Source organism: Hirundo rustica, chromosome 18 (genome assembly GCF_015227805.2).
Source record: "Hirundo rustica isolate bHirRus1 chromosome 18, bHirRus1.pri.v3, whole genome shotgun sequence".
Lineage (NCBI taxonomy): Eukaryota > Metazoa > Chordata > Aves > Passeriformes > Hirundinidae > Hirundo > Hirundo rustica.
In genome coordinates, this window is record NC_053467.1 from 11,359,124 (window position 1) to 11,780,028 (window position 420,905).

General features: G+C 61.3%; 29 protein-coding genes and 1 long non-coding RNA gene across 43 annotated transcripts; 19 read left to right on the plus strand and 11 right to left on the minus strand.

Moving 5' to 3' along the window:
• Positions 1-2,380: 2,380 nt before the first annotated feature.
• On the minus strand, positions 2,381-9,848 carry SLC26A11 (solute carrier family 26 member 11). Its single transcript, XM_040081467.1, is given in 17 exon segments — positions 2,381-3,114; positions 3,831-3,903; positions 4,153-4,286; positions 4,507-4,606; positions 4,999-5,126; positions 5,770-5,910; positions 6,044-6,099; positions 6,459-6,519; positions 6,798-6,848; positions 7,155-7,227; positions 7,316-7,491; positions 7,754-7,896; positions 8,105-8,184; positions 8,687-8,772; positions 8,961-9,153; positions 9,455-9,799; positions 9,801-9,848. Coding segments are annotated over 17 exon segments (1,971 nt in total). The 3' UTR covers positions 2,381-3,031.
• Positions 9,849-9,883: 35 nt separating this feature from the next.
• SGSH (N-sulfoglucosamine sulfohydrolase) lies at positions 9,884-13,239 on the plus strand. The gene is made up of 8 exons (XM_040081477.1): positions 9,884-9,998; positions 10,219-10,379; positions 10,493-10,598; positions 10,751-10,901; positions 11,140-11,296; positions 11,455-11,536; positions 11,611-11,814; positions 12,056-13,239. The coding sequence occupies exons 1-8, from the start codon at positions 9,911-9,913 to the stop codon at positions 12,613-12,615; spliced, it is 1,509 nt and encodes a 502-aa protein (XP_039937411.1). The 5' UTR covers positions 9,884-9,910; the 3' UTR covers positions 12,616-13,239.
• Positions 13,240-13,763: 524 nt separating this feature from the next.
• GAA (alpha glucosidase) lies at positions 13,764-19,493 on the minus strand. Its single transcript, XM_040082044.1, has 19 exons — positions 19,116-19,493; positions 18,892-19,037; positions 18,405-18,570; positions 17,942-18,038; positions 17,740-17,859; positions 17,481-17,599; positions 17,218-17,349; positions 17,015-17,125; positions 16,749-16,862; positions 16,561-16,645; positions 16,356-16,473; positions 16,070-16,203; positions 15,799-15,950; positions 15,480-15,628; positions 15,265-15,406; positions 15,031-15,129; positions 14,726-14,890; positions 14,404-14,556; positions 13,764-14,190 (listed from the first exon to the last, which is right to left on the minus strand). Exons 1-19 carry the CDS (start codon positions 19,491-19,493, stop codon positions 14,131-14,133), a joined length of 2,640 nt encoding a protein of 879 aa, XP_039937978.1. The 3' UTR covers positions 13,764-14,130.
• Positions 19,494-19,860: 367 nt separating this feature from the next.
• CCDC40 (coiled-coil domain containing 40) lies at positions 19,861-30,506 on the minus strand. The gene is made up of 18 exons (XM_040081807.2): positions 30,488-30,506; positions 29,354-29,444; positions 29,041-29,204; positions 28,496-28,579; positions 28,196-28,415; positions 27,651-27,808; positions 26,708-26,830; positions 26,212-26,333; positions 25,237-25,480; positions 24,953-25,135; positions 23,816-24,061; positions 23,087-23,300; positions 22,422-22,591; positions 22,208-22,299; positions 21,766-21,886; positions 20,943-21,131; positions 20,565-20,723; positions 19,861-20,166 (listed from the first exon to the last, which is right to left on the minus strand). Exons 1-18 carry the CDS (start codon positions 30,503-30,505, stop codon positions 19,921-19,923), a joined length of 2,844 nt encoding a protein of 947 aa, XP_039937741.1. The 5' UTR covers position 30,506; the 3' UTR covers positions 19,861-19,920.
• Positions 30,507-30,794: 288 nt separating this feature from the next.
• TBC1D16 (TBC1 domain family member 16) lies at positions 30,795-62,060 on the plus strand. 3 transcript variants are annotated; one of them, XM_040081928.1, is made up of 13 exons: positions 30,795-30,893; positions 36,744-36,979; positions 38,150-38,537; positions 38,679-38,729; positions 53,110-53,307; positions 54,178-54,325; positions 55,354-55,521; positions 56,315-56,463; positions 57,167-57,301; positions 57,954-58,140; positions 58,525-58,704; positions 59,174-59,320; positions 59,765-62,060. In XM_040081928.1, exons 2-13 carry the CDS (start codon positions 36,802-36,804, stop codon positions 60,008-60,010), a joined length of 2,175 nt encoding a protein of 724 aa, XP_039937862.1. In that variant the 5' UTR covers positions 30,795-30,893; positions 36,744-36,801; the 3' UTR covers positions 60,011-62,060. The 3 variants fall into 3 exon arrangements, with proteins under 3 accessions (XP_039937862.1, XP_039937860.1, XP_039937861.1); XM_040081926.1 differs by having other exon boundaries at positions 38,150-38,729; XM_040081927.1 differs by having other exon boundaries at positions 38,150-38,729; positions 55,357-55,521.
• A 13,838-nt stretch (positions 62,061-75,898) lies between these two features.
• CBX4 (chromobox 4) lies at positions 75,899-80,824 on the plus strand. The gene is given in 7 exon segments (XM_040081942.1): positions 75,899-76,037; positions 76,136-76,179; positions 76,865-76,930; positions 78,069-78,135; positions 78,616-79,065; positions 79,067-79,629; positions 79,631-80,824. Coding segments are annotated over 7 exon segments (1,572 nt in total). The 5' UTR covers positions 75,899-75,968; the 3' UTR covers positions 79,944-80,824.
• Positions 80,825-98,303: 17,479 nt separating this feature from the next.
• On the plus strand, positions 98,304-102,356 carry CBX8 (chromobox 8). 2 transcript variants are annotated; one of them, XM_040081943.2, is made up of 5 exons: positions 98,304-98,423; positions 98,786-98,829; positions 99,001-99,066; positions 99,141-99,231; positions 99,383-102,356. In XM_040081943.2, exons 1-5 carry the CDS (start codon positions 98,355-98,357, stop codon positions 100,205-100,207), a joined length of 1,095 nt encoding a protein of 364 aa, XP_039937877.1. In that variant the 5' UTR covers positions 98,304-98,354; the 3' UTR covers positions 100,208-102,356. The 2 variants fall into 2 exon arrangements, with proteins under 2 accessions (XP_039937877.1, XP_039937878.1); XM_040081944.2 differs by having other exon boundaries at positions 99,165-99,231.
• Positions 102,357-106,876: 4,520 nt separating this feature from the next.
• CBX2 (chromobox 2) lies at positions 106,877-110,849 on the minus strand. Its single transcript, XM_040081607.2, has 5 exons — positions 110,720-110,849; positions 110,591-110,634; positions 110,001-110,066; positions 108,421-108,490; positions 106,877-108,198 (listed from the first exon to the last, which is right to left on the minus strand). Exons 1-5 carry the CDS (start codon positions 110,789-110,791, stop codon positions 106,879-106,881), a joined length of 1,572 nt encoding a protein of 523 aa, XP_039937541.1. The 5' UTR covers positions 110,792-110,849; the 3' UTR covers positions 106,877-106,878.
• Positions 110,850-117,650: 6,801 nt separating this feature from the next.
• On the minus strand, positions 117,651-122,548 carry ENPP7 (ectonucleotide pyrophosphatase/phosphodiesterase 7). Its single transcript, XM_040082045.2, has 5 exons — positions 122,302-122,548; positions 120,951-121,096; positions 119,101-119,721; positions 118,287-118,545; positions 117,651-117,739 (listed from the first exon to the last, which is right to left on the minus strand). Exons 1-5 carry the CDS (start codon positions 122,546-122,548, stop codon positions 117,651-117,653), a joined length of 1,362 nt encoding a protein of 453 aa, XP_039937979.2.
• A 9,869-nt stretch (positions 122,549-132,417) lies between these two features.
• On the plus strand, positions 132,418-134,645 carry LOC131378677 (uncharacterized). Its single transcript, XR_009208424.1, has 2 exons — positions 132,418-132,592; positions 134,140-134,645. It is a non-coding gene; the product is annotated as an uncharacterized LOC131378677 (long non-coding RNA).
• A 7,231-nt stretch (positions 134,646-141,876) lies between these two features.
• Positions 141,877-243,253, plus strand: RBFOX3 (RNA binding fox-1 homolog 3). Its single transcript, XM_058422951.1, is given in 16 exon segments — positions 141,877-141,958; positions 174,578-174,693; positions 214,800-214,844; positions 224,777-225,113; positions 237,036-237,104; positions 237,106-237,288; positions 237,766-237,903; positions 238,295-238,348; positions 238,853-238,945; positions 239,885-239,945; positions 240,192-240,245; positions 240,500-240,632; positions 241,164-241,203; positions 241,779-241,840; positions 242,130-242,208; positions 243,054-243,253. Coding segments are annotated over 13 exon segments (1,113 nt in total). The 5' UTR covers positions 141,877-141,958; positions 174,578-174,693; positions 214,800-214,844; positions 224,777-225,011; the 3' UTR covers positions 243,099-243,253.
• A 2,420-nt stretch (positions 243,254-245,673) lies between these two features.
• On the minus strand, positions 245,674-250,396 carry ENGASE (endo-beta-N-acetylglucosaminidase). The gene is made up of 14 exons (XM_040081761.2): positions 250,284-250,396; positions 250,029-250,105; positions 249,699-249,900; positions 249,120-249,268; positions 248,874-249,031; positions 248,605-248,753; positions 248,292-248,457; positions 247,854-247,957; positions 247,507-247,615; positions 247,251-247,423; positions 246,881-247,035; positions 246,679-246,781; positions 246,473-246,587; positions 245,674-246,363 (listed from the first exon to the last, which is right to left on the minus strand). The coding sequence occupies exons 1-14, from the start codon at positions 250,394-250,396 to the stop codon at positions 245,959-245,961; spliced, it is 2,178 nt and encodes a 725-aa protein (XP_039937695.1). The 3' UTR covers positions 245,674-245,958.
• A 911-nt stretch (positions 250,397-251,307) lies between these two features.
• C1QTNF1 (C1q and TNF related 1) lies at positions 251,308-256,311 on the minus strand. 2 transcript variants are annotated; one of them, XM_040081765.2, is made up of 5 exons: positions 256,048-256,311; positions 253,587-253,700; positions 253,183-253,353; positions 252,934-253,076; positions 251,308-252,606 (listed from the first exon to the last, which is right to left on the minus strand). In XM_040081765.2, exons 3-5 carry the CDS (start codon positions 253,317-253,319, stop codon positions 252,056-252,058), a joined length of 831 nt encoding a protein of 276 aa, XP_039937699.1. In that variant the 5' UTR covers positions 253,320-253,353; positions 253,587-253,700; positions 256,048-256,311; the 3' UTR covers positions 251,308-252,055. The 2 variants fall into 2 exon arrangements, with proteins under 2 accessions (XP_039937699.1, XP_039937698.1); XM_040081764.2 differs by having other exon boundaries at positions 253,183-253,333; positions 256,048-256,309.
• A 584-nt stretch (positions 256,312-256,895) lies between these two features.
• Positions 256,896-262,730, plus strand: CANT1 (calcium activated nucleotidase 1). 2 transcript variants are annotated; one of them, XM_040081763.2, is made up of 4 exons: positions 256,896-256,932; positions 258,394-259,033; positions 259,267-259,470; positions 259,893-262,730. In XM_040081763.2, exons 2-4 carry the CDS (start codon positions 258,415-258,417, stop codon positions 260,261-260,263), a joined length of 1,194 nt encoding a protein of 397 aa, XP_039937697.1. In that variant the 5' UTR covers positions 256,896-256,932; positions 258,394-258,414; the 3' UTR covers positions 260,264-262,730. The 2 variants fall into 2 exon arrangements, with proteins under 2 accessions (XP_039937697.1, XP_039937696.1); XM_040081762.2 differs by lacking the exon at positions 256,896-256,932 and adding an exon at positions 257,489-257,722.
• A 1,003-nt stretch (positions 262,731-263,733) lies between these two features.
• TIMP2 (TIMP metallopeptidase inhibitor 2) lies at positions 263,734-272,108 on the plus strand. The gene is made up of 5 exons (XM_040081906.1): positions 263,734-263,972; positions 269,449-269,549; positions 269,632-269,740; positions 270,081-270,205; positions 270,603-272,108. The coding sequence occupies exons 1-5, from the start codon at positions 263,846-263,848 to the stop codon at positions 270,801-270,803; spliced, it is 663 nt and encodes a 220-aa protein (XP_039937840.1). The 5' UTR covers positions 263,734-263,845; the 3' UTR covers positions 270,804-272,108.
• A 1,151-nt stretch (positions 272,109-273,259) lies between these two features.
• Positions 273,260-282,582, plus strand: USP36 (ubiquitin specific peptidase 36). The gene is made up of 19 exons (XM_040081949.2): positions 273,260-273,403; positions 273,473-273,697; positions 274,406-274,516; positions 274,782-274,884; positions 275,497-275,564; positions 275,938-276,008; positions 276,340-276,422; positions 276,735-276,855; positions 277,099-277,239; positions 277,576-277,676; positions 277,890-278,028; positions 278,257-278,922; positions 279,497-279,600; positions 280,172-280,621; positions 280,867-281,000; positions 281,368-281,532; positions 281,738-281,853; positions 281,933-282,065; positions 282,149-282,582. The coding sequence occupies exons 2-19, from the start codon at positions 273,556-273,558 to the stop codon at positions 282,151-282,153; spliced, it is 2,853 nt and encodes a 950-aa protein (XP_039937883.1). The 5' UTR covers positions 273,260-273,403; positions 273,473-273,555; the 3' UTR covers positions 282,154-282,582.
• Positions 282,583-283,164: 582 nt separating this feature from the next.
• On the plus strand, positions 283,165-298,876 carry CYTH1 (cytohesin 1). 6 transcript variants are annotated; one of them, XM_040081594.2, is made up of 13 exons: positions 283,165-283,215; positions 291,629-291,711; positions 292,441-292,505; positions 293,139-293,205; positions 293,370-293,488; positions 293,792-293,872; positions 293,960-294,072; positions 294,143-294,291; positions 294,403-294,515; positions 296,835-296,913; positions 297,012-297,083; positions 297,415-297,569; positions 297,767-298,849. In XM_040081594.2, the coding sequence occupies exons 1-13, from the start codon at positions 283,188-283,190 to the stop codon at positions 297,843-297,845; spliced, it is 1,203 nt and encodes a 400-aa protein (XP_039937528.1). In that variant the 5' UTR covers positions 283,165-283,187; the 3' UTR covers positions 297,846-298,849. The 6 variants fall into 6 exon arrangements, with proteins under 6 accessions (XP_039937528.1, XP_039937527.1, XP_039937529.1 ...); XM_040081593.2 differs by lacking the exon at positions 283,165-283,215 and adding an exon at positions 283,702-287,088 and having other exon boundaries at positions 294,403-294,514; positions 296,837-296,913; XM_040081595.2 differs by lacking the exon at positions 283,165-283,215 and adding an exon at positions 289,050-289,226 and having other exon boundaries at positions 294,403-294,514; positions 296,837-296,913; positions 297,767-298,876.
• Positions 298,877-300,018: 1,142 nt separating this feature from the next.
• On the plus strand, positions 300,019-331,976 carry DNAH17 (dynein axonemal heavy chain 17). 2 transcript variants are annotated; one of them, XM_058422912.1, is made up of 80 exons: positions 300,019-300,363; positions 301,036-301,229; positions 301,510-301,702; positions 301,794-301,893; positions 301,971-302,056; positions 302,203-302,328; positions 302,580-302,735; positions 302,813-302,896; positions 303,211-303,393; positions 303,649-303,765; positions 303,875-304,143; positions 304,260-304,455; positions 304,551-304,697; positions 304,945-305,053; positions 305,195-305,298; positions 305,393-305,533; positions 305,641-305,784; positions 305,957-306,139; positions 306,237-306,491; positions 306,582-306,751; positions 306,977-307,199; positions 307,279-307,395; positions 307,504-307,590; positions 307,796-307,948; positions 308,251-308,499; positions 308,731-308,853; positions 309,080-309,427; positions 309,507-309,598; positions 309,721-309,847; positions 310,066-310,218; positions 310,618-310,743; positions 310,856-310,963; positions 311,083-311,214; positions 311,499-311,659; positions 311,747-311,903; positions 312,157-312,261; positions 312,706-312,863; positions 313,347-313,485; positions 313,961-314,188; positions 314,330-314,467; positions 314,967-315,099; positions 315,282-315,409; positions 315,501-315,649; positions 315,834-316,116; positions 316,204-316,377; positions 316,957-317,164; positions 317,251-317,416; positions 317,499-317,601; positions 317,746-317,893; positions 317,994-318,085; positions 318,260-318,421; positions 318,514-318,678; positions 318,824-319,015; positions 319,353-319,619; positions 320,085-320,246; positions 320,677-320,910; positions 321,098-321,262; positions 321,357-321,452; positions 321,545-321,762; positions 321,948-322,155; positions 322,333-322,448; positions 322,727-322,919; positions 323,023-323,258; positions 323,559-323,675; positions 324,184-324,388; positions 324,719-324,883; positions 325,011-325,151; positions 325,292-325,462; positions 325,620-325,742; positions 325,882-326,075; positions 326,183-326,331; positions 326,435-326,562; positions 326,967-327,194; positions 327,704-327,895; positions 328,454-328,633; positions 328,952-329,134; positions 329,773-329,955; positions 330,136-330,279; positions 330,732-330,957; positions 331,655-331,976. In XM_058422912.1, the coding sequence occupies exons 1-80, from the start codon at positions 300,019-300,021 to the stop codon at positions 331,900-331,902; spliced, it is 13,401 nt and encodes a 4,466-aa protein (XP_058278895.1). In that variant the 3' UTR covers positions 331,903-331,976. The 2 variants fall into 2 exon arrangements, with proteins under 2 accessions (XP_058278895.1, XP_039937602.1); XM_040081668.2 differs by having other exon boundaries at positions 303,226-303,393.
• PGS1 (phosphatidylglycerophosphate synthase 1) lies at positions 331,450-346,988 on the minus strand. The gene is made up of 10 exons (XM_040082046.2): positions 346,857-346,988; positions 342,983-343,172; positions 342,522-342,599; positions 341,698-341,797; positions 340,883-341,072; positions 340,393-340,571; positions 338,986-339,519; positions 335,683-335,831; positions 333,536-333,673; positions 331,450-331,836 (listed from the first exon to the last, which is right to left on the minus strand). Exons 1-9 carry the CDS (start codon positions 346,985-346,987, stop codon positions 333,554-333,556), a joined length of 1,671 nt encoding a protein of 556 aa, XP_039937980.2. The 5' UTR covers position 346,988; the 3' UTR covers positions 331,450-331,836; positions 333,536-333,553.
• Positions 346,989-348,517: 1,529 nt separating this feature from the next.
• On the plus strand, positions 348,518-350,927 carry SOCS3 (suppressor of cytokine signaling 3). Its single transcript, XM_040081780.2, has 2 exons — positions 348,518-348,613; positions 349,159-350,927. Exon 2 carries the CDS (start codon positions 349,226-349,228, stop codon positions 349,853-349,855), a length of 630 nt encoding a protein of 209 aa, XP_039937714.1. The 5' UTR covers positions 348,518-348,613; positions 349,159-349,225; the 3' UTR covers positions 349,856-350,927.
• Positions 350,928-362,913: 11,986 nt separating this feature from the next.
• LOC120761001 (uncharacterized) lies at positions 362,914-365,312 on the plus strand. The gene is made up of 7 exons (XM_040081818.1): positions 362,914-363,016; positions 363,186-363,269; positions 363,360-363,448; positions 363,703-363,888; positions 364,048-364,185; positions 364,342-364,534; positions 364,777-365,312. Exons 1-7 carry the CDS (start codon positions 362,950-362,952, stop codon positions 365,112-365,114), a joined length of 1,095 nt encoding a protein of 364 aa, XP_039937752.1. The 5' UTR covers positions 362,914-362,949; the 3' UTR covers positions 365,115-365,312.
• A 408-nt stretch (positions 365,313-365,720) lies between these two features.
• Positions 365,721-368,514, minus strand: AFMID (arylformamidase). The gene is made up of 11 exons (XM_040081723.2): positions 368,373-368,514; positions 368,176-368,266; positions 367,994-368,098; positions 367,873-367,921; positions 367,617-367,702; positions 367,466-367,538; positions 367,084-367,181; positions 366,840-366,918; positions 366,539-366,668; positions 366,153-366,257; positions 365,721-366,049 (listed from the first exon to the last, which is right to left on the minus strand). Exons 1-11 carry the CDS (start codon positions 368,400-368,402, stop codon positions 366,020-366,022), a joined length of 876 nt encoding a protein of 291 aa, XP_039937657.1. The 5' UTR covers positions 368,403-368,514; the 3' UTR covers positions 365,721-366,019.
• A 288-nt stretch (positions 368,515-368,802) lies between these two features.
• TK1 (thymidine kinase 1) lies at positions 368,803-371,763 on the plus strand. Its single transcript, XM_040081448.1, has 7 exons — positions 368,803-368,932; positions 369,195-369,226; positions 369,320-369,433; positions 369,513-369,606; positions 369,938-370,027; positions 370,112-370,231; positions 370,341-371,763. The coding sequence occupies exons 1-7, from the start codon at positions 368,867-368,869 to the stop codon at positions 370,494-370,496; spliced, it is 672 nt and encodes a 223-aa protein (XP_039937382.1). The 5' UTR covers positions 368,803-368,866; the 3' UTR covers positions 370,497-371,763.
• Positions 371,764-372,040: 277 nt separating this feature from the next.
• Positions 372,041-374,209, minus strand: SYNGR2 (synaptogyrin 2). The gene is made up of 4 exons (XM_040081447.1): positions 374,076-374,209; positions 373,707-373,944; positions 373,281-373,420; positions 372,041-373,180 (listed from the first exon to the last, which is right to left on the minus strand). The coding sequence occupies exons 1-4, from the start codon at positions 374,178-374,180 to the stop codon at positions 372,983-372,985; spliced, it is 681 nt and encodes a 226-aa protein (XP_039937381.1). The 5' UTR covers positions 374,181-374,209; the 3' UTR covers positions 372,041-372,982.
• A 170-nt stretch (positions 374,210-374,379) lies between these two features.
• TMC6 (transmembrane channel like 6) lies at positions 374,380-382,491 on the plus strand. The gene is given in 21 exon segments (XM_040081446.2): positions 374,380-374,407; positions 375,089-375,179; positions 375,310-375,428; positions 375,735-375,866; positions 375,981-376,139; positions 376,253-376,358; positions 376,457-376,553; positions 376,643-376,897; positions 377,155-377,345; positions 377,426-377,564; positions 377,718-377,873; positions 378,062-378,237; positions 378,364-378,445; positions 378,762-378,859; positions 379,015-379,110; positions 379,257-379,332; positions 379,573-379,706; positions 380,012-380,188; positions 380,377-380,455; positions 380,584-380,662; positions 380,886-382,491. Coding segments are annotated over 19 exon segments (2,400 nt in total). The 5' UTR covers positions 374,380-374,407; positions 375,089-375,123; the 3' UTR covers positions 380,656-380,662; positions 380,886-382,491.
• A 536-nt stretch (positions 382,492-383,027) lies between these two features.
• Positions 383,028-384,363, minus strand: ARL16 (ADP ribosylation factor like GTPase 16). 2 transcript variants are annotated; one of them, XM_058422900.1, is made up of 5 exons: positions 384,278-384,363; positions 384,032-384,086; positions 383,829-383,942; positions 383,512-383,627; positions 383,028-383,371 (listed from the first exon to the last, which is right to left on the minus strand). In XM_058422900.1, exons 1-5 carry the CDS (start codon positions 384,361-384,363, stop codon positions 383,200-383,202), a joined length of 543 nt encoding a protein of 180 aa, XP_058278883.1. In that variant the 3' UTR covers positions 383,028-383,199. The 2 variants fall into 2 exon arrangements, with proteins under 2 accessions (XP_058278883.1, XP_039937384.2); XM_040081450.2 differs by lacking the exon at positions 384,032-384,086 and having other exon boundaries at positions 384,295-384,363.
• A 71-nt stretch (positions 384,364-384,434) lies between these two features.
• Positions 384,435-394,099, plus strand: HGS (hepatocyte growth factor-regulated tyrosine kinase substrate). Of its 2 annotated transcripts, none has more exons than XM_040081731.2 (21): positions 384,435-384,521; positions 384,891-384,975; positions 385,373-385,448; positions 385,856-385,948; positions 387,737-387,860; positions 388,737-388,789; positions 389,247-389,315; positions 389,525-389,649; positions 389,868-389,946; positions 390,034-390,132; positions 390,340-390,435; positions 390,757-390,795; positions 390,879-391,022; positions 391,152-391,365; positions 391,547-391,719; positions 391,859-391,999; positions 392,090-392,267; positions 392,345-392,478; positions 392,719-392,835; positions 392,999-393,094; positions 393,185-394,099. In XM_040081731.2, exons 1-21 carry the CDS (start codon positions 384,485-384,487, stop codon positions 393,287-393,289), a joined length of 2,277 nt encoding a protein of 758 aa, XP_039937665.1. In that variant the 5' UTR covers positions 384,435-384,484; the 3' UTR covers positions 393,290-394,099. The 2 variants fall into 2 exon arrangements, with proteins under 2 accessions (XP_039937665.1, XP_039937666.1); XM_040081732.2 differs by having other exon boundaries at positions 391,155-391,365.
• A 129-nt stretch (positions 394,100-394,228) lies between these two features.
• MRPL12 (mitochondrial ribosomal protein L12) lies at positions 394,229-397,845 on the plus strand. Its single transcript, XM_040081733.2, has 4 exons — positions 394,229-394,696; positions 394,801-394,881; positions 394,994-395,128; positions 397,545-397,845. Exons 1-4 carry the CDS (start codon positions 394,244-394,246, stop codon positions 397,659-397,661), a joined length of 786 nt encoding a protein of 261 aa, XP_039937667.1. The 5' UTR covers positions 394,229-394,243; the 3' UTR covers positions 397,662-397,845.
• An 820-nt stretch (positions 397,846-398,665) lies between these two features.
• Positions 398,666-405,543, plus strand: SLC25A10 (solute carrier family 25 member 10). Its single transcript, XM_040081744.2, has 11 exons — positions 398,666-398,772; positions 401,801-401,920; positions 402,009-402,123; positions 402,200-402,248; positions 402,566-402,607; positions 402,845-402,888; positions 403,351-403,421; positions 403,527-403,619; positions 403,857-403,934; positions 404,045-404,101; positions 404,554-405,543. Exons 1-11 carry the CDS (start codon positions 398,683-398,685, stop codon positions 404,653-404,655), a joined length of 861 nt encoding a protein of 286 aa, XP_039937678.1. The 5' UTR covers positions 398,666-398,682; the 3' UTR covers positions 404,656-405,543.
• Positions 405,544-407,393: 1,850 nt separating this feature from the next.
• On the plus strand, positions 407,394-416,794 carry GCGR (glucagon receptor). The gene is made up of 14 exons (XM_040081945.2): positions 407,394-407,515; positions 413,351-413,509; positions 413,808-413,904; positions 414,091-414,198; positions 414,397-414,518; positions 414,604-414,710; positions 414,801-414,954; positions 415,084-415,243; positions 415,324-415,384; positions 415,613-415,682; positions 415,830-415,918; positions 415,998-416,136; positions 416,240-416,281; positions 416,348-416,794. The coding sequence occupies exons 2-14, from the start codon at positions 413,441-413,443 to the stop codon at positions 416,639-416,641; spliced, it is 1,512 nt and encodes a 503-aa protein (XP_039937879.1). The 5' UTR covers positions 407,394-407,515; positions 413,351-413,440; the 3' UTR covers positions 416,642-416,794.
• The last annotated feature ends 4,111 nt before the right edge of the window (positions 416,795-420,905 follow it).

Consider the following 420,905-nt stretch of genomic DNA (forward strand, 5'->3'; position numbering starts at 1 on the left):
CCACAGCCACACGGGCACCAGAGGTGACAGAGGCAGCCCCTGGTCAGTGTGCAGCCCCGGGGCAGCCCAGCCCAGCCCAGTCCTCCCACCCGAGCCCTGGTGCCCAGCACGGCCCCAGAGGGCTGCAGGAGCCAGGGGGGCACAGACAGGGACGGGGCAGAGCCACCGACAGACACAGCGTGAGGCACCAGAGCCGTGTCACAGCCTCCTCCGCCCGGCTGTTCCATCGTCAGGAAGCGACCGAGACACCCGAGAGCCGGGCTGGGAGTGTGGGGGAACCACAGCGCGCACAGACAAACAAACACGAACAGCCGCGGGGCCTGGCTCCCCTTCCCCGAGCCCTGCCGGGGCCGGGCCGCGGCCGGGAGCAGGACCAGGGCCAGGCAGGGACCGGGAGCGAGCCGGAACCGGGGCTGGGCCAGGGCCGGAGCCGGGCCGGGAGCGGGTCCTCGAGCCGGGGTCGGTAGCGGTCCCAGGACTGGGCCAGGGCCAGGCCGTGGCCGGGAGCGGTCTCGAGCCGGGGCCGTGGCCCAGAACGGATCCCGGGGCTGGGTCGAGGCCGGGCCGGGAGTGGATCCTGGGGCGGGGCTGGGCTGGGGGCGGAGCCGTAACCCGAAGCGGGTCCCGAGGCTGAGCCGGGGCCGGGCCGTGGCCGGGAGCGGGTCCCGAGGCTGAGCCGGGGCCGGGCCGTGGCCGGGAGCGGGTCCCGAGGCTGAGCCGGGGCCGGGCCGTGGCCGGGAGCGGACCCGAACCCGCGCCCTGCCCGAGGGTCGCTGCCCGGCCCGGCCCGGCCCCGCCCGGGGCGGCGCTGACCCGTGTTGTGGGCGTGGCCCGTATGCAAATGAGGCCGCTCTCCCTCCCCGCGGATTGGCGGCTCTCCGCCCCCTCGGGAGCGATGCAGACGAGCAGCGGGCACGGACCAATGGCGTGGCGAAGCGGCGGCCGTATGCAAATGAGCCAGTTATGTGTGAGAGGGGCGGGGCCAGCGCGGCTCCCGGGGGGCGCCGGAAGAACCGGGGGGGGCACGGGAGGGGACACCGGGAGAAGGGGGGGGACACCGGGAGAAGGGGGGGGGACACCGGGAGAAGGGGGCGGGGGGGGGGGTGACACCGGGAGAAGGGGGCGGGGGGGGGGGGTGACACCGGGAGAAGGGGGCGGGGGGGGTGACACCGGGAGAAGGGGGGGGACACCGGGAGAAGGGGGGGGGGGGGGGTGACACCGGGAGAAGGGGGCGGGGGGGGGGTGACACCGGGAGAAGGGGGGCGGGGGGGGGTGACACCGGGAGAAGGGGGGGCACCGCGGGCTAGGGGCATCCCGGGTGAGCAGGGAGGACATGGGAGTGCCCGGGAACACACCGGAGGGCTCCGGGCGGACCGGGGATCAGGGTGCACCGGGGAAATCGGGGCTCCCGGAGGGGCTTCGGAGGCACCGGGAGGGGGCAGCGGGGCCCGGAGCCCGCAGCGCCGCCTGCCCCGGACCCGCGGCTGCCGCCGCCCCGGAGCATCCCAGGCCCGTTACCCCGTTCCGCCGGCCCCGGCAGCGCGACTGACTCACCGAGTGAGCGGGCACGGGCACCGGCACCGGCACCTGCAGCGTCCGCTCGTCCTCCGGCTCCGCCGACTCCCGCCCAAAGAAGTTTCGTTTCTCCGCCGAGCCGCCAACTTTCGTTTTTGCAGTCACGGTCCCCGCCCAGCTCCGGACCTCCCGCCAATCCCGGCCCCGGCCACCGCCCCCGGGCGGCTCTCGGCGGGTCCCGCCCGCCCGGACCCCCGTCCCGCCTGGCATCCCTCGCGGTTCTGCCCGGCGCGCCCCGAGCATCCCCCAGCCTCCAGCCCGGTGCAGGTGTCCCACCGGGGAGGACAAGGCTGCTGGAGGAGAGCACACTGCGCTGCACACGACCATCAAAAGCGGATTCCGCAGTCAGCAGGAGGGGCACGGCTGGTGCCCCGGCCCGGACCCAACCAGGACCGAGCCGAGGACGGGCTCCCAGCAGCCCTGACCCCCACCAGTGCTCACACAGGTCTGAGCACACACGTATTCCTAAACAACCGGCCCATTTTGCCCCCATGCCCGTTCTCCCCCTCCCGGCATCCCCACGGTGCAGAGGGAACTCACAGCTCAGTGCTGCTCCGGACGGAATGAGCACTCCAGGCAGGCCCTGGCAGGTGCGTGGCTCCCGGGCACCTCTGCTGCCCTTCCAGCACCTCGGGCAGCAGGAGCGGTGCCAGAACGTGCCCTTGGGCTGGGCTCACCCGCACAGCCCCAGCCTGGTTTCAGTTTCTTTTCCCTGGCATGCTCAGCAGCACCCAGAAGATAATTTCCCCTTCCCACGCAAAAGGAAAAAGCTTTCCCTCGGGAAGGCAGAGATCACACCGACTCATTAGCGATTCCTGATTTATTACACCTCGCTGTCGGCCGAGGTTTGTTCAGGGAAACTGAACTCCCGACGCTGCCCAGCCCCACCAGGTGCCGTCCCCATCACACAGCTGGGCACAGCCTGGTGTCACCGTGCCTGTCCCCTCGGCAGGGCCCCGGCCCGGGGCTGCACCCCAGGGTGACAGCCCAGCCCTGACCCAGGGTAGTGCGTGAAACAGCACCCCACAGACAAGGATAAAAATGATAAGTAAGGATAAAAATCAGTAAGGAGCACAATCCCAGAGGTTTTCCCTCTCCCAGCAGCCAGAGGCTGAGCCCCCCTGTCCGCTGGGAGGGCAGCACCAGCAGCCCTGAAACAGCTTAGACAAGAGCACGCCCTGCGTCACCACTGGAGAGGGCCAGAACATGAAAAGGGTCCAGAATTAAAACAGTTGTTTAAAAAATGCCAGCAGCTCCCTGCAGGAAGGATGGCTTTGCACTGGTCACTGTGAGCAGCTTTGTCCCACAGCCTGTGTGGGGCTGGGCTGGTGCTGCTCTGTCCATCTCGGTGTGGGACATGTCCAGTCCATCCCCGCAGGCCTGGCTGGGGCAGGCGGCTCCCACGGAGCGTGTTGGTGTCACGGGGGTGCCACAGGACCTTCAGCCCAACCTCGTCTCACTGGATGAGCCCCGTGCTCTCGGCAGTGCCGGTGGAGGGCTCTGCCCTGCTGCCCCCCGGCCCTGCTCCCCTGCACCGTGCTGGGACAGGAAGGGGGGAAGCAGAGTCAAGCCAAGGCTCGTGTCTGGCTGGGACACAGAAAATTTTGTTCCCAGGGTTTAGAGCTGTGTTTGGATTCGGGATGAGGCTCCTGTTGATAACAGCCCGATGGCTCAGCTCTGCTGAGCAGTGCTTACACTAAGCCAAGGACTTCTCAGGCTCCTGGGCAGCGAGGAGCTGGGAGGGGGCAGAGCCAGGAGAGCTGCCCCCGTGCCCAGAGGGACATTCCAGACCACGGGGCACCGTGCTGAAGGAAGCACTGGGGGATTTGGCCTGGGGGTGATGGCCCCTGCTCGGGGGCTGGCTGGGATCGCTCAGTGGGTGGTGAGCAAGCACCCTGTGCATCGCTTGCTCTGCATATTCCTTTATCGTTATTATCATTTTCCTTTTCTTTTCTGTCCTGTTAAACTGCCTTCATCTCAGCCCAAGAGTTTTACCTTTTCTCTCATTCTGCCCCATCCCATCCCTCTGTAGGGGGAGTGAAGGGCTCTGTGGTGCTGAGCTGGGTTGAACCACCAGAGCTCACCATGAATCCCCAAGGCTGGGGAGACCCAATTTTGCAGAGGGGCTCCAGCTCACCCTCCCAGGAGCCCCTGCAGCCCCCACACTGCTGCTCTGCAGCTGGACAGGTCAGACCCCCACGGTGTCCTCCAGAGCCACCCTCACCCTGTCCTGACAGAGCAGCCCAGAGCCTCACCTGCCTCCTCCCAGCTGGGAAAATGCTGGAATCCTTCCAAGTCTGCGGACAGGAGGACTTGGAGAACAGGGTCCTGAGGGCAGAGAAACCTGGGCTGGGGGAGTGCTGGCACTTCCCATCCCTCCAGGGCAGAGCCCCCGGCCACCCCAGCTGTGAGATGAAGGCGCTTGGGATGACGATGGTGCCGCCAGAGCAGAGAGCACAGAGCCCGGGGAGGGCTGAGCCCATCAGCCACACCCTCCCCGGGCCTGGGGTGGGGTGGCCGAGGTCCCACACACCTTCAGGCCACAGAAGGCCCGCGAGAGGCCGAGGTCACACACACCTTCAGGCCACAGAAGGCCAGCGAGAGGCCGTGCCTGCGCAGCTCCTGCAGCAGCTCCGCCAGCCCCACCACCACCGTGTAATCAACGCTGCTGACGTGGCAGCAGTCCAGGATGACGGAGCGCGGTGGAGATGCTGCTGGAAGAGCGCAGGGTCACGTCCCTGACGAGTCCAGAAATGACCAGCCCAGGGGTCGCGGCCCTGAGAGCCGGGGCAGGGGCTGGCAGGGGTGGGACAGCGGTGCCGTCACCGGCGCCAGCCGCGGTCCTCGGCTCCGGGCAGCACTCGCCACACACGCCAGAAGCGATGCAGGCGGTGCCAGCCGTGTCCCCAGGACGGGCCGGGAGCACAGTACCTGCCAGAGCACGGCTGCACACGGAGCCCCGCAGGTGCTCCATGGCTGGGAAGTGCAGGCTGCTCCCCGGCTGCACCAGCAGCACCGCCCCCTCCGACACCTGCGGAGGAGAGGGGAGCACAGGGGGCTCAGGGCTGCCACCGTCCCCAGGCAGGGACATCCGCCCGCGTCACTCACTGCCCCCCTGGGTGGAGTGGGAGAAGCAGGAGCCCCCATCCCTCAGGGAAAACCCTCCTGCATGCATCCGTGTCAGCGGGACAGGGACAGGGACAGGGACAGGGACAGGGACAGGGACAGGGACAGGGACAGGGACAGGGACGCCTCCCTCTCCTGCTCTCCAGTCTGAGGATGTTCCCTTCCTCCTGCTCTTTGAAAGGGGTCCCTGTGCTGTGCCCCTGGCAGCAAGAACAGGTCAGGAGCATCCTGCACCCAACACCCCACTGCCCTCAGGAGCTCCCTCCCCACACACCCAAGGGCAGGGGTGAAGCCCACCTCTATCGGGGGCCTGGCAATGGAGTAGAGCAGGAGAATCCCAGAAAGCAGCACCCCAGCCACGATTCCGTACTGAACCTCCCAGAAGCAGAGCAGGAACGTCACACAGAGGGGCACAAGGTCCAGCCCTACGGGAGAGAGAAGCCAGGCTCGGCTGTGGCTGGCCCTGGTGCCGCAGGGCGCCCAGCGACAGCGTCAGCTCCGCAGGGGGAATCCATTCCCTGCAGGTGGCTGCGGGCGGCTCCAGTGGAGCTGCAGGATGAGCTCTGGGTGGGAGCCCTTGGAATGGGCTGTGAACGGTTTCCTTTCCATAACAAAGGACTCGGGAGCCGGTGGGCAGCCACACAGTGAGAGACAGCGAAGGGACACTCAAGAAACAGTGATGGGACACTGAGGCAGCGATGGGACACTGAGAGACAGTGATGGGACACTCAGAGACTTCGGCAGGAGCAAACCACCCCCAGACTTTCGCATGTCTGTGAGGGGATAAAGGGATAAAAGCTCACAGGTTCCTTTGTTCTGGATCCCTCCTCAGAAACACCCAGCTCGAGCTGCTATTCTGTTATTTAGTTATGGCACCACGATTAAAGTATTTTAAGGATCTGGACGTCTGAGACTCTGCTAAGGGAAATCTGCTGGTCTGTGTGAGTGGGGCAGGGGGGAGCCACGAAGGGGCCTCTGTCCCAGCTCAGGGGGCTGCCAGAGCGGCTCCTGGATGGCTGGGAAGTTTCCTTAGCAGGGCGATTGCCCGTTCCCGATCGATGCCCTCACTCTTAACGCGCCAGAGCGTCCGGAAGATGCCAGCGTCGAACATGGGCACCACGGCCGAGATGATGACGGCGGCCAGCGCCGCTTTGGGGATGTAATAGAAGAGAGAGGTGAGGTACGCCAGGGACAGCAGGACCAGGGCACCTGCGGGAGCGGGGAGCCCTGAGCCACGGGCACCTGACACCCAGGGGTCCCTGACACCCAGGGGTACCCAGCACCCAGGGGTCCCGGCACAGGGAGCAGCCCAGGGGCAGGGCAGGGCAGGACAGGGCTGTACCTGTGACGAGCCCTCCCGCGGGGGTGCAGACCCCTGACTGAGCGTTCACCGCCGTCCTGAAATGCAAACCCACACGTGCCAGGCCGTGCCAGGCCGTGCGGGGCCGGGGGCTGCTCCTGCCCACTGCCCAAAGACCCCACCCGGGAGAACCACCCGCCCCACCAGGGAGGAACACCAGCGAGCCCCTGGCCCCCAGCCCGCAGCGGGGCCGCACAGCAGGAAGGGAGGCGGCCCTCAGCAGAAGGGAAGGTGGCCACAGGGACACATGCATAGCCTGGCCACCAGCGTGGGCTGCTGGGGACATGGACACGAGCTCAGGGGCCCGCGGGGGTCAGCAGAGTCTTCCACTCCAGGTCTGGCAGAGCTCCCTCAGCACGCAGCCCCAGTGTGCCCTGCTCCCCCTCCTGCTACCCACCGGCCAAAGCTGCCCGTGATGGGGTACGAGGAGACGAAGGAGCCCAGGACATTGGCGACGCCTGAGGAGACAAGGAGAGGGGCTGGGGGGCACTGCTGTGTCGGTGTCCCCGTCATGTCATGACCCGGGGCTGGCAGGACCCACCCAGCCGTGCAAGAGGGAATTCCTGAGCTGTCAGAACGCCTGGGGTGGGGGCAGCACGAAAGGTAAGGAAGGGAAAACTTCAGGTGGAGGCAGGACCGCCCGGATGGGGATCTCAGGCAGCTCAGGGGCTGTGGGACACCCGGCAGTGCTGGGGCCAGAGCTCCAGCCCTGCCCTCCTGACCGAGCAGCTCTTACCCAGAGCCAGCAGCTCCTGGTTGGGGTCAATCCTGTAACCATTCTGCGAGGCTGAAAGGAGACGTTGGCATTGGCCTGAGGTTCCCACAGGCACGACCTGCCACGCACACGGAGCAGTGACTGGGACAGTGTGAGCCCTGCCCTGGCACCCCTCGGGCACAGGAGCACCCCGAGACAACACTCACCTCCTGGACAAATTTCAGCTGTGCACCCCACAGGACTCCTCCTGCCAACCCATGCTGTGAACCAGAGCCCAGTCCCTCCCAGTGCCCCCAAAAGGAACAGCACATTCCCCAGCACCCCGAGCCCCCGCAGAGACCCCTGTGAGCACGGCCCAGGACCCTGGCACAGCCCTACCAAAAGCCTTGGCGATGGCGACGGTCTCCAGCAGCCCCATGAGCGGCACCACGGCCAGCCCGACCCCCATGTCCTGGCAGGGAGGGATCCAGTCAGGGCAGGCTGGGAGCCAGCACTCGCAGGAGGGGGCAGAGCAGCCCCCGGGAGGAGCCAGCGCCCACCTGCACCATGCTCTGGAAGGGGACGGTGCCGTTGGGCGCTGCCAGGGAGAAGCGCGGTGGCCGCAGGGCTGGGAGGCCCTGGGGGATGCTGCCCGTGAGCCTGAAGGGCTGGGAGCCCATCACCTGGAAGGAGTAAGCCACCAGGCCAGCAAACAGGACCACGAGAGCGTTGCGTGCTGTGAAAATGGAGAGAGCGCCCTGAAACGTGCCCGGAGCCCAGGGCAGCGGGAGCAGGAGCAGGACACGGCTATCCGAGCTGCCGAGGGCTCCCGAGCCTTAGGAAGGGGCACAGGGGCAGCGCCTTGGGGCTTTGTCCTCCCTGCCCACCTCCAGGTCTTGGCTCCCGCCAGCCTGGGCTCCACCAGTTTCAGGCTCTGTCCTCCCTAACCCAAAGAGATGAGCCCCAGGAGGGGACGGGGCAGGGGACGGCTGACACACCTGTGGCAGAGATCCAGACAATCAGGTAGCTGATCCTGAGAGCCAGAGGTTCTGCAGGGGCGGCTCGGGGCAGGCGGCTCTTCATGGCCCGGAGCCCCGCCAGCGCGGCCAGGCAGGTCAGCCCCAGCATAGCGTCCCCAGCCCTGCGAGAGGCACATCAGGGCCGCCCCAAACACGCTGTGGGCACACGGAGAGCTCCCACAAAGGCCCAGGGGCAGGGGGGTTGTGTCACAGCACCGGGCAGAGACCCAGAAATCAGCGCGAGGTGCGAGCAAAGAGAAGGGGAGCGAAGCAGCGGAGCCCAAGACGCCGCAGCTGCGGGGGAGGCAGCAGGGCAGGGGTGGTGCAGACCTGGTCTCCCCGATCCTCCGCAGCGTCTCATAGACCTGCAGGAAGAACTGCCTCGGGATGCCCTGCAGCCCCAGGATGTTCTGTGCGGGAAGACAAAGCGTGGTGACAGCCCGGCCGTCCCCGTGACCGCAGCCATTAGCCAACGCCGGCCTGCCAGCTGCCGGCTGAGGCTCTGATTTGGGTTAACCGCAAAGGAAGTGTGGCAGCCCAGCAGAGCCTCAGGTCCCTGAGAGGCCAGCGAGGGGCTGCCGGGGCTGCCAACCCCACCCCCAGCTTCCAAATTTGCGAACCCACCGTGCCAGAGAATCGCCCAGTGCCTCCTGCAAGTGACCAAATCCAATGTCCTGGTTTCACTGGTGTCGTGGATGCCACCAGCTGGTCACCAGCAGAGGGTGTGTTCAGCTTGGTCTGCTCAGAGCAGAGCGCTCAGGGACCCAGCAGAACCGCTGGCAGCGGGTCCCATGACCCCTTTGGGGCTCCTTCCTCCAGCACCAAGCACAGGGCCCAGCCTGGTGCCAAATATCCCAGTTCCACAGCACTGGGAGAGAGCTGGCGAGACATCCAGGACAGAGCAGATCCTACCTTGATCTGGTTGAAGCTAATGGTGATGGAAGCAGCTGATGTAAAGCCTTTAATGACAGGGCAGGAAATGAAATCCAGAAGGAATCCTGCACGGGATGGGAGGCAATGAGCACGCTCCTGACCCCAGCGGGGCCTCGTGTGTGTGCACAGGGAGCTGGCACAAGCGCCAGCAGGACAATTCCAGTGTCCGGGAGAGCAGACAGGAGGAAGGAACAGCTGCAGGCTGTACAGCAATATCCTAAACAAACATCTGTGCACGGCAAGAGCATCTCACCGAGGTGCAGGAGCCCCATGGCCAGCTGAATGCAGCCAGAGAGGAAGGCGAGGAGAACGGCATAGACGGGCTCGTGGAAGGCGTACGAGGAGACCAGCAGGGACATGATGGCCGTGGGACCCAGCGTCACGTCCTTGGCCGTGCCCAGGAAGCAGTAGACAAAGCAGCCCATGAAGGAGGAGTAGAGGCCGTACTGCAGGGGCACAGAAGGGCAGTGGCACAGCCCTGGGAGCAGGGAGAGGACAGGCACCTCCCGAACCGCGAGGGCTGAGCTGATCTCCGGTCACTCCAGGGCCCCTGGCACACGCATGGCATCCTGCCCGGGAAATGGGCATCCTGCCCGGGAAATGGGCGACTGCACAGCGTCAGCCCTTGGTCACCCAGCCCAGCTCAGCCCTGCCCTGCCTGCCACACTGGCAGGCTGCTCCGGGAGCGGGGGTCCCGCATCACCCCGGGCAGCGCGGCAGGTCCCAGCCCCGGGCCCTGGCACCCACCTGCAGCGGCAGCCCGGCCAGCTCGGCGTAGGCCAGCGCCTGGGGCACGGCGGTCAGTCCCACGGCCAGCCCCGCCAGCAGATCCAGCGGCAGCCACGCCCGGGAATACCGCGGCAGCCAGCGCAGGATCGGCAGCGCCGGGCGCGGGCAGCGGCACCCCGGCATGGCCGGGACCGGGGAGGAGCGGGACCCCCGAGGGGCAGGGACCGGGACCGGGGAGGAGCGGGACCCCCGAGGGGCAGGGACCGGGACCGGGGAGGAGCGGGACCCCCGAGGGGCAGGGACCGGGGAGGAGCGGGATCCCCGAGGGGCAGGGACCGGGGAGCCGCCGGGGCCAGCCCGGCACAGAGCGCGGCTCCGCCCGCGCCGGATCTGAGCGGTCGGCGCGCCTCATGTGACCGGGGTGAGGAGGAGCCGGGGCGGCCGGAGGAGCCGCCGAACCCCGCTGCCGCTGCCATGCGGCCCTGGGCGCTGGTGCTGCTGCTGGGCGCTCTGCGGAGCGGCGGAGCCCCGGCGCCGGCCCGCAATGTGCTGCTGCTGCTGGGTGAGTGGGGCCCGGCCGAGCCCCGGAGCCGCCCGGAACCCCCTGCCCGGGGCTCGGCGCTGGGAGCATCCCGCGGCTGGGAGGGACGGACGGACGGACGGTCCCGGGCTCCGCTGCATCCCCTCCGCAGCACCGCAGGCCGGGGACGCTCCCGGTGTCGGCAGTGTCCCCCGGGCCCTGCCCGGGACAGCCCCGGGCTGACCCCGCACCCGTCCCGCAGCCGATGACGGCGGCTTTGAGAGCGGCGCCTACAACAACTCGGCCATCCGGACGCCGAACCTGGACGAGCTGGCCCGGCGCAGTTTGATCTTCCAGAACGCCTTCACCTCCGTGAGCAGCTGCTCCCCGAGCCGGGCCAGCATCCTGACCGGCCTACCGCAGGTACGGGCACCTGCCTGCGCCGGGCCGGGGTTGGTGTCACGGGCACGGCTGGACGCGTTTGGGAGCCGGGCTGGCAGCCCTGGTCCGACCGTGCTGCGTCCCCTCGCCCGCAGCACCAGAACGGGATGTACGGGCTGCACCAGGACGTGCATCACTTCAACTCCTTCGACGGCGTGCGGAGCCTGCCCCAGCTGCTCAGCCACGCCGGCGTCCGCACAGGTGGGGAGCAGGGACAGGCAGGGAGCACCAACCCCACTGAGAGAGCTTGGCTAAACTGCCCCATGGCCGGGAGCACTGCCTGGACCTGTGGCTGTCCCCACGGACACAGCAGCAGCCACATCCCCCCCCGGCACTGCTCCTGCTTCTCGCAGGGATAATTGGGAAGAAGCACGTGGGGCCGGGGGCTGTGTACCCCTTCGACTTCGCCTACACAGAGGAGAACAGCTCGGTGCTGCAGGTTGGGAGAAACATCACCCGCATCAAGGAGCTCGTCCGGCGGTTCCTGCAGAGCCAGGACCAGAGGTGAGGCGGCTCCCTGGTCCCGGGAAGGGCTGTGCGGAGAACGGAACCTGGCTTCGCTGAAGGTGCGTCCCCATGGCCCGGGGACAAACAGGAAGGGGTCCCTTGTCTCTGGGTCACCCCATATCCAGAGGAGGTGGAGGAGGAGTCCTGCTGACCCCGGCTCGCCGTGGCACAGCCCAGGAATGTCTCTGGGCAGTCCTTTGCTTCACCACCTCCACATCCCCCCTTCCATCCCTAGGCCTTTCTTCCTCTATGTTGCCTTCCACGACCCCCACCGCTGCGGGCACTCCCAACCCCAATACGGGGCCTTTTGTGAGAAGTTTGGCAATGGAGAGAGCGGGATGGGCTGGATCCCTGACTGGAAGCCGCAGATCTACGACCCGGAGGAAGTGCAGGTAAGAACCCGTGGGAATGTGTGGGACCGTATGTGATGGCAGCCTCTGAGGGAGCCAGGGCTGGCCCCCACCATTTGTCACACCTGCAGTGTCACAGAGGAGCTGCTGAAGGCACAGCGGCCTGTGACAGCCACGTGCCCCTTTCCCTGTCTGTTCAGGTCCCTGCCTTTGTCCCGGACACGCCGGCTGCCCGGGCAGACCTGGCTGCCCAGTACACGACCATCGGCCGCATGGACCAAGGTGGGAGCCCAGGGCCGGGCTGGGGAGCCCCGCAGCCCCTCCCTCGCCCCTGAGCTCTGCCCCTCTGTCCGCAGGGATCGGGCTGGTCCTGCAGGAGCTGCGCCGCGCCGGCTTCCTCAACAGCACCCTGGTGATCTACACCTCCGACAACGGCATTCCCTTCCCCGGGGGCAGGACCAACCTGTACCGCTCGGGCACCGCCGAGCCCCTGCTCCTGTCCTCCCCGGAGCACCCGCAGCGCTGGGGGCAGGTCAGCCCCGCCTTCGCCACCCTCCTGGGTACGTGCTCAGGGAGGCAGCACAGCCGTGCCCGGGGGCGTGGGCTGCTCCCCACCCTCCCTCACCAAAACTTGGGGTCCTGTCCTGGAGGCAGCCGAGCCCTCAGCAGTGGCAGGGCCAGCGCAGGGCAGGGAGGGGAGGGAGGACAGAGCAGGGTCCCCTGAAGGGACCCCATCGCCGGGCACCTTTCTGTACCTCTCTGGGGCCGGGTTTCCTCCCTCACCCTTTTCCTCCCCTGCAGACCTGACGCCGACCATTCTGGACTGGTTCTCCATCCCCTACCCCGCCTACAGCATCTTTGGCACCAGGCAGGTGCGGCTCACTGGAAAGTCTCTCCTGCCAGCCCTGGAGTCGGAGCAGCCCTGGGACACGGCCTTCAGCAGCCAGAGCCACCACGAGGTGACCATGTACTACCCCATGCGGGCCATCCAGCACCGGCAGTTCCGCCTCATCCACAACCTCAACTACAAGATGCCCTTCCCCATCGACCAGGACTTCTACGTCTCGCCCACTTTCCAAGACCTGCTGAACCGCACCAGGGCGGGGCAGCCGACCCGCTGGAACAAGACCGTGCACCAGTACTACTACCGGGAGCGCTGGGAGCTCTTCGACTGCCGCCGTGACCCCACCGAGAGCCAGAACCTGGCCCCTGACCCCCGCTACGCCGACATCTTCCAGGTGCTCCGCGCGCAGCTGCTGAGGTGGCAGTGGGACACGGGGGACCCCTGGGTGTGCGCCCCCGACGCTGTCCTGGAGGAGAAGCTGAGCCCCCAGTGCTGGCCGCTGCACAACGAGCTGTGAGCGCCGGTGTCGCGGCGGGCGGAGTGCTGCGGCCTTCCTGGAGGAGCGTCCTTACAAGGACACCCCAGAGGCACGGGTGTGCCTGCTGAGGGATTTCAAGCTCTTTTGTGCAATCAGCTCTTTGGGGTGATGCTGAAGGAAGAGAAGGAGCTGGGACATGGAACTCCACAGGAGCCTTTACTCAACTGCTTCTTCCAAGTCCAGCACCGAAATGCCGGGGCGCCTGATGGAACAGGGGTTTATATATGCGAGGCAGGGAGTGGGGTAAACACCTCAGCCAATCAGGTGGAGGATTGAGAAATGAACCAATCAGGGGAAGGATCCAAAACAGACCAATCAGCTGGGGTGAGGAGGCAGTCCAGAAAGAACCAATGGGGCATAAGTGATTAACATATCAACCGCAGAGCATCATGGGGGAGCAGTTTCCTCTCAGGAGTGCCCTCTGCACCTGCCCGGGTCTGGGTTGCGTTTGTGAACGGTTCAGGTCAACTGCGCTGTGTGCAGGGGACTGTGATTATATCGATGCTGGTGTGACTGCTCCCTCTCCTGAGGAGCACCTTATAGTGCGGTATCACTGCTCTCTCTGCAGGAGACCAAGTTTATATTGTATCTGGCTTTTCTCCAGAGGATTGTGTTTATATTCCTGGCTGGCTCAACACCTCGCCCGTGCCACCTCTGCCCCAGGGCACTCCTGTGCTCTGTGGGGTACGAGGGCTCGGAGCACGGATGGGCTGGTCCCAAATGCCGGGTGACACCACGAGGGTCTGCCCTCTGTGCTGCCAACAGCGGAGCGCTGAGGGATTCCTGGTGCCTGGACTCTCAGCCAGAGGAACCAAAGGGCGAAGCTGCCCCTCAGTAACACCTCTGGGGGATAAGGCTCCATTTTCACCGGGAGCCAAGCACACGCCTGCAGCAGCCCCCAGCTCGGAGCCAGCAGCACAGGCCAAGGCCTCTGTGGCACAGCCAGGGCTGCAGGAACAGCTGGGGACCCCCAGCGCTCTGGGAAATGGGGCGAAGCCTTCACAGGGCACAGGGGGTCCCCTCCAGGCAGGGACAGAGCCAGGGTGGCCCAGCCGGGGGCAGGGGGCTGAGCACCCTCAGGAGAGGGGACAAGGACACGGCCTGGGGCTGCTCCCAGCAAACACCAGCTTTATTCACAGTACTGCTCCCTCAGCCCCTGCACATCCGCCTCCCCAAAACCACAGCCAGGAAACTCCCTGCGGTCTCTGCCCCGGTTACCAGTCCCCCAGAGGAACTGGTTTGCTGTCTCACAAGGCACTTGGGTCATTTTTCCCCTGATTTGATGATGATGAGGTTTTCCCTGTCCCTGGGGACTGTGCAAGGCCCCCTTCCCTCTGCCAGTCCAGTGCACACCCCTCCATTCTCCAGCAGCCAGAGGGAACACGGCCCAGGAGCGTGGGCAGGGCAGGGGCAGCTCTGGGTACAAGGGATGGGATGGATTTGGCCTTGGATTCCAGGGGAGCAGCGTGGCCTCTCCCTCTGACCGACGGTGGCTCAGCACCAGGAGATCACAAACTGCTCCCACATGGGCAGTGACACAGGGACTCTCAGCACCTGGGGGGAGAAGGGAGGCGAGAGCAGCCAGGACAGAACCAGGAGTGTCAGAGCCCAGGGGGCCCTGCCTCTTGCAGAGCCACAGCCTGGCACAGTCCTGGGAATCCCCCGGGAAGGGCTCCCATGGCCCGTGCTGGGGCCAGACCCCACCACTGCTGCACTCTGCGTCCCTTCCTGGCCACCACCCCCCTCAGGGTGGCAACGAGCACTCACCTGGGTGTCACTGCGGTAGGAGAAGTCACTCACGATGGCACCGTTGGCCAGGACCCGGCGGGGAGGGCTGGGGACACCCAGCACGGTGACGGCCTCCAGCAGGACCCCGTCCAGGTGGGCGCTCGCCCGCAGCAGCTGGCTGAGCACGGCGTCCTGGGGACGGCGGGGATGGCACCGTGTGCTCCCGGGCCTCAGCCACCCCACGAGCACCCAGGGCTCCTCCAGCTGCCCTGCCCCACGTGCTGCCCCTCTGCGGGGCACCGAGCAGGGACAGCGGTGCCACGGCCACCAGGAGCCCCTGCCCTGCTGCCCCCGTGCTCACGTTCGAGGCCAGGAAGAGGATCTCGGTGTAGTCGCCCCTCTCAAAGGTCTCCCAGCTCTCCCCATCGTCCCAGAACAGCTCTCCCCTGGCGAAGCCGTCCAGGCTCAGCGCCACCACCAAGGCCATGCCCTTGCCGCGGGACTGGGCGGTGCTGAAGGCGGGTTCCTGGGGCACAGGCAGGGCTCGGGGCAGTGCCACAGCGTGTCCCAGCGCTGCCAGCACCGCAGCCACGGCTCCTCTGGCACTGCGCTGTCAGCCGTGAGGGCAGGTCACCGTGGTGTCACCACCGAGCAGAGGGGACTCACCTGCAGGGGCAGGATGTGCCCTGCTCGGACGTGGACGTTGATGGTGTCCAGGGGCGCTGGCAGGAGGATCCACTGCCCTTTGCTGTGGATGGTGGAGTCCTACACGGGGACAAAGAGAGGGAGGAGCTGGCACAGGGTGCAGCAGAGCCAGCCCAGCGCCAGAGCCCTCAAATGGCCTCCAGCAAGGGCAGGCGAGGCACGAGACCCACGCCTGTGCGACAGAGCAGCACCCACCCCTGCCAGGCTGTACCACGTCCCCGCCGGGAAGTAGCCGCTGACTTTGGTCTGTCCTGCCTCCAGCACGGGGGTGACGAGCAGCCCCCCGCCCCACAGGAGCTGGCGGTCCACGGCCCAGGTGTTGGGGTCAGTGGGGAACCTGGGGAAGGAGGGGAGGGCAGCGCCAGACCCTGCAGCCGCCTCCGGCTGAGCCCCCCGGGGCTGGCACTCACTCGAGGAACAGGGGCCGTGCCACGGTCTCGCCGGCGCTGTGAGCCCGGTGGAACAGGGTGTAGAGGAAGGGCAGCAGGGAGTAGCGGAGGCGCAGGGCGTCCCTCATGGCAGCCTGGGCGGGCGGGCTGAAGGCGTAGGGCTCCTGCGGCTGCGGGGAGAGGAGAGGCCCAAGGGGACGCTGAGAGCGCGTGGGGAGGGTGCAGCGCAGGGCTGCAGCGTGGACTCTCCCAGCACTGGGGGCACGCAGCCCTGCGGCCCAACCAGCCACCACCTTCCCAGGCCCCTCGCTGGGCCCAGAGCCCCGCTGCCAGGGCTCACCCGGGTGCCGTGGTCGTTGTGGTTGCGCATGAAGGGGTAGAAGGCGCCCAGCTGGGTCCAGCGCACGCACAGCTCCTCGCTCGTGTTGCCCCTGAAGCCGCAGATGTCGGCGCCCACCAGCGGCACCCCGAAGAGGTTGAAGAGCAGCACCTCTGCAGAGGGCACGGAGCGCATCGGGGCTCTGCAGCACCGGGGGATGGAGCCTGTGGAGAAGCCCCTGGCAAGGGGGAAAGCAGGGGTGTGGACGCAGGCCCAGTGCCCCACAGCTCACCTGGTATGGAGTAGTAGAGCTGCTCCCAGTCGCTGCCAACATCTCCCGTCCAGTGCCCGGCGTAGCGCCCGTGGCCAGCGAAGGTGGAGCGTGAGATGATGAAGGGACGCTTGCCCCGGACCCTCAGCAGAGCACTGCGAGCGGGATGGGAAAGGGAAGGGGCTCAGGGCTCCCGCAGTGCCCTGTGTTACACACCAAGCCCTCACCCACCACCCAATGCCTGCCCACGCTGGGTCTCTCCCAGCTCTGCATCCCCCAGGAGCTGTGGCAGGAGCCCCAGGCTCACTCGTGGGAGGCGATGGCCTGGGTCAGCCCGTACAGGCTGTGCAGGTTGTAGTGAGAGGACAGGTGCTGCTGGCTGGAGGCACAGATGGTCCCGGCTTGCAGGCGTCCCCCAAACACACCTGCACAGAGAGGTGGAGCTCAGAGCATCCCCCGGGCTCCTCCCGGCTCCCCACAGCCCTGGGCAGGGCTGGAACCTGCTCCAGTACCTGGCACGTAGGGAGGATGCTCCAGGTTGTTGTTGGGGCAGCCATCCTGGGAGCCCTCCACGAAGTTGGAGGGCTCATTCATGTCCTGGGGAGGGAAGGGAAGGATGGGATGAGCTCGCTGCTGCAGCAGCACCCAGCAGAGGTGCAGGGCAGGAGCCAGGCCCAGCAGCTACAAGGGAGCCACTCACAAGCCACATGCCATCGAAGGGCACTTGTTCGTGGAAGTCCTTCACCATGTCGTGCCACCACTCGTGAGTCTTTGGGTTGGTGAAGTCTGGGAAGGCCGTGGGGCCTGGCCAGACCTGCAGGAGGGAGAGCACTGGGCAGAGGCCCCTGCCCCACACCGCCCCACCTTCCACCATGGCCCCCCAAATGTTTCTGTCCCACTCCTGGGGTCCTGCTCCCACAGCCCCACTCGAGTCCCGTGGGCACTGGGGCCGCTCCCCACACGCACCTTCCCGATCAGGGGCTGCCCCGTGGCGTTTCGGATGAACACTCCTCGCTTCAGGCCCTCGTCGTAGGGCTTGTAGGTGCCAGGGGGCCCCGAGCTGCTGATCCCAGCGTCCTGGAAGGGCACAAAGCCAGGGCTTTACCAGCAACGGCAGGGAACAGCCAGCCCTGCCTTCATCACCACCCCAGCGCCAGCCTGTAACTCACCACGATCATGATGTACCTCAGCCCGCGGCTGTGGAACTCCCGCACCATCTCCGGGTAGTCCTTAAAGCTTTTCTTGTTGAAGGTGAAATCCCTCTTGGCATCTGCGTAATCCAGGTCGTTCCACTGCACGTCCTGTGGGTGGAGGCAGCGGTGCTCGGGGAGCAGCAGGGACCCCACGTGCTGCTGCGGGACCCCCACCCCAGGGGGCTCCCAGCAGCCCCCCGGGGCTGAGGGCAGGGGCTCCGGGAGCAGCCCCCACCTACCAGGGGGAAGCGGGCTGCTGTCATGTTGGCCACGACCTGCCGGGTGATGTCGGTGGAGGAGTAGCCCCAGCGGCAGAGGTGGAAGCCCAGGCCCCAGTACGGGGGCATGAAGGGGAACCCTGGAGGGCGGAGGGTGGGTGCTGGCAGGGATGGACCGGCCCCGTGCCACCCCACGGCCCTGCTCTGCCACGCTGCCCACAGCACCCCGGCAAAGCCACCCCGGCAAAGGCAGCCCCGAGCACCCCTGGCTCGGCCATACCAACGACATCCAGGTACTGCCGCACCACGCTCTTGGGGTCGGGGCCCAGGAAGATGTAGAAGTCCAGGATCCCGCCCGTGGTGCGCCAGGTCAGGGCCGGGCTGGGCTGCAGGAGCACGTCTGGGGAAGCAGAAGTGCCAGGGCAGGGAGCTGAGCACGGGGACGGCGCCAGGCCCACGCCCGGCGCCTCCACGGGACTCACCCATGGCGTTGCTGTTCAGCAGAAAGACGCCGTGGGCCGAGCCATCGTCCTCCATCACCAGGTAGAAAGGGTGGGAGCCGTAGAGGTTGACGTGGGGCTGGAGCAGAGCAGGGTGTGGTGCCAGTGAGGCTCTGCTGGAGACCCCCACACCCACCCGAACACCCCTCACCCCGGTCAGGAGCACTGGCTTCAGGTGCAAACCCAGGGCTTGCAGTCCCAAACTCTGCCAAGAGAGCTCTGCCCTCAGCCCTGGAATCGGCTCCCAAGCAGCTCAGAGCTCCGCAGGGACAAACCTGGGCCTGGGGACAAGGGTCCCGTGGGCTTTGTCCACTGGTATGGCCAAGGGCCAGAGCTGAAGCAGGACGCACGCATCTCCCCAGCCCCAGACAAGACGTGAGAGGCCGCAGGGCCAGCCCCAGGAGCACAGACGAATCTGTCCCCTTCCCTCGGCCCCGCTCCGTACCGCGGGTGCCATGTCCCGATTCCAGAGGGTGACTCTGGTCCACGCTGTGTCAAGGAACAGCGGGGTCTGGTGCTCCCCCAGCCCCGAAATGAAATGGGAGGGCAGCGAGGTGGAGATCTGCAGGAACTGGTCTGTGAAGAAGAGGGGCGCGACCGTGGTGTTCAGCCTGCGGGGAGAGAGGGAGACTCCGGCAGACAGCCGGGAGGGAGGCACCGAGCTGGGGCACCAGTGCCGGGCAGGGACACGGATGCTCATCACCACGCGAAATAAAAACAAGCTTCGGCTGAGCTCCGGGATTCCCGGCTCCCTGCCCAGCCACTGGACTGCAGAGGGAGTCAAAGCAAAGCCCCCGCCGCCACCCCACCGCTGTCACCAGCGTCCACCCAGACGCACGCCGGCGTCCCTGCACCCACCGCGGGCGCCGTGGGGCTGTCCCCACGGGGTGCCGCTCGCAGACCGAGTCCCTGGGGAAGCGAGGGGCACTCACAGGACCGTCCCGCCGCGCTGCCGGCACACCACGAGGCCGAAGGGGTCCTGGCTCACCCGCAGCCCGTAGAGCGTGGAGCGGGCTCGGCCGCGCACCCGCGGCGTGGGCAGCGGCACCTCGTAGCGCTGCCGGGCCGCGTCCCGGAGCTGCGGGGAGAGCGGTCAGCGGGGAACGGGGCACCCGGCGGGGAACGGGGCACCCGGCGGGGCCGGGCCGGGCCGCACCGTGAGGCGCAGGCGGGCCGGGGTCTCCAGCGCCAGCTCCAGCCGCACGTCGTCCACCGCCGCCGGCAGGAAGGCGGCGGCCACGCGGCGCAGCCGGGCGGAGAAGCCGCTCTCGGTGGCCGTCAGGTTCTCGGCGCGGTAGCTGCGGTAGCCGCGGGGGAAGAAGCACCAGGGCGGGCCGGGGCCGGTGCGAGGCCCGGGCCCGGGGCTGTAGCAGCAGCCCCGCGCCTCGCAGCCCGCCCGCGACAGGAGCCGCTCGGGGCCGCAGTCGAAGCGGCCGCCCGGGGACACCTCGCAGGCGGCAGCGCCGGGGCCCCGAGCCGCGGCCGGGACCAGCAGCGCCAGCAGCGCCGCCGCGACCCCCGGGCCCGGCCCCATGGCCCGGCCTGCGCCCGCCGGCACCAGAACCAGAACCGGCACCGGCCCCGCTGCCGCCGGGGCTCGGGCAAGAGCCGGAGCCAAAGCGCGGCTGGGCCGCCCCCGTCCCCGGGAATTCGGGGCTACACCGGCCCCGGGGCGGAGCAGGGAGGCGGAGCACGGGAGCGGCTCGGGGCGGCGAAAGTGAAACGTAAACAGAAACACGCCCAGAGAATTACAGCAATGGGACGGATAAATAAACATTTTACCCGACAAAGCAAACATTATACCCGATAAAGAAAACATTATACCCGATAAAGAAAACATTATACCCTGCACCTGCTATTTATTTATTTATTTATTTATTTATTTATTTATTTATTTATTTACAGAATCTGGAGCCTGTGGAAGAATATAAAAGATACTACATGTGTTCTCTGTGTTCCTGTCAGGCGGTCTCCGACCTGAGCCTGAATCTCAAGCAGCGGCTGAGCCACTGCAGAGCCCGTTGGTGCTGGGGCTGCTCCTCCCGGATCTGCTGCACGATGGTGTTAATGGCATGCAGCCGACCCTGCAGTTTCTCCTGCTGGCTCCTGCAGGCCTCTTTAGTGTGGCACAGGGCCTTGTACTTCCCTTCCCTCAGTGCCTGCAGCTGCTTCTGGTGCGCCTGGTGGGCCACAAGCTCCAACAGGTTCTGAGTAAAGCAGAAAGAGAAAGGGCTGTGGCAGCAGGAAAAGCAAGGACGGGACTTGTGTCAGGGTCTGTGACCACGTCGGACAAGGGAAGGACAGTGCTGCGAATTCCCCACCGTAACAGCCAAATAGCACCCCCAGCCCGGGCATTGGAGGGGTACAGACGTCACAGAATTCCATAAATCAGAAATTCCCACATATGTAAGGCAGCCCTTGCCAGGACAGGGTTTCAATACATCAAGCTGGCTCTTGGTGAGCCCCCAGAACGTGCTCAGTTAATGTGCTGCTTTAACCCACACTGAGCACACCCAGTTCAGGACGGTGCTGAGACAGATCTGGCAGCAGAGGAAGCAGCAGGCTCTGTCTGGCTCACATGCTGTAAGGGAGTGGAGGTGCTCACCCATCGTTTCACGTTCTGAAGATGTTCCATGTCCAAGCTGAGGCTGTCAGTGTCAGCCTGGAGCTGGCAGAATTCCTTTTCCTTTTCTGAAAAGCTGTCACTGAGGGACTCCTGGGTGGTCTCCAGCTCCTGCATGGTTTGGTTGCATTCATAAATGTTCTAGTAAATAGAAGAGAAGGAAATGGCAGATCTCAGTTCTTTAGTTCAGCTGCACTCCTGACCATCCTCCCAGAACCTGGTTTGGGGGGATTTTCAGTGAATGATTTTCAGAGCCTGCCCCTGTGCTGGGTCTGTGCACGGACACTCCTGTGCTCACCGCTGCCCTCCACAGGGCCAACCCCAGCCGTGAGCTCCTGCAGCCCCACTTTCCTTGCTCACCTCCTGGGTTTCCTTGATCTTCTTCTTCAGCTCCTCTTTCCTGCTTTGCAAGTCGTTCTTGGTGCTGTGTTTCTTATCCACTTTGCTCTGAGCCTCTGCCCAATTTGTTATCTTCTCTCTGTGAGAAACACACGTCTCCATGGCCCGAATCAACATCTCCTGCTGCTTCAGCAGCTGCCCATAGCGGACCTGCCAAGACAAAACCAGCCTCAAAACCCCAAATGTTTACCAAGAGCACCAAGGGAAGCTGTCCTGGTGGCACATCCCACCAACATAAACCAGATACGCGTGACAGGAGTGCCTGCAAGCCAGATTTGGTCCAAGTCCAAACCTGGTTTGCTGTGTGTGGATCTGGAAGGCAGAGGCCTGGATTATCAACTTGTCTACACCAATACTCAAAATGTTAGTCTGAACCTTATTAGCAAGAGCAGAAGCAGAAAAGCAGAAGCACCCTGAGAATGAAGGGGACGAGCTGCTCTGCCAGGAGAGGGAACACTTCCCTAAACCAGTGATTAAAGTGATGCAATATTTACTAATCAACATTGCACATAAATCAGGGCCACAGAATCAGGCGGCATACATACTGCAATTTAAATAGATTTCTTGGGAGTATCCAGATTCTGCTGAGGCTGGCATGGGGAATGCGGGATGTGTGGGCTGGATGCGCTCAGTTCAGAGCTGCGGGGGTTTAGAGTCCCTCCCTGGGCCCTGGAGATGCCACTTCTCCAGCCTGTTTCTCATCTCCTGCCTCATGTTTCAGCCACTCCAAGGCTGAGTACATTGGGGGGCTTCCCCTCCTCAGCCCTCCTTCCCAGTGCCTTACTTGCATCCTCCGAATCTCTGTTTTCATGTCATGGATTTCGCCTTGTTCGAACAGAGCATCTGTTGCTTCCCGCATCTCTTTTGCCAGCTGGATCTTCTTCTCCCACAGCAGGATCTGATGCCTTCAGAGAAGAAAGGGGAAGGACAGAGAAAGCTAGACCCCAAATTACCTGCCCAGTGCAGCAAACTCACTGCCAGTTGCTGGCAGAGTCTTCCCATATGGATCTTGGCAACGTCCAGCTCACACATGCTGGAACTGTTAAAGCCAACATCCTCCCAGCTCCTGCTGCTTCCAGAGACTGCTGAAAAACCTTTCACTTTCTGTGTTTCAAACATTCATCCCCTTCTCCAGGAAGGCTAGAGGCACATTTGCTGGTGCCAGGTGTGGTGACTGGAGGAGAACTGGACACAGTCACACAGGACTGCGGCACTCTGGTACCTACTCTGCTTCTACCAGGCTGTTCAGGAGCCTCTGCTTCTCCTCAGTCAGTTGACTGTGCCTCTCCTGCATCTCCACGGATTCTTTTTCTGCTGCCTAGATTTGGGAAGAGCAGAACAATACAGTGTTGTCAGGCTGAGTTTTTCCAGGATCACTGTTTGCTTCTGATCTGCACGGGTGGCTGAGACCTGGGAAGGAGGTGCCAGGTGCCCCAGTACCTTGAGAGACTGCAGAAACTCATTCTCTGTGACCATTTTGCCATTTTGCAGCTCCTCAATGCTGCTGTTGTTCTTGTTGATCAACATGTTCAACTTTATCAAGTCATTTGACATGTTCTTCATGTGCCGTTCCACGTCCTTCTGTTCTTTTATTTCCTGCTGGATTTCATCTATGGGTGAACAGAAAAAAATTCCCCTGAGCACTGGGTTGGACACAGACAAGGTGTGACAAATGGCTATCAGAGCTGGCAACACCTCAGGCAGAGCCACCCGTGTCCCACGAGTCCAGCCAAAACCATTTTCCACAAGCTCAAAAACAAAAAAAAAGGGTTTGAAGGAGACTCCTGTGGAAAAAAAAGTTGGATTTGGCCAAGGAAAGTGCAGTCATTGCTGGGGACATTTACCTACCCACTACCTGCAAACTTTATTTAACAAGTGTAACAGGTGACATTGTCACTTAGGGTCCAACTGTCAGGACAGGATCAATCCTTACAGGAATAGCAATGTACAATCAGCAGGAGTGCCTGGGCTCTTGGTATTGCTGCTCACACACAGCCAGGAGCACTCTTTGGGGCAGGCCCAGCTTTTCCCATCTGTAACCCTCCACTCTCCTTTCCCTCCCTTCACAGATGAACATTTTAAGGAAGGGTCAGGGAATGACGAACTTTCAAGGCGCAGTTTCCTCTGCTGCATGATGATGATCTGCTTCTGTAATGTCTCCAGGGAGGTTATTTGTTCCTCCCGCTCCCCTGTCAGCTTCACCAGCTCCTTCTGCTCATTGAGCCAGTACTTCTGCAATGTCATCGCCTCGGCATTGCATTCTTCTATCTGCTTGTTCAGCTGGTTGATCTCGATTTCCAGTGGTCCCAGTTCTTGCCCCTGTACAAAAGCAAAGTTGGGGATAAATCAGAAGAAGCTGCCTGAGTTGTTCACAGCATCTGGACATTCCAAAGTTTGCAGAGGATGTGCCATAGGACTCATTTCCCCATGGATATCCATAAGATCTTACACTGCCAGGCACAGATCTGGGAGTCATCCCAATAGGGCCGACCCTCAAATGACTGAAACCTCACTGCCTGCCCCATTCTCCCCTCCTCAGTGTCTGCAGAGTTTCCCAACAAGATCCTCCTTGTGCTGTGCCATGTGACATTTTCATCAGGTGCGGGCAAGTCCCTGCAGGGATCTGTGCCAGACACACCTTCATTTCACAATTCCCTTCACTGCATTAGGAACTGATAAACATAAACACCTGCACTTACCAGTGCGGCTTCTAAATCACAGTGCTGATGCCTGAAAGTTTAAACTACCCAACACTCAACGCAGATACATCCATCGGGGGCATCTGTGGCCACCACAAAGAATAAAATCAAAACTGGGACTGAAACAGTACCTACCCCCTGCTGAGCAAGAAGCATCTCCAGCTTCTTGTTGTACAGGCAGATGATCCCTCCCTTCTTGTCAGCCAGGAGCCTCGACTTTGCAATCTCATTCTCCTGGCAGGTGATCATGTCATTCATATTTTTTATTTCGTTGTCCACCTCACAGAGTGTTTTTTGGTGAACTGTCAGCCTGCAGCTGGTGTTAGTTGTATTCAGAATAATGTGGGCCACGTCATTCTCAACCTTGTAAAAATGCAGCTCCTGGGAATATCAAGAGAGAGAACACATGACTGTCCCCAGCAGCCCCTTGTTGAGTTGTAAAGCACTTGCCCCAGCACAGGAGTCGGGGGACTGAGGTTCTACTCCCAGGTCTGTACTACAAGCCATAAGCTACTTACCCTCCGTGTATTTTTGCTTCTCCATCAACTGACAGGTAATACATTATCTACCTCTCCCATACAGCTGTTGAAAAGCATTAAGAAGCCTAAACATTCCAAAAACCTTTAGGAGACCTCACTCATTGCTTCTGCAAGGAGCCCTTGCCCAGCTGTCTCCAGTTACCTGCCACCAGTACCAGGACATCGTTGTATTTATCGTCCCTTCTCCAGCACGCCTGGCACACGCTCCCCTCACCCAACACTCGGTGTGAGAAGTGCTGGGCTGAGTTTTCTACTCTTTCTAAGTGATCCAGTTACACACTCCCAGAGAGAGCAACTTCTCATGGATTAAAGAGCTGTGGGTCAGGTTGGACTGTTCCTTGGACGTTCCTCAGAACTGAGAGCTGCCTGCAGCCCATTCCATGATGAATTACAGAAATAAAAATTAGTTAGATTACAGAAGTACACATGTCCCTTGTTTTTCTTTAATACATAAGAAATGCTAGTAGTTTATAGTAAATACTCCCAGGATTCATCATGTTGCCCCATTTTTTAAGTAAAGGACAGTGTGTTTTGTGTCAAGCCTTTTTGGCCAAGCTCTCTCACATACACCAGAATCCTGCAATAAGATCACAGGGAGAACCAGATTGGAGAGGCAAACTCAGCAGAGCTTCAGTGCAGACCTGCAACCAGAACAAAGCCACTGACAAACCCTGCTGGGGACCCATTGCTGCAGTGGCTGCTTCCCTGCCCTCCCAAGGTGAGGATGCCATACCAGGTTGCTTTTTCTGTTCCGAAGTTTTTCAGCCAGCTGGGAGAAGTGCTTTGCAGCTTTGCTGGACATCTTCTGGTCCTGAAGCTTTGCCATGATTTCACCCTCTAGCTGCTCTTTGGCATAAGTTCCCTTCTCAATACTCTTCCTGATGGACAGCAACTCATTCTGGTGAGCAGCCTGGTCCTAAAAGGTTGGAAGACAGAGACAGGATCACTACAACTGTTTGAGGAAGGGTATTCAGCTCAAGTATTCAAAAGGATTCATCTTCCGTGGACTCTCCTCACCATCTTGGTCCTGCTGAGGGCCTGCTCTGTCTCGTGGAGAACACGAGTGTAGGTGCCAGTCTGAACCTCCAGGGCCTCCTGCTCCTGCAGGCACTGGGCAATCAGTTTCCTTGTCACACGGGCATCATTCTGGGACCGGTTCAGGAGGCTGACAAGGTTCTCATTCTTCTCCTCCTCTTTCCTGATGGACTTCCCACAGCCATGGATGTCCCCTTCTAGGGATTTGAGGTCACGTCTGTAGTTGCTGGAGGGGCAAAGAGGGTGGAAAGTCATCACAGGGATTGGTGCTGAACAGCCACCCACAAATCCCTCTCTTCAAACACTTTATTGCAGCAATAACTGCCCAAGAGGGAAGATGTTTGTAAGGGCTCAGCTGCTGTGACAGTGCAGAGTCAGCAGGAGATGGATGGAGACATCAAGATTTAAAAGTAAATGTGTGTAGGAAAATTGATTCCTTCTTTCAGTACTGTCCCAGCCCCCACTCTGACCAGGATGTCACCATATAAAAGCAGATTGTTTGTTCTCAGAGAATCAGTCAAGCTTTAAAGCTCATGAGCAAATAAACACTTCCTCTGGCAGTAACAGGGAGGTTTTCCTGAACATTTCCAAAGGCCTCACAAAACCCTGATAATGAGAGGTAAACCCTTCCTGACATCCAGCTGTTTGGAGTAAGAGTTGTTGCAAAGGTGAGGGAGCGCTTTTAAAGGAATAAAATACAATCTTAAAAACTCTAAACAACTTCAAGAAGCCCCCACATTCAGGGGAAGAGATGTGGTTAGGATAAAGAAAACAGCAACAAAGAAAATTGCTTCTTATTCTTTGAATTTATTATGTACTTCAGAGCAGGAAACTTGTTGTGCCTGACACGCCCTGCCCACACCGTGCTAAACCCCACAGGAGGCACACTGGAATCCCCTTCTAGAATCCCTGCTGCCCAAATCTGAGGTGTCCTCAGGGTCTGGTTTCAGACCTTACCTCAGCAGCTCCTGAGTGACAACATAGGCCTCGTCCCTCTGCTTCATTCCAGCCAAGCTGCTGTTCCAGTGCTCCATCAGCTTCTTTTTCTCCATGTTAATAGCCTGGACCTCCAGACCAGCCTGGGGAACAGACACATGGCAGACAGCATGAACCTATACTGTGCTGAAAAAACAAATTTCTGTTACAACACCACTTTTTTCTTTTCTTGTTCATAATGCACTGAGCAGGATCAGCTTCAACTCCGTGGCCGGTTCATTTCTCAGCAGCCCACAGAGCGCAGGTCTGCAAGGAAAAACTGCTGAGAAGGGCAGGAGGAGGTGATTTACAGGCACTTCTGAAGGACAAAGGAAAAGAAAAAAAAAGTCCTCACTCTTCCAAACAGGAACAAACTGTGAAACTCTGTCCCACATTGTGCACACCACGTGAGCACGGGCCAAAGGGGTCAGCCCTGCCAGAGGGAAATATTAACCACAAGGGACAAGTCCCCTCCTACCTCACTGACTGCCTGCCGGGTCACTTTTGTGTCCTCAGCCTGGGCCACAAGCTGAGCTTCAAACAGAGCAATTTGTTCCTGGAGCTGGTAGACTCTCCTTGTTAACTGGTCCAGGAAAAGGTCCTACAGAGCCAGAGCCAAACAGTCCAGGGTGAGCCATGGAATCTCAGTCTAAACCAACTGTATCCTACAAGAATAATATCAGCTTAAAAAAAGGAGTTAAAACTGGCAATTGGATTAGATCTGGTCCTACTGAGACTTTCCCATTCACGCACAAATGGCTCACGACTGCAGCAGGGACGACTTGCAGGAGCATGAAACCTTTGCTGACTCTTTATTATTCCAGTTACAGCAGTAAATTGAGAGGTCAGCTCTGAAGCCACATTCCCTCCTGTCAGCACTGAGGCCACCTGTCCAGCTGCTGGGAGTCTCAATAATGTATATCTGAAAATCCTTTGTTAAAACCCTCCTAAACCCAGTTTATTTCAACAGTTTGCACGGAATACTGCATGAGCAGCACCCCGTGGATTGTGTCCTGAAAGGCAGCAGAGGGAGCTCCAGCACCGACCTGCTCTGCTCATTCCCAAAGTCCACTTTCTGTTGTGAAATTCATATTGTGGTTCAGAATTATTCCCAAGACCTGTACACAGGATATTTCTTCATTAAATATCCTCCTTCCCCCACACCCCCTCTCCTTGAGTGAAGAGTGATTTACTGTCCTAAGGCTTGCAAACCCTCTGGGCAGTGCATGTTGCTGTCTGGGGGCTTCTCCTTTTCTGAAAAGCCTCTGGATTTTTTTTTTTTTTTCCGAATTATTTGTGAAAAATATCCCCACTCATCTTCCATGATTCAATTGCTCTAGCCTTCCTCCTGACAAGGTGGCACATCCTCCAAGACTGACTACTGGCCCCTGCATTTATTTATTGCAAGTTTTTCTTGGTACCTGTTTTTGCTTTTCCACCTCGGCCTGGATCCTCTCTGCCTCTGCCCTCTTTGCTGACTGTTTCATCAGTAAAAGCCTGTGCTGCATGTCCTGATCCATGTTCTGCACGTAGAAGAGCTCCAAGGCCAGGTTTTCAATCTGGGTCTGCATTGCAGAAACTGGGGAGACAAGAGGCAAAATAGTTATAGAGAAGTTTGTTTGTAAGGTACACCTTAATGAGAGATAAAAGAGAAAGAAATACAGAAGCTCCCAAAGCAAAACCTCTCACGCATCAGCTAAACCAGCCCTCCCCAGTATAGATATTTACATCCGATATTTTACATATTTACAGCTCCACAAGCAAAGCTAAAGATCCTGGCAAGCACTCCCTGGATTCCCAGCTCACAGAATTCCAGGAGTATCTGTAAAACTTTTCAATGAGCACATTATTCCCAATTAATTATTTCGCCGTATTTTTCAATCCAGTGCTTGACTTAAATTCCAATTAATTACTCACCCCACACCACCCCAGAACAGGGGACCACTGCCAGCACTGCCTTAGTCACCTTTCTTGCGTTCATCATCTGTGTTGTGACATATTTCCTTGTGAGCACCCCTGAGGCCCTCCAGTTCCTCCTCCAGCTGCCGCCGCGCTGCGGCCGCCTGGGAACAGCGCTCGTGGCTCTTCTCCAGCTCCCCATCCAGCTGCCCCAGCTGCTGCTGGGCCCCGTAAAGGATCACCCCGAGCTCCTCTCTCTGCTCCTTGCTGGTCTTCAATGCTGTCCTCTGCAGACACAAGAGGGAAGGAGCTGTCTCAGCAGACAGGAGGGGAGGGGCTGTGGGAAGGCGAAGGACAGGCTGTGTACCAGTTCATGGAGGTCCAGGTTCACTTGTTCTATCTGCTTGGTGAGGTAACTCTTCAGGGCAGCCTGGAATCTTGTCATCAAGGGCTGTAAAGGAGGAGAGTATTAAAAAGCTTTAATGCACTTGTGTAAATAGATTTATGGAGAAGCCTCACTGCTACGTCCCCCACCCAATAAAACATCTTATTTCTGCTGCAGACACTGGTCTGCTCATTTTAGCTACACTCACTGTAGCAAGTGAGAGATGTTACAGAGTGGGTATTTGCTGATGCCAAAAAGTGAGAATATTTGAAAATCAGAACCTGCTGCAAGGACTTCTCTTTCAGGGGCACTGAGGGGATCAGATTTACCCACTGCATCGCTCACTTCTGAACCTGCAGCTCTGGGCTCAGGACTGAGTGACACAGTCAGCAGTTAATATTTTGGCAAAACTGATTTTCACACGTGCAGCTGAACAGCTGAGCCACTGTTTACAGCTCACCTCACACGTTTCAGAGAAACACGAACACCAACTCTGCAAAGAACAGCAAGATTTGAAGATTTCTCACATGTTCTGGATCCAAGATGACCAGTTCTGTTTCTTCTGCTGCTTTCCTCCTACTTTTTCTTCTCTCCTGTTCCTCAGCTGCCTTTTCCAATCTTTGGCTGCCATGATCACCGGGGAGCTCAAAGCTCGGCTCTGCATGGCAAGAACTGAGTCGTCCTTTGCTCCCTGGACCCCACCCCACCACAAAAAAGGAAAAGATAAAGCAGTAGGATTAGATTTCATAGCATCGTGCCTCTGGTTGGATTAACAATGACCAGAAGGGGAGAAATCCAGAGGCTGTGCTTGAGAGAAGTTGCAAAGGCACTGGGGGATACCTGGCTTGGTGCCTGTGCCCGGCTCTGCTGCAGGGGCTCCTGAGGGAAGGGAAGGGGCTGCTCCACCTGGAAGTGGCTGCTCCATGTCACCCTGTTCAGGAGGACAAACGCCTGTCACATTCTGCATTATCTGGGAAAGCATCAGGTGATTTTTCTTGAAACATAAAACCCATCACCTTTTCCATCTAACCCGATTTACCCCTAAACATCTGCTCATTTTTGTCACGAGATGTGAACAATGCAAACAAAGGATCCACACAAGGGCCAGGCTCTAAAGCCAGCACAGAGATGCTCCCAAAATATAATTATAGTCTCCCACTTCTGCAGGCCCCACGAACTGCAGCCAGACTTCTCTTTCTGCAGGGGCAGTGCCTGTGTTCGCTCCTCCAGAGGAACAGACTCTCCACTGTCATTCCCATTCTCTGCTTCCATGGCCTGGCACACAGCACGGGTGAAAAGCAGAGCAGCACACTGCCGTTTGCATTTCATTTCAATGCTACGGTATTTTTTTGCCACAGGGTGCAGAAGTTTAATTTAGAAGTTTAATCTCATTTGCAAAAATAGCCACCCAGCAAGCACTGAGATGGTAAAGATCACAACAAAACTTCTCCCCACTTACAGTTTCACGTGCTTCTAGTTTGCGTCTATTTTTAAAAAGTCCTTATAGATTTATTAAAGAAATTCTTCCGGCTAGCACAACATATAGCCAAATTATTCTCTTTTTTCTTTCCCTCTTTCTTTTTAAAGAAACGGCGAGCAGCGGGACTGGGCACCGGGGAGCCAGGAGGTACCGGGAGGTTCCGGACGGTACCGGGCACGGGCAGTGCCGGGCTGCATGGGAAACCGGACCGGGCAGTACCGGGCCGTGCTGGAGGGGACGGAACCGGGACGGGACGGAACCGGGACGGGACGAGACGGGACCGGCGATCCCGGGCGCGGTGGGGCAGACGGGCGGTACCGGGACGGGCGGTACTGGGGCGGGATGGGATGGGACGGGATGGGATAGGATGGACTAGCACGGTGCGGGTCGGCGGAGGAGCCCCGGGCGGGCAGTCCGATCCGGTCCCGTCCGGTCCGGTCGGGTCCGGTCCAGTCCGGTCCGGTCCGGTCCAGTCCAGTCCGATCCCGACTCACCCGCGGCGGCTCCGCCATGTTTCCGTTGCCAGGCAACGCATCAACACCTGCTCACGTGACCTCCCGGGCCGCACCACCGCGGCCGCGGGGGGGGGGCGGGGGGCTCGGCCCGCACCATCCCCGGCGCGCGGGGGGGGTCGGGCCACGCTCCGTCCGCCGCCAGCCCCGGTTCCGCCCGCGGGTCCGGTACCGGCACCGGGCGGGTCCCGCTGTGCTCTCCCCGGGCCGCGCAGCCTCGGGCCGGGCGGACGGGCGGGGCCGCCGGGCGGGCACAGCCCCGCGGGCCGGGCGGAGCGGGCGGGCGGCGGCAGCGGCCCCGCGCAGGGCCGGGAGCGGCGGCGGCGGCGGTTCCGAGCCCGCCCCGGGCTGGACAGCGCCGGGAGCTTCCCCGGGCCCGTCTGTGCCGGTAAAGCGGGGCCGGGCCGGGGGCGGCGGGAGGTGAGGGGCCGGGTGATCCCGTAGCGCTGACCCGGCACCCCCGGATCCGGCACCGGGATCCTGCCGGTACCTGGGCAGGTCCGTGTTTGATCCCGCTCTTTGTCCGCCCTTCCCACGCCGGAGTCCCGCGGAGGGCGGCGGGGGCGGGCGGCTGCTCCGGGAGAGCGAGATGCTACCGGGGGTCAGGATCCTGCCCAGGAATCGGGATACTGTCCGCCGATCGGGATGCTATCCAGGGCTCGGGATGCTTCCCGGGGATCGGGATGCTGTCCGGCGATCGGGATGCTATCCAGGGCTCGGGATGCTTCCCGGGGATCGGGATGCTGTCCAGGGGTCGGAATGCCGCCGGGGGTGCTGATGGAAATCTTAAGTTCTTAAACTTTCTCTTCTGGTATTTCGGTGTGGCTCCGTGCAGCTTGGGGGATTTCAATGTTTTCCTTCATTTGGGGACCTGGTCTTCTCCCAGGTGACCCCAACATCTACCTGAGCCCTGTTACCAGTGGAGAAGGAGGATCGTTGGCTGTGTTTTGATGAGCGGCCTCGGGATGCTGCAGGCAGGGGTTGTGGGGTGCTGCATTGCTCTCTGTGCTGCTGACACTCCGTAAAATAACTCGGCTGCTTCCTCTGGGACATCTCAGGCTGGGAGCTTGTCTTGCAGGGCTGTTTTGTTCTAAGTTGCTGCTCGGAATAGGAAGAAAAATGAAAGCCCAGGGTGTCTGAGTGGCAGAGATGATGCATGGTCTGGTGTCTGTTGTACTGAGAACAGAGTTTGCAGTCAGCTCATCTGCTGAGCTGTGATCCACTCCTGGGGTTTGAGCTGCTGGTTTTTGAGGATCGAGTCCTGAGAGAGTTATCAGGACACAGCAACAGGATGTTGGAAATAAAAAGTCATAAAAGCGTTTCCTGTGGCCCAAGCAGTGCAGATTAGTGACATGAAAAGCTGGTAAATCGAGGCCGGAGGGTCGTGTGGCACACACAGTGTCTCAGTGACACCCTGTGCTGTCGCTGAGTTTGATGCTGGGGATGGGTGAGTTTTGTTTGCCTTTTGTTTGCTTTCTGTTTGCTCTCTGATGCCGGAGCAGGTGTGGCTGGGAGCAGCCAGCCCTGACATGGCATTCCCTTTCTCTTTTCATCTCTTGAGTCACAGCCTGGCAGGATTCAGGCTGCTGCCCCTTTTGTATCTGTTCAGCTGAGACGCATCTGAGCGAAATCTGTCCCGCTGTAGCGACTGCATTTGGAATTGTGGAGATTTTGGCTGTTCCCTTCCTTTGCTCTTGCTCCCTGAGCCATTGCTGCTCCAGCAGGGCAGCAATGAAAGACTTTTTGGTGACCTACATAATTCTCCCCATGAGATGGGATGACTTCAGAGTGGCTCCCCATGGTAAATGCTTTTCCTTGATTTGGCTGGATCCTCTTAACTGTCTCCAGCGTGGTGAGGAGTTTGGAAAGCTTTTCTCTTTTTATTCCCAATGTGGAGGTATTGCAATACAAAGGGAAGGTCGTACAAGGGCTCTCATGTGCTTGTAGAGGAGTAGAGATGAGTGAGCGACCGGCTGAGAGTGGCACAGCAGATCCCCTCGGAGCACTGGGAGGCAGCTGAGACTGACTCCAGGCTGCTGTACTCGGGTCCCTCTGTGCTTGAGAGTTCCAAACCCGGCATTTGCTGTTCCCAGGAGGGCAAAGGTGCAGGAATTTGTGCAGTGTCTGAGCCCCACCGCCATGCACTCCTTAAATATGTAAAATTAAATTCACGTTATTAAGTGCAAGAAAGAAAACGAGCCTGTTGCGTTTTCCTTCCCAAAGACATTTCGTGCTTAAATGCGGCGCTGCTGTTTGACAGCTCGTGTTTCTCTGCCGTGCCCAGACACGCTGCCGGTCTCACATTTCACTTCCAGAGCCCTGCAGCTCGGCTCGTGTGGCTTGTAAAGCTCTGCAAGTGTCGCACAGCGGCTGTGCCCTGGGAGGCAGGGCGCAGGGGGCTCAGCGCTGGGAGCTGTGGGCTCCGTAGGGACAGGGGCCGGAGATGTGCCGGGTGTGTCCGAGCCGGCGCTGCCCTCCCGGCCGGGAACCGGGAACCGGGAACCGGGAACCGGGAACCGGGAACCGGGAGCAGCGGGGGGCTGCAGCCTTTGGCCCGGCAGCAGGTGCCGAGTGTGCGCGATCTGCCAAGGCAAACAGGATCCTGTGGACGGGTTCCTGAGGAGGGAAGGGCATCGCTGCGGGAGAGAGCAGCCGGGCCGGTCTGGATGCTGCTGGCTGGAACTGGACGGGCTCTGGGGAAGAGGCGATTGTAGGAATTGGCTCCCCAGCGCTTTGTCACTTGTGAAGCTGAGAAGTGCTGGCACCGGCTGGGAGAGCAGCCAGGGCTGTGTGAACAGACACAGGAGCTGGAGTGGAGATTTTTAGTGGCAACAGTTGATGTGTGGGAGAAGAAAATGTGCGAGTGCTTAATAAATATTGGCACTCAGCAAGAGCTTATCAGCTAAGGCAGTGCTTCAGCTTCTGGAGAGCTGAGCTGGCTCTGCCACGCTGAGAAGAATCCCTTCAGATCAGCAGATAAATAGGAAATTAATATGAAAAAATGGGGGTTTTTTGAATGGTGCTGATTTACTGCTGTCTGAGCTGTGGGTTCCTGCTGCTTTCCCAAGCACACACAAGAGGCAGCAGCAGTTCCTGCCTCTCCCCATGACCCAGGCCCCACGGACTGTGTGTGCAGATGTTGTCCCACGTGGAAAAGGGCTGAGAACAGAGCAAACCCTGCAGATTTGGTCTCTGTTGTTTGCTGTCTTGTGTTGTATGAGCTCCTGTCTCTTAGGAAGGAGTCACACAGTCCCGAGCTGACTTTCAGGGACATTTGGAGTTGTACCAGTAGACTGGATGACCTTTGGAGGTCCAGTCCACCATCTGATCCCCTCTGGGACTGACTGGGTATTTATTTCTGTGGCCTGTGAAACCCCAGCGATGTAAATGCCCCCCTGAGGTTCCCTGTCCTGGTGCACCATTGTCCCAGCTGCTAGAATGACAAAACTAGGTATTCCTTGCCACAGTTCAACTACCTTACAGCTTCTCCGTCCTTCATCGACAGCTCTTCTTTTGGCAGTGACAGTTCCCATGTGTGAAGACTTTGAATACACTTCCCTCACTTTTATCTTCCCTTGGCAATCACTTTCCCTGGCCCAGATAACTCTTGTCACCCTCCCTGAAACTGTCCTGTGACTTGCATCTGTTTTTCATTAATCCTGCAACCAAGACTACAAAGAATTCCCTGGCCTGTGAAAGCAGTGAAAGGATTGAATTTCCCGGTGATATTTATATATCCCAGTGTGTCTGGCTACTGTCTGCAGCACTGCAGTGGTCTCTGATTTCTGATGTGCAGCTCTTCTGCAAGACAAGTCCAACAGACTGAATTTCTGAGCTGGCAGGACACCGTATTCCAAACCTTTTGTCCTTTTTCTGGTTTCCTCTTCCCAGCCCTGTGTGTACCTGCGGCGCCGTCCACCTGCACAAGCGGGCAGTGCTGAACAACAGGTGTTCTGCAGGATCAAAGCAAGATTTCCCTTTAAATTCCTCTGGCTTTCCAGGGAACAGCTTTTGATCTTTACCTGTCTCTTTGTTCTTTCTGTGCCTGGTGAAAGCTCATTAAGTGGTGCCTCTGTTGGCAGAGACATCCTGGCCCTCCCCTGCCTTCCTGGGAGCACCCAGAGAACTGCAGCAGGACGTCACAATGACCTCTTGTTTCTCGTGTGCCTCTCCAGCTCCCGTCCCTGTGTTTCCTGAGGAAGCACTCCCTGGCCAGCAGCACCAGCCGGCTGGTGCCTCCCTCCTCCTGTGCATCTGCTGATTTTTGGGGTTCTGAGGAAGTTGCTGGCATGGATAAAGGAAGGTCTGTGCTGCTGTAGGCAGTGTTGTGCTGACAGGTGACCCTGTCCAGGTGTGCTGGGAGCCCAGGTCTCCAACCAGGTGGCTCCACATCACTGCCCCTGACTCCCCTGGCCCTGGTTGGAAACAGCATGTTGTAACTTAGTGTGGGGATGGAGAGGTTGCACCAGAATTTACTGTCTGTTCTTGCAGGGTGCAATGGGAGGAAAGGTGATTTGCTCCTTAAATGTGGTTGAGCCAAATGACTTTCTGCCAGGTGTAACCCAGAGCCTGAAGCTGTTGATTTTGGCAATGTGGACAAGAATGAGCTTGGGGCTTGACTGGTGTTTGGTCTTTGGGGCTGAGGCGTGAGGATACATGTGTCTGGTGCTAGAAGGAGACAGGAGTGTGCAAAAGGACTTGCAAAGTGATTCTCTTATCTGAACACTTGCTGGTACAGAGCAGGGTTGGGGCTTCTCCCAGCAAAGGCTGAAACACAGAAACTGCCTCTGCTGTGATTCGAGCTGACAAATGTGGTGATTGCCAGTTAAACCAACAGTTTGTCCTTTAATGAAGGTTCTGTCAACAGCTTGGCAGTCTCATTTGCAGTCTTCTGCATGTACCAATCTGTCAGAGGCAGGACAGCTATTTTCCATTCCCTGCAGCCCTCACTCTGCCCTTTGGGAAATGCCCCTTTGCCATTTCTGCCTTCTGCCCTCCTGGGCTGGCTGGATTTGCCATCAAAACCCGGTTAAGGAAATCAGAGCTGTTCAACATCAGACAGTGCTTGCTTAGGCCCTTAAGTATTTCCTCAGAAGATGCCCCAGGCCAAGGCCTGTCTGCTTTATTTTCCTCTCTGGCTCTCGTGGCCATGCCCTGCAGCCCAGCTGGGACTGGTGCCCTGGAGCACCCCGGGCTGAGCTCTCCCCAGGCCTGGGAGCATGGCTGTGTGTGCTGGGTCACACCGGCCTGCTCACAGCAAGCTGGGCCATGTAAACACAAAGGAACAAAAGTAGCAGTTTCCTCTTCTCCTGTGCTTTTGGCAGAACAGAAACTGCCGTGGTTCTGGTGCTTCCCAGTTGGGGATGGCTGCAGGGAGCCTGCTCTGCACTGGGCTTGCCTTGTGTGAGACCCTCCTGCTCTTCCACCACGTCCTGGTCCATCTGCTGAATGCTTTGTAGCTTGGGTGATCCCTCTGGGTCCACTGCAGAGCTCCTGATCATCAGCCCCAGCAAGTAGCACGTCTCATTTGAGCACAGAGCTGGTTTGGGGGTGAGCTGGGGATTGTGCTCCACAGTTCTGTGAAACTCTGGATGAGTGAAATGTTGAGCTGGTGTGCCACGCTCTGTGTCCAGGCTCTGCCCTCCCTGGTGAACATGGGGCTTTCGAGCCTTACCTCTGGCAAGGCTCTGTTTAACCATCACTGCTCAAAAGAACCCAAACCAAACCAAAAAACAACCTCACAGAAAAAAAATCCCAACCCTGAAAACCTCAAGCATGCAGAAATGGCAAGCACGAGATGAAGTGGGTTTGGTTGATGTTATTTTTGGAGATGCAGCAGCCCCATGTTCAGTGCTGTGGTCTCAGCCATTTCTGTGCTGAAGGAAGCTCTGGGATCAGCTCTGGCCCTGTGACATCCCGGGGTCTGTGACACGTGGGGCACGTCCACATGCTGAGCTGTTCTCTCAGCGCGGGATTTCTGTGACCAGCGTTGCTGTTCTGCCTCCTCCCCACAGTAACTGTTAACACGTGGGGTTTTGCTGCCTTCGTGTTTCTTCACTGCAGAGGAAAACGTCCAGGGATTCTGTGCTTGAGCACCTTTGAAGCATGAAGGTGATGTTACAGATCCGCAGCATTTGTGGGCTTTTGCTTGAGGGAGACTTGTCCTCAGACAGTGGGTGGCACGTGCCGTGCTGTCGTTATTTTGGTTCTCACACTATTTTTTCCTCCTTCTTGGCAGATCTTCTGAATTTGGCTCCTGACTAGAGCTGACAGATGATGGAAACATTTCCCTGGCGATGTCTCTGGGGCGACTCCTCCGTCGAGCCTCTTCGAAAGCGTCCGACCTCCTGACCCTGACTCCCGGCGGCGGCGGCGGTTCCTCCTCCGTGCTCGATGGCGAGATCATCTACTCCAAGAACAATGTCTGTGTCCACCCCCCCGAGCTGCTGCAGGGCGTCGGGGAGCACCATCCAGGTGATGGGGCGTTGCAGACACCATTCTCTCTTTTTCTCCCTCCTGGGTGCTGCTTCTATCAAGTTTTGCACCTTGGGCTCTAAGAATTGAAGAGGTGCCAGTGGGGGACAGGGCAAGGCAGTTTTGTGGAAGACTAAGGAAAGCCATCCACCAGCTTCCATCAGCTCTTCTTTTAGCAGGAAGATTAGTGGTATTGCTCCTCTGGTCCAGCATGGATTTGCCTGGTTTAGTAAGTTCTTTTGGGCAGTCAGAAGTTGTCATGTGAGCACAGTAACTTCTACTGCTCGTTCACATCCATGAATTGTTCAGGAAATCCAAGTATCCTCTTGGATAGAGTCTTTGCTAGAGTGGCTTCAGCTGGTAAAGGGAAAATCCAAAAAGCCTGATTGTGGCGGCACGCACTGGAGTAAATGAGGATAAATCCTGCTCTTTCCTTTTATTCTCATCTGCTCCTGTGCTCTTTCATGTTCTCATCAAAGACTTGTGGCTCTTGGCTTAGCTTCACAAAACGAATTATTCCCTGAACACTGACCCTTGCTTTCCTTTTGGTGTGGGTGACTTCTTTTTCCATGGCTTCCCAAAAAACTGTAGCCCTTTACCTACACTAAGGTAAATATTCTTGAGAAATCAATGTTCAGCTGGCACTTGAAATTGTTTAACTAAGAAACAGTACAACTTTTTCATGTGGGAACATATTTTATACTTTACTCTTGATTAGTAAATCTGTCCAGGAAGTCCAAGTATTTGCATGTCATTTCTCTGTTCAGTTAGGCCAGAGGGAATTCAGACTGTTCAAAAGCCACATGCAGACTTGAAATGATTTGCAAATACTGAATAATGCTGAGCACCCTTTGACAGAATTCTGTCCTGGTAAATAAAAGGGTTTGTTTTGCCCACATGTAGCGGTGGTGAAGCGGCAGGAATCATGGAATGATTTGGGTTAGGAAAGACCTTAAAGATCATCTCCTGAAAAGGTAAAGGGAGGCCCCTAAAGATCCTCCCTGCCATGGGCAGGGGCACCTTTCACCAAACCAGGTTGCTCACAGCCCCATCCAGCTCGGCCTTGAACATTTCTAGGGATGGAGAGATGGGGAAAGGGAAATTTGAGGGTAACGCAGTTCCCTTGGAACGACTCCGTGTCTCAACCGGTGCTCCTGTGCTCTGTCTCAGGCTATTTGTGCTTGTACATGGAGAAGGACGAGCTGCTGGGAGCCACGCTGATCCTGGCCTGGGTGCCCAACTCCCGCATCCAGCGGCAGGATGAGGAAGCCCTGCGCTACGTCACCCCCGAGAGCTCCCCCGTGCGCAAAGCGCCCCGAAAGCGCGGCCGCCACGCCCAGGGCTTCGGCATCGGCCGGCCTGCGTCCCCCCCGGAGCAGAGAGGGCCGCAGCCCCTCCGCGGGGACGAGATCCTCACGGTGTCACAGCCCGTGAGGGACGGGATCCCCTCCTCGGAAGGGGAGAAGCTGTCGCAGAGCGGCGCCCGCCGGTCCCCGCAGCCCCCCCGCAGCGACTCAGGGACCCTCTCCACAGTCAGCTCCCAGGAGGAGCACAACAGGTCGGAGGGCACGGAGGAGGGCCCGGACTGCAGGGAGGACGAGGGCTCCTTGGAGCTGTCTGCTGACGATGTGAGCAGGGACAGCACCTTTGACTCTGATTCTGATGCCTTCTCTTCCCCCTTCTGCCTCTCTCCCATCAGCGAAGCCCTGGGGAAAAGCAGCAGCTCCGTGTTCCTGGACAGTGAAAGCAGGTGGGTGCATCCTTTCTCTGGTTGCTGGGTGCTGGGTGCTGGGTGCTGGGCTTGGAGATGCTGAAGGAAGTTGAGAAACTTCACAGTGGCATTGAGCTCAATGTCCTGTCTTGCTTCAGACTCCTATGGAATTTACAGGAAACTGTCAGCCAGTTCTGCTTCTGCTCAGTGAACCCTGGCCCCAAACATCCAGGGCTGTGTATGTTCTTTCAGGGGAACTGTCTTGAGCCCTGGAAGCAGTATTGCTAAATTAAACAGGTCCTTTGTTGGCCTAATTGGCTCTGCTGAGGATCTGAGCTTGTTGCTTCTCGTGCAGAGCCACATCAAAGGGCCCAGCTGACTTCCTGAGCCGTGGGCAGCTCTCCGGGCCCTGTGTTGACACGAAACCTGCGTGTGGGAGCTTGTTTTGCTGCTGTTCAGAACATGGTCCCACTTCAGACAGATAAATATTACTTCTTGCATGTCTAACCTGGGTAGTTCAGTCAATGCTTCTCAGTGTCACCTGCAGTAAACTCCACACGGGGAAAGAGGGCACCTTGGCAAGGGAATAACGAGCAGGAGGACACCTGTACAATTCCCTGTTTCCATGCCCAGTGGTTCAGTTTCTGGGCCCTGCCTTCCTGGTGTGTAACCTGTTTCCATCTCAGAGAGGATGGATGTGCTGTGTTCCTGAAGCACTATGGGGCTGATTTTTAAGCTACAACTCGGCCTTGAAACTACTCCTGAAATGAGGAGAAACAAGTTCTCCTTTGTGCGTGTCAGCAATGCACAGACTGCACTGACAGTTGATGAGATTTTGCCTCTATTTTACGGGCGAATCTCAAGCCCAGAGAATGCCCGTAAGACGAGGTTTATGAGGAAGCCTTCTAATGGATTCAATTCTCTCTGGACATTTTAAAACCTTTTTGTGAGGTGATGCCAGACTTTGTATCGGCTTTGCATTCAGGATGTGCCCAGGGTTTGCTGGGCTTGAGCTCTGCAGCACCCGTGCGGTGGGGTGAGTGGTGGCTGTCCCACCCCATCCCATCCCATCCCATCCCATCCCATCCCATCCCATCCCATCCCATCCCATCCCATCCCATCCCATCCCAAGCAATAAAGTCCAGCCTTTGCCAGATCAGTGGGTGAGAGCAATGCCAATGACCATGAGTGAAGTGTGCACATCCTGGCATCTGCTGTCCTCCTAGAGGGATTGTGGAGCTCAGGGCTCAAGAATGAGCTGTTATTACCCCACTGTAGTGGTTGGAAGTGGGAAGAGCGAGGGACATGTTCGGAATAACATCCTGGCTGCTGAAAACCTGGAGGCTGAGCTCATCCTGGGGAAACCCCAGTCCTGGCATGGGCCACAGCCCACGTGCTGTCCCAGGAATGCTGTGGCTTGGATTGCTCCCACAAGGAGCTGGTGCAGGAGGGTCCCAGGCAGCGTCCAGTGAGTCAGGAGTGTTGTGGTTTAACTGTGCTGCAATACTTATGCTCTGAGCTGCAAATAGGGTCAGGAAAGGAAGGAAATACGGTCTATTGCATCTTCTCTGCCTTGTCTGTGGATTCTTGCGGCATTTCCCTGCCCTCTGCCGGCTTTTCCTCAATGCTGCTGGAGCTCAGACAGCTCCAGCCAGGCAGAGCTGGCTTTGCACACACAGCTCAGGGGCCTGCTTGGTTTTGCTTTTTTTCTTCTTTTTTAACTCCTGTGGTGCCAGTCTGAAGCCTCTCACAGCACACGTGACACTCACAATTGGCAGCAGATTAATAAAACAGAGCTTTTGTTGTTTGGGATTTTGACTTGAAAGGGTTTTGTCCGGTGTGTGCGTTTTCTGTGCCAAATTGTTCTTCCCCATTGAGCCACCTTCCATGGGATCTGCAGGATCTTACAAGCTGTTGAGTGGGAGACTTTGCATAGAATCCTTTGCAAAGGTCTGGTCAAAAAGCATCTCGTATTTCCTGCTTTCATCTCAGCATTTTGGGGGATGGAAGATGCTGTTTCAGAAGTTACTACAAACACGGGAACAGCTTCCTTGTTTCTTAAGGGTTTGTTTTGGTTTGGTTTTTTTTCTGCTGGCTGCTTCCCCTCTGAGCCAGAATTGGAGTGGGAACAAAGTTTGTGCTGCTGGCAGATTGTTTGAGCTCTCTTCCCTCCCCACCTCCCAGTCACCACCTCCTCTCTGCCAGGAGGAACGACTGTTTCTAGTTGTTTCCCTCTGCACTGGGGAGTTGCTGCAAAGACAGCTCTGCTCTTCCCTGTGCTTGTTGCAGAAGCTGAAGGAATATGTTGTGTTTCAGTCCAGTCAGCTTCCTGCATGATTAGATATCCTCAGAAATAGAAAGACAGGTCACTGTGGAAGAATTGGGATGTACAGGTACACTTGGATCAGATGAAATCTGGGGCTTAGCAAGCTGCTTGACAGAATTTGTGTGTGACCAGGAGTCACGAGTCCCACGAGCCTCTTGGAGTGTCCCTGAGGAGGTGGCCTGGCCACCTGGGCGTGAGGGAGCCACAAGCAGTGCAGTGTGTGCAGGACAAGGACAGGGAGGAGGGAGGGAGGGAGGTGGGCTGGGGAGCCCTGGAGTTGCACAATGAGTAAGTCAGTTGTAAGTCACCAGCTCGCCTGGTAGAACATAAGGAAATAAAAACGTATCCATTGTTCTTATCCTCTTTGCTTCCTCAGTTTGACAGGCTGCCAGGGGTCCCATGCAGTGATCGATGCATCCTCCTCCCATTTACACAATTCCTTGGGCTGGGAGCAGTGGGAGTGTCCCAGCACCGGCATGCACACTCTTGCTTCTCTCTTTAGACCAGCCTGGCACACTGCTGCAGGGTGCCCTCATCCCTCAAGGAAAGGTGGCATTGCTGTCCTGGGGTTTGTGTCCTTCTTAACTTTGGGGACCCCTTAGTGCTCCCAGCACGTGGCTCCTGCAGGAGGCAGCTGGAGTGGGGAATGCCTGCATTGATGGCAGCTTTGTCAGGGTCTGTGTTTCTGTGGAGAAGGAGGAACTCTGGAAATAAAATCATTCCATTCTGTCCCTTCCCTCCCCTGTCCCCGCTGTTTGTTGGCTGTCAGGAAACATTTGCCTTGTGGCCTGAAGGACACGAGTTCAGGGCAGCCACTCTCTGTGCCCAACTCTGGCTCGCTGCCGCCCTGGAAAATTCCTCTGCTTCCATTTTCCCCATCACTAAATTGAAACTAAAAGGCTTTTGTTACATCCAGGCAACCAGACTACATCTGACACCTCTGTAATGTCCATCCACTGATGCTGCTGGAGTTATTGAACTGACCATGACATCAGATCTATACAGTCGGTTGTGGAAGCACTTAGCGCTCTGTGTGTGGGGTTTGGTTTGTGGGGGGGTTTATGCTGTGCCAGAGTGACCCCTGCATAACAGGAGCTTTCATGGGTGCTCGGGCTGCTGGAGGCTTTTCACTCCTCAGCTGCGATTGCTGATAACCTGACAAGCACCACAACAATGCTGAAGAGGAGATACAAACACTGGCATTAGTCCCTTCACTCACTTCACCTTGGGGTGTTGGTCAATACAGTCAAAATTTGGACTGAAGAGCCTCGGTGTTGGAATTGTATGAGTGGAGCTTGGGGTAACTTACGTCTGGCCCGAGGCTGGAGCTCCATGAGCAGCCCCACAGGTGCTGGGACAGAAGCCAGCAGAGCTCCCACAGCTCAGGCTGGAAAGGACGAGCAGAAGCGGCGTGATCAAGGTGGAATCAATGCAGGAAGGAAGCATCTTTCATGAGCCATCGATCGTTTTAGCAGCCAGTAATAAAAATAACGAAACACTGTCATAATGGAGCTGGATGATGGTGAGTTCTCATGTTCTTCAGCAGACATGAATTCATACGGCAGATCGATCACAGACAGCCTAGGCAAAGCTCACAGCACAGGATAAAACTCCTTTGGTGTCGCAGTTGATGCAATTTTTACGGATGTGTTGCACATCCTGTTGTTAAGCTGCCTCCCAGGAGCTCATCAGTAAATGAGCTGCTCCGGGAGCGGGTGGGAGCCGTGCAGGCATTGCATCATCTTGTTTTGGCAGCTCACCTGAAGGGCTGAGAGCCCTTCCGACCTCTGCAGCAAAAACAGGCGACAAAATTATAAGGGAAATGAGCTGAAATTAGTGTGAACTGGCAGGAGCTCTGGAGTCATCAAGAGATTGGAAATTCATCACTGTTGTAACAGAAGTGATTATATTGGAACCAGGGGAATTGGTCACAGACTTTAAAATCTCCTCTAACTTCTTGCAGCATCTCAGTTTTGAATGATTTCAGCCCTGGGGAGGAGCAAGGGGGGCACCTAGTCCGGGCTTCAATTCCCCAGGGCTTGCTTGAACTGGTGCCACTTATGATGTAAGACAGCGAAGCTCCTTATTCCATTTGTACTCAAACCCATCCCTGGGAAAAAACATCCACAAATCCTTTTTCCATCAGAAGGAGAGTCCTTTATCCCTTCTGTTTGCAATGCGGGGTCAGTGTAAGCTTCCCTAAGGAAAGGGTGATCTGTGTGGAGCCGGGCACTGGGAAGAGGAGCTGGCCTGAGCTGTCAGCAGCGCTGTGTAATCAATTAGTTGTTCCTGGCTGCAAAGCTGAGAATGTTGGACAGATCCAAAAGATTGCAGAGGCATACGGCTCTATCTTGCTTTATATAAATATTTGAACAGCAAGAACATTAATTATAGCAGGTTTGTTTCTTCCCTCTGTTGGGTTGCTGCCAGATTTCATTGCAAGAAAATAGTGACAGCTAACTTGGGATCGGGAATTGTGGCTGAGGGGGTCCGTGAAGCTCCTTATTTGGGAGAGAGAGCGGGTGGTCCCCAGGAGGGAGATGCCAGGGCCAGGCAGCAGGAGCCAGGAGGGCGCAGGGAGGGTCCCCTCTGTCCCCCAGGCCTCTGGGGCACCGGGCACTGCTCAGGTCTGCTCGGGACAGTGGGACGGCCTGAACTCCTGCTTCGGACACCGCTCCGTGGGCAGGGCCTTCGTGGCTTTCTGTGGAGCCATGGATTGTGGCTGTCGTGGTGTTTCCGTGGCCCATGACTGTGGGCCACCACCATGGCCAGTGCCTGTGACCGTGACCGTAACTGTGGCCTGTAACCGTGACCATAATCATGGCCGTGGCCGTGACCGTGACTGATGTCTGTGGCCATGGCCGTGGCCGTGACCGTGACCGTGACTGCTGGCCGTGGCCATGCCCATGACTGATGTCCATGGCCGTGCCCGTGACTGCTGGCCGTGGCCGTGCCCGTGACTGATGTCTGTGGCCGTGGCCGTGCCCGTGACTGATGTCTGTGGCCATGGCCGTGCCCGTGGCCGTGCCCGTGACTGATGTCTGTGCCCGTGGCCGTGCCCGTGACTGATGTCTGTGGCCGTGGCCGTGGCCGTGCCCGTGACTGATGTCTGTGGCCATGGCCGTGCCCGTGGCCGTGCCCGTGACTGATGTCTGTGCCCGTGCCCGTGCCCGTGACTGATGTCTGTGGCCGTGCCCGTGGCCGTGGCCGTGGCCGGAGCCGGGCCAGGGCCCGTCGGGGGCGCGGCGGGGCCGCCAGGGGGCGCGCTGTGCCCAGCGGTGCCCCCCCTCTCCCCTCAGCGCGGCCAAGGCGGGAGATCCCGGAGCCGAGCAGTGCTTCGGGTGCGAAGGGACACTAAACCTCATCCAGTGCCACCCCTGCCATGGCAGGGACACCTCCCACTGTCCCAGGCTGCTCCAAGCCCTGTCCAGCCTGGCCTTGGGCACTGCCAGGGATCCAGGGGCAGCCACAGCTGCTCTGGGCACCCTGTGCCAGGGCCTGCCCACCCTCACGGGGAAGGATTTCTTCCTAATATCTAATCTAAATCTACTCGCAGTTGGAAACCAATCCCCTCTGTCCTGGCACTCCATGCCTTGTCAATAGCCTCTCTCTGTGTTTCTTGGCAGCTCCTTCAGGCCCTGCAAGGCCACACTAAGGTCAGCCCAAAGCTTCTCCTGTCCAGGTGAACAATCCCAGCTCTGCCAGCCTTTCCTCCCAGCAGAGCTGCTCCATCCCTCTGCTCATCCTGCTGCCTCCTCTGGGCTTCTGCAGCAGCTCCAGGTCCTGCCTGTGTTGGGCTCAGGGCTGGGGCAGCTCTGCAGGTGGGGTCTGACCTGGGGGGCAGAGGGGCACAATCCCCTCCCTCACCTGAGGGGCAGAGGGGCACAATCCCCTCCCTCACCTGGGGCAGAGGGGCACAATCCCCTCCCTCACCTGGGGGGCAGAGGGGCACAATCCCCTCCCTCACCTGGGGGGCAGAGGGGCACAATCCCCTCCCTGACCTGGGGCAGAGGGGCACAATCCCCTCCCTCACCTGGGGCAGAGGGGCACAATCCCCTCCCTCACCTGGGGGCCAGAGGGGCACAATCCCCTCCCTCACCTGGGGGCCAGAGGGGCACAATCCCCTCCCTCACCTGGGGCAGAGGGGCACAATCCCCTCCCTCACCTGGGGGGCAGAGGGGCACAATCCCCTCCCTGACCTGGGGCAGAGGGGCACAATCCCCTCCCTCACCTGGGGGGCAGAGGGGCACAATCCCCTCCCTCACCTGGGGGGCAGAGGGGCACAATCCCCTCCCTCACCTGGGGCAGAGGGGCACAATCCCCTCCCTCACCTGGGGCAGAGGGGCACAATCCCCTCCCTCACCTGGGGCAGAGGGGCACAATCCCCTCCCTCACCTGGGGGGCAGAGGGGCACAATCCCCTCCCTGACCTGGGGGGCAGAGGGGCACAATCCCCTCCCTGACCTGGGGGGCAGAGGGGCACAATCCCCTCCCTCACCTGGGGCAGAGGGGCACAATCCCCTCCCTCACCTGGGGGGCAGAGGGGCACAATCCCCTCCCTCACCTGGGGCAGAGGGGCACAATCCCCACCCCTGCTGCCCACATTGGGGCTCAGCCCAGGCTCAGAGCTTGGGTTCTGCTCCCAGCGCACACAGCTAGGGCATGACCAGCTCTTGCCCACCAGCACCCCCCAGGCCTTCTCCCCAGGGCTGCTTTCACCTTTTCCCTGGATATTCTTGCATTTCTTCTGTTACTTATTTATACAATCACAACGCCCAGAAATCTGAATGGAGAGCAGAGATAAATGGCACTGGCAGGTATCCACAGCTTTGTGAGGGAAGAATTGCGTTAAGTGAATCAAAATAAAGAGCATGTCCCCTCCAAAGCACCGCAGTATATGCAAATAAATCTGCACGGCCTCTGTCTCCTTGGCTCGGGCCTCGCAATTATCCCAGCATTAGGCATTTACAATAACTCTGAAACATGCTTGTAGGCAGCGCTCCTCTTTCCTCTCCCTTTTCTGCTACTTGAAGCAAGCTCTTCCCTTGGGAAATCTGCATTGTCTTGTGGAAACAGTGAAATCCTCCCTGGGTGGTGCTGGCTCAGCTCACGCTGGGGCAGCAGCAGAGTCCGGGGAGTTGGTTAACTTGGCCACTAAAATGTCCCCCTGAAATTCCCAGTTCACTGCTTAGGGCCAGGAATGTAAGAACAAAGGTAATCGGCAGGTCTTTCAAGGGAGCCGTGGTTTGAAAGCTTGATTATAATTAGCATAATTAGGGGAGAATTATATTTTTGCATGGATTGAACTGAAAGGAAAAAAAGCAAAATAATCCATTGATTTTAAAAATAAAATAAACATGGGGAAGAAAGGTCTCCTTCTCCAGGCTGGAATGGGCTGAAAAGCAAACATTCTTTTTCGGGCTTTGCTGAGAAATCACTTTTTCCATCTAAGGAATTTTTTTTTTTTTTTAAAGTGTTGCATTTCGATTGATTTATTAATGAGTGTAAGCCCAGGCATGAGGTGCCCCTTCTCTGTATGGATTGTAAAAATCTGCCACTGAGCTTTTGGAACATTTTCCTCCCTTAAACCGAAGGTAACATTTGCATCCTTGAGCAGTGTCCGCTCGGCTCTAAGTGATTTGTTGTGTTTGGCTGCTCGGAGCTGTGTGTATTTTATTCCTAAGCATCAAACTGCTTATTCTGCCCCCTCTCTCTCCCTGCAACAAGAAGTCACAGAGCAAAACAGAAAAACTTCACTTGGGTTTACCTGAGCAGCTACACCTGTGTGGAAGTGTCACACTTTTTTTGTCTCCCAGCTGGAGGTAGATGTGTATCACATTCCAGATTTTGGGGGAAAGAGATTAAAACCCATTAGTTCACTACAAACTTCTGCTTTTTTTTTTTTTTTTTTTTTTTGCCTTTTCCCATTTACATTCAAAATAATTAACTCAAGAGCTCTGGGTTTGTTTTGTTTTCCTTGTGCTTTAACTCGCAGCACTGGGGGGACCCTTCGGAGGCCGCGGGGCTGTTTTTCTAATGCCCCCTTGCTGGCGGGAATCACTCAGCTTCCCCTCCGGCCTCGAGGCCTTGGAGGAGTGAATTAGGAGCAACAAAGCCCCAGTGTGGTGAGGCTCTCACCCCTCTCGGGCGTGGGGCAGGATGGTGGCTTCCCCCTGGCCGCCGCTGTCACCAACGTCTGGGACGGAGATCCGTGTTCTACCTGTGCCAGGTAGCTGGGAAGCTCCGGGCCGGCGGGCAGGGTGCTGGGAACACGGATTGCAATAGCCCCGTAAAGCAGAACAAATCGGTTTGATCTTTATTTCTTCAAGGACAAACCAATTACACCCGTCAGAAGGCAAAGCTGCATAATCGGGTTTCCGCGAGTCCCTCGCCGTGTTACAGTGGTTTATTTGTCAGGCTGGCGTTGGCAGAGCTGATGTTAATTCCCAGCCCAGTCCCTGACGGTGAACTTGCCCAAGGTCAGAGGGTGCCTGTGGACTCCCTGAACACGGCTCGTGGCCGCGGACCCTCTGCTCGGTCCGAGGTGAGGGAGGGACCCCGGCACTTTTCAGATGTAAACAGCCTGTTCCTTGGATGTTGTTAATAACAGGAATGCGAGGAGTGACTAACAACAATGCGCTGACTTAGACAAGCGCTTGGATCTGCTTCCCGGTGCCCTGCTTGAAAGGATACAATTATTTTTCGTAACTGTTTATTTTCCCTTTACAACAAGCTAAGCGAAGCAAGTTTGTCAGAGGCAGAGTGCTCCTAATTTGGTCTCCAGTGACCTCTGCCGCTGTGATTGGCAGCCCGGTGTCAGGGAGGAACTTGTGCCTGTGCGATAGAAACGAGCAGAACAAATGCCGTAGGACAGCTTGGGTTCCCCGGGGGACACGGGCTCAAAAAGGTGAAAGAAGTGCAATTACAGGAGGTTTTCAGCACAGAAAGTTAATTAGCTACTAAATAGCATTTAGTGCAGTTCAACGTGGGGAAATTTATGTTTTGAAAGCAAACAGATCAATGGAAAGCCTGTGGAACAAGCTCTTGGAAAGTCCATGTTGACATCCGTGTACTTTGTACTGTAACAGCCTGAGTAGTTTTTCCCAGATTTCCCCAACAAATAGGAGGAATTGTTAGATTTGTTTCCTACGTGTTTGCCGAGGTATAGCAATGCTTCCACATGAGAATATTTTGACAATTAAATATCAAAAACCTGGCTAGGCTTTTTAAATCCAGGCTATCTAACACCTTGTTCCCTGGTCACTGTTGTCAGTGGAAATCAATTCTGTTTGGGTACTCTGAGGCACAGAAACTTCAGTGTCCACACTCTGTGGGAAGCTGGTGCTGTCCTGTGAGAGTCCTTCCAGTCCTGCTCTGCAGAGCAAGCAGAGACATTTGGACATCTCTTTTTTAATCCTAGGTTACCAATCTGGTTTCCTTTGCATGTCTTTTGTGTCACTGAATTCAGCACGTTTCAGTCTATAATATATGTATATTGTCAAGGACATTTTTTTTATCAGAACAATGGATTTGGGTTCCAGATGCTTAATATTACTTTACTCTGTATAGCCAGCACTCTAAATTTTTAGGCATTTCAGGATAGCTTTGAACTTTTATTGGCAGATTGTTTGTTTGAAGCTGTCTGTCTTCGCAGCTGATGCTGCCAGGAGCTGTTTCACCTTGCTGGGAAGCAGAGGAACCCAGAAGGTCAGTGCCTGTGGGGAATAGTGGAGAAACAGAGAAATGCTAACCCCTGGGGAGGAAAAGGGGCATGTAATTCCCATTACATGGATGCTCATACATTATGATGATACTCATTGTCTGTAAATGATGGTCCCAAGCCGGCGTGCAGGAATGCTGGGGCTGTGGGAGCTGTTATTAGTGACAGCGTGCGTTAGTGCCGGGGTGATGGAGAGCCAGCTCCAGCAGCAGGGTTTGGCTCTGGCAGGAGGCTCTCTGGGAATCAGGTGGTGCACGCTGACAGCTTGGGTAACTGCCACATCATAGCTGCAACCTTCAGCCCCTTTCTCTCTCATAATTATATTTGTCACATCACATCGTAAAATGAGTTATTAGGTCTTTGTTGCTGAAATTGGCTTCCCAGGTAATCAGGGCAGGTCTCTGGGAAAGAAATAATAATTGGGTTTAGCTCTCTCTGTGCCATAGGTGTGTTGCAGGGCTTTGGAACAGTGAGTCTGGTCCCACTGCAGCAGGTTGAGTCTCACCTGCAGTGTCTGAGCTCCTCAGCCGAGCGTTCGAGAGGTCCCATGGGGTGGGAGGGGGAAGGGGGCTCCTTGGGGCTACAAAGGCTCGAGGACGCTCGATATGGTTGCCTGCTGTAGTTGATGGTTGAGTGGAGAAAATACAACAGCCCCTGGTCTTGTTCCCTGACAGGAATGGGATGTGTTTTGGGACAAGAGTGGTGGGACTTGGCTGAGGGCAAAAGGCTGAAATGGAATCACTGAATCGTTTGGGTTGGAAAAGCCCTCAGAGATCATCGAGTCCAATCATTCCCCCAGCAGGGCCACCACTGACCCATGTCCCCAAGTGCCACATCCACATGGCTGTTAAATCCCTCCAGGGCTGGGGACTCCACTACTGCCCTGGGCAGCTGTGCCAATGTCTGACAGCCCCAATATCCAACCTGGCCCTCCCCTGGCACAACTTGAGGCTGGTTCCTTCTGTCCTGTCCATTTTTCCCTGGCTGCAGAGCCCGACCCCCAGCTGGCTCCACTCCTCTGTCTGGGAATGAGAAGGGCCCCCCTGAGCCTTCTTTTCTCCAGGCTAAGCCCCTTTTCCAGCTCCCTCAGCCACTTCTGGTGCTCCAGCCTCTTCCTCAGCTCCGTTCCCTTCCCTGGACACGCTCCAGCCGCTTCGTGACCTTCTTGAACTGAACACATGAACGTGGCCCGGAGTTTCCTGACCCAGGTTTTCTAATCCTTCTTGATTTTTTTCCCTGTCCCTTTTATTCCTGTGGCCCACTGCACTTGTTGTTTTGCTGACCAGTGCTGTGTACTAGCTGGTGCTCTGTTTTTCCTGGATCCCACAACCCAAAGTCTCTCTGGAATGTTCCTCCAGCTATTTGTGTTGCAATGCTTCAGCTCCTGCTTTTACGGGGTGCTCTGGGATAAATTCCTCATCCAACAGATAGAATAATCTGACAAACAATAAACTCTTCTCCTGCATTTGTCTATCTTGAGTGCCTGGTTAGAGAACTCCCCAAACCCCACAAAATTAGCAGAGATCATACTGCTTGTTGTTACTAACCTACAGAATGATCTCAATATTAAAATTTTATTTAAAAGTAATCCAGAGATTAGGGTATTTTCAACTTTTTTTTCAATCAATACAGGAAAATGTCATTTTAGCCACAGTGCGGGTTTTTTTCCGAATTTCCCCGGTGACTCAGTGAGCACCAGCACGGGGTGGTTCTGTCTCTGTTCTGTCCTGAGCATGAATGTTTGTGTCCATTGACCCCTGTGTAGGACAGGGAGGGCACAGGTGTCTCTTTCAGATTTCACCCTCTACATCAATGAGAGCATCGGAATTTCCCCGGGGCTGCACAGGCTGAGGCACTCTGCTCACCCTTGGTGCTTCTTGCTGCCTGCAAAGGGTGAACCCACTGACACAGGACGCTTCCGTGCCTGTGGGATGCGTGCGCGAGCTTGTCCCCGGTGCCTGGATGGGAACTGTAAACATTTGTCTTGGAGAAGCATTTCCGGAGGTTCTCCCAGTGCCAGGGCTGTGCCCGGGCTCTCCTGCCCACGGGTCTCAGATGGCTGCTGCTGCTTCTCGGGCAGGTTTGGGCTTTGGAGCACAGGGAACTGCAGCTGGAAATGCCGCGCTGCGCCGAGGAGCTACGGAATGCCCAGCATCAAAGCCAACCTGCCCAGTTCTACTGGTAACTCATTTCTTGGCAGTTCTCTGGGCATTTCTGCTTGTCATTTCAGAGGATGTTCCTGAAGAACTGGAATATGGACCTCTGTGACCAGGACCTGCATGTTTCTCACACCAACCCATCCTCTAGCCCTTTGCCATACTGACCAGCTCCTGTGTGCAAGAGTTTTAGAAAATGGGTTGCCTCTGCTTAGTCTTTGAGTTGGTTTGAGTCATCTCTTCCAGGAAAATCCTGTGTAACCAGCTGTGGCTGTTATGAAGTGTTGCTCCATAAATACCAGCTGCTCCTAGCAGGCAGTCCAGCCCAAGTGTCTTGTACCAGGACTCTTGTTACATTTCTGTTAATGTTAAATACTCCGTGTTTTAGAAAGTATTACATTTTGCCACTTTATCAGAAAGTAATGCTTGATTTTTCATAAAGGCCAGTACAATTTTCATGGAAAAATTCCCAAGGCAGGGGATGGTGTACAGCTGTGCCTGTGGTCGGAGGTATCCAGGCGTCTAACCTGGAGTGAGTTTGGATGTGTGGTGTGATCCCTACTGCACATCCCTTCCGAGTCCTCATCCTCCGAATGGCCTGAACGGGAGTTCTGCTTTGCTGCTTTCTTTCCAAAAACTGAAGCAGCAGAACTTCCCAGAGAGCCACGGAGCCGCTGCTTTAGCTGGAGTCAGCCTTGCTGTCATCCAGCGCCACAGGAGCAGGAAGGGGCTGGGGGATCTGAGCCACACCATGGAACAGGGCTTGGTTGACAATGTCACCACGTCACGGGGCTGCCGGGAGCCCTGTCCCTCGGAATGCCCGGCCCTGGCCCGTGGGGAGGTGCTGCCTGTGAGGCTGGTCCTGTGGAAGAGGCCCTGGAGCCAGGCGGGGAGCCCTGTCCCTCGGAATGCCCGGCCCTGGCCCATGGCGTGGTGCTGCCCGTGAGGCTGGTCCTGTGGAAGAGGCCCTGGAGCCAGGCGGGGAGCCCTGTCCCTCGGAATGCCCGGCCCTGGCCCATGGCGTGGTGCTGCCCGTGAGGCTGGTCCTGTGGAAGAGGCCCTGGAGCCAGGCGGGGAGCCCTGTCCCTCGGAATGCCCGGCCCTGGCCCGTGGGGAGGTGCTGCCCATGAGGCTGAGCCCTGTGGAAGAGGCCCTGGAGCCAGGCTGGGAGCCCTGGCCCTCGGAATGCCCAGCCCTGGCCCATGGCGTGGTGCTGCCCGTGAGGCTGGTCCTGTGGAAGAGGCCCTGGAGCCAGGCGCGGGAGGCACACGGATGTGAAGTGCATGCTGAGTGTGTGATTTCCAGCGTTCAGTGCCCACATTGTTGGATAAGAGGATTAGAAAACACCACATAAAGTGGCCTTGCAGGGGGCTGCTTTGTACCTGCTCCGGGCCTTGTCTGGCAAACCCCGATTTCACAGCAGAGCCCATTCAGAGCCAGCGCCGAGATTGTTCACGTGCATTGGCCTTTTTACGAGCCAAGGGGTCACAGTTTCACATGCACTTAATTCCCGAAGCGCTGATATTTTTTCTTTTGGGATGGGGGCTGGTGGGGATGTGGGGGCTTTTTGAGTCTGCACTCAGTTTGCATTTAAAGCTAGTGATCTGGGGTGGATTGGGAAAGGGTTGGGTTCACTTTCTCTACTTTGCAGTGGGTTGAAGAGCTCAGGTGTGATTTCCCAGTCCTTAACTCTCCCAAGTTTCAAGATTGTAGGTGGAAACCATTTGTCTGGGGTTTATAAACATGAATCCAGGCTTGGCAGGTCTATTGGCAGAGGTGTAATAAGAAACTCAAGTTTAGGGGAAACGTCTTTGGATCTTACTGGTCAAAGAGGGAATTTCCCAGACGAGATCCCAGATCCATGCTGCTGCTAGAATGTGCTCATTCCTCCTGTCCCCATCCTGGTGTGGAATGGGTGAGCTGGACACTGAGGGCACTGCTTGAACTTCTTCGTTTTGTCTTCTCAAAAGTTGGTGTTTTGAGGAATGGGTTTGTCTCTCCCCGGTTCTGCATGCAAAAACTTTAGGAAAAGGCCAAAACCAGGATGCTTTTTGGGATGGTAGGCACGTAATTTAAATAAAAAATAATTTAGTTGGTGAATGAATGCCAGTTTCAGAACTCTGACTAAAGGTTTTTAACATAGAGCATCTGTGATTGCTGCATGTGCCCACAGTCTCCCGTGGCTGACGGGGTTTCTGTCCCCACGCTCTGTCCACAGGGACACGTGTGACAATCGCATGACCTGCTCCACCAGCTCTGCCTCCAGCCTGGACACCAGTGCCCAGTTCCAGGAGAACAATGGGCAAACGCAGAGCACCAGATGGGATGAACAGCAGAAGGTATTTGCCCTCGAGCAGGTGTGTGGTGTCTTCAGAGTAGACCTGGGACAAATGAGATCCCTTCGCCTTTTCTTCAGGTACTGGATCCTTGTGTGACCTGTGTGAATTGTGTGTGAATGGTGTGTGAATTGTGTGTGAATTGTGTGTGAATTGTGTGTGAGCTGTGTGTGCATGCTCCATGTAGGGGCTCTGGGCGGAGGTGATTTCTTCAATTCTACCTGGAAGCCTTTCCAGAACAATTGTTTCCAGGAAAGTGAGTGCCAGCCTTCCCAAGGAGAGCCTGTGAATTACAGTTACAGAGCCGAAAGGATTTTATTTTTAGTAAAGGTTGCTCTTAGCTGTCATACCATAAATGCTTCAAATAACCTGGGGATATGAAAAACATCTTTATCTATGGTACCTTTTCTTTCGCCTGCCCCTCACCAGGCTCCTCTAGAGCCTTGCTGCACTCAGCCCCTTTGGTTACCTTTCAAATTATTACAAATTTTATTTCAAATTATTGCAAAAACATTTTTACTCCCTCTTTTTGCTCTCATTCCCTGTTTCTTTAGACAAAGCTGTGTGTGAGCAAATCTGCGCATCCCTAGGAGCTGACTTTGTGTACTGCCTTAATGTTTCTGGGGCAGACTTCCTGTGGTTTTTTCTCCAGGGAAGACAAATTTTAATTCCTTCATGTGAAGGAAGGGTAAAAATAGTGCTGTTACCAGGCACAAGTGGAGAAAATTGTCACTATGACCATGTCGTACAATCATAAAATGTCTCAATTGAAGTGACCCGTGAGGATCAGCGAGTCCCAGAGGTGTAAAGCTGCCTGTGTGCCCTGTTTTAAGGGGCAGCTTGGTGTTGCACTTTGTGACTTGCTTTGCACTGTCTGTCCCCGAGGTGTCCCTGCTGGGCCCTGGTTGTGCTGGGTGGCCCCCGCAGGTTGCTCTCCGTTGTTCCCACAGCGATGAGGCGTGTACCTGTGGGCAGCTGGTGGTGGCCAGCAGGGAGAGCCAGTACAAGATCTTCCATTTTCACCACGGTGGCCTGGATAAACTGTCCGAGGTGTTCCAGCAGTGGAAGTACTGCACAGAGACCCATCTCAAGGACCAGGTACCTGGGCGAGGCTCTTGGGGCCAGGTGTTTCACACTTGGGTTGGTGTGTTGGAGAAATGAGGCTTTGAGTTCACGTCCCCAGGTCAGGCAGGAAGCTGCCAGATGCGGGGTGCTCAGGTTGGAAATGCAAGCTGGACTCAAGGTCTCTCTTGGATTTGTCTGTCTCCATCTGTTCCTGTTCTACCTGTGGAATATGGGGGAAGATCATCCAGAAGACTTACTTAGGTAGTGATTTTGCTAGACCTGATGGGTCAGCACTGTCCTTTCGGCACAGGAGGTGTCTGGAAGTCTGCAGAGATAGGTTGGAAATTGTGTCAGAGCCTTTCATCCATCTTGTGACGCATAACATTCCGTTTGGAGAATGTTTTGACAAGGCATCTTGCCATATTTTGTTCAGTCTACATACAAATGTGATAAGAGCTCTTTAATTATCTGTTTAAGATATTGTATGTGCTTATTAGAAACAGTGATTTTTAAATTTCCATCCTTCCCACAGAGCCCCCCGCTGCTTTTCTTATTACGGTCGCATGGGCTCACTTTTTGCATTGAGCAACCTTTGATTTTTAAATTAAATGTCAGCTGCAGCCTTGCACTGGGATCCTGAGTGCCCTCAGAGAGCCTGGCAGCGCAGTTCCCTGCTCTCCTAACAGCAATCCCTTTGTATATGGCCAATCATATGTAATTTATTGCAGGCATTCCTGGCAGGGGCAAGTTTTGCTGTAAGCAGCATTAATTCAGTTTCAGGTCAGGGATAAGATTGGAGGAGGAATGGAAACGAATTTTTTTTTAAAGATGAAGCTGTTTCATAGTGGATTTTAATTATTCTAATCACTCTTGTTATTGTAATGGTTGGGGGGGAAAAAAAAGAAAAACAACCACAAAAGAAACCAACAAACCCATCCAAAGTGCAGCTCCTCAGTGCTTAATCCTACATGAACCATGCAGAGGTTTCCCTGCTCTGGGTTTCACGCCGTGCTGCTCTCCCTGGCTCCTGCTGCAGCTGTGGTTTGTTCTGCCCCGTTCAGCAGCTTGCAGATGAGAAAACCTGCATGCAGTTCTCCATCCGCCGCCCCAAGCTGCCCTCCTCGGAGACCCACCCCGAGGAGAACTCCTACCGGCGCCTGGACGTGTCTGCCTGGCTGCAGCACCTCAACGAGGCCGGCCAGGTGGAGGAGGAGTACAAGCTGAGGAAGGTGAGGGGCTCTCCCCTGTTCCCTCCTGTGCCGCCTGTGAGTCCCCAGGGGAGCTGCGGGAGTTTGCGCTCCTGCCGGGGGCAGAGCTGGGCTTTTGGGACACCCGTGAGAGAAGCCTTGGCTGGAGAGCTCGCTGTGGGACTGATCCCACCTGGACATGTTCCTGTATCACCTGCTCCAGGTGCCCCTGCCTTGGCGAGGGGCTTGCACTGGGTATCCCCAGAGGTGCCTTCCAGCCCTAACAATGCCGTGATTCCGTGGTGGTGGAGCATTTCTCTGTCCCACTTCTGCTGCTGCCTTTTGGAATCAATAAACCAAAGTGCACGGTGCCTGCTGTGTTTGCAGTGTGTGACCAAGTCACAGACAGCACTGGAGACTGCTGAAAGAACTGAGATGGTTGAAATAGCTGAGACTGTATGAGCTGGGATTGTATGAACTGGGATTGCTGTACGAAATAACGGGGAGCACTGGGCCCGGGCGCTGAGAGAAGTTTGGAGTGCAGTGCAGTCTCCAGGATTTGGGATTAAGCCGTGACATGAGAACGACACGTTAATCATGGAGCCTCTCCGGGGGTGGTTATTGACATTGAAATGAGCCTGATTTGTGTCTGGTCTGGGAATAGAGGGCCAGCACTTTCCCTCTAAACATGTGCAAATTGCAGGAGCTTGAATCAAGGCGTCACTTGTCAGGAAAGAACTGCAGAGGCACCAGAGCACAGCAGCGGGCAGTTGCTTGTTGCTGTTTTTGGGAGTGCTAAAACTGTACCAGCCATAACTTTTGCTCCATCTTCCAGGCCATTTTCTTTGGTGGGATTGATATTTCCATCCGCGGGGAGGTGTGGCCCTTCCTGCTGCACTACTACAGCTACGAGTCCACCTCGGAAGAGAGGGAGGCACTGAGGCTGCAGAGGAGGAAAGAATACTTTGAGATCCAGGAGAAAAGGTAACAGACCATCATTATCCTTCCCTCTGCATCCTTTGCATCAGGAGAGGCTGGAGCAGAGGAGTGGGAGGGGTGGTGGAGGAGGCGTGTTGGGCACTGCTGATCTCCTGAGGCTCCGGAGCCAATGCCACAGAGCTCAGACATTTCCTTACCTGGGCTCTGGAAGCAGCCTTGTCAGTACCACGCAGGGAAATCTCACAGGCAAGGCTCGGGTTAGAACACTGAAGGTGAAATTGGGATCTTATCGTTCTTTATAAATAAAATGTACATAAAAATAAGGGATGAGAAGGGTTATGTAATTCCAGAAGGTTGTTAATGCAAGCACTGTGAGCTGTTAAATGTACATTAAAACTGGAGGGGCACAGTACTCTTAATAATCAGGAGACAATCAAACCAGAGTGGTGAGTTCTGGTGTGCTGAGTTCCAAGGAGCAGTGGAGAACAGAGTCTGATGCTTCTAAGTGTTTATTGCAGCAAACACATCGTGTCATCCCATTTATTACCCAGGAGGCTCCTTCCAGTAATCCCTTGGGACAGACAATCCTCTGTACTGGACAGACCTGCTGGTCTGTTTCTCAGGTGCTCAGGAAACTCAGTACAGGAATAGTTTCTCTGCAAACTAAGACCAAAATGAAGCTTTTTGTTCATTGTGGCAATCACATTCCTCTCTTGGCGACCCTCTGCTGTTGCTGTGTGGTTTCCAGGCTGTCCATGACTCCAGATGAGCAGAAGGATTTCTGGCGCCAGGTGCAGTTCACGGTGGACAAGGATGTTGTGAGGACCGACCGCAGCAACCAGTTCTTCAGAGGGGAGGACAACCCAAATGTGGAGACCATGAGGTGAAGTGTCTGATTCCAGCGTCCTTAAAACCGTGTCCTGCTCAATATAGAGACAAGTTGGTCAGCCCCCAGCCCAGGCTGCCTGGCAATGCTGCACAGCACCCACCGTGCATCTGGAACCATGAGATACAGCAGCAAGATTCTCCAGTGCTCCCACTGCTGCTGTGGTTCCCTTCTCGACCCTTTAACCCTCCTCCCATCGCTGAGCCTCCCCACATGCACAGGCACAGCAAAGGTGCTGTGGTGGGGCTGTGGGCAGGTGCTTGGGGCTGTGGTTCTCCTGATGGGGTAGAGGACACCAGAGTCTGTTCCATGAGAGTGTGACTTGTAGAGGTGTGACCTCAAAAGAGTTGGGTTTCATCCACCAGCATCACTTGGAATTTTATGGATGTGTTGGGATTCGTCTCTCCTTTCCCATGGGCCTTTCATTTCCGTCCTCTTAATCTTTTTAAAGTCTCCTTTTCTGTTTATATCTTGCTGTCTGTGAATGCCAAACCTTTTCCGGAAGTTTATGCCACAGGGCTGGTGTTTGCAGCAGGGTTTCGCTGTCTGTGTTACAGCACCTCACACGAGGCCCTGTGTCTCTGTCCCTGAGATGATGCCGTCACCTGCCCTCACCTGTCCCACCTCTGTGTTTCTGTCTCTGCTCCAGGAGGATCTTGCTGAACTATGCTGTATTTAACCCAACCATTGGATACTCCCAGGGCATGTCCGACCTGGTTGCCCCACTCCTGGCTGAGGTCCTGGATGAGTCAGATACTTTCTGGTGCTTTGTTGGATTGATGCAGAACACCATCTTCATCAGCTCCCCCCGGGACGAGGACATGGAGAAGCAGCTGGTGAGGCTGAGTGCTGGGCTCCCTTCAGCCCTGTCACGGCTCCTCCTCTCCCCAATTCCTGGGCCGGGGGGGTCCAGCATGCCAAATCACACTCCAAAGCCACTACATCTTGGGGGTGATCCTTGGGGTTGTCATGTGCAGTGCCAGGAGCTGGACTTTGATGATCCTTGTGGGTCAGTTCCAGCTCAGGATATTCTAGCATTCTATGGAAATACCTGGGGGGTAGAATTGATCCTGGGTGACTGAGGCACTCCAGAGGCAGTCATACCCATCCTCCTTGTGAAATGGCAGCTGAGAGAGAGGAGCTCTCCAGCCCTCCAGCTCTGGCTGCCGGGGCGCTGAGGGGTGCCCGAGGCAGGGCTCAGCCCAGGGCGTGTTTTGCAGCTGTACCTGCGCGAGCTGCTGCGGCTGATGCACCCGCGCTTCCACCAGCACCTGTGTGCCCTGGGAGAGGATGGGCTGCAGATGCTCTTCTGCCACCGCTGGATCCTGCTCTGCTTCAAGCGCGAGTTCCCGGAGGCCGAGGCGCTGCGCATGTGGGAAGCGTGCTGGGCTCACTACCAGGTGAGTAGCACGGCGCATCCTGCCTGGGTCCTCGCCGCTCTGAGGGCTCTGAGGGTTTCCAGAAAGGCTCTTAGCAGAAAGTAGCCAAAATGAGTCAGGTCTGTGATTATGGCAGAGGTTTATCTACATAGCAGGAGGATGGAGCCCTGCTTGCCTCTCCTCCTTGGGGATGGCTGGACTTCATGAGGAGGTGTTTCAGAAAATTCTGAACACTCACTTCTGAAGTTCAGGCTTCTCTTACTCAGCTGGGGAAGTGTTTTCCCAAAAATCTGCTCTGTGGTGCAAACACTGGTGCACACCTTGCTGCTGTGCTGTGAAGGAAAGAGGCTTTGGCTCGGTGTGGTTCACAAGTCACCAGTAACTGAAGGGAGCAAAATCTCTCACCAAGGACCCAGTTGTGGAGGGTGGGAGGTGAAGCCAGAGCTCTGCCTCCACCTGCTGTGCAGCAGCCCCTGTGTTCCCGTTGCAGACGGATTATTTCCACCTCTTCATCTGCGTGGCCATCGTGGCGATTTATGGGGACGACGTCATCGAGCAGCAGCTGGCCACTGACCAGATGCTGCTGCATTTCAGCAACCTGGCCATGCACATGAACGGGGAGCTCGTACTCAGGAAGGTAAATGCCCAGGTGCCATGTGGGACAAGGTCCAGACACGAGTCAGAGTATTCAGAAAACCGGGGATTGCTGCTTCAGCTTTGCACCTCCTGTGCCCCTGTGGCTGCCTGGGTGGGGTGCTGCTGTTTGCCTGGAAACAAGGTTTGCAGCAGGAGGAGGTAGGTGTTGAGTGCTTGGGAGGTGACAGTGTGGTTGGGATGACCCTTGTTTGGATAACGTGCTCAGGGAGATGGGGGCAGAGCTGTTGGTGCCATGGTGCCCGTTCCCTTTCAGCTGGCAGTGACTGGGGCCATGGGACGAGCTGTGGCGTGTGGCAGCCCCTGTGCCCTGCCACCGTCCCCGCTGCCTCGGGTAACCCTCGGGTGTTTGCAGGACACGTCTTTGCTGAAGCCGTCGGTGTTGGTCCCCTGGTGAGGGGTGACTGTTTTCCCTCTCTCCCTCTAGGCCAGGAGTCTGCTCTATCAGTTCCACCTGCTGCCCCGCATCCCCTGCAGCCTGCACGACCTCTGCAAGCTGTGTGGGACAGGCATGTGGGACAGTGGCTTCATCCCTGCTGTGGAGTGCTCTGGCCACCACCCGGAGTCCGAGAGCTGCCCGTACGGGGGGCTGGTGGAAGTGTCTTCTCCTAAACCAGGAAGTGAAGGCAAGAAAGGCCCGAAAACACGGGATGTCTTTGCCTTCCGAAAATAGCTGAGAGGAACAGGGTGCGACGGCGGAAGGGAAGGGCAGGAAGGATGTGCATAGGAAAAAATGTTGAAGAAAAAAATGGAGGAATAGCTTGTCAAGACTCCTGAGAAGACTGAAAGGTGTGGAATGGAAGGGGAATTAAATTGCTCTATAGGAGAAGTTCCATTGCATGGGTGGTGGAACCTGAGAGAAAGGCATCGACCCGGGAACTGTGTTTGGATTTGATTTTGTTCGAAACAAGCTTTTCTAGGTTTTAACAAGGACTTTTTATTCTGCCTCTGGGACTGGACTGGTTAGCAACCAGAACTTTCTTACTTGCTGGTGGGAAACGAGAACGCTGCGGGGAGCCAGGGCTGCCCAGAAGCGTTGGTGGCAGGTGGCAGGAGCAGAGCCAAGGCCACTGTCCCCTCACCCAGAGCACACCGCACGCTCTCTGCTTCAACCAAAACGTGCAGCTTCGTGGCTTCTTTTTAAAGCCATAAAAGCCATTTTAATTATAATCTGCCAAAAATAAAACTGCAGACGGTTGGGATTGCAGGGAAGGTGTCTGCTTTGTCAGCAAGGAAGGACCGGTGACCTCGAAGTCTTGTCTCTAGCCTTTTCTGCTTTTATAGGATACGCTGGCTGGCAGGATTTTTTCCATTTTTATAGAAAATGGACTGCCCCTGGAAATACCAGGTCAGGGTATTTCACAAACACTGCCCAAGGTTTCCTTCTTCATGAGATATTGGGAAGGAATTGTTCCCTGGGAGGTAGGTGAGGTCCCGGCACAGGGTGCCCAGAGCAGCTGTGGCTGCCCCTGGATCCCTGGAAGTGTCCAAGACCAGGCTGGATGGGGCTTTGAGCAACCTGGGACAGGGAAAGTTGTCCCTGCCCATGGTAGGGGGTGGAATGGGATGAGCTTTAAGGTCCCTTCCAACCCAAACCATTCTGTGATTCTCTGACATTACAGCAAAGCTGTTTCTTTATGCTGACAACTGCAGACTTTAATGCTTTAGTCTGTTGTTTCCAGTATGTTTCCCACTGTGTTTCCTTTGGCTCTCCTCAGTCACTGAATATTTACTGTCCTTGCCTGTCACTGCCACAGCCTGTGGCACATACATTCCCTGCGGGTTTTAGGCTCTTCAGTCAGTGCCAGGGGGGCTCCCTGTTCCACATCTCAAAGTGAAAATGAAACTTGCCTTGGTGCAGTCGTTTTTGCTGAGCTCTGTCTGACAAAGGTTTCCCTCAGGGTCTTTTTGAAAGGACAGTGTTTCTCCCCATGCCTGCTATAAATTTTGCCAGCCAGATGTGGAGCGGGGGCCTTGAGCCCTGTTGCCAAAGGTTCTTACCAAATTCCATGGCCTCCAAAGGCGTGTCCCAAGCCAGCATTTGTGCCAAACAGAGCCAGGGGAGCAGTTTCCTTGTGGGGGTGGAAAAGGAGCCGAGGTGGCAGCGTGCTGGGCCTCCCTGTGTCCCTCTGCAGCCTTCCCTGGCTGTCCTGCTCCCTCTCAGCCCCTCCACACTGCTTCCCACACAGCTGCCGTGGGCAAGCTCACTTCCCAGCCCTGCCTCTCAGGAATGTTTGTGCCCTCAGCAGCACGTGTGGAGCCACCACTGTGTCCTCGGGCAGAGCTGGGTGGGTTCCTGCACCTGACAAGCACATTTCTCTCAAAATCCTTCTGCAAAGCCTTACCCAGAGCCTGTCCTGGAGCCCCTTCCTGCTGGGAAGTGAGGCTGGAGCTCGGATGCTTCGTGTGAACCAGCACAAGCCAGGGGCACACGGCGTTCCTGGATGGAAGAAGCCTTGACCCACTGAAGGCAACATGCCCAGGGCTGGCTGTTGAGTGACAGGACAGTTGAGCTCCTGATTTGTGTGCCTTTAATCCCGGGGATGGAAACCTTCCCCTGGATGAGAGCAGTGGGGAAACCCACTCGGAATGGCACAGCTTGAGGCTGCAGGTGTGAGCTGGGCATTGGCAAGGAACCTCTCGTGTGAGGGCTGGGGCTGCATTGCTCCAGGGCAGGGAGTTTGTGGAGATGTTTCAGTGATAATAAAAGTTTGTGTGAGGCTTTTGTGTGTCCGTTGCTGTGCAGGAACCGTGCCCCAGCTCAAGCCGGCCCTTGTGCAGCCGCTCAGAGACTGGGGCTGCAGCACCATCCCCAGGCTCTGCGCCCGGGGACCTGTGGCAGCGCTCCGTGGCTCCATCCGCATGGAAGCTCAAGGTGGCAGTGGCTGAATTCGGGTCAGAAAAAGCACACAGCAGAAAATACCAGAAACATCTTCCTGCGGAGCGACTTGGTGGCAGGGGGACAAGTGCCAGCTCCCCAGGGGGACAGCAGGAGGCAGACACTGCCTTCTGCCACCTGCCAGCCCCGTGTGGGACGGGCATGGCCGTGAGGCCTTGGCAGCGCTGAGGCTGCTCCCGGTGCTGGGGCAGCCGGAGCCTCCCGGGAGCGCTGCGAGGTGTGGGCAGCCCTGCCAGGCCTGGGCACGGGGACAGCCCCTCCTGGGCTCACGGGGTGCTGGGCACAGGGGAACAGCCCCTGCTCGCCTCCCCAATGCCTGCCGTGGGCTGGGAGGCACCAGCAAACCCCTCCCAGAAGAGCCAGAGCTGGTTCTGCTGCAGCCCTCGTTCCCAGCCAGTAAAAGACAATAGGAAGAGATGAAGTAGATAATTTGGAGCGTTATTTTTCCACTATTAAAATGTCATTCAGCAATGTGGAAATCACTCAGGATTCGTTTCGTTAAAGACTCTGCACTGCAGCTTTCCAGCATGTGGAAGAAGCTGGGTTCTGTTCCAAGCAGGGCTCAGCTCCGGGTGTGCATCCCAAGGTGCCACCCTTGGCCACTCTGCCATGCCCGCCGGGCCCTGAGCATCCCTCTGCCAGCAGGAGACTTCAGGTGTCTGTCCCTGTGCTCCCACTGGAGCTCCCCATGCCCCTGGCACGCACTGAGCCCGCTTTGCCATAATCAGGGACACAAAGGGATGGAGCTGGTCCCCAGATGCTCCCAGGGACCAGCAGCGCTCACATCCCAGTGACCCAGTTCCAGTCTCAGCCTGTCCATTGACTTGTGATGCCATTATTTACCTCACACTGGAGATCCACAACCATCTGAGCTTGTCTGGGGGAGACAGGGTCAGTGAAGCCAACCCAGAGGCCTCTGGCAGTGCCTGGGACAGCACTGGAAGCAACCTTGGGATTTCCCTGCAGTACAAGGATGGCACCGAGTCACCCATTGGACAGGGCAGTGCACTTCAAAGGACACAAAGGTCCTTCTGACCCGTCCCCAAGATTTTCCTTTGTGGCACTCTTTGCCATCTGCAAAAAACCCAAAACTCAAGGAACAAAAAAGCAGCCAAGCCTCGGTCCCCGCAGAGGAGGAACAGTGACCCTCACGTGGCGTGGTCTCCTCAGCCCTGCCCTGAGCCTTGCATTAGCGGCAGCTGAGCAGCCGAAAATAGCCCCTCGAAAAGGTAAATAGTCAGGGTAAGCCTCTTTAGCCTCAGCCTTGAGCTGACACATCCTCCTGCCTCCCGCTGGGGGAAGGGGAGCAGGGAGGAAGGAAAACGGACTCCTCTATCCTGCGGTAACGCTACACTCTGAAACCCACACTGGAACCCTGAGCAGAAGGGAACAGAGCACCACAGACACCTCGAGATGGAGACTGGGCTGGTCCTGGGCGGCTGCTGGGCACGGGGGGAGAGGGCAGAGGTGCCACTCGGTGTCCCGTGTGCCACAGGCCGTCCCGCCCTGGGTGAGCAGGAGAGGGTCAATGGGTCAGCTCCGTTTGTCCTTGGCATTGAGCGCTGACCACACTGTTCTGGCCAAACTGCCCCTGGAGTTTGCTGCACTGGGGAAATTGTCACCTGGGAGTGGGGCAGGGCCAGGTGGAGGGGCTTGGTGCCACGTCCCAGGGCTGGGTGTGTTTGGATGTGGCTGTTGGGCTGTTTTGTCAAGGGACGCTGCCTGTCAAATGAGAAATTACAGCTCACAAGAACAAAGAGACTCACCTGAGTTATTACAAGTGCTGAAGAATTTCAAACCCAACGTAGCCTGTCCTCCTGGGCTGGCTGACTAATCCCAGGGCCACTCAGCTTGGGCCATAAAAACAGACCAGTCGGGCTGGCTGGGGCTCACGGGCACCTCCTGCCCCGGGCACCGGCCTGGCCCTGCCTGAGCGCGGTGCTCCGGGCTCTGCACGCCCTTTCCTCGGCTCCTTCAAACACAAACACAGCTCGAGATGAGGTTTCACGGCTCCTGGAAGAAAAGCAGAGGCTGGGGCAGCCCTGGCAGAGCCCGGCGGGAGCTGTGCCGGCGGTGCCAGCTCGCTCTCGCCGTGGGGCTGCAGCGAGGAGCTGCCAGGCTGGAGCTGCCACCCAGAGCCAGCAGCACGGCTGGGGAAAGCCCTGCTGCAGCTGCACGTGGCTCAGCCCCACACCCAGTCCTTCCCAAAACCACGGGAGTGACCATGGGCACAGCCCAGGCACCCCAGCAAGGGGCCCTGGCATCAGCTGGGCTTTGGTGCTTCTTGCCAACGTGAGGGATTCTTTGGCAGCCCCCAGCCCTCCGGTGCCCCCCTACACCAGGTCCCTCTGAACTCAGCGAGTTCAGACCCTGCCAAAACTCCCACTCCATGTGGCAGAGCAGCAGCGGGAGAAGGAGCAGCCTAAAAATCCTTCCTGGGATTTTTGATTTTGTTTGGCTTGGGTTTGTCTTTCAGAAACCACAAACAAGTTCAGCTTCTTCTGTCTGCAGCCGGGGCTTGGCTAACCTTGGCAGTGGCAGAGGCGGCCGGGGAGGTGCTGAGCGATGGGGATTGCCAAAGTCCTCTCTGCTCTCCAGAGGCTTCTGCAGGGGAGACACGGGGCTGTCCCAGAGCCCAGGGACACGGCAGACACCCGGCAGAGTGATCCCAACCCCCTGCCGGAGCCCGAGCCCTCAGCGCCGGGCACAGCCTGTGCTGTGCTGTGGATGGAGGCAGAGAGCCCCTGGGTGCTGCTCAAGGCCAGGAGGGCTGCCTGGCCCGAATCGGCTCCAGCAGCCGGGCCCCGGTCCCAGGAACCCAATTTCCACATACTGCAGGTGAGGGTGGGCAGTGAAAAACTCCCAGCCGTGACTGGGAGCCCTGGAAACAGCCCAAACACCGGCTGGCCTTTAGGCCCTCTGCCAAGGTGACAAAAGTGCCCCACGCCGACGGCGACAGCAGCGGGAGCAGCGGGAAAGCGCTGCCGCCCTTCCGCAGGCACCGGGAACGGCGGAGACAGCGCGTCCCAGCTCCGGAGCAGCCAGCAGCCACCAGCCCGGCCGGGTGCAGCCTGCCCGGGACGGGCCGGGGAAGGGGAGCCCCGGGAAGGGCGCGGCAGAGCCTGGGGATGCTGCGTGCCCTCCCGCCGCAGCCTCACAGCCCCCCCGGCTGCGCCTCCAAGGAGCCCGTGCTCAGGGAGGCAGGAAAGGGTTAAGGCGCTGCCGGAGAGGAATGGGAGCAGGGAATTCAGCTGCTGACGCAGGTAGGATCTGCCGGCGCATCCCCGAGCAGACACGGCAGCGTCACCCTCATCTCCTGAGCTCCTCCGAGAGCTGGGCGCCGGAGCCAGCCCCGTGCGGGGAGCAGAGCGGGGCCCTTCCCGGGCTGCCACCCCGCCGTGGCACCGCCAGGGATGCCCGCCGCTCCCCTCGCTGCCACGAACGCGGCCTCACCCAGCCCTTCTCCAGCCAGCTGCGGCGGGGAGGACGCTCCGGGCTCCAGGATGCTCACAGGAGTCACGGAGCTCTGGGGCAGAGCCCAGGCGGGGCCCTGGCAGGAGGGTGGCACGGTGGGGCAGTGAGGGGCACCCCTGCACGGTGGGGCAGTGAGGAGCCACACGTGTCAGCCCCTCTGGTCCTGAATAAGGGCCCTGTCAGCTCCCGGAGCGTAAAAAAGGCTCCGAACAAGCAGGGCTGAAATGGGTGACACAGGAAGAAAGGGACAATCAGGGAGGGGATAGAGCCCTGCAGAAAGCGAGGGACAGGGAGGACACAGCCCCCGGGTCTGTGCAAAAGGCTGGAGCAAGCTCCCAGAGCCCCTGGGACGGGGAGGTTCCCCTGACAAAGGAACATTTCCTACGCAGGTGCATCAGTGCTGCGTTCTGCCACGCCATCCTGCCGTGGATCCTCGGTGCGTGGGACACCAGGGGCAGGAGCAGAACCTGGCAAGGGCTCTTTGCACCCAGCCCCTGCCAGGGCCACGTGTGCCACCCTGCAGGAGCCGCCGGGAAGTCAGGCCCGATGGAAATACAATGGGATAATCGATGGCCCATTGTTGCTCGGCTTAATTTAGCTGCTCAGGCGGGGAATGAACAGAGTGAACACACGTAAGCAGGAGCCAAGGCAGGAGAGGAATCAGCCCTGCACCCTCTGTGCCACAGGGGACAGAACGGGCACGGGCACCTGCCGGGCCCGGGCTGAGCCCCCAGACCCCTTGGCAGCGGCCCAGGGCGTGGGAGGGAGCATTAATGGAGATTTCCTGTGCTTTGTGTAACACCGGGTCTGAAATGGCCGCACTGGGCTCGGTGTTACACACCTGCGTGGCCAAAACTCCCCTGGAAGTTGCAGCAGGAGCAAAGAAGCTGCTGGGACGGGGAGCTGAGCGCTGGGGCCACAGCTTGGGAAGGACACAGCTGATGCCAGGGCTCAGGAAGGACGCAGTAACTGCCAGGGTTCCTCTCAGCCACAGCCCAGGGGCCCTGGCAGCCCTCCTGCCCCAGCTCCCTGTCCCGGGAGAGCCTGCCAGGCTGTGCCCAGCCCAGCTCGGGATGCCCCAGGGGATGTCATTTGGGGACAGCCCTCCCACCCCAGCTCTCCGGCCTTCACACTTTGCCCTGCAGCTCGGTGGTGCCCGCCCTGGTACCTGGGGAATCGCCCTTCCTCCTCACTGTTTGTCTTCCTCGCATTCCTCCTGGCTGGCTCACACCCACCCTGCCCGGAGCTCGGGCTTTGCTCGTGAATCAGCCGCGGCAGGGTGACAGGGCTGGTCCCTGCCCCTCTCTGCGCGGATGTGGATGAGCTTTGCTGCTCCTTCCCCCCTGCCTGGGCTCCTGCTGCCCCACCCCACCGCTCGAGACCCCTCCGAGCCCGAGCATCCCCAAGGAGGGATTTGCAGCGTGGCTCCAGCCTGGATTTCATTTCCACGCTGTCAGCCCACGCCAGTCCCTCCTGGCCCCAGCATTCCTGGTCCTGGCACGGGCAGCACCTCCCGCTGCCACTGCCGCTCCACTGAGGGTGGCCGTGGATAAGAGCAGCTCTGGATGCCCCACGAGAGCCCTGCGGATGGAGCTGGCAGTGCCTGGGCAGCAGGAGCTTGGCCACAGCTCCGGCCGTGCCCACGCAGGAGCAGCCTGGGGATGCCCCGGGCACCCACGGGTGCTGGGGTGGGGGTCTGCTCAGGGGGCCAGGGGCTGCCTGGCCCTTTCTGAGGGCCAGTGGGACACGGACTGGGCAGCAATGGGCCGGGACAGACCCAGAGCACGCCCTCCATGGGGTCACCCCGGCCCCCGGCCCTGATTCCCGGTAGCAGCTCCCCGGGATGCCCCGGCACACAGAGATGCCTCGGGCCCAGCGCCAGCGCCCTCCCCACGCTGCCTTTTATGGCCCTGCTGCAGCCAAAGCCCAAACATGGGCTGCGGGAACGGAGCTGGAGCCTCCCCGGGGCTGGCCCTGACGCCCTGGAGGTGCCCCAGACACCCCCGGCTCGGGCAGCCGTGCTCAGAGCTGGCACAGAGCAGCACAGAGCTCCGTGTCACAGCAGCCCAGATCCTGCGGGCCCCCAGAACTCTACAGCTCTTCCCACTCCTCCTGCCCCTTGCAACCCCCATCCCCGCCCCTCACTGCTCCCGTCCTGCCTCGGACAGCTCTGCATCCCTGCCTTGTGCTCCAACCTGTGCAGGTGTCCCCCCCAAACCGCGGGGTCCCTGCAGACCCCGGAGCAGCACAGCACAGCACAGCTGGCACCCAGCCGGGGCACACACAGCCCCGTGTTTGCTCACAGAGGTGCCACGGGGCAGTGCCAGCCCCAGGAACTCCCCTGTCCATGCCCGGGCAGGGCTGGGGGGATGGATGCACCCACCCACGGGGTGTGTCAGAAACCAAGTGACTCAACTGAACCCTCGGTGTCACCCCCACGAGTGGCTCCTGTCACTGCAGCAGCTCCTCGCCTCCCTGCCAGGCTCGAGCTGGCCCCACAGGCTGTGACACAGGTGAGATGTGTCCTCACGGTCAGGGCTGACTGCGCTGGGACCCGGGAAAGCGGATATAGGGGCAGGAAAGGGGGCAGGAGCAGGAATGGGATGGCTGGGCAAGGCAGCTGCAGTGGGGAGCCTGAGGCAGCCCTGGGTTACACCAGGGCTCCCGCTGTCCCCTCCAGCATGAGGAACACAAACCACCTGTGCCGTGTTTGCTGGCTGCAGGCACTAAATCCTCGGGGCTCGGGACAGCCGTGGTGGCTGTAATGACAGAGCCCCAGGAATCAGCGCTGCCCCGCAATCCCAGCTGCCTGGGCAGAGCATCAGCATCACCCCGGCACAGGAGACCCTCCCAGAGCAGTGCCAGCGCTCCTGGGATGGGCACCTCTGCCTCCTGCCTGGTGCCAGGGCGGCTGCAGGGAGGGACAGGGCCAGGGGAGTGAAGGAGTGAGCTCAGGAAGCACAGCACCTCTCATGCTGCCCAAGAGACAGCTGGAGTTCCCAGAACCTGCTCAGCATCCCCGGGGGAAAGCAGACAGAGAGCAGCAACCTAAAAATAGCTGCCCAGGGCACACGCAGTCGCCTGAGAGAAGGGGAAGTGAAAAGGAAGATGGGCTGCAGCTTTCCAAGGAGCAGTCCCCAGCCCTGCTCGCCATCCATCTCCCATGGGTGAATTGCAGTCTTTGCTGCAATGCCTTCACCTGAACATGCAGCCTGAGAACGCATCCGAGGGCCAGGCACTGACACAGAGCCCAGGACAGTGTCACTGTGGGGTGTGACCACCGTGCCAGGCGGGAGCAGGGCAGGATCCCGCCAGTCCCTTACAAAGAGTTGGCTCTACATAACCAAATCAAGCAGTCCAAGGGAGGGCAGAGGTTGGAGGAGCCAGTCTAACCAGTCAGTGCCCAGCTGTGTCTCCCAGTTGTGCTCACTCAGCGCTGTGTGGCTGCTCCCAGGCTCACAAACCCGGTGTGAGCACAGCAGCGCTTGGCCGGAGCCCAGTGTCTGCTCTGCCCCATCCAGCACACGTGCAAGGGGCTCACACATCATTAGCCGTGGGGTTTAAGGAATTCATAGGCCATGGAAATGTCTTCCAGGCCCAAGGCTGAGCTTTCTGCAGCAGCAGAGTGGCCTGTGCTGGCTGTGGGCGCTGAATCCCGGAATCAATGCCCGAGCCCCCCAGAGCAGCAGGAGCAGGGCCATGGAGCAGCCCCACAGTGCCCTGGGTTGAGGTTCTGCCCTGCTGAGACCAACGGCTTCCTTCCCCAGGCCAAGCATCCATCTCCTGACGGGTTTAGTGCACTTCGGCCCGGGTCGGACTAAGCGGCTTTGGAGCACGGAGATCCAGCGACAGCGCAACGCGTGGCGGGAGGGCAGCGCGGCCAGGAAATCTTCCTGAAACCTTTGAAAACATAAATGCTCGGTTTAATCCTCTGAGGGGATGAAGCGCCAGGACAGCCTGTGGGTTGGTGAAGTTGCCTCGCAGGCAGGGCTCAGCAGAACCTGCCGGGCGTGGGCAGGAAGCCGGAGGGAAGGGCTGCGAGGAGCTGTGCCGCCGCCTCGGCTCAGGTGCAGGGGTGGAAACTGCCTGACCGCAGAGCCGAGCTTGCTTCCTCCCTCCCTCCCTCCTCCCAGCAGCGCCCTGCGCACCAGCGGGGCTCGGGGGAGCCCTGCAGAAACCGGGGCGCCTCTGCCAGACGATGCCTTGGGTGGCTGCGCTGTGCCGGAGGGGAGGAGCGCGGGGGCCGCAGCCTCTCGCTCCCGAGCAGCAGCACTCGGCTGCCCTGGTCCTGCACACTCTGTCCGTCCATAGCAAAGCTCCCAGCTCGCTCCCGAGCAAGGATCCCGCAGCCATTCCCATAAGGACAGACCCCAGCTCACAGAACGGCACCAACCCCGGCTGCTCTGCAGGAGCCACAGCTCGTGCTGCCGCCAGCCAGGACATCCCTGGGGACGGGTCCTGGGGGTGTCACAGCCCCCAGAGCCCGAGGGTCCCTGTCCCCCACCTCCAGCGCCCGCAGCAGCTCAGCCCCGGGCTCGGCTCGGCTCTGCTGTGAACTGTCCTGGTGCCAGCTCTGCCGTGCGCCGTGCCCGGGCCACGAGGCAGGACATGTGCTGACAAGGCTCTCACTGCTGCTCTTGCCACCGCTCCCGAGCTGTCCCAGGCCCAAGCAGTAATTATCAGCTCTGTCTGTGGGCCATCAGCGCTCTCATTGTCACTCTGCCCCGGGAGGGGAGGCCAGGGTGGCACTTCAGACCGGCACAACACGGCCTCAAAGTGCTCTGCCAGAGGAGCTGGAACCAGCCTTGGCAGTGCCAGGTGCTGCACAATCAGCTGGGGGAGCAGAGCACTGACAGGAAAGCTCCCGGTACCCACAGATCCCAGCATGAGAGGGCTGCAACTGTCCTCAGCCGTAATCCTAGCAAATCAAGCAATCAATCAATCAATCAATCAATCAATCTCTGTGCTTGAATAGCTTGGTGTGACCAGCCCAGTTTCCCCTGCAGTCAGGGAAGGCCTTATGGATGCTTCTCCACTGCAGGAAGCTTTGCTTGCCTGGCTGAGAGACAGAAGAATTTGTGGGTGAGAAGAGGCAGCTGGGCTGCACTGCCAGGGGCCAGGGATGTGGTGCCCAGCTGAAGCTCCTTGTCCTGGGTCAGCCCAGCTCCTGCCCAGGGGGGAAGTGGCACCGAGTGCCCGCAGGCTCAGCAGGAGGAGCGGCCCTGGGGCCATCCCTGCTCCAGGAGTTTCCTCGCTGCCAGCGCTGCTGTGCCGGGGACACACGCACAGACCCAGCTCTGATGGAGAAAATCTCATAATTACCCTCGGCTGCCAAGGAACAGCATCAGCTTAAGCGATAAGAGGGGGAAGAGCTCCAAGGACAGAGCTCTCCAGGGCTGCTTGGATCTGAGGGGGATGGCGAGGACGGTGCAGGACGGGGCTGAGGATGGGTGTCCGGCTCCCTGCAGTGCCTGGGGAAGGGGTTCCCGTCTCCCTCTGCTCCAGGGGCTGGGAGCGTTTCCCCGTGCTCTCTGCCTGGTGTCTCGGGCAGCTCACATTGCTCTGAGGACGTGGGGCAGGCAGGACCTGCTCCCGCCAGCTGTGTGCTGAGAGCCTTGTGCTGTCACAGCCAGGGACAGAGCGACTTCAGTGCCTCTTTCCTCTGAATTTCTCCCGACTTGCCTGGCTCTAAGAAGATTAAAGACAGATGGTCTCTGAGGCTCCCTCACTGGCACCCATGCTCGAGGTTGTGGGGGGAAGGCACAGCAGAAAGGAGCCCTGGGGAAGGGGGTTCTTCCAGCCCAGTGCCCAAGGGATGGAGCACCCCAGGAACCTGCTCTGGAGCGCTGCCCTCCCTGCCTGTGCTGCTGCAGCTCTGCAGAGCTGTCTCTCCTTCCTCTGGGGCTGAGCTCCAGTGGTGAGGGGAGCCCAGCCACGCTCCCAAATCAGCTGCTCTGGTAACGCTGCCCTGCGTCCCTGTGCCTCAGCCCCTGCGTCAGCTACGCAGAAACGGCTCCGTTGTGCTGTGTTGAACTGCTGTGGAAGCTCTGTGCTCCTGCAAGAGTCTCTGTCCTGAGGATTCTGCTCACAATCTCCTCGGGCTCGTGCTGGAAGCAGCGCCAAAGGAAAAGCATTCACCTAACGCGGCCCCATGTGCACCAGCAGCAGCAGCAGCAGCAGCGATGCACTTGTGAAGCCATTTAAATTTCCACGTGATGACCCAGTTCAGGGTGGTTTCGCCTCTGGATTTTCCCACTGCTGCTGCCTCTGGGTGGGTGGTGGCAGCTCCAGACCTTGCTGCTGTGCTGGATTTTGAGGCCACCACACTGACAGCCCCAGCCTCGAGTGCTCGGGCTCTTCACGGTGCTTTCCTGAGCATTACAAAATGCCGGGCACTCGGTGTCTGAGGACACCCGTGTGTGCTTCGTGGCACTGGATGTTTTCCTGAAAGCTTTAAAGGGTGAACAGTTTTCCAAAGGGTTTTTTGCTGCTGCCTGTTACACTGGGGGCAGGGCACGTGGCACTTCAGCTGCTGCAGTGAAAGTGGTGGGGATGCTCCGGGGGTTTTAGCGCATGTGTTGGAGTAAATTCCAGCCCAGCTGCCGGATTTGACTCTTCCCTCACCATTTTGAACCAGCAATCACTGAGCTTCCCCACACCAGCACTGGGGCTGAGCTGCAAGGCAGAGGGGCAGCCTGTATTTAGAAGGAGACAATAATTGCAAGTCAGATTTGCTTGTTCAATACTCTATTGACAGATTTGCCTTGGCAACCTGGAACAGGGTTTCATTGTTCACATCGTACTTCATGGCATCCTATTGATTGGGTGGGTGGGTTTAGGTTTTTGTGGGTTTGCTTTTTTTTGTCGTCTCTTTTTCCAAGCCTACCTACTCATCCTTTTCTTGTCTTTCTCCGGCACGGTGTTGACCTCAGCAAGGGCTGTGTCATAATCCGTTTTTCAGACTGGCCACAACTTCCAATGCAAGCCAGAGCTGACAAAAGCAGAAGGGCAAATCCTGGAGCCCAGCTGGCCGAGGCTGCGGGCGGCCAGGTAGGGATGAATGGGGCCAGTGCCCTCCCCCCTGCTCCAAGGACATGGCAAAGTCGGTGCCTGGCCCCTTGTGAGAGTGGCCTTGAAGGAAACGCTGTAACTATTCATGAATTAACTTTCTGTTATTATTTGGTGCTCAGCCTGGCGTGCTCCCGGCTTTCCAGGCTGAGTAGGAACCACCGGCCTTGCTGGTGCAGAGCGGAGGAAAAGGTGAGCACCCAAAGTGCAGCCTTGGAGGAGCTGGAGGATTACAGCTGGAAAAGAATTGCTGGTTTGAATTGCTAATAATGATACAGACTAATGAGCAACATCAGAAATGATGGCATGTGTAATCAGCGCTGCTTGATGGCAAACACAGAGCGGGGCTGCAGGAGCTGCTGGCTACAGGGCCAGGGGAAGAGGAGCATCTTCTCTTGGAGGGGCAGCACCCACCCCAAGCAAGGCGCTGCCACGGAGCTGTCTCTGGCTCCGGGGTAAGAACTTTATAAATAATGATGAAAAGAATAAACAGGGACAGGCATCAGCTCTGGGTACATGGAGGGAACACGGCCAGCAAGTATTTGAGGGGAAATTACCTTGGTATGGTTCCTAGCACCTGCAGGAAGCCCATCTGTCTCTGGCTGTTCGAGGTTTTGTCTTACAGCTGCACCCCAGCAGCCCCACCTCAGGATCGGGCACAGGGGGCTGCAGCCCCCACCCCTCCACCTGGGACAGAGTCCTCCTGCTGAGAGCAGCAGCACCCATTGCTGCTGCTCTGCAGAGAAAGAGGAACCCGGAGTTTTGGCCAGGTGTGTGGTGAAGGGGAGGAACGTGCCTCGTACCTGCCCGATCCCCGAGCAAACCAGCAACGAACTGCCCGCGGCCAACCCACTCCTCTCCTGGCTTTAAAGGCAGCACTTGGCTCCCGTTCCTTTGGTTGGAAACCCTTTTCCTTGTCTCATCCCTGTGATATGCCCCAGCCAGTCAGGAAGAGGCAACAGTTGGAAATGCTTCCCACTTTCCTTATTTAGGCTGCTTTATGTGGTTCAAATAAGGTGTCCTCTTTGGGCCTGACAAAGAGAAAGATGTATCAGTTCATGAACTGCTGCTGCCTGAGCAAGGTAAGAGACAGAAAATCACCACCATTACCGTCATTATTGTGAATCATGTGCAATCAGCCCCGTAACAGAAAGCAGATGAAGATCCTACAGGAACCCGAAGGACGGGAGCTGCTGCTGAGCCATGGGAGCCAGGGGCCAGGCAGTGATTAAAACGCTTTTAATACTGGTTTTCAGTGTTGTTTCACTTTTATATATATATATGTGTGTGTGTGTGTGTGTGTGTGTGTGTATTATATTTCATCAACCTGCTCCTGAGGAAGGTTCTAAAAGATGCCAAGGATGCCTGGACACTTTTTTTTTTTAATTTTATATATATATGCGTATATATGTAGCCAGCCAAACTCTGCCCTCCTCATCGCCTATTCCCGACCGTGTCCTGGGAAGAGCAGATCTTTCCCAGGCGGGCGGGATCCGGAGCTGGACGTGCTCTGCAGCTCTCCCCTCCCAGGCTGGGGAGGAATCGCACCAAACCGTGCTCGTCCCTGGGCATTTAGTTTTATTGCGAGCATTAGCGGTTTGTCTCCTCTGGCAACAGGAGAAGCTGGAAATGTCAAAGGGGAGGGTTAACAAACTCCGCCGGCATAAATTTCAATGAATGTATGTTTCTTAGGAAAACCGCTAAGTTAAAAAAAAAAAAAAAAATTAAATCTTCCTGTGTGTGTTTTCCTTGGGCTGCTGTTCACAATGGATAATAATTCTTACATTAAGCCCCTTCGGCCCTCCAGGGAAATCAAAATTGTAATATCAGTTTGCTTTTTATTGGCTCGGCTCTGCGATCGCGGCGGCTGCGTCTTTGTTAGGGGCTGCGGCGCGGTGACATTCAGCGGTGCCTCCCGGTGTGTCCCCCCTCCGGTGGCCCCGGGCCCGGGCAGGGCCCCCGAGGGCGCGGGCTGCTGCTGCCCGGGACCGACCCGGGGGGACCAGGAACGTCCTGGGGGTCGCGGGCGCTGCCCGACCCCGGCAAAGCAGCCCCGGTGCCGTTCGAGCCCAGCCCCGCCGCTCCCGGAAAAAGTTGCTGGGAACGCCGCGGGGATCGAGCGCCCCATCCCAGGGGGGAAAGGGGGCCGGTGGCACCGCCACGCCAGCCGCAGGGACGGCCCCGATGTCAGCGGGCGCGAAGGCTCCGGTTCCCCCGGGGCGCCGGCCCGGGGACACAGCCGCGTACCTGAGAGCGCCGAGCCCAGGAGCGGAGCCCCCGGGAGGGACGGAGGGCTCCCCGCCGCCCCGGGGATCACCCCACGCGTGGAGCGGCCCCGCAGCGGCGGCGGGAGGCCCGGAGCTGCCGGCCCGCACACCGGGGCTGTGTCCGGCCCGCTCCACCTGTCCGGGAAAGGGAAGGTGCCTCCGCCACGTTTCCCGGAGCAGCGCGGGGAGCGGCCGGGAGGTCCCGCTGGCGGCCGCGGACACGCGTGTGCCGCAGCTCGCTCCCCCCCCCCGACCCGCTCCACGAGCGGGGGGTGCGGGAGCCGCCCGCACCGGGCTCCCCGAGCGGCCCCGCCGCCGTGCGCGGCTTCCGGCAGCGGCGGGGAAAGCTCCGCCACCTGCCCGGGGCCCGCCGCCGCCGGCTGTCCCCGGGCCGGGCGCCCCACGGCCGGGCAAGCGGGGCCTGCGCTTCCCCCGCAGCGCCGGGCTCCGCGGCCGGCGGCGGCGGCTCGGGCCGTGCCGGGGCGGGCACCGCCGGGCCCGGGGCACCGCGCGACGTGGCGCGGCGCGGAGCCGTCCCCGGCGCTCTCCTCCAGCTTATCCTCCGGCCGGAGCCCCCGCCCGACCCTTCTCCCCTCGGGGCGCGCACCTGCCCCGCGGGGCCGTGCTGAGTCACGCGTGGGGCGGGAGCCGGGCCGCCCGCGCCCCCTCCCCGCGCCGCCGTGCCCGGCCCCCGCCCGCCCCCTCCCCGCCTCGCTCTCCCCGGCAGGGCTGCGCCAATCCCCCGGCCCCGCCGCTGACGGGCAGCCGGGCCCGGGAGGCGCCGCCTCCCTGACGTCTCGCTCCGGGATTTGCACGGTTGCGGTGCCGCCGCTCAGTGTCTGTCGGGCCGGCGGCGGGAGCTGCCGGAGCCCGAGCCCAGCTCGGCTGCAGCGCGGCCCGGCCCGGCCCCTCCCGGCTGCGGGATGGAGCTGCCGGCGGTGGGCGAGCACGTCTTCGCGGTGGAGAGCATCGAGAAGAAGCGGATCCGAAAGGTGCGGGGGGCGGCGGCGGCGGGGGGCGGCGGGGGCCGGGGGGCGCCGGGGGTGGCGGTTCCCGCTGACGCCGTGTCTTTGCCTCCCGCGCCGCTCAGGGCAGAGTCGAGTACCTGGTGAAATGGAGGGGATGGTCGCCCAAGTGAGTACCGGCGCCGGGCGGGGATGGGGCCGGGGATGGGGCTCCGGGAAGGGCCCCGGCCGGGGCGGCGAGCGGGCGGCGAGAGGCGGCGGCGGGGCCCGGCGGTGACGGCGGCGGGAGCCGAGCAGGCGGCGGCTGATGTGCACCAGAAAATGGCTCCTTCCCCCTTTCCCTCCTCGGGAGTCGGGCTCCATATTGCAGAACCGAGCGGGGAGGGGGGGGGCAGGAAGGGGGGGAAAAGGGGGAATAGCCGCAAAAATCGCCCGCGTCGCCCCGCAGCCCCGAGAGCCGCCGCCGAGGCGGGGGCAGCACCGGCACCGGAGCGAGCGCGGCTGCTGCGGAGCGTTCGGGGTTTGCATGACAGTGCGGGCGGGGGGGCGCGGGGGGGGTCCGGGACGCGGCGGCCGGGTCCCTCCTCCGCCCCGCGGCCGCTTTCCTGGGTCCGGGAAAGGGGATTTGGAAAATTTCATCATGACATGCCTGGAATTCCTCCGGAATAATAACTGCGCTAAATAAACAGCACCGTCCCCGCGGCCCGCCCCCCCCCCCGGCCCATCCCCCTCGCCGGGACCCCGGCCCCGCACCCCGCTCCCGTCGGGCCCGGTGCTGCGGGGCGGCTCTGCCCGGGACCCCGGCCCCGCCGGCAGGGCCCCGCCGTGACGGCCGCTGTCCTCCCCTCTGCCAGATATAACACGTGGGAGCCGGAGGAGAACATCCTGGACCCCCGGCTGCTCATCGCCTTCCAGAACAGGTGAGCGGCGGAGGTTGGGGGATGCGGGAGGGGCTGCGGGACCCCCGCAATTGCAGATGCGTCACGGGGCCGGGGGCCGCGGCGGGGCCGGGCCGGGCCGGGCCGGGCTGGGGGGCGCGGCCCCGGCGGGGCGGGCGGTGCGGGGCCACGGGCGGCACCTCCGGGTCAAGGTCCCCCCACGCCGCGCTCCCCCCGCCCGTGCTCCCCCCACGCCGCGCCTCGCGCTCCTTCTTCCCGGGATTCGATGCCGCGAGCCGAGGAGGCGGCGCTGCTGCTGCTGCTGCTGCGCTTGGACGGGCTTCGGCTTTTTTTTTTTTTTTTTTTTTTTTTTTTTAAGCCTTTTTAATTTTTTTTTTTTTTTTTTTTTTTTTCCGCGCATTTATTTCCTGGAGCGTTTTGGCGCAAACCGTGAACTTCAGCCCCTCTCCGCAGCGGGGAGGCAACCGCGGGGACGGCGCCTGCTGCTTCCACAGGATGCCCGTGCCCCCGGCCCGCTGCCACCTGCGGGCCCCGGTCCCCTCCCCGCGTCCGCGCAGGGTCACTGTCACCATGGGGGCTGCCGTGGGTCACCGTCACCATGGGGGCTGCCGTGGGTCACCGTCACCCCCGGGGGCTGCCGTGGGTCACTGTCACCGCGGGGGCTGCCGTGGGTCACCGTCACCCCCGGGGGCTGCCGTGGGTCACCGTCACCCCCGGGGACTGCCGTGGGTCACCGTCACCCCCGGGGGCTGCCGTGGGTCACTGTCACCGCGGGGGCTGCCGTGGGTCACCGTCACCGCGGGGGCTGCCGTGGGTCACTGTCACCGTGGGAGCTGCCGTGGGTCACCGTCACCGCGGGGGCTGCCGTGGGTCACCGTCACCGCGGGGGCTGCCGTGGGTCACTGTCACCGCGGGGGCTGCCGTGGGTCACTGTCACCGCGGGGGCTGCCGTGGGTCACTGTCACCGCGGGGGCTGCCGTGGGTCACCGTCACCGCGGGGGCTGCCGTGGGTCACTGTCACCGTGGGAGCTGCCGTGGGTCACTGTCACCCCCGGGGGCTGCCGTGGGTCACCGTCACCGCGGGGGCTGCCGTGCGGGGGGGCGGCGCCGGGGGTCCGTGTGCCGCCCTCGGGCTCACCGTGACGCTGTGTTCCCGCAGGGAGCGGCAGGAGCAGCTGATGGGATACCGCAAGCGGGGGCCCAAGCCAAAGCCGCTGGTCGTGCAGGTAACGCGGGCGCCCTGCCCCACACCCCCGCGGGCCGTCCCCGGGGAGCCGCTTGCAGCGGGTTTCATCATGCTGAGGAGCCTGGCGCGGCCCGGGCGCCTCGCAACGCCCCGGGGACCCCCGGCGCTGAGCTCAGCGGGTGCCCCAGCCCCCTCCTCTCCCCTCCCCTCCCCTCCCCTCGGGGCCGCCCAGCAGAGCCGCTGTGCCCGTGCCCGGCTGGCATTAGCAGGCTGCTCGCGGGCTCGGCAGCAGCGGTCCCGCTCGGCCCCCGTTCCCAGACAGCTGATTGAAGGGGGCTTTTCTTCTTTTCATTGCTTCATTAATCTGGAGCAATGCACAGCCTCTAAGTTGGAGTGGGCTGGGGCCGCCCTGCTAGAGGATGCGGCATCCTGTGAGGAGAGCTGCCGGAGGGGCGGGGGTTCTGCCTGGCACCTGCCTCTCCAGCCCTGTCTGACCGCAGCTTTTGGCTTTGCCTTGCAGCTTCCCTCCTTCGCCCGCCGCTCAAACATCCTCACGGGGCTGCAGGACCCGGCCGTGGACACCCGGCCCAAGCTGGACCTCGGCTCCTCCGGCAAGAGCCAGCAGCACCAGTACGAGCTCAACAGCAAGAAGCACCACCAGTACCAGCCCAACGGCAAGGAGAGCAGCATGAAGCACCAGTCCCACAGCAAAGGGAAGTATTACTACCAGCTGAACAGCAAGAAGCACCACCACTACCAGCCGGACCCCAAGATGTACGAGCCCCATTACCAGCCCAGCAGCAAAGAGCCGCAGGGCCAGGCCTGCTTGGACAGTAACAAGGCCCCCCTGGTCGCCCACCCAGACAAGTGGGCTCACGGCCCGGCCAAAAACTTGCTGGGCCCAGTCAAGAACCTCACGGCAGAGAGCAAAAACGGAGCTGAGAAGAACCTGTCCAGCGGTACCGGGCCGCCCCCCCCGGGACAGGGTGACCGGCAATGGCCTTGGGGGAAAGATGAAGATCGTCAAGAACAAAAACAAGAACGGGCGCATCGTGATCGTGATGAGCAAGTACATGGAGAACGGCATGCAGGCGGTGAAGATCAAGTCCGGGGAGCCTCCCCGGAAGCGGGCTGCGGAGGAGAGGACTCCTAAGAAGGGTGGGGAGGAGAAGGTAGAGGCTTGGAGGAAGCCGGGGGAGGAGAGGGTGGTGGGCAGCAATGCCCTGAGTAAAGCAGGGGACGAGAGCCGGCAGCCCCCTGCGGAGCCGGAGGAAGGCCCCCAAAAGACTCCCTTGGCCAAGGAGCTGCCCCTTCCTCCGGCCGAGCAGCCCTTGCAGCTCACAACCAAGCCGGACCTCGTGCCCTGGTCGCTGAGCCCCGTGCGCGAGCACAGCCCATCCTCCGTGGGACTGAACCTGTCCGGCGCCAGCTCGCGCAAGCGCTGCCTGTCGGAGCCGCACGCGGAGCGGGAGCCGGGCAAGAAGCGCCTGACCTCCCGCAGCATCAGTGCCCCCACCTGCCTCAGCCCCCCCGGCCCCCGAGCCGCCGGCCCAGCCGGAGGTCATCCTGCTGGATTCGGACCTGGACGAGCCCATAGACTTGCGCTGCGTGAAGCCGCGGGCGGAGGGTGAGCCGGCCCTGGCGCAGGTGAAGCCGGAGCTGCCGCCACCGCCGCCAGCCGAGGAACCAGCCCCGGAGCCTCCGCGGCCCCAGGAGGCCGCAGGGGAGGAGGAAGAGGAGGAGGCCGAGTCCCTGCAGGAATTCAAGCCCTTCTTTGGGAATATAATTATCACAGATGTGACCGCAAACTGCCTGACCGTGACCTTCAAGGAGTACGTGACGGTGTGAGGTGCGGCGGCAGCCGCTCCCCGTGGGAGCTGCTCGCCCGTCCCGGGGCCGCCGGCCCCACGCCTCCCTCCAAGGGACCGGTGCCCCTTCCCCGGAGCCCCCGTGCCCGTGCCCGCGCCGAGGGGATGCCGGGACAGGGCCAGGCGCGGCGGCCGTCCCTGCCACGTGGGGTGACCTCGCCGCCGCGCCGGGGGCCGCTCCGGGACCTGCCGGCAGTGGGACGCGCGAGGATGGGACCCGCCAGTTACTCAGAGTTATAGTATTATATTTTAACAGTGCTAACTTGTCAAGTGATTCTTGCTCCCGTTCGTACGTGGTGTTCTTGAAATGTATTGTTCGAGCTGAAAGCTGGTCGCCCCCTGGCCACGCTAATATATTTATTTGTAGGTATTTATATAATGAAATATAAAGCCTAGATTTATGGAGTCCCTAGATCACCTTATAAACTATATCAAACGACTATTTTCTGTTCTCCTTTTTAACCATTGAGCATTTGTTAGTCTTGGTCCCTTGCCCTCCCCACGACCCGCAGGACCATCCCGTATATATTTTTTGATACTGTACACATGTGGTGTTTCTATGTGCAAAAAAAAAAAAAAAAAATCGTTATCTAAAGCTAAACGAGCTATTATAGAAATTGCTGCTATTAGAAATGTCTAAACTATAAGCTTCCAATTATTAATTGCTTGAATGTAAATATTAAATGGAGATGTTGAAAGTGCATTTGATGTTCTGCAGCTAGTGTAGATCGGAGTGCAAAGCCCAGCTGCTGCGAGCTGCTGCGAGCTGCCAGCGGCGCATCCTGGTCTGAGGGCTGTGTCACAGGGGAAGAAATGTATCATGCAATCATGGCAAAGGACTATAAACCTTTACAAAAACTACCGGGATTTGGAGTGCGTTTGTTACAGCATTACGGATGGCAGGACCCTGTGTGGGCAGGCTGCAGCCGGGCTGCCCCAGAGCCGGTACCTGCAGGGGAAAAAATCTGCTCTGAGGTGCAGCGTTTCGAATATAGTTCAGTTTTCACCCCGAGAGTGCTGTGCCCACCCTGGCCTGGCAAGGCCACAGGGGCCTGTGGTGTGGTGCTTCCCTCCTGCAGTGCCCAGGCAGGGCTGGGAGGTCGGTGATGGGAACCTGAGAAAGCTGGAGAAGGTGGCACAACTGATGGGTGATGTTTGCCATCCCAGCAGTGTCATCCCAGTGCTGGGGAAGGTCACAGTTAGATAAGAAGTTGAGTGTCTCCAGAAAGGAAGATGGTCCAAATTCCATCAAGAAAGCTGCAGCTATCTCTGAACAAGATTAATAATTGCTGGAGTCTACTGGAAATACAGTGCAGGGCTAATTCTTTGCAAGAGGGCTCACAGCGTGGTGGCTGAGGTACAGCACTCAGTGACCCCTGTCACCTCCCCAAAGAGAGCTCCGTGCCCGGGCAGTGCCACCCTCCAGACCCGCTGCTGGCAAGATTGGCTCTGCTGCCAGCAAAACTGCCTCTGGTGCCAGCCTGTCTCCTCTTGGGCTTTTGGCCAAAGCCGATTCTCCTCCAGCAAAGATCTTGCTTGAAACAGTGTTGATGGCATGTTGGTGTGGGTGGCCCAGAGCCATGAACTTGTGAGAAGCAGACTGGCTTGGTTTGGGGCGGGCGGACCCTGCAGCGGTACCTGAGCTGTGGGGTGAGGGTGTGTCCTGCTGTCACAGTGTCTCTGTCCGGGCATGTGGCACTGCTGTTCCCACAGCACAAACAACCCCCCACTTCGGGGCCACCCGCCCTTCCCAGGTGTCATTCCACTCACACAAACTCCAGACTCCTCTTGGTAATCGTGCTTTTGTAAATCTGTGGTGTCTGTGGGAAGGTGGGACAGATCCAGCCGGCGGCGGGTCGCAGCGGGAACCCCTGCACGTGCCACTCGACCCAGATCATGCCTGCAGCAGTTAAGCCAGAGCTGGAGCACTTTTCCAACGCAGTTTGGATTAAACTGGCAGGAGAGTAAGCGCTGGGGGTGTGGGTGCCATTTTCCCAGCTGGAACAGCCGAGGGGACTCGTACCCGAGTGGGACAACAGCCTGAGAACACCGCTGTTGCCCATGCTGGTTTTGCTGTGGTGTGGCTCAGGTTGTGGTGGGAGCTGACACTGGGGAGGTGGCTCCATGGGCAGGGGCCGTGCTGACAGCTCGGTCCTGCCCTGGTTTTGGTGCTCCAAAGCCAAAGGGCAGCTGGGCGATGCTCAGTGCTGGGGTGTTCACCCCGGAGCTGGTGGTTTGTGCACCCAAGGTATTTCCACCCAAGTGGAAATGGTGAACTCTGATTAAAATCAACGTTTGCCTGATAGCTGTGCGGAATGTTAAGAGGTTTTTAATCAACGCTGCGTGTCACCAGAGCTCTGTGGGTGACGTGCTGAGGGTGCTGGAGAAGCGGTGTCGGGGCAGGTGCTGGTGAGCCCCATTCTGCAGCGGGGGTGCCCAGGGATGGGTTGGTGGGAAGTGCTTCCCTGCCATCCCAGGCTTCGCTATCGGAAGGTATAATCAGAAATGGTGCATTTCCCTTGATTAATTAAGCTAATGGTTATCTGAAAACAAAAATGGCATGGAAGAGGAGACGCATGCTCAGAATGCGAAATGGGATTTATGAAAGGGGAAGTGCGGCTCAACAGACAGCTACGGGAGCCAGTGCAGGAGCGCGGCCCCGGGGCAGGGCGGCTGCCGGGGCACAACTTGCTCTTTAGCCAGACAAAGGTGGGTGAAACCAGCGGCCTTTCTCACAAACAGCAGGTTGTGTCTGTGAACGTGGGCTTGCGGGCTCTGGGCCAGGGCCTGGGCATCGCTGCCGCCGTGAGCTGGCTCTGCAGCTGCCTTCCCTGGGCTCTAGGTGTGCCAGGCTCTGGGCAATTAATAACTGCTGCAGGTTTGCAGTTAGCTCAGCTCATTAGCATTTCTGAAAATGGAGGGTGTTGTGTTGCCGGTTTTTAAGGAAACTCTGTCCCTGTGAGCGTGCGTTTCTGAGTTCCCTCCCTGCGCCCGCCACCCCCAGGGCTGCAGAAGCCCCTGAAGCGCCGGCAGCAGCCGTGGTTGGTTTGAGGCACCATTTCCCGGAAACCACACGGCCAGATATTTCTTACTTTAATAGTTTGATCGTGTTTATCACAACTCCAGCAGCTTCCTGTGCCGTGAAAGGTGTGATAAGTAGCTACTGGTTTAAAAGCTGCGCCCTTCCCTTGCTGGGCGGGTCGGCTGGGAGAGATGAAGTGTTTGGATATCAATTACTTATTCCTGCCACTCTCCTTCCCTAGTAAATGCATCAAACCTAAATGCCTGTTACTGAGCAAATGAATGTGGAGTCCACAGTGACTTCCAGTGGCTGTCGGAGCGATCCGGGGCGAGATGGAGCGTCACCACGCTCCATTAGGAAGACTGGGGCGCGCTACATTTAATGTATTTCCCAGGAATGCGTTAACCTCTGCTTGGTTTGGATTTATTCCAGACAAACATTTGCTGATGTAAAAGGAGAATTTGTGTTCGTCTTTGAGCCCTTCTGGAAGGGCCTGATGGATCCACAGAGGAGGGGCTGCAGCTCTGTGTGATCCTTTCAGGTTCTCCCCTCCCCGTGGCGGTACCAGTGCCAGCACCAGCACCAGGCTGGGATCCAGCTCCGTTGCCAGGAGCTGCCGTGGCCCTGCGTGGCCTCAGGAGGTGTCAGTGCGATCCCTGCTCCACGGAAAGTGATGGAAACACCATCCCCAGGCAGTGGCCGTGGCACAGCGGCAGTGTGGGCCCCAGGGCTGGGTGGAAGGGCTCCTCCCTCCGTGGTGTGAGGATGCTGTCATGAACAAGGATGTTCAATAAACACAAAACATAGAGCTGATGTGTTTTAATCAGAGTGAGAAACAGTCTTATGGGAACTGGGGGGTCCGGTCTGAGAATGGGTCCAGACTTCAGGTCCAGACTGGGAATGGGAGAGGAGCTTCTCCTCGAGAAGGGCAGAAGGTGGAGGTGGGTGGGAAGTGGAAGATTTCCCTGGCAGCTGGGGCAGTCGGTGCTTTTGCTCATATGTGAGTGGGGGCAGCTCCTCCAGGCACCCACTTGTGTGCATTTTGTGAGATTTTTCCTTTATTTGCCCATTCTTCTCTCATTTTGTTGTGCAGTGTCAGGAGGTGACGTGTGACTTTGCTGAATGTGATGATCTCAGCAGCCACTGGAGAAGTCAGCAACAAGGTGAAGCATTCACAGCCACATTTTGGGAGGGAAGGCCACTGCTTGGGTTATGTTCTTCTAGGCCTGTCCCCTTGAGCACAGCCATACACGTGTCAGCTGCTGAAAACAATTTTACCTACAACTGGATCTGTGGGGTGATCCAGCAGCCACTGAGGGGTGGTGCAGCCCTCTCACCAAACTGGGACACTGGAGATGGCATGGAGAGGGGATGGAGATGGGGCTTCCCCACTTCAGTCCCAGCCCTGAACTCCCTCGTCTCCCCCATCCCACAGGGCTGCCCCTGGTTTGAGCAGTCAGAAAAGCCTGGTAGTAGGAAATCCTCAGTCTCTGCACAGATAAGATCATTTGGACTCAGCCCAGATTCATGTGAGATCTGTCAGGGATGGCCACAAGGACAGCTCTGTTTACATTTGCACCAGAAGAGGAAGGCCACTGCACGGGGCCAGCACAGCCCAGACCACCTCCAGGTGCTTCCAGAGCCTTGTGGAGCAGCTCTTGACGATCCCCCGTGCCTGGGAACGCTCCTGCCTGCACCCCGAGCTGGGGAGGATCCCGTTACCGGTGATTGAAGCACCTCACACGTTCAGGAGGTGCTGGGGCAGCAGTGCCTGGCCTTGCCATGGCCCAGCCTCAGCTGGGCAAGGGACAGCTGCTGTGTGAGCAAGAGGATGGATGGAGATGGGGGCTGAGCCCCCGGGACCCCTCACTGCGCCCCCGAGTAGGGACACCCTTGGGTGCTGCAGGGAGTGACAGGATGGGGGACCTGAGAGAGGGGCTGGGGTGGCTGCGGTCAGGGAAGGAAAAGAGGTTGGGAAGGGTTGGAATAGAGGTCGGGAAGGGAAGAGGGGCCGGAGGTGCCGCTGCTCACGGGAGCCATCCCTGGATCTGCGCTGGCCTGTGGAGTCTCGAGGAGACCGAAGGAGTGTCAGACCTCTGGGGGCAAATGGGAGAGAAATGAGGGTCTCTGTAGTGATGGAAGTTTGGGCCAGGCCCTGGCGGGGCTGAGGGTGGCCGGGGTCCCCTCCCCACGGGCTGGAAGCCGCTGGTGCAGGGAGAGATCCCAGGCTCACCCCGGAGCCATTTGCCAGCACCTCCCGAGGTCATTTCTCAGAGGAGCCGTCAGTTCAGCTGACACCTTGATGTAGTTTAAAGCAAACTGCAAACATGAAGATTTATTTTTATCGAAGGAGCAGGCGTATAAAACATGCTGTGAGACACAGCAGGAAGCAGCCTGGATCCCGGAGCTGGGGCTGGGGCACGCCGGGCTGTGCCATTCCCTGCTGGCAGTGGGCCCTGGGCTTCCAGGCTGCGGAGAGAAGGAAATCTGATCACCCACTGCCAAACCCTCCAGGATTTCCAAGGCCTCCGGGGTCCCCAAACGCTCCAAGAGCCCTGTCGAACACCAGCACCCTTTCACAACAAACAGCACCAGGTGAGGAGTCAGGAGCTGACCCAGCCAAGTCACCGAGGCTGAGCTTTGCCAGTTCTGCAGGCTCTGGCCCAGGGAGCTCCTGAGAAGTGGGGCATGGCCACAGTCCTGTTTTCCAGGGAGTTTATGCATTGCCGTGGCCTGAATGTGGACACAGCTTGCATAGCACAGAGGGGTTTCAGTCAGGAGGTCTTAGCTGGAGGTGGCAAAGGGAATAACCTAAATCTTTCAGAGGTGTTGCTGCTATAGCAGCCCAAGCAAAGACCCGGATATTATTAGAAAATGCATTAACAGAAGCCTGGACGGAGGCTCTGAGCTGATGGAGGCTTTAACAAACATGTCTTTAATTTCGATATGAAGACTATGCTGAGCAAAGAATTCTGGTTGAGAATTTTTCACGTTCTGGTTTGAGCACTGGGACGCCCCTGGGGGCTCCGTCTTTGTCCTGAGCAGGGATGAGCCTGGGATGTACGGGACAGTAATAGCTGTGAAATGAGCCACAGAGGGAACAACCTGCCCCGGGAAGGGGCTCGGGCATCCCGGGTTTGCTCCTTCCCTGATGCCCAGCGGGGGAGGCGTCGCTTCGTTTATGAAACACAAGAACAGGAAAATCGGGACGACTCGAATGTCACTCGTTATCCCTCGGCTTCGGCAGCGCAGGGGCAGCCCCCGGAGCTGGGAAAGAGCAGCTTAGGGTTCGGCGCTCCCCGGCCGGTGCCGCCGGCGGCGGGGGGAGAGCGCTCAGCCCGGGGCGGCGGTGGGGCCGGGCCGCTCCCGGGGATGTTCCGCGGGTCCGTGTCACGCCGCGTGGGCATCGCCACGCCAGCCCCGGGCCGGACCCGCCCGCAGCCGCCCGGGAGCGGCCAGCGGGGCTGCGGCAGCGGCGAGGGCGAGTGCGGGCTAAAATGGCCACGGCGGCCGCGGGCGGGGGCTGCGCCGTGCGGGAAGCGCTCATCCCCGGGCGGCACGCCGGGAGCGAGGGGAAACCGCACCGGGGAGCGGGCGGCCCTCGGCTCCGGTACTGGGGAGAGCGGTCCCGACCCCCTGAAAACGCCCTTTGTGATCGACTGGGCATGGGGGTTCGGAAGATGGGGCTGAGGGGGGTTCCCCCTCTGAATTTCTGGTGCCGCCCCATCTCCCGCAGCCCGGAGGCGGATGCCCCTTCCCACTGCCGGCGCCCCTGAGGGGAACGGGCTCCTCGAGCTCGGGGAGCTGCTCGGGAAGAAATACTTTATATTTTATCTGAAAGAAAAAAAAACAAACCAAAGCAATGGAGCGTCAGGTTCTTATTAATACCAAATACAAGGTTTGGGGGCGGGGGGGGGGGGGGAAGTTTGTTCGGTATCAAGGAGCCACCGAAGCATCTCGAACCAGAAGATAAAATAAAATATTCACATGTGCTTGGCAACGTTAATTTTCACGCGCTAGTATTTCCACACGGCTGAAAAATAAAGGCTGAAGCGTTGTCCCCGCCGCACCCACCCATCGGCCGTGCGGGGCACGCCAGGCTGTCATTCCAGCATCAGGAATGTGCGCTGGGTCCAGCCGTGACACCGTCCTTCTCCTTTTGGCACATGAAGTCACCGGCAGCAGACAAACCGGGGGAGCCGTGGTGGGCTGTGCGGAGGAGAGCCCGCGGTGGTCGGGCATCAGCGGCTGGCTGGTGGAACGATGCCTTATCTCGAGTTTAAGGGCTCAACCTGACCCTGAGCCATTTTTAACCAGCGGTGGGAAGAGCCCTCCCTGGGTCTCTTTCTCTCTGCTTTGAAAAATCTTTCACTGGCTCCACGGTAGCCGATTTCCTGATGGGTTTTTTTTTTTTCCTTTTTGTAGCTCCGCCACCTGGAGCAGACCCACTTTCTCAGGGTTTGATGCTCTGCTGCTCGAAGATGCTTTAACTCTCCGGACTTAGAAAGAACTCCTAGGGCAGAGCCCCAACAAGAAGGCGTCTAATCGAATATATTCCATTTCCATATTTTGCGCTGCAAGCAGCAATTTGTGGTTCAGCGGCAGCGGCTGAGCAGGCACGAGCATTATCACAGGAATTCCTTCCATCTCATGCCTGAGTATGTGACAAATAAGTCTCGGTAGTGGCATTGTCTCTCTGCTCTCGGGCTGTCAAATTTAACTTCGCTTTCTCTCCTGCTGCCTTTGCCCCGTGCCTCCCCCCGCTCGCCGCCCACGGTCCCGTGACTGACAGCGGCCGCCGGTGCCACGTCCCGGGAGCGGGGAGATCCGGAGGCAGAGCTGGGCGCGGCACGGGGGCCGTGACCAGCAGCACCCCCGTGGCCGTGGGCTGCCAGCGGCCAGCCGGGGGCTCAGCGCGGCCCGCCGAGAGCCGGAGTTCCACGGGGCGGGGAACCTGCGGGGGGGGGCCTGGGACCGCGTCCTGCGAGGGGCTCAGTCACAGCAGGGGCTGCCACGAGCGGGGGGTGTTGCAGAGATCCAGCCCGGCAGGCGCTTGGAGCGGGGCTGAGGGGCTCGGCCGTCCCCGGGGGTCCCGGGACCTTCCCCCGCCGGGGCAGGGGGAGCTCTCCAAGGGCTCCCGAAGCGTCCCCATTTCCCCGCTCCCGGAGAGGAACCACGGCAGGAGGAGCCGAGGAGCCAAGGCTGAACCTGCCCGGGCACGGGGCCCCCCCCGCCAGCACCCGGTGTGCGGTCGGGGATGGCTCTGCCCCCGAACACATCCAACACTGCCCGAGCGGGTAAACGGCAAACCGCGGCGGCCGCGGGGCGCCCGGTGCCAGCGGGAGCTGTGTCACTGGGCGGGCGGGGGACAGGGACGGGGACAGGGACAGGGACAGGGACGGCACCGCCGCCGCTGAGGGCTCCCCGCGTGTGCGGGGACGGAAGGCAGAGCGGGGCGGCGGTACTGCTCGGTGTGTGGCACTGGCGAGCCCGCTTTCGCGTGGAACAGCCTCCGGTAGCTGAGAAGAGACAGTGAAATATTGGAGAGGAGTCGGGAAGAGACGGAGGGATGGCGGGGGGCGCGGGGAGCCCCCGAGCGAGCCGCGGGGTGCCCCGGCCTCCCGAAGGGAAGGCTGAGGACGTCCTCGATCGGCTCGGAAAGTTCTCCCAGGGAAGAAATTCAGGGGCTCGGCTGAGCTTTCATCCAGTAAATGCAGACATGGCAGGATCCAGCGGCTGAGTCCGCACCAGCAGGAGCTGGAGCTGGAATGCGGTGCCATTTTCACCGCGTCAGAAAGAAGAAAAAAAAAAAAAACATCCAGGTGGGAGGGCAGAACCTCCTGGCATGGCTGAGAGAGAATTCCTGGATGCAGCCCCAGGTTCCTGCGGCAAAAGTGGAACAGGGAGGGGGGTGATCAAGAGCCTGTGGGACGGGGGCGGGCAGTGGGGGGCTAGAGTGACCCCCCCAGTCTTAAGCCCCGATATTTTATGCACCTCGTGGTCCGCCGTGCCCGGCTGAGTTTGAGCCTTTATCAGTGGCTTTGACAAGCTGAATAATCCCTTCTCCAGGGCGCTGCCCGCACATCACCGCACACGGGCACCTCGGGGCGGGGGAGAGGCGGCTGCGGGGTTCCCCCTCACCGGGCGCTGCGATTCCGGGGCTCTGAGGGCAGCCGCGGGGAAGCGCAGCCCGGGTGGGACCCCCAGCCCGCCCGGGGCCCCGCAGCGCCGTTTGTCGCTGGACTGCGCAGAGCGGTCAGCGGGGACAGGGAGGAGGAGACGGGGAAACGGGGACGGTGCGAGGATAGCTAGGGAGGAGGAGGGAGATTCTCCCGGGAGAAACTGGAACGGAGCAGGGCAGAGACCGGGGATCCGCCCCGAGCCGGTGCAGCACCGGGGGCTTCGCAAGTCCCGGCGTCGAGGGGAGCCGCAGAGAGAAGCCGGGGCGCTGGAGGGGGCCCCCGGGGTGGCTGGTGGCGGCGTCCGCCGGCGTTCAGCCCCGGAGGCAGGCTGGGGGCCCCTCCCAGCCCCCAAACACAAGCCCAGCGATCCCGGGGACACAAGCGGGCTGCGTCCCGCCGCGGGAGGAAACGTCCCGCGGTCCCGGCAGGGGCAGGACGAAAACGAAACGAGGCCGAGGAAGCGGGAGAGAGCGGCAGCCCGGCGCGCCCGGGGCAGGGGGCGGCCCGACCGGGCAGGGGATGCCCGGACCGGTTCGGCCCAGCCCGGGCGGGGCTTCCATACGCATTGCCGCAGTGACGGGCGGCGGAGCGCGGCCGGGCCGGCGGGCTCGGCGCGGCGCTGCATTGCAGCACTGCAGGAACCCCCTCCTTCCCCGTTCCCTTCTCCGCCCTCCGCCGCCGCTCGCCTCCGGAGGCCCAGCCCGGGGCACGCACCGGCCCCGCCGCGCTCCGCTCCCGCTCGCACGGGGCATCCATCGCCGCCGCGCCGGGGTGTCCCGCGGGGTGCCACATCCGACCGCGTCCCCGACCCGGGAAGGCAGCCGTGGGACAGGGACGCGCACCCACCGCCGGGGCTCTGTGGTCGGTGTCAACCCGGCGCTCATCAGCCCGGCGCGGGTGGAGGGACCGGCCGGGCCCGTCGGGGCACCGGCTGTCCCGCCCGCCCGTCCCCGCGCCGCCAGCGCTGTCCCGCGGTTCGTCCCGATCACCTCCCTCCGTTCCCCTGGAACGTCTGGCCACGCCGTCAGCCCCGACGGGCTGCCCGGCCTCGCGTGGGCCAACGGGCTGTCCCGGCGGGGCGCTTGGGTCGGTCCCGCGGGGGCCCGGGACCGCCGCCGACACCGGGCGAGGCTGAAGGGCGCCGTGCCCGGCGGCACGGCCCCGCCACGGACCCTCCCCGACGGGACCGTCCGCACGGCCCTCAGGGCACGGGCACTGCCCTCGGGGGGGAGCGGAAGGCGGTGACCGGCCCCGCGTCCCCGGTCCTGCGGGAAGGGAAAGCGGGCACCGCGCTCCTTCATCGGCCTCTTGGGGACGGCGGCCCGGGACTCGGGGCCGGTCCCGCAAGACGGGGTCCTGCAGGGACTCGGGCAGTCGCGACCCTCAGGTGCTGCGCGCCCGGGGCGCGAAGGGGAGCGGGGCCATCCCGGCGGGAAGGGGCCGGCGGCGGCCGCGTCCCGGGACAAGCCCCGCCGCCAGGTGCGGCGCGGCGGGGGTGGGAGGGAACGGGGACACGGGTCGCGGGGGGGCGTCCGCCCCGGCACAAACGGGGGCCCGTTCCCAAGGCTCCCGCTCCGTCTCCGCTTTGGGAAAACGCCAGCACGGTAACAAAATGGCGGGGAAAGGGTGGGATTGTCACGGCGAGCCCTGCGGCGTAGCCGGGCCACCCCCGGCCCCGCCCGCCCGGGCTCGGGGCGCCCGTCCCGGTCGAGGGCAGCGGGGCGGGGGCTCCCCTGGGCTGTGCCGCCGCCCGCTCCCGCCGCCCGGCTGAGCTCTGCTGGAGAAGCAGCTGCAGAAAATGGCTGCTCGGCGGAGCCCGCTGAATCCTGCCATGGGGGGGGGCACGGCGAGGAAGCGGCGCAGCCCTGCCCGTCGCCCCCCCGGCCGGGGAGCCCCGGGGCAGGCGGCGCGGGGCACGGGCGGAGGTTCCGCAGGGCGGCGGGACCGGAGCGGAGCCCGCGGTGCCGGGTGTGTGGCCTCAGCCGAGGCGCGGGCAGCGTGCCCCGAACGCGCCCGGCCCGCAGCGCCGGGCACGGGCCCGCAGCCCCCGCCCGGTGGAGTGCGAGCCCAGGGGGGCGAGGCGGAGGGGCGGCCGCTCGTCCCCCGCAGCCCGACACGCCGGACGAGCGCGGCCGCTCCCGCAGCGCCCGGTTTTGCTTTCGGTTTAAAATAAAATAAAATAAAAATAAAATATAGGAAAAATAACCGGGCCGTGGGTACGCGGCACGCTGCGGACACGACTTGGCCACGCATCGACTCCGCGGCGAATCCGCAACGAAAACTCGACCTCGCGTCGCCGCACCGCGTCACCGCCCCCCGCCCGTCAAGGCGGCGGCCCCCGGAGCCTGCCCGCGGGGCCGGAGGGGACACGCGTGGGTGCGCGGCTGTGGCCTGCGCTGCCGCAGCTGCCCTCCCCGCCGGTAGTGTTCACGGGTGTCTGTGGGGCGAGGGCATGTCCCGAAAGCGGGACTGTGGGAGCCGAGATGGGGCGGTCCTTTCCCCACCGGAGAGCGGGTGAACCTTTCCCCGCGGCCGGTGCGCGCCGTGGCGGCTGGCCGCTGGAACGCGCTTTGCCTCGCCGTGGGTGCGCGCATCGCGGGTGGCGCCCGCGTGCGCGGAAGCCGCCGCCCGCGCCGGGCACGGTGCAAAGGGCGCCGCTGCCTTCCGTGAATTCCAGCCTCGGCCCCCCCAGCCGCTCTCCTCCGCGGAGCCCTCCGAGCTTCGTGCCTCGGCTCGGGGTCACCCCTGTCCGCTGCTGCCGTTCCCCCGCTCCCCCCTCGCCCACGCGAGGTCCCGCTCCGCGGAGCGAAGGGATCGCCCCGTCCCGCCGGGTGCCTGAGCCCGCGGCTGCTCTGCCGCAAGCGGGGCAGGCGCTCTCGGCTTCCTCCGTGACCCGCGTCGCGGAGACAGAGGACCGGCGGTCCCGCCGCACTTCGGGAGCGCCGTGGGCTCCCGAGCGCCGTCGGTGTCCACGCAGGACCCGGGGGGGGACGGCGAGTCCCGGGTCGGGAAGGGACAGCGAGGAGGCAGCGGGCGGGGTCCCGTGGAGAGCGTCCCGTGGGAGCGGGGCGGCCCCGCTCGGTGCCCGCGGGGGTCGGGGCGGGGGCCGGGGCGGAGGGGGGCTCGGGGCCGCCGCCCCCCCCGAGCCGTTGCTGCGATACGGGCGGGCCAATCGGCGCTCAGCAGCGCGCCCGGGCCCCGGCACCGCTGCCTTATATGGTGCGCGCCGTCCGCGGGGCGCCGCGCTCATCGCCATATAAGGGCACGATCCTAAATACAGCGCCCACCTTGGGCCGCCGGGCGGGGCCGCCGGGCGGGGCCGGGCCGCGCCCCCCGCCACACCGGGCCCGGACCCGCCGCCGGCGGAACCCGCCCGCCCCGGGGAAGCCGCCGCCGGTCTTTAAGCGGAATGCAAATGAGCGGCGCTTCACCCCTAATTGCTTTTGTTAAAAGCGGGGTCGCGGGGCTGAGCGCCAGTGGGCAGGAACGGCGGGGACGGGGCCGGGCCGGGGCCGGACTGGGTGGAAGGCGCGGGTAGCGGCAGCTCCGCGCGGCTCGATTCGCACTTGGTCTCATTTGTCACATCCCAGCTCGGTTCCCCCCGCGGCGGGGCCGTGGCCACCGGGGCCGCTGGGCCGCGCACCGCGCTCCGTCCCGCCCTGGCGGGGCCCTCCCGTGGCCGCTGCCCACTCGTGACGCTCCCTTGGCCGCTGCAGGGACGGATCCGTCCTTCTGCCGTCCTTGCGCGATCGGCAGCCGGCGGGATGGAGACCCGCCGGCTCGAGGGTGTGCAGGAACGCCCCGGAACATTCCCGTTTCCTCGCCCCACGCCGTATTCGAGCCGGTTCTTCCCTCTCCCCATCCGCAAACAGTTCGTGTTTATGTTCCTACAAATAATGAGCAAATTCAGAACTCGCGGGAACAAAAGATCTTTTGTGCGGAGCGCTCGGAGCCTGAAGCGGGCGATAAACGACGGCCCCCCGGCCCCGGGAGCGGCGCTTTCCCCGCCCGGGCGGGTCGAGGCGACCCGCGGAACTGCCGCGCCGGGGGCGGCGAGCGGCTCCGGGACCACGGCGCTCCCGGAGAACGGAGAGCGGGCGCTTTGCCGTCGGGGCGCTCCGTGGGCGCTCCCCGCGGGGGGCGGCGCGGGGGCTCCGCCGTTCGGTCTCGCCGGAGCGGGGGCTCAGGGCGCGCCGCCCCCACGAACCGATGGCTGCAGGACACGCGTGTGCCTCTCCCACGGGCTATGCGGGCCGATGCGGGAGACTCCGTCTGTGTTCCTGGAAAGAACCGCGGCTTCTCTCCACCGTGGGCAACCGCAGAGGGGAAAAACCCCCGCGCTTCGCCCCGGGGCTTGGCACAGCTCCCGGGGGCTCCTGCGGGCGCCCCGCCCCGCTGGACCGGCCGTGCGGGGGGGCTGCCCGGGGCCGAGGGGCGGCAGTGCCCCCCCCGGGGTGGCGGAACGCCGCCGGTTGCGCGGAGGCCGCAGCCGCCATTTCCAGGAGGACGGTGCCACCTATGGAAAGCACCTGGAATTCACCGGGCCGGCGGGGACGCGCCGGGAAGTGCAGAGTTCCCGTGCGGCGCCGTCGGGACGATGCCGGGCTGCGCCCGCCGCTTCCCGGGCGGGGCCGTGGAGATCAGAGCGGCTTGGCCGCCGCGGTCCTCGGTACCGACTGCCCCGGGGAGGATGCGCGGCTCGGTCCCGGGACGGCGGCGAGACCCGGCCGGGACGGGCGCCGAGCTGCATCTCATCGGGGCGGTCCTTTCGTTGACCGGCCAAAGCCTCCGTAACTGGGCAATAACGACCGAAGGGGCGGAGAGAACCTCCTCCGCCGAAGTGCTCGGTAGAGTTCCCGGAGCCGGGCTCCCGTCTCTTCCTCTGTGTCCGTCCACGCCGCGATCCCTCCGCGGCTCCGCCAGCCCCCTTCGGCCCCCGGAGAAAGGGCAGCAACCGTGCCCGGTGTCCTCCCAGGCGTCGGGCGGACCGGAGCCGTGCCCGCGGGGACACGCTGCCTCCCGTCGCCACGTCGCCTCCGGAGCCGCCGGGGAAGCCCTGCCCCGCCATGAATTCGATGTCAAACACCTCGACACGAAAACTTACTCTCACGGGAACTTCTGGGGTCTTGTGCACCGTCGGCGTCGCCGCTGCATGGGCACACCCGAGATCTCCCCTCCTCGGACCGGACAGCCCCGCGCCACCCGGCAGCGGCCCCGGCGGCACTGTGGGGTACCCGCGGCGCAGGTCGGAGCCCGTCGCTCTCTCCCCAGTTGTCCCCGAGCTGCTCGGAAACGAAAAGGCAGCGTCTCGGGGGCCGGGCTGAGCCCCAGCCTCGGACAGGACCGTGAGCCGGCGGTGCCGGCGGTGCCGAGGGGTCCCGGGTCCTCGCCCCCCGGTCGGCACAGCCCGCTGCTGCTCCGTGGGGCGGTGAGGTGCCCGTGCTGCTCCCGGCTCCGTTCAGCTACCGGGGGAGAGAAGAGTTTTCCTGCACGGCTCGGGAACGGAACCGAACCGGGAGGAACCCGCAGCCGAACCGGGCGGCGGGGCTGACCGGGAATCCGGGGCTGGCCCTCCCGAGTGTGCAGGGGAGTGTCCACGAAGCACGGAGCTCGCGTGGAAAGTGGCTCCAGGGCGCGCTCTGCCCTGCGCGGCGGTGCCCGGGCTGCGGGATGCCTCTCCCGGGACCCCAGGGCCAGCCCGCTCCGGGGATCGGTTCGGGGGCGGGCGAGCTTTAGGGTTCTGCCGGGGGCCTCCTGCTCTCCCCCTCTGCCCTCCGCGGTCCCACAGTGGGGCTACGCTCGGATGGCCCAGGAGATGGGGGCACGCTGGGGCGCGACCGTGGCATAAAGGGGTCTCTGAGGGGCACCGGCATCCTCGGCCACCGGCGGAACAGGGCCGGGCCGGGCCGGGAGCCGTGGTGGATCCTGTCGTCCCCGACGCGGGTGGGACGGAGCAGGTTGTGAAGCACGGCCAGCAGAGCACGCGGGAGTCGCGGAGAGCTGCCCCGCTGCGATGCGGGATCGACGGTGCCGGCGGCTGGGTTGGAGCCAGGTCCGCCCCGCCGCCGCGTTATCCCGGCTCGGCCGCACTCGGACACTCGTGCCGGCCCCGCCGCCGCCACGCGCGGCCCCGAGAGGGGCTCCAGCCCCTCGGTTTCGTTGCAAAATTCGCTGCCATGGAAGCCCTCGCACAGCGAGAACCGACGGGGGAACCGGGCACTCTGCTCGCCAGCAGCGCTCTGAGCCCCGAGGAGTTCATCGCACGAGTGCCGGCTGGAGGAGCATAGACCCCGCAGCCGAGAGGATGGTTTGGGGTCAAATGGGCGGAAACGGGGTTTGCCGCGGCAGCACACGCTCTCGCCGGTCCAGAGCTGTCCCCTTGTCGGCTCCGAGTCCTGGGATCCCGGAACCGGGCCCCGGGCCGGCGTGGGTGACGGGAGCCGCAGGGATGAGCGGTCCCACCCTGCCGACAGCCCGTGGGGAGCCCAGGCAGGTCCCGCCGTTGACCCTGGGAGCGTGGAAGGCTGCCCGTGCCCCCGGCTCACGCCCGCTCCCGGTGCTTGGTTGTGCGGGAGGGCCCCCGCAGTGCCGCCGGCTCCGGACACCCTCCGGCAGCGGGAGGAGCTGCCCGGGTACGGTCCCGCCCGCCGCCGCCTCTTCCCGCACGGCTGGAGCGGCTCTGTCCCGCTTCTCCTTCCGGGAAAAGCCCCCCACGGGCGGCCGCAGCCCCGGCCCCGGCTCACCCACGCGCGGGGGTTTCGGGCGGTTCCCCCGCGGCGGCGATCGCTCCGCGCTGCTTTCCCCGCTCCGTTCTCGTTTGCGTCTCGCCTTCCCCCTGCCCCCCCCACACCTCAGCCGGGGCGCGGCTCCGGCCCCGCGCGGGTTCCGCGTGGGTTCGGGCGGGAGGATGAAGCTGTTTCTCCGCTGATGCCCTCGCGGGGGGCAGCGGAACCTCGGCTTCTCCCCTCCGCACCCGCACGCGTGGCCGCGGGGCTCTCCGTGGCGCCGCGGGGCTCCGCGCAGGCGGCGGGGCAAAGGCAGCAGCTCAGCCGGGAGTTACGCGGCCCCTCAGGGGTCCCGCGTGGTGTCGGTACCGGGCGGCACGGCCTCGGATCCGCGGTTCCAAGCGAGGACACCGACAGCCAGGGTGCCGGGCAGACACCACCGTGCTCGGGGCTGCGGCAGCCCCACGGCCACGGGGATGGGCAGCGCCGCGACAGCACTCATCGCACCGGGGGGACACGAGTGGCTTCCGACCCAGGGCCTCGTGGCCCCCGCCGGGCCGTGTGCCCGGTGCCTCTACGAAACAGCTTCCCAGGAGCGGGAGCCACGTCCACGCCAATTCACGAGTCGCCCCGCGACCCAGCTTTAATTAACAACGATTAAATCGACATTAACGAAAAACTTCCCGGGAAGCATCTCGTCGGGGGCCGGGAGACCGCGGAGGTTGCCATTCCCCCCCGCCCCGGCCACGCCACGCAGAACTCGCGTTTCGCGACGGCTCCCGTGGCCGCGGGGTTTCGAGCGTGGTGTGCGAGTACACGGGAGCCGCGGAGTGGGAATCTTCCGCCTCCTCCCGGGAACGCGGTTTCGCCTCGGCCCGGGCCGGGGGAGGAGGGATCTGCCCACGGAGACCCGACACTCGACCCCCGCGTCCCGCGTGGAGCCGTGGGGGTCCGGTTGTCGGCGCTCCCCGCGGGGTCCCGAAGCTCCACTCGTGCCCGCCCGGGTGACGCGGCGGCAGGCGGGATCCCCGGGAATCAACGCTCCTCGGGGTGGGAACATCGCGGGTGCTCCCCGGTCCCGGCCCCCCCGGGCAGCTTCCCCGGCCGGGAAAGGGGAAGGGTCTCGTAGCCCCGGCCCCGGGCCGACGCGGCTGCGGTCTCGTTCCCGGCAGGGCAGGCGCAGCCGGATCGTGTTCCCGGGGCCACTCCCGCCATGGGTTTCCCACGCGTGAAGGTGGCTGCCGCCGAGGCCCGCTGCTCGTCGGCTTCGAGCTCCTCAGCGGAGAGGAGACCGAGGTGGGGGCGGGAGGGAAAATCCACGAGAGGCTTCCTCTGATCTCGCCCGTTGTGAAGGGGGCCGCAGGAGCCCACTGAGCCCCGAGCGGCGGCGCTGCCCCTGGACACGGAAACAGCTTCGCTCCTCGGGACCGGGCTGAAGGGCTGCTCGGTCCTCCCGGAGCCTCCCGCGGGCGGCGCGGGGGGAGGATTGGGTCACTGCCCACTTGCGAGAACCGATCGCGTGGGACCTCCGGTCTCCCAGAGGCTGCGCCGGTTTCCCGCGACTCGCGCGTGTCTCGTTCTTCCGTGGCCGCCTCGGGGAGACATCGCCGCGGGGCGAGAGGCAGAGCCGGAGTGGGGAGCCGGTGGGGGTACCGGCTGGCAGCCTCCCGGTACCGGCTGCCAGCCTCGGAGTGCAACCACGGTCCTGTGCCAGTTTGCTGACAGATAACGTGGGAGATGGATCAAATCCCGCGTGGGCCCGCCCCGCTGGCCCCGGGTCACCTCTCCTCCCTCCCGGCACCGCGGCCAGGGGCAGCCGGCACGGCGAAACCGGCGGGCGCGGTGCCCCATTCTGCCGGTCGCGTCCGCGTCGCCGGGAAGGATTCGCGTTCCCGCGGCGGCGGCGCCGGCGCCTAGCGGCACGCGCGACCGCTTCCATCCGTGGACGGGCCCCGCGGCTCCGCCGGTACCGGGACGGGCGGTTCGTGCGGGAGCGCACCCACCCCTGACACCGCTCTCTTTGTCCGACCACCGGTAGGCGGGCCGGGCCGCCGCACACCCCCCCCCGATTCAGCCCCGTCAGGGTGCCGCGGACCCCGCGGGCCCGTCCCCGGGGGTCGCCGAACCCCCTGCCGCCCCCTCCCCGCCCCGCGGGCCCCCTTTGTGCCCCGCGCCCCCTCCCGCGCTCCCGGGGCCGTCCCCCCGAGCGGGGCGTGGCCGCGGCGCGGGGGCGTGGCGCGGGGGCGTGGCGGCGGGCGTGGCGCGAGGCCCCGCCCCGGCCCATCGGGACGCGGCGCACGTCGGTGGGCGGGGCGCGGCGGGGCCAATGCGGCGCGGGCGGAATATTCCACCCGGCTCCGGCGCGGCGCGCGCGGGGGGGGGGCGCGGGGACGTCAGCGGGCGGAGTATTATGGTCTGGGCTGCGCCGGGGCCGCCCCTGCGCTGCGAGCGGCCGCGTAAACATGGAGCTCTCGGCCGTCGGGGAGCGCGTCTTCGCGGCCGAGGCCCTGCTCAAGCGCCGCATCCGCAAAGTAGGTGCCCCCCGCCGCCGCGCCCCGGGCCCCCCCGCGCCCCGGCCCCGGCCCGCCGGGGGCGGCCCTGCCTCCCCCCGCCGCGGGGCGGGCTCCGCTCCGCCGCTCCCGCCCTCCGCGCCCGGGGGGGGGGCGGTGTTAAATCCGCTGCCCGGGGTGGGTGGGGGTGTGCGTGTGTGTGCGTTAAATCCGCGTTATTTTTCATTGTTGCATCCCTCCCGCTGCCCCCCCGCCCCGTGCTCCGCTCGCTGCTCGGGGCGTTGCGGGGGGACCTTTGTTGCGGGGCGGTCTGTCGCGGTCTGTCGCGGCTTGTCGCGGTTTTCGCTCCGCGCGTATTTATTTTCCTGGCTTCCCATCCGCAGGGCCGCATGGAATATCTGGTCAAATGGAAGGGCTGGTCGCAGAAGTAAGTCGCCCGGGGGTGCTGCAGCAGGGGCCGGGGGGGATGCTGGCTGCACCCCCAGCTCCCCCTTTGTGCCGGAACGGGAACCTTTATGCCCCTGTATTTTATTTTATTTACCTTGTTCCCTCCTGGCTCCTTATTCTGTCCCCTCTCTCCGTCCCGCCTTCCCCTCAGGTACAGCACTTGGGAACCTGAGGAGAACATCCTGGATGCCCGGCTGCTCGCAGCCTTCGAGGAGAGGTACAAGGCCTTTACTAGCTGTAGCAGTCGCGCTTGTAAATATGTTGCTGTCTTGTAGCTATGCTGAATTGAAGCTTTGGTTCTTTTAACACCTCTAGGGAGCGAGAAATGGAGCTTTACGGGCCCAAAAAGCGAGGCCCCAAGCCCAAAACCTTCCTGCTAAAGGTAAGGAGGCACGAGGGCTGCGCGCCAGAGCAGGGGTCCCTGTCCGGCCCCCTCGGAGGATGCTCCCCTCAAAGGTGGCCTCTCGTGAGTTGCAATTACACAGCCGGATGGCAGGATAATAAAGTCACCGGGTGATTTATCTTCTTTGCAGGCCCAGGCGAAAGCCAAAGCCAAAACCTATGAATTCCGCAGTGACTCTTCCAGGGGGATCCGGGTGCCGTATCCCGGCAGGTCCCCCCAGGAGCTGGGCTCCACGTCCCGGGCTAGGGAAGGACTGAGAAACATAGCCCTGGCCCCCCAGGGCAGCTCCAGCACCAGCACACCCAAGGCAGACGGCATCCGGGACCGGGTGATCCGCGTGGAAGAGAAGCCCGGAGAGACCCCCAAAAAGAGAGGCCCGAAGCCCAGGAAGGAGCTCTACAAGGACCTTGCGGAGACTCTGGATGCCTCCAAGAGGAAACTGGGGGACCCGGGGGACAAGGTGGGGGACTACCTGAAGGCCAGGAAGATGGAGGAGGCGGCGGCGGGGGCGGCCAAGTTCGGCTCGGGACACAGCGTGATCCAGCTGGCCCGGCGGCAGGAGCCCGACCTGCCCGGCGCCCTGCCCGGCCCCAACCGCGCCGAGGCGGGGGCCGAGAGCTTCCCCCCGCGCCTGGCCAAGCACCGCGCGGACTTCCTGGACCCCAAGGGGCAGGGGGGGCTGGACCCCGGCGGGCCCAAGCTCCTGCACGGCGCCGTGGGCCCGGGGGCCGTGGGCGGCCTGTACCGCGACGGCGTGGGGGGCCCGGCGGGGCGGCCCTCCCTCATCGCCAGGATCCCCGTCTCCAGGATCCTGGGGGACCCCGAGGAGGAGTCCTGGAGCCCCTCTCTCAACAACCTGGAGAAGGTGGTGGTAACTGACGTGACCTCTAACTTTTTGACCGTCACCATCAAGGAGAGCAGCACGGACCAAGGATTCTTTAAGGAGAAGCGATGAGTTTGGTGGAGGTCGTGCTGGGGTTTTCTTCAGTCAGATCCAGACAAAAGCTTGGTAGAGCTTGGTGGGCCTCTCTTTTTTTTTTTTTTCTTTTCTTTTTTTTATTAATGCTCCTTTTTTTTTTTTTTTTTTTTCTCCTTTTGTTTTTGGTCCTGGAGAGAATTTAGAAACTGTCCTAAATTCATTAACTCATTCTTTTGTTTTGGGTTTGTTTTGTGTTTTTTTGTTGTTGTTTTTTTTTTTCCCACGTCTTACATTTCGTTGGAAAGATTATCTCTAGAGTTATATTTTCTATTAGATGTAAATATGTTATTTAAGAAAAAAATGCTTATATATATATATCTATATATATATATTTCAACTCTGAGTTGTTTTATTTAAATGGAGTCAACAGTGACTGCTCAGTTGCTCCTAGAAAGGACAATAAAACTGAGAACTAACGAGTTCACGCATCTGCCGCAGGAGCTGGTGTACATAACGGTGTTCATAGCTAAGTATGTGCTGGGTTTTTTTAACTATTATTTTTCATATGATGCTATGGATGGTGGAGGGGGACGTGTTGCCCCCTCGGAGGGCGAAGTGCCCGGATTTCTTGATTGTGATTTAAGGTGTTGCTTGTACAATCAAGTGTGCTGTGTCCAGAACTGTTGCCCTTGACAGCTGACGTGAGCACTTGAATTCACAGTGTTGTTGGGGATGGGGTGTTTCCAGTCTAACAAAAAAAAAGTCATGTTGCTACAGAGTCGGGGCGGGGAAAAGCAGAAATCCATAAAAAGGCTAAAAGTGTTGGAGTATTAACTTGAATTCCCTTTTCTTGCGGAGGAGAGGAGTTTGTGTGTGTGCAAGGTTCCTGAGGGGTGATACTGAAATGCACTTTAATAGAGTTGTCGTAGCAGTTGTGGGAGATGGGACTGAGCTGAGTGTATCTGTTTTCATTTTGTCTGGTCGCTTGATTCTGTTCCCCCACCCACTAAAAACAAAAAACAACAAAACCCCCTCTGTTTACATTCCTGAAATGCCAGAGAGGTTGGGGAGGGAGCATCTCACTGCCCATATTTAGTTACTTTATTCTGCTACAGAAAGTGGATTATTATTACTTTTATTCCCAATCACGGTTTACTTCAGACTGTTGGAAGACTCCTGATAAAGCGTTGTGTAATATCCACAACCCTGACAAATCCCAGGGTCACCTTTATTGCATTCAGAGACAATAAATAGTTCCCTTTCCTTGCGCTGGTTAAACAATAGCCAAAAGGCGAAATACTCCCGTGCGGAGCAGCCCCGCCGCCCCCGGGAGGATTTTGTGCTGGATTTGCCTGTGGGATTCCCCCTAGGGCTGGGGTCCGGAGCTGAGATTCCTCCCTGGCTGGGGGCTCTGGACGAGGTGCAGCAGTTTCCCCGCTGGCTCGGGGTGTCCCCGCTCCGCTGCTCCCCAGCCCGGCAGAGGTGGAGCAGGTGGCCCTGTCCTCACGCCCTGCTCTGGGCATCGGTCAGATGGGAAGCACAAGCCCGGCAGTGCCTGAGGGCTGGGACTCAGCCTGGGCCCCTTGTCCCTGAGCTCCTGAAGGGGCTGGGCGCGGGGCATCTCTGCTGCAGGCCCCTTTGGCAGCTGCACCGTGCCCAGTTCCCTTCCCCGTCCTCCTTTGGGACGCGTGAGGTGCCTGGCAGGATGCTGGATGGGCTGTGCAAAGGGAGCCACCGTGTCTGACAGTTCACAGTTCACTTTTCTTTTCTCCTTTTTTTTTTTTTTATTTTTTTTAAGACATATTTTGTAAAATTGAGGTTTTTACCTTAGTTTGTCCGAGGAGCCGGTGTGTTGGTCCTGGTGCTGACACGGGCCGCGGGTGTTGTCGGAGGATGAGGAGGGGGTTGAGCTGTTTGTGTTCCTGCTGCCGCCGAGGCCAGAGCATCCTTCCCTTTGCCAAGAGCCCGGAGCCGCTCAGGCCCGGCCGTGTCCGTGTGTCCGACACATGCCCGGAGCGAAGCGTACCTGTGGGTGTATCTGTGTGTCTGTACATAGCGACGTGTACCCTGCGTGTGTGTGTGTGTGCGGGCGCGTGCGTGTGAATTATTTAAATCCAAGACTTGTACAGAAGCGATTTTGGCTAAATCTCAGTCTCAGAAGTGAAGCTTAACTACGTGTCTTCTGCCAGCCGTGAATGTCCATATGAGACCTGCTTTTTATGTCGGTTTAAATATATTCTTTGTAAATAGAAACGTGTCTGGCTTCCCTTTGTGGCCCTGGGGTGCCTGGGAGCATCGCGGGGTGTCCGACGGGCTCGGCGGCCCTGCAGCCCTTCCCTGCCGGCGGCCGCAGCCGTGCGGGGCCGGGGGGAGGCGGAGGCTCCCCGGCCGCAGATGCCGCCGGTCCAGGGGTCCCGCGGTGCCACCGAGGGGGGCGGTGGCGGCCGCCGCGAGCGGCTCCGCTCCGAGGAGCGGCGTCGGGGCCGCCGCTGCGACGCCGTCCCGGTACCGGGCCGGGCCCGGCGCTGCCCCGTTCCGACGGGACGGGCGGGGCCGCGGCGGCCCCTGCCCGCGGAGCCCGGCCTTTGTGCGCGGAGGCGGCCCGGCAGCGCGGGCGGGGGCGGGGGGCTCCGTGGGTTTTTTGAAACCGTGTCCTCATTAACCTCCTTTTTCTGCTCGGGCGGGTGGGGCGCGGACCCCGCGCCGCGGGAGCTGCCGGGCGCCGGCAGGAGCGGGAGGAAGGGCCGCACAATGGCGCCTTTCTCCGCCGGCCCGGCGGGAGGGGCCGTTACACACGGGGCCGGAACGGGGGCGCCGGGGCTCGGCTCCCGCCCGACGGCGGCACCGACGGCAAGCGCCCGGGGCCGCCGCCCGCGCCCTTCCGCGGCCCCGCCAGCGCCCCTCCGCAGGCCAGGCCGGCCCGGAGCCGCCCCGCGCCCCTCCCGGTCCCGCTCCCGGTCCCGCTCCCGCAGGTGCGGGCGGAGGCACCCGAGCCCCGGCCGCGGGGCAGCGGCAGCTCCAGCCGCAGCGGAGCCGGGAGGGGCTGCGTGCGGCACGGACCCCCGGAGAGAGGAAAGGTCATGGGGTGTCCCCGCTGCGGTTCCCCGGCTCCGGTTCCAGCCTCGCACACCCCCAGCCCGGTGCTGTGAACACGGTGCCGCGGAGAAGGGGCGGCCCCGGGGGCAGGGAGGGGGACGGGAGATGTCCCGGAGCAGTGACCACGCGAGGCTGAAAAGTTTAAAAAAATATTTATTGATATGCTAAAAAAGAAGTGTGGAAAAGTCATACAAACCGCCCCCCTCCACCCGACGTAACCGTTTCCTAGTGTTTTCCTGCAAATAAATTAAAAGCAGCCTAGAGCTGGGGGGCTACACTAGCATTAGTGTCCAGGAACACTGGAAAACCGAGCAAGGAACGCGAGCGAGGGGCCGAGGAGCTGCGTGGGGAGCTGGTCTTGTTCCCGTAACACTCATGCTTTCCCAGGGCAATAACATCCCCGACTTTTGTTCTCAGAAAATAAAAGCAAACAAACAGCTGCAGTTTAAAGCAATTATAAGTGTCATACAGGACCGATTTGGCTCTCTCTTTAATTAAAACGTACAAATCAGAGCGGCGACTGGCACAAGTTACAAGAACAATTGTTTGTTTTCACCTATCTCAGATTTCTCTCAGTAAAACCTTTCTCCTGGCTCTGGAGCCCTTCACACGCAGCTCAGGAACTCAACACAAACCAAACCCCTAAACTATCTCCATCCCTCCGTGCACTCCTGGGTTCTTTTTGGTACAAAATATATGTATAAAAATAGACTCAGTTTCTCAGGATGATGGCTGAATCGGCCACCTCTTCCAGTCCAATGGAAAACAACAAGGATGCTTAACCAGATTACGCCTGGGGAAAATATCCATTCACTATACAAATACCGCAGGACTTTCCACATCGGAAACCCCTTAGAAAATGACAAGTGACAAACCTTTAATTGCCTGTCTGACACCCGGCTGAACATGCCAACCCATAGCAGCAAACTCAAAAAAATAAAAGGAATAAAAAAAAGGTAGAACTTGAATTCTAACGGTACAGAACCGGGGTCTGCACCAACCAAGGGTCTTCCAACCCCTGCTCACCAAAGACTCCGGTAAATTTCTCCCAGGATGTCTTTGGGAGACAAACCCCAGCGGGAACCGCGCACTCAGCTCCTCCAGTGCTGCTGGGAGAGCCGAGATCCCAGAACACCGAGTCAGAAAGAGGCTGGGGAAGAAATGTAGGGTGAGATGGCCAGAAAAAAAACATCCTGGGCTATCATTTTCACCATCGTTAGACCTTTGGAATTGAACCAGCTGGTGAGCAAAAGGCACAATAGCAAGTGGTGACAGCAGAGTCCTGTGCTGCTGGAGGGGACATGCCTGGGGAGGGCGGGTGATGGAGGGCCCTGGGATGCTGGGATCCACGTCCCCTCTGCCTGAGCAGGAGGCAGGAGCCAGGCCCCGCATGGAGAAACCCGTGGGAGCTGAGACAGAGGCTCTGGAGGGAGCAGCCAGCTCAGAGCTGCTGTGCAGCCAGCACGTCACCTGCCGCCACAGCTCATCTCCTGCCCCGCACTCTGGGCCCGGTACTCCCTGGAGCGTCTTCAGATGTTTCTGTCCCCCTTGGAGAAACCAATCCACACATCCTACTGCTGCAGGCAAGAGCACCCCTGCCAGGCCAGCTTCCCCTCCTCGGGGGCACTGCTCAGCAGGGCTCCGAGCAGCACGCAGCTGCGTGTCCCACCGGGGACCAGGACACCTCTCCCCGTCGGCGTCACCGTGTCCCCGCGGCCACCCCGCTTTGCATAGGCACCAACCCGCGGTGGGACCGGTGTCACAGACGAGGCTGAGATAAGGACGGTCCGAAAGGCACATTGTCGGTCGGTTTGGATTCGCAAAGGCCGAGTAGCAAACATTTGGTGTGTGGGTGAGAGCGCCACCGCCACGCTCCCGGCTTCCTCGGCTCCTCTCCCAAAGCACTCGTACCCCCGGCGCAGGGACACTGGTTTCTGCTGGCCAGTGCTTCCTTGGAGCTCGTTTGGCAAAGTTACAGTAGAAGGTAAACGGCACAGACTGTGACATTTTGGCATCACCTGAGAATGACCCCACTGGCAGCCGTGGCCGTGGGGGGCTGCTGCGTCGGGGGGCAGAGGTACCCGTGCCCCCAGTTTGGTCCGTGCATCCACACTCCCGTGTGTGAAGATGCCTGGGGCAAAGGGAAATGCTGCCCTGGTGCCAGGTCAGTCACCTGGTGTCCCCTAAGCAGTGACCTGCTGGCCAGGTGGAGGGACGTCTGAACCACGCAGGGGAGGGGCAGCCGCCGGCTGCTCATCGCCTCCCAGAAAAGGACTCAGCATCAACAGGACCGAAATGACCTCAAATGCTACTAAACTCTGCCTGAACTGCTGCTAATTTTGGCTTTCAAGAGAAATCTGCAGCTGCTGGGACAGCCAGGGGAAGGTGAACGGCAGCCCAGGTGCTCTGCTCCCTTGGGGAACAGCAGCTTGAGGTACTCACTGGCCTTAGCCCTTCTTTCTCCCCTGTCCTGTCCTTTCCCACCACTCCAGACCATGCAGATGGCCTTGCCCAGCTTTGGAGCATTCTGGAGAAAACCATGATCAGCGTGAGTCTCGCCCAGGGAGCAGCAGTCCTGGGTGTGCTGGCAGCCCCAGCTCCAAGCTGCCTGCTGCTGGAAGGGTTCACACGTTCTGTGAGGCTTAAAAAATATTCCCTGTGAGTGCCTGGAACCTGCTGAGCAGGAGGTGGAGGTGCTGGCAATGCCAGGGTGAGGCAGAGGAGTGGTGTGGGGCCTCCCTGGGCTGCCCAGAAATTCACGTTCCTCTGGAAGTCAAGTCACTGCAGAGAAGCTGGTGGATCCTCAAGGCAGGATTTCCCTCCAGCAGAAAGGAGACACTCTCCAAGAAAAAGCACCTCTGCCTGTTCTGTTAGTGGTATCTAGGACTTAACCTATCTTAGACTGGGGTTATTTCCCTCTCTCATGAAAAAAAAAAAATCCTTAAGAAAAAATGTAAACAATATTTCCCTATCAGCTGGAAACCCCAACAGAAACGTTGTGGGTTTCCCATCATTGGAAATGACCTTGCCCAGGGGGGTGGCTGGGCTGAGCATACCCTGAAAAACCCCCGAATGCCGCTGCCCCCCGCAGCCTCGAGGGCTGGGAGCAGCAGCTGCCTCATTTGGATTGACTTGCAGTTCCCCACGGCTCATAGATCCACAGGAAGCCCAGAAGGGATTCTCCCAGTCCTCTCCCAGGTCCAAGACTGTCCCAGGGCAGCTCCACACCTCCTGTGGCCAGTGAGCTGCAGACCTGGGCATCTGCTGTTTCAAAGCAAGGAGACCTGAGCGCAGTGAAGCCTGGCTCAAAACTGGCCACCCTGACACCCCTGGCAGCACCGCTGTCCCCGCTCCTGGAGAATGGCATCGACCACCCCCACATGGGGCACGGCTCCAGAAGAGGATGGAGAGAAGCCAGGGAGGAAATCCAGGAGCCGCTGGCAGTTTGGAGTGGGTTTCACTGCGTTATTTGTCCAGCCTCTCCAGACACGACTTCCAGCAGGTCTCACGAGGGCTCTGCGTTCGCTTGAAGGAAAAAAACCCGATGGAAGAGCTGGGCAAAGGTGAGGGTGAGGCTGAAGGACCCTCTCCCTTCTTTTATGCTCCTGGGCTCAGTATTGCCGCAGGTTGAAAAACCCGACGCTGGTGGGGGACTCCTTGACCGTCACCGTGATCAGGTTAGCGGTGACATCGGTGACAAAGACGTGCTCAATCAGGCTGCGGGTGGGCTTCCAGTCCTGGCTGGTCTGGATGGAAACAGACATGTTCTGACCCACACCTGGGAGGGAAGACGAATCGCGGTCCGAATCCGAGCTGCTGTCCTCGCCCGTGCTCGCCTCTGACAGGGCGGAGGCTTTGCGGCTCTCCGCGGCCGCGTGCCCCTCTTGAGCGCCAGCTGAGCCACCTTTGGCCGAGTCCCTGTCACCTGCCCGCTGCGTCTGCTTCTTGCTCTTGCCACCGTCCCCCCCTGGGAGCGAGCCAGCGCCGGCGGCGCTCAGCCCGGCCCCGGCCGCGCCGCCCTTGGCGCCCGCAGAGCCCTTGGCCAGGGAGCCGCAGAGGTGCCGGGGGACGCTGCTCCCGCCGGCCACGCTCGGCCCGTTCTTGACGCTCTGCAGGTTCAGAGCCTGGAGGTTCAGCTCCTGGCTGGAGGCCGGCTGGAGGCCAGACCCAGACGAGCTCGATGGCGTCTTGCTGCCGTTGGGCAGCGCTTGGCCTCCGGCAGCAAACCCCGATTTCTGGTCCCCTCCGGCGCCGCTGCCGGAAGCCTTCGTGGTTTTGGGTCCCTGCACGCTCAGCCCCAGCTCCCCAGAGCCTTTCTGGCTCCTCATTTTCAAGTCCAGCCCTAAGCTGCCCTTACCGGCTGCCTGTGCCTTCAGCGCCAGCCTGCCCAGGGCCGAGCTCTCGGCTGCGGCCTGGCTGTGGGACATCCTGTTCATGTAGTGCACGATGGAGCTCTGCCAGCTGATGGCCTGGCTGGGGCTCGCCGAGCCGCCCTTCATCATGTTGGGCAGGTTTTCCACCGAGGACCCGCCCGAGCCGAGCCCGGCCAAGCCGCCCTGCGCATCCTTCAGCAGAGCCAGGCCCGAGCCCTGCGCGCTGTGCTGGGGCTGCAGCTTCCCCAGCGGCTTGGGGCCGCCCGCCACCTCCTTCCGGGACGTTTTCAGCACCTTTGTCAGGTTCACGGTCCTTCGAGCCGCCTTCTGCTCCGGGGGAAGAGGTTTCCGCCCACGCTTCTTCCTGGAAGCGTCTTTCATGTCGGGCTTGGCCACCAGGATCTGAGCTTTCTTCTGCGGCACCGGGTGCGTCTCCCTGCTGCGGGGGCCTCGCTTTGCTTCCAGATCGCTTTCGTCCTCTTCCTCGGAGGAGGAGGAAGAGGAGGACGTGGAGGAAGAGGAGCTACTCGACTTAGCTTTCGCTGGCATCTCTGGTTCCTGCAAAGAGACAGGGAGAGTTAACAGCGACGACCAAGGAACGGTGGTGGGCACTGCAAACCCCCCGGGGGCCTCAGGCACGCACAGGCCCTCTCTCCGTGCAGCTGATCTTCAGGGATCCAGCGGCTGACGGGATGAGGTGTGCGCTCGGGGCCACCCCCCAGCCCCGGTGCCTGCAAGGCCAGAGCCCCCCGAGCTGTCACAGCCACTGCTGGGACTCACCACGTGCTTCCTGGGCCTGCCCCGCGGCCGCTTGCCCCTCTTCCGGTTCTGCACTTCTTTTTCGTGTTCCCTGGAGGAAACGGGGATTAAGGACGATGTTTATGGGGAAGAAAAAAACGTCTGGGGGAACTGAGGCAGGCAGGCGGTGACCAGAGAGCATCCCTGTCTGCATCAGCAACACCCCTGCAGCCCCCAGCAGTCAGGGATGGACCATGGGTGTTACCCATCCTAAACCTGTGTCTTTTCCAATTCCTGGTGAGATTTGCCATTTTTCTGGCACAAGGGGATCAGGCAAAGGGAAGGATCTGCCCCCAGCCCTGCTAAACCTTGCTTTGGTTGTGCCCCTGCTGTGCTGAGCTTCCATGCTGAGTGTGGGAAAAGCAAAGGCATTCCCTGGAAGCTCGGTGAGGCCCCTCCTTGGCTGGACTCCTTCCACCCCTCCTGCTCTGGCCATGGTGGCCCAGGCTGGGCTGCAGGGTTTCAGGTCACTCTCTCCTAGTTCTGTTCAAATGGGGTGGTTTAGATGTGACACATCCAGCTGATTAAACACCATCCAGTCTGCGCTCAACACCAGACCCTGTTCTTGAGAAAAATGGATCCAGAAACCAGTTATAATCGAATCCTATCATAAACCTTAATGATTTTTATTATTATGAAGTCAAAATACTTGGCAGCACTATGTCTGTCACAGCCAGCTGGCAGCCCCTGTGCTCCGTGAGGGATTCCTGGGCTGCGGAAGGATTGCAGTTCCCAGCCCGGCTCCTGGCAGGAGCCATGGACCTGACAGGACAGATATCATTTTGTTCTGCCATCCAGGTTGTTCAGCCTGGAGAAGGCTCTAGGGAGACTCCAGAGCATCTCCAGGACTTAAAGAGGCTCCAAGAGAGCTGGAGAGGGACTTTGGACAAGGCCTGGAGAGCCAGGACACAGGGAACGGCTTCCAACTGACAGAGGGCAGGGTTAGATGGGTTATGGAGAAGAAATCCTTCCCTGTGAGGGGGGTCAGGCCCTGGCAGAGGGTGCCCAGACCAACTGTGGCTGCCCCAACCATGGAAATGTCTAAAGCCCGGTTGGGCAGGACTTGGAGCAACGTGGGATGGTGGAAGTGATGGGGTGGATGGGAAGAGCTTTAGGATCCCTCCTAATCCAAACCACTCTCTCTGATTTTCTCCCAGCTATTATTTCCCTCATCCCAGAGCTTCCCCCTCCACAGGTTTGCTTTAACGTCTCACAAGCCCAGACACCATTCCCACCCTCCCAGGGGTCTGTGGCTGCCCCCGGGCACAGCCAAGATCCCTGAGCCCGGATGGGGCCCGGGAGGTCCCGGTCTGTGCCGGGCACCGCCGCGTTCCCCCGGTGCGCCCAGAGCGCTGCAGGGCCGCAACCCGCGGTTTGCCCGGCCGGGGCACAGCCGCGCCAGGTACAGCCGGACGGTGACTCCGGGGACAAACAAAAGAGCCTGGCCACAAAGGGCCCCGCCGGCTCCGCGCCGTTGTTTCCAACAACTTCCACCACACGTGCAGCCAATTAGAAGTTAATTGACTTTACAGTTTGCTCAGAAACGTTTAGCGTTCGCTCACTTCTTTTGGAAAGCCAGCAGCAGCCGGGGGTCCAGGATGTTCTCCTCAGGCTCCCAGCTGTTGTGCCTGCAACAGAGGACGCGGACCGGGTGAGAGCGGGGGGCCGGGCCCCTCCCTCGCCGCTCCGGCACCGGGGGCTTCCCCCGAGGACACCGGGGCTGGCACGAAGCGGGGCATGCCCGTACCGGGGGCCGGCACAGCCGGGGGGCGGGCGGGGGAGAGGGCCCGGGGGAGGGAGATCGGGAAGGGGGCGGCCGCGCCGCCGCGGGGCGAGGCGAGCCCCGCGCATCCCGGGGGAGCTCCGGTTTCAGCAGAGCGGGCGAGGGCCGGCACGGCCGGGGGGTGCGGCCACCGCGGGGGGGTTGGACCGAGCCGGGGTGGGGGGGGGGAGCGGAGCCCCACGCGGCGGCGGGGAGGGCCCGGCCGCGGCCGCGCTTATTTGTAAACAAAAGGAGCGGCAGGACCCAAACAAAAGCGGCCGGGCGGGCGGTACCCGCGCCCCGCGCCGCGCCCCGCTCCGCTCCGCGTGGTTCCGCGACCCGCGCAGCCCGCACCGCGCCCCGCTCCGCGCCCCGCGCCGCCCCGCTCACTTGGAGGACCAGCCTCGCCACTTGACCAGGTACTCCAGCTTGCCCTGCGGAGAGAGACGGGGAGAGGCGCGTTAGCGGCGGCGGGGGCCGCGGAGCGGCGCGGAGGGGCGCGGGCGCGGCGGGTCCCACCTTGCGGAGCCGCTTGCTGAGGATGCACTCGGCGGCGAAGACCTGCTCTCCCACGCTGCTCAGCTCCTCCATGGCCCCGGCCCCGCGCACGCCCCCGCGCACTCGCACACAAGGGGAGCCCCCGGGCGCGCCCCCGACGGCGGCCGCGCGCGCTCCGACCCCCCCAGATCCGCGCGCGCCCCCCGGCACAATACGGCGGAGGGGCGGGGTGGGGGTCCCCAAATTCCCCGCCGGCCAATGGGGAGCGGGGGGCGGGGCGATCCGGCGTGGGGGGTGGGGGGAGGCATTGTCTGTGCGCGACCCCTCCTCTTCCTCCCGCGCGGGGGCGGCCGCCGCGCTGCCCGGCCGGAGCGGGGACAATGGGGTGGCCCGGCCCGGGGCTTTGTTTCCCCGGGTGGCGCGGGGGGCTTCCCCGGCCGGCCCCGCGGGGGATCCCCCCCGGTGCGACCCCGCCAGGGGTTCCTGCCGCCAGGACCCGGGCCCCGAGTCCCCCGCACGGGGTCCCTCCTGGGGACAAAGCACCCTGGGGCTGGGGCAGCCAGCGCCGGTCCCCGCCGGGCCGGAACAGGCGGCAGCAGCGCCGGCACGTTTCGGTCCTAAAACAGTTGATCGTAACAGAATAAAAGGTTTCCCGCGGGGGGGAGGGGGGGGGTAGGACCGGTCGCGACCCTCTCGCGGAGCCGGCTCGCCGCTCGGTACCGCCCGGCCCGCGATCCCTCCCGAGCCGCGCTACCGGGGGTGCGGCGGCACCGAGCGCGCCGGCACCGCACGCAGCGAGGCGTGCAGGGCTGCGTGAGGAGCTGCTGCACGGCGGTTGTGCGCTGTGGGCGTGGAAGGATGAAATATGGTGCTTTACAGGCATGGAAGAAGATGAGTCAGCACCTCAGGGAGTTCTCCTCCGCGGGCCCGGAGCCTGCCGTTAGCCGTGCGGGAGCCGCAGGGATATGAATTGCCGTCGCCCCGGCGCCTGGGGGCCCGCGGTGTGCAGGGACTGAGCGGGAGCCGGACGGGCCATGGGGTGTCCTGCGTGGGGCCTCGCCCGCACCCCGGGCACTGCCGTCTCCGGTAAGCGATGCCGGGTTCAGCCGTGCCGGGTTTAGCCGTGCCGGGTTTAGAAACGCGTTTGGAGCCGCAGCGGGTGCGTTGGGCTGTCCCCGCTGCGGGGGGAATGTCACCACGGGGGACCCTGTGTGTGATGAGGGAATGAGAAGCCGGACGCTTTGCCAGGGAGTGGGGCTGACTCGGGCGCTGCGGGATGGGGACGTGCCCGGGCCGCCGGGGCGATGCCAGGGGCTTGTCCTGGGTCGGGCGCCGTCACCTTTCATTGTTTTCTTTGAGGATTACCGCGGCCGTTCGCTGACGGGAAGAGCTGTAGGAGCAATTTTTTTTATAGCCGAAGGTGACACAGAATTGTAACACAGCGCCGCACTTTTTGTTTGAGTTCATCTGCCTGCTGCCGGCTCGGCTCTTTGTGTGCGACACCTCTTAGATTTTAGAGAGAGCCCCGTGTGCCCTCCCATGGCTGCGTGCCCGAGCCGTGCACAGACACCCCGGCAGCCCGGCGGTGTGGGTGCGGCCCGCGGGGTGAGCAGCCCCGGGGGCTCTCATGCTCTCCTGGCTGCGGGGATTCGGCTCCGAGAGATGAAATGAGCCCTGATTCGGGTGATGCCCGGTGAGCTGCCCTCCCAGCCGCCCCTCAGCGCTGCTGTTCCTGTGCTTCCCACCAGGATGCCGGGCTAGGGTCGCTGTTCCCGGGGCCGAGAAGGGAAGGCCGGGTGAGTGGGGGGGCTCCATCCGCTCTCTGCCGAGCTGGCGAGGGGCTGGGGGTCAGATGTGGGAGCAGCTCTTGACATTTCTGTCTCTTTAGGGACCACAGCGTTTGTGGGGCTGTGCCATCAGCATTGTCCCTGCTCCCTCGTGGGGACTCTGAACGATCCCTCATGCTGCTCAGCCCCCCTGCCACATGTCCTGTTCCTGCTGAGGGTGAAAAGGACCGTGCCGCTCCCCGGGATGGAAATCTCCTTTTTCCTCCCAGGGGTTTACTAAAAACTGGTCCTGGGCAGCCCCATGCCGTGGGCTCCGTGCTTTCTGTCCCTGGCAGAGTGGGCTGTCCCCAGGGTCTCTGGGATGTTCTGTTTCTCCAGAGACCATCGCAGCTCCGGAGCTTCCCTGGGCATTGCTGGCAGTCGCCGCAGGGGCTGGCCCAGCTCGGGTAGGACGAGATGAACCCTGCTGCTGCCAAAGCTGTGGCTCCACCTGTGAGTGCCTTTTTGGGGAACTCAGTGTTTCCCGTCCCCGACAGGACCTTCACCTTTCTGGAGAAGCTCAGGAACATGCATGGAATAACTTGGCCCCACGCTCCCACCCAGCAAAGTGACACCAGGGCCACTAAATTCACCAATCACCGTGAAAACGATCGTCATCTTAAACACGAGGGTCAGACCCCTGAACTAATCTGATGGAACATGATTTTGTAGCTTTTCCCAAGTACACCAGGCATCCCAGGAATGCTGTGCGTCCTGTGTTATGTCTGTAGCAGGGGCTGTCAGGCTGAACTGGGCGTTTGGTGTTGAAGGAAGGGATGGGGAACCGAGTCCTCTTTTCCTGTTGAGGGGAAAAGGGCCGTGCTGCTCCCTGGGCTGGAAATCTGTGTTCTGTACCCAGGGCTTTACTGGGAGCTACTTCTGGTCACCCCTGAGCTGCTGGGGGCTCTGGGCTTTCTGCCCATCCCGTTGGGCTGGAGCAAGGAGCCCCGGCCCGGGGGGTGCAGAGTGGGGGTCGGGGTGCAGGGTGGGGGTCAAGGTGCAGGGTGAGGATCGACGCCGTGGGTTTTGGGGCCCCTGGCCTCTGTTTTGGGGCTGGGCCCCCCCAGAGCAGGTGCATTGCGGGGGTGCCCCGGCGCGGCGGGACCCCCGCGGCAGCGGCGCGGGGCTGCCTGGGGAGGTGCGGGATGTCCCTGACTTCAGGGGACGAGCCCGGGGAACAGCCGGGCCATGGTGGCCATGTTTGCTGTGGGCAAATGGTGGCTGTTTTCCCCAAGGCGCCGGCCAATCGAAGCACAGAGATCTGCATATCATTTGGGTACCGCAGCCGGGAATGCAGCTGTGCGGCGCCCAGGGTGGGGTGGCCAGGGACCGCGCCGTGCCTGGGCCCTGTGCGGGAGTCGGGGGGACGCGTGGTGCCACCCCCAGACCCGGCATTCCGGGAGGCCGCGGTGTCCCCGCGCACCGTGTGCCGTAAATAAATACGTGTCCTCGTATGTTTGTTGTTATGTTCCCATCCCGGAGCGCTTGGGACCCCTGGGCAGCGAGCAGCTTCCCAGTGCAGCAAAAAGAAAAGGAAGCAAATGGTGTGGAAATGCATGGCAAATTGGGATGCAATACACAGCGGGGCTCTCCCTGCTGCGTGACCCCCAGCCCGGGGAGGGGGGCGGTGGGGAATGAATTACGTGGGGATGGGAGGGCGGGAGGAGGCGCGGGGATCAGGCAGCGGCTGTGTCCGGGCAAGGCCAGACCGGGCTTTGGCCTCTGTCATCGGGAAATGTTGGCTGAAAATGTCCCGCATCGCCGGTGCATGACGTGTGAGGAGCAAGGGGAAGGGCTGGGAAAGGCTCAAAGGACGTGCAAAATTCGGCAGTTTGGGGTTTGCCCTGGAAGAGGCCGGGCTAGAGACGGCTCCTGGGCGGGGGAGCAGGAGCCGGTTTCGGTTCCGTGTCCGTGGGGTTAAAGCTCGCACGCACAGCGGGGAGGATCCGTCCCATCTCTCTGGCCTGGGACGTGGAAGCGTCCGTCAGCCCGGGGCTCGTAGTCAGGGGCAGGAGGGGAGGGTGAGGTTTGGGTGTGTGGCGTGAGTCTCCGGGGCGTCCCTCGGAGCATCCCTGCGCCTCGTGGTGCAGCCAGAGCTGCAGTGGGCGCTGGGGAGGCAGCCGCGGGTGTCCCTCAGGACCGAGGAGCAGATCCCTCCAGCGGGGCGCTGAGTGCTGTGCGGGGGGCTGGTGGCTTTGGGGCGATGCTCCGGGCCGGGGTTTTACCGTGAGCCGCGTCCCCCGCCCGCGCCGGGAGCTCGGGGGCGCTGAGCACGGCTCGGGAGCCCTCGGCCGCCGGCTGCCGGTACTGCACGGGGACAGCGGGACAGCGGGACAGCGGCAGGGCAGGAGGCAGCGGGAGATGGGTACGGCGGGATGGAGGAACAGGACCAGGTTTGGGGCCAGGGAGGGGATCCCCCAGCTCAGGAGCACAGGGCTCGGAGGATGATCCGTGCTGGAGCTGCGGCTGCGTCAAGTACCTTCGGCCACACCGGGTGGGGACGGCCACACCGAGGTGTGGGGTGTGCCTCATGGCAAACCCTGTGACCGGAGGGCAGTGGAAACCTTCCTTCAGGGATGTGTCAGGATCCAGCCTTTCTCCAGGATGGGCCTTTCCTCACCATGGGTCTTTCTGGCTGCTGGTTGAGTCAGGAACTCAATTCCTGCTCCCAGCTGAGAAGAAATAAGCTCTCAGATGAGGATTTGTGTCAGGAGGTTGGTCACTACAAACTCCATGGTTTGTAGTGTTCACATGATGGTTTTCATGTTCCCTATGTGGGTCTGGGAACCAGACTGGGACCAGCCCTATGAGAACTGTGGCTCCTCAGTACTTAAATTCTTATGAAAGAGAGAGAGAGTGGCATTTTAAAGGGGCAGAGAGTGATAGGACAGGGAAGTGGTTTTAATCTTCAGAGATGAGATATTTAGTTTAAGTGTTAGGAGGAAATCCTTCCCCGTGAGGGTGGGCAGGCCCTGGCACAGGGTGCCCAGAGCAGCTGTGGCTGCCCCTGGATCCCTGGCAGTGCCCAAGGCCAGGTTGGACAGGGCTTGGAGCAGCCTGGGACAGCAGGAGGTGTCCCTGCCATGGCAGGGGTGGCACAGGATGGGCTTTAAGGTCCCTTCCAACCCAAACCATTCCGTGGGTTTGTCATCCTGCCCTGTAGCTGATGGCACCCTGGGCATGAGGGCAGTCAGAGGCTGGTACCAGAGGGTTCTGAGCTCTGCAGGCTCTGCCAGGACCTCCAGGACACCAACTTCCCTGCAGAGCTGGCTGCCCCTGCCTGCAGAGTGTGCATGGCTGTGCCGAGCTGCACGGGGAGCCCCAAGGTCACCAGCAGGACAACCGGGGAGGTTTCTGTGCGCTCTTATCATTAATATCAATTTCAATGGCGCGCACAGCGCTGGCCACGCTCCCCTTTCAGAGCCTCCCTGCTGCTGCTGCCGCCCTGACCCCCACCCCAGCACAGTTTCAAGCCAAACATTTTCTTCCTGTTTTTCTGAGGGTGCGGCTCTTGTTTCATCTCGTTGGGTGAAGCCGATGCAGTGAGCGAGTCTCTATGGCAACAGATGTTTATCGAGCCCCTGAGATGAGGCACAGGGTTGGGGAAAGGCACCATGGCATCTGGGAGGGGTCTGGGGGTGCAGGAACGCCACGCTGGAAGGGCTGGAAGGGCTGGAAGGGGGGCTGCTGGGTGGGAGGTGTCCTGCTCCCTGTCCCCTAAGCCCCAGGCTGGCTGAAGGACCCTGGGCTGCTTCCTGCAGAGGGAGGTTTGGGTTTGTACCGGGGCTTTTGCCTCAGCCCTGCTGTGGAGGGCCTGGCACAACCGGCCCAGGCTCTGCCAGCCCCCGGCTCAGGAATCTCAGGGCTGTTTGCAGTGAGCTGGGGGGTCCCTGGCACTGCCACATTCCCTGTCTCTCCAAATACATCACCGCCCCTCCCAGAGCTCCGGGAGCTGACTCGGCTGCAGCTGGGGTGGGTCTCAGCAGTTCTGTCACGGAGCAGTGCAGCCAGGCCCATCCTGGCTGCAGGTTCGCTGCTCAGGGGTGCATAGGTGGCATTTCCCGGATTTATCCACGGCCACAAAGCACAGGAAGACACGCAGGATGGCTCCGAGGCTCCCGGGTGGGGGGTGCTGTGGGCAGCCCTGCACCGTGGCCAGCAGAGCCAAGTGGGGCCCCGGCAGGTCCAGGCTGGGCGTGTCCGCCCTGGCGGGGCCGGGTGCCTTTCCCAGGAGGCTCCCAGCGCTCTCAGAACAAAGTTTTAATTCGGTTAGATACTCTGTAAGGATCAGCTGTCCCTGCTCCAAACCCACCGGAGCCGTTCTGCCTCCCGCATTTGGGGTGCTGCAAACACGGGGTGACCGTGTCAGGCTGGGCATCAGTGCCACCTCCCATGGCAGTGCGTCCTGGCGTCACCCCAAAGCTTGGGGGCATCTCCCCCGGGACTCAGTCATGCTGGAGGAGTGTGGGTCAGTAATTCAGAGAGGTTTTGGGAATTCTGTCCGGTTCCTTGAGACAACCCTGGGACTGGATGTCTTTGTGAGCCATGGCCTTCCCCATCTTGCCGTGTGTTCTGGTGGAGATGCCTGGAGCTCGGGGGCTGCCGGGGCAGGAGAGCACAGTGCTGCTGGTGCCTGTTTCTGGTCTCTGCAGCCTGTAGGTGTCGGCTGGAGGTGCCAGGGAATCGGATCAGGAGTTACTCGTTCTGGTGGTTCTCTGGGCAAATTTGCACTGTGGAGGCAAATGACAAACTCTGGTCTTGCACCCGCACACAGCTGTGTGCAGAGCCACAAACAGTGAAGGATTCACCCTCCGTGGCTGCTGGTGCACGGTCCAGACCTGGCTGCACGCAGGGGACAGAGGGGACAGCGCAGGGGGCAGTGGCAGGGTCCAAGAGGGTGCCCACCCCTTCTCTTCTGCCCGGCCCATGCCCTGGCAGGTGTCGATGCTGACCCGGGGCAGGAAAAGCACAGAGTCCTGTCTGAGGCGTGAAGCCCCTGCTGTGTCCCGCAGGGAGCGGTTTTGGGGGGGGCTCCAAACCCGGGGAGATCAGGCCCAAACAGGAGCACCTGTTTGCCTGGGCAAGAATCCTCCTGGGGGTCCTTGGGGTCGGTTACCTGGTGGTGCTTAGAAAACTCCTCCCCAGCATCCCAGAACGACAGCGAGCCCCAGCACCAGCGGCAGCGTCTTGGCGGGATGGAGAGAAGGACCCGAACCTGCCGTGCGGAGAGCGGGGTGAGTGCCAGCCCTGCCGCGGTGACTGTCACCTCCCCCGGGCCGGGAGCAGCTCCGCCCCGCTGCCGGGGGCGCGGTCACCTCTGCCCGGTTCCCGAGCGCGGGGGCCGGGGCCGGGCGGGCGCGGCCCGGTGCCGGGAGCCGCGGGGAGGCGGCGGCGGCCGCCAGGTGTCGCTGTTCCCGCGGGAATCCCGGCGGAGCGGAGCGCTCCCGGTGCCATTGGCGCTCCCGGTGCGCTCCCGGTGCCATTGGCGCTCCCGGTGCGCTCCCGGTGCCGTTGGCGCTCCCGGTGCGCTCCCGGTGCCGTTGGCGCTCCCGGTGCGCTCCCGGTGCCATTGGCGCTCCCGGTGCGCTCCCGGTGCCATTGGCGCTCCTGGTGTGCTCCCGGTGCGCTCCTGGTGTGCTCCCGGTGCCATTGGCACTCCCGGTGCGCTCCCGGTGCCGCTCCTGGTGCCCATTGTCGTTCCCGGTACCGCTCCCCTGGTGCCCGCTGCCACTCCCACTGCCCCCCGTGACTCCCGTGCTCACCGTTGCTGTCGTCGCTGTCGTTGCTGTCGTTGTCCGTGGGTCCGAGCAGCATGGGCTTGGTGACCTCCAGAGAGCCGTCGTGGGGCTCGGGGGTGATGCCCAGCAGCTCGCAGAGGAGGGCGTAGACATTGACGCTTTCGAAGGGCTCCACCACCAGCCCCTTCTTGAAGGCCGGTCCCACGGCACGGAAGATGGTTTTCATGTTCATGGCCTCATTGTCGAAACCGTGTTCCCCTTTATTGAACTGCACCTTGTACCTCTGGAGGGGAGAGCAGGACCGTGAGCACCCCAGCCCCTCTGACCCCGCACGCCCCTGCCTCTCCCACCTCTGCGCCACCTTCGGCAGCTGCGGGGTTCGGTGGCCTGGTCGGCTCCTTTCGGTTTGGGAAGTTGATCTGCTGGTGTTAAACTCTGCAGAAGCTGGAGGTGCCTCCAGACACTGCACTCAAGCAATTACATCCTGCAAGTTCCCCCCCTAAATGTCGGCACATCCAAATTTTGTTGTACTGAGGAGCGTCCAATGGGAAGCTGCCTGCTGGCCTTGATGCTGGTCCTTCCCTTAAGTCAGGCTGGGAGAGGATCCTGCAATGGATATTCTGCATTCATGCAACTCCTGCTCCAGGCTTTCTGGATACTTTCTCTTCTCAACAGCAGAGAAGGTCTTTACACAAAGAGCTGGAGTTTAAATCTGTATGTATGGAGACCAGTTAGCAGAAAGGGCTAAAGCTGGGCGGGTGCTGTGGGGCTGTGAGAGGCACAGGAGTGAGAGGCACATCCCAAAGGACAGCAGGATACGCCTGAGCGTGCACCTTACCCCATGGATCACGTAGCCTGGATCGCTGTATAACAAAAGTGGGGTGATCCGGGAATGGTTGGCGTAGTGGAATCTTTTTGGAAACTCTTCTTTCTTGTAAACGTGCAGTTTTGGGTGGGCGTTTTTCAGAACTGAGTACACGTGCTCTAATTTCCCTTCTTTTGGCACCATGAGTCCGTTTGGCCCATAATCTAAGAGTTCGAAGTCGAGGTCTTTGAATGTGAAGTTGTTGATGGTTCCGATGTGGATCTCGTTGCTTTTTATGACGGTCTCCATGCCGTGGTCAGACGTGATGATGAGGTTGAGGTTTGACTCCAGGCCGCTTTCCCGGATGCGCTGCCTCAAGTAACCGACGGTTCTGTCCACCTGCTTGATCATGTTTTTCCTCTGTGTGGATTCAGGGCCAAACTTGTGTCCCGCGGAGTCCGGCTCCCCAAAGTAGAGCGTGATGAAGTCGAGGTTCTCCACTGTGAACCATTCCATGACGGTGTCGATGCTCTGCCGCCAGTTGGTTTCGTTGCTGTAGTTGAACAATGCGGGTTCCACCAACTTCATGTACACTTCTTCCCCTCGGTATTTCGCTTTGGTTCCAGGGAAGTGGATGGAGCCTGTCTTCAAACCCTGTGGGTGGAGGCATTCCATAAACTCACCTGAACTCTCTCAGCAGCATCCTTCCATCTGCCAGTGCAGCCACCTCCTAACACGATTAGTTCATGCAGTCCCCAATGTCTACCTCTGCCTCTAATGAGGTTTTCTTGCTCGTTGCCAATTAAAAGTGATTAATTGAAAGCACTGCCCTCACACCTGGTTCTTCACTGTGTTTTAACACCAGTTAAAACTTTGGAACCAGTGACCCATTTGCACTTTGCATGGACCCTCTGGCTCTTGACCATCAAGGCATTGAGGTGCGCTTTATTGAAGTCGGAGGAGCCAGTTTGGCAGGTGAATGTGGGCAAAGGTCTTGGGCTGGGTTTCGTGTCCTGCCTCAAAGCCAGATCCAAAGCCTGCTGTGCTTGCTGCCGTTCCCAGGGGAGAAGGGAGTGGCCCCAGCTGCCCTGGATGTGCCTCGGGTGTGTGGAGCTCCCAGGCTCAGGATGTTCCCTGAGGAGCTGGCTGAGGCTTCCTTAAACAGGAACAGGATAACCTCCTTTATTAATGTCTTAATAAAGCTGAAATGCATCTATTATTTTTTGCTATTTTTAGTAGAATGATCATAATTATTCCTGCCAGTGTCTGGGGGTTTGTTTTTTGCTGGTCTAATTAGCCTGACGTTCTCAGGGAGGCTGGGAACTCACGGCCACTAGGGATCGTGGCTTGCCTGTAGCTGTTCTGGGAGTGTGGCAGGTTGGGTGGGAGTGTGGCAGGTTGGGTGGGTCAGTGGCAGGTTGGGTGGGTCTGTGGCAGGTTGGGTGGGTCTATGGCAGGTTGGGTGGGTCAGTGGCAGGTTGGGTGGGTCTGTGGCAGGTTGGGTGGTCAGTGGCAGGTTGGGTGGGTCAGTGGCAGGTTGGGTGGGTCTGTGGCAGGTTGGGTGGGTCAGTGGCAGGCTGGATGGGTCTGTGGCAGGCTGGGTGGGTCTATGGCAGGTTGGGTGGGTCTGTGGCAGGTTGGATGGGTCTGTGGCAGGCTGGATGGTCAGTGGCAGGTTGGATGGTCAGTGGCAGGTTGGATGGTCAGTGGCAGGTTGGATGGGTCAGTGGCAGGTTGGATGGTCAGTGGCAGGTTGGGTGGGTCAGTGGCAGGTTGGGTGGGTCAGTGGCAGGTTGGGTGGGTCTGTGGCAGGTTGGATGGGTCAGTGGCAGGTTGGGTGGGTCTGTGCAGGGTCTGTGCGTGACAGGAGGTGCCACACTTGCCTGTCTCTGGGCAGTGATCCAGATGGGGAGGCTGCCGTTGTCCCACCAGCTGCTTATGCCTTGTGTGGTGTAGTAGGGCAGCCTCCAGCCTGTTTTGGTGTCAAACCACATGTTGTGGATCACGCCGTGGTTCTCCAGGTACCGCCCTGTGGGAGGGATGAGAGGAGGGGTGAGCCAGGCTGTGCTGGGGGTCTCGCTCCCACACTGGGTGCAGGGCTGGCGTTGGGCAGAGGGGACCTTTGGCCTCCCCTTCTTCTTTGCCCCTTCCTACCCTTGCCCTCTGCCGTGTGGGGTCCCGGGGCAGGGAGGGAGGTGCTGCGGAGGGGCTGCTTCCCGTGTGGGTTAGTTGGTGTCTGGTGGGTCTCACCTGGCCCCAGCCAGGCACTGGCACCACCTGCAGTTGCTGCTGCCCTCTGGGCACGGGCAGGTTCCCCTTCCCCTGTTTTTATCTAATCACGTGGTGTTCCACTGCTGTCGCTCACAGTCTGCGAGGTCGGTGAGCGGGGTTTCCGTTAGGAGGGAGAGATGCACTTTGACTCCTGCATTTTGTGCTATTTTTGTTATTCTGGTCCCGAAGACTGCGCAGTCCCTTCTGCGTGATATCCCCATCCTCCCCCGTATTGACGCTGCCTCCCTGCTTTTGCCCATCAGCAGATTTCATTAGCATGCTCCACTCTTTTATGCCAAGGTTATTAATTAAAATCTTAAATAAGATTGGCTCCAAAATCGATTCTTCAGGAATTCCCCTGGTGCCCTCCCTCCGGCTTGACAATCTCCTCTCAGCATCCACTCTGTCCTCTTCCCGTAGCCTCTCACTTCCCCACGTTACAGATTTTGAACTAATCTTCATCTTCTCCATCTTAACTAATGATTTCCCATGTGTCACTGTATCAAATGCACTACTGAAGTCCAGAAAAATTAAATTTAGAGCATCTCCCTTGTTTAAAAAATAATTTACCTTATCAAAGGAGGCTATTGAATTGGTCTGGCGCTATTTACCTTTGATAAATACAGGTTCAGTTTGTGGAATCCCAGAACGGTTTGAGTTGGGAGGGACCTTTAAAACCATCCCATTCCACCTCTCTGCCATGGGCACGGACACCTTCCACCAGACCAGGCTGACTCCAAGCCCCGTCCAGCCTGGCCTTGGCCAGGGGTGGGGCCATCTGGGAAATCCGTGCCTCACCACCCTCCCATGGAAGGAATTCTTTGTATCTTCTTTAGATCTACCATTTCTGCATCTGCTGCCTTGCCTGCTCTAAAGCCGCGTGCGCTGCTGGCTCTGGGTTCCTCCTGGCCCCGTGTGTGTCTGTGACCCTCCGCCCTTCCCCAGCCCGCGCGGGGCACTCACCGGTCAGCAGCGTGAAGTGGCAGGGGCTGGTCAGGGTGATGAAGGGGGGGGTCATGTACTTGGCCTTCACCCCGTCCGCAGCCATCCTGTCCAGGTTGGGGGTGTCCACGTCCTGGTCGTAGTTCCACCGGAAGCCGTCAAAGGACACCAGGAGGAGTTTGCTGCGGTTGGGCGCCTGCTGCAGGGGGATGCATCTTCCTAAGGACAGGGCAGCAAAGAGGAGCCCCAGGGACAGGAGCATCTTCATGCCCTTGAACTGGAATGGCCCAGGTGTCTGGAGAGCTCTCATTAATACCTGCAGGATGGGACTAAGTTCGGTTTTTATCTAATCTCGCAGGTCGGGTGTGTGGTTTTGGCCAGCATTTGGTATCAAAACAAGTGTCTCTTGTTTGTCTCTCTGCTGATTATCTTAAAGCTCCTTCTGGGTCGAACACCAGATCTGCGTCTTCCCTCAGCGGTGCTGGTGCTGTTTTGGTGTGTGAACAGGGAGGTTCCTGGTGTGCTGGGAGGCTGGGAACCCGCCTGCACAGCCCCCGTCCCTCTCAGCCCTTCGTGGTGTCCTTTCCCCACTCCTGGCTCGCGGTGCCCTGCTCTGTGGTCACCAGTTCAGCCTTAGAGGGCAGCTCACGCCCCAGGGCTGCTTGTCCACCTTGAGATGGAGGCTCAGAGGCCCAGGGAGGAGCTTGGATTTACCCACGGTTTTCCAGTGTGGCTTTGCTGAGCTGCTCACTGGAGGAGGAGGCTCTTCCTTGGATCCTGACCATGCATCAACCCCTGGAGATGCTCCTGAGGGTGAGCCAAGCTCTGCAGCCCCCGTGTCCCATCAGCCCAGCTCCCATGTGCTCTGCTGCTCACCACCGGTGACCCTCACCCACTCCTGTACTGCTGAGCTTCGCCGTATCAGCGTCCCATCGTATCAATATCTGCTGGTTTATGGCTTCTCTGGGGTTTAATCTTTGCTGACGACCCATTTCTCAGAAAAAACGGAGTTTAAGGCTTTTGTAGAGTTATGTAACAGAGGTTGCCTTGGTTCCCTGGGCTCTGAGCTCACAACCTTTATGTCTTTGCTGATCTCCCTCTGCTCAGGTTGCAGATTTATTCCTTGGTGCTTTGCTTCCTAATTGCCTGCCACCCTCTCCCCACCAAGCAGAGCGGTCTCCACTGGCTTTCCCAGCCTTCTCTGGGGTCATTCCTTGGTGTTTCTCCCCAAGACTGAGCTGGGTAGACAAGTCTTAGGGACATGGGTTTGTTCTTGCTGGATGGAATGACAGCTGGATGGAATGACATCCCAAGTATTCCCACCTGGATGGGTTTGTCAGGATGTGTTGGTGTCTCTCCCACTGTGACGTGGGAGGAGACTGCAAGAGGTCCAAGTGATCCCACCAGGGACCCCAGGGCTGACACCAGCTGGGAGTGCAGCCTTAGGCACTTGCAGGTAGTGGAAATGCAGGTGTGGATGCTGCCCTGAGCCCCCCGCCCTGCGATCCGTGCCCTGAGCCAGCCCTTCTGCTAGCGGAGGGCATGGAGTGGGTGCTGCACTAACGGCACCCCAGCGCTTGTGTCTGCCAGCCCAGCACTCCCCTCCCTCAGCTCAGGGTGCCTCTCTGCCAGCCCAGCACTGATGGTTACTCAAGGAACTATTTTTTATCTGCATGTGCTGCCCTGGGTTCAAAATTGTCCTTCAGCGAGGGCTGAGCCTCCTGGCAGCACCGAGGGTTTAAAGGGCTCATGATAAAGATGTTATCACTTGCCAAGCTCAGGGAAAGTCCTAAATATTCAGTGTGCTGTTCTGAGATGGGTCACCAAGTCCCTGTGCCGCTGCTGACAGCATGGGGAAGGTCCTGATAAGGTATCGTGTTCATCGCTCCTCTGGGAGGGAGGAGACGAGCGAGGAGGAAGCACTGCACCTATCTCTGAGGAATATTTGATGCCAGGAGTGTCTCAAGGCCCATTTTGATATCAGTATCTGAGGAACACGAGGCACAGATAAAGAACATCACCTTTGGCCACGCTGCCTGGGGACACTGTGAGCTCCAGCTAAAAGGGCTGATTTTGCACTAACAACGCCCCAGGCGCTGGTTCCGTGTGCAGGTGTGCCCAGGGGGCCCTGGCTGCTGTCCCTGTCCCTGCTCAGCATCCTCTGGAGCACCAGATCCGTGTTGGCAGCACCAATCCTGCATCCTTGGAAACGCTCCTGAGAACAGGCAGGGAGCTGCAGGGCCACCACAAGCTGTCAGCCCTGTCCCTGCAAAGGCCTGCTGGGGCTGACACCGTCCATCCTGCGCTCGTGCGCCAATTAGCTCTGTGAAGGCTAATGAAGGGGCTAAAAACAGAGAACGTGAGCCCAGAGAAATCTCCTGCCGGTGGAACTGTCCTGCTTGGGGTCCCAGCCTGTTTCCAGCCTTTGCAAAAAGTGATGTGCCCATGGGCAAACCTGCGGCTCCCTGTGGCCTGCGGATGCACGGGCAGTGCTGGGGCGAGCGGCTGCTGAGCACCAAGGACTGGAGAAGCTCCAAAACTTCTGTGTGGCTGCAGCCCGATGCTGCCCCATGAGCAGAACCAGGAATGCTGTGGGGGTCTGGGTGACCCTGGGGGGAGGAGTGAGGAGCTGCTGAGGGTGGGATGTACCCAGGCAGGTGTGTGGTGTGCTGGGTGTGCAGGAGGAGCAGGGCGGCACTGCCAGGGTGTTGTACGGGATCGGGATCAGGGCAGCACTGCCAGGGCCTTGTACAGAGCTGGGATCAGGGCAGCGCTGCCAGGGTGTTTTACAGAACCAGGAACAGGTCAGTACTGCCAGGGTGTTGTACAGGATCAGGATCAGGGCAGCACTGCCAGGGTGTTGTACAGAACCGGGAACAGCCCTGGACTTGGCCGGAGCCCTGAAGCAGATGGAGGGAGGAAGGTGCTCCAGCCAAGCTGCTTGGAAGGAAGAAAAGAGGAAGGAGGTGGGAAAAGAAGCTTTGAGTGCTGTGGGGGGCTCTTCAGGCAGGACCTGGCTGCCGGTACCTGCAGGCAGGAGTTTGAGCCTTAGCCCCGAGAAGCTGCTGCCTTGGTGCCCGCGGGAGCTGTGGGGTGTCCCGGCAGGTCTGTTCCCAGAGCTGGGCTCACTCTCCGGTGGGGAGGGGGATGAAGAGACCCCCGAAATGGCCCCCGCGGGGCCGCGGCACTCGGCGAGGAACCAGCTACGGGCCGAGGGGCTCGGGGCTCGGAGCGACCCCGGGAGAGACCCCGGGAGCGACCCCGGGAGAGACCCCCGACCCCCCGAGCGTCCGGGCCGGCAGGGGGCGCTGCGCGGCCGCGGCGGGGGCGAGGGAGGGCGGGATGGAGCGGGGATGGAGAGGGGATGGAGCGGGGATAGAGAGGGAATGGAGAGGGGATGGAGAGGGGATGGAGCGGGGATGGAGAGGGGATGGAGAGGGGATGGACAGGGAATGGAGCGGGGATAGAGAGGGGATGGAGCGGGGATGGAGCGGGGATGGAGCGGGGATGGAGAGGGGATGGAGCGGGGATGGAGAGGGGATGGAGAGGGAATGGAGCGGGGATGGAGCGGGGATGGAGAGGGAATGGAGAGGGGATGGAGAGGGGATGGAGCGGGGATAGAGAGGGGATGGAGAGGGGATGGAGAGGGGATGGAGAGGGGATGGAGAGGGGATGGAGAGGGGATGGAGCGGGGATGGAGCGGGGATGGAGAGGGGATGGAGAGGGGATGGAGCGGGGATGGAGCGGGGATGGAGCGGGGATGGAGAGGGGATGGAGCTGGGATGGAGCAGGGATGGAGAGGGAATGGAGAGGGGATGGAGAGGGAATGGAGCAGGGATAGAGAGGGGATGGAGAGGGGATAGACAGGGGATGGACAGGGGATGGAACGGGGAAAGGAGCCAGGAATGGAGCTGGGATGGAGCAGGGAAAGGAGCCAGGGAAGGAGCCGGGGATGGAGCCTGTGTCCAGAGCAACAGGAGGGCCGGGAGCACCTGCTGGGATCAGAGGTGGGATTTCACCCCACTGGGAGAAGGGAGCCCACCCGGCAGGGATCTCAGGGCGCAGCTGCTTTCCTTCCCCTCGCAGGCGTGCACTGAAGCTGTGCCTCGAGCATCGCCCCGGGCCGGAACGCTCTGGGCCAGCTCTGCTCCCGTGCCTGCTCGTGCTGCTCCTCCCCGCTGCCCCGGGCTGATCGGGCTCTGGCCATGAGTGTCGGCGACTGTGGGAAGGGACTAGCAGGGGTCAGGACTGAGGGCCACAGCCCTGGAGCACGGAGCCGGCACTCGGCGCTGGGGTCGGGCTGGCTGCAGGAGCGGGGGCTCTCATCTCCAAGGCTGAGTCACTGGCAGCGTTGTCAGAAGCCCGGAGGTTGTGCTCTCACCTGCTGTCTGCCTCCCCCAGTGCTGAATTTGCTCACGGGTTGAAAATCAAGACTCTCTTGAGGAAGCCCCGCGTGGGGGCTCGGCCGGGAGGCTCCAGGCACGCCGGGTCAGGGACACCGGGACACCGCTCAGGGCCTGGGCAAAGCCTGACTCAGCAGCAGCTCCGCTTACCTGGGCTGGGGAGCCCCTCCTCGCGAGGGTGAACTGCTCCTCGCTGAGGGGGCTCCTCCCCTGCGGAGCTCCTTGGGGAGTGGCGTGACCAGCACGCGAGGTGAGCAGAGGACAGGAGGATGGGAGCAGGGAGGAGAGCTCTGTCCCTGGATGATGAGGAGGGGCTGCGGTGCCATTCCCTGGTCACTGCTACTGAATCCTCCTGGTGATTCCTGGGGCTCAGCCCGGGGCTCCTCAGCAGCTCGTGGCCTGGGCTCCTCTTTCTGCTCCTTGGTGGGTCTGAGCCCTGTGGAGCAGTGCAGGGTCAGCCTTGTGGCTGCAGCCTGGCTCTGCTCTGCACCTGGGACCCTTCCTCTGCAGCCTGGTTAATCCCGGCATCGACCGCCCCGTCTGGGCCTGCGGCTCTTCCTCAGCTTTCTTAGCTAATGGCTGTGTCTGCCTCCCATTGATCCCCAGCTGCAGAGCTCATTGATTAAGTGCATTTCTTATTACACTTAATGGTATTTTACTCCTCTCTGTGCTTCCCTCGTGCCAGCTGCTCACCCTGCGCCTGCCGGGAGGAGAATTCCTCTGCCCAGAGAAACCCTTCTCCATGCTGGCCCTGCTCTCCCTGCCCCAGCCACCTCCCTGGCTGCCCTTTCTCCTGCTCTCCCTGCCTGCCTCTTCCTCCTGGGCCAGGGCAGTGCTCTCTGCCCGTTCTTTGCTCCCATGCAGGGCTGATTTTCTCCCATGCGGTTCCCGCAAGTGGCACAGCCCTGCCAGGGTGAGAGGCACTGCCCAAGGCCCTGTGCTCTCCCCTCACCGACACCTCCACCCTCACCACATGCTCCTTGCTCCGTGCCTCACCTCCTTTCAACTCTCTTGCATGCATCATTCAAAAGCCATAACATTATTTGGCATAAAATATTTACTTAACTGAGCTTTTTGCAAATATTCCCCTCCATTATTTTTCCTCCTTTTGGGAGCAGACACTGTTTCTCCTGTGCTCTCAAATGGCTTCTCTTAAATAATACAACAAGAACACATGAACACCCAGTTAGCCTTTTTCTTTCTCCTGAAATACCCATAAATGTGAGAGTGTCACCAGTCCATTAGGGACACACCAGGACTGTGCTCGGGAGCACCCAGGCCCTGCCTGTGGAATCACCTCATGCTGGGCATGGGACAGGCAGGGGAGGTGCTTCGGGAGAGAGCAGAAATACAGGAGAAGGTCTGACACGATGCAGAGTATTAATATTAATTTGAAAATGTTCCTTTCGGAAGGGACAGCTGACGCTTGGCAGAGAGAGTGCAGGAATGAGCGGTCCCAGCCCGATCCCCACAAGGATGCTGGGACAAATGCTTGAGAGAAAATTCCCTCCAGCAGGGAATTGGCTGGTTCTGGGGAGACCAGCCTGGGGCACGGGGTGCCAAGACACGTGCTCTTGTGGGCAGCAGGGTGGGCAGATCCTAAAGAAGGGGGTGTGGAGTGTTAGGAGCCCCTGGAGCCATCCCATCTGGAGGGGCTCAGCGGGTCTCTGCTGTCCTGGGCAAAGGCTCGTGGCGCGCTTGGGCTTTTGCTTCCGTTTTCCTCTGACAAGGGGGAGCGGTGTTGAGCTGAAAGAGAGCAGCTTTGGGTTAGGTGTTGGACGAAACTTCCCTGTGAGGGTGGTGAGGCTCCTGGGGGCAGGAGCTGGGCAGCAGGGATGGAGCCGGGGAGCTCTGACCTGCGGCTGAGCGCGCACAGCGCTGCTGCTCCGTCATTCCCCCTCCCTCGGGACCCGGCTCTGAGCGTCCCTGGCTGTGCCCGGGGCTGGGCTGGCCGCGGTCACCCCGGCTTGGGACGTGCCTCTGTGCCACCGAGCGCCGTTTAAGCGTTCCGTGTTCCAGCCAAGCAAACGGCCTTTTCCCTGTAATGCTGGAAAATCCCCGCTCCTGCCGAGCCGTTCATTGATTTCCCTTCGCGGCGCTCCCGCCCGTGGCTCTGCTGACACTCGCTCTCCCTGCCCGCGCTCCCGTCAGCGCCTGCGACAGCCAGATCCTGAAATTATTGATAAACACTCATCGGGGCTGGAGCCTGGGAAATTGCCAGCAACCCCAGCGGGTTTCTCTCTTGCCAGCATCATTTTTCTTGATGACAGCATGTTCCGAACTTTGGCAGGGAGGGGACAGGGCTTCCTGGTAACTTTTTTTTCTTGTTTGTTTTATGCATTGGTAGTTTTAAAAGATCCCTTGCAAAGAGCAGAGTGGAGACCCTGGGGAGCAAATGCCTGTGATTATCTGTGTTCTCCACCCAGCCCCACAGAGAGCTGCGCTGGGCTGGATTCTGCTCAGAGCTCTGCTCTCACAGGTCAGCCCTGCTCCTCCATCCCACTCAGTGCCTCTCCAGGCTCAGGAATTCTTGATTCCAACCTCAGGGATTCCTGTTTCAGGTCCTCTGCTCCTGCAGGCTGTTACCCTGTGCCGGATGGCCAAGGACATCAGGCTGGCTGGTGTGGGCACAGCAGCAGCAGGACACCCCTGTCCAGAGGCAGGACAGTCCTCATCACCCTGGAGCCCGACTCTGCAGTGCCAGAGGGTGAAAAGCTCCTCTCACACCTCCCTGAGCTGGCTGCCGATCCCGCAGCCCCTGGGAGCCGTGCCGGGTGGTGCTGGCGCTCTGTCCCAGCTCACAGCTCACACAGATGTGTGTGGCACCTTGCGCCTCTCGCTGGGGCTCCTTCTGGAGCTCGGAGCATCTTCCTCTCCGCGAGTTCTGCTAATTAGTGGGAGGTTGTGGATCAGGAACAGGGGGAAGTGTCCTTCCGTGGTTCTGGCACTAGAAATAATTGAGCCATTTTTCACCTATGGCCAATCCAGTTCTGTCCACATCTTGATTTTTCTCCTAATAGCCGGGGGTGCTGTTACAGCCATTGGATTCACAGCCACGTCCAGAGCTTTTCTGTGAACGCCTGGATTTTGCACTCTCTTGCTAATTGCTCGCTGGTTTCTTCTTAGTTTGTGCTTCAGCTGCTCCGGGGAGGAGCTCATTTATCCCAAGCTGTGTTTGCCGCTGTGCCGATGTTCCCCAGCCCCTGGTGGGGCCGTGGCTGCAGGACACTGGGCATCGGAGACCCGGGCACCTCGGGCACTGTGGGGCGCCTCCGGAGCGCGATCCGGCGCAGCCCGGCGCTCCCACACGGCAAACCTGTTGTCACAGGAATCGGGAAGCCAGCGGTCCGTGCAGCAGAGTCGGGAGGTGGCTGGGGCTCCGGGGGTCCCCGCTGTCCCCCGCGGTGCCAGGGCCGTGCCCGTGCCGTGCTTTGCCGTGCCAGCGGCCGGCCCGGCTGGGAGAGTGAAGATGTTCACGGCAAACTGAAAGGTGTGATTTATCAGTGCTGCTCCCCAGAGGCTCAGGGCCTGTCAGGCACCAAAAAATCCCATCCATCACAGCGGGGGAGTGAGCTGCCTTTTATTTATTTATCTATCTATTTATTTATTTATTTATTTATTTATTTATTTATTTATTTATTTATTTTCTTGGTGTGTTTTTTGGCCATTTTATTTCTCTGTGGGTGCCGGAGCTGCGAGGGGGAGCAGTGTCAAAGGCAGCCCCAGCATGGGGTAGGGATGGATGGTGCCACTCTCCTTCCATGCATTATGGAAACCTCTCCCCTCTGCTGTGCTTTTGGGGGCTGCAGCCTCTCTGAGGTCTCCAGACTGTGCACAAAGAAGGGGTTCAGCCGTCCCCCCAAGCTTCTCCCCCTGTCCCCTGTCTGTCCCCGTCTGTCTGTACACATGTGTGTACATCCCTGTGCAGGTTTGATTGTTTGCTTCTTTATAACATTTTCTTTTCCCGATGTTTATGGGCCATGGGATTGGAAGTGAAGCATCTACTTAATTGCTGTCAGGCAAGGAGACGGGTTATAAAGTTGCCAAGGGAAAAAATAGCTCACTCTGGGGTAGATGCAGGGGAGCAGGGCTGATGAGAAGAGGAGGGGGCGGAAGGCTGGGGTGGGAAGAGATGAGGAGAGAGAAAGAACGGGAAGGGATCAGCAGGCAGTGAAGGAGCTGGCTCAGGAAAGGAGCTGCTGGGGAGGCAGGAGAAAGGCCAGACAGGGGTGTGCTGGTAAGAGTCAGCTCCCCTTGAGGAGCCTTCCGTGTCCCCCAGGATGGTGGCATTTGCCTTCTCGTGTCGTGAGTGTGGCTCCTGGAGCTGTTCACAGAGGGAAAACAGGAGGAAGGAGCCCTCGCTGTCCTCCCCATCCTCCCCACTGCTGGAGCCTCCCGCCTGCCGCCGCTCCAGTTCCAGGTTCTTTGCTTGCAGCCCTCCTCATCTGCATCTCTTTCTTGTTTGCTTCATTATCTGCCAGTCTACCCCTGCACCATGTCATCCTCATTGCACGGCTCCTCCCTCTCCCCGGCCGCCGCATTACTCCAGCAAGGACTCCCTTTCCCGTCTTTTAGTCTCAGCGCCGCACATAAAAGCGCTCTGATGGCCACGGCGTGATAGCAAAGACAGAACTTAATTTCACAGCATTTTCATATAATACTCCATAAAACTGAACAAATTTGCTGGAGTCCAAATCCATCTCATTATGCGGAGTCATTGGAAGGGAGCTTTTCCATTCGGGGCCTCAGCGCCCAGCGAGGGGATGGTACAGAAGAAGGGAAAAATATAATTAATTAGGTGCTGCTCTGGATCAAAGATCCTGCATCGCAAGGCACATTAAATAAACTCCTGGCTCATGAATAAAATCTGCACTGAGCCCCATTTGCCTGGCCCCACACAGAAAATCTTCAGTGAGGCTGAAGGTGTGTGCGGGGAGGTCTCTCGCCTGAGAGTGTGCCCCAGGAGGAGGACATGGAGCCGGGCAGGAAAGGGAGGATGGATCTGGGCATGGAGGAGATGGATCACAGGGTGCTCACCCAGGCAGGGGAGCAGGAGGCCTTGAGGCAGCATGAAGTGTGGCTTTATTCCTTGGCATTCCCCAGTGTCCCGGGGGATGGCAGTGCTGCTTCCCACGGCAGGACAGCGCAGGGCAGGTGGATGAGAACTGCAGCAGCCAAGGGAGAGGAGAGAGCTCGCTTCGCTTCACACCGTTAATTAATCTCCGAGCCAATGAGGATGCTCTCATCTGGTCTTTACTTAATCCATAACCCAGAAATCCTCAAATTATGTCATTTGTTCAATACAGATGAAATTAATTACTCTGGGAAACAGGCAACAAGTTTCATTTCTGATGTTCCCTATCGCGTCAGCAGATCTACAGCGAGCTCGGCGCGGCCGCAGTGGCAGCAGCGGGATCACCTGCAGCATCTGAGCAGCATCAGCTGGAAACCTGTCCCGGAGCCACGGGCTGGCCCCCACCGGGAGCTGCGGGGGCTCTGGGACGGCCGGGGGTGCAGCGCCGGGCAGTGATGGAGGTGCCAAGGAGCCTCCACCCGGGGCTTGACCCCCACCTCAGCCCCCTGAGGGAGAACAGACAGAGACGGTGCTGAAGGCAATCCTGCCCCTGATGGGTCGCAGCTGTGTTAATCACCCAAGAGTGAGAACAGCCTTGCCCTCACTGATGTGCGTGATAAAAGAGTGAGGGAGGCAGGTGAGGTCAGTTGGGGTCTGCTGGCTGTGCTGTGAAGAGGAAGGGACAGGAGGTTGTGCGAGGAGCAGAAAGGGACAGACATCGTACAAGGGACAGACGGGGTCAGATGGCCCTGTGAGGGACAGGGAGCAGAAACTGTGAAAGAAAGGAGGAGCCAGAGCTGCGTGCAGCTGTTGATGGGACTGCAACATAGAAAAGGTACGAAAGGCTTTTGGATAACATGAGGCTGGTACTTGGAGTCCCCTAAAGGTTTTAAAGGAGTGTTCTTGAGTGCTGTGGCCATCTCTCTATGGTGACAGCCCCCTGCTCCTTCCCTGTTCATCGCCTCTTACTGGGGTCTCAGGCACAGCTTGCAGGGCTCCCAGAGGGAAGGGTTTCCCCCGCAGCCCTGTCCGCTCCCCCGGGGCTCTGTGCCTGCAGGATGTGTCTCCACACCCCATGGCTTTGAGGCAGCGAGGGGAAGGTTCTGGCCAGGATGGGCCAGAAGAGCTGGGCACAGAATTACAGCACAGAATTGCTCATTAATGGAGGTATTGTGGAGGCGTGCTGCTTGGGGCTCAGCACAACCAGGGACCTTGTGGAGAGCACTAAAGGTGATTGCCAGAGGTGTTAGAGCCACACTGACAGTCCAGGGGTGCTCCCTGCCCTCAGGGCTCTGCTGTGCCCATGGCCAGCAGCTCTGAGCATCCATGGCACATCCCAGAAGGGTTTCAGTGACAGCCCCAGCCAGGAGCAGGCTCAGGTGGCAGCACGAGTCCCTGGGCTGGGCTGTCTGTATGGGGGGACCCCTCACGCCCTCTCCCTGGGCAGCTGGGGGGTTGTGGGGATCCCTGACCCCATCCTGGGGGAAGCTTTACTGTAGCTGGTTGAGGCAGGTACCAGCTCACACACAGCTAACACAGAAAGTGCTGCTATAACAAAAAAAATCCATAGTGGTTGTTTGCTAAAATGGCTGTAATGAATTGAAAAATATGACAAGCTGATCAAGGCAGCTATTGGGAGGTGTCAGGGCCCTCAGCCCAGCTCTGCAGCTCACCTGGGTCACCCAACACAGCGGAATCCTTTCAGAGGAGAGACAAATGTAGTTTCTTTCTGTCCTATCAATTTAAATAAATTACCTATTACATTAGCTGCACTTAAAACAAAGCGAGAAATCAATCCCCTGCCTCTGCTGCTCTAAAATCCTTCTTTGCACCATGAATCCTGTAACTGTCAGAGGTGCCCATGCCAGGAGCGTCTGGTGGTGGGGGGCTGTGTGTGTGGGGCAGCACTGGGGCACAGACTGGCTGCCCCAGCGGTGCTGCCCTGGGCACAGCAGCGCAGGTACCTCAGGTGAGTGCCCAGCCCTGTGCCAGCCTGACAGCAGTGCAGGGACCGGGGTGTCCCCATCCCTGGGACAGGAGCAGCAGAGCTCCAGGGCGGGTGCCTGGTTTGGTGCTGGGTCCCACCACCCCCAGTTTGCTCCTCTGAGTGGGTGAGCAGAGCCCTGCCCAGCGGGCAGAGTGGGATGGAGGCAGGGAGGGAGGCAGGGATGGATGGAGGAAGCAGGGATGTGGGCAGGACCCCTGCGGGGAGCTGGGCAGGGCAGGATCCCAGAAGGCAGGGCAGATTTCAGGAGCAGCCTTTCAGACGTGGCTGTTGCCTTTGTCTTTTTTCCTGCTGAAGCTGCTGCCTTGTGCAAAGCTGCTCGAGCTCCTCGGATAAATTAGCATCCAGGGGATTGTTTTCCTCTACATTTTGTGCAGTTGCATAAGAGGGAGGAACAGAGGAGCCCAAGGAGCAGATTGCTTTGCAGAAGCGCGGAACAGGCGCCGCCGGAGCCGCTGCCCCTCCTGCTGCCCCAGCCCGACGCCTTCAGCTGGAGGAGGCTCCGGTGGAGGAGCTGGGTGTAGCTGTGTCCTCCGGGTCAGCGTGTGCAGGACAGGGAGACCAGAGGCTCTTCCCAGCCCGCCTGGACACCTCCTGGCCGTGCCCAGACTACAGACAGCCCAGCCCTGGCCCCTCTGGGGCAGGAGCTCTGGGGGCTTCCCAGCGGGTGCCATTCCCAGCACCAGGAGGAGGAAGGGATCAGTATCCATCAGCTGCGCCCCCCTGACCCGACCCCATCGATTGTACCGATCCCAGCGTGAGGAGATGTGTGAGGCGATCAATGTCCCTCAGCCCTACCTGAGGGTTTGGTTTAACCCTTCCCGCGCCCCAGTGCGGGTCCCTGCGCTCCCCCGGGGCTCCTGCCCTGGTCCTGCTGGGCTGCGGATGCGCGGTTCCCGGTTGCATTATTCCCTGCTGAGCCTGGCCCACCCCATCCTGCCCAGCCTCTGCCTTTGGGTGGGGAGGAGGGAGCCGCGGAAGCGCTTTCGTAACCCTCAGCCAGAGCGATTTTCCGAGGCATGAGTGATGGAGGTAAATAGGATTAAGTCACTAAAGGGACCGGTGAAATAATAAACATCCTCATGCAGCAGCGCCCCGGTGAATGAGTGGGGGTGCGGGGGAGCAGCCCCGGGCCGGGCACCAGCCCTCGCTGGTTCGTGGGACCTGGCCGGGCTCTCCGGTAAGAGCCAAGCCGGGCTGAGTGCTGTGAGCGGTGTTTGGGTGGCAGGCGTCGCCTCCTGCGGAGGGCTCGCAGCCACCGCAGAGCAGGTCCCAGCTCGCCGGGATGTCACCGCGGGTCCCCGGCCCGCATCCCTCGAGGGGAGGGACCCGGCAGGGCTGTGCCGTGCCCTCGGGTGCCACCGCGAGCTGTCCGCTGTCCCAGAGCCCGGGGAGCGCCCGGCCGGCTCTGACACAGCCCTGCACGTCCTGCGGCAGCAGAGTGCTGGGGGACCCCGAGAGCGCGCAGGGAGCAGCAGCCGGCTCTGAGGGGAGAGGCAGCGCTGCGGGGTCTGAGTTAACGCGGTGCTGCCGCCCAGGGGCCTCTGCATTCCGCAGGGATCTCCTCGGGACACCGCAGGACTGAAGGCACGGAAGTGTCCCCTGACTTTGTTACGGTGGCAGACTGAGCCTCCTCGGGCTGGGAGAGGCTCTTTAGCGACATTAACCATCTGGGGTCTGATGGGAAGGATGAAATAGCTCAGTCTCCTCCCCACCACTCACTTGGGACTCTGACAGAATTGCCACAATTAGGAAAATTCACCTGGAAGCTTCATCTGTAAAGGACCAAACCGTGAGGAAATGTTCGGCCCAGGGGGAAGCAGAGGAGGAATTTCAGCTGCTTCTCATCTTTCATCATTTGCCTTCTCCGGCTCCTATCTTGGCAGCCCCAGTATTTTGCTTTGTCTCCTTCAGGTGACTAATCACTAGACTAATTAGTTGCTAATCAATGTTTAATTAAAATGTAGCTGCTAATTACTGGAGGTGGTACCGCAGGTTGAGTATGACGTGTTATGGAAATATTTTTAAGGGCAGTTCACAGGGAGCTGGTCCCCGTTCCTGGGCTCAGGGCTGGTCCAGGGTCCCCTCCCTGGGAGCTTGTTCCGTGGCCTGGGAGCAGCTCGTGGTGTGGGTGACTCCGGAGCATCCCTGGCACTTTCCCGTGTAGCAGCTGGGGATGGAGGTGCCTGGGCAGCTCTGGGCAGGGTGGGATGTGCAGGATGTCGATGGGATGGGGTGGGAGGCAGCCAAAGCAGGATCCCGGTGGCCTGCCCAGGGCTGTGAGCCCCTCGCTTTGGGAGCTGTGTGAGCATCCCAGTGCAGGGCTGTAGCCCCTGCTCCTGTTCATCTGCTCAGCCTCTGCCAGCTTCGTGAACCCCTCTGAGGGCTGAGGCCAGGAGGGGTGGAGGCTTCATTTCATGCAGGAGCCAGGAGTTTCTCCATGCCCAAGCCACTGGAAAGCACCGGTAAATATTCCCTGAGCAGTGGTATGTAGGTCACCCAGGTGTGCTGCCTCCAGCTACCGGTGCATTCCAACATTCCAGCCCTTGGTGGGGAGCCTGCGCCGGCCCATCGGCTCTGCAGCTCTTCCCCGTCCTGTGCCCGCTCGGGGCAGGGGCTGCCCACGGGCCTGGGGCTTTGTGCCAGCTGGGGAGGGGAAGCTGGGGGTTCTGTGTCGTGTTCAAGGGCTCTGAACCCCTTGTACCTCCTAGGGAGCACCCAAGGAAGGGGCAGGGACCCCCAGGACACCCAAGCATGGGCTGTGTCCCTCCTCAGTGCTGAGCGGTGGGGATGGGCGCTCTGCGGGTGCTGTGCCTCTGCCAGTGCCACCATTTGCATTCCCCCTGCTCCTTAGGTCCCTTATTTCACTTGTCATTTTATGGCTGATTTTCATGTCTTGAGAGCAGACCCACAGGATAACGAGGTCTGATGCTACAGAGGGTCCTGCGGCAGACACGGTGTCTCCACCCAGCTGGAGACACTGGAGCACATCGAATGTGCCTTGTCTGGGTCAGGCAGCGCTGTGTCTGTCACCTGGGGAGGAGCAGGCATGTGGTTTTTGGGGGAAAAAAAATTCTCTTTTCCCCCCCCCCCGCTAGTTGGAGGAAGATGCTGATAGCGGCCCAGGGGTTGGGTGGTTCGGGTGGTGACAATGCAAGGAGCAAGCTATGTTTAGAAATAATTGCTTTGTCTTTCACAGAGGTATTAGTGCCTCCATGCTGGCAGCTACAGGAATTAGCTGGAAGTTTTGGTGACACAAATACAGAAGCAAAATTATTGCTACTTACCATCGCTTCTATGTGTGTGAGGGTAAAGAGGCGTTACCAGGGCACAGAGAGGGAGGCAGTGAAGCAGAGGGGCTGGAGCTGGGGGTCTCCAGCACAGGGCTGGCACGTCCTTGGCAGAGCCCAGCCCCGGGGGCTCTTGCTCCACCAAAGATGTGCTGGTTTTATGCCAAGAGTGTGTGCCCATCCCTGGGACACAGTCACAGGGGACGTGCAGCAGCACTGGGGAATGGCACATCCTGCAGCTGGAGTGGGAGAACTCAGCACTGGGACCCTCCTGCAATGCAGGAGGTGCTCAGGGCTGGCCCAGGGGGGCGGCTCCACAGGGATGCACAGCCGAGGTGAAGCTGCCTGTGGTAAAATTCTCCCCTCCCCGGATCCTGGTGTGCCCAATGCAGGCCCCTCTTTGGATGGAGGAGCAAACTGGGGTTCAGCAGTGGCACAGTTTGGGCTGTTCCATGGCACCGGGTGGCAGCGGCACCCACAGGCGCAGGGCCCCACGGGACGTGGGCGCTCAGCCGAGGAGCAGCAGCTCTGTGTGGAAGCGGTGGTGGATGGTACTGGGAGGATCCTCCCTCCGAGGAGCCGGTGGAGCCCCTCGGGAGCCTGCTCTCCCTGGATGCCGGAGCTGCTGCTCCGTCGGGAGCACCCGAGGAGGCGGCCGCGGCTCCGCTCTCCCGCTGTTTGTTTCTCCCCGGCTCCAGGAGCGCGGTTCCTGCTGGCAGCGTCCTGCCCCATCCCTGCCTGTCCCTCAGCGGCCCGGCTGCCTCCGAAAAGTTGAGTGGAATGTTTGGAAGGAGCAGATCTCTGATGAAGCGGGGCCATTCATGCTTTCAGATATTAAATTCCGTGCAGAATATTAAACAATGTCTTCCTCAGTGATCCCAGTAAATTTAATTAGCTCTTGCTCCCCCGATAGAGTTGTCGCTGCCGTCGTGATGCGTGGATGAGGGGTGGAGAGGAGGGAATGCCGCTGCCTTCCTGGGCCTTTCCAGTTCTGTCCCCAGCATCACCTCCCTGCTCCTCCTTTGGCGCGAGATCCCAGCTCCAGCTGTGGGGAGGAGGGAGCTGGGTGTGGAAGCCCCTTTCTCTCTGCTCTGCCTGGAGGGAGCAGGGGCTGGGAAAGAACCTGGGGAAAATCAGCGGTGTTTTGGGTGTTTGTCCAGGGCCTTTTCTGAGGCTGCTGGACGGCTGGATCCAAGAGGGGAGATGGGAATCACATAAGTGGCTGACTTTCAGGGGACACGTTTGCTGTGGTGATTTTGGTGTTGCTGGTGATTAGGGTTTTTTTCTGTGTAGGTGAGGTTTGGTTTGTTTTTGCAAGTTTTAGAACATCAAAGCAAAGACGGGGGAAAAAAAAAAAAATCTCTTTGCGGTGGAAGCAGCTAATAGTGGGTTATAAATGTGTCTCTGGCACGGTTCATTAGCTGCCATGACACATTGAGGGCTGGGAGCGGTGTGGTACCAGCAAATCAATTCCAAATTTCATCTGAGAAGGAATGTGGGGAGGCCAGATCATGCAACATGTTACCAAACATTCCTTCCCAGCCAGAACGGAGCTGCTCCTCTCTCCGGGTGCTGCTCCTGCTGGGCTGCGGAGCAGAATGCAAAATAAATAAATAACCAAGGATCTAATTTACTGATGATTAATTTGCATAATTAGTGCCGTGTCAAATCACTTCACCGAGGTGCAAGGCACACTCTGCCGAGGTGTTTGCATGGACATCTTCGCAGGTTTCCCCGAGCTCACCGTGTTTCGCATTTGACAGTCTCCGGAGGATGTCACATCGGTGTCGATGGGATTTCACAGGGCCGAAGGGGTTGTGAGAGCTGGGGGTCTGCAGGGCCAAACCCCTGCCAGCCTTCTGTGCCCCATCCCGGTGCTGGAGCAGTGCCCTGCCCTGGAAATCTGTGTGGCAGCAGGTGGCTGTAGTCCTGGAGCCAGGGATGAGCTCAGCCCGAGCTCTGCTGCGGGCACAGACCTGCCAGCTCCGGCCAGTGCCAACTCCCTGGAGAGGGGCAGCGAGGGGACGGCTGAATCCCGGCCATTCCTGTCCGCCTGCTGCTCCCTCGGTGCTCCAGGGATGCTTTGGGAAGGGGCTCAGGGTGGGCAGCCAGGGATGGGGTTTTGGCTGGGAGGGTCAGTGCAGCTGTGGGGCCGTGCCCGGGAGGGGGGAGCGGTGTCTGGGTGCTCAGCAGCTCCCACTGCTGCGTGTCCCTCACCTCTCCAAGGGCTTTGCCTCTTTGCAGGGCGATTTCTGCCCCGATGCTGCAGCTCCCATCGCTTGGCATCGGGGCAATCCCAGCAGTGGGACCAGCGGCGCTTCCCCCGTCATCCCCCTCCTGCTCTGAGGTCCCAGCACGGGGCTGGCTTTGGGCTTCTTCCCTCCCCGGAGCAGGGGAGCAGCTGCGCAACGCCGGCAGGTGAAGTGTCCGTCCGTGCCGTAAATACGGGGAGTGCTCTAAAGCACGCAGCGCTGCGGGCAGCCCCGGTCACATCCCTGCTCCCTGTAATGGATATCAGATTGTTCTCCCGATCTTGGCATTGTTTCAATAATTGACTGATGCAGCGCAATGTTCGCTGATTTAATAAGTTTGTTAGTGTAATAGAGGCTCAGGATTTCGCTGTTAATGTGCAGTGACAATTGCATGGTAGATTTGCTCATTATGTTACATAACTCAGCTATAAAATCTATCGGAGATTATATTTAAAAAAGCATTATTGCAGAACCCATCAGCATGGCTCTCCCTGCTCCTCCCACGGTGCTTTGCAGTCTGAGTGTGTCTATTCAGTGCCTCGCTGGGATTGCACGTTCCGCTTTGGCTTTTTTGGGTCAGGGCACCTGACACTCGCCAAAAAGACAACCCCGGCTCTTGCCGTGTCATCCCAGCTCCTCCATTGCAGCCGAGGGTGGTGCCGGTACCCGGTGTTCTGGCAGCTCTCCAGGGGGGGCTCCAGCTGGCACTGTGTCCCCCAGCCCTCTGGTGCACTGGCAGGTGAAGCTCTTGGCAGGTCCAGGCTTGAGCTGAGTGTGCTGCACACCTCCCCTTTTTGGGCAGGGTCGTGAGGAGAGCTGGACATCCTTGGGGCACCTCGAAGCTGGGGGTCCCTGGGAGCTGTGGGGGGAATGTGGGGGCTGTTCCCTCATAGTCCCGTGGCTCTCCCTGGTACTGAGTGGCCTCTGTTGCCTTGTGGAGGAGATTCCAGGACTGGCTGCCTGGCAGTGCCCTGGCTGGGCACAGTGCTCAGCCCCGGGGACTGGGGTATCCCCAGAGCTGGGGCTGCGGGGCTCCACATTCCAGCAGCTGTGTTCAGGACAAAACCCAGATGGAGCGACAGTGGGTCTTACCATCTCTGTACTCCAGCCATAGTTCTGAGGAAAACCTCGTCTTCCTCAAAGATTTTAAAAAAACCAACCCAGCAGCACTAATTTAAACAACTCTGACTGCCTCCAAATGAAGGCCCCGGTGGCAAATAGGCTGTGAAATCGGCTAAGAAAAAAGGAGAAACATATTTTTCCCGGAGTAATGCTTGTTCACAAACACCCTTGCAGGGGTTCTTTGCCTTGTGCTGTTTCCGAAGGCTGCCGTTCCCTCCGCTGCCGCTCCGTGCATCCTCAGCCATTATCCCCCGCCTGCTCCTCCTCCTCCTCTCCCAGGGCGTGGGAGGACACTTCTACTCCTCCCCTCCTGGCGATCCCCGGGCCGGTTCCCCGGTGGGCTCCTCCCCGGGCGGTTCCCGGTGCCGCTGCCGGGGCTCGGGCCGGTTGCTTAGCAATGCCGGCATCCCGATCCCGATCCCGCACCACGCCCCTCCCGCTCGCCGGCCTGCGCCTCCCAAGTGGGACCCGGGTTGCGTTTCCAGGGAGGGATGTCAGGCGGGACCCAGCCCGGAGGCCTGGGATGCAGGGCGCATTCTGCAGAGCTGAGCTCTCCCGCATCCGCAGCTCCTCGTTCTCCAAATGTGCTGCCTGAAGCATCTTCAGCCTCAGTGAAGCGTGAGGAAGCGGCACAGCGGGGCAGAGCCGAGAGCGGGCCTGGCTGCCTTTGTCGGGAGAACAAGGGCTGCTGCGCTCGGCTCCGGGGCCGCCGCGGCCCCGAGGGCTAAAAATACCTCCGCGGATCGTACAAAATAGATGTGGGGATGGGTGAGGCGCGCTCCGTGCGTTCATGGTCCTCACTCACGTGCTGGCTCCTCATAACCCTGATGGTTTTCTCCAGGGTTGGTGCTCGGAGCCCTCCGGAGGGAAGGGGAGCTGCGTGAGGGGAGGGGGAGCAGTGCCGGCTTTGGGGGGCCGCGGGTGGGCTCTGAAGGAGCCTGAGGAAGTCTCAGAGATGACCCTGTGCTAAAGGGATAGGAGATAACTTCCTGCTTAAGCCGGCTGTAGGTGCTCCGGATACTTCTCAGGAAACAGACCCTGGGCAGCTTTGCCACAGTGTGAACCATGGGGAACCACAAATAAATCATCTGAGACAGGAAAAGGTGCTGAGCCCCATCCAGGAACGCCAGCAGGAGCAGGTCACTGTCCCTGCACTGAGACATCCCCTAGGCCGGCGGGGTTCGGGGGTTTGGCTGCCCGCTGTGAGGGAGCCGCTGCCAGAGCCGCCGCTGCTCGCGGCTCTTTCCGAGATGGAACCTCCCGGCAGCGAGCCCAGGAAAGGGCCGAGCGGCAGCGCTGACAGCCGGGGTCTGCCCAGCCCGATAGCGCAGGTCTGCGCCGCTCCGCCGGCTCCCCAGGGGGGGAGATGAGCAGCCGGAGAACGAGAGCCGCGAATGCCAGAGGTCTGCTCTTGCGTAACAGCCCAGGAAGCTTCCAGCTGCGGTGGGAATGCCCGGATCACTGCCCAGAGATCCTTAGATGTGACTGAAAGGGAAGAAAGGGTGAGGGGCTGAGACACGCACGGAGCTTGAGTGAGTCCGGGGGATGCTACAAACCCCCAGCCCGCGGGCTCCCGGCACTGCCTTGCGTTTCCCAGGATTTGCAGCGAGGGTTGGAAATCCCCTTCCCCGCTGCCGTCCTGCCGGGGGCTGACGTGAGCCTGGGCGTTCCACTCGGAGCCCGGGCATCCCACCCAGTGCCCCGGCGGATGCGCGGCGATGGAATCAGCGTCCCTGACCCGGGCTGTCCGGGGGTCTTTGCTCCTCACCACCCGCGGGGCCGCAGTGCCCGGTGCTGCTGAGTACGGGGGGGGATTCGGAGGAACCCCCGGCGCAGCCCGCTCCGTGCCGGGGCCGCTGCTGGACGCTCGTTTTTGGGGGAGAAACAGACAAAACCGGGCTCTTCTCCTGGCGCGGCGGTGGCAGCGTGTGCGGAGCGGCTGCGGGGGGGCGGCGGAGGGTCCCGACCCCCCCATCGCGCTCGGGTCTCCCCGCAGAGGGAGGGAGGGAGGGAGGAGAGCCCGGGCGGGGGGCGGCAGCAGCGGGGCGGGGCCGGGGGCGGGCGCTCGGTGGCTCCGGTGGCGCGGGCGCAGCCGCGTGCGAGGCGGCCCCGGTGAGCGCAGCCCGGAGAGCCCGAGGCAGCCCGGAGAGCCCGACCCGCCGCCGGGCCGCCCCGGTCGCCGCTGCTCGGGAGATGCCGCTGGGCGGGCGGGGACCCGCGGCCGCCCTGCGCCGCCGCGGCGGGGACGTCTGAGCGCGTGAGTTACCGGGGGCGGCGGCGCCGGGGAGGGGAGCGGGGGGGCGGCGGAGTTCCGCCGGGGCGGCTCCGGGAGGGATGTCCACCGGGAGCCGCAGCGGGAGCCACGGCGGCAGCCCCGGGGCGGCGCTGCCGGAGCGCATCCCGGGGGAGGCCGGCGGATCCGCCGGAGCGCATCCCGGGAGAGGCCGGCGGATCCGCCGGAGCGCATCCCGGGGGAGGCCGGCGGATCCGCCGGAGCGCATCCCGGGGGAGGCCGGGGTGGCGGCGTCCAGCCCGGCACCGAGCGCTTCCCGGTGCGCTCCGGGATCGGGTTCGGCGGCGGCGCTGCCCGAGCCCGTGAGGGTTCGTGGCTGAGCCGGCCCCGCGCGACGTGCGAGGGGCCCCGTTAAGTTTGTGTTAAGGTCTCTTAATGCCCCTTAATTAGGGGCAGCTGCTGACAGAAACCTGGCGCTGATGGTCGTCACGGCCTCCAGGTGAGGGCAATTTGCAGGAAAAAGTTGGGTGAGGTGGAGTCTGGATAAAGGAGGAGAAAGAAAAGGTCTCGCTTAGGTTGGGCGAGCTATGGGGCAGAGTCAGGCAAGCGAGGCGCCTTTCTTTGGGCTTTTCTTCTCCTGAATTCCTGCCTCTCTCTGGGAATTTCGTGGCAAGACGGGCTCCCTGCGCAGGGCTTGTGGGCCGGGTGGGTGGTGAAGGCCCTTCGGGGGTCACCTGGGTGACGTGTGGAAGTGCCCAGCGCCGTTCTCCAGCCGTTTTCCTGGTCCCCAGAGATGTGCGTGCCAGGAGCTGCACCGCGCTCGGCGCTCGCAGCACCGCTTGCAGCGTCACCCCTGAACGTCAGGGCAGAGCTGAAGTAAACAGCCGCGGTGTGGGGTCGGGGCAGGGGTGTAGGGCAGGCCGGGCACGGGCAGTGTGTGCCCGGAGCTGGGGGCACGGACCCCTCCATTCGTGGGGAGCAGCCTGGCAAGGCTTTGGCAGCGCTCGGGTGTGCAGGCGGAAGGGTGGGGGGAGCAGGGATTTCTCGCCTTCTCACTCCAGTGAGCGTGGCATTAACAAGCTATTTTCAGCTGCTTTTGGTGAGGGTTTGGCACTCCCTCGCTGCCCCAGAGGTGCTTGGCACTGGGGCAGGGCAGCTTTGGCTGCTGTGCTGTGTCCTGGGGGCAAAGCCCAGGGTGGGCATAGATCACCACTGGAAAGTGCCTTGTTCTTTTTTTGCCGTCTAATGTGCCCGTCGTTCTCTGGGATGTCCAGGGTTTGTGGCTCAGCTCTCAGTGTTTTGGGGACGCATCCTGCTCCCGGTGCTGTTTGCAATCTGGTTGTACCCAGAGCCAGAGGCCTGGCGGTGCTGGGTACAGTGCAGAGATGAAGGCACGCTGCTTCCCAAACAGCTTCCTGTTTTCAGGCTAAAATGGTTGAGGCATGATAAATCCTCACAAAGCAAGAAATTAAGGCTGTTTTTCTGGATAACAGATGGAGAAAGAGCCTGGAGTTGATAATTTTCGGGGAGGGCTGATTGCAGTGGCTGGGGCTGGCAGGGCTGCCTGGACCTGGCTGTTGGTCGTAGCTCGTTCCTGGCTCCGGGGAGAGGTGCTTGAGCCTCTGTTGTTCCACAGAAAATAATGAAGAATTTTTATTTCCCCCCTCTCTTTTGGAGTGATCTGCGTGATTGTTTGGCTCTGCAGAGAGCCCTGGCACAGGGCACACGACCGGGTGGCCAGAGCAGCACGTGAACCTCTGCCAGCTGCTTTTGGGGACAGAGGGGCTGGGAAGCCCCAGCCTGGCCAGTGGCAGCTCTTGCTCGTCCCTGACGGTTTGGGCTCCGTGTGGGGACAGGGACAGGCACTGTGGGACCGAGGTGCTGAAGGAGCCGTCGCTGACAGGCCCCTCCCTGGGAGCCCGCTCGCTGCGAGCCTGGCGTCTCTCCTGGGCACCCCGTGCTTGGTGACAGGGCTGTGGCAGTGCCTCTCCTGTCCTTTCCTGCTGCTCCTGGGCAGCCTGGGAGGTTTTAGGATGTTTCAGAATGCTCTCTATGATGCCCCCTCTGGAAAATCACCTCTTCTTCCAGCTTTCCTCCCCAGACCCGGCCAGCAGCGTGCGCTCCATACGCTCCGCGCTCACGCAGCCCCTCGGTGACAAGGGCTGGGATTTTTCTCTTTCCCGGTTTCAGTTTCTCCATCTCCTGGCACTAGAACATGTCGTCCTGAATTACCAGGACGACATTCCAGGCACTGGGATGGCTGGGCAGCCTGTGCTGGTGGCAGAGCCTGTCCCTCCACGCAGCTGCTGCTGCTTTGCCGCCCTGCCCAGCAGGATTCCTCTTTGCCGCCCAGGCTGGGACAGCTGAGTTCTTTTGGCACCTGAGGGGAGCCTCCCCAGCTGGAGGGGAGTGTGTTAGTGGGGCTTGAGCCAGCTGGCTTCAGGCACTGGGGGTGGAGAGGGTCCCCTCCAGAAGCTTGGGCCAGATTGCTCCTTTGGTGGGTAAAGGTTTTCAGCTGTGCGTTTCTTGAATTAGTTTGTCGCCACAGCTCTCAGCTGCTCAGCTGACGGTGGATAAATCCCTCTGAAGGTTATTGAGATAATAAAAGGCATGAGGGAAGTTCCGTAATTTATTTGAGTTCTCTTTTAATTTACAGCCTTACAGGGTGAGAGCTCAGTGGATAATGAGTCCTTATGGCAGATCTGCTCCTTTCCAGAGGAAGGGGAGCTGGGGGGGGAGGTTTGTGCAGAGGGTTCTGCTGGAGGTGCTGCAGTCGTGGAGCTGCGGCTGGGGCTGTGCAGTGCTGGGAGCCTGGAGCTCCCTGGGCATCACCACGGAGCTGCCGCCAGCCCGGAGCTCTTCCGTCGGGGTGCTCCATCCCTGGCTGTGCTGGGATGCTCGGTGCTGCTGACAGCAGCTTCTCCTTCTCCCTCCTCTCGCTGTGCAGGCAGCGGCTGCTGTTGGTGCTGTTCCAGTGCTTTCTGCTGGAATTGTTTGAGGTATTTTGGGATGAATGCTCCTGCAAATTAATTGACAGGCTGGGATACCAGATGAGGAAGCAAAGTCGTCTTCTCTGCCGTTTCGTTAGTTGTTTTGAACCTCTAATAAACAGGGCTGAAGGCAGTTCTCCCCTCTGCTCCGCTCGCACGCAGGTGCTCCAGGCATCCTTGTCTCTTCCCAACTAGACAAGATTGAATTTCTAATTTCTAGAAACACGCACAGGATCCCAGGATCCCTTTTCCTGTTCCATTATCCGCAGTGGATGTGTCCCCTGCTCCTGCCCCCCTTGTCACCCGGGAGGTTCAGGGGCTGGGAGGATAGATCCTGAGTGGGAGGAAGGGGATCCGGAGGGTTTCCTCGATGGGAAAAGCTGGTTTCTCCCAGTGCTTTGCTGTTGGTGGAAGGAAATGCGTGTTCCCATGTGCCCTGACAGATTGCCTGCATTTCTCCTCTAGGATGCTTTTCTACCTGGGGGAAAAAAAGTCTAAATAAAGGCTCTTTTGGAATCTGGGCTGGTGCTGCTGTGGGAGGTGTGAGATGCTGTGCTGGGGATGAGGATTTCAAACCCGGCAGGTTCCCTCCTCGCCTGCCTGTGCCCCTCTGGTGCTCAGCACTGCCCGGGCAGGAGCTGGGGGTGAAGTGGGATTTATGTTTATAACAGAACCTGGACCGGTGGATTTTGAATGGAAGCACTGCTGCTCCCTCTGGGCGGTCTGATGGGTTTGGGGGTTCCTCAAATTGGGAATCTGGGAGCTGTAATCTGCCAAAGTTACCAGAGGGACCTGTGAGTGTGTCCAGAGAAACAGGGTAATTGAAGCCGAGGAAGTCACCACAGCTGGAATTTATGGAAGTGATAAAACAACTTTTGACAACAGGCTCAGCTCCCAGCAGCTCCTCTGCAGCAAGAGAGAATATTTTCCTCCTGTTGGATCAATAAACAATTAATTCTAAAGCAGGAGCTGGAGCAAAAGGGAGAGTTTTCCTGGCTTCTAAACTCTTAATCAAGCTCTGGGTGAAACACAGATGTGAGAATCTGAGACCTGCTGATAAAATCTTGACCTTGATAACGGGTTCCTCAGTTCCTGGGCCAGGGATGATACTTCCTTGGCTGAACAAATCCTCTTGTAAATATGGAACTTGTTCCCCAATATTTATGCTTCCAATGTGTTTAGTGTAGCTTTGCTTAATAATCTGCTTCAAAACGCTGACTTTCCCCCCACATTTTAATTGGATTCTAATTTCCATTCAGAATCAGCTTAAATTAAATGCGTTTCAAAATATAGTAAATAATACTTACAATTCCCTTACTCTCACCATAAGCTGTGAAAATGAAGACTCAAATAACCCTTTAAAGCTGCTCCTGGTGCAGCCCTCTCCTTAGCGGAAAACCCGGCATGCTTTGGGTGAATGTGATAGTTTAGGGATTTGTGCCCAGCCGGGCTCGGGGAGCTCTCGGTCCTGTGTGGGGGCAGGAGGGGAGAGCTGGGGGTGGTGGCACTGCTGTCCCGTGTCCGTGGGTTTGGAGGTCGCTGCTGACGAACCTTTGGCTCTGGCAGGTGCTCCAGCAGCCTTTGCTGCTGTGACTGATGGAAGTGGGGGCTCTAATGGAGCTTCCCCGGACGCTGCTGGGGTGCAGCCGCTGATGGGTGCGTGCTGCTGGGTTGTGGGTGCGCCCCAGCACTGCCTGTCTGAGGGATGGGAGGGTCTGGTCGCTCTCCAGGGCTTCCTGGGGTTGTCCGAGTCAGGTTTCCCTGTTTAGGAAGAATGGCTTAGGGACCTCTCGGAAGCTGTGCTTTGGGCTGTGGGCAGTGACGGCAGCTCCGTGCCACAGGGCTGTGAGCTGCAGAGGGTGGGCACGGCTTTGGCCGCTGCCTGGCCCTGGCATGGTGACCCTCGAGGCCAGGGGCCGCTGCCCTGGTGCCGAGTCCCTCTGTGGCAGGATCAGGACTGCGGGGCTGCGTGTGCAGGGGTGCTGGGTGATGCTGGAGAAGGTTTCCCTGTGCCGAGGGGGCCGTGGGCAGCCCAGGGCACTGCTGCAGCCACCAGGATCCAGCCAGGCACGGGATGCTCCCGAGGGCAGTGCTGCGGCGGGAGGCAGCGTGGTGCCGTGGCATCGTGTGGCTGCAGCACTGCTGGGGCTCTCCCTGTGTCCCCTCCACAAGAACAGGGCTCGGGGTGCAGCCACAGAGCCCTCTGAGCCATGAGTGGGTGGGGGCTGCCTGGGGGGGCTCTCACCAGCAGATCCATCTGGGAAGGTGCTTCACGGTCTATGCAAATCCCGGTGTGGAGAGAGGCCGAAATTGTTCCGTGCATTGCCAGGTTTTGTTTTTTTTTTTTTTTTAAATAAAGCTCTCTCCAGTATATTGCAGGAGTAATTAGGAATCCTGAGCTGGCTGGATCTCGATCTTTATAGCAACACAGCTGATAAAGCATGATTCAGGGACCTCGTTAGCTTTTTTTAAAGAAGTTTTTATTTAACTTCCGTGAAGTTGCCATGGTTACCCCTGTGCATGGCTTCCCTGCCTTGAGTGCAGCTGCCAGTGTTGAGAATTAAACATCTACATTTGGAGCAGCCGTGGCCTCCCCCCACCGCCATCCTGGGGCTGGGGAGCCTCGTTCCTTCGCCCACCCTGGAAAAGGCTCCTGTTCGAGCTGTTTGATGTGCTAAAGCTCAGCCAGGGCTGCCCAAGAGCTTTTTTCTGGAGCAGGTGGGGAAGGGGGCTGCTCTGTGGGTGTCACTGGTGGCACGAAACGCGCCACGGGCACACGCTGCTGTGCACCAGCACAGCCTGGAGACTCCCACTGTGTGGCACAAAGCTGCCACGGGGCACGGGAGGCACTGGGAGCCGGGGCCAGTGCCCTGAGCCCCATCTCACTGTGGTTTGGCTGACAGGGCCTCGCTGTCCAGGAGCCAGTGGAGGCAGGGGGTTAAATGAGTCCCAAATGAGTTGTCGCCAGTCCGGCGCTGGGAGGTCACAGATGTGGGTACGAGATCAGCCCATTTCTGTGACCATACTGACAGGGGTGGTTTGTGATTGTGTGCCTTGAGCCAGGCGAACCCCCGGGGCTGGGAACCGGGGAGGCAGCAGCTGTTCCTGCTCGGTGCTGGGGGATGCTCCACGAGGGACAGCGGACACTTGAGCCGTTGTTGGGTGGCACGGTGAAGCCGCACTGCCAGTGCAGGGCTGTGATCTCTGCTGGCAGGGGCACTGGGCTGGCGGTGCCCGGTGCCACACTGTGCCACCTCCCGTCCCCGTGGCGCCGGCCAGGTAACGGGGACCTTGCGCTGGGCTGGCGGTGGTGGCCATCTGTCCGGGCAGGGCTGGACTCTGTCCCCATTCTGTCAAAGTTTTGTCAAGCTTCCCCCCTGCTCCTCGTGGCGTTTTCAGCAGCGGAGGGTGGGAGGGTGCGTGGGAAGTGAAGCCGCACCAGAAATAATCCTGCGCGTCCAGGGTGCGAGCGGCGCCGCGGGAGGCTCTGCTCCCCCTGCCCGCCGGCTCCTCGCGGGGCTCACAGAGTCCCCAGGCAGAGGGGAGCAGCTTTTAGTTGTTAGTCTCCCCCATCTTCCTCCTCCTCGCTTCCTTTATTTCTCTTTTCCCTTCTCCATTTTGCTTCCCGATGAAAGATTTTCTCGCGGTGTCAAGGCAATGTGACCTGGTTCCGTAATAAAGAGGAGGCTTATTAGAATTAAAGCCCAACAGTGTTAAAAAAGCAATCTTTGCAAGATTGAGGCCACGAGGGAATTGTAAATTCTCAGCGAAGACCTCATTTAAAGACTGGGATGAAAACACGCGCACACGCATGCCCCGAGGCCCGGCGCTGTGAGGGCACATCTGATTCAAGAATTTTGGGGAGGATGAGGGATCGGGGCAGCCCTTGGGTCCTCACGGCTTTGCTGGGGATCCTCCTGCTGGTCGGGCACGTCGGTGGCTGTGCTGGCTCCGTGAATATCTTTTGAGTTTGGATTTGTTTTCCTCGTTCTCCGGGGATACCCTCCCCTCCTGCTGCCTCCCCGCCCAGCCCCTCCTGGCGCAGCCGCCCACCTGCCGCGGGGCGGGAGCGATGGCAGCCGGTGAGTCAGGCTGCCCGGGCTCCCCCGGCTCAGCGCAGCCCTCTCCCAGCTGCTCAGCACGCAAATTTCCCTGGGGGGGAGATGGGTGCCGGAGCCGGTGGGGAGAGCCGGGATGGGGTGTCCCCTCCCTGGGGCGAGGTGTGCCGCCTTCCTGGACCCGCTGCCCCGTTGCTGGCTGCGGGTGCTGTGTGCCGGGGGTGCCGGTGCCCCCCAGGGCAGAGGGTGCCGTGGCTTTGGCCTCATCCTGCCCAGGCCGCTTTTCCCTCTCCCTGTCTCGTCGGTGTCCCGGGAGCAGCCGAGTGCGCTGCGGTGCCGGGAGAAGGGCTGTGGTGGGCAGCAGGTGAAGAGACCCCACTCCCCTCCTTCCCTCCGTCCTCCGGTTGTTTTCTCCACGGCTGCAGGGAGCGAGCACAAGCGACAGAGCTGTCGGAAGGCCGGGAGCCCCCGCAGTGGGAGCGGCAGCGGTCCCCGCTGGTCCCCACGGTGGTCTGTTGTCATGATTTGCTGTTATCTGTGTAATTAGAGAGCCGGCTCTCCTGGCGGGGCTCCGAGCGCCGCGCACACCTGCGGTGCAGCCGAGTGAGGGGATGGGAGCAGCCGAGGGAGCGCTGAGCGTGTGTCCGGCGGCTCACGGCCCGGGGCCGGGCTGCGGGAGCCCCACTGCCCAGCTGGGGGCCCGGGGCTCCCGGCCGGTGATGCCCAAGGTCAGCGGAGGCTCTCGGCGAAGCACATCCCTGGAGACGGCGGCACTGCAGCGGCAGAGCTGCCGTCACCAGCCGGGGGTTCGTGTCTGCGGCCCGGGGCTCCCTCGGTGCCTGCCCTGCTGGGTCCCTACTGCGTGGGCACCGCAGAACCGGCTGTGCCACGGGGGCACAGACAGCCGTGTGCCACGGGGGGACAGACAGCCGTGTGTCACGGGGGCACAGACAGCTGTGTGCCATGGAGGCACAGACAGCTGTGTGGCACAGACAGCCGTGTGCCACGGGGGGACAGACAGCTGTGTGTCACAGGGGCACAGGCAGCCGTGTGCCACGGGGGGACAGGCAGCCGTGTGCCACGGGGGGACAGACAGCCGTGTGCCACGGGGGGACAGACAGCCGTGTGCCATGGGGGGACAGACAGCTGTGTGCCACGGGGGCACAGGCAGCCGTGTGTCACAGGGGCACAGACAGCTGTGTGTCAGAGGGGCACAGACAGCCGTGTGCCACGGGGGCACAGACAGCCGTGTGTCACAGGGGCACAGACAGCTGTGTGTCACAGGGGCACAGACAGCCGTGTGCCACGGGGGGACAGACAGCTGTGTGTCAGAGGGGGGCACAGAGAGCCGTGTGCCAGGATCCTCCCAAGGCACGGGACGCCAAAGGGAGTTTCCCCAGGTGTGGGGCACAGCCAGGGCAGCTCCCTGGGGGCTGTGCCGTGCTGCTGGGGGATGGTGGCGGCTCAGCTGCCACCTTTGTTGTCAGTCCTGCTCTGGGATATTTTTAGCGAGCCCGAGCTGTGCCCAGCTCTGCGCTGCTCCTCGGCACCTCCACACCTTGCAGAGGGGTCTCTCACGGGCGTTCCTTCTTGAGGGGGTCGGAGCATATCCCTGCCCTGCTGCCTGTGGCTTGGAGGAGCGAGGCTGGCACTGCCACCTCTCCCTAACATGCCATTAATGTAATGTCTTGTCCAGGAGCCTTTCCTGCAGGATAAATGGCCTTTCCAGCCAGAGCCTGCGTGAATTACGCTGACGTTTTTCTCCCGAGTAGATGTGTGTAGGGGAGCTTGGTGTTGGATTGGTGAGAGGCAAGAGAAGCAATCTCTGGGAGGCCATCAATTTGGATTAGGCTTTGTGGACTGGGATGGAGGGTAATCACCATCCTTCATTTCAGAGAGGTAAGAAACAAGTCAGCTTCTTTATGGATCATTATAGCTGCAGCAGGAATTGCTTCCACCTTGGCCCTGGCACGGATCCCCGCCGGGCACAGGGGTGGAGGAGGATGTAAAGCCAAAGGAGGGAGCTGGCTGCGGCTTTGGGAGGATGAGCCAGCCTCCAGCCTCGCTGGGTGCTGCTGCCACGTTCCTTCCTGGATGAGATGGCCCTGCTGGGGGGGCTTATCTCTGCCTCCCACCCTCGCTCCCGCAGCCTGCGGTTGGGGCGAGGTGAGTGGTGGGAGCCAGTGAGGGAGCAAACGCTCCCCAGGAAGCTGGGGTCTGGATCTGTCTGGGTGCTGGCCTCAGCATCGTCCCCGGGCTCGGCAGCGCGACAGGGGCTCCATGGGCATCCCCCCACCGCAGCTGTGGCACGGGGAGTGTTGGCACGCCGCAGCCCCGGTGCCCGGCTGTGCTGGCGCTGTGTCCCTCGTCCCAGCCTGCCGCGGCAGGAGTTGCTGCGCGCTCCCGGCCCGCTGACAGCAGCGCTCCCGGGCATCCTCCTCCCCGCACGCCCCCGCGCAGCGGCGATGAAAGGCACAGCCGTAAACAGCGAGAGGAGGAGGGATGCCATGGGATGGGATGGAAATGGGGCAGCGGCCGAGCTGGGGGAGCGCGTGTGTGGAGCTGAACCAGGCGAGCCGAGCTGCTGGGGTCGGTGCTCTGCTGCCAGCTGGGGTGGGAGCTGCTCGGGGCTGTTGGGGAGGAGAGATCTGCTTTGGCCTCGCTGAGCGAAGGCCTCCCCTCCCTCCCTTTTGTTTGTACTTTTCTTTTCTTCTTTTTTTTTTTTTTTTTTTTTTTTTATATCCAAGTGCTTCATTTTCCAGAAGCTGTCATTTTACATAAACCTCTCAGCGAGGTACATCCATTCCCACTGCCAAAATCTCCATATCAAACACTTGTAACACGCCGCTGAACTGACAGCCCTGCCTGTACGCGCTCGGTGCCTTTACAAAGGGATGCTGCGTCGGGGAGGGATATAAATACACGCCTTGCAGTGACACGCAGCGCGCTCGCTCGCCGGCTCACGCTGCCCCGCTCTCTCGCTGCCCAGTTAAGATTCATCTGAAGCCTCGGCACGGGCCCCCGCTGGCACCGCGGCACCCACAGCCCCGGCAGCACGGGGTGGGTGGCAGGATGCCCGTGGGCAGCTGCCTCGCCCAGGGCTGTTGTGGCTTTGGGGGGTGGGAGCCCCCGGCAGTGATTCCTGCAGCCCCTGTGCGTGGGGAGCCTTTGCTGCTGCAATCCCGGAGCTGAGTGCCGGCTCTGGTGGGGTTCCTGCTGCCCAGGTGCCAGCAGGATGCTCCTTCCCGTCGGGCTGGGGGGCTGGTGGGCCCCAGGGTGACCCAGACACCGTGGGGCTGCTTGGCCTGAAACTCTCTCCGTGCCTCAAATCCTGTTCCAATGGCAGTAGGGACAGAGCGTGTTAAGCAATCCAGCTGCTTCCTTTTCAAATGAAATTATTTTCTTCTGGATGAAGTTCAAATCCAATCCCAAATCCCCGTTTCTTTGCAAAGGAGAAGGAAGGAAATGCAAAATGTGCTCCCCACCCCCCAAGTCTATCAGTCTTGCAGCTGATGAGCTGAACCAGTCCCGCTCATCCTGGGATTCCCTCCCTCTCTCCCTCCCTCCTCGTTGCAAGGACGGCGCTGTCGTTGGCAATGGTGCTGTAGCCCTGTTCTGTCACACGGGCTGTGAGCTTCAGCCGCTCCCCAGGACAGGACCTGGTCATCTGGGCAGGCGCTGGAACGCTGAAGCAGGTCCCAGGGGAGCACTGAGAGCCCCTGCGGTCCCTTACCCCCGTGGGGGCTCCATGGCCCTGGCAGGGTGCCCTGGCTGCTGATGTGGCTGTCACTGGCAGGGCTGTACCTGTCACCTGTAGTACCATTAAAATGGTTTTTAATTGAGTTCATTTTGGCAAGTTTGATGTTAATTTTTTCAGCACCTCAACTGGGAGAGACAGGTCTGTGCTCAGCTCTTCTGCTTTCCACACCAGGGAAGCTCCAGGCCTTGAGATGTTTCTGGGCTGAGCTGTTCCCATGCTCAGGAATCCTCTGGTAGCTCTGGCCCCAGCTAAGGCAGTGGTGGCCTGTAAATGGGGGAGTGTGTTGTTTGTGTCCCCCAGCCCTGCTGCTGGGGCTGTGGAATGCTCCAGGTCCGGTCTCTGGAGACCCCAGCCCAGCTGGAGCTGCCAGCAGAGAGGGTTTGCTGTGCTCCAGCTGTGGAAGGTCCGTGGGGGCTGTGGTGCAGTTGTGGTGCCCCAGCCGTGCGTGGGGAGGGCACAGTTGCAGCCAGACGTGTCACTGAGGGTGGGTGAGCTGCCTCCGCTCTGCCTTGTGCCGCGGCTCCTTCCAGCCAGGATGAATCAGCCTTTCCCAAGGACCCGTGAGCAATCTGCCACCGCTGGGTCCCTGGGGGGTGCCAGCCCTCCCTGGGCAGGGAGCCACGAGGTGAGGGCAGCGGCAGCGCCAGCTGCGACGGCATCTGCTGCTCCTGCTGGCAGAAGGCGCCGACCTCGACGTTTGTGTCCCCAAAGTGCTCTTAGCAGAAGGAAGGGCACTGTGCTGGTGCTGCTGCTGGGGCTGTACCGTCCCTGAGGGGCTGCTGCGCCCTCGGGGTCCCACCCTAGGCTCAGGCAGTCCCCACAGCCGAGGGCTGGGGTTCCTTTTCCCAGGATGGAGGGAACAATCCCGGCTGGGCTCATGCTCAGCCCAGAGCCCCGTGGCTGCCCTGAGGGGAGGTGAAGGTCCCTCTGGGCTCTGGAGCCGGCCCCTGGCTCTGTCCCTGCCAGGACCTGCTCCTGGGTCCCTGCCCGCTCTCCTGCTGCCAGCGGCAGCTGCTGCTGTGCCCAGCCGGGAGCAGCCCCCGGTGCCAGGTGCCCTCTGTGCCTTCCCTCTTCCCTGCTTGGTGCGGAGCTTTTCCCTCGCTCCCGCCCGTGCGTGCTCCCTGTGATGCTGGCACGGCAGGGCAGGAGGGCACAGGAACGGGGGCTTGGCTGGAGCTGGGTGGGGGCTTGGCTGGGCTGGGGGCGATGCAGGGAAGTTGGGCTCTGCTGGCAAAGTTTCTGCCCGTTCATCAGGGGCGAAGAGGATGTTTTGGTACGTGCTGATTAACTGCCTCCTCCCGATGTGCCACGGCGAGATGAAATATGAACAACTGCATTCTTTGACTTAAAATTTAATTAAAACTATATATCAAGAACGTGAGACCCCGGGCTTAATAAAACCTGATAAAATTATACTAATACACTTCAATTTCAATCCAAGGCTTCCTGATGGAAGAGCGTGAGAGGCTGAGCCTGTAACTAGATTAGAAACACCTCCTATGCAATATTTATGGTGCTGTCCTGCTTGAGATGCATGGCTGCCGAGGAAGGCTCTGACATGGTGATGAAGAGGAGTTGTCAGCCTGGCTTATGCGTAAATAGGAGAGAGGGCGAGATCGTACGGGCTGTTCCTGGTGGGGGAGAGGGACTTGGGCAGGGGATGAGCTCATGGAGAGAGGAAAACAGGCAGGAAAGGAGGGAGGCTGCTCCCCCCATGCTGCTGTGCCCTGGGGGTGGTCCCTGTCTGTGGCACCTGTGAGCTGGGCTGAACTGAGGGGTGGCCTCTGCCCACGGGGCTCCTGGCAGCTGCCGGTGGCTGTGGCCACTTCACCTTGGCAGGTGATTTACTGAGTGAGGATTGGCAGCTCAGAGCCATTGCCCATCGCTGGGGGAATCCAGCTGGTTTGCTCCGCGTGCAGGAGTGTGGCCGTGCCAGCAGGAACGGTGGCCAAGCTGCTGGGGGCAGCCCGTGGTGGGGTGTCTCTGCTGCAGGCAGACATCAGCAGGAGCGCTCAGTTCCCCACACGATTCCCTCGAGCAGGGTCCCTCTGGCTCAGCCCAGAGCATCTTTGCTGTTGGAGCCTTCCATGCTGTCCCATACCCACAGAATTTCCCTTTTGGCTGGAAACGCCCCGGATTTGTGTCTGCAGAGGCGTTGGTGGCTGGGGGGTGTCACCCCTCGCCGTTCAGAGGGATCTGGGGTCATCAGCTCGGCGTGGCACAGGCGGCTCGGGCAGAAGGTTAATGTGGAGCATAAATCCTGGTGAGACAGGGGAGGTCAGAGCAGGGAGGCAGGAGCAGTAAAGCACTGCGGGCACAGAGGCTCCGTCCTCAGAGGAGAGCCCAGGGGCTCCTCGCTGAGCGCAGTAAGGAAAACGGGCGGTGATGTTCACAGGGCTGCATGCCCGTGGGAACAGCGCGGGTCTGGGGGGCCGGGGCTGTGCTGCAGCCAGTGGGCAGGGGCCTTTCTGCCACCTTCCATGCCTTGGGTCCTGCCCAAGCCCCTCGTAGCCTGGTTCCATCTTGCACGAGGTCGGTGTGCAGCCTGGGCTCTGGCAGGATGCTGAGCACGGGGTGCCAGGGTTCTCTGTTGGCTCTGGGGGCCGGCAGTGCCCCGGCGGTCTGTGCCCATCTCCTGCAGCTGCCCCCCTGTTCCTGCTCTGCTCTCCCTTCCAGGTGAGCGGGCACGCGTCCCCCTGCAGCGCTGACGTGTGCTGGTGCTTCTCCAAGGCTGTGGCAGCAATTCCAGCAGCCAGTGGCCTGGCATGACCCCGGGAGCTGGAGAAGGGGGGTGAGGTGGGCACTCAGCTGGCAAGGAGCCCCTCCCCGGGCAGGAGGGGACCCGACAGGCAGCAGGACCGGCTCTGCCAGCCACAAGCTCCCTTGCTCCCTCTCCAAATCCCTGGGGAGCTGGAAGTAAGGGCAGAGCAAAAGGGGAAGGGATGGGGTTTGTGTGCTGGTGCCCATCCACGCCACCTCCCCACATCCCTCCTTGCCCAGGCCGTGCCCGGGTTCGTCTCTCACGCTGCCCCTCTCCCAGCCCCGTGGGGCCGGCGCTGCTCCCTGCTCTGTGGAGCTGTATTTTCAGAGACTGTGGGGGATGTCGTGTGTGTAAAATTAGCGCTGCCTTGTTAGTGCTTCTCAGGCTAATTCGGAGTGAAATGCTTTAGCAGCGGTGGGCTGATTCTATCAGGAGAACAAGAACTAATTAAATTCACTCTGACCATCAAGCAGTAAATTATTTATACCCAGACAGATGCAATCTAATCTGTAGCGTCCAGCCCCACTGAACCTGCAGCAGTCCCTGGTTCGGGGTGAGGAGCAGATCAGGCAGCAGAGGGGGAGCTGGGAAGGGCAGAGCAAGGGTTGCCAGAAAAAGCCAATGTTTTTTTCCCTTCTGGTGCCAGTGCTGCAGCGGGACCCCTCTGCTGGCACTGCAGCCCCTGTATCCCTTTCCAGAGGGAAAGAGAAGGGGTGTCCTCCAGCAGCTCCTCCATCCTGGGGAGCGGGCACAGACCCACACTGTCGACTGGGGACGTGTTTGCCAACATCAGCAGGGAGATGTGGGAGTCCTCCTCCTCCTCCTCCTCCTCCTCCTCCTCCCAGGAGGAAGGCCAGGCACGGTCAGGGGTCCTCTCCTCTGGTTTTGCAGCACCGTGCTGTGGTCCCTGCGCTGCTGTGTGATCTCCATCACCCCTCCCAGTGTCTCCCCAGGCCTGGTGCTCACAGCCTCAGCTCGGGGCAGGTTCGAGCCGTTATCATCTCTGCAGGGGTTTGTTTTCTGGTGATCTGACCCTGTCCTGATTAGATCATTCCTGTGGCGCGGTGGAACCGCAGCTTTCTCTGCCTACGAGCTGCAGTTCTCTCTAATTGTGATTGAGCCGAGATCCCTTTTCTCTCCAAACCAAAGGGAAGAGAGAAAAATCATTTGCTGATCCTCTGGGGGTTGTAAAGGATTCTGGCAGCCTGGGAAACAGCTCTGCTCGGGACTGGGAAAATGGTGTGGTAAAAATGATCTGGTTGTTTTGTGTGTTAGAGGGACAGAAGGAAGGAATTCCAGAGCAGCCAGACCACAGCATCTCAGGCCCTTGTCCCCTTGGGAACGGAGGTTTCCGTTCTGTCCTCGGGCAGCCATGGCGTTGGGAGGGCTGGTTTGACTGGGAAGAGCTCGGCTCGGTTCAGGGCATCTCTGGAGACGTGTCAGGGTCACTGGTGGGTGCCCCTGGGGCCGGGCAGGGTGGGCAGTGCTGGGCTCAGGAGCTCTCCAGCTGCAGCTTCCCAGCAGGCAGGAGCACCTCTGGTGGGATGCCCGGGAGAGGGAGGGATCCTCGGAGCAGGGATTGGGCTCTGGCTGCCTTTAACGCGGTGTTTACAGATAAATCGGCCGTAACCAGCCCGTGCCCAGGGGGGCTGAGCTCCTCCAGGCTGGGGCAGAGCTGGCGCTGCCCCGTGGTTCCCCCCAGCACAGGCAGGCTGCAGGGCCGGTGCCGTATTTGCACGGAGCACGCAGGCGCTCGGAACCAATCCTTTCCACGACGCGTTTGTTTTTCCGTGGTGCTGGAGGTGCGGACGCGGCAGAGCCCCGGGGGGAAGCGGCGGCGAGCTCGGCTCGGCTCGGCTCCGGCTGTGCCGCGGCTTGGGCACGGGTGAGCCCGGCCCGTGTTTGCATTCGCACCGGTGATTAATCTCCGTAGCCGGGGAGGGATCTCCTGTTATGAATCAGGCTCATAACTCCCGGCACTCATATTTCCAAAGCCCCGCTGAACTATTAATCCGCCCGGCTCCCTGGGGTAGGGAGGATGGAGGGGGAAATGTCACCTTGTGGCAGGAGAGCTGTGATCGGCAGCCAAGCCAGCAGCTCTGTCTTGGAGATGGCTCCTGGTCTCCAGGTCCCACCGATGGACCATGTGGCCTCACGATTGATTTAAAAAGGAGAAGGGAAAAAAAAAAGCAACTGCTTCGCTCTGGCTTCGCTGCTGATGCTGAGAGGACAGATTTGCCTGCTGGCAACTCTGCCATTAACTGGATGAGCTATTCAAGTGTGGGTTATGGGTTTGGGATCAGCCTGACTGTGCTGGAGGAGGCTCGCGGTGCTGAGCCCAGATGGATGCGTGGCCCGGGATGGGGCCTGGGAGGAGCTGCCGTGCTCTTTTTGGGAGCAGCAGAAGGTGGGATGGAGGAGCCTTCCCTGGGAGCAGATAACCTTGGAAGGGAGGGAAGCTCTCCCAAACTCTGGCCAGGTCCCTCCTGGCTGCATGAGAGAGATTTATGGGTGGGGGGAACACGTGCTGCAGCAGAAGGGCTGGAAGTGGAGCAAGGGAAGGGAGATGGGGATTGGGTAACAGGAGGTTCCTTCCACTGGGAGGGAGGAATTGGGAATATCCCAGCAGCGCTGGGAGAGGAGCCATGCTTGCAGAGTCTGGGAATGACTTCCAGGCTGCAAATATCCCTCTCCAGCCCCAAAGCTGCCACAAGAATCCTCCCTGCTCCTGCAGGCAGCTGGCACTCACAGCCCTGGCATTCCTGGGCTGCTGTGGCACTGCGAGAGTGAGCTGGACCCAGCAGCTGCCAGCAAGGAGAGGGACTGGGATTTTGGTTTTGGCTCGCCAGGATCACTTGGACATTGAGCAGCAGAAGCTGAAGCAGTCGGGAGTTGCTCCCAGGCGCTTCATTTGGGCAGGATGCGAGTGCTCACAGCCTGGGATGCTCCCACACTCCCAGTGCTGCCGTCTCCTTCCTCCTGGGTGGATCTGACCCGGCGGTGCCAGTGCAGTGCAGGAAACACAAGCATTTTGATATTCTTTATTTTTATTTTCCATTTTTGCCACAGTTCCGCAGCCCCTCTGTCGCACTCCTTGTTAAGCTGTTAAATCACTCCATTTATTTAGCACGAGCATTGCTGAGAGCTCATTTTTATCTTGGTGAAAACCAGATTTGCTCATGGGCACATAATGAAATTGTATAAATATACCCTTAGCTGGGAATCTAATTTATTTTTCCTGTTCATTATGGGGTAGAAGGCCATTATGAGACGTAGAACTTTTTTTTTTTTCCAGTGCTGGAATTGAAGGGCTGGTGCGGGCACTTTTTATACTGATGATTTTGCCCTGATTCAATTTGAAGCTGGTTAGAGCTCCAATACTGAAGCATAATTGACAGGGATCGGTGTGGGTTGCCATGCTAATGTCCTGGCTGTGGCTCTGTGGCAGCGCCGGACCCAGGACCGGGGGAACCCACGGAGAGCGGGGCACGGCTGGGCACCGTGTGTCTGAGATGGCACCGGAGGGGAGATTCCCCTGAGCTGGGATCTGAGATGGGCACTGAGCTGGGATCTGAGATGGGCACAGGAGGGGAGATTCCCCTGAGCTGGGATCTGAGATGGGCACGGGAGGGGAGATTCCCTTGATCTGGGATCTGAGATGGGCACGGGAGGGGAGATTCCCCTGAGCTGGGATCTGAGATGGGCACCCGAGGGGAGATTCCTCTGAGCTGGGATCTGAGATGGGCACGGGAGGGGAGATTCCCCTGAGCTGGGATCTGAGATGGGCACGGGAGGGAAGATTCCCCTGAGTTGGGATCATGGGGAGCAGTGGTGGCCCAGCCTTGGGGCAGCAGGAAACGAGTCCATCCCTTTGTCCATCAGCGGGATTGATTTCCGACGGTATTGATACTGCTATAAAGTCCTGTTTATGGAGCTATAATTAAGCGGGGCCATTTAGCCGGCAGTGTTAAGTGCTGAGCAGATTTATGGCATGGCTCAGCCTTCAGCAGGGTTATATTTCAGCACGAAGCACACCAGGTTTTTACGTGTTCTGCGATTGTGTTCGTGTGACAGTGATTAGTATAATGGGGGCTTCCGGGGTCGTGTTGCCAAGCTGAGGAAACAGCAATTATGGGCCGCTGCAGTATCAACTTAATTGCATCCATTTGCAAGCGACACGGGCCCGGGTGCAGGGGAGCAGCTGGCAGGGCGAGCCCTGGCACCCCAAACCCACAGATCCTGGCACCCCACACCCACAGATCCTGGCACCCCACACCCCAGGGGTGGGATCTGTGTGTCTGTCCCTGGGCAGAGCAAAGGGCATCTCCTGTCCAGGCACTGGGACGCGCTCAGCTGAACCAAAACCCGCGCTGCCGGGCTCAGGGTTCCCGGTGCCGGGGCAGTGGCCTGGGAGAACAGTGGGAATGTGCTTCTCCAGGAGCTGGGGTGCTGCAGTGGCATCGCCCAGGGCTCTGTCATCTCCCCGTGTTTCAGCCCGTTGCCCACCTGCTCACAGCTCCAGCACCCTGGGTGCCCCCGTGGCTCGTCCCCTGTCTGGGGGATGGCCAGGCCGAGCTCTGCAGCAGAGGGGAGCAGGGGACAGGGTGACCCAAGGGCGAGAGGGGCAGCAGTGGGTTTGCAGCGGTACAATTAGAGCTCACCTTGATGTGCACTTGGCAGCCTTTCCTTTGAACTCTCCCCTGACGGCTTTCCTGAGATATGGAGATTTACCAGCTCAGCCCTTCGCCATCCTGACAAGGCGCAGGGAGGTTCTGCAGAGCAGTTGTGGATACCCAGGGAAGGCTGGCAGTGAGCATCAGGAATTCCCGTGCCCCTTCCCTGGGCAGGCCCCATCCTTCAGCAGGACCTGGGATGCCGGGGCCGGCCCAGGCAGGGCCTGTGCATGCCAGGGCTGCACACCCTGTGCAATTGTGCCACCAGCACCGTGCCACCAGCACCCTGCAGCGGCTGGGGAGAGGCAGCTCCGTGGGAGCTGGCCGGCCGTGGATGTGTGTCCTGCTGCGGAACACCGGTCCCTGGGCTGCTGACCTGGAGGCGGTGGAACATCACGTGGGGCTCATGGATGCACTGCCACAAGTGCATCAAGGATCGCAAGGTCTCTCTCCCAGGTGGAATGAGGGCTGAGAGGGCATCTTCCTTGCTCCTGCCCTTGCTGTGTGCACTTTCCCGATTCGCTGCGGGAATTAAGATGGGGCTTTTGCCGACTAAGAGGTGTTAAACGGCTCTAAATACTCTTCACACTGCAATATCTCCACCACAGCATTTAATCGAGTGCCACAGAAATGCCTATAAATAAACGTAATGCGCCTGTGCCAGTTCCCTCCCACAGCATCTCGGAGCTCGCAAGAAAGTCGGCAAGTGGCTTCTGCTCGGGCTGCAGCTCCTGCCCTCCCCTCCCGTTCCTGTCCTCCTGTCCCCTCTCCACTCCTGCCCTTCATTCCCCGTTCCCACCCTTTCCCTTTTTCCCCCATCTGAGAGTGAGGAGATCCAGCCTGGGGATGTCGAACCATCCCCCCTCGCCACCCCGCTGGAATGCAGCTGCAGGAGTGAGGATGCAGCCCGGTCCTGTGCCACAGGGCCCTTGGAGACAGGGCTGGGAAGCTCCTCGCCGTTGTCCCCCCGTTGTCCCCGGGGGCCATCCCGGCATCAGCCAGCACAGCCAGGGGCAAACACGGGGAGAGAATGAGCAGCAGGAAGGGCAGGGAGCGTTTCAAGGCTGTTTATGCTGCTCTTGCGTCTGTATGTGAGTCCAGACTCCTCTGTGGTTGGAGATCTGCATACACCAAACCAGATGGATTTACCACCAGGCTGCCTTAAATCTCCAAAATCTCCGGCATCTCGGCCCTTGAGTCCAAGCAGACAAAACGTGTGTGGGGGGCTTTAGTTGTTGCAAAAAGCACTTTATCTGCTGCTTTGGGGCTGCTGCTGCACAGCAGTGCCTCCTGAGAAACGCTGTGAAATTCCGTCCACGTTCCCTTCCCGGAGCTTTTATTACACAAAACAAACAACCTTAAGGAGAGGGAGGAGTGGGCAGCGGGCACTCCTTGGCAGTTCTGGTGCTCCCTGGCTGTGCCAGGTGCTCCTTGGTGTCCCTGTGGTCGCAGGGCAGAGGACAGAGCTGGCTGCGTGTTCAGGGCTGTCCCTTTTGGCGCTCCCTGACGAGGCTGCTCTGCGTCTCCGGGTGGGTGCTGGGGGTGCCTGGGGCACCCCTGTGCCGGCACCCTCTCTCCGAGGGAGCCCTGGGGCCTCGCTGAGGATCCTCAGCCAAACGAGATCCCTAAATAGGCTCCTCAGCCTGTCAGTTGACTGCCTCTTCAGTGCTGATGAGCCACTCTGGTGTTACTATTTAAAATCCTAATTGCTTTAATCAGCTCGCCTTTAGCCACCGCAGCCAGCGAGCAAGTCCAGGGGCTGAGAGTGCTCGCAGCACGGCGTGGGCACCGTGTGGGCACCCAGCGTCCCTGTGGCTCTGCACTGGTACGTGCTGGTGGCACAGCTGGTGGCACAGCGGTGTGACAGCAGTGGGGCGACTGCAGAGCTGAGCACGAGTCCCTTGGGCAGGGGGAGGACAAGAACTTTAATGGATGAGGAGAAGAGGAGCTGCTGTTGCCATGGGCTGACAGATGCCAGCGCTTTAATGAGCTGGGAATTCCCGTGTCCTCTTCCCGCGCTCGCCTTTGTCACCGTGAATTCTTTCCCAGGGTAAAAAGCAGATTTCTCCCTGGGTTTCGGTGCCCACCAGCCCACTCCTGCCTCCCCGGCTCCTCCAAGCGCAGCCTCGGGGTGTTCCTCCATCCTGAGCAGGTGCGGGGCGCGGGGGCGAGGGCAGAACTCTCCTGGGGCTGCACTCGCAGCCAACCTCGCTGGGATGGTGGGAGATGCCGGATTAAAATAGCACGGCGCTTCCCTGGCGAGGGAGCCTTGCGGCAGAGGCACCCACGCGGCTGCGCCGAGGAGGAGGAGGAGGAGGATGCTGCTGATCGGCGCCTGACACCGGCTGCGCCGGGCAGGGGCAGGAGACACAAAGCCCCAGATCTGTGGGACGGGGAACTCCTCTCTGGTTCCTCTCACAGGTGTGTGGCACGAGGGGATCCCCAGCGCCGGTTCCCCCGTCAGCACGAGGCTTTGCGCTGCGGGAAGCGCGGCTGGGGAGCCGGCAGAGGAGGGGCAGGGATGCCCGGGGTGCTGAGCGCCGGCAGGGCCCCGGGCCGGGAGGAAATGAGCCAGGAGCTGCCCACCGCGGCCCCTCCGCTCCTGCCAAGCCCGGCGGCGGGGAAGGCGTTTGCCAGGGGCCGGTGCCGGCACCCCGGGCGTGAGTGCCAGCTCTTGGGGACCGGCTGCCCTCGCCTTCTGTTGTGCCGAAGCTCAGCTTCTCCGGGGCACCACGTCCCACCTGCGGCCCCTCTGCTGTGCCAAGCGAGCCCTGGGCCCCATCCCGCTGGGCGCTCCCCCTCCTGCCCCCCACCTCCCCCTGTGCTGGATTTGGGGGCACGGAGGTGTCTCCAGCCCTGGGAGCGCCTCTCCCTCGGGGCTTGGGCCACACGCATCCCTGTGCCACGGCGGCCTGCCCGCCACTGGCATTCCCAGTGATGGATGGCGGACATGCGGCGGCGGCCCCGGGGCTGTGTTGTCCCAGAATATTCCTGGGCGAGCGGAAAGCCTCGCACAGGGGATTGTTCGACTCGCAGCAGCCTTCCTGGGGAGCGAGGACATCTCTGCATTTATTCAAGGACATCCCTTCTCAATTAAATCCCTGCATGGGCTAAACAAGCGGGCTGCGGAGATCAAAGGGGGTTTTTTTCCACTCTTTTTTTTCCCCCCAAATCACTTAAATGATGCAGCGGAGGGAGTGTGGTGTGTTTGCCTTCCACCCGCCTGGCGGGGAGGAGAAGCTGCCCGTCAATTCCCGCAAAGGTGTTTCCCTGCGCTACTGTGGGACCGGCGCAGTTTGTGGCGCTATCCGTGGGGTGATGGCAGCGCCTGGCTGCAGTGGCCGAGGGCGAGCCCAGGGATGCGGGATTGTCGCGGTGGGATGGGAGCTGTGTGGCCAGTCTCCAGCTTGCCGCAGCCTCGGTGCCGGGGTGCACCGCCCCGAGGGTCCGGGGGGCTCGGCCCAGCCCGGCTGTCCCTCCGCCCCGCCTCGGGCTCCTCAGGGATTGATGGGGTCGTTAAAGCGTCAGGCTGGCCCGGGGCCGGCCCCGCCGCCGGCCGCGATTTATGGTGGAATCTGCCTTGCTGAAGGTTTTATCGCCGCTGTTAAAGAGCCGAGCGTGTGCCGGGGGGCCGGGCGGGGAGGGTCTGCTCTGCCATCATTGCTGGTGGCGGGGTCACTTTCCCGGCCACCCGCGGATGGGCAGTGCCACGGAGGATGCGGCGGGATGCTGCAGCCGCCTGTCCCTGGTCTGTGCCGGCAGCGCCGCGGGACTGCGCCCGGAGGGAGCCCCGCGGGCTGAGCCCTCCCTGCAGCGGCACGAGGGACGTGGGACGAGGGTTTTTTGGGTGCGCAGCCCTGGGGCCATGCGGGTGTGACCGCTGCCCACCCCGCGGTGTGACCTCCTCCTGCTCCCTCTGCCCTGGATCCGTCAGTTAAGAAATCGATCCCTTTGCCACCGGCCCGGTCTCCTTTTCCCTCTTAAATAGTGTCACTCTGCTATTTCCTGGCCTCTCTAATAGATTTTTATATAATCACTACAGTGCGCTTTTAAAGAGCGATAGATCACGTTCATTGCTTTTCCCCGTGATTAATTTCCCATAATAGTCCTCTGTAACACCAAGGCAAAGAGAGGAGAGCAAAGAAAACCCCCACATTATCCACTTTGTGCTCCGAGTATAAATGAATTAGATTTAATTTTTGTTTAATTGTTTCCATAGCTCAGCCTCTGCTAACTTTGCAGGATAATTTATTTTGCAGTCTTGGGGAAAAGAAGGAAAGAAGGTCCCCGTGCCACGCTTTGCCCGCAGCAGCCGTTAATTACAGCTGATTGCCTTCCCTGCCTGATGAAGCCGTGGATTGGAGGGTCCCGGCACGGCCCAGGGCCGTGGCCGGTGGGCAGAGATGCGGGACGTTCCCACGCGTCTTCACATCCAAGGAACATAATGTGCAAGTGGTGTTCCTCTCCCTGCAAGGGACCTTGGCTCTGGGAATCACAGCCCGTGTCCCCTGCCTGGTGCCCGGACAGGGGGAGGCTCTGGGGGTCACTCCTCGGCATCCAGCACCCTCCGCTGTGCCAGCCCACGGCCGCTGAAGCCGGATCCGTCCCGCCCGGGCAGAGCGGCGGGACGCAGGCACCGGCCGCCCATTCATCACTGACTGCCGGGGCACCGGGCCCTGCTTAGAATGCGCTGGCGGTGCCGAGGTGAGAGCAGGAGCTCCAGAGAGCCGCGGCTAATCTGCTCCCTCGGAGACGGGCTACCTTCGGCCTGTTAATCAGTTGCAGTAATTACAATCCCAACTTTACATGTGGAATGTTAATTAAAGGACGGGACGCGGGGATCTGCAGCCTGGCAGCCAGTGCCGTGCCTGGTGCTGAGGGGGCCTGGGGGTCACGGGGCACCTCCGGCTCATCTGCTGCTCCCTTCACCGAGCACGGAGATGGGCACAGGGGCTGGGGCCGTGCCGGGGCAGGCAGGCTGTGGCTGCTGGCACGTGGCACTGCCTCTGCTTTGTGGCTCTGTGGCGGCTGCTGCTTGCCTCTGAAATTGCTTTGCTGATATGGATGGATGGATGGATGGATGGATGGATGGATTTGTTGGGAAACAGGATAATGCAGCTGGAGCTCCACTGCCCTCCGTGCTTCCTGCCTTGGCCCTGACTTCCCCATAACATCCCCAGTGCCGCTGAGCCTCTCCTTCCGTGGGCTGAGCACCCGCCTCCCTCCCACTGTGTCTCTGTGCTGTGCTCCAGGCTCTGAGCAGCCCCGTGGGCTTCTGCAAGATTCCCTTCTGCATATCAGTGCCACCTGCGCTGGGGAGCCCAAAGCTGGATACAGGATCCAGATGTGGCGTTGTGGGGGGCGATGGCAGGGCTGGCCAGGGTCACACCGCTGCCTGTCCCTTGGTCCCAGGAGTGTTCTCCTGTCTGTCCTCCCTTGGGCAGCTCAGCTCTGGGAATGGGGCTCGCCAGTTTCCTCCCTGAATTTCACGAGGTTCCTCCTGAGCAGCAGCTCCTCTCCCTGTCATGCCCATCGCAGGTCCTGCCCTGGCTCGTGCCCTCGCGGGGTGCTGGTGCCTGTGCCAGGAGCTGCCTGGGGAGCCGTGTGGCTCCAAGCCCCAATTCCTGTTGAGCCCCTGCCTGGTCCCTGTCCTGTCCCTGCCTCTGCAGAGCCCTGTGCCATGAGGCTCTGGGCAGCATCGTCTGACTGACACCGAGCTGCACTTGTCCCTTACCTGTCCCCAAGGCGGATGTGCCGTGCTGTCAGCCTGCAGCCCCTCCAGCTGCTGCATTGGTGCCCTTGGCTGCACTCGCCTGGCCCAGGGGCCGGGGAGCCCTGGGGGGCTGCCAGGAGAATCCTGCGGGTCCTTGGAAGGGCTGAGAGCCTGGGTGCAAGGTGAGCAGATCCCAGCTGAGCCCCCGCTGAGCCGGAGGTGGCGGGTGCTCCCCACCTATCCCTGCAGAGGGTGCAGGTGTTTGTTTGCAGGAGGGATGCTGAGGAGCAGCCCCGGCACGGCCGGGGGAGTCATTAAAACCCCGGTCAGCAGCAGGGGAGCGGCACCGAGCAATCTGCTGGGGTGTCAGTGCCCTGGATTATTGCTGTGAGCAGCTGAAGGAGAGCAGAGAAGAGGCGTGAGCTGAGAGGAATGACAAAGAGGGGAAGGAGAGGAAGAGGCCCTGGAGGAGGAGGAGGAGGAGGTGATGGGGGAGGCTGGCTCAGTGCCGCAGGCAGTGCAGGGTGCTCCAGCAGTGATGCTCTGCTGTCCCAGCAGCTGCCTGGTCCCTGCTCTCTGGGCAGGGTGTGGTGTCCCCATGTGTGTCCTGTTGGCCCCGGGTGCCCTGTCCCTTGGCAGCCCCCTCCCTGCAGTTGCTGGGGCTGCCAGGCTCCTTTCTTGTGTCACTTTTGTCTCCCGACAGAGAGGTGGAGTTCTCAGGTCACTCAGATCGCGCTGCCACTTTCCCATGGGGCCTTAACCACGTTCACTAAAGCTCCTCTGTCTCTTTGGCTGTGCTGGCCATAAATCTGGGGAGGTCTCACCGGGCTGGTGCCAATCTTTAGGTGATCTGGCTTCCTGAACTAAGGAATGCTTTCCCTGGCATCTCTAACTGCCTCCCTTCGGCGGTGCCGGCAAGGGCTGGGGAGGACGTGTGCTCCCAAGGCAGAGCCGGAGCGTGGCCGTGCAGCGGCCGGGTGGGTGCTGGGGCTGCCATGGCCCTGCCCGCCCGTCCCAGAGCCTGCCCCGCTGCGGGGCCTCAGCAGCCTGAATGCTGCACCCACTAAGGGGACAGGGCACTGACTGGCTCTTCCAGGAGCGCTGTGCCCGGCAGGCACTGCCCCGGCAGAGCTGGGCACCCAGTGCTCCTGACCAGCGCTGCGCTGGGGAGGAGCTGTGCTGGTGGTCAGTGTTTCTCCAAGAGGAGCCACGTTGTGTATTTGTTCTCCAGGCTTAGGCTGAAGGACGATCCCTCAGGACCTTGCCGGCCTGGAGTGGGACAGGGTGTGAGTGTGAGCGTGGCTGGGGCTGAGCATGGCAGCTGTCGTGGGGCAGCCAGGGCACAGGACTCCACCTCAAGCCAGGATGAGGAATTCTCATTCCCTGGCACCTGGCCCTGCATGGTTTCCAGTCAGTGGCCGATGGTGAAGGGCAGGGTTTGAGATCCTGAACGAGAGAAGGAGCAGGATGGATCTGAGGGACACATCCTTAGGCAGCTGTGTCACCTTGAGAGCCCAGTGTGTGTGTGTGCAGGAATTGGGAGCAGGGCCCCTGTGTGGCTGTGGTGGCTTTGGCCGCTCCATGCCATGTGCCACAGTGGCAATGCCAGTCCTTGCTGAGGGAGCCAGGCAGACTGTGCAGAAGAGAGCAAAGCAGGAGCTGCCTTGCTGCTGGGCAGGACAGGTCTCCTCTCGCTTGCCCTTGAATCCTCTGTGCAGTGGCATTGTGGCCCTGTCCCCCCTCTGCCAGGGCCCTGCGTGTCCCCACTCGCTGTGTGCTGCTCTGCCATGAGCAGCCCCTGCTCTGAGCTCCAGAGTGATGCTCCATTTCAGGCTCCATCTTTCTTCTCTGCTCGCCCAAGAGAGCCCTTGCACACTTGGGAGTTCTGGACCACAGAAGGACAGAAGCACCGCGTTTGTCTTTCCAGTTCATCCGACCTCCTTCACATTTCAAATAGTTGCTCCAGGGAGCTGCTCGGAGCAGCAGCTGCTTGTGGGGAGACCTGGAAGAGCCCAGTCTGGATCCACTGCTGTCCCTTAAACTGTGTGAATCTGCTGTTGCCTCTGGTTAACCCCCTGGGCCCTTTCTGCCATCTTAGAGCTCCTTGGATCTGTTCTGAGGTCTTTCTCTCTCCCTTGGTCCTCAGGTGCTGTTCACAGCCACATTTTGGTCATGGGGTGGCTCCTGGAGGCCAGAGCGCTGATGCCAGAGTTGCCAACTCAGATCCCAACTTAGGATCTTCATCCATCTTTCTGTGCTAGAAAGTGCTGGCATTTCTCCATGCAGCAACTTCCTCCTGGCAAAGCCCCAGCTGCGTCACTGTGAGAGACACTGAGGCTCTCTGGACGTTTCCCCCGTTGCTCCCTGACTGTGGCAGGGTCTCTCCTGCCAGCTCCTGTCCCCATCCTCTGTCGGGACAGGCTGCTGCGGATGCTCCTCCTCCGGCTGGGAGCCTGCAGCAGCTCTGGGGGCTGAGCCATGGGTTGGCCAGCTCTGGCACAGGGACTGGCACAGGGCAGGCTGCCCTCCCGGGTGCTGTGAGCTGTCCCAGCGGTGTGCTGGTGCCATGGAGTGCCCGGTGTGGGAGCCGATGGCTCCGGTGTTACCCAGCAGAGCACAGCCCTCTGTCCCGAGCAGCCCCTTCCTGCAGCAGCACCAGATGCTTTCCCTGCAGTTCGAGTTTTCCCATCTCATTCATTTTAGAGATTAATTAAGTGTTTCCCCTCCCTCTCTCCTGACCAACCTCCCTCCCTCTCTTTTCCCTGTTCCATACAGCTGCACGTGGATTTTAGGGTCATGCTTGTTTACATCGGTTACATTTACGTTAATGGGTGTTTGTTTTAGGAAAAGCAGCAGAAATCCCTTAAAAACAAGAGTTCTTTGTGTCCCACTACTGGTCCTGCAGCCCCACTGGCGTGGGGACTCCTTTGGGGCTGCTGTGAAGTGACCTCCAGTGCTTGTGAGGTGTTTGGGTGGGTTTTCCACACGCCTCTGGGGCCCGTGCCAGGACAGCCGAGTGTGTTTGCCAGGGATAATCCCCCATCCTGGTGTAGGGATGCTGCCGAAGCGCCTTTGATGGGACAGGCAGCGGGTTTGTTCCTTTCATCAGGAGGCTGGAGGAGGGAGAGTGTTAAGAAGAAGAAAGAGAAAGGGGAGGAGGAACGATAATTATTTTTTCCGATGGCTCTGAGCTGCTGGATGCCTCTGAAGTTGCCTTTGCGTTCCCGTGGGTCGGGCCGGGCACAGCCTGGCCCGGAGCTGCGCGGCGCGGCCGCCTTTGTCGGTGGGGCCGTGGTCTCGGTTATTAACAGGGATATGGAGACCCAGAACCTCAGATCCTCCGTGCAGCTGGTGGGAGGAATGTGCAGGGCTGCCTTATCACTCTCATTTAACTGGTTAATACATCTTCAGAGCAAATAATGCGGGCTGGGGGTGAACTGCTTAACCAACCTCATTACTGTTGTGCATTTAGCAGCTTGGAGAAAGATAATACCTTTCAGGTTTGACCCAATTTTAGTTTTTGTTGTCATAACCATGGAAAATCGACCTTCAGAGACCCTCAGCAGTGAGCCTGAATAGGAAGTGATTTACAGCAAAAGTGCTGTGTGGAATGCTTAATGCACTTGTGCAGAAAAACAGACTGCGAGCAGCTCCTGCGACCAGCCACAGCGAGGGCTGCCCCGGCACTGGCACCCCTGCCGCTGCTGCAGGGGCTGCCCTGGCTGTGGGCACCCCCTCCGTGAGGGATGAGGCCCATGCTGGCACAGCTGTCCTGGGGCTGTGCTCACCCACTCAGTGCCGTGTTTCCCTCACTGCGGTGCCGGTGCTCCTTGGGTCAGCCGGAGCGGGGCGGGCCTGGGCACCACTGCAGCCAGGGCCGGAGCTGCTCACTGCAGTGGTGAGGGACCCCGTGGTCAGTGTGCACACCATGGTCAGTGTTCACTCCGTAATGTGCGCACCATGGTCAGTGTGCACCTGTGGTCAGTGTGCACTCTGTGGTCAGTGTGCACTCTGTGGTCACTGTGCACCCCATGGTCAGTGCACACACCATGGTCAGTGTGCACTCTGTGGTCAGTGTGCACCCCGTGGTCAGTGCACACACCATGGTCAGTGTGCACTCTGTGGTCAGTGTGCACTCCATGGTCAGTGTGCACCCCGTGGTCAGTGTGCCCACCATGGTCAGTGTGCACCCTGTGGTCAGTGTGCACACCATGGTCAGTGTGCACTCTGTGGTCAGTGTGCACCCCATGGTCAGTGTGCACCCCGTGGTCAGTGTGCACCCCGTGGTCAGTGTGCACTCTGTGGTCAGTGTGCACCCCATGGTCAGTGTGCACCCCGTGGTCAGTGTGCACCCCGTGGTCAGTGTGCACCCTGTGGTCAGTGTGCACCCCATGGTCAGTGTGCACACCGTGGTCAGTGTGCACCCCGTGGTCAGTGTGCACCCTGTGGTCAGTGTGCACACCATGGTCAGTGTGCACTCTGTGGTCAGTGTGCACTCCGTGGTCAGTGTGCACACCATGGTCAGTGTGCACACCATGGTCAGTGTGCACACCATGGTCAGTGTGCACCCCGTGGTCAGTGTGCACACCATGGTCAGTGTGCACCCCGTGGTCAGTGTGCACCCCATGGTCAGTGTGCACCCCGTGGTCAGTGTGCACACCATGGTCAGTGTGCACCCCATGGTCAGTGTGCACTCTGTGGTCAGTGTGTACCCTGAGCACCTCTTGTCCCGGATATGCTCAGCCTGGCCACGTGTGCCAGGGCCGGGCCGTGACGCGCTGCTCTTGGCTTTGGCCACCACCGCCAGCCTGTGCCTTTTGTTCCGGTGCCCTTGGCCAGCGGGTTTGTGCCGTGGGAGCAGTGACAGCCCCGCCGCCGCGCCGGCTGCGTTCCCACGGGTGACATGTCACCGCGCCCGGCGGGGGTGGTTCCATCGCTTTGCTTTCGTCTGTGGCAGGCAGAGACTTTCCCAGCTCCAGCAGTGGGGTTGCGTGGGACCTTCCTCTTGCTCGTACCGGGAGGAGGGTGGCACGGAGGTGACAAGCCTTCCTCCCCTCTCCCCGAGGCAGCTGCCAGCGTGGCTCTGCCGCCCGAGCGCGTCCCTGCGGCGCTGCCGCTGCTGCGGCGTGTGGGTGTTCCCTGTGGCACGGGATTACAGCTGACAGCAGCGCCTGGGGCCGGGGGAGTGCTGGAGCGGCTGATGCCCACGGGGAGTGGGTGATGCTCGTGGGCTACAGGTGATGCCCGTGGGTTTCAGGCTCCCCCAGCACACCCCTGGGCCCGAGGAGCGCCGAGCCCGCGGGATGCAGGCTCCCCCAGCCCAGCCCCAGCGCCGAGGGCTCCGCTCACTACCGTGGGAGCTGTGGGAGGAGCGGGGTCCGTCCGGCCAGGGGTCAGTGGGGGTGCGCTCTCCTCCCGCCCCTCCCCGGGGATGTGTTGGGGTGCGGGCACGGCGAGGGCAGGCAGTGCTAGATCGCTGTAATTCTGCTGTTCAGCAGCTGAAGGGGAAGCCGCTCCCTCAGCTCAGGAGTTGAAACTCTTTAGCCTTCCTCAGTGTCACCTCCATGGCCATGGATACCTCCAGGTGTGACGTAAGCGAGACCCGGAGGAAAAAACATCTTCTGTTTAGCATCAAAATCCTATTACTGAGCGCCGTGTTCTGCTGCACAGATATCAGCTGTGGCGCAGATAAGTGGGAAATAGCTCTGGTCGTGCTGGAGCAGGAGCTGTATCTCGGGCTGCACAGGTGCCGAGTGCTGCTTCAGCGAGTTTCCTACTGAAAGAAAATTCCTCTCCCCACTCCTCTGCGATCCAGGGAAAAGCCCTGCGGGCACTTGCCCCCCAAGCTCCTGCTGCCCCCCAGCCCTGCGTGCTGAGGGGCGATTCTGTGGCACCCCACTGCCGCGGTGGGGTCTGACAGAAGGCACCGGGCTGGGAGCAGCACCGGGAGCCTGGAGGCAGCAGCAGAGCCTCATCCTCCTGGAAATGAGCCGGTACAGCCTCGGTCCTGCCCCCTGCAGCAGCCGCCGGGCTGGCCCGGGGATTGCGGATGCTGTGGGCAGCTGCATCATCTTTCCATCTCCTCCCTGAGGTGCTGCTGGCTTTGATAAAACCTCTCAGCCTTGCAGGGGTTGGCTTGTTGATCTAATCGCTGTGGTTTAGTGTGCAGTGAGAGCCCGGCGGCTCCTGGGGGAGATGTCCCGCAGGGATCTGCAATTCACTTTCCCATCCCTCCTGGGGAAGGAACGCTTTCCCGGTGGCGGGGTGCTGCAGGGATGCTGCCCGTGGGGAGGAGTGCTGTGGAGACCCCAAAACCGGTGGGGAACACGCCAGCCGTCGTCCTGCTCTCACATGGGTTTGCTTTTGAAAATAGAAGGTGCTGAAAAAAACCCTGCTGTGTTAAGTTTGCTTCTGCAATTCGGGTTCTCCCAGTGTTTGTCTTATCCTGCACGGGATTGGAGGGGTTCAGTGTGGGGCAAACCCCACAGCGTGAGTCCCCTGAGCCCCCAGCCCCACCGCGGGTCACACACAAACCACAGCAGGGAGGGAAGGGCTCTGGTGGCAGAGCTTGTGGAAGGGGACAGCCAAGGGGTGTTTAGGGGACACCAAGGGGGTGTGGGGGCTGCGACAGACCAGCGTTAAAGAGGCTGGGATGGAAGGGCTGGGGAGCGACACTGCTGAGCTCTATCTGTGCCTGCTCATCAGGAGCAGAGCCTAATGAGCAGGGCTAATGAAGCAGGAGGGGAATTCCAGCAAGTCTGGGGAGTGCCTGCAGTGTTCACTGTGTCTCTGTGGTCTGTCCCCAAATCAGTGACGTGGCAGGGATGGTGCCCACCCCCAGCAGCATGCTTGGTGTGCTGGGTGACGGCAGGTGCCAGTCCCAGAGCGGCTCTGCACTGCTGGGAAGCCCATCCCTGCCTGGGTGCTGCCCTGCTGGGGCTGTTGGAATGTGCTGGGATGGTGTTTGGGAGACACTGGTGACTTCACACAGCCCTGGCCAGCAGCCTGCCCCAGGGATTGCTGCAGGGCCGGCCTGGGGGGCCCAGCTCCATTCCCACCCCTGTGGCCATGGCTGGTTCAGCGTCAGGAGGGGATTTGCAGCCACACCACGGCAGGCAGGTCTTGTCTTGATCTTCTCCTTGGTTTTTAATGAGCCAACCTTGGAGGACCTTGAGCGCTGCTCCTGCAGCTCCACTGTGACTTATCTCCCAGCTTCTGCCCCTGTTCCACCGAGGGGATAAATCTCGGCTCCCCGTGTGGAGCCGGTGCTCTGAGCCCATCCCACCGCCCGGTGCAGGCGTCATAACTCACGGCACGAGGGAGCCGCCTGGCCGAGGTGCCAGGGGGACGTCACTGCTCCGTGCTGTGATGGATGGGTTGCCGGGGAGAACAGGGAGAAAGCCCCATTACAAAGTGGGACAAGCTGTTAAATTATCTCCTGTTCAGCTTGGGTCAGGGAAAATCAAACGTGGAGCTGCCGGTGGCCTCCAGAGAGCCTTTGGGGAACAGGTGCGTTGGAGAATTTTTTCCTTCAGGAAGAAGTCTTTGCCTTTCCTTGTGTCCATCCCATGCGCTCATCTGATGCCAAGGCTGGTGCTCTCAGGGAGGAAGGACCAGCCTCAGCATTTTGTGTCAGTGCAGAGACTGGGACATGTCCCAGTGGGGACCTGCTGTGTGCCCCGTGCGGCCAAACCCTGTTCCCTGGGCCCAACACGCTTCCCTCTCCTCAGGGGCTTCACCTCTGGGCAGGGTCCTGCCTCTGCACGTGTTGGGTCCTGCCTCTGCTGCTCCAGAGCTGCCCCCCAGCCATGAGATAACTGTGCTGTTAGAGGAGTGGGCCAAGCGCGTGTGGGTCCCCAGAGCCGTGGCGTTCTGAGGCGCCGAGCTCTGCCACGTCCTGCCCCGTTATCAGCAGCGATGCCTATGCAGGGATGGGACTGGAGCCTCTCCCTCTCTCTTTCAGGCTGAGAAACTGCTGCTGTGAGACCCCGACGGCTCTTCCTGACAGCTTGGAGGGGTGAACACGAGTGTGAGCTCCCACCTGCCGCCACACCTGAGGCACCTGCTCTTGGTCTTCAGGTATGTTGTTTCCACCTAGCAGTCCTGGTAGGGGAAGGCACGGAGATATTTTTTGGTTGAGGATGAAGATGTTGCTTCCCCTGGCTGTGCCTGGGGCAGCAGCCCACAATCAGCCCACCGGGGACTTTGCACCAGCACTGGGTGTCCCACGTGTCCAGACTCTTGTGCGATGACCCGGCAAAGGGGAACGTTGCTGGGAGAAGCCAGGTCTGCTCTAATCCTCGTGGGATATGGAGTGGGGGGTCTGGTCCTACCCACTGGTCAGTCCCAGCCATGTCCCTCCCGCCCGCTGCAGGGGTGCAGAGCTCCTGGAGCATGCGGGGCCTTGGTGGTGCCCTGCGTGGGAGGGGGAGTGTGCCCACGATGCACACACACGAGCCCACAATGCACACGTGTGTGCCCATGGTGCACGCACAGCCCTGCACATCGCAGCCCAGCTGCACCCGCTGAGACCCCGCTCCTGGCTCCGACCGTGCTGCAAACTCCCCTCAGGGCTGCGCGTGGTCCGGGCTGAACCCATCGCCGTCAGTTCACGTTACGCAGACTGGAGCCCCCCTCGTGCTGGCACCGGTCTGCACTGGGAGCTCACACCAGCTTGAGGGTGAGTTCAAATTTAAAACTCTCCGAGGCAGTGGGACTCTCCTCCAGACGAGGCATTTTCCCTGTTTGTTCCCAGCACCGCAAGCACCCACGGGTTCAGCAGGTGCTCAGAGGGTCGTGGCCATGCTGTGGCAGCCATGGTGGCCAGGGACTAGGCTCTGCTTGGGACTGGTTTGCCACAGAATTTGTCTTCCAGTGCTCTCTCCACCAACCGCTGTGCTGGCGGGTTCCCCAGAGCTGGGACTGCTCCTCTCCCAGCTGGCAGTAGCCAAGGGGAGTGCCTGGGCAGGAGGAGTGCCCGTGGGGCCGTGCAGCACCGGTGCTCTGCGGGGCTCCCAGTGTGGGGGGCTGTGTGTACCCCCCTGGCTCCTCCGCTCTGCCCCAGCCCCTAGTGCCTGCTCAGGAATCATGAAATGGGAGCGAGAGCTTGAGGCGCTCGTCCCTTGCTGGGGTACAGGTCGTCCGGAACGTGGGATTAGAGCGGCCGTGCAGATGGATTCCCCAGCTGCATTAATCAGTTCAGAGGCAGCAAAGGCAGCTGAGCTCTGTGCATCACCTTGAAGCTCCTTTTTTTTTTTGTCTTTAGAAAACTTTGGGTGGATGTTATTGCTCATGAAAGCGAGGGGCTGATCATGCTGGGAAGGAGCAGGCGTAGTGTGGGCTGGCACTATTATGCAAGCTTCCCACATGCCGCTCTGGCGGTGCACTCCGTTCCAGAACAACAGCACGCGTCCTCGTGCCAGCCCCGCGCCCACCCCCGGGTCTGCCGGAGCACCGCGGTGCCGCTGTGCCCACGTCGCCCTTGCCACGGGCCCTGCCTGCGCCGCGCCCCCGCCTCCCGCACCCGCTCTGCCCAGAGCCAGCGGCCCCAGGGCTGGGTGGCTTTGGGGTGAAGGGGTGCGTGGTCCTCCCCAGCCCCACGGCACCGCCCAGCCGGCCGTCGTGAGTGTCCTGGCCAAAGTGGGAGCGCCGGGGGCTCTCCCGGGACGCTGCCCTGCGCTGGGGCGTGTCTGGCTGCTGGGGCTGTGCTGCTTTCCAGGGCACCAATTGGCACCCAGCCCTTGTGCCCCTGCATCGGGAGGGCTGTGCCTTGTCTGCGGGGCCAGTGCAGGCACGGCTGCCAGCGCCTGCTCTGGGCAGCGGGGCAGAGGCTGGCTCACTGGCCTCTTCCCCACCCGGCTTTTCTCCCCGCCGCTTTCCTCCTCCTCTCCTGGAGCCTGGCTGGGCCCTGCGTGCGGCTCAGGGCTGCTGGCCGCGGGGCGTGTGGGTGCTGGTGCCGAGCTTGGGGCTCGCTGGGCTGGTGGGGAGCGGCCTGGAGCCGATGCAGAGCCCTCCCCATCATCCCCAAGGCTGCCGGAGCAACCCCGGGAGGAGAGCGCTCCTTCAAGGAAGACTTGGAGATGAGCAATGGAAAACATCTGACAGGGGAGCCCTTGAGGCGCTTTTGTTCCAGCGAGTGGGAGTGTGAGATCCGCTCAGACATGAAAGGCTGCGCAGCTCCGTCCCCAAAGTCATGGCGAAGAGGAGGGCGGGGGGTGTGCGGCTGCACCGGGAGGTCATCCCGGGAACGGCTGGCACCGGGATCCCCGCTCCCTCCCTCCCTCCCCTTCCAGCAACTAAATTAGGTCACACTTGAAAGTCAGTTTCTTGGCTGTGGATTTAATTTAGCTTTTCCAGGCTAGTTATCATATAATAAATTCCAGGAGATTTATAGAAAACATGCCCAGGGAGGCTTAGCCAGTGTGTAACAAGATTTGTGCCTCTTTCCCGCTGTTGAGCAGCTCTGGCGAGCGCGGTGCTGCCGGCAGATGTGCAGGCAGGGCTGGCAGCCCCGTGGGAGCTCCCAGGGAGGCAGGGCAGCCCCAGAATCTGGGGAGGGGGCATCACCCCACAGCTCCCTGGGGCTCGGGAGGGTCCCAAATGCAGCTGTCCTCTGCCCCGGCTCCGCACCAGCCACAAATCACCCGGAGCCAGGCGCATTCCTGCGGCCGTTCATCGCTTGTCCTCTCACCTTGGCTCAGCGTGGGCAATGCCAAGCACAGCCCGTGCCAGCAGTGCCAGTACGTGCCCAGAGGCACCACGGTGATCAGAGGGGAGCGACTGGGGTCACCCGGTGCCTCTCTGCTCCAGGGGTGATGGGTCTGGGACGTCCCTGCTGGGGGGCACCTGGCTCCCGGAGCACAGGGACCGTTAGACAGAGCTAAAATCGGTTTCTCTTGGCTCTCCCCACCGCTGGGGCGGGTTCTCCTCCACGCTGGGAAAGGCTGAGCAGGGAAAGGCGCTGGAGTCCAGAGGGATTTATGGCAATGGCAGCACGCGGCAGCGCGGCGCTGGGAGCCGGCGGCTCGGCGCGGAGGGCACTGCCAGCGCTCCTGCTCCGCTCCCTGCTAACGCCGCCCAATTAGTGGCTTATTAGTCACTCCGTGTGTTAAGGCATTAGAAACAATTAAGGGTGAGAAGAGTTTCCAGATGTAGCGGCAAGCGCTGGAGCTGGGAGCTGGCAGCTCCGCTGGCTGCTCCCGTACGGAAGGGATCTTGCTCACAGTGGGACTCACTGCAGGGCCGTGGGGCCAGCATGGCCACTGGGATGCAGGGGGCTCCAGCTGGGCAGTGCCCACCGGGGCTGATGGATGTAGGAAATAGCTGCTGGGATGCCTGTGGATGGGGGCACAGCCGGGCATGCTCCCCGGGATTGGGTTTGCTCAAATCAGACATTTATTTACTGTTGCAGCTGGGTGTGAGTGAGTCCCCCCATGCACCCAGGCGGTGCTGGCAGCCCCGCGCCGTCCTGGCCAGAACCCGGGGCTGGCTGTGAGCAGCGACACTGGAGCATCTGGGACATGGCATGTGGGGGACAACTGCCTCGAGAGAGGCGGCGCCGTGCTGTGACACTTTTAGGTGAGGGAGAAGAAGCACAAGCAGAGACGAATGTGACTTCAGAGCCCAAAAGCAAGTGACTTCAGCTCCCCAGAAATAGTTCCTGGGCAGTGCAGGGGGAGGGGACCTGGAGCTGCAGATCCTGGGGATGTTGGGGTGCTGCTGTGACATTTTCCCCACATGCAAGGTGGGCTACAACTCCCACCATTGCCCCCCACCCCATGGCACTGTAGAGGTCACCAGGCAGGGGTCACGGACTGGCCAGCACAGGCAGTCTCTCCCCAGCACAAAGCATCTCACCCGTGACGAGCGCTCTGGAAGGGCTCCCTGTCAACTCTTGTGTGTCCTCGTGGTGTGGAGGGCGTGGGGCAAGCACTGCTGTGGTCCCCCCTCGCTGAACCGCAGGTGAATGAGCACGTGAGATGCTGGCGTGCAGAGGACAGTGGAGAGGGGCACAGTGGCCTTCGGTGCATTGAAATAATTTCTCTGCTGCTCTCCCCAGGGCGAGGGGCAGTGCGTGGACAGATGGTATTTTTGAGTGACCTTGTAGCTGTGAGCGGCTCCCTCGGCCGCTGGGTAACGCTGGGAGCCGTGGGAAGCGGCAGCGGTGCCACAACCTGCTCACGCCGGCGGGAGCCTGTCAGGGAGCCAGGGCTGGGAGGGATGTGGGGTGAAGCGGGGATGGAGCCAGAGCCCAACAGCCCTGACGTGATGGCTGCAGGGAAGTTCAGCGTGCACCGCGATCCCTGGCTCCCCTTGGCTGTGGGAAGTGTGGTGCACCCGGTCAGGCTGTCCCGGGCTCCCAGCACCTCCTCCAGCCTGCGTCCCTGGCTCTTCACCTCGGCCCCAGGATCACTCCCCCTGCTCCCTGTGCCCTTCCTTGGGAAGAGCCCGGGTTTTCTGCAGGAGCTGAGGCAGCAGTGCCTCACGGTGGGGCCGTGGTGTGTGGGGACACACTGGGAAGCCCGTGTTGTGCCCGGGAGGGCAGCAGGAAGAAAGGCTTTTGCGTGTGAAGTTTCTTTCAGAGCTGCAATCCAGGACTGTGGTCCTGAGGAAACAGATCCAAGGGAGGGGGAAATTGCATTGCAAGGTGCAGCTTTGCTGTCGAAGAGTCACCCTGGGCAGGCTCAGCTCCTCTGGCAGCCTTGCAGCCTCCTACGAACTCCGTGCGGGCTGCAGCACCGAGAGGTGTCCTAAATTGGGGAAGGAACAAGGAGCTCTTGGCACTCGCCTGGAGCATCATTTGCATTCCGGCGCAGCTCCCGGCTGCGAGGGAGGCGGGGGCCCGGCAGCCGCGGGGTGAGGAGAGGGGCCGCTCGCCAGCTCCGGCTGTCGGAGCATCCCGTGGGACCGCTGCGGAGGGGGCTGTGGCTCGGGGATCACCGTGCACCAGGTTTCTTGTTTTCAATCTTCTCTGACTGAACTTTGCACCCGAGTTCTCTGTCCTGAGATTTGCGCCTTTGCCTCTTCCCGAGGGGAATTGCCATCTCGCCGTCCTGCCCTGCGATGTGATCTCTGATGAGCCCCAGTGGCGCCGGTTGCGCTCCGGTCCGTTCTGTGCTCTCCGGGGATGGAGCGGGCGCACGGCCTGTGAGGGGCAGCGGGGGCCGGGCAGTGCCCGCAGGTGCTCCAGGCTGTCTGTGGCAGTGTCCCGTGGGGCAGGTGCTGACCCCTGCCCTGGGGCTCGCAGGACAGATCCACCGGATCCTTTCTCAGGGTGTGACCAGGGCAGGGAGCGTCCGGGGGTCTCGCGGGCCCAAGGCGCAGCAGGTCGGGGCGCAGGACCCCAACCTGTTCTGGAATCACTGGGGAGCGATGGGGGGCGAAGGGCTCCCGCTGTGCCTGGCGTGTCCCGGGAGCGTTGTGCGGAAGAGCAGGACGCGGGTGCCCTGCAGCCCCTGGGGGGACGGGGACTGTGCTGCCGAGGTGTCCCGGGCAGGAGGCGGGTGCGGAGCTCAGTGCGGGCGTGGGGCAGGGTGGGGTGAGCCCCAGGGGCTCTGCCCCGTGTGCCGCCGGCGCTCAGCTGCGGCGCATCGCCCACCGCGCCGGTGCCGGGCTGCCGCGCAGCTTCCGAGCGGCTCCGGTTACTTAACATGCAGCAAGTGTTGTACTCGGAGAAATTTAGACGTAATTTTTTTGTGCTTGCATGTAAATGTGGGTAGGTGCTGTCCTGATTGATGGCAATTAGCATTTTCTAACGGTAACAGATGTTCGGATTGCCAGGAGGCTGGTACCTAACGCCCACACTGCCATCTGTTCTGCTGGGCACTGCCTGGGGAAGCGGCACCAGCGCTGCGGACCTGCGGGGCCGTGCTGGGGTGCGTTTAACAGCACTGTGCGGGGGGGGGTTATTATGGTGGGGGTTTTTTTCTGGGGGAAAATAATAATAATAAAGACGTTTTCAGGTTTATAAATAGTACGCTGTTTATTATGGGATGGAGACTTTCCATCTGATCAGCAGCCTGGATGGCTGCACGGTTAGTGAAACAGCCTGGACAGCGCTGGGAGCAGGTTTCCAGGGGATGCAGTGGGAAGGGTTCTGGTGGAGTGGCCAGTGGTGTTCATGGGCGCAGCCCCCGTCCTCGGCCGGCTCTCCATGCCAGGTGGTCACTGCCTGTGGGGACAAGGGCTGCTCTGCTGTGGGCTTCTCTTGTCAGCTCTGGGATGGAAGCAGTGAAACATCTGGGTGGTGTTTGGAGGTGTTTAAAGGTGTGTCTTAGGAAGAGACCCAGAGCCCTGAGCCCAGTCCCACTGTCCAGGCAGTCCCACCGCAGCCCCTTTCCTCACCCAGTGTCTGTCCCTCCTCATTTCCTCCTGCCTCCCTTTATCTACAGCCTTCTACACCCGTATTTCTTGTGCCGACCTTGCCCTTTAGCGTGACCAGCTTCTCCCAGTGCCCATTCCCTATGTATAGAGAAGCACTGATTTGGCTCAGCCCAGCTCCTCTGTCCTGTTCCTTGTGTGTGCTCCTGGAGCAGCTCTCCATGCCCTGGCAGCCCTCCCTGCTCCCCCAGCCTGACCCTTCCAGACAGGGTCATCCCATGGCACCGATCCAGCGCCAGCCAGGCTGGCACAGCCGCCCTGCCACGGAGCTTCCAGTGCCAGGCAGCCCGGGAGCACACTCACAGCTCACACTCACAGGTCACACTCAGAGCTCACAGCTCACACTCACACACTCAGAGCTCACACTCACACTCATACACTCACACACTCATACATTCACACTCACACACAGAGCTCACACTCACAGCTCATGCTCACACTCATACACTCATACACTCACACACACTCATAGCTCACAGTCACAGCTCACAGCTCACAGCTCACACTCACACACACTCACATTCACACTCACACACACACACACTCACATTCACACTCACACACTCACACTCACACACTCACAGCTCACACTCACTCACTCACACTCATAGTTCACACTCACTCTCCTCCCAGATGCTGGAGCCGGTGACTCACAGTCAGCCCGTGGCTGAGTAATGCTCTGAGATGTGTCTCCATGTGGTTCCCAGGTTGGAGCAGATGCTTCCACGTTCAGTGCTTTGGACTTTGTGCTGCTCAGTCTCAGGGCTGCCAGCCCCCCCCGGGCTGACCCCCTCCTCCTGCCCCCCGTCCCACGGGACTGCTGCTGCTGGCCCAGCCGCTCACATTCCCCACGTGTTGTGGCGTGAGCTGCATTGGGTACAGGCAGGTCTTACCTGTTTGTGGTGTATTTCCACCTTGGCTTTCACTGGGCTCCTGTTCTGCACGATGGGGCCTTGGAGATCTCTCCCTGCCCTGACTCCTCTCGTCTCCGTGCTGTGCTCTCCAGTGCTGTGGCCCAGTGCAGCTTGAGATGATGTCTTGGGCCAGGTCTGGGGGGTTTCTGGGATGGAGGACATGCTGTCCCTGGTACATGACCTGGTGAGGGCATGGGAGTCACCACAGAGGAACTTTCAGGCAGATTTGGGATGAGCCAGAGTCGCATGCTCGTGTGAGAGGTTCAGCCCTTGCTGCACTGCTGGCACCAAGGCACCTGGTGATGCTGGGAGGTGTGCGTGGGCTTTGGATGGGAAACGTGGGCTGGGGACAGGGATTTGGGCTGGGGACAGGAATTTGGGCTGGGGACAGGGTGAGGGGCTTGAGTGCAGACAGGCTTCTCCCCCACACTTTTTTTTGTTGTTGTTGTTGTTGGAAAACGAGTCTCCTTCGTCTTTGTTTCTTCCCCTCGCTTTTCAAATTCATCTGGGAGAACTTCCCTGGGTGCTCACAGAGGTGTCACCAGCCCGACAGCTTGTGCTGCTCTAATAAAATGGCTCCGTAGCAGAGGGTTTGATCTATTTTTAAAGCGAGCTCCGCGCTGTCTCCTCCCGCCCTCCCACTGGCAGCGAAGCAGAGCCCGAAGGCTCCTGGGAGCAGCCGGTGCCACAGCCCTGCCAACAGCGGTGCCCGTGCCCGGCCTGCCTGTCCCCAGCCCTGCTCTCCGTGGTGGGGAAACGCTCCGGGGAGCGGGACAGGGCTCCCTCGGCTGCTGTCAGGGAGAGGAGCTCTCCGCCTGGTTTTTGTTCCTCCGAGCGGTGCTTGTGCCGTATAAATTAACATACGGAAACTTCGCTCCGCTTGGAAGTTCGGTATTTTCTGCTCGTTTGATGCCCCGTTATTAAAACTCAATTTCTACGAATAACATCCTTTAAATAGAATTCGTCTTCCAGCGATGACTCATGGCAGAGCAGCAGCTCCTCGCAGGAGAAGGCAGCACGAGGGCAGGTCTGGCACTTGCAGCCTTGGGAATCCCCGGATCAGTGCCCGGGGCTCTGCAGCGTGCAGGGGAAGCCACCCTGGTTGCTCTGCTGCCCATCCTGCCGCCTCCGCCTGCTCCAGCCGCCACCAGTGCCCACGGGGATGGGATCCCCGGGGTGTCCCTGGAGCCCGCAGACCCGCAGTGGCACCGTCCCCGTGGTGGTGGCACCGTCCCCGTGGTGGTGGCACCGTCCCCGTGGTGGTGGCACCGTGCCGCTGTCTCCGGCCCGTGCTGTCCCCTGGTCCCGGCAGTGACAGGCTGGGGACGAGCTGAGCTCCCGGAGCAGGAGGCTGCAGGCACCGAGGATGCGATGGATCGCAGAGCAGCTGTGTGGAGCCTGGCCGGGCAGTGGCCGGGGGGGTCCAGCAGCAGGATGTGGGGCACGGTACGATCTGCCCACGTGTGTGCCCGTTCTGCCAGCACTGGCTCTGCCTGTGCGGGTGCCCTTGGTGAAGCTTCTTACAGAGGAGTCAGGGACAGGAATAGGTGTGGGGATTGCGTCGGGGAGAGGAGGTGGATTTGAGGTGCTCGCTAGATGGGGTGTCGATGGAGTCCAGGAGGAGCCGGGACAGCAGCAGGATGGATGGGCTGGGGCTGAGGGGCTCCTCCCCAGAGCTGTTCCACCAGCACAGCAGCACATCTGCACAGGGCAGGATTCACACAGGGAGGAAGAGGAGGGCACAAGCCAATCTCCCAGCCCAGGCAGTGTCAGGCTGGTGCAGCTCCAAGTGGTCCTGAGCTCCTGCAGAAATGAGTTTCCTCCGTGCTCTTGCCTCCTCCCTGGGACGCCGCTCGCTCCGGTTCAAGGGTTCCTGCCAGGATTATTATTCTTTCAGGTCTGACATCTGTTAAGGTGACAGCAGCCGGGGAGAGGGAAGGGATTGGAACAAATTTCTCATAAAAAGTAGCTAAGTTGATGAAACCATTACGGTGCCTGCATCCGGCACTCCATCACGGTGACACCCGGGGACAGGGACAGGCGCTGCCGCGGGCTGAGCTTTCCCCCGGGAGGGCGAGGCCATCCCTCTGTCCCGCCCATCCCTGTCCCTGGCTGGGCACACGCTCAGCTCTGAGCATCCGACGTTTCACCATTTCTCCACGCTGGTGCTGCTGTGCCCTGCGAGGGTCCTGGAGCCCCGGCTCTGCCACAGGGAGAGCAGTGGAGAGGAAACGGGGCTGAGTGCTGGATTCCCAGAGCGTTTCCCTGCTGCGGAGCGTCCAGGGGTGGCAGGCAGGGCTGGGATCAGCCCAGCGAGGCCGGGGCCTGTTTGCCACCACGGTGATGGGTGTTGGTGGTCAGGATGATCACCCATGGTTCCTGGGCATAGCATTTGCCAGGCTAAACATGGTGAGGCTGTTTGCTGGCCCTCGCCCGTGTCCAGCCAGGCACACCGGGCTTCAAATCCTGCCAGTGCCTCTTCCTGCAGAGGTGCTGCTCCAGGGACCGTGAAGAGCCAAGAGACCTTCAGAAAAGGCAGCTAATCTCCAGACCATGCCCCAGAAATGGTTTTAATCCCTTTTCCACCCCCACAGCCTCCTTCATTTTCAGCTAGAAGTGGTCACCCCTGTTAAGTGCTCGCTCCTGGGCTGAGCACTGAGCTGGTGGAGGAGGCGCTGGGATGTGGAAGGAAAACCCTTTTTCCTGGAGGCGTTGAGCTATTCCTTACCGTGACCTAGATGTCAGTTTAATGCTCCGACAAGTCCCAAGACTCACATATGAAGTTGCCCAGGGGAAGAGGATATTTCAGGAACACAGAAGCTGCTCAGCAGTGGTAAAGTGCACGAGCTTTCCCTGGCAGGAGCCGTGCTGAGCCTCCGTCTGCTCGTGCCCGCCGTGCCAGCCGTGGAGAGGTGCCCCCTCTCCTCGGGGTGTGAGCGCAGTGCCCGGGCAGCGAGGGCTCGGCAGTGCCCTGGCACACGCCGTGCAGAGCCTGCAGTGCTCCGGAGCTGCTGGTGCTGCCTGTGCAGCGTGCAGCCATCGTGCCCAGGGCAGGAACAGCCCCAGCTCCGGCCCGTGCTCCGCAGCAGAGGCTGTGCCTGGGCTGCCAGAAGGAACGCGGCGCGGGTGGACGATGCCCGGCGCCGTGCTGGGTAAATCTGGGTTTGCACGCTCACCAGTTGCTGTCTCCCTGCCCAGTCCCGGGTGGTTGTGTTCCCCCTTTCTCCCTCACTCCCCGTGCTCCTCTGGGCCTGTTGGATTTGGGTGCATCCCTGGGGCTCTGCCAGGGCTGGCCCTGCTGGGTCCCCCCTTCTCTGCTACCAGAGTCTTGGTGGCACAAAGCACAATCACAAAGTCAATGCTTCCATCTTGTGTTCCCCCGCACCTGCGAGTTCCCCTGCGGATGATTTAGAGCTGAAAGCCTGGGCTCTGGCACTGGGAGAGGGTTCCCGAGATAAAATAATCTCTGCCAGCAGCTGAAGTGACAGAAGCCCCATTAACAGCAGCATATGCCTGGGAACACCCGTGCTGCGCGGGAGGACGATGCCGAGTGGGGGGAGCACGGGAGCAGCAGCCCACAGGAAGGGGGGATGTGGGAGCTGGTAATTACTCTGCTGCCATCGGGATGCGCCTTGCTAATTTACAGCGTTAGTGGAATCGGGATGCGATTCTTCCTCCTGAGCCTGGGCAGGGCCGTCCCCTGGTGCAGGCAGCCGTAATTATCCGCATTTAACTGAGGGCTTCTAAAATGCGTTTGTCTTGCAGCATGTGAGTGTAATTGCTGTGAATTAAATACGGATGCAGTTGTGGCTGGAGCAGGACCTCGTCTGACAGGGAGCACATGGAGCCGGGGCTCCCCACTGGCCCTCTGTGCTGGCAGGGAGGGACACTGCTGCCAGCTGGAGCTGGGGAGGATTCGGGGGTCCCTGGGCATCACCACAGCCCCGGCACAGACCTTCCCTGCTGGCTGGTGTGACTGGAAGTTGGTGCTGACTGGATGGATGTGCTGACGGTAGGAACCAGGCAGCCTGTGAGTATTCCTGGGTCTCTGCTGGCTCAGCCCCTCTCCCAGCGCTGGGGCTGGGGCTGCCTGGGTTTGTTTGACTTGACGTGCGTGTCTGTGGACTCTGGTGCCGCTGGGCCATTCCTCAGGTGCAGGGCTCTCTGCTGAGGGCTCTGTCCTGGGATCCTGCTGTCCTGCTGCTCTGGGCTCTGGCGCCAGCCCCAGCTTACCTCCACGCTGGTAGCCCCATGGCTGAGGGGCAGAGGTCAGGGGCAGGGCGGGGAGCAGAGCCCGGGCACTGCTCGGGCACTGTTCAGGGCCACCAGGTGCCTCTGGGTTTGGGGCGCTCTGTGGGACCGCTGCCCTGGGGCTGCCCAGTTCTGCCCCTCTCCTGAAGGCAGGCTCTCCCAGGTCTGTTTTAAGGCACTCGGATCTTTGCTCTCTGAGGGGTTTTCCTTGCCTGGTGGTGACAAACTCATGACTGGGACCTGCTGAGCCCGGAGGAAGCGGTGCTGGGGAGACAATGGTGTCAGCTGTTCCCTTGGCCCAGGCACAGCTTGCTGGCTGTCACAGGGGCTTGGGGACCATCCTGTTCCCAGGGGAGCTGGCAGGAGGGGAAGGGGACAGCTGGCCACTCTCTGTGGCTGTCACCTCCCAGCCCCAGGGCAGGATGCTGAATGTCCCCCTTCTCCCTTAGGCTGACTGTGGCTGCACCCCTGTTATGGTTGGGGTGCAATTCTGCCCACGGGCAAACCTGTGCTGGCACCACGCTTGGGCCTGTGCTGGAAAAACACGGGTGGCATGGGAAATGTGCAGGGAAGAGCTACAGAAATGGTTCATGGGCTGGAAAAGCTGCTCTGCTGTGGGAGACAGAGCCTAAGTAGGTTGAACTTTTCATCCAAGAGAAGTTTAAGAGGTGGCTTTGCGATGTGGGTTGTTTTAGCTTGTGATCAAGAGATGTCTGTGGGTACAGAGTGCTCTAATTTAGCAGGGGAAAGACATAAGATCCAGGCTTTGAAAGCTCCAGCAAGACAAATTCTGACTGGAAACGAAGTGCGTATTTTTATCAGGGAAGGTAATTAACCACTGGAACGGCTTAAGCCTGTGGGGGTTTCTCTGTTGCTTGCTATCTTGGATCAGACAGGGATATCTGTCTGGGAGGAAAGCAGTCAGTGGGATGAGCACAGGGCTGGAGCCTTTGGCCTGTGTTCCAGGAATGCACTTGCCAGGTCTCAGGGCTCTTCTGGCCCTGGGCTGTATCCGTTCGGTGTTGGTACTGGAGGGTGCTTTGAAATCTGGGTTGTATGGGAGAGATGAGCACTAAAGCGCTTGAAACGGGAATTGGGAGAGCTTGGCTCTGTGGAGAGGGGGTCTTGTTTTCTCTAGGGATTTTTAGAAGGAGGTGGCAGGGCACTAAAGTCGCCCTCAAATCAGGCACCTGCCCTGTCCCATCAAGTTCTGGCCTGTCCCAGTTTAGTATCTGCAGAAAACCAAAGAAAACTTTCTCTTCTTATCTGTGGAGGTCCCACACTCCAAATCCAGGCCTGTTTGGGGTTTTCCAGCCCGTTTTTTTGTACCCGTGCTGTAATGGCACTGCTCAGCGTTATCCACCCACGCTGCGACAGGGCAGCAGAAACCTTCCCAAAGTTGGAGAGTGGACCTTCAGGGGGAGTGCAGCGTGCTGGGGGTGTCTGTGACAGCGTTGGCTTGTGCAGCCCCCGCCCCTGGGCTGGCTGGGTGACCGCGGGCGCACGGATCCGTCTGTCCCGCGGCTCGGGGTGCCCGGGGCTGGGCAGCAGAGCGCAGCCAGCGCGGTGTCCGAGCGGGTCGGGCGCGGGCCCAGCGTGCGCTGCAGGGCTCCCAGCCCGTCCATCTGCTCCTCTGCGGCACCGGGCACCGTGCTGGCCCCGGCCCGCTCGGGAACCTTCCCGGTGCCTCGGGCAGGAGCTGCCGGTGCCTGCCCCTGCCAGGGCTGCAGCTGGCACGCGGCGTGGCGCCGGGGCTGACCGCGCGCCCGGGGCAGGAGCATCCTCTCCCGGGGACAGGGCTGCAAATAGCCACTGAGTCACAGTCTGGAACGGGACCATCTTCCCGCGTACCATCGATCTCCAGATAATTCTGAACCTTTCCTCTGCTCAGAGGCCGAATGCTGGCAGTGCCACGGTGTGTTACACCATGGGACAGGGGTGTTGGGTGGGATTCTGTCCCCCCTCAGTGAGAGGGGCGCTCACCGTGCCCCGTCCCGCGGGGCAGCACGTCCCCTCTCCCTGCTCCCAGTGCTCCCCCAGCACCTGTGGGCTCCGTGCCCGGGCAGAGGCACCACAAGTTGAGCTGGTCCTGATGTTTCTGAGCCTGGGGAACTCCTGTGAAGGTAGAGCTGGTTCCTGCCATGGAGCAGCTCTGTCACATGGGGTTTGAGGAGTGTGGGCAGTTCTGGCAGGGCAGCACTGTGCCTGGCTTGCTGAGGTGTTACCCCACATATCTGTGTCACTGCCCGTCCCCTCCATCCTGGATGCGGCTGCTGGTGGGACTGTGGGCACACCCTGGGCCTTCCTGGCTGGGGAAAGGGGAGGAAACGGGGGATGTGGCACGGGAAGGGTTAATGCAGAGAGATTTTCTACCCCGTGGCATAAACAGCACCAAATGCGTGTTTGCCTTCATTTGCATATTGAAACATATCCTAAAGGCCCCTCGTTTGAAAGTTCTGGTTTTTACTCCATCTTCCTATAGAAGGGAGGAAATTATTCATAATTAAAAAGTAATAATAATGCGGAATGAAGGAACCCAGCTGTATAATACCCAGCACAAAAGGGGGAGCGTGGGGAATCTATTTTTAATGGTTTCCACAGCAACTGCGATTTTGTTTACAGTGATTTTCCTCTTGTGCTGTGAGGCTGTTCCCAATTTACATTTTTAAGGAGCTCTTGCACGGGAGGCCCATCACTGGAGGGTGCTCTGGCGCTCGGGGAGGACGCTGAGAAGAGAAGATGTGGCAGCAGAGAGGCCGCTCCCGGGCTGGGTGCGCCGGGCAGAGCCAGCGCCTGCCCGGGCAGCGCGCCCCGGCTGCCGGCGTCCCCCCGAGGGCTGTGGGGCACAAACGGCTGCCAAAGCACAGCTGGAGACACTCGGAGCTGCCTCTGGGAGTGGATGGAGACCCCGGGTGCTCATGGACACCCGCCTGCCTCCGGGCACGACCAGCAGCGTGCTTCCCTTGGCAGGGCTGTGGCTGTGCTGGTGCTGGAGGGGCTGGGAGGGGATGTCCAGGCGGTGCCACCCGGCTGTGCCAGGCCAGGGGGTGCCTGGTGTCTGCTGAGCCGTTCTGTTCGCTCAGAACAACCCGGGGAGGGGTTTGGTTCTCCTGCTGCAGGGGGATTTGGGCGCTGGGGACAGGAGGGCAGCGCTCCCTGCCCCACACGCGCTGCCTCCGCCTGCCCGGCCAGCCCCTGGAGGAGAGCCCCTGGAGGAGCCCCGTGCTGGGCTGGGAGTGCAGCTGGGATTTTCTTGGGGCTGGGGGCTCTGGAGCGAGCCCAGGCATCACTGCCGTGAGTGATGGAGCAAAGGGGAGGCTGACGCTGAAGAGCTTTCTGGCAGGCACAGGACCAGGGGCTGGAAATTGAACCTCGCCTGAGAGGTGCTGGTTTTTAACGAGGGCTAATGGAGCAGTGGAGCAATTTGCTGGGAGCTCCTTGCATTTCCTGGCCTCCTCTGGGGCTCCCGAGAGCAGACCTGGAGTTCACTGCAGGTGTTGCAATTGCTGCGGGAATAGCCCAGCGCCCCCGGGATGGAGAATTAAGGGATTTGTCTGGGACTTTTCTGGAGTCTGGGGAGGATGGTGTTCCTCCGGGAGGATGAGGCCCTCCTGATAAAGGTCATGATTTATTTTGATCTTTCTAGCTTCCCTCCCGTTTTCCCTCCAGGAGCGGATGTGAACGTTCTCCCCCTCGTGCCCGTTCCTGGGTGCGTGTCCCCAGGGATTGTGGCCCTGCACTGCTTCAGGACAGCGACAGCACACCGGCCCCGGGGCCCCTGGGCAGGGACAGGCTTTGGCTCTGCTCTCACCCTGTGTCCCGGTGTCCCCGGAGCTCTGCCCCCTGCCCCGGCTCTCCCCAGGCAGAGCTCGCTTTACTCTCAGTTCTCAGCAGCAGAGCAGGGCTGGCTCTTAGAGCCAGGGTCGGAGGTGTTGAGTCTGGGCTGGGGCGCCCAAAGGGAAGTGAACCTGGAGCTGATGGTGTTTCGGGGCTCACCAGAGCTGGGGTGACCCCCGGCAGGCTGCGCAGGGGGTGCTGGCCCCTTCCATCTGCGGGATGGGAAGCTGCTGCCTGGAGATCAGCTCCTTTCATGAACCAATGAAAGAAGGTTTTTATCACCTGTTCCAGCTAATTTTCTGTGGTTTGTAATGGCTTTGGGAAGCAGGTAATTGCAGCGATTGCATTCCATGTGTAGCATTAAAGGGAATTGAGGGGACTGTTTGTTAATTAGCTGTACTTGTGTGGAACCTGAAACATATTAACCTTCACAGAATCCCAAACTATTAGGGATGAAGAAGGGATTTAATGATGGGAGAAGCAGAAAAACAAAAAGCAATTAGGGCTCTTTTTCCCAGCATCGCAGGCGTGTTGGAGGGGGAGGACTGGCAGAGCAGCCCGGCGGGCTCAGTCGGGGGAGGTGGGAGGGACCCTCAGGCGCCGAGCTGGGATGAGGGGGCCGAGAGCTGTGTGCAGGCAGCAAGAGGATGGGCAGGGAGACAGGACACCCGTTTAACCTCCTGGTGACACTGATCTCCCCCATTTTCATCTTCGCATCATCTCAGTTGGGACCGAAGCGCTCCTTGCTGTTGAATTCCCGGAGGTGCTCTGGGATGCAGCCCTGTGGTGCCGCCGCTGGCTCAGCACCCCGAGGGCGTTGCAGAGGGGCTCCAGCCCCGAGAGGCTCAGTTTGGAGGTGGGGGCTGATGGTGCTCCCAGCCCGGACAGCGGGGCTGAGTGGTGGCCGTGCTGGGAGAGCTGGAGCTTGAGCTGGAGCTGCTGGAAAGTATAAATAGTGTTTCCATGGTAACCGTTCAACATAAACTCTTTCTTCCCTGATTGTGGAGCCCTGGCTGCTCCCCCCCGTGGCAAAACCCTTCAGGTGTTGGTTATTTTTCACACCTCCGTGCGGAGCTGGCGGTGGTGCCCGGGCTGGAGCTCCGCAGGCTGGGCACTGCCTCTCCAAGGATGTTTAACCCATCCCGGCTCTGGCTGCACAGGAATGGCACAGGCTTCTTTCCCGCTCCCAGGGCGTGCTGGTGGCTCAGTGGCTGGGTGTCCTACGGCCCTGGAGGGATGTGAAGCCTGGAAGAACTTGGGGAGCCCCAGTGCTTCACTTCTGGCTGGTAGCCTCTGATGCCACCTCCTCCAGTCAGCGCCTGCCGATCCCTCTCCCTGGTTTTCCTGGCCCTGGGGACAGCCCTGAATTTTCCTGGTCCTCGGATTCCTCTCCCTGAGGACATCCCTGGATTTTCCCATCCATTGATCCCCCCTCCCTGGGGACATCCTAGACCTTGGATTCCTCTCCCTAGGGACAGCCCTGGATTTTCCTGGTCCTTGAATTCCTGACCCTGGGGACATCCCTGGATTTTCCTGGTCCTTGAATTCCTGACCCTGGGCACATCCCTGGATTTTCCTGGTCCTTGAATTCCTGACCCTGGGGACATCCCTGGATTTTCCTGGTCCTTGGATTCCTGACCCTGGGGACATCCCTGGATTTTCCTGGTCCTTGAATTCCTGACCCTGGGGACATCCCTGGATTTTCCTGGCCCTTGGATTCCTGACCCTGGGGACATCCCTGGATTTTCCTGTCCCTGGGGACATCCCTGGATTTCCTGTCCCTTGGATTCCCCTCCCTGGGGACAGCCCTGGTTTCGCCCATCTGTGTGCAGTTGTAGCACATGCTGTGGCCACCATGTCTGGGCACGTGGAGCACTGGAGACAGCCCCAGTTTCCTGCTGGGAGCCCGGGTGCCTTTCCCAGTGATCGTTAATTCCCATCAGCACCACGCAAACAAACTCCCTGCTCCATTTATTCTATCCAGCTCCCGATTTAATTAGGTTTTCCAGTTTTCTGCTTGTCCTGGGCCGATCACTCCTTAAAACAGTGGAGAATTAATTTGCACCTGCTGTCAGAAAACGTCTCTCCCCAGTTAGAAAAATAATTAAGCCATCATCACACATCGGGGGTAATGAATCACTGCGCTCAGTTCCCTTCACAGGTCGTTTGTTTCCTTCCACACTGGCAAAGAAGGTGCAAACTAAATGTGAGCAGCTGCCAAGTTATCCCCTTCCCTCACTGTCCAGTTCCATTTGAGCTCCATGGATCTTGCAGTTAAGCTGGGCCTTTTGGAAAGGTCCTGAGCAGTGGCTGAGTGTTTTCCCCAGGGATGAGAAAACCTTGGGTTGGCTCCTTCACACATGGCCCGTGTCAGCCGGCATGGAGGGCACTGAAAGGGAACAGGGTGATGTGGCAGCCCATGGTGATCCCTGTGTGGGCTCAGCTCTGGGGAGCTCGGGTTTGATAAATCTGTTTTCGTGGTTGAGCCTGGATGTGCCGGAACACCCGGGAGGGACTGATCCAGCGTGGAACCGCCCCGTGTTTGCATGACGTGACAAAATTAATGGCTTGAGGGCAAATGTGCCCCCAGGTCTGGGCTTGGGAAGAATTTTCCTCTCAATCAGCTTGGCCAAGGGCTGCTGGAGGCTTTGTCCTTTCACCCAGGGCAGGTGGGCTCTGCTCACGGTGATCAGATGGGGACTTCACTGACATTTCAAGGACCTCTGGCCCCGTCCCCCCTCCTGGGCCGTGTTGCACTTGGGCCGTGTCCCCTTTATCTCCTGGCAGGGGCAGTGCCAGGGGTGTGGGGCCGCTGTGCTCGGATGCTTCTGCCCATCCTCTCCAGCTTGTGAGAGGCAACGAGGAGACACCACAGGCTTGGAGAGATCCCAGATCTCTGCAGATGTCTGGAGCAGCGGCCAGGCTGCATTTGCCTCCTCTCTTTGACAGACGTGGGTTTATTTCTCCTTGGGGGTTCCCGTGGGCACCGGGAATGTCTGAGCCAGGAGCCGCTGGGCACGGGAGGCTGCCTCACCTTGGGGCAAGGCAGGGATTTCAGAGGATGCGGCACAGACGGCACCTTTCCTCCTGTCCCCTTTTCCCAGAGCCAGGCTGGTGCTTCCCCCTCTTTGCAGAAAATCGATCTGTCACTTCGCATATGGGAAGCGTTTGGGGCAGGAGAGCGGGACGGCGTGGTCCGGGTGGGAAGGGGCGAGGTGAGCTCCACGCTGCCGCGTGCCTGGGGCCGGCTCCCGCTGCCCTTTCAGCGGCTGTGGGGCACTCTGGGCCTCCAGGGACACCACGGGGGCAAACATGCCGGTGAGTGGGGCCAGCAGATTCGTTCTGGTGAGCGATGGCTCTGCCATCAACCTTCCTCCGGTTCCGGAGTGCTGGGGCCGCTCCAGGAGCTTTCCCAAGGGGAGATGTCCTCGGTGGGCAGAGGCTGGCGCACACCGTGCCTTTGTGCTGCTGCCAGGCGCTGGTGACCTCCCGGCGCCGAGCTCCTGTTCTCGCTGTGGTGAGCGGGGCTGAGACTCTCACCTCTGCCTCCACTGGCCCGGGCTCACACCTGCTCCCAGGAGCGCCCGGTGCCCACTTGGGTGGCAGCTGATTAAATTAAAGTCCTAGCGAGTTTGAATAATTTTCCCTGTGAAATGTGGCAGATGGCCTCCATTAGGCGTCTGCTCCCAGCATCTGCCAGGATGTGATCAACCCCTCTTTGGAAAAGGCACAAAAGGGATTGGAAGTGGAGAGACCTGGGAATGGGAGCCCATCCCTGCGTGCAGGGAGGGAGGATCGAATACTCCTGTGGCAGCAGTGGGCGTTGTGGAGGAGCAGCACCTAGGCGTTCCTCCAGCCCCTCTGCTGCTGCCCTGCCCGGTCAGAGGAGGACCGAGGGGCTGCTGCTGTCCGGCCAGCCCAGCTCACCCGGGGGCAGAACTGGGTTGTGCTGGCCTGGGCTGCGCGATGTCCCCGTGCTGCGGAGCCAGGTGAGCTCAGGGCGCTGCTCCTCCTCAGCCGGGCAGTGGGAGAGCGCTCCAGCCTTGGGGATCCCGGGATGTTTGCACTGTTCTGGGCCAGGCTCTGGAAGCCAGACTCAGCCTTCCTGTGCATCCTGGCGCCTGTCCTGGGTGTGCGTGTCCGGCGTGTGGCTGTCCCCGGGCTGGGACCCCGATATGGGCGCGGGCAGGGGGGGCTCGGCCCGGGGGTCTCAGCTTGGGGGGGGGGGGTGGCCGATAGGGGGCGGTGTCTGCCGGCGCTGGGGGCTGCAGGACCCCCCCCAAACCTCCTGGGTGTGACCCCCAAGTGTGACTCCAGGGAGCTGCAGGAGGACCCCAAAATGTGACCTCTGTGTGTGACTCTGGGGTGTGACCCCTGAGTGTGAACCTGGTGTGTGACCCTGTGTGTGACCCCTGAGTGTGACCTGTGTGACCCTGGGGTGTGACCCTGTGTGTGATTGCTGTAGGCTGGGGCTCACTGGGGACAGGGCTGGGGCTCACTGGGGACACTGCCAGCCCCCCTGGCAGGAGGGAACAGCGGCTGTGCTGGATATTCACCAGCTGCAGGCAGGCAGGGATGCTGCTCCACCCGAGATCCGTATGGGTGAAGGCTTCCCTCCAAAACAGCTTAATGAAGCAGAAAAGGAGCCCAGGCTGCACTGGAGCTGCTGCAGGACAGCTCTGGGACGCAGGCAGAGACGTGCTGTGGAGGGGATCCCGGTGTTCCCCTGCCTGCAGGCTGGGTGAGCTCTGCAGGGACAGGCTGAGCTCAGTCCCAGTTGATTGTAGCAGCAGGAACCAGTAAGGCTCAGTTCCTTGCCCCAGGGACTGCAGTGGGATGGGATCCTGTGGGCTGTGTTTGGGAACAGGAACACAGTGAGGAGGAGGAGGTGCTGTTGGCTGTGAGCTGGCAGATAATCCAGGGGAGAGCCGTGGGTGGGTGTGCCGAGCACCCATGGGGGAACGAGGAGGTGAGAGGATCCCTGGAACCCTGTCCTGGTGCAGGAGCGAGCTCAGGGCTCCGTCTGTGCTTCTGCTCTGGGGCCCCACTGCATCCCCCCGTGCTGGTGTGTGTACCCTGCTTACAGAGGTGTTCTCCTTGCTCATTTAGCTGTTGTTGTGTTATTTTAATTAAATTAGCATCTTTTAATACATTTTGTCCTGCCATCACAGCTTAATGCCTCTGCAGCTGCAGGAAGCTCAGCGCAGCTCCAGGGCCCGTGGTGGGGTGTGCAGCCCGGCTGGGGAGGCTGGGATGAGCTGGCACCGCTGAGAGCCCACCGTTCTGGGGTTCCCGGATCCCATCTGTCACCTCCTGCACATTCCTGGGGCCTCTCAGGAGTGGGAGCACGGGGAGATCCATTCTCGGGGGAAGGGGCTGGAGGAGTCCCTGGAGGGGCTGGGCAGCCTCAGCGCCTGTCTGCTGCCCGCACGCTGTCAGGACCTGCCCATCTTCTGCCAGGCATGCTGCCCACCACGCTGCCCAGGCAGGCTCATGCATCTCCTGTCCTTCCTCATCCTCCAGAGACGATGTTCTGGTGCTCAGCACCAGTGTTCCGTGCTGCTGCCCCCCGGCCAGGGCCAGGCAGGCCCCTGTGCCAGGTTCACCAGCCTCTCTGATGTTTTCACACAAGTCAATTCTCTTCCTTAAGTGACCTTTGAGGGTGACAGCTGAGTGACAGGCTGAGTGACAGCAGGGCCAGGCTTCATCCTGCTGGTGTCCCCTTAGTGATCTGCAGCCCTGCCTGGAGGAGCGGCACACTCCGGGGAGCAGTGGGCTCTGGGGCACAGAGGGGCCATCTGCAGGGGCGGTGGGTGCTTTAGTCTGGAGTTTCCTCCTCAGGAAGGCACTCAGTGGGCTCCCCGGGCTCTCCTCTCCCTGCTGCTGCTGTCAGGGCACAGCGGGGTGGGACTGGGTGCTGCCGGCTGTCCCCACATCTCCAGGCTCCGGTGGTGGAGGTGTCGCGGCGGCGCTGGTGTGGGTGCTGTGGGTGGGACGGTCCCGGCGGCAGCCCGGCGAGCAGCGGAGCCGTGCCGCAGTGAGGGGCTGCCGCTGTCACTTTGTCCTGCGTGTTTGCTGCGGTTATCTCCCGGCTCGGCTCGGGGGGGCCTGCGAGAGGCCCCCGCCGTCACCCCGCCTTGCTCAAGTGCGGCAAAACACCTCAATTGTTAGTCGGGGCTTGTCAGCTGCATCGCAGGAGCAGCGGATAAAGTGTTCCAGCGAAGAAGATAATTGAAAATCAAAAAAGACTTTGTTAATTTGATTAGGCAGAGCCATAGTTGAATTGTTCTTCATCAAAAGAGATTTAATTTTGACATGCAATTAAATCCTTCTGCTGTGCCGGCGCCCTGCGTGTTCTCAGCGGTGGAGTGGCCGGGCAGGGGGTCTGCAGGACACGGCGGGGCTGAGCGGGGCAGCAGGGCAGGGGACCCGGGCAGTGTGGGTGCCTGACAGGCGTGACGGGAGCACCAGCATGAGAAGGGTCCGGTGTTGCCAACGCTGCGCGTTTAGCACTGACGGAGTCGTGGTTTAACTGCTTTAACTAATTGCATTAGTGCAGAGACAGCTCTGTGCCCGCTCCCTCCCTGGGGCTGTCCCCTTGCCCTGCCAGCCCTCATCTCCCAGGGCTAAATCCTGACACACAGGACCCTGTTGGTGGGAAAAGGGTCTCTGCTGGCCACGGGGTTTGGTGCAGCAGGAGAGGAGCTGTGCCGCAGGATCGGCACCTCCGGGCAGGCAGGAGCTCCCTCCCACGCAGGCAGCACCGGCACCGGGGTCCCGTCAGCTCCAGCGCCCTTCTCGCCAGCTGCCCCCCGCGCCGATAAGGCAGAGGATTATCGGTGCTGCCAGGCTGAGGTGCCCTAATCCATCCCCATGGCGCTGGCACGGACGGTGGCCAGCTGGAAATCCCACGGTCAGGGCTGTGGATTTAGATCTGTTAGTGAGAGCTGGAGCTCAGTGGGATGTGACAGAGCTTTAAAAGCTGTGAAAAAATGTCTGAGCGGCTCCTCGGGCAGGAGCAGAGAGAGGCCTCGCTGTGAGGAAGAGCTTTAGGAGCATGGTGGGAGGTCTGTGTGCTGCAGCCATGGCATTGCGGGCGCTGTCCCTGCAGCTGGAGCAGCCGGAGGACGCGGCGTGGGTGAGGGGTCCGGGACTCACTGGTGCTGCAGCTCACTGGGTCTGGGCTCTCTCTGAGGCCCTTCTGCCTTTGCAGAGATGCCAGCTCAGAGCTCTGGGCTGGTTTGACACGGGGCACCTGAGATGAGCCCGGTCCTTCCCCTCCCTGGCTTCCCACCGGCCTTGCAGGGTGATGCCAGGCTCGCTGCTGCCCTTGGCAGGGAAGGTCTCTCAAGTTTTGGTGTTGGCAAATCCTGCGGTGCCGTGAGCTGCCCCCATGCCCTGCCTGTGCCTCTCCTTGGCTCAGCGAGGCTGGGAGCTCTTGGCACCAGGGGCTGTAGGCTGCACTGATCTAATGCTGCTTAGACTGGATGGAGCCACATGGAGATTTTCTATTACAGCCTCGCTCTTCCACTTGCCAGCCCAGGGAGCCCAGCTCAGAGGTGTCAGACTTGACAATGCAGCAGGGTATTTAATCCCTGTGCCTGGCACAAGCTCTGCACCGGTGCTCCGGACTGGCAGTGGCTCTTTGCTGGTCGCTCCTGGGCAGTGAAGGTCTCAGGCCCTGGGGGGCTGTCAAAGCTGTGCAGCCCCTGCCCTTCCCTTCAGGAGATGGGCCAGGAATGAGCCCCAGGGCTGTCACAAATTGGGTTCCCTGCACCAGGGATTGAGGTGGCCAGTCCTGCCCATGGCTGCTCTCCTCTCCTCTCCTCTTGTTGCCATCCCTGTTGCCTTGGTCTTGGGTCTCCATCCCAACTCCTGCATTGCCACCTGCCTGGCTCCCCCAGCCTGCTGGAGCTTCTGCTACATGTGCCCGTATTTCCCAGTGTTTTCCATGTTGACTGGCCCAGCTCCATGCAGTTAACCATGCACCAAGCTCTTCTGTTGTGGTCATCTGTCTCTCCTACTCCTTCCTTGTGGGGCCAGGCACTTGGCCAGCGTGTGCTGCTGCACCCTGGGCATCCGAGGCTGCGGGATGTTTCCAGCTGTGGATTGTGTGCCCAGCCTGTCTCCCGAGGGCTGTGCAAGGGAATTGACCTGCCTCATCCCTCTCACTGCGCTCCCTGGGGCTCCCTGCAGGCCCCTGAGCCGAGGTGAGTGACCCGGGCAGTGGCAGAGGGGACACATGACCCTGCTGCGCTGCCCGGCTGCTCCGGGCACAGCTGACAGATCTTGGGCTCTTCTAATTGCCTTTGAAGGTGTGAACTGAGAGCCAGAGGCACCACACGAGGGCCAGAACCCCCCGCTGCCCGCAGCAGCTGGGAAGCCTCTGCCTGCTGGAGCTGTTGGGAGGATCAGAGCGATGGGGACGGGTGAGCCCGAGAGCAGGGCAGCCCCGAGCAGAGCCGGAGGCTGGGAACAGCAGCGAGCTCTGGCACAGGGGAGCACTCTATGTGCTGTGCTTAAAGCAGCGCTGGAGGCTTGTGCACAAACAGGACTTGGGTGCTTCTGGAGGGATGGCAGCACAACTCCGTGCTGTGTTTGCGTGGACTGTGATCCCTGTCCCTGTGAGTGGTGGTCCCCATTCCGCAAGGGGCAGGCCCTGGAGCTGTGGCCACGTTGGATGAAGGGCTGTGGCTTCGCCTTTGCCCTGAGCTGTGAGGTCCCTTGGTGGCTGCAGTATCAGCCTGGATGGATGCTCGTTCCCACAGCATCGGGGCGAGAAGACGAAGGGGAGCGGGGTGGGCATCCCTCATGCCGGGTGCGGAGCAGCCCGTGGCTGTGCACGGAGCGGGCGCAGGAGCCCTGCACCGTGCTCACCGCTTCCATCTTGGCTTCTTGCCTTATTTGTTCTCCTCTAATTGAGCAAATGCGCTGTCGGCAGCGCGGCTCAGCCAGCATCGACTTGATTAGGGGAAGGCATCGATACCACGCTGCGCGGCAGGAGGCTCAGGCTGACACTGTCAGACTACCCGAGTCTTAAAGTTGCACTTTATTCATGATGTTTTGATTTCTCTTGCTCTGGGGACTCTGACTTTGATAGATTATGATGCGGTACCAGAACAATCTGATGCACTGGAGCAATGCACTTCCTTCCAGAATAGGCATTTGCCACCAGAGTCCAGCATTTTCTTGATTTTTCAGAGTGAAAAATGACAGCATAAAGAAATCTTGAGCTTTGCACAGTTCGGTCATCCAGAATTAGGGACTGGAATGTTGGTTTTCGTGCTGATGGGGGCTGTTGGAGGCAGTTTATGCCAAGCTGATTCCTGGGTGTATTTTGCTGCTGCGGCAGTGCTGGCAGGAGCTGTTTGCACTCCTCAGGTTGGAGTTTCTGCTTGCTGGTTTCCAAATCCTTCTGTTCCAAGTGAGCACCCACTCTAGTGCTGTGTTGTGCTGCTGCTCCATCCTGGGGCCTCTTTGTGCCCCCCCTGCTCTCTCAGTCCTCCTCACCCTCGGGAATTTTGCAGGTAGAAGTGCAGGTGCAGACCCCTCGCTGGTCCCCACTGCCGGGGTGCCGGAGGATCCCCGAGATCCCCGAGAACCCGTTATCCAACGTGCCAGCGAGACACAGCCCAGGATGGATGTCCTCATGTGTGACCGTGCCAGGGTTTCTGGGTGCTCATCAGCTCAGCACTAGGTGTAACCCCAGAAGCACTGCTGGGCCTGGGCTGTCTCACTGCGTTTCTGGGACTTCTGCTGGTGCTTTGCAGCTTCAGCCTTTTCTTGGCTTTTCCATGAACTCTGTGGGGAGAGGGAGCACTGCTGGACACTCTGTGTGGCTGCCAGGGTGGGCAGGGGCTCGGTGGGGACTGGGGACCAGGGACACCCCAGCCTCCAGCCCTGCTCCGGCTGCTTACCGGCCACGGGAGCTGTGAAACCTCCTGAGCATCAGGGTTGCGGAACGCTTTCTCTTCCCCAGTGTGTCAAAACAGCATTTTCCCTCTGCCTCGTTCTCAGAAATGTTTGAACTGTTTTTGCGAAAACTTCCCTCAAAATCTGAGCCTGAGGCAGATGCTCAGTATGGGAAACATCAGAGTGAAAAGCCTTGCGCTGCAGAAAGACAGAGGCGAGGGATAATGGGGCTGTGGCTGGACCCGCAGCCGGCAGAGCTGGTGTTTACAGAGCTGAGGGAGCCTGAGGAGAGCCAGCACCGCTCGCATATTAAACCAGGAGCTGCAGTTACCAACAGAAAAGGGCATTTTTATAACGCGTTTATTGGAGTCTTAATGAACAAATAAAGAAGCGGAGAAATCTGCACATGCATTTGTGAGATATAAAACTGACTGAATCAAGATGAAGCAGCAAGAAGTGTTGGCTGCTCTCCGTTCTGCTGGGTGGGGAAAACAAAACTGCAAGGGAAGGGAAAGGAGAGGGGCAGGAGAGTGGGAAGAATGCTGAAGTGCGTGATCTGGGAACAGGGATGCCCCGGTAAGTGGTTGTAAGTGGTTCCTGTGACCCCAGTAAGAGGTATAAGGGGGCTCAGCAGAGCCCTCTGCACTGCGCTGAGGGAACTTGCAGGGATTTCAGAAGGCATATTGGGAAAGGAATTGGAAGCTGATGAAAGGTATAAAAGCATGGATCTGGCCTCAGAATTGGTACAGGCAGGAGGTGCTGCGCTGCCAGGGCACCAGACCCTGGCTTTGTGTCACAGGGAGCCCCAGGGTCCCCCATGCAGAGCTTGGGGGTGCTGAGGGGACAGGTGGGGTCTGGAAAGCCAGCGGGATGTCACCAGATACTCTGTGCTGAGAAGCACAGGTGCTAAGAGCAGCCTGTGGGGTGCATCGGTCACTCGGGAGCGGTCACTGACCCCAGGGGCAGCGCGGGACCGGCCGGGATGGAGCTGCTGCGCTCGTCCCCCTCCCTGCTCCTGCTCTCAGGGCGTGGAGAGCGCAGAGCTTTGGAAACTGCTCCAGAGCCTTTCCGTGTCTCAGGGGCATTATGTGCTGCTGGTCCCCTCTTCTCCCCGCCGAGATTCCCGGGGCACGGCAGACCCTCTCTTCCTTGTCGGCACAGGCGGCTCCAGTGGGGCTCCTGCCAAACCCTTCCCGGGATGATTTATGATGCTCCTTCAGCTCACTTCGAACTCTGGCTTCTCCTTCTCTTCAGTAGAATTTAACTTGTTTGCCTGGAATATTAATAATTAAACATCAAGGAATTGCATCCCGAGCAGCCTCCTCAGAAGCGTGTTTGTGATTGTTTTCAAGCGCCCAGCGCCGAGTTGGGGCGGCTCTTTGATGGGATTTTGCTGCTTTCAAACCGCTGACACCAGTAACCCCATAAATTAGCAGCCGATGGAGGGAAATCTCCTGGCTGCAGCTGTGGGTTTTTATGGTTTGATTTGTTAATAGGAGTTTTGGGTCACGGCCAGCACTCCTCACCCAGCTCAGGGGAGGGTTTGCCCCACGGCGCGGTGGCGATGCCGGGCCGTGCGGGGCTGCGCCTCCGGGAGCTGCTGCTGCCGCTGCCGGCAGTGCCGGGGCTCCCGGGCCCGGCCCCGTGCCCCTGGGGCTGTGACCGGGCACAGGGGCGGGCTAAGGGCAGTGGGACGAGGCTCCGCTGTGAGCGGCACGTCCCGCGTGGATGGGGCTGTCCGGTGCAGGTGGAGGCTGCAGCCTGTCAGTGCTGTTTGCTGCGATGGAGTTTGCCTGGGATGCTCTCACCTGGGAAAGGGGGTTCTGCCTCCTCTCCCTTCCCTCGCGTGCTTCTGGTGGGAGGGCAGCTTCTCCTCACCCCTCTCGTTACCCTCAGAGCAGCAAAACGCTGCCGGTGTGCGGGCTGGCATTCACTGCCCGTCCCTGGAAGGGCAGGACACAGCCCCGTCCCTCCTGCCAGGACACACCTGGAGGGGCAGGACACAGCCCCGTCCCTCCTGCCAGGACACACCTGGAAGGGCAGGACACAGCCCCATCCCTCCTGCCAGGACACACCTGGAAGGGCAGGACACAGCCCTGTCCCTCCTGCCAGGACACACGGCACTGTGAGCTCCAGGGTCGCGGTGCCTGGCACGAAGGGGTTTAACTCCTCCACAGGTGTGTGCCTGTGGTCCCTGCCTGCAGCAAAAGCAGCTGCTGGCCAGGGAATTGTCTGCTAATGCCAGATGGGTTTCTGAGAGCACGGCCGAGGCAGGAGCCTTCTCCTTGTGTCCTGGCTGGGCTCCTGCAGCACCGGGAGCTCCTGACTGGTGTGTGCTGGTCTCCGGAGAGCCCACGCCCCGCTGGGGTCCCTCTCCTGCGCTGTCCCCAGTGCCAAGGGTGTGTACCCCCCATCACGCTCCCACCCCTTGCCGTGGAGCTGAAGCCTCATTTATTCTGAAGGGAAAAGAATTCACATCTCACCGACCAACGGGAACCCAAATACAAATAAATTTCTCTCAAAGTGCAGTCGTTGGAGAAAACTAAAGGCCGTTAGTCAGGCTGACATCAGAGGAGCCGCATTCCCTCTGACAACCCGCACAGCCTTATGTTTTATTCACCAGGCCTGAAAAATACCTTCCCGAAGAGGGGGCCCATAAATAAACCAGCGTGATGAATATTACACAGGATAAAAACTGATAAAGCTGGGCTCCGACCAGGAGCTGCACAGCGAGGTTAAGAAAGCACAGGGGTTCGTCACGTCTGATCCAGTGTGCCAGGCCAGGGAGTGGGTGTTGGGACGGAAAGGGGAAGCATTGGCGGGGATGTTTCTGGGTCCTGGGAGAGAGGGGAGATAGAACAGGCCAAGCCAGGCTGCTCCCAGCCGCTGCGAGAGGCAGCACGAGCAGGCTGGGAGCGCTGCAGGGTCGGGGTGTCTCGGCAGCACCTACAAATCTCCTTTGGAAAGGTCCTCCGCTCTTCCTCGGAAACACCAGGCTGGACCCCGTGGGGAGCAGAGCAGCCCCCAGCCCTGCTCCTCCCCACCGCGCAGGAGGCAGGAACCTTGAAATACGAGCACTTAGCTTTTTATTACCCCATTTAATTGCTGCCTGACAGCCTAATCCAGCATTAAAAACACCAGAGCTCAGGGGAATTCACCATTGTTATTCAACATGTATCTCTCTCCGTGCTCAGAGGTCCCATCTGCCGCCTCCTTCCACCCACTTGCTCCTGGGATGTGCTGGTCAATCCTTGGTCCTGCTGGTTGGGATTTCTTCCCGGTGGAAGTGGTGGGTGACAGGAAGGGGGAAACAGGGAAGGAGCTGCTGCTGGCAGGGGCCCGTGGGTGACAGGGACAGAGGGCTGGGGCTGTTGGAGTGAACCTGGGCTGGGGTCAGGGAGCCGTGGGGCTCACAGGCAGGGATGCAAACGCCCGTGGCTCTCCCTGGCTCTGCAGATGTGAAAAACACTCGGGGAAATCACTTTTCCTTCCTGCCAGCGCTTAACCCAAAGTTCCCCGCAGCAGCGGCGGAGGGGCCGATCACCACAGCTATGGAGAGGCCAGTGAGTTATAGTAATGGACGCTCTGCAAACTGTCTGTGCTGCCCATAAATCCATACCCTCCTGGAAGTGCAGATGGCCCATAATCGTCCATCATCCCCAGCCAGCGTGGCCGTGCCAGGGTGGGTTTCTCCTCAGAGGCCGCTGTTTCTGCCAGCTCAACGGAACTGCGGCGGGAGCTCTCCGTAACGGAGCGCCAGCGGCCCCGCAGCGCCGTGGGTTAGGGGAGAACAAGCGGTGGCAAGCCCTGGGGCTGGGGCTGCTGCAGGCACCGAGGGGAAGGTGGCAGGACCGGGGGATGAGCCCAGCTTGCTCTGGCTCACCCGTATTCCATGGGGTGATTCGGCCCCGTGCCGGCAGTCCTGGAGGTGGGCAGGAGAGGAGGGTGCAGAGCTCAGAGCTGCTGTGGTGGTGGGAGCTGAGCACCAGCAGCCACCCCTGCCTCGCCCGGAGCCCGGAGCTGTACTGACCAGAAGAGCCTGGCACAGCCTCCAAGAGCCTCCACTGGCATTTTTGCATCTTGCTTGTGGCACCAGGGCCCGCTCGTGGCACGTGACAGGCAGCTGGTGGGAGCACTGGGCATGCTGTAACTGGGTTGGAGCTCTTGCTGCCGGTGTGGGGGGTGTCTCTTCCCTTGAGTAATGACCTGGAATTCGATCACGCGGGCTTTATTAGATTGTGAGGCTGGAAGCGTAACTGTGCAGGATCAAAGAGAAGCCAGCAGTGCCACGAACCAGGACCTGCAGGGCTGAGGGAGAGGAGCCACCCTGGGGGATGAAAATACCCCCAGCAGGCTGCTGAGGGACTCCAGCTCCTAATGATGGAGCCGCTCTCCTGCAGCCCCGATGCCTCAGTGGCTGCTGAAGGACAACAGGCTCCAGTGCCGAACTGCCACCAGCCTTTGGGGCCACTCTGCCCTGTGCCATCAGTACCAGGACTTGGACCCGCTGAGCTTAGTCAGCGAGAGGAAAGGTCCTGGACACAGCCAGTCCCAGCACGTCCTGGGGGCTGCAGGGGGTCCCAGCACAGGTGCCACAGCACCTGCACTCACGCAGGCGCTGGAGCTGCTGAGGGCAGTGCCGGGACCGGGCAGGACGGGCAGGGAAAGCAATTGCAGCAGTGATTAATGGCCCACGGGCAGAGCTGACAGCTCCTGCTGCCCACGATGGCAGGGAGCAGCTGGATCCTCCGCTCCCACCAGGCTGCTCTGGCCCCCTGGCTTCACGGCCGTGCCTCGCCAAGGGCTCTGGCTGCGGGGCCGTGCGGGAGCTCGTTCTCCCCGCTCGGGCCGCTCCTGCCCGCTCGGACATTCTGGCAGCATCGCTGCGTTTATTAAGCCGATAAAGCAGCGTTAAGTACCCGCACAGCGGAGCCCCCTGAGGTCTCCTTGTGTGCAGAGCGGAGCCGGGGGATGCCCGAGCCCCGGCGCCGATGATTGCTCTGTCACGCCAATAGACGGAGAGGAGCGGGCAGCGCTGCGCCACGGCTGCCTCTGCCCTGAGCCCTCTCTGCCCTGCCCCTTGGTGTCCCTCTGCACTCTCCTGGGGGCTTCTGGCCCTCGAGGAGCTGCACAATCAGGGGATGCTGGTGGCATCTCCCTCAGCCATCCCTAGTGCCTGTGGCTGCCCAGTGCTGGAGTCGAGCAGGGAGAGCGTTGTCTCACCCTCTGCCTGGGGCTCCACTCCATTCCCGGCCCTGGGGAGCTGCTGTTTATTAAAACCAAGCAGGTTTTAAAAACCTGGCCACGGGTTGGTGGAGAAACACCTGCTCCTGAGTACCTCATGCTCCCACAGGGTTTGCAAGGGGTCCAGAGCACCCTGGGATTACCCTGGGATCACCCTGGGATGGTGATGGCTCCCGGTGCTGCTGGGCGTTCTTGTGGGTGCTGGCGGCAGGCAGTGCTCCAGCAGCATGCAAAGCAGGCCCTGTGTAATAGATAATAATTAATAGACTGCTCTGGTGGCAGGCTAGGTAAGTAGATAAATAATTTTAATTATCCTTGGGGAGGCTGTAAAATTCGCACACGGCCCTTTATTAAACTCTCTGTTTACAACAGTCATTTATATTGTGCGTCATTTTGCATAAAAGCCCCTTGGGGCCGAATAACACCGTGCAGCCCCGTCCCTGGCACTGCTGGCACCGCTGCTCCTCGGCAGCCACGGGCGGGAGTGCAGTGAGCAGGGACCTGGGGGACATGGACACCCCAGCCAGGGCAGCTCCGGCTCTCCAGGACCCCTCGATGCGCTCACCTGCAGCTGAGAATCCAAGTGCTGCACCCCAGGCCTGCTGAGTTCTGCTCACCTGGGGATCCCTGGGAGTCCCCCAGACCCCAGCTCTTTCCCAGCAGAGTTGATGGCTTTGTGCTGATGGCAGGGTATTTTTTTCTTCCTTTTTTTTGCGCATGTCTCTCAAAAGAACCATAAATTCCAAGCTGTGAAATCCCGCTGTGTCAGCAGTCTGCAAAACGAAGTGATATTAAACGTGACAAAAGTCTCTCTAATTCACCCTGGCCGGCTCCTGCTTCCCTCCCCGAAGCTGTAATTGAGAATGGAGGAATGGAGATTGCCGTTGTCCCTGCCTGGAATCCACCGAGCCATCAGGGCCTGCGAATCTTATTAATGAAGGGTTATTTACAAATAGCTCTGCTCAGGCTGTGGCGCACACGCTGCCCTGTGCACACAAGTGTTCTCTCTCCTGTCACAGGCACGCTCACCTGTGCTCCCCGAGCCCTCGACTCCAGAGCATCTGCTCATTGCTCCAGCTCCCAAAGGGCTTCAGGGATGGTTCTGCTGGGGCAGGGGGCTGCAGGAGTGAGCTGTGACCCCCCCATGCCCCTTGCTGTGCCCCTCACTGTGCCACTCACTGTGACCCCTACCTGCCCCTCACTGTGACCCTCACGGTGACCCCCGTGTGCCCCTCACTGTCACCCCCATGTGCCCCTTGCTCTGCCCCTCACTGTGACCCCCACTGTGACCCCATGTGCCCCTTGCTCTGCCCCTCACTGTGACCCCCACTGTGACCCCATGTGCCCCTCGCTGTGCCCCTCACTGTGACCCTCACTGTCACCCCCATGTGCCCCTCACTGTCACCCCCATGTGCCCCTCGCTGTGCCCCTCACTGTGACCCCCGTGTGCCCCTCGCTGTGCCCCTCACTGTGACCCCCATGTGCCCCTCACTGTCACCCCATGTGCCCCTCGCTGTGCCCCTCGCTGTGCCCCTCGCTGTGACCCCCTGTGCCCCTCACTGTGACCCCCGTGTGCCCCTCACTGTCACCCCATGTGCCCCTCGCTGTGCCCCTCGCTGTGCCCCTCGCTGTGGCAGCTGAGCCGCCGCTCTCTTGCCGCAGTGACCTCACTTGCAGAGCACTCCATGTACTAATCCTGATCCCGTTTCCAGTGGAGATCCCGGCAGAGTCCCTCCCTGCCAGCATCAGGATGAGTCTCTGGGCATTTGAAGTCACTCTTACAGGAACAGTGTGTGTTTCTCTGCCCATGGATGGGTTCTGTGAGGGGCCAGGTGATGCTGCTCTGCCACCAGAGCTGGCCAGGCTTTGCCCTTTGCTCACCTGGCCAAGGGGACAGTGACCAGGTAGCCGCTACCTGTGCCAGGCAGGCAGCAAGGAGAGGGTTTGTGTTCTCGGGAGCAGCAGCTTCCCTGGAGAGCGCTGGCAGGAGGCTGGGTGGGCACTGGCCTGCAGAGCAGCTGCTTGGCACGGCACGGCACAGCTCTGCAGAGGTCAGCAGAGCATCCCGGCAGCGAGGAGGGGAGGCTGTGCTGGCTGGGCTGTCACCAGGAAGCTGCTGGGAACCTCTCCTGCGCTGTAGCAGCTGCTGCCACCCCAGTGCTGGCCATGCTTGGCGAGGGACGGAACTCTGCCGACGGTTGTCAAATAATTGTGGAGTTTAATATCCCCACAATGGGGCTGGCATTTGTGTCGTTAATTTTAAAACTCTTTATTTCTTCTCTGTTAAGTCAGAGTCATTTCCAACAAGCTGAATAACTCTTTCTCCCTAGCTGTGGACTCGTGTTTGATCGTTTCCTTCCCCGTGTGGTTTTTGTTGCTGCCCTGGGAAGGTCAGTGAGACGGCAGGACAGAGCGCTGCCCAGGTGATCCTGGTGTATCCAAGGCAGGCAGCTCTCACTTTCTCTCCTCTGGAGTACACAAAGGCCTGTGCTGCCCACGGGCAAGGGGCAGGGAGTGGTTTGGGGACGTGGGGCAGGGGTTGTTTGGGGTCTCGGAGCAGGAAGGAGCACTCCCCCAGCGTGCTGGGCCGGGGCTATCAGTCATTTTTAGCAATCGATGGTATTGACGCCGTGCTAGCTGAGGAGGCCACTGGAGGGCTGTTCTTCCAAATCATTACATTTAGAGCTGAACTGTCCCCTTTTCATATAAATCCTGACAAATAAAGACAGAGCAGGACCTTTCCCGCAGAGCTGCAGCGCAGCGTCAGGGTTGGCACTGTTTGGGGCACCCGTGCTCGGGACGAGCAGAGCCTGCAGCAGACATGCCAGAGACAGGAAAACTGCTCTGGAAGGACTGTCACTTTTGGGTGCCCTCTCAGCTGGGTAGGAGCCCTCCCAGGGGTTAATATCCAGAGGGCACGGGGCACACTGGGGACAGACCCTGAGCGTGAGCATCCTGATGGCATCGGCGGGAGCAGCCCCAAGGCGTGTGGGGGGCGGGATGTGCCTGTTTCCCTGGGCTGGTATCCCTGCTTCTCCTGGGGTGCACACTGTTCCTTTGGAGCTGGCAGGCAGAGCTGCTCCTGCCCGGGCACAGAGCTGAGGGCACCCCCGGGCCCAGCAGAGAGGGACCTCTTTCCATTCACTTTTGTTGTTTTTCGTTTCAAGATGAAATTAAGCTACATAAAGAAAACCCCGGCCTTCTTTTACAGCGCTGCATCAGTACATCCCTCGAGGGGAAAACACTCACACGGAGGTTTTTCCTCCACTTCGCTTGTCCTCACGTCTCCACTCAGCGCTTTCAGAACTCTCACCCCTGGCCAATTCCCCGCGCGTTGGGCTCGGTGCTTTGGGGTTTGTTTCTTTTTTGGTTTTTTGCTATTGTTTCCAATCAATTTCACAGTAGGTTTGTGGCTGGGATAAAAGCCTCCCCTGCTCTCTGCTCGCCTGGCCGCGTTTTGTGTCTCTGTGTCCCTGCTGACGCCACCCCGGGGTGAGCAGAGTGGGTGGGTGCTCCTCATCCATGGCTCACCTACCTCTGCCCCGGGGCTCACGCCGTGCCCAGGTGTCCACAGCCAAGGATGCCCCAATATCCATCATCTCCTCTCACAGTCTTGTCCTGCCCAGCTGCTCCGTGTTCCTGTCCCGCTGTCCCCGCTGGCTTCATCCCAGCTCCACATCCTGGTGTCACCCCCGAGTGGATCCTTCTCCTCGTGCCGTGTCCCGCCAGGTTCTCAGGGAGAGGTTGAGCCACAGGTTAATTTACGGCATGTGGGGAGCGCGGAGGGGAAGAGCGTCTGCCCGCTAAATAAGTCATGAAGCCGGATCCCAACAGCACAATTAGAATCCTCCGTTAATGATTATTTATGGGGCTGGGAATGCTTATTTAACCTGACTATATTAAATATTAAACCAAATTATAATATTTATACCGGTATTTACAACCAAAGGAGGCAGCGGGTGGCTGGGGCAGCGGCAGGTGAGTGACTGAGGTGTGTCCAGTGCCAAAGGGGTCGTGGGCAGCACTCGGGGGTCGTGGGGACCAGAGGAGCAGTCGTGGCTCTGTCCCTTACCCCAGCCCAGCCACAACCTTTAGCACAAGTGGCAGGAATGCTGCTGGAGGAAAGGGAAGGACTTTGGGGTGGGAGGTGATGTCTTCTAAGAAAGAGAAATATCGGTCATCAACTGGGACAGTGGGAGCCAAAGGAGCCCCCAGCTGGGGTGGGGTCAGAGGGACGTGCTGTACCCAGAGCAGTGCTTTGCTGCTTTTTTCTCCTTGGAGCTGGAGGTGACAGCTGGGCCTCGGGGTCTCTGCTGAGGGCTCTCGCTGTCCCCACTCGGGGCTCCGGGCTGTACCCGGTGGCTGCCTCATGCTGGAATGCAGCTCCTTATGGCAGAGCCATGGCTCCGGTGCCACCGGCCCTCAGAGCTGCAGGAGTTCAGTGCAGATCCCTCTGTGCTCCCGAGCTGCTGTGACTGCTGGTTCTGCAGCCCGTTGCAGATAAAATGATGATTAAGGGGTCCCACCCTATAAGCAGACAACCATGTTGACCTTATTTAGGCTCCTAATCAATTTGCCCCTGGTGTGATTAATTGAGATGCTTGCCATTGATTTTCTGTGAGACAGGAGTGGCTGAGGTGGGATTCAGTGGGATGCCTGCAGGGAGATCTCTGCAGCAGCTGTGCGAGGCTGAGCTGTGGAGTTCTCAGCCAGGCGGGATTATCCCAGCTCTCCTCGGCCGTGGCTGCCAGGACAGCCTCCTGCTGCTGCCCAGGGGAGGTGCAAGGGCTGGTCTTGGAGCTCCAGGTGGTATTTGCACTCCCTGGGAGCCCTCCTGCATCCCACAATGGTGCCGTGGATATGGACCTGGGAAGGATGTGATGTGCTCTTCTGAGTCCCCGTGGGACTGGGAAAGAGTTCCCATGACCACTGCCACCGTCAGACCTCTGCAAGGGGTGGTGTGACCTCTCCCCGAGGTGTGACCCCCCCTGCGTGTCCCTGATGGAGCTGTTCTGGGATCACCAAGCACCACAAACCCCATGTGAGCTGCTGGAGTGCGAAGGGCCCTGGCCAGAGCCACCAGCTGGGGATGAAGAACCTACAGCACGGATGATTGGAAAGGATTTTCTAGCTAAATTGCTGAGCAGATGGATTTACCCTGGACCGGTCCTTGTGGACTCTGGAACATTTTCTCTTCTGTAACAGTTCCTTTTTATGACCTGCCATTTGCTCCAGCAAGCGAGAAGTGAGCCCTTGGCACCCAGCTCCCGCTCCGGCCGCGGTTCAGGAACGCAGCGGCTTCGCTGCCGGGAGCCACGACTCCTTTTCAGGAAAGTGCCGGGGCCTGGCAGGACGCCCCTGCCCACTCTGGCTCCCCGGGCACGTGGGGGCTGACAGGGGTGGGAGGGGGCTGAGGCACAGGAGCTGGCAGCTGCCGCACCGGGGGATGCTGTGCCAGAGATCCGGGCGTGGTTTGTAAGGAATGGTGACAGATCATTACCGTGACCAGCTGCAGCGGGTGCACATCCAGCAGGGCTCCAGGTGGGAGTCCGTGGCACAGGGGAAGAGTGAAGCCACGTCCGGCTTGGGAGATCCCTCTGTGGTGGCAGCATGGGCAGAGGGACAGTGGTCACTCTGGGGGGACTGGGTTTTCCTCTGGCTCCCCTGTCAGTGCTTCCATGCGGTGATTCCGTCATCAGCACTTCCTCACGGTGATTCCACCGGCTCTTTTGGCTTCTGCTGTCCCAGCTGATGACTGATATTTCTCTTTCTTAGAAGAAGGGGAAGGACGACACAATCTTCCACCCAAAGCCCTTCCCCTTCCTCCAGCAGCGTTCCTGCCATTTACATTAAGGGCTATAATGGGTTGGAGTAAATGGAGCAGGTTTGCAATTAGTTTTCCGAGTACTTATCTCATTAAAGTAAATGAATTATTGATTTAGTGACACTCATGCTTTTAGTGAGCGGCACAGTACCATCCCTGCTCCGCTGCTGGCTCCCCGCAGCCGGCCCTTGCACGCCGCTCCCGTCAGCGCACGCGTGGGCAGCCGCTGCCCGCTCTGCCTCCTCCTGGGCTTTGGAGCCCGCGCAGTCAGCGCGGGGCACGAGAGCCGTGCCCGTGGGAGCAGGAACGTGGCTTTGTGAGGGACCCCCTTGAGGCGTGGGTGTGAGCAGGGCAGGGAGGGATGGGCTGGGGACCCGCTGGTGACATGGCAGCTGTGCCAGGGCACCTCCTGCCAGCCCATCCGTGCTGGGCAGGGGATGACGAGGGAGGGAGGAAGGCAGCTCGGCCATGCCACTGGCACTTGGCTTGTTCTGGGTCTGTTAGTGCGGCACGGAGCTGCCGTGGGGCTGCCAGGCTGCGCGAGGAGCTGCGCGTGGCAAGGGCAGGGCGTGGGGGCTGAGGACTGGCAATGTCTGGCAGAGTGTGGATGCAGGAGGATGAAGCACTGACAGGCTGTGCTGGAGCCAAATGCTCATGGCTGAACCCCCAGCTAGCTGCTGATTCAGCGCTTCTCTGTACAGAGATTTAATCTCTCCTGGAAGATAAAATACTACATTAATGGAAACCTGCCTGCTCGGAGCTGCCCCTGGCCGCTGTCCGGGCAGGAGGGGCTGCGCTGTCCTGCTGAGGCGGTCGGTGCCGGACACGCTGCCCTGCAGCTCCATGGCTAAGGGGGTGGGATGAGGGGCTGTGGCAGGGATGCCGGTGGGATGCCAGGAGGGTCAGACTCCTCTGGCCGTGCCTGCTGTGCCAGCGGGTGCCACGTGCCACGAACGGCTCGGGCGCTGGAAGCACTTTGCTCTCCTCGCCGAAGGAGGTGGTGATGCCGCGGGAGCAGCAGTCACCGGGTGGGAGAAGGTGCCGGTGACCAGCAGAAACTGCAGGAAGGATTTCGGCTGGGGGGTTCACGGCTGTTTCTCAGGTGGGGTTTGGTGACCGGTGACGTTGGCATGGGCTGTGCCGAGTGTGGCGGTGCCGCATCCTCACTCTGCCCGCCGAGGGACCGCAGCTGGTGCTCAGCCCCGTGCCAGGACCCGGCCAGGCCTCACAGCAGGGAGAGGCTTCCCAAAGTGGGGGCAGCACCGTGTGCTGTCCCTGTCCCCAGCACGCTCTCCCCAGACCTGAGCTGCTGCCTGGAGGACTCTCCTGAGCAGTCCTAGAGCTGTCCTGTGGTGGCCCCTTACCCTCCCCACCAGGGCTCCTCTGAGCATCTCCTGTCTCAGCTCCTGGCCAGCAGCGTGGAACAGCCCTGGCCTGGCCCTGGGCAGAGCAGGGTGGGGGGGAAACATCCTGAGAGCAGCTGTGCAGGAGCCAGCCTCTGCCCCAGCCCCTGCCCCTCCTGCCCCTGCCTGCAGCGCTGCTGGGAACGGGATGTTTTATATTCCTTAGCTGGGAGAAAAAAAAAAAAAAAAAAAAATCCCTTCTCATTTAATTAAAAATGTTGACATTGTGCCTGGCCATCCCACCCGCCGGAGAAGGTGGTTATAAATTAAACATTAAACCTTTAATGGCCCATAAAGAAATATTCGCTGCTGTTCTGTATATGGGGATATAAATAGAGAGGGCTGCAGGGGGAGGGGTGGGACATTATTGTTCCTCAGCCAGATAATCTTTGCTAATGAATTTAATTAAAAGCAAAATTAATTTAGGATTTTTGGTGGAGGGAACGGGGGTTAAAAATGTACTTTGAGAAACTACCAAGAAGTTTCCCAGCAGATCAGAGCCAGGCCTGCCTCAGGTTGCCGCGTGGGGAGCGGGGCTGAGGAGGTGCAGCTTTCACGGGATCCGAGCAGCTGGGTGACAGGGGTTGCATTTCTTGTGCAGACCCCTGATTCTCACCCCGGTGGTTTTAGCTGGGTTGGGATCGCCTGTTCTGGCAGCGGGTACCTCTGAGGCTTTGCAAGGTTCCAGGCAGAGTCGGTCAGCCCAGATTTCGGCCAGAAAAGCAGAGATTGGACCAAGATCCCCCCAGATCCTGCCCAGAGCTGCTCCTGCCTGCCTCCATCAAGGCTCTGCCAGGGGTTCCCCTCTCCCACTCTGGCCCGTGTGGACAGGGAGGCTCTGGCTGAGCATCCTGCTCCCTGGGGTGCCAGGACCACCAGAGGTTTCTGCCTGGGCTGGAGCTGGGCTTGGCGATTCCCTGTCTGTGCCAGCAAGCGTGGCACATCCCAGCTGAGGCACATCCTGGCTGCGGGGCCCCGCGTTGCTTTGGGGAGCTTCTCAGAAGGCGCCTTTCTCAGGAAATGTGTTTGGGAAATGCGGCGTTACCCATCGCTGAGCCTCCCCCGGGAGCTCAGCATCAATTATTCATTGCAGAGCAGGCAGACTGGGCTCCCAGCACTCCCAGCACTCCCAGCCCCGCTGCTGGAGCGCTCTGGGCCTGCTGTGCCATCTCCTGATCCCAGCCGGGATCCAGCTGAAGCCATGGAAGAGCTCAGGAGAGGTGGCTAGGGGCAGGCGGCTCTGCCAGGCTGCTGGGAACCAGGGAGTTCCCAACCACCTTTTTTAGGGCACCCACGTCCCACAGCTGGGTCTGCCCTGGCCTGGGGAAAGGGGAGACCCCAGCCTGGTGAACGCATCGTGCTGGGTGAGAGCTTTTGGAGAGGTTTTATCATAAGAGTGCTAATGGAAGTCAGCACCAGCCTAATGAGCTGTACTCCTCCATGAATCTGATTCATTGAGGCGGGAATTACCATAATTGATTATCCTGCTGAGCGGATGAGAACCGTGTTTGCTAACACGAGTGCCTGGGATCAGCCTCTGCTTCCTGAGCCGCCACCGGAGGTGTCTGCAGACTGTCCGTGGGCTCGGAGCAGCGTCCAGGCACGGGGTCCCTGCACCCACCCTCGGGACCCTCATCTTGGGGTGCTGCTCCTGCAGGGAGCAGCTCCAGTGCTTGGGAGCAGAGCTGTTGGGCTGGGGGGAGTCAGCTCCTGCAGGTCTCCAGAGCAGCGGGTACAGACACACACAGCCCCCCTCATTCTTCACCCACTCCTGGGATGTATCAGCCGTTCCCATTATTTCTGAGGGTCTAACACGATTGATGAATGTTTGCGTTGGCCATGCTGCAGAAGCCAATTAGTTGAAGTGCAGCTTTCAGGAAGTTTTCTTTGAAATTTGGCTTAATTTCCAAGAAGCGCCCCGAGCCAGGACGGCAGCGGAGCCGTGTGCCGCAGGGATCGCTCCTCACAGGAGCGTGTCGCTGTGCTGGTGTGGGCAGAAGGTTTGGGACACACCAACTAAGATGTGCAGCCAGCGCTTGGACGGCAGCTGCGCCCTGTCCCGCCCCACGGGGCTCTGAGGGGCTCTGCAGGGTTCGGGGGGAGCCAGGGAAGGGGCCCGTGGTCTGTGGGAGCTGGGTTGGCTTCAAGGTGCACTGGTGGAGCTGAAGGGGGGGTTCCTGCACCCATCACCCTGGGCATGGTGCTGGTGGGTGCTGATGCTGCTCGCTGCCCTGGCCTGAGCCCCAGGCCTGGCCAGCAGCTCCTGAGCAGCACGGGCTTCCCAGTGCCCGGGGAATGACGCTCACGTCCGTGCTCATATCCCAACATCATGCCGTCGATGAGCAGACGGCATTGACTGTAACAGGTTACTGATGATGATCATTGATTTTAATTCCTCCTCCTCTTCCCTGTCTTTTCTAGAGAGCCCAGTGCAAGTGCCGCGGGAGGAGCTGGCCTCAATAAAAGGTACGGAGGGTTCGGATCCCAGTGGCTGCATCGGGCTCTGCCTTGGCTGCTCCCGGGTCCCTCCTGCACGCTGATCCTGCATGTGTGGGGCTGGCAGTGGGTGCTCGGCGCGGGGCCGGCCAGGGCAGGGCGGCTCCCTCAGCCTGAGGCTCCGGGATCAGGCAGGGGCTGGCGGGCACCGAGCCCGGGGAGGGACGGGGGGAAGGCCGCCCACTCCCCTCTGCCAGCGGCCCCCGGCTCCCCCCCGGTGCTGAGCCCCACGCAGGTGTGACGTGAATCCTGCATGAGTGGAGCTGAGACTGACGTGCCTGTGAGTGTCCGTGTGTGCTGACTCGCTGTCTGTCCGTACTCTGTGCCATCCCTGGAGGAGCCATCCCTGGAGGAGCCATCCCTGTCCTTAGTGGGGGCACAGAGCAGCCCACAGCCCCATTCCCACCCTGACCTGGCAGCTGCCCGCCGCCGGAGATGTTTGTCCCTGGGGTTCTGGGAGGTGTCACAGCAGCTCCCCGTGTCCCCGGGCTGAGGCAGGTCCTGGCTGATGTTTGTGGGAGGTGGACAGACCAGATGCCCTCTGCCAGCCTGGTCCCCGCTGGTCAGGTGGGGATGGCTCCTTCCCGTCCTACCCTCACGTTGCTGCACTTCCCAGCATCAGGAGGATCCCATCACTGGGCGTACATCGCATCCCCCCAAGGTCCACCCCATTGAGTACGGAGGAGCAAAGCAAGCCGAGGGGCTGCAGAGGATGAGTCTGGTGCATCCATTGCTCCAGGCCCTGGCACGGGCTGGGGGTGCCAGTGGGACCAGGGGCGATGGGGTCAAAGCAGTGGCACTGTGCTACAGGACGTACAAAACAATGAAGAGGCGTCTGGCAGGGGAGCACTCCCATCCTTGGCACACTCAGGACAAGGACGGAGGTGCCCTGCTGGGAGGGGACTGTGGTCTGGAAGGGTCCCGAGATCCCGTGGGAAATGTGGAAAAAGAGCTACTAGGAGGGGCAGAAAGGCTGGGTGGGAGCAGGGCTCGCAGGTAGCCCGAGGCAGAGGAACGGGACGAAGGCTGGGCTGTGGCTGTGAGCCCGGGAAATGCGCTGGTCAGCCAGGGGAGGGCTCTGGGGCCGGGACTGTCCCCACCTCTGCCACCCCTGCGTTTGCTGAGCTCTTGGTGGTTCACTGGCTGCGCTGAGGAGGGGCTTTGCTCCCTCGCAGTGTCCTGCTGTGTGTGGGGTCGGAGGTCACAGGTCAGTCCTGGGGCTGCTGGAAGGCGCTGGCTGTGTCTGGAGAGGTGCATCCACGGCGGAGGGGAGGGCAGTGCCGTGGGTGTCCCGCAGCTCGGCTCCGGGCTCTGTTTGTGCGGGTGTGGGCGGCTGCAGTGCGAGAGGGAAGAGAGCTGGGGAGGTGCTCCTGCTGCTGCCCTGGCTCCAGGGTGGTTCTGTGCTTGTCCTGTGACCCCCCAGGTTCTGTCTGCTGGTGCTGGAGCAGTTTCATTCTGCTGCCCTGGGCCCCTCTGTCTGTCCCATACAGCAGCGCTGGGGGGACCCCAAGTCGCAGCTGGGGCTGCATTTACAGGGCACAGAGAGAGAGGAAAGGGTCTGGATCACTGAGATATAAGAGGGAGCAGGGAGCCCCCCGCCCCAGCTGCCTGCTGTGGTGCCTCTGCTGCTTTATCACCCTCTCCTGGTGCTGAATTATTGAGAGTGTTGCTCTCGTTTATTGCCGTGCTGGAGGAGAGCTGCCTCCAGCCTGGTGCTGCTCTGAATACGATTATGGGGCTGTGGATGTCAGAACCAGCTGGGCCCCGGAGACCAATCTGCTGCCCGCCCCCCCTCCTCTGCTTCCCTTATCCTTATTTATTCCCTTGCTACCATGCCTGGATCAGTGCTCATGGTCCCCTTGCACCTTCCACTGCGCCGTGCCCCTGCAGGATGGAGATTTAGTGTCTGAGGAGCAGCACTGCCTGGCTGCCAAGCCTGCACTGTGTGCCACTGGGGCTTGTGTGCAGGACCCCTGACTTATCCCCAGGGACCACGCCGTGGCCAGCCCTTGGCTGTGTCCCCACTCCAGCTGCTCTGCCCCGGGGCTCAGCTGCAGGAGCAGTGCTGGGGCTCAAGGAAGGAGTGCCTGCCCTGGCGTTGGTGGAGATTTCTGGGTGTCTTCTCCTGCAGTTCCTGGTGGCTGATCCCGGGCTCCAAGGACTGTCCCCACAGCTCCCTGTTGCACACGGGGGCTGCTGGCTCTGTCCCACCTTGGGCCGCTGCTCGGCTGCTCCAAAAAACAGGGACACTGGGCCTCCCGGGACAGATCGTCACGGCAGCCGGACACGGCTGAGCATCCCTGCGGGCCGGGACGAGCGGTGGGAGCAGCGGCTTGCGGAATCTGGCGGGGCCGGGAACCGGCTGGCACCTCGCAGGTTAACTGTGAGCGGCGGATTCCCTTATTGACAGGGTAGCCTGAAAAACGCTGAGGCAGGACATCGGCTCCTCGGAGTGTCAGCGAGAGCCCACGCTGCGCCAGGAGCGCCCACGCTGCCGCTGCCGTGGCCCCCAGCCCGGTCCTGGACCCTCTCCCCGGCGCCTCTCCGACCCCTGGGGCCGGCGTCCCCTCACACGCCCGCCCATCCCTTCGCTCCCCGAAGACACTGGAGAGGATTTAATCTTTTTCCTCCTCTCCCATTTTTCCCTGGGGTGGACAAGGCACTGCCCACCGGGGCTACCCCGGGCGGCCGTCCGGCCCCTGCCCTCCCCGGCAGCATGTCGGAGGCCGGACGCCGGCTGTGAACCGGCGAGCGCTCACTCGCACCGCCACGGCTCCGGGAGCAGGGAGGGCTCCGGGACCGCCGGCCCTTGGCGCTGCAGCTGGACAGCCGGACAGCCGGACAGAGCCCGCCCAGCAGGAGCGGGGCCAGTGCAGCCCGCGTCGGGAGCAGCCCATCGGCCCCCCACCGACCCCGCAGAGCGCCTCAGCCCCCGCCGCTGACACGATGATGTATTTTTGGGTAGGTACCGCTGCCGAGGGTGGGCGCTTCCCTGCCTGTGTGCTCAGGGTCGGGGTGGTTTCGCACCGCTGCCGCTCCCTGGCTGTGCCCCCGTACAGGCAGAGCTTCCCCCTGTGTCAGCCCCGGCTGCAGCAGCAGGCAGGGGACGGGCTGCAGTGCTGGAGACGGGCCTGGCGCTGGGAAGGGCCGGGGCAGCGCACAGGGGTCCCTGCTGAGGGCACCCCCAGCCGCCCTCCTGCCTCTGCGCTGCCCTGTTCCAGCTCCGTGTGGTGCTGGCCGTGGGCAGCAGCTGCCTCCCCTGCCCAGCACCGAACCCGTGCCCCAGCTGTACTTTGGTGGTCACCGGTGGGCTGTCCTGGGAGGGGGCATGGGTCTGTGCTGACAGTGGGCACTCAGGTGAGGGGTGTGTGCAGAGCAGCAGCTCCCTCTCACGGTGCCCACCCAGGATCTTGGCAGGTGTTTGTGGGGCAGCCCCCACATTTTATCCCAGGCCTGAAATTCCTGAGGCTACTGAGGGGAACCTACCATGGGGACCCTGAGACCCCAAAGTCCCTCCACAGCAGTCCCTGCTCAGGGGTTTTGAGGCTTGTGGGGATGCAGTTTTGTTCCCCTACTGAGCCCAGAGTGAGGGCCATGGCTGGGGAGTGGGCTGGGCACGGGGGCTCAGCTCTCCCTGCACCAGTAGAGCACACAGGCCGTGGCTGGAGGGGGCACAGACTGAGACCCTCCTGCCCTTGTGCAGGGGTGGAGAGGAGGGGACGTGACAGGGTCTGCCCAGGCCCTTTGCTTGGGGCTGGGACACTGGCTGTGGCTGTGAGCTGGGGCAGTGAGCAGAGGGCAAGGAGCTGGAGCCAGCAGCCCCCCATGGGGCTACACTCCTTCCCCAGAGCTGCAAGGGCTGGCCTGTATCAGGCTCTGCACCACCCCGAGGGTCTTCCTTTGGCATCCCAGCCCACCAGCTGGGGCTGAAAGCCAGCGGCACCAGCTCCTTCCACCTGCTCCCTCCTGCTCCCACAGAGATGGTGAGGGCACGGGGGGCTGCAGCAGTCTGCTGGGGCTTACATGCTCCAGGGAGCTGGATTTGGGGGCAGAGAACAGTGGGCAGAGGCAGGCAAAGGGGGATGTGGGGAAAGGAGTTCATGGGGAGGAGGAAGAGGATAATGTGAATTCACTGTTTCTCAGGGAAGCAGCTTTCAGGTGTAAGGTGCTTTGTCATGAGGGATGTCAGCGCTGCCACAGCTCCAGAGCCTGTCAGGACTGGCAGAGCTTCCTGCCTCGGTGCTAATTCTGCCCAGGGACTTAATGACCCACCAGAGCTGCGAGAGCAGAGAGGAGCTGTGTGACCTGGCCGGGCAGGCAGGGACAGGCAGGGGCAGCGTGGGGTGCCCATTCCCATGGGAGCTCCAGGCACAGCTTCCCCCACGGCCCTGGCTGTGGGGCAGTGGCGCTCCAGGGTCTCTGTTCCCTGTCCCACGCGGTGCACAGAGCCAGCCAGCCGCCCCCAGCACAGCACAGTGGCGTCCCCAGCTCTGTTGGGAAGGGCAGGGCCAGGGCTGCGCTCCCGGCTGAGCAGCAAGCGTCATTTCTTGGCATCGCGGGTGTCTCTCCCTCGCAGGGGGAGGAAGCAGAGGGTCGGGAGCGCTGTGGTGGCTCGGTCATCAATACCTCAATGGGCTGAGATGCCAAAGCAAAATGTCTTCAAATGTACAGTAATTCCTGTGTGGGGCAAGGGGAAGAAGGTCTGTAAATACTACGATTTATAAAGTGTGCCGTGGGTCACAGCACCTGTTTAATATCCTCTCTGTGCATTTAAAACATCTTATTACGAGGATGGAGTGTTTGCTCCTGGAGTACCTCCACCCTGGTGTTGCCCTCACCTGTCTGCTGCTCAGGTGGGTCCCAGCCCGATGCCAATGCCCACGCTGTCAGTGCCACACACCCCTCTGCTTGGGGTGGCTTGGACCCCTCCTGTTGTGTCCTATGTGCTGGCACCCTGGGGGCTGCTGCTAAAGCCCCCAGCAGCCTGAGGCACAGTGGCAGGGCTGCCAGTTCAAGGAGCCCTTTGTCAGGCAGTGGAGCCGGTCTCAGGGGAGACGGGGGCCCTGGGAATGCGGCATTTCAGGTTCCTGGTCTGCAGTTGCTCCTTCCCTGCATCATCCTCCACCAGTCCTGCGTCACCCTCCATCATTCCTTCCCCTTCTCGATCTGTGCCGGGCCTGGTGGTGGCTCTGGCCCCGGCCTTGGTGGCCGTGTCCCTGGCCCCGGTGACCCTGCAGGCATGGTCCAGCTGTTTGCTCTGCTGTGGCTCCCCGGCGCTGCCCGCCCGGCCCATGAGCTCGAGGTGCTCGGCAGCAGCTGCTCTGCCACGGTGCTGTTGCTGCGGGTTAATTCTCATTAAATCCAGGGAGCCTAATTGCCATTTCATGTAAATATTTTGTCAAGTGAAAGGGCTTCAGGAAGGGCGGCGCGGGCAGAGGCGAGGAGCCAGGCACAGCGGCAGGCTCTGGCTCACGCTGCCCAGCCAGGGCTGTGAGCCGTGTCCCCGTGGAGCTGCCGTGTCTCCTGCAGGGAGCCAGAGCGCGGATGGGACTGGCTGCTGGAGGTCCCTGTGCCCCGGCTGTCCGTGCTGGATGATGGGGGACACGGAGGGCTGCAAGTAAATGCCGCTTTGTGGAGAGCACAGGGCTCCTGTTCCTGTGGCTCGAGAGAGGAGGGGTGACACAGCAGGCCATGGAACATCCCCGGGCACCAGCCCAGCCACTCTCCTGTTCTGCACGGTGCTGGCAGCTCTGGCCAGAGGCTGACAGATCCCCAGGTCCCATCCTGTGCCCCCCGCAGTGGGTCAGGATCATCTTAATGAGGTGTTTTTTTCCCCTGGATCCCATTAAACTTCCATGTGCTTTCCCTCCATTCCTGCTCCCCTCCTACTGCTGCCACAGCTGCTGTCTCAGGTTCGGTCACAGTCCCCTCCTCACCTGGTGAGGTCATACCTGAGTGCTCCATCTTTGGGAATTCAGAGCAGGCGGTGTCTCCAGTGACATCGGAGAGCTGCTGGAGGGGGAGGAAGGAGCAGGGAAGGATGGAGAGGTTTAACAGGGTGCTGGGGAGGTTTGTCAATCCCTTCTCACTGTCCTGTCCCAAGTTGGGACCTTCTTTGCCATGGGATGCTCCTTGTCACACAGCAGCTCAGAACTGTCAATGCCTCCCTTTAATTGCTTGATGTCTTTGAATAACTACTAATGAGCTTTTAATTAATTAATGCCATGGCTTGGGGGCATTTTGGAGCGGGTGGGAGGAGAGGATTAAGTTGGTACCGCTGTCCCTGCGTGCTGGTGGGCTGCCAGCACGGCACTCACAGGATGACCCCAGGGAGGCTGGAGCACCTGATCTCACCAGTCCACCCTCACGGCCCTCGTGGCAGAGGTTGTGTCTCGCCTGACCTGCAGCCTCCTTGGCAGCTCTCACGAGCGTCAGCATCCAGCTTTGCCCTGTGGGAGAGTGCTGCAGGGACCACGGGCTCCTATCAAACAGGGCAGCCCCCACGGCTGAGCGCTGTGTCCCCACAGCAGGGCCGCGGGCTTTGCATCGTCCCTCTCCGCTGGGACAGGATACGCGGGGGTCCCAGGAAGCACCGTGGTGCCGGGCGCTGGATTTCCCGTTGCGTCCTGCGGGTCAGAATCTGGGCGCGGAGCTGGGACAGCCCTGGGCTGGCAGCAGCTCTGGGGGTGCTCAGGCTCGGTGCAGCAGCTGCAGGGGACGTGCCGCGTGCTCAGCGGGGCTGGGGGCACGGCGCCCCGCGCAGAACTCTGGGCCTCCTTCCTCGTGGATAAAGCTTCCAAATGGAGGAATGTTCCTTGGAGGAGGCCTGAGCTTTTCTGGAATTTCCCAAGGAGAGGACAGCGCCGCGCTGGCTGCCTTGGGCACCTCCCGGCAGCTCTCGGCTGTGCCGCAGGTACATCCCCGAGCCTGGAGCAGCCAGAGGTGCTGCTGCCCCTGGCAAGCTCCCTCAGTGGTTTCGGGGGCGCATGCCCACCAGTGCTCTCAGTGCAGGCTCTGTCCCTTGGCTCCAGCACCAGAACGGTGGCCAAGACCACTCCTGTCCCGGTGTCACGTTGTTCTCCCTCTTCCAGAAAACAAAACCAAGGAGCCCTGAAGGGTTCATTTAAAAGAAATAAAAAACTGGGAATTGTGCTGATTTTAAGGAAAGGCAGCCCCATCCTGAGCGGGGGAGCGCAGCGCCAGCCCAGCCCCGAAGGGCAGAGAGAGATGTGCTGAGAACTGCAGCCCTGTGCAACTTCAGCCTTTGATCATATATCTCACACGTGCCCTTTGCTTTCCCTCTGCTGATATTTATTAGGTTTAATTTTACTGGGACACGGCTGTAAGTGAGACAGATGGAATGGGGTCTGTGCGCCTGGTGAACACATCTTAATTAAACAGATAAATAAACTTTCATTCCGGGAGGCTTCAGTTTCGGAGGTGCTCCTCCGGGGCTGCGGCTCTGCGGGGCCGGGCACAGCCCCGGTGCCACCACGGGTGCTGTTGGCTGGGACGGTGGCACAGCGTCCCTGGGAGCAGCAGGGTGAGGGGAACCAGCAAGGTGTTCCCCCCTGGAGCTGCCCGGGGATTTGGGGTCCCCCTGCCCAGCCAGCGTCCCCCAGGGCTCCCCGCTGCAGAGGGGCCTCTCTGCAGCCAGGCACGCGTTGGTGATGGCGGGAGAAGGGAGAGAGGCGACTCCGACACTCCTCAGCTCCCAGAGCTGTGCCCATTTCGCTGCTGGCTCAGGGCAGTGCCAGCACTTGTGGTGCTGCCACCGGCCAGGAATGCCTTTGAGTCACCCTGGCCGGAGCCGGCGAGGGGGAGGATGGGCAGATTACCTCATCCTGGAGCCAGTTCCTGCCTCACGTGGTGTTCTTAGTTGGGCACCGCAAGGCCAGTGTGCCAGGCACTGCCCTGCCATTGTCACCTCCAGGAGCTGCAGTGGAGCCAGACCGGCCCAGGGCCTTTGGAGCTGCCTGTTGGCTCGCTCAAGGTGTCCCTTGCCCTGCATCGGGGTCTGTGTGGTGCTTGGGTGAGTGCAGGCTCTTGGGGGAGCCCCTCTCCCCTCAGCTGAGCCTTCCAGAGCTGTCCCACATCCCTCCCCAGGTGCTGGAGCACACAGGAGGTCATGGCACCAGGGGCATGGGGGTCCCTGGGAAGGGAAAGAGGACATCAGCAGGAGCGTGGGGTCTGAGCACCACGGTGTGCCAAAGGGGCCTCTGCGTCTGTCGTGGTCCTTGGAGCTGGAGGGGGAGAGGCTGTGGTGGGGCACCCACAGGAGCTGTGCCTGGGGATGCTGTTGGCAGATGTCACTGCTGGACCTTTTCGGTGCCTGGTACCACACGGCGGTGGTGGTGACAAAGCCTCCCCCTGCCCTGGCGTCCCCTCCCTAATGTAGCTCCTTGAAATCCCTTTGGAGTGTAGAACTCAGGCACCCCTGGGAGGGGCTGGCACCCCCTTGGCCCCACACACCCCGTTCTCAGGGTGGCTCTTCAGAGGCGTTTGCAGCAGGTTTTCCCCGTGGCTCTGGGCCAGCCATGCCACACGCTGCTGCTCTGGAGTGTCTGCAGCAGGAGCGGCAACTGCTGCGAGTGTACCAGGACACTGCAGCATGTCACTCTGCCTGGGGATACTGTGGAAAATCCCAGCTCCGAACGGCTGGTCGTGTGCTGGAGGCTCCGGCAGAGACGGAGCATCAGCAGCTGCTGGCACAGCCCTGCCTTTGTGCATCACATTTGGCCAAGATGGAAACTGAGCTGAGCCCGGGTTTCGTTTCCTACATGCCCCAGCACAATGCCATCCTGGCAGCCTCCGTGGCTCCGGAGCTGGGCGTGATGCTGCGCCGAGGTGTGGGGCACCGGGGAGGGACCCCGAGGTGGCAGGGATGCCCTGACGGGTGGAGGCGCGAGGTGGGACGGGGAAATCGAGCGGACACGCGTGTGCCCACGCCGGCTGTCGCTCGCGGGCACTGGCACACAGGCATTGCCACGGCAGCTGTGACAGCGGCAAGGGTGGCCTGGATGCGCCGGGGCTGCTGGCGGCCCCGCAGACCCCTTGGAAACGCCAGAACACCTCCCGAGCTCCACCAGGGCCGACCTCTGTCCGCCGGCGGGTGGTCCTTGGGGCAGAGGGTGCCCATCGCTCTGGGGAGCGCAGGGAAGCCAGTGCCGGGGGGCAGGATTCCTCCTGTCACCCCCAGGAGCAGGGGGTGCCCGTGGGACCGGCAGGCGGGCGGGGGGCTCAAAGGGCCCTGCCTGGGGCTCCCACGCCGCGGCAGGGCTGAGCAGCGGTGCCCGGGGCATGCGGGCAGCGGCGCGGCCGCGGCTGGTCTGGCAGGGAAGGCAGGCCCGGGGCCGTGCGGGGCCGTGCGGGGCCGTGCGGGGCCGGTGGCTCCGGGGAGGCGGAGCTGGGGCTCCGTGGCCCGGCAGCGCCGGCGTCTCGCAGCGAGAGCGTGGCGGTGCGCACGTGTGCGGCGGTGTGTGCATGGGGGAGTCCCGCCGAGCCCTGCCACCGCCCCTGCTCGCACCCGTGCCGCGCCACCCGAGCTCCCGGTAAGAGCCTTCCTCCCCCGGGAGCCAGCGCCGGGAGGGGACACGGCTCTGCCCGCTCGGCCCCCGTCCTGCCCGGCTGCTTCCCCAGCGTGCGGCCGGGGTGGCGAGGGCGGCGGGGATGCCATCTGCAGAGCGGCGGCGGTGGAGGGGTTAAGTGCGGGATCAGCTGTTCTCATGTCATTACGGATTCTCTTCATTTTATACAGAGCTCTGTTTGATGTCTGAATGCACAGGGGACTCCCCCTCCTCCTCCAACTCCCACCCCTTTTATTTCGCTCCCGAGCCCTCTCTCCTTCCTCCTCCCCTTCCTTTCTCTCCCGCTCCGCTCTGGCTCACGCACACCCTTTGCAGACCGTGCGCTCAGTGCCAGTGTCTAATGGCCCCGAAGTGAAGAGCCAAGCGCTGCTCCGGCGGCGGCGCGGCCGGCCTGCCGCAGATGAACCCTCCTAACTAGCGCCGAGGGGTCGGGAGGGACGGCGAGGAGGGGAGAGCCCGAGGGGCCAGCCGGGAAGACGAGGATAGCGGTGGATAGCGGTGTGCGGAAGAGGACGGACCCGCGAACAGCTCCACGGCTACCTGTCGACACATGCTGTGCTCCATGGCTAACTCGGGCTGCCTCCTTGTCTCCAACTCAGGCATGCTTCCTCACTCTCTCCCCTGTCCTCCAGCCTTCCTCTACCTCCAACAGGTAAGCCACCCTCTCCGGGGGATTTTTTTTTTTTTGCTTTCCGGTTCGCACGTGTTTCTGGCTGGTTCCCTCTCGGCGGAGGGTAAGAGCTTGACAGCTTCCTCCCAGCCTCCGCACTCGAGCCCCTCGGCAGTCGGAGCCGTGCCGCTGGGGTGGCTCGGGTCCTCGGCTGCAGCTTTTGGGGTTTCTCTGGTTTCCCCGCCGTGGTGGCGGGAGCACGGCCAGGGCCGAGGCGCGGGCAGTGCGGCAGGCAGAGCCGCCGGCGCGGGTCCAGCGCCTCCCCGCCTCGGCGCTGCCGCCGCTTGTGATGATGGATGCTCGGATGAAGGAGCGAGGCTCCTGCGTGGCCTGAGCAGCCTCCAGAGAGAAGGGAAGGTGATGAGCCGGTGCTTGCACACGCGTGTGTTCACGCGGCACGTGTCCACGGCCGGGCCGCGCACGGTTTGTCCCGCTGTCACGGGAAGGGCTGCGGAGGGACCAGGGGGATGTGGTGCCAGGCTGGTGCCCGGCTTGGGCAGTCCGGACAGAGGGAGCTGAGGCTGTCGGTTTGGTTCCTCACCTGGGCCAAGGCTTTGCTGTCCCCTGATTCCTGTGCCGGGCCCTGAGTGCCGGGTTTCCGGGCCCGTCATCCCAGGGGAAGAGCAGCTGGGGAGAGGCAGCATCTTCTTCAAATGCCTCCGCGCTGCGTCGGAAATCCCGTCTCCCAGCCAGGCAAACCACTCCATTTGTGCTTTCAGGAGTTTAAAAATTCATGGCATCCTCCCTGCGCTTGGCGTGGCCGGCGCGGTTCACCCCGCGGCGAGGACGGGCGCACGGGTGCCAGCCCTCCGCCCCGGCGTGAAGGGCTGTGGAGCCTTCGGTCCCTCGGGACGGCTGTGGCCGGTGTCCGAGCGGGGTGGTGGCCAGAGCGTGGCCGGTGGTGGCGGGGATGGCGAGGCCCGGGTCAGCCTCTCCCGCGCTGGCGGTGCGCCAGGGAGGCCGTGCCGGTTACACGAGCGTGGGCACGGGGCGCGCGGGGGCTGCGGCAGGGCTGCGTGATTTATTGCACCCTCCCGCGGGCAGAGCCCGGGGACGGCCGGGGCTGTGCCGGGTCTCGCTCTTGTCTTCCCAAAGCCGCTCCGAGGTCTGTGGCTGCTGCACGTGTGACGCTGAGGAAAGGCTGTCCCTGAACCCTGACCTGTCCAGGGGATGGTTTCTGTTCCTGTGGAAGGAGCGCATGGATGCTTTGGACTGGCAGCCGGTGCAAGGCCCAGAGCCGCTCTTGCGGCATGGGAGATGTCCCTGTCCAGCTGGGATCCCCCTGTCCCTGGCCACGCGAGGGGCTCAGCTGTGCTGCTCTCCTGCCCTGCGGGGCGGTCTGGCATGGATTGGCCTGGCTCTGGCAGCAGCAGGGGTGACAGCACGGCCAGACGGGTGCTCCCAGTGCCGGCAGGGCCGGGCAAAGCGGAGCCGCGCGTCCCTGGGAAGCAGCGACTTTCCTGGGTGTGCGGCTCTGCACCTGGCAACTCCCAGTTCCCCCATCGCCCTGCCTGGTTTGATTTGACCGTTGTGTTCCGCATCTCTTCCTCCCTGCTCTCCCAGAAGCCTCCTGCTCCTTGGCACCAGCTCCGGACTCGCAAGCCAGGAGGAGGGTTTTATTACAGGATTTGGAGGTGGATTTTCACCCGGCTGATGAGCACGATGGAGGTGAAAATCTCCATCCTCTTCCTGGGGTTTATCCTGTGCTGAGGTTCTGCACCCAGCCCTTGGGGACAGGTGCTCCTGATGTGTGTCACAGCAAGGGATCAGGGAGAGGGACGTCACATGGGGCAGGGGCATGGGCTGCTGATGGGCCCCTCAACGGGTGTGCCCGGCACCTGCTTCAGCTCTGAATTGGCTCTGGATTTTAGAGGTGTCCGCCTGTGCCACCTGCGCCCTAGGAGCACACAGGGAGCAGTGCTGCTTCTGCCTGTGGGCTGAAGCTGGCTCTGCCCAGCTGGCCTGGCTCACCTGTGTGGCAGGGACACCTGAGAGGGTTCAGCTGACTCTCCCTGAGTTGGCTGTGCCGTGGGACTCGGTTTTGAGGCCCTGGGTTACAGGTGCCTGTCCAAACCCTTTGTGGGTTTGTAAGGAGGCATGCTATGATAGTGCCTGAGCCAGTGACCAGGACTGAGTCTGCTGGGCTGGCCAGTCAGCCAAGAGCTGGGACATGCCAGGCTCTGCACACAAGAACTGCCCTCATTTCCTTCAGACAGTGCTCTCCCTACCAGGAGCCCGTGGCTGGATTAGCTCCTGAGGATGCTGCTGATGTTTTGGAGCTCCCAGCCCCAGCGTTTTCAGCTGTGTTGGGATTTGAAGGAATGACCAAGTAATGAAGCTCTCAGCAAAACTTCAATTCTTCCAGCACCAGGGAGGGCTCAGCAGTGCCAGGGGCTCTTCCAGGTGCTGTGGGTGCCTCTCAGCTCGCTCAGCTCCACTCCCCCCATGTGGCCACCCTGGCCTGGCCACAGGAGCCGTAGTTTGTGGCATTCTGGGCTGTGCCGCCACAGTGTGCAGGAACTTCCCCTGGCACTGCCGTGCTCCAAGAGCAGGACTTCTGGAGGGCTGGGGACCAGGGCCCACAGGAGGGTGGATGCATGACTGCAGCAGAACAGCCTGGGCCGGTGGGAACGCTACATCCTTCGGTGGAGCCAGGCAGGGACATTTGGCCCTTGCTCAGTGAGGGGCTGGGTATGGAAGGACACTTTGGTGTCCTGTTTTGTTAACAGAGGAATGGGTCACTGCTTGAAACACATCTCTGCTGTTGCTGTGAGTGAGCAAGTGATGGCTGCAGGACAAGGCTCAGTGCTGACCCAGAGTAGAGCCGGGCCCTGAGCTCAGCATGGGTGCTGTACCCGGCATGGCCGTGGTGCAGGTCTGACCCCTTCATGGGTACTGGTGTGCCGAACCCCGCTGCGGTGCTGCCCCTGAGCCGCTCCTCGCCGGGAACATCCCCGGTGCTCACAGTCACACCATGGCACAGGAGACTTGGCTGAGCGGCGCCTGGCCCGCCGGGAAACAGCCTCTGCAAATCCTGCTTGGAAAATTCCTTTCCGAAAGGGCTGCTGCCAAGTTTAGCGTGTTATATTTTTAGGGAGCAGGTCTATTCCGGGCAGCGTTGTCGCGTGTCGCAGCAGCGGGCTCGTTTCAAACCGGGTTTCTCCCCCTGCTCGTGCATCGCACGGAAGCGAGAGCGGCCACGGTAGCTCCCGGCTCTGGCCGTGCCATGGCAGCTGCCCTGCGCAGTGAGGACAGCCCTTAAAGCCCCAAAAACATGTTTTTCTGCTTCGGGTTCTTTTATATTGAAAACACCGACATTAATTTTAGCTTTGCAAAGCTGCTTTTCCCACAATAGCCGTGATTTTGGCCCACACTGCCTGGCAGTGCTCTTTTTATAGGTATATTCCTATTTTTATGTTATAGTGATGGGTGAATGAGTAGATTAAATTAGATTTAGTATCTGTCATTCTTTAAAGCATCACATGCAGTTGGAGGGGAGGTGTAACAAAGACAGGCTAATTAGAAGAGAGGGTGCAGGCCGCCCCCACCAGCTCCACCACCCCTGGCCCTGGGGCTGCCCCTGCTCAGGGGCCAGCACCCAAATTGCAAAATGCTTTTGAAACATGGTTTTCCTGTGCAGCCCCCAGGCCAGGCCAGCTCCACGGTCTGCAGCCAGGGCTGGGCAGGGTGCTGGGCACTGCTGCTGGGCACCCTGGGCACCTCCAGGAGCTTCAAGGTCCCTCGGCTGCCTGGGTGCTCTCCCCACGAGATTGAGGCTCCTGTGTGGGGCCACTGTGTCCGTGCAATGGTGGGGTTCCACGGAGGAGCCAGGGGCACCGCGGGGCACTGCAGCCCCTCCGGGAAGAGCGTTAGTCACTGGTTTTTGTGGGCAGGTGTGGGGCTGGGTGCTGGGAGGGTGTGGGGAGCCGTGCCAGCATTGGGAAGGCTGGGAAGGGTGCCAAAGGTGTCCAGGGGAGGAGCTGGATCTTCCAGTGCTGGTGTGAGCCTCGCAGTGTGTGGTCAGGGGCTGTGCAGTCCTGGCCATGCTATGGCTACTGACCCAGTGACATGCCAGTGCCATTGAGCAGGCTGGGAGCTGCAGGCTGGGAACTGCAGGCTGGAAACTGCAGGCTGGGAAATGCAGGGTTCACTGCCCATGGGCAGCCCTGGCAGGGCTGTAACCTGCACCACCTCCCTTGGCGTTCCAGGGGCCAGGAGGGAGCAGGTGTGCCCCCTCACTCCCTGGAGCATCCCAGCAGGTGAAGCGTTTGTGGTGGCCACCACAGTGCCGTGGGCACTGCCTGCCAGGGCTCGGGTGCTGTTCCCAAATCCCGTGCAAGCCCTGCTGTGCCCAACCAGGATCCACACCCAGGTTCTCACCACGGCCTTCGAGCAGCTCCTGTGCAAAATCAAAACCGGGGAGAGAAGAGTGGGAGCAGGCGACAGTGCAGCTTATTTGTGATCTGCATTGTGTGGGGAGCCCTTAATTAGAGGTAATTAGACTAATTAACTTGCAAATGAGAAACTCGTCTTTTTCTCCTTTTCTTTTACAAGAAGAAAATAGAAAAGACGAACAACAAGATAAATATTGAGGGTAATTACGTTGTACCTGCCGCAGACCCCTCCAGCCCACGGGATGCCTCTCTCCCCAGCAGCCTGGCGCTGTCCCCACCCAGGGCTGGTCACACTGCCAGGCACGTGTGCTCGTGTCCCTCTGCAGAAAGGGACCATCCTCCCCTCTGCACACCCGGCAGGGATGTGGCGTGTGTCGGGAGCCCCTGGGGACAGCGGCCTCCATGGCATCGGCCACTGCCGGGACCCACGGAGGGCATGGCTCCAGGTCACACCTGGCACATCCCTGCCAAAGCCATCCCACCCCAGGAGCGGAGCAGGGACATCCCCCCTGTGACACTGCCAGGTGCCCGGCTCTTTTCCAGTTCTTCCCTCGTGGCGTCTCTGGTTTCCCCTCACTCTGTGCCGCACACCCCGGGGGCTTTGTTAGCACAGCCCGGTTCAAATGTCTGATTAGTCTTTAGGAGATCGAGGGGTCAATTTTCCACAGCTCCTTCCTCTCCATTTAACTAATTTAACTGCACGATTGTTACAAATTTCATTTTATTATAGCGCTGCTTCTCAGTCCAATTGAATTACCAAAATCTCATTTTCTCAGAAGTGCTGAATATGTAATTAGAGGAAAAATTATGCTCCTGGCTGCCTATTAGAGAGGGCTGCGTGCGAGCACTGTCCGGGCACACGCACGGGTCCCTGGTGCCACCAGTGCCCGCACCGTCTGGGCGAGCAAGAGCCACACACAGCTGTGCCAGAGCCCCAGCGTGGTGACGGTGGTGTGGCAGTGACAGGCTCTGTGGGTGGGCTCCGGGTGTGAGGGGCTCTGCAGCTGCAGGACCCAGGGTTCAGCTGGGTTCCTGGAGCCCTGTGAGCTGTGGGGCTTGTGGAGGTATGAGGCAGCGGACGTGGCCATTGATCCCACTGCTCACAACCTCTGGAGCTGTGTGCGTGCAGCTGGGCTCTGGCAGCACCACGGGAGCAGCAGACTGGTCACCACTGAGCCATGCGATCTATGGGCACCTGCATCTGACTCTCTGGTGCCTGCAGGGCTCAGGGGGAGGCTGATGAGGGCTCAGGTTGCCTCCAGTCCATCCCTGGGCTCTGCAGCTGAGCTCATACCTTGTGTGCCGCCTGTCACAACCTTTTGGTGGCCATCAGGGACAAGACACTGCTGGAATCCCAGCCAGCGCTGCCAACACCAGGTCTGCCTCGCTCTGGAGGCAGAGCTGTGCCAGGGATGCCACCAAGGACTCCTACAGGTGTGCCCTGGCACCGCTGGCAATTCCGGGAGCTGCCGTGGGTGAGCCCAGGCCTCACTGGCGATGTTGGGCTGTCTTCAGGAGCTGTGCATCCCAGAGCTCTGTTCCTCCCACCTGATCCTGATCCTGATATTGGTCCTGATCCTGATCCTGATCCTGACCCTGACCCTGATCCTGGTCCTGATCCTGATCCTGATCCTGGTCCTGATCCTGACCCTGATCCTGATCCTGATCCTGATCCTGGTCCTGATCCTGATCCTGATCCTGGTCCTGATCCTGGTCCTGCTGTGTCCCCGGCGGTGGCACAGCCATCACTCCCTCCCGGAGCAGCGGCACCGGCACGCGGTGAGCCGGGCGCTGTTGGCCGTGCAGGCGGGGGCGGCCGGGAGCCCCCCCAAGCACCCCCATCTCGCCTTGGTTACACAACATTATCATTTCATAATACTCTGAAATATACATGAAGTTGGCTGAATGCAGATGAAATTGCACCATTTACTTCATGAATATTTCATGAAGCCTCAGCTCCGAAGTTTCCAGCTGGCAGAGCCGGGCCCGGACCGTGGCCCCTTCCGCCCCGTGCCGGAGGTGACAGGGACACACGTGCTGCTGGTGTGCCCGGGCCAGCGGCTTGTCTCACCCACACTGCTCAATGCCATGTGGCCGCCACCGCTCCACCTGTGCCCCCAGGCTGCCGTGGGCAGAGGGGCAGCGGCGTCCCTGGCTCTGTTAGCTGGAGCCCAGGGGGGCCAAGGCCAGGAGCAGGGTAGGGACAGTGTGTGGCAGCCCAGAAAAGCAGTGTTTCCCATGCCAACAGGCTGCTCTGCTTCCCCCAGCTGCTCCTCCTTCTCCTCCCCCTCAGGTCCTGCCTGCTCACTGGAGCACTTTCCCACTGCAGCATTCCTGGCAGATGCCATTACCAACCTCTCACCCCTCCCTGCGCTTCGGTGATGAAGACATTCAGTGCAGCAGCTGCTGCCTCTGTCCCTGCAGCTCCTCACTCCTTCACTGCTTCCTCCAGAGCGTCCATCCCCATCATGCCCCCCCAGCTCTCCATGGGATCACTGTGGCCCCACTTTGGGGGTAAACAACCCTCCACCACCTCCTGACATCCCCAGGGTGGGCAGGGCTCGTCCCTCCCGGGGCGCCCTGACCCCGCTGCCCCGCAGCCAGGAGCTCTGCAGCCAGTGCCTGCACAGCACCGGGCACTGCTTTGTATGGATGGCACAGCTTTTGGGGTAATGAAATATTTACAGGTCAGTGGTTTTGTGAGAAATGGCAGGGATCAGTCAATTCCTTTTCAGGGAGTAATTTTCTTCCCCTTCATGGCCTCTGTTCCGTGTTGACAGTCATTAGCATGAGCGAGCGGCCGGATCGAAGGGGGAACGCTGCATCTGTCACACAGATGAGTCGTGCTGGGCACGGCGATGCCTGCACGGGCCCAGGATGCCTGGGGGCTACCTTGGGCCGTACCGGGACCTTTCTGCCTCCACTGGGGCATGTCTTGAATCTCTCTCTGCTGCTCAGCGCAGTGCCACACCGCCCTGCTCCCGGGCAGTGGACATAAGGGCAGTTGGTGTCCTGTCTCTCTGGCCTCTGCTTGCTCCAGTTTCCTGCTGGTGGCCACAGCAGGTCCCCCACAGGAGTTGTTTGGGATCACTGGGCACCCTTCCCTGAGCTCAGCAGTGACCTCAGGCTCCCTCATGATGTGGCAAGGGTGTGCCCTGGCACTAGAAAGAAGGCAGGAGCCATTCCAGGTCACAGCAAGGTGTTTTCTGCCTGCCCTGCCCTGCCTGCACTCCCTGCCTGTCCTGCCTGCAGGATATACTTTCTGAGGCTCTGCAGCTTGCACCTGGGGGTTTCTGCAGATGCTGTGGTGCCGTGAGCCCCTCTTTCCCCACTGCAGCAGGGGTCTGGTTCCCAGTGGGAGGAGCAGGACAGCCACAGGCAGTGGGGACGGCTGGCAGGGTGGGCAGGTGTGCAGTGACAGGACTGTCATCCCTCTCCAGTCGCTGTGGCACTCCATGTGTGGCTTCACCCAGCTGCACGTGTGCCGTGACCTAATAGTGCTGTGACCAAGCAGGGTCAGCTGTGACCGGGCAGTGCCATGCCGTGACCAGGCAGTGCTATGCCATGATCGGGCAGCACTGTGCTGTGCTGTGCTGTGCTGTGCTGTGCTGTGCTCTGTGCTGTGCTGTGCTGTGCTGTGCTGTGCTGTGCAGTGCTGTGCTGTGACCAGGCAGTGCTATGCCATGACCAGGCAGTTCCATGCCATGATCGGGCAGCGCTGTGCTGTGCTGTGCTGTGCTGTGCTCTGTGCTGTGCTGTGCCGTGCTGTGCTGTGCTGTGCTGTGCTGTGCTGTGCTGTGCTCTGTGCTGTGCTGTGCTGTGCTGTGACCGGGCAGTTCCATGCCATGACCAGGCAGTGCTGTGCTGTGCTGTGTGCTGTGCTGTGTGCTGTGCTGTGCTGTGCTCTGTGCTGTGTGCTGTGCTCTGTGCTGTGCTGTGACCAGGCAGTTCCATGCCATGACCGGGCAGTGCTGTGCTGTGCTGTGCTGTGCAGTACTGTGCTGTGACCAGGCAGTGCTATGCCATGACCGGGCAGTGCTGTGCTGTGCTGTGCTGTGCTGTGCTGTGCAGTGCTGTGCTGTGCTGTGACCAGGCAGTGCCAGGCCATGACCGGGCAGTGCTGTGCTGTGCTGTGCCGTGCTGTGCTGTGCTGTGCTGTGCTGTGCTGTGCTGTGCAGTGCTGTGCTGTGCTGTGCTCTGTGCTGTGCTGTGCTGTGCTGTGACCGGGCAGTTCCATGCCATGACCAGGCAGTGCAGTGCAGTGCAGTGCTGTGCTGTGCTGTGCTGTGCCGTGCTGTGCTGTGCTCTGTGCTGTGCTGTGCTGTGACCGGGCAGTTCCATGCCATGACCAGGCAGTGCTGTGCTGTGCCACCCTGCACCATCAGCCCCGCGCAGCGCAGGGAGGGCACAGCCGCGGGCAGAGTCGGCTGGTGGGAGTTGCCCTGGGCTGCGGATGGGACTGGGCTCAGGCCAAGGCAGCAGGATGGCCGTGAGGCTTGGAGGAAGCTGGCACATCCGTGGTGGCTGCGGTGGCAGCAGGGGACAGCAGTGAGCAGCCCATAACCCCAGGCACTCCTGTGTGGCACTGTCACACTGTGCTGGCAGGACGCCTGTCACGGCCGACGTTTGGTGGCCACAGAAGCGCTCGTGGCTCATGGCTCGTGGCTGGGAGCTGCCTCGTCCTTAGTGCACTCTGCGCTCGGCGGATTGCCCTGACCTGTCCTCTGCATCCGGGGGCTCCTGGCACATTACTTTCTTAAAAAGGAGCAAATGTGGGAAACGGCGTCGTCAGCCCCAAGCTGACAGGCACAATCACCAAAATGCGGTGTCGGCAGGAACCAGCCCCACGCGCTAAATGACTTGAAAGGAAATGGCTTGGATTGTGCTGAGGAGGCAGAGTGTGGGGGGGAGAAAGCAAGTGGAGCAAACAAAAAAACTTCATTAATTAGAGAAACTCGTTAATGAGGGACATTTAATCAGCTGAAGATGATATCTACCCCTTGCCTGCTGCGGCAGCCTGCGCAGGGCCGGTGGTGCGAGGCTGAGCCAGGGGCAGGGTGGAGGACACTGGGCCGGGGACACTGCACAGGGGAAACCAGGCAGGGGAACTTGGGCTCGCTGTCCCTGCCACTCCGCTGCCATCCCTGGGGCAGTGGGGTTTCAGCACGGGGTTGTGCCACAGTCCTGCTGGTACCTGCCCGAGCAGCAGGCAGCAGAGGGGCCGCGTACTGCTCGTGCCCCCTGTGCTGCCAGCTTTGCTCCAGGCCCAGGCACTGAGCTGATCTGTCTCGTTTTAAACGAGGCCAAGGGCTGTTAAGGATCAGAATTTCTTTTACTGCAAGTGTCGAAAGCTCCGTGTGGGAGCGTCCCTGCGCCCCAGGAGGGACGGGTGGTGGCTGAGCAGGGGATGTGGATCAGAGCCCCTGTCCCTGGCACCCACAGGCCAGCACTGCCATGGGCTCTGCCTGCCCAGGCACCCCAAGCTGGGAGCACCCAGGGTGCTTCTGGTGGGCTGCGGAGGGGGGTCCCCATGGACCCCCTGGGTGCTCAGTGCAGGGGGACACCCCAGAAGGGGCTCCAGCCACGTCCTGGGAGGAGCAGAGGGGCTCTCACTGCTCGGGGTTGCCCAGGGATGGGGCTGTTCCAGTGGTGCGGGCAGCATGGGGTGTGAGACTGAGTAGTGTGGTGTCAGTGGGCACCACACAGCCAAACCTGCCAGCATCCCCTGCCCCACAGGACCCTCACCCGCAGCACCCCAATCCAGCTCTGTCCCCAGCGGGGTGGCCAGGCACTGGGAGCAGGAGGGAGGGGCTGGAAGCCGTGGATCTGGGTCTCTGCAGCACCTGCAGCTCCAGCGCCATGAGCAGCAACCAGGGGAACCCAACGGACCCTGAATGAAATAATACCCAGGCTGACAGGCGCTGTGAGAGCCCTCATTGATAACTGACACAAACGTGGCTGTTGGGACAGGCTGACGAAGGGCCAGGAGGATCCAAGGCCTGGACAGGTGGGGACAGTCCCTGCGTTCCGTCTGCCCACTGATCCTGGTCCCTGCGTGTTGGTGGCTGACCCTGGCTGTAGTGACAGCAGGAATGTCACTGTCCAGGGCAGGGCAGCAGGGCTGTGGGCTGCTCCTGGTTCTGTGCATGCAGGCACAGAGGGATGGACACAGGGCACCAGGGATCAGGCAAGCACTGTGAGAGTGACCACGGTGACTGTGGGTGTCTGCCTGCTCCCTGGAGAAGAGTTGGGCACCGAGACCCAGGCGAGCGCAGGATGGAGCCCTGCCAGGTGGAATTGGCACCTGTGGCGTGTGCAGGAGTGGCGTGGGCAGTTCCCGGCTGCCCGTCCCGGGGCAGGGCCATTGATGGGCTCGGCTCCTGCAGCGTGACAGCCCCAGCCCACACGGGCAGGTGCAGCGGGCTGGTGCGTCCCTGAGCAGCTGAGTCAGCGCGGGCAGGCGCTGCCGGTGCTGCCGATGACTTGCAGATCTGCAGCGGGGCTATTCCCGCTGGGTTTCCGTGCATCCCCGGTGCGGCTCTGCTGCCACTCTCGCGGGCACGACAGCCCTGCGGGCCGGGGATGGCAGCTGCCAGCGCATCCCCCCTGCCACCCCCGCCACCCTCCGCGGCAGAAATCGGCGACACGCACAATTAAGGAGCTTGTCTCTGCGGGCTGAGCCACAGATGGGTTTCACAGGCCAGAGGCTGGTGCATCGCGGTGTAAAGCATCCAAGGGGCTGCGGGCGCTGCCCCACGCGGCCCTGGGACTGCCCCGGGGGGCTGCAGCTGTGCCGGCCGCAGGTGCAGCACGTACACGTCCCAGCCGGGACGGGCCACGGCTGTGTGCTGGGCTGTGAAGATGGACAGGAGGTGGATGGGTGGGCGTGCAGGCCAGGAGCAGCTTGGGAGCCCCACACCGCGCTCCCAGCCCCACGCAAACCCCCGCAGCCCTTGGCTCTTGGCATGGGTACGGCTCACCCCATTTGACCAAGGCGGCCGAGCCAGCTGCGTGAGAGCGAAGGACCTAATCAAATATTTAGCAGTTAATTGAGCCCTGCCTGGCGTTTGCCAAGGAGCCATCAGCATCCCTCCCTGACGCCCTTCCCGGCCTGCCCAGCCAGTGCCGGTGTTGTGCAGCTCCCGGCATGATGCTGCCGGGCTCTGCTTTGCCCCGTGCTGGGCTCCAAAACGGGGCCTGACCAGATCTCCCTTCCCAAGGAGAGGGATCCGCCAGCGTCAGGAGTTAAACCCTACGTGGAGGCCGCTGTCCTCCGACCCGAGCCACAGCGCACCGGGCAGGCAGGGCAGAGGAGCGGGAGAGGATGGGACTCAGCTGCTGGCAACGGGACCCCAAAGCCAGCACAGCACAGAGACAGCGCAGGGTTTGGGGGAGACACCGAAGGCTGGGTGGGGCTGGGTCTGGCTGTGGAGATGAGAACCCCATCCCGGGGCGGGTGGCAGCCCAGGTGTGGCAGCAGCTAAGAGGGCTGGTGCCGCTCTCTCGGCAGGGTAACCAGGACGCCACGGCCCCGCCGGACGCGATGGCTCAGCCCTACCCCCCAGCCCAGTACCCCCCGCCCCCCCCAGAACGGGATCCCCGCAGAGTACGCACCGCCGCACCCCCACCCCACGCAGGACTACTCGGGGCAGAGCACAGTACCGGAGCACGCCATGACCCTCTACACACCAGCACAGAGCCACACCGAGCAGCCGGGCACCGACGCCAGCACACAGTCCATAGCAGGGACACAGACGGTACCGGTAAGGCTGTGGCTCCGTGGCGTGGGTGGGCTCAGGGCAGTGCCAGAGCTGCCAGGGGCAATGGTGCTGCCTGGCCAAAGTCCCACAGGATACCAGGCTGGGTGTTCCTGCATCACTGCCCCTCACAGCCCCCCATCATTTCTCATCTCTCGTAACCCACTTGCTTGGCTCTGCTCTACAAGATCACCGCAATTACAGGGCTGGAATGCAGCGCCAGGAGTGTGCTGAGCTCAGCACTTTCCAGTCCTTCCACATGGTCCCGAGTGCAGCATCTGGGCCCCCACCCTGAGCATCCCCATAGCCCCAGCACCATCCCCCTGGCTCACCAGGAGGGAGGGACACCCATGGGGTACTTCCCAGAATCTGGGGACCGCAGGGTCCAGGGTGTCCCTGGGGGCAGGCAGGGCAGGGGGACATTCCCGCTGGGGACACGGGGCTGGCACGGCCGGGGGCTGATGGCGGCCGTGCCTCCCACAGCAGACAGATGAGGCGGCACAGACAGACAGCCAGCAGCTACACTCCTCAGACAACACAGACAAGCAGCAGCCCAAGAGGTTACACGTCTCCAACATTCCCTTTCGATTCCGGGACCCCGACCTACGGCAAATGTTTGGGGTGAGTACAGCTCCATCCAGCTCCGTCCAGCCATCATATCCCTGCTCCTTGCTGCCCCAAGGCATCATCGGGACCTTGGCACTGTCACTGCCTATCCTGCCCAGCTCCTGTGGAGTGACACAGAGCCCTTGTCCCCCTCCACTGTCCCAGCCCTCAGTAGGACTCAGAGCAGTGCCACCTGATGAAATTTTAGATGACGTGCCCTAGGTCCTGTCAGGGTGGGAGCCATGGGAGGGACAAGGGCTTTCCCCTGCATGACCCTGGGGGTTGCCAGGTGTGGCCCCCAAGGCAGCCCCCTGCCCATTCCTGGCACAGAGCCCTGTGCCAGCAGCTCTGGATGCAGGGCCAGGGGCTTTGCAGGCGCTCACCCTTCTGTTCTCTCCTCTTGCAGCAATTCGGGAAAATTCTGGACGTGGAGATCATTTTCAATGAGCGGGGCTCCAAGGTGGGTGATGCCCATGGCCAGCACCATACAGCGAGTCCTGGGGAGGGTGTCAGTGGAGCCAGGTTTCCCAGCAGTGCTGTAACCTGCTCTCCCCTCCTCTCCTGTCCCATGGGACCCTGGCATGCAGTGCCCCGTCGGGGCAGCCCCGGTGCCAGCTGGGGAGGTCGTGCAGGTCCTTGCACCCAGCACTGGAGGGAGGAGAGGGCTCGCTCTGTCCCACCACGGGCAGCTCGTGTCCCTCTGTGTCTGGATGTCTCTGTTGTATCTTCCCTGCTTTCTGTGCCCCTCTCCCAGACTCTTCTCCCAGCTCGTGGGCGATTCTGGGGCCTCAGCCGGGACGCCCGGCCCCTGTGGGGACCCCAGTCTGGGCTCTTCATCTCTGCACTGTGGCAGCCTCACCTCCTGCGCCAGCTCTCCTGATTCACCCCCTCTCTCTCTCTGTCCCCACACCCTCTCTCTGTCTCTCTCTGTCTCTTTCTTTCTCCTTTTCTCCTCTGCTCACAGGGTTTTGGGTTTGTAACTTTTGAAACTAGCACAGATGCCGACCGGGCACGGGAGAAGCTGAATGGCACCATCGTAGAGGGCCGGAAGATTGAGGTGCTCAGATAAGTGTGCTAGTGCCGTGCCATGCCTGCGTGTGCGTGTCCCCCGCCCGGGCCATGGGGCGCTTGGGGGCAGCTCCGGGTGCCCGAGGGAGCTGTGCCCGCGGTGTGCATGTGTCCCGGAATGTGGCACGGGAGCATGTGTGTCGGCTGCCGGGCAGGTCCTCGCTTGGCGCAAGGAGTGTCTGGCCCAGAGGAACCTCCCGGGTGCACGGAGAGCCGGGTGTCAGCCGGGGCTGCGTTCTGCCTGGTGCAGACAGGTCTGGCAGACCCCCATGCCCACAGCAGCCGCCCCGGGCTCTGCTCTGGGGGTCTGTCCCGCATGCCATCCCCCCTGCTCTGTGCTGGGAGGGAGGATCCACCCGCAGCTCCACACCTGCAGTGCCAGCAGCTGCCCAGCCCCGGGGGCTGTGATTTCTTCAGGCTTTAGCACAGGGATCAGGCTCTGTCCATTTGCCAGCAGCTCCTCGCCGGTAGCTGGCGAGCGGTGGGAAGCAGGGTGGCACATGGCAGAGGGAGTGGGACAGAATGTCCCTGGCAGTGCTGACGGCAAAGAGGGAGCCTGGCAGGGCACAGCAATGCCCCATGACAAGGAAAAAATCGTCCAGCAAAATCAGTGAGGGGCCCACGGGCAGCATGTCGGGGCTCAGCCTGAGCATGGCACCACAGCTCTTGGGGCGCCGGCCCCCAGGCTGAGCCAGGCTCACAGCCGGAGCATGGAGGCCTGGGCTGGCTGGAGGCACAGGCGGGTCTGCGTTCGGCAGGGCGCTGCAGGCAGAGACTTGTCTCGTGTCTCTGGTGCAGCCGGCATCCTTTGCTCCGGCGTCCAAAGCAGCAGCAACACGGGCTGAGCGCAGCCGAGCGGGCCCTGCACCACAGCCTCGCCAGCTCCACCTCCCTCGGGCACTGAGCCCCCGTCCCCCTCTCTCTCCAGGTGAACAACGCCACGGCCCGTGTCATGACCAACAAGAAGGTGGCCAACCCCTACACCAACGGTAAGGGCCAGCGTCCAGAGAGCAGGGGCTGCAGCAGGCAGGGGCTCCTCCGGGCACCGGCGCTGTCTGGCTGCCGTGGAGCTTTGGCAGTGAATGCCCTCCACACCTGCAGGCAAATGAGAGAGCAACTGCTCCTGCCCAGTGCAGGAGTGCAGCCCCCCATGCCCTCCTGCCTGGGGATGGGGCCGTTGCCCCTCGGAGCACCGTGGAGAGTGCCCTGTCCTCACCAACTCTCCCTGCCCACAGGCTGGAAGCTGAACCCAGTGGTGGGAGCAGTCTACGGCCCTGAATTCTACGCAGGTAACGTCGGGCTGCAGCAGTACCTGCTGCGGGCTCCCCCCCAAACATCAGCTCTGTGCTGTGTCTGCCACTGCTCTGTGCAGTGAGCAGCCCCCGGCCCCTCTCCCTGCCTGGACAGTTCCCCCTGTCCTGTCCCCTTGCCCAGCATCCCCACGGGGCCGTGTCCCTGCCAGGCTGAGGGCACAGGGGCGCAGACCGAGGGGGCTGTGTGCACCTGCTGTGGAAAGCCCACAAGTGTCCCCTGCCTCCTGCAGTAGCGGGGTTCCCGTACCCCACCACGGGGACGGCCGTGGCCTACCGAGGGGCACACCTACGGGGCCGAGGACGCGCCGTCTACAACACCTTCCGAGCTGCGCCGCCGCCGCCGCCCATCCCCGCCTACGGCGCGTGAGTACCCGCGGGGGCCTGCTGGGGTGTGCTCCGGATCTGCGCTGCCGGCGCGGGGCTGCGGCACACAGGAACTGGCTGCAGCTCCTGCAGCACCTGCCCGGCCACGGGCTCTGTCCCAGCCCCAGTGCACTGCCCTTGGGGCGAGCCGCACACGCGCCGGCCTCCTGTGCGCCGAGGCACGGGACGCTATCGCAGCCAGGATGGTTGGTTTAGTGGAAACTCTCTCCCAGCACGTGCAGCTGTGATGGTGTAGGTCACAGACACAGCCGTGGCCGTCTGTGGCTGCTTGGCTGCTCCCAGCAGAGATCCTGCCCTGGGATCCTCCTCTGGCACGCCCTGCCCTTGGCTGTGCCCTCTGCGTGTCCCCAGAGGGGACACAAGGCCCGACCAGAACCCCAGCCCAGACGTGCCTTTGGGGCCTGCACAGCCAGCTGTGGGGCTGAGGCAGCTTCCCCCATCCGCTGCCCTCGCCCTCTCCGCTGATCCAGGGGCACCTGCCGGGCTCTGATGCCTCCTCCTCATTTCCAGGGTCGTCTACCAGGATGGGTTCTACGGAGCTGAGATCTACGTAAGTGACACTGTGCCCAGGGCTGGGCTGTGACGGGGACCCCACGCCAGCGCAGGGGGCAGGTGGGATCACACGGGTCCGTGGTGGGCTCTGCCCCCCCCAGCCCCTTCCCCTGGGCGGTGGCAAGAGCATGAACACAGTGCGGCTTCTCCAGAGCGATCTGGGTGGCACACAGCACGCAGCATCCTGCGCCCAGTCCTGTGCCCCTGCCAGCCCCCTTGCAGGGCTGGTACCACACGGGATTTATGGCCTCAGTTCCTCACACCCGCATTTAACCTCTGTGTCTGAGGAGCCAGCGGCGATATTTCAGGCGGGCACTGAAGGATTTATCTAACGTGACACCTCATTAAAGCGAGCGGGGAGGTGACAGTCTCTTCTCTGGAAATTTAATTTTTTAAGGTTAACGTTTGTGAAAGCCCCTGGGGAATGGTAATGAGGCTGATGCGTGCCCAGTGGCACTGGCACCAGCTCCCCGTGGGCCCTACGCTGCCCTGTGCAGTGCCATGGGCACCCAGCTGCCCCCGACCCCGGCCCCCAGGGGGTGCAGCCCCTTGACCAGTCTCTCCTCCCTGCAGGGGGGCTATGCTGCCTACAGGTACGCCCAGCCCGCAGCAGCAGCAGCCGCGTACAGTGACAGGTAAGCACCGGGTGTGACTCCTGGGGGAGCTCCGTGTACCCCCTGCGCTGCCCACTCTGACACCCCCAGCTTTTGAGTGCTGTGGGACAGGACGGAGTCAGGCGTGGGGAGGGTGTCCTGCAAACAGGGACCCCTTGCTCCCCTCGGGGCTGGGCTGGAAAGGGTTGGCACCACTGCAGGGGGAGCAGGGAGATCCCGGGGGGCTCCCAGGTGCAGCTGGGAGGGAGGGCTCGGAGGGGACACAGGACCGCAGCTGTTGTCACTGACACCCAGCGCTGTTTGCTCCTAGCTATGGCAGAGTGTACGCAGCGGCAGACCCCTACCACCACACCATCGGCCCCGCCGCCACCTACAGCATTGGCACCATGGTAAGAGCAGCCCCTCGGCCTTCCTCTGCTTCCCGGGGGGCTGCGGACAGCCCAGGGAGGGGTCTGGCACAGCGGCCATGGGGCTGTGGGGCACGGGGCAGGCGCGGGGGCTGTGGGAGGGGAGCGGGAACGGTGCAGCCCCTGCCTGGCTCTGTCTGCAGGAGAGGAAACCCCCGCCCTGCACCCCTGCCCCACCTTCCCCTCACACCCTGCACGGTCCTGCCCACGCTCACCACTTCCCAGGGGCCTGGCTGCCCCCCACCACTGCCTGGTCAGGTTCCAGGACCCCCCCTCATCCCAGTGCAGGACAGTGTCCCCAGGGCCCCGCCTGCAGCCACACACGGGGGGCACGGCAGCCCCTCGCGCGCCACAGCCCTCGGCCAGCTCTGACAGCATCAAAGATGAAAATTGCATTCTCGGCTGGGACCGCAAAGCCAGCCTGACTTTTTCTGCCTTTTTGTACTCCCTTGGCACCCCCAGCCCTGGGCAGCTGCTAGTGAGGGGCCACGGGCACTACACCCTCAGGGTTTTGAGCTCAGTGCCACAGCAGGGAAGGGGGACAGCTCCTTGGCAGGCGTGGCACAGCAGTGCCACATTGGAGGCATATGGCAGCCCCTGTCCCCAGGAACAGTGCCCTCGGCTGTCACGGAGCCCGGGCAGCACTGGGCCCCCTGGCCCTCCCTGCCCCTCACATCCCAAGGACAGCAGCGATTTGGTGTCATTTGGAAAAGGAGGAAAAATTTTAAAAAAAAAAGAAAAAGAAGAAGAGAAAAAAGGGAAGAAGAACTAGGCTTTGGCTGTCTCTGAATACTGATTGGCTTTTTTTTTCATCTTTGATGTTGCAGGCTAGTCTATACCGAGGAGGGTACAGCCGCTTCACTCCCTACTAGCAAGACAGACCCAGCCCCCCCACCACTGCCCCCGATGCTCACTAGCACCAAACCAAACCAGGCAGACAGAGCCGAGGCCGAGCCTGCGGAGGAGCCGCGGGCGCTGCCCGGTGGCCGGGGCTGGCGCCGGGCTCTGTGGGGCCGCAGCACCCCACACCCATAGGGTTACCTCAGCCGCTCCGTCTTGCCGCCTGCCCGCCTCTCCTGCGCCATCCGCCCGCCCCGGGGACCGCGGGCACTGGGGCCGGCCCTCAGCCCCAACGGCGCCCCGTTCCCACTGCGGGGTGCGGGGTCCCCCCCTGCCCTGGCTGCGGTGCGCAGGGTTCGTCCCCCCGCCAGGCAGGCGGGGCCGCTCAGCCTGCAGGGATGCTCGCTCCACGGGCGCTGGGTGACAGCAGCCCCCCGAGCAGCCCCTCTGCCCCCGTAGGAGAGAGAGGAGCCAGCTGGGGTTGCTGACGAGGCTGGGGTGGGTTCAGGATCCCCGAGCAGCAGCCGGGCAGGAGCGCTTCTCTGCCTGACCGCGCTGCTCTGCAGAGCTGGGTGTGATGGGCTGGGCTGGCTGCGGAGCTGGGGGTGATGGGCTGGGACGGTGCCCTCGGCCCGCAATTCAGCCTGAGTGCTCCAGCGAAAGACCTGCCTCTCTTGTTTCTGTTGTAGTGAACCCGTGGCTGTTTCCTTCTGGGACCGGGAAGGGCAAAAATATACACACACACACACACAAAAAGAGAAGAAAAAAAAAAAGAAAAAAAAAGAAAAAAAAAAGAACCCCAAAATACAAAAATTTAAAGCAAAGCGACAGAAAAGAAAAAAAAAGAAGGAAAAAAAAACCAAAACCCAAACCCCCCCCCCCCCCAAAAAAAAAAGAAACAAAGCCAAGCGGCAGCAGCCAAGTGAGTCCCAACTGTCCACACACACCGAGTGAGCGAGTCCCAGAGGAGCCGCGGCAAGCACCGGCGGTCGGATGCGCCGGAGGGACACCCAGCGCCCCGGCCCCACAGCCCGGCAGGGAGGGAGCCGGTGCAGGCAGGCGTGAGGGTCCGCGGGGCCCTCACCCGCCCAGGTGCAGGGCCTGGGCACCACGTCTTCCTTTCCCTGGCGCAGCAGCGCTGGGGGTGCCGGCGGAGCGCCGCGCCCTGCCCGGCTGGTGGGACCGGGTGGCGGGGTGGGGACCCGGCGTGGTGCCACCCGAGCCCCGGCGCTGGCGGCCATCGGCGTGTCCAGTGTGCGAGGCCTCAGCTCCAGCGCGGAGCTGGGGCGACGGCGCGGCTGCGGTGCTGAGGTATTGCAGGGGACGACCCTCTGCCTTTTAAAGGGAATTTTTGTTAAGAGGAGCTTGCAACTCGCTTGTGACCCCTTCCCCTTCTTCCTCCCGCCTTCCCTGACACCCGCTCTCCCACCCTGCCTGGACCAGCCCTGAACTGAAGCTGGGCCAGGCGCTCCCGCTCCCGCTCGCCCTGCGGCACGGGACGCGCTCGTGGCCTCCCGTCCGTGCCCGAGGCAGCGGGATGCTCCCAGCCCTGGGCGCGGGGCCGCTGCGTCGCCCACCAGGGACCCCGCCGAGCCGCGAGGCTGGGCTGCAGCCGCAGGCACACGGGGTGCGGTGCCCAGTGGCACGGGGCGCTGCGGAGCCCATCCCGGGGTGCAGCGCCGTCCCGCGCCCTTACGGCTCTGCCACTCCTCAAACCTCACTTTATAGTCTGCAGACGCCCCCGACGCCCCAGCGATGAGCTCCCTTTTTCTATTCCCCGTGTACATAGCCCCGGCCCCCCCGTACAAAGCTCCGTCCATCGCTGTACTGGCTTCTCCCTTACAGCACCCCCGCGCCTCCCCGGCGTGCGGGCTGGCGCCGGCCCATCCTGTATGCTTAAAAGTGTGACCATTCTAATAAACAGTATTATTATTATTATTATTATTATTATTATTACAAGGATTATTATTATTATTATTATTATTATTATTGAAATTATTAATAAAGATTTCTTTCTTCAATCAGGGCGACTCAGGTTTTGACTGGTAGCGTTGCAGGGGGCGCGGGGCCGTGGCTGCTGCAGTGGATCTGGCTGGGCAGGGGGTCACAGCCTGTGGGCAGCCCTTGGGGCCCCCTGCCTCGCCATGCTGAGGGAGTGGGGTGCTGCATGAAGAGCCCTCTCCAGGCTGGGCCAAAGCCCTTCATTCTTCCAGCCATCAGGTAGAACGTTCTTGAGCACGTTCCCTGCCTCAGGAGCAGCAGCTCCACTGCCAGCACTGGTGTCCCTGGCGGAGCCTGCGTTGTTTGGGGACAGGGCTTGGGACCCTGCGCAGGAGCGCTCGCCTGCTCCTGCCTGCTAATTGCTTGCTCACCAGACTGTGAGAAAATAATTGCTGCTATAAATTTTCTCTCCTCCTCACAAGGTGCCCAGGGGAGGCAGTGTAGGCTGGTGGCACTGGGCTGGGTCCACGTTAATGAGCACAGCGGTCACCCATGCTGAGCTGTTCCTCGGGGCTGCTGCACAGCCCGTGCTGGCAGCTCCCCACCAGGCTGAGCCCTGAGGGGGCTGTGCGTCCCGGAGTCTTAGGGCAAGTATCCCCAGCCTGTGTGCAGACAGCTCGAGGTCGTGAGGGCTGCAGGAGCTGGTGGGGTTCTCAGGGCAGGTGCCCCAGTCTGCCCCAGGGGTCAAACACGTTAGGGGTCCCTGCCAGCCGCTTGCAGGGTCCTGGTCAGCACCTAGTGGGCCCTCAGAGTGAGGGCTGAGCACAACCACAGGGTGGGAGGAAAGGGACTCGCCAGCCCGGGGTGATGAAATGCAGCCTCCCCGTGTCCCCAGCCCGCAGCCCACCCGCCACACGGAGGAGACACAGCACGGGCTGCACCACAGTTGCTTTAATGCCCATCTGAGCTGGTGGCACCGCCTGGCGCGGAATAGACCAGCACGAGGCGGCCCCAGCGCTCGGGGTCCACAGGCAGCTCATCCCGCAGCACCGGTTCCACCAGCAGCTCCAGCCGGCAGGACTGGCCGGGCGCTGGCCGCGGCACCGGCAGCCCCACGGCACGGAACAGGCAGCCCTGTGCCAGCCCCAGCACCTGCGGCGCCGTCTGGCCCAGGCGGCACCGGGCGCCCTGGCTCAGCACGCGGAACCACCTGGCGCGGCCGGGCGGGAAGGACCAGCGCAGGGTGAGGCTGAGCGAGAGCTGCTCGGGCTCGGGGCCCTCCTGCCACCAGAGCTGCGAGGCCATCACGCCCTGCACCTGCAGCGGGGAGGCCGCCACGCTGGCCGTGTCCAGCACCTGCGAGGGAACCACGCGCTGTCAGGGTCAGGGCAGGCACCCACCCGCCGTCCCGGAACAAGGGCGGCACCGGGGCAGGCGTCTCCGCCAGGCCGGGGCAGGCACTCACCCGCACCTCCCCGAGGAGGCAGGTGAAGGACGTCTCCTGCGGGCTGGGCTGCTGGCGGGACACGATCACGGAGAGGTCTCGTAAGCTGCAGTCCTGCAGCTCCAGCTCATAGCACCTGAGAGGGAAGAGGCAGAGCAGGAATGGTACCAGGGAGCCCGGGCGTCCCACACCTGCCCGTGGACGCAGGATGCAGGCAGGGCACTCACCGGCTGGTCCAGCCATAGGAGCCACGGTGGCAGGCGGCGAGCAGCTTGGCGAGGCCAGGCGGCGGTGCCGGGAGGAACCGGGGGTAGTACCGGCCGTTGGGCTCTGCCAGAGGGAGCCAGGTCAGGGGGCGAGGGACTGAGCTGGTCCCACACTCCACAGCAGGTGCTCACTGCAGAGAGCACAAGGGGACAGGGTCCTCACCGGGCAGGGAGGTGGGGTTGCCCTCGAAGCACATCCCGGAGTCCCAGGTGGTGACCTCCAGTGACACTGTGAAGTCATCGGGCTGTGGCCCCTCCAGCTTATAGAGCAGGGTCAGGAAGAGCTTGGGGGGGGCCGGCATCTGCAAAGAGAAGAGGCTGATGACCCCAGATCCACCCAGAGAGAGACAGAGACAGAGAGAGAGACAAAGAGAAGGTGCATCGTGTTAGGTGTGCTGGGCTGTGTGGGCAGAGCCTGGGCATGCTCGCCACAAGGCCCCGGGGCCACACAGCTCAGGCCATGCAGACCATGTCATGCTGACATGGTGCCAGCCCGGCGCTGAGGAGGGGAAATGGGCATCACCCCAACTCACCGGACAGCCACGCGCTCCTCGCCGGGGGGAATGGTCCCCTGCAGCTGCAGGGAGCTGCCCCCACACCAGGCATCCTGCAGGCAGCAGCTGGTGCTCAGTGTGCCCTGGTGCTCCGGGTACAGTGGCTGGATGTCCTGTGCGCTCAGGTCGTACCAGGGCCCAGACTCTTCATCCTACAGCACAGGGAGAACTGAGCTAGGGGAGCTGAGAGCAAGGACCCAGTCTGACCAGGGCAGAGCTGTCACCTTGCACTCACCTTCCCATCCAGGAATGTGCTGGTGCCCATGCCCAGGCTGAAGGAGGTGGTGAGGGGCAGTGTGCAAATGCTGTGTGTGGGCAGGTACTCGGCCAGGGAGGCCCAGAACCTGGAGACAAAGGTGGCTGTCAGGGCAGAGACCCCCGTGATGGTCACTGCCCTGCACAGCCTCAGGTATTGCCTCAGCTGGGGCAGAATGGGGCCAGCTGGCTCCTGGTCAGCAGCCATGGTGTCCTGACAGCCACGGTGTCCCTGTAGCTGTGTCCTGCCACCCCACAGCCTTCCCGAGCTGGGACACTCCTACCCCCATTCCTCCCCCAACACCTGCCCTGCTGAGCTGCCCTCACCTGTTCTCATTCTGCAGGAAGTTTTCCTTCCCCAGGTGCTCATAGACCCAGCCAGGAGCGAAGATGGCTGCGGAGAGGCCATACTGGCGGATCAGGCGCAGGGACTGCAGAAATGAGCCGTGAGCAGCGTGGGCCAGGCCAGGTAGTCACCTTGTCACCTGTCCTGTCCCCACTCCCCCCAGGTTCCACTGGCCCCGTGGTGAGGCAGGACACCACAGGGACATGCTGCAGCATCTCCCTCTCCAGGATGGCAGCACCGGGATCCTCCAACTCCCTCTTCATGCACGGCCAGCACTCTGGGATCCCTCACTCCTCACCGGATCATCCCCAGGTTAGCAGCCCAACACAGCACAGCCGGGCAGGGCCATCAGTGGGACCTCAGAGACCTGCACTGGGGAGGTCCAGGGTGGCACTCGGGCCCGGGCCTGTCACACCCACCTTGTCAGTGTCAAAGCCACCACCAATCACATCCCCACGGGCAAAGACATCAACGCCGACATAGACGTCGTTTAGGCGTGGACCAGCCAGCCTCTGCGTGCGCTCCAGCTGCTCCTTCTTCCAGTTGTAGTTGGTGAACAGCCCGTCACAGGCATCAAAGAATATCCTGGGGACGAGAGTCAGAGTGGCAGGACAGATGCTATGGTCACACATGACCTCACCAAAGGCTGTGCGGGTGGTGCCTGACCACCGCCACGCTGGGTTTGGGGTGGGATCACGTCCCCCAGCCCGGAGACAGTTTTGCCAGCCTCACCTGTTCTCATCGTTCAGCTCGTTCTGCCACCTCAGTGTGCCATCCTTCAGGACGCTGTCATACCAGATCACCAGTCCTCCCGGCACGGCGCTGTGCACCCGCGCCGTCAGGTCCCGCAGGAAGAGGGGCAGGTTCCCCACCGCTGCCGCCTGCCAGGAGAGAGCAGACACGGGCGGGTAAGGGAGCAGGGCGGGGGCTTCCCACGGGAACAGCAGGCAGGGATGTGGGCAGGGAGAGGCAGGGCGGCGAGCAGGGCCACCAGGACTCACGCTCAGCGTGTTCTCGATGTTGACCAGCCAGCCGTCGAAGCGGTAGTGCTGGGCAATGCGGGCCAGCTGCTCGGCCACGGCGCCGTACGCCTCCTCCCCGCCGGTCAGGAACGCCTCACACAGCTTCTCCCCGTCGGTCCACTCTGTGATGAAGGTGCCTGGGGAGGCAGTGAGGCCAGCGTCAGCCGCGCAGCCTGGTGAATCCACCTCACACTGCGGCTGCCCCGGGCACAGCCCTGCCCTTACCCAGCACAGGGACGCTGTTGCGGTGTGCTGCGTTGGTCCAGACCACGGGCGGGATGGTGACAGTGTGGTGGCTGAAGTACACAAAGATGTCGATGTAGCGCCAGTGGTAGAAGACATAGGGGTTGCGTGTGGCCGAGCCCTGGATGAACCTGCAGAGGGAAAAGGGTTGGGCAGTGCAGGAAGGACGCTGATGGATGCTGCGGGGCTGGGTAGGAGCCTGACTCACAGCCGGGAGCTGCTCAGAGCTGTGGCACTGAGCCACCTCTGAACATCCCAGCAAGGTTCCCCTAGCACTGGTGCCAGGAGTCAAACACCCCATCCCTGCTCACCCCGTCCCTGCTCACCCCATCCCTGCTCACCCCAACCCTGCTCACCCCATCCCTGCTCACCCCAACCCTGCTCACCCCAACCCTGCTCACCCCATCCCTGCTCACCCCATCCCTGCTCACCCCAACCCTGCTCACCCCATCCCTGCTCGCCTGTGGCTGAGCCCACAGGAGACACATCAGGCAGAAACAAGTGCCTTGAGGATTGAGACAGTGTCTCCACTGTCACACCTCCCTTCCACCTAGCACATACCTGTCCTCCAGATACCCGCCACGCATGTCGTGGCACACCAGTGTCCGAGGCCTCCTGCTCTGGAGCGGGGGCTGACGCTCGGCCAGGGGCACGGCTGACACGTTGAACTCATCGTTGCTGTTGGGCTGCCAGGCCAGCAGCTCCTCCAGGCCGGACAAGAAGAAGCTGATGGGCTCCGTCGTCTTCGTGTCAAAGTACCTCGCTGGGAAGGACGGGGAGACAGGGCAGGGTCAGCAGCGAGCACCGCCTGTGCAGCTCGGTACGGCACCGACACCGACCCCATCCCGGCGGGGCCCAGGGGTGCGGCGGGCGCCTCTCACGGAGCCTCACCTGGCAGGGGCTGAGGGCGGTCGCTGATGGTGTCGTGCAGGACAGTGGTTCCTTGGATGTCCGCCGCCGGCTGGAAGCTGCCGCGGGAGGGGGTTGAGGGCCGGGCCGGGCCGGCACCGCGGCCAGCGCCGACCGGGACCTGCCGGCCCCGGCCCCGGTCCCCATCGCGGCCCCGGACCCCATCCCCATCACCGTCCCCGTCCCCGTCCCGGTCCCGGACACGATCGCGGCCTCGGGCCCGGCCCCGCCATCCACCTCCGCCGCCGGCGCGCTGCCCGCTCCGCCTCCGCCGGCTCGTCCTCCGCGGCCCCGGGCTCGGTTCCCGTCCTCTTGCCGCGCCGCGCCGGCCCCTCCGCCGCCTCCGCCATGGCGCTGCCGCCGCCGCCGCTGCCGCACTGACGGCGGCGCCGCCGCCACCGGGCCCGGCTCTCCCGGGGGCGCGGCCCCGGAGCTCCGCCCGCCGGCCCCGCACCGCCCCGGGCACCGCCCGCCCCGTGCCCCGCGATGGACCGCGTGTCCTGGGATGGGCTGCGCGTCCCGGGCAGGAAACCGCGTGCCTCTGGATGGCTTGTGTGTCCCGGGGCAGAACGCCTGGCCCAGGACAGGAGTGTCTGCTCTGGGATGCAACCCGTGTCCGTAACAGGCCCTGCTGTGCAGTCTGGGGCAGAGATGGTACCTGGTCCCCAGGGCCAAGGAGCTTTGCCCATGCCACGGGACAGGGCTGGGGCCCTGGGCTGATGCCCCGACCCCACAGGCACAGCAGTGAAAGGCCTGACCTGCCTCACTTGGCCTCCACCATCCACCCACTCCCCATATGTGGGGCCAGGGCTCAGGGCTCTATTTAAGGTCATCCTCAGTCCCCCCAGCCCGTTCCCCTCCCTCCTGTACTTGGGGTGCTGCAGCCCTGCTCAGCCCAGCCATGCACCCGCCAGCCCAGACCCTGACACCCAGCTTCACCTCAGACCGATCTCCCCTCCGTGAATGTGCCGGATAACCTGGACTCCTGACAACCCTGCCACCCTTCCCAGCCTGTCCTGTTCCCAGGCTGACACTTCTGTCACTGCACGCAGCCCCTAGCCCTTGGGGCGCAGCTGGTCCATGCAGTGCCTGGCACAGCTCTCCCGGCTCTCCAGGGACAGTTTGCTCTTCCCTCTGCAGCCCCAGCTCAGCAGCACTGTGCCAGTCCTCAGCTCTCGGGGAGCCCCTGCACCCCCGGAGCAGAACCCTGCCCTGGGTCCCTCTGAGCCCCCCCACACACAAGGCAAGAGGACACTGAGGGTGTGAGCAAGGCTGGAGACGTGAGGTGTTTAATGTGGCAAGAGCTGAGTGGGGGGTCAGCGTGCTGGCCCACGCCACTGCTGCATCTACACAAACATGAAGCCTGGCCAGCAGATAACCTAACGGAAGAGGAAGTGGCTGAGGCCAAAGGCCCCACGCCCAGGGCTCTGGTGGGGAGAGAGCCCTTCCTGAGAAGAGGCTGCGGGGAGCAGTGACGCAATCTGCAGAGGAACTGACACAATTTGCTTCCCACAGGGGTACCCAGTCCCCCATTGCAACACCTGCAACGTGGGAAGAAAGAGGGCCTTTAGTGGTTTATCTATTGCCTTTCCTGATGGTGCTGAGCACCTTCTGCCCGTTCCAGCCGGGGGGCACAGCCTGGCACGAGGAGGAACACGGTGCCAGTGTCAGCGCTGGCACACCAGGGCACCAGCAGTCACACTGTTCCCTTGTACCTGGCAAGCCCAGCTCTGCAGTGGGGAGAGGCGGGAGCTCCCTGCCCATCCCAGCTGAGCAGCTGCTTCCTGGTCACTAATGTGGCAGGGGCTTAAAATTGCTCCAACTCTTCCAAGTGTGTCTGGTTGGCCTTGAGGTGCTGGAGAGGGGGAATTCACACACTGGTGCAGCTGCTGGGGGTAGTGGCACTAGGGTGACTAACAGCATAATGGGGGTGGCACTCCTGGGATGAGAGGGACAGGGGCTCCTTGGCCGCCTGGCCTGGCACAGGAGGAGTGGGAAGGGCCTGGTGCTCAGGGGTCCCCACTGTACTTGATGAGGTGGCCACTGAAGGTGATGTAAGTGTCGTACTCGTCGCTGAAGACAGCGTTCTCACGCTCACCCTTGTAGAGCCGCACCCAGACTTCATCTTGCTCCTTCAGCTCCAGCATGACGCTCTGGCTCTGCATGATGCTGCGGTCGCTCACCTGGGCGTAGAGGATCACCACCTCCACCCCGTTGCGCATGATGTGCAGGTACGTCTCCTTCTGGTTCCAGGTGTGCACATTGAGGCTGAAGTAGTAGATCCCGGGGATGTAGCAGTAAAACTTGCCCGTGAACATGTTGAAGTGGTCGTAGAGGTTGACAAACTCCGTGTCGAAGATGAGGGTCTGGTAGTAGTCGTTGCTGTGCAGAGGTTTCTTGCGGCCCACAGAGAACGCAGCGTAGTGGCTCTTGCAGCGCTCCCCGGGGGCGCCCATGCTGCCCTTCTGTCCCTTGGGCCCTGCGTGGCCCCTGCTGCCGGCCACCCCCGTCTTGCCGAACTTGCCCTGCATGCCACGCTCACCGCGGTCCCCCTTCTCTCCTGGGCAGAGCAGGAGGGAGAGTTGGGCTGTCAGGCAGGGGCCAGGGCTGAACCTGGCACCACGAAAGCACCTTGGCCAGAGATGGATGGACGGAGCAGGGACCCCCCAGTCCCGCATCTGCCCCTCCCCAGGCTCTGAGGCTGCTGCCCAGAATCCACCAGGGCAGGGGCTGCTCACACCCCAGTGTGGCTCCTGCCATGTCTGTGCAGGACACAGGACCACTGGCACCACCCCAGCTTCTCATTCCCAGTCTGCAAGAGCTGGCACTGTGAGCCCGGACCTGGGGCACTGCACACGACACAGTGCGGGGTCCTGCCTGCCCTCACCTTTCAGGATGGTCATGTTGATCTGAGGCATGGGCTGGTACTGGGGGTAGAAGCGCTTTTCGGGTGGGGGGCAGCAGCGGACACAGCGGGGCTGTGGGGGCAGCCCCTCCCGGGCATCATTGGCCTTCTGCTCCTGCGTGGCCCTGGCAAGGCAGAAAGCAAAGCACAACAGGGGGACGGGGGCCCTCTGCAGTGCCGGGGCTGCCCTGGCCCCCGCTGCAGAGCACCCTGGCTCTGGGGTCCCCTCACCTGGCAGCTTGGTGCTGGGATGGGGCCTCATTGGGGTCTGTCCACCATCGCTGGTCAGGGATGGAGCTGGTCTGGCTCCCCACAGGGCAGGGCAGCAGGAAGATCAGAAGGACACCATGCACCCACAGCCCCTCCATGCCTTGGCAGTGCCCTGTGAGGGGCCAGGGACAGCTGAGGGGGACAGGAATGAGGAGACTCCCAGCCCAGCCATGCCTCGAGCTGTCCTGGGACAGGACCTGTGCACTGCACAGCCCCTGAGTTCTGGCTGGGCTGTGGAACAGTGTCACCCCCGTGAGCACCTGGGGAGACCCACACTGGGGCAGTTCAGGGGCTCTGGGCTCACCAACATGAGGGCCGGGGCCGTGCAGCCCCTGAGCCCTGGCACATATGGCAGATGGGATTACCTCAGAAGCTGAGAGTGGAGCAGAGCAGCAGCCTCTGACCGGGCCAAGTCCTGGACCAATTGCTGCTGCTGCCTCCCATGGACGCCCAAGAGCAGTGATTTAGGATGTCAGCACCTGAAAAATGATAGACAGCTCCAGATGCCATGGAGCAAGTGTCAGGGTGCAGCCCTGCCTGTGTGTGGGACCCCAGCCGGGCCCGGAGAGGGTCTGCACCCCACTCCTGCAAGGGGTTCCTGTGCCCTGGGGGCTGCCAGCCCTAGGGTTGGCAAGGAGACAAGAGGGATGTGGGCTGGCAGCCCTGTCTGGGAGCTGGCTGCCACAGGGAGAAACCCTTCGGAGAGCCCACACCCTGTATGGGGCCAAAACTAATATTTGGAGAGGTGGTGGCATTGTGGCCCAGCCTGGGCGCTTCGTGACCTCTCCCTCTATTATCAAAACCGTATCTGCTGGAGACGTGGGGCCGGGCACGCAGCACCTCGCCCTTTGGCCCCGAGGCACCAGGACAGCCTTGGCCAAACAGGGGTGTAGCGCTGCCCAGCGCTGGGCATCCCGCGGCGGCAGGCTCGGAGCCGGGATGGGGACGGCTGCTCGCCAGGCTCCTATCTCAGCCAGGTGCCTCCCTGGCTTGGAATATGGGTGTGGCCTTCGCCGTCCTCCCTCCCGAAGAGCCTCCCGCGGCAGCGCCCGGCCGCGCTCCACGGGCTCTGCGGGATCCCGAAGCATCGCTCCCGGGGAGCACAGAGCCCTCTCAGCCCTGTCCCGTGCTCTGCGGCTGAGCCAGGCCACTGCGGATTTTGGGGCAGAATCCTGTTGTTTTGGTGAGCGCCTGCTCTCAGAGCACCGAGGTCTGCCGTCAGTGACCGGGGGCTGTCACCACTGTCCCCAGGTGTGGGGTCCAAGGGACCCTGCGTGCCCCCGCAGCGGGTGCGGAGGGCGTTTGAGGCCGGGGGCGGATGCCTGGATTATGAGTCACTGGAGCCGGGAAGGGGCGGAGGGATCGGGAAAGGCTCCAAAGGGCTTTTCCTGCTGCTCAAACCCTCTGCCAAGGGCCCGGCCCCTCCATACACTTCCCGGTGCTCCCGTCTCTCCGTCTCTCAGCCGTTGTCTCGGCGCTGCCAGGTGTGGAGGGAGGCAGGGGAGAAGCGGACCCATGGATAGAAGCATGGAGGAGGCCAGCCAGGGGCTTGTGTGCAGGTATCACCCAGGGAGCTTCGGCCCCGACTCTGCTCTCCCTGCCTGGCCTCCAGCTGTGCCAGATGCACAGCACTGAACACGGCACGGAGCACGCCGGGGCTTTGGGAAGCCTGTGGCTTTCCCTCGGCTCTGGGACCATCGCACCAGGCATTCCTTTGGGACCTGGAGCAGGCTGGGCCCTGGGGAAAACGCAGCGTCACAGGGAGCTGCTCCACGAGGAGAAACCCTCCACCAGGAAGTTCCCAGGGGGGAAGGCAGCGCTTCCCAGGCTGCCGGGAGCAGAGGGGGTGTGCGGTGCACGCAGGGTGCTGTCAGCAGCACACGGGGCTGGCTGCACGCTGCAGGTGTGCTGGACGGGAGGTGCCCGCCTGTGCACGGGCACACACAGCCCTGCCCAGGGACGCGGGTTTTCCAGTCAGGCTTGGCTGCTCTCCAGCAGCAGTCAGAGATTTAAACTCAGTGGCTGCAGAAGCCTTGGGACTGCGAGTCAAAACATCTCAAAATATATTCCAGATGGAGATGAAGACTAGGATGAAACGGAACAAACCCTAGGGGAGGGATGAGGGGCTCAGGGCAGTGTGGAGGCAGCAGGACGTGCACCCCCAGCTCACCCTCTCCATTTAGGGTGGTGGATACAAACTCCCCTGCACCACAGCAGCCAGAACCCCTGTGCCTCTGGGGTCCTGATGGTGGGCCAGGTGCCCCACGTTCTGCTGCAGATGCTGGAATGGTTGCAGAGCCCTTTTTTCCCCCTGGAGCAGGGCAGACACGGCAGGGAGCAGGATGGGGGCTGCTTGGGGAAGACATGGGGAAGGAGGTTGGGGTAGCTGCAGCCCTGCAGCTTCTGTAGCACCAGCAAGACGTTGTGCTGGGGACCCCAACAGCCACTGTGACCCCCAAAACGATGCCGAAGAACGCCCAGCGTGGGCTTGATGTGTTCATAGCAACGGGGGTTTTGGGGAACGCAGCGGTGGCAGGGCTGGGGGGGATCTGTGTCCTCCCAGAGCCGCGGTGGATCGTGCTGTGCCCTCACATTACTGTGGGGCTCAGCCCTGTGGTCCTCACTGCTCCTTCGCAGGCAGGGCAAGGGCCTCGCTGGATGAGGGGCACAGGAACCGATCCCCGCGCTGGGCGTGCGCCAGGACACCCGTGCGCCCGTCGAGGCGGAGCCGCCTCCCGGTACCGCCGCCGCAGCGCCCGCGGATGGGAGCACGACCCCTGCAGCTCCGGGGGCGATCGTCAGCCTCCCGAACCTGCCCCCACCTACCTCTGGGGCACGGCTTGTCCCTCGCGGCGCTGCCTTTGCTGCCCTAAAGCATCGCCCGGGCCAGCGCGGAGCCTGCCCGAGGCCGACCGCTGCCTCCCGCTCCGGAGCCGCCTCTCCTCGCCCGGCCCGGGCGGAAATACACTTTTTGGAAGCGCAGGAGGCAGCGAGGCGCGGGACGAGGCTCGCAGCCCTCCCCCGCCAGATGTGCGCCCGCGGCTGCCTTAACCATGTGTGCTCCCGGCACCGGCCGCCTCAGCCGTTCGTGCCCCGGGGCCGCCGCACCGGGAGCGGAGGCGGCACGGCGCCAGCGGCTCTCCAGAGGCGCCGCAGGGCCCGGGACCCCGCCGTGTGCAGCTGGACCCGGCGCAGGACCCTGCCCCGAGGGCACCACAGCCAGCACAGCCCCGCCGAGCTCCGGCCTTTGACAGCCGAACACGCACACGGGTCCCAAGCTGCGCGGCGGGGTCTACCCCGCTCCCCCACACCGAGTGGCGGCGGGACACGGGGGCAACCAGGACGAGGACAGAGTGTGTTGCGGGCTGGAGCAGGACAGCACTGGGGTCATGCCCGCCGGGCAGCCGGGCTGTGCCCGCCCCGCAGAGCCGCCTCGGGCCCGTACTGCCCCCGCCGCTGGGCTGCAGCCGCCCGTGCGCGGCGCCCGGCTACGGCGGGCCTCGCTCAGCGTGGACCACAGCTCCCGGCAGCTCCCGCGGCGCGGCGGGAGGGGCGCTGAGGGGCGCGGTGACGCGCGAGATCTCCTGGGAGTTGTAGTTTCTGTGCCAGACGGGGCGGTCTGGCCGCTGCCAGGCGCGGCGCGGCGCGCGGGGCCGCCGGGAGCTGTAGGCGGCGGCGGCGGCGGCTGCGCGCGGCGGAGGCGGCGCCGCGGTGAGCGGGGACACGGGCGGGGGGCGCCGGGCCGGGCCGGGCCGGCAGGCGGGGGTCACCGCCGGACGGGGGCACCGCGGACCTCGAACACCCCGCCCGGGCGGCAGCGGCGGGGTCATCGGGGCCGTGCCCCGCGCGGAGGTCTCGGGGCCGCGGGGGTCCTCAGGGCCCCGCTCGGTCCGGGCGGTGCCCCGGCTGCCCGTCAGCTCGGCCGGGGAAGGGGCGCGGGGGTCCCCAAGGGCACGCCCGGAGGAGGCGGGGAGTTCCCGTGTCCTTACAGGGGTGTCCCGTGTCCGTGCCCGGGGGTGTCGGGGATCCCCGTGTCCGTGCCCGGGGGTGCCCGTGACCGTGCCCCGCGGTTTTGAGGGTTTCTCGTGGCCGTGCTCAGAGCGGGTTACAAACGCGGTGGGGTCCGTGCACCTGGAGGGGTCCCCGGGGCTGTGCCGAGGCCCTCGTTCCGGGATCCCGGCAGGACCAGAGGCGCTCCCGTGCCCCCGACCCGCGGGCTCCGTGCCTGTGCCGCGCCGGAGCTCCGCTGTCCGGGGCCGGCCCTCCAGGCTCAATGCCCCCTCTGTTTGCCGCTCTGAAAGGCACATTGAGACCCTGCGGGATGGGCCCGTTGTGGAGAACCCTGGGATGGCAGCTGGGGATCTCTGTCCCGGGGTGGGGGTCTCTGCCCCAGGCTGCATGGCACGGGGTGAGCACGGGTCCAGTGGTGCCCGTCTGCGGGAGCGCTGCCACAGGGAGGGAGGTGGCACCAACGGGGGCTGCTGGCACCCCGGGCCCGCAGGTGGGCACAACCCGGGGTGGGCTCACGATGCTCACGTGTGGAGGACGCGCTGTGAGCCTGGGCAGGGATGAGGGGGTCTCGTGTCTGTGGGGCTGGGCAGGTCAGGGTGTCTTTCCCTTGGGCACTGCAGTTCCTGCTCAGGTGTTGGCATCCTGCTTGGGCGGAGCTGCCACGTGTCTCTCAGTGTCCCTGTGTGGCCTGGGGACAAGCTCACGGCTCCGTCAGTGGGGTCGGTTCTCAGGGCCATGGGAGCTGGGCCAGGCTGCCCAGCCACTCTGGAGGCACCTGAGGGGAGCCCACTCCCTCTCAGGACTGTGGGGACGTGCCCCAGGACACTGTGACACCGTGCTCGGCTTGAGCCGGGTGCCTCAGTTCTCTGCCTGAGCTGCAGTGACCATGGGACAGATAGAGGCGCCGGGCAGGTCGTGCAATCCTGCCAACACGCTGTGGCTCCCGGTCAGGGGGCGCAGAGGGAGCCAGGTGAGAGGGGCTGGGGGTGGTTCCAGCAGCAAACAGCCCCTGGGCATGGTGGCTCTTACCTGCATGGGGTGGGAGCTCCTTCTGCTGCAGGGGAGGGGATGGGGCCTCTCCTGGCTGTGTTCTGCTGTACCCAGAGCTCGGTCAGCACCAAATCCAGCTCTTTGACCTTCTCCCTCCCCTCTTTCCACCAGGCTCTCCTCGCCCCCTCTCTGATGCCAGTCCCGCCCTGCCATGAGTCTATGAGCCCCCTCCGGATCAGCGTGGGTGGTCTGCCCGTCCTCGCGTCCATGACCAAGGGTGCTGACCCCCGCTTCCGACTGCGCTGGAAGGCCATCGTGCTGTCCTCAGCCTGCCTGGGGCTCGTGCTGTTGCTCTTCTGCCTGCACCGTTCCTCCCCAGCACGGCATGGCCCCCCCAGCCCTCGCACCTGGCAGCTTGGCCTGCGGGCGGGAGACCGCTACAATGACACCTACCCTCTGTCCCCGCCGCAGAGAAACCCCGAGGGCGTGCGCTACCGCATCGGCGTCATTGCGGACCTGGACACGCAGTCCCGGGGCTCCCAGGAGCACACCTGGTTCAGTTATCTGAAGAAGGGCTACCTGGTACTGTCAGACAGTGGGGACAGGGTGACGGTGGAGTGGGACAAGGACGAGAGCATGCTGCAGTCCCACCTGGCTGAGAAGGGCCGCGGCATGGAGCTCTCGGAGCTGGTGGTTTTCAACGGGAAGCTGTACGCAGTGGATGACCGGACAGGGGTGGTCTACCAGATCGAGGGCAACAAGGTGGTGCCCTGGGTGATCCTCCCAGATGGGGACGGCACTGTGGGGAAAGGTGAGCTCCCGTCCTGCCCTGTGAAGCCCTTGGCTCTTTTCAGCTTGCTGGGGTGGTCTGCACCTTTCCTGTGACCTCTGAGCCTGGCCAAGACAGGGCAGTTCCTGCCGAGAGACCAGCTGGCTGCATGGGGGACACTGCCCAGCACCGGGCTCAGGGGTGTAGGGTTTGGGGTACGTGGGGCAGTCTGATGTGCTGACTGAGCCCCCCCTAAGCCATGCTTTCCACCACAGGCTTCAAGGCGGAGTGGCTGGCAGTGAAGGATGAGCACCTGTATGTGGGAGGACTGGGCAAGGAGTGGACCACCACGACAGGGGAAGTGGTGAACGAGAACCCCCAGTGGGTGAAGGTCATTGGCTACAAGGGTGACGTGAGCCACGAGAACTGGGTGACAAACTACAACGCGCTGAGGGCTGCAGCAGGGATCCGGCCCCCAGGTATGGAGCAGGGCAACCTCCGCCACCCTGTATCCCGCACTCTCGATGGCTCCAGAGCCATACAGTCACCCTCCCCCGGGGATACTGGCGCTGGGTGAGATTTAAAGGCTGCTGGAGGCCAGAGATCTCCTCTTGTCCTGGTCATTTTCCTCTGCTGCCTGTGCCAGGAGCAGCTGAAGGCAGGCTCAGCTGGCATTGGCCCTGGCAGCTGGGCCCTCAGGCAGAGTGGGGTGTACTGGGTGCCCCTGCCTGGCTCTGGGAGGAATTGGGGTGCTGCTGCCAGGCAGTGGGACAGGAGCAGGCAGAAAAGCTCATCGGGGATGCCTGTGCAGGGCTGTGGGGTGTTTTGGAGGGGAAGGGGAAGGGGAAGGGGGAGGGTCCCGGCCCAGCGTGGTGGTGGTGACACTCCGCTCCTGCCGCAGGGTACCTGATCCATGAGTCGGCCTCTTGGAGTGACACACTGCAGCGCTGGTTCTTCCTGCCGCGCCGTGCCAGCCACGAGCGCTACAGCGAGCAGGCAGACGAGCAGCGAGGCACCAACCTGCTGCTGAGCTCCACCCAGGACTTTGGGGATGTGACAGTGGGGCGTGTGGGCGACGTGGTTCCCACCCACGGCTTCTCCTCCTTCAAGTTCATCCCGGACACGGACGACCAGATCATCGTGGCGCTAAAATCAGAAGAGGACAATGGCAAGATCTCCAGCTACATCATGGCCTTCACGCTGGACGGGCGCTTCCTCCTGCCTGAGACCAGGATTGGGAGTGTGAAGTACGAGGGCATTGAGTTTATTTAACAGACATCTGCACCGAGTGGAGGCGAGCGGGCAGCCTGGGGACGTGGGCGGGCCCTGCTGGCCTGCTCCTAGCCCGGGGTGTCAGGCAGCGTTCCCAGCTCTGCCCTTGGCCCTGGGCTCTCCTGTAAAGCGTTGACTGAGCTGCAGCAGGTGTGGTGCAAGTGTTTCGGCAGTGGCACCTGGTGGCAAGGGACTGCCACCACAGCGTGCTCCCGGCCCCGGGACTGTCCTGGAGTGCTGCCTAGGCAGGCCCTGCTGCCGCCTTAGTGCCCAGCCCTGGATTGCAACAGAGCCATCTGTGCGGGCTCGGTGGCTCTGGTGACATCCGCACTCTGGGTTTGCAGCTGAGCCCCAGCTCTGCAGCTCTGCCTTGTGTGCCATGGGGCTTCCTCCGTGGGGTGGAGGGGGTGCGCAGCCAGAGTGGGTCAGACTTGGGGGATTTCATCAGGCATTTTTTCTCCAGATGCTGGTTTTCCTTCCCTTTTCCCATGAGCTGGGTGAGGTGATGGCTGGGGTGACAGGGGGCCTGTTTTGGAGAAAAGTCTCACATGGGAGGGGACAGTGTCCCTCTGCTCCTGTGGCCACAGGGGATGCAGCAGTTCCCTCGCCACTGTGGTTCCAGCACAGCGGCTGTGCCTGGGGGGCAGGGGGGGCGAGTGTGGGTGATGGGGCCACCAGCTGTGGCCAGATGTAAAGTGGGCCCATCCCAGTGCCATTCCTAGGCCACACCCTCAGAGGTGTCCGTGTGCCTTCTCCAAGGCCTGGCTGCACATGGCTCTGGCCCCAGAAATGCCTCCAGCCCCAGAACTGTCAGCTCTGGGAAGAGCTGAGCCCTGGACAGGAACTGCTGGGCGCTGGCGACGGTGCAGCCATGCTGTCCAAGGGCTGCCGTGCTCGGTGCAGGAGCAGAGCCAGGAGCTCCAGTTCTGCTTCCCAGAGCCAGCAGCAGCTGAGAAGTGTTTGCAGCAGCCCAGGGCTTTGGCCAGGGAGCCCTCCCCACGCTCACCAGCATGTTGTGAAATTGCAGCCACAGCCTGTGGGCCCCAAGATGAACTTGTGTGGTTTCAGGAACCACAGGTGTCAAAGGGGCATTTGCTGACCCCAGGGCCCTCCTGACCCCTCTGACTAAGGGGGCTGCGGCTCCTGGCCTGCCCACGCTGCCCTGCCCCAGGTCACAGGGCAGCATATCCTCACACCAGGACCGGTGTTTGGCTCGTGGTGTCCCCAGTTTGGTCCCCTTTCACACTGCCCCTAGGGCAGCTCTGCCAGCAAGTAGGGCTTCGGGGAGCTGGGCCTGGCCACTGTGGTTTGGGGGCCCTTGTGCCCCCTGGATCCCTCTGTCATGCCCTGTCACTGCTGTGCTGTGGGGTGCAGCCATGCTCAGGGAGGGAGAGGTGTTGCCCGTTGCTGCAGCAGTCAGGCTGCGGTTGGGTGGAAGGATCCGCAGAGTGGATGGAGCCCTCCCAAGAACCCGGCCAGGCTGCTCCCCCCATCGCTGTTTACAGTGTCAGCACCTCTGCGAGACATGCAGAACGCCAGACATGTGTTTTCATTTAGCCCAGACAATGACTCGGCCAGTGCTGGGCTGCGAGCGGATGCGCTTGTCTCTAGACACGGACCTGTCCCCAGCGCCACGGACAGACCTGGCTCCGGCCCCTGCACGTGGCCTCGGGATCGTGCAGCACCCGGCCCAGGGCACCCAGGATGCACTTGCAGCCCACGCTGGGTGCCAGCTGGCCACAGTCCACGACGGCCACTCAACCATTGCACTTTGCTTGGCAATGTCTCCCGGCCTCACTCACCTTCCCAGCCCAGCACCGCCAGCCCCACAGCACCTGTTGTGGCCCCAGGGCTGTGCCAGGGGCTGTCCCTGCTACCTGGTCCCTTCTTGTCCCCTGGGCTGAAGCATCCCCTCAGCACTCATCCCCCCTGCCCTCAGCACTGCGGGGCAGCAGCTCCAATGCCTCAGGCAGCTGGACCGGCAGGAAATCCTGCTGCTGCTGCAGCCTCTGCAGACCGTGAGCCCCAGAGTGGAGTTGGCAGCCTGGAGCCCCATCTCCAGGTGTCATCCCAGCACTGTCGGTGCTGTCACCTGCCACGTGTTCCCTGCAGGCTGTCAGGGTCTGGGCCAGGTCCAGCTGCCCAGTTCTGCTGTTTTTTCTCATCCTGGAGGTGCAGCATCTCTATTACTTCCCTCTTCTGCGAGTATCCACGGCAGTGCTGTGGCAAGAGGCTGGCTCAGGAGCATATTTTGTGGCCAGGGTGGTGGCTGTCCTGCCAACACATGCCCGTGACACCTGGCCCAGCTGTGCTCGAGAGCTGTGTCCCTGCCCACCCTGCTGGGACAAGGGCACTGCTGGGGAGAGGGAGCCCTCTCGGCAGCCAGGCAGGCACAGAGAACGGGCACAGTGACAGCAGCAGCATCCTGACACCTCCGTGGTGACACAGTGTGTGGGTTTGGACTGGTGTAGCGACTGTTTTTTCCATATTAGATGGTGTAGGGCAGTGTTTTGGATTTGTGCCGGGAACAGGGATGTTTTCATTACTGCTGAGCAGCATTTTCACAGCTTGAGGCCTCTTCTGCTCTTCATCCCACCAGTGAGGGGCTGTGGGGGGCAGAAGGAGTCAGGAGAGGACACAGAGGGGTGTTCCACACCATATGGAATATACTCGGGTATAAAGCTGGAGGAAGGGGGAATATTCAGAGTGATGGCGTTTATCTTCCCAGTCACCGTCATGTGCTGGAGCCTGGCTGCCGTGGGGATGGCTGAGCACCTGCCTGCCATGGGGAGGGGTGAAAGAATTCCCTGCTTTGCTTTGCTTACGTGTGGCTTTTGCTTCACCTGTAAAACTGCCTTTAACACAGCCAGCAGTTTTCTCACTTTCCCCTTCCCAATTCTCTCACCACCCCGCTGGGAAGAATGAACCAGAAGCAGCTGGGGGCTGAGCTGCCCACCGAGGTTAAACCCCATCATGCATCCAGGACAGAGACAGGGTGGGTTTTTGGAGCCGTGCTCCAGGGCAGGAGCTGCCGCCTGGGGGGAGAGGCCCGCGGCCTCGGGCAGGTCGCTGTAGCACAGGACCCCCAGTGGGAGCAGGAAGCAGGCAGGGGAACTCGGGTATGGGACAAGCTGTGTTGGAGGGGCCGAAGGTTGGGAGGAGTTGTCGGGCACGGCCAGAACTGCTGCCTGTCCGCTGGCGTGGGCGGGGGCAGCTGCGGAGCGGGGGTTTGGGGTCCGGGGCGGCGGCTCCAGGAGCGATGGGGCCGGGGGGCGGCCGGTGCCCGCGGCGGGGGCCGCGCCGGGGCGGGGGCAGCGGTCGCGGCGGAGCCGCATCCCGCGGAGGGCGGGCGCAGCCGGGCTGGCCCCGCGCCACGCGGAGGAGGAGCAGCAGATCCCCGGAGCACGTTAAAGAGCGAGGCCGAGCGCGGCGGGGAGGAAGCGAACGGCTCCGCGAAGGCAGCGGAGCGGCGGCCGCAGAGCGCCCGCCCCGGCCGGACCCAAGTTCCCGGCGGCGGCTCGGCCGGGCCCGGCGGTGGGTGCGGGATCGGGGCCGGGTGGCCGCGCCCGCAGCCCCCGCACCATGCCCGCCGCGCTGCCCAGCCTGCTGGCCTGGCTGGCGGTGCTGCTGCTCGGCAGGGCCCGCCCGGCCGACGCCTGCAGCTGCTCGCCCATCCACCCGCAACAGGCCTTCTGCAACGCCGACGTAGGTGAGCGCCGCGGGGAACCCCGCCCCGAGCCCCCCGAGCCCCCGCCCGGCCCCGCCCGAGCCAACTTCCCGGCGGGGGAAGGAGCGGAAAGTTGGCGCGGGGCGGGCGGGGCGCGGGCAGAGCCCCCCGACCCCCGGCACCTGCCCGCGGCTCCGGCCCGGCCCGGGGGTGTGTCGGCGGGCGCGGATGCGCGGCCGGGCGCGGTCCCTCCGTCCGGGCCGTGCCCGTCCCGCCCCGCGCCTCCTCCCGCCGGCTCGGGGGGGCTCCCGCGCCCGGCCCCGCTCCCGGGGAGCGGCTTCGCCGCTGCGAGGGGCGACCGGAGCGCGGCTACGGCCGCCGCCCCCGGTGAATGACACGGGAGGTCCGGCCTCCCCCGACTCTGATGACACCGCGGAGGTACGTGGCAGCGCGGGGCCGGGGCCCGGGGGCGGCCGAGACCCTCCGAGCGCGGCCGCGGCACCGACCCGGAGCCCAGAGGAGCCCCCGTCCCCTGCAGCTGCCGCCACGGCTCGGTCGCCCCTGTCTGCGCCTTATTTCCAGGCATTTCCTTTCCCCCGTCCCACTTTGTTCGGCTTGGATGCTGCTGAAAGGGAGGGCTTGGCAGCGCCGGGATCTGGATTCCTCTTTCTATGAATAATGCCCTTATTAAATTTTAACATATGAACCGAACAGGCCAGCCCCAGTTCCCGGCGCTTTCCTCCACGGGCCCGTTCCCAGGCTCAGCTGGAGAGGTAGCATTCCCAAACACTGAGGCAGCCCCAACCTCTGGATGGCCCTGCCCTGTCCCCTGCTCCAGATCCGGGATGTTCCTCACAGGCGTCCTTTCCAGACCCCACTCCCAGCATCTTTCCTCCCTGAGGGCAACTCCCCCAGCACTCGGCTGCCGCCTCGAGTGCCCGGCCTCACCGCGAGGCGCGCTGAGGACAGGGAGGTTTTGAGACAAAATGGAGCACTGGATTTTTGGAGCTGCTGCTGGAGCCGGTGCCCCTGGCCCACAGGATGCCCTGTGCCTGCTCGGGCAGCGCGGCTGTGGCTTCCCATCACGCTCCTGTCAGGATCAGCTTTCGGGGCACTCGTGACTCACTGCCCATCGTGGGGTGCCGGCTCAGCCCTGACTCAGCTGCTGAGTCACTGTCTGTCTTGGCGGCCCTGGCTGTCTGCACCGTCCCCTGGGAGGGCACTGCCTCGCTGAGCCTTGGTCTCCAGCTGCCCCGCTGCCCTCAGCAGGTGCCCGTCCTGCAGGCACCCGGAGCCTGTCCTGCCGAGGCAGCGTCCTCCCAGCCGCGCTGCCGGCAGCACTGGCACCTCCTGGCTGGCTGCCACCAGCCCAAGTCGCTTGTGCAGCTCGTCTGTATCAAATGTGCCTCGTGTGGGCCTACGTGAAAACGGTGCTGGGCTTGGGGACAGAGTGGGGCACAGCCTGGGATGATCCTGTGCTCACTGGCCTTTTGCTGCTTCTTATCTTCCCCCCGGATGCTCTCTGGAGCTGGGATGTTCCTCAGCCGGTTCCCTTCCAGCAGGTGTGTGGAGCCCAGGGAGATCCTGGGGTCCCCGGTGCTGCTGGGACCTTTCCCAGCTGCTGCGGCTGGAGGGAGCTGTGTCCAGGCTGAGCCCTTGACAGAAATGTGGTGGTGTGGGGATGGCTGATGTCCTGCAGTGCTGGGTGGGTGCACCCAAGCTGAACGGGCCTCAAGACTCATGCTCAACCCTCAGTATGGGGTATCAGGGTGAGCACAGTGTGGGGTCCTGGCTCTGGGCTCTCCTCTCCATAGCGTGGCCAGTGCCTGGCATATCCCCATGGCCCCTCTGGCCTTGCACCTGCCCCTGCACTTCCTCTGCCGTGCAGGGACTGGAGAGCCGCAGGCCAGGGCTGCACTTCCATGAGGTGCACTGGGAGGCAGATGCAACTCTGCATTATGTGGGGGGTGCCTGAGGGGCTGGGGGTCATAGAGGGGCTGGGGTTGTGTCACTGGGGCTGGTGACTTAGAACCTGCCAGCCTGCGCTTGCATGTCCTGGCTCCTGAGATGAGCAGGGGTTTTCTGTAGGGCCCCAAGGCTTGGGGCTGCCCCATCCGCCATCCCTCACTGGGGCTGTGCCCAGGCAGTGGGGCCTGGTGGCTGCTCTGCTGCAGGAGATGCTTGACTGCTCAGTGGTGCCACAGCCAGACCAGGGGCCACAGCAGGAAACCCGGCTTCTGCTCCATCTCCTCCGGAGCAGTGCGGGGATGTGGGGTGTGAGGGGGTGATGCTGACCCCTCCTAGGCCAAGCCATGGCCTTGTCCCTGCGAGGGGGAGGCAGTGGATGGGACGGGCGAGGGCAGGGGATCGAGGACAGGGCTGCGGCCCCTGACAGCATTGCCCTGATCCCGGTGGTTCCAGTGCCCGGTTCCTCGGGACAGGCACGGTGAGCGTGGGGGCTGCCAGCAGCCAGCAGGGCCCGGGCAGAGGAGGAGATTTGCGGGGCAGTGGTGGGGCTGTCCCTGCGGGGTGCAGCTGCCTGCAGACCTCGCCGAGCCTGGCGGGGCCGGGGCGCTCCCGGGGCGCTCCCCGTGCCCGGTGCCGCCCTGCCGAGCGCGGCAGCCGAGCCCTCCCGTGCGGCTGGCGCAGAGGGGCCGCGGGCTGAGGCGGGGGCTGCCGCTGATTGGGCTCCATCCCGCTCCCGTCAGCGGCCGGAATGACGCACGCGGCCACGGCAGCGCCCAGCCCGTGGCCCCCGCGCAGGGCGGCGGGCGAGTGGGACCCGCTGCCCCACGGGCACCGCTGGGAGTCTCCGTGGCCGCCGCTCCCTCCCCTGCTCCGCCCTGCTCGGCCCTGCACGCCTCCGGCCGCAGCATCCTCAAACCACTGTGCCAGGGCGGGCGCCGGGATGCCGGCAAGCACCTGGCATGCGGTTGTTGCCCTTGCGCCGGGCAGGGCCGGGGTGCGGGGATCCCTCCCGGGGTCGATAGCTATCTCCCCAGCCCTGCCGGCCTCAAGCAGGGCCGGAGTGACCGCGGGGCTGCCCTCACCCAGGGGTCAGGTGCCCGGGTTGGCGGTGCCAGGCAGGCAGCGGCCAGCGCTGGCACTGGTGGCCAGCCCCTCCACTGCCAGCCGCCCTGGAGAAGGGAGCTTTGTTCCCTGGGCACTCAGCCCACGGTGGCCCCTGCTGTCCGTGGGCACTGGCGCTTCCCGGGCAGCTGCCCGGTGGGTGGGTGGGGTTTGGTGGGGTTTGGGGTGGGCTGGCAGCAGAAGGGGCAGCCATTCTGCAAGTCTTGGGCCAGAAGGGAGGCTCCCATGGCCAAGGATCCTTGTGCTGCCCTTCTTCCCATGGGGCACAGGCGAGCAGAGTGGTGCCCTGAGGTGGGTAGCCCCACATGGGGCCAGGGAGGACAAACCCCAACACTGGCAAGCCCAGAGAGACAACCTGGTGTTTTTGTGGTGCTGGGTGACTCTGTGTGTCCCTGGCTTTGCTCCTGGAGCTGCACTGTGGCCCTGGTCCCTCCTGGCTGATCTGTGCCATCACCCAGCCAGGGGGAGTGGTACAAGGTCCTGGGTCCTGGTGTGGGACCCTTCCTCATGGCACTGTGGCACCTGCCGGTGCAGTGGGACTGATGCTGGTGGCAGAGGGCAGCAAGGAGACCTGCTGACCTTGCAGGGTCTCTCTGCCCTGGAGGGGAGGCCACAGCGGCAGCCCTGGGGAGCTGCACAGGAGATGTCACCAGTGGGGGTCCCACTCTGCCAGGGGACCCTCTGCTCCCACCAAGAGCCTTCTTGCTTGGCCTGCCTGGGGAAGAAGCGTTTCCAGCATTTCCCTGGTCTGACTTGGTAAGCCAGTGCCAGCAGTGCTGTGCCTGCCGTGTGCCCCAGGAGCCAGAGAGCCTTGGCTCATCTTCACAGAGGGTCTGGGCTCCCTGGATGGTGGTCGCCCAGGTTGGCAGCAGGAGTGATGGGTGACAAGGCCAATGGGGGCATTTGGGGAGGTCTGACTACTGGTTCTTGGGCACACGGGCGTTTCCTCCATCCCTTGCCCAGCCTCCTCATCCCAGGCTCTCCTCAGGGCTCCCTCCGCTGCCCTGGTTCCTGGCGGGCGTGGAGCAGCTTGGCTGCGCTGCGGGGTCTTGGCGGGGAAAGCACAGCGCAGTCGTCCCCTCCACAAAGCCGCACTGTTCAGAACAAATCCACCCAGAATCGGGCTGCATTTTTGTCAAGTGATTCATCAGCACGTGAATGGAAAACGCTGGAGCCCACTGAACCAGTAACCATTCCCCGCACAGGAGCCACAGGGCCGGCACTGGTTGCACCCGAGTTACGCCGGTGGCGAGCAGGGCTTGGCACACGGCAGACGTGGTGGCCGCAGGGGTGAGGGGTGGCCTGTGTCCACGGTGATCCCAGCACACTGCTGACAGAGGAGTGGGCACTGTCCCCAGGCGTGGCTGAGGCGCTGCCACTGTGTCTGGACAGCCCAGCCCTTCCCAAGGGATGGAAGCAGTTGGGAAAGCCTCCAGTGCAGCCATTGCTTCCCCCAGCTCTGCACTGAACGAGTGCTGCTGGTGACTGGGGATTTTGGGAATCCTCTTCCCTGGTCCCTGCTTATGTTGGTGCTGCTCTCACCTTTCCAGTGTAAACTGCTGGCACTTGCTGGTGCCCACGTGGGGCCATGCCCCCCTGACCTTCAGCTCAAATAGCCTGTCTGCATGCCCCCACACCCCGCAGTATTTATAGAGTGCGGTCAGATTCCCTCTCCTGGCCATGCCAGGTGGGAGAAGCTTCTCTGTGCCAGGCAGTGGGTGACCTCTGCATGTCCCTGGCTGCTCCCAGCCCAGCACCCTTCAGCGGGGACATGAGCCAGGATGAACTCCGTGGGAGTGCCCAGCTCCCTGTTCCCTGCTCCACAGTGCTCGGGGGGCTGGCAGGGCTTTGGGACTGCCACTGTCCCCTTCCCCATCAGCATCCCTGGGGCTCCCTGGGAGCTTCAGTCCCCGCACTGGTGGAGGGAGCCGGGCACAACCAGGGGGCTGCGGGTCGCAGTGCAGGGACCCAGGCAACCTGCCCAGCATGAGCCAGCCCCATGTCCCAGCCCGTAAGGTTGAGCTGGCTGCCTGCCCTGCCCGCCTGTCCCCCTGCAGGTCACTGCCACGTGCCGAGCGCTCACGTGCCGGACCGGACCGCACATCCCGGGATGTGGCAGCAGCATGACCTCAGGGACCCTGCCACGGCAGAGCTGGCCCCTGTCACAGTGCTACACCAGCCCCGGGGCCAGGCGAGCCTCTTGTGAACTTTCCTTATCACCCGCCTTGAGGGTGCTGCTGGTCACTGTCCTGCACGTGCCAGAGCCCCGTCCCTTCGGGATCAGCGGGTGGCAGCCGGCTCTGTGGGCAGCCGGGCAGGCGGTGGGGTCAGCTGCGGGCAGCAGTCCCCGGTGAAGGTGGGAGACCCTGTGAGATGCAGGGGCTGAGTGGGACTGGTCAGCCCCACTTACCTCACCTCTCCCTTCCAGTGATCCGAGCCAAGGCCGTCTCTGCAAAAGAGGTGGATTCGGGGAACGATATATACGGGAACCCAATCAAACGCATCCAGTATGAAATCAAGCAGATCAAGGTAACGGGGCACATCGGGTCAGGAGGACGGGGGCATGGGCCAGCCCCCTCACCAGCCACTCACTCCTGCCTCTGCTCCCCAGATGTTCAAGGGCCCTGACCAGGACATAGAGTTCATCTACACGGCTCCATCCACTGCCGTGTGCGGCCGGCTGCTGGACACCGGCGGGAAGAAGGAGTATCTCATTGCAGGTGAGCGCTGCGGGCAGGGCTCTTGGGGGATGTCGGCACAGCGCTGGCCCGGATGCCTCGTGCCCGACAAGACGCCTGATGTGTGCCTGCTCACTGGGCACGTTCCCCCCTTGCCTCCCCTGCTCCTGCCACCAGCCCTCGGGAACCCCCTGGCTGTGTTCGGCAGGAGGGGGACAGGCCACCCACCTGAGCTGTGGTGGGGACAGCTGGGGAACAGGCCTCTGCTCCGCAGAGGTCACCAGGGACAGTGCACGGGGAGGGGCCCCAGGCAGCACGAGTCAACGCGGGGTCTCAAGGCCCTGGTGGACCCTCTTGAGTGGTCTGTGTGGCCTCTCCGCAGGAAAGTCAGAGGGCAATGGCAAGATGCACATCACACTCTGTGACTTGGTGTCCACCTGGGACTCGCTGACCCCAACCCAGAAGAAGAGCCTAAACCAGCGGTACCAGATGGGCTGCGAGTGCAAGGTGAGCAACCAGGCTGCCTCCCACATGCCCCACGCCCCACGCCAGGGAGGGTCCGCAGCCCCCAGGCAGGGGTGGTCTCCACAGTGAGATGCTCTTCCCTGTCCTTCAAGGGTGACATTGTGCAGGGACACAGGAAGGGCAGCCCTGGCTGTGCCAGACAGGAAGAGCAGTCCTACCTCCGTCTTCCTCTGGCTGGGAACCAAAGCCAGCCCTGGGACTGGCAGCCAGGGGTTCCCCAGTTCCGTGCACTGGGGTTGCATCCCCACCGTGCCCCACAGGGCAGGGTCAGCCTGGCATCCCTGTCCAGAGTTGGGGGGGTGGACGAAGCAGAGCGTGCTGCTTCCCCCCAGCCCAGTGCCCCCTTGGGCTGGTGGGTGACAGTCTCTGTTATGCACAGATCTCGCGCTGCCTCTCCATCCCCTGCTTCGTCTCCTCCTCGGATGAGTGTCTCTGGACAGACTGGGCGATGGAGAAGAACAACGTGGATGGGCGGCAGGCGAAGCACTACGCCTGCATCAAGAGGAGCGACGGCTCGTGCGCCTGGTACCGCGGCATGGCCCCCCCCAAGCAAGAGTTTCTCGACATTGAGGACCCCTAAGCCAAACGAGCGCATTCCAGTAGCCAGTAGAAAAAACCTGCGAGATGTTAGACTGGTCCACGCTGATATCAAATCCTGGAGACAGCATGAAAATCCACTCGGCCGCAGGGGGCCCTGGCGGCTGCCACACGTGTGTGGGGGACAGGGACAGGGACCCGCTCTGTTGCAGGCTCCTGGCAGCCCACAGCCGCGCTGGGCATCCTTCGCTCGTGGCAGGGCTGAGCAGGGCGTGGGGACCTCCTCGCCAGGGTCACGATCCCCCAGCCATGCTTGGCTCTGGCAGCTCTGGCAGCTGTGAAGGAATCAAGCCCTTGTGGGCGGTGGGAGCTGCCCTGGCTGCGTAGCAGGTCTACCAGAGCCCCGCTGCGGGAGCCTGCTCCACAGCTCCAGATACACAGCCCTCCCCACCGCAGCACCTGGCCACCCTGCTGTACACCTCCCCCACCACCTACCTCTCCCTTTGGGGTGCCCAAAGTGTACCCCTCTGGGCAGGGGCTCTGGGAGGCTTTATTTACCATGTGGCAGAACCCAAGCAAGGGCTCCAGGCCTTTCACAGGGCCAGATGACTCCTGCTCAGGTGCCTTGTCCCAAAATGCTGGAGGGGCATGTTAGCATATCTGGGGTGACCCCTGACATGTACCTGTGTACTGTTGCCCCTCTCTCCACATGGTCCTCTCTCCAGGGGTCTCCGTTCCCCTGCAGCCTCCTACAGACCCTTCTGCAGATGCCACCTGGAACCCTTGGCAGGGCACCAGGGGCCGGAGCTCTGGGTGCACGGGCGCAGGGTGTCCATCATCACCTCGTGCAGATCCGGGCCATGCCACGGCCCTCGGCACCACTGCAGCCAGGCAAGCTCCCTTCTCTGCAGTGTCGGGAGTGGAGCCTGGAACTGGCAGCAGGGGAGCTGCAGGAAAACCCGTCCCCTCCGGTGAGCCCCTGACACGCCTCGGCCCCAAGTTCTCTGAGCCATCCCCACGCCACAGCGATGCTGGCGTGTGCCGCGGAGCCGTCGCGGCACTGGCACGCGCGCCCATGGCTTTGGGAGCGTGCCGGGAATGCTCCCTGCAGCCCTGTGCCAGGGGGGGTTTTCATGCTGTAAGGTTTGAGATGTCGTACTGGACCAGTCTGGGCAATTTCAACATATTAAAGAGAAAAATTAAAAAGAAAGAAAAAGAAAAAAAAAACCCAACCTTTACTCAGTCCCGACCGCGCATCCCGCGCGCTCTGTATGGCTGTACCCGTTGTGCTCCTGTCGCTGCTGCTCCTCTGTCTTTGACTTCAATATCGCCACTTGTTTTGCCGCCGGCTCTGTCGTCCCTGTGCCGTGATTTCCGTCTCCTCGTCCGGCGCTGGAGCCGCCCCGGTACCCGCCGAGGGTCCGAGCCGGGAGCTCCAGGGCAAGGGGGGAGAGGGGCGAGGACCGCTGCTCCGGTTCGGGCCTGCGGCGGCTCGGCTGGAACCCTGCCCGGGCCCCTACGGACCCAACCGGAGCTCCCCGGCCCCTCCTCGGCTGCGGAGAGGAGCGATCCCCGCGGAGGGAGAGGGACGAGACAGGGAGGGGAAGAGCTGCTGCGGGCCCACCTTCGGATGCCGGCGGCAGCTCCGAGGGCGGGATCCGACGGCACCGGCAGCAGACCGGGAGCGGGGCCACGTCTCAAGGGGCGAGGCTGGGGCCGGGACCCCGCATGGTGGCCTGTCCCTCGTGGAAATGTCCCCTCGTGAGAGCGGCGCTACCTTCGCCGGGGCAGCCGCCCCCGCCCGCGCCGGGGCTCGCAGCGGGCGGGCGGAGCTCGTCCCCCCCGTTGGCTCTTCCGAAGGAGGAGGCGGAGCGGCCGCGGCTCCGGGCTGCGCCGGGCGGGGCGCCGGGGCCGCTCGGAGGCGGGGCGCAGCGCCGGGAGGAGCCGCCCCGCGGGGCCGGCGCGGAAGGAGTTTGTGCCGGCGGCGGGCGAGCGGCCGTGCGGCGACACGTGCGTGCGGCGGGACCCGGATGGTGAGCGCTGCCGGGACCGGGCGGGACGGGCCCGGGGACGCCGGGACTCGCGGCCCCGTTCCGCCGCGCTTCTCTGCCCTGCCGGCGGGGCCGCCCCTGGGGAGCGGAGCGCCGGGGCCGGCCGGGCCGCATATGGCGGCGGCAGGGCCGGGGCCGCGCGGCGGCGGCTGCTGCTGCCGGGACGGCGGGCCGGCGGCGGGGGGAACGCGGTGCCCGCGGCGGCCGAGGGACCCGGGGCGGCGGGCGCTTGCTCTGAGAGCCGCGGCGCAGCGGGGCCGCCGCCCCCCGCTCAGCCGCCGCGTTCCTCCGTGTCCGCAGGCGCGGCCGCCGGGCCCGCCGAGCCGGCCGCCCTCGGCGATGATCGCGGAGAAGCTGCGGGAGGCGCTGGAGCCGGGGCGGCGGGAGGCGGCGGCGGAGCAGCTGGGCCGGCCGCTGGCCGCCGCCGCCCGCTCCGTGCTGCAGCAGCGCATCGAGTTCGTGCCCGCCCGCCGCGGCCTGGCCGGGCAGCTGGAGCAGCTGCGGGACAAGTACCAGCGCATCGGGGCCGAGGCCCTCGGCCGCCCTCTCGGCAGCAGCGGCGGCCTTCAGGAGCGGCCGCAGAACCCCCGGGGTAAGTGGAGAGGGTGAAGGGACCCCTCTCTCGTGCTCCTGCCGCCGGCTGACTCTCCGCTCCACGCAGGACACGGCCCTGCCCTGCCGGGGGCCGCGGGTGACGGGATCCCCGCGCCGCAGAAGGTGCTCTTCCCAGCCCAGAAGCTCTCCATGAAGTGGGAGCGGGTTCACCGTGTGGGCGCCGGGCTGAGTAACCTGGGGAACACCTGCTTCCTGAACTCGGCGCTGCAGTGCCTGACCTACACTCCGCCACTCAGCAACTACCTGCTCTCCCGGGAGCATGGACGCACCTGTGAGTGGGGACACCGGTTCAGGGGGCCGGGAGGGAGGAGCAGCGTCTGCCTGTCCTGCTCACAGTGCTGCGCTCAGCACCTCTGTGCCTGGCTCTGGTGAGGGAGTACAGGTATCAGGATGCGCCTTCCCCGCTCCTTTCTGCCTGTTTCTCTGTCGAGAGGCTGTTCGCGCTTCCCGCTCACTTTTCCTGACCCTAGCGATGTTCCCAAGCTCGTCATCTTTGTCTCTGGGGACAGGTTGTTTCTGCTGGGTGTAGCCAGGACTAAGATGGGTCCAGTGGGGCCTGCTGCTTCTTGGGGTCTCAGCTGGGGGGTCCTGAATAGTCTGGGACTGTGGGGCCTGCAGAAGAGCAGTGTGGCGGGCGCTGCTCTGAGCTGTCACCACAGGGAACGCACAGGCCTTGCAGCCCCATCCCTAGGACTGCCAGTGGCATCTGCCCCTCGGGGCCCACCTTTGGGCTTGGCCGGTGCATACCTGGGACCTGTTTTCTGTCAGTGTGAATGCTGTCTCACCTGGGGAGCTGTCGTGGCTGTTCCTGCAATGGGCTGTGTCAGTTGGGGTGGCATGAGCTGGTCTCCATGTCCTGGAGCATCGAGCTCATGGGGAAAGCTGAGCGTGGCTGAGCTGTATTGGACCAGAGATCCCCTGTCCTGCCTCCGTCTCTCCTGGGTTTGTCCCCAACTTCGCGTCATCTCTCCTGCTCCAGGTGCCCACGGAAGCTTCTGCATGATGTGCACTATGCAGAACCACACCATACAGGCTTTTGCCAACAGCGGCAATGCAATAAAGCCACTCTCCATCATCCGAGACCTCAAGAGTAAGGAGGGCTGCCCCCCCCCATTACTAATGTGGGAGCAGAACTGTTGGGATTGGGACATGCTTTGGCAAACAGCTCCACTGAGGTGACTCATGGAGCCTCGGAGTGCCTGGAGACTTCTTGGGCCGCCAGGGGCTTCCTCTGTGACATGAGTCTGATGTGTGGTTTGGGTTGAGGGGACTCGAACCCCAGAGTCCTTTCCCCAGGGAAGGCAGGGAGGGATGGCATCTCTTGCAGCACGTGCTAAGTCCTCCCTCTCTTGCAGAGATTTCCCATAACTTGCGCTTCGGCAGGCAGGAGGATGCGCACGAGTTCCTGCGTTACACCATCGATGCCATGCAGAAGGCCTGCCTGAATGGCTACACCAAGTATGTGGGGCCTGATGGCCCATCACTGCTCTTTGCTGTTCCCTTGCTGGTCCCCTGCACTCACGGGAGTGGACTGTGGAGTGAACATGTGCCCCAGGTCAGCCTTATTGTGGGGAGGTTCTGGCTCCAGGGGCCTCGGGTGTGGGGTCCAGCTCTCTGCCCCTCAGGGACAGGGCTCTGGGCTGTCGTTCACCTTCTGCTGACTCCTCCACCTCAGCGTAGCTGCAGTCTTGCCCCCAAATCCTGAGGCGGCTACAGGTTGGGATCGCATCCCGATTGCTGAGGGGTACAGGCCTACTTGCTAGCACAGCCCCTGTGGCTGTGGAAGGGCAGCTTCCCCCAGGCCCTTTGTCCTGGGAGGTGCTGCCTCTGCTCTCAGCACCCAGCTCCAACCAGGAGCTTCTGCTTCTTCAGGAGGAGGGTGTGTGTTGGAGCCTGGTGTCATCCCTCAGCTGAGACACAGGGAGAGCAGTCTGGCAGGGGCTGCGACTTCCCGCTGCCACTGGGGCTCCACGGCCCGGCCAGTGGCCAGAAGGTGGAGGGGGGTGTCCTGAGGGGTCCGACGGGGTCGGCTGTTGCAGTGTGAGATCTGGTGCTGCTGTCTCTGTGTAGGTTGGATCGCCAGACCCAGGCCACAACTCTGGTTCACCAGATCTTTGGTGGTTACCTGCGGTCCCGTGGTGAGTAGCAGCAGTCTGGGCCTGAATGGTAAAACCTTTTGGGAAAATGGCTTAGCATGTTTAACTTACCCAGAGCTGCAGTCAGTCAGTCCTGCGGTACCTGTGGGTCATGACCCCTGATGTGGCAATGGGAAAAGCCACTGACGGTGGGACCCGAGCTGTGGGTCCCCAGCTCACTGCTGTGAGCAAAAGGACCCATGTTCCCGTCTAACTGGCAACACCTGCCTCCCCAGCACATGGTGGATGTGCCAGCCCTCCTCCCTGCAAAGCTGTCAGTCCTGGTGCTGGCATCCCAGAGCCCAGGCCTGGACTGGGGAGACAGCTGTAGCTGTCTGTGCCGTGCCAGGGCGTGCTCACGGCTCTTCCTTTGCAGTGAAATGTTTGGAGTGCAAGACTGTCTCGGACACCTACGACCCTTACTTGGATGTGACGCTGGAGGTCGAGGTACTGCTGCAGGGTTGGGGATGTGGATCTCTGCTCGTGAGGGGGAATGTTCCTGCTCTGAGGCTCCTTTCCCTGCTGCTGGCAGGAGGGAAGCAGCTCCTGCTGTTGGGCCTCTTCCCTGTCCCACAACCCTGTTACCTGAACGTGAGCCAGGCTGGGCAGTGTTGTGGGGCAGAGCAGCCACCACGCCGTGCCAGGGGCAGGCTCGGGACTTCGGGGCAGCCTGCAGCCCTGTGCTGCGCTCTCTCTCCTGGGGCCAGCGCCTCCGCAGGGAGTGGGGCTGTGCTGTGGGCAGGCCCCTCGTGCCCTGACCTCCACCCTGTCCTTGCAGCGAGCCGCAAACATCGTGCGGGCCTTGGAGCTGTTTGTGAAGCCAGAGCAGCTGGGTGGGGACAACGCTTACAGGTGTAGCATGTGAGTCTGGGGTGCTGGGGCCATGGTGGGGTCCACTGGGGTGCCAGTGGGAAGGCTGCCACGTTCTGTACCCGCTCTGTGGCTAAATCAAGAGGGCCATGGAAGCCCGTGATGAAGCCTGCTGCTCCTCGGCTCCCTTGTCTTCCCAAGGAGGACCTGGGCCAGTGGGCATGGCCATGGGGAGGTCTCTGGAGCAGTGCCTGGTGTCAGCAGCACCATTCCCATCGGGTTTGCCATTGCCGTGTGGCCAGGGCAGGCAACCATCTGGATGTTGGAACAGCTTGAATAGCTTGAGCTTTTTTCCCTGGGCAGGTGCAGGAAGAAAGTGTCGGCCAGCAAACGTTTCACCATCCACCGAGCCTCCAACGTTCTCACGATTTCATTGAAACGCTTTGGCAGCTGCAGCTCTTCAGGTGGAAGGAAAATCACCAAGGTGAGTACTCAGTGAAGGTCCTGCCCCCCAAGCAGGGCAGGAGGTGGTCCTGGCGCTGTCCTGTTGCCATTACCCACTGCTCTCAGTGGGGGAAGCTGGGCTCATCCTGGCATCGTCTCGCCACAATCTCTGCCTGAGGAGACCATGTCCCCTCCCTCCAGAGATGGGACTCGTAGCACACCAGAGCTGCTCTTGCTCTGGCAAGAAATCCATGCCAGCTCCTGAGACATCTCCTTTCCACAGGACGTGGGGTACCCTGAGTTCTTGGACATCCGCCCGTACATGTCTGAGCCCAAGGGTGACCCCATCACGTATGGACTCTATGCAGTGCTGGTGCACTCTGGGTACAGCTGCAATGCAGGGCACTACTTCTGCTATGTGAAGGTGAGCCCGGGGTGCTCCCTTGGGGCCCTGTCTGGGCTGGGGCCTGGTAGGTGCTTGTGGGTCCATTTAGGGTGCAGAAAGGAGGGTGCTTGGCAGGGTGGGTGATGTAGGGCGCTGGACATGGGGCACAGACTGTGCTCTGCTGCAGGAAACATGAAGGTCTGTCCTGACAGAGCTCCCTGGCCTGCTCCTGGGCCATCTGTGGGTTTTGGGGAGAGGAGTTCTGATGGTGGGTGCTGTTCCTGCTGTTCTGCAGGCCAGGAGGGTCCCTGGCCAGAGCCTGACCCTGTTCTCCTCGGACACAGCCCGACCACGTTCCATGTTCTCCTCCTACAGGCCAGCAATGGGCAGTGGTATCGAATGAACGACCATGAGGTCCACCCCAGCAACATCAAGGTGGTTCTCAACCAGCAGGCCTATGTGCTGTTCTACCTGAGGTGAGAGCGCCCTGTGCCTCCTGGCCCCCCTACCAAGCAGCCCCGCCGCCACTGTGTGTGCTGGCTCAGGGCAGGGGGCGGCAGGGAGGGGTCCAGCCCCTTGTTTGGTTTGCTGTTTCCTCACCTCCTCGGAGCCTCTGGCTCCCCTTTCTCGTGTGTGTCTGCTGCTCACCTGCATCCCCGCGGCTGACGCCTGCGCTTTGCCTTCCCCAGGCTGTGCAGCCCCAGGAAGAGCTCAGCAGGGCCCATGGCCACGGCTGCCTTCAGCCCGCCCAGCTGCACTGGCAGCAGCTCCAAGCAGGTGAAGAAAGCTGAGATTAACGGGGTCCTGTCTGTGCCACCCACGGGCACGGTGAGTCCTGAAGGTTGGTGCTCCCAGGAGCTGCTGCTCCACGGGCACTGGGGGCTGCAGCCGTGGCAGGAGGTGGATGAGTGGGAGGGTGTTGGGCAGGAGAGATCGTGATCCTGCTGAGCCTGGGGATCCTGGCTGGGCATGGGAAAGGCACTAGCACTGCCACAGTCAGTGGTAGTTCAGTTCAGTGACTCTCCTCACTGAACTTCTCTCTTTCTCCTTGTCTAGAAACAAGACAAGCTGCTGGGGAAGGGGCTGCCAGGCCCAGGTGATGTTGGAGTCCCTGTTGCCCGCAGCTCTCTTGGGATGGGGTCAAAGCTGACAAACGGAATTGCTCTGTCAAAGCTGCCCTCTCAGACCCCATCATCCACACTGCCCCACAAAGCCACCCACGAGGCCACAGCACTGGGCTGTGACACAGTCCAGAGGCCCAAGAAGCCACAGACACCTGGCATGCCCAGAGCAGGCTTCCATGTCACCAGCATCATGAGCGGGGCCAGAGCAGGGCTGCCCCCACAGCACTCAGACAGTGAGAAGCCACCTACCTCATCCAAGCTGCTGAAGCCCAGTCAGGAGCCCAGTGGCTGTGGGGTGATAGCCAGGACCCTGAAGAAGGATTCCCGGAGCAGCACAGCAGGGCAGCTGGCCAAGGAGACCCACAAGGCCAAGAGCAATTCCAGCAGCTTCTGCATCTCTCAGGGAAGGGACTGTGGCACCCACCTCCCCGCTGGCCCTGGCACAAAGCTGGCCGTCCCTAAAGACTCTGACCTGGCTGTCCCCAAAAGCTGCGGGACAGCCACTGTGGAACTCTCCCCGCCGGGCAGCGCCGCTCTGGAGGGGGGCAGCACCACAGCACCGCTGCTGGCTAAGAAACCAGTGCTCTCAGCCAGAAAGGTGAGCCTGAGCTTCTACCCAGAGACTGCAATCGGCATCTTGTGCCTTCATAAACGGGTTGTGTAGGGCTACTGGCAGGCTCCTGCTGACCGGGGCTGGGTGGGGAGAGCCCCCAGCTCCTAACCCAGGGCAGTGGTGGCTGCTCTCCCCTCTCTGGGTTGGGGTGTGGGACTGGGCCCTGCTGTTGTCCACATCCCTGAGTGATCCAGGCTCCTGTCCCGTTGCCTGGGACAGAGGGGTGACTGCGCCAGTCCCTGCCGTGATGGGGGCTTTGGCACCTTGGTCCCCTGGGGCTGGTGGCAGGGGGTGATGATGCCACAGCAGGAGGCTGTGGGGGTGCCTCCACCCCAGGCAGTGAGTGCACTCAGGAGGGTGCACTGGGGTTCCAGGTCTTTAAATTTCTTTCCTTTCTTTTTTCCTTTTTCTTCTAACTGAACACACTTCTGATTCCCCCACTTCCCCGCGCCTGTCTGTGTCTGTTCTCCTCCCCTTGCTCTGGGCTGCCCTTTTTCTCTTGGCTCATGGAAACCTCGGTGTTAGACCACCAAGTTTTTATTTATGTCAATAACTGCAGGGCAAACCCTCTCAAAAGGTGAGCGTGAGTGACCACCAAGCACAATCCCAGCCCTCAGCCACCACCCATCCTGACTCCACTCCTAGGCCTCTGGGCAAGTCCAGGTAAGCAGTGCCATTGCTCCAGGCTCCCACATGGCAGGAAGGCCGGTGACAACCTTGGGTGCTCCGTGGGGTATCTGTGTGGCCTTGCAGCCAGCTTTTCTGTTCACCAGGGCTACCAGGGCTTGCTTCAGGTCTGAGAAGAGCTGACTTCAGCACAGAGTGGGAGGGAGCTTTGCAGGCCCTGACCCTGGGTACTAATGTCCCATGGGACCAGGAGGCACCTGCCTGGTCTAGGTCTTGCTCTGGGTCTCGCTCGTAGCCTTCACCACCAGCATGTGCTGCAGCAGCACCCGCTCTTTCCTAGTCTCTGTGGGATCTGTGAGTGCTTGCAGAGCAGCATCTGATTTCAATTTTGTGGGCAAGATGGCAGCAGTTGGGTGTTGTGCTTCTGCACATCAGGGGAGGGAGGAAGAGAGGGGCTTTCGGAGGCCTCTTTTCCTGTCCTTCAGCCTGTTCTCATCTGCTCTTGAACTTCCTAATCCTGAAAAGTCTTCAGCCTCGTGCTCAGCTTGTCCGCTCAGCTCCCTGCTGACCCATGGTTCCACTGCCCACACTTCCTTCTTTCTGGCAGCAGGGAGACGGGATCTGGCCAGATGGAACCAGAGGGTTCCTTCAAAAAGAAGCGGCGGAAGAGGAAGCATCGTAGCACAGATAGGAGCCCTTATGCTGTGGCTGTGAAGGATGTGGATGAAGTCTCCAGTCCTCCCAAGAAGGAGAGAATTGTTTCTCCAGAGGGCTTCAAGGACAAAGACTCCAGGCCCCCCAAGAAGGAGAGCATTGGCTCTCAGGACTTCTTGCCTGTCATGGGGAAGGAGGTGGAAGACAAAGGTCTCAGCCATGGTCTGGTCTGTCAGGACATGAAGAGTGCGCCCAAGCAACTTGTGCCAGAGCCCAGTATTGACCTGGGCACGGAGCCAACTTTCCCCCTCAAGAGGAAAAAGAAGAAAAAGAAGAATAGGAGCAAAGACAGGCCTTTGAAGAAGACAGAAGAGTGCAGCTCTGGGATGCTGTCTTCAGACAGGTGAGGGACACGGGGCACGTGAGAGCCTGAGGTCAGGCTCTCTGGGCTGTGGTCGGGGGTTTCTCATCTTTCTGCAGGTGGGATGCCCCTGGGCATGCACCCAGCTGAAGCACCCGCTTGCTGTGGGTGGGCTCGCCTCTCACCGAGTGCGGTGCGGGTGTCTCTGTGCCCTGTTGCTCTGTGGGAGGCTCAGACTGTCCCACTCTGGTGTGGCTGGAGTGAGCTGACCCTGCTGCCTTCCCCAGCTCCAGGACAAGCGAGCCAGAGCCCTGTAAGACACATCAGAGCGCGGAGGCTGGAGAGCACAAGCAGCGCAAACGCAAGTGGATGGAAAGCCTCGGCAGCCTGGCCGCCAACACTGTCCCCACCAGCACCCCAGGTGTGACCCTGTGCCCTGTCTGGTGCTTGGCAGGGTCAAGCCAGCGGCTCGTCTGCCCAAGAACCCCCTTGGGGCACTGCTGTGCCGTCCCCAGTGCTTGCTGGCCCCACCGTGCCTGGCAGTGCCTCTTGTCCTGCCCTGTCCCGGGCCTGCCTGCTGCTCCTGGGAGCCCATGCCTGGGCCCCGGAGGAGGAAGTGGGGACAGGCCCCTTGACTGACCCCCAGAACAGGCACTTGTGTGCCCAAATGCTGTCAACCATCAGGACCTTGTCTGTCCAAATGGTGTTTCCTGGGATGAGATGTGCTTGGGAGAGGGAGGGACATGGTAGCTCCCCCTGGCTCATCCTCACCCTCCCTGTTTCTGCAGTGGCAGCAAGTCCCAGTGACAACCAGACTGGGGATGAGAGGCACTCCCTGGCTGCCCTGAGCCCTGTGGCCAGCAATTGGGCTGGTACAGGCTCTGAGGGCCAGGAGTCCAGTGTGGTGAGCAAGCTGCTCCAGAATTCCTTGGACAAGGCTTATGGCAAAGAAGGTAATCCTGGCTCACCTGGGTGGGCAAACAGCCGTGCTGACTCCCTGCACGGTGGGGCTAAGCCCTGCGTGGGGGCAGAGACCCCCCCCCAGCTCTGCCAGGGCCTGTCAGGGGTGGCATGGGGTGGGGAGCAAGGGACCCCCACCCTGGGCCTGGATGCAGTGGGGCCCAGCCTGGTCCTTCTGCTGATTCTGCTGCTCTGCAGTCTTGACCTGGCAGGGTGAGGTTTCGGCCGTGAGCCAGGATGCCATTCGGGACACAGCACTGGCCCAAAGCAGGACCGTCATTGATGAGTGGGACCAGGAGTTTGACAAAGGAAAGGTGGGTGCTGCACTGGGGCAGGTGGGAGGAGGCTGGGGCCTCTGCACTCTGACCTGAGCGCTCTCCTACCTCTGCACAGGTAAAGAAAATGAAGAAGATTAAGCAGGAGCGGAGGAGAGACTCAAATCCATTCCAGAAGCTGCAGAACAAGCGCAACTTCTGGTTGATGTCACATCCTGCCAAGATGGCCAGCCTGGGCCACCGGCTCTCAGGTCACTGAGCCAGGGGGGCACAGCGAGCCTGGGCGTGGGGGGTGGCAGCCTGGTGGGGGCTGACCCTGCTCTTTGCCTCACAGGTTGAGATCTGCATCCCCAACTGCTCAGAGAGCAGTCCCAGGTCAAGGACCGAGGGCAGCAGTGTCCTGCGAGCTGTTGGACCACGCTCAGAGGGGAGGGAATACAGCCACGGCCCAGGGGTTGTGCCTTTTCCTTCGGGGAGCTGCTTTTCCAGCTGCAGAGGAGCCTGCCCGCTCTGCCTTGCCTCCAACCTGCCTCGGCGAGGCTTCTCGTCAGCTTCTCCGTGCCTCTTACCCTCCTTCCCCTGCCCTCACCTGCGGGGGCTCCTGGCAAGTGCCTCAAGCCCGTCCCTGTTGCTCCACGCTGCTGTGCCTCCCTTTCCCAGCGATACTGACCCTCACCTTCCCCTGCTCCCCTCGCTCCATGACCCCCGTCCCCTGCAGGCGCTGCATTGGAAGCCCCCGCGGCGGCCCGGCCCCGCGCTGGCGCGGGGGGCACCGGGGGGATCCCTGCGGGGCCGGAGCGCTGCCGCCGGGGCTACGGGCGTGGAAGGACGGAATGGAATAAATCCCGGTCTTTGTCACTCGGTCACGATCGGCTGCGAGCGCCAGGGGCGAGCGGTGGGAGAAGGGGGCACCGGGACGGGGCCGGGGAATAACGGGGTGGATGGAGGGGGGGATACCAGGATGGATGGAGGGGGGATACCGGGACGGGGCCGGGGGATACCGGGATGGATGGAGCGGGGATACCGGGACGGGGCCGGGGAATACCGGGATGGATGGAGGGGGGCTACCGGGATGGATGGAGGGGGGCTACCGGGATGGATGGAGGGGGGATACCGGGATGGATGGAGGGGGGGCTACCGGAATGGATGGAGGGGGGCTACCGGGATGGATGGAGGGGGGCTACCGGGATGGATGGAGGGGGGCTACCGGGATGGATGGAGGGGGGATACCGGGATGGATGGAGGGGGGATACCGGGACGGGGCCGCCGGGGGGCGGGGCCCGCGTGGCTCCGCCCCTCGCGGTCACGTGGCGCCGGCCGTGGCGGCTGCGGCGCGCTCGTCACGCGGGCGGGGCCGGAGCGGCGGCGGCGGGATGGAGGAGGAGGAGGGCGGCGGCTGCGGTCAGTGCGGGCCGGGGGTGGGCGGGGGGCTTTGGGACGCCCACCCGGCCCGGGACGAGGCGCCGGGGTCGTCCGTGGTCCCCGGTGGGCGGCGGCGGCTCTCCCGGGCGGGGCGCGTTCGGGCCGGGCCGCTCCCAGGTGCGGGACCGGGGGCGGTGGCTCCGGGACGGGCGGGGATTTGGCGGCGGCGGGACCAACGCCCGCGAGTGACGGAGCGGCCGCGGCCCCGGCGGCATCGCGCGGGCGGCGGCGGAGGACGCGCCGGCAGGAACTGGCACCTGGTGGCCGCCGCCAGCGCGGGGGGGCCGCGGGGCCGCCCCGCCTGGGCCCGCGGAGCGCCGGCGCTGCCGGGGGAGCTCCGCGGCCCGCACGCCTGCCGTCGGCCGCTCGCACTTTGCTCGGGTGCTCCCACGGCGCTGCCGAGTCCTGGCCCCGCCGAGCGCAGGGCAGGTTCGCCTCGATGGCGCCTGCCGAATGTCACAACCTCCCCGGTTCGGGAGCTCCCGGCGTGTGCCCTGGACCCGCTCCCAGGGCGGGCCACGGTGGCTCGGGCTTGCAAGGTCTCCCCTCTCATGCCCGTTCATTTTCCTCTCGCTTCCTTCTGCCCTCCGTACCCGTTCCCTCCCGGTGCTGAGGACCGGGACTGGGCAGGGGGACGCTGCCCGTACCTGGTTTCTCCCAGGCAGGTTCCCGTGTGTCGGCAGGTGGTTTTGCCTTGAGCAGGGACTTTGCTGAGGGGAGACTGGAGTCTGGGTACGATCTGAGGCTACCGCCCCAGTGCTGGAGCCGTGCTGGTGACCGCTCTCCTGGGAGCAGCTGGTGCCAGCGAAGCGCCACTGCCGGCAGTGCTGGTTCACGGGCCGGTTTCCTGCCCAGCTGTGCGACACAGCCGATTAGGAGCTGCTGTTCCACCCCAGAAGTGACTGTGCTTGGCTGTGAGGGCTTCACTCTGTAAGATAAGGAAGGTGCCAGCGGCTGCGGCCTGGCTCGGGTGTTGTCAGATACAACCCATTAGCAGGAGAGCGGTGTGGGTTCTGCCAGCAGCGTCTCCTTGCTTCCCGGAATCACCTGGAAGACATCCCGGGTCGTCTCTCAGCATTAGAAATGTCCCGCTCATCCGGCCGCAGGGGACGCAGGGAGTGCACGGCCGCCTCCAAGCCCCGCCACTGTTCCTGTGCTGGGGGCAGCACAACCCACTGAAGCCCTGAAGCCCTTAAGCTGAGTTGGTTTAGCCAAGGACATCCTGCTGAGGCTGTGGCGTGGTGGGAGCCGATGGGGAGTCTCTTTCTGGTGGGATTGTGCTGACGCCAGTGTCTGCCCCACGGCTCACGGCCTCTCTTCCAGCCGTCTGCCTCAGCAGAGAGCAAATCCCAGGGTGAGCAGCTGGCGGCACAGATGTGTGCTCCCCCTGCTTCTGCCAGGCCGTGCACTCCCACCCCCTTCCCAGCACCTCACCGTGAGGACAGCAGCAAAACTGCACCCACCCCAGACCAGAACTGACCGAGAGCAGTGGTGTGGGTCAGACGCCTCTGGACCGTGGGGAAGAGGTATCCTGGTGGGGAACCGTCCTGGCTGCTCCTGCCTTGCCGAGCTGCAGCACCGGTGAGAGGATGTGGAGAGCACAGTCCTGTCCTGGCACTGTGTCCTGAGCTGGGCCCCATCACGGCTCAGGCCTGGCCCCAGAGAGAGGGGGATTGGGCAGTGCTGGTAATCCCGCTGCACCCAAGGGATTACCGCTCACTCCGGCCTGGGGATTAAGGGATTTCTCTAAGCGGGGTTGATGCAGCCTCCAGCAAAGCAGCTTGTGCCTGGGGGGCCTGGCTGTCTGGGACGGGATGGGTATGTGATGGCAGGGTGGGCTGTGCGAGGTGTGGGGGATCCCCAAAGGAGGGTGGGCTGCCAGATCTGCAGCAGGCTGGCTGTGGGGTTGCTCACCCAGGTAGTCCCTGCCCTTCTCACCACCAACCTGCAAAGTCCTGTTTTGCAAGGTGGTGTTGGCAGCCCTTTGGCATAGGTTCCGCTGTTTTGGAAGCATCCTGGGACCTGGCATGTCCCTGCGCACCAGGGAACGCTGCCAGGGGAGCTGCTGCTGATAGCCCAGCCCCTTCCCTTGCACACTGTGGGGTCAGTGTGGGCAAGTTGCTGGGCCCAACTTGGGGAACAACTCTTCCACAGAGCTCAGGGATGGACTCCCAGGTCACAGGCAGAGAGAGTGCAGGGTAGTATCAGGCTTGGAGAGCAGAGCCAGTTGTCCAGTTCCTCTCCTGAGGTGTTTGGAGCAGAGAACAATGAGCCCTGCTGCTGACACTTGCAATCATATCAGGACTGTAGCTATGGTTTGTAAGCGTCCCATCTCGCCTGGACAGGGCGCAAGGACTGAGCCAGGCCTCCAGGTCACTGTGTGTGGGAGAGGCCACCTGGCCCTGCCTCATCCCAGTCACAGCACCCACGTGCCAGTGTCACACAGGGCTTTCTCCAGATGCCAGTCCAGGCCCAGGCAGGCGCTTGCACGGCACGTGCCCAGCTCAGCCTCCCCTGTGCCCCTGGCTCCCTTTGCCCGCCCTTTTGCCTCCTGGTGATGTGGCAACCACTGCTCTGGCCCCTGGGAAAGGGGAAATGGTGTTGAAAACAGAAGGTCAGTCACATCAGCAGTGAGTGCCTGGCTGCCCTCGCAGTCCTGTCAGCTGCACTTCTCCACTCTCTCTCCTCCTCTCTGCAGTCACACTGCTCCCGGGATCAGGGACTGCTCCTGCCTGCCAGGGTGCCCTTCCCCATTGCCTGCCCTGTCTGGGTTTCTGCTTGCCCCGCTCAAGTTACTCCTGGCTCAGCGATCCCAGTGGATGCAGGGCTGGGTGAGCAGAGCTGTCGAGCTGCTCCTGCCCTGACAGGCCCTGGGGTTTGTTACTCATGGCCGTGCCCTCTGCTCAAGATCGCTCCTGCTTTGAGGAAAGGAGCTGTCAGTCCGGTTTGGGTTTGCTCCGTGCCTGTGGGGTTGGAGGGTGGGAGGGTTGTGCATTTCCCCAGCTCCACAGCTATCCCTCAGCCAGGAATCTCAGGGCAAGACCCTCCAGTTCCTGCTGCTCCCCACACACCAGGGCCACAGCAGAGCGGGCAGTATCTGTGGGGCATGGCCGGGGCTTGGTGCATGCTCGTGCTGGCACCCAGGGTTGGCTGAGCCTGTCGGGCTGGGTCAGGGCTGGGGCTTGGGCGCTGCGCCCCAGGAGCGGGGGCCGTGGTGGCACCCCCACACTCGCACCGCCGCGCTTCTCTGGGTGCACCTTCCTTCATGCGGCGCTCGTTGCTATGCGACCGCCGGCTCCTGATGCTTAATGCTCTAATACGGAGGGATAAAACCACTCTAAAAATACCCCGCTGCCGGCCCCCCGCGGGGGCAAGGGGGCTGCCGGGGGGCAGGCGGCCTGGGCAGGGGGGCTGCTGGGAAGTTCCGAAACTCCTTGTCCTCTGAGTGGCTTTGAGCTGCCCGCTGGGGCTCCAGCAGTGGCACGGACTGGTGTGCCGGAGCGGCGGGGATTGGCTGGGGCTGGCGCGTGGGCTCCTGCGGCTGGAGCTCCCCTACCAGAGCCAGCTTCATCCAGAACTGGGAGTGCTCCGGCTCCCCTGCTTGCGCCCTGCCTGACACTGCTGGGGAGCTGCCCCAGGTACTGGCTACCTGCCGAGTACTGGGGAGCCCCCTGCTCAGCCACACGCACCTGCCTGGTCTCTGCCTGCTCCTGCCCGACCTCTGGCTGTCGCTGCCTTGCCCTCCCGGAGCTGGTGGCATCCTGCGTGGGACCCCCGACATGGGGACAGTCAGCGAGCTCTGCGCCTCCAGTTTCCAGGCGTTCCTCTGCCCCTCGGTGGCTGCCAAGGCAGGTAGGCACTGCGTGCCCCCCTCCCCTCCGTGCCGTGGGGTTCCCATCCCCCAGCAGGCACGGCGGTGCCCATGGCTCCGGCTCCATATGGCTCTGGCTCCATATGGCTCCTTCTGAAAGCAGCACAGAGCGTCCTGGCCGTCTCGCTGCCTCCTTCCTCTGCCGGCCTTCCCAGGCTCGGGCCTCTGCAAGCACCGAGCCCCTTGCCTGGCACTGCCCTGCGCTGGAGCTGGTGCCATGCTGGGACGAGGGTGTTTGGGAGCCGGTGGTGGTGGCTGGGAGGTCACAGGCAGCGCAGCATGACCGTGGCATGTACCCAGCCCCTCGTACCCTGCCCTGCCCCGGAGGATGTGTGGGCGCTCGGTGCCCTCATTACAAGTGCCTGTGGCTACAGAGGTGAGGGTGGGAAAGGGAATTCTGTGTGGGAAAGCCCAGCTCCTGCCGTGCTGTGGGGGAGCTGAAGGTCAGCCACCTCTGTGACCTGCTGCTGTCTGCTGGTTCCTGCCCAGCTGTGGGACTGGGGGGCTGTGCACTAGGACAGGGGGTTGTGGGACCTTCTCGGCCAGCCCTGTGGCTGGGCACCTGTGGGCTCTGCTCCTCTCAAGGCCTGGCACCGTAAGCAGTGCTGAGAGCAGGTGAGGTGCCTGCCTGGCTGCATTCCTTGCATATGCACAGTGTCTGTAGACATGGCTGATCTGATACTCGATCAGCCGTGCTGGAGACTGGGGGTCCGTGCGTGGGAATGTTGGAGCCTTGAGCTGCTGAGAGCAAGGTAGTGGCTGTGGGGGTTCATTGATGAGCTCTGGGTCAGGGAAGTGGGGTTAATGGGGTAATGGGCAGGGCTGCACAAAAGCAGGAGAGTGTCCTGAGCACAGGGACCAGCAGCCTAGGAGGGCCTGTCCTGGAGCTGCCTGTCCCCAAACCCTCCTCCTGGTGCACCTCAGCTGTCTGTGGGGAAGGATGGGGCTGACGCAACCAGGGTGTGCACAGGGCCACGGTGAAAACAGGATGTGGTATGAGGAGACAAGGCAGGATGTTTCTGGGGGCCCCACGGGACCCCACCAAGGGGCACAGGGGGTAGCGGCACCCACAGCAGCATTCAGAGACCCTGGGCTCGTCCCCATGGTCTGCCCGACCCCAGGGCTGTTGCCCCTCTGGAGTGGTACAGTGTGGGCCGGCAGCAGGGCTGGCTGCTGCTGTAGCTCAGGAGGCCAAAGGACACCCCGAGGCTTCTGAAGCCCACCCTCCCCCTAGTCCATAGCTGGCATTCTGGGTGCCGTGTCTCCATGTCGTGCTGCTGAGTAGGATTTAGCTGAGTCAAGGCAGCCGAAGCTGCTACGGCCTCTCCAGGAGAGTGACAGGGACAGGACCGTGCTGGGGTCACTCCCACTGCAGGCACGGCCCCATAGCGCCCAGACTCGTCACACAGGGGTCCTGCACCGAGCAGTGGGGTCCCTACAGACATCCCATAGCAAGGGGGCAAGACAGTGGGGAGCAACATCCTGGCGTGACTCCTAGTCCTCCTCCTGATTCCAGATCTTGTCCAAGCCAGCTGTGGGAGATGCCGTGGAGCTTGTGGAGGGCAGTGAGCACCACTGATCCCCACGGGACCTGGACCTGCAGTGCAGAGGTCTGACAGAGACGAGGGAGCTGCAGGGCTGGGGGTCTGCTGGCGTGCGGGGGCCCAGCCAGTGGAGGGGAAGGGAGGGGACCCCGGCGCTGCGCAGCGAGCTCAAGATGTGCCGGGGCGAGTGTCCTGGCGGGCCCCGAGGAAGGAAGGGCTGGGCCAGCCCAGGGCCTGCCTGGCTGCGACCCCAGCACATCGCGTCCACCGGCCCTGAGCCAAGGAGGGGGAGCAGGGCCCCTTTTCCCGGCCAGCCGGGAGCACAGGAGTTAAGGTGCCGGCGGCTGTGGCTCACGGCGGCAGGAACAGGGTGTTGGTGGCGCTGGCTCCTGGCGAGGCCGGGGTGACGCCCAGGAGGCCCCGGAGCTCATTGGTACAGGGGCCCTGAGTCACCGCGGAAGCACCGGGACTGCAGGTGTGGGCACCCGGCAGCGCAGAGCCCCTGGCAGCCCGGGCACGGCCAGCGCCGCCGGGGGAAGGCCGTGGCACGATGGTGCTCAGGGCGGAGGGCAACGGTGAGCCGGGCCGGGGCGCGGGGCCGGGTGAGGGTGAGGGTGGCTCCGTGTGTGCCCCGCTCCGTGCCGCCAGCCCCGCTGCCCTCGGGCGAGGCAAGCAGGGCCCTGTGTCCTTGCGGGGTTTGCTCTGGGCGAGTACTGCGATTGCTGCTCTGGGGTGCCGCTGGTCGCGGTGAGGGCAAATCCTGCTGGTGGCCTCTGCTGCCCCGGGGCGGGTTCCTGCTGTGGGAACCCCCGGCTTCCTGTGCTGGTGGGGAGGCCCAACCGCGCTGGGATCCTGCAGTGTGGTGGGTCCCTGGGCGGCTTCTGTGTCAGGCTGAAGCCAGGGGAAGTGTCTGTTCCAGCCTCCCGGCCCCCGGCACTGCTCTGCCTGCGGCCAGGCTCACTGAGGCTCTCCGGGGCAGCTGCTGTGCAGTGCAGCGCCACGGAAGGGTTAATGCCGCCTTCCTTCCCCAGAAAAGCTCCTGCGTCTGGGGTTTCTCTTCCTCTGGCTGCTGCTGACATGGCTGGGCTGCTTGTCACGAGTGCTCAGCCTCCGCCGGGGAGGGACCTTCCGGGGCTGTGGAACAGCCCTGCCGTCCCTGCTGCCCTGCAGTCTCATCCTGCACCACGCCTATCCCGGGATCCCGCTGGAACCCCTGCCCTCTCCCAGGTGGGCAGGACGAGGCAGACCTGAGGGCTTGCCTGAGGCCAGCTCCAGCCCTGGCATGAATTTGGCTTTCCCTGCGGCTGGGCCGGGGGTCTGGCAGCTGGATGAGAGGGTCCTGTGGTACATTCAGCAGCGCAGGGATTTGGGGGTTGTGTCTCTGATGAGCGGGTGTGACGCAGCTCATCCCTCCTGCTGTGAGCTTGGGCTTGCTGAGCGTCCTGGGGGCCTGGCAGTGGGGGGCTGGTGGCACTGGGAATGCCGCTGGGGCGTGTGGAAGGTTCTGGGATCGACACAGCTCTGGTACTGTGAGTAACTTTTAACCCGGTGCCACGACCCAACTTGTCTGGCTTGGGCTTCCTGACGTGGGAGACTGAAAGTATTGGGAAGTGTTGGCGTTGTGTCTGAGGGACGGTGTCGCAAGCCGAGGCGCCTCAGCCTTGGCAACAAGGGGTTGTGAAGGAGGAAGCTCATCAGACCCCAGAGCAGAGCTGGGGAAGTGCTGAGCTCAGAGATTCAGGGCCGCCGTCACCCAGGGAGCTCCCACTGAGGCAGCGGCAGTGCGGGGAGAATGATGCACAGTTGAGGACAGTGCTGGTCCAAAAAGGCACCCGGTGTCTGCCTCTGGCGTGGGGCGGTGACTGCGCTGGGGACACCGGTGAGTCTGGGCTGGTGGCCGCGGTAGCTGTGTACATGGTGGCACACGGGACCTCAGCGGGTCGGGGGTAGTGCTTGGGGCTGGGGAGGATGGTGACAGCCCTAGAGGCGCCTGTTCGCAGCACCCCAGGGCAGGAGGTGGGGGTGACACTAGAGCTGGGCTGTCAGATCGTGCTGCTACCTCCCCTGGGGACGGCGCTCTAGAAGGATGGTGTTTTGGTGTCCTTGTGGGTGACCTTGGTGCAAAGCACAAACTTGCTGGCAGAGGTGGGAGACCTGAGCATAGTAGAAGGGCTGGGAGCACTTTTGAAAGAGTGAGTGACCTTGGGGACTGGAGGGAACAGGAATGTCACCTTGTCACCGTGAAGCAAGGGGGTCACGTGCTGGGGAGCACTAGGAATGTTCCTGGATCAAGGGGACCATGTGGTGGCCCTGGGCTTGCGCCTCAGAGGTGGTGTTGGAGAGGGGGTGTCTGGCTCCTCAGGGTGACAGGAAGGTGTAGATGTTTTGGTGTGCAGGTGAGGTCTGTCTGGAGGGTGCACCAGCTCCAGACTCTGCCCCAGAATAATGAATCCACTGTAGAGGGAGCTGCAAGTGTGGCCAGGAGCTGGATTATGTTTGGGGCTGACCCGGTGCTGCAGAACAACCTGCAGGGCTGCAGGTCGGTGTGGAGCCTGTGCTGCAGGGCACAGCAGAGCTGCCCAGCCATGGGGAGCGGAATGGGCAGCCACACCAGCCTGGCTGGGGTAGAGCAGAGTGAAACGGGACTGGGGGCAGGCAGCAGGGCCGGGGCTGGCAGGAGCAATGCTGGAGGTGATCCAGGGGCCCGTTGTTGGTTCTCGCTCTGTGGCAGCTGCCACAGTCTGAAGGAGCAGAGGCCCTGGCCCTCAAATTCTTTTCATGCCATTGGTGCCACTTGGCCTCTGTGTGGGGCTGGGGACGCTGCTCACCAGCTCAGCTCTTGCTGCTACCCTGCACCTCCACGTCCTGCCTCCAGCGAGGCCCACGGCTGCTGGCTGGGCGCAGAGGCTGGGCCAGGAGCCTTGGTGGCCCTGATTCCCAGGACCACACATGCTGACCTGATTGTGTCTCTGCTCAGTGCCCAGTGACCTGACCCCAGAGGAGTGCCAGGAGCTGGAAAACATCCGCCGCCGAAAGCAGGAGCTGCTGGCTGACATACAGGTGTGATGCCAAGGAGCCCACACAATCCTCCTGTCCCAGAGACAGCAGTCTGGGTGGCAGGGGACAGTGTCCCAGCCTGTATCACGGGCAGGGTCCCTGGAGCCCCATCCAGGATCCCTCATGCTGCTGCCCCACAGCTCTTCCTCCAAGGGGCTCTGGGGACAGGGAGAGGGTCCCAGCTGGGATGTGATCTCAGGTGGCAGCCAGCCGGCCCTGCCCTGCCAAAGCAGCCATGCCTTTTCCTGTACCCTGCAGAGCTCCAGGCTGTGCAGTTGAGCCAGTCTGTGCCAGCCCCTGCCTGGCACGGGCAGAGACCATGTCTCTGGGTCAGGCTGCTGCCCTGGCAAGTGCCTGTGAGGTCGGGGCTCATCTGGGACACTGTCAGTAGAGTCCCTGATTAAGGCAGCAGAGGCTAATTACTGCCATATGCTGGGCATGATCTGAAGGGATTAGGGGTAATTTTGTTAACCTCCGAATCTCTTCCTTCCTGCATGCTGGGAGCGTGGCAATGCTGCAGGGATTAGCAGCGGGGGGGGGCAGCCCGCCCCACTGCCAGTGCCCTCTGAGCTTCTTCAGCCCCTGGGCAGCGCCTGGGGGTGGAGGGAAGAAGGGAGGGAAGGAAGGAGGGGCTGTGGGGCCTCTTGGGGGAATGGGGCTGTCTCCAGGGCTGGGGGCTGGAGGGTTTGTGGGGGAAGCACGTCCTTGTCTCAGTGCCCCCTCTCCCCACAGCGCCTGAAGGATGAGATAGCAGAAGTGACGAATGAGATCGAGAACTTGGGCTCCACGGAGGAGAGGTGAGTCCCCAGCACCATGGAGCCCCCTCGAGCTAGCATACGCTGTGCAGGAGCCGAGAGCAGCTGAGCCTTGGCCCACAGTTGCTGGTGTGAGCAGCTTTCCCAGGCGCTCTGAGCTCCTGGGAGTGGGATCCCAGGCTGATGTGCTGCTCCCAGTCTGTTTTTCCAAGCCTCAGCCCCTCTGTCTGGCCACAGCCAGTGGCGGGCTTTGTTATTCTGAGCTGGTGCAGTCAGTGCCAGCCAGGATTAGGGGGGTCCCGGCAGCCGGTGGGAGCCGACTCCCAGCATCATTCCCAATTACCCGCCGGGGCGTGAAGACTGTCCCCTTCTGCCAGCCCCGCTCTCTCCCCAGAGCCCTGCCACAGCCAGCTTGCCCTAGCCTCCCCGTGTCTGGGTGACCTGGCAGGTGCTGTGCCTGCACCCCCTCTGCTCAGGGTGACCCCAAGGACGCTCGGCTCTGTTCGGGGCCTGGCAGGCCAAGAGCAGCCCCAGGCAGACGCGGAGCGGTGTGCTGGCTTTGCCCTGCGTGGTCCCCTCGGTCCAGGCTGACCCTCCCCGCAGTGCGCGGCCCCAGGGGCTGCACAGAGGCAGCGGGGCCCTGCCAGGTGCTCAGAGCTGCTCCATGCCTTGCAGGAAAAACATGCAGAGGAACAAGCAGGTGGCCATGGGCAGGAAGAAGTTCAACATGGATCCCAAGAAGGTACTGTGGGATGGGGAGCAGGGATGGTTACCTGCCTCTGCGGGGTATGCACGGCTCTACCACCTCTCAGCCCAGGTTCCTGGGGCTGGGTAGAGCCAGCAGCCAGGGGGCAGGCTGGCAGGGGCAGCCACAGACCCCCAAGTATCTCTCTTGTATCCCTCCAGGGCATCCAGTTCCTGATTGAGAACGACCTGCTGAAGAACACGTGCGAGGACATTGCTCAGTTCCTGTACAAGGGAGAGGGCCTCAACAAGACAGCCATCGGCGACTACCTGGGAGAGAGGTGCACGGGGCTCGGGTTTCCTGGGGGGTTCTGGTCTCCTGCCACCTGAGAGATGAGGCGCTGCAGCTCTGAGCTCACAGGACAGCTGTCTGGGGGTACCCGGGGTGCTGGGGGTATTCAGTTCATGGCTGGCACTTGTAAGTGGCTGATTTGTGCAGACCAGACCAGGGATAAAGCAGGGGGTAGCTGCAGCTTTCCCCCATGAATGAATAGAGTCTGGAGAAGGGCAGGGACAGTGGAGCCACTTAGTAGTCACAGGATTGCTGATCATGCATCCCTCGTGCTCTGGCTTTGTTCCCACAGGGATGAGTTCAACATCCAAGTCCTGCATGCCTTTGTGGAGCTGCACGAATTCACCGACCTCAACCTTGTGCAGGCCCTGCGGTGAGCAAAGGGCTGGGAGCTGAGCGTGGCCCTTGAGGGTGGCGGGGGCCATGGAGCCCCCAGATGAGCACAGCTCGCTCTCCACAGGCAGTTCCTGTGGAGCTTCCGGCTGCCAGGGGAGGCACAGAAGATTGACCGGATGATGGAGGCCTTTGCCCAGCGGTACTGCCAGTGCAACCCTGGTGTCTTCCAGTCCACAGGTGAGCGCCTGTCCCAGACGGGCTCCCTGGCATCCTGCCCCGCAGCTGACTTTCCCCTCTGCCCCTGCAGACACCTGCTATGTGCTGTCCTTTGCCATCATCATGCTGAACACGAGCCTGCACAATCCCAACGTGAAGGACAAGCCCACGGCAGAGCGATTCATCGCCATGAACCGCGGCATCAATGACGGGGGGGACCTGCCTGAGGAGCTGCTCCAGGTGAGGCCCGGGCTGGGGAAGGGCCGGGGACAGGCTGCAAAGCTGCCCCGGAGCAGGGCCCACCACGGGGCTCCAGGGAAAAGCAGGGCTGATTCCATGTCGTTGTACCAGAATCTGTACGAGAGCATCAAGAATGAGCCCTTCAAAATCCCCGAGGACGACGGCAATGACCTCACCCACACCTTCTTCAACCCTGACCGGGAGGGCTGGCTCCTGAAGCTTGGTGAGTGCCAGCAGCAGGGGAGTGCAATGCCCCTGGGCTCCCCACCCTTCTGCTGGCCTGGCTCTTCAGAGCATGAGGAGGCTGCAGAGACAGGTGCAGCCTTCAGGGGAGAGGCATCTGTACATCCAGCCCTCCATCTTGGCTGGGCAGCAGGAGCACACTCAGAGCTGATGAGGCCCTGCAGAGGGGCTGGTTGCGTGTTCTGGTGGGTCCTGCCTCTAGGCTGGGCAAACCCCTGAGGGGCAGAGCTGGTACCAGGCTCTGGTGTCAGAGCACAGAGATCTCGAGGCCCTTCAGGTCACCAAGCCACAGCAGGATGTGTCGGAGCAGGCCCCCGGGAGCAAGCGGCGAGCTGCCCCAGGCTGCGTGCGTCCCCCCTCCATACCACAGACAAGCCCCTGCCTCACCTTCCCACAGCATTATCACCTCCGCATCCCGGCTCCACATGCAGGCAGCATGCATGGCATCCCTGCTGCACCGCCCGGCTCCGCAGCCGGAGCCCTCCGCGCCCTGGCTCCTGTGGCTTCTCTTCCTGGCACCTCTGGGGAATCCTCTGTCCGGGTTTAGCGAGGGGGAATGGGCGTTGGCAGGATTGGGGCCCAGTGGGGCATTTCCCCAGGGTTCTGGCTGGGCTCAGAGCTCCTGATACATGGCCAAGCCCTTGGGAGAGGAGAGCAAGAGCTGCCTGCTCCCCGCCCTGGGGTGGGGGGACACAGGACAGCGCCAGGCTCTCCCGTGCCTGATAGGAGGGGCCCTGTGCACCCAGGTTCAGGTTGGCACCACCAGCGGGGAGGCAGAGAGGCAGCAAAGTGGCCACGGACCCCAGCTGTCTTGGGGGGCAGGGAAGGACGCTGCTGGTCAGCCATGGGGTGGGGGGAGCCAGGCCCCAGCAGCCAAGGAGCCCCGTCCCACAGAGCCACAGCGAGCCAGGGCAGTCAAGCCCCCACGGCCCTGCCGCTGGCCCAACCCCTCACAGCTTCCCTGCTGCAGCCCAGCCCCACTGACCCGCAGGGCGAGGGGGGGGCTTTGGGATTCCTCTTTTTATTTTTTTTTCCTTTTTTTTTTTTAATTTTCTTTTCTCCCTCATTTATATGTTTCCATGATTTTGGCTCTTCCTTTCCTTGCCCCCAACTCCAGGAGGTACGTACCCCTCTTCCCTGCTCTGCTCACACTGCTGGGGCTTCGTTTTCTTTGCATTTTTAATTGCTGGTGATGAGTCTCATTGCTGCTGCTGTTGCTGCTAACCCCACACGCCCGGGGACCTCGCCTGCTGCAGGACAGCCCCTCTCCACCTCCAGGCAGGGACCTGGGGTGCCGGCCCTGGCAATGCCGCACGTTCCCCAAGGCCTGCAGCCTCCTCTGCCGCCCCGGGGGAGAACGGGGCCACAGTGGCACCACCAGCTGTGCATCGCCACGTCCGCAGACAGCTCAGCCCGGCCCATGGGTCTTTGCCTCCGGTGACACGAGGGATGGGGACAGGTTTGGGGTCTCCGTGGGTGGGGCCCCAGGCTGTGCACGGGTGGTTAGGGCGTGCCAAGTGGCTGGAGCTGGATGGGAGCAGGAAGGATCCGTCTGCGTGGTGCCCTGTGCTGTGCTAAGGGCTCCCAGCAGTCCCCATGAGGCAGCAGCGCTGCTCCAGTGCCTGCACCCCAAGGTGTCGGGGAGCATTGGTGCTGGCCCTCAGAACTGCTCTGGGGCAGGGACAGGGGTGGGCTGTCAGCTGGCACAGGGCAGCAGGGGCCACAGCGCCTTCCTGGCAGGGGAAGGAGATGAGCAGGACCCCCAGCGTACGCTGTGGCTCCCTGTTCCCGTGCCGGATCCAGCCTGCAAGGGTGGGTGCTCGTCCTGCATTCAGCATTGCTGCAGTGGCTGTGGTGGAGGGGAGCTGGGCCCGGGGGGGAGCAGAGCCTGTGCCCAGGGAACGGCTTCTCCCACTGTGCTGGCAGCTGTGGGGCTCGGCCACGGCCTTGGGTCCCACCCCTTGCTCGGGGTCCAGGACAAATGGGACCATGGACGGTGTGGACAGAAAGTCCCCGTGTCCTTGCAGGGGGCTGCCTGGCCGCAGTTTCCTCTAGCTGTGCTGAGTCTGTGTGCGGGTGGGGACGGTCAGCGCTCCCAGCCCGACAGTCCTGCCCTCGCCTCCATCCTCATCCGTGCGCTTCCTGCTCCGGCTCGGTGCGGTGTGCGCTGCCTGCTGCTGCTGCCCGCCGCTGCCTGGCTCTGCTTGGCTCTGTGTGTCCGCCCGGGCCCCGCGCTGCTGGAGCCTCTGTGTGCCCGGCCGTGCTCTGCTGGGCTGTGCCCGACTGTCCCCTCTGCTCCCAGGAGGCAGGGTGAAGACGTGGAAGCGGCGCTGGTTCATCCTGACTGACAACTGCCTTTACTACTTCGAGTACACGACGGTGAGTGGGCTCCATGCAGGCTGAGCTGAACCGGGGCAGGGAGGGGGCCGGGCTGGGGGTGTCCACCCCACAGCTGAACCTCTGCTTGGCCACGCCAGGATAAGGAGCCCCGTGGCATCATCCCCTTGGAGAACCTGAGCATCCGTGAGGTGGAGGACTCAAAGAAGCCCGTGAGTTGCTGCTGTGGTGTCCTCTGGGGTTTGGGGGTGGCTGTGGCTTGGGCAGGAAAAGCTGAGAGGGGTTGCAGCACCCTGAGATGTCCCCAGGGGAGGCAGGGGGCCCCAGAGCAGTCACTGCCTTCACCATCAAAGCAGAGTGCAGACCTGGGGCTGGTCACCACAGGGGCACATGCAGGGCCAGGGGGTGACAATCAGCGTGTGTCTATCCCTCTCTGCCGTGCTGGGGTGGCTGTGCCAGGGGTGTGTGCCTCTGCTTTTTCCCCTCCTGTCTGGGCTCCCCTTTGGAAGTCGGGGCTGCCTCTGAGCGGTCTCTCCCTCCCAGAACTGCTTTGAGCTCTACATCCCTGACAACAAGGACCAGGTGATCAAGGCCTGCAAGACAGAGGCAGATGGGCGTGTGGTGGAGGGGAACCACACCGTGTATCGCATCTCTGCCCCCACACCCGAGGAGAAGGAGGAGTGGATCAAGTGCATCAAGTAAGTGCTTAGGGGAGCACGTGGGGGCATGATGCTGGGACCTGCCTGCTGTCCTCAAAGGGGACAGTGCTTCCTGCAAGGATGGGGGAAGAAAACTTCCTCAGGGATACAAAAGGGACCTGCCCGAGGCCAGGCCAGGCAGGTCGCACCCATCCCTGCAGCAGTTTGGCCTGACCCAGCCCTTGTTCCCCTGCCAGGGCAGCCATCAGCCGAGACCCCTTCTACGAGATGCTGGCTGCCAGGAAGAAGAAGGTCTCCTCCACCAAGAGGCACTAGCAGCCAGACTGGCCCTGTGAGGCCAGCGTGCCCCTGTAGCAGCCCCAGTGTCCCCCCGTCATGGGGGCACGTGGGGCGGGGGCCGTGCTGCAGGCTGGCCCTCGCGGCCCAGGGCCCAGCTTCAGCTTAGCCATTTCTTTACTGTGGGGGGAGGGAAGGGGCGCGGGTATCATCTGGCCCCCCGTCACTGCCTCATCGCCGGACAGCGTCTTCCCAGGCTCAAGCTGGAACACAGCACCCCTGTGCACCCCTGGGAGCCCTGGCCTCGGCACCACGGCTGCCCTCCCTGTCTCTGACCCCCCTGTGACCACATGGCCCTGGGTCCCCCCAGCACCCATGTTCAGACATTCTTGGGGTGTTCCGTCGGGGGGGAGCAGCTGTCGGTGAGCAGCTGGCGGCTTTGGGGTGCCACAGGAGCAGGGTGTCAGCCCCAGGGGGGCCCTGCAGAGATACAGCTCCCAGCCCTCGTTGTAGCGGGCCTGGGTCTGTCCTAGGCGTCCCCACGCCGCTGCCTTGGACCCTCCCAGCCACCCCTGCACTGGAATGGACGAAGGGCAGGGACTGCTGATGAGCTGTGGTGCCACACAGGGCACAGATGTGCCCTCACCCAGCTGTGCGAGTTGTGGCTTGGATGTGGTGGCACTGGATGGCATTTCCCCAGCGCGTCCTCGTGTCATGGCCCTCGTGCCAGGGTGCCACGGTGGGACACGTCCAAAGCTGGAGCCTGCCCTCGGGATGGCTGCTGGTGGGGATCTCTGCCTCACAATCGCCCGTGTCTTGTCCTGTCCCCATCCCCATGCACAGTCTGGAGGTGCCTGGATCAGTATTAGTCTATTTATCAGAGGTGTAAATACTCCTGTATAGTTTTCTCCTTGTAGATTATTTTGTATGTGGGTGGTTCAGTGCAAAGGCCTCACAGGAGTGGGACAGGGGGGCAGGATTTTTTTATTCTAACCTCTTTTTTTTTTTTTTTTTAATTTGCCATGGCCTTGTAAACTAGCGCTGAAGATCAGCAACAAATAAATACTTGCACCATGCTTCTCTTGACCTCCTGTGCTCTGTGCAGCTTGAGGTGGGCAGGAGTCCTCTGCCACTGTCGGCCCTTGTCCTGTGCCCAGCCTTGGACTGGGCTCACACTCCTCCCAGTCCAAGGTCTTGATGTGCTGGGAGTGTTTGTGAGCCTTCACCTTCACCAGCTGCCCCTGGCCAGCAGGACAGTGCCTGGGGTACCTCACTGCAGAACACAGGGCAGCTGTTCAGGCTGGGACAGCTCTTGGTCCTGCCTGAGGGCACCAAGCCTGGCTGGGCAGGGCTGTGGTTACCCACTGCAGTGGCATTCACTGCACTGTGCAGGACCTGGGGCAGTGTGGGGCTGTGGGGCACCCTCAAACACTGATCTGGGGCAGGGCTGGGGAATTCATACCCAGCTGCTGCCAGGCGTGAACGGGATCAGAGCCCAGCTGGGGCTGGGGGCAGGCTGGGAGCGCCGAGCCCGTGCCAGCTGTGCTGGTGCCATCGGGCTGCAGGGGCGTTGTCCAGTTGTCCACACTTGTGCCATGGCGGGGATCTGCCAGAGCGTTCCCTTCTGCAGCCGCTGCCCATCCTGTGCCTCGGATGGGGCAGCCTTTGGCACTGCAGCCTGCAAACAGCCCCTGCTGAGGGATGGGGACGGTGTGGGGTGTGGAGGGGGAAGGGCAGCCCTGCAGTTGGGCTGGTGCCGCTGCCCGTTGGGCTGGTGCCAGGGTCGGTTGGGGCACAGACTGTCGGTTGAACTGCTGACAGTGTCAGGTGGGGTGCAGACAGTGCCTGGGGGCTGCTGGAGGGTTGAGGAGTGCGACAGAGAAGCGATAGAGGCAGGTAAGATGGGGGTGAGCCAGGGCAGAGACAGGGCCAGGCAGGGATGGAGCAGGTCAGGGGGCAGCAATAGGGCCGGGTGGTGATGGGGCAGGCAGGGATGGGGTGGGATTGTGGCCAGTGGGACCAGGCAGGGATGGGACTGGCAGCTTCCCCTAAGGCTAAAGTGCAGAGAGAAGGCTGAAGGCAGCAGAGGGGTGGGCTGGGCAGTGTCAGGAGGTCGGGGTGTGGGGTCTGCACAGCCCCTGGCTGAGCGGGGTTTTACGCACTGGACCACCCCAGGTGCTGGGGAGCTGCAGCTGAGCCCGGTGCTGGCACGATGTCAGCGCCCCAGGACGAGCGCTTGGAGCTCCTGGAGAGCTTGGCCACGGCGCTGCTGCGCGTCCGGCCCGACAAGTGGGCCAAGTTTGTGGCCAGCGAGGAGACTTCAGTCATGCTGGACAAGTTCTTCAAGCAACCAGAATTGCTGGAGCTGGTGCTGGGGATGAACCCTGCGGGGCAGATCCTGCCCACTACCTGCTTCCCACCTGCCCTAAAGGGCAAGGGAATATACTGCGTGAAGAAGAAGGGAGAGAACATCACCGGGGAGAACTGTCGGACTGCTCTGCTGGTGGGAGACATGGGCCCCTCGCCCGTGGAGCAGCTCATCACCGTGCTGCAGGAGGTGGGTGGCCCATGTAGGCACAGGATTGGGGTGAGCGGGGCCAGCTGAGCTCCCACTGCTGCACTGGGACCCCTGCCGGGGGCTGTTTTAGCCAAATTTCCAGGTGGGCTCCAAAATAAACTAAAATTCATGGAAGAAAAGGCCCTTGCCCTGACCTTGCAGTGGCTCCCATCCTGCGTTGAACAAGCCCCACAAGGACACGAGCTGGGTGAAGGTCACCAACCCAGTTTTCTTCTGGCCCCAGCTGGATCACTTCCTCCCTGCAATTTTAGAAACTCATAATAATGCCCACTTACCTCTACCCTGCAGCTGGGAAATGTCTAAGTGGATTTTTCTCAAACTTCCCCTAAATATTCCTGCTGCCAGTTCCGAGCACCCAAAAGCTGCATCAGCTCCAGGAGCCCCCACTATTCCCCCTCACTGCTGGGGGCTTTTGCTCGTGTGCCAGCCCCTGACTCTGCTAGATGCATTCACTGTGTCACTTCCAGCACTTCCCGAGCCGTGAGAGCTGGAAACCCAGAGCAAGGGGCCCTCTGGTCACACTGATGAGATAAACATCAGCCGTGGCTGCGCTGAGAGTGCTCCGAGGGGCAGCGAGAGGGAGCTCTGGGGTGCCGCTGCCCTGTGCACAGGAGGTCATGACCAAGAGCCTGACCTAGCCCTGTCTCGCAGGTTGTGTCCCCCCTGCTCCTGAGCGAGGATGAGGGGGCGGGCTGGCCCAGGATTGTGATGGAGGACGTCGTGCAGCAGACTCACCGGCTGCAGAACAAGATGTTTGTGATGAGTGGGAAGATACAGGGAAAGCCACTGCTCCCACTGCCCGAGCACCTGGTCAGCTGGGACGACTCAGGCGCCACCCTGGACTGGTGGGTGCTGCTGGCATTACTTGGTGCCAGAAAAGCCTGGCAGGCGCCCAGGACACCATGAATGGCTCGGGGAGGGATGGGAGCTGGGACAGTGGCTCGGTCCCAGCGCAGCCCTGGGCACAGCCATCCCCTGCAGCAGACAATGTTTGAGGGGTTCATGCCAGGCCTCTGCACGGGCAGAGATGGCCACAAGCAGGCGTGACGGGCTTCCCTAGGGCTGTTTGGGGTTCCCCTGGGGCAGTTCAGGGCTCCCAGGGGGCATAACCCATCTGCCTTTCAGCCTGGTGGGGCCGATAGATGGTACAGTGCTGCACACCATCGAGAGCGTCATCATCGAGTGGTTCCAGCTGGTTGAAGAGATCTTTAGCCAGGACCCAGCGCAGCAACTGCTGGAGGGGCTGCACCCCCTGCCCAGGGTCGAGTTTGATTTCTGGCAGACCAGGATGACCAATTTGGAGTGCATCAATGAGCAGGTACTGTCTCACCCACGGTGGCCATGTGTCCTCATGCTGAGCCCCTCATGCTGAGCCGCCCGTGCTGATCCTGACGCCTCTTCCCTGCCAGCTGCTCTCACCCCAAGTGACAGTGCTGTCCAAGACACTGGAGAAGGCTGACAGCTGCTACTTGCCATCGTTGCAGAACATGTTCAGGGCTGTCACTGGTGGTGAGGACCCATGACAAGGTGGTGGCTGTCCCCAACAAGGTGTCCTCATCCCAACACAGATTTTCTCCATGTCCCAGGTCTGGAGGAAGCCAGTGATGTCAGCCTCCACCTGCAACCGCTGCAGGCGCTGCTGGAGGAGATGGAGCAAGCAGATTACTCCCAGGTAAGTGATGTGTGGCAAAATAACCAGGCACAGCCTGGTGGCCTCCTCTGTGCAGTGGCAAAGCCCCAGAGGCTTCGGGGGGACACACCCCCCACATCCCCCCGGCTGTGCCACGGCCCCATGCTGACGAGGCTCTGCTCCCGCAGCTGCGGCCCTTCGTGCCCAAGGTGCTCTGCACTGTCTGCCTGCTCCGGGCTCACTGCGTGCACTACCACTCTCCTGCCCACATAGCCCGCGTCCTGCAGGAGATCTGCAACTTCTTCATCAGCCTGGTACAGCCCCAGGGCCAGCACCGACCCACCCCTGTCCCCTCCAGTTGCCTCTCTGGGCAGATGTGGAGAGTCCAGTCTCGGTGATGCCGAGACACCCTTAGACAAGGGAACAGCAGAGCCCGCCATAGGGCTGGGGAGAGTCTGGGGCAGGCACGGGCTGAAGGCAGCCACCAGCAAGTCTGCGGGGCTGAAAGGGGCAGGAGGAGCCTTCACGTCCTCCTGACAACGGCCCCTGCTTGTGTCTGTCCCAGACCTATAAATTCCTGAACCCAGAGGACATGCTGAAGGGGCTGCAAGGAGAACCCCAGGAGACCCTGGAGGGACTCAAATTAGCCATCTCCACCACAGAGAAGTTCTTCCAGTCCTACAGCACTTACTGCTTTGAGCTAATGCCCTCATTGTTCCCGGTGGGTGCAGGGATGGGGCAGGAACCTCTGAGCCCCTGCACACCAGCAGCAGACTGACAGCCCCTCTCCCCTCCCAGGAGCAGCCACAGGTCTGGGAGTTTCCCCCCACACAGATCTTTGGAAGGATGGACGCCTTCTTGCACAGGCTCGAGGACATCAAGGTGACAGCAGAGCTTTCAGGGCACAGTGCCAGCCTCAGTCAGCCCTTCCCTGCCCTGGGGATCCTGGGGTGGGGGCGGCACAGGGTGAACCCGGCTGCAGCCTGGGACCGCTGGCACAGTGGGATGTCACTGGGAGTTCAGGGACACCGTTCCCAGCACCGTTTCCCCCCAGCCCTGAGCCCCCATGGCAGGATGGGCACACCCTAAGCCACCCCTGTGGGGATGCTCCTCGGGCTGCTGAGCTGGGAGGACTCAGCCCTGTGCTGGTGCTGCAGCTCCTGCAGCCCGGGACAGGGGAAGCCGGGTAAAAGGAGGTTTACGCTTGCCAGGAGCTGTTCCAGGTGGCCGTCGACTTTCTGAAGCTGGAGAAGACGGTGCTGGGAGGGGTGCGAGGAAACTTCCTTGGTACCTGGGTGTTGCAGATCTCTGAGGAGATCTGTGAAGCCACCAAAGCTTTTGCCGAATGCAAATATGATCCTTTGGATCCCGATGAAGAGGTGAGCAGACGCTGGAGTGGAAATGTAATGGATGCTGGAATGGAGGTGTTAATATTGCCTAAGTGGAAAGAAAAAAAATCTCTTGTGAGAAGATGCTGCAGGGGGACGCATGGGGCTGTCCCACAGCAGCACAGGGCTGGCTCTGAGCAGGTCATAGGGCTCTGGACACTCCGAGTTCAGCAAATCCTTCCTGAAGGATTTGGGAAGGAGGCACAGGGGCTGTGCCACTTTAAACCATTTTGCTCTCAATGGCAGGAATGGAACAGAGACTATGCAGTGTTCCAGAAGAAGGTTGAGGATGCAAACAAGCAGCTGGCTGCCATCTTCTGCCAGGGCTTTGATGACTGTAACCGCCTGACAGCTGCCCTGAAGGTACCTGTGCCCCGGCTCAGCATCCCGGCACCCACAGGAACTGGAGCTCTCGCCCATCCCGGGGCTGCTCCGGGGCGCAGGAACCAGTGCCCGCCTCTCTCTCCTGCAGCTGGTGCACATGTTTGCCTCTGTGCTGGAGCGACCCCTGATCAGGGCTGAGGCTTCCCCCTGCTACTCGGCCCTGCTGGGAATGTTCGAGGCCGAGCTGGAGAGCGTGAAGGCGCTGTACGACACCCGGTTCGTGTCCCCACCACCGCCCACGGGGGCCCCAGCCGTCCACAAGAACATGCCGCCGGTGGCCGGGCAGCTGAAGTGGGCTCTGGAGCTGCAGCAGCGGCTGGAGGGGCCACACAAGGACTTGCTGGCCATCGACCACCCGTAGGTGCAGGTCCCCTGTCATCCCACGGGGACGTGGGGCAGCAGCGGGGCAGGATCCGGCCGGAGCGGGTCCCCTCCCGTGCCCTGCTGCTGCAGCTTTATTGTGGCTCTGACAGCGCCATGGCGAGTGCCGAGGCTGAGCTGGTGTCCGGGAAGTACGAGGAAATGATGGGGCTGCTGCAATCTTACAGCAAGAGGATCTACGAGGAGTGGGCAAGCGGTCCTGGCCAGGACTGCCACTTCAGCCTGGAGCAGCCCCTGCTCCAGAGGGACCCTGAGTCTGGCCTCCTCCGCGTGAACTTCAGCAGGAAGGTGGGTGCTGGCACGGGCAGCACCAGCAGCCCCTCGCCCTGCCTGAGCTCCAGGGGCCTTGCTGACGAGCCCTTCCCGGCTGCGCTGTCCCGCAGCTCTCTGCCGTCCTGCGGGAGGTGAAGTACCTGAAGATCCAGCAGCAGCCGGACATCCCAAGGAACGCTGAGAGCCTCTTTGCCCAAAATGAGACTTTTCAAAAGATAGGGGACAACCTGGAGCTCATCGTGGGCTGGTACAATGAGGCAGGTTCTGAAGGGGAGACAACCCAGCTGCTTTTCCAGGCTGAAAGGCACTGGGGGGGTTTGGGTACCGCAGGAACATCACCTCAGGTCCCTGCCCATCCTCTGGCTAAGCCAAGCTGTGGCTGCTGCTGTCCACCTCCTGCCCCCCACCACTGTGTTTCTGGGCTGGGGACCCTGTTCCTCAGTGCTCAGCGAGGACATGATGGCTCAGGTGAAGCAGCACTCACCTGTGGGTGTGTTGGCTCAGGTGAAGCAGCAGCTGATGCCAGTGGAGCAGCCGCTGCTGGCGAGGGAGCTGGAGGCCCTGGACGCCCGTCTGGCCAGTGCTGAGCGGTCTCTGTTCTGGAACCATGAAGGTATGGACCCCCACCTTGGCCATCCAAGGCTGGGGATCCTCCTTGTGCGTTTTGGGGGCTCCTGGTCTCCAGCACAAAGTAACCTCCCACTGCCCTGGGGGTGTCTCCACAATGTGCTCAACGTGTCCATTTCCCTCCCAGGTGTCATGGAATACATCCAGGAGATGAGGGAGACCCTGAATGCCCTGCAAAGACGGGTCCAGAGAGCGAAGCTGAACCTAAAGAACATCACCCAGCTGATGGAGGTAATGTTTGCTGGCACTTCACAGGCATTTTTCTGGGACACATCTGGCTGGGATTGTCCTTTCCCTGGCTCAGCTCCGTTCTCTCTCCCTGCAGGACTGTTCAGCCACTCCCTTGTTTGGAAGAAAGGACAACAAGGAAACGGCGCTCCTGGACCTCGACGGGAAAGAAAATGCCTTAGCTCAGCGCCGTGCTCTCATCGAGAGTACAGGCGAGAAGATCCAGGGGATGGTGAAGGTGAAACGTGGCCCTGGAGCATTGGATGGCTCACAGGGACATGAGGAAGATCTTGGACCTTTTGCTGGGTGTTCACTGACAAACAGCATCCGTTTTTCTCGTGGCAGGAGAACGCAGATCTGTTTAAGGCTGACTTGTCCTCGCGGATATGGCTGGACTATGTGCAATACCTAGACAGGATCGTGTTGGACGGGCTCTGCGCACTCGTCCACAAGTCCCTGCAGCTGCTGCTCACCAACATGGCCCCGGACGTAGGTCCCGGTGTTCTGGCAGTGGGTGTCCCTGTGCTGGGCTCGGGGTGTCCCACCGCTCGCTGTCAGTCTGGCCAGCGGCCAAACGCGGCTGTCCCCGCGCTCCCTGCAGCTGGCAGGGCTGTGGGGCTGTGGGACGTGGAGCCCCACAGCAGGCACTGACCCGTTTCAGGCCCAGGTGTCCCCGCTGTTCGAGGTGAAAATGGAGCTGTCCGAGGGCCGGGTGCAGTACCAGCCCTCCCTGGAGGCGGGGAGCGGCGACAGCTTCTTGGTGCTGGTGGAGGGGCTGCTCGGGGACATGGAGGCGGTGGCAGCCTCCATGCCACGGCTGCTGAAGGACGCGGTCAGTTACAAGGTGAGTTCCTCACAGGCAGCAGCTCCCGGCTCGGCAGGAAGCGGGTGAGGGTGCCCGGTGTCCCCAGCCGGTCCCCGAGCTCTGCCCGTCCCTTCAGGCGGCGCTGGAGGAGCAGGCGGATCTCATGAGGATGCAGGAGAAGCTGATGTCGCTGGTGGTCAGCACCATGGCGGAAGGTGAAGAATTCAGTGCCAGCTTTGAGGAGCACTCCCACCTGTGGCAGGAGAGCCCCGAGGAGTTCCTGCATCGCTTCCTCACCTTGGGCAGTGCCCCCGGGGAGGGGGAGGCGGAGCCGCCGCCAGAGAAGCCTTTGGCGCCCGGGATACCGCCCCTGCAGCTCTTTCAACAGGAGGTGTGGGATGGGTGCCTTGAGATGTGCTGGGTGCTTGGGGTGCCCTAGAGGAGGTGCCAGCCGCAGACTATGACCCCTTCCTGTCCCCAGATCGACGCACTCGAGGGACTGCACGAAGAGCTGACTGAGTTTGAGGAAACCAAGGTGTTTGGGGGGTGGCTGCAGAGTGACTGCCGCCCCTTCAAGAAGGCGCTGCTGGCTGCCATCAAGGGCCAGAGCCTGGTGCTCCGGCAGTACCTCACCCACCACGTCACCAGCAGGTAAGGGCTGGCGAGCCCTGGCGCAGGGACGGGCGCTCCCAGTGACTGAAGCCCGGCTAAGCCGAGGCACAGGCACCACGGTGTGCTGGGGCAGGGCTGACCCAGGGAGACAGCCCTGAAAGTGCAGGTTCCAGGCACCTTCAGGGGTGAGTTTCTGGAGGGTCATGCCCTGCAGAGTGAGCCCCAAGCCCCAGGGACACCTGGTGAGCACCATTGTCCTCTCAGTCTCCAGGAGTTGCAGGATTTCATCGAGGAGTCCACTGCCGGCTTGAGTAAACCTCTGGAGGAGGGAGACTATGAAGGGCTGGTGGCGGTGATGGGCCACCTGGCGAGGGTCAGGGAGAGGCAGGAGGCCACTGACGTCATGTTTGAGCCCTTGAAGGAGACAGTTGCGGTGCTCAAGACTTACGGGGACAAGATGCCGGAGGAGATCCACCTGCTGCTCAAGGTAGGCTGCTGAGGGTGTGGGGGGCTGGGCAGGGGCTCCCTGGGGCCAGGCTGGTGACCCCACATGGTGCCCGCTGCAGAAACTGCCCGAGCACTGGGAGAACAACAAGAGGCTGTGCCTGCGCGTGGCGGATAACGCGGCGCCCCTGCAAGCCGCCGAGGCCGCCATCCTCCGCAAGAAGTGCCAGGACTTCGAGGTGCCCGCCTGGGAGGGAGGCAGCTCCTCAGCACCTCTGGGAGGACTCTGCTGCTCTTCCCAGCCGCAGGGTCCTGGCTGCCCTCATGAGCCCCATCCTCCCACACAGGTCCAGCAGTTCGCCTTCCGGGAGAGTTTCCAGGGAAAAGCCCCTTTCTCATACACAGAACCAGACCCCTACAAGTCACTGAACAGGGTAAGGAAGGGGAGGACACCAGGGCCACTGCTGTCCCCACTGGCACTGCCTGGCCACGCTGGATGCTGGGGAGGGGCAGCCACTCCAGGTCTGGCTCCAGCTCCCAGGCTGACAGGAAGGGTCTGGCCCTGCAGCAGGGACGGGGCCCCTGCTGGAATAGAGGCATACAGTCCCTGGCCGACACCTTTTCCTTTCCTCCATGCAGGAACATAAGAGCATCGCGGCCTTGGAGAAGGAGATGGAAGCCCTGGCCACCTCAGCTGCATTGTTTGAGGTGTCGGTCCCAGAGTACAAACAGCTTAAAAGGTGTCGCAAGGATCTGCGCCTGCTGAAGGAGCTCTGGGACATGGTCACCCTGGTATGTGCTGCGGTCTGGAGCCAGGGTACAGCGCCCAACGCTGCTCCCAGGCAAGGGCTGGACAGCAGGCTGCTCTTGCAGCCAAAGGTGCAGAGCTGTTGCAGCTTCTCAGAGAGCTCAGTGCCATCAGAGGGAGGATGAGACAAGGGGCAGGTTACATCTGAAGCAGGTCTGCATGGTGTGTGCATGGGTGGGGGGCCCGGTGGGCACACAAGGTGTGTGGGCACTGGGCATGCTGCTCCTCTTCCCAGGCAGGAGTGCTTGTGCTAATCACGTGTTGTGAAAATGTATCCTGCCTCCAGGTGAACTTGAGCATCGCCTCCTGGAAAACAACCAGGTGGGCGGAGCTTAACGTTGAGGATATGGATATCGAGTGCAAGAAATTCGCTAAAGACATCCGGAGTTTGGATAAGGAGGTGAAGAGCTGGGACGCGTTCACGGGGCTGGACAGCAGCATGAAGAACATGATGACGTCCCTGCGCGCCGTGAGCGAGCTGCAGAACCCAGCCATCAGGGACCGGCACTGGCAGGAGCTCGTGCAGACAACCAAGGTGCTCCCGAGTCCTCCCACCCATCCCTGGCCCGGGAGGCTTCAGGCACCTGCCTGAAGGAGCCCAGGAGGCTCCCAAGATTCACGCCCAGCAAGGGAAGGGTGCCATTGGGTTTAAATCTGGCCACATGCAAACACCTGTGTGGGGTGTCTAAATGTGGTGTTAGTGAGCTGCTGGACTGCCTCTCTGTGGAGGGGAGTCCACGTCCCAACCATGCTGGTTCTGCTCCAGGTGGAATTCACCATGTCCGAGAGCACCACCCTCGCGGATCTGCTGCAGCTGAACCTGCACAAGTTTGAGGAGGAGGTTCGGGGCATTGTGGACAAAGCGTCAAAGGAGGCTGGGATGGAGAAGGTAAATGGGGCTCGGCTCCTCCCCTGCTTTGCTGAGACCCCTGTGCCAATGCGACGCTGTGGCTGTCAAGGGTTTGTGCCCCGGTTCCTGGGGCTGGAGCCCACAGGGAGCACAGTGAGCTTGTGGAGCCCACGCCTGGAGCAGGCGCCCCTCTGTGCTCCTGCTTCCCTGCCGGGGCTGGGCCCAGCACCACGGCATCCAGCTCATCCTCGTGCCACAACTGCAGGTGCTGAATGCCCTGGACACGACTTGGGCAACAATGGAGTTTGAGTATGAGCCCCACGGCAGGACCCAGCTCCCACTGCTCAAGATGGATGAGGCACTCATTGAGACGCTGGAGGACAACCAAATGCAGCTGCAGAATGTGCTGGCCTCCAAATACCGAGCCTTCTTCCTTCAGAGGGCACAGGACTGGCAGCAGAAGCTGTCGACCAGTGACACTGTTATCAACATCTGGTTTGAGGTACAGAGGAAGTGGAGTCACCTGGAAACGATCTTCATAGCATCTGAAGACACACGCAGTCAACTGCCAGAGGAGTCGAAGAAATTTGATACCATTGACAAGGATTTCCGGGTGCAAAGCCCATTCCCCCTCTTCTTTTCCCTGCACCTCTCTGCCTGTTCAGGTTGGCTGAAGTGTTTTTCCTCTCCAGGAACTAATGGCTGGTGCAGTACAAACTCCCAACGTGATTGAATGCACCAACAAGCCCGGGCTGCACACCCAGCTGGAAGAGCTGCAGGACAGGTAAGGACCAAGGAGGCCAGAGGAAGAGGGTGATTCCCCTGAAGCATCAGCGAGACAAGGACAGAGCAAAGAGAAAAACTGAAATACGGGGGTTAATGGAAGGTGTTTCTGTGTTCTGCCAGGCTGGCAGTCTGTGAGAAGGCCTTGGCTGAATACCTTGAGACCAAAAGACTGGCTTTTCCCCGGTTCTATTTTGTTTCCTCTGCGGACCTACTGGATATTTTATCGAAGGGGACCGAGCCCGTTGAGGTATAGGCTGTGTGTGAGCATGAGGATGAGTCCTGTGCCATTTCCCTGCACTTGTCTGAGCAGTTTTAGAACATTTTTCACTCTCATGGGCAAAACGCCATCCCTGATCCCCCTTCCTGGGGGAGCAGTGCCCAGGGAGCACCCGGGGTAGATCCGATTGCTGACCACACCTCCACACGTGCAGCGGATCCTGACAGTGGCCGTGCCTCTGCTCTCAGGTGTCCCGGCACTTGACGAAGCTGTTCGACAGTTTGGCCAAGCTGGAGTTCCTGCAGGGCTCAGACAAAAAGCCTCAGAAGATGGCCCACGGGATGTTCAGCCGGGACGGGGAGTACGTGCCCTTCGATGCAGACTGTGACCTGTCCGGCCAGGTCAGCTGAGCTTCCTGGAGACTCTGCAGGCTGGGGCAGGGGGCAGGTGGAGGATGGGGATGAAGCTTTTGCTGGTTGTGCGCTAACAGCCTGGCGGGAGTATAAAAATACAATTACAAAGATTTTTGGCCAAAACCCCCAGGAACGGCACCTGCATTGTAGGTACAGAGCAGCAGAGTCATGTGAACCTGCTCAGCCTCACAGTCCCTCGAGGGCTGCAGAGTGGTTCCACCTTGGCTGTGTGCCCTCAGACCACCCCTCATCGCACCCCTTGGGCTGTGCCCTGCAGGACCAGCACCAGACTCTCTCCTGTGGCATACTGCCATGTGCACGGGGCGGTTTGTGCAGCCTGGGTGGGCAGGGAGCACTGGCTCAGGTCTGCTGGATGCGACCCTGCAGGTGGAGGTCTGGCTGAACCGACTGCTGGAGCGCATGCGCTCCACGCTGCGCAGCCTCATCCCCCTGGCCCTGGGCACCTATGAGGACAAGCCACGGGAGGAGTGGGTGTTTGACTACCCAGCACAGGTGGGTGCTGCCGCATGGGGCCAGGCTGAGCCGGCTCTGAGAGGGACAGAGACCCCGGGCAGGCACAGCAGGTTCCTCTTCATGGCCGTGTTGTCCCCGTGGTCTGCTGCAGGTCGCTCTCACGTGCACCCAGATCGCCTGGACCTCAGAGGTTGGTGTTGCCTTTGCGAGTCTGGAGAAAGGTTACGAGAACGCCCTGAAGGATTATAACAAAAAGCAGGTTGGCATCATCCGCACCTGACCTGGAGCCAGCCCGAGCCTCTCTGCCAGGCCAGGGGTCATCGAGAGGTGGACAAATGAGGGCATCACCTCCATGTCCATTATTTCTGTCCTTCCCAGATAGCTCGGCTGAATGCCCTGATTTCCCTGCTCCTTGGGAACCTGAGCGCTGGAGACAGAATGAAGATCATGACAATCTGTACTATTGATGTCCATGCAAGGGACGTCGTGGCCAAAATGATCCAAACAAAGGTATTTGGTACCAGAGGGGATTTTTGCTGCAGCATCTCTCATAACTTTGGAGCACGGATTTCCTGTCATTCTATTACTTTCGGGCCGGGCACCTCTGTGGGTGGGTGTGGACTGGGCTGGGCGGTGAGGAGGGATCGTCCTCCGGCACCCCAGCATGGCGCCGGGACCCCTTTGCACAGTGTCCTTATCTGGGAGGTGGCAGACGGTCCCGGGGCGCGGGTGTGTCGCTGTCCCAGCCGGCCAGGGCGGGCAGTGCCTCTGCCCCACCGCCAGCTGCCCCGCAGGTGGAGAGCTCCCAGGCATTTGCCTGGCAGTCCCAGCTCCGGCACCGCTGGGATGACGGGGAGAAGCACTGCTTCGCCAACATCTGCGACGCTCAGCTCCTGTACGCCTACGAGTACCTGGGGAACACCCCCCGCCTGGTCATCACCCCCCTGACGGACAGGTTGGGGCTTGGCTCCCCACACCTCCCCTGCCCCCGGCACTGTGGCCACGCCACGGGCCCTGCTGAGCCCCGGCGCCCTCCCTGCAGGTGCTACATCACCCTGACACAGTCCCTTCACCTCTACATGGGGGGAGCCCCCGCTGGCCCTGCAGGCACCGGCAAGACTGAGACCACCAAGGACCTGGGCCGGGCCGTGGGCATCATGGTCTACGTGTTCAACTGCTCCGAGCAGATGGACTACAAGGTAGGGCGCGGGACAACGGGATGGTGGCACCGAGGGGACAAACGTGGGGTCTCCAAGACAAGGGGACCCTGAGTTTGGGTCTATGGGAGCCCAGGGGACCCTCGGCAGTGGGGGGAAATTCTCCAGGGAAGAGCACAATCTGTAAGGCGTGAGCAGGTCTCAGCACTCGGGTTTTGTCACCAAATCCCCCACTGCAGCTGCCGTGAGGGATCGCAGTGCCTGAGCCCTGTCCCACTGCTCTGTTTCTCTCCAGTCCTGTGGGAACATCTACAAAGGACTTGCCCAGACAGGTGCCTGGGGCTGCTTCGACGAGTTCAATCGCATTTTGGTGGAGGTCCTGTCTGTCATTGCGGTGCAGGTGTGCGCTGTCCCCACGACCCCGTGGCACTGGGTGCCAAAGAGACTTCCCCGCTCGTGTCCTGGATGCTGCCCCAGTTAAACCCAACTGGCAGGACAGTTTGCCACTGTTCTCTCCACTATATGCTGTTTGGACACAGGGTGGGGGTGGAAGCACAGCAGGGCAGGAGATTTGGGCACGGTTAAACCTCACAGCCCAGCTGTGTCCCATTCTGGTGACCTGTCACCCCCCAGCTCTGCCATCACCTGGGACAGGGAGTTGGGGTGATTCGGAAGGAGCTGGTTTAAGGCCAGCTCTCCTGCTGCTGTGGCTTCAGCAAGATCTCAATATTATTCCTGGCACAGCCGAACCCTCAGGCTCACCTTGGGGAGCAGTCAGGGCCATCCAGGGCACCGGGCAGGGAGCTGGGAACTGCCAGCACCAACACCTCTGTTCACCTGGCAGGTGAAATGCATTCAAGATGCAATCCGTTCCAAGAAGAAAACATTCAACTTCCTCGGGGAGACCATCTCCCTGGTCCCATCGGTTGGGCTGTTCATCACCATGAACCCTGGTTATGCCGGGCGGACAGAGCTGCCTGAGAATCTGAAAGCTCTGTTCAGGTGGGTCAGTGCTGCTGCAGCACTTTCCTCCCTGCTGGCACTCATGTGCCACGTCCACAGCGCGACCTGAGCCAAGGGTGTTTGTGTGCACGGGTGGCCCTGGTGTGAGGGAGCCCCTGGCACCATCCTGGCACTCCCCAGAGGTGGCCAAGCGGGCTCTGCATGGGGGGTTGCCACCCTCAACTACAAATCCAATTGGGAGTTGACAAAATGGTGGTGGAGCACTGGAAGGGGAGGCAAAGAGATGCTGTGGGACCCCTGTCCTTGGTGAAACTCAGCCTGTGACTGCGGAAGGGCTGGTGTGCCCCAGTCCGGTGGAACAGGAGCCCCACTCGGAGAAGGAGCCTGGGCAGGAGACCCCAGCGAGTGTCACTGCAGCAACTGACTGTTTGTTACACTGGAGACTTGGGGGCAAACCTTGGGAGCTGTGGGAGGGTAAGGACGTGGTTAGCAGCCCTGACAACTGCAGCTGCTCCTCTCCAGGCCCTGCGCTATGGTGGTCCCCGATTTTGAACTGATCTGCGAAATCATGCTTGTGGCAGAGGGGTTTCTCGATGCCAGGCTCCTGGCAAGAAAGTTCATCACTCTCTACACACTCTGCAAGGAGCTGCTGTCCAAACAGGTAATTGACAATATTACACAGTGCTGTCTGTGAGAGGAAAGAGTCCATTGATCACTAAACCTGACACACTGAAGTGGGAAGACCCACTTCTACCTGGAGCATCATATGGCACCTTTCTGCCTTCAGGAAGGAATCAAGAAGCCCAAAAGCAGAATAGCTTGGAATTAGAACTTTAGAATTAGAGTTAGAATTAGAATTAGGCCAGTTAAGGTGAGAGCATTCAGATATTCATTTCAAGAGAGGTGATTTACACTATAAACGTGTCTCCAAGAGGAAGGTCAGATTCCCAGTTCCAAATCGCCCCCATGACTGACAGAGGCTTTTCCTGTAAAAAAGCTCAGTTTAGGTCCAGCCCAGCGGGTGCCGTGTGGATGACCGGGCTGGGGGCCGAGGCACAGGGTGATCCTCTGCAGTGCTGTGTGAAGCAGTTCTCCCTCACCAAAGTCAAATGGTGATTCTCTGCTCCCTGTCACAGGACCACTACGACTGGGGGCTGCGGGCCATCAAGTCCGTGCTGGTGGTGGCAGGCTCCTTGAAGAGGGGGGATCCTGGCTCTGCAGAGGACCAGGTTCTGATGAGAGCTTTACGAGACTTCAATATCCCCAAGATCGTGACAGATGACTTGCCTGTGTTCTTGGGGCTGATTGGAGACCTGTTTCCAGCGCTGGATGTTCCCAGGAAGAGGGATCTCAACTTTGAGAAGGTGCAAGCCCAAGCATGGCACCATTGCCAGAGACGTCCCAGTCCCAGCAGGATCCAGAGGCTGACGGTCTCTGGGGTTGGCCAGCTCATCTCCAGGGTCTCTGCAAGGCTGCTGGTGGTCAGTGCCTGCTCTCCCTCCCAGGTCATCCGTGAGTCTGTGCTGGAGCTGAAGCTGCAGGCAGAGGAGAACTTCGTGCTGAAGGTGGTGCAGCTGGAGGAGCTGCTACAAGTGCGACACTCCGTCTTTGTCGTCGGCAATGCCGGCTGCGGCAAGTCCCAGGTAGCGGCCAAACCATCCTGAGGACATGGGGCCCCTCTGGGCTCAGCCCAGTGTGTCCCATGGCCCCCACAGCCTCTTGGTGAGGGCCCTCAGACCCCGGCTCTGGCAGAGGACAGCAGTGCAGCCGTGGCCATGCCAGGCCCTCAGGCACTGTGTGTGCCAGCCTGACCCATGCAGCTGAGCAGGTTTGGGATGCACAGCTCAGGGGCTGCCCAAGACACCCAGGAGCAGAGCAGGGACAGAGAGCAGCCAGGGGCACGCTCTCACAATGGATCCTGGGTGTGCTGTGGTGCCAGCAGGATGACAGGACAGGGCTGGCAGGGCCCGGGCTGCCACAGTGCCCTGTCCAGGAGCTGGCTCTGCAGAGGGGCTCAGGTGCTTTCCCAGAAGCAGTCCGGGTGGGAGCAGGGCTCCGTGCCCCCCCTCTGCAGGCGGCCGAAGGCTGTGGGATCGCCCTGCTGGGATCAGCACCTGTGGCAGCACCATCCTCTCTCCGCAGGTGCTGAAGTCTCTCAACAAGACGTACAAAAGGCTGAAGAGGAGGCCGGTCACTGTGGACCTCGACCCCAAGGCTGTGACCTGCGACGAGCTGTTTGGGATCATTCATCCAGCCACACGGGAATGGAAGGATGGTGAGACACCAGTGCTGTGAGCTCAGTTTATGGGATGTGAGATGGAATGGGAAGACTTTTCCTTGGGGCTCTTTCCCGGAGTGGGAGAGAGAAGGAATATATTTCATGGGAGCACCAGTCCCACATGCCCTCCAGCAAATGGCTGTGTGTGGAGAGGAATAACCCGAGTCTCTGTGGGGCAGGTCTGTTCTCCACAGCAATGCGTGACCTGGCCAACATCACGCACGATGGGCCCAAGTGGATCATCCTCGATGGAGACATTGATCCCATGTGGATCGAGTCCTTGAACACAGTCATGGATGACAATAAGGTTGGTGCCATCACACCCCAGGGGTTTTGCTCGCTTTTTATCTCGGGGAGACCAACTCCAGACATCCCTCACAATGAGCCACTTCCCCCAGGTTCTCACCTTGGCCAGCAACGAGCGCATCCCCCTCACTCCCACCATGCGGCTCATCTTCGAGATCAGCCACCTGCGGACAGCCACGCCGGCCACCGTGTCCCGGGCCGGAATCCTCTACATCAACCCCGCAGACCTGGGCTGGAACCCGTGAGCTGGGCAGGGATGGGATGGGATGGGATGGGATGGGATGGGATGGGATGGGATGGGATGGGATGGGATGGGCAGGGATGGGATGGGATGGGACGGGACGGGACGGGATGGGATGGGATGGGATGGGATGGGATGGGATGGGATGGGATGCTCACTGCAGCCCCGCTTGTCTCTCCCGCAGCATTGTGACCAGCTGGATCGAGACAAGGACAGTGAAGTCTGAGAAGGCTGCTCTGACCATCCTCTTTGACAAGTACCTGCCACCATGCCTGGAGAAGCTCAGGTCTGGGTTCAAGACAATCACCCCTGTTCCTGAGGTCACGGCCATACAGACAGTTCTGTCCCTGCTAGAATGTTTCCTGACACCAAAGAACGTCCCAGCAGACTCACCCCGGGAGCAATACGAGCTCTTCTTTGTCTTCGCCTGTATCTGGGCCTTTGGTGGGGCCTTGTACCAGGACCAGGTACAGCCACGGGACTGCCCAGCACCTGCCCCAACCCCACATCCCATCACATGTCTGGGGTCTCAGTGACTCTGTTTTGTCCTCCAGCTAGTGGATCACCGCCAGCAGTTCAGCAAGTGGTGGCTGACAGAATTTAAAACCATCAAGTTTCCTAATCAGGGGACAATTTTTGACTATTACATTCATCCAGAAAAAATGACATTCAATCCCTGGGATGAAAGAGTGCCAGAGTTTGAGCTCGACCCCGACATCCCCTTACAGGTATTTCTCACAAGCGCTGTGTTTACATGATTGGTTTGACTATCACTCCACAGCGATCCATGGAGCACCATCAGGATTTGGACTGGTAGCACCCATCACACCCGATGGCTTCCTGTGGTTCCCTTTACCCCACAGACGCCTCAGGCAAGGGCTCTGAGTTCCATGTCTCCCTTACCTTCAGATTAACCTGCAGCTTCAGAGAGTCTCGCAAAGTAGCTGTGACTATTGCCTGAGTGCAAAACGTCCTTTAGCACTCTATTAGTGTTTCCTACAGAGGCATCCTGGGGGGTTTTCTAAGCTGTCAGGGAAATGGGGGAGGAACTGTGGCTGTGGGGCAGTTTCAGGAACTGTCCATGTTGTTCTGTGTAATAACTTGGGTTTGGTCAGGAAGTCCTTAGAATAATAGAGCATGCAAGACATGTTGCTTTAGAGAGGGACCAGGCTTGCATGCAGAGAGCTGCCTGTTGGAGCTGCCAGGAGTGCTGTGCAGGGCTCTGGCACGCTGCCCGCTGCCCCAACAGAGGATCCTGCCTCTGCCAGCGCCGGGGCAATGCAGGGACTGACAGTGCCTCTCCCCAGGCTGCCGTGGTGCACACCACAGAGACCATTCGCCTCCGCTACTTCATGGACCTGCTGATGGAGAAGCAGCGGCCGGTGATGCTGGTGGGGAATGCAGGGACGGGAAAGTCAGTCCTGATGTGGGACAAGCTGGAAGCGCTCAGCACAGACGAGTATCTGGTGCAGTCTGTGCCCCTCAACTTCTACACAACCTCGGCCATGCTGCAGGGTAAGGCCAGCAGCTGGCCCCGCACCGGGCTGTGCCGCGGGGTCCTGCAGGGCCGACCCCTCACCCACCTACTCCTCTCACTGCAGCCGTCCTTGAGAAACCCCTGGAGAAGAAATCAGGAAGAATTTTTGGCCCACCTGGCACCAGAAGGCTGATCTACTTCATCGATGACATGAACATGCCAGAAGTGGACAAGTACGGCACCGTGGCACCACACACACTTATCCGGCAGCACCTGGACCACGGGCACTGGTGTGTGCTGGATGGGCGCAGCGTGATGGGGGAACCTGTCCCCATCCCTGGGGAAAGCGTCACAGCGCTGGTCCCTGCGCAGGTACGACAGGAACAAGCTGACCCTGAAGGACATCCGCAATTGCCAGTACGTGGCCTGCATGAACCCGACCGCCGGCTCCTTCACCATCGACTCACGGCTGCAGGTGTGCAGGACCTGGCGGCAGGGCTCCACCTGCACCCTCGCTCTCCAGAGGGCGGGATGAGGCAGGGGACCCCGCAGTGCCAGCTGGCTGCATCAGCCCCTTGTGAAGCACAGTGCCCGCGTCAATTTCTGCCCCTTTCTGCAGCGCCACTTCTGCGTCCTCGCCGTGTGCTTTCCCAGCCGGGAGGCTCTGCACACGGTGTACGGCACCATCCTGCAGCAGCACCTGGCCCGGCAGAGCGTGCCAGTGCCTCTCCAGAAGATGCAGCCCCAGCTGGTGGCAGCAGCGCTGGGTGAGCCTTTGCCACGCTGGGGTGGGACAAGCCCCTGGGGAAGGTAGGCTCAGGGGTCTCTGGGGACCTGGGCCCTGCTCAACCCCTGTCCTGCCAACAGCCCTGCACCAGAAGGTTGCCTCCAACTATCTGCCAACAGCCATCAAGTTCCACTACATCTTCAACCTGAGGGACCTCTCCAACATATTCCAGGTAATGGGAGAGCTGTTTGTTCTAAAATATCCTTATTCCTCCCTTTCCTCATCCCACCTCCCTGCAGAATACCATGTCCCTGAAAAGGGCTTTGGCCTCTTCCCAGAGCAATCCTTTGCAATCAGCTAGAGCAGCGCTAAAATTACCCTAAGGGCCATGGGATTTGTTTGTCAGGGGCTACTTTTCTCCACCCCCGAGTGCCTGAAGACCCCTGTGGACTTGGTGCGTCTCTGGCTTCACGAAGCAGAGAGGGTGTATGGAGACAAGCTTGTCGATGAAGAGGATCAGTACAGCTTCAAGAAGCTGCTGTCAGACATCTGCAAAGCCTCCTTTCAAGTAAGTTGTGCTGGAAAAGTAGAGTGCTCCGTCCCAGTGGTGCCCCCAGGTGCCCCACAGCTGAGCCCCACGGCTGGAATTGCCTCTCCCAGGACCTCAATGAAGATTTGATGTTCGCCAAGCCCAACATCTACTGCCACTTTGCCCAGGGCATGGATGACTCCAAGTACATGCCAGTGGCAAGCTGGGCAGCTCTGAATGACCTGCTTGGGGAAGCCCTGGACAGCTACAATGAGGTGAACGCAGCGATGAATCTGGTGAGTGCCTGTGGCAGGCAGCTCTGCCCTGGAAAGGTGGGACGGTGGCATCGCACTGCTTGGTTGGGTTGGTGCCTTGTGGGGCACTCGCTGCTCTTTCTGCCCTGATGCAGAGCACTGAACTTTCCTCTCCTGTTTTCTTCAGGTGCTCTTTGAAGACGCAGTGTCTCACATCTGCAGAATTAGCCGGATCTTGGAGTCTCCTCGGGGCAACGCACTGCTGGTGGGGGTGGGAGGCAGTGGAAAGCAGAGCCTGGCACGGCTGGCAGCTCACATCAGCAACCTGAGCGTGTTCCAAATCACGCTGAGGAAAGGCTACGGCATCTCAGACCTGAAGGTAGGAGCAGCTTTGGACCCTGGCTCAGGGCCACCTGCAGCGACAGTGCCTGGATGAGCTCACAAGGCTCTGCTCTCCCTGTGACACTGTGTTTGCACACGAGGATCTGCCCACAGGTGACACAGTGCTTCCCCAGCCAGGCATGGGCAGGAGCTACTGGTGACAGCAGGGGTGGTGGTGTGGGCAGCCCAGGGGCTGGACCTGTGCCTGAGCAGAGCACCTGGCGCCAGCTCCTTCCCAAGGCTCCTTCCCAAGGCTCCCTTCCAGCTCTCCGGGTCACTTTGGAGAATACCTCCTGGGGGCTGACCTGGAGGGTGACAGTTTCTCTCTGTCCCAGCTGGACCTTGCTGCCCAGTACATCAAAGCAGCTGTGAAGAACATCCCCGGCGTGTTCCTGATGACAGACTCCCAGGTGGCTGAAGAATCCTTCCTGGTTGTGATCAATGATTTCCTGGCGTCCGGGGAAGTGCCAGGCCTCTTTCAGGATACTGACCTGGAAACCATCATTGCATCCATGAGGCCTCAAGTGAAGTCCCTTGGATTGGAGGACACAAAGGAAAACTGCTGGAAATTATTTATAGAAAAAGTCAGGCGCCAGTTAAAGGTGGGTGTTTGCTGTCCAGGTTGGTTTGTCTGTGCCCCTGATTTGCCTCATCCAAAACCTCTTTGCAACAGGCCACAGAACACGGAGGTTTCATCCCAGGATGGTGGGTTTGGGCAACAGGTGTTTTCAGAGACTGCCCAGGTGCTGCGAGCCCAGAGACACAGGGCAGAACAGCCCTGTACTGACCTCCCTGGGGGCAGAGAGGGTCACACACCATGCTGGGCCCTCCCAGGGACACCCACACCAGCACGGTGCTCAGCTGCTGACCACAGCCACCAAAGGGGACCCAGTTCCAGCCCCGGTGAGAGCCACAGGGTGCCAACCACAGACCGCCTCACGCATACTGGGAGTTCATGGGAAGGCAGCAGATCTCAGGTCTGCAGCAGAATCCTGTGGAGCCCGCGGAGACACTGTCCCCACCCTGACAGCAGGGACACCCACTCAGCCACTGCTGTTCTGCCCCAGGTCGTCCTCTGCTTCTCCCCCGTGGGCTCCACCCTGCGTGTGCGGGCCCGGAGGTTCCCAGCTGTAGTCAACTGCACGGCCATCGACTGGTTCCACGAGTGGCCGGAGGATGCTCTCGTGTCCGTCAGCAGCAGGTTCCTGGAGGAAACACCGGACATCGAGGTGAGCTGGGACCCCAGCACAGCTGCTGTCCCAGGGCACCGGGCAATGAACTGCACCTCTGCTGCTCTCTGTGTTTAGCGTGCCCAGTGACGGGGGTCTGGCATGACCCTGAGGGCTGGGAACAGAAAGCTGGGAATAGGTCTGGGATAAGTTTACAGCTGGTTCCAGCATCAGAGCCTGCAGCCCTGTGCTGGTGAGGACGAACCCTCCCTTTCCATTCCACCCTTAAAATATCCCCACACAGGGATGTCAGGGACGCAGCTGGGCACAGGAACCAGCACCAGTGCCTTTAGCACCAGCATCTCAGCCCTGCGTTGTGCTGCTGATGACAAGGGTCACTCTGCTCTGTGGCTGGACACAGAGCCAGCGCTGCAGGAGGGCTCAGCACAGCCGCCCGCTGCAGCAGCTCCTGTCTGTGCTCTCTGTGCAGCCGGAGGTCAAGGCCTCCATCAGCCAGTTCATGTCCTTCGTCCACACAAGCTCAAAGGAGATGTCCAAGACCTACCTGGCCGTGGAGAGACGCTATAATTATACCACGCCAAAGACCTTCCTGGAGCAGATAAAGCTCTACCAAAACCTGCTGGCGGATAAAAGGAGCAAGCTCTCTGCCAGCATCGAGAGGCTGGAGAAGGGGCTGCTGAAGCTGCAGAGCACAGCATCACAGGTGCCTGCCAGTAGCCTCACTTGTGCGTCGTGCCTGTACTGGGTCAGAGGGGAGAGAGCAGGCGTGTCCCTGCAGGATGGTCACAGTGTCTGTGAGGGCCCCAAGCCATACCAAGACACTGCTGCTCCACCAGGCAGGACTTGGCAGGATCAGCCCTTTTATCTGCTCTGTTTCTCCCCTCATTGAGGTGGACGACCTGAAAGCCATGCTGGCAGTTCAGGAGATAGAGCTGAAGCAGAAGAACGAGGACACGGACAAACTGATCCACGTGGTGGGTGTTGAGACGGAGAAGGTCAGCAAGGAGAAAGCCATTGCTGATGAGGAGGAGCTGAAGGTCGAGGCCATCAACAAGGTGCCAAGTGCTGAGCTGGTGTCCAGCATGGGACAGGGCAGCATGAGCTCCGTGGTTACAGCCACTTACCCCATCCCATGTCCTCCCTCCCCAGATTGTGGCTGAGAAGCAACGAGCCTGTGCAAGCGACCTGGCAGAAGCAGAGGTGGTGCTCTCTGCCGCCCGTGAGGCCCTCGACACGCTCAACAAGGTTGGTGGCCTCTCAGTGGGCAGCTGGTGCTCAGCCAGTGCGGGCAGCCCTGGGACGGGGTGATGCTCAGCAGCCCTGTGGTCCCTCCCCAGTACAACCTGACGGAGCTGAAGTCCTTTGGGGCGCCACCACCAGAGGTAGTGAATGTGATGGCAGCTGTGTTGGTTCTGACGGCCGAAAAGGGCAAGATTCCCAAGGACAGGAGCTGGACAGCAGGAAAAGTCAAGATAGGAAAAGCAGACACTTTCCTTGCAAGCTTAAAAAACTACGATGGGGAAAACATCCCTGAGCCCTGTCTCAAGGCATTTGAGTGAGTCCACGGCTGGTTCCTGCCCCTTCACAGCCCCTACCACCGCCTGCCCTGAGCACAGCAGGGCTGGAGGAGAGGAGCGGGATCTGGGTGTCGGCCCTGCTCTCCCACCCTGCCACCCAGAGGGACCCAAGCGCCGGCAGCCGCGGTGCAGTGCCACAGCACGGCGTGTCCTCCCGTTCCAGGCCCTACCGGAACGACCCCAGCTTTAATCCAGAGTTCATCAAGTCCAAGTCAACGGCCGCAGCCGGGCTGTGCTCCTGGTGCATCAACATGGTCCGCTTCTACGAGGTGCACTGCACGGTGAAGCCCAAGAGACAGGCAGTGGCCGACGCTGATGCCGAGCTGGCAGAGGCGCAGCAGAGGCTGAGTCGCATTAAGAGCAAAATTGTCGTAAGTGTCCCCGCAGCCCCCGGCCACAAGCCCCTCAGCCACCAAATGAGCAAAAGAACTCGGTGACCCCAGGGCCTGGCCCAAGCACCGAGCTGGGATGGAGACGCTGCAGAGCTCTGGGACCATGGACCCTCCCATCTGGGAAGGGAATAACTTTGGGGCTGTTCTCTTCCAAAGGCCCTGAATGAAAATCTGGCGACTCTCACTGCCCAGTTTGAGAAAGCCACAGCAGAGAAGATCAAATGCCAGCAGGAGGCTGATGAAACCAACAAAGTCATCACCTTGGCAAACAGGTACCATGCAAACACTGGCTCTGAAGCATCAGGGCAGGCTGCCGCTCCCTGGCATCGCCTGGTGGCCCTGACACCAGGGCCGTGGCAGCAGCAGAGCCCCCATACCCTTCCCAAATTAAAAAATTCTGAGATTAATTGGGCCAGACGTTCATGGGGGGAGGCAGCCATGGAGATGTTTGGTGACAACGCCCCAGGTCACCATGGCTGAGTCTCCGCCCAGCCCCTGCCTGGGTCCCTGCACCAGCACTACAGCAGCCACCACACCTCTGACCCCTTAGGCTCGTTGGGGGCCTGGCATCCGAAAACGTCCGCTGGGCTGAGTCAGTGGAGCAGCTCAGAGAGCAGGAGAAGACGCTGTGCGGGGACGTGCTGCTGGTCTCCGCCTTCGTGTCCTACATCGGATACTTCACCAAGAAGTACAGGGCTGAGCTTCTGGAGAAGCACTGGGTCCCCTTCCTCAACGGGCTGACGGTGAGAGGCCACAGGTCCCATCCCAGAGTGCCTTCCCCCATGCCCACCAGCACTGGGGGCTCCCACGCCTCCGCAGCCAGGCACCAACCGCCCCTCCCTGCAGGTGCCCATCCCCATCACCCCAGACCTGGACCCCCTCAGCCTCCTCACGGACTCTGCCGATGTGGCTGCCTGGAACAACCAGGGGCTGCCCAGCGACCGCACTTCTACCGAGAACGCTGCCATCCTCTGCAGCACCCAGCGCTGGCCGCTGCTCGTGGACGCCCAGCTGCAGGGCAGCAAGTGGATCAAGAACAAATACGGGGAGGACCTGCAGATTGTCCGCCTGGGCCAGCGAAGGTGGGCCAGGGGCTGTGGGGTGGGCACAGGCCCAGGCTGCCCCAGCCCCTCTTGCCCTGCCATTGAAGGGAGCAGAGTCAGGGCAATCACGTTCCCCATCGGATTCAGGGCACCCAAGGGCAGCAGCCCTGATGGTGTACCTGACACCTCCAAAAGCTCTGTGGGGGCCGGGACTGGCAGAGCACAACGGGGTCCCGAGAGGGTACAGTGTGAGGAAAGCACTCTGTGAGTCCCCCCCAGCAGCCCAAGCCCCCCACAGTGCACAGGCCTGCCATACACACCTCCCCTCTCTGCCCTCAGATACCTGGACATCATTGCCCAGGCGGTCTCTGAAGGACAGACACTGCTGATCGAGGACATCGGTGAGACGATAGAGGCCGTGCTGGACCCGCTGCTGGGCAGGACCGCCAAGGGCAGGTCAGCACACCCCAAAGCTGAGGGGTTTCACCTGCCCCAAGCAGCCACTGCTGCCCCAAAATGCTGGTAGATGCACCTTCACAGCGGGCAGTTTGGGAGCCTGATCCTCCTTTTGCTTTCGCCACATCCCCCAGTGTTCTCCAGTGTGTCCCATGGAGGACACCTGTACTGAATGTGGCCTTTCTGGCTGTTCTGCTCCTTGGCATCAAGTGCACTTAGTGATTCAGGGACATGATCCCTGGGACACCTGCCATATGGCATGAGAAGCTGAAAGAGGAACTGCACCCCAGAGGCCATGGGGGGCTGTGGCAAGGCAGTCTCCAACTCCTGTTCTTCCATCCTTGCCTTGCTGAGTCTGGTTTGGTACTTCTGCCCTTGCTGTGGCTTTTCCCAACCAAAGAAATTCATCCCAAGTGGCCAGGAGCAGCACACAGGCTGAGGGCATCTGTCTGTGATGAGTTACTACTGCCCAGTGTGTGCAGACTGATTTGTTTAATTAACTGAACAGATACATTAGAATTGGAGATAAAGAAGTAGAGTATAACCAGCAGTTCCGCCTAATCCTGCACACGCGATGTTTCAACCCGCACTACAAGCCAGAGGTGCAGGCTCAGTGCACTCTCATCAACTTCTTGGTGACACGGGAGGGCCTGGAGGACCAGCTGCTGGCTGCTGTGGTAGCCCGGGAGCGGCCGGACCTGGAGGCCCTGAAGGTACAGGGGTTAGAGGGGCTGGTCAGAGGGGTGGGGGACGCCGGGGCACTGCGCAGCTTTTGGGCAGGGAGCGTGAGAGCTCCCCTCCGTGTGCCACTGCTGCTTGTGGAGAGCCAAGGAAGTCCCGACCAGAGCCTGCAGCTGCAGGTCCCCCGCTGCCCCTGCAGCCAGCAGTGCCTGGGCACGCTCATCGCTTCACCCTGCGGGTGCTGGGAGCCAGGGGGGGACACATGCTCCTTCCCCTCGCACCAGCGCATTGGTGGCCGTGTGACTGGTGCCAGCGCTGTTGTGATCTCTTGAGCGACACATCCCTGGGCGCTGCTGTCGCAGGCAAACCTGACCAAGAGCCAGAACGAGTTCAAGATCAAGCTGAAGGAGCTGGAGGACTCACTGCTCGCCCGGCTGTCAGCTGCCGGGGGAGATTTCCTGCGGGACACGGCACTGGTGGAGAACCTGGAGATAACGAAGCGCACAGCCAAGGAAATTGAGGAAAAAGTAAATGTGCTCCCTGGAGCTGGGGCTGCAGACAGAGGGACAGCTCAGCTGGGCACCCAGCAGGAGGGTGGGCACCGCTTTGATATGTGACGGGGCTCTGGTAACACCCACCCCTCTGCATCTCCAGGTAAAAGAAGCTAAAGTCACTGAAGTACAAATAAACGTTGCGAGAGAGAACTACCGGCCGGCAGCAGAGCGCGCATCCCTCCTCTACTTCATCCTGAGTGACCTTTGCAAGATCAACCCCATCTACCAGTTCTCTCTCAAGGTAGATGGGGAGTGAGGAGGGGCTGAGATGTCTGCGGGTGGGACAGACTTGGGGGAGCACGGAGATTCAGTGTTTCAGCCTTCATGCTGCTGACAAGACCCCAGCAGCCACAAGCTGATGCCTGTTGGGATCTTCCTCAGGCCTTCAGTGGGGTCTTTGAGAAAGCCATCCAACGTGCGATCCCCAGCGAGGACACCCGGCAAAGGGTGATCAACCTGACAGACCAGATCACCTACTCGGTCTATGTGTACACTGCACAGGGCCTCTTTGAGAGGGACAAACTCATCTTCCTGGCCCAGGTTGCCTTCCAGGTAATCCCTGCAAACGCCTGGGGCTTCTGCTGTACAACAGGCATTCACGTGGCTTGTTCTCTTACTCTGGTGCTGCTGTGGATGCTCAGAGCCTCTCGCTCCTCACGCCGGGGCCGTGGGCTTTGGCTGGCTGTGACACTGCACTCCCAACTCTCAGGTCCTGGCCCTCAAGAAAGAAGTGAACCCAGCAGAGCTGGACTTTCTCCTGCGCTTCCCTTCCAAGGCTGGTGTCACGTCCCCTGTGGACTTCCTGCAGCACCAGGGCTGGGGTGCCGTCAAGGTGGGTCTGTGCAGGTGCCCACTGTGCCAGGGCAATGCCAGCACAGCCCCTAGTGCAGCAGGTCCGGGATCGCCTGCAGGGGCTCCCTGAGGATCAGCAGAGCCCAGGAGTGATTTAGTTTTCTCTGGGGGACCTGAAGGCACTTTCAGAAATGGAAGAGTTCAGCAGCCTGGAAAGTGACATCGAGAACTCAGCAAAGCGATGGAAAAGGTTTGTGGAGATGGAGGCGCCGGAGAACGAGGTGTTCCCCATGGACTGGAAGAACAAGTCAGCCCTGCAGAAGCTGTGTGTGCTGCGGTGCCTGCGCCCCGACAGGATGACCTATGCCATCAGGTATCTGGTGCCCAGCACAGGGCTCTCCTGCAAGAGCCTGAGAGTGTCACCACTCCAGCTGCAACCAGTGACTTCCCATCTCACAGGATGGTCCTATTTTCCTGTAGGAAATTTGTGGAAGAGAAGATGGGAAGCAAGTATGTGAAAGGAAGGAGCATTGATCTCTCTGAGGTGTACAAGGAGAGCAGCCCCTCCACGCCCCTGTTCTTCATCCTCTCCCCTGGTGTTGACCCGCTGAAGGACGTGGAGGCACTGGGTGAGGCACTGCCCACCCCAGACAGGCACCAGCCCCGCCGGCCATGAGCTGCTGCGGAGCCCCGGCTCAGTACCGGCACTGACAGCAGACATTCCCCTCCCAGGCACGAGGCTGGGTTTCACCATTGACAACGGGAAGATCCACAACGTATCCCTGGGGCAAGGCCAGGAGGCTGTGGCGGAGCATGCCATGGAGGTGGCAGCTGCAGAGGGCCACTGGGTCATCCTGCAGGTGGGTGGGGGCAGTGGGAGCACCACAGGGTGCACAGCCCTGATGGCAACCGGGCACACCGGGGCACAGAGCCCTGCCAGCGTCCGGGCACACCGGGGCACAGAGCCCTGCCAGCATCTGGGCACACTGGGGCATAGAGCCCTGCCAGCATCCGGGCACACCGGGGCACAGAGCCCTGCCAGCATCTGGGCACACTGGGGCATAGAGCCCTGCCAGCGTCTGGGCACTCCATGCACGGTCCCCCACTGGCGATGGCAGTGACACTGCCTGGGGCTAGCTGGCTGTACCTGGCCCAAGTGCCGTCGTGTGGAACTGCACCTTTCCCCAGTGGAGCCGCAGTAGGAATCGGGGTGCGGGGGGAAGTGAGATTCACAAGGTCCAGAGTGGGGTTTTTTTTTTTGCAGAACATCCACCTAGTGGCCCGGTGGCTGGACACGCTGGAGAAGCTGGTGGAGCACCACAGTGAAGACAGCCACCCCGAGTACCGACTGTTCATGAGCGCCGAGCCAGCCCCCAGCCCCGAGGCGCACATCATCCCGCAGGGGCTGCTGGACAACTCCATCAAGATCACCAGCGAGCCGCCGACAGGCATGCGGGCCAACCTGCACGGAGCCCTCGACCTCTTCTCGCAGGTACCTGCTGTGCCACCCCCGCCCAGCAGGTACAGCTCAGCCCCTGCCAGGCCTCCACAGGCTGAGCACCTTGGCTGCCAGGGACACTGCGCCCGGAGCCAGCCCTCGCCAGCACATCCCCCTGGGGTGCCCAGAGCCCCCCTCTGGCAGGGGCTTAGCGGTAACCAGGGCTGCCTGAGGGTTCCCAACACGAGGAAGTGCCAGGTCGTCAGTGCCTTCCCTGAGGCTGAACCTGGAGCTGCTGCAGCTTTGCCGTCAAAAAGCTGCCTCAGCTGTCAGCAGGGCATTGGGGTGTGAACCCCTAATTCCTTCCTTCATACACAAATGAGTGTAAAAATTACCAAATAGAAAATTATTAAAATACAACTGTATTTTTTTTCTTTTTTTTTTCTTTTTTTTTTTTTCCCTAATGAACAGTTTCAGTTCTCTTTTGTCTATGAGTGTTTTTCACTAGAGGGGCACCTGATAGTGGTATTCAGGTGCAACCCACCCTCACTTTTCCTCTGCAGGAAACACTGGAGCAGTGCAGCAAAGAAAACGAGTTCAGGTGCATCCTGTTTGCACTTTGCTACTTCCATGCAGTGGTGGCCGAGCGGCGCAGGTTCGGTACCCAGGGCTGGAACAGGTCGTACCCCTTCAACAACGGCGACCTGACCGTCTCCATTAACGTCCTGCACAACTACCTGGAGGCCAACCCCAAGGTGAGAGAGAACAAGGTGGCTGCTCTTCAGCATGGCCTTTCTTAGAACATTCAGCTTGCAGCACAAATGCCGTCTCATGAAGAAGCCCAAGGACAGGAGCAGTTCCTCCCCTGCTCCCTGCACGCTCAGGCAGGGGAAGGGGATGAGTACTCGGCCTGACTGAGCTGGGTGGAAGAGGCATCAGGCACCAGCCAGGGCAAGTGGCTGCCCCGGCCCATGTCCCTGCCCCGACCCATGCCTTGGTGACTGGTGGGTGGTTTCCTAAAAAGCAAAGCCCGTCCTAAGAATGCAGGTGCAGTCAGCAGGGCTGAAGTCTCACCTTTAGACCTGCCCTCAGAGACGTGATCAGTGCTGGCTGGAAAAAAGATGGGATTCAAACCTGTGTTCAGGTGATGGCTGTGTTCATACTGGGACAAGGGGAAATCTGTGGGTGATCCAGAAACACCCCTCTTCCCAAGCCTCTGTGGGCCCAGGGACTGTCACCGCCCCGCACAGGGCAGCCCTGGAGCCATCAGTGGGGTTACATGGGGAACTCCCAGCTGGAGCCTCTCCCCGCAGGTACCGTGGGATGACCTCCGGTACCTCTTTGGTGAGATCATGTACGGGGGGCACATCACGGACGACTGGGACCGCCGGCTGTGCCGCACGTACCTGAGCGAGTACGTCCAGCCCGAGATGCTGGATGGGGAGGTGTCCTTGGCTCCAGGGTTTATGATCCCTCCCCGCATGGATTACGAGGTAAGAAACATTGCAATTTGCTGTAAAAAACCCTGCTCCGGATACATGAGTGCATGAGTCCACCTTCCTTCTCGCGCACCAACGGGAATGTAGGGAGGGAGTGTCAATCCCTGGGAATCGGCAGAATTGCTGCAAAAGTAATTCCTGTGGTTGAGATGGAAAGGGAAAAGCTTGGCTGAGACACAAGTCAAAGAAGAGCCTCGGTGCGCACGGGCAGGTGCTGCAAAGGGCTCCGAGAGCAGCGACGGTTTTCCAAAATTTTGGGGAACTCTGGGCTCCTTTGCCTGCGCTTCCAAGCTAATGCTGCCCCTGGCTCAGGCCTACCACCAGTACATCGATGACAACCTGCCAGCAGAGAGCCCGCACCTGTACGGCCTGCACCCCAACGCAGAGATGGGTTTCCTGACCGTCACCTCGGACAGGCTCTTCCGCACAGTGCTGGAACTGCAGCCCAAGGAATCCGAGGCTGCCGGAGGCTCAGGCACCTCCCGAGAGGAACAGGCAAGTCAACCCCCGTCTCTTTATAGTAGAAATCAATGGAATTTTTTTCAGGCGTGGGGAAGTAATTACGGTGGGGGAAAAAACTCTTAAGGGTGACAGTTGAGAGGCTAGAGAGGGGAGATGAGGCCCGGAGACAGCTGAGAGAGCAGGCCCCAGAGCAGTAAGGAAGGGATAGCAGAGGGAGGTGATTCCAGCCCAGCCACGCCGTGGTCAGCAGCCCAGGGATGGCGGCACATGGTGCAGAGGCGGCACCATCAGGAACCTCACACCCTGACGGGGCCAAGGTGCACCACTGGCAACACGTGGCTTACGTGGGGCTCCTCGGCAGGTGGAGAGCATGAGAGCAACTACAAAAAACAAAGATGTAAAATATTTTTTTTAAGTCTTCCTCCTGACTGCCTGGACTTTACACTTGAGTTACACAGCCTCCATGGCCTCAGGTCTCTTACCTTGCCTATCAAAAAAGAACAGCTTTTTAAGACCCAAGAGCAGTTAGTAACAGAACAGAGCTTTAGCAACAGAGGAGGAGGTACAAAGAAACACCAGGGCAGAAAAAGAAAAAATCTTACCAACTTAATTAAATGGAACCTGCAGCATTTTTCTGTGGGTGAGACCAGTATATGGCATTCTTGCTTCAGGTGAAGTCAGTCCTGGATGAAATCCTTGGGCAGCTGCCAGACCCCTTCAACATGGAGGATATGATGGCAAAGGCAAAGGAAAAAACCCCATACACTGTTGTAGCCCTCCAGGAATGTGAAAGGATGAACATCCTGACCAACGAGATCAGGCGCTCGCTGAAGGAGCTGGACCTGGGACTGCAGGTACACAGCAGGCAGCTGCCTGCATCATCTCCCAGCATTTCCAAAGCACTCTCTGCCTTTGCTGCCGCTCTCACCCGTCTGTGCCAGGTGCAGCCGGGCAGCCCCAGCCCACGCACAGCCCTCGGGCTGTCCCACCCCTGCCCGCAGGTGACACTGCCTGGACTTTTCTCTTTTTCAAAGGGAGAGCTGACGATTACATCCGAGATGGAAGAGCTGGGGAATGCCCTCTTCTATGACAGTGTTCCAGAATCATGGACACGTTATGCCTATCCCTCCCTCCTCAGCCTGGCAACCTGGTATGCGGACCTGCTCCTGCGGATCAGGGTGAGCAGAGTGTGTGTGACAGGACGCTCCCCGCCAGTGCACTGGTTTATTGGTACCTGGTTTATTTCTCAGGATGAATTTAACCAGCTTAAAGTACCTGGAAAGGGCTGTTCCTCCAGGAATGGGAGCACAAGTCTGACCAGGGTTCCCATTAAAGTACATCCCTGTAGCTCCTGCCCATTACAACTCTGGGGGTCCCAATAAAAAAAAATAAATAGAACTGGCTTTGTTAAAAAAATAGCAGTATTTTCTGCACTATGAATTCAGGGTTTCAGCTTCATTGCTGCAGGGAAATCTGCTGCTTATGCCTCCTGCACCACCTCCAGCCAGTCCCCACTCTGCAAGATCAGCTGAAGCTTGGGTTACCACAGCAAAGCATCAGCTCTGTCACAGTGTCCTGCAGCTCACAGCACATCCTCCACCCTAAAGGACTCTGCTGGTTTATTTTCCAGGAACTGGAAGTCTGGGCAACAGATTTTGTGCTGCCTGCAACAGTGTGGCTGGCGGGATTCTTCAACCCCCAATCCTTCCTCACAGCCATCATGCAGTCCACAGCCAGGAAAAAGCAGTGGCCACTGGATAAGATGTGTCTGGCAGTGGATGTGACCAAGAAGACCCGTGAGGACATAACATTTCCCCCCAGAGAAGGCTCCTACGTGCACGGGCTGTTCATGGAAGGTAAAAACTGCATCTCTGAGATGTTTCAGACATGGAGCAGGCCCAGCTCAGCCCCCCTCCCTCGTACAGCCGAGCAGCGCCTGCTCTGCCCCGCGCTGGTGGCAGCTCAGAGCAGGGAGCCCTGGCTCCGCCCGGGAGCAGGCTCAGCCGCCGGCTGAGGGCAGCACTGCCCGGATCACACAGCCTTTCCAAACACGAAATTTGTGTTTTAGCAATTCCGGCTCCAGCTCGTGAACCCCAGGGCTCCTGGAGCTACAGGGCTCTAGTGAATACATATGGCACTTTCTTAGTTGATGCTCAAGTAAGAGAGTAAATTGAGAAACTTAAATCCATGATAACTACTGCTGATGAGAGGGAAGGAGGCAGTTCAGCAGAGCAGCTGAGAGGTCCACTTAGACAAAAGCAGAGAGCACAGGGGACAGCACGTGATAGACCCCACCACGGCCAGTTCACCTTAAACTCTGCAGTGCCCATATAAAGACGTGCTGAAGGGAGGGGTGGGGACAGAATTTATTCAGACATCCCACACACAGTAAGGCAAATGCAGTCCTGGGTCACAGTGAGATGAGAACATGTCAGACCTAACCACCATTGAGCCGCTCTACCCCGCCTTAACCTTGGAGCTCCCACCCGTGAGTAGTTCAGAAGAAAGCCCCGGGAGGGGTCAGGGTCCCCTGACGGCGCTGTCGCGCTGCAGGTGCGCGCTGGGACGTCCAGTCGGGCTCGATCGCCGACGCGCGGATGAAGGAGCTGACGCCCGTGATGCCAGTGATCCTGCTCAGAGCCATCCCCGTGGACCGCATGGACACCACCAACGTCTACGAATGTCCCGTCTACAAGACACGGACGCGAGGGCCCACCTACGTCTGGACCTTCAACCTGAAGACAAAAGAAAAAGCTGCCAAGTGGGTCCTGGCTGGTGTGGCTCTGCTCCTAGAGGCCTAGGCTTCAATGACAATGGAAAACAGCAATACTTTTACTCGTAAAAACCTCCGAGTTGTGTAACGCGGTATATGTTTGATTGTACCAGAACCGTTTTAACATCAATAAAACCAGTGCTGGAAGCGCTGCCATGTGGAGCCTGCTCTCGCAGCACACGGGGTTCTCAGGGCGGATACTGGTTTTCCACTGGTGGTTTCTGACGTGGCGCTGGTGGGGAGCCAGACCACCGTGGGAAGCCAGACAGAACTGCACACAAGTGCCTGACTCCTTTCTCTCTTCTGGCTCTCCGTCTTTCCCACAGCTCAGTGTGTGATGGCTCAGTGCGAACTGAGAAAAACTCCTCACGCTCCTGCGTGGAGCAGATGTCTGGCTGGAGCAGACAGGAGAAGAGAGGTGCAGATTTGGTCCAGTTCACACACACCCAACCTGCACAGCCCGGGGAAGATCCAGCTGCAAACTGGCTCCTCTCTGAGTATGTTATTTCTGTTTCTAGGGTACAGGACATAACTCGGCCCTTTCTTCACAACAAATAATTTGTATCAGCAGAAACACACATTAAGGTGAGTAGATCTGCCAAGGCTGATCTCTTTGCCATAGAACAACTCACCAAAATCCAACCCTGTGAAATATTTGAGCACTTAGTTCTACAATAGTTACCTCAAACTTCCCTCACAGCTCAGTGAGACAAGCCCCAAGGGCAGGCACAGAGAGCAGCTCATTTCTTTATAGAGCAGCAGTATTTATAATCACTTACAACTGAGTTTCACAGACCATCAGCTTCTTTCAGGTCCCAGAAATCCTGTTTGTGGCACTGCCAGATCAGAAACCCTTGCTCACCCCCCACCCTGCACTCCCACACCTTTTTACCTGGCTTCCCAACACCTTCTTTGCAGGATGTTATGGTTCAAGCCTCCTACTTCCAGCAAGTAACATCCCAAACCCACACCAGCACCTAAAGTCTTCTCCTGCCCTTCCACAACTCACGAAAGACCCTTGTAAATATCTGAATGTGAAGAAGCCAGGCAAACCCTGCTGAGGGGGAGGCCACAGTTAGGTCAGTAAAAGGGATATGGGAACAGGCAGCACCCTGGGCACACAGACTGTGCACGGCACAGGAACAGGCAAGAGTGATGTCCTGAAGCTCACAAGGGCTCGTGCCATGGGGCAGTGGAACCACCAGGAATTCCAGGACACCACAAAACAGAAAAGCAAAACCAACTGCCCCTGTTAACCACCACTACACGGGCAAAGCACAGCCCTGACTGGATACAAAGATAAAACAATTCAAGTATTCCAGAAATGCTTTTGATTGGCTGGTCAAGATAACACAAACGCAGTCTCTCTGCGGAACTCTGAAAGGGACGTTTCAGAAATGGGAGTTTTATTTCCATGCATGGAAAATCCCACTTCATGGGCTCTCTGTCAGCGGACCTTCCAAAAATCCAAGCAGACAAAACCCAGTCAGGACCTGAGCACTGATCCCAGTCCATGGCAGCCGGTACCCCAGAGGAATCAAGAAGTGCCTGGTTCTCCCCATTATCATCTGCACATGCATCACCTTTCTTTCATGACAGAGCACTTCAGCTATTCACTGCAGCCAGTGCAATACAACCCCTCATAATGGCAGCAAACTCACCCAAAGCAGCAACTTCTTTCAGAAGAAATTCTTGATCAGAGGTGTCACCAGCTTCACCCACAGTTTCACATAACGATTTGGCTGCTCAAACGTTGATGTTGAGACAACACCTGAGCAGAGGTAAAGCTGCTCTTGCTCCTGAACAGGGAAAGAAACATCATCTCAGTAAATCCCAAGTGTTAAATTATATCATGGTCTTTCAGAGAAGCAAATTCTCAGATAAAGCTGACCAGGGATCTTGCCACAAGCATGCACCATTTCTCCTCAAGAATTTGCAATTTAAACTCTACAGAGGGTTGAGGGTTTTGCCTTTTTGTGCCCCGCAGCGCATGAGCTTCAGTTTCAGAAACCTCCTCAAGGCCAGGCTGTAATTGCCAGAAAAGGAAACCTCACCCAAAGCTCCTGGGACTGGCTTACACAGCTCTTTCTAGACACAGCTCAGGCGCCGTGTTTGCAGATGAATGTGCAGTCGTGATCTCAGCTAAATTACCAGAAACACTCGGGCCCCCAGAGCGTGCACCCAGCTGCTGAGGGAGGAAACGCACCACCCTGCTGATAACACGCTCACAGCACGTGAGAGCAGCACTTTGATCGCAGGTAAGTGGGAGTTTTTAGCACAAACAGTCAGGTTTCAGGATCGGCAGGCAAATAAGGAGCAGAACAGCTCCTGGAAGTTTGTTCATCATCTTTTTTTTATAACTGAAGCTGACACAAACAGCAGAAAATACTCTGCACTGTTTAAATTCAGAGTAGAACGAGGAAGCAGGAACCAAGTACTGGAAAGTAACACCAAAAAGATGAATCAAGACATTAATCTGCAAAGTCATTCTAATTTGAGAGCCTCCAAACACTCCAAAAGCTTTAGCCAGCCCTGCTGTGAGGATTCTGCTCCATGACCATCCAATATGGTAAAATCTGAGCACTAGAGGCAAGGCCAGTTCCCTGAATCAATCTCAGTTCATTCACAGAAGCACCCAAAGGCACCCAGAGCACTCACATTTCTTCCCAAATCTCAGCACACATTTTTAAAATGGAACTGAACATTACATAGGCAAAGTGATCTCATGGCAGCATCCCAGGAATGGATTAAGTCTTCTAAAAAAGACCACAGAAAGTAAACACCCAGCCCATCTCAGAATCAGCTTCCAGCAATCGGGAATGGTTTAAAGCCCTCTGAATGAGATCACTGCAGCCCTGTGTGAGAAAATTCCTTTGTGTCACATTTTCATTGATTTTCCCCTTCCATTAGAAACAGGCAGAGGCAAGATATGAATTGAAATACTCAAGCAACTCTTCCAGTAATAGAATTGTTTTTGATTAGATACACTCTGACTCATCCCAGGGAAGAGCCCTGATGCAAGAGGGCAATTCCCATTGATCTTACAGACAATTCTGCCAGCACCTGCCTCACACAGTGCATTTCTGAGCTCTCCAAGTCAAACAGAGGCACCAAACTGATCTGCTTTGAACTGAACACTGCAGGAGAAACGACTTGGGACGGTCAGTTCCAGCAGAAGATTTAGTCAAGACAGCTGGAGAACCAGACAGGATTTGGAGCAGCAGCAGAACTGCTGAGCATTCCAAGCTGCCTAATTAAAAACAAAAACAGGACAGAAAAACCCTGGGACATTGAATAACAAACCACTTCAAAATGTTGTGTCAAGATTATATAATGCCACATTATTATTCAAGATAAAGATTTTGTCATAGAACTTCATGGGCATCCCAGGCAGCCCAGAAGGCCTCTTCCAGTCCAAGCTCAGACATTCCAAGGGCCCAGAACCCGTCCTGCCCCGGGCAATGCCCAGATGCTGGGGTTAAGGCTCGGAGGTGCGGCGTGGCTGCTGAGCAGAGGAGACAGCAGGTTCTCCAAACGCTCCGTGCACATCCAGCCCTGAGCACTCCGGGTACCCGAGGTCACCGGGGACACGCGCTCCTTCCCGTTACGGCCTCATTTCCCAGCACTGGGTACTTGCAGCAGGCAGCTCATCAATAGTCACTTCACTGACAGCTCCTCAGGACTCCCCACGCTCCAGCAGCTTTTGAGTTATTGTAGCTGAGGTTTTTATTGCCGCTGCGTCACCAGCGTTCCCCGTGTGACCCTGAGGTACAACATCCCCGCTGCACCCCCAGAATCTGCTGCTTACCTGATGGAGCTGCTGCTGCAAGGCTTTATTTTCTGTCACTATCGCAACCTGAGCTTCCAAGTCGCGATGCACTGATCGATAGCCGAAATTAGGAGAGCCAATCAGGGTCAGGCAGGGCAGGTCGCTCCCTGCCAGGTACAGCCAGAGGCCTGCAGGAAAAATGAGGAAGAGAGGAACAGTGACAGCCAAGGGAACGGCCAGGGTGGGCTCACACAGCCCCTTCACTCAGAGTGAATTAAGTGCTTTAAATGTGGATTACAGATTCTGTACAGGACCTCGAGAGCAGAGAGCAGCTCAGCAGGGCCTGCAGGGCTGTGCTGCTGTGTGTGACTTGTGGGGTGCCCTGGAACAGCCCAAATCTGAGCGTTCTGACTGGGAGTGCAGCACCCGCAGCGAGCCTCAGGAACTCACTGCCCCAAAACAACCCAGAGCAAGTCCTGCCACTGCATTAGAGGCTGTGCACCACAGTGAATTCAGAAACACTGAGAGAACACAAACAGGTTTTCAGTGAAGGAACCAGCCCCAAAGCCCCGGGCAGCCAGGCTAGGTCCATCCAGCCTGTCCAGGGCCAGGGAACAGCCCCCATCCCGGGACCATGACGTGAAGAGGCATCTCCCAGCTCTAGCAGGTGAATTCACGTGCCACCGTGAAGACACACATAAGTGCAAATTATTTCCCTCCCTCACTTTCATAGGAGCCAGCAGGGAGGAGATCAGACTCTTGCCAGGGCACTGGCCCCCTCCGCCGCTCACCAGCACAGCTCCCACACCTCTGCCAGCACAGAGAGCAGGCGGGACAGAGCCCAGGACAGGTTTTCAAGGGAAAGATGGAAACCTCACATTATTCTGCACAGCACTGCAGCAGGGCAAGAAGGAACAGCCACAGGAGAGTCAGGACTGCTGCCAAGGAGAGGCTGTGTGGCCACTCTGCACAAATGGAGCCAGAAAGCCTTTGCTCTCCTCAGCAGAGCCCTGGGTGAGTCCCTGGTAGAGGTTTATCCCCATGGCTGGTCACACACAGGCTGCAACAAAGAACCCGTAGCATAAAAACCACCTCAGCCTTAAAATAGCAGCAGGTTTCCCAACTCAGCCCCAGAGCAGTTCCAAGAATGCCTTGAGTAAGATGCTGCCGATTCACTGCCAGTTCCTGTAACCTCCTCCCCGCCCCCACAGCACACACTCACAGAGCTGGCACTGCCCTAATGCCGTGGCACCTCCATCCCCCCGGGGCTCACCCCACCACAGCGGGGCTGGACAGCCCACCAGGGGCTCTGGGAACCACAGGAAAGCATCCACATGGCACAGGGTTTTGCCACGTTCTGCCACCAAACGGGACCCTGCCAGGGGCTGTCTGGTGCCTGACCAGCCAAAGGCTGGACTTCTGCCCAAGCAGCAGCCATGAGGAACAGATTCCCTGCCTTCCCAAGCGTCCTGTGGCAGGCCCACAGCCTCTACAGGTCTCTGGTTTCACGGCCATCTGGCAGGATCTGCTCAAGCAGTGACTCACCTTCCAGCAAGGGGAAGCGCAGCTTCCCAGAGCCAGTCAATAGCAGTAACAGGGTTTATCTCGCAGCACACAGCCACCTGCCCAGCACCCTGCCACCAGAACTTGCTTGGAAAGGACCCTGATCCCAAGGGAGGTACCCATGTCACCCCCAACACCACACCCAGGAGAGTGGCAGGTAGGCTTTGGGATGTCCCACTGGGACTGCTGCTGGCAGTCCTGCTCACCCGTGCATCTGTGCAGCGCTCTGCTACACCTGCGTGGTGCTGAACGCACCCAGGAGAGACAACCCTGGGAGCACCACCTGACACCGTGCATGCAGATACAAACATCTGAAGGGCAGAGGGAGGGGTATGCAGCACAGCCCCAGTGTTTGGGGTATGTCAGTGAGATCCCACAGGAGACTAAAGGGTGTCTCATGTCCCAGCCCAGAGAAGAAGCACCAACAGGCACTATTTGCTGCTGGGAATCTCACGTCCTCAGTCAGGAGCTAGGCTCCATGTGCTCCTTTTGCACATGCCCTTCACATCCTCCAAGGCTTCCACCCTTCCCTCCTCTGTCCTTGTCCTCTCTGCCACACCACGTGACCCCTGCAGAAGGAAACGAGGTGAAGCCAACGTGTGCCAAGGGCAGAGCATGCCAGAGGAGGAGCTGCACACTGATCCTCCCAGCACCCTGAAGGGGAATGGAAACAAGGCAGCAAATGTCTCCAGCTGTCCCTCCTGCTAGGCACGGGAGCTGCTGAACTCCAAGCCCTGCACCCCTCTCCAAGCAAACACCACAGAGCAGAGAGCCCAAAGCACTGTCCCACAAGGCCCTGCTGGCCCAAACAGGACGAGTGACCACCTGCACTTTGGTAGCTGAGAAAAGGAGCCCTTGCTCCTGGGCTCAGTTTATGCCAGACCAGATCCCACTGGGAGTTAGCAGTGCTCAACAAAGCCAGAACCTGGGAACCACAGATCGCTCAAGCACGTGCATCCTCAAAGACACAGGACACCCCTGGCAGGCCGGCAGGGACCTCCCTGGAGCTGCCCTGTGTGAGATAAGGGTTTTCCCTGCACTCCAAACCGCACTGGGGAGGGGCACCCTGAGACCTGTTTGTCATTTCAACACAGAGACAGCCAGTAGCACCCAGGGATTTTCGACAGTCGAGAGAAGCCAGACTCTGCAGCTTTCCCTCCCCACTGCCTCTGAGCCTCCCTCTGAGCACCCCTGCGAGAAGCAGGGAGTTGAAGCCATTCCCACTAACAGCTCTCTTCAAAACAGGAATGGCCAGAGCCCCAGTGCTCCAATCACAGCCCAAACACTCCAGCTGGAGCACCGTGCTGAGCCTGTGGGAGCTGGGCACAGTATATCCAGCAGGAATCCAGGGTCTCCCAGAGAAGACCCCGATGGCAGCACTCATTATAACTCATCACATGTTAGACCGTGTTCCTTCCTCAGCCCCTTGTCCTCTGGCTGCCCTGACTCCCATAAGCACATGCTGCAGCTCCTCACACACCACATCCCCTGCGAGCCGTGGGGATCACGTTTCTCATCCAGGCAGTGCTTCAGTGCTACCGCAGGGACAGCTCCCACACCACCCCTGTGACTGTATCGAACCAGAAATCCAAAGGCAAGGCGTCCCCCAAGAGATCCAAACCCTCCAGGCTTACACAAGCCAGTGGTTTGAACCTTGGAGGAGTGTTTTGAAGGTTAAGCCCAGACTGGCACCCAGCCAGCCCCTTGCTCCTTTCACAATCCAAATGCACAGCTCTCACACAGCTCTGAACAAGACCCCTTGGGATAAGGGCATCTCACCTTTGGCATGGAACGTCCACCCGGCGCGGGAGTACTCCTGTAGCTGCACCCTCTCCTGCTGCTGCCGGTAGCAGACCTCACTGAAAAACTGATGTTCAATGTAAACGTAGGCAGCAGGAATGGCACCTGCCACCCCTTTGGCACCAAAAAACCCATTGACCTCTGGGGAGGCCAGGAGGATCCGGTACTCAGCCCTTGTCCCCAGGATGAGGTCCATATAGGCCTGTGTCAAGTTGAAGTAGCCAGTGGTGAGGTATATCCTGGCATCCCGCTCAGCCTCCGTCAGCAGTGTTTCTGTGACCATCTCGTCTATTTGAATCCCAAAAGGTTTCATTTGGATTAAGGGATAGATCCAGGTGTCGGGTTCTGGTTTCAGACTCCCAGATGCTTGAGAGCCTTGCTGGGATAGGAGGGAGCTGCCTGGCTGGCTGCTGTGGAAAGTCTTTGCATGAAGGAGCTCTTGCAACGTCCGGGCAGAGTTGATGACCTCCATGACCCTCCGGTTGGCAATCTCGCAGTAAGCCACTTTGTCTCCTGCAGGAAAAGTGAGAGAGATGGTGTCTGAGATCTACAGGCACAGAGCTACATGTCATCCATTACACGCCAGCAAAATACAGGAACAAACAGGAGCCAACACAGAGTGCACATCACTCTCTGTCTTAAGGGCCAAACCAGCTGTTTCAAGATCGGCAGAGATACGTTACGAGAAATGCTCAGCAACTGGCAGCAGCCTGAAAAATCCTCTGAGAAAGGAAAGGATGAGGGCAAGGCTAAACTGACCATCAAGAACAAGCTGGAACACACAAATAAACTCCCACCCCCAGCCTGAACTTACATCACCCAGCAGTGCAAGGCCAGGACAAAAAGTGATGACGCAATCCGCCTGGCACATCACTGCCCTTCTCTGCCCAATTTTACGCTTGTTCCCAGTCTTTCTGAACTGATTCCCATTTGATTCCCAGAACTCTACTACAAGAGATTAATTGCCAGCAATAGCAGCACATTCGTAAACCCTTCAGAGCATGCACACCCAGAGCACCTGGAATTGCAGCTGATAATATCAGAAAAACTTCTCAAAGGACTGAAGTTCTTGTTTAAGGCCAAAAGCAGCACATTTATGAGGCAGCATTGAAACGGCTGCAGAGTTATTTCCAGCCTCTGCATGCCCTGCCAAATTAGCCTGTGACAGCCAGTGTGCTGGGAAAACTCCAACAGACCCAGTCCTGAAACTCAAACAATCTCGATTTTAATACTGGATGGCACAAAACAGGACACCCCACAGTCCAAACAATGGTCAGACACGCAGCTATTCCCACATGGACGGAGTCTAAGTCATCCTTAAACCCTGGCTGTCACTCCTCTCCTCGGGATCCCATCACCCAACCAGGTGAGACAACTCTCTCCTACCTTGGTAAGGGTGTACCATTCCCTCCATCATCTTGACTGTATCATCCTGCTGTAACTGCAGGGACACGTCTCCAATTGCGTCCACAAGCTCCGTGAAGAAGTCTGCGATCTCAGGGGTGTCCCGCAGCAAGACATAGCGGTCCTGACGATTGGTGAAGTACAGATCACTCAGGTTCGCTCTGAAGAGAAAGGGAAGAGGTGGGTTTGGGGCACAAGATTCTCAACCTCCCAGCCCAGGCTACAGGCTTCACTCTGGGACAGCTGCACTAAAGCAAAAATTGGCCATTTCCTTTGGAATTTTCCCCTTTAATAAAGACTCGCTTTCATCTGAGAACCTCCTGTGCAGGAACTGTGGTTGCTCTCCCATCTCAGAAGAGCACTGATAGGATCACAATGGAGTCCAGCTGTTCAGACAACTGCGGCAGCACAGACTCCCTGCCCAAAGCCCAGCGAAAGGATCTGCAGCAAGGCTGGACGCAGCAGGACTCACCCGCTCAGGATCACGTTGTCATCAAAGAGATAGACCTTGATGTGCTGCAGCCCAATGGTCTCATTGAAACGCTCTGGAATCAGGAGCCGGAGAAGTCCACGCAGATTTGGAGTGTGGAAGAGGGACACGCGGACTTGCTCGGGAAACCGCTGCAGCAATGGGATCAGCATTGTTCGGGAATTCTTCCTGCCTGGGAGACAAAGGGAGTTTCAAACAAAGATCAAGCAGACAGCACGCTGACGCAGCTCTTCAGCTGGTTACAGGGTGAGCACCCCTCCCATCCACTGCCACTTCACTTGTTTTCCTTTTTTCTTTGTTTTTTTTTTTAAATCACTTTCATTTGCACTACGTCAATATTGAAACTGACATCCAGAATCGGTCACAGGGCAGGTCTGACACTTTTCAAGCTTCTTAACCAAGGCTCACCAGCACTGGTAACACATCTACAAGAGTCACTGCAGATGACCACATGTTCCTGATTCACTGTGCTGCTGCTTCCAACAATTCCCATCTTCCTTTCAAAACAAAAATGTAAGCGTCCATGATGGGTAACAAATGAACCAAGCAAGACTACACAAGTTGCACAGAATAGTTTGGCCCTTCTTGCTCCTAATACCTATTTCTGGAAGAAAAGCTGCTCAGCTTGAATATTTTCTGGGAATATGCAGCTCTGGAATAAAAAAGGCCAATCCTGAAAGGTGCATGCTTTAAGTAAGTGGGTCCAATTGCCCAAGATTCCCACTCTGAAAAGAACTGTCTCTCAAGCTGAACAGTAAAATCAGGCTCTGACAAAAGCAATGAACAGCAGTTCCTACCCCGGGAACCCCTGGTGTAGTCGAGGAGAATGGAAACTCTGAAGTCAGGTGAGCCTTCTGCTTGCAGTGATTTCTCCAGTGTTTCTTCTAAGCAGTTGACCTGCAGAGAGAGTCCTCTCCTCATTACAAAAGCAAACATACTTTCCAAGGGAAGTGCTCAGCAGAAGGAGACCACACCCCTGTCCCAAGCACAGCCAGCTCAGCCTTTGCATCTGCCAGCCTGGCAGCCTCCACCAGCCTAAAGCCACAGATCAAAGGGCCTCAGTATCACATGTCCACATTCTCCAGGTCCCACAAGAGCAATTAATGTTAGCAGAAAAGGCCTCAATATTATTCCCAAATCACAGACTCGCATCACCAAAGACAAACGTTGGAAGGAATTTACTGCAGTTTTGCTCTTTAACTACAAGGTTGTTTGTCACATGCAAATTCAAATGCTATGCGCAAGCCCAGACAAAGTTGGGCACAAATACTATGCAGGCTCCATCCACCTTTACCCTGCCAGGGCATTTGCTTCCTAACATCAGAACCAATCCTTCATCTGTGTCCTGTACCTGAAGCACCAAACACAGCACTACACACCTACAGCTCAAATCCCATTCAAGAAAAATGCCAGGGAAAAAAAGATTCCCGTGACCTGAGTTTTACAAAGCCCCCCAAGCAATCTGAACACCAGGCCAGTCCCTTCTGACAGGTTCAAGCTAGCTATCCCCTGAGGAAGTGCAGCCGTTCCCTGGCTCTATACCAGACCTAAACCAGAAGCTCCCTTCCACATCCCTCCCCAGCATTCCCTTCCTGGCCTTCCCAAACCCTTCCACACTCACCAGCTCCTGCTCGAGGAGTCCTGTTCCCAGGTACAGTGAGGCCATCACCACCCGCTGCTTGGCTGCTTTTATCTGCGCCTGGGAGCAGCAAAAAACCAGTTCAGTCTCACACAGGGTGTGTGGTCCTGAGGAGCCACCAGCCCAGACCGGGCAGTGCTGCACTCCAGACCCAGCAGGCTGGGAGGATGCCCTCAGCCACACCTGTGCACTGGCTCCCTGGCCTTGAGGGAGGAAAGGGTAACACAAGGAGAGTGGCGACGTAAAACACACGGAGCTTTGCACAGCCACAGCAGCACCATTGCTGCATCTAAAATTCAAGGAAGAAACTAGTGCTTTCTGGGAAACTGAAGAACACATTCCCTGCAGCTAAAGCTATTCCACATGGGAGCAGTTACCAGACAGCAGCTGCAAAACTGGGATTGTATCAAAACCATTTCCACAACTTGGAGCCCACACCTTACCTTCAGGAGTTCATAGAATTCCGCCGGGGATGAAAGCACCTTGACATGCGAGCTGGAGATCCCAAACTCTGGGACCAAATTCCTGATCCACTGGAACCTGTGTGCTCCTTCTGGACAGAGGGAACACGGTGGGGCTGTGATCACTGGAACAGGAGGGGTGAGCAGTGGGGCTAGAAGGAGCCATGATGATCTGTGCAAAGAAAGATGGAGAAATTCTTTGTAGTGAAAACTTTGCCTCCCAGAAAGACTGCAAACAGGTAAAGGAAGAGGTGCAGCCAGGGCCAATATATGGCAGGGATCCACAATGGCAAGAACACCTTTCCCTTTCCATAATCTGATCCAGATCACCGAAGCCAAATATAGAAACAGAAAAACACAGGCAAAATGTGGGAGAACAGATCTGAACATCACCAGCTCCTTCCCTGAGCTGGCATGGAGATAAGGGGAAACAACTCCTTCATCAGGACAACAGGGGAGGGGAAGGAGGCCAGGAGCTGCAGAAAATGACAGTGTGGACGCTCAGGTGTCTGGCAGTGATGAGGCAGTACCACCTGTACCTGTAACCAGTCACTTCTGAATTATCTCAACCACACACACATCAGCTTGGCCATGGCCAACACTCCCTTCATGTCAAGCTTTGTTCTCAGCTGGGCTGAAGTCGTTCACATTTCAGGTTAAAATCACGCTGCTTTAAAGAGAATAATGCCTCCATCCCTCATTCTCATCCCAAAATAGATGCACAGCACACAAGATGGCCAAGTGCAAGCCCCAGCAAAGGCAGAGCAGCCACAGCCCAAGAATGACCCACAAAAGGAGTGACTATGTCCCAGCAGGAATGCGCCAAGAGCCACAACAGGGATCCATCCCTCTCTAGCAATGCCACTGACATTCCACAGTACGAGAGGGTCACAACTTCCCCTGCAAACCTCACAAAAGCTGTGAGGGGAACATCAGGAAACTCATTCTTCAAAAAGAAATTTCAGAACTAATTAAATTTCTTTGAAGTCACTTTGGGAAGAAACCAGCTTACTGCCAGCATCACGCAGTGGGTGACAGGAAGCAAGCAGCAACTTCTCCTCTCCGAGGTTTCACACATGCAAATTCATCCAGTCATAGAATAACCCCCGGCAGGAGTCTGTTCGCATGACAAAACCACATTTCAACACAATTAGCAGCAGCAGCTCCCATGAGATCCAGGAATCCATGAGCGAGGGACTGAACTGCATCTCTGAACCGGACACAAACCGTTCCAGTCTGCAAACCCCACGCATGGGAGCCAGGCTTCGTGGGATGGAACCATGGTGGCTGGTCTTACCCTGAGGACCACCAGGTCCTCGAGCCAGCAGGAAGCCACCATCCTGTGGCCCATCCTGATGATTCCACCATCACCACATACCACTAGGAAACTTGATCACAACCTTTACCAGAATTTGTTACCGGGAACTTTTGGCTTTTTACCACAATCCAGAGCCCAAAAGAACACAGATTCCAGGAAGATGATTTCACTCATCTGGTTCATGATACAACCCTGGATCTTCACGAGGTTTCCAAACATCCTTACAAGGAAACCAGTTCATAGTGGCGTTTCCTGTAAAATCCACGAGTTTGTCACTGACTATTCATGAACACCGAAATCTGAGTCAGTCAGTGCAAGAATTCCTGGGATGGAGGGTTTTAACAGATCATGTGGACTGGGCTCAGCCTGAATACCCAGAAGTGACAGAGATCACCCGCACAGGCTGTTAAAAACAATGCAAATATCCCCTAAAAGGTACAGAAGAAAATTAAAGCAGAACAGAAACACAAGAAATACCACTTTTCAGGCACATTCTCATAAGTGTCCACAGAACCTGAGCACAACCTTCATACACCTTTGCTCACCTCAAGCCTCACAGGCCATGCAGAGAGAGGGGATTCCCACTGTTCCATCTCCACAAGAGAGCATGGCACATAGAGCTACAGGAATTCACACTGGATCCAAAAACACAGGGTTTTAAAACCCACCGAATGCTCAGCCCACAGAGCAGTGGCATAGCTTGGCTCTAACCCAGCCCCACAGGTCACAAAAAACATCCTCTGGAATTATTCCCAGGGAGGAAGCAGTGGCAAATTTTACGTATTTTACAATAACAATCAACAGAGATTAATACTGTCCTCATTATCTCATTGGTCAACCCAACTACACTTCCAGAAGCCAGACCAGCGGCCAAGCAGACACTTTCCAGAAACATGATCCCCAGAAGCCATTTTCTGGCAAGGACTGTTGGAATTTTGAATCCAACTGCACCTGCCTCCCTGCCTGTGGCCCTGCACCAGCCTTCCTGGAGCCAGGGGCAGCTCTGAAGGCTGCTGGCAGCAATAGGTTGAGCTTGGAGCATCTGGTCTCTGACTGGAACATCAGAAGGAACATCAACCTCCAGCACCAGTACTATTTGGTTTGATTCAGATTAATTCTGTATAGGTCAATTTATCCCCACTAATTGCATCCTCCAGATTTTTCACTAACTAATTTACAGTGTGTCGACATTGTTCGATCTTTCAACCCAATACTGAAATTTACACCTTATTCAGCATTGAGAACCTACGGCTTTTAGAATTATCAAATAAATCTGTATTTTGTTCCAGCCACAGAGCCACTGGCACAGCAACTGGCTCCCAGAGCAGCAGCTTCCACCCACCACCGACTGACATCAGCCCAGTGACTACCAACCCTCAACCACGCATACACAACTATCAGAAACCATGTAACATTATGAAGAAATCATCAAAATTCCACACTGTGACAAACCAGGTTTCAGAGGAACAGAAAATGAACTAAGGGGGAGCCCTTTCCACGCACTTCACATCACTGAGTTAACCAGAAAGAGAAAACGGAATCAAAAGGAACCACCTCAGACCCCTTCTGAATCAAAAGTTCACCCTAAATAGAAACAACGGATTTTTTGGGGTTTGTTCTATTTTTTTAAATGTAGGTTTGGTACAGAAACTCGCAGTGGAGCTGAAACTCTTATTCACTGTAAAACCTCATCTTCAGGTGAAGTGAAACTGCAGTGCTGTCCTTTCACTCACTCATACACACACACGGGGGGATCTACAGCGCTGCTCTCTGAACTCAGTGATTGCTTTGCAGGGCTCAGCCTAACCTACCTGCCCTAGAAACACTGACGTGACCGAAAGACAAGGGTGGAAAGAATTTCCTTGGTGTGAACAAGAACACGGAGCAGACTGATGATCTCCTCCACCTCCCCCAGGACGGCGGTGACAGCCACTGCTCGGTCGCTGCCGCCGGTCACTGTCACCGGTGACAGGCAGCGCTCACCGCCGCCGGGCAGAGCGCGCCCTGCCCCTCGTGTCCCTCTGCCGACGCAGCCCCGGCACAGAGGGCACCGACGCCTGTTTCGGCCCCATCCTGCGGGGACACCTCGCCCTCCGCGACCACCCCGGCCCGGGCGGGCTGTGCCCAACACCCAAACCCGGCCGGTGCCGCCCCAGGGCTCAGCTGCGCCTGCCACGGCCGAGGGGCGCCTGGCCGCGGGAAAAGAGATGTCGGCCGGCGCCCGGTGACAGCGGGAGGCGAGGAAATGGGAAAGGAAGAGAAGATAACGCTCAGCGGTGGTCCTGAGCGCGATCGGACAGCGGGGCGAGCTAAAGGGGGCTGCGAGAGCAGAGCCGAACCCGACTCCGACCCCGGCCGGGGGGTACCGGGCCGCCCCTTTACCCCTACGCAGCTTTTCCAAGGGGCTGGGCCGGGCCGGAAAGGGGAAGCGGCGGGCGGGGGGTGCCCCGGTAACGCGACACCGACTGCGGGGGCGGCCGAGGGCTCCCGCCGCCTCCCGGCCGCGGGAGAGCCGGCGGGGTCCCGGCCGGTCCTTACCTGCGGGCGCGGCGGTCGCGACCGCGGGAGAGGCGGTCGGAGAGGCGGCCGAGCAGCGCGGCCAGGCCGAGGCGGCCCCGCGGCAGCCAGGCCGAGAGCCGCCGCCACAGCGCCGCGCCGCCCGCCGCCATCGCCCGCTCCTTCCGCTTCCGCGCTGCCATGGCGACGCCGCCTTCCGCTTCCGCGCCGCCGCCCGCGCCCTCCGCGGCGCCCGCCCCGCCCGGGCCGGACCGCGGGGCCCCCGGCGCCCCCGGCCCCGGCCCGCGGGGCGGCGGCCGTTCCCCGCCGTCCCGCCCGGCCTGCGAGCGTGGAGTCCGCGGAGGGCCGGGAAGGGTCCGGGAGGAGCTCAGGAGGGGCTCGTTGTCCGGCGGGGCCGGGCCGGGGCTGCCCTGGTCCCGCACACGTGGGACGGGCTCACGCGGAGCCAGATCGCCTGCCGGGCAATGTCACCGTGCCCCCCTCCCCGGTGTCTCTTCTCCCCCCCGGGGCGAGCCCCGGCGCGGCCGAACAGCTCCGAAGGGACGGGACACGGCTCTTGCCCGCGGCAGAACCAGCGTTCGCCGCCCCGCCGGGCGAGACGGCGTCCGGGAACTGCGGGTCCCCCCGCCAGGTCCCGACACGGAGAGCCGGTCCTGCCAGGGAGCCCCGGAGCCTCGTCCTGCCCGTCCCGTCCCTCCCCCGCCTTCCCCTGCCCGCCCCGGCAGCGCTCCGGGGCTCGTTTGCATTTCAGAGCAGCCGGTTCGCCGGCGCTGATTCCCAGAACTGCCGCACTGGGTTGGCCTCTGCCGGGCAGCGGCCGCTCCTCCGGGGCAAATTAAGCTGTTTAAAATAAACCCACGGACAGAGCTCGGGTTGTGTGCGAGCTCGGAACCAACAATTGCCAAACGGATGGGGAGGGGAGCTCCGGCGCCGCTCCTCCCGCCGGGCACCGTCCCCACCGGGGCTCCGACCGAGGGCCCGGGGCGGGGCGGAGGGGTGAGGAACCCCCTCGGACGGAGCCCCGGGACAGCAGCCCCGGCTCCCCCCAGCCCACACGGCCCCGCACACCGGCCGAAGCACCAACCGCACCGAGCGTCCCGGGGCTCCCGGAGCCACCGCCGCCCGAAGCGGGGCTCGGGCGCGGGGATCGAACAGCACAGCCCCGGGTGCGGATTGCCCCTTGTCTCCAGACAGAGCGTACCCCGCGGGTCCCCCAGGAGGCGCGGCCGAGGCTGGCGGCAGCCTTGCACGTTGGCTGGAAATCAGGGCTGGCAACGTGGGAACGTGGGAGCGGCAGCCCCCGCTCCGGTGTTTCCCCCCCGGTGTTCCCCCCGCGTCAGCCGAGCCCGAACTCCTCAGGGCGGGCCCGCGGCCCGGCTGCCCCAGCAGAGGCGGGGGGCGACGAAGGCCCGCGGGGGGAGCCGGACCGGGGCTCTCCGTTCCTCCGCAGACCGAGGGGCGGGGGCAGCCGCCCTGCCCAGAACGGGCTGTCGGGGCCGGGGTCGGAGCGGGAAGGGCCGGGGCTGGGGCCGGTGGGGCCAGGCCGGGGGCCCGGGGCTGGCAGAGCAGGGGCTGGCGGGGCGCCGGGGGGCCGGGCCGGGCCGGGCCGGGCCGGGCGGGGCGCGGGCGGTGCCGCCGCGTTACAAGAAGCCGCGCAGTTCCAGGAACACGAGGGCGGGCGTTGCGCCTGCTATAAGAGGCCGCCCCGGGCCGCCTCGGCAGCTTCGCCGCCGCGCACCGGCCCCGCTCTGCCGCCAGGACCGGCTCCCGTGCCCCAGGTACGGCCGCGGGAGGGAGTCCCGGGGAGCACGGGGGGACAGCCGGGGGGACGATCGCTGAGGACCGGGAATGCCGGTGCTGCCCGGGGAAGGGGATCGCCGGGGGTGGTGGTGCCTCAGGGGGGCGATAACCGGCGGCGTGGGGTAACGATGTGCCCCCGGGAGTGAGAGAGCAGGAGACCATCAGAAGCGGTGCTCATAGAGAGGGGAGAGAGCGGGAGACCGCAGATGTGCCAGTGCTCCCGGGAAGGAAAAGCTGGGGACGGGGGTGCCGGTGCCGCGGGAGGACAGTAGCCGGGAACGGGGGCTGCCGCTTCCCACGGGAAGGGAGAGCCAGGGATGAGTGCTGCCGGTCCCCGGGAAGAGAGAGCTGTGCAGGGGGCTGCCGGTTTTTCTGGGAAACGAGAGCTGGGGAAGGGGATTGCCGGGGACCGGGAGCGCTGTTGCTGCGGGAGGATAACAGCCAGAGACCGAGGGTGCAGGTGTTCCCGGGAAGGGAGGGTCGGGAACCGGAATGCCGGGGCTCACCGCTCTCTCTGCCGCAGGTGATGGTGTAGCAGCGGCTGCTGCTGGCAGCAGCATCCAGAGCACACGAAGCTGGCTCCCTGCGCCATGGTCACCCACAGCAAGTTCCCCGCCGCCGGGATGAGCCGCCCCCTCGACACCAGCCTGCGCCTCAAGACGTTCAGCTCCAAGAGCGAGTACCAGCTGGTGGTGAACACCGTACGCAAGCTGCAGGAGAGCGGCTTCTACTGGAGCACGGTGACAGGTGGTGAGGCCAACCTGCTGCTGAGCACCGAGCCGGCTGGCACCTTCCTCATCAGGGACAGCTCCGACCAGAGACACTTCTTCACCCTCAGCGTCAAGACGGAGTCGGGCACCAAGAACCTGCGCATCCAGTGCGAGGGCGGCAGCTTTTCCCTGCAGAGCGATCCTCACAGCAGCCAGCCCGTGCCCCGCTTTGACTGCGTGCTCAAGCTGGTCCATCACTACATGCCACCCACACCCTGCGCCGTCCCTGAGCAGCCTGGAGGGGCCCTGCACCCCAAGCGCACCTACTACATCTACTCAGGCGGCGAGAAGATCCCCCTGGTGCTGAGCCGCCCGCTCTCCTCTAGTGTCTCCACCCTGCAGCACCTCTGCCGCAAGACCGTCAACGGGCACCTGGACTCCTACGAGAAGATGACTCAGCTGCCGGCCCCCATCAAGGAGTTCCTGGACCAGTACGATGCCCCTCTCTAAGGAGCCAGGGGAGCAAGGTCACATGCTACAAGCACAAGAACAGGGGACAGGCACAATGCCCCACTGGCACGGGCGCTGGCAGGGCACACCGAGCCTTTCCATCTGCGAAGGAGAGAGGGGGAACTGGGACAGGCTGCCGTGGGCTCAGGGCTGTGGCCAGCATAGCTGGGCACCCGTGGTGCTGGGGGGACTCCTCAAGCAAGCGTGACACCTCCTCTCCACAGGGAAGGAGATGGATCCGACCAGACTGTGGATGTTACAGTGAACCCACTGGCAAAGCCCCTGAGGGCTTGAGCAGCCAGGACATCTCCCGCAGCACCGGCGAGCGTGAGCCCTGCCAGTCCCATCCTGGGGGTGTCCTGGCGAGAGCCCCTTCCACCCTCAGAAATGGAAAGCACTGGAGCCCAGGAGTGCCTGATCACTTTTCCTCAGTTTTAAGAGGAAGGTGTTTTTTGCCCATACTGTACCTCTTGCTGCCTCCTTGTGGGTGAAAGCTCCTTTCGATGCCTTTGCCCTGCGTTACCATTTTCTAGGGGACTAAGCCTTAATATCCTCCCTGCCCCGCGGTCTGGGTTAGCGCACGTCAGTTGGTGACGCTGCGCAGTGACGGTCCTGCTGATGTGCCGTGAAGCTGGAGGGGAAGCGTCACGTCCCGATGCTGCTGAGTCCTACACAGCCGCATCTGCAAGGATCACCCCGAGGACGCTGGGCCCTTACTCCCTACAGTCACACCCCATCTCTGCCCAGCCACTCCCGCAGACCCCGGCTGTGCTGCTCTGTAGGGCGCCAGTTCCTGCAGGAGCGCAGCAGGACAATCCCCTGGAGCGTGTCATCTCGTGAGTGCTTTTCTGCGTCCATCCAGAGAAGTGGTTGGGTTTTCTGGCTTTTTTTTTAATTTTTACTCTTATTTTTTTAACCGAAGGGATGTTTACAGGCCAACGTGAATCACTGTCTTTTATAAAGATTCCATCTTCACCTCCAGCCTTGAGGGCTGAGCAAAACAATGCTTGAAAATTCAACCAAAACCAAACTCAGATGAAACTTTGCACATATTTATATTTATATTCAGAAAGAAAATGTTTCCATAATTTATAATAAAGAGCACTATTTTTTAATGAAAAACATCAGACCTGGTTTGATTTCTCCCTTGCACCCCTGAGCCCGCTTGGCCCCGGCACAGTGCTGGGATGTGTTTACACCACGTAAGCGCCGTTTCCTGGAGCCGCTGTCCATGCCGGGTGATCCCGCCGCGGTGACTCAGCCCGGCATGCGTAAGCTCTGCCCCAGCACTCAGGTATGTCTGAGCCCTGCGACATCGCTCCGCCAGCCAAACCACGAGGATGGGATCTGCTCCCGGCTCGCGTACGTGGTGCAACCACGGACAGCAGATACGGCCCTGGGCACGGGAGGGCATAACCCTGGGCACAGGAGGGCATAACCCTGGGCACAGGAGGGCATGGCCCTGCGCACAGGAGGGGCCGAGCTGGTGGCCAAGGCTGGCCTGTGGCACAGCCCCAGCGCAGTGCTGGTGAAGGGCCGAGCATGTCCTGCCTTCCCCCAGCCCTGTTTTGGCACATGCCAGGATGAGGAGCTCCAGGAACAGGGCACTGAGAGGCACGGGCAGGAAAGGGTCTGCAGGTGCTCCCTCTGGGAGTGCAGTGGGCTCAGGGTAGGGGCTGCCAAGATACCGCTCACCCCCCCAGCACAGAGAGGAAAGCTCTGTCCTGTGCAGAACCCCAGCCAGGCACAGATGCCTGAGGGAGAGGATTCAATTCTCCTGGGGATGTCCTTGCCCCCAGAAGCGCCTGTCTCCTGCTGCTAGGGGCATGAAGTAGGCGCCGGAATAATCCTGCAGCTCCGTCCGTCTGGTGTGCAGTGCAGTGCCTGGCTGAAGAGCTGAATCCAGGGACATGGGTGATCCCCTGGGAGCAGGTGAGCCCCCCAGAACTCCCCCAGAGCCCTTGTCTGTGAGGAGCAGGCTGTGCCCAGGTGCCCTGTGCCCAGGCCCCAGTCTGCATCTCCACACTGTAGGCATTATGCCTGGCACCGTGAGCAGCTCTCCCGCCCCTCCCGGGGAACCCCGGCTGCTGGGAAAGGATTTCCTTAGGAATCAGCCCCGACCAGAGGGATGGTGAGTGTGCCGGTCTAGGCTGTGGGCATGGCACAGTCCCAGCGACTATTTTGGGGCCGCTACTTGGGGCTGTGGCACGCGTGCTGCCAGGAAGTGCCACGGCCTGCCCAGGCACCGCAACAGCTATGCAAGGAATGTCCACGCGCAGGGGTGGCCGCCTGCCAGGCCCTGCCGAGGCACATCCCTGAGTTTAGGGCTCCCAGCAGCACCGGTGACTCCCGGCCCCGTGCCAGCGATGGGGTGCGAGCAGTGCTGCAGGCACAGCAGCCCCCAGCTGGCAGGAGCATCACCACTGCCCCGGGCGGGATGGGGCGAATCAGGGGATGAAAAACAGGGCCCTGGGGGTTTATGGGCACACCCAGCCCTCCTGGCAAAGCAAGGGGTTCACAGCACCCCATGGTGGGGCAGAGTGGGAAGCTGTCCCGAGGGATGGCAGCCAGGCTGCCCGCAGTGGCCCTGCCCAAATCCCCCCAGCCAGACCCCAGCCTTCCCATCTCTGTGGGAACAGCCCCAGCTTCTTCACTTCCCAGAAGGGCCCTGGCATTGCCAACCAAGGGCCTCTTCCCTCGCGGTGCTGCAACCCGCGGCTGAATCAAGAATCCGGGAAGCTCCGCCAGCCCCACGGGTTTCTTGGAATAAAGCCAAGCTGGCGGCAGCAGTGACGCGGCGGCCAGTGGGCAAATCCCTGCTGAAGGTTTCACAAACCTCTCTCTGCTCCAGAGCAGCTGAGCGGACTTGGCCCTGCATTTCGTAAGCACTGTATCAAGCATGTCCCACAGCCAGTTCCCCTCTGCCCTTCACCAGGGCTGGGGCAGCTGAGCTCCCGCTGGGAGGGTTCCTGGATGGGGATGATGTTATCAGGGTGATCAGACCCTGTCACCTGTGATGGTGCCAGGAGCCAGATGGAATTTGCACAGGCTCCAGAGGCAGGGCTGGGACATTGGGGTCCCGTAGCTCTCCACACCCGAGATCTCCTGGGGCTGAGGAAAAAAGCAACACCAGCAGAACCCAGTGCAGCTGTAAGTGCGTGCCCCCAGTGCCATCAGTTCCTCCACGCTGTGGTGGTGGCCATGCAGAGCGGGGTGAGAGTACCAGGCGAGGTGCTGGGGCACACAAGGGTGGTCAGACAGGGACAGGCTGCTGCCCCACAGCCCCTGCAACTCCCCATCCTGCCTCAGCCTGGCCTCTTCGTGGGGCACAGGGTAGCCACCAACGCTTCCCATCACACTGCTGGCTCATTACTGGCACAAGAAGGAAGTGTCCGCTGGGATGGTGAACCTGAACCCGAACCCTGTGGGGTCAGGGGTGCAGGAAACCTACTCTGGTGTGTACCAGCCTCTGCAGAGCCAAAACAGGAAACCACCGCAGCCGGAGATTGCTGCGGGCAGCGAGCCCCGGCACAGAGGGCTCGCTCAGCACCGCAGCTCTGGCTACACCAACCGTGCAGAAAACCCAGCTGGTCACCAGGAAGCAGGACAGACCCGTGAAGGCTCCCCAGCCCCACACTGGGACCCCAAGGAAGGCGGCAGTGGACACAGCAGCGGAGGTCCCTGGGGCGGCAGAGGCAGGCAGGGAGCTGCCGTGAACACCGCGACCTCGCGGCACTCCCCTCGCACACTTCTTCCTGCTTGGCTCTGCAGCGCCAGGACATTCCCACATCTACCACTACGTTTCCCAGTAGAATGCAGGAAAGGGCTGTGCAGCAGCTGGGGACTTACTGTAAATGGCACCACCTGCTCCTTACGTGGCAGTTCCTCTGCAGGCCAGGGCTACGGGGACACTTGGGAACAGGACTGGGACATCTGCTCCCACTGAGCTGCCAGGAAGCACAAGCACGAGCTCTGCGGCAGAGCCCAGGGCTGGCAGTGGTGGTCCCAGCTGCAGGCCCAGGACAAGAGGCAGCTGCTTGGGCTGGAGGAGGAGCAGGGCTCAGTTCTATGTCCCCAGAGCCCCTGTTCCACAACTGCCCCTCATCTGTGGCCTCTTCACTCAAGGTACTGCTCAAAGTCCCTGTCCTGGTAGCAGCTCAGCTGCCAGTGACCCGGCACAGAGCCTTGGTGGCTGGGGGAGCCATGGGGGCTGGCTTGGCCCTGGCTATCCCTGGGCTAGGCAGGGCTGTTTAGCAGGCAGGGAGCAGGAGGCGGCAGCAGGACCCTGTGCCCAGGCCAGGAAGTATTTCGGGATGCAGCTGAGCCCAGCAGGCTGTGTACATCCCCATGGAAACCCTACTTTGTTGCTGCTTCCCCAGCCAGAGCCTCGGCCAGCTCCAGGGAGGCAGCAGCTGTGGATTCCTCACTCCTTCCATCAGCAGCTACGTGAGCTGCTCTGTCCCGGCCCCCCCGGCCCCAGCTCTCTGCTCCCTGGGCCCAGGGCTACGCTGCTCTTGCACCTGCACTCGCAGGGAGCAGTGGTGTGCCAGGCACTGGCTGTGGTCACTCCTGGGCACATGGCACAGCACCGGAGGCGCTGCCAGCTGCCTGGGGTGTGCTCGCCCAGCACAGTGCAGAGTCCTCAGATGACCCTGGCAGAGCGGCCATGGGCAGGTGCCAAACCCTAGCCCTGGAGCATCCCTTGGCCTTGCATCAGTCCTGGCCTCTGCCGCAGCACAGGAGCCAGCAGTGGCAGAGCCACACGTGGCCGGGGATGAAGCTCTCGGATGTGGGACCCCGTGTCTGCAACCCAGCCCTGCTCTCCTTGCCCGCCCCCTCCTCACCGGTGCACAATGCTGGGGTGCCTGAAAGTCCCCACCCGCCTGGTGGGCTCTGGTGGCCATCAGCGGAGGGCAGCTCCAGCCACGCCAGCTGGGCAAGGGGTGATGGCTGCCAGCGGCGCCGCTTGGGCGACGATGGGGCGTGCAGCTGGCAGAGGGCACAGCTGGAGCAGATGCTCCCCAGAAGGACCCAGGCGCCCTGTCTCAGCATTTAATGAGTGGGAATGGGAGCGCTTTACTGTAATTCCAGTAATTACATTGTTCATCCTTGGCAGCTGACACCAGTTGGTGTCCAGCGCCATAGGATCACGATAAGCCACCTGGCAATGAGGCTTGGCAAGCCGTGCTGCCGGGCAGCCAGCCAAGGAAGGGCAGGGAAGGGCTGCGGAGCAAGGTGTGAGGTACGGTAAGGGCCCACCCCGGGAGTTCCCGTCACTGGTGCGCAGGTGGCAGCCAGGAGGGCCCCGGTGTCCGGGGTTGACTGCTGAGCCCACACAGCTGGGGATCCCCAGCCCGCTGAGGTCCTGGCAGGATCCTAGCAGCCACCCATCATTGTGGCATCCCTAGAACCCACCAGGCCCGCTGGGCACGGAGCTGGAGCTGCCAGCAGCGGGATGTTCCAGCCACACGCGCAGCGGGGGCTCGGAGCAGCAAGGTGCCAGAAGGCTGGAGGGGAGTCCCCACCCGCCAGGTGCAGGAGGGGACAGGGGAGGGGGGGAGGCTGCCTGTCACCCCCAAGGACCTGCTGTCCCACCCTGCCAGCACTATTGCAGCTTCCAGGCAGCCAGGCAGGCGCTGGCCCTGGCTCTTTCCTGCCATCACCCACCCCCCCGGCTCAGCTGTGGCACCCCCGGGTGGTCTTCACTGGTGCTCGGGACCAGTCAGGAGCAGGGACAGTTGGCACCCCAGGGACAGAGTGGGAGCCCTGCTGAGTCATCACTTCACTGTTCTCGTTTTTCCATGGTGCTGTTGTGCATTTGCTGGAAGCCAGCTCAGAGCCATGACTAATCTGTTCTCAAAACAAGCACAAAGCAAGCGCGAGGTTTGTGCAAACCCACGGGGAGGAGGCAGAATCACAGCACGGGAATGGACCGGGAAGGGAAGGCACTGGAGCAGCTGGGAATGCCCAGCCATGGAGCAGCCCAGCAGGCAGCAGCCTCCTGTGTAGGGGGTGGGCACAGCAGAGGTGGACAGGGGCACTGAGGACCCCCAACCTTCTCTACCTATAGTGGGGCTGGGGTGCAGGCAGCATGCTGGAGCAGGCTGCAGCACGCAGGGCAGGCAGGCGTGGGCCATCAGCACTTAGAACCCCACGTACTATGGCCAGAGCTGGGGCTCTCACATGGGTTGTTTTGCCTTATGGGGAAGCCACTGGAGGGGGCCAGGGAGGAAGCACATTGATTTGCTGTTATTAAAACCAGAGCTGCTGTCGGGAACTCCACAGCCTGGCTCCCCTCGCGTGCTTCCTGGAAAAGGCTGTCCCGTGTGCCCTCACCAGCGGGAGATGGGGCCCCCAAAGCACCTGGCAACGGCAATGGCCTGCGCTGGGTTTGGGTGGCAGCCGGGGCACGGAGCCAAGGATTCAGTTTTGTCCTTGGTGCTGCCCGCTCTGCTGCCCAGCAGTTGGTCCCCAGCCGTCCGCTGCCCCCCTGGCTCTGCTCAGCACCCCCGGTGCTCCCCGCGGTGCTCAGGGCAGCCCTGTCACCCCAGGGCGGGTGGCAGGACCAGGACGGAGCAGTGGCACCCCGCTGAACGGAGGAGTGTTTACTGGAGAGGCAAAGTCATCCCTTCCAGTGGGGGATGAATCACCCCTGTCAGGAATTCTGCCCGGGGGCTTTTCTGTAAGAGCATGGAATTTCAACACTGGCCCTGCCCTCCCGGGTCCCCCCTTCTTGCACAACCTCTCGCCGGGGTTGCTGTTCCCAGACCCGGCTTTGCGGCCGCAGCAGCCGCTGAGCGCGGGGGTCCCAGCGCGGGGGTCCCAACACAGACGGAACCCAGCGCAGAGGGTCCCAGCGCAGAGGATCCCAGCACAGAGGGTCCCGGCGCAGAGGATCCCAGTGCAGAGGGTCCCAGAACAGAGGGTCCCTGCCCACGGCACGGCCCTGCAGCCGACAGAGAGGCGACAGGGCAGGGACCGGCCCGCACTGGCAGCCCGGCGCAGCCGCCCGCTCACAGAGCTGCGCACGCCGGTGCCCCACAAAGCTGCCCCTGTCACCAGCGGGTCCCCACGGGGCCAAGGGCTCCCCAGGGCTGCCCCTGCTCACACTGCAGTGTCGGCAGGAGATCGGCTGCAGCTTGGAGCCTCCGGCCGCACTCGCCCCCAAGAGCGGGTGCAAACAGAGGGGGAAGTGGAGGGTGTCAGCTGCACTGGGGGCTCCGATGGAGCACCTTCCCTCTGATAGGACCAGCCACATCCCACCCCCACTAGGGCTGAGGGTTCCCCAGGCTGAGTGCCGGGAATGCTGGCAGGATGGAGGCAAGAGGCTGCAGATGGAGGGGCAGCTCCTGGAAAACCCCTGCCAGCTGCCGCTGCCACCATCCCGGTGCTGTCCTGCTGTGGGGGGGACACCACTGGCCCAGGGGCTGCCCCACCATGGGCCAGGCCGCTAGAGAGAAGGCGAGAAGGGGGCCAGAGCTTTCCCAGCAGCCTGGTGACCCCGAGGAGCCCTGCAGCAATGCTGGGACTGGGGATTCTCCCAATTTCCACACACAGCAGAAACTGTGAGGAGTGAGAGCAGAGCTGGTTTTGGTAAGGGGGAAGCACACTCAGAACAGGAAATGAAACATCACCTTTGAGACTTATGGCTCCTCTCAGCCTGGCGCAGCACAGATGGGCTGTGCCGGCTCCCAAACCAACCATCCCACAGGTGAGGAGAGCAGAGATAAGGGTCCCACTTCCCAGCATCTCCTTTCCTGGACACAGGGCTGCCGGGAGCAGCCAATCCCGGGACACCCTTCGCAGTGGGAACGTGCTCCCTGGCTCACTCCAGGCGTGCCTGGATGGGCACGGCCCGTGTTCCCCAGGGGATGGGGCAGCCCGGCAGTCCAGAGGCCACAGGACCTGCAGCCCCGGCAGTGTCCCCGTGCCAGTGACAGCCGGCACTTCTGCCACCACGGCTTCAGTGCAAAGGGCCCACGTGCCAGCCCTGCCCCTCTGGCATTGCTTCCCAGCAGGAGGAAGCAGCAAATGCTTCCCAGGAGCCTGGATGATTTTCCTGCCCCACTTTGCATGCCTGAGGCTGCCCGGTGACACACAGCCACAGCCGCCCACCCCAAAGCGGGGCAGGATCATCATCCAAATTCAGAGCACCCAACAGCCTCTCTGGGTCTTGGCAAAAAAGGTGGGCACGTGGGAAAGATCAGGACAAAACACCTCAGCCGTAGGAAGCTGCTTTATTTTCTGCTTTGCATTTTCTGCCATTCCTGGAAATGTGTGAAGTGGGCGCCCTGACCTTCCTGGTGGGAAGCAGCCCCCTTGTCCCACTCATCCCCTGCCCCTCTGCACTATGGCAAGATGCCCCACTCCCAGAGGGCTCCCAGGACTCACAAGCTGAAGTCCCATGCACCAAGATTGAGCAGCTCCATCCCAGCCCCACACATGAGCTCCAGGCTGATTTATAGAAATCCAATGGCTGGGGCTGACGGTGCCTCCTGCCAAACCTCATTAACGGCTGGCCTGAGAGAAGGCAAACAGCTCATGCAGAAACAAGGAAATCCTTGTTTAAGCATTTCTGGCCATGCAAGGCCTTTCACCCCATACCCAGGGGAGAAGGAGGAAGAGGAGGAGGTGAGGAGGAGGAGGTGCAGACTACAAGCCCCAAATTGGCACCACCCTGGCAATCAGGAGAACCAAGAAGACACAAAGGGACATATGAGAGTCTGCACAGGGAGGCAGCCCCCAGGATGGGATGCGAGTGTGGGGAAGCAGGAAGCTACATGGGCATGATGGGGGCTGAGGGCTTCCACTCTGCTGCAGAGCCTGCCTGTCCCTCAGAGCCCCCTGCTCCCACCAACGCCAGGTACCCCACACAAGGTGCTGGCCATGGGTGCAGTGAGCTCCGGGCACTCCGGGCAGCGTGGGAGGCAGCACCAGTGTCTGTCCACAGTGGGCATGGGACACCAGCACGGCTGGCCTGCGGACCTGGCACAGGCATGCTCCAGAGCAGCATCAATGACCTGCATCTGCCTGCCCCACGTGTGGCTCAGGATCTATTTCATCATCTGGAGAAAAGCATTTACTGCCAATAAACGGGCTAATTAATTCTCCTCAAAGACCTCTCAATTATTCATCTCGGGCCACAGAGAAAACAATTAGAGCACTTACCTCAGCCCTGGCTCAGCCAGTGTAGCAGCTGGTGGCAGGCAGGGCACGGCGGGAACAGCCCGGCATGGCTCTCGGCACGGACCCCCCGGTGCCTGGCCACCCCCGGTGCCTGGCCATCCCCGACTCTGCCCACCCGGCCAGAGTGTCCCCATGGAGCGCTGGAGCAGGGATGTGGAGCCGGCACAGCCACCAGCCTTCAGCCGTGACCGGCTCCAGAGCTCTCCCAGGGTGCCCCAGAGCTCCCCCAGCACCAGGGCTCTCCCCGGGATCCCCGGCTGCGCCCTCCCCACAGCCCCCAGGCAGCCCGCACTGGCGTACCCCGGGCTGTTTCCCCGACGGTTCTGCGGCCCCTTGGCCCTCGGGATGCCTCGGGATGCTCCGCAGAACAGCACCCTCGGCACGGGGGCACCATGGGCTGGGGGCCCTTCCCGGCACGGCCGGAGCCCACGGGGTCTGCGGGCACAAAAGCCTCCCGGGGCCCGGTCTGTCCCGGTGCACGGCGGGTCAGGCTGCCCCGCGCTGGGCGCCTCCGGGACCCCGGGCAGCGGGGCCACGGCCGGCCCGGGCCAGGCGGGCAGAGTCCCGGCCGGTCCCGGAGCCGCCGAGCCGGGCGGGGCGGGCAGAACCCGGCGGGTCCCGGGCTCGGAGGCGCCCGTCGGGCGGGCAACGCGCGGGCGGCCGGGCCGGGAAGGGGTTAAGGGCGGCCGGCGCCCCCCCGGCGCGGAGGCCGGGCCTGTCGGGAAGCCGGGATCTCTGCGGCGGTTTTACTGGAAAAGTCGCTGCCGGCGGAGGGGGGGCACCCGCGGCCTCGCAGGCTGGGGACGGGGCACCGGCCGGGACCCGCGGCCGTCGGGCTCCGGCTCGGGCAGCGGCCCCCGCGGGGCTCCGACGGAGACTCCCCGGGACGGCCCGCGGCTCCCGCACCGGCCACGGCCCCGGCAGCCCCGGGACTGTGTCCGTCGGGGGTCTGTCCCGGGCCGAAGCTCGGCCGCTTTGTGCCGCAGCTCGGGACACGGCGCTGGCACCGGGACCCCGGGAGGGCGGCGGGTGGGGGCCCGACCCGGGCTGAGCCTACAGCCGGTGCTCCCGGCGCTCCCGGGCATCGCCCCGCCGTTCTCGGCAGCAGGAAACTGCTCGGCTCCGTGGCTCAGGTCCCTCGAGGGCGACGGACGGCGGCTGCCTCGGCCCAGGTGGTCCCGGGGCCCTCCAGAACGGGCAGCACCAGTGCCACCCCATTGGGAAGAGCCCGAAGGGCCGGCAAGGGTGAGCACCACGGGCAGCATGGACGGCGTGGCTAAGGCAGCCCGGCAGGAAAGCACCCCGAGCTCATGGTGAGCATGTTATGATCACCGCCAGGTCCTGAGTCAGCTCTTGGCTCCCAGCACAAGACCCCCAGGGCATTGCCTGGGCCACTGACAGCTCCGTGGCCACAGCCACCAGCTCTGCTTAGCAGGCTGGGAGCAGAGCCCATTGCCAGCCTGTCCCAGTGCAACCACGTGTGCCGGGGCAGAGAGCTCAGCCCCAGCCCGGTGAGCTACAGCACCGTGCTCCCCCCATCCCACAGCCCCTCCTGAGGCTCCTGCAGCCGGGACGCGCCGGGGCTCAGCCCTGGGGACGTGCAGATCCAGCGGCTGGGCCTGGCAGGCCTGGGATGGGGCTGCCAGTGGGGCTGGTAGCAGGGGGGGCCGGCTCCGGGAATCGGCCCCAGTGGTTGCCAGGCCTGTGGTAGGGAGGGGGGAAACCCGATCCTCCGCGGTGGGATCTGGGCTCCACTCCCGGCTCCCCAGCCGGGCCTCAGATGCTAATTTTAGCCCTGGGGAGGCACGACTGGAGCAGGAGCTGAGCCCAGCAGGGCAGGGGCTTAGCCCACCACAGGAGCTGGTGTGGGCAGGTGGTGACTGCAGTCCTATGGTGCAGCGTGGTCCTGGGTGAGCCCCCAGCTGCCAGCCAAGCCCCTGGCCAGATGCTGGCACTGCCCACCCTCTGCCCAGCGTCGGTGGCCTCAGTTCATCTGCTCCACTAAGGCCACAGGCGCTTCCATGGTCCCGGTGCTGGCCCCACCAAGCCCATCTGGGTCACACGCAGGGGTAGCTCTGCGGGTGCTGGTAGCAAGGGGGGACCCCCAAGGCAGGTCCCAGACCGAAGTCCTAGGGAAAGGCTGAAAGACAAGGGGCTCTGCGGAAGACAGCTGGCCACACTGCACAGTCCTGCAGTGACGGAGCCCCTGCTTGGCTGCGGACCCTGACTGGGCTGTGCGGGCTGCCCACAGCAGACCCCTGAGCTGCCCTTCAGCTTTGGGCGCACCAGGGCAATCAACCACCCCATCAGGTGCCATGGGAGCGGACGGGTAATTGTCTGGGAAGACCATGCTGAGGGATTCTCCAGCCGTCCAGCCCTTCCAAGCAGAGAAAGTGTCTCCAAAGCCTGCCCTGCCCTACAGCAGCTGCCCCAGGTGGAGGGGGGGATCCCTGGCCCAGGCCCCACGGCTGCTCTTCCCCCAGCCCTTCACCTGCGCCGTGACCGGCTGCACTGCCCAGCGCTTACTGGAAGAGGAAGCTGCCGGGAAGGCGCTGTGTGGCGGGGCAGCTTTGGGGAGGCTCAGCTGGGCTCAGCAGCCGGCACAGCTCAGCTGTCCGTGCTCCCAGGTCCAGGGCCAGTAACGGGAAGCGTCTGCTCTCAGTGACGGTAAATCAGATCGGGGAGATTAGAGGCCTTTTTGCCTAATCATGAGCAGCTTGAAGTTGGAGGACAAGTTCCTGGAACAAAGAGGAAATGGAGGCAGTAAATAAAGAAAAACTGTTAACATGTGGCCCCGCGTGTGAAAAACGTCTCATGAAGGACTGTTTATGGCTCACTCATCTGCGGGGCAGACAGCGCAGGGGGGCTCCATGGACAGGGGCACAGGCAGGGATGCGGGCAGAGTGGGCACCAGCATAGGGGACCAGGGGCAGCCAAGGCTGGGGGGGGGACGTGGCAGAGGGAGGGAGAAGGCAGCAGCATGGCACAGGTGGCTGGAGCACAGCACATACACGGGTGGGCAGAGGCTGAGGGGAAGAGGCGTTACAATGCACCTGCCCTATTGATTCCCCACAAATGCCAGGAGAGGTGCTGGGGGCTGCAGAGTGGTGCCCCCGCCGTGGTAGCAGCAGAGATTGTGGTCCGGCCGGGGGAAGGTGGGGAGGGGGGCGGGTCTTGCTTTGGACACATGCCCTCCTGTTGAGGGACAGCGGGGATTTCTGCCAAGAGGCTGGTGGGTCCCCTCAGAGCAGGCAGAGAGTGCCGAGATCCGTGAAGCTGCCCAGAGGTCCCAGAGCACCGCTGCAGTGCCAGCCCACCTGCGGTGCCGGGGCAGACGCAGCCGGAGCCAGCTCCCAGCGGCCAGACGACCCCGTCCGTGCCAGCCTTGCTGGCAGAAGGCGCAGGGGGCGGGAGCAATTCCTGCTCAACCATGGAAAGACTCTGGACCATGCCCCGGCGCTCCCTCCCGTCGGACACCCAGGATGGGCCGCGGGACGGTGCAGGGCCGGGGCAGCCCCCACCGTGTTCCCCAGCGCCAATGTGGAGGGGGATGGAGGGCTGGGGGGCTGGCAGGGGATGGAGGGCTGGGGGGCTGGCAGGGACGGCGTTCCGAGGCAGCCCCGGAACGCGCGCCGTGCCCGCTCGGGAGCCGCTGCCCGGTCCCCGGCCCAGCGATGCCGGCCCCGTCCCCGGGACGGGCGATCCGGATCCCGATCCCGATCCCGATCCCGCCCCCGCCCGGGAGCCCTTGCGGCGGGCGGTCCCAGCGATGCGGGCGGTGCTGCGGCGGGGGCGGCTGCCCGGGCCGGGGGGGGTTTCCGCGGGGTCGGCAGCCGCGGGGTCCCGGTGCTGCCCCCCCGCTTGCCGTGGACCTGCGGAGCGACACGGTGACCCTGCCGTGCGCGGCCATGCGCCGCGCCATGGCCCGCGCCGCCGTGGGCGACGACGACTACGGGGAGGACCCGGCCGTGAACGGTGGGCGGAGGGGACGGTTCTCCCGCGGGGACCCTGCCGGCAAGCCCCCGACGCGGGGACGGCGGGATGGGGGGCCCGAGCGGGACTGCGGGGACGGCCGGGACCTGTGGTGTCCGCAAGCCCCTGGGCCCCCAGCGCAGCCCCCCGGGACATCCGTGTTCCCCCGCAGAGCTGCAGCGCCGGGCCGCGGGGGTTCTGGGGACGGAATCGGCTCTGTTCGTGCCCACGGCCACCATGGCCAATCTCATCGCCGGTGAGTCCGGGGCTGCGCTCGCAGCTCCTCGTGCCCCCAGGCTGTGGGATGCTGCCCTTGGTCCCCTCCCTCACGGTTCTTCTCTCCCAGTGATGTGCCACTGCCAGCGCAGGGGGGCTCAGCTGTTCCTGGGCCAGGACGCCCACCTGCACCTCTACGAGCACGGCGGGGCCGCGCAGGTGAGAGCGGTGGGCACGGTAGCACTGGTGGCACTGGTGGCGCTGGTGGCAGTGCGCGCAGGGCGGGAGGGCGGCCGCCTGCTGCCCTCCTCTGGCTGCAGGGCCAGCGAAGGATCCGCTGCCAGAGCGTCGCCTGGATTATTGTCCCAAGCCGCGGGCTGCAGCACGAGTGGGGGCTGTACACACCCGATGGAGCTCCCGTGCACCGTCACTGTCCCCTGTCAGCTCCATGCTCTCCTCCGCCCCGAGCACAGGTCGCCGGTGTGCACTCCCAGGCACTGCCAGATCTGCCGGATGGCACGTTCGACCTGGACCAGCTGGAGCTGACCATCCGTGAGGCCCACGGCAGCCGGTACCACCCGCGTCCTGAGCTCATCTGTCTGGAGAACACGCACAGCTCGGCGGGGGGCCGGGCACTGCCCCTCACCTATCTCAGGCAGGTGAGAGCCCGCAGATGGTGCTGGCACAATCCCGCCTGGCGTGGGCAGCTGGGCCCTGCACAATGGCACTGCGGGGACACTGGAGCTCAGAGCGTGGCTCGCGGTGGCACTAGAAGCCCCAGGGGTCCCTCCCAAACCAGCCGTCCCTCTGACTCCCAGGTCCGTGGGCTTGCAGACCGTTACGGGATGCGGGTGCACATGGACGGCGCACGACTGATGAACGCGGCGGTGGCCCAGGGTGTGGAGCCAGCTCAGATTGCCCAGCACTGTGACTCTGTGTCTCTGTGCTTCTCCAAGGTCTGCTTGTGCGGGGAGGGGTCCCCAGGACTGGCAGGGGCCAGCACAAGCTGGAACCTGGCCCTTGTTTGCAGGTGTTGGGCTAAGAACACACCTGGCAGGCTGGGCCCCAACCCAGGAGGGGCAGCTGGAGTGACCCCCTTGGCGGTTCTGTAGGGCCTGGGTGCCCCGTCTGGTGCGGTGCTGGCAGGGCGCAGGGAGTTTGTCAGCGAGGCCTGGCGTGTGCGGAAGCTGCTGGGCGGGGGCATGCGGCAGGCGGGAGTGCTGGCAGCCGCTGCCCGCCTCGGGCTGCAGCAGGCAGAGGAGACGCTGCGCAGGGACCACGACAACGCCCGGCACTTTGCGGAAGGTACCTCAGGGCCCCTGAGTGTGCTGGGATGTAACAGCACACCTGGCGCTGCCCAGCAACACCGCAGTACTGCTGGGATCCTCCCTGGCTGGAGTGCCAGGATCATGCCATGAACTGTGCTGTGTTCAGTGACCCTGGTACCACATGGAGGGAGAAAGAGCTTTCCTTCATCCAGAACCTGGGGCAGGTAGCCTCTTCCAGGTAGTGGGGCAGTGGGCTTGCACCACCTCGGCTTCCCGCAGGTATCCAAGCGCTGGACTCTCCCCTCTGTTCCATCAACCTGGCAGCAGTGGAGACCAACATTGTGATGGTAAATGTCCAGGGGGCCTGGCCGTCCCCCGCCGAGCTCTGCGACCGCCTTCGTGCTGTCGGCGAGGAGGAGGTGGCTGAGACTGGGCAGGCTGTCAGCGTCCTGCTGCTGCCCTGGTCCGCACGGACTGTGCGCGCTGTCTGGCACCGCAACGTATCGGCCCGTGACACTGAGCTCGCAAGGAGAAAGCTGGAATTTGTGGCCAGGAAGTGCCAGGAGGAATTGGCCTTGGGGCTACATCCAACGCCTCCAGGCACTGGGGGAGCCTGAGCATTCTGCCAGCCCTGCAACTGCAGCAGTCAGGCAGCCCAAAGCAAGGACTGGAAATGGTCCCTTTGTGTTCCAGATGTTTTCCTGGCCATCTGAAACTTGACATCAGCCCTCAAAGACAGCCTGACAAACCAATGTGAGCCCAGGCTAGCGGAGACTCCAGCCCTTGAGGCAGTTAGTGCACAAAATAAACGCGTTTTGGTGGTACTGTAGCTGTGCAGGGTGTTTTCACTCAAATGTGCTCTTTTCCTTGCTCTGCAGCAGGGACATCATCACAGCCAAGGCCCCCGTGGAGGGACAAATGCTCCTGAGGACATGGAAGCAGCTCAGCCACAGGACCAGGGTCAGTGCACAGCAATGCCAAGGTTTGTGTCTGGCCAGGGCTGTCCCAGGAGCATGAACCCAGCCTGGCCCAGATGGCTCTGTCACTCCCATTCACAGCTTATGTCATCCTGTCCCACAGCAGCAGGTGGGCTCCCCAGGCTTCCCTGACAGGTTCGGGGTCAGCAAGTCCCAGAACTCTGCACTGGAAGAAGGGATTCTCACAGCAACGGTTGCGTTGTATGTGCACTCACTGGTTCCCTGAGAAGCACTACCCCAGGCAGCGGCAATTCCCATTTTATTTCATATTGAAATGTGCAGTTTAAAGTACACTGAGGGAATAAACTTCACGATCCAGCTGCCCAGACAGAGCCTTGCAGCCTGCACTCCCCTGTGCTCCAGCGGGCAGGAATACCCAGGGAGAGGGCACCAGCCTAGGCTGGGCTGAGCAGAGAGGGCACGGTGTGGATCTGAGACAGTGGGTACCCTATGTTAGACCAAGGAGGCAGCGGGCAGGGGGATTCCAGATGCCTGTTGGCACCACACAGGGCCATGGTCCCCGTCTGTTTACTCCTGACATGCCATCATGCTCTTGAAATCATGTTTAGAATCACCTGGGATGAGGAACCAAACCCTGTGAAAAGCCCCTGGCCCTGCACCTCCCCGCAGGGAGGCTGCAGCCCACCTGATCCTCTTTGGCACAGCCCCCCTACCTACCTGAGTGAGGACATAGCTGTCCTCCGACAGCTTCTCAATGACGTCAAAGTGATCCACACCAGCCAGATCCAGCAGAGAGACAGACCAGCCGGCTGCACGCAGGGCCTGTGGAGAGAGCAGTGCTGGCAGGATGGACCCCAAACTCCACCTGCCGTGGACAAGCAGCAGGAATAATGTCTTGGAAAGGACTGGTGTCATCCAGTGAGCCAGAGACTGCTCTGGTTCAGCACAGAAGCTCTTCTTCCCAGTTGGGCAAGTTGGTGAGGGCTGCCTGGAGCAGTGTCCCCACCAGAGCTGAACAGGGTGCTGCTGGAGCTCACCCGGCTCTGCTCCTGCCACCGCCTGATGCTCACCTGGCTTTAGTCCTGCAACTGCCTGGTGCTCACCTGGCCGTACTCCTGTGACTGCCTGCGAAACTCCGGGGAGTCGTGCTGGGCCACAGCCACGAGCACCTCACAGGCTGCTGACACTGCCGGGGTGACGTGTCTCATGGGGCTGTTCCTCTGGGCCTCCTCCCTGCAGGAGTTACGCCGGTGGCAGCTGCTGCAGCCCTTGGCTCTGAGAGCACCCGTGCCATCAGCCGGACTCAGCAGCTGGGGCAGGCACAGGGGCAGGGTGGCTGCAGAGGCACTGACGTTCGCCTGCCTGTGCTCTGTCCCCTGGCTGTCCCCACAGCACAGGGCTCACCAGCTCATGTTAAGAGCGTCATTCACGTAGGTGTGCAGGATGGGCTCCAGGTCATACACGCCGCTCACCAGTACTGCTCCTAGAGGAACAGGCACTGGCAGGGGAGGAGCTGCAGCCTGGGTGGCTCCCACAGCGCTGGGAGCCTCATTTTCATTTAGCTGGGTCTCCACAGCCCTGCAGCCTTGTCCCAGGTCTGGAGACCAGTTCTTCTCCCGACCCTGTTCTGGGGGCATGGCAACGCTACCTTTGATATCCGGCACCACTTGGAATTCCGTCCAGTCTGTGGACAGCACCATGGCAGCCAGGTGGGCCCCTGCCGAGTGTCCACACAAGTAAATGCCTCTGAAAAGAGGGAGCAGTGAGCCAGTAGGAGGGAGCGACTGAGAGGGGCACCTAGAGACACCCAGGCACGCTTTGGCCCATGCAGAGGAGGTGGCACAGCCCGAATGTGTCAGCTCAGATGTTTCCCAGTCCATCAACTGCTGCCTTGTGCAGTGACAGGGTATTGTGGCCACAGGCACTGCCCAGTGCTTGGACCAAGGTTGCAGAGCCTTTGTCCCACTGCAGGCCTTGTTTGCCCCCCCAGCCACTCTCACAGATGAACCCCCGACCCGGGCACTGCCCACCTGATCCTGGGGTACTGCTCCATCAGGAAGACGAGGCTGCGGCGCACCTGCAGCACCATGGCGTCCATGTGGCCTAAGCAGAGGACAAAGGGCAGGGTTGGAGGGCGCTGGGCTACGCAGGCAGCTGCAGCCTCTGCAGGGCAGCACCTACCTTTAGGAGCTATGTCGTACCCCACTGCCACCACCGCCACCCCCTGCGCCACCAGCGGGGGGGCTGCAAACCCCGAATCGTCCTTACTGCGGGAGAGACATGCTGACAGGCTGCGGGAGCCGGGGGCTGCAGGGCCAGCTGGGGACTAGTCAGACCCCGCGTACCCAGAGCGAGTCCCAGTGTCAGAAGAAGGAGTCAGCAGGAGTTGGTGAGGGGGTCCCTTCCCGAGGAATCCCTCAGCGACAGCCCACCTCACCTCAAGCACTGCCAGTATCCGCCGTGGATGTAGACCAGAACCGGGAAGGCTGTGCAGCACAGTCGGGGATGAGCCAGGTGTTCACCCTGCCCACTCCCGTCCCGCCACCCCCATCACGCACTTTCAGAAGGGTTCGTGGGAAAATAGATGTCCAGCTTCTCCCTGTCCCCACTGCCATAGGGGACGTGCAGCAAGGTCTGCGTGCTGGCCCGGGCCCGTTCCGTTCCTGCGAGGGGACAGGCGGTGGAACACGAGGCCGTGGCACCGAGCGCAGCTCCTCTCCCGGCGCCGCACTTTTCCCACCTGCCGCCGTCACCTCGAGGTGGGCGTCGATGATGGTGTCGCGGTCGAGGCGGCGGGACCAGCGGCTGGGAGAGTACTGGTCCTCCAGCACCTGCGAGGAGGCAACGGGGCTGCGGCGGGGTCAGCGAAACCCCCGACCGGCGGCCGGACTAGAACCGCGCTCTGCCCACCCGCGGGCCCTGCCTTGGGGCCCCTACCTCCGCGGACATATCCCGCCACCCGCCCATGGTGCGGCCGTTCCCGGTGCCGTTCCCGGTGCCGTTCCCGGTGCCGTTCCCGGTGCCGTTCCCGGTGCCGTTCCCGGTGCCGTTCCCGGTGCCGTTCCCGGTGCCGTTCCCGGTGCCGCCTGCCCGCCGAGGGGCGGGGCCTGGGCGGGGCCGGGCGGACGCGCTCCCATTGGCCGCACCGGGGGCGAGGCCCGGGCGGGGCGGGGCCAGGCCTTGGAGGAGAGGCCCGAGCCCGGGAGCGAGGCCGCCTCCCATTGGCCACTCGGGACCGGGAGGGCGGAGCCGGCGGGCAGCGGAAAATAAAAGTTTTGGCGCCCTTGACCCCATTGGGCAGCGCCGCCGGGCGGCAGCGCAGACCCCTTCGCCATTGGCTAGCGCGGCGGCGCGTGGGTGAGAGCCCTTCTTCGATTGGCTGACGCGGCCGCGCCGGAGCGGCAAGCGCGGGCTCGGGCCGGCATTCCGCCATGAACTGCCTGACGGTGCCCGGTGTCCATCCCGGCTCCCCCAGCCGGCCCCGCGGGCAGATACAGGTACGGTGTCGCCCCGGCGCACGGGCCGGGGGGCAGGTACAGGTGCCACCCTGGGGTACCGGTGTGGGAGCAGATGTGGGTACGGTAACGCTCCCGTGCATCGGGCCGTGGGGCAGGCACGGGTACGGTACTGCCCCGGGCGCGGGCTGGGGGGCAGATGAAGGTGCCGCGGCGGGTCACCGATCTGAAGGGCCTGCGGGGCCAGGCTAGAGCCGGGGCTTCCCGTAAGACTGCTGTTCTGACCCCACCGTTCTGCCCTTAGGTGATCTTCGGGCCCATGTTCTCCGGGAAGAGGTAGGCGCGGAGCGGGAGGCGCAGGGCGGGGGGGCACGGGAAGGCGGCGGGGCCGGGGCCGTGGCTGAGGCCCGCCGACACCGTGTCTTGCAGCACGGAACTCATGCGGCGGGTGCGCCGGTTCCAGCTCGCGCAGTACCGGTGCCTGCTGGTGAAGTACGCCAAGGACACGCGGTACAGCTCTTCCGGGGTCTCCACACACGACAAGTGAGTTCCCGGGGCAGGAGGACACCCCACTTCCAGCGGGCTGCCTGGCCCGTCCGGCTCACTCCCTCCCTGCCCACAGGAGCACCATGGAGGCCCTGCCCGCCGGGCTCCTGCAGGACGTTTACCAGGAAGCGCTGGGTGCCGCCGTCATTGGCATCGATGAGGGCCAGTTTGTAAGTGCATGGCTGGGGTGGGTGTGCTGGGCCCTGCGGGACACAGACTCCTCGGGGCACCCTGTGCAGACCAAGGTCTTTGTCCTTTGTAGGAGGAGGTGGGAAGCGATGGCCTGGAGCTGTTTGATTCGTGTGGCCTGTGCTTATAATCAAACCCTCCTCCCCTACAGTCCCCGGGGAGAGCACACTGGGACTGGAGCCCATTTCACTGATAGGGCACATGGCTCTGATTTTCCTTGCTCCTGGTGCTGCTGTCTGGGCATGCACTGTGGGATCTAGAGCCAAATGCTGCCCCTCGTCCTTCTTTACAACGTGCCTGTGCCCCTTCCAGTTCCCAGACATTGTGGAGTTCTGCGAGACAATGGCCAACGCTGGGAAAACTGTCATTGTTGCTGCTCTGGATGGCACTTTCCAGAGAAAGGTAAAACGGTCATTTTGGTACAGCAGCTGCTTTGGGACCCTTGTGGAACCCACCCAGCAGCATCTTCCCTGCTGTCTTGCACAGGCCTTTGGGAGCATCCTGAACCTGGTGCCACTGGCAGAGAGTGTGGTGAAGCTGAACGCGGTGTGCATGGAGTGCTTCCGGGAGGCCTCCTACACCAAGAGGCTGGGAGCAGAGAGGGAGGTGAGCCACCTTGGAACAGGAACTGTTTCACCTTGCTAGTCCTGCTGGTAGGCAGAGACTCCCTCCGGGGAGCTGGGCTCTGCAGTCACTCCCTGAATTTCCCTGCTAGGTCGAAGTGATTGGAGGAGCCGACAAGTACCACTCCGTGTGCCGAGCCTGCTACTTCTGCAAGCGACCCCAGCAGGCCGGGCCAGAGAACAAGGAGAACATTCCCCTGGGCCTGAGGCAGCTGCAGACAGCTGCTTCTCGGAAGATCTTCATTTGACTGGTGGGAGAACGGAGGGGAAGGAAGCTCAGTGCTCACAGGCACCGGGTCTACCTCTCTCTACTTTAGCAAACTGTTCAGTGCCTCAGCTCCCCCTACCCAACCTCCCCCCACCAAGCACCACAACTGAGGATCCACCGAGCCTGATGCTGGTAGAAGCTGAAGCAAAAGCCTGGCTAGAGTGAGTTCCCATCTCAGAACAAGGAGAGAGACAAGCACAGATACTGACGCTGCCGCACGCAGGCCCTGGAGCCCTGCAGGTCGAGCCAGGCTGCAGAACTTCCACCGCTCACTGTGGCCCTGGCAAGCTCTGGCTGGCACTGGTGCTGCTTCTGGTGCCTGTGAATGCAGCCCTTCTCTCTCGTGCACTTTTGCTAAATTCCAGGTTTCTCAAGACAATGTACAGCCATTAGTATTTTAAATGCAATTTTTAGTTTTGTTTCTTAACAGTCTGAGGTAACCTGTCCCTTGTCACAGAGCTGTGACACAGCTTTTTAAACTGACACGAGTCAGCCCAGTCCTGGGCAGGCCCCCACCCTCTCTTGCCAGCATGCTCGCTGGTGTTACTGCCTTGTCAATTCTTGTTGAAACAGAAGAAGGTGAAGGAGGCCTACCAGCTGACTCTGCCGAGGTGCTGGACCTCAAAGAGCAGGCTGTGACAGACTCCTTTATAGAGGAACTGGTCCCGGGAAGAGCCTCCTCCAAATTCAGGGCAGTTCTTCTCAGGTTCAAGGCTGGTGTTGACACTTTAGTGTTATGTTACCTGTGAGGGGTTTGGAGGTTCAGAGTTTCATCTACCAAGATTTGGACAATTATTCCAGGGAAGATTCAGCTGTTTGGTAGAGGGACTCTCCTCTGAGGAGCTGCTTCTCCATTCTAGTCGTGTCTCTTGCTCCCTCCTCAGCCTCCCAAAATTCTTGAGGCTGACTCTTAGTCTGCTCTAAGCTGACCAAAGGATCATCTTCCCTCTGTGTTTGACTCACATTCTGGAAGGTTGTTGCTTCCTTATTTCCTGCAAAAGTGGTTTTTTTTCTGGAAGCCAGCATCCACAGGCTCTGGCCAGTAGCCCTGTATCCTGGCCAGGCCAGACAAAGTCCAGGGCTGCTGTTTGCCTGTGCTCCAAGAGCTGCCTGAACTCCCCCTGCTGCCCCCATGTTACAGGTAAGAATAATTGTACTTGCAAGCACTCTGTTACCAGGACTGGGCTTTTCCCATAGGGCTGGGGAAGGCGCTGCTGCTGCTTTAGGTTAATAAATAATTTAATAAACCCATGTGTGTATTTTCTACCAGAGCATTCTGCTAAGTCCTGCTGGCTGTGACCAGTGAGACACCACGGGGCGGGAGGGCCGCTCACAGGCCTGGAGTTGGAGCTCTGCTCAGACCAGGGAGCACGAGGGAAGGTGGCCTAAAAATAGCCACCAGCATGAGTGTGCTGTTTGCAGCACAGCAGTTGGCAGGGGCCGCACTGCCCCACCTGACACACCCCAGCCCTTGAGGGGCAGAAGGCAGGAGCCGAGACAAAAGGCACGGGGTGGCTCACGTGGTGGCTTGGTGAAAAAGTTTATTCCAACCCTACAGTGACAACTACTTGAACACTGGCCCCAGCAGTGATGGCTCACATGGCTGCTGGGAACAGCTTTACCACAGCACAGCAGCAAACAACCTGAGACAAGGGCCCACAGGCCCCTGGTGCGGCTGGAGCGTGGGCAGGAGCCGCAGGCACGATGCAGGAGCTCAGCCTCACAGCAGCAGAGGCAGCACTCGGGCAGGCACGCAGGGGAAAGAAAGTGCTCCAGGACTGTCCTCAGCCATGGCTCTGCTGAGGGATCTCAGTGCTCGCTGCTCCCACAGACCCCAAACTGCATCATCCAAGCACCAGCAGCTCTAGTGCGGGCTGGGGGAAGGCACAGCATGGCATTAGAGACTAGAGAAGAGGGGGCTTTGGCAAGAGCTGACCCAGAAGCAGCTGATGGGATGGGGGAAGGCACGGGAAGTGAGCGCCAGGCAGGAGCCAGGCCTGGCTGTGCTGGGGCAGCGAGAGACGGCACTTGGGGGAACGCAGCCAGCAGGGCTGAAAGGCACTGGAGACAGGATGGGCCAGGGCAACAGTCACAGGGGCAGAGCCTGGCCAGGGTCGGGGGTGTGAACTGCACCCCACCACCAAGGCACCAGAGCAAAAGCAGAGGCTCGTACATGCCAGGGCCGCCTGCACACCCAACCTCCTGCAGCTGCAGTGCTCACCCAGCAGCTGCAAATCATCGTGTGCCAGACCACCCACCACACACTGGGCTCTGGAGCCTCCAGTGAGGATCTCAGCTCCAGGACCAAGCAGAAGCCCCTCCTGTACCCCATGAAGAGGCCCGATCAACTTCAAACAAAGCAGACATCACCCTCCCGCCCCACTGTCCCCTCCAAGTCATAGAACCCTCCCTCCCACCCCACAGAAGGAATTGCAGTACAGCTGTCCCGCGGGCGCCAGCCAGGGCTCAGTACACTGGCGGTGGCTGATACCCCTCCGGGGCCTCTGCTGTGTGCGTGAAGGGTGGCTGCTGGTAGTTCTCGTGGCTGATGTTGGGATAGCTGGAGTAGGGAGTCGAAACCTCCAGGCTGGGGTCGGCATAGCTTTGAATAAAGTCCTCCACCCCCATTTTGTACCTCTTGTAAGCAAAGGTGAGCAGGAGTCCCTGCAGAGAGATGGGAGCAACAGGATTGAGGCCATTCCAGGCTGTGGAGAGCAGGGGACCCCTCTGCGCTCCCCCAAGTGGGGCAGAGTGGTTCACTAACCCAGGAGAAGATGGAGAAGAAGCTGAAGGTGATGGCAGCACGGGCAGAGTCCGCTTCGATGTACACATGCTCAAGCTGTGTCCAGGACCACTGGTTGGTCAAGAAACAGAAGCCGATGAACCACAGGAAGGTCCAGAGACCTGTGGGGGGAAGGGGAACCTGTGGGAGGGTTCTGCTGCTCCTGGGCATTCCCCGGGCCAGACCCTGCTGCACCGTGCAGGCTGGCACAGGCACCCGGCCAGGGGCAGCCACTCCTCGAGGCACTCAGCAGCAGCAGCAGCAGCAGCAGCGCATGGCCCGCAGGCAGCACGCCAGCTCCCCAGAAGGGAGCGACTCCCTTCGCCAGGCACCGGCAGCCACGTCACGGGACACGGCGGCCATGGCGGCGGGCACAGGAGGCACAGCCCTGCCCCGCGCCCCTGGTACCTGAGAAGCACAGGTCGGCCAGGACCAGGTACTTGCGGTCGGTAGTGTTGCTGATCTGGGGGAAATAGACGTCCACCATGAAGAAGAAGATGCAGGCGAGGAAGGCCACGACGCCAATGCCGATGCCGTAGCGACAGGCGTCCTCGTTGTGGTTGAAGACGCAGAAGAGCTGCGTGCCCTCGGGCAGGTTCGTGTAGCCATCCCCGACCAGGCAGGCGAACACGATCAGGGCGAAGACCTGCGGGGAGGAGCCGATGTCCGGGGGGCGGCACCGAGGCCCGGGGGAGCCCTTCGGAGGCCGCCCGTCCCGGCGGGCGAGGGGCTCCGGCCTGCGGGCCGTCCCTGCCGCCCCGTCCCGCCCCGACTCACCGCGCTGACGATCCGCGCCAGCACCTGCGGCTGCTGCACGAAGCGGACCAGATCGAAGGTACCGCCGGCCTTGGCCGCCCCGTAAGCGCCTCCGCCGCCCTCCATGGCGTTCCGCCGCCGCTCCTGCGCGGCACCGCCCCGGGAGGGCCGGCCCCTGCGGTCCGGTGGCGCCGGGGCGGGGCGGCCGGGCTCGGTCCGGCGGGACAGGGGCTCCCCCGCCCGGGCAGAGAGCGCCGCGCCGTATCCCGGCGCCCCGCTCCGTCCCTCCTTTCGCCCGGTGTAACGGGGGACGGGGAGCGCCGGCCCCGCGCCTCGGCCGCCGACGGGCCCCGGTGAGCGCAGCCGGGGGGAAGCGGGGGCTTGTGGGGGGTTCCCGTCGCCGCCGCCGCCCGGTACCGGGAGCCGGCAAGAGGGACGGGACGGACGGGGCTCGGTAGCCCCCGCCCTCCCCGCAGATCCGCACCCACGGGAGCCACGGCCCGGACAGCCGGCGGCGGGAGCGCCGGGGAGCGTTCCGTCGGTTCCCGGTATCGGGGCGAGCGGCGCCTGGCGGGGAGCCCCGGGGCGGCCACCTGCCCCAGGCAGCCTTAGCCCGCCCCGGGGGTGCTGCGGAGCCCGAGGGCGGTGGAGGAGGGAGAGCGGGGGGCGGAGGAGACGGCACCGTGCGGGGGAACACGGCGCGGGGCACGGGGGTCTTTGCTCCGAGGCGAGCCGAGGTCCGGGGCTGCCCCCGGAGGGTTCGTGCCTGACCCGAAGGGTCCCGGGACGGCGGGCGGAACCCGCTCGACGGCGGGACCGCCCCATCCGCCCTCTCTTCCTTCCTGACTCCTGTTTGGGCTGGACCCGGGGTTAGTCCCGGTTTAACCCCGCGGACTCCGCGCTCCCGCCTGCCCCCGCCTCGCACGCAGCGACTCCGGCTCCATCCCCGGCCCGCAGGCCGGCAGCGCGGGGGAGCCGCGGAAACCGGGGCTGGTGGGGGCCGGGACAACGCGCCCGTCTGCTCATCACGGCAGGGCCCGTGTAGGAGGGACTCGCTCGGCCTCGCAGGATGTCCCAGCCGCCCTCCATCACCCTCCACGTCCCCGAGGGCTCCGAAAGCGATGGGTGAGTGTGACCCGACCCCCTCCTGCTGCCCTGCCGTGCCCTAGGACCCGCATCCCAGGGGCACGAGGCTACAGCCTTGCGCCCTGCAGGCGCCAGGTGTCTGTGCCACCACGTCCCTGTGTTCCTGCAGTCAGGAGCCCAGTCCGGACAACGAGAGAGCCCTGCACACCTCATTCCACCAGCTCATCCTGGAGCAGAGCAGCTTGATCGAGGCAGGTCTGGAACTGGAGTTGCAGGAGAGGAGCAGAGGTAAAGCACTGCAGCCGCAGCCAGGGCAGGCTAGGGACAGCGTGTGTGCCCAGGGCCATCCTTCTGCCTGGGCCAGCTGTGTCACATGTCGATGCTGTGGCCAAAGCATTCATAGGAGCCTGCTGATGCCTTGGCCAGTGCAGAGCAGGGCACTCCAGGGCGGGGCGGATCCTGGGGACACAGAAAGCGTCCCTGGAGAAGGGGGTACTCTGGGAAGAGTACACACCTAGCCTCTGTGCTGGAGCAGAGCAGCAGGGACACAAGGATGAGCCATGGGCTCTCTGCATCCTGCCTTCCCCCTTCCAGAGTCCCCAGCCCGCTTGGCTACTCCAGATGCCTGTGCCATGGCCTGGTCAGAGCCCGGGCAAGGTGAGGAGCACCCCAGCTACTCCTCTGCCTCCCTGCAGATCTTGGCCAGCATGCCCAGCCGCACCATCGGTAGGTGCCACCCACTTTCCCACCCCTCCCCGGGTCCCAGAGCCCCCTGGAGAGCTCTCAGGCCTGCCCCGCTCTCCCACGGCCTCCCAAGCCCGGCTCTGCTCTGCTCCACAGGACGCAACCTCGGGGCCATCATCTCCCAGTACTGCAACCGCACGGCGCGGCTGCGGCGCCGGAGCAGCCGCCCGCCCCTGCAGCAGCTGTGCCGCGCGGCACGGCCCAGCCTGCGCCAGTACGACCTGGAGACTGACCCCACCAGGGCCACGCTGGAAGGTGAGGGTCCCCCAGACTGAGAAGGCAGCGCTGGCCACTGTCTCTGTGCTGGATTAGGGACAGGCATGCCGTCACCTGGCCAGCCGTGTCCCACTGAGCCCCTTGTGCCCCAGAGAAGCGGCGCCTGCTGGTGAAGGAGCTGCTGAGCCTCTCACCCAGCCAATGCAGCCACATGCTGCTCACCATGCCCCTCAGCCTGGCGGAGAAACGCATCCTCCGGTAGGACCCCTTCCATCAGCACCAGGGGGGCAGGACTCCCACAGCCAGAGCTGTCCCAGGAGCTGTGGTACCCTCTGACACCCCTCTCTTCTGGGCAGGCGGCAGCTGAGCGGGCAGAGGGGCCCACTGAGGCAGCACACCCATCACTGGGCCCCCTTCTCACCCTGTGGTTGGCCCAAGGTCTGCATCGTCCTTGTAAGTCGGGGGCACGGGTCTGCACAGAGGCTGTGGGGGCTCCAGTGTGGCCTCCGGCCCCACTGCTCTCCCCATCTTCCTCTCCCCAGGGCTGCTGAGGTCTCTGGTACAGGCTCCTATCCCTGCTCCGCACTGCACAGCCCTGGCACTACGCCCTGAAGCAGATTGGTGGCCGCTTTGGCTCCAGTGTCCTCTCTTACTTCCTCTTCCTCAAGACACTCCTTATGTTGAACTTCTTTTCATTCTTCATCCTCCTGGCCTTTGTGGTGGTCCTGCAGGCCGTGTACCCCCCTGCATCGGTCAGCCCCCAGCCCTTCACCGGCCTCGAGCTGCTCACAGGAGCGGTAAGCATGGCCCAGGCACCCCAGGTCAGGGGCTGTGCCGAGCCTGCGGGGCAGCCCCGCTTCCCCACTGTAATAATACCCCAGTTCTTGCTCTCGCACAGCCTGGGCCCCAGGACCACAGGTGCTGTGGGTGCACAGGGTGGTGCTGCCCCAGCCCAAGGCTGTGTCCCTGAGACTGGCACAGAGGTGCCGGGCTAAGCAGGAAGCTGCGAGCACTGCTGAGATCACCGTGGGGCCCATCGTGTGCATTCCTGCAGGGCTACTTCACCCACTCACTGCTGTACTACGGCTACTACAGCAACGCCACCCTAAATGACCCCTGCACCTCCAGTCCTCCGGGCAGCGTGTGCCCCCTCGCAGCCCCCACGCTCCCGTACAACTTGCCGCTGGCCTACCTGTTCAGTGTTGGGGTCTCCTTCCTTGTCACCTGCATCCTGCTGGTGTACAGGTGGGTCAGCGGCACCTGTGGCAGTGCCAGCCTTCCCCTTCACCCAGACCCAATCCCTGATGCCCTTCACCTCGCTGCAGTGTGTCCCGCTCTTTTCGGGAGAGCGTGGGGAGCTCCACAGGAGACTTGGCCATCAAAGTCTTCTGCACCTGGGACTTCAAGGTGATCCAGAGGCGCTCAGTGAAGCTGCAGTGTGAGAACATCTGCACCCAGTTGAAGGTGCAGGAGCTGGGCAGTGCAGAACACCCCAGACCCCAACCTTGCATGATTGCTTTGTCCATCGCCCCTCTGGGTCCTGCTGCGGTGCAGCGGGACAAAACCTTGCTCCAGACCCAAAGCGGATCTGGCAGCTCAGCCACTGCTCTCTTGCAGGAGCTGCTGGTGGAGCAGCGCTCCCGCTCGCGCTCCCAGAGCCGCTGCCAGTGCCTGGGGCACTGCGTGGTAATGCTGCTGGCCTGGGTCCTGGCACTGGGCTTGGTGTCGGGCTGCGTGCTGGCTGTGCACTACTTCTCGGGGCACATGCACATGGTGAGTGCCGCCTCTCACCCTGGCATCCCCTGCCCTGGGGTTGGAGGCACAGGGCTGGGATATTGGGGAGAGAGGCAGGGACAGCCTCATTCCAGCTCTGCTCCTGGTCCGGGCATTTGCTGCTCTCCCCAAGGACCCCACACCTGCCTGCCAACCGCTGCGCACTGACCCCAGTACCTGCTCACCAGGTTCAGCAGGAGCAACAAGCGCAGGACAGTGGCAGATGGCAGCAAGAAGCCATTCTGCTGGTCGTGCCCTTTGTGGTGTCCCTCCTCAATGCCTTGATGCCCCACCTTTTCAACTTGCTGGCGTTGTGGGAGAAGCATGACTCCCCAGGGACACAGGTCTTCGTGGCAATCATCAGGTGGGCTGGCTGGGGCTGTGGCGGAGGGAGCATTCTGCACCTGCACCTGTGGCAGGCAGGGAGGTTTTGGGGCCAGGCACTCCACCCCTGGGCTCAGGGACTTCTGGCACTGCTCCTGCTCCCCAGGAACCTCATCCTGAAGATGGTGGTTCTCATCCTGCTGTGCTACCAGTGGCTCACCCGAAGCGTTATCTGCTCGACAGAGAAGGTCAGCACCACTGCCCAGGGCCATGGAGGGCTGGGCTGAGCATGGGGTGGTGCAGGGAGCTGGTGTCATCCTCCCTATTAGATATCAGGAATAAATTCTTCCCTGTGAGGGTGGTGAGGGTTGGCATAGGTTCTCAGAGAAGCTGTGGGTGCCCCATCCCTGGAACTGTTAAAGGCCAGGTTGGAAAGGACTCAGCAGCCTGGTCTAGTGGAAGGGTGTCTCTGCCTATGGCTGGATGGGGAAAGAGCTGAGCTTTAGGGTTCCTCCCCACCCAAACCATTCTGTGATTCTGTGCCACACTCGATTGTCTCCCCAGTGCTGGGAGACATGTGTGGGGCAGGACCTGTATCGCTTCATGGTGATGGATTTCATATTCACCTTGATGGATACGCTCTTTGGGGAGCTGATCTGGAGGTAAGGTACCCCAAGACATGGCCCCCCACCAGTGTGGCGTCCCTGCATGGTCCCAGCTCTCTGGTGCACCCAGGCTCTGCTGCCATCGGAGGGGGAAGTGGGGTGCAAAGTCCCCCACCCAGGCAGTGTGGGAGCAGAGTTCCACTTCTACCCAGGCTAATCCTGGAGAAGAGGCTGAAGACAAAGCAAAGGCCAGAGTTTGATATTGCCCGAAATGTGCTGGAGCTGATCTATGGGCAGACCCTGACCTGGTGAGATGTTTTTGCCTGGTGTGGCCCCTTCCGCTGCTGGCAAACGCCTTGTAGTCCCCAGGAGCCCCGTGGGTGCTGTAGCTGCGCTCACCACTGTCTCCCCTGGGGCTCAGACCCCGGCAAACTCCTCTTTCCCCTGCTTCCAGGCTGGGCATTGTCTTTGCCCCACTCCTGCCAGCTGTGCAGATGCTGAAGCTGCTGCTGTTGTTCTATATCAAAAAGGTGTGATTCCCCTCCACCCCCTGCAGCTGCCCATGGGTTCAAACTGCAGTGCCCTGTCACCGTCAGCCTCTGCTGCAGCAGTGGTGCTGCAGCCTCGTCCTTGTGGAACTGAGTGGGGGTTTCTGGGGACAGGATGTCCCCGAGCTCACTCGGCTCCCAGTGGGTGGGAGGGAGGGGACAGCAGGGTGGGTCCTGTTCTCTGGGAGCTGGCAGCCCTGGGACACTGCTCCCCATCCACAGACCAGCCTGATGCGGAACTGCCAGTCCCCCAGCAAGCCCTGGCAAGCATCACGCATGAGCACCGTGTTCATCACTCTGCTGTGCTTCCCCTCCTTCCTGGGTGCAGCTGCCTTCCTCTCCTACACCATCTGGTCGTGAGTACCCACGAGGCCACAGCTCAGGGCACAGGACCGCTGGCTGCCAGGAGAAGGAGGGGTTGGGGAGACCATTGCCCTTGTCCCTGGCATCCCCCAGCTGCTGACCCGTGGTCACTTCCTCCAGCTGTTCCTGGTGCAGGAGGCAGGGATGAGGACTCCCTTGTCCAGCCCTGGGGACGCTGGGGACAGTGAGGCTGAGTGCCTGGAGGGCTGGACATCCGAGACAGGCAGTGCCCTGGGCTGGTGCCAGTAGTTGCTGGGCTGCCCATTGCTCTGAATGCCCTGTTGGTCTGTTTGCTCAGGGTGCAGCCATCAGAAAACTGTGGTCCCTTCCGGGGGCTGGAAACCATCTACAAGTCAGGAAAGAGTTGGGTGCTAGTGCTGGAGAAGTCCAACCCCAACATCACCTGGTTTGCCTGGGTCTACCAGCATCTGCTGGAGAACACCTGCCTCCTGTTCTTCGTGTCCGTGGCCCTGATGTGAGTATGGACCTGAGCCCAAGGCTGAACCCCGGGCCTTCACTTTGAGGGTCCTGCTGTCACAGCCCTGAGCAGGGCTGGGAGCCAAGGTGCCACTCCAGAGCCCTGTGCCCCATCCCAGTGGCAGGAGCACAGTGTCCCTCAGCTTCCTGCCTGGCTGCCACCATCCCATCCTGCTGTCATTGCAGAGCTGTGATCTACTTCAACATCCAGGTAGTAAGAGGCCGCCAGAGGGTCATCTGCCTGCTCCAGGAGCAGATTGCCAACGTGCGTGAGCTCTGCCCCTGCCCTTCCCCACTGCTTTACAGCCCGGTCCAGCCCCAGGACTGCCAATTCAGGCTCTGGCCCCAGCAGTGCCACCACTGCTGCTCACTGCGCTGTCTCTGATCTTGCAGGAAGGGGAAGATAAGGCATTTCTCATTCAGAAGCTTCACTCTGTTTACGAGCAGAGACACAGACGTTCCTGAGTCCCAGGTGAGGCCTGCATGAAGGGCAGTGGGGAGGGGCTGCCAGGGCACCCAGAGCTCAGCCATGTGCACGGATGGTCCTCCACCTGTCCCAAGGGATGCACGATCCTTGGTGTTACTGAGGCCCAGGGACAGGGAAGAGGAGGTCTGGGACAAGAACCTGGAGACAGATGACACTTAATAAGAGTTCCCTCTCCCATATGGGATCTTAGAGACTCTGTCCTTTTTAGTGTCAAGCTCCACAGGAAGGAAAGGGGTGGACCGGACTCTGCTTGCAGCTGGAACTGAATCTGTCCATCACAACGCACTGCTGGAAGCTAGGGGACCATGGAGTGCTGGGGAAGATCCTCCCCTCTTGCCATGGCCAAGGACCCATTGGGGTGTGTCACTGGGAATGCTGCATCGCAAGGATGCAGGTGTTCCTGCTGCCTGGAGGTGCTGGGATGCAGTAGGTACAGGACCAGGACTGCTGTCACACCCCAGGGCACAGCTCCATGCAGGAGTGCCTCACCAGCACAACCCTGCTCCATGGGAGCTCACTACTTGCAGAGAACAGCTCTTCAGCTCTCCCTCCTGCCAGTGTGCCCTGGGTTGTTTTCAGAATCCTTTGGGGACCATGGAGCTTTTTTCCACAGCCGCCTTCACCCTGCCTAGGGACAGCACACGTGGAGCCAGGAGCTCCCAGGCATGGACCCAGCTCCGGCCTGACTCACCAGGAGAGCAGCTGGCTGATTGCAGTCCCACAAACAAGGTCACTGGGCCACCCCCAGCAGCCCTGCACACACTGCACTGGCTGATGGGATGGGCGTGGAAGACTCGCGGTGATGCTGCGTGCTGGGCTGGGCAGGGACCCTGTGGGCTCCAGCTGACCGGGCCCATTAAAGCGCTGCTGTGCAGGAGTGCCCTGGCTGGTGGCTGGTGTCTGGACCTGTCGGGCTGGAAGCAGGGAGGCAGGCTTGGTGCGTCAGTGCTGTTCGTGGGGGTGACTCAGCAGCAGTGTCAGGGTGTGCTCGGGCTCTTCGACACCACCTGCTTTCCCACGGGGCTGCCTGGGGCAGGGCCCAGTTCAGCCCACACTGCTGGAGCAAAGGCCACTGCCACCCCTGCCCATCACAGTGCAATAGCTGCAGCCCCCGGCACCAAGAGCCACTCCCCTCCATGTCATGCTGCTGGCAGCTCCAGGCCCTGGGATGGCAGCTGCCCTGGTGCCACAGCGCTGACAGCCCCAGGGCACGGGGTGCTGTGGCGTGTGCCAAGCACGGACAGCCACCAGTACCCGATGACTTGGCACCAGGGCTGCTGGCTGAGGCAGCTGCCCGCCCACCTGGGCCTTCAGCATGGGCACAGGGCATGTTATCAGCACAGACAGACAGTGGTGTGGGCACAGGGCAGCTTCTCTGTGCAGCCCCAACTCCTGGGGTGCATCATGAAAAGCATGGAGGTCACAGGAGGTGATCCTGCCCCTCTGCTCAGCCCTGGTGAGGCTGCAGCTGGAGTGCCGTGTCCAGTTCTGGGCTCCACAGGACAAGAGGGACATGGAACTCCTGGAGCAGGTCCAGCAGAGGCTACAGAGACGAAGTATCTCTCCAATGAGAACAGGCTCCAGGAGCTGGGCCTGTTCAGCCTTGAGGAGAGACAACTGACAGGGGACCTCATTGTCAGCAAGGAGGTGTCAGAGGATGGACTAGGCTCTGCTCCACGGTGCCCAGCAAAGGGACAAGAAGCAACAGGCAGAAACTGATGCACAGAAAGTTCTACCTGAATATGATCTTGATAGATCCCCTCCAATATTCTATGATATTCTATTAGAAAGAACTTCCCTGTGCCAGTGACAGCACATGGAAACAGATTGCTTAGAGAGTGTGTGGCGTGTTCCTCACTGGAGATAGTCCAGAACTGTCTGGACACAATCCTGTGCCATGTCCTCTGGAATGACCCTTGCTTGACCAGAGAGGTTGGAACAGATGACCCACTGTGGTCCCTTCCAACTGGACCCATTCTGAGATTGCCTGAGCCCAGGTGGGTGATGGAGAGCAGCTATGGGCTGGTACTTGCTGTAGCTTGTGAGACATCCCTGACTGAAGCACCCCAGTCACTGGCCTTGCCCTGGCTCCTGACACCCACCCAGGTCACCCAGTCCTTTCACAACTTCCCCAAGGTCACCCCACTGTGCCTGGGCTGGCATGAGGCTCACACGGCCAGAGCTGCTGACAGGAGCCCCCATACTTAGCTCAGCTCAGGTGCTTCTGCAGCTTCCAGCCCCACTGCAGGAACCTGTCCTGTGCCAGCACCATCAGGCCTCTGCGGCTTCTACTTGTCCCTTCCCCAAAAGCCGGGAGTTTTCCTCCAAGCACAGGGCAGCCACCAGCCTGCACAGTTTGGTGGGAGTTTTACTGTGAAGTCCCACAGGGATGCGGTCCATCAGCAGCCCTAGGCACTGTCCTGGGCTTCGCTCCCAGCCCCAGGCAGGGCAGCTGCTCCTTCGCTGCCTCTTTCCATGACAGGATTGTCCTGGGCTGCCACAGGCACCGGGCAGGGTTGGGGTCAGCAGGGGTCTTTGAGCACGGTCCGAAGCCACTGCAGGACAGCGGCCAGGCCGGTGCCATCGCGGGCGCTGGTCTCCAGCATCGTGATGGGCTGCGAAGCACAGGACACAATGTCCTGCATGCGGAACAGCGACTTCATCTCCACCAGTGACATGTAGCAGGGCAGGTCACTACGGTGGGGAGAGGAGAGCTGCATCAGCCATCCACAATGGCTCCACTGCCCAGCCCAGGGGTCTCCAGCCTGGGAAGTGCAGCAAAGCACAGCCGCTGCTCCCGGCACCCCCACCCTTCGGGTGACCCTCCTTCTCACATCTTGTTGAAGAGGACCAGGACGGGCACAGAGGCGAGCGGCTCTGCAGAGAGGACAGAGAGCAGCTGGATGCAGGACGAGGAGACCTGGGTGGGGTTGGAGGCGTCCACCACGAACTAGAGGGAAGAAGGGAAAGCGGGGTGCGGGTGTACCGAGAGCAACCCCGGGCCGGGCTGGGCCAGAGCAGGGCACGGAGGAGGGAAATCCCACCACGGGGCAAAACCGAGGGCACCGACAGACCCGGGATGCCCCTCTCCCCGCGTCCGCGTCCATCCCTCGGGACCGCGGCCCCGGGCCGGGATCCCGACGCTGCTCACCAGGAGAGCACTGCACTCGCTGTAGTAGCTGTGCCAGATGGGGCCCATGCAGCCGCCCAGCTCCCGCACGGTCACCTTCTGCGGCAGCCGCAGGTCCGTCAGGTTGGTGCCCACCTGCGGGACAGGCGCCCGGCTGGGTGCGGCCGTGCCCCGGAGCCCCTCGGCCGTCCCGGTGCCCCTCGGCCCCGCCAGGCCGCACCTACCGTGGGCAGCGTGGCCGGGGGCTCGCCCAGCTCCGCGGGCTCCTCGGCGCTCAACTGTGCCTCGCGTTAAGGACACGGCGGCTCCGGGAACGGGACGGGGGCGCGACCCGCCCGGCCCCCGCCCGGCCCCCGCCCGGCCCCCGCCCGGCCCCCGCCCGGCCCCCGCCCGGCCCCCGCCCGGCCCCCGCCCGGCCCCCGCCCGGCCCGTCCCTCCCCGCCGCCCCGGTGCCCCCGTGCCCGCGGATATGGCGCAGCCGCCGCACCAGGAGGCTCTTCCCGCCGCCCTCCGCCCCCAGCAGCAGGAACGTGGGCGGGGAGCGGCCCGCGGCCATCTCGGAGCCGCCCCGCGGAAGCGGCACCGCCCCGGCGGAAGGCGGAAGCGGAAGGGCCGCGGCGGGGCGGGGAACGGACCGGGCCGGAGCGATCGGGCCGGGCCGGCGGCGGGCGGACACCATGGGGCGCGGCGGCGGCACCTTCGAGCGGCTCCTCGGTAGCGGCGCGGCTCCCTCGGCGGGCGGGACGGGAGCCGGGCGGGACGCGCCGCTCGGCCGGGTCGGGGTCCGCAGCGCTCGGCCCCGGGAGCGGGCGGGCCCAGAGCGCGGCACCGGCCGGGCCGGGTCGCGTTGCGGTGCCGCAGCCCGGTGCCGCCCCAGGAGCGGCAGCGGCGGGGCCGAGGTTACCGAGCGGCCGGGGGTGTCCGAAGCGGGAGGGTTGGTGCGTTCCGGGTGAAATCGGGGGTTTATCCCCGAGCCTCGGGGCAGCGCCGCGCCCGGAGCGCTCCCAGGGACACGTCGGTGACGGAGCGGAGCCGCCGGCAGCAGCGGGGCTCACGGCGGCCCGGTGGGTTTGTTCATTGCAGATAAGGCCACAAGCCAGCTCCTGCTGGAGACAGACTGGGAATCCATCCTGCAGATCTGCGACATGATCCGTCAGGGAGACACCCAGTAAGTGCTCCTGGCCTTTTGGACGTGCCGTGGGCACAGCTCTCCTGTCTGCACAAGGAAGGAGACCCTTCGAGGGTCTCAGACATGCCCGCCCGTGGTAACACACGTCTCATTATGCCCTTCCATAAGAGCATCAGAGGGGCTGTACAGCACACCCTGATGTGCTGGCATGCTTCCCAGACCTTGGGAGCTGCAGATTACCCCTGGCCTGAAATCCTTAGGGAAACTCAAGCTTGTACACACTTATTCCTTCCCACTTTCACTCAGGGAATCACGTACCCCTGAGCTGACTGTGCCCCTCATGTCAGGGTGGGGATTGGTGGGTTGTCAGCAGCAGGTGGGATCTCCCCTCAGATCCTTGGTGCCCTGAGAACGTGTTCCCTCTTCCCCTTCCCAGAGCGAAATACGCCGTCAATGCCATCAAGAAAAAAGTGAATGACAAGAATCCTCACGTGGCCCTGTACGCGCTGGAGGTAACGGCACCTGGCTGGGAGCAGAGCGGGGGCTTCTTAGCACCTGCCTTCAGGCTGCACAGCTTCCTGCAGCACAGCGTGGAGCCAGCCTCTTCCTGACTCTGGCACAGAGGTTTTGGGGTGATCAGGCCAGGGCCTTCGTGCTTTAGTTCCATCTTGGCTTTGGAACAGGCAAAGCTGAGACTTTGGCTGCTCTCCCCAGGGTTGGTTTCCACAGAGCAGAGGCCCCCAGCCCCCCATGGAGGTGGAAGACAGCTGGCTCCCAGTGCAGGGAGTGGATTGACATGGCCCCAACACACCTCATTGCTTAAGCAGTGCCCCATGTTCAGCTGTAATATGTGCTGGGACCTCCGCAAGTTGCAGAAGAGGCAGGAAGCTGTGAGCTGATGTTGTCTTGGCCCTTGCAGGTCATGGAGTCGGTGGTTAAAAACTGTGGCCAAACAGTTCATGACGAGGTGGCCAATAAACAGACCATGGAGGAGCTGAAGGAAATACTCAAGGTAAATAGGTTTATTTTACTGTTTGGGTTTTTTTTTTTTCCTATGGAAAAGCAGCAGCATCAGGAAGAAATGTATGCGTCCTCTCTTGTGTCCTCTTTGGGTAAGGAGCAGAAGGGAAACTGGAAATGCACTTCAGAAAACAGGAAACTGTCGTGTGTTATGAAAGGGTGAGTGTAGGCAGTGGAAGAGGAGATGTGGTGGGAGCAGAGGTTTGTCTGTACTGTGAAATGGCAGGAATGTGCTGTGGAGGCCTGGGCCATTCAGTAGGAAATGCTCCTGGATGCAAGACTTGGGTTGGGACAGCAAAGGAAAACAGAGGATGGCCTGGCACCTGTCCCAAGGACCTGGGCAGTGGCAGGGTGAATTCAGTCTCATGGAACAATGTGAAACACATAGACAGGTAAAGCAACAAAGGAAAAACCAGCGGGAGCTGCTCTGTGTCACGGCCGTTTCATTGGCATGTCGAGGTGTTCAGGAGCTCTGCAGGATGTGACATGGCTGCTGGCACCAACAAGTTGTTGTTACAAGCCATCACCAGTCTGGTCCCTGCTGGGGCTTTGTGTGTCCTTGGACTGGGGAATTCCATTAGTGAAGTGGAAATGAGAACTCCTGTCTCCACCTCCCAACTCAGAACAGCTATGCCCAGACAAGAGCTTATTAGCATCATACAGTTCCTTCCTCACAGCTTCTGTCTTCCACCAGAAATAAACAGGTGACCCAGATCCTTGGAGGACGAGCTGTGTGAGTCCTGTCACCTCGCACACCAAGCAGGGTGTCTCTCCTGTCACCTTCCTGTTAGGGCTGACTCAGTCTCCATGCAGGATCTTCTCCTGAGGGAGGAACACTGCAATAGCGTGGCAGCCAGGTGTGGTGGCACAGCTGCTCCAAGGGCTGAGGAGACTGAATCAGATCCAGGGATTTTGTGGTTCCCTCAGTACTTGCCTGCCTCAGGAGTTTCACAAGCGCCCCCTTCTCCTCCCGCACTTGGAACTTTGCTGCTTGTGAATACCCAAGGCTGGTAGAACAGTCCAAGTTCTGGTGAGGTTCAGGGCTCTGACATGTATGGAATGCAGGATTTTGCCTAATGTTCTAGAAGGTGGAGCTCCAGGAATTGTCAGTAAGTGATGCTGTGTGGGCCAAGGTCTTGGCTGAAATCAGAGCTTGACAGTGCTCCTGTGCTTCCTGGGGATTTCTGGAACAGCCAGTCATGTGGACGTGATCACTTGGGCAGCTGATGACGCGGCGGCTCTGAGGCTGGCTGAGGTCAGAACAGGCTTGCCAACTTTCCTCTGGTTCCTTGAAGTGTGATGCGGTTGCCCCTGCCTCCAAAGGGCAGCTGTCCCAGCTGTCCTCACTGTGTCACGTCCTCAGATGGCTTTGAGTACTCCTGGAGTGGAGGTGCTGACACCCTCCAGGCAAGGTGGGCTGTGCTGTGCTGGGCAGCTGGGGCTCCCACCATGTTCTGAGTGCAGGAGGGGTGGCTCTGGTTGGGGGGTGGGCAGATGGTCTAAGCATCAAGGCCACAGCTCTGTTCCCTCGGTCTGTGCTGCTCCAAAGGACATTTTGTTGGTTGTGCTGGAGGGGGCAGTGGGACAGCTGAAGGGGCTGTTGTCTGTGCTGTGCAGTGTCCTTACTGCAGGTTTCTGACAGCACTTACCTCTCCTGAGTACTCTAAAGTCTCTCTTTCCTGAGTGGTATTTCTCTTCAGGGTGTTCAGCAGGAGGTTGTTGTTGCTTTGGGTTTCAGGGACATTGTCTCAGATGTTTTTTCTTCTCCCTTCCTGTGCAGAGGCAAGTGGAGACAAGTGTCCGCAGCAAGATCCTATACCTCATCCAGGCCTGGGCTCACGCCTTCCGCAACGAGCCCAAGTACAAGGTGGTGCAGGACACCTATCAGATAATGAAGGTTGAAGGTGAGGACTGTGGCCCCACGTGAGGGGACACCTGGTGAAGCAGCTCTGCTCTGCAGGAGCCTTGCCAGTTCCCTGCCTGTTGTGAGCAAAATCTGGACTTGCAGCACCAAGCTCTTCCTTGGTTCTCAATAGCCAATGAACCTTCCAGGGTGACTAAATCCTGCTGCAGACATGGGACAGTCCAGTGGTCCCAGGACAGGGCAAACTTCCTCTGGGCCTCCAGCCCTGCCAGTGCCTCAAGGCTGGCAAGGAGACCTGAAAAGCAGGAGCTGCAACTGTTCCTGGGTAGACTGGCAGCAAGTCGTGTCCTCTGGGAGGAATTTGCTGTGGGGCAGTTCCTTCCTCACAGGCGTTTGTTCCTGCTCCCAGGATGGGTCCACGCTCCCACCTGCTGACACAGTGTTGGGGTGACATTTTCCCTTCTGTCCCAGGACAGCAGTGTCCACTTCAAGGGCAGGGACACGCTGCTGCCTCTGCTTCCTTCTGTGCACCAGAAACTCTGCAGGCAGTGGCACAAGCTTGGAGGGTCAGTCCAGCATCCTGAGCTGGTGTTGCCAAACTCTGCCCCTTCAAGGGCTGAAACTCACAGCCCTGCCTGTCCATCCAGTGGGCTTTTTATCCCCCTCAGTTCGAAGCACTGAGAAATAATAAGCCTTATCCAGAGGCCTGTGATGTCCTTTGTGGGTGGGTAAGGGAAACAATTGGGGATTGTCCTCAGACCATGGCTGAGGGGAGCCTGCTTCTGGTGTGTCAGAGGGAGGTACTGGTCAAGACAAGAGGTGGTGCTGAGCTGGCACCTATAGCATGAGCTTGCAGGCACGTGGCCTCCCTGGGCCAGAGGATTCCTCTCACAATGGGGATACATTTCTTCTGCAGGTCACGTCTTCCCAGAGTTCAAGGAGAGTGATGCCATGTTCGCTGCAGAGAGGGTGAGCTCTGTGGTGGGGGGGAACAGCTGGCACTGTGGGACAGACCTGCTTTCCCATCCCCTTCCTCCCAAACCTGCAGGTCTTGTATCCCTCCGTTTTTGTGGACAGGGGACCTTGCTGGGAGAACTGACTGGGACAGGGAGTCAGACCCAACATTCCTCCTGCTCACTGGCCTTGCAGCAGCTTGGCAGGCTGGACGTGGCAGCAGGGCACTGCTGAAGTGATTGCTGTGCAGACACTTTCCTAGCAAATCTTGCACTGACTGGGAAAGCACCACAGTCTCTAAGGAGCACGAGAGGAGAGAGATAACTTATGGGGATTAATATTTCCTGTTGAGCTGCAAATGCCTCCAGTCTTCCCCATGAGACATGAGAGCCCTGTTAGGCATCAGAACTCCTGAAAGGCACAGTGCCAACCCACTCTGCCGTCCTTATGCAATTTCCCTTGACCTCTACAGGCTCCAGACTGGGTGGATGCAGAGGAGTGTCACAGGTGCCGAGTGCAGTTCGGCGTCGTGACGCGGAAGGTGGGTGCTGCTCCTGCCCCTCTGGGTTCCCTGCTCTGCACAGCCCTTGGGACTTGCAGAACTCCTGCAGGACTTGCTGTGTGGAAGTGTGTTTGGGACACACCATGTTTCTTGGCTGCTGGCAGGGAAATGACAGGAGTGTCTGATTGATGTTGGCTAAAGGAGAAGGAATGTCTTGCCACCACACTCATGTCTCCTGTCCTTCACAGCACCACTGCCGGGCCTGTGGGCAGATCTTCTGTGGAAAATGCTCCTCCAAGTATTCCACCATCCCCAAGTTTGGGATTGAGAAGGAAGTGCGAGTCTGTGAGCCCTGCTATGAGCATCTCAACAAGTCAGTACCCTTCGTGGTGGGTTTCTTTGCCTGCGACAGCTGGGACTTTGAGGGGGGAAGCATGGTGTGGAACTAGCAGGGCACAACGAGGGCTTCCCAGACTGTACAGGGACACTGGGATACCTGGGAGTGGGGTTTGCCGCTGGAACACTCTGCAAGAGCTGGACTCTGGTGTGGAGAAGGGAGTATTCAGTCCATACTCTCACCTGTCACTACAGGAAAACTGAGGGTAAAGCTGCTGCCACCTCCGAACTGCCCCCTGAGTACCTGACCAGCCCCCTCTCTCAGCAGTCCCAGGTGAGCAGCTGCCCCATAGGGTACCTGGTGATCCTGACCTGTTTGTGTATCCCATTACTGACCACCTCCTCATCATTCCACTTCCAGCTGCCTCCAAAGCGCGATGAGACAGCTCTGCAAGAGGAAGAGGAGCTCCAGCTGGCTATTGCCTTGTCTCAATCAGAGGCTGAGGAGAAGGAGAGAATGGTTTGTTTGCTGCTGGGATGTGGGAGGGGTTGTTGCTCTTCAGCCCATCTGTGCTGGGCCATAACACATCTCTGGACATGTCTTGGTGTGAGCAAGGCTCAAAGCCTGTGGAATAAGAGGGTGAAAGCAGAGCCAGGCACAGGCTGTGGTGTGGTTGGTTTGGAAAAGCCTGGACTCTCTCTGAGTTGGCAATTTTCTCTTTTACAGAGGCAGAAAACAACCTACTCCATGTACCCTAAGGCTGAGCCCACTCCTGTCACATCATCGGCTCCTCCAGTCAGCACGCTGTACTCCCCGCCCGTGGTACGTCTGTGGCAGCTCCTGTACGTGAAGCGGCTGGACACAGGCCGCTTCCTGAGCCTGAGTCTGCCCTGATTGTGTCCAATTTCTTCCCATACTGAGGGAAAATATTTGCCCCGTTCATCCCCTTGCTCGTTCACTGTGTTTTGAGCAAGAAAGTGTGTTCTCAGCCAGGACTTAGGTGCCTCCACTGCCTCCCAGCTTGTGTCCTCTTTGAGTCTCTCACTGGTGGTCATACGTGGCCAGGTCCGAGCTGAACGTCCGTGTGGGACCTGGGGATCTCTGGTTTTGCTAAACTGCATTCCTCCATTTGTCTCTTTCCAGAATTCTTCTGCTCCCTTGGCTGAGGACATTGACCCAGAGGTGAGGATCCTGGCCCTGCTAATCTGCAGCACAGGCTTCCTCCTGCAAGGCAGTGATGCTCATCTTCCTTCTCTTCCTGGCAGCTGGCCCGGTACCTGAACCGCAACTACTGGGAGAAGAAACAGGAGGAGGTTCGCAAGAGCCCCACACCGTCAGCACCCCTGTCCCTGACGGAGCCAGCTGTGCAGCCTGGGGAAGCCCACCCTGCCCCTCTCGGAGTGGTTGAGGTAACAGGGGGCCTGGGCCTGGGTCTGGCACCCACCAAGGGGCAGGAAGCACTCGACTCTTGGGCTCTGCAGGCTGGCTGTTGGCACTGGGAGGTCACAGCTGACTGGCTGCCCCATCCTTCCTTCCAGCAGCAGTACCAAAACGGTGAGTCCGAGGAGAACCACGAGCAGTTCCTGAAGGCGCTGCAGAACGCGGTCACCACGTTCGTCAACCGCATGAAGAGCAACCACATGCGAGGCCGCAGCATCACCAACGACTCTGCCGTGTTGTCCCTCTTCCAGTCCATCAACAACATGCACCCACAGCTGCTGGAGCTGCTCAACCAGCTGGATGAGCGCAGGCGTGCGTGGGAGCTGGGGGAGCTGCTGGCCCTGGGCATGGGTGGGCGGCAGCCAGGGCTTCCACGGTGTCAGGGTTCAGCATTCCCGTGACACAGTCTCACTGGAGAGAATCCAGTGTGGTGTGCAGGGGCAGTCCAAGTGCTCTGTCCCCCCGTTCCTGAGGCTGTCCCTTCCCTCCCCAGTGTACTATGAAGGCCTGCAGGACAAACTGGCCCAGATCCGGGACGCGCGCGGGGCTCTGAACGCGCTGCGGGAGGAGCACCAGGAGAAGCTGCGCCGTGCAGCAGAGGAGGCAGAGCGGCAGCGCCAGATCCAGCTGGCACAGAAGCTGGAGATCATGAGGCAGAAGAAGCAGGTGAGGCAGGGGATCATGTCCAGGGTATTCCGGGCCTGCCTGCACCGTGGCCCAGCTCGGGGCTGGCAGGGGTGGCTGCCCTGGTGGGAGGGGTTGTGTGGTGTCACGGCTCCCAGCCACCGCAGCCCTGGTCCCACAGGAGTATCTGGAGATGCAGCGTCAGTTGGCCATCCAGCGACTGCAGGAGCAGGAGAAGGAGAGGCAGCTGCGCCTGGAGCAGCAGAAGCAGACCATCCAGATGAGAGCCCAGATGCCAGCTTTCTCACTGCCTTATGCTCAGGTACTCCCCCCACCCCCAGCTGCTGGGGCAGGCTCCCCCTGTCACGTTCCAGGAACTGCGGCTTTACGCTGGCTTTCCTTCTCCCATCAGCTCCAGGCCATGCCCGCAGCCAGTGGGGTGATCTACCAGCCCTCTGGGCCCACCAGCTTCCCTGGCACCTTCAGCCCAGCTGGCTCCGTGGAGGGCTCTCCCATGCACAGCGTGTACATGAACCAGGCTGCGCAAGGGGGAGCTGGGCCGTACGCTGCCATGCCCGTCACCGGGACTGGTACGTTGGGCAGCTCAGGCTGTGGGGGTAGGGGTGAGCCCAAGGTGGTTGCTCCAACCTCTGCTCTCTCCACCCAGACCCCAGCATGGTGAATGCCTACATGTACCAGGCGGGCGCCAGCAGTGGGCAGGGGCCTCAGCAGGGGCCAGCGGTGCCCACCACCACCCCTGCATATTCATCCTACCAGCCCACACCCACGCAGGGCTACCAGGCAAGTGAGGCAGCGCAGCCTGCAGCCAACTGGGACAAGGGCTGGGGGGTTCGGTGGGGCCAGGCAACGTACCCAAACTCAGCAATGAGATCTCTAAGGCTGGTTGGTTCCAGATCTCCAGATCTGCTGCTCTTGCTGTGGAGGTGGTCTGGAGTTAGATCCAGTTCTGGGCTCAAGGGCCTTGTCTGGAGATGTGAGGCATTGCTGCCTGCACCATCTCTCACCAGCCTCTCCCCACAGACTGCAGCCTCACAGTCGCAGAGCATCCCAGCTATCTCCCAGGCACCCCAGTCGGGCACCATGGGCTACATGGGCAGCCAGTCCGTCTCCATGGGCTACCAGCCCTACAGCATGCAGGTGAGCGCTCCCTGCTTGGGCATGGGGGGACAAGGCTCAGGTGGACTCCAGCCCGTGGAGCCATCCTGGGGGAGGTCTGGTGGAGGCTGAGGGCAATCACCACCGCCTTGTGGGTGCTGCATGTACCCCAGCCCCTCTGACACCCACCCCCTCGTTCCCATAGGGTCTCATGTCTGCCCTGCCAGGCCAGGACACGGCTTTGAGCAGCCTGCCAGCCCAGCAGTCCTACCTGCCGGGGCAGCAGCCCCTCTACCAACAGGTGAATGCCACCAGCCCAGGGGGTCAGGACCCAGTGGGGCACGTATGCTAGTGAAGCCACACGCTGACAAAGCTGTTTCCTCTCCTCCAGGTGGCCCCAGCTGGGGGACCCCCCCAGCAGCAGCCCCCACCAGCACCTGCCCCCGGGCAGCAGCCCCCGGGCAGTGGAGAGGCCCAGCTCATCTCCTTTGACTGATCGTGGCCACAGGGCACAGGAATCTTGGGGGTCCCGTGGGTCCGGTGTAACACTACTCTTCATCCGAAATCATTCTCTACTTCGACTACTCGTCCTGTCCCCGTGTCCCAGGGGCGGTGGGGCCATAGGCTCCTACTGCCGGCTTTGGGGAGCGTGGGCAGGGGTGCAGCCCTCCATGCCCTGCAGCCTGGGGCAGCAGCCCCTCGGCTCAGCCCCCCACCCTCGGCAGCTGGCGGCCCCTGGGGCCGGGCGGGAGCTCGACCTGCCCCTGTCGTTGCCCCGGGGTTTGTGGCCCAGGCCCCAAGGGCGCAGTGCTCCAGCCCTGCCCGGCCCCCGGCGCCGGCTTTGCCCCGTCCCCGCTGAGCCCCGCTCCCTGCAGCGCCCTCACGGGCCCGGGGCCCTTCGCTGGGCCGGGCCTGTCCCCGTCCCCGCCACTCTGGGCGGAGACTGAGCGCTATCGGTGACAATAAAGCCTTGGAACGAACTGCGGCCTCGTGTGCTGGGTGCGGGCGGCGCGGTGCCCACGGGCGGCGCATCCCGCCAGCCAGCGGGCACCTGCTCGCCAAGGGCTAGCAGCAGCTCTGGCTGCCGATCCCCTTACACTTTCCCCCGCGGTACTGGCCGGCTTCAGCTCAAATTGAGCTTTGAGCACGTAAATTTCCTCCCTACAGTGTCTAGAATGTTTCCATGCTGTAGATGCATAGTCCTAAATTATTAAGCTTTATGGAGCGTTAGAATGTATTTCTGCAATTAGTGAAAGTCAAAGAGGTAAAATTACATGGCTTTCAGACTTTATTTTTGTTTCTTTTAATTTGCACTTATTATGCTTCAATTTCACCATTAACCATAGTGTACAGTGTAGAAATATAACCAATTCTCCTTCCAAACGTTCCGGAGAGAAAGTAATTTCTGTTCCTTCAGACATGAAACCTCTTCTTCTACTCTTATTTCGCCATGATAAATAGTAATGGATTTACGACGATCGATTTTGCCGTTCATTGGCGCGCTTTTGCCTACATCTCCCATCGTGCATCGGTCCGCTCCCGGGCTGTCACTATTGGCTCTCCGTCGGCACGGAGCGGTGGCGCGGGGCCCGCCGGGAGCGCGGGGCGCAGCGTCCGGTGTCCTCGGGCCGCCATGCTGCCCGCCGCGCTGCCCGCCGCCCGCCGGGCGCTGCTCCCGCTGCCGCCGCGCCCGCTGCCGCCGCTGCCGCCGCGCCCCGCGCCGCGCGGGGCCCCCGCCGGGCTGCGGGCGCTCGGCACCGGCCCCGCGCGGCGCTCGGAGGCGCTGGCCGGGGCGCCGCTGGACACGGCCGCCAAGGAGTACTCGCCCAAGGTGCGGCAGCTGGTGCGGGACATCGCGGGGCTGACGCTGCTCGAGGTGGCCGATCTCAACGCGCTGCTCAAGGTGGGTGCGGGGGCGGCCCGGTCCGACGCGGCTCGTCCCGGCTCATCCCGGCCCGGCCGCGTGCGCCGCCTGACCGGCCGCCGGCGCCGCTGCTCTTCCCGCAGGAGACGCTCAAGATCCCGGACGTGGGGGTGATGCCCGCGGCGGCCGCCGCCTCCCTCCTGCCCGCCCAGGCGGCTCCGCAGGTACCGGGCGCTCCGGGAGGGGCGGGAGCGGGGCCCCAGGGACCGCACGCGCGGGGGCGGCGAGGCCGGTGAGCTCGGCCGCGGGGCTTCACCGCGCTCCGGCTGCTTCCAGGAGGAGGAGGAGGTGGTCCCGCTCAAGAAAGAGAAGACTCATTTCACCGTCCGGCTGACGGAGCTGAAGGCCACCGACAAGGTGAAGCTGATCAAGGAGGTGAAGAACTTCGTGCCAGGAATAAACCTCGTGCAGGTGAGGAGGTGCTGCCCCAGGCTCTGGCATGTTGCCCCCAGGTCCAGCAGCCTGGATTTGTGCGTTCAGAAGCACAGTCTGCCTGTGTGCATCTCAGTGCAGAGATGTGGGGAACAGGATTTGTTTGCACCTTTGTCTGGCATGTTCCCTTGTCAGAAGCAGGAGGATGAAGGAGGAGGCTCAGAGGAAAGGAGTCAGAGATGTCTGTGACATTCTCAGCTTCTCCAAACCTGAGAGCTGCTGTAAGCTTTTTTGCACAGCTCAGAGGTAGCCAGCATCTCTTGCTACAGCTGGGTTTGGCTTGCCTTTCCCAAAGCCAGTGTGTTTCTGAAGTTAATCGAGCCTCTCTAATTCGCACATCTTGTAACCCAGGCTTCCAGCTCTTTTCAGGGTCCTTCATTTTATAGGTGGTGCTGCTTCTTTCATTGGAGGACATGGCCTCAGCCCTGGGCAGTGTCTGAGCTCAAGCCCTTGACCTGGGTTGTGGGCTCTGCATGTTGGGTGATGAAGCTGCTACTGCTGAAGCATCTAATGTGCTGCACTCCTCCACAGGGTGATGCTTTCATATCTTGGGGTCAGTAGTAGCACTTTCCAGTATTCCAGCTGCAACGTTGAGCGTTGCAGTGTCTGCTCCTGTTGTAGCTCAGGAGAGCAGAAGTGTTTCCAGATAATCTAACCCATTCTTATTGCTGCATTGCAGAGCCAACAGAGAAAGTCAGTGGCACAGGTACAAGTTTGGCTGTCCCATGAGGATAATTACCTGACTGCCAGTGTGGTTCCTCTGGAAGTTGTTCATCTATTATTGGCCCCAAGCAAACATGAAAATACCAAACCCTGTAATGGACACAGTCAGCAGATAATTGACTGGAGAGCTGATGCTAAGTGAGCTTGGCTTTGCATGTGGCACCTGCTGGATGAGCTATTCGTAGATGCCAATTACTGCAGGCAAACTCAAGCGTGATGTACCCGGGCCCAGCCCTTCGGGTGAAACACACACACAACACAAACAGTTGTGGAGGTTCTACCTGCAGAGGTTGTGTTCAAAGTGGAGCCAAAGCCCATTTATTGTAAATTTTACTGCCATCCAGTCAAGGTGTTCCTTACGAGGTTTGCAGGGGGATCTGCCCATGGCCTTTAGGGCTGCGGATAGTATGGAGGGAAGCACATACAGTGCATTACCTTGGGCGCTGTTGGGACCCAAACATCAGTCCTGTGGCAATAGCTGCGTGATGAGACACGCTGCATGATCAGCACACACCAGACCAAGGCTGGCTGCACCTCAGGAAGCTCATTGGGAGCTGCCCAGCAGATGCTTGCCCTCTGTCACAACCAGCCCTGGGCTCTAGCTGGGTTGGGAACATGCTGTCTCTGCCCCGTGGCTGCTGCTACATGAGTCCCGCTTGGCTTGGGCTCTGCTCTTCCCACTGAACACCAGGAGCAGCTGCTTCTCTTGACCAGGGCTGCTTTAGAATGGAGTCACATCTTGCTGAGCAGGGTTCAGAAATTATTAACCTGTTCTGTGTTGCCTGTCCTCATTGCAGTGAGCCTGCACAGGCTCCTGTCCAAATCCTGTCCTGGTGAGCAAAGGCATTCCTGCCCCACCGAGCACTGCCCATGCATCCGTGCCTTCTAATTCCAGCAAAAAAACCCTGTTTGTCTGCCACTACAAATATGTAGACATTGAACCCAGCAGGAATCAAAGGGACAAAACCTTTCTGCCAGCATAGTGGTCAGTCCAGTGCTAAACCCCCACAGTGCTGTGGCACAGAGCTGCTGCATGTAAAAGCACCAGGGGCTTGTCCCCCTGCGATCACTTCCTTCTCTATAGCAACACCGCAGTAAATTCTTTAAATTAGCTCAACAGTTTTTCAGCATGCCTTAAGTATTGCAGCGCTGCTTAGTACCAATAGTTTTGCTTTTAAGGTCCCTAAAATGTCAGAATACTCTGTTGTCAAGTAGTCTGTGCTGGAGCTCTGTTTTAGCCAGTGCAGCTGTGTCCAAGCCCTGCACTGGCCTCCCCTCCTGCTGGTACAAGTATGTGAACCAAAACATTGTCACTGAGCAGAGCCAGCCCAGCGCCAGGCGGATGCTGCCTCAGCCGGTCACTGCAAGGGGCTCTGCCTGCACCCACACCTGTGCATGCTGGCGTGCACGTCTGGGGTGCACCATGCACATGGTGGAAGAATTGAAGGGCAGTGAATTGCAGGAGGTTTCCCAGCAGATGTGTCATCGCTTGCAGTCAGGTTTAGCTGGCTTCTGATGGGATGTGCCGTAGTTCAAGTGTAAGTCTTGGAGTTTGTGCTGGTCAGTGAGTTTCCACGGTTGGCTTAAGCAGAGGTCAGGATCATGGTTCTAAATCCAATAATCCAGTTAGTGAAAGCCAGTTTACAAGCCTCGTACTTTGTCCCTCTCGCAGGCAAAGAAGCTGGTGGAGTCCCTTCCGCAGGAGATCAAGGCGAATGCCTCCAAGGAGGAAGCAGAGAAGATCAAAGCAGCACTAGAGGCAGCAGGAGGGACTGTTGTTCTGGAGTAGTCTCACCATGGAGAGACTGGTGCTACAGCTGCTGCCCGAGCCGGGCTCCGGACCTTTCCGAGTGCACGTGGCACGGTGGGAGTACTCTCCCGAAGAATGTATGGTTTGGCGGAGCTGCTACTTCCTGCCATCACCATGAACTCTACCTTATAAATATATATAAAAAAAACACCCTGTAAAACGATTCATCTTTCTCAAGTGCCAATTATCCCCATGCTCCCCATTTCACGGAATCGGAATGGTTTAGGGTGGAAGTGACCTTGAAAGATCATCTCGTTCCAGCCCTGCTATGGGCAGGACGCCTTCCAAGGGCAAAGTTGCTCCAAAGCCCATCCAGCCTGGCTTTGAACTCTTCCAGGGATGGGGCAGCCACAGCTTCTCTGGACAGTCTGTGGCAAGGCCTCACTACCCTCACAGCCAAAAATTTCTTCCTAATACCTCATCTAGATGTACTCTTGAGTTTGAAGCCATTCCCCTTGTCCTGTCACTACATGTTCTTGTAAATAGTCTCTCTCCATCTTTCTTGTAGGCTCCCTTCAGGTACTGGAAGTTTGTACCAGCACCTCCTTACACTGCCTTTTACTGATGGTCTCACCTCTCTGTTGATTATTAACGAGAAGAACACACTTCCACAGGTTGTGGATATGCGTGCGGGGTGGGAAAGTATTCCGGAGCCGCTGATTATCCCTGCTCTCAGTGTGTGCACGTTGGTAACGCTGCCGTTTGTACCTGTGCCTCTCCCACCTCTTCACCCTGCGTTTTGCTGACGGCTTCACCTCCCCGTTAATTAATTCCTGTTAATTATTGATGGGAGGAGCCACTTCCCCGGGCTGGGAATGGGGATGTGTGTGGGGTGGGAAGGCGGATTCCGGAGCCCGTGGGTGCCGGTTCGCCGCGGGCTCGGAGATGCGAGCCCCGAGCCCGCCCCACCGCCTTCCGGTACCGGGAGGGGGCGTGGCTTAACGGGCGGGGGCGGGGCCTTGACCCGGTGAGGGCGTGGCTTCTGGCCGAAGCGGCGCCCATGGCGGAGCAGCGCGTTTCGCGGTGGTACTTCGGCGGCCTCGCGTCCTCCGGGGCCGCCTGCTGCACCCACCCCTTGGATCTGCTGAAGGTGAGCCGGGGACGCGCCGAGGGGCGGCTCTGGCGGCGTGGGCAGCCCGTCTAGGGCGATGGAGGGCGGGTGCGAGAAGCTGTGAATGGTTGCGGTGGTTTGGCGGCGGCTGCGAGGGGATGGGGGATCGGCAGTGGTGAGGGGTTGGGGTATCGGTTATGGGGGATCGGTTATGGGGGATCGGTTATGGGAGATCGGTTATGGGGGATCGGTTATGGGAGATCGGCAGTGGTGAGGGGTTGGGGGATCGGTTATGGGGGATCGGTTATGGGAAATCGGTTATGGGAGATCGGCGGTGGGGAGGGGTTGGGGGATCGGTTATGGGGGATCGGCAGTGGTGAGGGGTTGGGGGATCAGTTAGGCGGCTGGTAGTGGTTGTGAGGGTCCCGGAGAGGGTGTGAGAGGATGGGAGGAGGTTCGGGGGAGTTGGGACTGGCTGTAAGGGTCCTGGAGAGTCTGCGATGGAGCGGGGAGTAGGTCTGAGGGTCCTGGAGCGGGTTTGCGGGACTGGAAGTGGCTGTAAAGGGATGTGGAGACGCTCCGAGGGTCCCGGGAGCAGTTGCGGGACCGGCTGTAGGGGACTGGGCGGCTGTGAGGGGACAGGTCTGAGGGTCCCGGAGTGGCTGCGGGACCGGTTGTGAGGGGTGCGGCTGTAAGGGTCCCAGCGGGATTACTGGATTATTTGAGGGGACAGGGAATGGCTTAGGGGGGACTCGGCGTGACTGTGAGAGTTCTGGAGTGGCTGCAAGGAGTGAGGAGCTGCTCTGAGGATCCCGGAGCAGCTGAAGGACTGGCTCTGAGGTACTGGGGAACGGCTGCCTGAGGAGGGGAGACGGTGGTTGTGAGGGTCCTGGAGCAACTTTTAGAGTCTGAAGAGGGTTCTGCTCTGGGGTTCTGGCAAGCAAGTCTGAGGGTCCTGGGACAGTTGTGAAGGGATAAGGAATGGTTGTGAGCATCCCAGAGCAACCAAGGGAGCTGGAGAACAGCTGTAGAGGTGTGGGGAAACAGCTGCTAGGTGTCAGTTCTGCGGAGCTGATCCCTGGCTATGCAGGGACATGGCTGAGGGGTCACAAGACCCAGCCCAGGGGCATGGGTAGATGTGTGGCTGAGGGGTCTGGGGAGCTCGGGGTGCCAGCTCTAGCAGCTGAGGAGGATGCCTTGGCCAGCCCTGCCTGGATATGGCAGTGACTCTGGGGCCGGCAGTGTTGGACACTGGCCCACTGGGCTCTGAGCCCTCTGGCCAAGATGTCACCTAGGCGCCGCAGATGACCTGGCATGCCTGCTCCCGCACAAAGGGCGCCGCGCGCAGCCCTGTGCTGCCAGCACCCACGGATGGGGCAAATGCCAGCGCTGCCCAGAGCCTTGTGTGCCAGCCAAGCGGCGACGAGCCTGGCAGCGGAGCAGGCTGCGGAGGGGGAGGGAAGAGGCAGCCCGGAACAAGGCCTGCCCTTCCCGGGGCTATGCCTGTGGGTGAGGCTGGGAAAGACATCCCCTTCCCACCCCGTGGCATGGAGGGAGAGGAAGATGTTCCAGGCACAGACCCAGGAGAGGAGCCAGCCCTGGCAGGGCGATGCCACCTCCCCAGTGCTCGGCCTGCTGCCTTGTCCAGCTGGCCCTGTCTGCCCAGTGGAGGTGGCTGCCAGCCCGTGGGAGCTTGTGTGGGGTGCCCTGGCATGGTGCTAAGAACGGGAATTAGTCTGGCACCTGCCTCTAGGTCTGTCTCCAAGCCAGTGTGATGGCTGTGACGTTTGGGCTGCATCCTCGTGCTGCGTGGATGTGCAGCCCCTGCATTCCTGCAGTTGCGAGCAGCACAGCCTAGCCAGCTGTTTTTGCCTAGGGGTTCCCACCGGATTATTGAAAACACACCTGCCTTTGGCCAAGCTTTCCCCCAGAGCAGAGGCTAGTGCCAGGCCTGGGGAGGTACGTGGGGCCTCAGGCCCTTGCAGGGCAAGGGACGAAGGGCACTTCATCGCACCACTTCATCACTTGGACCTTGGCCCCAAGTGAGAGGCCCTGGCCAGCCCACCTGCAGAGTGCTTGTGCCCTTAGGCCAGCTCTGTGCAGGCGCTGGCAGCCCACGGGCTGCTGGCCCTGCAGCGACCAGCAGTGACCACAGCCTGGCCAGCCCATCCCACGCCTGCCTGCCTGCCCTTCCGGCACACCCGGGACTGCCGGCAGTGAACCGTGTCCCCGCATGGCTCTGCCTGCCCTGCCCGCTTCCTCTGCCCCAGGCTCTGAACAGCCACAAGCTCTGGTCCCTGACGTCCAAAATCCACCTGTGGGGATTGCAAGCAGGCCCTTGCACCCCTGCTGCTGCCTCATATGGGAGACAGTGGCTGTTCCCAGCGTCCTGCAGCGTGTCCCACGACCCAGCTGTGCCACGACTTCTGTAGTGGGAGCTGGGCCTGATCCCCTGAGAGCAGCCCTTTGCTCTCCTTATCTCCTGGGGCCTTTGACCCACATGTGGTCTCTGCAGCGCTCAGAGCATGCTCCAGCACCAGCTGACACGGTTCCCCTGTCCCAGACAGCTTCTGTGACTGTTTCTGTTGCCCCTGATGATGGTGGGAAGCGTTGGGCTGCTGCAGGCAGGAAGGGGAGCGCCTGGCCAGCTGTGGGGTTCTCTTCCTGCCTGTGTGATTCCTGGACTGGGGAGGAGGGGAAGTGGCTCTGGAGGCCTGCCGCATTGCATGGCCGTGATTTCATCAGCCCAGCATCCCTTGGAGCAAACCCACACTGGGCACGTGCCCACTCACGTACTGCTGGATGTACACACACCCACACCTGGAAGAGCCGGTGCCACCCTTCACCTCGGGTCGGCTGTGGAGGGCAGGGCCTGGGCACTCCTCTCTCCGTCACTGCCTCCACCCCTCTGGTGCCAGGCTGGGCCACTCTGGTGTGGGGTGTCTGGAGCTGTTGGCTCTGGTTCAAGCGCTGTTAACCTGACACATGCTCAAATCCACACCTGTTCAGTGTGCCTCTGTCCCTGCCCGGCCCGGCGCTGGGCTGACACTGCTGCACCCTGCCCCAGGTCCACCTGCAGACGCAGCAGGAGGTGAAGATGCGGATGACGGGGATGGCGATGCATGTGATCCGCACTGACGGCTTCCTGGCTCTCTACAATGGGCTCAGCGCCTCACTGTGTCGGCAGGTGAGTGCGTGGAGCTCCTGCAGCACGTGCTGCGGCTGACGAGCTGCCCTGTGCCAGGGACACGGCCGCTCATTTCCCCCTCATCCAGATGACATATTCCTTGACTCGCTTTGGCATCTATGAGACCGCGAAGAGCCACCTGGGCCAGGGCAAGCAGGGGCCTCCCCCCTTCTACCAGAAAGTGCTCTTGGCTGCAACAGGAGGTGAGCCAGGCAGTGGGGCCCTTGGCCCTGGCTCCCTCAGGATGGATAAGCCCCTGACCCAGCTCTTTGGCCACAGGTTTCGCTGGCGGGTTTGTAGGGACCCCGGCGGACATGGTGAACGTCAGGTCAGTTCTGTCTGCAAGCCCCGGGGCTTTTGGCCCGTGCATGACGGCATTTGTGGTGGTGGCTAGAGCTGGGGTGCTCCCGATATCTCTCCTGGCCAGCCTGCCCCGTGGTCATTGAGGCAGGAGCTCTGTGCCCAGGACGGCCAGAGCTCTTCTGCCTTTTGGTGACGGCCCCCAGCCGCGTGTGACCCTCAGGGGGAGTGGGACTGAAGGCAACTTTCCTGGCCCCTCGTAAACACGATTCCACTGGGTCCCCAGTGCTGCAGGGGCAGTGGGGTACCGGCTCCCCCTCACCTGCAGCGCTCTCTGCCTCCTAGGATGCAGAACGACGTGAAGCAGCCGCCGGCTCAGCGGCGCAAGTGAGTGAGGGGCGGGGGCCTGGAGGGACCGGGGCTGGCGGGGAGGGACCGGCGCTCCCGGGGCCGCGCGGGGGCAGCACCGCGCCGGCGGCGGCACCGCACCGGCGGCACGGCCCGAGCACCGCACCGGGACCGGGGGAGCTGGGCCGGGGCCGCCGGGACCGGGGGGGAGCGGCGCGGCTGCCGCCGTGCTGGGGAGCCCCGGGCCCTGACCTCCTTCCCTCTCGCTCCTTCCAGTTATTCCCATGCCCTGGATGGCATGTACCGTGTCTTCCGGGAAGGTGAGGCCGTGCCAGCCGTGTGGGTGAGCCCGCTCCGGTGTCCTAGCAGGTGCCGGGGCAGGGCTCGCCCTGGAAGTTCCCTCAGCCGGGGCAGGGAGAGGGGCTGTGGGATGCCCTTGGTGCTGGGGGAGTCCAGGGGAGCGCAGGGTCTGGCATCTCTATCATCTGCCTGGGGCAAGGGCTGGGCAACGTCTGGCAGATCCTGGCTGCCTGCACATACTTGGTGGGAAAGGGTGACCAGCGACGGAAAAGGGCAGGTGGGACAGAGGGTGAGCAGAGGCAGGGAGGAGGTCACGCTCTTTTTGAAAGACTCCCTACTCCTTCAGCCTGTTTGCTATGGTGTGCTTCATGCAGGGCTGTGTGAGGAGTTGGGGACAGACTGGGTGTGGAAGGAGGCTCCCGGGGTAATGGAGTGTGAGTGATGGCAGAGAACTCTGCTGATGCAAATCTCTCTGTCCACAGAGGGCCTGAAGAAACTCTTCTCAGGAGCATCAGTGGCATCGGGCCGCGGGGCCCTTGTTACTGTTGGGCAGGTAGGACAGCTCTGCTGGGCAGTAGGTGACTGGGATAGGGACTAGGGTGGTCCCTGGTGTGGCAAGGAAGGGGGAACATGTCACTGATTCACCATATCTCTGCAGCTTTCCTGTTATGACCAGGCCAAGCAGCTGGTTCTCGCAACTGGATTGCTGTCAGACAACATCTTCACTCACTTCCTGTCCAGCTTCATCGCTGTGAGTAGGGCGGGGGTCCAGGGGGCAGAGCTGGGGCTGGGTTTGCCTGCAGCCAGGTTCAGAGTGCCAGGCTGGGGCTGCCAGAGCTGCTACTCTGTGCTTGGCAGAGCAGGGCCGGGCACAGTGGCTCCAGGAGGCTCCTAGCCTGAGGTCGGGTCCCAGCGTGGCTCTGAGTCTCTCCAGTGACCACAGCAGTTGCTGGCACGGAGGTCTCCTGACTCGGCTGACTCTCTGCAGGGCATATGTGCCACATTCCTGTGCCAGCCCCTGGATGTGGTCAAGACTCGCCTCATGAACTCCCACGGAGAGTACCGGGTGAGTCGCCCACCACCGTGCTGCTGCCTGTCCTCCCATCTCTATGTGCCATATGTGCCAGCTTTTGCCTCCCAACCCCTCCCACCTCATCTCTCCCCACCTCACTCCAGGGTGTCGTCCACTGTGCCGTAGAAACTGCCAAGCTCGGGCCGCTTGCCTTCTACAAGGTAGGTACCTGGCTGGGTGTGCATGGGGTGGGGCCGGCTGGGCCGAGCTGGGAGCAGAGGTTGTGGTCCAGAACAGTCCTGGGGCAGGGGACCTTCCAGGTTCTGCTGTGGCAGCCCAGCTGCTTCCTGCATCAGGCCTTAGTCTGCCTGTCCCAGGCTTGGCCCCGAGATATTGCAAGCCCTGGCTTCAGTGGGACTCAGCCTGGGCCCGGGCACCACAGCTGTGGCCCTTTTGCACTCATCCAGCTCCCAAAGAGCAGTGCAGGTGCCAGAGGGGTTAGCACGTGGTGCTGAGACCTGTGTGCGCCGTGGTGGCCATGGTGTGACAGCACCTGCTCCACAGCCCAGCCGGTGCTGACCCACCCCTGCCCACTCGTGCTGCTGCCAGGGTTGGGCTGCTGGGACAACCAGTGGCAGGCACACGCTGACTCTTCCCCTTCTTGCTGTCCCAGGGCTTCGTTCCTGCTGCTGTCCGGCTCATTCCTCATACCGTTCTCACCTTTGTCTTCCTGGAGCAGCTGCGCAAAAATTTTGGGATCAAAGTGACCACCTGAGTATGAGAGACCGGACCCTGCCTTGCCCCAGGAGGGGCGAGTGTGTGGGTCACCCCCAAGATCCCAGAACCCCTCTCTGCTCTCTGGGGCCAATGCCATTCCCCCTCCTCTCAGCTCTACTCCTGTGCCTTGCCAGCACCTGTGGCCAACCCCCCCTTCAAACCTCTGGCCCCCATTCTCATCATCTCCACCTCTGCATTACTGCTTCTGGGGGTTTTTGTTGGAGGGGTTTCTGTCTTCCCACTTCTTTACTGGCTCCGAGTTCTGTCCTTGCCCCGCCTCAGCCTTGTCCCTGATGTGCCCCAGAAGCAGGACTGTGCTATCTCAGGGAGTAGGGAGATCAGATGCCTGGCTCTGTACCTCATCTCAGAGCCCGTGGGGCTGGGGGGGCTGCTGACCCCACAGCTGTGGGGCTGGGGCAACGTGTGTGAGGCCTGTCCTCCCTCTGCCTTTAGCCCCCATGTTCCTCCCTAACCCCAGTGCAACTCGGACCTCCTGCCCTGCTCCTGGCCACCCACCCTCTGCTTCTGCTTGGCCAAAACTCCTCAGCACTGCTGGCTGCTGGGCTCCTCAGGGATTGTGCCTCATACCAATGATGGTGGGGAACACGGCCTTGCTCTGGGGCCCAATACTCACTTACCACAGTGCACCTACCCCACACCCGATCTGGCCTCTGTGGGGGCATCCCCCACCACCACTCTGCAGCCTCACTCACCTTGGGGCTGGGCAGACCCCCACTCCTCACAGCCCCTCACCCCACACCGCCCGGTGTGTGGGGGCTGTGAGCACCAGCCCCTCCACTGTGTGCACCCCTGTGTGTGCTGGCCCCAAGGAATCAAAGAACTGGAACATCTGAGACCTTGATGTGTAATAAAGAGTGAAGGTGGCACGAGGCCTGCTGTCCTCTTAGGAGGGGAGAGATGCTGCACCCCATTTTCATGGCCGAGGGCATGGGCTGGGAGCTGAGCCTCCCGGAGCTGAGAGAGGGCAGCAAGGCTTGGCCTCTGGCACTGTGCCACGTAGGGGGTCTTCACCCCACTCTGTGCCCAGCACCCCTGGCCCTGTGTGCAGAGGGAGCCGTGGGCAGGCTCCACAGCCAGGCCTGCGCCAAGCTGTGCCCGATCTCAGCTGGACAGCAGCTCCAGGGTAGGGCTGTGCCAAGGGCGCCCGTCACCTCTGCGGGAGCTGCCTCCTGGATGTGACACTAATTGGGCTCCGGCAGACTGAACAGAGGCAGCCTGGCACAGCGGAGCAGTGAAAGCTTGTCACCTTAACAAGGCCTAATGATGCTAACTGGCATCACCACTCTGGGCTTATGCCCAGCCGCAGCAGAGGCCACGGGCAGGTGAGCGCTCAGAGAGCTGGGCCCTCTCCTCACAAGCAGCTGCGGGCTCCCTTGGCAGGCTGTGCTTCCTCACATCCTGCAGCACTGCTCCTGGGGCTGGCGGGTGCTGCTCTGTCATGCAAAGGGCCGGCATGGAGCAGGAAAGCGATGGAGGCCCCTGGCCCCCAGCAGCGCAGCGCCCTGCTCGGCCCCTGCTGGCCCGTGGCAGGGACATTGCAGCTGGGCTGAGGTCCCACCGGCTGCGCCAGCCCCGCGCTCCCGGCGTGCCCGTGCCCTCTCACCACATCCCTTGTGGCAGCCGAGCTGCAGCAGTCACACTGGCAGGACAGCGTGTGCCAGACACAGCCGCGAGCACAGCGCCCACAGCTGCGATGCGAGGGCACCGCTTGTCTCGGGAGCAGCAGAGAACTGGGCTGCAGCCTGTGGCCGTGTCTGCGCTGGCTGCTCCCTGGTCCCACCCTGCCCTCTACCAGGGCCCCCCCAGCTGCCTGCAGGCGCTTCCCCAGGTCTCTCCCCCCGCCAGGTAGGGCTGGGGTCTGCCAGTCCTCCGCCAGAGCCCCCATCCGGGCCTGGAAGGGTGCCAGGGCCATCTCCAGGGCGGCGGCAGTGGGTACAATCCCCGTGCCAATGGCAGGACACCCGCAGGCTCCAGCGTGTGCCCGCACCCGCGGGGACTTCCAGCCAGCGGCGGCCGCGTGGAGTGGGACCCCAAGGGAGGCAGCTCTCGGGGATCCGGGGCTGGGCTGAGTGGGCTACCGGGGTACGTGCCGGCCGTACCAGTGCTGCCACGGCCGGCATGGCCAGCGCGTCCTGCACGTTTAGATGTGCTCCTGCCGGGAGGCCGGGACAGGACACCCCCGGGCCGGGGACTCCCCCGGATCCCTCTTTAGCCCCAGCCAGCCCGTCCCGGTGAGTCGCTCTTTCTGGGCTGTGTTTACCTGCAGCGGGACAGCGGCGGCCGACACTGACCCGTCACCGCCGGTGGCGGCCGGAGCGCGGGTGTCGAGGCGGCCGGCGGCGGCGCGGCCGAGATCCGTCCGTGTCCCTGAGGGTCCGAGCACGGCAGGAGCGGGCGGCGCGCTGGGACCGGGGGAACCTCCCGAGGAACGGATCCCCGGCCCGCTCCCTCGGGGCCGGCGCGGTCTAGCTGCCCCCGCAGCACCGCCCGTCCCCGCCGCCGAGCCGAGCCGGTGTCCGGGAGCGGGGCGGGGCGGGGACAAGGGGCAGCGCTCCCGCAGCTCCCGGGAACGACGGCCGGTGATGCGGGGGGAGCAGCGCCAAGCGCTCGGGCGGGGCCGGGGCACCGGGCTGTGCCCCCCTGGTGCCGGCGGGAGGAGCGCGGCGGCGGGACGCGGCACCGCGCCCGTGGTCCCTCCCCCCGGGCGGGTCCCACCCCCTGAGTCGCCACAGCCGCTGCCGTCGCGGCTCCGCTAAAGTTTTCGCCGAGCGCGCCGGACCCGGTCCCGGCCGGTCCCGAGATGCGTTCGGGAGCCGCCGCGATCCCAGCCCCGACAGGTACGGGCAAGGGAGGGAGGAGGGCAGGGAGCGCCCATGGCCGCGGTCTCGGAGCTGGGGATGTCGCGCGTCCCGTCGCGGGGATGTGGGTTCAAGTGACGACTGCGTTACCCCGGGGCCACGAACTGACCCCCGGGACCCCGGAGCAGCGGCTCCCAGAGTGGCCCCGATGCTGGGCAGCGACCCCGGGGAAAATGAGCCCCTGGGTGACGGGTGTTCTGGGCATGGGGTCGCAGCAGGGCTGTGCCCGCTTCCCGTCCGACGGCTGCCGCTGGCCTCCCTGGGCACGGGAGCTGCCGTCAGACTCACAGCACCCCTGGGCTCTGCCCTGGCTGTGGTGAGCCCCCGGCCAGCGATTCCAGCTGAACTCCGTCGCGTTGGGAGGAATTCCCCGGAGCAGCCCTTAGTCGGGGTGGGACGCTCGGGGTCTCCCTGCTGTGGGCACAGCAGTGCCCATAGGTTTCCTGCCGAGGGGCCGAAGCAGGAGACACTTTGCCAGCTCCCAGCTCTCCCCAAGCTCTCTGGGTATTACGGGGGCCTGGTGCGAGTGCCCTTTGTGACTCTGTCCCGAGCTCTGCTGTGTCAACACCGTGTTGGTAAATGGCTTTGTTTAACCAGGACATGTCGGGTATGTGACCTTGCCGTCCTCCTGGTTGCAAGTGCATCTCCAAAGCTGCTGCAGGTCCTCTCTGCTCCCCTCGGGGTGGTGAGGGAAGCAGGGACTGCGGGGGCCAGCCAGCTCCCCTTGCACAGGATGGCCTGAGGACGGAGCATCTGCTCTGCTCAGCCCTGGCCGTGCATCCCGTGGCACTGCACCCTGCCCCACGCAGCGCCTGCCGCGGGTGTCCTGAACCACACCAAATTCAGTGATTGCCCCTGCGATTTTGTCTGTGCATCAGCAGGAAAATTTAGAGCCTGCAGGACCCCTCGTCAGCGTGTTAGTGCTGCCCCAGCTGCCAGCTCCTGTGGCTTCCCACCAATCCTGCTCCTTTCTGCACACTGTGGTGCATTTTTTTTTTTTTTTTTTTTTTTAATGTTCTGTTGCCTAGAGAGGGGAAAAGAGAAAAGGCTGAATGGAGAATAGGCAAAATGTGGATTAAAAATAGTTAATGAAAAAATGTGACCACAAACCCTGATCAGCAGCACAGGGCTAAAACCAGCCACTGAGCACAGCATCTCCAGGCAAGGACAGGAGCAGGAGAAGCCAGACACAGGGGAGATGGGATGGCTGCTCAGCTCCATCCCCTTTTGCTCCACCACCGCATCCTGCTTTGTCCTGCATCCCCATGTCCTTGTTTATCCACCCCAGCACTGGGTTCGAGTGCACATGCCTGCGCACAGCGGGTGCCAGTGGACGGCTGGGCGTGTGTGGCCCCCGCAGCACCCCCTTCCTTGCTGGGGCTGGGGTCTGGCTGTACCCGGGGCTGCAGGTCTGCTGCTCGGGAAGGCGGGTGTGGAGCTCCCGGTGCAGGGGAGTGTGCGCATGAGCCTGTCTGCACTGACCTTTTCCTAGGCTTTTCCCAGCCCTGTGCCTCCCCTGTGACATGCTAACCACACGTGTCACACCGTGCCTCTTGTGCCTTCCTTCTGTGTTTCATAGCTTTTCATGCAACGTGATGAACAAAAACACCCCTTTCCTTGAGCCAGGGTTGAGGTGCTGTGTGGCTCAGCATCCCCTTGCCAGAGCCTGCTGGGCAGCAAGGTAATTTGGCCAGGCTGTATCGTGGTCCCTCTTTGGTACAGGGCAGCTGTGCAGGTGCGCCCCAACCGTGCCTTGTGGTGACCGGGCGGTAGTGGAGGTGATGCAAAGAACATTTGTCCTCCGCATCCTATGCTGCCGTTGGTGAAAACACCGTCAGGGCTGGTTTAGGTTTTTCTTGGTCCAAGGTGACACAGAATCCAACATCACCAGTGTCTGGTGATGTCGGTTCTCTCCATGTGCCGCTGCTCTGGGCTTCCACAATCGTGTAACTCTGTGCAAACAAGTCACAACCTTGCAGCACGAGGACTGTTCCGGGCTGCTCAGCCGCTCCTCTGCTGCCAAAGTTCCTTGTACTTAGTTCTCGAGGAAAGAATGGAGAAGGGGAGTAGGAAACATCTCTGAGCTTCCAGCACGGACACAGGGCAGGGGCGGTGCAGGACAGACCTCCTGGGTCTTCCTGCCATGGCCATCTCCCCTAGCCTTGCCCCACTTGCCGTGGTCCAGGGTGGAAAGTGGAGCAGCATCTGCAGGGCCAGGCTGGCACTGGCATTGCATCAGCTCTGGCCCAGCACCGTCCCCTCCCCTGCCAAGTGCCCAAGCCCCTGCCGTGCTGGCATGTAGCTCCAAGCTCAAAGCCAAGCCAGCAGTGGAAAGCACCGCATTAGCGCACGGGGGGCTAATCCCTGTGTCCAGAGGCCGCACAGCCCCCACAGCTTCCTCCAAGCCAACGGGGCCGTGCTGGGTGCAGGGCTGTGCTCACAGGAGGCCAGGTGCCACCCCACCGGGGAGTGCTGCGGGAGCAGGCTCTGGGGGGCTGCACCAGCCTCACAGCACTTGTGCAGGGCTGCGGCTGTGCCGAGGTGCTCCCAGGTCACGTTGCAGATGCCCATGAGTGTCCTATGGAGACTTTACCAAGCCACTGATCCACGTGACTATTGGCAGCAGTGATCCCAGATGTGGAGCTCATTCTCTCACACATGCAATGGCAGCAAAGCCAGAGGGGCTGGGGTGGCAAAATCCCCAGGGGAAACTGACCACCATGGGATGAGGAGAGAGTCCCTTCTTCCTAGGCAGGGCTGGGCACTCAGCCACCAGTGAGGGCACAGAGCTGTTGCAGGATATCATGGAGGCTGCACACCCATCAGTGGGGAGCAAAATCCTAACACAGGCCTTTCCCATCCATTCCCTTTGTGTGCAATGCCGTGGCAGCAGTGCACTCAGGTCCTCAATTTGCCGTACACCCTGCCTGGGCTGGCCCCTGCCTCCTGACCACCCACAATGGCAGCTGCCATGAGCTGCAGGTCGGCTGAGGGCCACAGGGGCACCAGTCAAGGGGAACGGGGGTCCTTGCTTTGCCCCTGTGGCTGCAGGGGTGGCACTGCTGGCTTGGGAAAGGCAAATGCAGACGTCAGTGACAGCCCCACTCTGAGGGCAGACGATGGTGCCTGTGTCTGACCCCTCTGGTCGCCAGCACTGGGGCTACCAGCAGTGGTGTTGCACGTAGCCATCCCGGTGTTGGCTCTTTGTTCCTGCTCTCCTGGCACAAGGTCTCTTCTTCACGGCTGTGGCTCCTAGTGGAGCCGTACTGGGTGTTTGCAGCCTGGGCTCCATGAAGGTCAGCAGCCACAGAACCATGACACAGGAACATACTGCATTGTCCAACACCCGCGTGGGGCAAAAGTCCCCCGGACACCTGCTGTCATGCACTGCAGCCGCTCAAAGGCACCAATTCAAAGGCCAGGCACCCTCCACCCACTGCTTATGACTTGGTGTGATAGGGGATACCCCAAAGCCTGGCTCCAGCTGGGGATGAAGTGCCAGGGCAGGGAATGTGGCACTGGGAGCCAGCTGGGCACAGCAGAGTGAGAGGAGGTGGTGAAGATATGGGGCCAGGTCCCTTGTGCAGTGCTTCCTCTGGCACCCAGGGCACGGCTGCGAGGCGCCGCAGCACATCCAGCTGGTAGAGCTGCTACCCAAGGCACTGCAGGCACTGCTGCTGGGCAGTGCCAGCTCCGGGGAGGTGCTTGTGCTGCCAGTGGTCCCGGCCACCCCAGAGCTTGCTGTTCCACCACACAGAGCCACTGCTCCTTCTCTGCCATTGCTCATTGGCACCAGACCAGGGAGAGCTGGTCCATGGCTACTTGTGCACGCCCACGCCTCTGCTGGAAACAGCGCCCTGTCCGTGGGTAGCAGGGGCCCCTCATCCTGTAGGTAGTAGGGATCCGGCATGGTGCCACGGTTGTGCAGCGCCACAGGCAGCTGGGGCAAAGGGCCTGGGCAGGGTGAGGGGGAAGACCCGTGCTGGGGCGAGGAGCATGACCGGCCCCCGTGCCAGGACCCCTCACCCAGTGCAGTCTGCCCGGCTTGGCCACGGTGGGGCCAGGGCCGGGGAGCGGCTGCCAGATGGGGGGAGTCCAGGGCAGAGGCCTCCCTGCTGCTAAATCCCACTGCAGCAACTAAAAATAGCGACACCTCTGCCCCAAAGTTGCTCCCCGGCTGCACAGAGGGGCTGACAGCAACTCGCTGTGACCCAGGGACCTGGAGGAGCATTCCCAACCAGGGCAGGGACTGATGCTCGTTCAGGGACAGGCACTGGGATCTTCCCGTGGGACGGGGACATAGGCAGCAGCGGGATGGGGCAGGTAGAGATGATGTGGGGCTGAAGGGGGGCACAGGGATGGTGGGATCAGGCTAGCAGGGGGATAAGGACAGGGATGCTGGCATGCGGGTGTGGGAGGAAAAAGAGGAGGATGCTGAGGTGGGATGGGGGAGGGACTGGGACAGGGATACTGGCGGGGCAACAGTGTTTCTGAGGTGGGGCTGGGGTGATGCCAAAACCAGGAATTCTGGAATGGTCAGGGGGCTACTGGGCACCCAACAAAGGTCCCTATTCACAGAGCCTACCCAGTGAGAGCTGTCCCAGGAGGCAGTTCCCGCTGTCCTGGGACTGGCTAAATAAGGCCATCGTAGGTCCTGCTCCCCAGGCTGCATCTGGAGCCCCATACACTGATTAATGAGCTTCTCCAGCAGCCACTTGCGACATGGCAAGTGGGTCTGCACGGATGGAGGAAACACGACTTTCCCAGGGATAAAAATAGGCACAGGCAGAGCAGCGAGCTCTGGGAGCAGAACTGGTCGGGGAGCACGACGCTCTGGCTGGTGCCCAGGGGGAGCCCAGGGGCTGGGGGTGATGCTGTAGTGCCTGTGGTGGCACTGGCACTGCTGTCCATCCCTTCCCCCCCAGCTTGGCTGCCCTCACCCCACACAGGCAGCCTTGCCGTGGGGCTGCTGCCATAATGGGCTCTTGTGGGAAGAGCCAAAATCCTGCTCAGGAGCCCCATAACCGGCTTAGGGGGATGGAGGGAATTAGGGCACCTCGTGAGTCGTGGTCTGTGGAGCACCCGGACACCATGTCAGGCGAGGCCCCACGTCACTGGCTGGAGCTGGGGGTGATGCACCCACAGGGGCACAGCCCAGCTGAGCTTGACCTAGAGCCACAGCAGCCCCACAAACCAGGATCCCTGTGGGTTAAAGGCCAGTGTCCCCATCCCTGCTGGCCCCCGTGATCTCCCTGGCTCCTTGGCTGCTGCCATCCATAGTGGGTGCTGCTGCTGGACCATGGCTGGGTGTTAGCGGCCCAGGCATGAGAGCCCATGGAGACAGGGAGAGCCCAGGTGCCAGTCTCTCTGCCTGAAAGGGTGCTCAGGTGTTAGGAGCGATCCCTTCTATCCTGGGGTTCCTGCATTCTCAGGACTTAGCAACGCTGCGCAGCTGGGTCCCAGCAGCAGTGTGCGGTGGCACAAGCCCAGGTTTTCTGTGGGGGTCTGGAGGCAGCACTGCCGCTGCACTCCAGCCACACACGGGCTGAAATTGGCTTGGTGGGCAGAGAACCTGCATGGCCACTGTCCCAGTGCCATCCTGGGGAGGGTAATACAGGCACTTGGTGCAAAAATGAGCGAGCAGATGGCTGAATGTGAGCACCAAGCAGGGTCGGGTGAGGATGGGGGCAGGAGTGAGGCACCATGACTGGGGGTGGCTCTGTGCCAGAGTGGCTGCCTCCAACCCCACCTGCCCCCAGCCCCATGTCCCCCAGCTCTGTCCCAGGAGTCCCCGTGACTGTGCATCTTGCACAGGGTTGCCCACATGCCAGGGCCGTCACCACCGGGGTGGAGAAGCTGCTGAGGGCCAGTAGGAAGCTGTGTGCCCTGCGCTGTGTCCCATGCATGTGGTCCAGAGGAGGGATGTCCCAGCCACGTCTCCTCATCCTCCTGGTGCTGCTGCTCTGCTGCCAGGTAAGGATGGGCTGTCACACACGAGGGTGCTCTGCCCCATGCTCAGCCCGCTACCCACACGGGATCCACCCCATCCCACTGCATCCCCTCGCCATGGCATGTGGTACAGCAGCTGATGTCCATTTCTGCCTCCCCTGCCATCCACAAGACATGGCATGGCACGGCACAGAAGGGCATGACGTGGCATATTAGCCTGCACTCCCCTGTGGCTGTGCCCAGGCTGTGGTCACTGCCTGGCACAGCGTGGTGGCCCCTGCGAGCAGGACACGTGATGGGTGATGGTCCCTGGTGCCCGCAGGGTCCCTCTGCCCAGATCACGGATAATGTTGTTGAGAGGTGGAAGGAGTACAGTGAAGAGTGCCAGCGCAACATGAGCCGCCTGCCTGCACCCACAGGTCAGTGCCTGTGTGGGGTCCAGAGGGGTTCTGGTGGGATGGCGTGGGGACGGGGTCCTGTTGAGATGGGGATGGGGCATAGGAGCCGACACAGGGTCCCAGCAGGATGGGGGACAGACCAGAGGGGCCAGTGGAAGTCCTGGCACCTAGACGGAGGGTGAGACCAAAGCTGCTGTCCTTCTGCAGAGCTGGTCTGTAACCGCACCTTCGACAAGTTCTCTTGCTGGCCCGACACGATGCCCAACAGCACAGCCAGTGTGCCCTGCCCCTGGTTCCTGCCCTGGTACCAGAAAGGTAACAGTGGGGAGGTGTGTGTGCACATGCAGCCGTGCAGCGTGTGCAGCCGTGCGGGGTGTGCAGCTGTGCAGCGTGTTCACACGTGCACCTGTGCTCTGGGGACACCTGTGTGCTGTGTGTGCTGCTGCTGGGCCAGTGCACGCTGCTCACGGGGGCGCTGAGGCTGGCATACCCCACCATCCCCTCCCCTCACAGTGAAGCACAAGCACGTCTTCAAGACCTGTGGGCCAGATGGACAGTGGGTGACGGGGCCACGGGGACAGTCCCTGCGCGATGCCACACAGTGTGCGCAGGATGACGAGGACCTAAAGGCACAGGTGGGCAGACCTGGGCAGCAGGGGTGTGGTGGTCCCTGCCTGCCCCCCACCTGCCCCTGCCCTCACTTGCTCCCTCCTCTTCCAGGAAAAATTTGCCAAGACCTATGGCAGCTTCAAGGTGATGTACACTGTGGGCTATTCAGTGTCCCTGTGTGCGCTGCTGCTTGCCCTGGCCCTGCTGCTGGGCTTCAGGTGGGCGTCTGGGCGTGGCTGTGCCCAGGGTGGGCAGGTGGAGGCCGGGGGTCCATGCACGGGCATTGACAACGCTCCCCAAATCCGCAGCAAGCTGCACTGCATGAGGAACTACATCCACATGAACCTCTTCGCCTCCTTCATCCTGAAGGGTGTCTCTGTGCTGGTCATCGACGCCCTGCTCAAGACCCACTACAGTGACAAGATCGACGGCTACAACGTGCAAGTCTGGCTGAGCGACGAGGTCAGTGCGGCACCGGCAGGGACAGGGACGGACAGTGCTGGTGGGGCTGGGGGTTGGCTGGTCTGGGGGCACTGGTGGGGACAGGCACACACACTCAGACAATGCTGCAGCCCTGACCCCTGCCCACAGGCAGCCGCAGGCTGCCGTGCAGCCACAGTCTTCATGCAGTACGGCATCGTGGCCAACTACTGCTGGCTCCTGGTGGAAGGCATCTACCTGCATAACCTGCTGGTGGTGGCCGTCTTCTCCGAGAGGAGCTACTTCACCCTCTACCTGTGCATCGGCTGGGGTGAGTGTGGGTGAGCTGCCCCCCACCCCTGACCCTGTCCCCTGCTGTGCTTCACCTGTCCTCTGCTCACCTCCCCTCAGGGGCACCCATGCTATTCCTCATTCCCTGGGTCATCGTGAAGTTCCTCTTTGAAAACATACAGTGAGTACCAGCTCCAGCTGCTGGAGCGGGGCACAGGGCACAGGTAGGTGCATGCGGGACTGTAGGGACATTGTGATGGCCCTGGAGAGACTCCACACCTCTGCCCATGCAAGGAGCAGGGTGCTGGGCCTTGGTATTTGCTTGGTTCAGGCTGCCAGTGCCATGCCAGACTCCATCAGCTGCCTGGTCAAGGGGCCTCTTGGCAGTCCCCATCCCTCCATTCCACAGGTGCTGGTCCACGAACAACAACATGGGCTTCTGGTGGATCCTTCGCTTCCCCGTGTTCCTGGCCATCCTGGTGAGCCCTCTGCAGCTCAACGTCTCCCTCACAGGCCCCAAGATAGCTGTGAGAGGGGCTGCTGAGGGCGGGGGAACAGAGGTGTCCTGTCTGCCCCTGCCTCGGGCTCTGCCTGTGCCCCTGATGGCTCCCTCTATTCCATTGCAGATCAACTTCTTCATCTTCATCCGCATCATTCAGATCCTTGTTTCCAAGCTCCGTGCACACCAGATGCGCTACACTGACTACAAGTTCAGGTGGGTGCTGGACGTCGTTCAGGCTGTGTTCCCACGGTGCACACGTGTGTGTGTCCACCCAGTGACCCCTGTCCCACAGGCTGGCCAAGTCCACACTGACGCTGATCCCGCTGCTGGGCATCCACGAGGTGGTCTTCGCCTTCATCACAGACGAGCACGCCCAGGGCACGCTGCGCTATGTCAAGCTCTTCTTTGACCTCTTCCTGAGCTCCTTCCAGGTGAGCCCAGCCCTGAGGAGCAGCCCTCCATGGGGAAACAGTCACAGAAGGGAGCAGACTGAGGTCTGGTTATACACTTCACGCCTCTCCTTCCTCTTCCCAGGGGATGCTGGTGGCCATTCTCTACTGCTTCGTCAACAAGGAGGTGAGCAGGACACTGAGGGCACGGGCAGCAGGGACACGGGGTCACACTGACAGCTGCTGCCCGCAGGTGCAGGCAGAGCTGCTGAAGCGGTGGCAGCGCTGGAAGCTGGGGAAGGACCTGGCTGAGGAGTACAAGCACACCTACAGCCATGCACCCAGTGCCCGCAACGGCGCCGGCAGCACCTGCGAGAAGCACCAGCTCGTGAGCGGCTGCGCCAACGGGCTGGGGCGCAGCCTGGCCCCCCACCCCAGCTCCCAACGCCTGGAGAGGAGTGGGCGCAGCACTGCCGAGCACCTTGCCCTGGGGGGCCATCACCACTGCTATGAGTTTCCTGAGACCACGGCCGAGAGCCACTTCTGAGCCCGCAGCCAGGTGGGAGGGCTGTGCTGAGCCGCTGGGATGCTGCCGTTCCCTGCCCCATCCTCCCGAGGTGCTGGTGGGCACTGGGACCTGCCACCCTGGTGAGGCTGCTGTGCTGGGCACATGGACAATGGACACAGCGAGGCAGGCGAGTGGGACCTGGACCTCTTGAAGGGGGAACTGTGGGGCCAGGGGTTTTGTGGGGGTGGGAGTTTGTCCTGTGGTGCTGCCCTCGTGCGCCTTCGAGTCTCTGTGCGCAGTGCTGTAATTTATCTGTCATATCTGTAAATAGGTGTGGGCCCGTGCCGGGCTGCAGGGCCAGCTCCGTGTGTGCCTCTCTGTGGGCTGTGTGGACTGGGGACACTGGGGACAGTGGACACGCGTGGACTATGCTCCCAAGCACCCCACGGATGCTCCCAAGCCATAGCTATGGATGGGGAGCTGAGTCACCTGGCAGGGACAAGGCTGCACCAGAGGACAGCTCCTCCGACTGCTCCACTGCCCGACCCCCAGCCCAGCAGCCCTGCTGCCCCGCTGCCTGCCCCACGGTGCTGCACAAGCGAGTGGGGCAGACATGCAGCAGCAGCCGCTGCAGCGCTGCCGGCCGGGGCTCCAGCTCCCCCAGCAAGCGCTTTCCTTTGGCCGCTAATCGGCTCTGTCCTCTCGCTGCCAGGAGCCCTTAATTAAATCATTTGGCTCTGCCCGCGGCACCCCCGCTCTCCCGGTAGCTGGCCCAGGCCGAGGCCGGGCATCACCCGCCGGCAGCGCTGAGATCCGTGAGCAGCAGTGGGGTATGGGACTGCAAGACCCCTGTGCCGACAGCCCGGGCCGGCTGGGGCGGGCTCACAGCGCTGGCCTAAGAGGCTTGTGCTGCGCACATGAGCGCTAAGCCCGGATGCCGCAGCTTTGGGCACCACAATCGCCTGGTGTGCGGGGATTAGGCCGGTGCCGCTCCCCGGCTGGGTTCACCCTGCCCGAGGGTGACGGACGGAGAGCCGCCCCGCCGTGACCCCCGGCACCCACGGACCTGGCCCTGGGCACTGCCCATCGCCCGTCACTCCGCCCCACCCGGCCCCGAGCGGGTGACGGTCCCCGGGTGTCCGAGTCCCGTGCACAGCCCGGCACGGGAACCGTGCTGAGCAGGGGCTGAGAGGCGGAGCTGCGCCCCGGCAGCCCCACGCAGTAAACGCCGGGCAGGCGGCCGCACCCTCGGTGAATCCCACCTTCTGCAGCACCACCCGCACGGCCACGGCCCTGACACCCGCGCCAGCCGTCAGGAGCCGCACTGTCTGCTGCGGGCAGCGAGGCATCAGCGGGGCTGGTGAGGCACGGAGAAAGAAGCGACGGCCCAGGCCACGCAGAGCTTGGCTCCGGCAGCAGAGCCCAGCCCAGCACACAGTAATTTTCCTCTGTTTACTCGACATCTCGCTGTCTGCCCTGGCCGAGCGGGACCCGGCGCCCAAGAACCAGTGCGGCGCTGGCAGCGGGGATGGGAGCAGCAGAGACAGGGGACAGAGGGTCTGTGCTGGGGCTATGGGGCAGTGGCAGCAGCACTGTGGGGCTGTGAGGACACAGGGATGTGCAGAACGAGCAAGGGGAGGGGAGCACAGGGTTGGGGGTCTGCCCAGGCCCCCAAGTGCAGGAATGGGGACAGGAATAGAGAGCAGAACAGGGATCACCCTGCTCACAGTCATGGTGCCAGAGCAGCCCAGGCAGCCCCCATGGAGCCAGCGGCCCCACAGCCGCTGCCGTCACGGCGGCCTTCCTGACGCGGTAACGAGTCTAATTGAGGCAAATTGCTGGAGCACGAAGCAGTTTCTGGGAAGGTAAATATGGTCATGGCACGGGGCTGTGCCCTGCGCCTGTTCTCCAGCGTTGCTGTGGCAACACCCCACTGTGGACCCTCAACCCCACCAGGGCCAGGCTGGCCCCCAGACCTTGCCCAGCAAGGGTGGCCCTATGTGTGCCACACAATGATAGGGACCCTTTGGGGACCTCAAGCCAGCCCCAGCCCATGAGTGTCCTGTGGAAATGTCCTGTGTCCCCTGGCACCGAGGGGCAGCCCTCAGCACTGCCCCATGTCCCACAACCCCATCATCCAACAGCCTCAAGGAGGGATGGTGTCTGCTGGTGCCCTGGAGCCCCATGCAAACGCACGATGTCTGCCTGCACCAGGCCATGTCCCACAGCACCCGTACCAGCCAGGTGTGTCCCAGAGCTGGGCACTGCCTGTGCTGCAGGGCTGTGTCTGCAGTCCTGGTCACTTCCAACTCCCACAGAGCCACATGATCTGGCCAGCAGCTCCCCGATAACCACGGTAACCTGATAACTACAGCGCACCCGGAACAGCTGGGTGAGGAGGCAACACCGCTCCTGGGACCTCCCTGGAAGTGGGGCTGGCCCCAGCCCAAGGACACAGCTCCTGCGGGACTGCAGCACCATCCTTCCCCACCACTGCAGAGCTGCTGGAACAGCACCCCGAGCTGCCTTGGCCTGGCATTGCCAGCGGTGGTGTCACCTGTGTCCATCCCGCCAGCACTCGGGGGCACCCACACCCCGAGGGACAGCTCAGGCAGCACAGCCTGCACACATGTGCACACACGTACACCACACACACAGGTGCACGTGTGTACAGACAGACAGACATACACCACACACACACAGAGGTTCATGTGTGTACAGACACACACGTGTGCACACACATACACCACACACACAGGTGCATGTGTGTACAGACAGACATACACCGCACACACACACAGAGGTTCATGTGTGTACAGACACACACGTGTGCACACACGTACACCACACACACAGGTGCACATGTGTACAGACAGACAGACATACACCGCACACAGGTGCATTTGTGTACAGACATACATGTGCACACATGTGCACACATACACCAGACACAGCTGCACACACATGCACACGTGTAACACACACACACATATGCACACACACACAGGCAAGCGCTGCCCTCAGCTGCCCGATGGGAGCTGCTCATCCCAGTGGGATGGAGGTGCTGACAGCAGCCTGGCCAGACTTGCAGGATGGTTTGGGTGGGAAGGGACCTTTTTATGTCCCCTGGCCCAGCCCTCGCAGTGAGCAGGGATACCTGCACCAGGCTAGGTTGCTCAGAGCTCTGTCCAGCCTGGCACCAAGTGTTTCCAGGGACGGAGCACCCAAGCACCCACCGCCTTTCCAAGCAGCCCGTGCCAGTACCTCATTGCCCTCAGCAGAGACTCCTCTGCAGACACCAGAGCAGCCATGGTGCCAGTCCCTGGCTGTGGAGTTCATCCCAAGGCATGAAACGGAGCTGAAGCAGTTCCTCACCCCCAAACTGGTGGCCTGGGCCATGGTGTCCAGCCAGTGCCTTCCTGACACCGCCAGGCACCGTGGGCAGTGCCCCCACCCCAGCACAGCCAGGCACCCCTAGGCGTGGCGCCTCGCAGGAAAACTCACACTTGATCAAGGGAATTGAGCACCACAAATTGGTCTCCTAAGTCGATTCTGCCTGCTGCCAGGCCTCTTCCCACCACCTAATTTGATGACAAACACGTTCCTCTCCTCCTCCCACCCTTTAATCTAATGAAAAGCACTGTGTCCAAGGCACAGGGAAATAAACCCTGATGAGACCGATTTTTATAGGTAAACAGCCTGATTTCTCTGGCCTGTGGCCTCACTCCTCACACCCCCAACACCCACCGCCTCCCCCTACCACCTCACCATCCTTGCCCTGCAATTTGACATCAGTCTTTATAAAAATCACCTGCTTATAGAATGTTTTTTGTACATTAGAGCTTGAGCAGCTGCTTTGCCTCTGGCTTTACTTTGCCCGAGCAGAGAGGAAAACAAGGCAGAGGCTGGTGGGGCTGCAGCAGGGCCCTCATGTGGGGGCATGTGGGGGTCCTGCAGACCTGGGATGGCCCCAGACGGGTGCCCAGACAGAGGGACAGTGCCGGGCTCCATGGCAGCTGAACAGCAGCCTGCCTGAACATGGGACATGGCTCTGGACATGCTAAGGGCTTTGAGCCAGGGGAGCCCCACTGGCCTGCCAGGCTCCCTGAACACACCACAGGGCCCATCCCACCATAAGAGTCGAAGGAGAGGGGTCGTGACAGTGACAACCATCACTCCCTGTCCCCCACTGCCCACAGCCGCCTGGCTCCTACTGCCTGCAGCTGCAGGGATGCGGGGCTGGGGTGGCTTGGGAGGCAATAGGGGCTGAGTTCCCGTCTTGCTGTGCCAGATCCAAGCAGCA

What these genes read in the sequence shown, in the direction of transcription:
- SGSH (XM_040081477.1), top strand. Translation starts at nt 9,911, where the DNA reads ATGCGGCCCTGGGCGCTGGTGCTGCTGCTGGGCGCTCTGCGGAGCGGC. An exon ending in CAATGTGCTGCTGCTGCTGG is followed by an intron (nt 9,999 to 10,218) that starts GTGAGTGGGGCC and finishes CCCGTCCCGCAG; the next exon opens with CCGATGACGGCGGCTTTGAG. An exon ending in CGCCTTCGCCACCCTCCTGG is followed by an intron (nt 11,815 to 12,055) that starts GTACGTGCTCAG and finishes CCTCCCCTGCAG; the next exon opens with ACCTGACGCCGACCATTCTG.
- GAA (XM_040082044.1), bottom strand. Translation starts at nt 19,493, where the DNA reads ATGGGGCCGGGCCCGGGGGTCGCGGCGGCGCTGCTGGCGCTGCTGGTC. An exon ending in CAGCGCGGCGGGACGGTCCT is followed by an intron (nt 18,571 to 18,891) that starts GTGAGTGCCCCT and finishes CTCTCCCCGCAG; the next exon opens with GCTGAACACCACGGTCGCGC. An exon ending in CCTACCGCAGTGACACCCAG is followed by an intron (nt 14,191 to 14,403) that starts GTGAGTGCTCGT and finishes TTCTCCCCCCAG; the next exon opens with GTGCTGAGAGTCCCTGTGTC.
- CCDC40 (XM_040081807.2), bottom strand. An exon ending in TCATCTTGGATCCAGAACAT is followed by an intron (nt 28,580 to 29,040) that starts GTGAGAAATCTT and finishes CCTCCTTTACAG; the next exon opens with CCCTTGATGACAAGATTCCA. An exon ending in GAGGAAACTGCGCCTTGAAA is followed by an intron (nt 22,592 to 23,086) that starts GTTCGTCATTCC and finishes GTTCACCCATAG; the next exon opens with ATGAAATCCAGCAGGAAATA.
- TBC1D16 (XM_040081926.1), top strand. Translation starts at nt 36,802, where the DNA reads ATGTCTCTGGGGCGACTCCTCCGTCGAGCCTCTTCGAAAGCGTCCGAC. An exon ending in CGTCGGGGAGCACCATCCAG is followed by an intron (nt 36,980 to 38,149) that starts GTGATGGGGCGT and finishes GCTCTGTCTCAG; the next exon opens with GCTATTTGTGCTTGTACATG. An exon ending in AGACCCATCTCAAGGACCAG is followed by an intron (nt 54,326 to 55,353) that starts GTACCTGGGCGA and finishes TGCCCCGTTCAG; the next exon opens with CAGCTTGCAGATGAGAAAAC.
- CBX8 (XM_040081943.2), top strand. Translation starts at nt 98,355, where the DNA reads ATGGAGCTCTCGGCCGTCGGGGAGCGCGTCTTCGCGGCCGAGGCCCTG. An exon ending in CTCGCAGCCTTCGAGGAGAG is followed by an intron (nt 99,067 to 99,140) that starts GTACAAGGCCTT and finishes GCTGAATTGAAG; the next exon opens with CTTTGGTTCTTTTAACACCT. An exon ending in CCAAAACCTTCCTGCTAAAG is followed by an intron (nt 99,232 to 99,382) that starts GTAAGGAGGCAC and finishes TCTTCTTTGCAG; the next exon opens with GCCCAGGCGAAAGCCAAAGC.
- CBX2 (XM_040081607.2), bottom strand. Translation starts at nt 110,791, where the DNA reads ATGGAGGAGCTGAGCAGCGTGGGAGAGCAGGTCTTCGCCGCCGAGTGC. An exon ending in TCAGCAAGCGGCTCCGCAAG is followed by an intron (nt 110,635 to 110,719) that starts GTGGGACCCGCC and finishes CTCTCTCCGCAG; the next exon opens with GGCAAGCTGGAGTACCTGGT. An exon ending in GCAGGCCCAGGAAGCACGTG is followed by an intron (nt 108,199 to 108,420) that starts GTGAGTCCCAGC and finishes GTCTCTTTGCAG; the next exon opens with GAACCAGAGATGCCAGCGAA.
- ENPP7 (XM_040082045.2), bottom strand. Translation starts at nt 122,548, where the DNA reads ATGAAGATGCTCCTGTCCCTGGGGCTCCTCTTTGCTGCCCTGTCCTTA. An exon ending in GGATCACTGCCCAGAGACAG is followed by an intron (nt 119,722 to 120,950) that starts GCAAGTGTGGCA and finishes CTCCACCCACAG; the next exon opens with GGTTTGAAGACAGGCTCCAT. An exon ending in CGACAGCGACGACAGCAACG is followed by an intron (nt 117,740 to 118,286) that starts GTGAGCACGGGA and finishes TCCGCACGGCAG; the next exon opens with GTTCGGGTCCTTCTCTCCAT.
- ENGASE (XM_040081761.2), bottom strand. Translation starts at nt 250,396, where the DNA reads ATGGCGGAGGCGGCGGAGGGGCCGGCGCGGCGCGGCAAGAGGACGGGA. An exon ending in CCGCCCTCAGCCCCTGCCAG is followed by an intron (nt 249,901 to 250,028) that starts GTGAGGCTCCGT and finishes CGTCCTTCCCAG; the next exon opens with CGAGGTACTTTGACACGAAG. An exon ending in CAACCCCACCTCCCTGCCCG is followed by an intron (nt 246,782 to 246,880) that starts GTGAGGACCCTG and finishes TCCCTCTGGCAG; the next exon opens with AGCCCAACGGCCGGTACTAC.
- C1QTNF1 (XM_040081765.2), bottom strand. Translation starts at nt 253,319, where the DNA reads ATGGAGGGGCTGTGGGTGCATGGTGTCCTTCTGATCTTCCTGCTGCCC. An exon ending in TCCCAGCACCAAGCTGCCAG is followed by an intron (nt 253,077 to 253,182) that starts GTGAGGGGACCC and finishes CTGCCTTGCCAG; the next exon opens with GGCCACGCAGGAGCAGAAGG. An exon ending in CAACATGACCATCCTGAAAG is followed by an intron (nt 252,607 to 252,933) that starts GTGAGGGCAGGC and finishes TGCTCTGCCCAG; the next exon opens with GAGAGAAGGGGGACCGCGGT.
- CANT1 (XM_040081762.2), top strand. Translation starts at nt 257,495, where the DNA reads ATGCCCCCTCTGTTTGCCGCTCTGAAAGGCACATTGAGACCCTGCGGG. An exon ending in CTGGCACCCCGGGCCCGCAG is followed by an intron (nt 257,723 to 258,393) that starts GTGGGCACAACC and finishes TCTTTCCACCAG; the next exon opens with GCTCTCCTCGCCCCCTCTCT. An exon ending in GGACGGCACTGTGGGGAAAG is followed by an intron (nt 259,034 to 259,266) that starts GTGAGCTCCCGT and finishes TTTCCACCACAG; the next exon opens with GCTTCAAGGCGGAGTGGCTG.
- TIMP2 (XM_040081906.1), top strand. Translation starts at nt 263,846, where the DNA reads ATGCCCGCCGCGCTGCCCAGCCTGCTGGCCTGGCTGGCGGTGCTGCTG. An exon ending in GAAGGAGTATCTCATTGCAG is followed by an intron (nt 269,741 to 270,080) that starts GTGAGCGCTGCG and finishes GCCTCTCCGCAG; the next exon opens with GAAAGTCAGAGGGCAATGGC. An exon ending in AGATGGGCTGCGAGTGCAAG is followed by an intron (nt 270,206 to 270,602) that starts GTGAGCAACCAG and finishes TGTTATGCACAG; the next exon opens with ATCTCGCGCTGCCTCTCCAT.
- USP36 (XM_040081949.2), top strand. Translation starts at nt 273,556, where the DNA reads ATGAAGTGGGAGCGGGTTCACCGTGTGGGCGCCGGGCTGAGTAACCTG. An exon ending in GTGGAAGGAAAATCACCAAG is followed by an intron (nt 276,856 to 277,098) that starts GTGAGTACTCAG and finishes TCCTTTCCACAG; the next exon opens with GACGTGGGGTACCCTGAGTT. An exon ending in CAGTGCTCTCAGCCAGAAAG is followed by an intron (nt 278,923 to 279,496) that starts GTGAGCCTGAGC and finishes CAATAACTGCAG; the next exon opens with GGCAAACCCTCTCAAAAGGT.
- CYTH1 (XM_040081592.2), top strand. Translation starts at nt 289,934, where the DNA reads ATGAATTTGGCTTTCCCTGCGGCTGGGCCGGGGGTCTGGCAGCTGGAT. An exon ending in ATCGACACAGCTCTGGTACT is followed by an intron (nt 290,181 to 291,628) that starts GTGAGTAACTTT and finishes GTCTCTGCTCAG; the next exon opens with TGCCCAGTGACCTGACCCCA. An exon ending in TCAACATGGATCCCAAGAAG is followed by an intron (nt 293,206 to 293,369) that starts GTACTGTGGGAT and finishes GTATCCCTCCAG; the next exon opens with GGCATCCAGTTCCTGATTGA.
- DNAH17 (XM_058422912.1), top strand. Translation starts at nt 300,019, where the DNA reads ATGTCAGCGCCCCAGGACGAGCGCTTGGAGCTCCTGGAGAGCTTGGCC. An exon ending in GCCTGACAGCTGCCCTGAAG is followed by an intron (nt 303,766 to 303,874) that starts GTACCTGTGCCC and finishes TCTCTCCTGCAG; the next exon opens with CTGGTGCACATGTTTGCCTC. An exon ending in AGGATGACCTATGCCATCAG is followed by an intron (nt 326,076 to 326,182) that starts GTATCTGGTGCC and finishes ATTTTCCTGTAG; the next exon opens with GAAATTTGTGGAAGAGAAGA.
- PGS1 (XM_040082046.2), bottom strand. Translation starts at nt 346,987, where the DNA reads ATGGCGGCGGGCGGCGCGGCGCTGTGGCGGCGGCTCTCGGCCTGGCTG. An exon ending in CGCGACCGCCGCGCCCGCAG is followed by an intron (nt 343,173 to 346,856) that starts GTAAGGACCGGC and finishes TTCTTTGCACAG; the next exon opens with ATCATCATGGCTCCTTCTAG. An exon ending in CTACACCAGGGGTTCCCGGG is followed by an intron (nt 341,073 to 341,697) that starts GTAGGAACTGCT and finishes TTTGTCTCCCAG; the next exon opens with GCAGGAAGAATTCCCGAACA.
- SOCS3 (XM_040081780.2), top strand. Translation starts at nt 349,226, where the DNA reads ATGGTCACCCACAGCAAGTTCCCCGCCGCCGGGATGAGCCGCCCCCTC.
- LOC120761001 (XM_040081818.1), top strand. Translation starts at nt 362,950, where the DNA reads ATGCGCCGCGCCATGGCCCGCGCCGCCGTGGGCGACGACGACTACGGG. An exon ending in GGAGGACCCGGCCGTGAACG is followed by an intron (nt 363,017 to 363,185) that starts GTGGGCGGAGGG and finishes GTTCCCCCGCAG; the next exon opens with AGCTGCAGCGCCGGGCCGCG. An exon ending in CGCCCGGCACTTTGCGGAAG is followed by an intron (nt 364,535 to 364,776) that starts GTACCTCAGGGC and finishes GGCTTCCCGCAG; the next exon opens with GTATCCAAGCGCTGGACTCT.
- AFMID (XM_040081723.2), bottom strand. Translation starts at nt 368,402, where the DNA reads ATGGGCGGGTGGCGGGATATGTCCGCGGAG. An exon ending in GGATACTGGCAGTGCTTGAG is followed by an intron (nt 367,703 to 367,872) that starts GTGAGGTGGGCT and finishes TCTCTCCCGCAG; the next exon opens with TAAGGACGATTCGGGGTTTG. An exon ending in GAGCAGTACCCCAGGATCAG is followed by an intron (nt 367,182 to 367,465) that starts GTGGGCAGTGCC and finishes CCCTCTTTTCAG; the next exon opens with AGGCATTTACTTGTGTGGAC.
- TK1 (XM_040081448.1), top strand. Translation starts at nt 368,867, where the DNA reads ATGAACTGCCTGACGGTGCCCGGTGTCCATCCCGGCTCCCCCAGCCGG. An exon ending in CCCATGTTCTCCGGGAAGAG is followed by an intron (nt 369,227 to 369,319) that starts GTAGGCGCGGAG and finishes CGTGTCTTGCAG; the next exon opens with CACGGAACTCATGCGGCGGG. An exon ending in ATGGCACTTTCCAGAGAAAG is followed by an intron (nt 370,028 to 370,111) that starts GTAAAACGGTCA and finishes TGTCTTGCACAG; the next exon opens with GCCTTTGGGAGCATCCTGAA.
- SYNGR2 (XM_040081447.1), bottom strand. Translation starts at nt 374,180, where the DNA reads ATGGAGGGCGGCGGAGGCGCTTACGGGGCGGCCAAGGCCGGCGGTACC. An exon ending in TGGCGCGGATCGTCAGCGCG is followed by an intron (nt 373,945 to 374,075) that starts GTGAGTCGGGGC and finishes TCCTCCCCGCAG; the next exon opens with GTCTTCGCCCTGATCGTGTT. An exon ending in TCTTCTCCATCTTCTCCTGG is followed by an intron (nt 373,181 to 373,280) that starts GTTAGTGAACCA and finishes ATCTCTCTGCAG; the next exon opens with GGACTCCTGCTCACCTTTGC.
- ARL16 (XM_058422900.1), bottom strand. Translation starts at nt 384,363, where the DNA reads ATGGCCGCGGGCCGCTCCCCGCCCACGTTCCTGCTGCTGGGGGCGGAG. An exon ending in CTGGTGCGGCGGCTGCGCCA is followed by an intron (nt 384,087 to 384,277) that starts TATCCGCGGGCA and finishes ACGCGAGGCACA; the next exon opens with GTTGAGCGCCGAGGAGCCCG. An exon ending in CCCCGGCCACGCTGCCCACG is followed by an intron (nt 383,943 to 384,031) that starts GTAGGTGCGGCC and finishes CCTGTCCCGCAG; the next exon opens with GTGGGCACCAACCTGACGGA.
- HGS (XM_040081731.2), top strand. Translation starts at nt 384,485, where the DNA reads ATGGGGCGCGGCGGCGGCACCTTCGAGCGGCTCCTCG. An exon ending in CACCTTCGAGCGGCTCCTCG is followed by an intron (nt 384,522 to 384,890) that starts GTAGCGGCGCGG and finishes TGTTCATTGCAG; the next exon opens with ATAAGGCCACAAGCCAGCTC. An exon ending in CGCTGTACTCCCCGCCCGTG is followed by an intron (nt 390,436 to 390,756) that starts GTACGTCTGTGG and finishes GTCTCTTTCCAG; the next exon opens with AATTCTTCTGCTCCCTTGGC.
- MRPL12 (XM_040081733.2), top strand. Translation starts at nt 394,244, where the DNA reads ATGATAAATAGTAATGGATTTACGACGATCGATTTTGCCGTTCATTGG. An exon ending in ATCTCAACGCGCTGCTCAAG is followed by an intron (nt 394,697 to 394,800) that starts GTGGGTGCGGGG and finishes CTCTTCCCGCAG; the next exon opens with GAGACGCTCAAGATCCCGGA. An exon ending in CAGGAATAAACCTCGTGCAG is followed by an intron (nt 395,129 to 397,544) that starts GTGAGGAGGTGC and finishes TCCCTCTCGCAG; the next exon opens with GCAAAGAAGCTGGTGGAGTC.
- SLC25A10 (XM_040081744.2), top strand. Translation starts at nt 398,683, where the DNA reads ATGGCGGAGCAGCGCGTTTCGCGGTGGTACTTCGGCGGCCTCGCGTCC. An exon ending in GCGCCTCACTGTGTCGGCAG is followed by an intron (nt 401,921 to 402,008) that starts GTGAGTGCGTGG and finishes CCCCTCATCCAG; the next exon opens with ATGACATATTCCTTGACTCG. An exon ending in GTACCGTGTCTTCCGGGAAG is followed by an intron (nt 402,889 to 403,350) that starts GTGAGGCCGTGC and finishes CTCTGTCCACAG; the next exon opens with AGGGCCTGAAGAAACTCTTC.
- GCGR (XM_040081945.2), top strand. Translation starts at nt 413,441, where the DNA reads ATGTGGTCCAGAGGAGGGATGTCCCAGCCACGTCTCCTCATCCTCCTG. An exon ending in CCGTGTTCCTGGCCATCCTG is followed by an intron (nt 415,683 to 415,829) that starts GTGAGCCCTCTG and finishes ATTCCATTGCAG; the next exon opens with ATCAACTTCTTCATCTTCAT. An exon ending in ACTGCTTCGTCAACAAGGAG is followed by an intron (nt 416,282 to 416,347) that starts GTGAGCAGGACA and finishes TGCTGCCCGCAG; the next exon opens with GTGCAGGCAGAGCTGCTGAA.